At 38.8% G+C, this 423,795-nt stretch overlaps 1 protein-coding gene across 7 annotated transcripts; it reads left to right on the top strand.

Moving 5' to 3' along the window:
• The first annotated feature begins 268 nt into the window (after positions 1-268).
• On the top strand, positions 269-352,655 carry Nalcn (sodium leak channel, non-selective). 7 transcript variants are annotated; one of them, NM_001393693.1, is given in 45 exon segments: positions 328-604; positions 29,291-29,437; positions 32,599-32,781; positions 37,958-38,041; positions 39,012-39,151; positions 39,249-39,377; positions 55,803-55,957; positions 106,607-106,749; positions 106,887-106,991; positions 113,448-113,534; positions 133,545-133,676; positions 165,430-165,597; positions 167,616-167,807; positions 221,303-221,440; positions 240,367-240,441; positions 264,623-264,759; positions 266,122-266,263; positions 284,186-284,259; positions 299,649-299,750; positions 300,171-300,240; positions 302,680-302,771; positions 302,860-302,982; positions 306,240-306,296; positions 306,789-306,909; positions 307,005-307,136; positions 307,962-308,129; positions 309,695-309,799; positions 321,898-322,004; positions 327,614-327,734; positions 327,818-327,916; positions 330,778-330,871; positions 331,387-331,493; positions 331,684-331,758; positions 332,457-332,576; positions 334,775-334,843; positions 335,805-335,953; positions 336,860-336,953; positions 338,509-338,641; positions 339,290-339,405; positions 341,183-341,340; positions 343,647-343,797; positions 345,478-345,627; positions 348,403-348,520; positions 349,092-349,187; positions 350,927-352,655. In NM_001393693.1, coding segments are annotated over 44 exon segments (5,313 nt in total). In that variant the 5' UTR covers positions 328-604; positions 29,291-29,329; the 3' UTR covers positions 351,121-352,655.
• Positions 352,656-423,795: the final 71,140 nt, after the last annotated feature.

Here is a 423,795-nt window from a genome sequence, read left to right as displayed (position 1 = left end):
GGATTCTGTACAAGACCCCAGCTTCAGTCTACCCTGGGTGCTGCAAATAGGGTATGGGGTTAACCATGTATGAACACATTTTAGCCTCTATCTACATGACATCATATTTAAAAGACTGGAAACGTTACTGATGTATTTATTATTTAGCACTTTCATACTTAGGAGTGCACCCTTAAGACATCACTGCATAAAGTAGGACTGCAGTAGGCTTGCAGGCCTAGAAGTAGGAACCCCTACAACAGCCTGAGAAGACTGTCCAGCTGTTGCTGAAACTGGCTGCGGAGAGAGGGAAGCCACCTGCAAGTACCAACCCTGTCACTGGCCACCAGCTGCGGCGCTGCCTTGAGCATCCTCTGTAGCTCGCGCCGCAAAGCCAACTGCAAAAGGCAAGCGAATAAACGCAAGGCCAGGACTCCCGCAGCTCTCCCCTTACCCCTCGCCCATGAGGCAGACGCTAGTGCAGAAGCAGAGCGGAGCTGACTGAAGCGCCATACGTGAGGGGCCGCGTCCCCGCCCGCTCAGGCCGGCGCGCCCCGCACGGATCCCGCCTGCTGCCGCTACTGCAGCCTCAGCACCATGACCACTCCGCGCGCTGCGGTTACAGGTTGGTTATGGCCGCTGGCCCTGGAGGCTGCGGCGCGGCGGGCACCGAGTCTTGCACAGGAGGCCCGGAGGCGTCCCGCTAGCCCTTCGCTGGGGCCCGGGCCTGGGCAGGGTCTGGGAACTTGGGAGGCGGCAGAGAGTTCAGTCTGGGGCGCACAGGGAAGGAACCCTGGGAACCACTGGGAGCCACGGTGCGCCCTCTGGCCCCCATGAAAGCTGCTCTCAGGCCGGCCTTGGGAAACCCAGGGCCTTTGGATGGGGCCTGCCCAGCCTGGGCATCCAGCAGGTGCTGGAGGTGGGGGAAGCAGGTGGCTGGAGGTGAAGCTGCATCCAGACCACCATTATGCTGGCCTTGATTGTTTCTGGCCTTCACCAGGGTCAACCTACAACTGGGAGGAGGGTTTGGGGAGTATCTCTGATCCATCGGCTTTTGGGAAGGCCTTCTAGGCCTTGCCCCACCTCATGATCCTGCAGACCTCTGTTTGCTAATTTGCTCTCATTTTTATTAATTGTCCTGGATGAGCAGCTGTCATTAGAGTGGCCGGCATCATCAAGCAAAGTTTTGTCTTGCCAAAGCAATTCCATTTTGTCTTTGAACCTTTAAGAGCCCAGCTTGAAAGGCCTGGATGGAGTCAGGAAATGGGTCCAGAACTGTGACCTAGGGGTTAGTTTTTTCTCTGCCTTAAATGTTCCTTTGAGACAATATAATGTCCCTGAACCTGGACACTGGGTTCTTTACTAGGAAAAAAATCAGCTTTGGGCCCAAATTTCCAAGGACTGTACTGTGATAGTGGACACACACACACACACACACACACACACACACACACACAACCTTTGGGATATTTCCCAAATTCCCCTGTGGGAGATCCCCTGTGGGAAATGGGAAGTAAGGCCCCTTGTGGCTTTTTTTCCCCTAAAGTGGTTAGTCTCTCACATGGGATCAAAAATTAACAGGTAGCTGCTTTTGCTTTTGTTTTTAAATTTTTGATTCCTCGTTTCATAGCTTCTGCTATATCTTTGTTACCTGGGAGAGAAGCAGGGACTGTGGCAGTTTCTAAACAGCAGGAATGTCTTTTTACATCCAGATTGTCCAGATAGGAGCCATGCCTTTTCAAATCTCCACAACCTCAGGAACTGATTTCTGAATTGTTTGGTTCTGTGCTGTTCTACATGGGGCATTCCAGTCTCCTCTGATATCATTTTGAGCCAGCTATTTGATAAAACCATATAAGGAAAGGGGGAAACTTGAGCTTTGCCAAATAGCTAAACGTCTAAAGGGCCATTGGCTTCTCTTACCTGTCCACAGGTGAGTAGTAATGCACTGTCATTGGAAAGGATGGTATTAGACAGACTTTAAAAACAAATCCATGATTTGTGAAATGGTAACAATAGACTTATAACTTTGGGTATGACATGCAAGGATATTCAAGAGGAAAATGCAGCTAAAAGAACAAAATCTACTCAGAAACATTTGCTCACAGTTCAGTGATCTAAAGGCTATATAGTGGTGTCCCCCCCCCCCCTTTGTGAATGGCAGTGTATTGCAGTTACTTTTATTTTCTCACCCGCATAAAAAGTGACTGTATGTGTGTGTGTGTATCTGTGGAAAAACATATTTATTTTATCATTCATCAGTGGTGCTAAGATAATTTTAGATTTGTATGCCTGGATGGAAAACAAGTCACATGTAGATCTCAAGGTGTAAGGAAAAGTTCAGTCTCAGCCACGATAGTCTAACATAAGCAGGTATTGAACTAGGATCTCGGTGTTCTATAAAGGAAAGAAATGGGCCTACCCCTTAAGAATCTATCAGGAAATTACCCATGTATTTTCATGTGTGCTTCATCAAGCAGTGAGAAGTACTCCATTCTCATTTGGATCTGGAAACAGTACTCTTATGCTTCAAGAGGCTATAAACTATCCCTGCTCCCAAATGGTATCTGCTTTAGAAATTGAGCGCCTATCCAGTCAGATGAGTCTCACCCGTGTCAAGGACTTTCCCAAGAAGCTTCGTACCTTCATAATTTTTCCTCTACAGACAATTTAATATTTTGAATATTTGTTATCTTCTGAAATATTTCTTGTGTTCTTATATTACAAAACATTATTATACATGTACACATATCTGCATGCTCAAATGTATAACTGTCAGTATCAATGTATAACCTACTCAGTCTATTGAATGTTTGCGTGCATGTTTTCAGTCTGACAATTTGGTGTTGAATAACCAATTGGTGTGCTCTTTCCTGTGCAAGACCGTTTCTCCTGCGCTCAGCATTCCTTAGTGTCCTGTAGGTTTTTGTGTATTGCCTACAAGAACATATCAATTGCTGTTATCCTGGTTCAGCTTATGTTTGGGCAACCATGCTGGTAAAATATATAGTTTTTATTTTAAATAATAAAGGACCTAGAGACAATCAAAGTGTAGAGAAAATAGATACCCGTATAGTTTTTAATAAGCTAATACAAATGAGTACAATATTCACATTTTTAGTAGCCTTGTTACACTCAGAACTTTTACATAACTGAGGTCATAATGTTAATCAGTCTTTATGCCATTGTTTTTACATACTATTTATTATAAATATTTGAAGTGTTTCTGTATAGCTTGCTCACTTGAAAACTTTGTAAGACTAAACAGCACTATCCCCAACAACCATAACCTCACTTGATGAACTGTTACATATGTCATTGGGTACTTGTTGCTTCTTCTTTTTCACCACTATAAAAAAAAGGCTTGATAGGACATAATGCTACATTAATCAATTGCTATCTTAATTGTTTCTATCCTGAAAAATTAGCAATTATGTTCTTCAGAAGAAGCACACGAGCTTTATGGATATATGAATATTTATCCAAAGACATATATAAAACTTAATGTCATTTTTCATAAATTAACTCTGTGATGTGTGTGTGTGTGTGTGTGTGCGTGTGCGCGTGCACGCGACCTCATGAATTTATATGCCCCACATGTATGCAGGTGTTTGTGGAGGCCAGGGAATGTCAGATACCCTGGAAGTAGAGCCATTATATGACCATTGGGAACTGAACCTAGATCTACTGTAAGAACAGCTTAGTTATCACTTCAACCCCACAAAATATAATTTTAATATATATGTATATACTATATTCCATGCTTTGCATATAAACCTGACATTTTTAAAGCATGCTTGAGTGACCTTCCCTCTGAAAATAATTAATAACTTGACCCTATGACCTTAAACTATTTAGAAATTCTCCTGAAAACCAAGTAACAAACTTGAACCTTTATATTGAAACTGAGGTTGAAAACTATAAAAATTGAAAGCTGAAAAAGTAAATAAATGCCTGAATTTTTAGGCAAAATAGGGGTGGTGCTCAGTCTAATTTTGTTTTGCTTTTTCCTTTTATTACATAAACTTTAGATAATTGATCAAAGGCATTTTAGTTAAAACTGTGCATCCGCAAGTTGAGGAAGACGTGAACATAGATCCTGGACCTTAGAAACAAATGCTTTTGGGTTGAGTCCATAGAGATGTTGTAGTTTACAGCTCTCTCTAGGTGGGTTGTACAACTCTAAGAAAGAGAACAACCTCCTAATGTTAGGATGGTGATGGCTAACACTGGGCCCTGGATGCTAGTAAGACAAATGTTTCAGTTCTGAAGCAGTTTCCTGAGAAGGTCCCATTGCAAGCAGAGCTAGACCCAGAGGAATATGCTCTGAACCAGTTAGTCCAGAGGAGGAGCAGGTGCAGAGCTCCAGGGATGTAGCAAAGGAAGATTAGGAATACAAAAGGCCAGAACCCTGTAGCCAAAGGAGTCATTTATGGGGAGATCAAGAGGGAAAATTATATCCAATTATGCAAAGGAAAGCGATGAAAGGAACACTTTGTCTGCAGAGAGGATGGCATGTCTGGAAGATGGCCAACAAAGACATACACACATGCTCCTCATGACCAAGAAAACAGCACAAATGGAACACAGCCATGTTTCAGAGTGAAATAGGATCATTTCCCCCTTTCAGATAAAAAAGTATCCAAATACACAGATCAAAATAGGTAATCATGTGCCAGGAAAAAAATAAATAAAGCAGCGCCAATGTCTACATATAGCCTGGCGAAGATTGAATTTGAAACTGAGAAGGAAAATAGCTCATCAGCATTCTGACCAAGTGTTTGATTTTCTTTTTAAATTGTACGTGTGCAAATTTCAGACTGACTTGATACTCTCTACCCCAAGTTATCAATAAACAGTAAAATAACATTCTAAAAAGTGGGTAATTTTGAAAAATATTACAGAACAGTTCTCTAATAGGCTCAAATAGAGAAAGGATGCATGGAAGGCTAGTTAAACCAGTGAGATTGAAGTATATGAACTTCGGAAAATCAGTTAAATAAGGAGAAAAATTATTTTAAGGCAGTCGTAGTTGCTATCTTCAACAAAGTTCTGAGTATAGACTCCTTAGAAATACAATCAGCATTATAGGGTGGATAATTGAAGTATTGTTGATTACTAAAAGTACTGTGAGTGGGAGGAAATGAGGCTTGGAAATTTTGTGGCCTCTCAGAGCTCTGGGCTCTAAAAGGACATTAGGAATGAACACTCCAGGTGAAAAAGCAAAGAAAATGAAAAAAAAAAGGAGAGAACTATACAGAGAAGGGAAAGATAAAAAGTTGGAAATTAAAACAGGGATGAGCTATGGCAAAGTACAAAAGTTCTGTATCAGACAGATAGAAAGGATTACATTATTTCTAGTCTTTAAGTATATTCATATTTCTGTGGCATATATTGATTGTGTGTAGTGATGAGTTTCTTAGGAACAGTTTCTAATATATCATATTCTCTGACCATACTCACCTCACAGCCCTTTTCTACTCTTCCTTTCCTGCAAACTGGCCTCCTTCGTTCTCTTTGTCTTTTGCTTTCATGATATATACATATATATGAACATACTATGTGCATACATAGAGACATATATACACATACACATACACACATATCACACACACATAACACACACACACACACACACACACACACACACACACACACGGTTTTGTGTATCTTCAAACAGTCTGGGGACCACAAATAAGAGAAATAGAGTATTGATCTATGGGTCTGGCTTACTTGACTTAATATGATGATCTCCAGTTGTAATTTATTATCCAGAAAGTATATTTCATTTATCTTTATGGCAGAATAAAAACCCCATTGTGTTTACAACACGTTAACTGACATCTAGCTTGATTCCATGGCTTGGCGACTGGGTGAAGTGCTGCAATAAAGATGGACATGCATTTGTCGCTATAGTATGTTCATTTAGAGTCCTTAGTTTATAGTCCCGGGAGTCATATGGTTTGGCTGTAGGTAATTCCCTGCTGAGAAGTCTCCATGCTGTTTCACAATAACTCGATAACTTCTCATTCCCACCATCGATGTTTAGTAGTTCCCTCCTCTCCTACCCTTGCTAGCATTTGTTGTTTTATTTCTTAATTACCACTATTGTCTGTGATGAGATGGAATCCCAGTGTAGTTTTAACTTACATTTTATTAATAGCTAAGGATGTAGAGTATTTATTGACAATTTGTATTTGATAACTTGAGAACTATCTCTTCATTTCTTTAATGTACTTATTGATGCATTGTTTGAGTTTTTGCTGTCTGGGTGGCCTTTCCCTTGAGTTCTTTGTATATTCTAGATACTAATCCTCTGTCAGATGTGTAATAATGATCTATACTCATCAGTAGTAAGTATTAGAATGCTGGAAATCAGGCTGCTATTGGAAACACTGGATGATCTGTTGGTGGTAATGGTAACAGAAGTGGATGACACTTTTAGCAGTAGAAACAAAAATGCTAACAGATTTGGTTACAAAAAGAAAAGATTGAAATGGAAAAATGGATGGAACACAAGTAGTATTTCTAAGATCGTAGGATTCTGAACCTTTTTATTAGTATTTTTTTATGACTGTGGAAAACCACAAAGCTTTCAAAGCTTTCAAAGCTTACCTTTCAAAGCACAAGCTAAATTGTTTTATTTGTTTTCTTTTTAACTGTTATTATTATGAAACCCACACATGATTTCTAGAGGATAAGAAATATTTTCATGAAATAATTACCTAATACTTTTATTGAAAACAATTATTTCTGCAGTATATTCTGATCATGGTTTCCACCCCCAACTCTTTCCTGATACTCCCTGACTCCCTACCCAGCCAATGACATGCCCTTTCTTTATCTCTCTAGAAAACAAATACCTTCTAAAAGTAGAAAGTATAGAAGCATTCCATACCTAAGATCCACATTTATATTAGCAAGATAAGTCTTTCATGTTTTATAGCCAGGAGACATCAGTTATAAAATTTTATTGAAGTTTAAATACTGAACAGTATGAAACTGAAGCAGAGAGGAACCTCCTGAACATGAAACATGGAAATGTATGTAACCATTCTTTCCATGGGCTAAAGTACAGACATTAAAGTGTATGTTACAAGTAAGACTAAATAATAATAAAACTTGCTGATTTGGGAAGAACTTTCCTTGAATTATTGTTTTCATCTCCCTCAATTCAATATAGCTAGACAAATAGATAGACAGGCAGATAGAGATATTTAATGGAGAAAAAGAGCTTCCCTAGTGAACTATAAAAAAATTTTCTATTTAAAATACTTCATTCTTTGAAAATGTCATGTAAAATATTCTGATTACATTCACTCCCATTACTCCCTGACAATGCCTAGGTCCATTCACATTCTACTACCTCCTTCTTCCTGTCTTTACAAAACCAGTCAAATGTGTGCTGCCCATATATCCCTTATAAAGAGTCATACACCAAAGTACTGTCAACTAACCAAGGGTCACACCCATAAAGGAAACTGATTCTCCTTCTTATAACCATCAGCTATCCATAGCTCCCTGGTTGGAAAAGAAGGTTGTGAACCTCCCCGCCCCACCCCACAAACTAGAATATTGACTATTTTGATCTGGTGCAGGCAACCAGGGCTGTGGGAGTTCAAGAGTGCAGCATTTGGCACTGTCACATCCAGAAAAAAAAATGTTTCAGTCTGGTTTTACTCAACCTCTAGCTCTTACAATCTTTGCCCTCTCTCTTCCACAGTGGTCTGATACTTTTTCTTAACAGGCTGCATAGATAGCAATAACCTTCTATCACCATTAAAGCTAGCAATCAGGAGGAATCACCCTGGTCATCACCAAGTTGATTGTTCTTTGTGCTGTGACTTCCCTTGAATTTTTAGTCTGATGTATCCTGAAGGCCCTCAGAAAAATAGTGTGGTCTATTGCCATTGCTTCTGGTTTCATACCAGAAGTAGATAGTAATACCCCTTTGTTGAAGAGCTCCCACACAGGCACATGTTGACATGGATGTTAAAGGACATCTCTCAAGGGTCAATTCTCCCCTTGTAGGCAAAGAGAGGCTATAGAGACTAATCAGTGGATCCCATGGTGATTTTTAACATTGACATTTTTTTCTTTAAAATTTTTGAACACCCACATTTTACTCAGGATGTCAAAGAGTTAGAGATGTTTGTACTTGAGGAGAGGACAAGGACTTGTTTGGCCTGTTGACTGAATTTTATGAGTAAAGGCTGAGAAAGGAGACATAATCTCCATGACTTCCTTATTCTTCACTTTGTGGTCAATAGGGAATCTAAAATCATCAGATCTATAGAAGCAGATAGTAAGATGTTGGATTCCAGGGCATAGAGTAAGAAGAAGGGGGGGATTTCTAACTGCTAGGCATAAAGTTCATTTTTGCAAAATGGATAAATCTTAGATATCACCTTTATGACATTGTTTCTATGATGAATAACATTAATTACTCAAAGCTTTGTTCAGATGAAATAGCTATATATTAAGTATTCTTTCAATTTAAGATAATTTTGTACACAAACATACATACACACACATCTGTATATTGACTATTGAAGAGTGAAACTAGGGCCTTGCCTCTACTGGGCAAGTGCTCTACCATTGGACTACCTTCAGCCCTGTGTTTACTCTTTATTTTGAGGAATGACTCTCAAATGCTTGCCTTGGACTGACTATAGAGAACTGATGATTTGAATTTGTGGTCTTCCTGGCTCAGACTCCTTAGTAACTAGGATATTAGGCCTACACCAATAGTCCCAATTAATAATTTTGTTGTTGTTGTTGCTGCTGCTGCTGCTGTTTGATTGATTTGTTTTAACTGCAAATCATGTGTAAATTTGTTCATGTGTAACAAATACAGACTTGTTTCCCCCTGCCATACTATGCTAGTTTGAACCTGTAGGGTTACAAGACAAGAGGAGCCTCTGATATTATCGGTTATTCTGAATTCTTTTACTAAACTCAATAATGTTAAAGGTCAAGTTACGTTTAATTTTCTTAATTTAAGCAACAACAACAACAACAACAAAAATCCTCAAATCCTTGATAAAGTGATTACATTGCTTTTAGCATCCTTTTAGAAAGAACCAGAGAAAAATAGTATACTGTTGTTACTTGGACTGTAGGGATTCAGCATAAAAAAAAAATTAGAGGATTCATTTTCTGTTTCTAGTCAGTAGCCTTTTAGAAAAAGACAAAGGAAGTGTCTGTCTTTGAAGATGGAACTTGGATGTGTTTGTCCCTGTCTGTGTGGTCACTCACCTTGGGTGGCCTGGCATCCTGCTGTCAGAAACAGTAAAGCCTGCAGCAATCTGTTTTTGCAGAACAACATCTGAGTAAGTGAAGGTCAGGACACAAAAGAACCCAAGAGAAAGACTGCATTTGGGAGAGGGAGAGGAAAAAGGAAGATGGAGGAGAAAGAGAGAGAGGAAAGGAGGGAGGGAGGGAGGGGGGGCAGGAGAGGAGAGAAAAATAGCATACAATCAAAATCAAGGCAAATACTTTTAAATACTAGACTACATATTTTTTTGCCTCTGGATTTTGATTAACACATTGAGGATGAGAACTTCTTCAGAAAGAAAGCAGGGACTGGGAACACTGTGTGATACATAGCAAGGTCTCAACAGTGTTCTTAGTTCTGAGGTGAAAAAAATAAAGGATTTTACAAGTAATTATAAGGATTCTGTAATGGCAGGAGAGAGCAGAAACAGCTGTTCTGCTGCAACTCCCAGGAGTCAAAATTTCCAACACATCTTAGTCCTACTAAGTGACACTCTCCTGCCCCCTGTGATGTGGCCTCGGCTGTGGATCAGAGAAAACCACTTACCCTCCTGTCTTCCTTCTGAGCAGAAGCCAAGTGGGAGGAAAAGCTACAACCAGCTCAAAAAAATTCTGAGCAGAGGATCTCCAGAGGGCTGAAGGAAACTTCCAGAAAGATCTGAAGAAACTGCCATTTCAGGCCTAGAGGCGGGCATTCTCAATTTCTTTTGTAAAACCTGGGGTAGATGAGACTCAGAGGCTCCTATCTTTTCTCCAGGACAGACAGAAAAATAGTTCCATTCATAAAGCCTCCGAAGGCTCTGATAGAAGCAAGGTATAAGAGGCAGGCTAACAGAGGGAAACCCAGGACCCTGCTCTCTGCCAGCTTAGCACACACTAACTCTGTGTGAGCGCCCTCTCTAAGCCCTAGTTTTATGGTAGAAACTAGACAGATACCTGGTTCATTCAGACAGGATTAGGGGCTGAAATGATCTATTCGAAGTCCTGCACCCAGTCCATGGTGAAAATAAAAAAAAAAAATCTTACCAAATGAAATGATCTGAAGTTTTATTTATCTTCTATTTTTAAATATATAATTATTTTTATTTTATGTGCATTGGTGTTTTTGCCTTTGTGTGTGTGTGTGTGTGTGTGTGTGTGTGTGTGTGTGTGTGTGCGTGTGTGTGTGTGTGTGTGTCAGACACCTGGAACTAGAGTTAGAGGTGGTTGCGAGTTGCTACGTGGATGCTGGGAATTGAAACCAGGTCCTCTCGGACAGCAGCCAATACTCTTATCTACTAAGCCATCTCTCCAGACCCCAGTTTAAAATTTTAAAGAACACAGATTTAACAATAAGTGAACATCATTTACACAGCACCATTTTTTTTTATCTTTATTAACTTGAGTATTTCTTATTTACATTTCGATTGTTATTCCTCTTCCCGGTTTCCAGGCCAACATCCCCCTAATCCCTCCCCTTCTCCTTCTTTATGGGTGTTCCCCTCCCCATCCTCTCCCCATTACCGCCCTCGCCCTCCCCGCAACAATCACGTTCACTGGGGGTTCAGTCTTGGCAGGACCAAGGGCTTCCCCTTCCACTGGTGCTCTTACTAGGATATCCATTGCTACCTATGAGGTCAGAGTCCAGGGTCAGTCCACGTATAGTCTTTAGGTAGTGGCTTAGTCCCTGGAAGCTCTGGTTGCTTGGCATTGTTGTTTATATGGGGTCTCGAGCCCCTTCAAGCTCTACCAGTCCTTTCTCTGATTCCTTCAACGAGGGTCCCGTTCTCAGTTCAGTGGTTTGCTGCTGGCATTCGCCTCTGTATTTGCTGTATTCTGGCTGTGTCTCTCAGGAGTGATCTACATCCGGCTCCTGTCGGCCTGCACTTCTTTGCTTCATCCATCTTATCTAGTTTGGTGACTGTATATGTATGGGCCACATGTGGGGCAGGTTCTGAATGGGTGTTCCTTCTGCCTCTGTTCTACACTTTGCCTCCCTATTCCCTGCCAAGGGCATTCTTGTTCTCCTTTTAAAGAAGGAATGAAGCATTCGCATTTTGGTCATCCGTCTTGAGTTTCATTTGTTCTGACACAGCACCATTCTTTTTTTTTTTTTTAATTGTTTGAGACCTTTTATCTGCGTATAGGTCAAAAAACACTGCTTTCTTCTGGTTTTCTTTATATGTTTGCATATTACTTGAAAATTGTCTATTTTTGTCCATTTTCTTGGGCAGGGGAAGAAGTTCTTTGGCTTTCATTGACTTTTATGTACTCTCTATTCTCACTATGTGAGAAGAGAGATTTTTCTAGTCACTATTGCTATAAATTTTGATATTGTTTGCTCTATAGCTTCTTTGGATTTTGATTTTTAATTTTCAAGACAAGGTCTCCCTGTATATCTTTTGCTGCCCTGAAACTCTCTGACTTGCCTACCTCTACTGGAACTAAAGGTGTGCACCACTACTGCCTGGCTTGGTGCTTGTCTTTCGGTGTACATCAGTTTTTAATTTCTAAACAACGCCAACAGTACCACTCACTCTTCTTCGTAATTTCTGAAGTATTTTTCTGCATCAGAAGCTCTTATGCCTTTCTCTTTGCAATTTCCTCATTAATTTTAGCTTAAATCTCTCTGCACTGTGTGCTGTTTTGTATGGACACACATTTATTCTTGTGTTTTCTTGATAACTGATTGGTTTCTAAATTTTTTATGATGATCAGCCTTCTTTTTTTTTATTATTAACTTGAGTATTTCTTACTTACATTTCGAGTTTATTCCCTTTCCCGGTTTACGAGCCAACATCCCCCTAGCCCCTCCCCCTCCCCTTCTTTATGGATGTTCCCCTCCCCATCCTCCCCCCATTGCCACCCTCCCCCCAACAATCACGTTCACTGGGGGTTCAGTCTTAGCAGGACCCAGGGCTTCCCCTTACACTGGTGATCTTACTAGGATATTCATTGCTACCTATGAGGTCAGAGTCCAGAGTCAGTCCACGTATAGTCTTTAGGTAGTGGCTTAGTCCCTGGAAGCTCTGGTTGCTTGGCATTGTTGTACATATGGGGTCTCGAACCCCTTCAAGCTTTCCAGTTCTTTCTCTGATTCCTTCAACGGGGGTCCTGTTCTCAGTTCAGTGGTTTGCTGCTGGCATTCGCCTCTGTATTTGCTGTATTCTGGCTGTGTCTCTCAGGAGAGATCTACATCCGGGTCCTGTCTGCCTGCACTTCTTTGCTTCATCCATCTTGTCTAATTGGGTGGCTGTATATGTATGGGCCACATGTGGGGCAGGCTCTGAATGGGTGTTCCTTCTGCCTCTGTTTTAAATTTTGCCTCCCTATTCCCTCCCAAGGGTATTCTTGTTCCCCTTTCAAAGAAGGAGTGAAGCATTCGCAGTTTGGTCATCCTTCTTGAGTTTCATGTGTTCTGACACATATAAAAATTCTTAAGATTAAAAAACAAAAGTTTGAGAAAAGAGATGTGTCAGGGTTAATGGTGCTTGTCAAAATACAGCTGGTGACATGAATTTCATCCCAGGATCTCATGGAGAAAAGGAGAGAACTGAGTTCAGAGAATTGTCCTCTGACCCCATCTCTGACCCACAGTCCTCTTATAGAATGAACAATCATCAATTAGTAATTATTTATTATTATTACTATTATTATTATTGTTTGAAAATTTCAAACAAGGTATTTTGATTATATTTATTATCCTTCCCTAGTTCCTCCTAGTTCTACCCTTTTCTTAAAAACAAGCTTTTGTTGTCCTTACTGATTTTTAAATCCACCAAGTCCACTTCTAGTTGTTATCTTCTATTTAATCTATATTTCTCTTGAAGATGTTGTGTTTTCCCTAAATTTTGAACAACAGGAGCTATTTAGTTACATTTATCCATCTGTTCAATCTCATATCAAAGATTAGAGGAATATGGTGGCCGTGAGCTTAGAGTGGATTTGGGGTCTGACGAGTGGATTTTCTTATCGAATTTCATTTCAATGTCTGAGCATAACCTTTGCAGACAGACACACATTCCTTATGCCTCATGTTATAAGCATCTATTTTATAGTTTGCAGACTCATTGTGTATCCACTTAAGAACTGATGAGAAGAAAAGCTAACTCTAGGAAGTCATGAGACCATCAGGCTGGAATGAGTAAATGCTTTTCTCCTCATCTTTTACATTTAGAGGAAATGGGATTGAAATACAGTAGGTCATTTCTAGGAGTTATTTTAATGTCAAAAGTACAAATAAGTGGGTAATGATCTCAGAAACAAAAAAAGGCAGTTTGATTATTCATGAGAAATTTGACCTTTCCTTTGAAGAAAATTAATAGACATTTAAAATAAACTAGTAGTGAAAACAACTGTAAAGAAAATAAATTAGTAATAACAACTTCAAAATTAGGAGATGAAGGATGTCTGTATGATTTCACAAATAGTAATGTGTGAGGAATATATAAATCCTGATCTGTTAGAAAATATCTCCATCCTACTGTTTGTTGAAAAAAAACCTTTATTTTTAATTCAGTAGTTCTGTGAGCTGCATTGTCTTGGCTCACACACTAGGTCAAGTTTACTCCTAAGACTCATTAGTCTATAAAATGATTCTTGGAAAAAAATGAGCGAGCTAATGTATGATATACCTAAGACAATGTATGGTATATAATAAGATTCCAATAGACATTTTAATTGGAAGGAGTCTGCTTTTGCATGAGATTAAAGGTTATCTGGAAAGAATTGAATCAAATGAGCTCATTATTTTATTATGAAAACTTTCACGTTTCACATAATATGTGTGTGTGTGTGTGTGTGTTTGTATATGTGTGCATTTGTGGTTCTGAAGCTACTTACACACTGACTGAGGAATAGCATTAGGTTTCATGTCAAATTTTGTCACTTCCTTAAAATAGTTTTGACTGTTTAAAAAATGAAATAAAATTAGTAATTAAGCACCCACTAACCAGACAACACTGGGATTGCTATATCTGAGCTTCAGAAAATGCTGTGGAGTTATGTACTAAGCTGTGAGAGCTCTAAAATGTCATGTCTGGAGGGAATGGAAGGAAATAATGCTAGACTCTGTTGTTGGTGCCTTGGCAGGCCGTGCAAATGATCTGGTCTAGGAGAGGAATAGGGCTGTTGGTCATTGAACACAGTGATGGGACACCTGTCAGAGCAAGAACAGGTGTAGAAGCGGAGGCTCAGGGTTTATCTGTGCTTTGAGGGTAGAAGGAAGGCCAAGTGGGCAAAGAAAATGAAGACAGTCCAAATGGATGCTGGATAACAAACAATGTGGCAAAAGCAATGAGATATTTTTCCTAATTTAAATAATGGCGTAAGACATACAGTGTTGTGTGCATTTGCTCTAAGTGCAAATGTCTTCCTTCTAAGAAGGAAGTTGGCAAGGAGAACTGTTGACTGTTACAGAAATAAGGGTTGTCCCTATTTCAGTACCAGGAACTGGTGTCCCCATTTGTCTTCAAGTATTATTATCGTATATTAAAGTATGGTATCGATTTAAATGTGAAAGCGGAAAAAAGGTTACTAGGAAATCTTGTTCAAACATAAATCTTTTATATTTGTGTGTTTGTATATGTCTTCCTGCATGTGTGTACTCGTGTCATGTGTGCACAGTGACTACAGGGACCAAAAAGAGTATTGTGAGATCTACTAAAACTGGTGTTACAGACTATTGTGAGCCACCCTGTGACTTCGGGAAACCTGGGTTCTTTGTTAGAATAGCAAGTGTTCTTTTTTTTTTTTCCTTACCCAAACACATGGAATCAGTTATTAATTTTGCTCAACAGCATGAACTCAGTAAGAAAAGAAATCAGGTGCTAGTTGAACCAGCAACTTTTCCCAACTCCCAAACACACTAGTTGCAAGTAGGGTATACTGCCACAAGACGGTGCAGTCCTGTAATTCTACTAGTTCAAACATAACCCTGACCAGCTATGTCAAAATGACCTGAGATTATTTTTTTTTCTTTTATTAACTTGAGTATTTCTTATATACATTTCGAGTGTTATTCCCTTTCCCAGTTTCCGGGCAAACATCCCCCTCCCCCCTCCCCTTTCTTATCGGTGTTCCCCTCCCCACCCTCCCCCCATTGTCCCCCTCCCCCCAACAGTCTAGTTCACTGGGGGTTCAGTCTTAGCAGGACCCAGGGCTTCCCCTTCCACTGGTGCTCTTACTAGGATATCCATTGCTACCTATGAGGTCAGAGTCCAGGGTCAGTCCATGTATAGTCTTTAGGTAGTGGCTTAGTCCCTGGAAGGTCTGGTTGCTTGGCATTGTTGTACATATGGGGTCTCGAGCCCCTTCAAGCTCTTCCAGTTCTTTCTCTGATTCCTTCAACGGGGGTCCTATTCTCAGTTCAGTGGTTTGCTGCTGGTATTCGCCTCTGTATTTGCTGTATTCTGGCTGTGTCTCTCAGGAGCGATCTACATCCGGCTCCTGTCGGTCTGCACTTCTTTGCTTCATCCATCTTGTCTAATTGGATGGCTGTATATGCATGGGCCACATGTGGGGCAGACTCTGAATGGGTGTTCCTTCAGTCTCTGTTTTAATCTTTGCCTCTCTCTTCCCTGCCAAGGGTATTCTTGTTCCCCTTTTAAAGAAGGAGTGAACCATTCACATTTTGATCATCTGTCTTGAGTTTCATTCGTTCTAGGCATTTAGGGTAATTCAAGCATTTGGGCTAATAGCCACTTATCAGTGAGTGCATACCATGTATGTCTTTCTGTGTTTGGGTTAGCTCACTCAGGATGATATTTTCCAGTTCCAGCCATTTGCCTACGAATTTCATAAAGTCGTTGTTTTTGATAGCTGAGTAATATTCCATTGTGTAGATGTACCACATTTTCTGTATCCATTCCTCTGTTGAAGGGCATCTGGGTTCTTTCCAGCTTCTGGCTATTATAAATAAGGCTGCAATGAACATAGTGGAGCACGTGTCTTTGTTATATGTTGGGGCATCTTTTGGGTATATGCCCAAGAGAGGTATAGCTGGATCCTCAGGCAGTTCAATGTCCAATTTTCTGAGGATCCTCCAGACTGATTTCCAGAATGGTTGTACCAGTTTGCAATCCCACCAACAATGGAGGAGTGTTCCTTTTTCTCCACATCCTCGCCAGCATCTGTTGTCCCCTGAGTTTTTGATCTTAGCCATTCTCACTAGTGTGAGGTGAAATCTCAGGGTTGTTTTGATTTGCATTTCCCTTATGACTAAAGATGTTGAACATTTCTTTAGGTGTTTCTCAGCCATTCGGCATTCCTCAGCTGTGAATTCTTTGTTTAGCTCTGAACCCCATTTTTTAATAGGGTTGTTTGTTTCCCTGTGGTCTAACTTCTTGAGTTCTTTGTATATTTTGGATATAAGGCCTCTATCTGTTGTAGGATTGGTAAAGATCTTTTCCCAATCTGTTGGTTGCCGTTTTGTCCTAACCACAGTGTCCTTTGCCTTACAGAAGCTTTGCAGTTTTATGAGATCCCATTTGTCAATTCTTGATCTTAGAGCGTAAGCCATTGGTGTTTTGTTCAGGAAATTTTTTCCAGTGCCCATGTGTTCCAGATGCTTCCCTAGTTTTTCTTCTCTTAGTTTGAGTGTGTCTGGTTTGATGTGGAGGTCCTTGATCCACTTGGACTTAAGCTTTGTACAGGGTGATAAGCATGGATCGATCTGCATTCTTCTACATGTTGCCCTCCAGTTGAACCAGCACCATTTGCTGAAAATGCTATCTTTTTTCCATTGGATGGTTTTGGCTCCTTTGTCAAAAATCAAGTGACCATAGGTGTGTGGGTTCATTTCTGGGTCTTCAATTCTATTCCATTGGTCTATCTGTCTGTCTCTGTACCAATACCATGCAGTTTTTATCACTATTGCTCTGTAATACTGCTTGAGTTCAGGGATAGTGATTCCCCCTGAAGTCCTTTCATTGTTGAGGATAGCTTTAGCTATCCTGGGTTTTTTGTTATTCCAGATGAATTTGCAAATTGTTCTGTCTAACTCTTTGAAGAATTGGATTGGTATTTTGATGGGGATTGCATTGAATCTGTAGATTGCTTTTGGTAAAATGGCCATTTTTACTATATTAATCCTGCCAATCCATGAGCATGGGAGATCTTTCCATCTTCTGAGGTCTTCTTCAATTTCCTTCTTCAGTGTCTTGAAGTTCTTATTGTACAGATCTTTTACTTGCTTTGTTAAAGTCACTCCGAGGTACTTTATATTATTTGGGTCTATTATGAAGGGTGTCGTTTCCCTAATTTCTTTCTCGGCTTGTTTCTCTTTTGTATAGAGGAAGGCAACTGATTTATTTGAGTTAATTTTATACCCAGCCACTTTGCTGAAGTTGTTTATCAGCTTTAGTAGTTCTCTGGTGGAACTTTTGGGATCACTTAAATATACTATCATATCATCTGCAAATAGTGATATTTTGACTTCTTCTTTTCCGATCTGTATCCCCTTGACATCCTTTTGTTGTCTGATTGCTCTGGCTAGAACTTCAAGAACTATATTGAATAAGTAGGGAGAGAGTGGGCAGCCTTGTCTAGTCCCTGATTTTAGTGGGATTGCTTCAAGTTTCTCTCCATTTAGTTTAATGTTAGCAACTTATGTATATGGCTTTTACTATGTTTAGGTATGGGCCTTGAATTCCTATTCTTTCCAGGACTTTTATCATGAAGGGGTGTTGAATTTTGTCAAATGCTTTCTCAGCATCTAATGAAATGATCATGTGATTCTGTTCTTTCAGTTTGTTTATATGATGGATCACGTTGATGTTTTTCCATATATTAAACCATCCCTGCATGCCTGGGATGAAGCCTACTTGATCATGGTGGATGATTGTTTTGATGTGCTCTTGGATTCAGTTTGCCAGAATTTTATTGAGTATTTTTGCGTCGATATTCATAAGGGAAATTGATCTGAAGTTCTCTTTCTTTCTTGGGTCTTTGTGTGGTTTAGGTATAAGAGTAATTGTGGCTTCGTAGAAGGAATTCGGTAGGGCTCCCTCTGTTTCAATTTTGTGGAATAGTTTGGATAATATTGGTATGAGGTCTTCTATGAAGGTTTGATAGAATTCTGCACTAAACCCGTCTGGACCTGGGCTCTTTTTGGTTGGGAGACCTTTAATGACTGCTTCTATTTCCTTAGGAGTTATGGGGTTGTTTAACTGGTTTATCTGTTCCTGATTTAACTTCGATACCTGGTATCTGTCTAGGAAATTGTCCATTTCCTGAAGATTTTCAAGTTTTGTTGAATATAGGTTTTTATAGTAAGATCTGATGATTTTTTGAATTTCCTCTTAATCTGTAGTTATGTCTCCCTTTTCATTTCTGATTTTGTTAATTTGGACGCACTCTCTGTGTCCTCTCGTTAGTCTGGCTAAGGGTTTATCTATCTTGTTGATTTTCTCAAAGAACCAACTTTTGGTTCTGTTGATTCTTTCTATGGTCCTTTTTGTTTCTACTTGGTTGATTTCAGCTCTGAGTTTGATTATTTCCTGCCTTCTACTCCTCCTGGGTGTATTTGCTTCTTTTTGTTCTGGAGCTTTTAGGTGTGCTGTCAAGCTGCTGACATATGCTCTTTCCTGTTTCTTTCTGCAGGCACTCAGCGCTATGAGTTTTCCTCTTAGCACAGCTTTCATTGTGTCCCATAAGTTTGGGTATGTTGTACCTTCATTTTCATTAAATTCTAAAAAGTTTTTAATTTCTTTCTTTATTTCTTCCTTGACCAGGTTATCATTGAGTAGAGCATTGTTCAATTTCCAAGTATATGTGGACATTCTTCCTTGATTGTTATTGAAGACCAGTTTTAGGCCGTGGTGGTCCGATAGCACGCATGGGATTATTTCTATCTTTCTGTACCTGTTGAGGCCCGTTTTTTGACCAATTATATGGTCAATTTTGGAGAAAGTACCATGAGGAGCTGAGAAGAAGGTATATCCTTTTGCTTTAGGATAGAATGTTCTATAAATATCCGTTAAGTCCATTTGGCTCATGACTTCTCTTAGTCTGTCTACATCTCTGTTTAATTTCTGTTTCCATGATCTGTCCATTGATGAGAGTGGGGTGTTGAAATCTCCCACTATTATTGTGTGAGGTCCAATGTGTGTTTTGAGCTTTAGTAAGGTTTCTTTTACATATGTAGGTGCCCTTGTATTTGGGGCATAGATATTTAGGATTGAGACTTCATCTTGGTGGATTTTTCCTTTGATGAATATGAAGTGTCCTTCCTTATCTTTTTTGATGACTTTTAGTTGAAAATTGATTTTATTTGATATTAGAATGGCTACTCCAGCTTGCTTCTTCTGACCATTTGCTTGGAAAGTTGTTTTCCAGCCTTTCACTCTGAGGTAGTGTCTGTCTTTGTCTCTGAGGTGTGTTTCCTGTAGGCAGCAGAATGCAGGGTCCTCGTTGCGTATCCAGTTTGTTAATCTATTTCTTTTTATTGGGGAGTTGAGGCCATTGATGTTGAGAGATATTAAGGAATAGTGGTTATTGCTTCCCGTTATATTCATATTTGGAAGTGAGGTTATGTTTGTGTGCTTTCATTCTCTTTGTTTTGTTGCCAAGACGATTAGTTTCTTGCTTCTTCTAGGGTATAGCTTGCCTCCTTATGTTGGGCTTTACCATTTATTATCCTTTGTAGTGCTGGATTTGTAGAAAGATATTGTGTAAATTTGGTTTTGTCATGGAATATCTTGGTTTCTCCATCTATGTTAATTGAGAGTTTTGCAGGATACAGTAACCTGGGCTGGCATTTGTGTTCTCTTAGGGTCTGTATGACATCAGTCCAGGATCTTCTGGCCTTCATAGTTTCTGGCGAGAAGTCTGGTGTGATTCTGATAGGTCTGCCTTTATATGTTACTTGACCTTTTTCCCTTACTGCTTTTAATATTCTTTCTTTATTTTGTGCATTTGGTGTTTTGACTATTATGTGACGGGAGGTGTTTCTTTTCTGGTCCAATCTATTTGGAGTTCTGTAGGCATCTTGTATGCCTATGGGTATCTCTTTTTTTAGGTTAGGGAAGTTTTCTTCTATGATTTTGTTGAAGATATTTACTGGTCCTTTGAGCTGGGAGTCTTCACTCTCTTCTATACCTATTATCCTTAGGTTTGATCTTCTCATTGAGTCCTGGATTTCCTGTATGTTTTGGACCAGTAGCTTTTTCCACTTTACATTATCTTTGACAGTTGAATCAATGATTTCTATGGAATCTTCTGCTCCTGAGATTCTCTCTTCCATCTCTTGAATTCTGTTGGTGAGGCTTGTATCTACAGCTCCTTGTCTCTTCTTTTGGTTTTCTATATCCAGGGTTGTTTCCATGTGTTCTTTCTTGATTGCTTCTATTTCCATTTTTAATTTCTTCAACTGTTTGATCGTGTTTTCCTGGAATTCTTTCAGGGATTTTTGCGATTCCTCTCTGTAGGCTTCTACTTGTTTATTAATGTTTTCCTGTGTTTCCCTATGTGTGTTCATGTCTTTCTTGAAGTCCTCCAGCATCATGATCAAAAATGATTTTGAAACTAGATCTTGCTTTTCTGGTGTGTTTGGATATTCCATGTTTGTTTTGGTGGGAGAATTGGGCTCCGATGATGGCATGTAGTCTTGGTTTCTGTTGCTTGGGTTCCTGCGCTTGCCTCTCGCCATCAGATTATCTCTAGTGTTACTTTGTTCTGCTATTTCTGACAGTGGCTAGACTGTCCTATAAGCCTGTGTGTCAGGAGTGCTGTAGACCTGTTTTCCTCTCTTTCAGTCAGTTATGGGGACAGAGTGTTCTGCTTTCGGGCGTGTAGTTTTTCCTCTCTACAGGTCTTCAGCTGTTCCTGTGGGCCTGTGTCTTGAGTTCACCAGGCAGCTTTCTTGCAGCAGACAAGTTGGTCTTACCTGTTGTCCCGAGGCTCAAGTTTGCTCGCGGGGTGCTGCCCAAGGGCTCTCTGCGGCGGCAGCAACCAGGAAGACCTGTGCAAGTGTTCTTAATTACTTAACTATCTATCCAGCCACTCAAACATCACTCTGAATAGCTTCTTTTTGGGGTTCTATGGCCATATTAAAAAAGTATTGGCAGAGACAAGAATTAGAGCCTTGAAATAGGAATTGAAGTTGCAATGCCCAAACCAACAAATTAACAACATCAAATTCAATTAAATCCCAAAAAATGGGGTGACACCAGAAACCAAATCTAGAAAGACATGGTTATGCTTGTCTGCCTTGCAAGGACTTGATATAGACTAATACTAATGAACTTGGGAGACGAGAATGTTGGATTTATTTGCTTACGATTTTATACAAATTCATATCTATTGATAAAGATTTTCAAAATAGGAAAACAAAAAATGTAATGGAAGTGTTTGCAAATGCCATATTAAATGACTAGATGAATAGAAAATGTATGTGAAAATAAAGTCCTAAAAGATATAATTCATATCCTGTTGGAGAATAAGATCACTAAAGGTAATGTCCCAAGGAAAAAAAGAACATACCTTATAAGTACTTTTCCTGAAGCCCAATGTCTGACACACCCATGTGCTCAGCCAACATTTAGAAAAATGATTGAGTCCCTCAAATTGGAATTCCTAGTAACTTTAATATTTGTTTCTAATTCATTTTATTCATTTCCCTAATTTTTCTAAAACAAACTAGCACTGCTTGTATTGATGAAAATAAAATGAAATAAAAATGGGTGCATTTAAAAACTTAACTTGAAGTTTAAGTATTTAAAATTAGGAAGGGCCTAGACAGTGTATTGTCCTAGCATGTTTCCTGGGTCTTTGTTCACCTGATATTTCAGAGGCATTCTGCAAATCTACTTTCCCACGTCTCTTGCCCAAAGCTCAGGAGTATAGAGTTAGCAGTGAGCTACAGAAGACTAGGGGAGCCAGTATGTTGGGGGTGGGAGTAAGAGAGCCTTTCTTTCAATTAATCAGCTGTTCTGCCTTCCCAACTGCCCTGCCTTTAAATCAACTGTGTTACCTGTTGTAACGGAAACATGTATCAGTCAGATATTATGGGGAAAACACTAAATACTTTTGTCTAATGCTAAATCTGTACCGCCCATCAATGGTGGGAGTTTTGCTTGCTGGCTTGCTTGCTTGCTTGCTTATTTGGTTGGTTGGATGGTTGGTCAGTATAATTATGTAGCAAGAAGAGAGGAATAGAATTTGGAAGGAATGATGGCTGTTCTCCTGAAGGCATTAAAATGGATTTGCAGTTAGTAGTTAGAGGATGTTATTTAACATTTATTTCCCAAGTTTTTCCACCCAAACTATAGCAGAGCTACAGAGCTCCTCGACAACCATACACAGTAAAGTGGTGTGTGTTGTTGTAGGCAAATAATTTCACTTGTACTCATGAAGACTGCAGAACTGTGTATATCAATAACCCAAAGCAGTGGTTCATGACCCTGTATTACCACCTAATGAAGAGAAAGAAATCGGTGACTGGTGCCTTCTTCAGGGATTCTTATATAAAATAAGTGCAATGACTTTGCCAGGTTGGTGTTTGTTTAAACTGTTCTCTTTAAATGGTAAAACTTTCAGTTATTGCAAATCATACACAGACATTAAGAAAATGTTTCTGACTTAAATAAGGTAATTAGGAATCACGGATTGGCAGCAGGTGATAAAGTGGGCACAGCTGGATGAAGGATTTGAAGTAGCAGAGAAAGGCTGGAGGAGGAGAAATAATGGTGCCTTTAGCCAATTAATGTAAAACAGGTGAGTGGAAAGATGAAAGTAAACACAGGTAAACCCGGGGATTCTCCATGAAATGTGAAGAATGTGATGTGTGTATGAAAAAAAAAGGTGATTTCTAAACTCCAAGTGTCTTCCTTGTTTCCTGCTACAAAGTAAGCACACGGTGTAGTATCTGACACAGAGTGGATACCTATATTTTCCCTGGGAATGAATAAAGAGTGAATATGTAATTGAAGGAATAACAAAGAAACAAGATGAGCTGAAATTCCAAGAGCTGTAGAAGTGTTCCTGTAACATTTCTTAGTCCAGGCAACTAAGGAATGACATTATGCAGGCTGAGCAGGTTATATTAGGAATATGTATGTATGTATGTATGTATGTATGTATGTATGTATGTATGTATACATATATGCATGTAACAACAATTAGTGAATAAAGAGGCTATTAATTTTAAAAAAGAGCAAAGGATAGTATGTTGGAGGGTTTGGAAGGAGGAAATGGGATGGAAGAAAGGCTGTAATTATATATAATCTCAAAAATAAAATGAGTAATAAAAGACATAAAAGAGAATCATCCATAAGTATGGGCAATCTTTTCATTTATTGCTGTCTCCTTCAATTTCTTTAACCAATGGTTATTGTTTCACTGTGGAGGTTGTACATCTCCTTCACTAAGTTACTCCTCAGCATTTTATTTTAATGTTGCTAGCTGAGGAGAATGAACATGGGAGGCATTGAGTATAACAACTGGGATATGTAGGGGACACTCTTGTAAGCCATGCCTCAGAAGATAGAAAATCTCAAATTCCATGTCTGATAGCTCCAAGAAAGAAAAATAAACCACTGTGTTGCTAACAGCTCACAGCTTTAAAAATGGGATAATTCCATTTTAATCTTAGCAAGAAGGTATGAATGAAATGAGGAAAAGATGTGACAATAAATAAAATTTGCTATCATGGATTAACTGGATTTTAGCCATCTAATGGGAAACAACTAAGCAGAATATGTTTTCTCTCTGAATTGCTGTTAGGTAGTTACGAGTAAAAAAGATTTGTCGATGTACATATTGTAACTATGCAGCCTCTCCCAAAATTAAACTATTAAACATTAACTTATAATAAATGTAAAAAGGCTTTTGAAGGACATGTTTTTCAAACCTGGTGCACTGCCTTATCAGGGACACTTCTGGAAACAAAACAGATATATCAGCTTACTAGTGCTTAATAGAGATAAAGAAAAAATACACAGAAGCAGTTTCCATCAAAATAGAGAGCTCACCTAGGATACTTAGATATCCACACTGGCCTTTCTTTATCAGGGAATGATGATCTCCTGTGCTCTGTTATATTGACTGAACAAGGGTGTCTAACATCACCTAGTGTAAAGGAAAATTGCTATGACCAACAGCCCCAAATTAATACAAGATTCATTGTACATTTGTGACTTGAATTTATTTTATTGCTAGAATATTTCCTCTTATTGAAAATAAATTGTTTTCCTCATATAACATATCCTGATTATAGTTTTTTCCTCCCTTACTCCTCTCAGCTTCCCCTCACCTCCACCCTCAAATCTAGATTCATCCTTTTCTGTTTCTCATTAGGAAACAAACAGACCTCTAAGGAATAATAATAAAATTAATTTTTTTAAAAAGGGAAAGAGTCCTGACACAGCATTATTAGACAAGGAACCTCCAGAGTTACCTTTGAGTTTTCTTTCTGTTGGCCTTCTACTGCTGAATATACAGCCTGTCCTTAAGAGTAAGTCTGGTTGTTCCTCAGAAAATTGGACATTGCACTACCTAAGAACCCAGCTATACCACTCCTGGGCAAAAACCCAAAAGATGCTCCAACATAGAAGAAGGACACATGCTCCACTATGTTAATAGCAGCCTTATTTGTAATAGCCAGAAGTTGGAAACAACCCAGATGTCCTTCAACAGAGGAATGGAACAGAAAATGTGGTACATTTACACAATGGAATACTACTCAGCTATCAAAAACAATGACTTCATGAAATTCTTAGGCAAATGGATGGAACTTTAAAATATCCTGAGTGAGGTAACTCAATCACAAAAGAACATGAATGATATGCACTCACTGATAAGCAGATATTAGCCCAAAAGCTCAGAATAACCAAGACACAAACCACATGAAGCTCAAGAAGAAGGAAGATCAAAGTGTGGATACGTCAGTCCTTCTTAGAAGGGGGAACAAAAACACTCACTGGAGGAAATATGGGGACAAAGTTTGGAGCAGAGACTGAAAGGCCATCTAGAGACTGCCCCACATGGGGATGCATCCTATATACAGCCACCAAACCCAGACAATATTTTGGATGCCAAGAAGTGCATGTTGACAGGAGCCTGATATGATTGCCTACTGAGAGGCTCTGCCAGAGCTTTATAAATACAGAGGCAGATGCTCACAACCAACCATTGAACTGAGAACAGGATTCCCAATGGAGGAGTTAGAGTAAGGACTGAAGGAGCTGAAGGGGTTTGCATCCCCATAAGAAGAACACAATATCAATCAACCTGACCCCCCCAGAGCTCCAAGGGGCTAAACTACCACCCCAAAAAGAACACAGGGGTGGACCTATGGCTCCATCTGCATATATAGCAGAGGATAACCTTGTTGGACATCAATGGGAGGAGAGGCCTTTGGTCCTGTCAAGGCTTGATGCCCCAGGGAAGGAGAATGTCAGGGCAGGGAGGTGGGAGGGAGTTGGTGGGGGGTGAGGGAACACCCTCATAGAAGCGGGGAGGGGAAGGATAGTTTCTGGAAGGGAAACCTGGGATAACATTTAAAATGTGAATAAAAAGTTCAATTTAAAAAAGAGTAATTTTTTCCCCAGTGAGACTATCTTGGAAGAAATTAAATTTTTATTTGTTGGTGGCTACTAACTGGATATTGCTTCTGGGTTAGAGGTGAGGCATATGTTCACTTCTCCTTTAAGCTCTAGGATCCCATCTGGTACAGATCTGCATGGGCCCTGTGCATGCTACCTGGTCCTGTGAGTTCATCTGTGCGTTAATGATAATGATTTATTGCTGGAACATTTTATGTACTACTCAATATTATTGAAATGGTCAAACTTCCAGCAATTCTGCAGCTACTTGATAAGTTTTAATGTGTGTGTGGATTCTTCAGAGTTTGGACAGATTATTTCATGAGTACTGTCAGACTTGTCGAGGTGTTAGCAGCAGTTGTAAAGAACATCAAAGAGGTGACAGACAGCTGGTGTCACTCAGTTATAGTCTAACTGTTTTGTTGTATCAAATATAGCCAACTGGATACTCAAAAATAAATTATGTATATGTCTGTAGATAAATCAGTCAAAAGTCAGTTTTCTTCAGGTAGAATATTGGTAATAAAGGTGCATGGAATTCACATCCATCAATCTCTTCTGTCTCTGGAAAAAGTGATGGGGTTAGGTTTCTCCAAAATTCTTTGTCTAATATTTGAATGCCTTCATCGAATCCCTTTCTTCCTCCTTTGTCCTTTTAAAGGATTTCAAAAATATTTTTTGCAACCACTGTCTGAATAAGTAGGAGCCTGTCAATTTAAGAGACAACTCAAAATGAGGCTACCAGATGTCACCCCACCCCACCTCACAGTAAATCAGAGAATAAGTATCATTTGAATATTTTGCATACATTTACATGAAAAAAACAAGAGTCCCTAACTCAAATTATGTAAAATAAAAGTAATTAGTGAAACCTACTGCAAAACCCATCTTTAAATTCAGTGTTCAAAGTAACGACTGCTTGGAAATACCTAGTACACTTTAAAGACTATGTCTGCAGACACCAAACCCAACACTGTTGCCAAGATCAAGAGTAGATTGCTGACAGGAACTTAGTGTGGCGGGTTCTAAGAAAATCCAGCTAACATCTCACCAATGCTTGGAGCCAACCATCAGTGGAGCTCAGGGAACCTGGGGGGTGCTGGGGCTGGCAGAAGGACTGAAGTAGAGAAGGTGGATTGCAACCCCGTTAGAAGAACAATATAAGCTGGCCTTACCACCCAGTTCTCCCGCAGTCTAGACCACCAACCAAGAGTGTACCTGGAGGGATCCATGGCTCCAAATAGCTATGGAGTTGCATTTGGACTTGCCTGATACCAATGGGAGGGGAGGCCCTTGGTCCAAGGGAGTCCCTTGGTCCTGGGGAGGCTTGATACCCCAGTGTAGGGGCATGCTGGTGCAGTAGGGCGGGAGAGCGTGGGTAGGTGGGAGAGCATTCTCATACAGGCAAAGGGTAGGGGGCAGGGCGGATGTGAGATGGGGAGGTGATGAAGGGGAAACCAGGAAGTAGGATATCATAGGATGGGGGTTGGAGGAGGGGGTAACAAGGAAGTGGGATATCATTAGAGATGTTAATGAATGAAATTAATAATAATAATAATAATAATAATAATAATAATAATAAAAGACAAGTCCCTTGATTTCCTCTGGGAATAGGGGGATTGGGGAAAGTCAGCTTCTCAGATGGATTGAGGAACGCATCGTAAAGAGAAATGGACCCTCAAACACACAGAAGCATATTCAATTTTCTTGTTCTGAATTGTATTTTATTTTCTTTCCCAGTGAAAATTGCAAGTGCATATATTTACACACCTTGCAAATGATTTTGTTCCTCTTCTATCTGAGGGGAGAAACACATTGCCCTTGATGAGTTTTCTTCCTCTAATTCCCTGGAGTACCAGGCAATAAGTAAGTGGATTTTCCTGGTACCAAAATGACTACATTTTCCTGACAACATCACCATTGCTGTCTCTTGCCTAGAGAGTGTGTTCCTCTGTCAACTGCCTTCAGTTGTGGTCCTGAGAGTGCTGAGCACTCTGTGGCCGTCTCAGAACACTTGACACTTTACAATCATACTTGACTTGTTTACAATCTCAAGTCTGCTTAGATAGCATTTGTCAAGTTGTCACTTGTCTCAAGACTGGAATTTCCCATGCATACATAAAACATCAAGATATTTCTTCTGAACCGGGAATGATAATGAACTCCTGTCTCCCAGTAATTGAGAGACAGAGGCATCTGGAACATTGTTTGAGGCCATCCTTGTTTACACAGCAAGTTCTATATAAGCAAGGATATATATAGCAAGACCCAATCACAAACAAACAAAATTTTAAGAGCAGTAACAATAACAATAAAAACCCCAAAAGATGCTTTGTCTCTCCTGTCAGGCCAATTTTTAAATTAAATAAAATGCTACTACTAAATGCACCAAAATATATTTGTCCAAAATTTAGTGGATATTCTTTTCTCTTTAACACTCAATACCATTTTATCCTTCTTGTTTAAATCTAGAGTGCATTCACATCTCAGTGTGGGGCCACATTTGTAAAAAAGCTGAACCCAAACGTCCCGGTTATACTGTATACAATTTTGCAAAGAAGGATTGCCACAATTTTAAAGCCAGTCACATCTACTTAACGAGTTCCATTCAGGCCAGATCTACAGACTGAAACCCTATCTAAAAAAGCAGAAACAGATGAAAAAAAGAAAAGAAAAGAAAGAAAAGAAAAACCTCAATATACATTAATCAAATAAGGAGTATTACTTAGGACTGAAGAGTAATCAGGCAACTGTGTTACTCTTTTGTAATAATTTTGTAATAATTGAACACAGCAATTCTTATGCTGCTCTTACTTATCATTTAATGGATAGTAGACCCTTCTTAAATGGCTACTAACTTTAGAATGTAGTAGCAATGTCTGTAGATGGTGATATGTGTGTGTGTGTGTGTGTGTGTGTGTGTGTGTGTGTGTGTAGCTGACTACATTGATTTTAGTGCAGTTGATGAAGAGTTGACTTTAGAAGAGCAAGATGACTTTAGAGAGTCACTGCACTCAGAAATGACAAAGCTTCCAACTGCTGGAGCTTCTCTCCCTATTCTCTGTGGCCTTCAGCCTTTCTGAGAAGAGTCACATAAGGAGGTTGTGTTGGAATTATGACTGGAACAGTAGAAGCATTTAAATGACATTAAAATAATAGGGAAAATCCCTGTTGTTATGGCCATGGTTGCAGCCCCATAGAGCAAAGAAATTTCTAGTAATCTGTGTTCTCTATGAGACGAGTCATGTTCTGGCTGTTTACACCACTTGTTTCTAAACTACGTATGAAATACATAAGGTTTTCTATTAGACTAGAAGAGAAAAATTTGATTTTATTATATCGATTTTATCCCATTGTTTTCCTATTATCTAGATATGTACAATTTGTCACATACAGGTCCATAGAGCACGTGTATGACTTACCACTGCATAACTCACCCATGAAGACTCAATGCTTTTGATGGGAAAGGAAGTAGGTTGGGTGGCTAATAAAGCTTTCTCTTTTCCTTTTGCCAGACTGTGGTTTTGTACCTGCCTCCCACAGCTAACTTCACCATGCTCAAAAGAAAGCAGAGTTCCAGGGTGGAAGCCCAGCCAGTAACTGACTTTGGTCCTGACGAATCTCTGTCAGACAATGCTGACATACTCTGGATTAATAAGCCAGTAAGTCACCTTTTCTGGTTTGGAGAAGCACATGCTGATATAAGAAAATTTTCATTTATTAAACTCAAAACTCATATTTCTTTGGCTGTTTGAGCTGCAGCGGAAAGTGAAGGAGTCTTGGAGTCTGATGGTTGGGTTAGGTATGATTCAAATTGAAAAGATGAGGGACTGCTATAAATGACTCCTATAGGAATATACAGATAGTGCAAGAGGTCTGTATTTTGCCCTCTCTTCCCAACCCTGCTCTGGATACACTATCCTCAGATCACACAATGTAGAAATAATACCACTCCCAGGATGGCCCAAGATGAGCTACTACTGTTACCTACATGTGTTCTTTATCATGTTCAACTGTGATTTGCTTAGGTGGATATGGTTGTAAAGACAGTATCCATTTCTAAATAGTCTTTACTTTGATTCAAATCTTGTGACTCAGAACCTGTGCCTAGTGTCTTACAAGTTTATGGATGTTGAGCATGAGAGGAAGAGCTGCTATGTCATGCATCACTGTAGAGCCAGGAAGTTCACTCTTAGGTCTTGGGAATTCAGCTCCCACAGCAAAGTAGGAATGACTTCCTCTTTAAACTTAAAGTTAGTTTAAATAATGAAGCAAATTAACCTGAGGTACTCTCAGTTCCTTCTCCTCCCCTAAGCAGGACAAAGATGGCCAGTCTGCCTTCTTCCTGAGCTTCATTAGCCTGCTCTTGGGAGACTTTCATAACCGGCTCACGTGTTTTTGTATATTACACTCTCTGATGATATCCTTCTGCTTTATAATTGTTGAAACATCCCTGGAACTCCCACTGTAAATTAAAATGTGTTGGCATTACACTAACAGCTCTTTGTGAGCAGGCTCTCTCCTAGCCAGCAACCACCCTTTCCTGTGTCTTTATATCATCCACTGGAACCTTAGAAGTCATCTTCTGGTATCCTATCCTGTCTGAATCATCTACATTAGTATCTTTCGTGCATGTGGACAGACAGAATAAACTTCTCTTCTTTCCTCTTATCCAATGTTAGACTTATCTATAAATATAAGTACACATGCGTGTGCGCGTGCACACACACACAGATAGATAGATAGATAGATAGATAGAGATAGAGAGAGAGAGAGAGAGAGAGAGAGAGAGAGAGAGAGAGTTGGCCCTCTGTTCTGTACCCACTTTTGACCAGCAACAGAATGGAAATATTTGAAAAGAACTTGGATCTGTAGTGAACCATGTGTGTATTTTTCCTTCTCATTCTTTCAGAATGTGATTAGTACAACAGGGTTGTACATAATTTTAAGTATTATGAATCATCCTAAGATGATTTAAACTGTCAGAGTATATATGTAAGCTATACATAAACATTACTCACTTTTGGAAAGTACACAGTCTCCTCATATTTGGGCACCCTCTGTGGTGACAGATCTTGAGAGGCAATTGCATTTACCATGTATATTACTTTTCTTACAAAGTGGTTATGTGTTGCCTATACTTCTGTTTGTATGTGCCCAGAGCCCAGACTTTTGGATGCATAGCAGGTCTTCTATTCATATTTAGAGAACTAAATAGACTAGAATAATAAACTGCTCGGTAACTCTCTCATTCACAACTTCCTAAGAACTTTGGAAGATGGAATTTTATGTGTAACCCCAGAGGCACTAACTGAAATTATTAATGATTAATTAAAATTCTTCAAGATTAAAGACAATTTATTGTGAAATAACCCTTATTTTCTCCTGGTAATTAGATTCTTGATATGGGGAAGCCCAGATAGCGTTGAATTTACATTCTGACATTCATTTTTTTTGAACTTTCTGTTTGGAAACATGAGTATACCAACCCTTAAACTACACATGGAAATGTATGTGTCTTCTGTGGTGTGGAATTCCTGGAACTATGTTTTATGCAAATACTTTTATACTTGGTCCAACATTAGAATCCACTCATCACCCAGCAGTGTCTGTCTGAGTCTTCTCAAGTTCTGCCAATCATTCATTTTCATCTTAAGGGCTTGCTGGTTTATGGAGGCATGTGATCCATTTATTATCAAACTATACCCCTGAAACAGGAGTATAAAATTAGTGAATTAACATGACTACATAGACATACCCAGATATACACATATGTATATTCAACGTAGTAGTCAATAAATAACACTCAAATTATGTTTGAAGACTGCACCCTGAGTAATTCAGTAGCAATATTAATTCTGGGAGGTTAGCATATAGATGCAATTAGCTATTTTTTATCCTACATGTTACTTTTATTATGAAAGATTTTATGTGAACATATTGAATATATGACCACTGCTTTTATTTTTTCTTCTTAGTTTAGAATTAATTAAAATCTTTAGACAGTAAATCAGTGAGTGTCTAGGATTGCACAAAAAATTGTAAATTTTAAAAGAAACTCAATGGTAAATACGTATGAAATGTTTTCTCTAAAAAAAGAGATAGCCTCACTCATTATCATTTCTCTACAAGGATAATTTTAGAAATGATTTTAATCGATGTTGTGTGTCTGTGTGTGTGTGTGTGTGTGTGTGTGTGTGTGTGTGTGTGTGTGTTACCAGGCTTGTATGGCAAGTTCAATTTCACTGGCTCAGAAAAAAAGATTTGTTTTTTAGTGTAGGGAAGGTATAGTGATACATTTGTTAAATCCTGCATAAAGAAATGTTCTATATCAGTCCTTTTTATATCAGTCATTTATGGTCTACTATGATAGACCATTCTGTAATATACTAGGGAAGTTACAATAAATAGAACATGGCTGCTAATTCTGGGTGCTTTACAGTGAAAAAAATATTACATTTGTTGTGAGTGAATTGCTACATTATGTAGCAGAACAAGAATTTCACACAAAGTGATCTGAGAGCTTTCACATTAACCTCGGTTATAGCTCCTATTAATGTATCATTAAAGGAATGTTTCTTAAACATTCAGAACCCCGGTATGTTCATATGGAACGTAAACTGCATTGAGACGTAGGCACTATAAAATGTGTGAAAATATTGAGCGTGCTATCCAATCCTAGTGGCTGTTCTCTTCTTCCTCCCCCCCTGCACTGATGAACTATTTTAACCCAAGTGTTATGTTTTCCAAATAGTGTGCTTTCTAAGACAAGTGAACTGTCTCAGATCATAGTGTCACAAAGTAACTTTGGCCTCTGTGTCAGTGGGTGCACTCTCTGCTGCGCATCTGTGCCATCATCAGCGTCATCTCAGTGTGCATGAACACACCTATGACCTTCGAGCACTATCCTCCCCTTCAGTATGTGACCTTCACCCTGGACACTTTACTGATGTTTCTCTACACTGCAGAGATGATAGCAAAGATGCACATACGGGGAATTGTCAAGGTGAGTGTCTTCTTGTCACTTAAGTACGTTGACTATTTTAATCAACTCTGCAGTAATGCTTTTCTATGAATGTCCAAATACAATGTGGTTCTACTTTATTAAGATTGAAAATTTTAAAGAGCATAATCCCAAGATTTGGTAGAGATTTGTCACACGGGGATATTTTTAACGTTAGTAACATTTTCTAATGTGCAAAGTCTTATATTTCTTGGTATCTTTAAAGAAGCTAGTTGCTCTAAGTATATGTTGCAGGAGTCCAGGGTTGAGTGCACTGTGCCACCTACAGAACTAAAGCTGCAGATGGCCACAGTTATGGACCTCAGGAGGCACTTCAATGTTTGTTTATTTACTGAACTCAAGGAAAATGTCACATGATAAAGTCAACGTATGATGACAGTAAGCTGTATTTCATAAACATGGGTTGTCTTCAAGATATAACAGGATAAAAGAGGAAATAAGAGCGATAGGAATCTAGGAACTGCAAAGAAAGGAATATGTACATCTCATTGGCACCCTTGGGAAATAAAAATAAATTAAGCTTTTAGTAAAGGTAAAAGAAAAGAAGAGAAGAGAAGAGAAAAGAAAAGAAAAGAAAAAAGATTCTAGCTGCATGTGTAGCAGAGGATGGACTTATCTGGTATCAATGGGAGGATAGGTCCTTGGTCCTGTGAAGGTTCAATGCCCCGGTGTAGGGGAATACCAGAGGTAGGAGTGGGTGGGTGGGCAGGGCACTACCCTCATAGAAGCAGGGGGAGGGAGGATGGGCTAGGGTCTTTCTGGAAGAGAAACTGGGAAAAAGGGATAACATTTGAAATGTAAATAAATAAGATATTCAATAAGAGAAAAAAGAGAGACTTTTGCCACAAAATCCTAGTTTTATTGCACCAATGCGTTCAGAGATGGAGATATGGAAAGATGCTGTCCCAGGAGTAGCTTACACTGTCCTGTCTAGAGAGTAGTATAGGGAGGACTTTAATGTTTACAAATGACAAAGTATGGTTCGTATGTATTAGAGAGGTTCTGAGGCATGTGAGTACCTATGTAAGGACAGAGAGGCCTTCATTAAGTGATTCATGACATACAGTGAGGTATCAGCTCTTAGCTTCTCTTTACCTATCATTTGTTGAAGTTCTATTCTTAGCAGAGAATCACAACAGCCAGTGCACTGTGGTGTGCATGTCTATGTTTTATTAAAAAACTATGAATCATAGACTGCATAAAGATCAACAATAGAATTATATTTTAATTTCAAGAAATCTGAGCTATTGACTCACTTTAGAAATAATTCCCTATGCCTTGTTGATAAATTTTTTATTTGCTTTCCAAAAACAACATAATTGTATAAGGTGAAATCAACAATAATTCCTAAGATAGGTTAACTCCTAATCGATGTTCATATTCCCCTGATTATTGTAAATATCATTATCTTTTCAGCAGGACTCAAACAGGTTTATTTATTGCATTGATTATTGTGCTTATCAACACTTTGTTGTGTGTGATGCATAGCGGTGTGCACTTGTAAGTGGGTGTCCTTCCCTGTCCCTGCACAAATGCAGTCCTGAGTTTGACATTGGATGCCTTCCTCTTGCTTTCCACCTTGACTTTTTGTGAAAGGATCTCTCACTGAATCTGGAGTTAGCTGTTTCAGCCAAGGTGGCTGGCCAGTGAGTCCTCGTGATCCACCTGTCTCTGCCCCACTAGCACTGGGGTTATAAGACATAAGACATCATTAATATGAATGCTGGGAATAGGAATTCTGGTTTTCACAATAGACTAAAGACCCCCTACTTGTAAACCAAAATCAACTCTTCCTTCCTTGTGTTAATTCTTGTTGGATACTTTTTCGCAGATACAGGAAATATAGCTAATAACCTGCACAGCTACACACCTACAGATGTGGCCATTTGTTCTCGGGTTTCCTCCCTGAGGTTTCATCTCAGTTTCCCATTGCAATATGCTGGTATTTTTTTTTTTTATTAAGGAAAAGCATTGCTTCATAGAAGAAGCAGGCGCCTGCAATGGCCTCAATGACTGGATTTTAAGATGATTCTAAAATTGTCTGATCTTTGATAAAAATCTTCAGTGGGGTTTTCTAAGTGTGAGGTTAGGTTGTCATTGGTCAAAAAGTTAAGTTGTCGATTACCCCGGGAGTTCAACTTGGGACAAAGTTAGCGCTGGGAATTTTGACTTCTCTGGACCTGCCAGTCCTACTTTGTATTCTGTGGTCCACTAGAGGATTCTAAGGACCCTGTCACTTGTTTATATGGGTCACCCATAATATAGCAGCGTCTGCCGATTCTGTAGGGAACTGAATATTGTGGGTGAGATGCTTTGTGATTTATGTCACCGTCTTAAGCCTCCAACTTGAATGAAACGATCTTTCCCTAGAGTAAGCCTTCTTGTTTCTTAGTTATATAATAGATTGGGATGTGAGTTTCTTATCAAGAAAATCGTCTGGCACACTTGAAACATAAAAAAAGTAAAAACCAGAGGTAAACGTGATGTGGGAGTGATCAACTCATTCCATATGAGGACACTGAATGAATGAATTTTGAATATTTAAAGTTGAATTAGTATTTTAAAAATAAAAATTATTTGCAATTTAACTCTTTCCAAAACTATAGATTCAGTATTTCTAGTATTTTTAACATCTACTAACACTTGAATGATTAAATGCTTACAAAACTAAAAGAATATTTTTCTGATTTCAATCTATAAGAAATGACACATTAAAATTAAAAAACCAAATGAGTCTATCTTTGCTTTAGACTGGAAATAATTACAGTAGATGAACATGTGGTGTCAACTTTAATTATTCTGCATTGCTAATATTATCTCAAAGTAGTCAGAACATCATAGCTCACTAAAACTGTGTTTAAATATTAGCTGATGTTTCTGTTAAATCTGAGATCTGGTTATTTCTAACCAAACTTTAAATATTTTTCACTTATTTTCATTATCTTGATTGCAGCAGTTAAGCGAGTGGCACCAACTGTTGATTTTATGACATTAAATCTAAACCATAGCTTCATCATTGGATAGCACACAGTTCTCCAACATGCATGTCCTAAAAGGCAGATCTGAGCAAGCCCTGTTTGACACTCTATTCTTGAATATAAAATGAACGTTTTACTGAAGTTCAATGTTAGCAAAATGTTACCTGTCACAATAAATTTATGTTATTAATTTAAACTTTATTGTTCATTGCTTTCTGTTTGCAAGCTTGCCTTTTTTATAGTTTTATGACAAATATAGACATTTTTAGGGATAAAAATATATAAGTTCACAGAGATGATTGTGAAAAACCCTAATTCCCCAAGCAAATTGCTTTGCTGTGGTCAATTAAATCTGCCGAAGGTTTTAAAACATTGATTAACCACCTATCTTCCAAAAACTTGCATTTAATACTTTTCCTACTTAATTCACTTGCCAACAATAGGACATTGCCTCTCAATTCTCCAGTCTACACAGCAACTTGCAAAAGGGTGCTTTCTTTGTTCACTTATAAGGCTGAAATTTGTGTTTGTCTGCACATGTAGAGTGATGTATGAATATTTGTTCATTTTTTAAAGTTTATTACTTCTTTTACTTTCTGAGATTATACTACAATTATACCATTTGCCCTTCAATTCATTCCTCCATATCCTCCCATGTAGCCCTCCTTGGTCTCTTTTATATGGTCATCCCTGAAAAGATATAATACATGTGGCATTAGATAGGTTGAGCGGCATCTATTTATGTGTTTACAAATACACACACTCATATATACATGCACACACACACACACACACACACACACACACACACACACACACACGGAGGAGCTGGTACTTTGGAGAGGCCTGATGAATCAGAAGTGGCAGATAGGCTGTGCTCAAGCAGCAGCTGGCAAGGATTCGTGAAGAATCACGCTTTCTCTTTTAGGGCCTTGCATGTGCTGAGAGTTCTTATTAATGTTCTTTGGTCAAAAAAGAGTGAGGGATTTCCATCCATGAACAACAGGATCTATTTTGTGCCTGAGAAGTTCTTGAACTGCCTCCTTCAATTTCTCCCCCCTAAAAATATTTCTACTGACCAAATCTCTAAAAGAAAGGTCAACCAATTGAAAAATGTATGTTTGATGTGCTGAAGGTCATCATAAGTATTGTAGTCTGAATTCTTCAAATGAGTCTCAGTTGTCTGTTTCTTATCTGGCAGTGGATCTAGATAAAAGTAGCATGAATCTACTGAACACTGTTGGAGTAATAAATAAAAATGCTAAGACATACTAACAGATGGGCTCTGGGAAGATAAGATAATAAATCACACGCTCATGAAGCTACCCGTGCATATCATTTGTGACTGCAAAATATATCCTTCTGCCTCTCCTTGTTAAATATTTGCAAGACACTTTCAGATATTTTCTTATACTGGATAATTGATCAGCAGCCTTCACCTGTTTGCCTTTATACAAACTGACAGACAAGTATTGAATAACCCAAGCATGTCAATTTCTACCCAGAGCCCAAGTCCTCTCTGCCCTCCATTTTTATTGACACTGATATTCCAGAGGGAAATCCTCTTTTCAAATATCATTTTTTTGAATTATACATCCTAACCTCAGGATAGAGGCCCTATTAATAATGAAAGCAATACGTCTTCATTTCCTTTGACAGTATCTTCTCAATTAAAGTCAGAATATCTTTTCTTTGCAAATTAAGGAAAATTTCTCTGTCACTGTTACTGCCTGGTAACTTTTACCAGTTACTTTTCCCACTAGCAGTGATTGGTCAAGCAGTTTTAAAGGCTTCCTGTTGCTATAGTGTGCTCTGGGGCTTCTGAAACAAGCTCTGTCTTGGGACCCAAAGCGATCATTGGTTCTGTTACTACATGTTGGGTTTCTGAGGCTAAGAGAATAGATGCTTTCCTTTTAACATCCTGAACTAAGAGTTTTTCAAATTCTCATGATTAATCAATAATTTGCCTTTTAAAAATAGCATTTTAAAATTCTAAAAATACTCTTTTGAAAGTTTGTCCCATTGTAATAAAAGGAAAACCTGTAGACAGCTTTGACTATTCCCGTCACATATATGCATATACATATATAAATGTTAATATAGTTAACATAATGTATGTATATACTACATAGTTATATTAACAAATTTTGTCTGACAATCCATGTGGAATTTATTTCCAGGGCGATAGCTCCTATGTGAAGGACCGCTGGTGTGTTTTTGATGGATTCATGGTCTTTTGCCTTTGGGTTTCTCTCGTGTTACAGGTAACTAAATATGTTCAAATCACAAAGAGATGTTTTAAATATTCAGCATTATTTTACATTCACAGTTTAACTAGAAACATTAAAGAATACATTTTAAATGTGGTTGTGTAATTTCCTATATTGTTTAGCTTACATGTTCATGGACAGAAACCTCTAATTGCAACATTTAAATTATTGTTGATTACATTTGTGAGTTCTCAGAAATTAATATCAATATTAAAGGTAGTTCTTCTTAAAACAGCTATAATCATGCTGTCACTGAAATAAAAGAAAAGATTTGGAGTGAGATATCAAATTTTTAAGTCAAAGATTGAATTTAAAAATTATATTCTAGTTGCTATATGATTATATACCCCTTAAAACAGATTAAGCTATTAATATTGATATAGATATTAGTCAATACCGAATGCATTATGAATATAAATGCTTTATAAATAGAAAGAATGTATGAAAACCCTTTTTTTATAGGGGATTTTAATGGGCAATACTATAGTTCAGTCTCCTATATCTTTGCAGGCATGATTTTACATTAAGGAAAAGTCATTATTTCACTGATTTTATTTTACTTTTTAGTTGGATTCTACTAAGAAGCCATGTGACTTACTTTTCTAAGAAAAAATAAATGATCAATGCATTGTTGTTAACCCTTGGTAGAATATTGTAAGTCACATCCTTATACTTCCAATTTTTTCTAGATATACAAAGACACTATTAGTGAGAAATAACTCAAAAGTTGGCACTTTGTTTCACTATGTCTTGATGAATTTGAAAAGGGAGATTAAGGGCATTTTCAATAGTTTACATTTTTGTGTCTCTTAAAGTAGTTGTAATACAGAGATATACTTGTTGATGGAATATGACGTAAGGCTTAATTGAACATACAGGGTGCACGTTCTTGTGTTACCTATACATTCCATGAAATAGCTAGTGTTAAGGGGGAGTCTCAGCTTGTACATCTCTTCTGACCTAGGTGTTTGAAATAGCTGACATAGTTGATCAGATGTCACCTTGGGGCATGCTGCGGATCCCACGGCCACTCATTATGATCCGGGCTTTCAGGATTTATTTCCGATTCGAACTGCCAAGGACCCGAATTACAAACATTTTAAAGTAAGCATAGCTTGGTGCACACATTAAGGGGAGTGTTTATGAACACTGGGAAAGGGGGCATTTAATCTATTTTCCCTAACGTTCCTCTTTTCCCTAGGCGGTCAGGAGAACAAATATGGAGTGTCTCAATCTTCCTCCTCTTCTTCCTTCTTCTGTATGGGATTTTAGGAGTTCAGATGTTTGGAACATTTACCTACCACTGCGTAGTCAATGACACAAAGCCAGGGTAAGTCACAAAGCCAGGGTAAGCTTCTCTTTTGTCTTTTAGTTACACTTTAAGTCTAGGTGATTAACAAGGACATTTCTGCATGTTTGTGTGCCTATGTGTGTGCCTCTGTGTGTGTGTGTGTGTGTGTGTGTGTGTGTGCGCCTGTGTGTGTGTGTGTGTATGTGAAATTGTCACATGCTTTAAAAATCAGTTTTTGGGGTATTTTGTGTCTTTCCCACACCCTCATTATTTTGTACAACTTGGAGCCAAATGTTTACAGCGAGCCACATGAAAAAGTATAACCTGGTTGGAATGAACATTAAACAAAGACAAACCTTTCAGAAAGTGGCCAGCTACATGAGGGCTGTGACCCACTTCCAAAGCTAACAAAACTTTGGAAGATATCCATGGTATTAGTTTGATAGAGAAAATAAAACCCTCATTCTTACAGTTAATCCCACCGGCCATCCTTTCCTAAAAATCAGATTCCTGGCTGATTTCAGCAACATTTCCAGGTAAAGGAAGACTACCTGCTGTGTCTGTGTTTCTCAAGGCAGGAGCTTAACATGCAGCATCTGAGAGTGAAGTAGATGATGGATGGTGCTGGTAGAGCCTCCTCTCCTGCACAACACCCATCCTGAAGACCAGCACCGATACAGAGTGATGGGAAGAAAGAGCAGAGCTGTTGGCCAGCCCCTCAAGTGGTATACACTAGGTGTTGACTGAGCATCTGAGTTTGGGAATCCATGTTTAGCCCACAGATGTTCAATAGTTAACAACTTCAGGATGCAGAGCAAAGGACACCAAAGCAAAAATTGATTTCACTCCTTCTATTCATGCCTTTGAGCAGGGATGGATCTGTTTACAAATAAAGGACTCACAAATTACATTTAAGAAAAATTTCCATTGGGATCATAGAATGTAACTTACACTGCTTTGTTGAATTTTAAAGGGTACTCGTTTATGTTTCTGTTAACATTCATTAGCAAATAGTTTGGGTTTCTAAAACATTGTAGCTTTTATAATTCTTGTGAATTTTTTTTTGTTGTTGTTTTGTATTTAGAGATTTTTTTTCATGAATCACAGCTAAATGAATCCAGAATATTTACACACGCACACACACACACACACACGCACGCACACACACACACACACACACACACACACACACACGGTTCCATTATATAAATAATGATAAAGTTGGCTCAAACTCAATACTTTCAGCTTGTGTCAATTTCTCAGATCATTCCTTTATGACTTGTGTATAGATCGGCTTCTGGAAGCATACACAAGGCTTTCAAATATTAAAATGACAAAGTAATTCACAAACAATTCAGTGTATTTTTACTGGCTATATATTAAACACCAAAGACCTCTTAGCAAATATGATCATGTTTTTACCTTTATTATGTTTTAATTTTCTGTGTGTGAGGGTATACACGTGCCACGGATGACTGTGGATGTTAGAAGACAGCCTGAAGAATCAGTTCTAAGCCAGTTCTCTCCTTCCATTATGTGGGTTCAAGTGAGGGGAGTCAGATTGTTTTACCCTCTGAGCCACCTTGCTGGCCCATTTTACCCATTTTAGTAGTCATATACATACATATCACATTTATACAAACATATCAACATGTTTGTCTTCACAGGAATATGTGTGCTCTTTGATTATGAACCAGTGACAAAAGGAGTTAGTTTTTACCACTTAATATAACTTCATAAGAATTTCACACCACTTTGTATGTTGTTGAGGCCGGGTACAATGACATACATGTACACAAGGACCATTGTGAAACTGATTAATTGAGAATTGATTTTAAAAATTGCTAAAAATGTAAGCCCATATTTTCTCTCCATTTTTATTTCCCAGAAATAGACACAAAGGGCAACTTTTATAATTAAAATTTGGTTTTCTAAATATATTATTTTATCCAATATCACAGTTCTAGTCCACTTTTATTTAACCACATACTGAGGTTTATTGACACATAAAAGCTTGTATGTAATGTATGTATATGTAATATATATAAATGGATACATACATACAATATATAGTATATATACAATATATAATATATAATATACATGGGGGAGTTTTCTATGACTATTATTATTTTATTTACGTACAATCCAGCCATTACCCTCTCCTTGTCCCCACTCCCACGGTTCCTCATCCCATTCCTCCTCCCCTCTGTCTCTAAGAGGATGCTCTCCCACCGCAGGCCTCTCCAATCCTTGGGGCCTCTAGTCTCTCACAGATCAGGTAAACCTTCTCCCACTGAGGCCAGACCAGGCAGTCCTCTGCTGTATATGTGTCAGGAGCCTCAGGCTGGCTCATGTATGTTGCCTGGTTGGTTGCTCTGTGTCTGGGTGCTCCCAAGGGTCTAGGTTAGCTGAGTCTGCTGGTCTTCCTATGGGGTCGCCCTCTTCATCAGCTTCTTACATCCTTCCCCTAATTCAATCATAGGGGTCCCCAACTTCGGTCCAATGGCTAGGTATAAATATCTGTGTCTGTTTCAGTCAGCTACTGGTAGGGCCTCTCAGAGGACAGCCATGCTAGGCTTCTGTCTGTAAGCACACCAAAGCATCAGTCATAGTGTTAGGCCTTGGTGACTCCCTAGTTGGGCCAATCACTGGACCATCTTTCCCTCAGTCTCTTCCCCCTTTTTGTCCCTGCAGTTCTTTTAGACAGGAATAATTCTGGGTCAGAAAATTTTGACCATAGGTTGGTAACCCCATCTCTCCTCTTGAAGTCCTGAATGTCTACTGGATGTGGACTTTTCAAGTTCCTTCTCTCCACTGTTGGGCATTTCATCTAAGGCCACTCTCATTGAGTCCTGAGAATCTCTCACTCTCTGTTCTCTGGTACTTTCTAGATGGTCTACCCATCTCCCCACCTCCTGCCTTCTGAGGCTGCATATTTCTGTTCATTCTACTGACCCTCTGGGGTTCTCTCCTGGTACCCCCTCCCAAACCTGAACCTGTGTTTTTTTTGTAAATTTGTACACATTCACCCTGACTCTTACCCTCCAGCTGACCTTCTAAACCCAGCACCCTCCCAGCTTCCTACCCACTAATTTATCCCACAATATTGACTAGTGTGTCCCATTCAGTAAGATGAATGTAAGACTGTTAGATTCCTTTTTTCCTGTTTGTAAAATTTATGACTGAAACTCTCCAAGTCTGCTTTGGTTTGTTGTGGTAGTATTGGCAGTGGTGAGGAGATTTTTACATTATTAATGAAATAGAACTAACATGTTAATATTTAATCTTTTTCTGTAAGGTGTGCCAAATTTTGTTTTCAACAGAACCTACTTATTTTTGTAATTTGTCAACACTGGCCTAATGTTTATAAAATATTTTCTGGTTATCCTTCAAATAGTTGTTGGATCTGTTGGAATCAGCCATGTTCTAATCCTGCTATTAGTAGTTTATAATTTTATTTCCTTTTAAGCTTCCCTTGATAGTTTTATGTATCTTTTCTCACACATACAGGGGAGCTATGTGTCAGTTTAATGTTCTCTGTGGTTACTTTGCTTTCCTAATCCATCTCTTCTTTTATCCTTACTCTTTCTTATTTTCTAGGTTTCTCTTCATTTTGTTTCTTCAGATGAAACATGTCACTGTCTTTAATAATTTCTGCTTTTAAATACAAAGTCTTGAAGATAGACACTTCTTTTGAAGTACCTCACTATGTACATCTTCAAACTTTGGTGTTTTGTATTTAATCATTATTTAATTCAAAGTTTTCTCCTTTTACTTGTGTCATCTTTCTTGACCTGCAGGTTATGTAGAACTATGGGAATTTTTGGTATGAGAAAAATTTAAAAGACAATATTTTATGTCGCTATGTAATTTTATTCTACTGTAGTTAGATAATAATCCTTACAACGATCATTTTGGGGGATGGTATATGGTCTAAATAGTTGCCATTGCACGGAAATCAGAAAGTTTCCTATTTTTGCATGTAATTTTGGTCAAGGTATCTGGTGACGTTTTTCTTGCTCATTCTATAATTATGAAATATCATCACTGCATATTCCTAACATGACAGGACATTCCCTTTTCTCTTTCAGTCCTGTCAGTTCTTTTTTTCATTTCTACAGTTAAGACTCTAATTAAGTAAATGAACACAAGAGGTCCTGTCTTTCTAATGAACTAACCTTTCTACAGTTATACATGTCTAATGCTTCATTCTGAGTTAGGTTTGGTGAAGTCAGGATACAGAGTGAATGACCTTTCAAAGTCCCTTTCATAATAACAACTAGATTTTTAGACTTTGAACTCTAAAATAACCCATTTTAATTTAGCCAGATTTTCTCTTCTTAACAGTTGGTGTGTTCCTGAAGCTGTTTAAAAACTAGATGTGCTTTGTTTTGTTCCTAGACTGGCAATAAAAGGAAGTCTCCATGTTGTGCCTATAGCTGGGCATTCATTGACACTGAGTGTGTACTAAGAGACCTCCTGAAATACAAATACCAACCCCATTTCTCCCTATTATCCTGAGGTCATCACAGGGAACTGAATAAGTCTGGCAGAAGGTTCTGGAAAATTCTCTTTTGCTGGCAGTGATGTGAATGAACCTGCAGGGCATGGAGTTAACCGAAATAAGCTGCACACCTACAGTGCTTATGTTATCATTCACGAATGGAATCTAGAAAAGTTACGAAAGTAGCAAGGATTCTAGGGTTTATCTGAGGCTGGTGAGAGAAGGTGGAGCTGGTGATAAAGGATATAAAATTCCAGGTAGATGGGAATGATAAACTTTGAGAACTCATCTTCAGCCCCATGAATAGAGTCAGTTATAATGTGTTGTATAATTCAAAACAACCGGAAAGTAAACTTCAAATGTATCACTACAAAAACATCAACACGATGGTTATTAGATTGATTTATTCATTAGTTCTATGTCCTTGTGGGTATGTGTGTGTTGTAATACTATGTATGCTTAAAGATAAAGCACAGCTATGACTTGTCATTTAAAAGTAGCATTAATTTTGAGCTGGGAGATGGTTCAGGAGGTAAAGCACTTAGTTAATAAACCCTAGGACCAGAGTTCAGATCCCCAGAACCTACAATTATACCTGCCAAGTATGGTAGTATTCTTTTCCCCCTTTTCTTTTATTAGATATTCTTTTTATTTACATTTCAAATGTTATAACCTTTCCTTATTTCCCCTCCTGAAACCCTACTCCATCCTCACCCCCTGCTTCTATAATGGTGTTCCCACACCCACCCACTACTTCCTGCCTCCCTACCTTGGCATTCCCCTTACACTGGGGCATTGAGCCTTCACAGGACAAAGGGCCTCTCCTCCCACTGATGCCCAACAAGGCCATCCTCTGCTACATATGTGACTGGAGCCATGGGGCCCCCCATGTGTGCTCTTTGGTTGGTGGTTTAGTCCCTGGGAGCTCTGGTGGGTTGATATTATTGTTCTTCCTATGGGGTTGCAAATCCCTTCAGCTCATTCAGTCCTTTATTTAACTCCTCCATTGGGGACCCCATTCTCAGTCCAATGGTTGTCTGTGAGCATCCTCATCTGTATTAGTAAGGCTCTGACAGAGCCTCTCAGGAGACAGCTATATCAAGCTCCTGTCAGCTTGGACTTCTTGGCATCCACTATATTGTCTGGGTTTGGTGTCTATATATGGGATGGATTCCCAAGTTGAAGCAGTCTCTGAATGGCCTTTCCTTTAATTTCTGCTCCACCCTTTGTTCATGTGTTTCTTCCTGTGAGTATTTTGTTCCCCCTTCTAAGAAGGAGTGAAGCATCCACACTTTGGTCTTCCTTCTTCTTGAGCTTCATATGGTCTGTGGATTGTATCTTTAGGTATTGGGAATTGGGTATTCCAAGCTTTGGGCTAAAATCCACTTATCAGTGAGTGCATATCATGTGTATTCTTTTGTGTAATTGATATCTGTATGCAGTAGAGGGCTGGCACAAGATAAGGCAAGGCTTGTGATTTGACAGTGTAAAAGTAAGGCAGGAGCAGAGTTTTTTAAAGGCAAGATTGAAGAAGAAAGAGAGAAGAACCGAGATGGAAAGAGAGAAGGACCACCCAGATCCATGTGGCCTTAAATGGCCATAGATAGTCATGAATATTTCATAAGGGATGGATTTTTATAGGAAAATTTATCTTATCTAGGTGGGCAGTTTATACCATTATCAATTGGTTGTGAGTTTATTGTGCAGACTTTTGTGGAGTTTGAATTTACTGATATAAATCTGATTGCTAAATTATGAGCTAAATGAGTTTTGATTATAAGGGGTCCTTGGAGTTGTGACGATAAGCATTGGGTGCGGTTGTTGGGAATGTGAGCAGAGTCCACAGCAAGAGATCCCAAAGATAGGCAACTCTGTATGGAACTGGCGTGGCAGCCTGCCTTGGGAACTAGATGGTAGAGTCGCAAGAGGGTGGCTGTTGCTGGGCTCAGAGAGTAGCTGGCAGCAGCATGGGATGGAGATTGGAAGCATAATGGGTGAGATGATTTGTTGATTAAGATGAAAATATCCCGCAGATGCCATGTGGCCCACCAGAGCCAGCACTAGTGTGGGATAATAAAATCCTTTTATAATATTTACCACTACACTTTTGTGACTGGTTTACCTCATTCAGGATGATATTTTCTAGTTCCATCCATTTGTCTATGAATTTCATAAAGTCATTGTTTTTGATAGCTGAGTAATATTCCATTGTGTAGATGTACCACATTTTCTGTATCCATTCCTCTGTTGAAGGGCATCTGGGTTCTTTCCAGCTTCTGGCTATTATAAATAAGGCTGCTATGAACATAGTGGAGCATGTGTCTTTTTTATATGTTGAAGCATCTTTTGGGTATATGCCCAGGAGTGATAGAGCTGGGTCCTCAGGTAGTACGATATCCAATTTCCTGAGGAAACTTCAGACTGATTTCCAGAGTGCTTGTACCAGCTTGCAATCCCACCAACATGGAAGAGTACTTTTAATCATAGTATATAGAAAACACAGACAGAGGATCCCCAGAACAAGCTGGCTAAACTGACAAGCTGTACTAGAAAGTTCCTAGTTTAAGATAGAGATGCTGTTCAATGAGCAATCAATGAAGAGTCTTAGTGTCAACCTACACACACACACACACACACACACACACACACGCGCGAGCGCGTGCGCATGCAGACACACGCACACACAAGCATACACACAGTTACATATCCACCCACAGGCAGACAGAAATACACATACACACATATGCATAAATACAGAGACACACACACACATGCATGTGCACACAGATATACACAGGCACACATATAGACACACAAACCCATACAAATACATAGACCCATATAGACACAGACATGCATACACACACAGACACACACATGCACACACAGACACACACACAGGCATACACATGCACACATGTACACACAGACAAACACACACATACACACACACAGCACTCATGTACGGCCCCACACATGTGGACAAACATACACACCTGTACACATGTAAAACAATACTAACTCATTTTATGTAATAAATATGTCTGAGTCAAATAGTAAGTTATGGTTATGCCTAAGGAAGCAATGCTGCTAAGTGCTATGAGGACTTCTAGCTTTAGACTAATTAACTTGCATGCACTATCTTCTTAATGGAAAATCTTTCAAACAGAAAGATCTCACCACTGAACTCTGGCATGTATTTCATTTAATCTGTGAGGCAAAAAGGATAAAGAGTGGGGTGATTAGTTGCACACACTTTTACTTTTAAGCAACATGCATTTATTAAAGTATATCGAAAAGCACCTTAGCCACATCTTCAGTGGTATTACCAGTCAAAGCTGAGATTCCTCCCTGATAATGAACTGCAATCTAAGGCAATTATGGAAAGAGTAATGAGATTTGACTAAGCAAAGCAGCTCATTTCCTAAAGAAAGTTGAGAAGGGCAATGGCCTATGGCAGAAACAGGTGCTGCAAAATGCCAAATGTGATGTCAGACATCTGCCTTGAGCTAAAAGAGAAAACTGCAAAGATGAAGCAACAGGTGAAATAGCACAGATGAACACTCACCTGACAGCTTATTATCACTCCTGAGAGAGGAAGGAAATGTATCCATGGCTTCATGTAAAATAAAAAAGTTCTTATTCCCAGGAGTGAGGCAATTAGAATAGCTTTAGGACAAGTAAAAGTAAATGTTAAAAATACCAAAGTTTTTCCTAGAGAGGGCAGAATCCAACCGAGAGCTGAGGTGGTTACTTGTGCTGGCTGGATCGTTTGCTGTGTGTAAGAAGTAAAGTGCTGTGCACTTATGGATACCTGGGCCATTCCCTTTATCTATCCTGATCCAGATTAACTACTAATAACTTCGTATTTTATCCTAAGAAGCTTATGTCCTTCCATGGGGCAGCCTATAGAACCTGATAGATTTTTTGTTTTGTTTTGTTTTGTTTTTTAATGAGTTATCATTAAAAAGTTTTACTGGAAAAAACATAAAATTGGATTTGGAAAAGTTTGATACTCCTGGTCCAAATAAGTACAATAAGTACACTAAAGAACAAAATGAAATTGGTCTTACAAATTCCATTTATGAAAGGTGTCTTCTTTTAAACCCATGGAACACTGCCAGGATTATTGCCTATTGATATTTTCATGGAAGTCACATCCACCTATTGCCCAGTCCTATTGCCCACCTTGTCCTACTTTTTTCTCATATGTGGCATTTCTAACCTATGCTTCAGAACCTCCTTGAGACCACCATGCCTATGAAAACAGATGGATGCTGTCATGTGGTCCCTCTTTTTATGTCCTATCATTCGCATTGATCAGAAAAGTTCTTAAATGGGGAATAGTTCTTAGATGGTCCCAAATACTCCATTGTGGGACATAAAACCATGCCAGGAAGTTTGCTAAGGTAGAGCAGGTAGAGACCTGGAGACTCAGCAAACTTGGTGGCAGTTGTGGCTGGAAGCACAGAGAGGCCTTCTATGGGAGATTAGATTGCAGCTCTGTAGGCAAAGGCCTTCTTCATGACTCCCCACAGTGGATCTTGATGAAAAGAGACAGTCCATGGTTCTAAATAGTTTATTGTCATGGCAGAAAATGGATGAGTAAAACCAGATCCCACTTCTCAGGGTGGCTCTGAGACTAAATACCTTTTGCAGGGAAGAATGTCTGGGAAGGGAAGCTTATTGGTTAAGCCCTCCAGGCCTCTAGGTACCTCATTAGCATGGAGAACTCCGTTTTGGGCCTTAGTGACCACAGGTCAAGTCTCTTTTATGTGAGAAGCATGGCATGTGTTCCAAATCAAGAGTCTGGCACAGAGCTGGGAATCATCTAAGCCTTCAGGTTGTGTGCCCACTAAGTGTCCAGGTCTCGATTACCAAACTTCCTGGCATGGTTTTAAGTGCCACATTCCATCCCTCACAATCTTTGTGGTGCAAGAGTAGACTTTCAATAAATAATCATTACACCAAAATAGAGTGGCCACACTAACAATCAAAAATGAACAATTTCTGAAAAGGGCTGAACAAGGCAAAGCAGCTATGTTCACTGGTGTTGGTGATACCAGAATGCCTACACAAAGCATTTTAGAATTAGTAGTGATGGCAGTTTGACATCCTGGAGAAAGATATTGTAAGTCAGAAAGAGAAAAGTTTGAGCAGATTGCTAAGTGGGTAATCTGCTTGGCTGCTTGACACGGAGCTTGATTTATGTATTCCATCTATGGACCCTACGTGGTGACAGGGGTGAATGGACTAGTTTCTCACATTCTTATGCAAACTGTGAGAACTGTAGATTCTTCCCATCAAAGCCAATAAATCAGTAAACAATGCAAAACTGTAGAGCCCTCATGTTTGCATTTGCTGTTGGGGTATCTTGCACATGTGAGGTTAAGTCACATCTGTGACTCCTGTGGAGGTTAATTTTTTATTGTTGAATCCATGCAACCTACGATCAGCTCAGAAGAGAGAATTTCAATAAGGAATTACATAGATGAGGTTGGCCTGTGGGTATATCTGTGGGAGATTATCTCGACCTAATAATGTGAGTGGCATCATTCCCTAGGCTGGGGGCTCTGGACTACAAAAGAATGAAAGTAGATGTGCAAGCAACCATCAAGGATGTGCTTGTTCTCTCTGCTCCTCACTGTGGATGTTATGTAATGAGCTATTTTGAGTTCTTGCATGAAGTTCTCTTCAAGTATAGCATGTAACCTAGAGCTTTCATCCAAATAAACTTCCCCAAGTTGCTTTTCATCAGGGTGTTTTATCAGCAACAGAAATGAAACGGTTCTTCCACTGCACAGTTTTGTGTGGAAATGGAATAAAGTCATCCCAATTTTTAAATAATTAGAAAATTTCTATTTGGCAGATGAGGAAACAGACTTAAAGACTTAGTGTCGTTGCTCAAAGTAGTTAAGTCAGCTAATCGCTGAAGTAAAGTGGTAATCTAACATACAGCTGACTCTTCTGTGCCACTAAGATTAATGCTTAACAGCAAAGACATATGCATAAGCGTAACATACTGCTTAAGTTAAGGACACTTTTGAAAAAGTATAGGAGGGGGTTTATCTCAATCTGTAATATTTGGGGAGTAGTAGAAAAAGGAACACTCAAGCTGTGGCCTGAAAGCTAAAATGTGTTGCAATGCCATGACTAAACCCCCGTTTCATTAGTATAAATTAGGCATAAGGATGGTGGTGATGAGACAGAGACACAGCTCTACACTGTCACCTTTAGTTGCCTCAAGAGCTCCCTTATCTTCCTGGGACCTGGATCAGGCAAACCCAAAATTGTGTTTTAGATGAGAAAATAATTTCAGGTCTAGCCAATATAAAGCAGGCTTACAGATTTTATCAAAAGGTGTTTTAATATAGACTTTAAGCAGGAGAATTAGGGGAAGAAGTACCCAAGAAGAAAATGTGCCCAAGTCGGGGATCCTGGCTTTCCAAGCGACACTTGCAGAAATTAAGCTATAAGCTTATATAGCTGTCTCCTGAAAGGCTCTGCCAGAGCCTGACAAATACAGAGGCAGATGCTCCCAGCCAACCACAGGACTGAGAACAGGGTCCCCAATGGAAGAGTTAGAGAAAGGACTGAAGGAGTTGAAGGCATTTGCAACCCCATAGAAAGAACAAAAATATCAACCAACCAGACCCCCTAGAGCTCCCAGGGACTAAACCAAAGAGTACACATGGCGCAACCCATGGCTCCAGCCACTTATGTAGCAGAAGTTGGGCCTTATTAGGCATCAGTGGGAGGAGAGGCCCCTGGTCCTGTGAAGGCTCCATGCCCCAGTGTAGGGGAATGCCAATGTGGGGTGGCAGGAGGAAGTGGGTGGGTGGGGGAACACCCTCATGGAGGCAGGGGTTGGGGAATCTGGGGGAATGATGGGGAGGTTTCAGGGGGGGACTGAGAAAGAGGATAACATTTGAAATGTAAATAAAGAAAATATCCAATAAAAGAAAAGAAAAAGGAAAAAAAAGGAGCCATGATTAATTATCTTTATTTTTGCTACATATCATTTTGGTTGTTCTCTAGTTACATATTTTAAAGTAACTAAGAATTTCAATCTCTCTCTCTCTCTCTCTCTCTCTCTCTCTCTCTCTCAAGTGATATTATAGGATATCTGTGAAAATACTGTGAATGGAGTTATAATTGATACAATATAACCAGGGGCCACTGGGGCTAAAAAGGGGGATAACAAATGTTTTTTCCCTGTAAATGGAAATTTGATGAGACTTCTAGGGTTATATTTGGGAAGGGATAGGCTTTGAGCAGTCGATAATTTTGCTGGAGTTTTTTCTTTTTTCTATTGGTGAGTAGCTTTAACCAGAGACCTGGTGAAAGGGTGTTCTCTGTTCTCATAACTCCATAATGTCCTTGTCTTCTCTGTCGCCTCAAGAAGCCCTAGATATTTCTGACCATGTTCAAGGTTTCAACTCTTAAAAGAGTTGTAATGATATCTACCTCCTGAGCACTAAGTAAAAGAAAAGAGCTAAGTGTGGGATGCAGGGTGGCCAGAGAGCATGCTAGGTGCTGATGCCTATCTGTGCAAAGATAGAGAGATGACTCGGCCCCTAAGATATTTAGGAGGTATTTTTTGAGATTATAGTGATTGGTTATAGTCTGGAGGCCGAAGTAATTTTCAAAGCTGATTCCAGGCTCTCCAGCTTGTTCAATTGTTTTGACGATGCTTTCATTTGTTAGGAAAGAGGACTCTGGGGAAGGAAGTGGAGTTCCCAATGAAGCCTATTAAGGTTCTTGTGGTGCAGCTAAGTAGAGAGGTCTGATATGCAGAAGGACATGTAGTTCTGAGACTCTAAGAGGACATCTATGATGGGAGAACAATGAAAGACTATTTGACACTAAACTGGAAAAATCTCAAAGAAAGGAAGGAAAGCCAGATAGATACTAAGCTCAGATAATAGCCTAGTAGTCAAGGCCAATTTCAGAAGGATGATCTAAGAAATTCGGACAAGGCTGTTGTCATCAACAAAACTACAGCGGTCTCTGGCACCTTCTTCCATGGTCACATCTCTTCCTGCCCACATTTAAGGGCTAACAGGTGTAGAGAGGGCCACCCACACAATTCAGGATAATCAGCCAAACTCAAGGTTTTATTTTAATCATATTTACAGATTTAATTACCTCTATCTATGGAACAAAATGTAGTCCTTACTTGATAATTATGATTTGACTCCAGGTTGCCCTATAGATATGTGAATTCAATAATGCCAAGTCTTTCACCTAAAATGACAGATTGTGTACATAGAGTCTTATATCTACAAATTACTTACATAATTTAATGCAGCATTAAATGTACAAATAGCAATCTGGTATTGTTAGGGCATGAAAAATGAAGCAATTCAAATCTACTTTTTCTAGAACTAAAAAAAAAGTTTAAATAATTATCTGTGCTATGAGGGCCAATAAAATATGCAAGAAAATAAAACCAGAAAAGAAAAAACGATAATATTTTGACCTAGTCGTAATAGCTAGCTCTTATTAAGTGATATGTTCCAATTGCTTTTCTGAAATGTATATTATCGAGTGAAAACTCAAATGCCCTGTGAAGAAGGTAAATGGGATGCCCATTCCCAAGATTAGACAGTTGAAGCAAAATGCATGAGAAATACAGTTATCTTCTGGCATCTATAGATGTCAATTGGCTGAGAATGGTAAATACTGACAACTAAACCTGTGCCTATTTATATCCTGAATCAGACCATTGAACCTATATATTTACACCCGCATTTTGTTAGTTGGGCATCCTCACACTATCTTTCAGATGAAGAAGTAGAGGCAGAGAGAAGTTTTACACATGCCACGTAGCTGATCCAGAATTCACATGCATACCTGCTCAATTCTGGTTTCTTTTCCAAATAGCTGAAAAGTAATGTTTGTAGAGACTTTCTATGCAGACAGAAAGCATTCTCTAATACCCCTGTTAAGTTTTTAATCTGAAATTAGAAAGGTTTTTGTCAACTAGTCCATTTTTCATCTCTGACATTCACAATGGCTTTCTTAAATACAAACAATGACAAACTAGGTCATATACACAGTGTCTTTCAAACAAGATGCTTCCAGTATCATGTAGCCATTTTTTGTATATGAGTATATATGACATTTATGTTACATTTTTATTGAAATTAATGTAATCATTTAAAAGACACAATTAAGTACCTATAATGTGAAATGCTAGAACCCCTAGTTTACTCTATACACCTTTCACATATGCCTTTCCATTAGTACTGTTTTCCTGTCTCTCAGATAAAGAAACAAGAGTTTAGAGATCCATGGATCATTTTTGATCACATGACCAGCAAATAGAGAGCTGGGATAAAGCATAAAAACCTCACTCTGTAATTCTGAAGCCCATTTCCCATTCTTCACTGATTTTGTAGGTGTCAAACCTAAAATAGCATTAGATTAGACTCCCAGAAGGATGAATCATTTGTCTACAAATGAGAATGTGATGTGAAAGAAAAAAGTAGTCTGTCTGCCTAAAACCATATCTTCTGACTCAATCAAGTAGTAATTTTCACAGTTAGCGCCTTTCTTCTATTTTTTAAATGGGATCAAAGGATATTTTAAAACTGTGATGAGGGGCTGAGTGATTGTTTAATCATTTACTCAGTGAGAAGGTTTGCAGGTGAGAGCGAAGCCTACACAGATAAGCATGAATTCTATGTTGGGACAGTAAAGCTTCTACTACAGCTGAATTGGACCAGGCATGAGCTTCTCTCTCTCTCTCTCTCTCTCTCTCTCTCTCTCTCTCTCTCTCTCTCTCTCTCTCTCTCTCTCTTTCTCTCTCTCTTTCTCTCTCTCCCTCCCTCCCTCTCTGTGAGTGCATGTATGTACATGCATGTAACAATGCACATATGTGTACTGAGATCAGAGATTATACTAATATGTTATGTTCCAGAGAAATGTATTCTGTAAGAGAAACAAAGCAATAACTGATTGAAGCATTTACTAAGAGGTTTTTGGAAGATAGGTCAATCAATATAGTGATGATAGATGATTGATGATAGATAGATGTTAGATAGATATATGATGGATAGATAAATGATAGACAGATAATAGATAATAGATAGCTACGGATAGATGATGGATAGTTAAATGATATATAGGTGATAAATAGATAGAGAGATACATAGATACACAGATAGATAAACTGAATTTGGATTCACAGCATTCATGTAAGCAGCTAGGCATTGAAGAGAATACCTTAAACTCAGGTTTTAGACAGCAAAGACTTGAGGATCCCTGGAGCTTGATAAACAGCCAGTCCAAATCAATAAGATTCTCAATAGAGTCAGTGAGAGAACCTGTCATGAAAAATGATATAGACAATGATTGAAGATGATATCTGGCATTGATTGCTGATGTCTCTCCATCTGTATACATATGCACATACATATTTATATAGACATACATATGTACACAGGAACATAAATGATGAATAGATTAGATAGATCTATAGATAATAGATAGATAGATGATAGAGAATTTAGTAATGAAAAATGTTATCTAAGAAGAAATGACTAACTCACTTTTGTCAATGCTTAAGGGACTTAGAAAATTCCTAGAAAAAAATGAAACAGTGGATGATATGTACAATAATATTATGCCCCCTGAACAATCAGTGGTAGTGATCTTATATAGCACACTGGCTCATTTTTAAGAGCTCAATATGAAAACTTCAATCTCATTTTGGTGAACTTCAGAAACTCTCAAGAATCCATCGCAAAGGCAAATGCATATAGAACTTAATTTTCAGACTGTACTAGCTAGTGTTATGTCAGTTGACCCATAAACTATCTGAAAGGAGGGGAACTTCATTGAAAAAAATAACTTATGACCCAGCTATGAGGCATTATTTTTTTTAATTTGTTATAGATTGGGAGGGCCCAACTCATTGTGGGTGATTCCATCCCTGGGGTGAGGTCCTGAATACTATAAGAGAGCAGACAGAAAATGCTAGGGAAAACAAGGCAGTCATGACTTCTTCATCAGCTCCTCTCTCCAAGGTCTTGCTCTGTTTGAGTTTCTGTCCTGACTTCCTTCAATAATGAACACCAATATGGACGTGTATGCTGAATAAAACCTTTTCTCCTCAACTTTCTCTTTAGTCATGGTGTTTTGTCACAGCAACAAAAACCCTAACTAAGACATGGCCTGTCCATAAAAAGATCAAGGAATATGGGTCACTACCCCCTAAAAGACTTTTGGTTTCTTAGAGCCATCAGTAAATTACCTGGTAATTTTTCTCTTGCCAAAATACTAGGCTTAGTTCCTTCAATTTCTCCTTATTTGTCTGGTTCTCTTTCTAAATTTCACATGAAGCAAAATAACAGAAGACCTAGTAGTATCATTTATAAGATTCCCCTTTTGAAATATGTACATAAGAAAAAAATCTCTTTCATCACAATGCTGACTGAAAGGAAAAGAGCAGCAAAATGTGTGCCTAGTAGTACAGGAAATTTCTGAATGACAAAGTCTCACACAAATTAGAATCCCTTCACATTTATATTCATTTGCCTATTAGAGTCTTTTAAAATAAGATTTCAATGAATATATATTGAAAATATCTTTCATAAAATATATTCTTATCACAGTTTCAGTTCACCCAATTCTTCCCAGATTCCCTCCACCTCATCAACATCCCAACTCCATGCACTACCTTTCTGTTTCTCATTAGGAAAAAAAAGCAAATAGACAAAAACCCCCACCAAAATCCAAAAATAATATAGTATTATTATTGTAAGATGCTTTATGGGAATGAATAATTATCATTTAACAACATATAATCATAGTGGCGCCGTGTACAAATTACCAATCTCAATGTATATCCAGGTATAGCAGTTATTGTTAATGATTCCTTCCTTACTTATTTATTTTAACTGATGCTTACAACTGTCAACATTTCTAACACTCTCATGTACTGTCCACAGGAATGTAACCTGGAATAGCTTAGCTATCCCAGATACGCACTGCTCGCCAGAGCTAGAAGAAGGCTATCAGTGCCCCCCAGGATTTAAATGCATGGACCTGGAAGACCTGGGACTTAGCAGGCAAGAGCTGGGCTACAGTGGCTTTAATGAGATAGGTCTGTCTTACTGGTAATATATATTTTCAGTTTCTGTTTATAATGTTTATGAAATGAAAAATATAACTGTGTAACTAATGTTTCATTTTATGAAAACTAGTAGTATAAAAAACACAAATGCAAAATAGAATTATATGCCCTACAAGCTATGATATACAGACTCTGTGTCAATCATATGTCTATATAGAGTTAATGGTCTTTCATTTTAGGTTATTATTTTTGTTTGTAGCATTTAAAGTATTTGCTTGTTGATTAGGATTCAGAGTTGCTAATTCTAAGACAAATAAGAATTGATTTTCTTACACTTGTAGCTAACCAGTTGCCAAGGTAAGTCTCAAAATGTGCAACATTATGTATTTGTGACTACAGAGAGCTGAAAATTAACTGGAACAGAAAATACATAATTAAATACTTATGGATATACCCTGTTTGTGTAACCCATACATAGGAAATACTAACCCCAGGTATATAAGGTGCTAATGTGTATATTTCTTTTAGTCTTCTCTGTTAAGTGCTGAAATACATCACAGCTTACCTAATATTACTTTGTTTATTATAACTCTATCCCAGCTACACATATTTAATTATTAATGTCAAAATAGGTTCTACACAAGTATTTATGATTTGAGAATTCTTATTGAAATAATTTTCAATAATGAATGGGGATTGTGTTATTTGAAAGCCAAATTTATTTCTTAACTCTGATAAGGAAAACTGAAATGGAGGATCCTCTAGTTAAGGAGGAGTATATATTAGTCCATAGAAGCTTCAGGATAGTATATTGAAATCTAGACTATGAACTAGAATTTCAGGAAAGACCTGTAAAGTCCTTAAATTGTTAAGCCATTTAACTAAGTGACACAGTTATAACCCTCTGACAGAGTATGATACAGAAGTAGAATGAAAAATCACACTGTGGTACTTGCTTTTAACTCGATTTAGCAAATAACATCTCTAAATTTTATTCTTTTATTTTAATATGCCATTAACTTGACTTCTAACATTGAATCTAGATGGCATCCATTGATTCATTTTATTTGACCAAATTATATACTTCCCTATTTCACAAAAATCTAGAAGCCAGCTTTTATTGTCAATGTGTTCTAAATTAAGATGCTGTCCTTGTATTTTGCAAGGGAAGCACTGACTTCTGAGAGTGAACAATAATCTACAGATATTGTGTGAGAGATGAGATGCACAGATTTGGTTAGGCTGCATGAGACATAGTCTAATGATCCCACTGGGCAGATGAGAATGCATAAATATAGTTCATGCCTTTAATAAGTGTGCTCACATCTCCTGTAAAGAGTGACCAACATCCAAGGGCTCAGATACCTTTGAACAATCTCAGTCACATTGCTCAAATGAATCATATCCTATTTTAAATGCATCAGTTGTTTCCCAAGTCAAAGTGCAGTTGTGTTCAAGTTGGTTCAATCTCTCTTTGTAAATGAATATCTTCTTATTAAAAGGTGAGGTAATTGCAGGGAGCTTGAGGAGATCAGTTTTGGAAGGTTGTTTGCCTGGGGCAGTAGGCTTCTGTTAAACCAGGCTTCTTGTTCTTGTTTTCTGCACCCATCTGTTGGATTTAAGCTTATCGTTTCATGTTCCTTTCTCCAGAGCCTTTGCAATGTCTGGCTCATAGCAAGTCCTTCATAAATATTAAAGAATGGTATAAAAAAGTTTATGGAACAAGATAATAGAAAATTAGTTTATTGTTTGGTTGCTCTTTTCCTTGAATGTGTCTGATTTGTTGGTGGTAGCCCTCATGACTTCTATTTTTATGAACACTTAATTGGATCTGATTATTTCTTTTGCTAAAGGATACTTTAAATCATTGTCATTGTTGGACTATTGACTAGATGATAAAATCTTGATTTAGTATAATAATCAAAAACTTTTAGGCCTAGAAGATGGCTCAGTAGGTAAGAGTGCTTTCTCTGAAAGCAAATGACATGAGTTCAAATCCCCAAGTCATAAATAGCAGGGCGTGGCTATTTTTTATAATCTTAGAAATCAGAGGCATGAGACAAACATATCTTAAGAACTCCTGACCAGCAATCTTAGCTGAAAATTGGAAGCTTCTTGTTTAGTGAGAGACTTCCTCAAACAATATAATGGATAGCAATCCAGGAAGATACCCAATGTTCAACTCTGGCCTTCTCACACAGACATCCATATATATATATATATATATATATATATATATATATATATATAAAACACAAAATAATCAATCAATGAATGAATTAATTAATTAAAATTAAGTATTCATACTAGTTTATGCTGAAATGGAAAACTTCTTGGTACACTGCTATATTTTAGAATATTAATGTTAATTTCCTTTTGAAAAAAGACAATACTTCTTACAAAACCAGGTGTGGAAATTTTAGATGTATATGATCATTTTTATATGTATTCATCTGGATTTAAGATATTTTTAAGTTCTTAGACATGCTTAGAATTTGGCCAATACACTTACATGTGTAAGTTATCATGATTAATTTAAAAGAAACATGTCCCCAATTTTTCATCAAATTATCATACAAGACAGATTTTGACTCATTTGTACATTTCTCTCATAAAAGGCTCTGATATTAAGTTAATATTGATGATGTTGAGTAACTCAAATGTGGAAGTACATGAAGAATGCAAAAGCATTAATTAAAAAATTACAAAAAAGCCAAGACAACCCTGTATTCCTAAAATCACCCTAACTTCAGACAAACTGAGAAACCAAATTCCATTTTCAATCTGAGCCTTGTGGTGCTGGCCTGTAATCATATGTATCCAAAAGTCTGGGACAAGAGGATTGCAAATTCAAATTCAGCTGAAGTTACAGAACAAATGTAAGACCAAACTGGGCACCTTAGATCAGTTTCAAAACAAAAATAAAAAGAGAGTGATAAAAATTGGGAGAGAATTTGCTGACCAATCACGACAGCCTAATTCAATAACTTCAGACTATCAAAAATAAAACCAAACAAAAAGAAAAAAGAAAAAACAAAACTGTAGGATGATGTCATTATACAGGTGGGGCAGGAATAAGATAGAACGAGGCCTGTCATTGGATGAGAAGGAAGGATGGTTGGGAGAAAAGGTTTAGAGACAAGGAGGAGACTGGAGAGAGAGGAAAAGTAGCCAAGAGAACATGGAGAAGGATGTTAAGATTCCTCTCTGAACATTTACAGGTTGTTATGAATATTCTTAAGGGATGGATGTGTACAGGGCTTTGTATGTCTAGGTGGGCAATTATATCTTATCAGTTGGATCAGAGGTTATTGTGTTGTGTGTTCTTTCATGGGGCGATTTAATTGAATTCAAGAGAGTGTGTGGTGGCTGGAGACACTGGGCTGCCACAGAATAGGGATGTGATGTCTGGCATGGTAGCAACCGATCCTATGAACTAGATGGGTAGAGATTGTTGCCAGGCTCACAGAGTAGCCATCAGCAGTGTGATATGGGTTGGAGCTAAGTGGGTGAGATGCTTTGTTGACTGAGATGAAGATATCTAACAGATGTCTTGGGGCACTACAGTGCCAGACGTGGTGTGGGATAAAAAACAGCATTTATTTTAATTTTACAGCAACACAAAACAGTTTCTACCTACAAGATCTTTGAAACACTTCTAGCTATATGCCACAGCCCAGAAGATGAGGCATCTAAAATAAAATTTCCCAAAAGGGTCCTGACTTCTATGACTCTAAGACAGACACAAAAGGATATCTGTCTTGTAAAATGATGGATGCTGATCCTGGAGAAATGGTTCAGCAGTTAGGAGCACTTGATGTTCTTGCAGGGGATCCAGAAGAATCAGTGTTGACTGGCTCATAAACAAATCACTTGTACTCCTGTTCCAAGGGATCCAACCACTTCTGGTCATTGTGAACACCTGCACTCAAATTGCATGCACGTGGACACACACACACACACACACACACACACACACACACACACACACTAAAAATAGAAATAAATATTCAAATAATGTATACTGTGGTCCCGAGGACAAGAATAGTTCTTTATTTGTGTAAAGGAAGCCATATGTAGATGTATAGAATCTCCTGGGATTTATGTGGCATCAAGACAGAGAGCCTCTCAATCTTGCAATAGTTGGTAAAGACACTCATTGATGAGATGTGACCAGCTCCCTCAACTGTATTGTAACCTAGAACTATGCTAAAATAACTCTTTCTCCCTTAAGTTGCTTTTGTCTAGGTGCTTTATTACAACAGAAAAACAAACTAACCTATAGATATTTATCTATACTCATTTGCCAAGATTAGTTACATCCTCTATTTTTTAAACTGCAAAGATTTTTTTAAATTAATTACATGTCTTAAATAGTTTTAATATATTTTATATACTCATGGAAATTAAATTTTAACAAGCATTAAATTTCATTAGTAATTAAAATTTTTATACAGGGAAGAATAGAAAATATTGTAGCAGAATTTATATTATATATAACATTCCAGAAGGCATTCAGCCAATTTAAATTGACTTGTAATGAGCTTCATTTTTCAATTTAAGGATTTATAAAATATAAATATTTCAATGTATGATTAGGTAGATAAAAATGGAAGATGTACTATAAGGATGTCTATGTCTTGAAAAGTAAACTCAATGCATCATTTGTATAAGATATTGCATATATAATACAAGTATACGTCTCCCAGCATGAGTCTACATTACAAAGCCATAATTACATACGTTGGAAATAACTTGAAACTCAAAATGATGTTAGCTAGAGCTATGACCTTTAAAATCATCTCTGTGTGAGTAACGTATTAAGATCAATTCAGAAAAACTTGATTATGCTTGTCCAAGAAAAATAGAAAACTGAACAATTATATCTGAGTGTGTGCAAGATGTCTGCTTCAGTGAACTTGAAATTGATATGACAGGTGACTTCTTTGCAGCAAAGGTTTCAGAAATCATGGTAGTGCTAAGATAAATGACACTTCAATCTGAATTGTGATATTGCACACCAGTGAGGTGACTTTCAGAAATAAATTGCCTCAATTTTCCATCTATGGCATGGATTTGCAATAGACCTGTGTTGTAGGTTTACTAAGAGAAGTAACTGGGGAACTACACTTAGAATACATCTTCTACCAATGACATACCAGAAATTGGAGCAGCAGTGGTAAAATGTGAACGCATCTGTGTGTTCTTTAATGGGTAAATGAAACATTCAGGAGGAAGATAGGATGTGGGAGCCTTCAGGTGAACACCACATTTGACTCTGGTCTTATGCCCCTTGGTTTATAACTGTTCACTATCATGTTGTGTCTTGGAGCAAAGAAAAGGGTAGAGGCACTGATGTAAATGACCACTGCCCAAACAGATGTGACATGCAATTAGAAAAAAGCAATACCAACTCTGTCATCTTTGGGTAAGAAATCACAGCAAATACCATTTAACAGGCAATTTACTTGTCATGGTCTTTCAGGGAGAAAGTACAACATTTGATACAGCACAGCAGTACAAAGCTATCCCGGGGGCGGCTTTAACTCCCAGTTAATTGCATAGTCAGGTAAAAAAAAAAACAAAGCATGTTGAGCTTGGATGATAAAACTCACCCTAGATATCACCCAAGGGGTAGATAGACAGGGGCATGTTTTGTTACTAATCCTTAGAACCATAAGCACAATGGAGAAAAGCCAACATGTAAACTGTCCAGAATAAGTTAAATCTGATTAAAACAACTCATATCAAAGGGAGCCCATGAGACAAGTACAAATTAGAAGATTCAAAAAAGGCAGATTCCAAAAAGGCACTTAAATAGAGTGTGCTTTGTGCCGCGTGCACTGTGTATAGTAAACTATTTCTGTATTCTTTAAATATAATAATCAAAGATAAATCACAAAACACTGTGCCATGTCAGTGGCTGATTGTCTAAAAGGCAGAAGGTTTTTTGTAATTACTATAATTATTTACTACAACCACTGTTATCACTCATTGATTGCTTATTACATAACTGGCAGCTGGAGAAGGGTCATCCATTCATTGTCTTTTAATTCTCAAAACAAACACATAAGTTCCTACTCTGTGAATAAAGAGAATGAGACAGGAGTTACAAGAGTCAAGGTTGCTCTTCTGGGTGGTCAGGTGGGAGCACTGCCCTTGGGCTGCAAACTAATGAACTAGGCACTCAGTTGCAAAGAGCTCCATGCCTGTGGCTTGTTAAGATGACCGTTTGTGACAAAATCTTATCTTGATAATAGACATGATATGTCCTCCAATATAGTGGTCTCTAGATAACTGCACCTTGTTCTTTTATCTGAAGTCTTTAGGTCAAAAGATGGGTGGAAACAAAAACAATATCCACTGAAAACCAATGATTCCTGTGTGGTGAGGTTATAGGTCTCTGGCTCAGAGTGTAGTCCTTTGTGTTCTATGACAGAAAGTTCTTTTTTTTAATTGGATATTTTCTTTATTTACATGTCAGATGTTATCCCCTTTCCTGGTTTCCCCTCCAGAAACCCCCTATTCCAGACCTCCTGCCCCTCCTTCTATGAGAATGCTCCTCCACCCACCTACCCACTCCCTTCCTGCCTCCCAACCCTGGCATTCCCCTACACTGGGGCATTGAGCCTTCACATAACCAAGGGCCTGTCCTCCCACTGATGTGGTACAAGGCCATCCTCTGCTACATATGTGGCTGGAGCCATGGGTCACTCCATATGTACTCTTTGGTTGGTGGTTTAGTCCCTGGGAGCTCTCAGCTATTAAAAACAGTGACTTCGTGAAATTCTTAGGCAAATGAATGGAACTAGGAAATATCATCCTGAATGAGATAACCCAATCACAGAAGAACACACATGATATACACTCACTAATAAGTGGATATTAGCCCAAAAGCTTAGAATAGCCAAGATACACTTTACAGAACACATGAAGTTCAAAAAGAAGGAAGACCAAAGTGTGGATGCTTTAGTCCTTCTTAGAAGGGGAAACAAAACACTGACAGGACGAAATACTGAGACAAAGTGTGGACCAGAGACTGAAGGAAAGGCCATCCAGAGACTGCCACACCTGGGGGTCCATCCCACATGTAGTTACCCAACCCAGACACTATATGCCCAGACGCCAAGAAGTGCATGCTGACAGGAGCTTGATACAGCTGTCTCCTGAGAGGCTCTGCCAGATCCTGACAAATACAGAGGCAGATGCTGGAAGTCAATCATTGGGCTGAGAAAGAGTCCCCAGTGGAGGAATTAGAGAAAGAACTGAAGTAGCTGAAGGGGTTTGAATCCCATAGGAAGAACAACAATATCAACCAATCAGAAAGTTCTTATATAAAGTCACCTCTTAGTATCTGTACAGATTAGTTCCAGGGACCCCCAAAAATATCAAAATCCTCAGATGCTCAAGTTGTGTGTTTGTGCATAAACTATCTACACCCTCGGGGCATTTTATGTCATCTCTATATTACATCCATTAACTATTGTTACCACAATCTACATGTTGTGTAAGTGGTTGTTAAACTACATTTCCCAGGAAATAATGATTAGACCAAAAGTATGTAAATGTTTAGTCCATATGTATTTAGCATGAGTCTATTTATTTGTGCATTGAATTTAACAAATTAGCCTTCTTAAGAAGTTCATAAAGTTTTTCATATACACTTCTTAGGGTGTATCATATGTATGTGCTACCAGTTGTTAGCTTTCTGAGGATTGCAATGTGGTTTTTAGGTGCTTATACGAATTTACAGAAAGGGTCTTTTATTTCTGAAATTTGTTCTGCTGTCAGTAACTAAATTGAACATTTTTAAAAATGCAAAAAAAAATAAGGAATGGATGAGCATACCAAATTTTCTGATTCTCAAGAGACTTCTGGAAAGGTCAAGAGACTTTTCTGGAAATGGTAGCTATGTATATTGAGAGGTCTTACTTTCCTCCCCAGAGAGAAACATTCATATTTTTTACTGTTGTTTATTTTACGATGTTGTCCTTTCTTGACTTTGGTAGTATTGACTATAAGATGGACTCAGATCCCCACGAGAACCATAAATCACTTACATTAAATAGCAGTGAGACGCACCAATGACTGCTTTCATCAGAAGAGTGTTCAGTGCCAGGACCCACATGTATATCTCATTGAAATAAGACAGACAAATGAATCCTCACACACTGGACTAATGCTTCAGTTATGATGAATGGTGTGCTTGGCATTCTATTTTTATGATAATTTGTCTCACAGTACACCTGGTACTAAATATGAATATAAAATATGGTAAAAGCAGGTTATCTTGAATCAAATCGTAATAGACTATAAATTGAACTTTCTTGAAGCTGCTGCTAAAAGACTGACTCTCACATTTCAAGTGTTGTTAAACTATGTTTCGTGGTACTCTGCATGATACCAGATGCAAACTTTACAAGTGGATAGAAAATTGAAATTGATTTTGCATCTATGTTTCTGCTGCACGCTTCTACTGCACTTACATAAAAAAGCCACATTCAAGACTGATTTGTAAAACATGTAATTGAGATTTATGTTGCTTTCAGAAAAAAAAAAGCACCAAAAGGTAGTTTTCCCTGCATTTTTCATTATGCTTCGTATTACTGCTGCAATTACTTATTGATTTTTGTGAAGTATGCATATAGAAGAAAGAACTGGGACATTCAAATCTAAGAATCCAAAGCATTTGTACTTACTGTAATCTGACTATTCTGCATTTGCTCTCCAAGGAGTTCCATTGTTATGGGATAAGGAAAATCCAACCTATTTCTGTTGACTATATGACCAGATTCTTCATGAAACTCACAAGAACAATGGCTGTGGCAAAACCCTTAGGAAGCCTGAAGATTGGGTTATCACCTTGCTTGAGATACATTGTAGGCACAAGGGTTTAAAAAGACAGGAAGTCTGGGATTTACTAGATCTTCAAAGGACATCGCAAACTTACTTAACTGAAGTTAATGGTCAGGTATTCTTTTGAATGTTAAAAACTAAGATGTTGTTAGGTATATTTCGCAAATGTCACTGAAGAGGAGGAAGCAACTGTCGACTGTCCATCAGCTCTATAGAAGTTCCTGTTGAATGGGTTAGACAATATAGCTTCTGGAAGGAGTTTCCAGCAGAAAATGAACGGTGTGTGCAACGAGAACACAAGCAGGGGGGATGATAATATGATTTTCAGATTATAGTATGTATCTGTGATATCTAGTGGTTTGAAATTAGCATTTATAGTCATAATCTACATATACTTTGAAATATAAATATTTTAAATAGAATAATAATAAACACGGGCATATACAATTCCCTTTCTCCTTCCTCCACCTTTCCTTCCTTTCATCTTTCTTTTTTGTAAAAGTCATAATTTTTAACAAAATTCTGTTAATTTTCCTCTCACTGAGGGATGTTTAAGTGGCCTTCAATACTAAGTGTACTAATTTTGATCACACCAGCTCTTAGTTGAGCATATGTGAATACTCCTATGCACGTGCAAAAGCACTGTTTAAAATAGATGCTTCTGAGGGTTCCAAAGATTGAGATATGTCATTGTCACCTAGGAAGTTCTTGATCAAGAGCACACACACACACACACACACACACACACACACACACACACACCCCTAATGTTTTCAGTTTACAATTTTGCATTGGGCTGCATTTATAGCTATCCTTGACCGCATGAGGCCCGCAGGCTGCAATCCTGAGTACATTTGAAAGAATCCACAAGCCAGAGAATTTCCTGGTTAGATTTTTATCAATTTGACACAAGCTAGAATCATTTGGAAACTCAATCATAAAAAGTCTCCATGAGACCAGCTTATATGGGGACATTTTCTTCAATAATTACTGATGCAAGAGGGTCCATCTCACTAGAGGCTGTCATCCCTGGGCAGATGGACCTGGTTGTATAAGAAACCAAACTAAGCAACCCATTCCTGGCTGTGAGGAACAAGCCAGTAAGCAGCATTCTTCTATGTTTCCTTCTTCCATTCCTGTCTCCGGGTTTCTGCCTTGACTACCTGCCATGACTTTCCTCAGTGGTAGACTAGTACCTAAAAGTTATCTAAAAGCATAAGATGAAATGAACCCTTTCCTTCTCTAGTTGCTTTAAGTCAAGGTCTTTTTTTTTCTTTTTTTCGGGGCTGGGGACCGAACCCAGGACCTTGCGCTTCCTAGGTAAGCGCTCTACCACTGAGCCAAATCCCCAACCCCAAGTCAAGGTCTTTATAACAATAAATACACATAAGTCAGAGGATATGTAAATATTTAAGAGAATAAATAACATTTATTTTAAAAATGATTATAGGGATCTTTACCTTTCCTTTATTACATGAGACTAGGCTGAGGATGCAACTCAGTGATAGAGTACTTGCTTAGTATAGTTAAGGTCCTGAGTTCAACCCTAACACCAGTGTGCACCTATAGTCTGAGTTTTAAATATCTGTAAGTAGGAAGGAAAAATAACAACACAGTCTGTGTTTTCTGTATCTAACTGAAGAGCAAGAGCTTACTCTCCTCTTCAGTGCAGGGAGACCTCTCCTTGCTACTCCTAGAGGGATGATTTGCCTTTAAAACATTCATCAGGGGTTTCTGTTAGTTTGTTTTCACCTCTCTAACAAAAATGTGTGACATGATAACACAGAGGAAAGGATTAATTTGGTTCACAGGTGAGTTTGGGGCTTTCAGTCCATCCTGAAGGGAGGACACAGCAGAGCATAGTTCTTCGCAATGGCCTGGAAGAAGAAATTGCTTGGGCCTCCTCCTTTATTCCACCTATGCTCTCTGCATATTAAATAATATTGTCTACAGTCAGGACTTCCCCCAAGAAGCTAAGGGGAGGGCAACCCCATAGGAAAACCTGTAATCTCAACTTACCTGTACCCCCGAGATTTCACAGACACTGAGCCATCAACCAGATGGCATACACTAGCTGGTCTGAGGCCCTGGACACATATACAGCAGAGAACTGCCTGGTCTGGCCTCAGTGGGAGAAGTACCTAACTTGAAGTGAGAGACTTGAGGGTCCAGGGATTGGGGAGGACTCGCAGGGGAGAGGGGCTATCCTCTTGAAGATGGGCTGGGGGGTGGGGAAGGAATGGGATGAGGAACTGTGGGAGGGTGGACCAGGAGGGGGTTAATGACTAGGCTGTAAAAACTAAAAGTAATTTTTACAAAATGTATTTGGAGAAAGTACTTAACCCTGCAGAGGCTTGAAGTGCCAGGGTTGGGGAGTTCCCAGAGAAGCCGGAGTTGGGGAGGATTGTGGGATGGGGTAAAAGAGAGCAGAATGTAAAGTGAATTTAAAAAAATTAAATTAAATTAAATAATACCCTCATTAGACATACCTAGAGGTAGGCTTTAGGCTTTATTAGTTACCTAGGCATCTCTCAACCCAATCAAGTTAATAGTCAAGGTCAACCTTCACACATGCTACACATTGGTCTCTGAAAACTAAGTTACATTTGTTTAATTGTCTCTCTTTTGCTGGATTATGACAGCTCACAGTTCATCATACTTATATCCTCATCTCTCTCTCTCTCTCTCTCTCTCTCTCTGCTCTGTTTATGTCTATCTGTCTCTGTGTGTGTGCATGTGTGTCTGTGTTTCTATTTGTCTCTCTGTGTATGTGGGTCTCTGTCTCTGTCTCTCTGTGTCTCTGTGTCTTTCTCTGTCTCTCTGTCTGTCTCTGTCTCTCTGTCTCTCTCTGTCTGTCTCTGTCTCTCTCTCTCTCTCTGTCTCTCTCTCTCTGTCTCTGTCTCTCTCTCTCTCTGTCTCTCTCTCTCTCTGTCTCTCTCTCTCTCGTTTTCTCCATTAGCTATTTAGAAAGAGGTACTTCCGGTAAGAACAAGTGGTTTTCTTCTCCTTGGATTAAAAGGAATACCATGAGTTAATTTTGGTTGTTGGTGGTAGCTGACTTTTACAAAGCTTTGTAAGATTAAAACAGACGATGCCAGAAGGAACTGAAATTATGTCAAAGTAATGGATGAGACCTCTTTCATAATGCCATCAGGTGTCCTAGCCACACTTCATTTTAACCTATGGGAAGACACCTGGAGGGGCTAATTAGCTTGCATCTGTCTGCGATTAGTCTGCAAAGGCTGAGGAAAAAAATCGCTGTCAGAAAGTAGAGAGCACTTACTGGATGGTGAAGAAAGGACATGAGCAGCTGGTGGGAAAATAAGAACAGATCTTCACACAATGTGTGGGAGAACCCTGGGCCACTAAGGATTTGAAAGGAAAGAAGATATTCGGGGGCAGCAGCAGACTGTGTGCAAGATACGCAAATAATTATGAATTGATGTGAATGTAATGCCCACTCACCATTGCATAAAAGAAGGGAAATAAATATGACTACACAGCCCACATTGTGCCAAGCGTGGGAAAGTGAAGGTTCCTTAAGTGGGTTCACAATACTCAAGCCTACTTATCAGGGTGTTAGAGCGTGTGGTTCATTGACATTTATACATAGTCTGTATCCTTACATGTGGAAGTTTTATGCATTTTGCTAGTTGATCTATTTCTCCTGCACAGATTTATGCTATTAAACAATGAATGGATGGGCAAGAAACATTTTAGCAGAGCCAGTAACTGAGGTTTCTAGAAAGTAAATTGTTCAAGGAAAAGAATAGTAAATATAATGAACATTACAAAAAATTAAAATTGAAATTATAGCTAAAATAAATAAAATAACTAATAAAAAGTTGTTAAAATATATTCTAAAATACAAGGATTATGTAACCTAATAAGCTATTTTAAATATTCTAGTATTACTATTGAATATTACAGTACTTCTTTGTTCTATTTTTTTTACCAAAGGAGCCTATTAAAATATTACTTGTTGATATTAATTTTGTTGTCCGAAATAATAAGTTCTGTATTTATCATTTAGTGATCTTTCTAGCAGTTGCTACATATTCCAAATGCTCAGAATGAAAACCAGCAAGATGGCTCAGTGGATAGCAGTGCTTCTTTGAAAACCTGATGACCTGTTTTATCCCTAGGACTCACATAGTGGAAGGAGAGAAACAACTCCCACAAATTGTTTTCTGACCTCCACACATGTGCTGTAGAACACACACACATACACCACACACACACACACACACACACACACACACACACACACATAGAGACAGACAAATCAATTATTAAATGTAATAAAAGCCTTTAAAATTATTCATTTAATTGAATTGGTAAGGTTCAGGAACAGTTATAGAATTATAAAATTTATAAGCCATTTTATTCTTGCTACTAAAATTTTGACCAACTTGTTACTAAATTAAATAGAACTATATTGAAAATACTTATTTTACATTTCAATAACATATGGGGCCTATTAACAGGTTAAACTTTATTTCCCTTATTTTGCTTGGATAGAACGCTTATTCTATTTATTCGATATGCATATGAGCCTCAAGAACAACTATCAATCTAGAACCAAATGGCAGAACATAAGCTTAGATACTTGAGGGAGCACCTTGTGCTGGTTAGTTTGGTTGTCAACATTACAACCAAATCTAGAGTTGCCAGGGAAGAAAGTCTTAGTGACAGATAAATATAAGACTGTGCTGTGGGCATGCCTATGGGTAATGGTCTCACCTAGATTGCTGTAGGAAGACTCAGCCCACAGTGGGCAATATCATTCCCTAGGTCTAGTTTCTGAACTATAAAAACAAGGAGAGACTGAAGTGAGAAATAGGCATCATTCGTTCTCTCTTGGTCATCATTATAGGTGTAGATAGATGCCTCAAATCACTGCTTTAACTTCCCTGTAGTAAATAATATTAAAAATCCTAGCCTGGGGTTTCTACCGTGCCTTTGGGTATTGCGTTCCTGGATAAAAAACACACACAGCCTTTATATTTACAACATGCCTTAGACAGCACAATAGCTGAGCAGCTGTCTACCCTCCATACTGTTAGAATCTCCTTTCCTAACAATAACCCCAATTATTACTGACTATGTTTCATCTGGACTTCTCTTAGCTCCAACTGAGTAGCCCTCGGCACCATACTCTTCTCTCTCAACCCATGGCAGCTCTCCTTTCTCCTCTCCTGCACATTCTTCCTTCACTTCATGGTAGCTTCTTCCTCCTCCTTCCCTCCTAGTGCTCCTCTCTCACAAGCCTCAACATCAACTATGTTTCTTCTGCCTAGATATTGACTGTTAGCATCTTTATTTACCAATAACAATTAACCGTGGGCAGTGTCACTCAATGTCTTACATGCAAACACTTTCATCTTTGGGGTAACCAGTTTTGGGGGTCCCAAATTAGCATTAGAATATGAGCAGTATTAGGCCAACCCACTACATTTCACTGTGGTGAGAGATCATAACCAGGAATTGTAAGCTAAACTAAACCCTTTATTTCCTAAATTGCTTTTTGTTGGGATATTTTATTACAGCAACAGAAATAAACTTAGGATAGAAGGTATTATACCTTACCATTCCTAAGTCTGTGTCTTAGTTAGGATTACTATTGCTGTGATAAAACACCATGACCAAAGCAATTTAGGGAAGAAAGGGTTTATTCAGCTTATGCCTCCACATCACTGTTCATCATCAGAGGAAGTCAGAATAAGAATTCAAACAGGACAGGAATCTAAGGCAAGAGGTGTGAAGGGCTGCTACTTAGTGGCTTATTCCTCATGGCTTGCTCTTTTCTTTCTTTTTAAAAATTCTTTTATTTTTTATTAATCATTTTATTTGTTTATATTTCAAATGATATCCCCCTTCCTGGTTACCCCTCAACCAACCTGCCCATCTTATCTTGCCTCTCCACCCTCCCCTTTGCCTTTCTGAGGGTGCTCCTCCACCTATTCACCCACTCCTGCCTCACCCCCCTAGAAGCATCCCTCTATGCTGGGGCATCAAGCCTCCCTCCCCTCTCATTGATGTCAAATAGGGCCATCCTCTGCTATATATCTGGAGTCCTGAATCCTTCTGTGTAGACTCTTTGGTTGGTGGTTTAGTCCCTGGGAATTGTGGGTGGTCCAGTTGGTTGATATTGTTCTTCTTATAGGGTTGTAATCCCCTTCAGGTACTTCAGTCCTTCCCCTAGCTCTTCCATTGAGATCCCAGGGCTTACTTAGTCTGATGGTTGACTGTGAATATTTGCATCTGTATTCGTCAGGTGCTAGTAGAACCTCTTAGGGAACAGCCATATCAGGCTCCTGCCAGCGAGTGCTTCTTGGCATCAGCAATAGTGTGAGGGTTTGGTGTCTGCAGGTAGGGCAGTCTCTGGTGACCTTTCCTTCAGTCTCTGTTCCAGGTTTGCCCCTGTATTTCCTTTGGACAGGAACATTTCTGGGTTAAAAATTTTGAGATGCGTGAGTGGTCCCATCCATCAACTGGGGGCTATGTCTATTTACCGTACAGGTTGTTTCCCCCCTTTGTTGTGAATTCCAGTTAAAGTCATTGCCATTGACTCCTGAGAGCCTCTTGCTTCCCTGGAGTCTGGGACTTTCTAGTGTTAACCTTCTTTCTTATAGAACCTAGGACCAGCCCAGGAATAGTACCACCCAAAATGGGCTGGGCCCTCCTCTATTAATCACTAGTTGATAAAATGCCCTACAGCTGGATCTTATAAAGGCATTTTCATAATTGAAGTGTTTTCCTTTCAGATAACTCTAGCTTGTATTAAACAGATATAAGACTAGCCAGCATAGTCTTCAAACCATCCAAACAGCAGCATTGCAAGAAATGAGTGGCATATACACATAAACACCATTGCACATAGAACAGCTCGCTCTTATTTTCTTGTACTTGGAAAATAAGAAAAGCTATTCATTTCCTCTGCAAGATTCCATTATAAAGGTTCAGGTTATAGGTTTAAATTATAATAGAGCTGATGATGACAAGACTGTGGATAAAGGTTAGGAGTCATATGAGAAACTTTAAATTCTGTTCTTCAGATTAAGTCAAGATTCTTGAAGTAATTGATTTAATCTGAGGAAATACAAATTTAAAATTAAATTTGAACTTGTAATAACAACAGAGGATCTATAAATCTAAGAGCATATTATGCTTTTGTTGAACTAGCAAATTTGTGTTTCATTGTTCATGTGAAAAATTGAGTACAAATTTGTTGGTAATGTCAACAGATTTTGCTATTAAACGTATAATTTGTTCAGAATCTTGATAAGACTGAGACATTTATCCTAACTAATACAAATGGCTATGGTATGTTATAATTAGGTATTTAAGTCTTCCTATCTTTAAAGAATTATAAATATTTCATTATTTATAAGTTGCTGCCGACTCCATTAATTACAAGTTGATTATTTGATATATTAATATAATTAAGAGCAAACCTTATGTAAAGTGAGCATAGATGAAACAAATCAGAAAACTTTAGATGCTAAAATTCTATTAACAAAGACAGTAAACCATAATTATCATTCATTTGTAGAATAAATTTTAGAAATTTTAAAGGTTTATTCAGCAAAACAAAATTATCTTACTTCAAAGTGTTCAGTTTTATTTAAGGGTCTAATCATTGGTGAGTAGGTCACCTTTCAACAAAGGTCACACATCCAAAAGTATATGAGCAACATAACTGTACTTGATGGGTTAATAAAAAAGAAAGAATGCAAAGTTGGGTGGGTTGGGAATAGGTAATGCATATGGGAGGAATGAGGGAGTCGAATATTATCAAAATGCATTATACAAAGTTCTCAAAGAAATAAGGAAAATAGAAAAATACAATGTTGGATTGCATGTCTGTTTTTAAGTTAGGTAATTTTCTTTTATTGAATCCATTTCTAAATGTTGTAAAAAATATATTGGAGTTGTTGGTCAGTGTAGTTCCCATAGGCTGAGAAACAGTATAGATTATTACCAATGACCGTGACTATCCTCCAATTCGATTGCTGTTGCTAAAGAGACGGAAAACCCAAGCTGGTAGATGCTTCCCCTCTACTTAACAGCTTTCAGTGTTAGAAGGTGCTATGTGCACTACAACTAGATGGAAAAACTGAATCATTAATAACTGCTGTCCCATTCCTCATCCCCAGAATAACAACTCCCCTGGAAAGACACAATCACTGGTACAATAGTGGCATGAATGTCATGGGAATAAACACTTCTGGTTAGATTTAAGTCCCAGCACACAAGATGTAAGGCATATATAACATCATTATTGGAGCCAAGAACCTATGCCTAGACAGGTCATTGGCCCTAATGAAAAATATGGTACTACTAAAGTGCATAACATTAAACTGACTCCTAATGATTTACTCTTATATCCATAGACTAATGCATCTCTCAACATTCATCCAAAGAAACTCTTTTAGAAGTAGATAGCAATTAATACAGAAACCTACAAAAGTGCAAAGAGACTGCAGAATGCTGAGCATTAAACGAGAAAGCTATATCACAGTACATCTTCCCAAGACTTTGAAATTATTGTGGGAAAGGAAGTGTAGAGATTATAAGAGTCAGAGGTAGTAGATGACTACAAGGAAGCAGTGTATTCCAGATGCAACTGAGCAGTTGACTCATAAAGGTTGTGACAGCGTGCATAAGACCCACGCAAACTCAGGTCAGACCAAAATCACAACACGGAGAATGGAAGTAGACACAAAGTCTCACCCATAGCAAAAGAAGTATTGACAAGTGATTGCTACTGAAAGAAGGAAAGTCAGTTTTCTTTAAGGATGTATTCTTTGGCAAGTTATTCAGGTTCTACTGGGTGGCCACACACGTAGTTTAAACTGCACCTTGATAATTTTATTGAAGTTTAAAGAAATGACTTTTAATCAGAAATTATACACGTTTGGGGAGGAGTTAAATATCCAAGATCATTAACCCTGCTCTCTGCTAAGACATATTAGGCTTGAAATCATCAAACATTAAAAAGATGATTTCCTTAGAGTTTTGAAGTTAGTGAGTCAATGAACTGAAAATAATTTTGTAATCATTGCTTTCATTCAGATTAGTATAAAGCATATACTTTAAAAGAATAAAATTCATTCTGATGCCCATGATATATATTATCATTTATATACTACATGCTTTAAAATGTTCATTTTCCGTGTCAAAATTTCAAGTGAATATTTCCACATTTATATCATATCCTGTGTTTTACTTTTTATAAGATATATCTGTAACCCTGAAATCAAATGTCACATACTTCTGAGAAATAAGCTATATTCAGGTAATTAATTAAAAGATACTGGCATTTTCCAAGTATCCAGAAGGCCGGAATGGGGACCTTGAGTTAGATGTCAGCTTTGACTATGCAGTATTCAAGATTAGTTCATAGAATGTTATCTTGTCTTAAAAACAACAACAATAAAACAAGAAACATAAATAAAACAAAAATGCAAATAAATGACAAATTCATTGACAATCTCTGTTTGTAATTTTCCCTGAAATTAAAATCTAATAATAGCTATTTTACTTTAGCTATGTTATGTAAAGTCAAGTGCTGATAGTGGGAGACCTGCCCTACAACCAGCTTGTTTCTTGAACTTATAAAACAAAATGAAGTGGTTTAGGGAGGTGACTTGGTAGTAAGAGAATTGACTGCACTCAAGTAGAGAATCACAACTCTCTGTAACTCCACTTCCAGGGCATCCCTCTGCTGGCCTCTGTGGGTACCTGGCATGCACATAGTGCATGTACATCAGGCAAAACGCCCAAACATTTACAATAAATAGCACTGCAAAATATGGAATTAGATAAAAAATGAATTTTTCTTCTTTAAACTACAAACAGCAACATCTTTTTAATGACTATCTTCAATTTTTTTCTAAGGTAATATTTTCATAGTTTAATCTATATCCTTTTAGTTTCAAACTCATTTAAATAAGGGAAATATATGTATGTGTATGTATGCATATGATATATTTAGTGCTGTTTACATCTTGTTCACATGAATAAACATGACTTTATGTGGTTTAGATAAAACTATCACACATTTTTTAAATTATTCTATAATTGGACAGACATCTTTCTTGCTTTTGTGTGTGATTGCTGATACAGACAAGTCTTCTTGTGCAACGTGTGAATAGTTCTAAAACATTTCAGAAATAGGCATGTGGGGTATGTACAAATGTTATTTTTAAGGCATTTTCATATGCTTCCTATATACTCTCTCCTACCAGGTACTATATCCATTATTTTTTAGTGTGTCACTATTAGATATTAATGAATTTTAATTTCTAGTCAAAATAGGTATAAAGGATATTTTATACATTTCTAGTAGCTATTGATGTTACATGAAACTAAATATGTTGATATAGGTTTATTGCAAAATCAATTGATAATTTCCCCGTTAATTGTCAGTTCATTCAATTCTCCCATTTTCTTCTTAGATTCTTTTATTTATTCTTATTTCTCTTGTTCATAGCTGCTTGTCTGTTTTATACAGTTGTGTTCCTCTCTCTCTCTCTCTCTCTCTCTCTCTCTCTCCATATATATATATATATATACATATATATATATATGCAGAAAATAGATGGTGTATACTGTTCTAAACAGAAGGAGGCATGGTCTAATGGTCCAAATAAGAATTTGGCCCATAAACATAAGATGTAGTGTAGAAAGAAAAATGATACTTAATCAAATAATCGTGCCATGCCACTGGTCTTGCCAAATGGTACAAGAACTCACACTTGCTCTGTACAGTTGTAATATTCAGATGCCCTTTGTTTTAACACCATGACAATATTATCAAAGTAGAACAGATGTTTGCCAAGTCATTGTTACTAAGAAGGCATTAGAATCAAATATAAGAAGCAATGGTTGTAGTAATAGAGGAAGTTTTCACAGCTTTAGCCCTTGTAAAAATCAAAAGTAATGATGAACAACTTTGTCCTGGTCACCTGAGATTTTTTTTTTTAAAAAAAAGGATAGGAGACCGAACTGCTGTCAATAACATAAATCTTCCTGAGACAGATTCCAGGAACCAGGAAGTCCCGGTAATGGTCCATTTCTGGTAATGGGAGTCTTAAAAGAGTAGCCCATCTTGTAGGATAGGAAAATAGGACCGTTTTATATTTACACTCTAACATTCTTTTATAAAAGACCTGACTTTTTATGTTGCTGGAAATAATAGCATTATCTGCTACCTCGGGCTTCTAGAAAGTAAAAAGCAAAAAAAAAAAAATAATAATAATAATAATGTTTTTTCTTCCAAAAGAGCAATGCAGGGGGCGAAAACACGGACCAAAACCAGAATCAAAATTAACAACAAAGACAGAGTTCTAGAATGGATTTTATACCAGAATGCTAAAACTTGTAATTTTCTCATTTTAAATTAATTTTAGTGGGTTATAATTTCAAGAACCTAGTATTTCAAATGGGTTTTTCAAAGCAATTTCACACGCATATACCAGATCTCTTTGTGGTTGGATACTGAGGTCCCAAAGGTAGAAGTCAATCATAGTGTAGATGCTGTGCCAACAGAAGGGAATAAATGAAAAGTGGAGGCTATTGCCAGGCATGTCTCATCACACAGGAGCAAGAAAAGGAATGAGCAGAAAAATAGAAGCCAGTAACTGTTGTGAGGCAATAGAAAAAAATTGGCTTTAGGGACTTTGTATTTGAGATCAATTTCAAAGATGAACATTTGTCTACCAATCCACAGATGCTTAGAGAATAGAACACTGCTTTTAAGAGCAATTCAGCTAATCAAGCTAGACACAGAAAGAGAAATATTGCCTGCTTTCTCTAGTGTGCATATCCCAGAGCGTATGTAGATATATAAAACCATGCATGAATACAGCACAGCATAGTGGAAGCTGAGCTCTCTAGAGCACATGGGGGATGACAGGGCTGGAGAGGAAGAGCTGTAGAGAGATGAGACGAACATGGACATACACACTACAAACATGCATGAAACTGTCTTTATAAAGTCCGGCAGTGTATGCAATGTACATATGACATTGCAGATATTCAGATACTTGAGAAAACCAAAATCTTCTTGAATTGAATGTTTATCTGATTAGATATGATTTTATAAATAAAAGTAGTGCTACTAGGGGCTAGCAAGATAGCTCAGGTGTTAAGGGCACATGTTGCTCTTCCAAAGGACCACGTGGGTAGTTAGTTCATAATAGACTGTAACTCCGGTTCTTGGGAATTGATGTCATCTTCAAACCTCAGGAACGCACATGGTTCCCAAAAATACTTCAGGTATTAGATATGTAATTTTAGGTTAAAACACTCATAGATTGTTTTAAAAAAATTTTACTATCTTAAAGATTTTTTTAATTTTTTTTTATTTTTTGTTGGACATTTTCTTTATCTACATTTCAAACATTATCCCCTTTCCCGGTTTCCCCCTCTGCAAATCCCCTATACCAACCCCACCACCCTGCTTCTATGAAGATGCTCCTACTCCCACCCACCCACTCCCACCTCCCTGCCTTGGCATTCCCTTACACTGGGACATTGAGCCTTCACAGGACCAATGGCCTTTCCTCCCACTGATGAATTTTAATTATTAAAAGAAGAAAAACCTCTAAAGTTTATATTGCTAAATTTCAAACTCCAAATTTCAGATGAAAATTATAACTTTACATATTTCTTATATTCAAGTCCTCAACCTCAAAGTTACCTTAAATTCAACCTAGCTTGGTCACATTTGAGTGTTAGGTATACACAGATGCCCACAGTCTTATTCTGTGGAATAAACAAATTTGTACAAACAACAATGTCTCATTTACTTAAAATGCTTCGTTTCAATTCATGAGTAAATCACACATATTCCAGAAATGCTAATAGCACAAGAATAATGACAGAACACAGAACATTCTCAAAAATCATAGATTTCGTGTTTTTGAAAGAAGGAAGTCAAATGTAAAAGAGTCTTTTCACTTGTTAAATATTTTTAACTCAGAAGGTAATATATTTTCTAGGTCTTGTTATGGGTGAAAGAAGGAGATTTTTATCCCGTAACAGTGTAATTGTGGTTTATAGAGTCAATATCTAACAAGTATACCAGGTCAAAATACTGAATTTCCTCACTTCCATAGCATCTCCAAATTAAAATTGTCTGAAGCTCACAAAGCTATCTTTGCAGGCCCTCATTTACATAAGTTATCCACATGAAAAATAGTCTTTCCTTGAAATATTTGAAAATTTTATTTATATAATAGAACAAATGGCAATAAACATTATAATCCAAAAACTGTAAATATTAAGTGAAACACTTTCTATCTATAATACAAATTTTACCTTGACTGATACTGGGAACATCCTAAAGCGAACGTGCCTTGAATGGTTTGTGTTTCAATAAAGTATTCACAAATGTCTAGGAAAATGAAAGCTTCATATGGAATGTAATTTTAGGTTACTTTACTTAAAAGGTGAAAGGCACTTGGGCATTCAACCTCCCCGGATGCCATCACAAACATTATTTTAGCATCCAAGTTTAAGTTAATTGTGTGAATCTATGAAACAGTTTTTCTCAATTTATTACAATATACAGAATGGCATCATTTTACAATCACTGAGACCTAACTTTTAAGACAATAAAAAAGAAAACAGAGAAATGCAGTCTGAACACATTTTCCTTCTTGTAATATATGCAAAACATTTAAAATTATTTTTCAGAGACACAGGTATGAACTAGTATATTTTTTTTCATTTTTTTTTATTAACTTGAGTATTTCTTATATACATTTCGAGTGTTATTCCCTTTCCCGGTTTCCGGGCAAACATCCCCCTCCCCCCTCCCCTTCCTTATGGGTGTTCCCCTCCCAACCCTCCCCCCATTGCCGCCCTCCCCCCATAGACTAGTTCACTGGGGGTTCAGTCTTAGCAGGACCCAGGGCTTCCCCTTCCACTGGTGCTCTTACTAGGATATTCATTGCTACCTATGGGGTCAGAGTCCAGGGTCAGTCAATGTATAGTCTTTAGGTAGTGGCTTAGTTCCTGGAAGCTCTGGTTGCTTGGCATTGTTGTACTTTTGGGGTCTCGAACCCCTTCAAGCTCTTCCAGTTCTTTCTCTGATTCCTTCAATAGGGGACCTATTCTCAGTTCAGTGGTTTGCTGCTGGCATTCGCCTCTGTATTTGCTGTATTCTGGCTGTGTCTCTCAGGAGCGATCTACATCCGGCTCCTGTCGGTCTGCACTTCTTTGCTTCATCCATCTTGTCTAATTGGGTGGCTGTATATGTATGGGCCACATGTGGGGCAGGCTCTGAATGGGTGTTCCTTAAGTCTCTGTTTTAATCTTTGCCTCTCCCTTCCCTGCCAAGGGTATTCTTTTTCCTCATTTAAAGAAGGAGTGAAGCATTCACATTTTGATCATCCGTCTTGAGTTTCGTTTGTTCTAGGGATCTAGGGTAATTCAAGCATTTGGGCTAATAGCCACTTATCAATGAGTGCATACCATGTATGTCTTTCTGTGATTGGGTTAGCTCACTCAGGATGATATTTTCCAGTTCCAACCATTTGCCTACGAATTTCATAAACTCGTTGTTTTTGATAGCTGAGTAATATTCCATTGTGTAGATGTACCACATTTTCTGTATCCATTCCTCTGTTGAAGGGCATCTGGGTTCTTTCCATTTTCTGGCTATTATAAATAAGGCTGCGATGAACATAGTGGAGCACGTGTCTCTTTTATATGAGGAGGCATCTTTTGGGTATATGCCCAAGAGAGGTATAGCTGGATCCTCAGGCAGTTCAATGTCCAATTTTCTGAGGATCCTCCAGACTGATTTCCAGAATGGTTTTACCAGTCTGCAATCCCACCAACAATGGAGGAGTGTTCCTCTTTCTCCACATCCTCGCCAGCATCTGCTGTCACCTGAGTTTTTGATCTTAGCCAATCGCACTGGTGTGAGGTGAAATCTCAGGGTTGTTTTGATTTGCATTTCCCTTATGACTAAAGATGTTGAACATTTCTTTAGGTGTTTCTCAGCCATTCGGCATTCCTCAGCTGTGAATTCTTTGTTTAGCTCTGAACCCCATTTTTTAATAGGGTTATTTGTTTCCCTGCGGTCTAACTTCTTGAGTTCTTTGTATATTTTGGATATAAGGCCTCTATCTGTTGTAGGATTGGTAAAGATCTTTTCCCAATCTGTTGGTTGCCGTTTTGTCCTAACCACAGTGTCCTTTGCCTTACAGAAGCTTTGCAGTTTTATGAGATCCCATTTGTCGATTCTTGATCTTAGAGCATAAGCCATTGGTGTTTTGTTCAGGAAATTTTTTCCAGTGCCCATGTGTTCCAGATGCTTCCCTAGTTTTTCTTCTATTAGTTTGAGTGTGTCTGGTTTGATGTGGAGGTCCTTGATCCACTTGGACTTAAGCTTTGTACAGGGTGATAAGCATGGATCGACCTGCATTCTTCTACATGTTGCCCTCCAGTTGAACCAGCACCATTTGCTGAAAATGCTATCTTTTTTCCATTGGATGGTTTTGGCTCCTTTGTCAAAAATCAAGTGACCATAGGTGTGTGGGTTCATTTCTGGGTCTTCAATTCTATTCCATTGGTCTATCTGTCTGTCTCTGTACCAATACCATGCAGTTTTTATCACTATTGCTCTGTAATACTGCTTGAGTTCAGGGATAGTGATTCCCCCTGAAGTCCTTTCATTGTTGAGGATAGCTTTAGCTATCCTGGGTTTTTTGTTATTCCAGATGAATTTGCAAATTGTTCTGTCTAACTCTTTGAAGAATTGGATTGGTATTTTGATGGGGATTGCATTGAATCTGTAGATTGCTTTTGGTAAAATGGCCATTTTTACTATATTAATCCTGCCAATCCATGAGCATGGGAGATCTTTCCATCTTCTGAGGTCTTCTTCAATTTCTTTCCTCAGTGTCTTGAAGTTCTTATTGTACAGATCTTTTACTTGCTTGGTTAAAGTCACTCCAAGGTACTTTATATTATTTGGGTCTATTATGAAGGGTGTCGTTTCCCTAATTTCTTTCTCGGCTTGTTTCTCTTTTGTATAGAGGAAGGCAACTGATTTATTTGAGTTAATTTTATACCCAGCCACTTTGCTGAAGTTGTTTATCAGCTTTAGTAGTTCTCTGGTGGAACTTTTGGGATCACTTAAATATACTATCATGTCATCTGCAAATAGTGATATTTTGACCTCTTCTTTTCCGATCTGTATCCCTTTGATCTCCTTTTGTTGTCTGATTGCTCTGGCTAGAACTTCAAGAACTATATTGAATAAGTAGGGAGAGAGTGGGCAGCCTTGTCTAGTCCCTGATTTTAGTGGGATTGCTTCAAGTTTCTCTCCATTTAGTTTAATGTTAGCAACTGGTTTGCTGTATATGGCTTTTACTATGTTTAGGTATGGGCCTTGAATTCCTATTCTTTCCAGGACTTTTATCATGAAGGGGTGTTGAATTTTGTCAAATGCTTTCTCAGCATCTAATGAAATGATCATGTGGTTCTGTTCTTTCAGTTTGTTTATATAATGGATCACGTTGATGGTTTTCCGTATATTAAACCATCCCTGCATGCCTGGGATGAAGCCTACTTGATCATGGTGGATGATTGTTTTGATGTGCTCTTGAATTCGGTTTGCCAGAATTTTATTGAGTATTTTTGCGTCGATATTCATAAGGGAAATTGGTCTGAAGTTCTCTTTCTTTGTTGTGTCTTTGTGTGGTTTAGGTATAAGAGTAATTGTGGCTTCGTAGAAGGAATTCGGTAGGGCTCCATCTGTTTCAATTTTGTGGAATAGTTTGGATAATATTGGTATGAGGTCTTCTATGAAGGTTTGATAGAATTCTGCACTAAACCCGTCTGGACCTGGGCTCTTTTTGGTTGGGAGACCTTTAATGACTGCTTCTATTTCCTTAGGAGTTATGGGGTTGTTTAACTGGTTTATCTGTTCCTGATTTAACTTCGATACCTGGTATCTGTCTAGGAAATTGTCCATTTCCTGAAGATTTTCAAATTTTGTTGAATATAGGTTTTTATAGTAAGATCTGATGATTTTTTGAATTTCCTCTGAATCTGTTGTTATGTCTCCCTTTTCATTTCTGATTTTGTTAATTTGGACGCACTCTCTGTGTCCTCTCGTTAGTCTGGCTAAGGGTTTATCTATCTTGTTGATTTTCTCAAAGAACCAACTTTTGGTTCTGTTGATTCTTTCTATGGTCCTTTTTGTTTCTACTTGGTTGATTTCAGCTCTGAGTTTGATTATTTCCTGCCTTCTACTCCTCCTGGGTGTATTTGCTTCTTTTTGTTCTAGAGCTTTTAGGTGTGCTGTCAAGCTGCTGACATATGCTCTTTCCTGTTTCTTTCTGCAGGCACTCAGCGCTATGAGTTTTCCTCTTAGCACAGCTTTCATTGTGTCCCATAAGTTTGAGTATGTTGTATCTTCATTTTCATTAAATTCTAAAAAGTTTTTAATTTCTTTCTTTATTTCTTCCTTGACCAGGTTATCATTGAGTAGAGCATTGTTCAATTTCCACGTATATGTGGGCATTCTTCCCTTATTGTTATTGAAGACCAGTTTTAGGACGTGGTGTTCCGATAGCACGCATGGTGGAAGCTACAGCACTGACAGATTGCTAACAGTTTCATCCAAAAAAAAAAAAAAGGCAAAAGCTGGTGTTTACACTTACAAAAAGTGAACATGTTTCTTTACTGGGGCTCAGGTATTTTCGACACCACTGAAGATGATTGTGGAAATAGCATTATTTGAAAACATGAATATGTAATGTTTGGGATAAATGTGTAATTTGAGGTAATTACCAATATGTCTGTCCAAATAAATGCAGTAGCCAATGCCAGTATCACCTGCACATTGAGAATTGATGACCAAAATGTTTCTCTTGATGATTTAAATGAAATATCTGGGGTTACCTCCTTTTGGCTCCTAAAGTTAATAGGTAATGAATACAATTCAACCAGATTAAGGATCATTTGACTTTAGAGGAATAGTATAATATAAAATTTAATATGCTTTCTAATCAATATGATGAATGTCATTTTTATCTACTGGTGTGTAAGAGACAATTTTTTTTTTTTTTACTGCAAGAGCATCGGCTGGTAACATTTTGCACCTTAAGATTCACTTTAAGTGCGAGTGAATCTCTGCGAGCTCTAGGTGGTCTGGTTAGTTGATACTGTTCTTCCTATGGGGTTGCAATCCCCTTCGGCTCCTTCTGTTCTTCCCCTAGCTTTTCCATTGGGGTTCCTGGGCTCAGTCTGATGGTTGGGTGTGAGTATCTCCAACTATATAGGACCTCTCAGGGAACAGCCATACCACGTTCCTATCAGCAACTGATGCTTTTTGGCATCAGCAATAGTATCTCCCAGAGACTAAACCGCCAACAAAGGGTATACATAGAGGGATCCATGGTTTCAGATACATACGTGGAAGAGGATGGCCTTATCTGACACCAATGGGAGGGGAGGCCACAGGTCCTGTGGATGTTTGATGCCCCAGCAGAGGGGGATGCTGGAGCGGTGGGAAGGGAGAGGGTGAGTGTTTAGAGGAACACCCCCATAGAGGCAAAGGGGAAGGAGATGGGATGGGGGAGTTGCAGGGAGGGAATCCGTAAGGGGTGTATCATTTAAAATCAAACAAATAAAATTATTATTATTAATAAAAGAAGACAATGCCAAAATCTTCTGGGGAAAAAAGATTCAACTTTTTTTCCCCTTTTTTTTTTCTTTATTAACTTGAGAATTTCTTATTTACATTTCGAATGTTATTCCCTTTCCCGGTTTCCAGACCAACATCCCCCTAACTCCTCCTCCTCCCCATCTATAGGGGTGTTCCCCTCCCCATCCTTCCCCCATTACCGCCCTCCCCGCAACAATCACGTTCACTGGAGGTTCAGTCTTGGCAGGACCCAGGGCTTCCCCTTCCACTGGTGCTCTTACTAGGATATCCATTGCTACCTATGAGGTCAGAGTCCAGGGTAGGTCCATGTATAGTCTTTAGGTAGTGGCTTAGTCCCTGGAAGCTCTGGTTGCTTGGCATTGTTGTACATGTGGGGTCTCGAGCCCCTTCAAGCTCTTCCAGTCCATTCTCTGATTCCTTCAACGGGGGTCCTGTTCTCAGTTCAGTGGTTTGCTGCTGGCATTCGCCTTTGTATCTGCTGTATTCTGGCTGTGTCTCTCAGGAGCGATCTACATCCGGCTCCTGTCTGCCTGCGTTTCTTTGCTTCATCCATCTTGTCTAATTGGGTGGCTGTATATGTATGGGCCACATGTGGGGCAGGCTCTGAATGGGAGTTCCTTCTACCTCTGTTTTAATCTTTTTAATAGATGATCCTTGACTTCCCTGATTAAACACTTTAATTTCATCCCTTTATGTGGTGGCAGAGCAACTGTGACTTGAGTGTTAGGAGCATGAGTTCTGCATTAATTTGCTCATACTGCCTGGCATAGACAAAGAAAGAAAGAAAAATATCAGAAAGCTGATTCTACTCCTCATTGATTTCGTGGGAGACTTGGGGACTTGGAACAGACCAGGAGCATGTTAAATGAGAACTGAACCAGGAAGTACATCTGACCAACAACCCAAGAAGGGTTTATTCCGTTTCTCTTCTTAAGCAGTATCTCCATCCCCATCCCTTATAACTGCTGCCCCGTCTCTGTTCTTACTGTAATTAAGAAACACTATTATTACGTCAGTTGTTATTAGTTAACATTAATAATTATAATTGATAATTCATTGCCAAGTAATGTCAGTGTTTCAAAGTGACCTAATGTTAGATTTTGGAGGCACTGTATGCGTATGGGTGGTATGCACATTCAAGTTAGAACACTTTTATCATAAATTAATATAGAAATTCTTCTTCAGTTTATACATATAAATCGACTCAGCTAAAACTATGCAGATGGCTGCACATAAATCTAAGCCTAATATCACTCAGTAAAGAGTCACAAGTTTTCTGATGGCTACAGTCAGTATATCTTGTTAGAATTGTATAAATTCTACAAGATTCCCTTTCCTAGAAATGTTCTCAAAAGTATGTCTGTCCATCTATCCATCCACCAAAGTACATATCATAAGCATCTTCAATGGGAGAATAATTCATATGGGAACTCGAGTCTTCTCAAGGAAAGTTGGCCAGCCTTTGGCAAATTCCACACTTTCTTCAAAGATTGCATAGAACCTGGACTCTTTTTTTTTTTTTTTTTTTTTTTTGGTGTGTGATTTTTTTTTTTTTTATTAACTTGAGTATTTCTTATATACATTTCGAGTGTTATTCCCTTACCCGGTTTCCAGGCAAACATCCCCCTCCCCCCTCCCCTTCCTTATGAGTGTTCCCCTCCCAACCCTCCCCCCATTGCCGCCCTCCCCCCATAGACTAGTTCACTGGGGGTTCAGTCTTAGCGGGACCCAGGGCTTCCCCTTCCACTGGTGCTCTTACTAGGATATTCATTGCTACCTATGGGGTCAGAGTCCAGGGTCAGTCCATGTATAGTCTTTAGGTAGTGGCTTAGTCCCTGGAAGCTCTGGTTGCTTGGCATTGTTGTACTTTTGGGGTCTCGAGCCCCTTCAAGCTCTTCCAGTTCTTTCTCTGATTCCTTCAATAGGGGACCTATTCTCAGTTCAGTGGTTTGCTGCTGGCATTCGCCTCTATATTTGCTGTATTCTGGCTGTGTCTCTCAGGAGCGATCTACATCCGGCTCCTGTCGGTCTGCACTTCTTTGCTTCATCCATCTTGTCTAATTGGGTGGCTGTATATGTATGGGCCACATGTGGGGCAGGCTCTGAATGGGTGTTCCTTAAGTCTCTGTTTTAATCTTTGCCTCTCCCTTCCCTGCCAAGGGTATTCTATTTCCTCATTTAAAGAAGGAGTGAAGCATTCACATTTTGATCATCCGTCTTGAGTTTCGTTTGTTCTAGGGATCTAGGGTAATTCAAGCATTTGGGCTAATAGCCACTTATCAATGAGTGCATACCATGTATGTCTTTCTGTGATTGGGTTAGCTCACTCAGGATGATATTTTCCAGTTCCAACCATTTGCCTACGAATTTCATAAACTCGTTGTTTTTGATAGCTGAGTAATATTCCATTGTGTAGATGTACCACATTTTCTGTATCCATTCCTCTGTTGAAGGGCATCTGGGTTCTTTCCATTTTCTGGCTATTATAAATAAGGCTGCGATGAACATAGTGGAGCACATGTCTCTTTTATATGAGGAGGCATCTTTTGGGTATATGCCCAAGAGAGGAATAGCTGGATCCTCAGGCAGTTCAATGTCCAATTTTCTGAGGATCCTCCAGACTGATTTCCAGAATGGTTTTACCAGTCTGCAATCCCACCAACAATGGAGGAGTGTTCCTCTTTCTCCACATCCTTGCCAGCATCTGCTGTCACCTGAGTTTTTGATCTTAGCCAATCGCACTGGTGTGAGGTGAAATCTCAGGGTTGTTTTGATTTGCATTTCCCTTATGACTAAAGATGTTGAACATTTCTTTAGGTGTTTCTCAGCCATTCGGCATTCCTCAGCTGTGAATTCTTTGTTTAGCTCTGAACCCCATTTTTTAATAGGGTTATTTGTTTCCCTGCGGTCTAACTTCTTGAGTTCTTTGTATATTTTGGATATAAGGCCTCTATCTGTTGTAGGATTGGTAAAGATCTTTTCCCAATCTGTTGGTTGCCGTTTTGTCCTAACCACAGTGTCCTTTGCCTTACAGAAGCTTTGCAGTTTTATGAGATCCCATTTGTCGATTCTTGGTCTTAGAGCATAAGCCATTGGTGTTTTGTTCAGGAAATTTTTTCCAGTGCCCATGTGTTCCAGATGCTTCCCTAGTTTTTCTTCTATTAGTTTGAGTGTGTCTGGTTTGATGTGGAGGTCCTTGATCCACTTGGACTTAAGCTTTGTACAGGGTGATAAGCATGGATCGACCTGCATTCTTCTACATGTTGCCCTCCAGTTGAACCAGCACCATTTGCTGAAAATGCTATCTTTTTTCCATTGGATGGTTTTGGCTCCTTTGTCAAAAATCAAGTGACCATAGGTGTGTGGGTTCATTTCTGGGTCTTCAATTCTATTCCATTGGTCTATCTGTCTGTCTCTGTACCAATACCATGCAGTTTTTATCACTATTGCTCTGTAATACTGCTTGAGTTCAGGGATAGTGATTCCCCCTGAAGTCCTTTTATTGTTGAGGATAGCTTTAGCTATCCTGGGTTTTTTGTTATTCCAGATGAATTTGCAAATTGTTCTGTCTAACTCTTTGAAGAATTGGATTGGTATTTTGATGGGGATTGCATTGAATCTGTAGATTGCTTTTGGTAAAATGGCCATTTTTACCATATTAATCCTGCCAATCCATGAGCATGGGAGATCTTTCCATCTTCTGAGGTCTTCTTCAATTTCTTTCCTCAGTGTCTTGAAGTTCTTATTGTACAGATCTTTTACTTGCTTGGTTAAAGTCACTCCGAGGTACTTTATATTATTTGGGTCAATTATGAAGGGAGTCGTTTCCCTAATTTCTTTCTCGGCTTGTTTCTCTTTTGTATAGAGGAAGGCAACTGATTTATTTGAGTTAATTTTATACCCAGCCACTTTTCTGAAGTTGTTTATCAGCTTTAGTAGTTCTCTGGTGGAACTTTTGGGATCACTTAAATATACTATCATGTCATCTGCAAATAGTGATATTTTGACCTCTTCTTTTCCGATCTGTATCCCTTTGATCTCCTTTTGTTGTCTGATTGCTCTGGCTAGAACTTCAAGAACTATATTGAATAAGTAGGGAGAGAGTGGGCAGCCTTGTCTAGTCCCTGATTTTAGTGGGATTGCTTCAAGTTTCTCTCCATTTAGTTTAATGTTAGCAACTGGTTTGCTGTATATGGCTTTTACTATGTTTAGGTATGGGCCTTGAATTCCTATTCTTTCCAGGACTTTTATCATGAAGGGGTGTTGAATTTTGTCAAATGCTTTCTCAGCATCTAATGAAATGATCATGTGGTTCTGTTCTTTCAGTTTGTTTATATAATGGATCACGTTGATGGTTTTCCGTATATTAAACCATCCCTGCATGCCTGGGATGAAGCCTACTTGATCATGGTGGATGATTGTTTTGATGTGCTCTTGAATTCGGTTTGCCAGAATTTTATTGAGTATTTTTGCGTCGATATTCATAAGGGAAATTGGTCTGAAGTTCTCTTTCTTTGTTGTGTCTTTGTGTGGTTTAGGTATAAGAGTAATTGTGGCTTCGTAGAAGGAATTCGGTAGGGCTCCATCTGTTTCAATTTTGTGGAATAGTTTGGATAATATTGGTATGAGGTCTTCTATGAAGGTTTGATAGAATTCTGCACTAAACCCGTCTGGACCTGGGCTCTTTTTGGTTGGGAGACCTTTAATGACTGCTTCTATTTTCTTAGGAGTTATGGGGTTGTTTAACTGGTTTATCTGTTCCTGATTTAACTTCGATACCTGGTATCTGTCTAGGAAATTGTCCATTTCCTGAAGATTTTCAAATTTTGTTGAATATAGGTTTTTATAGTAAGATCTGATGATTTTTTGAATTTCCTCTGAATCTGTTGTTATGTCTCCCTTTTCATTTCTGATTTTGTTAATTTGGACGCACTCTCTGTGTCCTCTCGTTAGTCTGGCTAAGGGTTTATCTATCTTGTTGATTTTCTCAAAGAACCAACTTTTGGTTCTGTTGATTCTTTCTATGGTCCTTTTTGTTTCTACTTGGTTGATTTCAGCTCTGAGTTTGATTATTTCCTGCCTTCTACTCCTCCTGGGTGTATTTGCTTCTTTTTGTTCTAGAGCTTTTAGGTGTGCTGTCAAGCTGCTGACATATGCTCTTTCCTGTTTCTTTCTGCAGGCACTCAGCGCTATGAGTTTTCCTCTTAGCACTGCTTTCATTGTGTCCCATAAGTTTGAGTATGTTGTATCTTCATTTTCATTAAATTCTAAAAATTTTTTAATTTCTTTCTTTATTTCTTCCTTGACCAGGTTATCATTGAATAGAGCATTGTTCAATTTCCACGTATATGTGGGCATTCTTCCCTTATTGTTATTGAAGACCAGTTTTAGGCCGTCGTGGTCCGATAGCACGCATGGGATTATTTCTATCTTTCTGTACCTGTTGAGGCTCGTTTTTTGACCAATTATATGGTCAATTTTGGAGAAAGTACCATGAGGAGCTGAGAAGAGGGTATATCCTTTTGCTTTAGGATAGAATGTTCTATAAATATCCGTTAAGTCCATTTGGCTCATGACTTCTCTTAGTTGTCGACATCACTGTTTAATTTCTGTTTCCATGATCTGTCCATTGATGAGAGTGGGGTGTTGAAATCTCCCACTATTATTGTGTGAGGTGCAATGTGTGTTTTGAGCTTTAGTAAGGTTTCTTTTACGTATGTAGGTGCCCTTGTATTTGGGGCATAGATATTTAGGATTGAGAGTTCATCTTGGTTGATTTTTCCTTTGATGAATATGAAGTGTCCTTCCTTATCTTTTTTGATGACTTTTAGTTGGAAATTGATTTTATTTGATATTAGAATGGCTACTCCAGCTTGCTTCTTCTGACCATTTGCTTGGAAAGTTGTTTTCCAGCCTTTCACTCTGAGGTAGTGTCTGTCTTTGTCTCTGAGGTGTGTTTCCTGTAGGCAGCAGAATGCAGGGTCCTCGTTGCGTATCCAGTTTGTTAATCTATGTCTTTTTATTGGGGAGTTGAGGCCATTGATATTGAGAGATATTAAGGAATAGTGATTATTGCTTCCCGTTATATTCATATTTGGATGTGAGGTTATGTTTGTGTGCTTTCATTCTCTTTGTTTTGTTGCCAAGACGATTAGTTTCTTGCTTCTTCTAGGGTATAGCTTGCCTCCTTATGTTGGGCTTTACCATTTATTATCCTTTGTAGTGCTGGATTTGTAGAAAGATATTGTGTAAATTTGGTTTTGTCATGGAATATCTTGGTTTCTCCATCAATGTTAATTGAGAGTTTTGCTGGATACAGTAATCTGGGCTGGCATTTGTGTTCTCTTAGGGTCTGTATGACATCAGTCCAGGATCTTCTGGCCTTCATAGTTTCTGGCGAGAAGTCTGGTGTGATTCTGATAGGTCTCCCTTTATATGTTACTTGACCTTTTTCCCTTACTGCTTTTAATATTCTTTCTTTATTTTGTGCGTTTGGTGTTTTGATAATTATGTGACGGGAGGTGTTTCTTTTCTGGTCCAATCTATTTGGAGTTCTGTAGGCTTCTTGTATGTCTATGGGTATCTCTTTTTTTAGGTTAGGGAAGTTTTCTTCTATGATTTTGTTGAAGATATTTACTGGTCCTTTGAGCTGGGAGTCTTCACTCTCTTCTATACCTATTATCCTTAGGTTTGATCTTCTCATTGAGTCCTGGATTTCCTGTATGTTTTGGACCAGTAGCTTTTTCCGTTTTACATTATCTTTGACAGTTGAGTCAATGATTTCTATGGAATCTTCTGCTCCTGAGATTCTCTCTTCCATCTCTTGTATTCTGTTGGTGAAGCTTGTATCTACAGCTCCTTGTCTCTTCTTTTGGTTTTCTATATCCAGGGTTGTTTCCATGTGTTATTTCTTGATTGCTTCTATTTCCATTTTTAATTCCGTCAACTGTTTGATTGTGTTTTCCTGGAATTCTTTCAGGGATTTTTGCGATTCCTCTCTGTAGGCTTTTACTTGTTTATTAATGTTTTCCTGTGCTTCCCTAAGTGTGTTCAGGTCTTTCTTGAAGTCCTCCAGCATCATGATCAAATATGATTTTGAAACTAGATCTTGCTTTTCTGGTGTGTTTGGATATTCCATGTTTGTTTTGGTGGGAGAATTGGGCTCCGATGATGGCATGTAGTCTTGGTTTCTGTTGCTTGGGTTCCTGCGCTTGCCTCTCGCCATCAGATTATCTCTAGTGTTACTTTGTTCTGCTATTTCTGACAGTGGCTAGACTGTCCTATAAGCCTGTGTGTCAGGAGTGCTGTAGACCTGTTTTCCTCTCTTTCAGTCAGTTATGGGGACAGAGTGTTCTGCTTTCGGGCGTGTTTTTTTTCCTCTCTACAGGTCTTCAGCTGTTCCTGTGGGCCTGTGTCTTGAGTTCACCAGGCAGCTTTCTTGCAGCAGAAAAGTTGGTCTTACCTGTGGTCCCGAGGCTCAAGTTCGCTCGTGGGGTGCTGCCCAGGGGCTCTCTGCAGCGGCAGCAACCAGCAAGACCTGTGCCGCCCCTTCCGGGAGCTTCAGTGCACCAGGGTTCCAGATGGTCTTTGGCTTTTTCCTCTGGCGTCCGAGATGTGTGTGCAGGGAGCAGTCTCTTCTGGTTTCCCAGGCTTGTCTGCCTCTCTGAAGGTTTAGCTCTCCCTCCCACGGGATTTGGGTGCAGAGAACTGTTTATCCGGTCTGTTTCCTTCAGGGTCCGGCGGTGTCTCTGGCAGGGGTCCTGCCGCTCCTGGGCCCTCCCCCACGGGAGCCCAGAGGCCTTATACAGTTTCCTCTTGGGCCAGGGATGTGGGCAGGGGTGAGCAGTGTTGGTGGTCTCTTCCGCTCTGCAGCCTCAGGAGTGCCCACCTGACCAGGCGGTTGGGTCTCTCTCTCTGAACCTGGACTCTTTATTTAGGATTACGTTATGTTTTGATTTTTTTTTTTTTACTTTCTCAAAGCCAAAGCTTGGTTTTCTTCTTGATAGTTTAATAATTGTCTGAACCAATTTCTTATTTTCACCAGTTTTTCTTGAGTATTTTAATAATTTATTTGATGGTAATGGAGTAATATAAACAGATATATTATATAAATTATTATTTGGTTTTGTATTAAGTTTAAATCCTTAAAGATTTTATCATTGCTTTCCCCCTTTTTATTTTTAAGGTTTTTCTTCCCTTTATCAAAGTCCATCCTTAGGGCTTTGGTGAAGTGGCTTTGGCATAGCATTAGATTTACATCACACCATCCCCCACATTGTCCTGCAAATACCTATCGGAGACTTACATTACTCTAAACTAAGAACTTTACTACAGACAATCTGTGTGATTTTACAGGTATTTAAGTGAAAGCTGTGCTTATGTCCCTTCCACATGATCATGCGGCCCTTGTGTTTGTCGGAATAGAGAGAACAGAAACCTCAGTGGTTCCTGGATTTCTGTAGGTCACAGCTGGAAATGAGAGGCCCTATCATGCTGCAGTGTAGCATTGTTGAGTTTTAAAAGGGACTGGAGCATTTGAGGTGATGGAACTATGCAGGCTGTAAAATGCAGACACCATCTGTCACAGAGAAAACACATTAGCAATGGCCACCTGTTCCTACGTTGTCCTGCCCTTGTCCCCAAAGTTCACATTTGCTCTGATGTTTGTTTTCTGTTTCTAAGTCATAAAACTTTCTAGTGACTAATGGGACATTTTTTGCATAGTCCTCATATAAATATTCTGTCTTCTGATGAGCTGACCTTATTTAATTCACAGTATATGGGGATGTAATTCTTTACTAATTGTCAGTTTCCTTACATAATCAACTATATGAGATAATTTTAAATTTCCTTTTTAACTATAATTTATTATAGACATATTCTATTGTGTGTTGGACATTTGTTCACATTAGTAAAGAGACAAAAATTGTTGGTTTCATAGAGCATCTCTCTCTGGAAACTACGTAACAGGTTCTGCATCTCCTAGGTGATTCTAAACAAGGAAAGCTGTCTCAAGCAGAACATAGGCCGCCATCTTGTAATCCATGATTCAGCTTCCAGGCATTTATTTGTTTTTGCTGGTCCCAGCACCACTTCTCTTAGAACCCCTCTCCAGGCAGAGGCTGGTCCTTGGCACTGAATGAATGAGTTACTGATTGTTCCCTAAAGAACATGCTGAGCAGAAAACTCACAGACTTCGGTTTTATAAAAAGTTACATCGTAGCATTTTATTTAGGATTGAAAATACTATAACACATACATTCTGTTCCTCACTTACTGTGTAAAGATGTTTTTGAAGTTAAAATATAATGGGATCATTATCTCCCATTCCTTCCCCCCTTTCATCCCTCCCCATTAATTCCTCTCTCTCAAATTCAAGACTTCCATCTTTTAATCGTCATTACATAATATCTATATGTATTTCAGTTATATAACTACAACCTGTTCAGTCTGTATAAAGTCACTTCTTTGTGTATGATATCAGGGCTTATTTAAAACCAAGACCAGCATTGAATAATGAAACGGGTACATTTTTGAAGTGTTATTTACTTTGGTGTAACAATGGGTCAGTGACACTTTGTCTTGTCAAAACACAAAGCCCGAAATGGCTGATACAAGGGTATTCCCTACAAAAATAAAATGCTCAAATTTCCAAAAGTTTTAGATTCTGAATTACACTTAAGCCAAGTAGTATTACTTAAAATAAAGGTCAGCTCTTTCAGGAATCCTCTGAAAATAAACACAAGAGGCTTAGGTTGGTTGGTCAGCTGAAGTGACCAATGAGCACATTGCGATCAGCTGTGGTCGACTCCCGAAGGCCTCCCTCTGTCTTCCTGACTATGGGTGTGAGCTCAAGTACTTGCAGTGGTTTGTCAGAATATATCCTGTTCCAGCACTAAATATTTCTCATATTCCTTTGCCTAGAATAACAAGCTTCAGGCTGGAGGGTTCTTACAAATATGTGAATTCCTGTGGTTTTGTTTTACTTTAATACTTTTGGATTTTGTATGTAAAAGTAGGTATGTATATGTGTCTGACTGCCTGTTTGTCTGCATTGTATTATTCTAACTGCTTCATTTATAAGTTAACATTCTTTTTTTCAGTTAGAAATAACACTTTTTGGGCAAGCATTTTAGAACCTTGAAGTGAGACATACTATAACTCTTACTGAAAAATAATTTACCATTCCATGTTACTGAATCATGCCATTAGTTCGGAAACCAAAATATGATCTTTAAAAAAAATAACAATCTAAGGTTTAAAGTGTCTCTTTTAAACATTGCAAAAAAATCTTCACTGGGTTCTTATGACATTATGTTGTGAATATTGCATTGTTATTTTAGATTTATGGTGAGAAATCATCTCTTGGGTTAAGAGTTCATATGGAATATGGATTCCTGTGGTTAGGCTTGCTGGTAACTTAAAGCAAGATTGATAGAATGATTGTGTGTGTGTGTGTGTGAAAAGGGATATGTTTTGTGGAAAGCCATAGTGAATTTTGCCTTGTAGTTTTTTCTAGAACTATCGATTCATATCTATGTATTTATATGAGGTTTTAAAGTAACAATATATTAGATTTGTCTACCACTTTCTCCTTCCCTCAACTGATGTCTGTATGAGGGTCAGCCTTTGGAAAGGACTGAACCATGGCCAGAAACTACCTTGACTATCAATCTATGTAGTAGTTGAGATCCACCGACCTGGGCAATGTAGATGCCTGAGCTCTGCCCCAGGAACTCAACTTATGTGGCAACTGTACCATCCTCTGGCATACTTCCCAAGTCTCTGTGGTGTTGCTCTCCAGCTGCTAGGAGGGAAATTTGTTATGGAAATATATATATATATATATATATGAAATTTTCATGTAAGGAAGCAGTTTGTCTCAATGCTACCGTTATACCGGAAATGTCAAAAATTGCATAGTACCAACCTGAGCAGCCACATGTCAGGCAGTAAGAGACAAACAAGTTTTCAAGAGATGTACAAGCAAAAGTCTATTTAGCTTTAAATTTGTAAAACCTGACAAAATTAGTTTCAAATGTGTTTCAAAATATCTATTTTAATAAAATCACAGCCAATGTACTTTTATAAAATATTTTCCTTATTTAATATTCTACTCCTCAAGTAACTGTACTTGCATTGGAGAATAATCAGAATTCTGGTTGTTGCTACTGCATCCCCAGAAGTTCTATTCAAAAAGTAAATAAGAATTAGTTTTTAATTTTATGTTGTTTTGACTCATCTAACAGATTGATGAAAGAAAAATCTTGCTGTTTTTAGGTTTAAATCTGGAGAGTTGGTGAAATTCAGAGGATAACCGAAACTCTTTTCATACTGTCTTGTTAGGAATCTTTACAACCCAGGAAGAATAGAGGGCAGATAAATATTCCCCCAGCAGGAACACAAAATAACTTTTGGACCCTAGTCCAAAAGCACAGAGAGGAATTTCCCCTCCCTTTTTTTGCCTCTCCTTGGCCTAGTCTATCTACTTTTAAAAGCAGAATTTTGCCTTCCCAAAATGTACCAGACAGGAATTTGTTCAAATTCCTCAAAACCAAGCCAGGAAACTCAGAAGTTTCAAGCATTCGTGGCAGAGCGAGCAGAGCCCGTCTGTGAAAGCAAGCATGAGTCACTGCAACATGGCCGCAGGCTTGCTCTCCTGAGCCAACTCGGGGATGTGTCTCAGCTTCATTGAGCCACGGTTGCTTTGTTTTAAAATGAAAGACTAGCGAGAGTGGATTTTCAGGACACTGATACAGAATCAAAGCCTAGAAAGAAGAACCTGCATTTTATACAATAATTCTTTTATGGGTATCTATCAGGACGTTCCAGGGAGCTCAGACTCACTGCCAGGAAGTGTCCTGGTTTGATATGACTGAGTGGAGCCCAGACTACCACTGGTCTTCTATCCTAAGGTATCTTAGTTACTTGTTTTCTGTGATATATTCATAATCCTGTATAATGATTCAAGACAAAACCTGATGCAATTATCTGGATGTGACGTTCCAGGCAATCATGGCCCCAAACAACCTGTTCTCTAGAAATATTAAATGCTATGTGAGAGACCTTTCCCACAATATACACAGAACATAAAAAGCATCCACACGAGCCTTTAAACTTAATAATTTGTGCAGGCTATTTGATCTGTGTGCATACAGCAGTATCAAATACATTAAAGTTTAAGAGAAGTAGAAGATGCACTTGCCACACTGGAACTTATTGTTAAATATCCATCATTTTAAGAAGGCAGGAAATGAACACAATGGCCAAACAATAGTTTTGCACATTTGTCTCCATTTCCTCTGATAGATATGGAAGTTGATGTGCTGTCTTTGCAAATTTCATTGAATAGATTTGTTAGTGCAGTCTCATTAGGCCTTTTCTGTCAGTACATCAGAAATTACTATTAGTCATCTTTCCATTTAAGCAATTGCAAACATTTTCTTGTACTTTTAAATAGTGGTTGTTACAGATCAAGCAACTGATATAAAAAGTGATTTTTAAAGTACAACATACACACAGAGACACGCATATATACACAGGCACACACACACACACACCATACATACACACACATGCACATATACACTGCCAAAAAAACTGATGAAAAGCCTACACTGGTGGTGAGAAGAATAATAAGTTATACCTGTTGAATAACTGGTTAAATAAAAAAGACCATTAAAGCTGTAAGTAAGTGCCTCATCTGCCATTTCTCTCTGTGTTGGATTTAACTTTCATTTCATGGAGTGATATTTTATGATTTTATGTTACCCTCTTGAGCAATAATAAAAAGTTTGTGTCATCTCATCAGCCACTCTGCAAATACCTGATGGTTCTTTGGGGTCCTCAGGCAAACACTTGCTAAGAAGTTAGCATTGCTGGCCAGATTGTCTCCGGTGTGTTACAATAGTCTTGCTAACATGCCTAATGAGAATATAGAAAGGCACTTCATTCTAAGAATAAGAGGCAGGACCACAGTTGCCCAGACCTCTTTGGCTCAGAATTCATTTTCTGTGATATAATAGGCACTTGAAGCAAATTCCTGGAATGAATCAAAATTTCTTTCACTTCTGTTCCAGCTAACTCATTGCTTTGTATATACAGTGTTCTCAAATATTTTGTTAGAAGATCTAGCAGAAAAACAGATAAATGTTGAGGTACATGGAACAAAAATTATTTGTGGAGAGAAGCAACACATGGCTTGCTAATGTTCTTCTTGGGTTAACCAACAGAATCTTAGCACAGTTGAGCCTTGGTGCTAGTGGGGTCTTCTTAAATTCCTATGCTATTGATATTCTTAGCATTGTGGCCAGACTAACAAATGGTAAGCAGAGGGCCACGCCCTTACACACTTTAACTTAAAGCTCTCATTTGAACCAAAGGTGTTCTAATACCCAGTTCTAAATTCTCATATTGTAACTATCAAGTCCTGGCTTCTTTGTTTTTATTTGTTTGTTTTTTTCCAGTTCCTAATAAACCTTTCAAAAATTGGTGGCAAAGCTGAAGCACTGAAAGAACTGTGCTTCTGGCACTGTCTGTTCTCTTTGCCCTCTGAGAAAACATAAGAGCTTCTAATTAATAGTGATTTAGTGTTCTGTGGTAGCCAGCAAATGTCATGATTGCCCAGAAGAATCTAAGAGAACTCCAAAGCCAGCATGGGTTGGTCCAACATCATATGAATATGAAATCATGGACACGTGGAGTGTTAGCGAAGGGAACAGAACATGAGTTGTCGTAAGTGTGAGCTCATTAAGTCAGAAAATAAATCCCAAGAATCCCCTTAGATCTAAAACGACTTCTCCTCAAAGACAAACAGAGGGGTGCCTAGAAGGATTACTCTGCACTCCTAGGAAGCTCTCAGTCTACCTGGAAAGTGCCCAGGCACAGAAAACTGGAAGTATTTACATTGGCATATGCCTTTGACATCTCTGGGATGCTTTTAATTTAATACCCATACTTCCCTGCCAATATCAGCATCCAGCCATGTCAACACTTCTTTTCCATGTGTGAATAAAACCACTAAAGAACTCACTTCTCCTTTCTAGAGGTATTTTTCTACTCATAATGGGAAAATTTAATCAGTTTCTATGTCTAAAGATATATATTCCAAGTAACAAATGTTATTACCTATAAGATTTTTAGCTTAGAAAATATATATAAACATAAATACTCATTTCTCTATATACTCTCTGATTTTACTTCAAAATTTTAGTACTGCAGGATCAGGTTTCGGGAGATTTATTGATTTCAACAGCGAGATACGGTTGTGTTATCATCTAAAATCTAAGTATAGATCAGAAACATTAGACTCATAGTTGTATTTTGTTCATAGTGTACATATGTGTACCACATAAGTGCAGGTATATGTAAAGGCCAAAAGAATATGTTGGAACTGGGGTTATAGGCAGTTGGTACTTACCATGCATCCAGTGCTGCTGGGAGGCAGAGACAGGAAGACTCAAGAGGTCACTGACCAGCTAGCCTAGCCAGTCATTAAGTACCAAATTCAGGATTAAAATTAAGGTGGAGAAGAGAGCAATGTAAGCAAATTTTCAGTATCAGTATATGGCATACACACACCCTTGCAAAGATGCATAACCTCCACATAAACATACATACACAATGCATCATCAACCCAACAACAAACACAGATACACACACACACACACACACACACACACACACACACACACACACACACACACCAATAAATGATGAAGTAAGGAGGATGTTTTTGATAGGGGAAAAACAATATGATAGAAAGTAACTCATACCATATCCATGGGCTGAAATATTATTTAAGACTGTGACTGAATCTGGATGAGTGAATGGACTTCACATACAGGCAGATAACTCAAGGGTGGGACACTGGAAGATCATAACACTAAAAAAGTAAGTTCAAGTATAGATTTTACCAACAAGTGGTCTTGAGTTCCAAGTTATAATAAAGTTAAAATGGAATTAGGGAAGCAACCACTTTGCTTCACATCTGCTTGTGGCTGTTTGGGTTTGGTAGAGAGCAGAATGTCCCTGGACTGAGAGGTGCCAGTAACATTTGCACTGGACACTATCATGCTTCCAGGAACATGGGTTTATAGTTAGTCTGTTCTGTGTTTGCCCATGAAAATATCATACTGAGTCAAAGACAAAACCACAATTATTATAATTGAGTTGTATAAATTTTATGCCAGTTACTTTATTCAAATGATATAGATTTTCTTTTTAATTTTTACTTAAGTTCTCTCTTCTCCCTCCCCTCAATGTTGGAGATTAAATTCAGGTCCTTGTGCATACTTAAGAAGTATTTGCTATTGAACTATATCTTGAGCAAAATATGTGAACAGTCATTATTAAAGTGTAAGAGCTTGGCTGATGTGATAGTTTAGTGAGTAAAGGTGTTTGCCAACCAGCATGACAACTGGAGTTTAACTCTAAGACACACGTTGTAGAGGAAAAGAAAAATACCTCCTCAGAATTTTCCTCTGACTACTACTTGTATGCTATGGCATGCACACACACACACACACACACACACACACACACACACACAATATTTTTTAATTGCAGAAATTTTAAAATCATTTTCTCCTAATGTTGGTTATTTTTTAAAAAGTAAACTGATGAGTCACCATTCAGTGAGAAGGTTCTGGTTATAAATTGGAGTTTGGCAAGTTTCTGGAACATAGTGGGTGAGAGATCAAGGATGGTATACTGTATTTACTACACAGTTCCCAGTACAGGCTGGCTCAAGAGCATCATCTTTTCCCAATGCCTCTAACATCATAGCTGAAGACTACTGCTTTAGAGTCCCAACACAATGAGCCCATGGCTTTACTTTCATAGGTTTGTCATTTCCCATTGACGCCTCATAGAATTAGAACTAAGTCCAAACTTACAGAAGAACTTACCTTCTGTGTAGCTTTTGGTGAGCTCCCCTTAAAACTACTCAATAGAGTATTTTGCTTTGGTTTAATTTGCTTTAATTTATATTGATTCTTTAGTTTAACGAATACTTTGCTCTATAGAACCATTCTGGTGTTTGACAATAGAAAATGGAGGGAGAATGAAACAGGCCTTATTTATACATGTTAATGTATCAAAGGGAATGAAAGCCAGACCAAGCCTGACTCGTCCCATCTTGAACAGGACAAGGATGTTCAAAGGTCTGGTGCCTTACTTATATTTTCTTATCTGACTACATTTACAAATTTATTTAGTCCTTGCAACTGCAGTTGAGAAAATAAAGCATGTATTTGGAGATCAGGACTGAGATTATTTATGGTTCCTTTTTTGTCTATGGGTTTCCAGAATCTTATGGAGTGATTGATACATCCATGTACAGAAGGAAGGGAATATGAAATGGTTTTCTCATTTCCAGCTAAGGAGTGTTTGCTGTAACCCCAAATTCCAAGACGCAAAGTCAATCATCTTATCTATGAAAATGATAAGAGCTAGAGGACAAAGCAAGGATAAACAGAGACAGTTTAGAAAGGTTTAAGGGAGATAGATGCCCAAATGACAGGAATGTTGTCACCTTGCCCTCCCTGCCTTTCTCCCCTACAAAGATGAAATTCACCTCCCAGATGGGAAGGGAAATACAGATCAATTTCAGGGAATGTAGATTAGAAGGGTTAAAAATCAAACAGAAAAACAAGTATCTACAGTAACCCGACCTGGTGACTGAATGGTGAATCCTGGCTGGAGTTGATTCTTCAGATGCCCATGGTTTATTCACCAAGCTGGCTTCCAGCTGATTTCTGTCTGCCCAGACACTGGCTGCAGCAGGAAGTGGCATGCTTAATGTCATTGGAGGAGTTAAGAACTTTATGTGAGCATCTAAATGCTGAGAAGCTGACACATAAGCTCTAAAAATGAGGTTTCTTGGCTCCTTTATGAAATCTGAGTGCAATGGTAAAGGTAATTGTGCAGACCAAGACCCTGTACATTTTCGATATTTACTGTGCTATTTCAAACCTACATCCTCAACTCTGAATTCCTGTATTCCCTCAGGAGACTATTTTACCATCTTGTCAGTCCATTTTCTGTCTACAAAACAAAATGCCTGAAACTGGGTATTTATAAATAAAGGTTTATTTCATTCCTAATTTTAAATACTTAAAGGCCATTTTTATCTTTATCTGGTTGGGTTCGGTGAAGGTGGTTTCTTCTGGATGGACTTGGTGAAGGTCCCTTTGGCAGCCACATAACATGGAGGGAAAGGTTACATGATGAGACAGGAAGTTGTTGAACTACAGGGGTCGGGATTGTTCTTTTTATGAAAACCCAGTATACTGAAAATGAACCAAGTCCCCTAAAAGGTACTTTAATTCCTTCCAGAGGCCTCAGAGGCCTAATTAACTTGCATTGAGCCTGACTTCTTAAAGATACCTCCTCTTAGTACAGTACAATGAGGATCAAGGTCCCAGTACATTAACCTTTGTGTTTGGATAGGAGTTAGTGGCAGCCCAAGACATGTTCTTTTTCTTTGATTAGTCATTATCACAATTTTGTTTGTATCATTTATTTCCTTCTGTAACACATAACTAAGAAAAACAAACAGGAATATTTTTAAAAAGCAAAACAAAACACAAAACAAATAATAAAAAAAAACACAGTTTCTTACCCCTTTTTCATGAAGAAGAATCAACAAAAGTTTGGTGTAAGAAGGTGGTTCAGTTAGTAGGACCACTTGCTATGAAAGCAAGAGGATTTGAGTTCAAATTCTCAGCATCCACAAAAAGCCAAGTGTGGTCTAGCATGCCTATATCTCCAGTGTTCGATGGGCAGAGATTCCCCAAAGTTCCTTTGCCAGCCAGTCTAGCAAAGTGGTGAGATTCTGGTTCAGTTAAAAACCACATATCTCAAAAGATCCAGCAGAATGATGATGAAGGAAGAAACTGGGCATCTTTATATAAACTCTGCTTGAGTGTACAATACTAAACACCATCGAAACATACCAACACACACACACACACACACACACACACACACACACACACACACACACACACACACCATATCCACCAACCCCAGAAAACGAACCCATGACAGACTAAATAATCGTTATACCGAAGTCCAGTTTGATAAACAAATGAGTTTTTTTAATTGGAGTTACTAACAGGTGTGTAGGTGAAGCATTACTTGCAGGAACACAAATCAAAAGAAGCTACATCATCAAAAGTCCACTCAACACAGAACTCTACACAACCTTATAGGCAGCTTGACAGGTCCAACATATCTGAAGATTCTTTACCTGACATCAGGGATGGTCAGAGTCACCTTCCCCAGCAGTTGTCTATTCATATAAAACTGTTGGGGGGCTTCTAGAATCTTCCACATTCTGTTTTTTTTTCTGATGTGTAAAGTTTTCTTTAGATGATGAGTTTCAAGAGTCTACTACTATCCTGGAGGAAATATTTCTATTTCAATTCAGAGGAATCTGCTATTCAACACACACACACACACACACACACACACACACACACACACACACACACACACAGAGAGAGAGAGAGAGAGAGAGAGAACAAACAAATGATAAATAATATATAAAAGTAAATAATTAAGAAGACAGGAAAGCAACATATACAATCCTAAAGATAATCAAAACAGGTAGGAATAAACCTATGTTCAGGGTACAAAAACATCCTGTACTCAATCCTAATGCAGAGACCCTACAGAAAGTTCCAAGGTCAGTATTCATCATCTACGTGTAGATTTGTGCTCTCCTTTTATGATGAACTCAAATTATGGGTGGAAGAGCTAAAAAAGAATGAATGGAATTAGATGATGAGCTGAACATGATTATTGTAATTTTGTTTGTTACAAAACCGTAATTTGTGCCTGAAGGATTTGGAGTACCAGAGTGTTTTTGGAACATGCTTTATTATTCTTAACAAGAGAATGCATTATATTCCCAGGTTCTATCATAGAATAGTTATTCATTTAACAAAAATGTGGCTGTTTTAACAAAAAAGGTATACTTTAATAATGACATTTGACCAAAAAATATAATGAAGCATTATCTAAAGAAAATACTGTCTAAATACCAATGTTTTCCCATGTTTCCTCTTAAAATGGAGCATGAGTTTTGGAGATTATATTTGTACACACATAATTTAATGAAAATCAGAGAATATACTCAGTTAACTGTAAGATCATTATGTTTGTTTCCAAATTATGAAGGAGATAATTACATTAAACAATCAGCTATTTTTTGTTCAAAAAGCAAATACTGAGAAACATTTTTTATAGCTCTTAAGATCTATGTGATCAAGGGGCTAGGAAGACAATTCAGTCAATAAAGTGCATAAGTCAAAAGCACATGGACCTGTGTTTGATATCCAGTACCCGTATGAAAAGTCAAGCACAGTAGTGCTGGGGAGGTAGAGATAGGCAGCTCTCTAGAGCGCATTGGTCAATCATTCTGGCCTACATAGGAGACCCAGGCCAGTTAATGATTGTCTCAAAAAAAATAAACAAAACCCAAGGAAATAACACTCAAGCTTGACCTCTAGCCCCTATATGCATGTACACATGTATAAACACACATACATATGTATATACATACATACATACATACATACATACACACACAGACAATATGATCATTGTTTAATTTATTAAAATTTCCTCAGTACTTCTTAATGCTCTGAAAAGAATAAGTTTTAACACTAGGGCAGTCATAGTGAGCTGATAGAATTTACATCTCTTCGGGAGTTCCTCCAAGTGTTACTTTAAGTTCCTTGTTGGGGAAAGTATCTGAGTCTCCTGGATAGCAGAAGAGAAGAGGAGACTGCTGAGAAGCCAAAAGACAGACATACAGCAGGGCACAGCAGTGCACAGCTATAGTCTCCACCCCAGGGCCAGCCACCACTAGTCATGGAAAACAAGATCACACAGTTTACTTATGTCCATTTTAAATTATGCTCAGTCCTTTGAAAATCTTTCCAGAAGTGCTTTTCTTTCCCTGTACTTTGCAAAGCCAGGCACAGATGGGTAAGGAGGAGTGTTTTACTCTTTTGCCTTTGACCCACAACCTGCTGTGACATCCTCAAAGCCATCTGACCTGGTGGAGTTGAACGTGATGCAGGGACCAGAAACATTTCTTTAAGCAGTCACCATTGTCCTGTGGGGGCTTTAGGTGATATTTTCAGTTTTCTGTTTTACCAACACACCTGGGTTTTTTTTGTGTGTGTGTGTTTTTTTCTGCATTATGGGCTATTACTGACTCCTGTTTCCCCTTTGTTGAATTGGGAAGCATGGAGCGAAAGCATCAAGATTACATGTTGCACACACCATTTGCCCTTAATTCCAAACAGCATCTTCCCTGTAGATATACAATACAGACAAACTCAAGCAGGACAGTCCCCATTTTACTTGATAATGTACCATTGGTGAACCTGTTAAACTTTAACAGTGGTTTATAATGGATTTCTGCAGCCACTTTTCTGTTTCCCTTCAATAATGACGGGGAAAATAAAATAATGGACATAAATTGTTTATAGTAAATTATCCTTTGAATTAAGTCTACATGGCAAAAACGCTGCACGTGTTCAGAACTTGAACTGGGGATGCAGTTCCCATTTTCTGCTTGTGTTTTGTTGCTTGTCTGAGCTACTCAGTGTTCATGTGCATTAAGGCTTTGTCTTGTAAAAGTTCTTTGATGTAGTATAAACTTAGCCATGGTCCTTTGTAAAAGAATAGACTTTGCTCAAATACAGGTACCAAATGAAAACAATCTGTTCTTATGGTCAAATTTTAAACAAGAAAAAATAGAGCTTGTCATTAAAAACATACGTTTCAGGCATGGCCCAATGAGTGAGCTCAAATCTCTGGTCTTATTATGGTTTCAGATCAAGATAGATGGCCTTCACCTTCCTCTTCTCCAAAAGGTTGATAGTTGATAATATTTGCTCTTGTCACCTCTTCCCATATTCCTAATAAGACAGAGTCTCCCCTGACTCAGCCAAACATGTTTTATAAACCAACTATTATGATGATGACTTACCGAAGTAAAGCCATGTGTCTTAAAACGGAGGCTTGTGTACCTCATTTCCATAATCCTATGTACAGGTGACAGAGCCAGTTTCATAGAAGCAAAGAAAAGAATAGCCTGGAAAGAAAGCTGGGGAGGAAAAGATATGGGCAGTTCACTGGGAGTAAATTCTGATGTTCATAGCAATACTAGAAAACAAGTGTGTGTGTGTGTGTGTGTGTGTGTGTGTGTGTGTGTGTGTGTGTTTGTGATATACCACAACACACATATGGATATCAAAGGACAACTTTTGAGGGGCAGTTTTCTCCTTCTAGGTTGTGTTGCGTGAGGCAAGTACTTTGTTGTTTCTCTCACTGAGCATGTGTTTTGGGGTAACTGGTCCTTTAGCTTCTGGGCTATTCTGTCTCTACTTCCCATCTCACAATAAGAGTTCTGGTTTTACAGAATCCAAGTACTATATCAACCTTTTCTACACTGGTTCCTTTAGCACCCATATCAGCTGAGCCATCCCCCAGCCAACAATTAATTTTCTATCTCAACTAGGTAAAAGAAAATTGCTCTCAATGCTAATTACCCTCATTTTATTGTTATATGCTATAGATGTGCATTAAAAATGCTCTATATACTCCATAAACCTACAAGACAATTAAATATATGTTAAAAATAAATCTAAAAATTGCACTTAAATATGAAGGCAGTACAAAAAAGAAGTTACATTCCATACAAAGACTATTCTACATAAAGTGATTTTGTAGTGAAAATTTACCAAATAGGACTCTACTTCCCTTCTGATTTTCTTCCATGCCTTTACGTCTCATTATCAGGATTTGCAGTGACTTTCCATCACACATCTGTACATTGGCTCTGAATGCTTTTGTGTTCTTCCCTCTTCCTGAAAACACAGAACACAGATGTGATGAGGCCCACCAGATTCTTCCAAGCCTTCCTAGTTTGGTCATTTAGATACATGTATCTCATAATTGAATTGTTTCTTCTTATGAATAGAATATTCATGGTGGGTATGATCAGATTCCATAATAATTTAAGACCTTCATAGAGATTGAACTTACTGAGCTCATGTATCTATCTATCAGTCTTGTGAACAATACACATCACACTCACTTTATAAACAATGTTAAGTGCACAGCAGATTTTATGTTTCCTCACAAAAATGTTCTTGCACAGGTGTTTCTATTCTGTGTTGATGATGTTAGTGCCTGAAATGTCTTGAGAACTCATCATATATCATTGTCAAGGCTTTACAGAAATTGCCAGTTAATCCTCACAGGAAAAGGAGGTGTGTGCACAGAGGTCATTCAGTTCAAAGGAATGATTCTGTCAGTTAGATATCTAGAAACTTTCTCCAGAGAGACTAGGTTAATTTCATTTCTCCAAATTATCATTCCGAATCCTCAAATATACCTCTTGATCTCAATATATTTTAGTCTCTGTAAAGCATCTCAGTGTGTCAACAGAACAAAATATGCCTTTTATTTTCCTGTTCAGTATCTCATGTTCTCTTAACCCAGATGTTCTATAGATAGCCAGGTATGTTAAGCTTCATTGTTATTACCAGGAGTGTGTTCAATGAGATACTGGTTCCTAATGCTGCAAGGCACTATGGGATAATTTACATCCCTACACCTAAGAATCATAAAGCTTGAGGAGAGTTGCATCAAGTTAATTACTGGAGCCTGGTCATTAAGTCCCCCAGTAAGAGAATCACTTCTCAGACTTAACTCCATTCTGGTTAAAGGTATGGCAGATGTCTCTAGCGTCTACAAAGTACCAAACCCGTACTGAGCATCTATGCCACACAATTTTCACAGTATTTCTCTTCGCATTTCAACATTTGTTTAATTTTCCCTGTACTAAATGCCTTAAATATAAACTAAATTATATTATAAATAATATAAAAATGTTCTATTGTTTGTAATGCTGAAATCACCCTTGCTGGAAGTCAGACACAACTTTATCAGTATCCTAAGAACAGCAAAATTCTGCACATAATTTTAACCCCTTTCAGAGGAGCTTCTGCTATAGACACAATGGATGCGAATAACTATTGATTATCTGAGAAATGTTTTATTTCAAAAGCCAACGATGATCTGTTTTCCTGTCTTGACAGGCACGAGTATATTCACAGTCTATGAGGCTTCATCTCAGGAAGGCTGGGTATTCCTCATGTACAGAGCAATCGACAGTTTCCCCCGTTGGCGTTCCTACTTCTACTTCATCACGCTGATTTTCTTCCTTGCCTGGCTTGTCAAGGTACTAGGAACGCTGTGCTCAGAGCGTGCCTCATTTGTGATGTTCAGCAGGTGTTTTCGGTTTTGTTTTGGTTTTATTGATCACTAGGCTTCTGCATCTCCAGTGTTTGGTAAACGTGGTTTGTCATTTCCTTTCAGAATGTGTTCATTGCTGTCATCATTGAGACATTTGCAGAAATCAGAGTACAATTTCAACAAATGTGGGGAACTCGGAGCAGCACAACTTCCACTGCCACCACGCAGGTATAGTTTCAGTGGGGTGACCACAATCCATTCGGCCTCAGGCACACCCCATCCTCAGAGCAGTGACCCCTCCCCCACCCCAGGGAATGGTGCTGGAATGTGATGGTGCAATATGGCACAGTGGGAGAGTGGTTTGAAAACACAGGTGAAAAGGCCCAAAACCAGGAGTGTTATCCCACACTCTTGTTGAGGTATAGTGAAAGCCACTTAGTTGCTTAAAAGTACAGTGAGTGGCTTCAATAAAAACTAAAATTGCCAGCCACGCTTGTGGGCTTTTGGATTCTGAGACCACAAGTCCTCAAAGGCTTCCTGAGTAAATATAACAATTGAAATTCTCCATTTTCTATGAGCTTTTATTGGTGTAACCTCAAGCCTATACAGCGGCCTTTATAGAGAGGATTAGAAGTGTCAGTGTTGAAAATGCATTTTATTCAGAACAAATCAATCAAGGCACAAGCAAATATAGAGAGGGCTCCTCAGTCCTCACTATATTACTGTGGTTCTTGAAAAGTCATAATATATTCAGTATGGTTTCCTTCTCCTAAGAAATTAGAGATTAGAAACATACAAAAGCCACCTAGCATTTGACTATATGAGGCATTCTGATATTCTATTATTTACTTTCTTATTTTTGTTTGCACATTTTGATCCTTAGAAACAGGAAGAGCAGGCTCACATATCTTCTAGAATGTACAGAAGGAGAGAAAAAGAAGCATTAGAATTAAGGAGGAAACAATTTAATGCTTTATAACAATTGTTTTGAGATTAAATGGTGAAAAATAAAATTAGTCCATAAGTGCATTTATAGATCTATTTGGTTTAAAGGTTTCTATGGAAAGATCAAAATGAAATTTAGCAATCCCATGTTCAAGTGTCATTAAACATAGAAGACTGATATTTATGATGGCATAGATATCAAATTTACTGCTCCTTTGTTACAAACCAAATCACGTCAAAATGTTTCAAACATTCATGAAAAGAAATTAAGTATGTTACATGGCTTACATCTACATAGATACCACATTGTGGTATGTTCAAGGAATCAGCCAAGAAGCTCTTATTCCTTGTCTGGCCTTTGTTAGCTGATTCTGAGGTGTAACAAAGTTTCAGGTCCTTCCTAAGGTGACAGCCTCTTGGCAGGCATGTTTTCTGTGACACCGAGATGTAAATGGAACATAAAACTGTGAATGCAGCTCTTACAAGCAGCGCTCCCAGGGGATGACCTAAAATGTCCCTAAAGCCGTGTTTTGCTTGTTAAGTAACTCTGACAGATAAAATCACAGCTGGAAAGATAGAGAATCAAACCAGCTAGCAGTTATAATAGAAGACAACGAAATGTGAAATTTCTGAGCCAAGTCGCACAAAATTATTTTGATGCAAAATTGCACTTAGTGTGGGGGCATAAGTCGGGATTTCAAGAGGGAATGCGCCTGGATGTTCAGCAGAGGTAATCACACAGAGAACTGTGAAAAACCTTCATTAAGAAAAATGCTATGGCTGAGGACCCGGTTGCTAAGCAACCTAAGCTCCTGCAGTCTTCCTCTGGTAAAACACCACTTAGGCAGCCTAGCAACTGGCTTCAGGCTCCGCCTACCCCTCAGTCACCACTTGCAAGGGGTCCCTGAAGCTTTTGTGTGTACAGAAGTGCGACAGAATATTTGCCATGATTGTTCTATTTGTAAAATCTAACCAAACTCAGAGCCCGGACTTCTCTTTCATTGGTTTAAAGCACTAAATCACGAAGTGTCTAATTCTGACAAAATAGGCTCCAAATTGATAAAATCATGTTGATTACTGTACTCTACACAGCTTTTTGGACATGAACTAATTTCTTCCCTTTATTTATTATGTAGAAAATTCATGTTCAACGTGTTCTCACCAAATACTTAAAGAGTACTGGGAATATTGGGCTTAACAATGTCTCTAATTATGTGAACTTCCTTTGAAAACCACATGTACACATGAAGATACACTCTCACACAGACACATGTACATCCTGAGGATAGAGTGGACCTTTAGACATAGGCAGCTCTCTAAGAATTGGCCCTGGTATTTCAGATGCAAAATAGAATCCGTGGTAATTTTTTTCTAAATATCAAAGCAATATTTTTATTTGAATGCTCACTAACAAATGTCTCTGAACAACCACAAAGATACACATTAACGAAATACTGCTCGCAAAACTTTTGTATAGAGAATGCTATGGTGTGTAAAAGAAAAATGAATGCAAACTAGAACTGATCCTTTCAGACTCCTAATCATGGACCTGACTGAGCTTTGCTGGGGTCAGTGACTCCATCCTGTGTAGTTCTTGGTGTGGTTCATCTTGTCACCGACTCAGACATGGACTAGTGTATAGGTAAAGAGCTTCACATTCCTGTTGCAAAATATACTTAGCATTCATCCACAAATAGGGTTTCTCATGTCACCACATTTAGGGGTGTAGCCCCAATGCTGGATGTTAGTATGTGCAGCCATAAGGTAAGAAAGCTTGAAACACAGCAATTCCTTCATCCAGACCTTCACTTCCTTCACTGAACAGTTCACTTTAGAGACCCGCAGAATTTGCCTAAATCACCCTCTGAAAGAATGTGTGATGCTCAGTAAGCAAAGCAGAGTGTAAATGAAAAACATGTGAGCAAAAATTGAAAGAATTGATTCACCCAAAAGAAAAAGTACACAATGTATATAACCCAAATGCTCAACTTGAGGATAAAAATTACTTAATGTTCCCAAAACCAGCAGTTTCTGCATGAATAGATATCACTCAGGTGTGTGAGAAGGCAGTTAACAGATACAGCTCAGAGAAAGGATGTCCCAGAATGGTGCAGGAGTGAGTTCCGTGTGTGTGTGTGTGTGTGTGTGTGTGTGTGTGTGTGTGTGTGTGTGTACAAGCAAATTCACATCTTAAGTTTGGTAATTTTAACTCACTTTTTCAAGGTAACCTGATGATTAGGATGATACTTAACTGTTTTGTAAACCAAGCTGCCCCCTGCCCCAAATACAAATTTTCAAATGAACAAGCCTGAACTAATTAACAGGCTGAAATCCTCATGCTTTCCCAAATGTTTGTGCTAAGAGAGAAATGTTCATGGGTGTCCATTATATTAAATGTCCTTCCCACTAATTGACACCATCTTCTTGCAGTGCTAAAATATATCAACAGTAACACAGAGCATAGTATAGTGACTTTTACAACCTGACTTACTTATTTATCAGAGGAAACCTAGAAAGCAGTCATTGTTATTGTTTCCTCATTGCAAATTTTAAAAAATGACAAAGATGGTCAATTTAATTATTTTGCCAGATTGTAGGTAACATGAGCTTCCTTCAGATTGCCCTGCCTTCATTTTTACTCACTGTAAGATCCTCCCTCCTTCTGTTTTAGCCATTGCAGGCCACTGTCAATATGTTCTCTCTGTTCTAGCCCCATGCCAGGGTCTTTGTTCTTAAGAAAACAGCACCTACTGCTGGCCAACAAGGTCCTTCTCAGATATCATTCTAAGAAGTGTATTTCGACCATCTCTTTTAGAAGACAGTCAAGCAATATCGACCAAAGGCTTTAAAGCATGCATAAATAATATTTGAACAAGAACATCCACTTCCATGAATTTTTCCTCAGATTGTTGGGCAATAATTAGGAATTATATTTAAGGAAGCTTTGGAAGGTATAGAAAAATCAAAGAGAATTGGGAATGACTTTGGCACTGTTATTGATTATACAGTACTAAGTTGGAATAAATTGAAAATTCTTAAATAATACTTGAATAATATTGACATGAAAATCTGTGGACAATCTACCAGTACAAAAAAAATCTCATGTCAGGTATGCACATGTGCGCATGTCTATGTATGTTTGTGTGTACATTTATGTGTGTGGGTCTATGCATGTATGCACACATGTGTGTTAAATTAAGGGAAGCTAAATGCCAGTAATGACTATCTTTTTGGATATTAGTTAATTTTTTCACCTATTTCTAGGTGTTTAATAATAAACATTTTAACAATATAATAAGTAGATAAATATCACATGATTAAAATACAGGGGCCACTGAACATTTTTACTAAAACCACCTGGTTTGGATTCCACAATGTAGGCTACATGGTCAATATATATAGCTTAGGTAACTTAGATTTGTGTCCTTTAAGGGTAAGGTTGAATGGGGTCACTTCGGTTTGAATCACTGGTCCAGGTTGCTGATAAGTCAGTCCCTACCCACCTACCCACCATCACCTTTTCATTCTACTTTACAGTCTCCCTACCCATAGTTACATTGTAGACGACAGTGCTTCTTCTATCTATAACTCTTACATTTATACAAGCCAGCACACACACACACACACACAAACACACACACACACACACACACACACACACACATACACACATACACACACACACAAAGTACAGGAAGAACAAGAAGGCCCTACTTAGATCCTGCGAGCTAGTGTCTAGTCACCCTGTCATTGTGAGCTTCCAGGAAAGGGTAACAACTGGTTCTTTTGTTGGAGGCTTAGTGACCTCACAAAAATGTCCTGACATTGAAAGACAAAGAATGACCACAGTCATACCCATTATCCTCCCAAGCGACCTTATCCCTTAGGGTTCTTGTCTCTGTTAGGTAGCCTGGTTTCAATCTCAAAGATCTAGTCATCATATTAACCAATCTAAATAATGTATGATTTGGGATCTAAAGAAAGTAGGACACGTTTGCATTTCTGACTTTATTTAATACACAGGGGTGACCTTCAGAGAACTCTTTTGCTGACAATTAAATTGATTCATTTGATTTGGGTCTGCTGCAAAATATAATTTAACAGAGAAAATTAGTTTGCCACCAATGAAAGGAAATATTAGCCCCAGGGGTGCTTTGTGCCTTGACAAGACAGGGTAGGAAGCATCATCAGAGTGTTCTTAGCCAATGACTGACAGCATAGGTTTTGACAGTTGCCCTTAAAAGAAGAATCCCAAAATCATGACAGGGCCTTTAAAGGTCACTTTAACTAGTTTGTTATTCCAGCAATGTCTATATTCTCACAGTGAGCCCATCCACGGTGGCCGTGCTTGTTTCTACCACCAAGAATAGCTCTTAAATTTTATTCTAAGGAGAAAGTAAGTTCTATAAATAGACAGCTGGGAAGGAATGTTTACAACAACATCTTCGGTCAAAGAATCTTTGTGTAAATGTGCACCTCAATTGTTTCATCTATATTTATGGCCTGTAAGGTTAGGCATCATTTATTTTCCATTGTCTCAATCATATTACAGAGAATATTTTTCTTCCTGAAAATGATCTATAATTTCTCTGGCTAGAGTTTAAAAGTATAATTATAGAGCCTATGTAATGGCTCATGTGCCATTAATAGGGAATCCAATAATGATTCCCTGTTACAACAGGGAATAGGACTAACATAAAGTCACAGGTAATAACAACAATACAAATGTTTATGTACACAATAAAGAAATGTTGGTCAGAAACAAGGCAGTAAATTATTATGGTCGATGCCTTTATTTTTAAAAACTTAAATTCTACTTTAATCTCATTAAAACCAACACACACAGACACACACACATACACACACACACACACACACACACACACACACACACACACACACACATACACACACACCCCACATGATTCCTGAGGAACAGGATAAGTGGGAAATATCTCCCAACTGGATATGATATTGACGGATGAGAAGTTAAGAGGTAGTTGATTATTCCATAAGGTTATCTCACAGACATCTGAGTGAGTAGGTTTCAGGTTGGCCAATCACATCTTGAATTTTATCTCATCTAAGACTTCTAAGGCAATATAAATTAGATGTTCCCTTTGTAAATACATTCATTAAATTTCTGGTGAACAAATTAATTGTGACCTAGTTAAGATAATTGCATAAAGTCAGTTAAGTACCCTCTCAGTCTTGTACCATTGAAATAACGCCAGTATCATCCCCCCATGTTGAAGGTGAACCCCTGATATTATTTGACATGGTAATGTTTCTAGTTCACACACTGAAAAATACCAACTGATATTTTTAAAAATTTTATACATATTCAACAGAGAGACATAATGCTTAAGCATTCTAAATACATTTTCTTGCAGAGATAAAAATAATAATAAGCAAAATTAACTAAGAGAGGTGAGCGCTTTTCCTGTACAGACGAGTATCTAAAAGATGCAAAATCTATATAAGGCAGAAATTGCATGACAAACACAACGAGTGCTCAATAAATGCCAGCTATTACCATTGCTCATGAGAGTATTATTCACTTGCTTTTCATTTCAGCATTAAAATGAATGTCTCTGAGATGATTCATAATCCAAATATATACTTCTTTAATAAGACAGATTTTCAGTAATATTGAAACACATAGAAAGCTACAGACAGAACTAGAGTTCTCATTGTTCCACACTCAACGTCTCTGACTCATCTCTGTCTGTCTTAAAGATGTTCCATGAAGATGCTGCCGGTGGCTGGCAGCTGGTAGCTGTGGATGTCAACAAGCCCCAGGGACGTGCCCCAGCCTGCCTACAGGTACAGCACAATGCCATTTTAAAAAATCATCCAGTATGAATCTTTGACTTTAGTTTTATAGGAAGAAATTCATAGGCTCCACGCTCCAGACTAGCTCAGATTTATTGAGAAGTTAGGGACACGTTTTATTCTTCTTGTATTAAGGACCTTGTTAGTATTCATTTTTATATATAGTAAGTTTCCTACTTTATTTTCTGCTGCTGACCAAAAGAAATTTGGGCAGGAAAGTGTTTATCTGGCTTACGTATCAAGGTCACATTCTATAGAGATATGTCAAAGCAGGAAGTTGGCGGCAAGAATCACAAGAAAATGAAGCTTATTGCTTTGCTGCCTATGTCTCGTTCAATATGTTTGCTTAAATCATCCAAGACCACCTACCCTGAGGTGGCACCATCTACAGTGGGCCGTGTCGATTCCACAACAATTATCAACCAAGAAAATGAGACCAAAAGTCTGTCTATTGGCCAATCTGATGGAAGGATTTCTCAGGTGAGGTTCCCTCTTCCAAAATGACCCTAGCTTGCATCAAGTTGATAAAAACTAGCTATCAAGTAGAGATTTGACAAACTTCATGAATGGAGACACATAAGTGATAGCATTTCAACAGTATCAAATCAATGAATAGTTTTGTTGCTGTGTTTGTCCTTGCGAAAATATTTTCTAAGAGACCTGAATTATTTAGGGTTGTGTAGTACCTCTGTTTATGTCTGGGAAGAAGATGCATTCACACAAGATCTGTTGTTCTACATATTCAATCTCTAGCACAAGATGATGTCGAGGTGTTTTCTTAATAAAGAATTCCAAAAGTAAGCATGTGCCAGTAGACGGCAGGGCACCTGAGGGTCCACATGACACACAAGTGGTTAGAAGACAGGACCCGGGGTCCCTACTTATGAAACTTTTAGACTCACTCAAGTTTCTTTGCCTTTTTTGGAGGGTCTTCAGATGTATATCTGTCTTGAATGTTTACAATTCATATTTAAGAAATTATTTTTCTTTTCTGTTATAAAGTATGCAAACATTTTCTCTGGTTCTGTAGGCTGCCTCTTCATTTTGTTGTGTGTATTTACTTGCTTCTACCATTTAAATAATGATAATTATTTAATTTAATTATTCCCAGATTATCAATGGGAATATTAAATATTACCTTGTGGTTTTTCTTATGAGCTGTTTTGAATGTGCCAGCATCGTCAATAATCAACTATAGTAGCTACTTCTACCATCACCGTCACCATTGCTGACCATAGTCCCATGATTTAACAAATTGAAAAATATTCAATGGTCAAAGACTTGTTATAAAAATAAGCAAACAGAGTACCAAATAACAGATGCAAAAGACTGAAAAACCATTAATTACATGCTTGTTAATTGATGCACTAGGGTTGAGTTCTGAGCCAAGTAGTGGTGGTACACACGATGGATCTTAGCACTTGGGAGGCAGAGATGGTGGCATCTCTGATTTCGAGGCCACAGAGTGCATTCTACTGGAGCCACACAAAGAAACCTCATCTCGAAAAACGAAAGAGTTAAAGCCTATAATTAGGGAACAAGTCACTCTCCTCTCTTGAGAATGGACAGGATGAGTAGGAACAGAAAGCATGAGTAAAATCTGAGCAAGATTTAGCACTGTGACACTGGTGTAGTGAGATGGAAATTGGGCCAGAAGTGCATAGATGTAAGAGCATTAACCACAGATCATTAACATAGCAACACACTAGATGAGCTTTGCAAAAGTCAGGTAAAACTAGGAAATGAATAACGGGCAATTTAGTCACCAATTGGTTGTCCCTAAATTGAGCTTCCTATAAGGACCTAGTATTCATTAGAGGTAGGTATTAAAACTGGGGAGGAAAAGAGGCAAATATACTTAGAAAATACGTTTCTATATTTTTCACAGATTCGCAGCCAATAATTAAAAGAAAATAAGTAAATGGCACACGCTACCACACATTCACCGTGGTAAATGTTATCGAAAACTGAATAATGAGAAGTGGGAGCCCTCTAACCTGAAGTACCCCCTCACTCAATAGCCTACAATGACCTCAATACCAAGGCACATTCCACCTCTTTTTACTTTTAAATGTAGTTGTGCTCTCAGTACTAAGAATTAATATTCAGAAAAATATTTTTTTAAAAAAAAATGGAGTTACTTTTACAACATGTTTTTTCCTCATTCCTCCCCCTGGAGATCAACATTGACTGGACCCTCTGCAGCCACCTGTGTTTGAGCTCTTATTATTTGGAGATCAACGCTGGGTGGATTTACCCCAACCTTATGCATTTGATCTCTTCTTTCTTAAATTTATTTGTATGTTTGTCCGTTTTAACGTCCCTATAGCTGCCCCCCTCCCAGTTTCTCCCTCACAGCGTCCCACGGCAGCGTCCTTCCTCCTCTTTCCCTCTAAAAGGGTGCCTCCCTCCCGGGTATTCGCCAAACCTTGGCACATCAAGCCTCTACAGGTTAAGCACATCTTCCCCCACTGAGGCCAGACAAGGCAATCCAGTTAGAGAAACAGGATCCACAGAGAGACAATCGAGTCAATGACAGTTGTCCCCACTCCAGTTGTTAGAGGACTCGATATGTGTAGGAATCCTATGTCCAGCCCATGTATGCCCTTTAGTTGGTAGTTCAGCCTCTGGGAACCTCCCTGGGTCCAGGTTAATTGACTTTGTTGGTCTTCCTGTGGAGTCCCTATCTCCTCCAGGTCCCTGAATCTTTCTCCCAACTCTATCACAAGGCTCCTCAAGCTCCCTCTAATGTTTGCCTGTTGGTCTCTGAATCTGTTTTGGTCAGCTGCTGGGTGAGCCTTTCAGAGGCCAGTTATGCTAGGCTCTTGTCGGCAAGCAATAGCAGAGTATCATAAATAGTGTCACAGATTGGTGCTTGCCCATAGAATGGGTCTCAAGTTGGACTGGTTATCGGTTGACCACACCCTCAGCCTCGGCTCCATCTTTGTCCATACATTTCTTGTAGGTAGGACAAAGTTTTAGGCTGAAGGTTTTGTGGGTGGGTTCGTGTCCTTATCCCTCCAATGGGAGTCCTTGAGAGTCTTGCCTGACTACTGGAGGTGGCCTCTTCAGGTTCCATATCCCCCTGCTATGCATCTCAGGCTAACTTCACCAGCATTGACTCCTGGGAGCCTCTGCCATTCTGGGTCTCTGGCATCTCCTAGATTCTCCACCCCCACCCCCACCCCCAACCCCAACCCCAACCCCCACCCCCACCCCCAACCCCACCCCTACCCCTTGCAGCTACAGATTTCCATTGATTCTCTTGGCCCTCTAGTCCTCTTGCCTATCTCTTCCCACAACTGATCCTGATCACTCAATAATTGTAGATCAACACTGGGTAGATTCTCACGCCTCCTGCTTTTGACCTCTTATTATTTACACATCTGTCTCTCACAGCATCTCTCCCTCTTCACACAATATTTCTCACTCACTATTCGCCAGAGCCCAGCTCAACACCCCTTCTGTAAAGAATTCTTTTTGTTTAAATATAGTAAGCTAGAAACCTCCATTACTTGTCTCCATGTCATTCTATACTTTTTTCTTATTGTTGTTGTAGTAGCAGTTGTTGTTGTTGTTGTTGTCTGCTATAACTTTGATAAAAGAAAACTCAGATGTAGTCTGGGGTGTCTAGATTGAAAGCAAGCCCAGGTTTCTAGATCTTGCTGCATTATAGGAGTTTCAGAATGTGATCAGGCATGGAAATATGTCAAACTTTGGACCTTATTAAAAGAAAATGTTCTGACTGGAGAGCTGGCTCAGCGGTTAAGAGCACTGACTGCTCTTCCAGAGGTCCTGAGTTCAAATCCCAGCAACCACATGGTGGCTCACAACCATCTGTAATGGGATCTGATGCCCCCTTCTGGTGTGTCTGGAGACAGCAACAGTGTGCTCGCATAAAATAAATAAATAAATCTTAAAAAACAAAAAAGAAAGAAAGAAGAAGAAAGAAAGAAAACGTTCTATTTTAAATACAAAAGCCAGGAGGCCCTAGATTTAAAAGGGAACTCTGCCACCTTTAGGATGTTATTGGTTACTCATTTTTTTCTAGTTTATTTCAACAACTTCGCAATTACAATCGCAGGTTAAAATTACAGTCATTCAAGCATTTCACTCAAACTTGACCGTTCAGGCAGACTTGGTCTGGGTTCCTTTTAACTATGGCAATCCTACTACATTACTTGTAAATGCAATCATGGTATTTTGCATATGGAAGAAGGTGAAGGAATTCTGAGAGAACATCATGTCCTATCAGAGCTCTGTCTTCATGCTTCAGAGGAGACCTGCCCACAAAACCATACAAAGTTATCTAAAGTCGAGCTGCTTTCAGGAAGTATTTTCTTGACATTTGATGCCAATGCACTGCTTGTTTTAGATCATAATGGCATGAGCATAAAAGGAAAAGTCTTTTACCGGAGTGGTTGTTATTGCCATAATTGGTTCAATTTCTAGTTCCTGGAAGTGAGACTCGTGAAAACAAATAAAACAGGATTTCAGGAGAAGCCACACTTTCAGACCTTCAAATGCTTCCTGCTTCTCTATTCACATTCTCTCATTTACTTAACATGGAAATAGATATTACCGTGTAGGACATCGTTTTTTGTAGTGATTGTGGTTAGTGCACCCTTTAATGTTATGGAATTTTCCCCTTGCTGAAGATACAAATGTGAAATAACTAACATCAATCAGCACAGAGTCTCTGCTTTGCCTTGGTTTCCCAATTCTTGATTTTTATCTCCATAGGCTAGAACTAAAAGTGTTGATAACCACAGGCCCATACATTTGTCCTTCATAAAGCATTAAAAGGCATTTGTCTCTGCCTCAATGGTAAGAGAATAAATAAATCTACAGCCAGCTGGGTAGGTTTATCAAACATACTCAAGAACTTAAAAGAAGAAGTTCCGTGTGCACTCTGTTCTTGCAAAACAGACTGAGAAATGTACCCGTTCTTCATACAAGCAAAGGCTGCCATCCAAGTGTTAATATTATCCTGAGATGAATTTTTTACATTATATATGTCTTGTTGGCCCTTGTTTGGAAAACTCATGAAAATACATTAGAATAATGTTATTTTAGATTGCAGAAATCATATAATAGCAGGTAATTCATAAATTAAAAAAGATTACAAAATAGCCCATCTATACTTCTGTATTTTCAGAATTTTATATGTATAACTAAGCATAAATAGAGACTGGCTCAAACCTTCTAAAAGTTGGGGATATTAAAATAATAGCTTTCCTCTTATGTGTTAATCCCTCTAAATTTGCTAAATTTCTGCATTTATATTATATTTTCACTGCTTTTCAGATTTCTGTGTTCTTGTCTGGCTTTTTGTGATCTTTTCCATCAACTATAAATAATTGGACAATTTAGAAATATTAATTCATGTGCCTTAATCTTCTCTACCTATATTAAATGATACAACTCTATTGGTCTCCCTACCTTCTCTTTATATTTATTGGTTTTAGAATTGTTCTGATTAATTATGATATGCTGGGATCCAATTCTTACACTGAATAATAGACTCTCTATGGTGTTATTAGTGGAGGAAAACTAGCCATCTCTGGTCTGCAGTTAGAAAATATGTAAATTGATTTACCATTATGAGACTCAAATTATACTCATAATCACAGACATAATAAGTATAATGGGAGTCATATTCAGTCATGCTGAGAAAAGATTTAGTTTTATGTCCTTGGCATAGTCTTTTCTGTTTTATAGTAAATGAAAATAAATTTGCTTGTCCATTAAATTATAAAGTCCTAAACTCAGAACAGGAGGATGGGCAGAACAGTATTATTGGCCTGATTAAATATTCTTAAGTTCTCTAATATAACTGTTAACATTTTTAAACAATGTAATGTTGATTGTGTTCATTTTGAAAGGAAAGTACTCTTATTGATCAAATTAATGATTTCAGGTCTGTTTCATATGTAAATTTTAATAACATATCTAGTTCTAGTATATACACTCAATTCCTGAAAAATTCACTTTTACATTAATAATAAATAAATGAAAGTCCTGCAACCCATGAGGCACCTCCCCTGTCCAGCCTAAAATGGCTTCTCTTTCTGTCTTCCCTTCCGTGGCACTAGTCTCCAGCTAGTCTCCCTCCCATCCTCCACTTTGTAGTACAGAGCAGGAAGGCGACTGAAGAAAGGAGAGCAGTCTAAGGGTGTGGGTAAACCAATGCTCACAACTGGGCTCTCCTCTTTGTGTTACAGCTGCTTCTAATGCTCATCTCCCATTCCTACCTTATAATCTGAGAAAATTATATGAACACTTGTGTTTCAGTTGAGAATCGTTTTGTTGCAATGTTCAAAGAGTACACCTATTGCAGGTCTAGTCTGGCATTTCCGGTCACTGTGCATTCTATAACTTTTCTCTTCTTCCGAACCATATAATTTTCCTTTTCTGTTTCTAAGTACCTGTCTTACTCAATCCCTACAGCTTCATTTGGTTCTTGCGCATTACCCACAGTGTATGACTATGACTCTGGGCCTGGTGACCTCCCACACAAGTTCTCAGAAGAAAAATCACCAGAAAACTTTCAAAACAAAAGTTAACTGAGAGGAAATGTAATTTCAGAATAGGTCACAGAATAGGTCAATGTGAGAGACATTGAGTTCAAGAATTTAGTCATGGAAATTGAAGTAGACACAGCTGCTACATTTAAACAAAATACAATTACAATCACCTTTTAGTGTCCATAGGGATTTGATACAGGACAGCCTGTGGCTACTGATTTTCAAGTCTGTAGATGTTCAAATACTTTATAATATCTTGAATGTCTCTGGTGTCTATTGTAATGTTTCCCTGTTAATTTCTGATTCTGTTAATTTGGGTCCTATTTCTTTTTGTTACTTGTGTCAAATCTGTCTATCTTCTTAAGGTTCCTTTTTTATCGTCTCAAAGAACCAGCTTTTAGATTCATTTATTATTTGTTTTTCTTTTTTCTATTTTATTAATTTCTGGTTTGATTTTTATTATTTCTTGCCAGCTACTTGGTTTGATTTACTTTTGATTTTGTTTTGTTTTTGTTTGTTTGTTTCTCAAATATTTGAGTTAGATCATTAAATTATTTGCTTGTGTTTATTTTTAATGTAGGCACTTGGAGCTATAAATTCCCCACATAGGACTGATTTTAATGTATCTTAGGGATTTCAGTGTGTTATGTTTTCATTTTCATTAATTCCAGAAATTTTTTATTTCTTTCTTGATTTCTTTTTTGATCCATCTATCACTAATCGATTTTAATATTCCTAAATTTATGTACTTGGTAGAGATGTGGTTGTTGTCAATTCTATTTTATCGCATTATGGTGAGGTAAGATAGATGCAGTTATTTCAATCCTTCTGACTTCGTTAATATTTGCATTCTGTCTCTAGATGTGGTCTATTTTTAACAAACTTCCATAGATCGCTGAGAAGCATGTATATCCTTTGTGTTTGGAAAGAATATTCTGTAGATATCTGTTGTCTATTTGATATAATCTCATCTAATTCTGATATTTCTCTGTTTATGTTTTGTTCAGATGACCTATTAGAAAAAGACTATTGAAATCACCAACTATTAATAGGATAATGTTAATCTATGTCTTTAATTCAAATTGTACAATTTTTATGAAATGCGATACACCAGATTTTGGTGCATATGTTTATGATAGTAATGTCTTCTTGGTTAACTGTTCCTTCATTAGGTTGGAATGTCCATCTTTCTCTCTTCTGATCAGTTGTAGTCTATTTTGTCAGATATTAGGATAGTGATATCTGTTGTTTCCTGGTCCCATTTAGTTGGAGTACTTTTGTTCATCCTTTTATTCTAAGGCAGTACCTATCTTTAAAACTAAGATCTATTTCTTGTAGATAACAGTTGAATGGATTTTCTTTCCTGATTCATTCAAAGAGTCTATGTCCTTAGATTGGAGATTTGATGCTGGTAATATTTAATGTAATTATGAAAGATATATGTTAGTTGCAATCATTATGTTGTTAGTTTTGGTGTTTTGTGAGTGTGTGTGTGTGTATGTGTGTGTGTGTGTTGTTTGTTGTTATTGTTGATGATGACAATGAGGAAAAGGATTGTACTTTGTGTTTTAGTAAATACAGCATTTTTATTCTTCTTACAGTCTCTAGACTGTTTATTCATCTCGTCTGCTTGAAACATGGTGTACTTACTAGTCAGGGTTCTCTAGAGTCACAGAATTTATGGAATATCTCTATTTATTAAGGGAATGTATTGTAATGACTTACAGTCTGTAGTCCAACTAACCCAACAGTTGACAGCTGTGATGTAAGTCCAAGAATCTAGTAGTTACTCAGTCCCACAATGCTAGTTGGTTAAGCTGGTCTTCTGTAGATGTGCTGACAAGTAATTGCAAGGAGTTGAAAAAGGGTAAGTCTTCCTTCTGCAAATGTCCCTAAGTATGTCTCCAGGAGAAGGTGTGGCCCAGATTAAATGGGTGTACTACCACACCTGGATCAAAAACTTGCTTTGTCCCAGGCTGACCTTGATCTCAGATATCTGCTTGCCTCAGTCTCCTAGGATTAAAGGTGTGTACTGCTTTGCCTTGACCTAAGCTTTTTATGGCCACTATACCTGGTTTTCATGTCAAGATACAGGTCAGAAACCTGTGCCTTGCAGCTTCATTATCTCTATGTGCCCTTGATTTCTTGATTGTAGTTTATTCCAGGTGTAGTCAAGTTAACCAGAAATAACCATCACATATGGCTTCTTGCATTTTCTTTAAGTTTGGTCTGTTAGATATAAAATTTTAAGGTTGCTTATATCTTGAAATATTTTTCTTCTTCAACTATGGCAAATGTTTTTGAGGACTTCATTAGTGCCAATTGTGTATTTAGGACATGGAACACATTGCTCTAGGCTGTTCTGTCTTTCAAAGTTTTACAGATATATATATATATATATATATATATATATATATATATATATATAACTTGATTTTTTTCTTTTGCCTCTTTTAGTACCCATTCTCTTTTCTGCATCCTTAGTGTTTTATCTACAATATGCTGTGGATAATTTATTTTCTGGTCTTGCCTATTTGGTGGTCTGTGTGCTTCTTGTATCTGTACGGATCTTTCCTAAGTTTCCTAAGAGTTTTCATCTGTGATCTTGTTGACGATTTGATCTGCATCATTGACCTGGAAATTTTTCTTTTGTATCTATTTTATAATTTGAAGGTTTGGACTTTCCCCTCACATTTCTGAATTTTTTCTCCCTGTAGTTTTCTTTTTAATTGTTCACATCCTTTGCTTATTTCATGAAGATCTACTTTACCTTTTGAGTCCTGATAGTCTCTCTTTGTAATCAATTCTCCTTTCAAGGCTTCCACTAAGTTGGCTAGTTTCATTTATGGAGTTATTCAATTCTAAGTTAATTTTTTTCTTGAGTTCTTTTTTATGTTTCTATCATTTTAGTGAATTTCATTTTCAAATCCTGGTTTGTGTTCATCATTTCCATCAGGAAATTTGTATTTGTATTCTTTGGGGCATCTCTTTTTAAACTCATTCTCTTTAAGTTCATTGAGCTGTGTGTGTGTGTGTGTGTGTGTGTGTGTGTGTGTGTGTGTGTGTGTGTTCTTTCAGTTCCTTGAATTCCTTAAGAAAATTCATATGATTTATTCCTTTATTTGTGTCACAGGATTTATCAAGGTAATTATCATTGGAGAAAGGTTCTATAGGACTGGTTGACTTCAGGAGTTGTAGAAGATACTGCTTCAAATTTTAATATTGATAGGATTTTCCCACAATGATATCTGGGCATGTGGTCTCCTTTTGTTATCTTTGTATCTGAATCAACATGGCATGCTATGGCTGAACACAGAATTTACGGTCTGTGTTGGGCCTAAATGTTGGATATAATTTAAGTGGAATGAGGTCAGTTAGACAGAGACTTGGTCCAACCCTGGATAGATCTGAGGATTGAGGTTACTGTATGGAAGGAAGGACCTGTTGGATTCATTGAGCTAAGATATAGGGTATATGCAGGACTTGGTTGTGTAGAAAGATTAAATGTGGCACATGATGTATCTGGAAGTGGGCAGGACATGTCTTGGCTGAAGTCTGTGGGTTGAGACCAGTGCAAGCAAAGGTGACTAGATGAGGTAGAAACACTGGATATGAAAACTAAGAAAATTTGGGGGGTTGAGGAGGGTATATGGGGGTTAGAAGATTAGGAGGACTCTTCTGGCTAGGCTCTGGTAAAAGATATACAAAACCTACCTAGGTGGAGAGGCTGGAATATGGCACTCAGGGGACCTGTACATTGAGGCAAGCAGGTCAATGATATCATAAGTAAACAGTAACATACATAAATTTCCATTCTTCTGATGGCAGATGTTAAATGTAGTCATATTTTCAAATATTCACTAGCTACTTATAAATTTCTGCAGATTCATAAGCAATTTTCAGATTACTAATCTTTCAGTTGCCTACTTATTGTCTAATTATTCTAACCCCCTTATATTTACAAAGTATAAATCACTTGTATATGAATACAAAGCAATAAAAAATATCAAATATGGAAACAAATACAGTATAGATAATAGATGTATGAATGCACACTGTGTACTCTGCTGTGCATTGTACAAGGCAGTGAGGCAAGACTCTCATGCAGTATTATGAAACCATTTTAAAAGTTTCTTGAATATTTGCTTAAGTGTGGGTCTCAGAAAATTGAAAAGTTATAATAGACTCTTTTAGCATCAAACCCACCATTAGGTAGCTATATAAGTGCTGGGGTTTTTTTTTTATATGAACAACATCTGTGTGAAGGGGTCACTCTAATGCATGATGAATAGAATTAGATTAAATGGGAAAGTCATTTGTCAGCTGCTGCTGTGACAAGCCATCCCCCTGCTTCTCAGGTAGGAGTTTTCATCTTTGACAACTTGACAGATGTGGCTGCATTCCTGGCACTCTCTTCCAACACATTCATACCCAGTGGTCTATTATCATAGAGAATATCTGACAGGAAAATGAAGGCATGTATGAGACATGGAGTGTTCCTGCTCAATTTCTCTCTGGTAACATCCCATGTCACTCCTCTTACAAGGAAGAGAGGGAAAAAGGCTTTTTCCATAAATAGGTCAAATTATGACAAGATTATTACTGTAGTGTTTTAATGGTTTTTGAGAAAATTTCCATTGAGGGTGAAGATTGAGAGGAGGTGAACAGTGTAAGATATGTATTTTAAATGGTGGAGTGACATCCTAGATAGTTCTTAGAATGTCTATCTTCTAAATAAACCTTCCCACAACTAATAATCATTTCAAGAATTGATAGGCCTGTGAGAAGTTAAGTTCGTTTTACCAGCTAGTCTCTTCTATCCTGTTAGGCCACTGTGAGAAGATAGGAAGATATAGGCCCAGGGGGACAACTTTCCAAAAACTTTTGAGTTTCAGTGTCCTTGTCTGACAAACAGGGTTAATAATATCCTTCTGTATGTAAGTACTGAGATGAATGTTCCTCAATTTTTCAACATAGGCTATGGAAGATAGTGGGCCACTCAACCTTGAAAAAGAAATATCCTTGTCCTTAGCACACACACAGCTTTGTTCACTACTTGAAGATCTTAACACACTTCTAGGAAGTCAGTTCCTGTACATCATCATGGTCATTTAGCTCAGCCTCTGGGCCCACCACAGTATCCTACCCCCTCAAACAACAGGCCTTGCAAGTCTGTTTCTTTGTCCTTGTTTCTAAATCTCTTTGCTTGATTTTTCCAGTTTACAGATTAAAAAAAAATATTGCCTTGACACATTATACTTGAGTGACTAAATACAGCAAATTAGCATGTAGACTTTTGTACATACACATAGGCACAAATGACATACCCTATTTCTTATATCTGAACTAAATTAATTGCTTAGGCGAAAACTTGGAGAGAGGAACTGAATAATAGTGTTTGAATATCTTTCTATTACTTTTTTTCTAGCATGAGAGGAGAATCTCGCAAAAATTCTAATGTTCTAATTTTTATTATTATCTGAGACTAGAATTAGAACAAGGTCAGCACATCATTGATTACAAGCCAAGAGTTTACATTCACCTTCCTGATTTTTTTTCAAATGTCAATAGTGAAGTCATGTAGGGACACTGAGTTTTAATCCTTAAATTATAGTTGAGCTAATTGGAAGGATTTGGGACAGATCTTCATTTACTTCTCCTTTCTCCCACTAATCCATAAATGTGCGGCCACAAATGGTGAGAGAACAGTGGAGTATTAAGCACTGTTAAGTAATGTGGTTCAAAGCGTGAATGTCCATTATGGCATTGTGTTCTGGAAAGCACATGCTGTCCTAAATTGAAGCCTTTGTAACCAATATACACCATTGCTTAAATCAACTCAGCACAAATGATTTTGTTGAGTAAATTTCAGGAAATGGTCTATTTTAGGTGTCCTTTACTTTTACCAATATATGCAGATGATTGTGGTCTTCATTAGTCTCTAGGTATCCAGAAATAACTTTTGTGGATCTCTAGTGCTGAGTAAAGCATCATATCAATGTGAATACTGTTACATTGTGGGTCATGATGAGGCTCTGAATAGAACAATGGGCTATATGTATGTCTTGCCTTAGATAATGAGGCTGAATACCATTAAGACACACATACATGTTCTTCCCTTTCCACAAGGATCAGCATTCATAATTAGATCATTAATTTTCAAGTCCCCATAGCAGACTTCTGCTCCTTGAATGAACTAGAAGGCCTTGGACACCTGGTTGGTTAGCAACCAAATGAAGCTAATTGATTTAAGCTATTCTGATTTATAAAGATGATACTAATTTTTTTTTACCTGTGAATCTATGATTGACCTGAAAAGCCATGCCAGTCTATGCCAAGCCTCACCAAACTTCAGCTAGTATCTTGGGGATCTGTCCTCAGCCACTCTTCCGCTCAAATCTATGCTCTGAGCTTGGCTGGCTGAAAGTAGACTGAAGAGTACATTAGGGTTCACAGCTAGATCAGCATATCAATGTTTTAGCTCAGGCATCCTAGAAGAACAAGAGTAAATTCTACCCCACAAGTATTTCCAAAGTATCTACTCATTACACTGTTTCTATAAACTAACCAAAGCAAGTCACATGACTGGATCAAGAATTGCTGAAGAAGACACTGGCAAGGGCATAGATACCCATGGGTGGGGTTCAGTGAAAGGACATCACACTTTTGCACACAGACTAAAAGAAACATAAAATCACTAGTTGAAAATAACACTTAACTGAGCTTACCAAATTTTCCCAACCCAGGAGACATATTGCAGTAAAAATAAAAAAAGGACGCTTGACACAACCAGTTTCGGAGCACTCCACTCCATGCCCTCTCTGCCAGTGCTTTGTCTGCATTCCCAACATCTGCCCCCTAATAGTTATACTATAAACTCCCAACAACCTATTAAAATCAAGACTCAACAAACTGCAACCCAACAGTCAGTTTTCTATGTTAAATTCAATCCACAATCCACCCATACAATAAGCTCACAACCAATAATAAGGACATAAACCACCCATTTAGATAAAATAAATTTGCCTACAGAAATCCACACCAACTACCTTGGCAATTTGAGACCACCCAGATCTGGGTCATTTTTCTCCGTGAACATCTTGATTCTCTCTCCTTCTCCTTCTCTCCCACCTTTCAACAGCTTTGTCCCTGACTCATTTTTTTCCTGTCCAATCATGGCCTTGACCTAACTTGTGCCAGCCCTCACCTGAATATAGACATCAACCTACAGGTGTTTTTCCTTTTAAATCTAACTTGTATTGTATTGTCAGGAACTGATGATTGAAGTATATTGATGATGATAGCATGAGAAACAATATGTGATTTAATGACATAAAAGTTGAATGCTCACTGATACTAGACAAGAAATTAAAGGGTCTGATGAGACTCTTCCTACTTATCTTTCTTTCCCAGAGAAAAGAGCAAGCAGCTCTTAAGGTATCACAGCTTGTAGGGTGTTCACAGCATCACAGACTCTCAGTGCCCTTGTAGGAAATTATTCATGAATTTCTTTCTACCCTTCCTCTCTAAGGGTAGGTTACTGAGAAAGACACAGTTTAGAAGGACATCCACTGTTCTATTTTCAGTATTGATACAAACATATTACCTACCTAACAAAACTATTTTAATTGTGTAGAATAATTTGTATAGCAATTATAGAATCATGAACATACAGATGTCTTCTCAGTTAGTACACAATACTTATGAAAGGAAAGTTTATATTAGGATTTGTACAGTTGTTCATGGTTATGATCTCATTCTATGTAGATTACATACAAGATGGTTTCTGAAACGTTTCCCTTATGAATGCATTGCTATCTAAATTATTTATTTTGGAATCCAATTAAAATTAAAATTTTAGTACCCAAATGATGCAGTGTGGGACAAGATTAATATTTGGTTCATTCAAGAATCAAATGAAAGATTCAACTTCTGAGTTCTAATGTTCATTATTGTAATTTATATGCATTGTGAACTCTAAGCCACAATTGCCCTATTTAGTACATTTTATCTACGCTAACTTAAAACTATCAAAGTCACTGTTTCATAGAAAATATTACCAGAAAATTTAATAAAGCAGTTCTCCCAAAAGTACTTATATATAAACTACCAAAACAAGTTCACTTTAGACATTTTAGAAATCTATGAATCTTCATAGTCTGTCTCAAGATTTTTTATTTCTTTGAATTAATTTCTCATGTTTTATTTCTCTTACCTTTCTCCATAAGTAACTAACCATATCTCTATTTTTAAATTCCTCCATAGTTTTCCAATACATTATTCAAGATGTTTACTAGACATTGCATTAAGTAATCCTGTTTGTATTTGTGTTTCAATAAAGGATATAGCTACTTCAATTCTCTACCTAGAAGAGAAAATGTTACAGAGATGTCAAGTCAGGCACAGAGCTCAAGCAGTCTTCATACTAACATTTTATTATATCATGATGATCTTACATCCTTCTCAACAGTTGTTTTCAAACACAGGCTCTGTGTACTTGTGCCTTCTATTCCCAGACAAACCCTCAGCAAGGAAACTGGTTCGCATTCATTTTAGCATCTTCAAAAGCCATGTCAAGGTCTTCTTGACCATTCAAGTAAAGGCAGAGAAGCACCTGCTTTGTTCCCAAAACATTTGAGAATGTTTTCCAACTTGACGTGATTGGAACACTATTCATCCTTCCTAAAAGTCTGTTTCTTCCTGATGAACAGGGAAGGCATAAACATCTACCATCTGAGACCAAATAGTGTCATTACATCCCTGCACACTGTGCTTGAAATAAAGGTTGGCACAGACCAAGCACTCAAGCACAGATTGACACTTACCTTGATAATATTTTTTTTCTTAATGTTGATTTTAATAGCAGAAGGTACTTTGTCATATTGCAGTCTCTTGAGGACTTTCCTTGGACAATGGGACTGAAAACTGGCATTTCTCTCTCTCTTCTCTTGCATGAACCAAGGCCTCATGCATGCTAGACAGGCACGCAACCTCTGAGCTGCATACATCCTCAGGCCTCAACCTAGTAAAATTGTGACATTTCTTGTTCTTGGCCTTTGCACCCCCATTTCACACTTTTTCTCTTACAGCACTTCCTAGCACAAAGCAAGAGGAAGGATATAATTACTATAATGTTGTTTACACCTGATGCAACAATATTTACAGCATCCTATTAATGAGCCACCTTGTGTGGAGACCTTAGTTCAACTTTTATTTCAGAGTACTGAACAGGTATGTTCAATCGTTTCCCTAGAAGATAATTTGAGCTGATGTCTGTCCAGCCCATTCAATTCATAAATAGTGCTCTGCTCTTTCCTTTTACGATTGTAACAGATGTCTACAACTTAGTTAAGCATATAACACAAATTTATCGTGTGCTATAGATAAGAAATCAAAATGAGTTATTTTATGTTTTTTTTTCTTTTGTGGGGGAATGCAACATTACCAAGACTACATTATTTTTGGAAACTAAGCAAATTTTAGTCTCTTCTTTTATAACTCGTGAAACTACTTCATCACATGCCTTTATTAAGGAATCTGTGGTGGTGGCTTCATAAAGCCCTCTCATGGTGAAAACCTTTTTTTCTAACTGGTTCTTTGCCTTGGAGTTGGATAGGAAGGAATTCCACTTGAGGGTGTGGTGATCACAATATAACAGTGATATTCATCCAGTCTTTGTTGGATTCCACTTCTTTCATTGGAGGCTTTTAGAATCCTGAAGTTTAAAATTTCTGATAATTTTATAAGTTACCAAGTTTACCCTCTTATTCAATGAATATGATTTACAGCACTAATTCTTAAACTTGAACATGACACATGAAATCACCTAGGGACCTTGCTAAAGTTACAGATTTGAATTCTTTGGAACTAGGAAACAGCATGAGTTCTTGCATTTCTAAATTCATTTCTTGCACCTCTAAGGGTGCAGTTCACCCAGGAACCCCTTGAAAAGTAAGTCTCTAGAGTATTTCTGATACTCTTGGGAAAGATTCTACCTTAGTCTCCTAATGTCTTGGTAATTTCAATTGTCATTTACACAAATAAGTGGATTTTGGAGCAAACTAAAAAGTATTCCAAAGTTGTCTGGTTTCTAAAAAACTCTTTCTAAGTAGTTTTAATTTTATTTTTATTTCTGTCTGCATATGTGTATCTGTGTGAGTGAATGCAGGTACTCACTAAGAGCAGAAAAGGGTGTCAGATCCCCTGAAGCTAGAGTTTTGGGAGGTTGTGAGTTGCCTTATGTGGGTGCTGGAAATAAAACTTGAATCATCTAAAAGATGATAATTTTTGAGCACTGAACCATCACTTCTGTCCCCTCACTTTAATAAAATAGTGAACTAAAATAACATTTTAAGTAAAGGAACTTTAAAGTGGTTGAATATATATCTGAAAATGTTATGTTACATATATAAAATATAACTATAGAACACACACACATATATATATGTTTAAATTTGTACATTTGTGTGTTCATGAACATGTACATGTGTTCATGTCTGTATATAAATAAACTGATGGTAAGTAGAGCTTACATTTATGTTAAATAATGGAACTGAGGAAACCTCAAGTCTCTTAATGTTTTTTGACACCTATTCAACATCGACAATTTTCTTTATGTTAGATTGCACAAGTGAAAATTGAAGGTAAAGACCTAGATTTCTGCAAATACAAGAATAAATCCAGATGTGATGTTACCAGCCATTTTACATCATAGAAGCTGATGGCCAGTTCTAACACTGGTTGACGGAATTCAGTTCCAAAGGCATCTGTCACCAGTTTTCATATTAAACCCAGAGTTTCTAGTTTTAATATTTAAATTTAGCTTCTACACATACTTATCGCCTTCATTCTTATTTAATGTTCGAAAGTTATTACTTTGGAGCAAGTCAACCAAGCCACAGTGATTATAGCATATCAAACTCCATTGTAAGTGATTATTTTAATGACTCTGTGCCAACAGAGATACGTAGATATTCAGACAAAAACACAGCCTAATTATAATGACAGCACCAAAGCCAAGCTGTGACAGTTACAAAACCAATTTCAAAGTTTTTTGACAGCCATGGCTGAAAAGCTTTGTTTGGACCTTTCTGTAATAACAGTTTACTTAAGACCTATATCCACTGTGAAGGGAAACAGAAAAAAAAAGTTGTAGGTTTTCTGTCATGCTAATAAAATGGAAATCAGTTGACATGTTTTAATTAGAACACTATGTTGAAAAGACTATAGAAAGGGAGTGGTGGATGTGGAATTTAACTCTCACAATGCAAAGAAAGAGGAAATAACAATGCAAATTCTAACAAGAATAGAAACTTGACAACTGATTTACTTCTCTGTGTTACGAAGGTCAGTAGTTCCTGCAAGTAAATTGACAGCCATACAAACAGGTTGATTGACAGTTCTGGGATTTGATTTTTGTACTACCAATGAAGTAAAGTCAAAGAGAAATATAAAAATGTGTCAAGCCCTAAGACAACATGAAGCCTCATGGGAAATCTGCTTTTCCCTTGGCTCAGAGTTATTGGGTTTTTATCACTTTGATTTATCGCCCTTGGTTCTGTCTTCAGTCAGACATTCAATATAATTAATTCTTTGACCTTGTGTGATTAGTTTGTTATTTCTGACAGACATATATCTGGTTCATGAAATGGTATTTGTTTGGAGTAGAGATCTTTGTAACAACACCTGCAGTATATTAACACATCTCCATAGATATTGACTCATTTAAAAGTGATAATATCCCCTTGAACCAGACACATAGCAACCACTTTACTGAGGAGAAAACTGAGGTAAAGAGGGGCTTACATATCTTGCTCATGGGTAGCACACCAGGAAATGGTGGAGTCTCAACAGCAGACAACTTAGGTCTGCCTCATTCTGGTCAAGAAGACTAAATAATATGATGCCATAGAGTCCAGTTCAGGTATACTTTATCCCTGAGCTCTATGTAGGTAGTTTTAGTTGTGCTATTAAGGAGCTTGTCAGTTGGATCACAGGGCAGTGGCATGCAATGTGTCCATAAGTCTGGGAAAGAAAAGAAACCTCAAGAAGAGTATATGTAACTGCCTCTCTGTGCTCTCACTCAGAAAGGCAAACTTCTCCTTTTTACTTTCTTCTATTTTGCTTTTGGATGTGGGCGAGACCTAAGTAAACTTTTTTCTGGTATGCTGGGCTTTCTCTAAGCCTCACTCTCCACCTGCCTCTATATTGTGCTATGCACTTGCTCATTGGCCATGGATCTCATCTCCATGTCTAAATAAAATGACATGCTTCTATCTCATGTCTCTTTCAAACTTATATTGTCTCTCTCCCTCTATCTTTCTCCACTGACCCTATGCTACCTATTATTCTATTATAGATTTCTCTTTAACACACACACACACACACACACACACACACACACACACACACACACACACACCGAAGAGGCCATGTGGTGGCATCAGTCCTGAGCAGTTGGTTCAGAGACTTCCCCTTCTGTTTTCTCCACTTAGGTGATCCCTTCCTCACAATTTAGTAAAATCAGAGAATAGACTTCAAACAGACTTGGTGGCAAAGCTTAATTCCGATGCATTCTTGCTGTGTGGTCTTGAACAAATAGCCTAAGCTCTCTGAACTCTGTATAACCCAAGTCATATACACTACTGTTTATAAGTGTGGTATAACAGACACAACATGAATAAGATGTGCATAAAATGGCTTGGCATATACTAATCATTCAACTCATGGCAGCTATCACAATACTTGTTTTCAATGCTTAGTTAACTCTACTATGATATAGGCAAGGGCCAGATTGGATTCCTAATCCTAAATCCAGCCTCTACACTAGTGTGACAGTGGGGAAAATTATTTAACTTCTTAGAGTACATTTTCTTATCTATCAAATTAGAATAACAAACTAGGAGTAGGATGGAGTTTAATTGAGTTAATGTATGTATAATTCTAGAACAACTCCAGACACATAATAAACTCAACTGACAGTCCTTCTTCACTACCGGATTATTTTCGGCAATTGTTTGTAGATGCAATAAGAGAAAATAAATCACCTGTTTCTCCCTCCTTCCAGCTTTATAACCATCTCCAAATCATTTTCACTCTCACCCCTCAATACCAAATAGCCATGCCTGTTTTTCAAAATAGCAATTTTGAAAACTATTTTTTTCATGTAGTCAGAACTTAGGGTCATAACAACCTAATATTCAAGATGAAGTATATACAAGTTAAATTAAATGTATTTTCCACATTTAACCGAAGGTGTCTGAAACTAGTTTTCCATGCTTCTTTAACACACTAAAAGAAATGGATTCATTTGGTCCCACAATTCAACAGGAAAGACATTGATCAGCGATCTTGGAAAATACTGTTTTTTTGCTGCAGGGACTTGTTGTCCCTCAAAACATCAGCATGCACATTGCAGTTTATGTTAAGCTTTGTGTCTTCGGGGAGAGTTGACCTATCCATTTTGCCTCTTCAGAAAATGATGCGGTCATCAGTTTTCCACATGTTTATCCTGAGCATGGTGACTGTGGATGTAATAGTTGCTGCCAGCAACTACTACAAGGGAGAGAACTTCAGAAGGCAGTATGACGAGTTCTACCTTGCAGAGGTAAGTCTCTCACTGGAGAGGGTGTGCAGCAGTACTACTCAATGTGGGAGAGCCTCATCCAGGGCCTTTTATGACCATGAAAATAACTCTAGTACATTAATTACTCAACTGCCTCCTACGTTTATTTACCATCTGCCTCTCAAATGATTCCTCTGGTTATTGTGTTGCTTGACTCATTTCCTGTCTCAGCAGCCCTCCACAGTGGTCATGTTGCCAAGGTAACCTTTTTCCCTAGGTCTTACTCCAGAACAATCTGTTATTCTGCCCACCTCTCATTTTCTCCCCCCCTTTCATGTTGCATTAGCTTGCTTCCTCCTGAGGTAAGTGACCACAGGTTCAGAAGCTCAGAGATAAACTAGTTAGCTCTGCACCTGGACTACAGATGTCAAGCCCAGGATGAATATTAGAATGATGCTACACGAATTGCCCTGATTTAGTCATTACGTATTTGTTCATGCACCACAACATCAAATTAACCGGAAGCCATTAGGCGTGTGCGGCAAGTGCTTTCCCAATGAGCCATCTCATTGAGCCTAATATTTTTAATCATTTTCAAAGACCACTATTTTTAAACATTCTAAAAACAAATCTCATAATTCAGTGGCTATATATTTATGGAAAATGGATTGGCATATAGAAACCCATTCTTTGCATTGCATTTAAAAATATCCCATATGTGAATAAAACAAACTTAAAACCAGAAAATAAACCTCATTTCAGCTCCGTTTGTTACAAAAATATTTTATGGAGAAAGCAATTAACGCCATAGTTTAGTTCTCTTAGAACTCTCACAACACATTAAAAATGGACTGAGTTAATAAAAGTTTACAGATAAACTTTTCTGAAAAAGAACATGCATATATTGAATATAAACATCTATATGGATGTCAACAAACTTCTAGGAGTCATTTATAAATGTTACCCTCCTTGTAGAGCTTTGTTTCCTGTAAAAAAAAAAAAACCAAAAAAACCCCTTTAATACCAAAATTTCATTGCCTAGGAATAGCTGTGACATGGCATTGATCTAATAGCTTCAGGTTATGTGGTGCTTACAAGCAGCAAGGAAAACAGATGGTAAACAACAGTAGCGAATGTGTGGAGAGCCTCATGAGGAAATTATATCCAAACCAATACCAAAAGGCAATAAAATGTTCTGGGACCCTAACAAGAATTGCCATTAAGTAGAAATGAGCTGACAAGGTGGCTCAGTTGCTGACAGTACTTCCAGCCAAGCCTAATAACCTGAGTGTAATCATCAATTCACATGTTGAAAAACAGAATCAATACGAGTTATACTCTGACACCCACGTGCATGCCATTGCACAAATTTGCACACATGAAAGACTCTCAGACATACAGTCACACAACCAGAGTGAGTGAATGAATGTAAATGTGTATTAAAGTATAGACAATATATAGACTGATAGTGAAATTTTTGTGATAAGTTTTTAACACAGAGATGGAATGTGGATGGGAGGGGGTCCTCACTGATGTATGCTCTTCCCAGTTTATGAGAGATGGATGTACATCCAGGCAAATGACACAACGAAATAAAAAATGGGGGGAGATTAAGCCAAAGATAATAAAAAGATTTAAATATACTTCGAATGAAGTGCTAAAGATCTAATTAAATCTCAGAGTATGGCTTTAACAGTATAATAAACATGTAAGATATCAACTGTCCTAGATCTTACATAAGAATGTAGAAAGACGGGGGTGGGAGGGTTCAAACATGTGTATCGCCATCTGTGTTTTGTTTCCTCAGAGGGGTGCCTGTACTCAGGTGAAATCTTAATTGGTCAGTTAAGGCTAGAGCCTGTGATTAGGCAGTGGAAGGAGGGGGCGGAGCTGAAAGTTTTAGAGAAGAGAAAGAGAGGGGAGACAGAGACAAGACTCAAGGGAGAGAGAGACAAGATCTAACCAGAAGGAGAAGAATGTGGAGCTGACCACGTGGTCTGGAGAAGTCACAATTAGCAAGAGATTTCATCGATAGGCAATAAGCATTGTAGGGTACATTTGCCTAATCTATGTGCAGCTTGTGTTTATAGCAATTGAGGTTTCTATTCTTTGTGTGAGCACTTTGGGATTGGAGATTTACCATTATAAATCTGGCTGGTCATCCAATTAAACAAGATGGATGAAGCAAAGAAGTTCAGGCTGACAGGAGCCGGATGTAGATCACTGCTGAGAGACACAGCCAGAATACAGCAAATACATAGGCGAATGCCAGCAGCAAACCACTGAACTGAGAACAGGACCCCCGTTGAAGGAATCAGAGAAAGAACTGGAAGAGCTTGAAGGGGCTCGAGACCCCATATGTACAACAATGCCAAGCAACCAGAGCTTCCAGGGACTAAGCCACTACCTAAAGACTATACATGGACTGACCCTGGACTCTGACCTCATAGGTAGCAATGAATATCCTAGTAAGAGCACCAGTGGAAGGGGAAGCCCTTGGTCCTGCCAAGACTGAACCCCCAGTGAACTAGACTATGGGGGGGAGGGCGGCAATGGGGGGAGGGTGGGGAGGGGAACACCCATAAGGAAGGGGAGGGGGATGTTTGCCCGGAAACCCAGAGAGGGAATAACACTCGAAATGTATATAAGAAATACTCAAGTTAATAAAATTTAAAATAATCTGGCTGGTATATTACAAGTTTTTAGTGTTATATTTTACAGGGACTCAGGGGATCTGAGTGAGTGGTAGCCTGCTTTCTGGAGGCTAGCCACAGGGTGTGATTGGCCTGGGAAGATCAGAAGGGCTGAGCAGCCAGCTAGCCCTGGAAACCATGAGGGTGGCAAAGACTACCATTGCTGGTGCTTAGCCAGTTTAGTGTGTCTTGATTAGAAACTACATGCTGCATAAACTGACCCAGCTTTAGAACTTTATTTGGAGTGGGAGAGCTGAAAGATAAGAGGATGGACGAATATGACTGACAAGAAAGGTGAAATTAAAGCCTATGGAAATAGATGAAAACAGAAGAATGAAAGAAAAATGAAGCGCTTGGAATCTCCATGTGGTCAGAACACATGTTAGGTTGAAGTGAGTTAGAAAGTTATCAATTGTGGTCAGAAAGAAGAAGTCAAGGTTTCCAATTGCACCATGATTTTTGGTAATGAAATATGAAACCTAGGGTGTTATATAGAGATTTGTGGCTTAACCATAAGAATGGGGTTATGACAAGAGTGCAAGGAACCACCAGAGTTTCTGAAAGTTGATGAGTCTCAAGTAAGTGGATGTTGAAGAGGACTGCTAATTCTTATGACAGTGTGATTTGGGAAAGCTACCTGAAGGGATGAGGGAGACTTGAGTGTAGGGTGGAGAGAATAATCCTAAGTTGGTTTTCCCTGGTGGAATACTATCAAGGAGTTCCCAGGAAGAAAGGATGGGACATCTTTTCCTTATCCATTTATTATACTCCATAGAACATAGCAACAAGGGCAGTGTGTAGTGGAAAGCAATATACTTGGGAGAGAAACAATGGAGGCAAGGACAGGTACAGGAAATATGATCTGCACATGGAACTTGATAAAGTGGAAGCGATTGTTTAAAATAGAGAGATACTCAATGTTTAGTAGGCTCTGTCCGCGTCATGAAGGTGAGAAGGGAGGTTACAAATTGCACAAGAGAATCACATCAGAGATTGAAGGACTGATAACCAACATTCCAGGGAATAAACTCAGAGATGAGTATCAGAGAGGGTCTTGCCATTCCCTTGAGGAGGAACAGTCTCTCCTGCAGGAGTTCCGATGTCAGAGATTGCATGAGCATCACTTCTGTGGCCTCCCCATTATAGGTATTTGTTATGTAGTATCCTATAGAGTAAAAGAAGTGGCCATATATCCTGGAAACACAGGGAATTGACTTAACGAACCCTTACTTAATTTATTCTCATGCAAAGCCTACCTTTTTTTAGCCTGTTCTAGATGGTCTTTCACTATACTATAAGAAATTGCAACAAAATATCAAAAAAAAAAAAACTTCTATTGTGAAGTTTATTGATGGTCCTTAAATGCTGGTAGATTCTGGGAGTGGGTGATTAATCCTTGTCAACTTTGATGGTTTTGTTTGTAATATTAAAAATAGCAACCACATACCTAAGAAACTTGAAATAGATTATATGCTTTCTACTTGTTGCCCTTCCCAAATTGATACAGTCTTGATTTTAAAAATAAACAAGTCTGGTCTTGAGGGAGGTAATTCCTCTCTATATAAGTGTCCATTGCCAACTACATGACATTGAACATGTAAAAATTTTAAGACCATAGATAGGGTATGGAATGTTATTATACCATCTTTCACTAGCAGCAAGAACAAAGGCCATGGTAATAGCATGGTTTAAGAGGGTATGGACATGTCTGTGGCATCAGTAGTGACAGTTTTATAAGCTCATATTTATACCCAATTCAGCAAGTTAATACATTATACAAATACACCTTTCTATATGTCAGTTGTTTTTCAATTAAGAGGTAGATAAGTAGCTAAATAGATACAATAAACAACTCTTGGAAATCCCGGAAAGAAAAGGAAGAAATCAGCTAGGCGTAGGATTTATTCACATAAATAGACTATAGACAACGTCAGCAAACAAAATCCGTTCCAATAGATGATTGACTTTCAGTGTTTGAGTTTCTCAGAATATGTTTGGACTTAACTTCAAATTATTCTGTCATGAGTAAAAAAATGTTGCATGTGAGTCTTAATAATTTGTTTTGAGTGTGGCTAGATCACTTTATCTAAGTCTACTTTTTAACGAATTACTTGCTTTCATCTAAGCTAAGAGCCACCAAATTTCTTGAGGTGCCAAATAAGCAGGCTAGGCTTTGTAGGCTGCACACTTCTGTCAGCTCCTTAACTCACTACCTTTGTGCAAAGTGAATGTGACCTTAAGACAGCTCGGTTTTAATAAAAGTTTATTTGCAAACGTAAACAGTAGACTGTCTCTTGGGCTATAGGAACAGGGAGCTTCTCAACTAGAATTCTCATATGCTAAATTTAAATACATTAATATTACTGACAACAATAGCTGCCACTATTTGGAAACTCCATTGTGTGCTAAGTACTTTAAAGAAATTCATTATCTCATTTAATCCCCCACAAACAGCTATTATGGCAGCAGTTGAAGACCAGGGAAGAGTAACATTTCTGTATTTAAGGAAATAGCATTATGTAAGAGTTCTGAAAGCTTAACTTTCACACTATATCACAAAAGGCCATGGGATTTAAAAGAAACATTTTCTTTGTTAGCTTTCTACATATTATAAAAGAAATTGTTTAGAAAATTCCAAAATAAACCATTCTACCCATTAGGAGTCAACTCACAGTCTAAATCAGCATCCCTTAAAAATAAATTAATCTGCTTAGTTTCTTTGTGGTGCTGGATATTTGTTCTCCAAATTTGTTCTCTTACTTTGGATTAATTAATCTAAATATAGAATTAACTAAGAAACAGGAAAGTCATAATTTATTTCCTAGTCTATGAATTAACATAAAGTAAAGACTAATTTTTGGTAAGAATTTTATTTTTGTTTTCATCTAAGATAATATTTGCTTATATTGTTCACACATGCATTTCATAATAAGCATAATTATATTTTAAACATAATCTTATATTTTAATCAGAAAAATTAGTATTTTGAACTTTATTTGCTGCAGTATGGTGATTTAAGCATTTGTATTTCCATTTAACTGTTAACTTATCAAAAATCTATGTACAAAGACCACAGGAGGTGAGCAAATTTAACAAAATTTCTCATTTAAGAAACTAGATTTTTCAAGCCAAAAGATGGGATCACAATTTACTGGTCTGTCTTTCTTCCAAACTTTAGATAAAAACTAAGATTGGTAAAAAGCCTAACTGCGGCTTGTAAAAAGAATCTTTCAAACAGATATTCAGCTTTTCTTTTTTATTATAATTTTATTTTTCTTGGATATTTTATGTATTTACATTTCAAATGTTATGTCCTTTCCCTCCTCTCCCATACCCCACCCCTTCTATGAGGATGCACCCATTCCCACCCACTCACTCCAGCCTCAACACCCTGGCATTACCCTACATTGGGGAAACAAGCCTTCATAGGACCAAGGGCTTTTCCTCCCATTGATGTTGGACAATGCCATCTTCTGTCACATATGTGGCTGTAGTCATGAGTCCCTCCTTATATACTCATTGGTTGGTCGTTTAGTCCCTGCGAGTTCTGGTAGGGTTTGGTTGGTGGATATTGTTGTTCTTCCTATGGAGTTGCAAACCCCTTCAGCTCCTTCAGTCTTTTCTCTAACTCCTCCATTGGGGTCCCCTTGTTCAGGTTAACTGTTGGCTGCAAGCATCCTCATCTGTATCAGTAGGGCTCTGGTAGAGCCTCTTAGGGGACACTCATATCTAGCTCCTGTCAGCAAGCACTTCTTGGCATCAGCAATAGTGACTGGGTTTGGTGGCAGCATATGGGATGCATCCCCACGTGAGGCCGCCTCTGGATGAACTTTTCTTCAGTCCCTGCACCACTCTTTGTCTCTGTATTTCCTTTTCTAATATATGCTATCAAGCTTAGACTATCTCTCCCATCAATACATTCATATGAACACCATATACTTTTAATTAACTATTTTCTAACTGAATTGTATAACTAAAATAATTGAAAAATATTCAACTTGTTTTTATGAGTAAGAAAAATAAAACAAAAAGAAAATTTGTTGTTAAGTATACTTTGGCCTAGACATTGAAGAAATGTATATACTTTTTTTTTACTTACAAGATTTATTAATTGCTTCTTACTATAATTAAGCACTTTAATTGCAACCATTAAAACCTGCATTGAAGGTAGTTTATCCTATTAGTGGTAAGATAATTCTATCCTGGGTAACTAGAACAGCTGGAATCTCCTAGTGATGTGATAAAATTAATTCTTAATTTTTTTTTAAAAAAAGGAGGGGTTGGGGATTTAGCTCAGTGGTAGAGCTCTTGCATAGGAAGCACAAGGCCCTGGGTTCAGTCCCCAGCTCCAAAAAAAAAGAACCAAAAAAAAAAAAAAAAAGCTATAAAACAAAACCCCGTGGGAGAGAGACCTCACCGCCTGGTTAGGTGGGCACTCCTGAGGCTGCAGAGCGGAGGAGACCACCAACACTGCCCACCCCTGCCCACATCCCTGGCCCAAGAGGAAACTGTATAAGGCCTCTGGGTTCCCGTAGGGGAGGGCCCAGGAGCGGCAGGACCCCTGCGCCTGAGACACCGCCAGAACCTGAAGGAAACAGACTGGATGAACAGTTCTCTGCACCCAAATCCTGTGGGAGGGAGAGCTAAAATTACAGAGAGGCAGACACGCCTGGGAAACCAGAAGAGTCTGCACTCTGCGCACATCCAGACGCCAGAGGAAAACACCAAACGCCATCTGGAACCCTGGTGCACGGAGGCTCCCAGAAAGAGCAGCGCAGATCTTCTCGGTTGTTGCCGCCGCGGAGAAGACTTAGGCAGTACCCCACGACACACTTGAGCCTCGGAACCTCAGGTAGGACCAACTTTTCCCCTGCAAGTGACCTGCCTGGTGAACTCAAGACACAGGCCCACAGGAACAGCTGAAGACCTGAAGAGAGGAAAAACTACACGCCTGAAAGCAGAACACTCTGTCCCCATAACTGGCTGAAAGAAAACAGGAAAACAGGTCTACAGCACTCCTGACACACAGGCTTATAGGACAGTCTAGCCACTGTCAGAAATAGCAGAACAAAGTAACACTAGAGATAATCTGATGGCGAGAGGCAAGCGCAGGAACCCAAGCAACAGAAACCAAGACTACATGCCATCATCGGAGCCCAATTCTCCCACCAAAACAAACATGGAATATCCAAACACACCAGAAAAGCAAGATCTAGTTTCAAAATCATATTTGATCATGATGCTGGAGGACTTCAAGAAAGACGTGAAGAACTCCCTTAGAGAACAAGTAGAAGCCTACAGAGAGGAATCGCAAAAATGCCTGAAAAAATTCCAGGAAAACACAATCAAACAGTTGAAGGAATTAAAAATGGAAATAGAAGCAATCAAGAAAGAACACATGGAAACAACCCTGGATATAGAAAATCAAAAGAAGAGACAAGGAGCTGTAGATAGAAGCCTCACCAACAGAATACAAGAGATGGAAGAGAGAATCTCGGGAGCAGAAGATTCCATAGAAATCATTGACTCAACTGTCAAAGATAATGTAAAGCTGAAAAAGCTACTGGTCCAAAACATACAGGAAATCCAGGACTCAATGAGAAGATCAAACCTAAGGATAATAGGTATAGAAGAGAGTGAAGACTCCCAGCTCAAAGGACCAGTAAATATCTTCAACAAAATCATAGAAGAAAACTTCCCTAACCTAAAAAAAGAGATACCCATAGGCATACAAGAAGCCTACAGAACTCCAAATAGATTGGACCAGAAAAGAAAAACCTCCCGTCACATAATAGTCAAAACACCAAACGCACAAAATAAAGAAAGAATATTAAAAGCAGTAAGGGAAAAAGGTCAAGTAACATATAAAGGCAGACCTATCAAAATCACACCAGACTTCTCGCCAGAAACTATGAAGGCCAGAAAATCCTGGACAGATGTCATACAGACCCTAAGAGAACACAAGTGCCAGCCCAGTTTACTGTATCCTGCAAAACTCTCAATTAACATAGATGGAGAAACCAAGATATTCCGTGACAAAACCAAATTTACACAATATCTTTCTACAAATCCAGCACTACAAAGGATAATAAATGGTAAAGCCCAACATAAGGAGGCAAGCTATACCCTAGAAGAAGCAAGAAACTAATCGTCTTGGCAACAAAACAAAGAGAAGAAAAGCACACAAACGTAACCTCACATCCAAATATGAATATAACAGGAAGCAATAATCACTATTCCTTAATATCTCTCAACATCAATGGCCTCAACTCCCCAATAAAAAGACATAGATTAACAAACTGGATACGCAATGAGGACCCTGCATTCTGCTGCCTACAGGAAACACACCTCAGAGACAAAGACAGACACTACCTCAGAGTGAAAGGCTGGAAAACAACTTTCCAAGCAAATGGTCAGAAGAAGCAAGCTGGAGTAGCCATTCTAATATCAAATAAAATCAATTTTCAATTAAAAGTCATCAAAAAAGATAAGGAAGGACACTTCATATTCATCAAAGGAAAAATCCACCAAGATGAACTCTCAATCCTAAATATCTATGACCCAAATACAAGGGCACCTACATACGTAAAAGAAACCTTACTAAAGCTCAAAACACACATTGCACCTCACACAATAATAGTGGGCGATTTCAACACCCCACTCTCATCAATGGACAGATCATGGAAACAGAAATTACACAGAGACGTAGACAGACTAAGAGAAGTCATGAGCCAAATGGACTTAACAGATATTTATAGAACATTCTATCCTAAAACAAAAGGATATACCTTCTTCTCAGCTCCTCATGGTACTTTCTCCAAAATTGACCATATAGTTGGTCAAAAAACGGGCCTCAACAGGTACAGAAAGATAGAAATAATCCCATGCGTGCTATCAGACCACCACGGCCTAAAACTGGTCTTCAATAACAATAAGGGAAGAATGCCCACATATACGTGGAAATTGAACAATGCTCTACTCAATGATAACCTGGTCAAGGAAGAAATAAAGAAAGAAATTAAAAACTGTTTAGAATTTAATGAAAATGAAGGTACAACATACCCAAACTTATGGGACACAATGAAAGCTGTGCTAAGAAGAAAACTCATAGTGCTGAGTGCCTGCAGAAAGAAACAGGAAAGAGCATATGTCAGCAGCTTGACAGCACACCTAAAAGCTCTAGAGCAAAAAGAAGCAAATACACCCAGGAGGAGTAGAAGGCAGGAAATAATCAAACTCAGAGCTGAAATCAACCAAGTAGAAACAAAAAGGACCATAGAAAGAATCAACAGAACCAAAAGTTGGTTCTTTGAGAAAATCAACAAGATAGATAAACCCTTAGCCAGACTAACGAGAGGACCCAGAGAGTGTGCCCAAATTAACAAAATCAGAAATGAAAAGGGAGACATAACTACAGATTCAGAGGAAATTAAAAAAATCATCAGATCTTACTATAAAAGCCTATATTCAACAAAACTTGAAAATCTACAGGAAATGGACAATTTCCTAGACAAATATCAGGTACCGAAGTTAAATCAGGAATAGATAAACCAGTTAAACAACCCCATAACTCCTAAGGAAATAGAAGCAGTCATTAAAGGTCTCCCAACCAAAAAGAGCCCAGGTCCAGACGGGTTTAGTGCAGAATTCTATCAAACCTTCATAGAAGACCTCATACCAATATTATCCAAACTATTCCACAAAATTGAAACAGATGGATCACTCCCGAATTCCTTCTATGAAGCCACAATTACTCTTATACCTAAGCCACACAAAGACCCAACAAAGAAGGAGAACTTCAGACCAATTTCCCTTATGAATATCGACGCAAAAATACTCAATAAATCTCTGGCAAACCGAATCCAAGAGCACATCAAAACAATCATCTACCATGATCAAGTAGGCTTCATCCCAGGCATGCAGGAATGGTTTAATATACGGAAAACCATCAACGTGATCCATTATATAAACAAACTGAAAGAACAAAATCACATGATCATTTCAATAGATGCTGAGAAAGCATTTGACAAAATTCAACACCCCTTCATGATAAAAGTCCTGGAAAGAATAGGAATTCAAGGCCCATACCTAAACGTAGTAAAAGCCATATACAGCAAACCAGTTGCTAACATTAAACTAAATGGAGAGAAACTTGAAGCAATCCCACTAAAATCAGGGACTAGTCAAGGCTGCCCACTCTCTCCCTACTTATTCAATATAGTTCTTGAAGTTCTAGCCAGAGCAATCAGACAACAAAAGGAGGTCAAGGGGATACAGATCGGAAAAGAAGAAGTCAAAATATCACTATTTGCAGACGATATGATAGTTTATTTAAGTGATCCCAAAAGTTCCACCAGAGAACTACTAAAGCTGATAAACAACTTCAGCAAAGTGGCTGGGTATAAAATTAACTCAAATAAATCAGTAGCCTTCCTCTACACAAAAGAGAAACAAGCCGAGAAAGAAATTAGGGAAACGACACCCTTCATAATAGACCCAAATAATATCAAGTACCTCGGTGTGACTTTAACCAAGCAAGTAAAAGATCTGTACAATAAGAACTTCAAGACACTGAGGAAAGAAACTGAAGAAGACCTCAGAAGATGGAAAGATCTCCCATGCTCATGGATTGGCAGGATTAATATAGTAAAAATGGCCATTTTACCAAAAGCAATCTACAGATTCAATGCAATCCCCATCAAAATACCAATCCAATTCTTCAAAGAGTTAGACAGAACAATTTGCAAATTCATCTGGAATAACAAAAAACCCAGGATAGCTAAAGCTATCCTCAACAATAAAAGGACTTCAGGGGGAATCACTATCCCTGAACTCAAGCAGTATTACAGAGCAATAGTGATAAAAACTGCATGGTATTGGTACAGAGACAGACAGATAGACCAATGGAATAGAATTGAAGACCCAGAAATGAACCCACACACCTATGGTCACTTGATTTTTGACAAAGGAGCCAAAACCATCCAATGGAAAAAAGATAGCATTTTCAGCAAATGGTGCTGGTTCAACTGGAGGGCAACATGTAGAAGAATGCAGATCGATCCATGCTTATCACCCTGTACAAAGCTTAAGTCCAAGTGGATCAAGGACCTCCACATCAAACCAGACACACTCAAACTAATAGAAGAAAAACTAGGGAAGCATCTGGAACACATGGGCACTGGAAAAAATTTCCTGAACAAAACACCAATGGCTTATGCTCTAAGATCAAGAATCGACAAATGGGATCTCATAAAACTGCAAAGCTTCTGTAAGGCAAAGGACACTGTGGTTAGGACAAATCGGCAACCAACAGATTGGGAAAAGATCTTTACCAATCCTCTACAATAAGATAGAGCCCTTATATCCAAAATATACAAAGAACTCAAGAAGTTAGACCGCAGGGAAAAAAAATAACCCTATTAAAAAATGGGGTTCAGAGCTAAACAAAGATTCACAGCTGAGAAATGCCGAATGGCTGAGAAACACCTAAAGAAATGTTCAACATCTTTAGTCATAAGGGAAATGCAAATCAAAACAACCCTGAGATTTCACCTCACACCAGTGCGATTGGCTAAGATCAAAAACTCAGGTGACAGCAGATGCTGGCGAGGATGTGGAGAAAGAGGAACACTCCTCCATTGTTGGTGGGATTGCAGACTGGTAAAACCATTCTGGAAATCAGTCTGGAGGTTCCTCAGAAAATTGGACATTGAACTGCCTGAGGATCCAGCTATACCTCTCTTGGGCATATACCCAAAAGATGCCTCAACATATAAAAGAGACACGTGCTCCACTATGTTCATCGCAGCCTTATTTATAATAGCCAGAAAATGGAAAGAACCCAGATGCCCTTCAACAGAGGAATGGATACAGAAAATGTGGTACATCTACACAATGGAATATTACTCAGCTATCAAAAACAACGAGTTTATGAAATTCGTAGGCAAATGGTTGGAACTGGAAAATATCATCCTGAGTGAGCTAACCCAATCACAGAAAGACATACATGGTATGCACTCATTGATAAGTGGCTATTAGCCCAAATGCTTGAATTACCCTAGATCCCTAGAACAAACGAAACTCAAGACGGATGATCAAAATGTGAATGCTTCACTCCTTCTTTAAATGAGGAAAAAGAATACCCTTGGCAGGGAAGGGAGAGGCAAAGATCAAAACAGAGACTGAAGGAACACCCATTCAGAGCCTGCCCCACATGTGGCCCATACATATACAGCCACCCAATTAGACAAGATGGATGAAGCAAAGAAGTGCAGACGGACAGGAGCCGGATGTAGATCGCTCCTGAGAGACACAGCCAGAATACAGCAAATATAGAGGAGAATGCCAGCAGCAAACCACTAAACTGAGAATAGGTCCCCTATTGAAGGAATCAGAGAAAGAACTGGAAGAGCTTGAAGGGGCTCGAGACCCCAAAAGTACAACAATGTCAAGCAACCAGAGTTTCCAGGGACTAAGCCACTACCTAAAGACTATACATGGACTGACCCTGGACTCTGACCCCATAGGTAGCAATGAATATCCTAGTAAGAGCACCAGCGGAAGGGGAAGCCCTGGGTCCTGCTAAGACTGAACCCCCAGTGAACTAGTCTATGGGGGGAGGGCGGCAATGGGGGGAGGGTTGGGAAGGGAACACCCATAAGGAAGGGGAGGGGGGAGGGGGATGTTTGCCCGGAAACCGGGAAAGGGAATAACACTCGAAATGTATATAAGAAATACTCAAGTTAATAAAAAAAATAAAAAAATAAAAAAAAAATAAAAACGAAAAAAAAAAAAAAAAGAACTTCAAGACACTGAAGAAAGAAACTGAAGAAGACCTCAGAAGATGGAAAGATCTCCCATGCTCATGGATTGGCAGGATTAATATAGTAAAAGTGGCCATTTTACCAAAAGCGATCTACAGATTCAATGCAATCCCCATCAAAATACCAATCCAATTCTTCAAAGAGTTAGACAGAACAATTTGCAAATTCATCTGGAATAACAAAAAACCCAGGATAGCTAAAACTATCCTTAACAATAAAAGGACTTCAGGGGGAATCACTATCCCTGAACTCAAGCAGTATTACAGAGCAATAGTGATAAAAACTGCATGGTATTGGTACAGAGACAGACAGATAGACCAATGGAATAGAATTGAAGACCCAGAAATGAACCCACACACCTATGGTCACTTGATTTTTGACAAAGGAGCCAAAACCATCCAATGGAAAAAAGATAGCATTTTCAGCAAATGGTGCTGGTTCAACTGGAGGTCAACATGTAGAAGAATGCAGATCGATCCATGCTTATCACCCTGTACAAAGCTTAAGTCCAAGTGGATCAAGGACCTCCACATCAAACCAGACACACTCAAACTAATAGAAGAAAAACTAGGGAAGCATCTGGAACACATGGGCACTGGAAAAAATTTCCTGAACAAAACACCAATGGCTTATGCTCTAAGATCAAGAATCGACAAATGGGATCTCATAAAACTGCAAAGCTTCTGTAAGGCAAAGGACACTGTGGTTAGGACAAATCGGCAACCAACAGATTGGGAAAAGATCTTTACCAATCCTCTACAATAAGATAGAGCCCTTATATCCAAAATATACAAAGAACTCAAGAAGTTAGACCGCAGGGAAACAAATAACCCTATTAAAAAATGGGGTTCAGAGCTAAACAAAGGATTCACAGCTGAGGAATGCCGAATGGCGGAGAAACACCTAAAGAAATGTTCAACATCTTTAGTCATAAGGGAAATGCAAATCAAAACAACCCTGAGATTTCACCTCACACCAGTGCGATTGGCTAAGATCAAAAACTCAGGTGACAGCAGATGCTGGCGAGGATGTGGAGAAAGAGGAACCCTCCTCCATTGTTGGTGGGATTGCAGACTGGTAAAACCATTCTGGAAATCAGTCTGGAGGTTCCTCAGAAAATTGGACATTGAACTGCCTGAGGATCCAGCTATACCTCTCTTGGGCATATACCCAAAAGATGCCTCAACATATAAAAGAGACACGTGCTCCACTATGTTCATCGCAGCCTTATTTATAATAGCCAGAAAATGGAAAGAACCCAGATGCCCTTCAACAGAGGAATGGATACAGAAAATGTGATACATCTACACAATGGAATATTACTCAGCTATCAAAAACAACGAGTTTATGAAATTCGTAGGCAAATGGTTGGAACTGGAAAATATCATCCTGAGTGAGCTAACCCAATCACAGAAAGACATACATGGTATGCACTCATTGATAAGTGGCTATTAGCCCAAATGCTTGAATTACCCTAGATCCCTAGAACAAACGAAACTCAAGACGGATGATCAAAATGTGAATGCTTCACTCCTTCTTTAAATGAGGAAAAAGAATACCCTTGGCAGGGAAGGGAGAGGCAAAGATCAAAACAGAGACTGAAGGAACACCCATTCAGAGCCTGCCCCACATGTGGCCCATACATATACAGCCACCCAATTAGACAAGATGGATGAAGCAAAGAAGTGCAGACCGACAGGAGCCGGATGTAGATCGCTCCTGAGAGACACAGCCAGAATACAGCAAATAAGAGGCGAATGCCAGCAGCAAACCACTAAACTGAGAATAGGTCCCCTATTGAAGGAATCAGAGAAAGAACTGGAAGAGCTTGAAGGGGCTCGAGACCCCAAAAGTACAACAATGCCAAGCAACCAGAGCTTCCAGGGACTAAGCCACTACCTAAAGACTATACATGGACTGACCCTGGACTCTGACCCCATAGGTAGCAATGAATATCCTAGTAAGAGCACCAGCGGAAGGGGAAGCCCTGGGTCCTGCTAAGACTGAACCCCCAGTGAACTAGTCTATGGGGGGAGGGCGGCAATGGGGGGAGGGTTGGGAAGGGAACACCCATAAGGAAGGGGAGGGGGGAGGGGGATGTTTGCCCGGAAACCGGGAAAGGGAATAACACTCGAAATGTATATAAGAAATACTCAAGTTAATAAAAAAAATAAAAAAATAAAAAAAAAAATAAAAACGAAAAAAAAAAAAAAAAGAACTTCAAGACACTGAAGAAAGAAACTGAAGAAGACCTCAGAAGATGGAAAGATCTCCCATGCTCATGGATTGGCAGGATTAATATAGTAAAAGTGGCCATTTTACCAAAAGCGATCTACAGATTCAATGCAATCCCCATCAAAATACCAATCCAATTCTTCAAAGAGTTAGACAGAACAATTTGCAAATTCATCTGGAATAACAAAAAACCCAGGATAGCTAAAACTATCCTTAACAATAAAAGGACTTCAGGGGGAATCACTATCCCTGAACTCAAGCAGTATTACAGAGCAATAGTGATAAAAACTGCATGGTATTGGTACAGAGACAGACAGATAGACCAATGGAATAGAATTGAAGACCCAGAAATGAACCCACACACCTATGGTCACTTGATTTTTGACAAAGGAGCCAAAACCATCCAATGGAAAAAAGATAGCATTTTCAGCAAATGGTGCTGGTTCAACTGGAGGTCAACATGTAGAAGAATGCAGATCGATCCATGCTTATCACCCTGTACAAAGCTTAAGTCCAAGTGGATCAAGGACCTCCACATCAAACCAGACACACTCAAACTAATAGAAGAAAAACTAGGGAAGCATCTGGAACACATGGGCACTGGAAAAAATTTCCTGAACAAAACACCAATGGCTTATGCTCTAAGATCAAGAATCGACAAATGGGATCTCATAAAACTGCAAAGCTTCTGTAAGGCAAAGGACACTGTGGTTAGGACAAATCGGCAACCAACAGATTGGGAAAAGATCTTTACCAATCCTCTACAATAAGATAGAGCCCTTATATCCAAAATATACAAAGAACTCAAGAAGTTAGACCGCAGGGAAACAAATAACCCTATTAAAAAATGGGGTTCAGAGCTAAACAAAGGATTCACAGCTGAGGAATGCCGAATGGCGGAGAAACACCTAAAGAAATGTTCAACATCTTTAGTCATAAGGGAAATGCAAATCAAAACAACCCTGAGATTTCACCTCACACCAGTGCGATTGGCTAAGATCAAAAACTCAGGTGACAGCAGATGCTGGCGAGGATGTGGAGAAAGAGGAACCCTCCTCCATTGTTGGTGGGATTGCAGACTGGTAAAACCATTCTGGAAATCAGTCTGGAGGTTCCTCAGAAAATTGGACATTGAACTGCCTGAGGATCCAGCTATACCTCTCTTGGGCATATACCCAAAAGATGCCTCAACATATAAAAGAGACACGTGCTCCACTATGTTCATCGCAGCCTTATTTATAATAGCCAGAAAATGGAAAGAACCCAGATGCCCTTCAACAGAGGAATGGATACAGAAAATGTGATACATCTACACAATGGAATATTACTCAGCTATCAAAAACAACGAGTTTATGAAATTCGTAGGCAAATGGTTGGAACTGGAAAATATCATCCTGAGTGAGCTAACCCAATCACAGAAAGACATACATGGTATGCACTCATTGATAAGTGGCTATTAGCCCAAATGCTTGAATTACCCTAGATCCCTAGAACAAACGAAACTCAAGACGGATGATCAAAATGTGAATGCTTCACTCCTTCTTTAAATGAGGAAAAAGAATACCCTTGGCAGGGAAGGGAGAGGCAAAGATCAAAACAGAGACTGAAGGAACACCCATTCAGAGCCTGCCCCACATGTGGCCCATACATATACAGCCACCCAATTAGACAAGATGGATGAAGCAAAGAAGTGCAGACCGACAGGAGCCGGATGTAGATCGCTCCTGAGAGACACAGCCAGAATACAGCAAATAAGAGGCGAATGCCAGCAGCAAACCACTAAACTGAGAATAGGTCCCCTATTGAAGGAATCAGAGAAAGAACTGGAAGAGCTTGAAGGGGCTCGAGACCCCAAAAGTACAACAATGCCAAGCAACCAGAGCTTCCAGGGACTAAGCCACTACCTAAAGACTATACATGGACTGACCCTGGACTCTGACCCCATAGGTAGCAATGAATATCCTAGTAAGAGCACCAGCGGAAGGGGAAGCCCTGGGTCCTGCTAAGACTGAACCCCCAGTGAACTAGTCTATGGGGGGAGGGCGGCAATGGGGGGAGGGTTGGGAAGGGAACACCCATAAGGAAGGGGAGGGGGGAGGGGGATGTTTGCCCGGAAACCGGGAAAGGGAATAACACTCGAAATGTATATAAGAAATACTGAAGTTAATAAAAAAAATAAAAAAATAAAAAAAAATAAAAACGAAAAAAAAAAAAAAAAGAACTTCAAAACACTGAAGAAAGAAACTGAAGAAGACCTCAGAAGATGGAAAGATCTCCCATGCTCATGGATTGGCAGGATTAATATAGTAAAAATGGCCATTTTACCAAAAGCGATCTACAGATTCAATGCAATCCCCATCAAAATACCAATCCAATTCTTCAAAGAGTTAGACAGAACAATTTGTAAATTCATCTGGAATAACAAAAAACCCAGGATAGCTAAAACTATCCTTAACAATAAAAGGACTTCAGGGGGAATCACTATCCCTGAACTCAAGCAGTATTACAGAGCAATAGTGATAAAAACTGCATGGTATTGGTACAGAGACAGACAGATAGACCAATGGAATAGAATTGAAGACCCAGAAATGAACCCACACACCTATGGTCACTTGATTTTTGACAAAGGAGCCAAAACCATCCAATGGAAAAAAGATAGCATTTTCAGCAAATGGTGCTGGTTCAACTGGAGGTCAACATGTAGAAGAATGCAGATCGATCCATGCTTATCACCCTGTACAAAGCTTAAGTCCAAGTGGATCAAGGACCTCCACATCAAACCAGACACACTCAAATTAAGAGAAGAAAAACTAGGGAAGCATCTGGAACACATGGGTACTGGAAAAAATTTCCTAAACAAAACACCAATGGCGTACGTTCTAAGATCAAGAATTGACAAATGGGATCTCATAAAACTGCAAAGCTTCTGTAAGGCAAAGGACACTGTGGTTAGGACAAAACGGCAACCAACAGATTGGGAAAAGATCTTTACCAATCCTACAACAGATAGAGGCCTTATATCCAAAATATACAAAGAACTCAAGAAGTTAGACCGCAGGGAGACCAATAACCCTATTAAAAATCGGGTTCAGAGCTAAACAAAGAATTCACAGCTGAGGAATGCCGAATGGCGGAGAAACACCTAAAGAAATGTTCAACATCTTTAGTCATAAGGGAAATGCAAATAAAAACAAACCTGAGATTTCACCTCACACCAGTGAGAATGGCTAAGATCAAAAACTCAGGTGACAGCAGATGCTGGCGAGGATGCGGAGAAAGAGGAACACTCCTCCATTGTTGGTGGGATTGCAGACTGGTACAACCATTCTGGAAATCAGTCTGGAGGTTCCTCAGAAAATTGGACATTGAACTGCCTGAGGATCCAGCTATACCTCTCTTGGGCATATACCCAAAAGATGCCCCAACATATAAAAAAGACACATGCTCCACTATGTTCATCGCAGCCTTATTTATAATAGCCAGAAGCTGGAAAGAACCCAGATGCCCTTCAACAGAGGAATGGATACAGAAAATGTGGTACATCTACACAATGGAATATTAATCAGCTATCAAAAACAACGGCTTTATGAAATTCGTAGGCAAATGGTTGGAACTGGAAAATATCATCCTGAGTGAGCTAACCCAAACACAGAAAGACATATATGGTATGCAGTCACTGATAAGTGGCTATTAGCCCAAATGCTTGAATTACCCTAGATGCCTAGAACAAATGAAACTCAAGACAGATGATCAAAATGTGAATGCTTCACTCCTTCTCTAAAAGGGGAACAAGAATACCCTTGGCAGGGAAGAGAGAGGCAAAGATTAAAGCAGAGACTGAAGGAACTCCCATTCAGAGCCTGCCCCACATGTGGCCCATACATATACAGCCACCCAATTAGACAAGATGGATGAAGCAAAGAAGTGCAGACCGACAGGAGCCGGATGTAGATCTCTCCTGAGAGACACAGCCAGAATACAGCAAATACAGAGGCGAATGCCAGCAGCAAACCACTGAACTGAGAACGGGACCCCCGTTGAAGGAATCAGAGAAAGAACTGGAAGAGCTTGAAGGGGCTCGAGACCCCATATGTACAACAATGCCAAGCAACCAGAGCTTCCAGGGACTAAGCCACTACCTAAAGACTATACATGGACTAACCCTGGACTCTGACCTCATAGGTAGCAATGAATATCCTAGTAAGAGCACCAGTGCAAGGGGAAGCCCTGGGTCCTGCTAAGACTGAACCCCCAGTGCACTAGACTGTTGGGGGGAGGGCGGCAATGGGGGGAGGGTTGGGAGGGGAACACCCATAAGGAAGGGGAGGGGGGAGGGGGATGTTTGCCTGGAAACCAAAGTATTATTATTAAGTATTAAATAAATTAAAAAAACAAAAAACAAAAAAAAGAAATGTAAATAAGAAATACCCAAGTTAATAAAGATGGAGGAAAAGAAAAAAAAAAGGAGAAACTCACGGTTGATGGAAGTGGTGAGAGAAGCCATCTTGTTTTATTACACTAAGTTGTTCTGTTTAATATCATACCATCATCCCTATACTCTGTGGTTCCCTCTGTACCTACCTGAATGAAGAATTCAGCTCTCCTTACGCCTGGCATTAAGATTTAAAAGCACTGGATTTTTTGTAATAAAGTCAGGAGAGAGAAAAAGGATGCTAGTCTTATTTCCTTACTATAAATTTGCTAAAACATCCCACCAAAAGGAATCTGTAGTTCCAAGTCAGCCTGTCTCCTTTCTCTTCTCCTCTATGTCTGTTCCAATCCATTCCCACTCTTGCTTTTGTCAGTTAGGCTTTCATATAAGTAAAAAGCCCCCGTTAGATCCAAAGGCTTTGCAAAGTAAAGTGGTCTTCACCAGAGTATAGCCCTCAGAATTTTTTCCAAACAAACTCGGGTTCCCCATTATAATTTCACTTGAGTACAACTCTTCATCTCATGCCATTTTGAAAACTTAAAGGCAGTTAAGAACCTTTAACATGAACTACTTCTATTTGGCGATTAAAAGAAACCACAGGGACTCAACTGAAAATTTTTATTATTACTAGATTTCTGATAACCTTCTTGGTATAACCCTAAATGAGATTTCTAGCTGCTAAAATTTATAGAAAAAAAAGTGATCTATCAATTAATTTTTTAATGAATCAGGATAAAAAGCTAGAAAGAATAGTTTCCAAGTCTGTGTATCTTAAGACCTCATATTTAGGTGAACAGGTCAAGTACCAATTCCTGTTTCTAACAGCTCTGAAATCATTCTCTTCTGCAGTAGGAAACCAAAATGTGTACAAAGATCATTTGTCAAAAGAGATGATTCATAGTCTGTCCCAGGTGCTAGTTTCTCTTTAGAGTTTCTGTGGTTTAAGAGGATGAATATTGTCTTTAGAAATAATTGTTGCTCAGGTGAAATTGTGTTAAGACTAAATTCATCATGCACCAATAAGATCCATGAAGGATAGGACTTCTCCATGGTAGATACTTAGGATGCCAGATACAGCCATTAGCCCTCACTCCTTATGTAAAGCTATTCTTCTTAATATCTTTTGTCTATAAAGTCTGTTACATGAAATGGCTAGAGAAGCCTGTAACTTTTAATTGTGTTCTTAATTTTAGTCATTTTATAAACCCATCACATAGACAACATTGCATAATCAATATTGTGCTCACGACCCAGGTTCTTCAAGAGATTTTTTTTCCCCTGATTGCTTTAGGGTTTTCATTTAGAAGCAATGAATTGACAGAGTAAAAGATAATCCCATTTGTCTCTTGATCTTATTCTTCTGCCTTGATGTTATTCTACAGAGAAGCATATTCATCATTTTAATGAATGTGTTATAAAAATTTTGAATATCTATAAACAGTTTGGTTTTTGTATCATTCCTTTGAGCTTTTAAAAATACTCCTGTTGACCTCAATACTGTTTGCTTATTTGTTTCATGGATAATGAATTGTAGTTTTCAGTGGTGTTTCTTTTTATTTTTTGCCATAAGAGATTATGCTTCTGTGAGTATTCTCATCTCTGATTTCATGCCATACTTGGGAGGGACTTTGAGGATTTTCATTTGTTTTCTTTTTATCAAAGCATATATCGTGGCTAGAAACTGCTAGGGTATAGAATACAACCATATTCAACTTTGCTAACTGCTTGAAAACTCTTATTCTGGTAATCTGTATTCTTCCCAGACTGTTTGAGCAACTTCATTTCATCCTAAATTTTTGATCATTCAGATATTTAATTTTATCACTCTTATATAAGTAATCACTGTAGATTAATATGCCTGGTATTGATTATTATAGAGAATTAACTTTTTTATCTTCCATTTTCTTGTTTCTTCAATGAGTAGACATGACTGTTTTTCAGTTACCTGGTAATGAGCAATGCAGATCTTCTCCATGATCGTAGCCTGTCTCTTATCTTTTATTGGTTGGTTTCATGAAAGTTGTCACTTTTAATAATGTAAGACTTACTAGTGCTTATTTTTTTTATATAAAGTCTTTGGTATTTTAAATTGCCCAAGTATCAGGAAATCTGTTTTTCTAATGTTATTCACCAAGAAATGAAAGAAAACTGATGTGGTTAACTCAGTAGATAAAGAACATTGGATAAAAGGTATTTGTGATAAAAGCTCTTAGCAAACCAAGAGAAGTAACCTTCCTTAACATAAGTTATCTATGAAAACCTACAAACAACAGGGATAAATGATGATTATTCATGTCAAGAGAATGTCTGTGTTACTGTATCTACTTCTGTCCAGTATTTTCTGGAACCCAAACTGAGACAACAGAATCAGAAGAAGAAAAAAAATCCAAGAAATAAGAATTAGTAAATGAGAGACAAAAAGAACCAACAGAGAAGAGGAATCTGAGAAGGAAGCACAAGTGATGCATTTGTCTACCAAAAAAAGTATAAACAACCCTTCAGACATGTTTTAGGAAAGGAGAATTTACAATGTTGTCGGATATGTGATTAGTATACAAAATACATACTACATCACAATTAAAAATTGAAAATAATTTATTTTAAAAATGCTGAAGGATGTCTAGTATACATTTCACAAAGATACATAAGGTCTTTGGGGAAAATTAGAAAGCATTAATAAAACGTGCAACAAAACAATAAAAATTTTTGAAAAAGTTAATAGATATTTTTTGCCAACAGTTAAATCTTTATATAAAGATATATTTAGAAGTAATCAGAGAAAGACTGGAAGAGCTTGAAGGGGCTCGAGACCCCACATGTACAACAATGCCAAGCAACCAGAGCTTCCAGGGACTAAGCCACTACCTAAAGACTATACATGGACTGATCCTGGACTCTGACCTCATAGGTAGCAATGAATATCCTAGTAAGAGCACCAGTGGAAGGGGAAGCCCTTGGTCCTGCCAAGACTGAACCCCCAGTGAATGGGATTGTTGGGGGGAGGGTGGTAATGGGGGGAGGATAGTGAAGGGAACACCCATATAGAAGGGGAACACCCATATAGAAGGGGAGGGTGAGGGGTTAGGGGGATGTTGGCCTAGAAACCAGGAAAGGGAATAAAAATTGAAATGTAAATAAGAAATACCCAATTTAATAAAGATGGAGGAAAAAAACATATTACAAGGATGGAGTCTAAGACTCCCTGGCTTAATTAAAAGAAAACTTAAATATAATGATGCCTATCTTTTTCTAAGTCCCAGGATTTCAGACCAAAGTCTGTAGCTCAATTATAATAAATAATAAAACATCTTTTAAAAAAAGAGAGAGAAACATTCTCAATGCAAACCATAATCAAAACTCACATGTGTTTGGGCCTCATAGTTCTTACAGTGCATATGACTGAATTATCAGGCAGTGTGCACAGTTGGGAATTTCAGACACAGCCAATCTCATGAATTACCTCATAGTCACTAACTACCATTTACAGCCACCAAATCTCTGGTGTAGTGATAGTGTACAGTATAGTTAAAGAGAAAACTTTTGAGATACATGAATAAATAGTTCAGATTATCATTATAGTAGTCTTATTTTGTCTAACACAATAATGTTCAAATCTTTTAGAAGTGTATAAAAAATAATTGTCAGGAACAACTTACCTAATTAAGGTTTTCCCAGAGACTGAAATTCAAGTTAACAATAATGTCAAAGATTACTGCAATGTCAGGAAGGTTTACTTGTGTAATTTGGTCATTTCTTGCTATTAATTTATTCCAATATAGGTGTCAAATTTTGTTGGAACTAAAATAAATGATTTGTTTTACTTAATTTCATTCTAATAATTATTGTAAGAGCAGATGACTTTGGAGGTACACAGAAATTATTCCAGAAACTAAGGCTTTCTACAAGGTGGCAAAACAAGTCTACATTTTATAAAAGACTTTGTACTTATAGCACCTCTCACTCACAGACCAAATAGAAGGCCATGGAACATCATGGAGCTCTAAACCGGGTCTACCGCTTGTTGATCAGATATAATGGCAATGTATTCCAGAATACGGACATGTAGAACCACTAACTTTCATGCCTTGAAGACAGAGACTGGAAAACATTTCCATTGTTATAGAATGAGCAGTAAGCCCTATTTCTTGGAGGTTATACCATGCAGAAAGCTGTGGACTGCAAGAAATAAGAAAAGATAATTTGCCTACATGAAGGATAAGACTAAACTGGCTTATGGACTGCTAGCAGGAAAAGTTGTAGCTACAGTATCAAGGAACAATAGCCTCCACATGATTTTGAAAAACACACACATAAACATGAAAATTTCAAAAATAAATATTTTTAAAAACTAAGGTGAAACCTAACTTAAATATGATCCTTGGTATAGGATCTTTTGGCAAGGGGTTAATAATAACCTTATCTAAGACCACCAGGACAGTGTCTTCAACACTGAACATTGTAGGTTTTGTAAGAGGGAGAGAAATTGAAGAATATATATTGACACATGTTCCTCATTTCTTGCCACATAATATTGTACTGCCTTGAGACATTGACAGCAAAGTTATTACTAGGTATAGCCATCAGACTTTGAAAAAGAACTGTGTTTCTTTATGTATACCCCACTTTGAAGTATTATATTATTTACTACATGAGACAGCCTAGAAGAACATGTATTCCCCAAAGGAAAAGAAATAACGTTTAGAACCTTATGGTTCAGATTCCAATAATGAGAAGATCTGGGTAAGGTGGGACAGAGACAGATACAGAAGAAACTACAGAAGCTCATGGGCTAGATACTCTGCCATGCACAGGAGCAGAAAACAAAGGACCATGTCTCAAAAAAGTGCAGGACCAAGACTGACATCAAGGTTGTCCTCTGAGTGACCTCCATATGCTATCATAAGCTGTGCAAAGTGCTGCTTCAAAGTAAGTTTTTTTAATGTGAATATAGATGATATTGCTCAATGATTAAGAACCCTGGCTACTCTTCAGAGAAGTTAGGATCAATTACCAGTACCTATATGTTGGCTCACAACTATCTGTAACTCCAGTTCTATGAAATCCAAAGTCCTTCTGACATTCATGGTCCAAAGCGTGGATGTAATGAAAATATATACATGCAGACAAAACACCCACATACTTAATATTTTCATTTTAATTTATCAAGACATGCAACAAAATATTATTGGAAAGTTAGTACAAAGCTTATCTTAGTTTCTAAGAAGGTAAAATCCTATTTGAAAGTTGGCAAGTTCTACATGGATACTTTCTTAGTTCACAATACCACAGACTGAATAAATTACACAGTGAAAAGATTTATGTGGGTTTGTGGTTCTGGCCCAGGAACAATTAATCACATCTCATGGCCTTGATGAAATATTCCCAAGACAGTGAACATGAGATAGAGAGAAAAAAGAAGCTGCATAAGACATTTAACACAATCAACTTTAATAACAGAGCCCTCTAATAGTAATCCATCATCCTATTAGTTGAGGGGCCAACACTCTGGAGGGCTGAAAGCTATGTGTGATAGTTGCATATCTACTCCACATATACACCCACATATACACACAAACTCTTTGCTGATTGGGATTTGCAAAAACCCTCAAGATTTGACAATTGCTTGAGTAGTTTTTGTGAGAGTCTTTGTAGGTAGTTTAATTATAAAGACAGCTTACCTAAATTCATTTTATGTGACCAATAGCAAAAATCTAGAAAGTTATACCAGGTCCCAAATAGTATAAAAGCTGAGTTTACCTAAATATTTTGGAATTGTTCATGGCAAGGGGGCTCTCAAGCTCACCTCCTGAATACTTCTAAGAACTCTGCTATATTCCTCTAAATTCAAAGCCTCTGCCAAACTTCACAGTACACACTAACCTAATTAACTATTTTACCCATTAACTAATTTACCCTCTTCTGTAAATTCTAAGTTATCCCAGCAAAAGACTAAACTACAACCACAAATAAATTGACATTCTTTCACATATATTTTTACCATTAAATGGTAACTCTTAGGAGTTAGTAATGTTTCTCAAAAATTTACAATGTTAGCTTATAAGAATAGACAAATTAATTTTTTAATTTTATTTTTTATTAGATTGTACTTATTATTCACTTTAAATCCTGCTCACTGTGCCTCTCCCAGTCACCCCCCCCCCCACAATTCTTCCCTCATCCCTTTTTCCCTTCTTCCCTGAGCATGTGGGGGCCCCCTGGATGTCCCTGCTGCCCTGGCACTTCAAGTCTCTGTGAGGGTAGGCACTTCCTCTCCCACTGAGACCACATAAGGCAGCCCAGCTAGTAGAGCATACCCCACATACAGGCAACAGCTTTTGGGATAGCCCCCATTCCAGTTGTTCAGGACCCACATGAAGACTAAGCTGCACATCTGCTACATAGGAGTGGTGAAGCCTAGATCCAGCTCATGTATGTTCTTTGGTTAGTGGTAGTCCCAAGGGAAAGTTGATTCTGTTGGTCTTTCTGTGGAATTCCTACCCTCTAAGGGCAGCAGTTCTTCCTCCTATTCTTCTATAAGAATCCCCAAGCTCCATCCACTGTTTGGCTATAAGTGTCTGCATCTATCTGAGTCAGCTACTAGGTGGAGCCTCTCAGAAGACAGCCGTGCTAGATTCCTTTTTGCAAGAATAACAGAGTATCATTAATAGTATCAGGGATTGGTGCTTGCCCATGGGATGGGTTTCAAGTTGGGCTGAATATTAGTTGGCCATTCTCAGTCTCTACTCCATCTTTGTCCCTGCATCTTTTATAGAGAGGATAAATTTGGAGTCGAAAGTTTTGTGAATAGATTGCTTTCTCTATCATGCAATTGGGGTTCCTCCCTGGCTACAGCAGTTGACCAATTCACGTTCCAAATCTTCAATGCTGTGCATGACAACTAAGAATACCTCCATTGATCTTGGGTTCCTCCCTTACCTCAGGTCTCTCTGTCTCTTCCTGGAGATACTTTCTACATCCCCATCTGCAGATTTCTATTCATTTTCATAGCCATCTGGCCATCCCTCCTGTCCCTCCCCATACCTGAACCTCCCATTCCTCTCTCCATCCCCTCTCCCACCCAGTTCCCTCCTTTTATCTCCTTCTTATGACTGTTTTCATATAAAAAATTGAGATGCTAAATCTCATTAGAAGGGGGAATAAAATAGACAAACTAATTTTAAGGGGAAGTATTTGATCTCAAGATAATCAAGAATTGGGAATTCAATAAGAAATTAGACAACAATGTAGGTCTTTAAATGAATCACATACCAGCTTGATAAATCATTTTCAGTATGATTTAGTATCTTTGAGAAAGGTACAGTTTTTCCAAAGAATGAATACTAAGCAAATTAATTTGACTGCAAGTAAAGTCATGATCAGCTTGACAAAGAAGTTCGCATTTCTTTTTTTTTAAAACATCTTTATTTATTATATACATTGTAGCTATCTTCAGACACACCAGAAAAGGGCATCAGATCTCATTACAGATGGTTGTAAGCCACCATGTGGTTGCTGGGATTTGAACTCAGGACCTTTGGAAGAGCAGTCAGTGCTCTTAACCACTGAGCCATCTCTCCACCCCCAGAAGTTTGCATTTCAATAGCAGCATAAAGTATACCCATCAACTGCAAATAAATGCTACTCCTCCATTTTCACCTTGACCCTTAAAGTGTATACCGAACTTTATGCAAAATACTCTATTTTCACAAAAAGCTACAATTCAAATTTAACATGGTTTCCTGGGGTGAAAAACAACACGAAATTGAGTTAACAAGACACTAGATTTTTGAAATGTCTCTGGATCCTTGGAAGAAACAATTCTAGATGAATATATATATACACATATATACACAAACTCTTTGCTTATATATATATATATATATACACACACAAAAACACACACATACATATGTCTTAAAATCTAGAGGAAGTTATAGATTTCTTGGGAAAAAATTAAAATAATTAAACTGGTAGATGAGCTGACAAACACAATCAGTGCTATATTGGAAAGCTCTTCCCTAATATTACAAGTTCTAATATCGACAGTGACCAGATGGTCTTTACAGTGAGGTCTGCCTAATTTATATGCTCTGATCTCTATTCAAGTAATTATAGATCATCTTAAAACTATAAGATTCAATATTATAATTGATAATGTTGGCCAGACCTGACAATGTTTCAATCACTGAAATTACAGGCAAGGGTCACGTGTGAAAAAAATAGAAATAATGTGTGATTCAATAAAGTTCACACGTGAATCTCCTTGTCTAGATTCTAAAATGTATTCCAGGAATGAATAAGTAAAGCCTTCAGAAGCCTCCATGATATATATCAATGCTTTGATGAATAGCAAAGTGGAAATCTGCAGCCATTAATTACTGAGCTTCATTTGGATCATCGCATACAAATACTGATGGTGTTTTCACTGAAGACAATAGACTCCTGCTGTTACCACTGCACTGTTCAGTGACTGCCTTATAGCTAGACCTATACAGCCAAGAAAGTAGGATAAGCACCCAAGCAGTAAAAAAGGTATTTCATTTACAGATGGTACGTACACGTTTCCAATGAGACCCAGGAGACCTTATTAAGACTGTTTAAATTAATTTAGTTCCGTAGACATATAAAACCAATTAGAAAAATTAGTAGTTATCCTCTCTTCTGGAAATAACTATGTGAACACGTAAACGCACACACGTGTACACATATATTATATGCATATTGGAAATATACATATTCACATAGACATATGTGTAAGTTTTACTAAAGAATATAGAAGGCAATCCAAATAGGGAGGAAAACATAGTATTTTCTGGCTGTATTGACTAAATTCTAGCTTCCAAAACCCTATTCTGCATACTTCACTTACTATTTTGAGACAGGGTCTCACCTTCTGAAGATCCTTGTGCGTCTGTGTGTGTGTTCTGGGATTACAGGCTTTAACCACCACAGCAGTTCAAAAGGTAATCCTTTAAAACGACATTTGAGAATAGATGGATATAAATGTGTAAACTTTATAATACAAAGTTGTAGACTAAACTATTGACTAAGGAATAAATATATTCAGTATACTTAACAGACAAAGATTAATGACTTCAATATAAGCAACTCTCAAAACTGATAAGAAAACAAAATCACAGAACATTGACAAGGTTATGAACAGCAAAATATAATTACTTTAAAAAGAAATTAACTCTAAGTGATCAATACAGACATTTCTGCATGAGAAACATTACATCTGATTGTGTTGTTGCAGATAAAAACGGTAGGATAAGAGTAACTTTACTACATTGTATGGAAGTAAATGATTTATTATAAAGGTTTTGAAAGTGACCTTTTATTTTTCAAACTTTAAAACCTATAAGTCTCTGTATAGGTACCTCTCCCATAATGTCAACTGTGGAAGTATATTTTTATACCTACATATATGCAAATCCTCAGTAAGCAAGGCAAGGTAGCATACACCTGTAATCCCAGCACTCCATAGTTTAAAGCAGGAAGGTGATGAGAGAGACCATCCCGCACTGCAGTCTAGAAAGCTAAACCACAATCAATTACTGATGTGTAGGAGAATAGTTAGGAGAACCTTGCTTTTGCAGTAACAAAGTGTTTGACTGTGTTTGACTGTAATGATTCCTACAAATGCTGTTAGTCATTTAATTAAAATGGAGAATACTGAATGGAATAAATGGTAAACACCTGGTAAAGTATGCAAATGATGCAGAGGACGACCCCTTTTCTCTAATCTGTAGGGGTAGGATGCTTGTGAAAAAGCAAAGCTATGTTCAGAGTAACATTTAAAGTGCATGCCCCATATGTATGGAGACACTGAGAAGAGAGCACAGCACAGTAACAGAAACCTCTGACAAAAGTAAATAAAAGAGCCTTTTCACATTTCCTTCTGTTCTTAGAATTGTCTCAAAGTTAATTATTATTATGTATGTGTGCACATGTGCGCGTGTGTGCATGAGTGTGCATGTGTGTGTGTACCTGTGTGTGTGTGCGTGTGTGTGTGTGTGTGTGTGTGTGTGTGTGTACTTAGTATTGCTCATGCTCGATAGCCTATCAGAGGACTTGTTGCTGCAGAAGACTGGTTTTCCTTCTCTTAGTCATTAATTGCCTATAGTCCTTAAGTATGGTGATTTATGAGATTCCCCAGGATACTGGTATGTCAGCTGGTGATGTCATTGTGCTGGTGCTATTTAGGCAACAATATTGCTGCAATTTCATGAATACAGTGTTCCTGTTATAAATAGTAGACGCTACCTCCCAGTAGACAGTCTGGTCCTCTGCTCTTACAGTATTTCTCTTTCCTTTTCTGCACTGTTCTCTGGAGTGTTTGGTTGTACTGTAGATGTAGCAGTTGGGACTGAGCATTTCATTCAGTATTTTTCTGCATTTTGACTAGTTGTAGATTTCTGTAATGGACATACATATTAGTATTTAGCATGAAATTAGAAATTAAAATGCATTGCCTTCTTGAGTGTTCACAGTGGAAATATCCATCAAAAATAGAAAGCAACCAGGTTCTACAAATAAGTTTACCTTAAAAATAGTCTAAATCCTTCTGCATATCTAAACTTACCATCTGCATTGCTTCTAGAATTCCATTTCTTAATGTTATGACTATAATTCCATTTCTTAGCATTTTTCAAATATAAATGGAAGAAAACCCTTTATGATATTCAATAATGGATTGATAAAAATGGATTAAAATTTTAATAATATTACACCATGAAATATATTATGACTAATATCTTAATATTTACCAATATATTAATTAATATGTTAATATAATAGTTCATATGATTTAATATAATAATTAATATATTAGTAATTTACACATATGAGCAGTATAACTAATCCTAACACTCAGGCTCTTGTCCTTTAATTAGAAGTTAATATTTTAATTCCAATTAAGAAGCATCATCTTCAGAGTAGGTAAAGAACAATGTTACTTGCTACCTATATTTGTGTATTTTTAGTATTTAGTATATGTATTCATGGTATTGTTTAAATACTTTCAACATGAAGTTATTAGAATTGATGTGAAAGATTTTTAAATTACAAAATATCAATATATAGATGCATGCTGTTTAGTGGTAATACTATAATAGTAGATCAATTTATATACACAAATTTCTTACCTAAAGTCTCTATTTCTTTGCTTGTTATGTACTTAAAATGCTAGATGAATAAGTAATATTTCTGATAGTCTGAAATAGCTTTAGTCTCTTGTGTCTTAACTGGTATATTTCAAACACAACTTTTGTAAAATGTTAGGGCTGGAGAGGTAACACAATGGTTTAGAAATCTGGCAGCACGTACAGAAGATGAGAGTTCAGTTCAGTTCCCATATCCACAGATCACAGTTGCCTGCAACCCCAGTTGCAGGTGAGATCTAACTCCCTCTTTTGGCCTCTGCAGACAACCACACTCACATGTACTTGTTCATGTACACAGATATAAATATAAATTAAAATATAAATGCTTGACTTTCTGTGGCCTTTTACTTTATGTAGAGTGGCTGGAACTCACTATTGATAAATTCATGAGAAAATTGGGGTTGTGCAACCTTGAATGACAGCCTTACTGTTGCCTTGTTCCTCTAGGTGGCTTTTACAGTTCTTTTTGATCTGGAAGCACTTCTGAAGATATGGTGTTTGGGGTTTACTGGCTACATCAGCTCATCTCTCCACAAGTTTGAACTACTTCTGGTTATTGGGACAACTCTCCATGTATACCCAGATCTTTATCATTCTCAATTTACCTACTTCCAGGTAATATACTGCAATGACATCTAATGCTTATTCCTCAGGAAAATGGAAGTTACTATAACAACTACATAAAATCCACATATATAGTGATATGAATTTGAGGAATGTTCAATGTCATTACCAGAAACATTGCATTAACAAATTGTAGCCATTGTTTTTAAATTGCTGAAAATCAGAGTAATGTATTCAAATCTTTAATAAGGTTTCTCTCAATTAAGAGTTTATAAATATGCATACTTATATACATAGGTATAACATGAATTTGTTTTAGATATCAAATTCTAAATTTAATAAAATTTTGGCACAAACTTTAAGGGGAGGACATATGAGTTTATTTCAGGTATTTATCTTTCTTGTAAACTTTCTTACTAAACAATGGTTTGCAATGGATGCTTTAAGGGTTGTAAAATTTATCCTCAGAGATTTAAATTCCTTACATTATTACTTACAAATGTTTATTTCTTTGTTTTGTGAGAGTTAAATAGTTGTAGCTGTAATTATTCTTTTATAACAATTGTATATCTTTTTCCAATGTTTTATTTTAGATAGCAGTGCCTTATAATTACTAAATAAATGTTAATTATTAGTTTCAGTTTTGTAATCATTTGGTTCCAGAATATACTCATTGTACTGTTGAATTCATGATAAAATGATTATTAAAATGCATGTAGTAGTCTAATCAAAACCATTTCAAATGCATTCAAATTTCTGACTTGCATTTGTATAATTTATAATGGGAATATCAGAACATAAATTGATGTTCTACAGGAAGATATCTTTAAATAGTTGAAGAATAAAATGGCAGCAAAATTTTAAATATTAACTTAGAGAAATAGGATTTTAATTCCTTAGATCAGTTGTTTTCAACCTTCTTAATGATGCAAATCTTTAATATAGTTCCTCATGTTGGGGTGACCCCCAACCATAAAGTTATTTTTGTTGCTATTTTTACCTGTAATTTTGCTACTGCTATGAATTATAATGTAAATAATTTGGGGGATAAACATTTGCCAAAGACATCATGACCCACAGGATGAGAACCATTGCCTTAAATAAAAGAAAATGCATGCCAATTTCATGATTTTACTGCCAAGGCTGGACCCCTCAGTGTAGGGAAATGTAAGGGTGAGAAGGGGGAAGGAGGGTGGTTGGGGAGGGGGAACACCCTCATAGAAGAAGGGGAGGAGTGATGGGATAGGGGGCTTATGGATGGGAAACTATTACATTTAGTATGCATGTTTATTTACAGATATTTTAAAACATGTTGAAAATTTTGTACAAACTACTTCAGTAATGGTTTCTAAAGATCATGACAGGACCCTATAAGTGATGAAGAGTTTAAGGCCAAAGATATTATGAGGAAGAGCCAGAGCCATCAGAGCACCTCACAATCTTAACAGGTTTTGGCTCATAAAAGCTAAGTTACACTCTGGGGTTGTGGACTATTTGGTAAGTCTGAGCCTAGTCCATTGGGCACACTCAGGTGAAGAGTGCACATAAAAAAGGCTAAAAAGTAGACTCTGTTGCCATGGGGAATCAGTTGGCCAAAACTCAGGAAGGTCTATTATTTAAAGGAAGAAGGAGATAAAAGATATTGGAATAGGAGTCTGAGCCAGGCCTTAATAGAAGTTTGATATTCCCCATTTATTAGTATGGATTACCTAGGAAGGCTTATTTCAAGAGACATTAAGTACAACTAATGTAGAATTAAATATTTTCTTAGGTAATAAGCATTGAGAAACTATGTTTCATTTCAGCAGTATGTACTAGTTAATACTATTTTGAATTATACTGTATGTTGAAATAGTTGCCAGTCTTTGGCCTCATTCATTGATTTAAGATTTCTTGTTTTCTCACTGGATGGCAGGCCATATGGTAGGACTGTCTCAGTTACGATGTTGCTATTTTTAGTCTTTAGATGAAATGGAAAAGTGTAACTGTTTTACATGGTACCATAAAATGATTAGTAATGGATTTTATAAAATTCTGTTTCCATCATGTATCTTTTTCCCCATGACTAGGTTCTTCGGGTAGTCCGGCTTATTAAGATTTCCCCAGCATTGGAAGATTTTGTGTACAAGATATTTGGTCCCGGGAAAAAACTTGGAAGCTTGGTGGTGTTCACTGCCAGTCTCCTGATAGTTATGTCCGCCATCAGTTTGCAGATGTTCTGCTTCGTCGAAGAACTGGACAGATTCACCACATTTCCAAGGGTGAGAACTTGACATATAGTCCATTTGATCTATTGCTCTTATTTTAGCAATGGTGATCAACATAAAAGGAATTTCACTTTAGTTATCATTCAGAAGCATTAGCATATCTTTGATAACTTGAGAACATTACAATTTAGTATTTTGAACACCCTCTTCTACAGGGTACAGGTACTTGAATATATTTTCAGCACCATCAGAGTACACGTTGATTCTAAAATTCTAGAAACAATATTTTTGGATGTCACAAAACATCGGTAAAAGAAAATGGAAGCAATAATCCTTCCTGCCTATGAATTACAATGTAGCAGCACTTTTAAATAGAATATCCATGTTTTGATGAGATGTAACATATTTTAGGCTTATTTTGTAGTCTATCCTTTTATGTTGTGTCTAACCTAAAAGCAAACTTTGGATTGCTTATATAATTCATAGACCTCAAATTTGAGTAGGAGATGATCAAATTTCTGCATTCATGTTAAAATTCACAAGAGATAATAAAATAATGACAACAAATCGCTCCTTGGACAGGACTTAGGGTTCATTCTCTGACTACAAGGACCCATGTAGACTGAGAAACATAACAGTGTTGTGACTGTCTCAAATTCAATATGTGTTCCCACTTAAAATAATAAGGCCCATGTTTGTGGGAGAAAAAAATCATGTAGTAAAACAGGATAAAAAATATGTTCTTTAGGGGACTGGAGAGATGGCTCAGAGGTTAAGAGCACTGAGTATTCTTCCAGAGGTCCTGAGTTCAATTCCCAGCAACCACACGGTGGCTCATAACCTTCTGTAATGAAATCTGATGCCCTCCTCTTCTGGTGTGTCTGAAGACAGCTACAGTGTACTTATTAAGTCTTTAAAAAAAAGTTAAAAATATGTTCTTTAAAATTAAGCTTTGAGAATTGTGTACATTAAAATATTATGCTTTTAATGGAGGTATTAATGTGATAGTTTTAAAATAATCTGGGTTCTAAATTTGTAACTTAGCTATCAATATTGGAGTTTATCCTCTTATGATGCAAACTTCTCATCCATCCATTTATCGCATGCCTATAATGAATCAGGAGATGTACCATGTATACACGCAGAACTAAATTTTAGGTGCTCAAAACCTATCAGTTAAGGGGAGGGGCAAGCAAGTAAACACACAGCTATTCAGGAACAAGGCACTCTAGAATCCCAAATGGAGACCTATGGCCTATGACCAGGAAGGAAAAGTCCAGAAGGCTTATTGGAAGAGAGGTAGAGAGGATATAGCCAGATGTGGCATAGATGTGGTATAGAATACACGAAAGTTGTAAGATGTGCAAGTTTCAGAGGAAAGAGAAAGAATAGTTAATGACTGTATTAGTCAGGGTATCTATTGCTGTATTAAGCCATGACCAAAAACGACTTGGGAAGAAAAAGATTTTATATTTTAATTCACAGTCCAGTGAGGGAAGACAAGGCAGGAGCTGCAACAAAAGCCATGGAGGAATGCTTTATACTGACTTTCTTCCCATGACTTGCTCAGTTTGTTTTCTTATAGCACCCAGGACTACCAGCCCAGCAATGGCACTTCCTATATGTGCGCTTAACCCTCTCACATCAATCATTATTCAAGAATATTCCCCAGATACTTGCCTACAAGCAATTTCATGGAGGCATTTTTCCTCGATTATGGTTACTACTTCCCAGATATGACCATGTTTGTGTCAAGTTGATATAACACAACCATCATCTGAGTAGTGAGAGGAAGATATAAGCCTGGGATAGCTATAGGAAGGTGGGGTTTAAAATATGTGCCATTAGAAGGATTCAAATGAGAGAAGGTTCCTAGTGACAGAAAAATCAAAATTCAGAACATGAGCATAAAGGCTGTCCTTAAACAAGTATTAAGATCTACAGGTCAAGGTTGTCAACAAGGACAAGGACCAAAGAATTCATGGGCAAGCTGTTCACTCGCTGCGCTGTACAGGCAACAGAACTGGGGGAGTCTGAAGTAGCTCTCATCCCCACAGCTCTTGTTCCTGAACAAGGTAGGTCTGCAAGGTCATGGTGGATGAGTCCTTTACTTCTGAGTAACCATGAAACAAAAAGTCATCTTTTTAAAAGGCAGGAGAGGGTTGTCATAAAGAGAGAGAATACAGGCATAGAAGTGCACTGATCTAGAATAAAGAAGATTGTTCTAGTGGGGTCCCTGGTAAGGAAACATCTTGCAGAGGCAAGTGAGCCAAAAAAAAAAAAAAAAAAAGAACAGCAATGCCCTTTGAGTATGGCCTGCCAGTGAAGTAGGACTGAGTCCTTGACTCCAGCTCCCTCCAGAGAACCGCGATGTACAGAATACATACTAACATATGCATGGAGAAGACTTTACCTGTGGTACATTCTGAAGCAGGACACACAGGTTTCCCCACAGATGGGTCAGCTCTTCCTCCTGCAATTATGAGATGTACACAAGGATTAGAGTTGCTTCAGAGAGCAGGTCTTCTCTTCCCGTAGCTCATCACTGGCTTCTCTTGAGTACATGTTCATCTATTCACTCCGTAACACTGCAGATGATACTATCTAATACCCATCTGTTCCTCTAATCTGATTCAGAACATTATTGAGAGCCACCATGTCAGCCATTGTCATAGGTGCAGGAAATTCTACAGGAGAAACAAGTTAGAACCAAAGGCAGCTCTTCCCTTAAGGATTACCTTATTTTAATTTCATGCTTTTGTCTCATATTTCCTCTCATTTTTCACCACTGATTGTATCTGTTACCCCAAGGCTATTTGAATGAGACATTTTTTGAGTGCAGAAATTCCAGCTGTTGAATGGTAATGCTACCAGCACAGCCATCTGAATGAGCAACATGTAACAGATGCATTAATATTCCTGTAGCAATCTGAGACAAATAACAAGTAAAAACAATAAGTAAGTCTCGTGTGAGATCAGATTTCACCACAAAATGAGTTTAAAAAAAAACACATGCTTTGGTGATTTTCAGCAGTTTTTGAACTTAGGAAACGTGAGTAGGGCTGAGGACCTATGTGACAGCCACTGCATTTAGGAACCTGCCCCTGCCCTTCGGGCCACATGCTCCAATTTTTACCTCCTGGTACATAATACTTTTAGCTGTGTGGTGCTGATAAAATTATTCTCTAAGCTTTCTTTTTCATAACCAAAATGTAAGTAAAAGTGCTACTTTTTGTGTCACAAATATTGAGAAATACAAACACTACAAACCTGGGCTAACACGATTGTAAGAGGTTCTAATACATCTGTGTTAGACAGATGCCAATGTGACCTGTACTAAAGGCTGGGCTGCTTTCTAAACACTTCCCTGACTTGTCCCTTCAGCTTAGCTCTATTTTCCAGTCATCAATTAGGTATTGTGTTCAAATATCCAGAGACCTCCCCATTCATTCCTCTCTACCTGGTCACTTCACTATCCCAAGGAAAGGGGACCTTTTTGCCCCTTCTCAGTCGCTGTGTTGATGGCAATGGTGACATCCTGAACTGTAACAACAAAAGGAGGATGGGGTATATCCAAGCACATGAGTTTGATCTGAAGTTAAATTCCTGAAAAAATAATTAAATTTTACAAAACACATTCAAAGTACTAAAGCTATAGGAGAGAGTCATGACCATCTCTATCAAACAAAGAATGGGCCAGTGGTAGCTACTGACTGAGGGAGAAGCCTCAAAAAAGATGGTTAAAAGCACACAGTAGCCCCCTCCCATTTTCTGTCTGTTTTTCTGTTTTTGTCTCTCTGTGTTTCTCAGTCTTTGTTCTCTCTCTCTCTCTCTCTCTCTCTCTCTCTCTCTCTCTCTCTCTCTCTCTCTCTCTCTCATTTTCTCCCTCCCTCCCTCTCTATCTCATAGGGAGAGAGACATCATGTATGTACATGTAGATTGCTTTCATACAGGTGCAGTGCACATCTGTAAGCAGCCATGTGGTGACCAGATGACAAGTTGGATGTCATTCCTCAAAGACTCTCCATCCTGTATTCTGGGTCAGGGTCTCTTACAGACTGAGAATTCACTAAAGGCTAGTCAGCCTCAGGGAGCTACTCTCTCCACCTCTGAATCTCAAGGGCTGAAATTACAAGCACATCCCACAATACCTTTTATTTGGTGGAAGTGGTCAAGTGTATGTTCAAATGTAGGTGTATGTGTATACACAGGTCTGTGGACATGTGTATGAGGGTATAGTTTCCCATGCGTATACATTTGGATGCCATTTTATGCTGAGTATCTTCCTATAACACTCTACTCCTTATTTGTTGAGATACAGTCTCTCACTGAACCTGGAAATTGAAGTTTTGGCTACATTGGCTGGCCAGCAAATCCCTGTGATACATTTCTCTGCTCCCCTCCCAGCTATGCAGTTAGAGAAATGTGACTGCACTTGGTATTAATGTAAGTGCTGGAAATCCTAATGCACCCCAAGTGTTTCACATCCTGGGGTCAATTCCCTGCCCCTCTGGTTTCACTTACATGAGCTCTAGAAGTTAAACCCAGATCCTTGTTTTGCAAGTGAATTCCTGATTGAGCCATATTTCCAGTTTCCTCTGCAATTCTTTCTTCTTATCCAGTGGTTAGGTGCTTGGGATAGGCTGGGGTTTTTTTATATACTGTTAGCCAAAGCATACAACAGTAAAAATAATTTTTGCTATAAGAAAAGCTCACATAAGGAAGAGTAGAGAGAAGACTTGGTGAGTAAAGTGCTTTTCATGCAAGTATAAGTATTCATGTTTGGACTCCCAGAACCAGTGTAAAAGTCTGTGAGCATTATGTGTCTCTAATGCCAGTACTAAGGAAAGAGAGTCAGGTGGATGCCTAGAACTCACTAGCCAGCCAGTCTGTCTGTGGCAGTGAGCTCCAAGTTCAGTGAAAGACTATCTCAAAAACTAGGACAGAAAGTGATTAAGAAAGAAACACAATGTTGAGCTCTGTTCTATACATACATGTGTATGTGCAGCTGCACACATGTGGATATACACCAGCATACACTTATATAACATCACACATATATGTATGCATATGTGTATGCGTATGCACACACACACACACACACACACACACACACACACACACACACACAAAGGAACAAAAAAGAAAGGTCATGTGATACACTCCACTGTTCATATTTTTGTTATGTAAGTTCTGGCCATCACAGAAGATGGCTATCAGGAACAAGTATTGGGCCATGAAAGGATGTAGAAAATAAACTATGGAAGGTCACTCCACTTTTGAGGAGGGGACAGCATTCATCATGCAGAAAGAGGCAGGAAGAGGCCATGACTGTGACCCTTAGATAGAGAACCAAGGATTCACAGAAGGTATAAACACCCTACAGGGAAATGAAACCATGGGATTGACATATAAGAAATGAGTCATGTTCCCTATAGTTTTCTGATAAAGGACGATTAGCATCATTTTACTGCAGCTTTGCTCTGATTTTCCCTGTACTTGTCACATAAAGCAACTGTCTATATGTTATGAAAATGGATATGCCAGACATTCACTACATGACTATAATCTTCATTCTAACTCCCCACTAACACTACAATAGGCCTCATTTCTTTTTCAGTGATACAAATGTAGATCGTTTTTATTCATAAGTAATATACCACACTCTAAAGCAGAAAGCATTAATTTTTAATATTAGTTATTTGATACAGACTTTCTTCATTTGAAAGCCCTAAATGCTAATTACTTGCTCTACTTAATTCTCAGTTATAAAGTTATGTCCAAGAGAATTATTATACTGTAAAAACAATAAATGCTATAAAAGTCTAAATGAAAAAATTAATGTCCATGTTTCTTTTCAACCATTGAAGCGACTCATCACCCTTTTATTTGTCTTGAAAGAATTACTGAAAGTTTTGAAGAAACACTGGGTTCTTGCTTTTTTACTCTGCCATCTAGTTAGAGAATATGAGTACATTTCAATGAGTGCAATTTATTACAAAATTGTTGAAATTTGTAATTTTACAGCCAGCAATATTAGTTCAATTAATACTACTGATATCTTTATTGCATTTAATTCACTCTTTTGCCTTTTATTGTGCCTTTAATTTTGTTATGAAACATCTCAGAAATGCAAATATATGTGTATATGTATAAAAGATGCTCATGACCTTTGGTGCAACCTTATAATACTAGCTACTTAGAAGCAGAGTCATGGGGGGCCATAAGTTCAAGGCCTGCCTCAGCTAGAGGATGAGTTAAGGCCAACCTAGGCAATTTAATATGATCTGGTCTTGAAACAAAAGTTAAAAGAAAACTAAGGATAGACCTGTGTGTAGAATGATTGCAGTACTGAAGGGGATAAAAGCATAACCTAACAGAGGCTGAGTAATTTAGCTCAATATTAGACTGTGGGTTCAATCCTCAGAACAACAAGAAGTATTAAACCAAAATACATTTTAGCTGTGCAGAGCTTAATATGCACAGATAAAGGTGAATATGACGTCCTTAGGTGTCTCTCTCTGATCATTCTCCTCTCAAAAACAAAAACAAATAAAAAAAAAAAGATTCTGATATCAGCCTTAATGAGGTTGAAATCCAAAGTGAGCAAAACCAGAGTGGCAGCATGATTTCAATCTCTGACCCTGATCAAAGAATGATGCCTGCCTGCCTTTCAGACTACAGAAACCAGGAGCTGATGAGTGGGTGCTGGGTGAAACTGCTAACTGGCCCATTTGTTCCATTAGTCGGAAATTAATGCAGTGGGTGTTGGATGTTTGTTTCTAAACTTCGTGAATCCAAGCAGAGCTGTTCTAAGCATCCCTGCACATCGATTTTTACACACACACAACATAAATTTTTACCTAGGAATAGAGTGGCTGGGTCTTAGAATAAACATATCTTCAACCCTGGTAGATGAATGACTTGAGCTCTAAAGTAGATACAGTGGTTAATCTGTCAGCAGCAGTAGGGTAAATTCTGAACTTCACAACCCCCAGCACAAGATTTGACCTGAACGAGTCACATCAATTGATGTTTCATCTTACTTTGGATATTAAACTCTTAATTTTGTCTTTCTTCAGTTTATTTCAGTGCCGACACTGGTCTGTCCATGCTGCAGTGACAGTGCGTTTCACAGGCTGTCCTTGTCCAGTGAGGCACACAGGCTGTCCATGCATAGTGAGGCACACAGGCTGACCTTGCCCAGTGAGGCAAACAGACTGTCCTTCCCCAGTGAAGCTCACAAGCCATCCTTGTCCAGACAGGCATACCAGTTGTCCTTGTCCAATGAGGCACACAGACTGTCCGTGTTCAGAGAAGCACATATAGACTGTCCTTGGCCAGTGAAGCACACACAGACTGTCCTTGTACAGTGAGGCACACAGACTGTACTTTTCCTGAGAGACACACAAGCTGCCTTTCCTTTCCTTTTTTTAAAATTGTATATATTTTTATTTCCATTTCAAATGTTATTTCCTTTCCCAGTTTCCCATCCATAAAGCCACTATTCCATTCCCCATCGCCCTTCTTAAATGAGGGTATTCCCCCACCACAACCACCCACCCCTTCCTGCCTCCCCGCCCTGACATTCCCCTACACTGGGGGAGTCTAGCCTCAGCAGGACCAAGGGCTTCTCCCACTGGTGCCCAACAAGGCCATCCTCTGCTACATATGCACCTGGAGCCATGGGTCTGTCCATGTGTACTCTTTGGATGGTGGTTTAGTCCTTGGGAGCTCTAGTTGGTTGGTATTGTTGTTCTTATGGAGTTGCAAACCCCTTTCAGCTCCTTCAGTCTTTTCTCTAACTCCTTGACTGGGGACCCCATTCTCAGTTCAGTGGTTGGCTGCTAGCATTCACCTCTGTATTTGTCATGCCCTGGCAGAACCTCTCAGGAGACAGCTATATCAGGCTCCTGTCAGCATGCACTTCTTGGCTTCAGCAATATTTTCTGGGTTTGGTGGTTGTATGTGTAAGGGCTGGATTCCGAGGTAGAACAGTCTCTGGGTGGCCATTCCATCAGTCTCTGCTCAACACTTTGTCTTCATATTTCTTCCTATTGATATTTTTGTTCCTCTTTCTAAGAAGGACTGAGGCATCCACACTTTGGTCATCCTTCTTCATCGTCATGTGGTTTGTGGATTGTATCCTGGGTAATCTGAGATTTTGGACTAATATTCACTTATCAGTGAGTGCATACCATGTATTTTTTTGTGGGGAGGGAGAAGGTTGGGTTATCTCAGGATGATATTTTCTAGTTCCATCTAGTCCCATTTGCTTATGGATTTCATAAAGTCATTGTTTTTGATAGCTGAGTAGTACTCCATTGTGTAGATGTACCACATTTTCTGTATCAATTCTTCTGTTGAAGGTCATCTGGGTCCTTTTAGCTTCTGGCTATTATAAATAAGGCTGCTATGAGCATAGTGGAACATATGTTGTTGTTATATATTGGAGCATCATTTGGGTACATGCCCAGGAGTGGTATATCTGTGTCCTCAGGTAGTTCTATATCTAACTTTCTGAGTAATTTCCAGATTGATTTCCACAGTGGTTGTACCAGCTTGCAATCCCACCAGCAATGGAGGAGAAATGTTCCTCTTTCTCCACATCCTTACCAGCATCTGCTGTCACCTGAGGTTTTTATCTTAGCCATTCTGACTGGTATGAGGTAGAATCTCAGGGTTGTTTTGATTTTCATTTCTCTGATGGCTAAGGATGTTGAATATTTCTTTAGATACTTCTCAACCATTTGATATTCCTCAGCTGAAAATTCTTTGTTTAGCTCTGTACCTCATTTTAATAGGGTTATTTGACTTTCTGAAGTCTATCTAATATATATTGGATATTAGTCCTCTATCAGATGTAGGATTGGTAAAGATCTTTTCCCAATCTGTTGGTTACCACTTTGTCCTAATAACAGTGTCCTTTGCCTTACAGGAGCTTTGCAGTTTTATGAGGTCCTATTTGTCAATTCTTGATTTAGAGCATAAGCCATTGGTGCTCTGTCCTGGAATTTTTGCTCAGTACCCATGTGTTCAAGGCTCATCCCCAACTTTTCTTCTATTCGTTTGGGTGTATCTGGTTTGATGTGGAGGTCCTTGATCCACTTGGACTTAAGCTATGTACAGGGTGATAAGAATGGATTGATTTGCATTCTTCTACATGCTGACCTCCAGTTGAACCAGCACCATTCACTGGATGGCTTTAGCTCCTTTGTCAAAGATCAAGTGACCACAGGTGTGTGGGATCTTTTCTGGATCTTCAGTTCCATTCTACTGGTCTATCTGCCTGTCTCTGTACCAATACCATACAGTTTTTTAATCACTATTGCTCTGTAATAGAGCTTTAGGTCAGGGATGGTGATTTCCCCCAGGCTGGTTTTCCATTGAGTTCTTTGTCCAGTCTACACCAAGACAGCAAGCATTCAGCTTTACTCAAGTTTTCATCATTCAAGGGTCTGTGGCTTGTTCCTTGAGACTGTCATACACTCAAACCAAAGTCTACAGACATCATGCATACTGTGGACAGGACCTCAAGCAGCAAGCACTTCTTAGTTTTGGGTCCCTGGAGTTTCTGTTATTTTCTTTAGAATGTAACTAAGGTTTTAAACAACCATTTGTCACACGCTAGCTAAAATTTGCTTTTAATTTTTAAAACTGTTGCTTCGCTAAGTTATTATATGTATACAATATTCTTAGATTATATCCACTCAGTAATATTTTTTCCCTTTCAACTCCTTTAGTCATTCTCTATCCCCTTCACACCTCCTCTTCTTTGGTGAATGGGTGAGAATAATAACAACTGAGTCCTGGGATTTTTTTAACTCCCTTTTCTCTACTCATAATCAAATTCAAAGTTTTTCAGAGAGACTGTCTGGCCTGGACCTACGTGTAGCTTTAAAGACTGATGGTCTCAGACTTTCTAGCTTCCTAAATATACTAAATGCTTGCTGATAACTTCTAAAAAGTCCTAAAAAAACTTCCTTGCTCATTCTGAGGGCTAAAAACTACTGGCTTAGGCGATTAACAGGTAGCCTAACAGTAGGGATTAAGTAGCCTATGCCCTTTCTCTGAAGGAACTTCATGACTCTAACTCCCAGCCTGCTAGTTGAAGTTAGAGAGGAAAAAAGTGATTTCATGTTTTATTCTAAATTCTATATCTAAAAAGTTCTTTCTAAAAAATTCTCCAAAAATATTCTCTCTAAAAGATTCTTCTCTTGCTTTCTAAATACTTCTCTAAATTCTCTTTGTCCTCAGCACTTACTCATCTTTAACAATACATTAAAGTTTGCCACAAGTTTCCACATATATTCAAATCATAAATTGAGTAAGAATTTTACAACAGAGATATCTAGATTCATATCCATTAAGAGTAGCTATCTGGCTAAACTTTCTTTATCTGTCACAGGCTCAACAGATTCATTGAAAGTTAAATGCCATATTTTTGGGACTAAGTTATTATTAAAGTTTTACATATGCAAACCCAGTCAATGCCTCATTTTCTGTTCTTACATCTACAATAAATGATTGATTTCATTTCTATGACCTCTGGTTAATTGTTTTAAGACCTCTAGGAATGTGCTCTAAGTTGTAAATGCCTGTTTTCTATCACAGAAGCAATTAACTGGTGACACTTGAATACTGTTGGAGTTCTCATTGCTGTTTTCATTATCAGAGAGGACTTAATAGCAGTCTTACTATAAAGGAGTTTAATAATTACTAATATAATTTTAGGAATTCTTATAGAATCATCATTAAGAATCAAGAAATCTTAAATTTCTCTACACAACATCACTACAAGACAGTACATCATTGTTGTTCTGTAGAAATCTGTTCAAAAGGGGGAGCTAATAGCTAGTGATTGTTAAATAGAAATATATTTAATAGTAACAGAAAATCATATTAATAGCAGGAATTTTTCCTCAAATGTAATCTCCTTGGCCTTGCCTAAAGGAACAAATCTCTAATAGCTTTACAGTTCATGATGGGACCATCTCATGAAGATCACCTGCTAGTTTTTAGCTTCCCCTAGATGGCTCCTGATGAAGGTTTACTAATAAATTTTAGAGGGGAGAAGAGCCACTCCATTAACTTTTGTTCTGGAAGAAAGATGCATTTGTATAGGCACAATCTGATTATCTCCATACTTGGGCTCACATTTCTGTATTGCTGTCTCCTCTTTGAGCTTCAACTCCTCATGTTTCCATCCTCTAGATTCTAAATCACTGAAAATCTTTTATATTGGATATTTTTTATTTACATTTCAGATGTTATCCCTTTTCCTGGTTTCACCTCCCCAAACCCCTATCCAATTCCCCCTCACACTGCTTCTCTGAGGGTGCTCCCCCTCTTGCCTACCCACTTTCACCTTACAGCCCTGGCATTCCCCACACTGGGGCATCTAGCCTTCACAGGACCAAGGGCCTCTTCTCCAATTGATGCCAGATCAGGCCATACTCTGCTATTTGTCAGGCTCTGTTCTAGCTCTCAAGAGACAGCTATATCAGGCTCCTGTCAGCAAGCACTTCTTAGCAACTGTAACCATTAATAAAGTCTATGTGTCTGTTATCTTTCATAATTTTAATATTGTTCTTTATGTAAAAAAAGATGCGAGGCATATGGGCATGGACACATTTATTAGCACCTTTTGTTTAGCATATCCAGACATTAGGGAAGAATCACAACATCTTATTTCTTAGTAGAAAACGACTAGACTAAAAGGTGCAATGTCTTACAATAGATATACTCATTCGTAAGTAATGAAGACGATGTCTTGGTGGGCATTTGAAAATTCTAGGACTGTGTTACTTGCTTGTCTGCTGTGCCTACACATGAATACTTATTTAAATATTAAGAAGAGATTGCTTCCAAGGAAACTAGGTCTGCAAAGCTTCAGGGGTAAATAACATTTCCATGGGTATTTGTGAAGCTTTAGGGTAGGCCTGAAATAGATCAGGACAAGGACATCTCCTGGAAGTACAAGCCAATGAGTTTATCAATGACTTGAAACTTGAAAGCATGGAGAACTAACTGAGAAGGTCTGAGTGGTAGGCTGGAACCAGCATGAAGCAGGGAGCCACCAAAGATTTTCATTTTCCCTTGGTTATATCCTTTCCAGAAAAAAAAAAGAACTGTTTTGAAGAAGACCACACTGAAAGTCATATTATTTCACAATTTCTCAGGGTTGTGTATTCATTCTATAAAATTCATTTTTATTGACCAAGGACAAAAATTCATGACCAGTTGAGGAATCACAGGCATCTTTGGAGGCATTTTTATTATATTCTTTCTGTGAGGTCATTATTGTGTCAAATGCTTCACAGGCTCATAAAGTAAATCCCATCTGAAGCTCTAAACCATATTTTTACTCATGCCTGGACGTGACTCTGCAACAGAAAACAGCAACTTGATTCAAAAGCTAAAGTAATAAAATGATGTTCCTAAGGCAAATGTCACCCCTGCCATCAAAATTCCTTCAAAAATAACTTTATTTCCTTTCCAATATAACTTTAGGTATTTTTTTTGGTGCTGTTTGGCTCCTTTTGGATTATTTATATGATGATTCATCACTAACTACACAGTGATAAAATAATACCTTGTGAGCATACTTTTAGCAATGACTTTAATGCTTCCTGAATTACGTGAAGTTGGCCACCCCTGACTGTTGTATATTGTCATTGGTGGTCAGTTGGGTGACCATTGTGGGAATTATTACTTCCCTTGATAACACACTCAGAGGCATGCCCTAGTGTTTTCCTCTCACTTTAGTTTGGTAAATTTCATTTGCTGTTCTGCAGCTGTTATTTACTTTCCCGTGTTACTTACAACCACACTAGTTGATAACAGTCTTCTTCTTCACTAACTGTGAAAACAAATGTGAGCCATTAATATTACCAATGCCTTACTAATTTTAGTGACTTTTTAAGGCATATTATCAATGATACAAAGGTGAATCTGTTGTTAAATGTATTGTTGAATCTAACATACAGAAAAATATAACCTATATTTATATTCTTTGCTGCCTCTCATGTTGTCTGTCTGTGGAAAAGATAACAACAAACTGATTAGTACTGTGTCTCCACATAGTAGGCAGTAGTATCACTCCTAAACACCATGAAGAGCATTTTTAGCACTACACACTATATCCTAAGTGGCAGTCAGATAGCCTAGCACATAAAGGTTACACTGTAAATAAGACTGAACAGTGACTACTTAGTTTTACAAAGTTTAAAATTTGTAAAGTAGTTCCCAGTACAATTTAAAATGTTCATTTTAATCAGTCCTTTGCAGCTTTAAAAAATATATAGATAGATGATAGATAGATAGATAGATAGATAGATAGATAGATAGATAGATAGATAGATGTACAGACAGATAGTGACAATAGATAGACAGACAAACAGGTATATGGTTAGGTGGGTGGGTGGATGGGTGGATGGATAGATGGGTGATAGGTAGACAGACAAATAGATGATAGGCAGATAGATAATAGGTAGATAGATGATAAAGAGATAGTTGATAGATACATACATAGTGATAGATAGATGATAGATAAAGCTAGATGATAGATAAATAATATATATTATGAATAATTGTGTATATATATTATATTATGAATAATTGAATATATATTATATTTATAAAATAATTGTGTATATATATATATATCAGAAAAAACAAGAGTAGTTGCCAAATCCCTCTTTTTTAGAATCTGAAAAATCATATCATTAACAACTTCACATACAGATCCAGAGGACCTTTTAATGACTAATATATAGATCCACCCATTCCCTCTGGTATACTTCTTGTGTAGTTATCCAAAAATAATGATACAAAATGCTAAGTCACCTATACCCTTCAGACAAATGTCTCTATTGCTTCTATCTGTTATGTTTCTTTCTTTTTTCTTTTTTTTTGTCAGATGACATTTTAATTAGTTATTGTCTTTGGAAAATATCAAGAACCACATATGGCCAAAGGTGTTAGTGTTTTATAGGTTTTGAAAATATGTCTAGGTTTTAGCCATTATGACTGATGCTGTCATTTTTTAACACAAATGTTGGTACATACATTTATATATGTGATATATATACATATATATGGATTATTTGTAAATTGATATCTAGGAATAGAAATCTTGAGTTATAGAATTGTTCAGTGCATTTGCCAGAAGTATACATTGGTTCCTGTTTTCCCACATCATAACTAAATGCTGTACCATTCTTCTCATAGCGTGATAGGTGTACTTATTCCATATCATTTTCTGTGCATTAAAAAAATAAACATACACTTTCCTTAGTCACTCCTTCCCAAAATTCTCACACTATACCTTTTATGTTTGGATAAGAAAATGTTAAGTTCTTGAAATTAGATCTTAATTCCTTTCATTTTGGTTTAATCATAATTTTGACATACCATTTTTAAATAAAACATATTCTTAAATGAAACAATCAAACCCCAATTTCTGGGAAAGATAATGGGATATGTTTTATGTGTATATATTGGCTAACTATCCCTGTAGCTGATAAAATTATGAGGGGGGTGGATAGGAGATCCCTAGGAAAATAGAAGCTAACAGGATGCACCCAATAGTCTCTTATATTTTTGGTTGTGAGCCTAGCCTTTAACGGCTGAGCCATCTCTCCAGCCCCCAATAGTCTCATTTAACACATTTAAAAAAAGAAAGAAAGAAGAGCATAATAGTAGAGGCTTAGACACACACACACACACACACACACACTCACACACGCACACACACACCACACACACACCAACAACAATAACAACGATAACAAAAAAAAACAAAAAAACAAAAACAAAAAAAAACAAAAAAAATGGCCTATTCAGACCCAGACTTGTGGTATGAATACTGCCATGTCTCTGTTTCATAATTTTGTTTTGTTTGTGGTTTTATTGTTTGGTGATAGTGGTTGTCGTTGTTCTAATTGTTTTAGTTTTCTACATGCCATAACTCATAATCATTAAAAAGGCAATTGAAAAAGTCCCTAATCCTATCTCATGAGAAAGGAAATATACTTGATAGTTTCTGTTAGAAACCTCTAGAAATTTAGTAGCAAAGCATGTTATTAAGATGAAGCATCACAAAAAGAATGTTATTAATAAATTAGACAAGTATTAGATACCTCATCTCTTAGAATTGACAAAGGCAATTCATTTCAAGTTCAATAGAATAAAAAAGAAAATCGACAAGGGAATTATAAAAATAAAATATAGAGTTTGTCATCTGAGAAAGGAGAAGCTGAAGGAGAGGCTATCCAGAGCCTGCCACGCCTGGGGATCCAGCCTATATACAACCACCAAATCCAGACAATACTGCTGATGCCAAGAAGTGCATATTGACAGGAGCCTGATATAGCTGTCTCCTGAGAGGCTCTGCCAGAGCATGACAAATACAGAGGTGGATGCTAGCAGCCAACCATTGAATTGAGAACAGGGTCCCCATTGGGGAAGTTAGAGAAAAGATTGAAAGAACTGAAGGGGCTTGCAACCCCATAAGAACAACAATGCCAACGAATCAGAGCTTCCAGGGACTAAACCACTACCCAAAGACTATACATAGACAGAGCCATGGTTCCAGCTGCATATGTAGCAGAAGATATCCTTGTTGGGCACCAGTGCTCAAGTGCACCTGCCAAGGCTCGACCCTCCCATGTAGGGGAATGTCAGGGTGGAGGGTGGGAAGGGGTGGGTGGATGGGTGAGGGAAACCCTCATAGGAGAAGGGGGAGAGGGGATGTAATAGGGAGTTTATGGATGGGAAACCAGGAAAGGGGATAACATTTAAAATGTAAATAAAAAATCTATCCAACAAAAAATAAAATAAAGAAAGGAGAAGCACATTTTGTGCATTGCCGTATTAGACAAACATGTCTATCTGATAGCTGCTACCAATTCTACAACTAACTTGAAAAGAATGTTCATTATATTTTTCTCCTCCAAAGCATATTACAAAGTATCCAACATATCTAACAAGGATTAAAACTGAAATGAATAAGCTTGAATAAATTTAAACTAATTAATAAGGAGAACATAAGCTCAAAATTCAATGGCTAGAGAGATGGCTCAGTGTTGAAGAGGACACACACACTGCTCTTACAGGCTACCAAAGTTTATTTCTTAGGACCACATTGAGCAGCTTACAACCATATATACCTCCACTTCCAGGGACAGATTCAATATCTTAGGCCTCTGGGGACATGTGTGCATATAAGAGACAGTGCCAATGAGAGATTACCTCAAGCAAGGACATGTGTTCATACTTACACAGAATTAAAAATAATAAGATGTATAACTAATTAGATGATAACAAGACAGGTCCCAAAACTACTTGGAAAGCTCACCATGAAGACATCATTGCCCCTGAAACTTAACCTAGATGGAATATTCCCTAGTAAATACACACCACACAAAGTGGGCAATGACTATGAAGTACTGTGAAGATTCTGGAGAAGTGAAAGCAATCTGTATGAGATCTTGCAAGACACTCCTCCAGAAATCACATTACAGATAGTAAAATGTACTGTGTAAGAATACATTCTGTATGTGGGGCCTAGTAATAAGAACTTCATGTAGGAATATAGAAAGAGTAGGTCATATGTGTGCACACAGTTACATTAATAAAATATAATCCTCAAAAAATTATCAAAAACCATACAGGTATGGCTGTGGTGGGTTCAGACCTGCTATTCTAGCACTTTAGAGGTTGAAGCATAAGAATGGAGAGTTGTGGGTGGCCAGTCTAGACTGCCTAGCAAGACATTCTCATAAAAAACAAATGCAGAAGGAGGAGCAGTATGAGACAATACCAATAAGAGATTACTACAAACAAGGAAGTATACACACACACACACACACACACAAAATTAAAGAACATTACTTGGGAGCTTGAGGAGATGGCTCAATGAGTAAAAGCTCTCACTACCCAAGCATGAGGACCTGGCACTTACTTAAATGCAGGGCATAGCCATGTGCACCTGTGACTCAGTACAGGTGAGCAGAGACAAGAAAATCAAATGAAGCCTGCTGGCCACCAACCTGGCTAAAAGTAGCAAACTCCAGGTTTACTAAGAGGTCTTGCCTCAAGGAGACAAGGCAAATAATAATAGAATAGGACAATGTTCAATGTCCTCTTTTGGTTTCTGCACACATGGGCCTGCACATGTACATACTTAGCCATAACACACCGGGAAGGAGGAGGGGGGTCATACAGAAACAGGAGGGAAGGAGGGAGGGAGGGAGGGGTGGAGGGAGGGAGAGCTCATTCCAGCCAATCAAAGGGCCTGTGACCAAATAATCTCAAGCTAAAAGTATCCCTGGGCTACAGAATAAAGAATTAGTTCAAGGACAGCCTAAGCATCTTACTGAGATCCTGTCTGAAAGAAAAAGTTAAAAAGGAAAGTTGGGTTGTAGTTCAGTAGTGGAGTGTCTGCCTAATACATACCAGGCCCCAGAGTCAATCCCCAGAGCTACAAAAACAACAGACAGTATTACAATGAATGGTTAAAGACAAGTTAGATTAATTATTATTGAATAAACCAAGTTGAATCTGCAAGAACCCCTCACACTGTGTACCAGAATTATCTTAGTAATAAATCACAACAAGAATATTTAAACTATGCAAATGCAGAGATGAATTATATAGCATTTAATTTTGGATGGCCAAGGTTTGGCTATGTCTAAAACAATATAATAAATTTGAAGAAAAAGTAAATTTGAATTTAAAAACAAGTCAAAATAATCATCATCAATCTTCCTCAAAACAAAGGGAACTATAATAATAGGCCTTTAATTTATTACCTGTGCCAGGAAAGAGATGCCAAGGGGAGAAGGTCTGTAGAAGACTACAGACCCTGATATCATGGATGTGCATGATTTCTTCACGACACATTGCTCTTTAAATGTTAAACACAAAAGCATTGTTAGCACTTGAGGTAGTAATTATATTTATTGACATTATTAGTAAAATAACCAGACAAGGTTAGTACCAAATTGTATTATATTCACACATGAAAATGTCCTGATGAAATGCTGATTTTGTACAATTATGCTAAAAGTTAAGAAAGTAGCTAGAAATATATATACAAAGTTTAATCCTCAAAACTATTTTTCAGTTGGGTCAAGAGAGTGGTTCAGTAAATAAAGCGTTTATCTCACAAGCATGAGAGCCTGAATTAAGCTCCCCAGAAACCATATAAAAAGCCAAGCAAGATAGTGTATGTTAGTAACTCCAGTACTGACAAAGCCCAGACAGCGCCATGATGGCCAACCCATCCAGCCAATCACTAAGCTGCAGGCCTCGGGCCTCAGTAAGAGCCCCTGTCTCAAAAAATTAAATGGAAAAGCAATGATACACTTGATATATGCTGCTGGCCTCTACATTCATTACATGCATGTACGTACACGTGTGCATTCACCCTAGTAATCATGCATGCGCACGCGCGCGCACACACACACACACACATACACCAGGAACATACCACACACAAATGCTCTTTCTTATATTGTCACCCACTTTAAAATGTTGAAGAAAATCTTGACGCCCATCTATATGGAGACGTTTACATTTTAAAGCAACAGCTTTAGAATTATCTCAGTACATTTTAACAGAATAATTGAAGCAAATCATAAATGGTATAAATTATGCTGATAAAGCACCATTCTGGAAGTTAACACTACATTTCCACCTATTTTTTATGCTTTCTCTTTGATCTCTTTATTTATTTTTCTCTCATACAGGGTATTCTGGCCACAGCCTCCTCTTCCTCCACTTCTCCCATTCCCTCCCACCCTCTCCCCTCATCCCACTGTTCCTCTGATTTCCTTCAGAAAGGAACAGGCCTTCCAGGAATATCAGCTGAATATGGCATAATAAAACGCAGTAAGAAAAGGCACAAACTCTCATATCAAGGCGAATGAGGCAATCCAAAAGGAGAAAAATTGTTACAGTAGCAGGCAAAAGAGTCAGAGACACCCCAACTCCCACTCTTACAAATTCCACAAAACCTCCAAGATAAATAACTAGAACCTATAGAGAGAGGACCTAGCACAGACACTTAGAGACTCAGTGATTGCTGCTTCTGTCTCTGTAAGTCAAATATACTTTGAATGTCACTACCCAAAATGCAGAAGAGCAACTGAAGTGAAAAAGAAAATGTACAATTACAATAAACTGTTATTAAGGAAAGCCAACAGATGTCCACAAATGGAAAAAAAAAAACAACCATTACTCTTTTCTATGTGTATTTTAAAAACATTTCCAGAGATAAAACATATAATTAGTTTGGGATTTTTTGTTGATTTAGTTATAATAGAATAACACAACAGAAGGAATTAACTCCTAACACTTTTGCTATTGCTGGTCTTGCTTTGTTTTGCTGAGGTAGAGATTCCAGTCTGTGTCATACACACGCTGGGCAAGTGTTTTACTGTTGACATCCTCAGCCCCTAACAGGTCATTTTATTCTCACAAATATAATGTCATTCATGGTGTTTCCATTTAAATTGTAAAACTAAAAATGTTTCAGAGAGCTTTCTCCTGCAACAGATGGGAACAAATACAGTCAGACATTATGCAGAATGAGAGACCTTGCAATAGTCACCCCTCAACGGGATGTCTTCTTCAAATCCCACCTCCCAGAGCTCAGGGAATTTCACCCAGAAAAAGGGAAAAATGTTTCAGACAACTGAGTATGTGCCACTTACATTGCAAATTATGTAACATAGCTATTTAGTAAACAGGGCATATTCAATGTAGGGGTAAATTTTAGTTCAGTAAAATAAAAGAGGTTTTGGCGGGGACATGAATTATCTATAATAATACCATCCCACAGAGTTTTGACTGTGGAATGGCAATCCTATAGAAAAAAATGGTTGAAATAACATCATTAATGTTTGTTTTCATTTTTATATTACTCAGGAAAATAAACAATAAATCTGTAAATGAGAATTATGGGTAAAATTTCTTCCTTATTTTTGTCTTGGTTAGGAAATGGTATTTTTTTTTCTTACACTCCAGATTTTATACCCCTTCCTGTCCACCCTCTGACTGTTCCCCATTCCATACCTCCTCCCCACTCCCTGTCTCCATGAGGCTGTCCCTACCCTGCACCCCCACCCCAATAGACCTCTAAACTACTTAGGGCATTCAGTCTCTTGAAGGTTAAATGCATCTTCTCTGACTGAAACCAGACCCAGCAGTCCTCTGCTGTATATGTGTTGGGGACCTCATCTCAAGTGGTGTATGCTACCTTGTTGGTGATCCAGTGTCTGAGAGTTCTCAAGGATCCAGGTTACTTGAGACTGCTGATCATCCTACAGGGTTACCCTTCTCCTCAGCTTATTCCAGCTTTTCCCTATTTCAACCTCAGGAGTCACCAGCTTCTGTCCATTGTTTGAGTGCACATGTTCAGCTCAAACTGTCTCACTTGTTCAGCTGCTTGTTGGGTCTTTTGGAGAGCACTCATGATAGGCCCCTTTTTGTGAGCACTCCATAGCCTCAGTAATAGTGTCAGATCTTGGGCCCTCCCCTTGGTCTGGATCCCACTTTGGACCTGTTGCTGAAACCTCCTTTTTCTCAGGATCCCCTCCATTTTTGTCCCTTCAGTTCTTTCAGACAGGAACAATTATGGCTAAGAGTTTTGACTGTGGGATGGCAACCCTATCCCTCACTTGAGGCCCTGTCTTTCTGCTTCAGTTGGGCTCTACAAGTTCTCTCCCCCACTATAGGGCATTTCATCTAAGGTCTCTCCCTTTGAGTCCTGAGAGTCTCTCATCTCCCAGGTCTCTAGTACATTCTGGAGGGTCCCCCCAACCTCCTACCTCCAAAGGTTGCCTGTTTTCATTCATTTTGCTGGCCCTCAGGGCTTCAGTCCTTCTCCCCCACACACAATACCAAATCATGTTCCCTTCTTCTCCCCTGTCCCCTTTCCCACACAGGTCCCTCCCTCCCTTTCCCCTTGTGATTGTTTTCTTTTCCCTCTCACATGGGATTGAGTCGTCCTCGCTTGGGCCATTCAGCTTGTTGACCTTTTAGAGTTCTGTGGACTGTATCTTGGGTATTCTATACTTTGGGGGTTTTTGGTTGGTGTTGTTTTTTGTTTGGTTGGGTTTGTTTGTTTGTTTTTGTTTTTTGTTTTTTTGTTTTTTTTGTTTTTTTTGTTTTTTTGCTAATATCCACTATTAGTGAGTACATACCATGCATGTCATTTGAGTCTGAGTTACTTCACTCAAGATGATGTTTTCTAGTTCCATCCATTTGCCTGAAAAATGTAGGATGTCCTTATTCTTAATATCTGAGTAGTATTGCACTGTGTAAATGAACCACATTTCCTGTATCCATTCTGCTGTCATAGAACATCTGTGTTGTTTCCAAGTTCTGGCTATCACAAACAAGGCTGCTCTGAACATAGTGGAACACATGCCCCTGTGGCCTGGTAGGGCATATTTTAGGTATACTCCCAAGAGTGGTATTGCTGGGTCTTCAGGTAGATCTATTTCCTATTTCCTGAGGAATGTACAGATTGATTTTCAGAGTGGTTGAACCAAGTTGCAATTCCATCAGCAATGGAGAAATGTTTCTCTATCTCCACATCCTCACACCAATGTGCCTGAAGTTTTGATCTTAGCCATTAGGATTGGTGTAAGGTGGAATCTTGGGGTCGTTTTGACTTGCATTTCTCTGATCACTAAGAACTTTGAACATTTCTTTAGGTGTTTCTAAGACATTTGAGATTTCTCTGTTGCAAGTTCTCTGTTTAGTTCTTTTTTTTTTTTTTTTTTTTGCTATACCCTATGCCTTCCCTTCCCTTCTTTTCCCTTTCCTCCTCTCCCATCTCTTCCCTTCCCCTTCCTCCTTTCCCATCTACTTCCTCTTTCTCCCTTTCTCTCAGTCTACCTTCTTGCCTCCCCTTCCTTCACATTCACATTCATGTTGGTCGCATCTAAGGGTTGATTCATAGGCAATGGCATAACAATGTCCAAGGCTCTCATATCATCCTGTCTCCTATCTCTCCTTAGAGAAGGTAAGTCTTTATCCATGTCTTCCTCAGGCATAGGCCTGAATATATTTTTTGCAAGTGTATCTTATTAGCATATATCAATTATATAAGTTAATGAGTTTCACTGTGACATTTTCATACATGTACTTGATGTGTTTTGATCATGGTCACCCTCCCATTACTTTCCCCTGTCCCTGCTCTTTTCTGCTGACACCTCCCTCTTTCCAAACATCATCCCTCCTACTTTTTTTTTTTTTTTATTAACTTGAGTATTTCTTATATACATTTCGAGTGTTATTCCCTTTCCCGGTTTCCGGGCAAACATCCCCCTCCCCCCTCCCCTTCCTTATGGGTGTTCCCCTCCCAACCCTCCCCCCATTGCCGCCCTCCCCCCATAGACTAGTTCACTGTGGGTTCAGTCTTAGCAGGACCCAGGGCTTCCCCTTCCACTGGTGCTCTTACTAGGATATTCATTGCTACCTATGGGGTCAGAGTCCAGGGTCAGTCCATGTATAGTCTTTAGGTAGTGGCTTAGTCCCTGGAAGCTCTGGTTGCTTGGCATTGTTGTACTTTTGGGGTCTCGAGCCCCTTCAAGCTCTTCCAGTTCTTTCTCTGATTCCTTCAATAGGGGACCTATTCTCAGTTCAGTGGTTTGCTGCTGGCATTCGCCTCTATATTTGCTGTATTCTGGCTTTGTCTCTCAGGAGCGATCTACATCCGGTTCCTGTCGGTCTGCACTTCTTTGCTTCATCCATCTTGTCTAATTGGGTGGCTGTATATGTATGGGCCACATGTGGGGCAGACTCTGAATGGGTGTTCCTTCAGTCTCTGTTTTAATCTTTGCCTCTCCCTTCCCTGCCAAGGGTATTCTTTTTCCTCATTTAAAGAAGGAGTGAAGCATTCACATTTTGATCATCCGTCTTGAGTTTCCTTTGTTCTAGGGATCTAGGGTAATTCAAGCATTTGGGCTAATAGCCACTTATCAATGAGTGCATACCATGTATGTCTTTCTGTGATTGGGTTAGCTCACTCAGGATGATATTTTCCAGTTCCAACCATTTGCCTACGAATTTCATAAAGCCGTTGTTTTTGATAGCTGAGTAATATTCCATTGTGTAGATGTACCACATTTTCTGTATCCATTCCTCTGTTGAAGGGCATCTGGGTTCTTTCCAGCTTCTGGCTATTATAAATAAGGCTGCGATGAACATAGTGGAGCACGTGTCTCTTTTATATGTTGAGGCATCTTTTGGGTATATGCCCAAGAGAGGTATAGCTGGATCATCAGGCAGTTCAATGTCCAATTTTCTGAGGAACCTCCAGACTGATTTCCAGAATGGTTTTACCAGTCTGCAATCCCACCAACAATGGAGGAGTGTTCCTCTTTCTCCACATCCTCGCCAGCATCTGCTGTCACCTGAGTTTTTGATCTTAGCCAATCGCACTGGTGTGAGGTGAAATCTCAGGGTTGTTTTGATTTGCATTTCCCTTATGACTAAAGATGTTGAACATTTCTTTAGGTGTTTCTCAGCCATTCGGCATTCCTCAGCTGTGAATTCTTTGTTTAGCTCTGAACCCCATTTTTTAATAGGGTTATTTGTTTCCCTGCGGTCTAACTTCTTGAGTTCTTTGTATATTTTGGAAATAAGGCCTCTATCTGTTGTAGGATTGGTAAAGATCTTTTCCCAATCTGTTGGTTGCCGTTTTGTCCTAACCACAGTGTCCTTTGCCTTACAGAAGCTTTGCAGTTTTATGAGATCCCATTTGTCGATTCTTGATCTTAGAGCATAAGCCATTGGTGTTTTGTTCAGGAAATTTTTTCCAGTGCCCATGTGTTCCAGATGCTTCCCTAGTTTTTCTTCTATTAGTTTGAGTGTGTCTGGTTTGATGTGGAGGTCCTTGATCCACTTGGACTTAAGCTTTGTACAGGGTGATAAGGATGGATCGATCTGCATTCTTCTACATGTTGCCCTCCAGTTGAACCAGCACCATTTGCTGAAAATACTATCTTTTTTCCATTGGATGGTTTTGGCTCCTTTGTCAAAAATCAAGTGACCATAGGTGTGTGGGTTCATTTCTGGGTCTTCAATTATATTCCATTGGTCTATCTGTCTGTCTCTGTACCAATACTATGCAGTTTTTATCACTATTGCTCTGTAATACTGCTTGAGTTCAGGGATAGTGATTCCCCCTGAAGTCCTTTTATTGTTGAGGATAGCTTTAGCTATCCTGGGTTTTTTGTTATTCCAGATGAATTTGCAAATTGTTCTGTCTAACTCTTTGAAGAATTGGATTGGTATTTTGATGGGGATTGCATTGAATGTGTAGATTGCTTTTGGTAAGATGGCCATTTTTACCATATTAATCCTGCCAATCCATGAGCATGGGAGATCTTTCCATCTTCTGAGGTCTTCTTCAATTTCTTTCCTCAGTGTCTTGAAGTTCTTATTGTACAGATCTTTTACTTGCTTGGTTAAAGTCACACCGAGGTACTTTATATTATTTGGGTCTATTATGAAGGGTGTCGTTTCCCTAATTTCTTTCTCGGCTTGTTTCTCTTTTGTATAGAGGAAGGCAACTGATTTATTTGAGTTAATTTTATACCCAGCCACTTTGCTGAAGTTGTTTATCAGCTTTAGTAGTTCTCTGGTGGAACTTTTGGGATCACTTAAATATACTATCATGTCATCTGCAAATAGTGATATTTTGACCTCTTCTTTTCCGATCTGTATCCCTTTGATCTCCTTTTGTTGTCTGATTGCTCTGGCTAGAACTTCAAGAACTATATTGAATAAGTAGGGAGAGAGTGGGCAGCCTTGTCTAGTCCCTGATTTTAGTGGGATTGCTTCAAGTTTCTCTCCATTTAGTTTAATGTTAGCAACTGGTTTGCTGTATATGACTTTTACTATGTTTAGGTATGGGCCTTGAATTCCTATTCTTTCCAGGACTTTTATCATGAAGGGGTGTTGAATTTTGTCAAATGCTTTCTCAGCATCTAATGAAATGATCATGTGGTTCTGTTCTTTCAGTTTGTTTATATAATGGATCACGTTGATGGTTTTCCGTATATTAAACCATCCCTGCATGCCTGGGATGAAGCCTACTTGATCATGGTGGATGATTGTTTTGATGTGCTCTTGAATTCGGTTTGCCAGAATTTTATTGAGTATTTTTGCGTCGATATTCATAAGGGAAATTGGTCTGAAGTTCTCTTTCTTTGTTGTGTCTTTGTGTGGTTTAGGTATAAGAGTAATTGTGGCTTCATAGAAGGAATTCGGTAGGGCTCCATCTGTTTCAATTTTGTGGAATAGTTTGGATAATATTGGTATGAGGTCTTCTATGAAGGTTTGATAGAATTCTGCACTAAACCCGTCTGGACCTGGGCTCTTTTTGGTTGGGAGACCTTTAACGACTGCTTCTATTTCCTTAGGAGTTATGGGGTTGTTTAACTGGTTTATCTGTTCCTGATTTAACTTCGATACCTGGTATCTGTCTAGGAAATTGTCCATTTCCTGAAGATTTTCAAATTTTGTTGAATATAGGTTTTTATAGTAAGATCTGATGATTTTTTGAATTTCCTCCGAATCTGTAGTTATGTCTCCCTTTTCATTTCTGATTTTGTTAATTTGGACACACTCTCTGTGTCCTCTCGTTAGTCTGGCTAAGGGTTTATCTATCTTGTTGATTTTCTCAAAGAACCAACTTTTGGTTCTGTTGATTCTTTCTATGGTCCTTTTTGTTTCTACTTGGTTGATTTCAGCTCTGAGTTTGATTATTTCCTGCCTTCTACTCCTCCTGGGTGTATTTGCTTCTTTTTGTTCTACAGCTTTTAGGTGTGCTGTCAAGCTGCTGACATATGCTCTTTCCTGTTTCTTTCTGCAGGCACTCAGCGCTATGAGTTTTCCTCTTAGCACAGCTTTCATTGTGTCCCATAAGTTTGAGTATGTTGTATCTTCATTTTCATTAAATTCTAAAAAGTTTTTAATTTCTTTCTTTATTTCTTCCTTGACCAGGTTATCATTGAGTAGAGCATTGTTCAATTTCCACGTATATGTGGGCATTCTTCCCTTATTGTTATTGAAGACCAGTTTTAGGCCGTGGTGGTCGGATAGCACGCATGGAATTATTTCTATCTTTCTGTACCTGTTGAGGCCCGTTTTTTGACCAATTATATGGTCAATTTTGGAGAAAGTACCATGAGGAGCTGAGAAGAAGGTATATCCTTTTGCTTTAGGATAGAATGTTCTATAAATATCCGTTAAGTCCATTTGGCTCATGACTTCTCTTAGTCTGTCTACATCACTGTTTAATTTCTGTTTCCATGATCTGTCCATTGATGAGAGTGGGGTGTTGAAATCTCCCACTATTATTGTGTGAGGTGCAATGTGTGTTTTGAGCTTTAGTAAGGTTTCTTTTACATATGTAGGTGCCCTTGTATTTGGGGCATAGATATTTAGGATTGAGAGTTCATCTTGGTTGATTTTTCCTTTGATGAATATGAAGTGTCCTTCCTTATCTTTTTTGATGACTTTTAGTTGGAAATTGATTTTATTTGATATTAGAATGGCTACTCCAGCTTGCTTCTTCTGACCATTTGCTTGGAAAGTTGTTTTCCAGCCTTTCACTCTGAGGTAGTGTCTGTCTTTGTCTCTGAGGTGTGTTTCCTGTAGGCAGCAGAATGCAGGGTCCTCGTTGCGTATCCAGTTTGTTAATCTATGTCTTTTTATTGGGGAGTTGAGGCCATTGATATTGAGAGATATTAAGGAATAGTGATTATTGCTTCCCGTTATATTCATATTTGATGTGAGGTTATGTTTGTGTGCTTTCATTCTCTTTGTTTTGTTGCCAAGACGATTAGTTTCTTGCTTCTTCTAGGGTATAGCTTGCCTCCTTATGTTGGGCTTTACCATTTATTATCCTTTGTAGTGCTGGATTTGTAGAAAGATATTGTGTAAATTTGGTTTTGTCATGGAATATCTTGGTTTCTCCATCAATGTTAATTGAGAGTTTTGCTGGATACAGTAATCTGGGCTGGCATTTGTGTTCTCTTAGGGTCTGTATAACATCAGTCCAGGATCTTCTGGCCTTCATAGTTTCTGGCGAGAAGTCTGGTGTGATTCTGATAGGTCTCCCTTTATATGTTACTTGACCTTTTTCCCTTACTGCTTTTAATATTCTTTCTTTATTTTGTGCGTTTGGTGTTTTGACAATTATGTGACGGGAGGTGTTTCTTTTCTGGTCCAATCTATTTGGAGTTCTGTAGGCTTCCTGTATGTCTATGGGTATCTCTTTTTTTAGGTTAGGGAAGTTTTCTTCTATGATTTTGTTGAAGATATTTACTGGTCCTTTGAGCTGGGAGTCTTCACTCTCTTCTATACCTATTATCCTTAGGTTTGATCTTCTCATTGAGTCCTGGATTTCCTGTATGTTTTGGACCAGTAGCTTTTTCCGCTTTACATTATCTTTGACAGTTGAGTCAATGATTTCTATGGAATCTTCTGCTCCTGAGATTCTCTCTTCCATCTCTTGTATTCTGTTGGTGAAGCTTGTATCTACAGCTCCTTGTCTCTTCTTTTGGTTTTCTATATCCAGGGTTGTTTCCATGTGTTCTTTCTTGATTGCTTCTATTTCCATTTTTAATTCCTTCAACTGTTTGATTGTGTTTTCCTGGAATTCTTTCAGGGATTTTTGCGATTCCTCTCTGTAGGCTTTTACTTGTTTATTAATGTTTTCCTGTGCTTCCCTAAGTGTGTTCAGGTCTTTCCTGAAGTCCTCCAGCATCATGATCAAATATGATTTTGAAACTAGATCTTGCTTTTCTGGTGTGGTTGGATATTCCATGTTTGTTTTGGTGGGAGAATTGGGCTCCGATGATGGCATGTAGTCTTGGTTTCTGTTGCTTGGCTTCCTGCGCTTGCCTCTCGCCATCAGATTATCTCTAGTGTTACTTTGTTCTGCTATTTCTGACAGTGGCTAGACTGTCCTATAAGCCTGTGTGTCAGGAGTGCTGTATACCTGTTTTCCTCTCTTTCAGTCAGTTATGGGGACAGAGTGTTCTGCTTTCGGGCGTGTAGTTTTTCCTCTCTACAGGTCTTCAGCTGTTCCTGTGGGCCTGTGTCTTGAGTTCACCAGGCAGCTTTCTTGCAGCAGAAAATTTGGTCTTACCTGTGGTCCCGAGGCTCAGGTTTGCTCGTGGGGTGCTGTCCAGGGGCTCTCTGCAGCGGCAGCAACCAGGAAGACCTGTGCCGCCCCTTCCGGGAGCTTCAGTGCACCAGGGTTCCAGATGGTCTTTGGCTTTTTCCTCTGTCGTCCGAGATGTGTGTGCAGGGAGCAGTCTCTTCTGGTTTCCCAGGCCTGTCTGCCTCTCTGAAGGTTTAGCTCTCCCTCCCACGGGATTTGGGTGCAGAGAACTGTTTATCCGGTCTGTTTCCTTCAGGGTCCTGCGGTGTCTTCGGAAGGGGTCCTGCCGCTCCTGGGCCCTCCCCCACGGGAGCCCAGAGGCCTTATACAGTTTCCTCTTGGGCCAGGGATGTGGGCAGGGGTGAGCAGTGTTGGTGGTCTCTTCCGCTCTGCAGCCTCAGGAGTGCCCACCTGACCAGGCGGTTGGGTCTCTCTCTCACCGGGTCTGGGAGCAGAGAGCTGCTGCGGGCCGGGATCCGCGGGTGTGGGACTTCCCCTCTGTTTAGTTCTATACCCCATTTTTTGACTGGGTTGTTTGGTTTTGTGGTGGCTAGCTTCTTGAGTTCTTTATATATTTTGGATATTACCTCTCTATCGGATGTAGGGTTAGTAAAGATTTTTCTCCCAATCTGTAGGTTGCTGATTTGTCTTATTGACTATGTCCTTTGCAAAAGCTTTCCAGTTTCATGAGGTCCCATTTATTAATTCTTGATCTCAGAGCATGGGCTATTGGAGTTCTGTTTGGGAAATTTCCCCCTGTACCAATGAGTTCAAAGCTCTTTCCCACTTTCTCTTCTATTAGATTCAGCACATCTGGTTTAATGTTGAGGATCTTGATCCACTTGTAATTTAGCTTTGTACAAGGTGACAAATATGGATCTATTTTCATTTTTCTACATACAAATAGCCAGTTAGACCAGCACCATTTATTGAAGATGCTTTCTTTTTTCCATTACATATTTTTGGCTTCTTTGTCAAAGATCAAGTATGCATATGTGTGTAGTTTTATTTCTGGGTCTTCAATTCTATTCCATTGATCAATATGTCTGTCTCTGTACCAATATCATGCAGTTATTTTTAATCACTACTGCTCTGTAGTATAGATTGAGGTCAGGGATGGTGATTCTCCTAGTAGTTCTTTTACTGTTAAGAATTGTTTTCACTATTCTGGGTTTTTCACCTTTCCAGATGAAATTGAGAATTGCTATTTCAATGTTTTTGAAGAATTGGGCAGGAATTTTGATGGAGATTGCATTGAATCTATAGGTTGCCCCTGGTAGGATAGCCATTTTTACTATGTTAATTCTGTCAATCCATGAGCATGGGAGATCTCTCCATTTTCTGAGATCTTTTTGATTTCTTTCTTGAGAGACTTGAGGTTATTGTCATACAGATCTTTCACTTGTTTGGTTAGAGTTACCCCAAGATATTCTATATAATTTGTGACCTATTTCTTTCTCAGTCCACTTATCATTGGTATAAAGGAAGGCTACTGATTTATTTGAGTTAATTTTATATCTGACCACTTTTCTGAAGTTTATCAGCTGGCGATGTTCTCTGGTAGAATTTTTGGAGTTGCTTATATACACTATCATATTATATGCAAATAGTGATACCTTTGTTTCTTCTTTGCCAGTTTGTATCCTCTTGATTTCTTTTTGTTGTCTTATTGTTCTAGCACTTTGAGTACTATTACTGCTTAGATATGGGGAAGAGTGAGCAACCTTGTCCAGTCCCTGATTTTAGTGAGATTGCTTCAAGTATTTCTCCATTTAATTTGATATTTGCTGTTAGTTTGCAGTAAATTGCTTTATTATGTTTAGGTATGGGCCTTGAATTCCTGATCTCTCCAATACTTTTTACATGAAGGGGTGTTGAATTTTGTCAAAAGCTTTTTCTGCATCTAAAGAGATGATCATGTGATTTTTCCTTTGAGATGGTTTATATAGTGGATTGCACTAATGGATTTTCATATATTGAACCAACCTGCATCCCTGAAGCCTATTGATCATGGTGAATGATGGTTTTGATATGTTCTTGAATTCCATTTGCAAGAATTTTATTGAGTATTTTTGCATCGATATTTGTAAGCCAAATTGGTCTGAAATTCTCTTTTATAGCTGGTCCTTGTGTGGTTTAAGTATCAGAATAATTGTGGCTTCATAGAATAAATTAGGTAGTGTTCCTTTGGTTTTTGTTTTATGGAATAGTTTGAGGAATATTGGTATTAAGTCTCCTTGAAGGTCTGGTAGAGTTCTGCACTAAATCCATCTGACCCTGGGCTTTAGTTGGTTGTGAGGTTTTTAATGAAGTCTTTTATTTCCTTATGGGATATGGGCCTGTTTAGATAGTTGACCTGCTCTTCATTTAACTTTGGTATGTGGTATCTGACTAGAAAACCATCCATTTCATCTAGATTTTCCAGTTTTGTTGAGTATAGGCTTTTGTTATAGGATCTGATGATTTTTTTTTAATTTCCTCCATTTCTTTTGTTATGTCTCCTTTTTTATTTGTGATTTTGTTAAGTTGGAGTCTGCCTCTGGGCCCTTTAGTTAGTTTGGCTAGGGGTTTATCTATCTTGTTGATTCTCTCTCAAAAAAAACTAGCTTTTAGTTTTGGTGATTCTTTATATTCTCTTTGTTTCTATTTGGTTGATTTCAGCCCTGAGTTTGACTGTTTCCTGCCATCTACTCCTCTTGGGTGTGTTTGCTTTTTTTTTGTACTAGTGCTCTCAGGTGTGGTGTTAAGTTGCCAGTATAAGATCTCTCCAGTTTCTTTACTAGGGCATTTAGTCCTATGAATTTTCCTCTTAGCACTACTTTCATTGTGTCCCATAAGTTTGGGTATGAGTTGTTAAATTTTTCTTTAAATTCCAGGAAGTCTTTAATTTCTTTCTTTATTTCGTCCTGACTAAGTTATCATTGAGTAGAGCATTGTTCAGTTTTCATGTGTATGTGGGCTTTCTGTAGTTTTTGTTGTTTTTGAAGACCAGCCTTGGGCCGTGGTGATACGATAGGATGCATGGGATTATTTCAATCTGCTTGTATTGGTTTACAGTTGTTTTATGACCATTTATATGGTCAATTTTGGAGAAGGTACATAAGAAGAAGGTGTATTCTTTTGTGTAGGGTGAAATGTTCCATAGATTTCTGTTAAATCCATTTGGTTTATAACCTCTATTAGTTTCACTGTGTCCCTGTTTAATTTCTGTTTCAATGCCCTGTCCATTACTGAGAATGAAGTGTTGAAAGCTCCCACTATTATTGTGTGGTGTTCAATGTGTATTTTGAGGTTTAGTAAAGTTTCTTTTATGAACATGAGTGCCCTCTCATTTGGGGCATAGCTGTTCGGAATTGAGACTTTCTCTTGGTGGATTTTCCCTTTGATGAATATTAAGTGTCCTTCCTCATCATGTTTGATAACTTTTGGTTGAAAGGCTATTTTATACGATACTAGGATGGCAACTCTAGCTCCTTTCTTGGGACCATTTGCTTGGAAGAGCCTTTTCCATCCTTATATTCTGAGACAATTTCCGTCTTTGTTATTGAGGTATGTTTCTTGTATGAAGCAAAATGCTAGATCTTGTTTATGTATCCAGTTTGTTAGCTTATGTCTTTTTATAGGTGAGTTGAGTCTCTATATTAATAGAGAGATATTAAAGACAAATGAGTATTAGTTCCTGTTATGTTTGTTTTTGTAGGTGGCTTGACGTGCATGAGGTTCTCTCCTTCTGGCTTGGTTGTGAGATGTTTAACATCTTGTCTTTTCTTTGTTATAGGCACCCCTCCTTGTGTTGGAGTTTGACTTCTAGGATCCTCTGTAGGGCTGGATTTGTAGATAGATAATGTTTGAACTTGGTTTTGTCCTGGAATATATTGGTTTCTCCATCTACGTTGATTGAGAGTGTTGCTGAGTAGAGTGACCTGGGCTGGCATTTGTGTTCTCTTAGAGTCAGCATGACCTTTGGACCAGGCTCTTCTGGCTTTCATAGTCTCTGGTGAGAAGTCTGGTGTAATTCTGTTAGATGTGCCTTTACATGTTACTTGACCTTTTTTTCCCTTACTGCTTTTAATATTCTTTCTTTGTTTTGTGTGTTTGGTGTTTTGACTATTATGTGACAGAAGGAATAATCTGGTCCAATCTATTTGGCGTTCTTTAGGCTTCTTGTATGTTTATGAGCATCTCTTATTTTAGGCTAGGGAAGTTTTCTTCTATAATTTTTAAGACATTTACTGGCCTTTTAAGTTGGGAATCTTTGCTCTATTCTATACCTATTATCTTTAGGTTTGATCTTCTCATTGTGCCCTGGATTTCCTGTATGTTTTGAGTTAGGAGTTTTTTATGTTTTGAATTTCCTTGACAGTTGTGTCAATCTCTTGTTTGGTATCTTCTGCTCCTGATATTCTCTCTCCTATCTCTTGTATTCTATTGGTGATGCTTACATATGTTACCTAACCAGTTTTCTAGGTTTTCCGTTTCCATGTTTGCTTCCATTTGTGTTTTCTTTATTGTTTCTACTTCTAATTTTGTCTTGGACTGCTCTATTGAATTTCTTCACCTGTTTGATTGTTTTTTCCTATATTTCTTTAAGGATTGGTTTCTTCTTTAATGGCCTCTACCTGCTTACTTGTGTTTTCCTGTATTTCTTTCAGTGAGTTATTTGTAATCTCCTTAAAGGACTCTAGTATCTTCATGAAATAGGGTTTTTAGGTCAGCTTCCTGATTTTCAGTTGTGTTGGTGTATTCAGGGTTTGCTATGGGTGGGAGAACTGGGTTCTGATGATGCCAATGTATTTTGGCTTCTGTTGCTTATGGCCTTGTGCTTGCCTCTCACCATCTGGTTATCCCTGGTGTTTACTGGTCTGGGTGCCTCTGTCTGGAATCTACTTCTTTTGTCCCTGAGTTGCTCCAAGTCTTCTGGTAAGCCTGTGGCCCTGGCTGTAGCAGACCTCCTGTGGGGCCTTCCAATTGTGGGGTTTTCAGAGGGGCAGAAAAGCGGCTGATCTGTTGCCTTGGCTGCTGTAGATCACAGGAGGTCTCCAAACTATGATGTCTGATACCCAGTTGCTCTGTGTGCAGGGGATCCCCTGGGATGCCTTCAGGCAGTGATGTCAGTTGTCCTGTGTGCAGGGGATCTCCTGGGATGTCTCAGGCTGTGGTGTCAGATGTCCTGAGTGCAGCGGATCTCCAGGGATACCTCAAGATGTGGTGTCTTCAGGGGAGCAGACTAGCTAAAAATGACCTTCCAGAAGGAGAGCGGAATTCTGCGGGTGGGGGTTTGAGGGGTTGTGGGTCCCAAGCACACTGGGCTCCCAGCAGCAGCTGTGGGACTTCAGGAGGTTTCTTACCAAAAGCTCTGAGTGTGGTAAATCTCCTGGGATGTCTCAAGATGTCCTGTCTAGCTAGCAGTCTGTCCCAGGAAAAAGGACCAACCAGGAGGGCCTAATTTATTTTTTTTACTCACATAAAAACATATGCCTATACAAACATAGACTTTAAATTCTAAAAAAAAGAAAAAAAAGTGAAAGACTTGTTGCTTCTAGACATTAGTTCCTATGAGTAACTTGGGCCTTTCGGCATTGTCATATTTTCTACAATGAATGTTAATTACAAGTCTAGCCCTGTAGTTCAATGACTATTTAGAATGACTGGCAAGCAAGGTCCTGTGTGTGTCCTCAGTGTTGGAAGAGAGTGATATGTAAATGATGTATATAAAATTTCAAGCTTACCTTTTACTGGAAAAAATATAATCACAAGCAAATGAAGAGGTAAATTTTAAAGAGGATGAATATATACATATAGAAATGTGCTGCTTGTACTTTTTATATGTATATCAACTCTAGGTCTTTACTTACAAAATCAAGTTGATCATAGACAAATCATTTCAGCTAAATATTAATTTTAAATAAACATCAGTTTTTTGAAATATCAAAATATTATAGAAGCAAAACTCAAAACAATATTACATGTTTTTATTTTTAAAGTTTACATGTTTAATAGAGAAGGATAGACAATAATCTTTTCTGTACACCTCTTTATAAACATAGCAAAAACGAATAGGAAATCAGTGTTTTTCATCTGATCAAAGAACACACAAGCAATGGAAGACTGGGTGACCTTATCAAACCTCACATGCGATACTTTCCAAAACCAATCACAGTCTTGCTGGACAGGGAAATTCCAGCTCTAAACCGCTGTTTATTTTAATATGTAGAAGTATTAGCATTCCCCTCATCGAAACTGTTTTCTGTTTAAAGATAAACAGAAACAAAATCTTAAAAAAGAAAGAAAATCTGAGCATATAAAAGGATCTGATGAAAAAGTTTAATGGAGTCTCTATGTTTCTGGCTCAAAGAAGCCTTCTTACAAAGTTCTGTTTGTTTAACAATAACACATACACCTGTGTCTCAAATGCACTGTCTCTGTGTTACTCAATTTAGCTGCATTGGATGTCGTCTCTGCTCTCATCTGTAATCTCAAAGCACATATTTGCCAATGAAACGCATCATTTACATTATGAAAATTTAATATGACTGACATTAGCAAAATTACTAATTAAGAGATAGAGCATAAATACTCCTAGAAACTTGACAGTCTGTTCCATGAAGAAAATTAATTCAGAACTTCCCCATTTGCATAAATCTCCAGGTCTCATTTCCACAGCTGTTTGTTCTGTCAGCTAGATGGCTGCATTTCAAAATGATTTTAACATAATCGGTGGGAAGTACACCTTTCAACTAAAAATACCATGCTCTAACAGAAAGATTGCTAGGGCAAAAAATAGAATTTCATTCATTTCATCTTAATATTGCTCCTTCAAGTGAGCATCTCTAATACATGGAGTTTATCATTTAAGTTTCAAATTACTAAAATATTTTATTAAAATTTTCTGCAATTTTAGATGTCTATAAAAATGAGGAAGTTGGGGCTGGGAATTTAGCTCAGTGGTAGAGCGCTTGCCTAGCAAGCGCAAGGCCCTGGGTTCGGTCCCCAGCTCCGGAAAAAAAGAAAAAAAGAAAAAAAAATGAAGAAGTTATGTCTTTTATAAGAAAACCCAGTAATGACTAGAAATACTGAAAATAGCTACATATCATTAGTTAGTGAAGACATATACAATTTCTCCTATATTCTCTGTGCTATGCTAGAGAAAGGTGATTTTAAAAAAAAATTTAGGGGCTGGCAAGGTACTCAATGGGTTAAAGCACTTGCTACCTGCCTGTTAAGTCAGATTGCCTATTGCCTTTAAGTAAAAAGAGAGACCTGACTCTTGCATGTGTGAAGTTTGCAAGTTGTCCTACACACACACACACACACACACACACACACACACACACACACACACACACGAATGCACACATGCTCACATGCACAATTTTTTAATGTTTATGTATTGCTTAAAATAGGCACGAATATTATTTGCTTCCATAACATAGATGATGGAAAGATATCAGAAATTTTAGATCTTAAAATTTCTAAAAGGATTACAGAAACAAAATACAGAGCAATGCCACTCTCTACCTGTGGGACTGCATTAATCCCTGGAGCCTCTCTCCATCAGTCTCAGGGGCAGTCACACCTACAGACACTTCCTTACAGAAGAATTGCAAAGACTATTTTAACAATGGACAGTTACTGCTCTGGAGCTGCAGAGATCCCCATGGATGCTATTTTTGGATCAGAGAGTCTCTTTTATGCATATCATTTACTCTTTGCTAACAAAGAAATCCTGAGAAACCGCGCAAACCCATGACCTTGTATATAATATCATGTAAAGTCACCCCATGCATGGCCAAGAGGCCGCCAGTGGCTAAATCTCCACACATTTTTAGCAGGAAAATAAATGTAATTGATTTATTATTTATTTGTTTTTGAGATGAGATGAGCTTTCTTTCCTTTAAGTCTTGAAATTTTATTTAAGTGTAAATGCTACTTGAAGTAATTTTCTACTGGGAGAGTCCTGGCATTCTGATTATGTTTCGCTTCTAATTATGTTCCAGCTCATTCTGACATTTAGAGCCAATTACACGGGATCTAGATTCAACCTTTTACTTTTTCATCTATAATCCAACCCATAAACACTTTTTCTACTGCTCTTCCTTTACCACTTAAGTGGAATACTCAGCCATGAGCATATGTGAGGATTTATAAAAGCAAAGTGAGTAATATGTGTTTATTTGGTGGGGAGGGTAAAGAACTATTTAGTCCTTGCCAACATTAAAGGCAGTAACAGAATTAATTGAAACCGCCTGTCTCAACTTTATTTTCTAAATCTGTAGGGATTGTTTTGAGAAGATATTACTATTTAAATATTTCACTTCTGTCCATGTAAATAGTAATCAAGTCCAACAATCTCTAATTGCAAAAGATTTCGTGAACAAAGAAAGCAACGTGTGATGCTGAGACACTTATATAAGATCCAGTAACAGGGCTACAACATGATCCGGATCATAACCCTTCTGCTTCAAAACTCAAGTCTAGGTAGCAAAAGGCTCAGTGTGAAGCACCTGCTTTGTAGGGCTGCTTGCTTTCTATCTGCTAACCCTGTGACTTACACTATTTATTTAATAAAATCTCAGAGGAGCCAACTGCAATTGGCAAAAAGACAGTTTGTATTACCTGTTAGTTCTGAAACACTCACTGTAACATTTCTCTGTAATTTTTGTAGGTAATATCCAGTCCAAGAAAAAAAAATAGACTGAAATGTGTATTATAAAAAAAGTGAAGTTTTCCAAATGAGTGCTCTTATCATCTTAATAGGATACAAAATAGTAGTTAAAAGACAACTTAGATGAAATAAAATATTCATATTGTTTTACATATAAAATGCAAAATACACACAGCATAGTGTCAAGCTTTCAAAACCATGCATCTAGAAGTAGCACTTCCTCAAGACTATGCTTATCTTAGATCATTTTTGAGCTTTATGAATGTGTAACCAAACTTTATGAACATAAAAAATTTAAATCATAAACAGTATGTAGGAATAGTATATTTAAGCCAATGCATCAGACAGATTTTCCCCCCGGGGTAGCAATATCATTGAGACAAATTTCTAAGTTAATATATAAAACGTTATCCAGATTGTGCTTTAATGTTCATAAAATATTGATATATACTTTCTTTTCCTTCTCAGTGCAATCCTCAGAGAATGGCAATATGGCTGTGCATTTGGTAAAGCTGGCCTCCAGATGCTGAGGGCTTTATTTGAACACACTAGGCCGTTGGCAATTGAATCTCCTTCACTGCTCATAAATGTCAAAACCAACCCACGGTGTTCACCCGTTTTTCTCTACAGACTCCCAAAGCATCAGGTTTCAACTCTTAGTTAATATATATATATATATATATATATATATATATATATATACACACACACACATATATATATATATATATATATATATATATATATATATATATATATATATTTTAACCCCCCTGGGTAAAACATTTTATTTTGTCTTCATCACTGATTACACAAGTAGCAGACTTTTTCTAACTTGAATCTCTACTGGGACTCCATTTGTGTTAGCTCATTAAATTATTACCGTTTTCATATTTTTAAAATTTTTTATTATATATTCCTTCACTTACACTTCAAAGGGTATTCCCCTTCCCGGTTTTCTGTCTATAAGCCCCCATTCCCTCTCCTCCCCCTCCCCTCCCCCATATGGGTATTCCCCCTATACATCCCCCTTATAGCCCTACCCCATATTCCCCTGCACTGGGGATCCAACCTTGGCAAGACCAAGGACTTTCCCTTCCACTAGTGCCCCAACAAGGCTATTCTCTGCTACATATGCAGTTGGAACCCTGGGTCAGTCCATGTATAGTCTTTCAGTAGTGGTTTAGTCCCTGGAAGCTCTGGTTAGTTGGCATTGATATTTTAATGGGGTTGCAAGCTCCTTCAACTCTTTCAATACTTCCTCTAATTCCCCCTAAGGGGGTTCTATTCTCAGTTCAGTGGTTTGCTGCTAGCATTGACCTCTGTATTGGACATGCTCTGGATGTGTCTTTCAGGAGAGATCTATGTCCGGTCCCTTTCAGCGTGCATTTTTTAGCTTCATCAGTCTTATCTAGTTTTGATGGCTATATATATATATATATGGGCCACATGTGAGGCAGACTCTGAATGGCCTTTCATTGAGTTGCTGCTCTAAACTTTGCTTTCATATCACCTTCTATGAATATTTTCCTTCTTTTAAGAAGGAATAGAAACATCTGCATTTTGGTCATCCTTCTTCTTGAGCTTCCTGTGGTCTGCAGATTGCATCTTGGGTAATTTGAGCTTTTTGGCTAATATCCACTAATCAATGAGTGCATACCAAGTGTGTTTTTCTGTGATTGAGTAACCTCACTCAGGATGTTATTTTCTAGTTCATTCCATTTGCCTATGAATTTCTCGAAGTCATTGTTTTTGATAGCTGAGTAATACTCCATTGTGTAGATGTACCACATTCTTTGAATCCATTCCTCTGTTGAAGGGCATCTGGGTTGTTTCCATCTGGCTATTATAAATAAGGCTGCTATGAACATAGTGGAACATGTGTCTTTGTTGTATGTTGGAGCATCTTTTGGGTATATGCCCAAGAGAGGTATAGCTGGGTCTTCAGGTAGTGCAATGTCCAATTTTCTGAGTAACTTCCAGACTGATTTCCAGAGTGGTTGTACCAGTTTGCAATCCCACCAACAATGGAGGAGTGTTCCTCTTTCTCCACATCCTTGCCAGCATCTGCTGTCACCTGAGTTTGTTATCTTAGCCATTCTGACTCCTATCCTTATATTTTGATTGCAGTCCTTCTGTTCCTTCTAGGAAGAGCATCTTTTCAGAGTGAGGGTTATGAGAGCCTGCTTTCCTGCAGACTGGCTTACCCTACTGTGCCCTAGGTATTCAAGGGTTAGATTCACGTCAGAGCTGAGATTTTTTTCTGAAGGTTTGACGGAAAAACAAAACAAAATAAAACCAAAAAATAAACAAGGAAATGACAACAATGTGAGATGGAATTTGGAATAGCTGAGCACAATTAAACAGATTATGGAATTCTACCTAAACCAGAGGAGGGACTTCAAATAAAGAAGTCAAGAATTCAGTTTTAATTCATATTTAATCCATAGTATTTATGACCATATATGACAAGTCACCAGCCAATTAGAGTCTGATCTCTCTGCTTTTATTTGCTGTGAGATTTTAATATGCTAAACACCATTTTCATGTCTTTTCCTAACCTCTGTCTCTCCAACAGTCCTTTATGTTTTATCTTATGATTTTACCAAGCAATGTTATTTTTACACAGTTAATCACATCAGGCAAGTCCAACTTTTATATAAGTGATGTCATTTTGAATATTGTTATTTTTGGATAATCAGGTAATTTTGAAACAAAAGGCCATAAATAACAAAATAACCAGATGTTAGCAAAATATTAAAGGTGCATGAGCTCTTTGGGTTTCTCAGAAGATAAACTCTTCTATAAATTACGACTATTTGGGAAGAAAGAAAGAAGCAAGGAAATTGAGTAGGTGAATAATTAAAGCAATTAGACCCAAAGGAGATGTCACTTGAGCACTCAGAGAATTCCACCAAAGCAAGTCTATTTTAGGGCTGTCTGGTAGTAAGACACAGCAGGGATGCTTTCAGTAAATGGTTGCCCTACTATAGAAGTTGTCAAGTAGATTTCATTTTGAAAGCACATCTTTCACACACACACACACACACACACACACACACACACACAGAGAGAGAGAGAGAGAGAGAGAGAGAGAGAGAGAGAGAGAGATTTTAAACTAGGTAAGGATAAAGATAATTAGTGCAACTTCTATTGTAAATTGTAAGCTGCACACGGATAATGCAAGTTATCCTCCTTTCCACATTTAAAATTTTAATGTGCATATTTTAAGAGCAAAAAATAATGTATACATACATGTACTTCAATTTAACAACAAACAATTCAGTAGAAGGTCATTTACAATTTATAATATGTGTCTACATAAATATTCAGAGTAGAAGTGTTATACCTGTTAGCCTCCAAAAGTACAAGCCCCCCCAAATATCCAAAATTGATAAGTAAATTGGGATTTCCATTTGAGATTTCATTGGGCAATAAAAGGAAATGAGGTGCAAGAGGATACCATTGTGGATGGACACATTATTACACTGATAGACAATGTCCAGAATAAACAAATCCTCAGAAAGAGGAAACAAGCTGGTGACTGCTGAGTAATGGACTTAAGCAGAATGGGAAGTACCTATTTTCCTTTTGCTTTAATAGGTTAAAAGGTGGTAATGATCATGAAACATAAAAATGTTGCAAAATGAACAATTACCTAATTATATACTTTACAAGATGGGCTTTTTACCTAGTACAAGTTAGTCACAATCTGTGTGTTGCCCACACTGCTTTTTGGCTATTTGTCTATATTTAACTCAAGTTGATACCCATGTATGCTAAATTACCCAAGTATGCATCAGGTAATCAAAGTTAAAATGCCATCCATTGAATCTCTTTTTTTTAAATTTTTTATTAGATATATTTCTTTTTTTTTTATTAACTTGAGTATTTCTTATATACATTTTGAGTGTTATTCCCTTTCCCGGTTTCCGGGCAAACATCCCCCTCCCCCCTTCCCTTCCTTATGGGTGTTCCCCTCCACACCCTCCCCCCATTGCTGCCCTCCCCCACAACAGTCTAGTTCACTGGGGGTTCAGTCTTGGCAGGACCCAGGGCTTCCCCTTCCACTGGTGCTCTTACTAGGATATTCATTGCTACCTATGAGGTCAGAGTTCAAGGTCACTCCATGTATAGTCTTTAGGTAGTGGCTTAGTCCCTGGAAGCTCTGGTTGCTTGGTATTGTTGTACATATGGGGTCTCGAGCCCCTTCAAGCTCTTCCAGTTCTTTCTCTGATTCCTTCAACGGGGGTCCTATTCTCAGTTCGGTGGTTTGCTGCTGGCATTCGCCTCTGTATTTGCTGTATTCTGGCTGTGTCTCTCAGGAGATATCTACATCCGGCTCCTGTCGGCCTGCACTTCTTTGCTTCATTGTCTCTTAAATAGGTAAATAAAAGCTTTGCTCAGTCTGACTAGATGTTTTTAGGCTATGTATTTCATCATTAGATACTACACTTGCTTTGTCTCTAAGAATTTAAAAAATACATTGGGCTTCCTGGTTGCTGCCGCCGCAGAGAGCTCGTGGGCAGCACCCCTCGAACAAACTTGAGCCTTGGGACCAAGGTAAGACCAACTTTTCTGCTGCAAGTGACCTGCCTGGTGAACTGGGGACACACAGAGGCAGAATTCCTCTAGGACCGGGCACTCCCTGTGTTTACTGGGAGTCCCACACCCATGGATCCCGGCCCGCAGTAGCTCTCTGCTCACAGACCATGTGGGAGAGAGACCTCACCGCCTGGTCAGGTGGGCACTCCTGAGGCTGCAGAGCGGAAGAGACCACCAACACTGCCCATCCCTGCCTACATCCCTGGCCTAATAGGAAACTGTATAAGGCCTCTAGTTTCCAATGGGGGAGGGCCCAGGAGCGGCAGTACCCCTGTGCCTGAGACACCGCTGGAACCTGAAGGAACAGACCAGATAAACAGTTCTCTGCACCCAAATCCCGTGGGAGGGAGAGCTAAACCTTCAGAGAGGCAGACACGCCTGGGAAACCAGAAGAGACTGCACTCTGCACACACATCTAGGACACCAGAGGAAAACACCAAATGCCATCTGGAACCCTGGTGCACTGAAGCTCCCGGAAACGGCAGCGCAGATCTTCCTGGTTGCTGCCGCTGCAGAGAGCTCATGGGCAGCACCCCTCGAGCAAACTTGAGCCTCGGGACCACAGGTAAGGCCAACTTTTCTGCTGCAAGTGACCTGCCTGGTGAATTCAAGACACAGGCCCACAGGAATAGCTCAAGACCTGTAGAGAGGAAAAACTACACGCCCGAAAGCAGAACACTCTGTCCCCATAACAGGCTGAAAGAAAACAGGAAAACAGGTCTACAGCACTCCTGACACACAGGCTTATAGGACAGTCTAGCCACTGTCAGAAATAGCAGAACAAAGCAACACTAGAGATAATCTGATAGCGAGAGGCAAGCGCAGGAACCCAAGCAACAGAAACCAAGACTACATGGCACCATCAGAGCCCAATTCTCCCATCAAAACAAACATGGAATATCCAAACACACCAGAAAAACAAGATCTAGTTTCAAAATCATATTTGATCATGACGCTAGAGGACTTCAAGAAAGACGTGAAGAACTCCCTTAGAGAACAAGTAGAAGCCTACAGAGAGGAATCGCAAAAATCCCTGAAAGAATTCCAGGAAATCATAAATAAACAAGTAGAAGCCCATACAGAGGAGTCACAAAAATGCCTGAAAGAATTCTAGGAAATGATAAATAAACAAGTAGAAGCCCATAGAGAGGAGTCACAAAAATCCCTGAAAGAATTCCAGGAAAACACAATCAAAAAGGTGAAGGAATTGAAAATAGAAATAGAAACAATAAAGAAAGCACAAAGGGAGACAACCCTGGATATAGAAAACCAAAAGAAGAGACAAGGAGCTGTAGATACGAGCTTCACCAACAGAATACAAGAAATGGAAGAGAGAATCTCAGGAGCAGAAGATTCCATAGAAATCATTGACTCAACTGTCAAAGATAATGTAAAGCTGAAAAAGCTACTGGTCCAAAACATACAGGAAATCCAGGACTCAATGAGAAGATCAAACCTAAGGATAATAGGTATAGAAGAGAGTGAAGACTCCCAGCTTAAAGGACCAGTAAATATCTTCAACAAAATCATAGAAGAAAACTTCCCTAACCTAAAAAAAGAGATACCCATAGGCATAAAAGAAGCCTACAGAACTCCAAATAGATTGGACCAGAAAAGAAACACCTCCCGTCACATAATAGTCAAAACACCAAATGCACAAAATAAAGAAAGAATATTAAAAGCAGTAAGGGAAAAAGGTCAAGGAACATATAAAGGCAGACCTATCAGAATCACACCAGACTTTACGCCAGAAACAATGAAGGCCAGAAGATCCTGGACTGATGTCATACAGACCCTAAGAGAACACAAATGGCAGCCCAGGTTACTGTATCCTGCAAAACTCTCAATTAACATAGATGGAGAAACCAAGATATTCCATGACAAAACCAAATTTACACAATATCTTTCTACAAATCCAGCACTACAAGGAATAATAAATGGTAAAGCCCAACATAAGGAGGCAAGCTATACCCTAGAAGAAGCAAGAAACTAATCGTCTGGGCAACAAAACAAAGAGAAGAAAAGCACACAAACATAACCTCACATCCAAATATGAATATAACAGGAAGCAATAATCACTATTCCTTAATATCTCTCAACATCAATGGCCTCAACTCCCCAATAAAAAGACATAGATTAACAAACTGGATACGCAACGAGGACCCTGCATTCTGCTGCCTACAGGAAACACACCTCAGAGACAAAGACAAACACTACCTCAGAGTGAAAGGCTGGAAAACAACTTTTCAAGCAAATGGTCAGAAGAAGCAAGCTGGAGTAGCCATTCTAATATCAAATAAAATCAATTTTCAACTAAAAGTCATCAAAAAGATAAGGAAGGACACTTCATATTCATCAAAGGAAAAATCCACCAAGATGAACTCTCAATCCTAAATATCTATGCCCCAAATACAAAGGCACCTACATACATAAAAGAAACCTTACTAACACTCAAAACACACATTGCACCTCACACAATAATAGTAGGAGATTTCAACACCCCACTCTCATCAATGAACAGATCATGGAAACAGAAATTAAACAGAGATGTAGACAGACTAAGAGAAGTCATGAGCCAAATGGACTTAACAGATATTTATAGAACATTCTACCCTAAACTAAAAGGATATACCATCTTCTCAGCTCCTCAGGGTACTTTCTCCAAAAGTGACCATATAATTGGTCAAAAAATGGGCCTCAACAGGTACAGAAAGATAGAAATAATCCCATGCGTGCTATCGGATCACCACAGCCTAAAACTGGTCTTCAATAACAATAAGGGAAGAATGCCCACATATACGTGGAAATTGAACAATGCTCTACTCAATGATAACCTGGTCAAGGAAGAAATAAAGAAAGAAATTAAAAACTTTTTAAAATTTAATGAAAATGAAGGTACAACATACCCAAACTTATGGGACACAATGAAAGCTGTGCTAAGAGGAAAACTCATAGCGCTGAGTGCCTGCAGAAAGAAACAGGAAAGAGCATATGTCAGCAGCTTGACAGCACACCTAAAAGCTCTAGAACAAAAAGAAGCAAATACACCCAGGAGGAGTAGAAGGCAGGGAATAATCAAACTCAGAGCTGAAATCAACCAAGTAGAAACAAAAAGGACCATAGAAAGAATCAACAGAACTAAAAGTTGGTTCTTTGAGAAAATCAACAAGATAGATAAACCCTTAGCCAGACTAACGAGAGGACACAGAGAGTGTGTCCAAATTAACAAAATCAGAAATGAAAAGGGAGACATAACTACAGATTCAGACGAAATTCAAAAAAATCATCAGATCTTACTATAAAAGCCTATATTCAATAAAACTTGAAAATCTGCAGGAACTGGACAATTTCCTAGACAGATACCAGGTACCGAAGTTAAATCAGGAACAGATAAACCAGTTAAACAACCCCATAACTCCTAAGGAATTAGAAGCAGTCATTAAAGGTCTCCCAAACAAAAAGAGCCCAGGTCCAGACGGGTTTAGTGCAGAATTCTATCAGACCTTCATAGAAGACCTCGTACCAATATTATCCAAACTATTCCACATAACTGAAACAGATGGAGCACTACCAAATTCCTTCTATGAAGCCACAATTACTCTTATACCTAAACCACACAAAGACCCAACAAAGAAAGAGAAGTTCAGACCAATTTCCCTTATGAATATCGACGCAAAAATACTCAATAAAATTCTGGCAAACTGAATCCAAGAGCACATCAAAACAATCATCCACCATGATCAAGTAGGCTTCATCCCAGGCATGCAGGGATGGTTTAATATATGGAAAAACATCAACGTGATACATTATATAAACAAACTGAAAGAACAAAACCACATGATCATTTCATTAGATGCTGAGAAAGCATTTGACAAAATTCAACACCCCTTCATGATAAAAGTCCTGGAAAGAATAGGAATTCAAGGCCCATACCTAAACATAGTAAAAGCCATATACAACAAACCAGTTGCTAACATTAAACTAAATGGAGAGAAACTTGAAGCAATCCCACTAATATCAGGGACTAGACAAGGCTGCCCACTCTCTCCCTACTTATTCAATATAGTTCTTGAAGTTGTAGCCAGAGCAATCAGACAACAAAAGGAGGTCAAGGGGATACAGATCGGAAAAGAAGTCAAAATATCACTATTTGCAGATGATATGATAGTATATTTACATGATCCCAAAAGTTCCACCAGAGAACTACTAAAGCTGATAAACAACTTCAGCAAAGTGGCTGGGTATAAAATTAACTCAAATAAATCAGTAGCCTTCATCTACACAAAAGAGAAACAAGCCGAGAAAGAAATTAGGGAAACAACACCCTTCATAATAGACCCAAATAATATAAAGTACCTCGGTGTGACTTTAACCAAGCAAGTAAAAGATTTGTACAATAAGAACTTCAAGACACTGAAGAAAGAAATTGAAGAAGACCTCAGAAGATGGAAAGATCTCCCATGCTCATGGATTGGCAGGATTAATATAGTAAAAATGGCCATTTTACCAAAAGCGATCTACAGATTCAATGCAATCCCCATCAAAATACCCATCCAATTCTTCAAAGAGTTAGACAGAACAATTTGCAAATTCATCTGGAATAACAAAAAACCCAGGATAGCTAAAACTATCCTCAACAATAAAAGGACTTCAGGGGGAATCACTATCCCTGAACTCAAGCAGTATTACAGAGCAATAGTGATAAAAACTGCATGGTATTGGTACAGAGACAGACAGATAGACCAATGGAACAGAATTGAAGACCCAGAAATGAACCCACACACCTATGGTCACTTGGTTTTTGACAAAGGAGCCAAAACCATCCAATGGAAAAAAGATAGCATTTTCAGCAAATGGTGCTGGTTCAACTGGAGGTCAACATGTAGAAGAATGCAGATCGATCCATGCTTATCACCCTGTACAAAGCTTAAGTCCAAGTGGATCAAGGACCTCCACATCAAACCAGAAACACTCAAACTAATAGAAGAAAACCTAGGGAAGCATCTGGAACACATGGGCACTGGAAAAAATTTCCTGAACAAAACACCAATGGCTTATGCTCTAAGATCAAGAATCGACAAATGGGATCTCATAAAACTGCAAAGCTTCTGTAAGGCAAAGGACACTGTGGTTAGGACAAAATGGCAACCAACAGATTGGGAAAAGATCTTTACCAATCCTACAACAGATAGAGGCCTTATATCCAAAATATACAAAGAACTCACAAAGTTAGACTGCAGGGAGACAAAAAACCGTATTAAAAATGAGGTTCAGAGCTAAACAAAGATTTCACAGCTAAGGAATGTCGAATGGCTGAGAAGTACCTAAAGACATGTTCAACATCTTTAGTCATTAGGGAAATGCAAATCAAAACAACCCTGAGATTCCACCTCACACCAGTCAGAATGGCTAAGATCAAAAACTCAGGTGACAGCAGATGCTGGCGAGGATGTGGAGAAAGAGGAACTGTTCTCCATTTTTGGTGGGATTGCAGCCTGGTACAACAATTCTGGAAAGCAGTCTGGTGGTTTCTCAGAAAATTGGACATTGCACTACCTGAGGACCCAGCTATACCTCTCTGGGGGCATATTCCCAAAGATGCTCCAACATATAAGAAAGACACATGCTCCACTATGTTCATAGCAGCCTTATTTATAATAGCCAGAAGCTGGAAAGAACCCAGATGCACTTCAACAGAGGAATGGATACAGAAAATGTGGTACATCTACAAAATGGAATACTACTCAGCTATCAAAAACAATGACCTCATGAAATTCATAGGCAAATGGATAGAACTGGAAAATATCATCCTGAGTGAGGTAACCCAATCACAGAAAAACACACATGGTATGAACTCATTGATAAGTGGATATTAGCCCAAATGCTTGAATTACCCTAGATGCACAGAACACATGAAATGCAAGAAGGGTGACCAAAATGGGAATGCTTCACTCCTTCTTTCAAAGGGAAGACAAGGATAGCTTTGGGCGGGAATAGGGAGGCAAAGTTTAGAACAGAGGCAGAAGGAACACCCATTCAGAGCATGCCCCACATGTGGCCCATATATATACAGCCACCCAATCAGATATGATGGATGAAGCAAAGAGGTGCAGGCCAACAGGAACCGGATGTAGATCTCTCCTGAGAGACACACCCAGAATACAGCAAATACACAGGCGAATGCCATCAGCAAACCACTGAACTGAGAACAGGACCACCGTTGAAGAAATCAGAGAAAGGACTGAAAGAGCTGAAGGGGATTGAGAACCCATATGAACAACAATGCCAACCAACCAGAGCCTCCAGGTGCTAATCCACTACCCAAAGACTATACATGGACTGACCCTGTGCTCCAACTGCATAGGTAGCAATGAATAGCCTAGTAAGAGCACCAGTGGAAGGGGAAGCCCTTGGTCTTGCCAAGACTGAACCCCCAATGAATGGGATTGTTGGGGGGAGGACGGTAATGGGGGAAAGGATGGAGAGGGGAACACCCATATAGAAAGGGGGGGTGAAGAGTTAGGGGGATGCTGGCCTGGAAACCGGGAAAGGAAATAACATTTCCCAATTTTATAAAGATGGAAAAAAAACTTTTAGAGAGAAAAAAACAAGGGAAAGAAAAATCATGGATAGTACTTTCCTAAAGTATCAACAAATAACAAATCAATTAACAATTGACTTAAAAAGTACCTCCAGAAATTATACACAGGAAGGTCAATAGGTTCCTATCATTTTATTTGAGTAAAAATCAATATGGAGAAAGACCAGTAGTTAAGATATTGTGAGAGAAGAAGAAATGTCTCCTAGTATTGTCTTTTGGAAAGGTTAGGAGGAATGAAAAAGAAAATCCTAAATTGAATACTGATCTCAAAATCACTCGGGGGTTGGGGATTCAGCTCAGTGGTAGAGCACTTGCCTAGTAAGTGCAAGGCCCTGGGTTCAGTCCTCAACTCTGAAAAAAAAGAAAAAAATATCCCTCATTCTGAGGAGATTCCAAATGGGGACTATGAGAGTCCTGGAAAAAGACAAGAACCTCTGAATTGTAGAAGTCATTGACTTCGAAAAAGAATGTGTGTGTGTGTGTGTGTGTGTGTGTGTGTAATTTTTAAGAGATTAAAAATAAAAATTAACAACTTTCAAAAATGAATACTTTTTCATAATATGATACTTTTCTATCATAATAAACAAAAATGTCATATATGAAAGTGTGAAAAAATTATAAAGATGCTATAAGGAAAATGGGAGATTTAGGGCAGAGGGATTGGGAAACTCCAAAAGTGATCTTTTCTCTGAATACAGAGAACCACAGCCAAAGAAAAGTCCATTATCTGAGTCTCAAACTAGACTGACTCATGGACCAAGAGTGAACTTTGAAGATAGGTCATAGAACTTGAAGAGGGGAATATCTGGACCAATTTGTTCTGGCTCTAGTAAAGATTCCCTGGATGTACCTAGATTAAACAAGTTTACAGTTTGCTGTTCCCAGAATCATTCCCACAGTTTCAAATAATGTTTTTCATCCTGCAAGCCCTTCTGGGAGAGCAAAGCAGAGAGAAGAAATCCGGGTAAACGCAGAAGCAGGGCCCTACATTCGTGGGTGGGGTTTTGGCAGCATATTTCCATTGAAGAGGATAAGAGACCAAAATAAAGAGTTTGAAATGCAAATCAAACCAACTATGGAACAGGTCTCAAAAGCAATTAGCCTAAATTAGAACAGGCAGTGAGACAACTCCAGGAAACAAATCTGCAAGAATAGGATTCAGATGGCTTCCAGGTAATTGGAGATTCTAAAAAGAACAGCTATATCATAGTAGAAATAGCATCTATTCCAAGTAGTGGATAAATTGTGTGAGAATCTGGCAGTGATCTTAGGTAGAAGAATGCATTTCTTTCCCCAATGAAGCATATGAATAGTCTCAGCATAAACAGAACCCAAAAATGACAATCGAGTGATATGAATAAATGGGGCTAAATTCCAATCAATGTAAAGAAAGGAACTCTGAACCTTAACCATTTGTTACTTTACTGCTGTGATATCTGAGCTCTGAAAGGGGAAGAGAAAACTTAGCATATCACCTGTCTCAACAGTGAACTAACAGTATCTTCCTAGTCAACGTATTACATAAGGATCTGGTGTTTATCAGCTTATCAAAACCTAACAAAAATATTATCAAACCTAAGGATGTGACAATATGAATGAAAAAGACAGAAAGAGTGGAGCAGGGGGTTGGGCTTTTCTGGGTTGACAGAGCAAACAGAAGTTTCAGTACAAAATTGTGGAAAGTTTGGTTAAGTGGGGAGTTGCCTAGTGCGAACTAAGTGTTCCTGTTTCAAAATAGATTTCTCAGTGTGAAGGGAATAAGTCAGGAAATACTGAATAGGGATGTAAGTAGCATCAAAAGAAGTGTGAACTTGCTTTAAGAATGATGACCTGTGGGAAAACAGGAGAGTTACAATATTCACACATGAGATTGCCACTTTGTTTTTGTTAAGAAACCCATCATAATGTTTTGTTGTTGTTGCTCTTGTTACTTAGAGTTTAAATCTTATTCTATCACCTTGATTATATTTTTTTGAAAAATAACATTAAACCCGAATTCACTAGAAATGAGCAAGATTTTTTTCACAATCATCAAGCAAGGGTTAATAAGTAGAAACAAATATCTTTTCCTACACTGAAACTAATTTGAGAACATTTTCAATTTTTTATTAAATAATCTAATGTGACCATGGTGAATACCAGGTATTTTAGGAAAAACACATAAATGAAATTTTTATAATAAGGGGTTTGGAAGAGGAACTAATAACCCTACCAGCTATTAAAATATATAATTACTAATCAATTTAGAAATGAAATAGAATGATGGGAAAAGAATAGAAAAGTAATGGAACCATAACTATATGAGTAGACAATGTATGATAAATGATATTCCAAGTTAGTGAAGAAAAGATGGATTCACTCAATTACCTTGTTCCCAATCAACTGATTACCTATTGTAAAGAAAGAATAAAACTTAATCCCTGTCTTGCTATGTGTTTCATAATAAATATGATTTTAACTGGTCCAGAGGCTGTCTCAGATTTGACATATTCAATACAACAAACTATAAAATGATTGCATAATGCCATGGATGAATGCATACCTAATATTGCAGTGAACAAGGAAGGAACACCAATTACAACACACACAGATTTTAAAGTTACATTTTCAGATACCACGTATAGTAGCTTTGTTATGTTTTTCAGGCATGTTAAGCATGCTTTCCCATCATGCTGGCTTCCTAGCTTTCAGCTGAATTTCTCCAATATACCATCTGTTTCATTCTCTGCATTCGTGGTCACGTTCATTTTCTTCTAATTTGTTTGTAAATGTGTTAGGAGACGGAACAGTGCTCACTTATCTCAGTTCCAATGCATCAAACCTTCATGACCCACTACTGATCTTTTTTGGAACACATCAGACTTCTCCAGGTGCATGGGCCTTAACCACAAATTTTGAGTGAGAGGATTTGACCTTTGGTCTCAGCTTTAAAGCTCCAATGTACACACAAACCTTATTTAACCATAAGCTTTTGTTCTCAGACATAATGCATGCACTTCCAAGTGGCTTTTTCAGAAATCAAGGGTTTTTTTCTCAAGACCCTCAAAAGAATAGCAGTGTAACCCCACTCTCCTGGCCTCACTGTCCCACAGCAATGGGTTACAGTCCTGCAGTTCCATATTCCTGGGTACACACTGAGCCCATAAAAGCTGGATATTGGCAGAAGTTAGTGTAGTATATGTAAAAATATAGATTGGTTTATGACCAAGACACTTCAAAGGTAGACCTAGATTTTTGGTCTCAAAATTCCAGGAAAGCTATCTGTTAGGCTTAATTACAAGCTATTTTAGAAAGCCACATTCAATATAATTTATGTTGCTTTTGTGGACATTGTGACAACTTTGCTGTTGGGTCCGGAATGTACATAAGCTTTCTCGCTGGCAGAAACTTTGTGGGGAAAATACAGCAATCAGATTTTTTTATGTGAATTGTCTTTGAAATGTATGTTGCTTATATGTAATAAATATTCAACAGGAAAAAATAATTTTCCTCAACGATAAGGCTGACACTTTTATTAAGTAAATGATACTTCATTTTTGAGTGAAAACAAAGGTTTTCAGAGGATGTCCTGCTCTCATGCTGCCCAAACAGGAGAGTGTTTCAGTGTCACTGGAAATGCTGGGAGTCAATTACCAATAGCAACATACTTCATATTTCCATGAACAAATAAATCCTTTGTAAGATATGGACTTAGACAAAACAAACTTAAGAGAAATACTCCACAGTGAACAGAGGATAAGTAGGGAAACCATTAGACCCTAGAAGATTCATTTAATATGGGTTGGCAAGCCTGAGGACCTGAGTTCAATCCCTGTGACCCACATGCTAGAAGGAGAGACTCCTCCTAGGAGTTATCCTATGACCTCCAGATGCACACCAAAGTGCACGCACACACAACACATATATAATATATGTATACATGTACACCAACACACAATACATATATAATATATAATATAAATATATGTATATATAGTGGCTTTAAAGTTTCTTTAAAGAATTGTTTCTTATCCAAATGTGCCTACTCAAATGTGCCTACTGCCTTCTGAGCATTAAAGTTCACACTTTGGGAAAAAGCTCTTTTGTTCGTGGCAAGGAAATACTCTGAGATGCCAAGTGTGATTTGGCCTAAAAGTGTCAGATGCCAGATTCCCTGAATGCAGGGGAATCACACCTGGCCACTACTTCCTACGAGCATAAAAACTGTTAGAATGGATTTGACCCAATCTTGTACCATCTTTGAGGCTGATTCTTTAAAAAGAAAAGGCCAGAGTAGATTACCTATAGAGTCCCTTAACTTTGGAATCCTATCAGTCAGGGTTTTATCTTGACTTCAGGACATCTGTCTATTATCTTGGACTTCAGTTCTTAAAACCTTAATATCCTATTTATGATTTCTTCTGAAGACTCTAAAAGCATTTGTAAAAAGTCAACGTTTTCCAGTCATGATCATAAAGTCTTATTTCAAAGCATTTACTGACCACTTATATGTATAGGATGAATAGTCATATACCTAACTAGAAAGATTTTTCCAAACAAAACAGCCAAAGTTCTGTCTAAGAGGATAAGTCTTTAAGCAAGACTGGCTTTCTTGGAATGTTCTAGTGTTTAAATCTCCCCCTCTTCTGTAATCTTGACTCTGGCCTTAACTACATATATATATATTTTAATAAATGAAAAAAATGTCATGCTCCCAGCCTTTCGTGTATACCTTAGAAAATTTTTCTTAATGAGTCATATGCTTCTGATGTGGTAGCTGAAATCATTTGATAAATAGATACTATGCAAACAAAATCAAGGTTACATGCTTTAGACAGTGTAATCCCCCTTCTAAAATGATACATTTGTATTAGAACATTGGGAAACTTAAATAATCTGTTGTGAATGATAAAAATGACTTTCTGAAAAGGAAAAAAATAACCTCTGTATAAGCAAAAGTAGAAAATTTTTCATTTCTCATAGTATTTACCCCGAACAAAGAGAATATTAACTAAAAGTAATTAGGTTTTGAAGCTGAAGAGTTTGACATAACCCTTAGTCCTTTGTTCTCTGCTCTCTCCCATGTTGCGTAAGTTATTTTCCCTTGAATGATCTGAAGAGAATCAATAATACCAACAATAAAAACCTCAGCTGCTGAATATCAGAGGCTAATTTTATTTTATTTTTCACATTTAGGGTTTTTTTTGGGGGGGGAAGGGGAGGATTGGGTTGTCTTGTTTTGTTTTGTCTGTGAACTACATGTGTGTGCAGTGCCCTAGTGGCCAAAAAGAGCAGCGAATCCCCTGTACTGGAGTTAGAGTTGTGTGTCCTGCCATGTGGTTCAAGTAATTGAATCTGGGTCACCTGCAAGTACAGCTGGAGCTTTTAACCTCTGAGTCATCTCTTCAGCCCTTCGTAGGCTAATTTAATTGCTTTCATGTGTAACTTAGACTATGCATCAGTAGAGTATGTATGTGACCCTCTTTTTTTTTTTTCTTGTGTAGGCATTTATGTCCATGTTCCAGATCCTCACCCAGGAAGGATGGGTGGATGTGATGGATCAGACTCTGAATGCTGTGGGGCATATGTGGGCTCCACTGGTTGCCATCTATTTCATCCTCTACCATCTCTTTGCAACGCTGGTGAGTTTATCATTTCTCTTAAGTTATCCTTGAAACTCATAATGGGATGAGCATTGCCAGAGATTTGATGTATTGTCAATTTTAAAGTAAGAGTCGATGGAAAACTGCAAAGCCACTCGATTGGATGACAGCCCTTCCTTCTGAGTGCTATAAATCAAATGGCTTCTTGAGGATTATGTTTCTGTTTTGTTAAATGAGAACCTCATAGTTCCTCTCAGGTACATGTGTTTGTATGAGGGAATACAGAACAAAGCAAAATGAAAACCTCATAGTCGCACAGCAATTTAACAAACCCCCACACTCAACACAGTCACATCCAGAGATCACACTTGAACTACATTATTGCTGTACTTTTTAGCATGTAGCAATCTTCTCTTCAATTTCACTACATCATCTTCACAGATATAATTAAACAGGGACAGCAGCTGGAGACCTCGGGGCACAGTCAGTTAATTAGAAATCTACAGTGTTTCTGTACTGTGCATAGGGCAGCAAAGCACAGGAGAGACAAGAACATGCACACCTGGAACTATTCTGAGAGGCAAGAAAGCAGAATACAAAAATTCAGGAAAGATTGGTTTCTATCAGTCACACAGATTGCAAATTGTTCTTTTCAATCACAGAAGATAAACAAAAGCCAGGGAAGGGAGATATGAGATGCTGCTTCTATTATCCTGAATGAATGATCCCCATGCCTTCCTGTGAGGAAGAAATGAGCATTTCTATATCAGTGACTCATTCCTGTTTAATATTATTCTCTAATATTATGGCAACAGTTATAAGTCAGGGCCCATATGTTACTCTTTTGTGGGGTGGGAATGAATAAAATAAAATTTACTCCCATGATTTATGGCTTTATGATATTTGTTTTGATCTTCTATACAATCAGATAAGGAAATCTTATCAAGTAGTTGATAATGAAATTGAGGCTCAGAGGAGTTTAGGAATTTGCCCAATACCACTCTAAGAATGAATGGTGGTCAGAATATTCCTACCTCTATCTGGTCTTGAAAGCTGAAGTCTTGTGCCTGCTTGTTGCTCCCTTACGTAATGAAGTTGAAAGTTGCCATAGAGCATGTCAAAATAAAGCTTGACCTCAAGAAAAAACTCACTCAAATGAAACAAATTACTTATCACCTCTAATGTCCTTCCTATTCTAAATGCTTATTAATTGAATAAGCACCTGAGAAGTTATGTGTGATAACTTAGAAGTAGACTCTACTATAGAGAAAGACTTTCAAAACTAAGACATGCCCACCAAAACAAACATGCTTGGTTAAGTAGTGTAAAGCCATGGGTTCAAATGGTAGAATGATATGGAAATGGCCTTGACATTGTTTACATTGTTTACATTGTTTACTCTGTATGTGTATTCACAAGACCTAAGAACACTGGACAGTGGGTATGGGGCCTGGCTTCCAGAGCTGATGTATAGCTTTGCTGGGATGTGTGCCTTGTTTACAGGACTTTTTGCACCCTTCCTTCCAGTGTGTTTACATCTCTGTCACTTATTAACTTATCAGTTATCCACTCATCCATTCACTAATGGATTTTACTAATGTCTAGTAAGCATCTATCAAGTTTTTAAATCACTTTGGCACTAGAGTAGCTTGAAAACTATTGATGAATTAATTATTTTCTCACTAGGATAATGCACCCGTTTGCTATCCTCATTGCAGATTGTCAGACTCAGACATGAATTTGAGTAAGTCAGAGTCATGAAGGGTAAAAGCCAAGAGAAACTGTATCCAACCTGGTACATTACCCAGGAAAGTAATTTTTTAAATGAAAATTGTACAGGGATCACTTATAAAATGATTGACGGTATCTAGAACTTCTACATAGCCTTCTTGGGAAACCTAAAAATTTTTAAGTGACTCAATTATTGCATTAATTATTTTTACTTTAGCACATTCAAGGATTCATGGCCTTTAAAATGTTTGGAAATCAACTTTAAAAAAAACTATGTTTAATTTTATCCCTTCCACTGCTGATTTATGTGTGTGCCTGAAACACACATTGCCATTTTCATTATAGTTTTAATTTTTTTAAGTTAAAAACTAAGCATTGAAGTCATTTGCTATTTTATTGGCAATTTTTGAAGTCTATAAAGCAATGAAGAACGGAAAAGGCTTTGTGTCAACCAAACGCAGTTTTGTAAATACGGTGCAGACACGAGCACGAAGCTGGAGTTCAGAGACGTAGGCTAGTAGTCACTAGAAATGAGACTTTTAATGTATCAGTTAACTTCATTGTTATACTAGGTCATACCTGAAAGTAATCACAATTATGCCTAATTCAAGCATTTCAGAAAGTTCCGTGTGTATTTAGCTATCTTTGCATTCCAGGAGAGTCTTTGACCAAGGGCAAGATTTTTTCTATTTTAGAATGGTTGAAACGAAAAAACAAAAGTGTCTTTAAATAATGAAATGCTGATTTACCATAATATACATTTATCAAAATATATATTGTGTTAAATTTAATGACCTTAAATATTTTGTATTCTAAAGTTAGAGGATTATTATTAATATATTTTAGCTTATAGGGCCCTGTTCCACATGTACTGGCAGCCATCCCTGACTATCATATACCATGCTGAAAGCAAAACTATATGTGGTCATGTGTTCTTGTCCTGACATGTCATTAATATAAATGATTCTATCAAGCTCAGTATATATTCTGCAATGGCATTTATTGTTAATATCTTTATCTTAACATGTATAAAGCTAATTGTTACATCATTATAATGTATAGTCAATATTAGTTCATTGGTGTATTAGTCTCCTTCCCTGATGGTAGCTGCACTTGTTTTCCAAAGGCTAAAGTTTAAGTGCCACATTGCATCAGCACATTGTGTGCACTCACATGAGACTTTCTCGAGGATCTGTTCCCAGCTGTAGATCTTGCCCAACTAGCTCTAGACCAGGAATCTACCAAGTCATATACCAAATCTGGTTTACCATCCAGATTTGTACAACCTATGAGTCACAAATGGTTTCTGCATCTTGACATGATTATGTCGTAAGACCCTTGAGGTTGCTTTATGGTCAAAAGCTGAATTTACTGCATGAGAAAAGTGGTAGACCCCTGTTCTAAAGGAAGACCATAATTATTTATTCTCTGAAGAACACTGGCTCGAAATTCCTGTGCACTTGCACAATCATTATGCTTGATATTGTATACTTTTTAAAACCTGTTTTGATACTCATGCGTGGATGTATTGTTTTGCCTCAGCATGCATTTCTCCGTTTTGATAACTGTTAGGTGAACATTCCCTGCATGCTCATTTTCCATCTTCTCAGTGCCTTCCCCAACATTTGCTTTTCATGACTTTTGTTTTTAAGAGTTAGATTGCCATTTCTATCTTCATTAGGAAAAGGTACATGTCTTTTGGGATTTTAGCCTCTTAGCAACGGCATTTGTTGCAAATTTATTTTCTTTGATTTTTTTCCCAATTTGCCTATGATTTCTTTTGACACATTAATATTATGACTAAAATACTCATTTTTGAAATATAACCTATGTTTATTTTTATTGGGTATTTTTATTTACATTTGAAATGGTATCCCCTTTCCTAGTTTCCCATCCATAAACCCCCTATTCCATCCCCCCCTCCCTTCTTCTATGAGGATGTTCCCCCACCCAACCACTCACCCCTTCCTGTCTCCCCAAACTAACATTCCCCTACACCGGAGGGATCCAGCCTTGGCAGGACCAAGGGCTTCTCCTCCCATTTGTGCCCAACAAGGTCATCCTCTGCTACATATACAGCAGGAGAAATGGCTCTGTCCATTTGTACTCTTTGCATGGTGATTTAGTTCCTGGGAGCTCTGGTTGATTGGTATTGTTGTTCTTGTGGGGTTGCCAACCCCTTCAGCTTGTTCATTCCTGTCTCTAGCTCCTCTAATAAGGACCCCATTCTCAGTTCAATGGTTGGCTGATAGCATTCACCTCTGTATTTGTCATGATCTTACAGAGCTTCTCAGGAGACAGTTATATAAGGCTCCTGTCAGCATGCACTTGTTGGCATCAGCAATATTATTTGGATTTGATAGCTGTATGTATATGGGCTGGATCCCCAAGTGGGGCAGGTTCTGAATGGCCATTCCTTCAGTCTCTGCTCCAAACTTTGTCTCTTTATCTCCTCCTATGAATATTTCTGTTCCCCATTTTAAGAGGGACTGAAGCATCTGCACTTTGGTTGTCCTTCTTGAGTTTCATGTGGTCTGTGGATTGTTCCTTGGGTAACCCAAGCTTATCAGTGAGTGCATACCATGTGTGGCTTTTTGTGATTGGGTTACCTCACTCAGAATAATCTTTTCTAGTTCCATCCATTTGCCTATGAATTTCATGAAGTAGTTTTTGATACTGAGTAGTAGTCCATTGTGTAAATATACCACATTTTCTGTATCCATTCCTCTGTTGAAGGGCATGTGGGTTGTATCCATTCCTCTGTTGAAGGGCATGTGGGTTATTTCCATCTTCTGGCTATTATAAATAAGGCTGCTAGGAACATAGTGGAGCATGTGTCCTTGTTATATATTGGAGCATCTTTTGGGTATATGTCCAAGAGGAGAAGAGCTGAGTCTTCAGGTAGTACTATGTCCAATTTTCTGAGGAACCTCCAGACATTTCCAAGTGGTTGTATAGCTTGAAATCCCACCAACAATGGAGGAATGTTAGTCTTTCTCCACATCCTGGCCAGCATCTGCTGTTACCTAAGTTTTTTATCTTAGCCATTCTGACTGGTATGAGGTGGAATCTCAGGGTTGTTTTGATATGCATTTCCCTAATGACTAAAGATGTTGAACATTTCTTTAGGTGCTTCTCAGCCATTCAATATTCCTCAGCTGAGACTTCTTTGTTTAGCTCTGAACCCCATTTTTTAATAGGGTTATTTGATTCTCTGGGTTAAAACATCTTGATTTCTTTGTATAAATTGGATATTAGCCCTATATCAGATGTAGGATTGGTAAAGATCTTTTCCCAATCTGTTGGTTGCCATTGTGTCCTAATGACAATGTCCTTTGCCTTACAGAAGCTTTGCAATTTTTTGAAGTCCCATTTTTGGTCTTGATCTTAGAGCATAAGCCATTAGTGTTCTATTCACAAAAATTTCCCCAGTGCCCATGTGTTTGAGGCACTTCCCAACTATTCTATTTGTTTGAGTGTATTTGGTTTTCTATGGAGGTCCTTGATCAATTTGGACTTGAGCTTTGTACAGGGCAATTAGAATGGATTGATTTACATTCTTCTAAATGCTGACCTCCAATTGAACCATCACCATTTCTTGAAAATGCTATCTTTTTTTTCACCTGGACTGTTTTAGCTCCTTTGTCAAAGATCAAGTGACCATAAGTGTGTGGGTTCATTTCTGGGTCTTCAATTCTATTCCATTGAACTATCTGCCTGTCTCTATACAAATACCATACAAGTTTTTATTTTATTTTATTTTTTTTTATTATTAACTTGAGCATTTCTTATATACATTTCGAGTGTTATTCCCTTTCCCAGTTTCCGGGCAAACATCCCCCTCCCCCCTCCCCTTTCTTATCGGTGTTCCCCTCCCCACCCTTCCCCCATTGTCCCCCTCCCCCCAACAGTCTAGTTCACTGGGAGTTCAGTCTTAGCAGGACCCAGGGCTTCCCCTTCCACTGGTGCTCTTACTAGGATATTCATTGCTACCTATGAGGTAAGAGTCCAGGGTCAGTCCATGTATAGTCTTTAGGTAGTGGCTTAGTCCCTGGAAGCTCTGGTTGCTTGGCATTGTTGTACATATGGGGTCTCGAGCCCCTTCAAGCTCTTCCAGTTCTTTCTCTGATTCCTTCAACAGGGGTCCTATTCTCAGTTCAGTGGTTTGCTGCTGGTATTCGCCTCTGTATTTGCTGTATTCTGGCTGTGTCTCTCAGGAGCGATCTACATCCGGCTCCTGTCGGTCTGCACTTCTTTGCTTCATCCATCTTGTCTAATTGGATGGCTGTATATGCATGGGCCACATGTGGGGCAGACTCTGAATGGGTGTTCCTTCAGTCTCTGTTTTAATCTTTGCCTCTCTCTTCCCTGCCAAGGGTATTCTTGTTCCCCTTTTAAAGAAGGAGTGAACCATTCACATTTTGATCATCTGTCTTGAGTTTCATTTGTTCTAGGCATTTAGGGTAATTCAAGCATTTGGGCTAATAGCCACTTATCAGTGAGTGCATACCATGTATGTCATTCTGTGTTTGGGTTAGCTCACTCAGGATGATGTTTTCCAGTTCCAGCCATTTGCCTACGAATTTCATAAAGTCGTTGTTTTTGATAGCTGAGTAATATTCCATTGTGTAGATGTACCACATTTTCTGTATCCATTCCTCTGTTGAAGGGCATCTGGGTTCTTTCCAGCTTCTGGCTATTATAAATAAGGCTGCAATGAACATAGTGGAGCACGTGTCTTTTTTATATGTTGGGGCATCTTTTGGGTATATGCCCAAGAGAGGTATAGCTGGATCCTCAGGCAGTTCAATGTCCAATTTTCTGAGGATCCTCCAGACTGATTTCCAGAATGGTTGTACCAGTCTGCAATCCCACCAACAATGGAGGAGTGTTCCTCTTTCTCCACATCCTCGCCAGCATCTGTTGTCCCCTGAGTTTTTGATCTTAGCCATTCTCACTGGTGTGAGGTGAAATCTCAGGGTTGTTTTGATTTGCATTTCCCTTATGACTAAAGATGTTGAACATTTCTTTAGGTGTTTCTCCGCCATTCGGCATTCCTCAGCTGTGAATTCTTTGTTTAGCTCTGAGCCCCATTTTTAATAGGGTTATTTGTTTCCCTGTGGTCTAACTTCTTGAGTTCTTTGTATATTTTGGATATAAGGCCTCTATCTGTTGTAGGATTGGTAAAGATCTTTTCCCAATCTGTTGGTTGCCGTTTTGTCCTAACCACAGTGTCCTTTGCCTTACAGAAGCTTTGCAGTTTTATGAGATCCCATTTGTCAATTCTTGATCTTAGAGCGTAAGCCATTGGTGTTTTGTTCAGGAATTTTTTTCCAGTGCCCATGTGTTCCAGATGCTTCCCTAGTTTTTCTTCTATTAGTTTGAGTGTGTCTGCTTTGATGTGGAGGTCCTTGATCCACTTGGACTTAAGCTTTGTACAGGGTGATAAGCATGGATCGATCTGCATTCTTCTACATGTTGACCTCCAGTTGAACCAGCACCATTTGCTGAAAATGCTATCTTTTTTCCATTGGATGGTTTTGGCTCCTTTGTCAAAAATCAAGTGACCATATGTGTGTGGGTTCATTTCTGGGTCTTCAATTCTATTCCATTGGTCTATCTGTCTGTCTCTGTACCAATACCATGCAGTTTTTATCACTATTGCTCTGTAATACTGCTTGAGTTCAGGGATAGTGATTCCCCCTGAAGTCCTTTCATTGTTGAGGATAGCTTTAGCTATCCTGGGTTTTTTGTTATTCCAGATGAATTTGCAAATTGTTCTGTCTAACTCTTTGAAGAATTGGATTGGTATTTTGATGGGGATTGCATTGAATCTGTAGATTGCTTTTGGTAAAATGGCCATTTTTACTATATTAATCCTGCCAATCCATGAGCATGGGAGATCTTTCCATCTTCTGAGGTCTTCTTCAATTTCCTTCTTCAGTGTCTTGAAGTTCTTATTGTACAGATCTTTTACTTGCTTGGTTAAAGTCACTCCGAGGTACTTTATATTATTTGGGTCTATTATGAAGGGTGTCGTTTCCCTAATTTCTTTCTCGGCTTGTTTCTCTTTTGTATAGAGGAAGGCAACTGATTTATTTGAGTTAATTTTATACCCAGCCACTTTGCTGAAGTTGTTTATCAGCTTTAGTAGTTCTCTGGTGGAACTTTTGGGATCACTTAAATATACTATCATGTCATCTGCAAATAGTGATATTTTGACCTCTTCTTTTCCGATCTGTATCCCCTTGATCTCCTTTTGTTGTCTGATTGCTCTGGCTAGAACTTCAAGAACTATATTGAATAAGTAGGGAGAGAGTGGGCAGCCTTGTCTAGTCCCTGATTTTAGTGGGATTGCTTCAAGTTTCTCTCCATTTAGTTTAATGTTAGCAACTGGTTTGCTGTATATGGCTTTTACCATGTTCAGGTATGGGCCTTGAATTCCTATTCTTTCCAGGACTTTTATCATGAAGGGGTGTTGAATTTTGTCAAATGCTTTCTCAGCATCTAATGAAATGATCATGTGGTTTTGTTCTTTCAGTTTGTTTATATAATGGATCACGTGGATGGTTTTCCGTATATTAAACCATCCCTGCATGCCTGGGATGAAGCCTACTTGATCATGGTGGATGATTGTTTTGATGTGCTCTTGGATTCGGTTTGCCAGAATTTTGTTGAGTATTTTTGCGTCGATATTCATAAGGGAAATTGGTCTGAAGTTCTCTTTCTTTGTTGTGTCTTTGTGTGGTTTAGGTATAAGAGTAATTGTGGCTTCGTAAAAGGTATTCGGTAGTGATCCATCTGTTTCAATTTTGTGGAATAGTTTGGATAATATTGGTATGAGGTCTTCTATGAAGGTTTGATAGAATTCTGCACTAAACCCGTCTGGACCTGGGCTCTTTTTGGTTGGGAGACCTTTAATGACTGCTTCTATTTCCTTAGGAGTTATGGGGTTGTTTAACTGGTTTATCTGTTCCTGATTTAACTTCGGTACCTGGTATCTGTCTAGGAAATTGTCCATTTCCTGAAGATTTTCAAGTTTTGTTGAATATAGGTTTTTGTAGTAAGATCTGATGATTTTTTGAATTTCCTCTGAATCTGTTGTTATGTCTCCCTTTTCATTTCTGATTTTGTTAATTTGGATGCACTCTCTGTGTCCTCTCGTTAGTCTGGCTAAGGGTTTATCTATCTTGTTGATTTTCTCAAAGAACCAACTTTTGGTTCTGTTGATTCTTTCTATGGTCCTTTTTGTTTCAAGTTTTAATCACTATTGCTCTGTAATACAACTCCAGGTCAGGTATGGTGATTCCTCCAGAAGTTCTTTTATTATTTAGGATAGTTTTTTGCCATCCTGGGCTTTTTGTTATTCCAAATGAATTTGCAAATTGCTCTGTCTAACTCTATGAAGAATTGAGTTAATTTAGTGAAAGAAAACAGTCTCTGTTCCTAAATTATAAACAAAAGTTACAATTATAATTACCCCCAAATCTTACTTGGTCCAGTAACTTCCTCCATCTTAAAGAGACTTTGCTTAAGACACGGTCAGCCATTATTTTTTATTATCTGAATACCCCTGAAGTGACGATCACTAATGTATTAGGGTATTTTTGGGTTAGCCATGATTTGCTTAGCATGCTTTTACTAAACCTCTTCAATTATGTATAAGACGAACAAAATGGGAACTATCCTTTTTATTGGATATTTCTTATTTACATTTCAAATGTTATTCCTTTTCCCGGTTTCCCGGCCATAAGTCCCCTCTCCCATCCTTCTCCCCTTCTTCTATAAGGATGTTCCCCCTCCACAAATATCCCCCTTCCTGACCCTCCCCCCAACATTTCCCTGCACTGGGGGTCCAGCCTTGGCAGGACCAAATGTTTCTCCTCCCATTGGTGCCCAACAAGGCCATCCTCTGCCACATATGCAGCTGGAGCCATGGATCAGTCTATATATAGTCTTCGGGTAGTGGTTTAGTCCCAGGGAGCTCTGCTTGGTTGGTATTGTTGTTCTTATGGGATCACAAGCCCCTTCAGCTCCTTCGATCCTGTCTCTAATTCCTCCAACAGGACCCTGTTCTCAGTTCAATGGTTTGCTGCTAGCATTCGCTTCTGTATTTGACGTGCTCTGTCTGAGCCTCTCAGGAGACAGCTATATCAGGCTCCTGTCAGCGTGCACTTCTTAGCTTCATCAATATTATCTAGTTTTGGAATAAAGCCACCAAAATGGGAAATATTTTAACCAAAACTAGTTAGGCTTTCCAACTACTTAGAAATTAATACTGGTGAACACAAACACATCAACAAACATTTAAGACCTGTCAACCTGTCATTCAAAGACTGGTGTAAAGACATGCTAACCAGTTCCTTGCTATATGTCAGTACCCACATGGTCAACTTTAGCCTCCTTGGTTCTTCCATATCAACGTCATGTGAAAAATTTCATATGTAGCCATTAAATATCCTAGTGATAGTTATTATTTCATTAGTAATTTTCAGAGAGAGTTTTAGTTCTCAGATCAAAATAGCAACATTTGCATAGGGGTGGTGGGCCTGCATAATAGAGAAAAGTGTTATAAACCCTGTGTTTCGCAGATATTTCTGTGGGTTTGAGCTTATGTTAAAAATGAGTATCTTTGTTAAAATATTTTTTCTTCTAGTAAATATTTTTAAAAAGCAACTTTACTCAATTTTGAAGGAAAGTTGACAAAAAATGTACAAACTCTAATGAGTAATTAGGTATTTAGTCTATGCTGATTACTCATGCCACCACCCTGGAGAGTTCCTGAACCAGCTTTCTCAGAGACAGGCATATGCAAGGTAGAGAAAAAAATAAAATTTGGGCTGCAGCTAGTTCTGGAATAGCAACAGGCCTGGACATTGCATGCTCCTGGGGACATCAGTTTGTCTGCTCACAATGACAATCAAGCTCCAGTGTACAGCAAAAGCATATTCATCACTATTATCTATTGTTCCTTCAAACACTCTCTTCTGCCAGGTATGTGTTCAATATTTCTGCCCAAAGCAGTGCAGTTTGTCATGTGCTTGTCGAATTTATCTTTTCACCCATTTTTGCGGGTGATTTGGGGATAAGGACCATGGAAAATTTAAACAGTTGAAAAGACTTTCTTGTTCCACCCCTTTATTTTTTTTCTTTTCTCCTTTATTATTGTCTCAAAAGAAAGCCTTGTGGTGTGAATACTGAAAGGAGAGAAAACATAATTAAGCCTTCATTGTGGATGGTCTTTTCGTTACCTTTGAAGTGCTGAAATTAACACAGCAATCTCTTGATTTTGCCTTCGTGGCAGCAGCTTGCTGTGAATAGTCATGTTTTGCTAACAGAGATGTGCATTTGAAAGTGTAAATTAAATGATTTAAAAGTGCCTCTGTGTTGAATGTGTCCCATTTTACACTGCTCTGATTACATTTGACTGTTTTTTGACCCATATAAAAAATGAAATTGCTTTATACTACAAATGGCCAGAAAGCTCAGGATAGAGTGGTTATAAATGCTAAAGGGAGAGAGCAAACACAAGATGTGAGGTGCTTATTTGTTTCCTGCTGTGCTTCTGTTATCTACAGAAAACGATAAATAAGCCAACAAATGTCACCGTAAGTAAAGAATTAAGAGATTAATTGTGAAATTTCAGTCAAAGAGCCACCTTTACACTATATGGACACAGTAAAATGAAATAGAAAAAAATTAAAAGAGACTGTAGAAATATGTTTAGAATGGGTCATAGAGTAGTACAAGGTAGACTTAAAGAAAGGTGAAGCATGTTGCTACCGTGACAGATGTCTCAACCAAGTCAATCCATTCTAGTGATATGTCTGGCCTCTTTTAAAAAGAAGCTGTAAAATTTGGCATCTGTATCATGCTACCTCAAACATGAGTCTAATATATAAACATTGGTGTGAAAACTACATTGTAAGCAGGGCTACTCTCATCATTTATTTGGATTTGCCTGAAATATAGTATGTGCACATGGAAGAAAAGCAAGCTTATCTGCCATAAGCGTATCAAACTTAGTAATTGTATGAATTTATAAAATAAATGAATAAATTTAGCAAATGCTACCAAATCATTGGCTCAGGTGATTCCATAGAAAATGTCTAGCTTAAAACATATCTGGGGTTGGGGATTTAGCTCAGTGGTTAGAGCGCTTGCCTAGGAAGCGCAAGGCCCTGGGTTCGGTCCCCAGCTCCGAAAAAAAGAACCAAAAAAAAAAAAAAATCTGGACTCTAAGAAGTAGAACAAAGAGATTAAAAAAAAAGATTCGTAAGGGATGGAACAGACAACTGGGAGACACTTGGTCAGAACAAACCCAGAATATCATTTTAAATATCTACTAAGCAGGAGGCTCAAAATTCCACCAGTATATTGTGCCCTTCTGTTGGTATCTGGGGATCTTGATCAGGTTTGTTTTGTCAGTTAAATAATTAAGAGGCAGAAAATATCTCAAGGCAAAAAGGTCTCAGCATAGAATATCTCAGACGGAGTGGTTGGGTTTAGCAAGTGAAGAAAGGTTTTAAATAGGGGTGAGAACACACACACACACACACACACACACACACACACACCACATATAAGACAGAGCAGATAGAATCAGCTTAGACTCTTAACTAGCAAGAAAACACATTCACATATGCAAACTTGTATAGTCAAGTGTGTGTGTGCATGTACTGATACATACTCACTTACTCCAAGGCACACAGAAAGACCCTTTGCAAAGCAGAGGAGAATTTGTAAAGATTCTGGCCTCTACTGAAGGGCCGAGGTTTTAAGTCTTAAGGAGTGCTACAATAGGGTTCTCTTCCCTTTAATTTAGGATTGGTCACCTTAAGGGAAAACAGGGGCAGGTCCACAGCTTTGGATAAACATATCCTTAAGCTTGGGGACGGGGATCTACTAGTAGGAGGAAAAGCCTGTCAAGCCTTTGTCTCTCTCAGAAAGGTGAAGAAGCCAAAATTGCCATCTTCTTCTATTCCTATTGGTGTGATTGTCAGCAATCTAATTCCTAGGCCCCATATCCAGAAAATTCAGACTTCCAGACCTCAAGACATGATATGTACCATTTTCTATACTAAAGCTGCAGTTAGTATAATAATAATAATAATAATAATAATAATAATAATAATAATAAAGCCTGTGTTGGGAATGAGCATTGTAATTTAAGGAGATAAAGAATTGGATATGCAAGACTAGAGAAATGATGGCTCTGTAGTGAGGAGCAGTAATTTCCAGAGAACCCAGGTTCAGTTTCCTGCTCACAAATATCTACAATTCTAGTTCTAGGGGATCTAATATCCTTTTCTGGAGTCCTTCTACACTGGATACATGTGCCATGTACAAAGACATAGGCAAAACACCAAACACATATAAAGTCTTTTAAAAAAACAAAACCAAACACCTAAAATATCATGTTATTCTCTGCCATTACATAAAATATTCTGATTTGTACAATGTTTGTAGTGGGCATAAAATAAAGGGGTTTATATGTTAAGCCAATCAACTGTTCCATGGCCCTCTAGACACTACAATGTATATTGCTGCAGTCAAATACTGTAGGCATGTTTAGACATGCAACCAGCCAATCAATAAAATCTTTATGTATGTGAATTTCTTGATTTTAAAGAACCCAGTAAGCAGCATTCTGATGAAAATGCATGTGTATTTTAGCGAAACCCTACAGAAAATGAAATGATATTGCATAATGAACCTTAGTATCCCTGCTATTACAGCTTAATTTTTTTAAAAGTGACCTAATATTATAAACCGTGTTCTAAACTGAAGTATTATATGACTCTAAAGTCACAAAACAAAGCTGATGATAGTTCAGGCTTCGAAACATGTTTTCTGTACAAAAAGAAGATCTTGTGGCTCCAGGTAGTAAATCCCCATAAAAAATTCTTATTTTATCAGTGAGCAGTTTTACACAGTTCTGTGTGCCACATCTAACTAACATCTATGGCAAACATTTAACACAGCATGCTCATCAAGTTTAGAAAGTAGACATTGAAAGAAAGGCATAAGCAGAGCTATGGATGTGATGAACCCTGGTTGCCAACGAACATTACCTCAACTTTCTGTAACAATAAAGCAAGCAGAAATCCCAAGAACCTAGCAATGTTCTTGCTTTTAGAATTAGGACCTGCATTCCCAGGACTTCCAATTCCTTGTGCTGGAAAGTGGCTGACACCCAGGCCAGCCTGCTCCCTCCTTCCATTTCCAACCTGGGCTTATATGAAAATGGTGTATTGTTGACAAGGTAAATGAAACATGATGGAAAGCCTGCTGCCAGCTTCTCCTCACTTCAATTTCTTCATCCCAGTGGTTATTGTCACCTTGTTAGAGTCTGAGAAAAGAACCATAAAGCAATTCTCACATTCTTGCCACAAGCTGCAGGCTCATCTTGGTTTCCTGAACTTTCAGTCTCTGTTCCAAAGATACCATTCTCAGTCCAGACTTTCCTCATTTCTCATCCTGAGTGACCAGGATGAGACCTCTACACCAGGAACGAAAGCCCACATGGAAACAAAGCTGAGCTTTAGAAGAAGCCTAGGCTTGACGCAACCCTGGATTTCCTTTCTACTATTCACTAGGTTTTTTTCCCCCTTTGACAACAGAGTGTTATGCTCATTGAGCACACCTGAATTTCCCAAGATCTTTGATGAATGAAATTAAGCTTCAGGATAACTTAAAGCAAATTTTGACTTTCTTTCACTAGTCTTTTAACTTTGCTGCTAACAATCTCTCCCAACATTGCTCTCAATCCTGTATGTTTGGGGTTTTCTATTGCCAAGTCTTGTCAGTCATTTTCCTGGGAAACCCAAAGCTTTTGCTGGGTGAGACTTGCCTCCTCTTATCCACACTGAAATCAGCCTTAGGTCTGTAAGGAGAAAGAACCCACATACCCAGTATATCCTGGCTCTGCTGTTCTAAGGAAGTTTTTTTCTCTAACAAGACCATGTGAAATATAATGTTTATTTTTCAAACAAGATCATATTTGGTATCTAAACTCCCTTTGTCAAACTGCATTCACAGTCTCAACCAGAACCATCTGCATTAGATGTGTTAAACACAAAAATAAGTAACAACAAGATCCCCACACTTCTGAAAGAAAAGTTTGAATAGAGATGAAACTATGATTATCACTTCCTGGTGGTGATAACCTTTTTCTGCATTCCCTGACCTTAGCCTGTGCCACTTGTGGGATTGCCAGCCTCAGCCCAGATGCAACTCTCTCCTCCCTAGCATCTTTGAAGGGAAATAACCTGGAGGAATCTCCTCCAGAATAAGCATGTGCTCCTCAGACTCCTGGAATGGCTTTGTCACATTCCTTTCCTGTCAAAGTCACCTTGGTATTTCAGCACCTTTGAGCATATCCTTGGGGCCCTCCTTAGTTAACATTGACTTAGAATGTTAACTAAGATGCCCTTTGCCCATCTATGCCAGTGGGCTTTCAGGAACCAACATTTTCAGCTAGTACAGCACTACATTATGATATGCAAATAACTTTTCGTCTCTGGTGTCAGTCTTGAGCCTTGCACTTCTGTTCCAGTTTTCTAGACTTCAACCTGAATTATTTCAGGGGTAAAAGGACATTCTCTCGGACACAGGAAAGAGGAATGTTGCCTTAAAAAGCAAGAGGTATCCATCAATGTATTAGGATAAACAAAACCTGGCGGCACATTTTGCCTGAACTTGTGGAGGGGTGTATTGTTAAGGGTCATACATGGACCATCTAAGCTGGGCAGTGTTGGAATCATACCTGTGAAGTAAATATAGAGACAAATTCTAAGACAAAGAATAAGTTTCCCTTGTTTCCCCAAGAATGGCAGAACTTCTAAACTGTACTGTGAGTTGTATGCTCCCTGATCCTGTCAAACTGCACCTCCTGAATATTAGTTCGTGTGCTGATAAGCTGGTTTGAAATATTTGAAGTACATACCCTGAACAAAAAGAAATAAAAACAATAGCCCTCAAAGTTTTGGAAAAGGGGGCCTTTGCAGATATAATTAAATTAAGGATGTTGGATAAAATCCTCCTGAATTGTCTGAGTAGATCTCAAATTCAGTAAGTAATAATAATTAATAATCATTACTATTATTATTCTGTTATTAATTATTATTATGTTGAAGAGAAACTGTAAAGGGTAAGAAAAAGGAGAAAGAGGGGCCCTTATGAGATGGAATTGGAAATTGATGCTCTAAGAAAAAACAAGTTGATGGCCTGGAGGCATCAGAAGCTGCAAAAGAAAAGGAAGGATCCTTTCCTAGAAACAATGGAAGACATATGCTCCTGTTGCAGGCTACCCTATAGACCTCTGGTCTCTAGGATGGTGACAGAAAAACATTTCCACGTGGAAGGCACGAAGTGTATGCATTTTGCCTCAGTAGCTCTGAGAAACAACACAGAAGATATCTCTAGGAGCCAAAATTCAGCAGGAGCTGAAGTGATGTCTACACTGGCAAATCAAAAACCCAGATCAAAAATGAGATACCCCTACCTCTGAAAACAAGCATCACCAGTACTCCTATAGGAGATGGAGAAGGTCTTGTGCAGCTCAGGATGGGCTGGGTGCCAGGTGATGTGACCTTAGATCACTCCTGAAGAAATGAAGCATATATTCTAACATAACAGACCCCAAGAATTGAATTGCATTGATATAACAATACTACATTTTCATTCATCAATAGAAACAAAAAGACTATTATCTCGCCAAACTTACTCCTTGAAAAGCCAAGAGAATTTATTTCCATATATCTATGTATTTTTAATCTAGATCATTCATCTAATTTTTTGGTAGAGATTAAGTGAGAGGAAACAGTAGCTGTACTTTGTTGACCTAATAATATTATAGCCATAGCAAATGAATGCACAGAAAACTTTAGTGACTGCTTCAGAATAAGTAAAGGATAGCACCTGCTTCTGAACCCAGGCCTCGCCTGAACCACAATATTCTCACCTATGTAGGTGTTAACTGTACCTTCTGGATTCAGTTGTAAACTCCGTCTGAACAATATTGCATCTGAATCCCAACTACACCGTGTCTGATACATTCCTGGAATCCCCTGAACTGTTTAGCAAACTGTAATCTAATAGGATAACAATAACATCATTTTACTTCAATACCCTCCATCTGGACAGTGCTAGAGAAATAATTAAATCTTCTAAGCTGCCAGCCTCTCCAGAAAGGTGGTAGAGGGAAAAAAATAAAAATAAAAATAAAAAAAAACAAGAAAAAAACAGTTTTATTCTTGAAGAAGCATTGAGCCTAAGCCATGGTCGGACTTCAGGTAATCTAGTAGGCACAATACAACATACACATCCCAGTGATAGAAATAGGCATGTTTTAAAAAGACTTGACAGTGATATTTGATGAATATAGTTCATATAAACCTTACCTGGTGACTGACTTTCAAGGCTGGGACTGGTTGTCTGTATCAGGAGGCCTTCAGGGAATACCTCAGAATGTGGATGTGGCTACAGGGAAATGTTAATTCCCTTGAGCCATAGCTTTTCATCACCAGTGTCACAGGAAAAGAACTAAATGTGGAGTGAACTGGGGGGTGCCCAGTTTAGAACAACTCTCAAGTGAGGCTATCCTAAATGACTGGGGTAGACCAGAAACTGCAACATCAGGAAACTCCTCTGTTCTGGACCACTCTGAACTGCCTTCAAGTTCTGCTAGGCTCTTAAAGATGAGGCTCCAATGAGGAAGCAGGCAGGGGGGGGCAGCTAATCATCTCTTCTCACAACCTTCCGCCTTGCTATCCATTTATTAAACCTGGGACAAAGCAAGCCGATCAATTCTGCACAGCAATCTCTCTGGTACAATAACTCACAACTCAGCTGCCTCAGCTTTCATGCAATTTGGTTCAAGCATCAAATATTAAGAAATGTCAATGACTTCTTCAGAGGGCAATTGAAAAGGAAGAATGCAAATTAGGACTGAAAACAAAAAATGAACCGAACATGGAACCTTCAGGGATTCCAGGAGGAAAAATGTCTAGAAATTAAAATATATTAAATGCTATTGTATGTTTGCCTTTGTCCTTTCCCATGTTTACTTACTCCAAAGACGGATTTTTTTTTTTAGCTTCAGAAATATCTCAAAGCATATAAAAGGGGAAATTTCTCATTGCTACACAAAGACAGACAGTATTACCATGCTAAATTACGTAGTCTGAACATCTTCTCTTTAATTCCTTTTTCTATGTTGCTGGATTTTTACCATATATACTCTATTATTATAGTGGAAACATTTTTTGTTACCATAAAACTTCATGAGTTGTTACTCAATACTATATAGTAAATTATCTACATGCTGGGAGCTTACTAACAAAGAAACTTACTGTCTTGAACAATTTCTCTCAGTTGGGAACTGGAACAAGCTTGGTTGGGTGTGTTTCAGTGTCTCCTTTGATAAAGTCAAAATGTCTTCTGAGGCTACGGTCACCTAGAAGAATTGAGCATCTGCCTCCAAGACAGGTCTCTTGTACAAGTATTGGAAAGTTCCTTGCTGGCTACAAACAAGAAGTCTCAGTTCACCAGCAGATAGGATTGTTCATGACGCTTCCCTTATACTTGGCACATGGCTTCCACTTGAGCTATACTGATTCAAGAGAGTAGAATAAAATCAACTTTGTTATTGCCTCTTTTCTGAAACCTTCTGGTTCCTTATTCAATGTGTGAGACTACAGCACATGTCATTTGCAGCTAACAGCAATGCTATGGGACACCTTGAAGACTCCTTGCCACCATGGAAATCTTTAATATGGATCTGAATTTAATCATTGAACTCTTTGTAATTGTATTAGCTTCTTATACAAGTTTAGATGTCATTCCCAAGATCTCATTGTTATAAGTAACCATCCAATTAGCACCTTTGCATATTATGTTACCTTTAATCATTAATCCAGATAATTTTTTCTGGCTAGTTTCAGAGATGGGATCATTAAATTAAAACAATCATAACTTCCTTATTAACTTCCTTCCTGAAGTAATTAATATTTTTATCATTTATGTGACTTTTGTATTTCCTGTCCTGTGTTTGTGACATACACTTTAAAGTGTCTATGCAATGAGTCACCGTGCATATATATAATTTTCAACTGATGAATTCTTTTTCAAGTATCTTTTAGGTAGATATTATGTATCATATTCATATTATATATGAAGTTTTGATACCTGTAGCATGTGGGTGTTTTCATTGTTATTTAACCATTTTATAGATCCTCCTGAGTTTGTTTGTTGCTGTTATTTTGGACAACTTAGAACTTGATGAAGATCTAAAGAAGCTCAAACAAGTAAGTGATATGTGGGAGTTGAAACGTAGAGATTAAACCTCATTCACAGTGATGTTAACTTTGGACTATCAAAGCAAAACATTAATAGAAAATTTTGAGACAGTGTCAGTTAAAAATCTGACTTTTTAAATTAATCTCCTGTATAGTATCAAGGGATATTTTCCTATTATTCTATAAATATCCTTAGGCAAGTTTCATAATATTATTTTGAGTAAAAGTAAGATGGACATAGTTTAAGAAACTGGATTTGGAGATCAGTTTTCTTCTATTCAATGAAGGTTGTTTAGAAATCAAAATCCCCAAGGCCACACTGCCATATTGCATATGTATGTGCAATGATTGTCCCTTCATCATAAAAGCATATTTAAAAGCAAATTGTCTGACTTCTAGATACTAGAAGAACATCCAGTCTGGGTGTCCAAAGTGATTATTCAAAATTAAAGAAGATAAATATGTATCTTTTTATATCTAAAACCACACTGCATCGGGGCAGAAGAAACGATATCCAAAAATGGAAACAGGAATGAATAAAGGTTATGTTATCCATGACAGACAGATTAGCTAACTAGCTAGACCCATAGTTCTCTTGCATGAAGAATTTTTGCTTGCCCGGAGTGTTTTGCTTTATTGAGAAATAAAAGGAGGGGGCACATTTGTAGAATATTTTTTTGGACATGCTCACACATTGCAAGAAGAAGAAAAATATTAACAATAAGACCCAAGACTCTTAAGTAAACCTTTGGAATGGTGTAAAGGCCCTTACACATTCAGAATTTTCAATTCTTGCCTATTTGGTAAAAGATAAAACAACATAACCTATTAAATTTTTTTTAATATCGTCTAATGGTCTAATTTAATTTTAACATATTATTCTCATCTCCAAAGCCACTGATTTCACCAAGGGTATCCATAAAGGTTGAAAAACATATTTATCCGCAAGGCCCCTGCTCTGTCCAAACCCAGGAAGGTTTTAAGCTCCATAGTGTCCTGAGCTATGCAGGCAAATGAATCTGTGGTGAGGGTCATTTCCACTGATCTTTTCAATGTGTGCTTTAGGGAAAATGCTCTTCAAGTGAATGTTAGGATGTTATTCTATGCTAATGATGTGAAATGCTTCATCTGATTCTTTTGTAGAAAAAATACATTATGTGTGACCTCAACAGCAAAACTATCACATACATAATTTGATAATACCAATAAAAAAACCTGCTGCTTTCCAAATCTGGCATTTATATGTGGATTTTCCTGTGTGTCATATTCATCATTCATAGATCTTGAATAATTTTATATACTCCCACCAAAATTGTAGACATAAAATGAACACCATTTAATTTTTTTAACTGATCTACTACAAGATTTACTGCAGGATTAAGCAGTCACTGAATAAGTAAAATACCAAGTAATTTCAGCCTGAATTTGCAAAATACCTTTAAAATTTTTTTAAATTACTTAGCACAAATTTTTGGAACCTTTGACCCCAAACCTAAATGCATTTTGCAATGATGGTATTTTGAGTGTTTTAATTTGTACACATATGTATTTTTTTAACCTTCACATATTCAACAGTCACTTTAGGCTTTTCATTTATTTTTATCCAACCATAAATGAAAAACCAACAATTACAAAAAAAAATCATGAGACTTGGAAGAGGGATCAGTTGGTAAACTACTCTCATGCAATTGTGAGCACATGAGGTAAGATCCCAGGGATTCATGTAAAGGGCCATGTGTGGTGTGCATATGTAAATCTAGTACTGTCAAGGTAAAGATAAGTGTTCCTGCTAGCCAGCCAGTCCAGTCAACTTAGTGAGCTTTGGTTTTAGATAAAGAACTTACCCCAAAAATAAGGGAGAAAGCAGTGGAAGAAGATGTTGACCCATGACCTTAATGTGAATATATCCACATGTGTATATATACTCAGCACATATGCACACATACCACACATGAACACATGTATGCATGTGCACACAAACAAATACAAAAACCTTCACTCTTCTTGTGAATATTTTAATAACATATGGCTAATATATATATATATATATATGTGTGTGTATAGTGTGTGTGTATGTGTGTGTGTATGTGTGTGTTTGTGTGTGTGTGTGTGTTAAATAAAGTTCTATTCAGAGTGTGATGCTTTAGGCCTGTAATCCCAGATGAGAGGGGGCAAAAGGATCAAGAGTTTGAGGCCATAGTGTTTCCTACATAGTAAGTTTAATGGCATCATGTCCACAAGAAACCCTGTCTTACCGTCAATAAGTAAGTTGATAAATCAATAACATGATTTTTTTATTTTTGGAGACTCCATACATCTGATTGATTATACAATTGTTTTCACCTCCAATTTGGGCATCTTTTCTGTAAATTTAAAGACATTTTCAGCACCAAAAGCTCCAAGGAAAATAAATTAGTGATTCCATTTTAATATTGGCTTTAGGAGATTATTCATGACTGGACTGAAACTTCATATTTAATTAATTCATTTATTAATTTCATACCCCAAATCCCTTCAATGTCATATTTTAAATCAATTGGATCAAAAATTATCATTATAAGTTAAAATGTGTCTGGTTCAGTTTCTTCCTTGCACAAGAATATTTTGTGTTTTTATTAGTTTTAAAAACCGTATCACACAGGACTACAGAGATGGTTAAGCAGTTATGAATACTTGGTGCTCTTACATAGGCATACCCATGTAGCAATTCACAAATACCTGTAACTCTAGCTCCAAGGGATTCAATCCAGTCTTCTCTGCCCTCTGGACTCCTGCAAATATGTGGTACATAAAGTCACAAAGATATGTGCACACAGGCATAAGCAAACACACACACGCACACACACACACACACACACACACATACACACACACACACTTAAAATAGTACAGTTATAAATAAATGTAGTTTTTAAAATCTTATATCATTTAAAAATACTCATTGTTTTTCCTTTTTCCAGTGATCATAGTCTTTGAGGTTGCACGATTTGCAGAATATACTACACACACGGTTATGCACATGTGAGCATGCACTTTCATACACATATGTTTATAATCATGTAGATACCTGAAAATCTCTACTTTAATAGTATTCTTGGATTGCCAGTAAAAATTCTCCATAAAGTATTTACTAGGTTTCCATATACATAGACCATTTAAACTGCTTTTACTGCTATCCCCAGATAGAGTAGAATAGAAAAGGTATGTTAAAAGTTTACTTTCCTAACATTTCAAATTACACACTCCTAATTTTTGTTCAGTTCAAACTTTTGTTTTAACTTCTTACGTCTAGAACCAGTCTGTAGGTTCTTGTAAATGTGGCAATATTTGTCAACTGTCAACTCATTGCCAAATACTTTATAGCTTTACTTACTGCTCAAAATAGCTGCTTCAGAACAGGTACTATTATATCCATCTAGTGGATGAGGGAATAGGGCACAAGGGACTGAATGTTGAACAATCAACAAATTTTAAAGCTAAGATTGGAAACAATGCAGTTTGGACCAAAAGCCTATATTCTAAAGATCTAAACTATATTGAATCAAGCTGAAACCGTATAAATATCAAGTGTAAGTCAGACGTGCAATGAATCTACTCTTAAGACTTTAATTTTGTATGTGGTATTATTGAAAATTGATTATAATTTCTTTATATGACACATTATTGTATCATTTTATTTTCTATACATATTAATTGTTGACATTAAATTTTAAAATAAGGTTGTATGAATGTGATTGAGATGATTTGTGGAAAGATGTGTGTGTGTGTGTGTGTGTGAGAGAGAGAGAGAGAGAGAGAGAGAGAGAGAGAGAGAGAGAGAATGACATAGACACATAAAGAAAAAAAACATTGGACAAGTTGTTCTCTGGCATCAGTTAAGAATGACCTTGAAGCTCAGTGTAGTGATAAGAGGGGGATGTGGTGGAATGGAAACTTTGAAAATTACAAAGAAATTCTACTGCTTTAATGATTTAACACAAAGTCAGAACAAGAGAGATATAAAGGGTGTTCATTTAAGCAATATAAAATTCATTAAACTATGAGGAAAAAATCCACAGAGAAGCCTCAGGGAAAGAATCATGAAAAACAGAAGTAGATAGTCTGTTTAGATTAAATTCAAAGCTATGAAATAAAGAAAATGCTCTTCAGCTACATTTCTCATCAAAATTCTGGTTCAAGGGCTTGGCAGAGTTGACAGCACAGCAGAGCATGGACACATAGCTCCTCACTGTTGTTGACTGGGAATTTTTAAAAAACATAAACATCAAAAATACTATCATGTGTGTGTTATAAATTAGTACTTTTCTTTATCTTTGTCTTGCATAATGTTTATTTTTTTATCATGTAAACTGGTTAAGGAATGCCCACATAATTAGTAAGCAATGTCCTGGGTGGATCTGTAAAAGTGATTCTGATACGGCTTAGCACTTTTATTCATAGCTTAAGTAAAGAAGATCTTCTACCAGATGGGTAGCATCATTAAGTCCTTTGAGGGCCCAAATAGAACAAAAAGGCAGTAAATTCATTCTTTGCCTGATGACTTGAGGTAAACAACTGATTTCTACCTGCCCTTCAGGTTCCTTCTGGTCCTCCGGGCTCATTCAAAGGCTAGAGCCTACACTATCAGCTCTCTGTGGGAGCTACATCACTACTTGCTGAGAGAAGACAGGAACTTCTCTGCTTTCATAATATCTAGACAGCTCATTTCTCCCTCTCCCTTTCCCTCTCCCTCTCCCTCTCCCTCTCCCTCTCCCTCTCCCTGTCTCTGTCTCCCTGTCTCTCCCTCTCTCCCTCTCTCCCTCCCCTTCCTCCCTCCTTCCCTCTTTCACACCCTCCTTCATCCGTCCTTACCTCACTGTTAGAATTCTGAGTAGTAGGCCTCTATACCTTGAAGCTTTCATTCATATTTCTGTTGCCTCCCATACATTCCAAATTCAGGGGCACTGCAAATAGTGCTGCCTTGGGCACGATTCAGCTAAGCACTGGTTGCATCTTAAGAACTGTGTTGAGATCTTCCTATACTTACTATTTTGCCAATCTCTCGTGCATGAATTCAAGATCATGTGACTTCAAAATGAGTGTTGTTACTGGGACAAACATAAGAATTACCTACTGAAAACTCCCAGTGCAAGTTGTTTCATACTAACCAACCAAATTCTATTCTGAATATTAAAAGCACCTTCAGAGAAGTAAACTTTTTGCCCCAATGCATGTTATTTCTCAGTACCAGAGTTGGCACAACACAGGCTTGAAGCCTGTATCCTTTCACCCTCTCAGAGCATCAGTTCTTTCATTAGCTATGGAAAATATCTAGACAGTGGAATGGGTAAGATGTGTAACCAATTTGGATATCAGCATATTCTCACCTTGAAGGTGTAAAAACAGGAAGTCAAATAATAATTAGACTCGGGGAGCCAGCCATCATTGTGGAGGAAGGTGGTAGGGCTGAAATGTTGTTGAAAAGAGATGAATTTTTCAATCTGTGAACAACAGAGATACACATGCACACACACACACACACACACACACACACACACACACACACACACACACACACACATGTGTATGGTCACCAGGAAGCTATCCCTAGTTTTAAAGAGTTTGTGAGATGGTGAGAAAGTTGACAAGTAAGCAGACTGGCGTCAGTAGTGATAAGGAATATGGTGGGCAGTTGACAGGAGACATGGCCAGTGAAGTCAGGGAATGGAATATGCCAGGGACTAAAGGCAGAGCAAGTAACAAAAGAAGATGGAGGAAGAAGGCATGAAGGAGAGCCGCCATAAAAGACTTAAGAGCACCAGTGGAAGGGGAAGCCCTGGGTCCTGCTAAGACTGAACCCCCAGTGAACTAGTCTATGGGGGGAGGGCGGCAATGGGGGGAGGGTTGGGAGGGGAACACCCATAAGGAAGGGGAGGGGGGAGGGGGATGTTTGCCCGAAAACCGGGAAAGGGAATAACACTCGAAATGTATATAATAAATACTCAAGTTAATAAAAAAAAAAAAAGAAAAAAAAAAAGACTGGAGGTTCAAACACATACTCTGATGTCATAACAATACATAAAGCAGTCTGTCACAAAAAGTCATATACTGTATCATTCTACTTACATGGGAGAGTATCTATGTAGCCAATTTCATAGACACACACTAGAAAATTGCTTGCCAGAAATTGGAGGTGGTTAAAGGGGCTATTGTTTAATGGGAACAGAGCTTCAACTTTGTAAACTTGGAAAGTTCTAGAAGTCTGCGGTGCAGCAGTGTAAATAGACCAACACTACTGAATATAGACTTAAAAGGGGTGAGATGTAAAATTTTAATGCATGTTTACCACAATTTTTATTTTTATTTAAAATGAGTAGCCATCATAGCAATAAAGAGACAGTGATGGACGTAAGAGTAGGCACAGGACTTTGATGGTATAGTAGGATTACAGAAAAGAAGGTGTGAATGACAGCTGAGGAAGTGAATATGACTCCCCAAACTCCCACCTTTCATGTTCTTCACACTCTACATTTCCAGGCAGATCCCCTAGTTGTTGGCAGGTTCTTAATTGTGTGAACTGTACCAACAGTGTTTACTACAATGCACCCAATCTTTTCTCACTGGAATATGCACTGAGGATGCTATTTGTACAACACACTGGGAACACACACAGCTGGATTGGTAACTAAGATTCCTGCTACTCTCAAAAGCACTCAGCAGCCCAGGTGGTAGAGGATCAATACTTTAAAGAACCTAGAAATCACTAGTAGTTGAGAGTTGAGAGGCACCAAAATTTAATCAAGGCTATTAATGCTACCAAACTCCACTTTACCCTACTCCCAGTCGTTTCGGTTGAAGAGACTCTTTGTGTCAATTTATATATCATATCCCAGAGCTTTACATAATCTCCAAAGATAATCTTCTATATTGCATTTAATCTGATATTTCTAAGACAGCATCACCATTGTTAGACATTTTTCTAGTGAGTTTGTCATACTAAAACATGAACAGCAATTCATGAATCGGGTGAAAGAAATCATTAAGACTATTAACTAGTTAGATCAAAGTTTAAGCCAAGAAGTAATGGCAAATATTGGAATTTGGAAACATCAATCATTAACATCAAAATAACTGGATATATAAAGATTAAATCTGTACACTGAAACTCATGCCTGAAATCCCAGCACTCAGGAGACATATGAGGCCCTGTATAAAGAAAGCAAAAAGAGAAGAAAGAAAGGAGGGAGGGAGGAAAGGAAGGAAAGAACAAAGGAACAACTGAAGTAATGAAGGGAAGGAATACAAAGTTGGTACAAGAATGTATTTTTTTCTTTTGCCATTAATGAATCTATTTATTCACTTTACATTTCAATCACAGTCCCTGCTCTTCTCCCAGCTTACCCTACCCACACACAGTCCCTCTCCCCTCTCTCCTTCACCTCTGAGAATGGAGAATGCTCCTTCCAGATACCAACCCACCCTGGTACCTCAAGTCACTGCAGGAATGACACATCCTCTCCACTGAGGTCAGACAAGGTGGCCCAGTTAGGACAGTAGGATCCACAAGCAGACAACAGAGTCAGAGAAAGCCCCAACTCCAGTTGTTTGGGAACCCACATGAAGACCAAGCTCCAAATCTGCTACAAATGTGCAAAGGGCCTAGGTCCAACCAACGCATGCTGTTTGGTTGGTGATTCAGTCAAGGGTCCAGGTTAGTTGACTCTGATGGTCTTCTTATAATTCCTATAAGAATTATATCCCCTTCAGGCTCCTCAATCCTTCCCCTAACTCTTCCATAAGACAAAGTCTTGATTCACAAAATCAGATTAAAGCAGAAAAGGAACCCGTCAGAATTTTGTCTGCCTGGTATGAGTTCAACTGTGGCACTCCAAAATGTTTATAGAAGCCTCGGGATTACTGTCTATCCTGTGATTTAAATGAAGATAGCATCTTTGTAGATACCACTAAGATATGATGAGACTGCTAAGATGAAACCAAATCCAATGTGACTGGAGTCCCTGTAGGAATAGAAGGGACAAAGACATATTGAAATGGCACCAGTGATGAGGAAGATAGATCTTGGAGTCAAGCATCCACAAGAACATAGTATTAACCCAGTCACTCAAAGCTTGGAGATTCACAGGTCGGATCTCCCCTAGGACATCTAGAAAGAGCTTACTCTGGGGACTTTTTGATCTCGAATTCTGGTGCTCAGAACAATGAATCAGTAAATGTTTGCACCACTAAAGACACACTTAAGATTTGGAAACTTTGTACTTTCAACCCCGAGAACTAATATTTTCAAAGTTGCCTTCGTCCACTTCAAGATGAAACTCAGAAACTGGGAAGCTCCATGGCTGGGTGCCATAGAACCCTGAGAGCAGTGTTATGAGCAGTTAGGGCCATTTCCTTAGCCTCCAGTCAGTCCCCCCAAAGATTATCGATGTGAGACTTCCATGGAAGAGTAGTCCTATAAATTGTTTCAAATTCACATTTCATATGTTTTAGATGAAACCATATCAGCTTCAGATGATACTGTTGCACAAGCCTCACCAACATCTCATGCCCTGCCATTCCAGAACCTTTGTTTTTTTGTTAGTAAAGTCTCTTGATAATGAACAAATGTAAAACTCTGCACTATATACTATAGACTATATTCACCATACACTATAGACTATTTTCTCAAGTGTGCAATAGCAAATGGATGCTTGTATCAGACTACAATTGTTGCTGGTTCAAAACTCTCTCTCTCTCCCTCTCCCTCCCCCTCCCCCCTCTCTCTGTTAGATTGGCTAGTCAACTATTTGGGGGATCACTCTAACTCCATCCACTTTTATCCCATCTGTGTGGGTGCAGGAGTGTACTACCACCCCTTGTTTTTTATGTGAGTTCTGGAGAGCTGAACTCAGACCTTCTTGCTTGTGCAGAAGACAATTTCCTAACTGTGCCATTTCCCCACCCCTGAAAATGGCTTTAAATGCAAAACTTCACAGTACTTTGCAAGATTATCAAATCAGAATTATCTCATGGCTTTGCTTTGTTTGTTCTGGTTCTGTTGTTGTTTGTTTTGTAAATAGTAAAGTGTGAAGTAAAAATGTACCGAAAGTGGGAGATATTATTCTTCAACTCTGCCCAAAATAATTCCTTCCTGGGCTCCAAACAGTGTTCTTTCTCTTTCCTCCCTTTAGTCGAGAGCAGAGCATATTTAAGAGCTCACTGCTCTGAACCACTGTGCACAAAGGCGATATTAAAGTAAAACATAACAGTATTTATTTTTATTTTCCAACTCCTGTCATAGGCAATAGGAGAGTAGATTGTCCTGGTTCTGAGTGTAACGGTTGGCTTTTGGCCTTATGAAGCATCTGACTGCTGTAGACCCATAAACACACAGATCTATGGCCGTGCTACTGGTTCTGAGGCATGAGGATGACTTTTACTATGAACAGACCTAAGTTTTAAGATGCACATTGGCAAGGGCATGATGGCCTCCTCTAGACTCATGCTTCATGAAGACTGTCCACTTTTTTTTCTTCTAAATAGTTCAAATATTTTTCTATTCATCCCAAAGCCCTCCTAGTTTATTACTGTTCATTTGTCCACCAAATTTCTGAATCCCTGCTATAAACAAAATGCTGCATCAAACTCAGTGGAAAGAAGACTATGCAAATAACTTTACCACCCTGGAGTCCAATTTGGATACAAGCTGAATAACCCTTGTGAAAATCCATGGGGCCAGAAAAATTTCACACTTTGAAGTTGCCCAGATTTTGAGATATTTGCATAAATTTTATTACCTGAGTCTCCCTAGTTTTCTCAGCCCAAATCTACAGATAGGATGTGACATCTTCAATTTAATGGTGTGGGTCTTAATGCCTGTATATTATCAGATATGAGCATCTTCTTGACTGGCATCTATGCTATATTTCTAGTCCCCTAGGAATTTATATAGAGACTCTCAGAAGGACTGTATGGATCTGATATTGACATCTGGGAAGGAGTTAGGAGCTGGGTTCCCTGAGGCTGGATGTAGCTATACTTACTGGTTCCTGGTCTATGCTTTATGCCCAGTGTTTGTTCTCTTTTGTGGTTGTTTGTACTGTTTGAAACTTTTGAAAAGTAAATACCTTTAATATCTCCCCTGTTTATTACTGTGTACATGCTGACACCTCTCCTCTCTCTGAAACCTCAGTACCAATGCAGACAACATGATAACCATCACCATAGGGTGGGGTGTGACAACCATTCTGTGAAAAAGATCTGGACCATGGATGCTCCTGGCTTATGGGCCATGCTCCAGAATGAGAGCTGCTGTGACAAAGCTCTGTGAGAGCAGCAATTTCTTAGAACAGTGAGAGTTTGTCAATCTTTAATTTCCCTCTTAATGAAAACCTAGGTTGTATTAATAGAGGCTAGAACACAGCTTTCCATTTGAGTATAGGTAGAAATGGACATGAAAGTCAGGAAAGGCACTCATTCTTTCCCATTTACATAATTTGCTCTCAAAATTCACCACTTTCCTATGATTTTTTTTTACTCTAAAAGTTCTGAAAATAAATTGTATGGCTATCTCAATGCTCATGTGGCTTGGTGTGTTTTTGATTGGGTCATTTTATCTTACTCTACAATGACAGGAAAGCTTAGAATTAAGTGCTTTGCTCTCTTGTGTGAGCTTAATATCTAAAGGGTACAGATTTGACCTCGCCGAAATGACCAACAGACTTTCATTCCCTTCACATGCCTGGATGACAATCCTAATTGAGAAAATGGACATCAGAAGGGAAGGCATATTGACAAAAATCAGGAGTGCATTATACACATGGAGATATGCTCCTTTTATCAGCACCAAGCAGCAGAAAGAGCTTAGAGAAAAATCATTTCATAGATTACTGTGAAAGTAAAAGGCTGGTTACATGGAAGCTTGCTGAGCTGGGATGCTAGTAGGACTTCCTGATATCAGCACTGGATGAGCAAAAAGGTATTGTTGTCTTCCTTCTAGAGAACAGTAGAGATGGAGGCAAGGTAATCGTGCCATGTGTAGCCTGGATATGACTAAAGGTAAGAGCCCACCCAAAGCAAGAGCAACTAACTGCTTGATAAATTAACAAGACATTCTGAGACTAGTCCTGGGAATACCAAATCATCCAGTTATCTCCTACCTTGAACAGTTCAGATGAGTTCTCAGTGGCTACCATGAGAAATGCTAAACGGATATGGGAAGCCAAAGGGGCTAGTAAATTATAGGCCTGGTCAGAGCAAGAGATAAACCCTACAGAAATAAAAAAGCCTAGAGAGACAGCCTAAGTAAAACATGACTCTGTCTTGGGAAGTCTTTGGCTAGATTGTAAAGATACGGTCTAGAGCAGTGGTAAGCAGGGTGAGGGAAAAGGAAGGAAATGAAACTTCATGGTACTCCATCAGCAAGCTCTATACTTTTTGAATACGGTTAGACCTAAACCGGTTACACATAAACCAAACCAGGAGGACTACTGGAACATGTGGGTAGCTTCTTAATGTGATCCTTTAACCTTACTCCTCAATCCTGACCTCTACTCTGCCGGAGTTAGACCCATAAGAAGCAGTTGTGAAACCATGAAAGAGAAGATGTATCCCTTCCCTAGTTCAAGACTATGAGTCATGCTTGTACCTGAGTGTACTAGGAAAAGCTGAAGCAGAAGCTACAGAATCCATCTGCTAACAGTGACCAGGCTTTTATTTCCCCTTTGCTGTCACCCAGTTTTTCTGTAGTGAAGAACTGATAACTTCATTGTTGACCTTTCCTTGTATTTTAGAGTAACTTGATCATTATTGGCCTTAGTAGGACAAGCTGATCCTTGACTTTCTCATGAATATTGTACACTCATATTAATAAAAGAATAACTTACAATGTTTTTCAGAAATGAGAAATATGCATTTTATTTTGTTCAGTGTTAGCCCTATTTTCATTCTGTTTTGCATAAAATATGTTGATTAATGTAAATTTTCATAATGCATCTTATAAACCCTTTTGTCAAAGGATGCAAAATTTAACAACTCTACCATGGACAACAGGCACTCTGAGGAATGATATTTGGAAATGTGTGATTGCTGTCTGAAAGGAATTATTTAAAGGGAAAGAGCACTGCTGGGGTCCGGATTCAGTCAGATTTAATGTGCTTTGTTTACATCTGATGAACATGATCATAGACACAACTTTATAGGAATCCTGGAATGAAACAAATCAAGTAATTTCTTGCAGATCTAGAGAGACAGAAAAAGAAATTACAAATAAGCAAAGAGGAGAGTCCAAAAAGTGAGTATGATGATGAACTGAAGGAGAATAATAGTATGAGCTTGGTTTGTTTTAAGAGAAAGTATAGATGATAGATTAACAGAGAGATAATGACAATAGATGGTAGGTAAATGATGGATAGATGGAAGACAGACAGACAGACAGTAGATATATAGAGAGATAGAAAAATAGATGATTAATAGATACATGATTGATAAAAATAAATAGATGATAGATATAAATTATAGATAATATATATAGAGAGATAATAGACAAATACATAGGTATGTAGATAGATAGATGATAGAGATGATAGATAGATGCATACATAGATATGTAGATATATAGATAGATGCATATATAATGTATATAGTTCTACAGTTCTACAAGTTAAGTGTACACATGCAAGTAAACAAACAAAAATAAATATAGACACATGTACAAAGCGCTTATTACACACATGCATGCCATAGGTCTCCTAAGAAAAAAGAAAACTTAATAGCAGTAATATAGTAGTCATCTTTCAATAGTTTCTTTTTCCTTAATTTCAGTTACTCCAAGTCCACTGCAACCCAAAATTACTAAATAAAAAAATTCCAAAATTGATAACTCATAAGCTCTAAATCGCTTGGCATCTAAGTCATGTGATAAAGTCTCTGGCTATCTCATTTTACTCTGCCCCACCCACTGCAGACATGCGTTATCCACTAGTCCAGTGTATTCACTCTATATACATTACCCATTCATAAACCATTTAGCAGCAATTTCTGTCTTTATATATACCATAGAGACTGTTGAGGAACTTTAGTGCCTATGTTCAAGTAACCCTTACATATTTAATCACAGCCCCAAAGCACAAGTAGTGATGACGTCAATTCAAAATCCAAAGATGATTCATAAATTGGTTCCTTTAACTGAAAGGGGAAAGTGTAGTAAGTAACCAAAGAGCATACATGGGACTGGTCCAAGTCCTTGGCAAATATGTAGCAGAGGACTGCCTTGTCTGGCTTCTATGAGAAAGGATGTACCTAGTCCTGTAGAGACGTGATGCCCCAGGGAAGGGGGATACCTGTGAGGAGGGGGATGGTGTGAAGAGCTCTGGAAGGGATCAACATTTGGGATGTAAACAAATAAAATAATTAATTAAAAAAATAAAGAGTTGTCAACAACAATTTAAAAGGATATTTTGAGTGACACCGTGAATATAAATTTTATTATAGGGTATTATTACTATAATTATTCTTTTTTATTACCAGTTGTTATCATTTGTCTCCTATTGTACATAATTTCTAAATTAAACTTTTGCATGGGTGTTTATGTGTAGAAGAACACAATATATTCAAGATACAGTACTATCTTTGCTTTGAAATTTGACTGAAGGTCTTGAAATATATTTCTCCTTGAATGAGAGAGAACTGTATAAACGAGTAACAGAGGAGGAAACCTAATGCTAACATATGGTCTCAGCATTTTGTGATACAAGAAAGTAAGGAGAGAGAGAGAAAGAGAGAGAGAGAGAGAGAGAGAGAGAGAGAGAGAGAGAGAGAATGAATATGTGGGTAAGGAAATATGTCTGAAGAGTAGAGAATAGTGCTAAGGGATGCCTGGTGCGAAACAGGAAAGCTTTTGACATTAAAATAAATAAACTATACTGATTTATCCCCTAAATATTGACCTAAGAGTTCATGTTCATAGTTAGACCCATTTTCAAAAACACTGAAAGAATAAAAAAGCCACACGTCTATAACTAAATAAATAAATAGTGTCCCTCGGGTTTCTCATAAGATAATTCTAAGTCAGAAGTGTTTGAGAAACAGAGATAACACAACACAAAGCAGAAAGTCCCCAGGAGGACACTCAACCCATTGTTACAGACAAGACCTGCTGGTAGATGCAAAAAATAGAGCACAAAACTCTAAGGAGAAACCATATTTGCATGGCCATAAAGAAACCCCACTCAAACACATTTTTAAATTATTACAGCAATCTTCACAAATGTCTGATGTCTCTACCTGTAAAGACACAAAAGTAAACTGATCTATCCCAAGTGACAGCTGGTGTGAGTAACTGACACTTAGCTGATATGACTTTAAAGTTAAGTCACCTGAGTAAATCTTACTCAGGTGACTGCAGTTAATATCACCTATAGTAAGTATGATGGTTTCATATTCCTCCAATTACAGTGAGAAATGTATACCATCGCCATGATATTCTGCCAAAACCTTTCAGAACATCAGTATTGTCATGAGAAAACATTAGGCATCCTGAAATTAAGAGATAATTAGAAAACTACCCAATGGGTAATCTTTAGGGCCATCAACAATAAATAACAACGAATAAAACAAGGTTGGAGTCATTGGTATAGCAGTGAGGAGGACAGAAGGCAGGGTCATGGAAGAGAATTCAGAGTCCTAGGTGGAATTCCAAAACAAGTAAGAGACCTTGATATAAGAATGTGGCAATTCTCAACATATAAAAGAGACACGTGCTCCACTATGTTCATCGCAGCCTTATTTATAATAGCCAGAAGCTGGAAAGAACCCAGATGCCCTTCAACAGAGGAATGGATACAGAAAATGTGGTACATCTACACAATGGAATATTACTCAGCTATCAAAAACAACGAGTTTATGAAATTCGTAGGCAAATGGTTGGAACTGGAAAATATCATCCTGAGTGAGCTAACCCAATCACAGAAAGACATACATGGTATGCACTCATTGATAAGTGGCTATTAGCCCAAATGCTTGAATTACCCTAGATCCCTAGAACAAACGAAACTCAAGACGGATGATCAAAATGTGAATGCTTCACTCCTTCTTTAAATGAGGAAAAAGAATACCCTTGGCAGGGAAGGGAGAGGCAAAGATTAAAACAGAGACTGAAGGAACACCCATTCAGAGCCTGCCCCACATGTGGCCCATACATATACAGCCACCCAATTAGACAAGATGGATGAAGCAAAGAAGTGCAGACCGACAGGAGCCGGATGTAGATCGCTCCTGAGAGACACAGCCAGAATACAGCAAATATAGAGGCGAATGCCAGCAGCAAACCACTGAACTGAGAATAGGTCCCCTATTGAAGGAATCAGAGAAAGAACTGGAAGAGCTTGAAGGGGCTCGAGACCCCAAAAGTACAACAATGCCAAGCAACCAGAGCTTCCAGGGACTAAGCCACTACCTAAAGACTATACATGGACTGACCCTGGACTCTGACCCCATAGGTAGCAATGAATATCCTAGTAAGAGCACCAGTGGAAGGGGAAGCCCTGGGTCCTGCTAAGACTGAACCCACAGTGAACTAGTCTATGGGGGGAGGGCGGCAATGGGGGGAGGGTTGGGAGGGGAACACCCATAAGGAAGGGGAGGGGGGAGGGGGATGTTTGCCCGGAAACCGGGAAAGGGAATAACACTCGAAATGTATATAAGAAATACTCAAGTTAATAAAAAAAATAAATAAAAAAAAAAAAAAAAAAAGAATGTGGCAATTCCAAATAATTCCTTCACTGTAATTAAAGACACTTAACTAAGGCTAACTCTGGCTTTGGTAAGCATTCCATGGATATGTAAAACATTGGTTTAAGAAAAAGATGGATCAAGGGCATACAGAAATTGTGCTTTTGCAATTGTTAAGTAAGTTAAAAAATAATCTCAAAACTCATTTTTAAACCTCGCTTTCAAAAATGGGGCAAGAATCTTCTATAACTAATAGTATGACAAGTCAAAGTCAAAGTAATGTTACTCTTGTTCAGGAAGAACCCTCCCGAGGGGCACAGTGAGACCAGAACACAGAGTACAGCAGATGGCATATGAGCATCTTTTCCAAGAAGTCAGTTTGGAATGGTAAGAACACTGAAGGAGACATGACCAGGAAAACGATATTTCTCTTTCCATCTTTGATTTCATGTATACAATCTGGAATCTTGACCAAATAAACCAGTCCACTGAGCAGAGAAAGAAATGGGTCAGGGGAGAGAGTGGAGAACACATGTGCAGTCATCTTTACTCAGCCTCCTTTCCAATGAAATCACCTGTAAAATCCACAGCTATTCTGGCACAATGATGGCTTTGGTTTGAATAGCACATTTCCCGATTGATTCAAATTGCAAGTGATATGCTATCTCACATATGTCTAAGAATGATGGTCCTCATTTTCATTTCAGAACACTTCCCAAAGTGGCTAAGAATTTGGGAATTGAATCGAGGCTCAAATCTAGATCGTCTTCTTTTCCCTTTTTCTTAGATAGGTTATCAACTATGTATTCTAGCTTATGTCTCTTTTGCAGCTGTGATAAACACATGATCAAAAGCAACTTAGGGAGGAAAGTTTATTTCATCTTACTGGTTACAGTAAACCACTGAGGGAAGCCAAAGCAGGAAGTTAAAGCAAAAAGACCAAAGAGGAATTACTGGCTTGTTTTCTCTGGCCTGCGCAACTACTTGTCTTATAAAAGCCAAGCATGGTACTCTGCACACTGGGCTGGCGCCTTCTATACAAATTAGAAATTTAAAAATGTCCCCCACAGACATGCCCTTAGGCCAATCCAATGAAGGCAATTCCTCAATAAGTAAGGTATGTAAGTGTGTATGAGTTTGCGTCAAATTGACAAAAACTATGACACTATGTATTTTATATAAAAAGCGAGATAGCAGCTGTACAAATACATTTACATATGCTTGAGTGTGAATATACATGTGTGTATGTGGTGGGGGTAAGTGAGGGATGTGCTTTATCTTGGCTCTCCCCTATTATTGTAATATTCATCTAATATGAACCAAGTATCTAGAGAGCATGAAACTCTAATGTAATTTCATCTGAAGAGGACCAAACCAGTACATTTTTTATCATGACAAGCGTATTTCTATGACTCAGTCAAGTCCCAAATAGAAACAACTATGCCCTAGTCAACTAATACAAGATAGAGGTAATATAAAATGGAGGTGTAGGGATTTGTAAGAAAAAAACATACAAAAGCAGCCTTGACTTATCAGCAATGCTCTAACATATAAGTAATTGCATTTATGGTTTTTTAATGAACAATAATATAAGAACAATTTATGCAGTCAACGTAACAAGGAAGTCTACCCTCTTGAAGTTCCTTTTTTTCTCTTACCGGCCCATAAAATCTTCTGGAGATATTTTATAGATGGTTGTTCAAAGCGACCTTCTGAAGGACATTTAAATCTTGTAAGATTTGCAGTTCGGTGTGAAAAGCATGAAAGTAAACATTTCATGCACATTTCAGAGATGTCATAAGGTGGTGTCAATGCCGCTGTCCATCCTAAGTGCTCTTCTGAGCTCCTAAACCAGCAAGCACAGAGCCGCACTTTAGTCCCTGGTGACCCAATTCCTCCCAACATACAGCGCTCCCAAAGTCCTCACCGGGCATGCCGTATAGACAGATGGACAACAAATCAGAACCTCTGGGGACATAGAAAAGCAAACTATCACATTCAGTTAATTAGGTCACATTATGAAATTACTGTTAGCATTTTAGGGCGCCAGTTATCGTGTATATGGAGCTGGAGAGATGGCTCAGCAGTTAACAGCACTTGCTCCTCTTGCAGGAGATCCTCCATTTCAGCTCCCAGCATAATGGTGCTTCACAAGCAGTTTTAACTCCAACTCCAAGGAATCTGATGCCACCTTCTGATCTCTGTGGGTAACCACATGCGTGGGCACATAGACATATAAATAAAAGTTAAAATCAGTATTAATTTTAGACATCTAGCACAGGTAATTAATTAGTTCATATTTTGAAATTATTGTGAACATTTTTGGATATGACGGCTGTCATAGAGAAATGTACCCATAGATCAGATGAGAAATAAGCCCGCCAATTTAGTATGGATGGCTTGAATGTATTCACCAATGTAATCAAAACCCCAGTTTGACCTTGTGAGTATTGTATTTGTTAATGATTTTTTAAAAGTAAGGAAATTAGCAGAAAATAATTTAAGTAAACATTTGTAACGTGCACAGTATTGCTACCTTGTGTGTATGCATTTATTATCCTTTACCTACAGCAAGAGACCGAAATCTTTTAAGTTCAGACTCTATTTTAGAGAACGTGATTTAAGTTTGAACTCAGGGAAACTAACAGGCCAGTACCTTGCATGAGTTTCCAAGTTAACCCCCAACGTGACCTGCCTCTAACTCCAGTGTCCAGGTTACCCCCGCCCCCAACCAATCTGCACCCCTAGGTTACAACCCCTCCCCTGCCTCACAGCCACCAAGGCAGAGGAAGGCTGAAGTTAAGTTTATGGTTTGACTCCCAGCAGCAACCAATTATGCTAAAGGCCATAGTCGCTCTCCAATTAGATGTTGACCCAGCTAGAAACACCCACGCTCACTTGCCGCTTTCTATGAAACCTTGCCCCTATAGATGTTCGGGGCTCGTCTTCACCAAAACTGTCCTGAGCTGGACTGAGCACGAGCTAGCTCGAATGAAGGCCCTGGTGTGATTGCATCTGATCGCTCCCGACTGGTCTTTTGTGGTTCGCTAATACTTGATGCAACAATAGCAGTAGAGGTTCCTCCCTGTGAGTGCTCCAGGGAAAGCTAGGTCGTCTTCACATGTATATAGAGGATTTATGATACCACATAGCATTAAAAGCCTACAGGTTTGGTTATTAATCTACCTACACCACCTGCTTTGACCCAGAAACTATTAGTTTGGGTTGTAAAAGTCATGTAAACAGATTAGAGAAGCCATCTTGAAAAATGACATATGGTTCATGAAGACGCTACACTCTGAATTGCTGTCTGAGTAGATGCAGAAAAACCAGACACCACCACCATCACCAGGTAAAGATGCACAGAGAACTAAACCTTAATTTAGTCACATAGCTAAGAGGAGGGATTCCTTTTCATTCCTGTGTAAACATGGTATGATAGTTCCTGTCCTAAACAGCTTAACAGATGCTCTTCGGTTGCACTAACACACACATCTATGCAGACACAATCCCCCATCAAGCAAGAATTTGATTTGAATATGAGAGCATTTCACAAGTTTAGATATTTTCTAAGTTACTTTCTTTTAGAAAAAAAAATCACACCCAAAAAAAAATTACAACCAGCATTAATGCTTTCCTCCAGTTCAGCTATTTGTCACAGCATTCTGAAAAGAAATGTGGTCGAAGAGTGTTTGAATATCTTAGCAGAAGAAAGCGCAGGCTGCAATAGGGAAGATGGGAGCGATGAGGCAGAACGGGGTATGTGTCATGCAGCGCAATTATGCCTGAGCTCTCTTGAGAGGACTGGAAAAGCAGATACTTTCAGCCACTGAATGCAAGCAATGATATCTCAGCACGACAGATGCCGAGCTGAGGAAGAGCACAGCATATATACATATATATATATATATATATATATATATATATATATATATATATATATATATCCTAAAAACTGAAGGTTGGAAATTTATTTCTTCCTTTGATTGTAATTTCTCTTTTGCATATGCACTTTTATTTTTCCTTTTGCTGTGTGAGCCTGTCACAGAGCTATCATCTCATCTGTGGGGTGCAGGCAGACTTCTTGTTCATTTGAAGCCATTATCAACTCCCTCCTGTGTGCCATTCTTTACGTTAGATTCTTCAACATGAAGAGGAAAATCTCAGTGTCCTCTATACTGCCTTCCTCTCAAGACTTCGGATCTTTTACATTTTAATGGACATTTACAATTATAATTATTTTAAAAAGCCTTGCTTTGGAGGGGGGATAGTTTAATGATCTTAAATTCATATCTAGTCCTTTTACTGATATTAGCCATTCATCTGTATCAAAGAATACTTGCTTTTAGAAAATATGTGTGGGAGAGAGACAGTGAGCGAATGAAAGGTTAGGATGAGAGGTAGAATATCATTATATTTAAGTATTTTTTGTGAGTGGTTTCAAAATGCCATGAAGTTGCTTTTATCTGATCTCGGTGACCTTGATCTTCCTCACTCCCTGCATAGAACATCAGGTTCCACTTACTATCTTGTTCCTTTTTTCTTTTTCTTGTGTCTGTGTCTTGGTCAGGCTTGTGCACTGGGGAAGGCAGAATGGTAAAAGTTGTGATGGTGATGAAATAGGAGTTATGTGACTTTGTTTAAATGTATCAACTGTCCATTTGTAAGTGGACTGAAATAAACATAGGATAAGACCATTTGCTGATGTTTACAAGCATAATACCCCCGAACTGAACATAACAAGCCAACCGTGTGTTAGAAACCAATAACCTTACGCCCATCTCACAATTGTTTTCAACCTGCCCCTGGCACACTGACCTCATTGCAAAGTGGCAATATAGAAAAATGTTGTCTATTTGTTCACCTTATGATCTTGTCTTCCAATATACCTTCTTCTGTTATGTCCTGTTTCCTGCCCTCGGTATTGCAGTATAAAGTCTGACCACATTTTACATTAGGGTGTACCTCGCTCATGTCAAGTGCTTAAGTAGACCACGTTTGTTTTTTCATTCTATTGATAGGCATTTTGGTGGTTTATAGTCAGGATTCACAAATGTCGTTGCTATAGAGACATGGCTGGAGTATTCACATTCTGTCCAGAACCCATGGAGGTGTATAGGAAAAGAAGGAGCTCCTGGAACTTCTGGAAAGGGGTTTTCCTGCTCATAGGAGGCAATTCACTGCTCCTTTGCAAGCATCCTCTCTCCCTCTGTTCTCTCCTGAACCAACTGTATATCTGAGCATCCATGGTTCTCACCATTCAAAAGGAGGATTTGCAGAACCACGGAGAACCTTCTGAGTTATTCAAAAGAGCTTTGCTCCTTACAGTGTGGTGGTTCAATGACCAACTCCTGCTGAGCTTCAATTTGTTTCCAACCATATTCTATTTTCACTCTCTGGGAGGTGCTATGAAAGAAAATTTAAAAGTGGAATCCTGCCCTGAAGGAGCTTAAGTGCTCTTGGGAATATTAATATCCCCAATGCAAATTAGAATTCGACAAGATCCATTTTTAAAACATGAAAGCAAGGAGATTTTTTAAAAATATTATTAGTCTACTGTATTGGTCACTGTATTCTAGGGCTCGATTGGCTATAATTTGATATATCCCCTTCATGCCCTTGACGAACATGTCCACATATTCATCAGCTTTTCAGTGACAAACATCACGATCAGTTAAATGCCACAAGAGTCTAACTTTATCTCATTCTGAAAATAGAGGGTTCCTACATGCTACATAAGAAAAGTTAAGCTGCCCAATTAACACACAGACACTGTCTACACCTCTGTCCACTCTACCAGGCTTTTGTTTGTTTCTACAAAATCTGTGGCAGAATTTCTCTGTCACCCACTTAGTGTCATTTACTTGGTGACAGGTTTGTTTTTTTTTTTTTTTTTTAGCTGATTTCATGTTAACTACTGTGCCAGGACACAGATAGAATGAATGTGAAGAAACAAACCCTACAGCCCCCTGGGCCTCATATTCTTGGAGAAAATGCTTGACATAGCTTATATGAAACAAAACTCCTTGAAATGATGATGTGCATGGTGGATTTAACAGTGTTTCCTCAAACCTACTGAGCTTCGGAACCAGACTTTACTGGGAAATTGGGCCTTTGAAGAAATAAATAAATTCATTCTGGATGAGGAGTGTCAGGAATCATCCTGGATCTGATGTTTACATTCTTTATTGGAGAAACAGGAAGGAGATTCAGGACAGGCACTGGGAAGAAGGCATTTGACATTCAAGTAAGGGTGGAAGAATGAGCCACAAGCCAGCAAAGAATAACAGGAAGTCAAGATGTGGTGAACCCTCCACGATCACAGGAAGCCTAGATTCTGAAGTTAATTCATTGATGCTGGAGGGGTTGGTAGCTTCTGATTCACAGAGCTGCCGGTCTTTTCAGAACTGCTGCAGCAGCCTAGAAAACTGTTAAAACATGTACTAGACTGAACTTGAAGAAACTGATGATTTCTCATTGTCTTGATCTATGTGAACAGTCACATTCTATAGCCCAGCTCAATACACTATGAAAAATCTTCAGTGACCAGAAAAGCATCCTCTAAAAAAACTGTGTGAGAAATTAAAATCACAAAAACAACTTGAAGTTCATGAAGTTTAAGAAAGAAGGGATAGGGCAACAGAGGATACAGTAGAAATGAGGGGCCATGTGTTTGTGAGGTCTAAAAAGGATGTGAAGTGAACACACGGATAGCTAGAGCTTCACAGGTGGAGAGGAAGGAAATGAGATTTTGAGTCCAAATGGAAGGCTGTGACCATTTTTGTTTTAAACTATTGGAATAACAACAGATCAGTTTTAGATTGAGATTTTTGTACCCAGGAATGGGTGATAAGGAGCTAACCTGGGAGCAGAGAACTCTAACAGGGTTTGTGAAGGTCCAGTCAGGGAGGTTCTACTGAGGATCGAAGGAGTCAACAGATGGAGAGGGTTTTAGGAAGATCTTCGGATTCTCACTTCAATGAGATGATCTAACCAACGTACACTTTACCATTTCGTCTCATGCCAGCAGAAAACACAATTAAGTCTGAAGAGCTTAGACCCGCTCACTGCCCAGCGGTGGCGACCTGAGTCACACACTGTCATTCTGCAGCCTGGGAGGTCTGTCAGGGTGGGGGAAATAATACCATGGCTTATTTTTCTTACTTCTCACTTCACTCTTGCCTTGGGTTCCCAAGCACTCTGGTCAATATCCCTTCCATGGTAAACATTATCTTTATAGGTAATTGTTTATTCAACTATCTAGTGGGATTGTGATATGAGCTGGGTAGGGGGAAATTGCAGGCACACATGTATTTTTATTGCCCCAGAATTTTGCACAGAGTCTGGATCCTTAGATTGGTTCGAGAGCTGACAGCACAAGTGTCTAAACACATGAGTCAGTGAATGCAATTAAACAGGTACCTACCTACACTGTCAACCTCATCTGTCTCTGGCCTGCTATCACTGATCGCCTTGCCGTCTGGTCGGTCTTAATAAGTCAGCAGCTTTTTCTTTCCTTCTAGACCCTGCTTACCACTGGAAAATTTTTAACAGTTGTATATCAGTGGCCTGTTAGGAGTCAGTTACTTTTTCATAAGCTTTCACTGATGAAAGTTACTTTTTGTCATTTTTTTCATTGATGAGTTACATTTCAGATTGCAGGCCATGAAGATTCCTTGTTTTTTTGTTTTGTGGCCCTGGGTGCTAGAGCTTTACCACCACCACCGCCACCACCACCACCACCACCACCACCACCATCATCATTATCATCTCACCCATCCCTTCCAATTATCAAAACTTTCTGGACGTCCACTGATAATTTCCCGATCTAAATTTTGTCATTTTAAAGTCAAAGCACATTTCACAAGGGGCCGTGGGTGAATGGATTTGATGCCTGCTTAACCCATTTGTGAATTAGTAGGAACGTTGTTATGGTTTAGAGAGGGATAGAAAACAGGGAAGATATTGAAAGATTCTGCAATCCACAGAGTGGTTCCTCTTAAGAGGTGGTAAGGAGTGAGAAGAATTCACAAGAAAAACCAGCATTGGATTGAATTCAAGCTAATAATTGATTCCTAGTTTCATGTCGGCTCCAAATGAACCTCGGCTTACTTGAAATCAAATTTGTACAAATATGAATTTAGCTGAAGAGATAAGCAAGTCTGTGTGTAAAATTAATCCAAATGTTTAATTGTAAGTAAAAGCTAAAGATGATGAGTGGGATTGAAGGAGACTTGTCATTGAGAATACAACAAAACCCTCCTCTGCATTTTATTTTAAATTGGTTTAGTTTGTCGTTAACTTTGTTCTTCCCCGGATCTCAAGTTTTAGAACAATCTCAGGGACTACTAGGTGATGTGCATGGTGGGCCTTTTCTGCCACCTAGTGGTTATATATGTAATTACATGTTATTCTCTCAAGTCTGAAACTGTTCCTTAAAATGGGATCCTTTTTTCTTCTCCCTCCACCCCCGACCCCCCTTTAGTTAAAACAAAGTGAAGCGAACGCAGATACCAAAGAAAAACTTCCTTTGCGCTTGAGAATCTTCGAAAAATTCCCAAACAGACCGCAAATGGTGAAAATCTCAAAACTTCCTTCAGATTTTACAGTTCCTAAGATCAGGTATCAAATTATTTCTTTGACTGTATCTCTTCACAGCATGGCTTACCATCCAAGCTTACCTCAGCCTTCTTTCAGACTGGCATGTGGGTAAGTTTGTGGTTGTGTTTGAAAATGTTATCTCCTGGTCTTCTCCCTGCCTTTGTGATACAAAGCCTTTGGGTCCCATGAGCAATCTCTTCAGGGAAGAAGCAGGTGAGACACAAATTTGGGTCCCTGCCTCCCTCTAAAGACTTATCTGTCATTAGACCTCCCAGGTATAGACAAGGAGAACTTTGCTTAGAGCGTGAACGAGGCTAGACTGCAGGCTGAGCACTTTATCTTTAAGTATATCGGGCACCCGGCTCTGGGAGGTGTTTGTTAAAGCAGCCTTGGCATATATGGCTGTCTGGTCACAGTGTAATCTGCTTCCCTCTGGTTAAAAGAACCCTAACATTTAAATCCACACTGATTCAGTTACACTAGCTTCGCCTTTCTACTAAACAAATGCATCCTTAAGGTGCTTGGAACTGCCTTGCTTTTAATAATTAGAGGAAAGTCTTCCAACGATAACTTGAAAAGCCCCAGATACAATCGGAATCGTATAAACTTTACTAATTTTTTTATTTATTTACTTATTTATCTGTAAATATCTTGGTGAGGGATTAGGGAAGTATGAGATTAGGGGCAGTGCCGAAACACTTGAAATTCCAGTAGAAAAAGACGATCGTGTCACTTAATGCCTGGAGAGTGTTCTGGGTGTTTTCACCATTTTGTCAACATCAGATGTGCTGGTGCAGACAATGATGCTTATCGCATTACTGGATATACAGTGCAACTACAGGGGACCACCATTTGTATGCAGCCTACTTGTGACCAAAGAATCAAAGTATTGCCAAGTTACACATGACAGCATGACAATATTTCCTTTTCTGATTTTAAGTTGTTGACTTGCATTAGTTATTTAAATTTTTCATATTTTAATGATCAGATGAAGTCTTTTCCTTTTGAATTTTTAAACATAAAATTATCTCTCAAGAACCTTTACGATGAATAGAAGTTTGAAAAGATGAATTAATTCTTTCAAGTAGTAGGGGAAAAAATAAAGCATCTCATTACCACGGTAGGATTCAAATCACACCATCAGTTATTGGATACCCTTGCTTTTAAGCTATTTCAGGGACATTATGTCTTTAAACAAGAGTTTGCAAGGATTCAGGAAGCTGTTCCTCGAAGTTAAATAATTTGATAATTAAATCTAGCCATCGCCCTTGGTATGACACCTCTTGATTTCTGTGATCGTCTGCACTGCTTTGTGGTCTCTGTGAAATGCCCCCTCCTGTTCCACTTCCTGAATAACCGCAATCATGTGCTTCATTCACAAAGGGAAAGCTTCATGAAGCAGTTCATTGACCGCCAGCAACAGGACACCTGCTGTCTCTTCAGAATTCTCCCCTCTACCTCTTCCTCATCCTGTGACAACCCCAAGCGGCCCACAGTTGAAGACAACAAATACATTGATCAAAAAGTAAGAACCACTCTCTCCATCACCAAACTCCTCTAAAGTATGTGTTAGAGAAAAATGTGGCACAATTATTTAGAGTCCTCAAGTCTCTAGGGAATAAAGAAGAAAATAATAAATAGATATGTGTATATGTGTGTATATGCATATATATTGTTTGTGTTGTGATTCGTGTTTCTTTAACATAAAAAAATTGAATGTCAACTCTCGCCTGCTCAGGTTTTCCTGTTCCTCCTCTACCCCACAGAGCCCATATGTATTGTGTCCTCTGGCTTAGTCATCTTGCCCTAGGTTATTTCAATAATTATTGCCTTTGTGGCATGTCTCTTCATTTTAAAGAATTGTTTACTCATTTGTTTTCTCCTCATCATCCTCAGATCTCATTTCTCATTCTGGTAGAAACACTTTGATGCTAATGTCTTCCTTTTTTCATTTATTTTTGTCGGTTGGAAATAATTAGGCTTGTGTGTGGTTGGTTGGATTTCATTTTCTTTGGGGAAAGCCTGTGAGATGTTGTCTGCCTTCTTGGGGACTCAACAACTTTATCAGTGTGTACCTTCTCTGTCCTTCCTCATCAGAATTTCACAAACTGGGAAGGGGCAATTTTGCAAAACAAGACACTTGCACAGGGACATTTCCACCTATTATTTGTTTAAGGATAATATATCCATTTTAGGACCACCCTTTTCTCTGTCAATTATTTTCTCTACTTTTGCCCTTGGCATTAACAGTTTGTTTCCTTGCTACTTGGTCTTTGTGGTCATAAAATTGACTTTAGATGATACTATTTGTGGCTTTCACTTGTGTAGTAAAAGATCATGCCCTGTGTGGTACTTTAAACTTCTTTTAGTTGGTTCTTCATTTTGTTTGTTTGAAATAAAAGCCTGTGGTTTCTGTACTTCCCAGCCAATACTATAAACAGGTGAAGAAACAACAGCCCAAGTGGACACAGGAAAAACGTGTGGAGAGATGGTCCACTTGGTCTCTGTTTTAGTGACTGAAAATTAGGCTTCTTCCTTTCTAGATCCATTGTTTGCTGTATCAGCATCCACCTGTTTCTGGAGTTGTTTGTGAATACTTAGAATTTCTCATCTCTGTTTCAGAGCCTTTGGCCAGGGCAATCTGAGACACAGAAACTGCAGTGTAAGTGTGTCTCCATGATGAGGACTTCCTGGAAGCAGAAAGGGAAAAGAAAGTGGTCCAGTGTTGATATTTTAATCATGCAGATGTCTACTCATTTGCTTCACCACATTGTCGAGATGAAATCCTGGGTTTCTTATGCAGAGTGCTTCCTGATAACACAGCTGTGAACTTGACTTTCTAGCAATCCAGTGATACAACCAGTTCACTCCGCCTGCAGCCGTGAGCACTGCTCTTCAGTCTGTGTCACCAAGACACAACCCTTGCTCTTGGCTAGCACGACACTCCCTGAACCCACCATGATCTAGAAATATAAGTGAGCTTTGCAGAGCCCAACAACTATATCTCAAGTATAAAAATGAGAGTAAAATAATAAATCATTGATTTTTATGTTTTGTTTATACTTTCCATTTCCACATGTCTTCCACATTCGTTCGTTCAGAAATTCTACAAACTTTGTGAGGAGCACTTGCTGTTTACTTCTCTGCCATTCCTCTGGATGTGGGCATTCAAAAGGAAGCAAGACATGTGCTTTAGAAGCTGATAACTCTCGGAAGAAAAACAAAGTAAAAAGCTATTGTGAGAAACAGAGCTAGAGAGATGGCTCAGTCGTTTAGAACATGTGTTTGTCTTTTCAGAGGAGCAACATTTTACTTCCCAGTACCCAAATGGAGACTCACAACCATCTGTAATTCCAGATATAATGTCTTCTTCTGACCTTTGTGGGCATCAGGCATGCACTAGACAGGGTTCCCTGAGTCCTTTTCCCAGCACAGTTGAAAATCAGAGAAAGGGACTTCTGACAAATAGGGGTCTACAAAAAGGCTGTGTGTTTGGTGGAGTTGAGCAATGCAAGGCATGGATGCCTTGAGTTGCAGTCCTCATCTGTAAAGTGGAGTTTATCTCTTTTCCCATGTTTCTTTGGAGAATTCGGTACAATCATATATGTTAGAAGGGCATCATCATACCCACCATAACCTTCCAGATGAGAATGGTGACTGGAGACCAACCAGACACTAACAGGAGGCTCAGCAGAGGGGCTGGCAGTTGAGACAGATTGGCTTAATGGTGTAACACATCTCTAATCACATACTTGGGAGGCTAAGGTAGGAGGACTCAAAGTCAGCCTAGGTCGTGTTGTAGAACCCAGTCGCAGAATCAAAACAAATGGCCCTTACTAGAACACACTAAATCTTCCGGTGTGACAAGTGTAGTTTAGCTCAATGTGTTAACTGCTGACTTATTTCCTTCAGCATGCACTGTCTTTAATATTTTTAGTTTGAGTTCTGTAGATAATGCCATTGATACGCCGATTGCCTACCCTTACATTCTTCTCATGGAATGAATTAAAGGGTTCTGGAAGAGTTATTTTTTTTTCTTCGCACAGCCTGTTGATTAACATGAAGCATTTCAGCAATTTTCTGCATAATTATAGACTGTCATATGACTTGTTCTAGAAACTCTATCTGTAGCAAGTTACTCACCCTGATCTATAATTACCAGAGAACAGTTACTCATTCAATAAATAAATAAATAAATAAATAAATAAATAAATAAATAAATAAAAGTGGGGGGAGTTGATTTGGTCTTCAAGGACGTTGATCCTCTGAAATGCTCCTACCAAACAATAGCCTGACATCTGCGAAACACAAACAAACAAACAAAAAAAAACAAATGAACAAAAAGTGGTTTGAAGATCTATTGCCAGGAGATAAGGAAGAGATAATAGGATGCTAACACCTAAGTATATGCTTTATCTTAAGGAAACCAGACAGGGTAGCTCAGGAGAAAGGGCAAGGGCTGGTATTCACAACACCAAATACAAAATTCATAGGCAGGTTTCTGATAGCTTAAAATTGTCTCTGTAGGTAATGAAGGGACCACTTAGTTGTAATAATGAACTGCAAACAAAAAGATATACAATACAATATAAAAAGCGAGGGACCTTTCTCCTCATTTTTATTGTTCTTTGTAAATTGTTGAGCTCCAAGAGGTGGCTATGTTTGGATGCTCTACCTTGAGGACCATTATATGTCAAGAGTGTTCTGTAGGCAGTGGGAAAGTGGTTTACTGTCATCAGCTAGTAAAAGAGGAGATTTCTAACCAATATTCTTGCAAAACTGTATTTATTCACTTGGAGGTTATATGCAATCTGTTTATATTTATTTCTTGGATGTATTCCCATGGAGGGTCAAAAAGGAGTTACAGGTAGTTATCCACTATTTGGGGAGAGAAAACTTTAGTTTCCTTGTTTGTTTGCTTGCTTGCCTGCTTGCTTGCTTGCTTGCTTTCAGAAATGTAATCCCTGGAAGGTTGCTTATGCTCCAGTGGGCAACCCTGTACCATGAGCACATGGACAACACTACTTGAACTCGGTACATTATATATGTTTTAAGAAAAAAATAGGACATGTAAATTTAGGAGAATGAGAGAAGAACATGGAGGAATAGAGCAAGAAGAGTTGATTTGATCCAAAGTCATTGTCATGTGTAAAAGATGCATCAAGTAATTAAGACTGCTGCTAAAATGTATAGTGTCCTGATATTTCAAGCTACTTTTTTTTCTCCTTCGAGGGTAGTTTTATTAAAAGGTTACAATTTATAAGTTGCTTCAGGTCACATTCATGTTATTTCATATGAAGTTCAAGTGCAGTTAAAACCTGTGATCCCAGAACTGCTTAGACTCTGGATTTAAATTACAAAACCAATGCATAGATAACTAGAATCAAAGTCACTTATCTGTGTCTCTAGTCTCAGTCTGTTTATACTGAATATAGATATAGAGTCATTTTTGTCTTGATATCCACAGTTCAATACTTCCTAGCATATATTTGAGGTATATTTGTTTTGTTTTGTTTTGTTTTTACCTTAAGTGTATGAGTGATTTGCCTACCTGCCGGTCTGTGGACCATATGCATACATTGCTCATAGAGGCCAAAAGAAGTTGGACTCCCGAGACTAGAGTTACAGATGGTTGTGAACTGCCATGAGGATGCAGGAGATTGAACCTGGGTCCTCTGGAAAAGCATCCTTTTTTGTTTTGTTTTGTTTTGTTTTAAAAAGTTTCATTGATTCTTTGTGAATTTCACATCACGTATCCCAAACCCATTTCTCCTTTTTGCTCCATATCTGCCCTCTGCCCATGCAACCTCCAGTGGTTTCCCCAAAAGAAAAAACTCTCACCGTGGAAGCTGTAGTGTTTGTCACATAATATATACCCTTTTGCCTAAACAGCTTTTCTTGCAAATGATAGTGCTCTTAACTGCTATGCCATCTCTCCAGCCCTCCACCACCCAGCATGTGTTTGTGGTGTACAAGTTTACAGCATGTATTGAACATTTCTACTTGTTTCAGTGAGTCAAGGTGCTTCATGTTCCCCATTACACGTCACTGCTATATAGACAAGGTATTAGAGGTTGATTTGGCTGAATCTGTGGTGACCTTCATCCATGCTTGAGTGATGGAAGCCCTGTCATAAAATTCAAGTCAATTAACTTTCCAGTCATTTAGTTCCTAGCTTTGTAAGATATGCTCAAGAGTCCATTGATATGACTCACTTCCAAATAAACAGTCCTTCATAATATTTACCTAATTTACAGTTATCTCATAGATTAATTATATAAGAAGATGTAAACCAAAGAAAGCTTAAAGATCTAAAATAATCTTCTCATGTGATATTATTTCATTCTGCGAATGCAAATTTCAAACAGCAGCTATACACATTGAATGTACATGTGGAATCTACCATCCTTGTCTTTTTCCACTTATAAAACTCACAGAAAATAAAAAAAGTTTTACACAGAATAGGAACCAACTTACATGGAATATCCTCAAGTCCTAGGGAAGAGTGACTCTTTGCTCACTCTTTCTCTGTCTCTCTCTCTCTCTGTCTGTCTTTGTCTATCTCTGTCTCTGTCTATCTCTCTGTCTCTCTGTCTCTGTCTCTCTGTCTCTCTGTCTCTCTCTGTCTTTGTCTGTCTCTGTCTATCTCTCTGTCTCTGTCTCTGTCTCTGTCTCTGTCTCTCTCTCTCTCTCTCTCTCTCTCTCTCTCTGTGATACACATTTTAACTTTTATGATATGAAAATAACTAAGACCAAATTTCTTGACTTCTCCCTTTCCACATTCTAACACACATTCCCAAGCTTCATAATGAGACATTATAATGGAATTTACCTTTATATGCATTGTAACATGACTATTTTAACCTAGCAGCCACCTACATTAGTCACCTTTTAGAATTCTCTCTTTCCATGCATAATATCAACTCCATACAAAGTTTACTTTAGAGAAACCTCTCAGAGTACACAGGATCTGTCACGCTCACTCCAATATTAATTTGCAGTTCATGGGTGCATGATAAATTCAAATCTAGTCAAATGAGGCACCACCTTCCACCTATGTAATTTTAAGTAATTGCTTATTTCCAATTACTGTTTTATGTGGGAGCCATTCAATAGAGTGCCTCATTACAATAATTGCTCCATGCCTTCCCTGCAGAACTGATGCTCATCAAGCCCTATTCATCAAACCATGGTTTTGTTTCATGGTCAGATGTTCATGTACCCACTTTCTCATTTTTTACTGATTTGTTAATACCTTCAAAATAAAAGAAAAGGCTATCCAAACTTTCCATGTAAGAAACAGATTTATTATTAACTCTTCAAATGAAAAAAAAACAAATTTTAGTCACTAAGTTAGTATTTGTGGAGTTTCCTTCTGAAGTAAACACCAATCCCTTCATTCTGAAATCAGTTGATCCCAAGAGTAAAGTGACCATTGGTTCTTTGGGCCTCTTCATTGCAACATAGGAATGAAAGGTCCCCTAATATAGCTGTTGCCAGGTGACTTGATTAATTTAATTACTCTGCTTTACTGAAAAACACGATGAAGCTCTGGTTTGGCAGGATAAGTAAATGCAAGATGTAAGTCTATCATCATGATGGTTTCAATAAGTTAGAACATCTGTAGATTCTTCTCTGTTTCAAGGTTCTGATTTTAAGCATTCATTACAACTGTAGAATAAGCACAACCATTGGCTCTTAGGTTTTACAGTTAGATTTGGGACAAGCTAAAATTTGTCATAGATGTGAAAGCCTCATCTTTCACAAAGAGCAGAGAGACGAGAGGGGTTTTGTTTGTTGGTGGTGGTGGTTTGTTTGGTTTTGTTTTGTTTGTTTGTTTGTTTGTTTGTTTTCAGTACAGTTTAGAAAGCTCATTTTATTTTCTAAGGACATTTACAAAAATGTCAAAATGTTCTGAAAATATTTGAACTCTACAGCTGTGCCATTCAGAGTACTAATGACAATTATAAACCATGCATTGTTCATGATAGTGAACAACCTAATTTCTATATTCTCATTTAAAAAATACGAATTCTTAGCCATTAGAATGAAATTTCAAATAAAGCTTAAGATATGCGTAAAATATCTTAGCACAGATCAAGGCACAAAAAATGAATTAATACATAGAACTTTGAAATTTGCATATAGCAAGCATTGATACAATTCTTCATTTAATGAGAACAACATTACTATTCAAGAAAAGGAGAATCACTTATACAACTTGAATATTTCATTTCTCACAAATCATAAATACATACCAAATAAATACCAACAGAAGATGCAATTTGATCAAAAAAATTTAAAACCTGTAACACACACACACACACACAAACACACAACCTATACAAGTTCAAACCAGACAGAAACAGACAAAGTCCTACCCCTAACCAGAGTTACTTAAAATTGACTGTAGAAAATCAGTTTTCTTCAGTGGAGAATCTGTGGATAAATATATCAACCACACTCCAGGGCAGGCCCCATGACTCCAAGTAGTTGGCCAACAAAAAGTGTCTGTGTGTGTGTGTGTGTGTGTGTGTGTGTGTGTGTGTGTGTGTGTGTTGTTTTATTGTTTTGTTTTGGTAATTTTTGTTTTATTGGAATTTTGTTTGTTTTGGCCTTCATTTTATTTACTTATTTGGTTGTTTAGTTGGTTGGTTTTGTTTTACAGTTTGGGTTTGTTGTTGTTGTTTTGTTTTTGTGAGAGAGAGAGAGAGAGAGAGAGAGAGAGAGAGAGAGAGAGAGAGACAGAGAGAGAGAGCTTGTGCATTGTATGGATAGGTAGGTGGGGAATATTTGAAAGGAATTGAGGTAGAATATTAATATGATCAAAATATATTATATAAAAACAGTAACATGAATATCAATTTCAAAAGAAAAGAAAACATTTTGATGTTGAAAATTAATTTCAAACAAGTCTTTGTGAATGCAAACAATGAAAATGGTAAATATCTACAATTGGAAAGTAATTAGCATAATATATCAAGCTCAAGGCAGACAACTGATGGATCTTTTGACCTTTTATTTGAAGAAAAATTTTCATTCATGTGAGCTGTTAAGCTTATGAACACAAAATTATTTTAAAGTCTATGCGATTAATAATAAAGCCAGTCATCATTGTTTCTTATATCTTATGAATTTGCTTTTATTTTTTCTTGCTCAAATGGGCTTGATACTTATTTTGAAAGAGTCAGCTTCAACTCTCTCCTGTCTATGATTTAAGATGTTATTAACTGCTATTCATGAGATAGTTTTTCATTAGCAGAATTTTAAGCAAGAAAACTGTAGTTTTGGAGACATATCTAGTAAAGAAATAAAGATTTAGATTAACCTTCCAAACATTCAACTCAATAATTTACTTTGAAAATATATTGCTCAAGGAAAGCCAAAGGTAGCAAAAAGTAATAATTAAAATTAAAGTGACTCTTAATCAAACAAGTACAAAGGAAGCAATAAGTTTTAAGTAAGAGAATAGTAAAAGTTATAAATCTATATTGTAATACCATGAAGAAAGGAAGAAGTCTTCTGGAAGGCTAACAAACATGTCTACTGAGTTGAGTTTCTGTGAAGCATCATAGGAACAAACAGAACACCTAGACCTAAAAAACAAATCCTGTGATAGAAAGAGCTTAACAGTTAAGAGCCCTTGCTGCTCTTCTGAGGACCTATATTTGGTTCTCAGAACCCAAAACTGGTGACCACAACCACATGTAATTTCAGCTCCAGGGGATGTGAACCCTCTTCTGGCATCAACAGTCACCTGCATACATAATACAGACAAGCACACAGAAAATAAAAATCTGAAAAGCAACATTAAGAAAGAAAGAAAGAAACTAGGTAATCCACAGACCCTAAGTAACAGGACAGAAGGGTGGTACACATCTGCAATCCCCAGTACTCAAAAGATCAGGAGGAGTTCAAGGCCATCTGTGGCTCCATAGCCAAGTGGAGACCATGCTTCAAAAGAGAAACAAACAAAAGTGGGTGAAGATTGACCAACAGCTCCACGACTCCCATGTTATTGACATCTTTTAGAACCAAAACCAAGTCAACCACAGAACATCAGTGTTTATGGGAAAGGGGCATGCATACCCTCTGGTGCTCTCTGAAGAAACACACAGGAACTGACTGAAAAAGAGACAGTCCAGGGCAGCAGTGATGAGTAAAGCAGGAGATCCAAGCACACTAGAAGGGACAAGAAGGGAATTAAGGGATAGGGTACAGAAAATGCCAAGAAGAAAGGGTCCATGTTTGATTGCTATACTGAAACAGCAGCAGCAGAAATGGAAGCTCCGGAGTTGAGACACTAAAATGTTTGGTGAACACGGTGCTGCGTAGGAATGAACAAGAGCTAATCATAAAAATCAAACATCCTATAAGTCATAAGAAAAAAAATAGTGAACAGTGAGCATGCTGTGAACCCATATCCATAAATACTTGTTCCTGGGGCAAAATGAATTAAAAGATATTAAAAACCAGATAAGGTTAAATTAGCAGTGTAAGTAAGTTTAAAAAGACGTCAGAAGTGAGGGACTGAACTCAGGAAAGAGTAAGTAAAATCAATAATATAAAACAGTTAGATGTGTTAGACTGTGCCCGACAGATCATCGTGAAACCTTCATAAATTTTCTTTCTGTGTGTGATGCGCTGTGTATATGCTTGAATTTTGTGCATTTGCATATGAGTGTGTCTCTACATGGGAATGGAGGCTGGAGGTTGATGCTGGGTATCTTGCTTGAACATCTTCCACCTTACATTTTGAGACAGTGTTTCTCAAACCTTGGAGCTCACTGGTTGATCTAGTAGTCAGCTGGTTTGCTCTGAGGATACCCATCTCTACCACTGGAGAGCTAGGTAACAAACAGTCACACCCACCTGGCTTTTATATGATGCTGTTCTTCTAAAATCTGCTCTCCATGCTAGTATAGCAAACAGCTGGCCTGTTGAGCCATCTCCATGGACCGTGGGGAAATTTTTTTTTAAATCAGAAAGAAATAAAAACAAGTTCTCCATTGTTATTCTGGGCATTTATAGTAGAGAATGCCACAGCAAGATACTAGAACAAGTGACAGACATTGTAAAACAGCATATTTGAAACAAATACAGAAGCATATGCTGTGTCTCTGGAAATATTGCCCAGGAAGAACTAGAAACACAATCTATACCACATATGTTACAAGACTTTGCATTTTAAACGTGTTTTGTTCTTCGTCTCCCCAAGCAGCAAGTGACTTTTAAATTAATGAACATCAGGTCATCATCAGACATTTCAGCGACAATCAAAAGAAACTCCGGAACCACATAGGATTGCCAGGAAAGACTGTGGAAGACAGGCTTTGTTTTTCTGTTTTAGTTTTTGTTTTATTACACCCAGGAAATCTAAATTTCTTGAGACGGAAAACCTGTTATCAAGATATCATTGTACACAACAAAGCACCATTTAATAGTGTTCCCAGGAGCTTTTCTCAAAGAAATGTCTGAAAATCGTGCCTCTAACAGACACATCACCGACAAGAGTGACTCACATATTAGTGGAAGTACCGAGTGGCAGTGGGAGGTGCTCCCACAGAAGAGCTGAGACAATGTGAGAAGGCAACTGTAGAAGAGATACACCACAGCCATCTGCTGGATTGATATGGGGCACACAGGAAGCAGAATAGAGACACTGCTATCTCTTTCTTCCTTCCTTCCTTCCTTCCTTCCTTCCCTCCTTCCTTCCTTTCTTTCTTTCTTTCTTTCTTTCTTTCTTTCTTTCTTTCTTTCTTTCTTTCTTTCTTTCTTTCTATTTATTTATTTTTACACTCCAGACTTTATTCCCCTCCCAGTCCACCCTCCAACTGTTCCATATCCCATACCTTCCCCCACCCCATCTTCACAAGAATATCCCATCTAACTTCCTGGGTCCTCCAGTCTCTTGAGGGTTAGGTGCGTCTTCTCTGACTGAAATAAGACCCGGGAGTCCTCTGCTGTATACCTGTTGGAGGCCTCATCTCAGCTGGTGTATGCTGCCTGGTTGGTGATCCAGTGTTTGAGAGATCTTGGGGGTCCAGGTTAGTTGAGACTGCTGCTTCTCCTCCATGATTGCCCTCCTCCTCAGCTTCCTCCAGCTTTCCCCTAATTCAACCAGAGAGGTCAGCAGCTTCTGTTCATTTGTTGAGTGCACATATCTGCATCTGATTCTTTTAGCTGCTTGTTGGGTCTTTTGTAGGGCACTCATAATAGGTCCCTTTATGTGAATGTCGCATGGCCTCAGTAATGTGTCCAGTCTTGGGGACTTCAACTTGAACTGAATCCCACTTTGAGCCTGTAGCTGGACCTTCTTTCCCTCGGGCTCTTCTCCATTCCCATCCCTGCATTTCTTTCAGACAGGAAGAATTGTGGGTCAGAGCTGTGACTATGGGATAGCAACCCCATCCCTCACTTCATTCCCTGTCTTTCTGCGGGAGATGAGTTCAGTAAGTCTCCTCTCCCCACTGTAGGGCATTTTATCAAGCACCCCCACCTCAAGTCCTGAGGATCTCTTACTTTCCAGGTCTCTGGTACATTCCTTCCAGCCTCCTTCCTCCAGAGGTCACCTATTTCCATTCTTTCACTGGCTCTCAGGGCTTCAGTCCTTTTCCCCCACCCAATACCAGATCATGTTCTCCTCTCCCCCCAACCCTACCCCCTTTCCTTCCCCTGTCCCTCCCTCCCTTCCCCCCTTGGGATTGCGTTCTTCTCCCTCCCAAGTGAGGCATCCTCACTTGGGCCATTCAGCTTGTTGACCTTTTTGAATTTGTGGACTGTATGTGGGTATTCTGTACTCTTTTTTGGCTGTTCGTGAGAACATACCATGCATGTCCTTTTGGGTCTGAGTTACCTCACTCAGGATGATATTTTCTAGTTCCATCCATTTGCCTGCAAAAGTCAAGATGTCCTCATTCTTAATAGCTGAGTAGCATTCCATTGTATAAATGAACCATATTTTCTGTATCTATTCTTCTGTCGTGGAACATCTGGGTTGTTTCCAGCTTCTAGCTATCACAAATAAGCAAATATCACTATGAGCATAGCAGAACATGAGCCCCTGTGGCATGGTGGGGCATCTTTTGGGTATATTCCCGAGAGTGGTATTGCTGAGTATTTAGGTAGATCTATTTCCAATTTTCTGAGGAACCTCCAAATTGATTTCCAGAGTGTTTGTACTAGTTTGAAATTTCACAAGCAATGAAGGAGTGTTCCTCTTTCTCGACATCCTCGCCAACATGTACTGTCACCTGACGTTTTCATCTTAACCATTCTGACTAGTGGAAGGTCGAATCTCAGTCTTTTTGATTTGCATTTCTCTGATCACTAGGGACTTTGAAAATTTCTTTAGTTCCTTCTCAGACATTCAAGATTCCTCTATTGTGTATTCTTGGTTTACTTCTATACCTCATTTTTTTTGGTTCTTTTTTTTCGGAGCTGGGGACCGAACCCAGGGCCTTGTGCTTCCTAGGCAAGCGCTCTATCACTGAGTTAAATCCCCAGCCCCCGTATACCTCATTTTTTGATTGAGTTGTTTGACTTTTTTGGTAGTTAGCTTCTTGAGTTCTTTAAATATTTTGGATACTACTCTCTGTAGAATGTGGAGTTAGTGAAGATTTTTTTCCCAATCTGTAGGGTGCCGATTTGTTTTATTGACTATGTCCTTTGCCTTTCATTTCATGACGTCCAATTTATCAATTCTTTTTTTTTAGATTTATTATTTTATGAATGTGAACATACTGTCTTCAGACACACCAGAGATGGCATCAGGTCTCATTACAAATGGTTGTGAACCACCATGTGGTTGCTTGGATTTCAACTCAGAACCTCTGAAAAAGCAGTCAGTGCTCTTAACCACTGAGCCATCTTTCCAGCCCCCCAATTTATCAATTTTTGATCTTAGGGTGTGAGCCATTAGAGTTCTGTTTAGGAAAGTTCCCCCTGTGCCAATGAGTTTAAGGCTCTTTCTGGTAGAATTCTGAACTAAATCCACATGGCCTTTGGTTTTTGTTGTTTGGAGGTTTTTAATGACTTCTATTTTCTTATGGGATACGGGCTTGTTTAGAAAGTTTACCTGCTCTTGGTTTAACTTTGGTATATAGTATCTATCTAGAAAACCATCCATATCATCTAGATTTTTCAGTTTTATTGAATATAGGCTTTTGAAGTAGAATCTGATGGTTTTTTTTAATTTCCTCCATTTCTGTTGTTATGTCTTCCTTTTCATTTCTGATTTTGTTAGTTTGGAGTTGCCCCTGGGCCCTTTAGTTAGTTTGGCTAGGGATTTATCTATCTTGTTGATTCTCTCAAAGAATCAGCTCCTGGTTTTGTTGATTCTTTGTACTGTTCTCTTTGTTTCTATTTGATTGATTACAGCCCTGACTTTGACTATTTCCAACTGTCTACTCCTCTGGGGTGAGTTCGAATCTTTTTGTTCTAGAACTCTCAGGTGTGCTGTTAAGTTGCGAGTGTAAGATCTCTCCATTTTCTTTACCAGTGAACTTAGTGATATGAATCTTCCTCTTAGCACTGCTTTCATTGTGTCCCATAAGTTTGGGTACGATGTGTCAACATTTTCATTAAATTCCAGGAAGTCTTTAACTTTTTTATTTCATCCCTGACCAAATTATCATTGAGTAGAGAGTTGTTTAGTTCCATATATATGTGGATTTTATATTGCTTTTGCTATTATTGAAGACCAGCTTTAGGCCATGGTGGTCTGATAGGATGTATCGGATTATCTCATTCCTCTTATATTGGTTGAGGGTTGTTTTTGTGACCAACTATATGATCGATTTTGGAGAAGGTACCATGAGGTGCTGAAAAGAAGGTGTATTCTTTTGTTTTAGGATGAAATATTCTGTAGATATCTGTTAAATCCATTTGGTTCATCACCTCTATTAGTTTCACTGTGTCTTGTTTAGTTTCTTTTTTAAGTGAGCTGTCCATTGGTGAGAATGGGGTGTTGAAGTCTCCCATTATTATTGTGTGGGGTTCAATGTGTGTTTGAGCTTTAGTACAGTTTTTTTTTTTTATGAATGACGCTGATCTTTAAATGTCCTCTAGTCATCTTGGCTTCAGGTCTGTGGATCTATCAATATTCTGAAATTATCTGTTAATGATGAAATAATACTGATTAATAATTATAAGATAGCTGGACTTTGTCATCCCTCGTAAACTTGGAAAATCAAGTCTTGAAATCTAAAGAAAAATATATAGATGTCATACAAAAGTAAGCAAAATTTCTATGTCCAAATCTGAATCAAAACTATCAGAGTCAGGTCAGGTGAAATCCCAGCACAGTGAGTAACTGGGCAGCAATAAACAATGCTGAAATCTAGATTATGTGCTTGAAAGTCTTTTTTCAACAAATGTATCAGAGATACTTGGAGAAAGTATTACTGATTTTGAATAGGAAGTACACATAATTGTATAGCATCTTGTCTTTGCTGAGAGCCAAGAAGCTGTGCCAAGAGCTACTAGCATCTTGTCAAAAGAACTGATGGGCCAATAGGCAGTTAATCACTTGACCTATGATGAGAGGAAAAACATAGAGTTGAAGGGTAGGGAGGTAGGGGGAAAACTGGGAAAAGTTGGAGGAAGGAAAAAATGCAATCAAAATGTATTGTATTAAATTATCAAGGAATAGATAACAACATTCATCAAATATGTCTTAGGGTTAGGGTTAGGGATTAAGGGTCAGGGATTAAGAGTTAGGGTTAGGGTTAGAGGGTTAGGGTTAGGGATTAGGGTTTGGGGTTATGGTTAGGGTTAGAGTTATGGTTAGCATTAGGGTTAGGGCTAGGGTTAGGGTTAATGATGCTTTAAATAATTAGTCACTTTTAAAGGATTGTACAAAAGCCATTAACTATTAAACACTAGTATGAAAAGATCCAGAATCATGAACTTAACTTGACTGTTTTCCTTTGGCACTCTACTGGTAGACAAAAACTAATACTGGAGAGACAGCTCCCTGTTAAAGAATCATTTCAATGAAATGCAGAGAAATGACAATCTGGCAAGTAAGATGAGTCTATATAATGAATATCAACACTCTGATGACACAGCATGACACCAAAGATGGCCCTGCCAGAGAGATCAAACCTGAACATAATTCAATCAACCACTGACTCACAGGAAACAGAGAAGGCAAAAGACCCTATGAACCAACCTGCACTTTGCCCTCAGGAGAGCCCACATGACCAGGAACTGCAGGAGAAATGTCCCTACTCTGAAAGATCTTTCTAAAAATCAGCAAGAGCCACTCATCCATTGCTGTGTTGTTGCAATCCAGATTACAATAACTGCAGAAATTGAGTTGAATTTCATGGCTTTTGAGTTCCGTGCTAAAGTGTACAATTTAGGTAACATTGGCCAGCCTATCTCTGTCTCTCTCTGTCTCTTTCTCTTCTCTCTTCTCTCTTCTCTCTCTCTCTCTCTCTCTCTCTCTCTCTCTGTGTGTGTGTGTGTGTGTGTGTGTGTCTGTGTGTGTGTGTCTGTGTGTGTGTGTGTGTGTGTGTGTGTATGTGTTTTACTGCGGGCTGAACCTAAAATCTAATACAAGCTAGACAAGAGTTCTAAGATGTGGACTTATCTTTGAAATCAAAATTTTTAAGATGCTAAAAAAAAATCTGTATTTTACCTTAACACTTAAATTAAAATTTATTGTATTTGTTTTTATTCACTAATTCAGTCAAGGAATTGTCATTTTGTGATTCGAATGCATTAGGTTTGCAAATAAAACTGTAAAACATCAAAGTATTTTCCACTAATCACTTGTTTCCAATGTAAGCCCTATCCAAATGGATCGCCTGTCTTTCTTCCTATTTTCTACATGTTTGATGCACTTAGATTCACTATGAGCTGTTACCGTCTCTTTTCACTCTTGTGATTTGCAATTTATAGTCTGAAAATTACATGGTTTGAAATAGCTCTGTTTAGTCTGATCCAGGTGACTAGCAGTATCTTTTGAGGCCAGAAGAGGGCACCGAAGAGCAGTGTAGCTCTGAGTTCTTTGTGACTTAGAGACTAAGAACGTCTTTTCTAATGGAAAATAGAAACTTCACCACAGTAGCCCAGGACTAAAAAACAACTGGTATCTACAGACATTTATTTACTATTAAAAGAACAGCTTAAAGATATATAGAAAGATATCTATAGTATATCAAATACACATCTTTCAGAACACAGTAAATCTTAATCTGCAGGTTATGTTAAAACAGAGGACATCCCACTACTGCTGTTAATTGTAGTACCATTTCCAAGGACAGTCTGGAACATATGACCACTGCATTTGCTTTAATCTACTCAAGTTTATTGTACTAGGTATCATTCCAAAAATGAAGAATGTGTGTTTGGTATCAGCTACTCCACTGCGGTTGACCAGTGACTGATTTCCAGTTGCTGCCTTCTGCAAGAGACAAGAAAGGCATGCTGTTGGCTTTGAGCATCATGGTGTCTGTCGTCTCTGCCCAAAGTTTGCCACTGTTGGCCCTCCTGTATCCTGGGCCTGACTTTTGACTGGCTGTATGTTTCTAATACTCAGAGCAGAAGCCTGCCCCTGATAGGCACTTCAGCTATAACTCCTGATTAGTGCTCCCCTGATAGGCTCTTCAGCTGTAACTCCTGACCTGAGCAGCTCTGGTAGGCTCTTCAGCTGTAACTCCTGATCAGTGCTCCTCTCAGTTTCAGTTGTAACTTCTGAGCAGTGTTCCCATGAGATTTGCTAAAAGCGTGAAGAGATTGTAAAATTCTCCTAGTGGACAGTAGATGAGATGCCTTTATATATGCTACCATGAAATGTACCTTCTAAATAAATGGCATTCACTCTAGTCTCTATCAACATGTGAATAACTGTCCTAGGAGTTCTAGACAATTCAAAAACAATTCAGATTTCATTACAAAAAGATAAAATTTAATGGATGTGGTGGAAAGGTCAGAGTATTTGGTGATCCTGCATTTCATTTCAGATCTGCTATGTAACACAAAAACTATATTTATACCATGATATTACCTAAGTGATCAGTAGTGATGGCAAGGACCAGTTTGCCGGGGTTAGAATGATGGCTAGGTGGGTAAAGTGCTCACTATGCTAGCATGAGAACTTGAGTTCAGAGCCTTATTACCCCCCCCCAAAAAAAAACCAATCTGGGTGTGGCCATAAGGATCTGTAAGTCCAGTGCTAGGGTACAGAGATAAGAGGATCACTGGGGCTCACTAGCCACTCTAGTCAGTCAGTGAACTGTAGGTTTAGTGAGAGATTCTATCTCAAAACACGAAGGCATAGAGTGATAGAGGAAGACACTTGAGAAATACTGACCTCAACCCCCACATGAACACACAGAAGAAAAGATGGGTTTGTGGCTCTACCTTTTTCTAGGCTTGGCCTTATAGACATCTGGGATGGCATTATAGTGTTTGTTTGTAGACTGGTTGGTAAATGGGAGCTTGTGTGTTCCAGCCTAGCCTGCCTGACTGAGGGGATTCAGTTCCAGAGTTCAAGAACCTTGCTCCTGTTATTAATGGTTACTGTTATTGGGCCAAGTTGCTAGAAAAGATTATCTACTGGTGGCAGATGTTGGCTCACTCTACCATCTTTGTCCCCCAATTCTGACTACGAAAAGTACCCCCACTCTTAGTTCTTGGGACTCTAACGTGAATGCTCCCCATTCTCTCTTCCTCTCTCTTCTCCGTTCTTTCTTCTTTTGACCACTTTGCCACCCGGAAAGTGGTTTACAAATCTAACATGCAACCAGTGAGCAGGACAGAGCTGACTTTGCCCTCCAGGATATTTTTCTTAATCTGTTCCTCTGGAATGACTTTTGTCATCACCACCTAGAGGCAAATTTTGACCTTCTTTCCCATCATCTGTACCCATGCCAGAGGATAAAACACCTCTGGAACGCATGTTCAGATTAGTATTGGATCACAGGCCAGGAGCATGCAGTGACAGGGTGTAGACTGGAAAACATCTCACTAAGCAATGATAAATGCAGGTCCCAGGTGTTAGTTTCAAGATTGAAGTCTTTGGAAACTGAAGCACTTATTTAAATGGTTGACAGTGTCACTACCAACAATATATACACCATATATCATGCCATGGCTATCGCATGCAGCCTCACAGTTAGTTAGAATCTCTGCACAGATGAAAATAAAACTAAGAAAGAGCTTTAATCATGTCAAGTGAAATAAGCCAAACTCAGAAAACTAGTGCTGGTGTTGTCATGTGTGCAGCCTAACTTTAAAGTTATATGTGGGGTTGGGGGAAATGAAGCTAAAATGAGATCTTATGATGGGAGGAAGAAATATTAAAAGAGAGGTAACGTGTGACTTAGAGGTCAAAGGAGAAAGAGAACCTGTGTTTGAACGATGTCTTCTGCTTCATAGATTGTGAATAGAGCAATCCTTTCTATCCCAAAACTAAACTGGCCCTTACACTTTTCAGCTCCGCAAGTCTGTTTTCAGCATAAGGGCAAGGAACCTTCTGGAAAAGGAGACCGCAGTCACAAAAATCTTAAGGTAATGCCAATAAACTTGAAGAATGCTTTCAAGTAAGTGGGCTTATATCAAGGGAAAAATAAAGAGCTTTTCTCCATGAATTCATTTTCTGCACAGTAATATTTACTTTCAGCTCAATTGTAGGATTATGCATCTTCATGATTACAGACAATACCAAAATGATAACTAATGTTTGTATAGAAAATACATTGTTTTATATTATTATATCATTTTAGTATCATGTCAGGTTTGTTATTTCATATATGTAAATAAACTATACATAAAAGCATTTACAAAAAAGGAAAGAAATTATTATTCCTGATCATCTATATCTTTTGTGGTAACTAAAGAAAAATCAGAAGGAAACATATCAAAAGTAAAAGTCTTTTAAAAATAACTATGATTTCTTTATCTATTACTAAGGATCTGTTAAGATTTGAAACCCCTGCTAGAAATATCTATACACCCTGTGCTTGCAGTGCCAGTGTAGGCCAGAAGAGAGCTGGAGTTAGCACTGGTTGTGAGCGTCCATGTGAATGCTAGGAACTGAACCTGGGTCCTTTGCAAGAGAAGCAAGAGCTCTGAACTGCTCACATATTTCTCCAACCCCATAGAGCCACCTTCAAATGATCTTGGAAGCATATTATTTTAGTGCTGTTTTCTAAAATATGTCTTGAAAGGAAGGGTCAATAAGGAAATCAATCTGACTGCTTAAGCATATCAGACTATAAATTATAATAAATAGAGTTAGGATTCATACAAAGTGTGTAAGAACTTGGGACATCAAGACTGTTGCATGTATTATGTGTATGTGTAAATGATAAAAGTGGTGTTGCTGACAAAGCAAATAGGGATCTTTATATGGTGATGTAGTCTACAAATTTATGGTAAGTGAAAAGAATCAGACTCTTCTACCAAGTCCACTACTAGGAAAGATCATGAAAGTATTTTTCCATAATGTACGTTACTATGGTTTGGGAAGCCATGCTGAGGAAATACAGCAAAGTAAACACAAGGTGGAAAAACTCTAACTTTATAACAGTACCTGAAACTTGTGTGAGAGAAAAATATGCCATTTCATGAGGACACATTCCACTGTGCTCTCTTTCTTCATGGATAATCCAGGCACAAAAGTCATGCGTGTATTGCAGTAGAATATAATATTACTGGGGCTTGAGTATTTGCAATATGACTAGATAAAACATGGAAGGTCCCATGGAAAGAGATAACGAGTTCCAAATTGACTGTCCTGACTAGGTGGTCACTGGTTTGGACAGTTCATGATGATCTCCAAGATACTTAATCAAGCTGGCGCTACACCAGCAAGTTCGTGGCAGGGATATACAGATTTACTGACACATTTACTAGGAAGAAAAACATCCACCAAATAAGGAACTACTCACAGAGTAAATAACCCACTTTGAGCCTAATTCAGAACTTTCCTACTGTTGCTCCACTGTTACAATGGCCCTTCATCAAATCTTCTGTGCTTGGGATACACAGTGAGCATGCCTGTGCTCAGGTATTCAACTTGATTTCTTTGCTGGAGATACACAGTGAGCCAAATGTGACCAGCTAATGACTCCATGTCCTGGGTACCAACCAGCAGGCCAAGACCAAGGTTGCCAGTGAATGACTCTGCTCTTGGTACCCAGCAAGCAGTCCATGACCAGAATATCTGTTCAATGACTCTGTTCCAAGGATATCTCAATACTTTAAGACTGAGTCATAGACTTCACTTCTTTACAATCTTCATGGTTGGCTGTCAACTTGACAGGACCTAGAATCACCTAGAGACAAACCAATCTTGGGGCATGTCTGTAAGTTCTAAATTAGAATAACAGAGGTAAGAAGAGCCACCCTAAAAGATGCCCCAACATATAACAAAGACACGTGCTCCACTACGTTCATAGCAGCCTTATGTATAATAGCCAGAAGCTGGAAAGAACCCAGATGCCCTTCAACAGAGGAATGGATACAGAAAATGTGGTACATCTACACAATGGAATATTACTCAGCTATCAAAAACAATGACTTTATGAAATTCATAAGCAAATGGATGGAACTGGAAAATATCATCCTGAGTGAGGTAACCAATCACAGAAAAACACACATGGTATGCACTCATTGATAAGTGGCTATTAGCCCAAATGCTTGAATTACCCTAGATGCACAGAACTCACAGAAACTCAAGAAGGATGACCAAAATGTGAATGCTTCACTCCTTCTTTAAAAGGGGAACAAGAATACCCTTGGCAGGGAATAGAGAGGCAAAGATTAAAACAGAGACAGAAGGAACACCCATTCAGAGCCTGCCCCACATGTGGCCCACACATATACAGCCATCCAATTAGACAAGATGGATGAAGCAAAGAAGTGCAGGCCGACAGGAGCCGGATGTAGATCGCTCCTGAGAGACACAGCCAGAATACAGCAAATACAGAGGCGAATGCCAGCAGCAAACCACTGAACTGAGAATGGGACCCCCATTGAAGGAATCAGAGAAAGGACTGGAAGAGCTTGAAGGGGCTCAAGACCCCATATGAACAACAATGTCAAGCAACCAGAGCTTCCAGGGACTAAGCCACTACCCAAAGACTATACATGGACTGACCCTGGGCTCCAACCTCATAGGTAGCAATGAATATCCTAGTAAGAGCACCAGTGGAAGGGGAAGCCCTTGGTCCTGCTAAGACTGAACCCCCAGTGAACGAGATTGTTGTGGGGGTGGTAATGGGGGGAGGATGGGGAGGGGAAGGGGTTAGGGGGATGTTGGCCCGGAAACGGGGAAGGGGAATAATAATCAAAATGTAAATAAGTAATACTCAAGTTAATAAAGATAAAAAAAATAGAGCCGCCCTAGGTGTGAGCAGCACACTGGTCCTAGAGTATAAGAGGGGGAAGCTAGCTGAACACTAGCATTCATCTCTCTCTGTTTACTGGATGTAGCTGCAGCGTGAGCAGCTACCTCAAGACTTGGCCACCATGACTCACCTGTCATGAAGGACTGTACTCTCTACATGTGAGCCAAAATATATCCCTCCATCCTCAGATCCTGTGCCAAGTATTTGCACAAGTCACTAATGAGCACTCTTTCGAGGGATCCAACTTTTATCCATTCTCTTCTTTCCTGTGAAAGAACAGGGCTTTTCCAAGAGAGTCCTGTGGGCCAGTACTCTATTATTTATCTGGGTGACAAATGTTTCAAAGCCTCCCAGGAAATTATTTCATTTACAGTTAGGCCTTGCAAAAACATCATGTCATAAGGTATATGTGAACATGTCATTTGAATCGAAAAAAGAAATCACACTTTTTCTGAGATCTGATCAGTTTAACAATAAAAAGTGACTTAATAGGCACAAATGTCACAAAAAGTGAATGGATTAGATGTATGGAATAAAACATGTTTTCACAAAATTCTATTCTGTACATGTACAAACAATGCTGCAAGTAGAAATTTTAATTTTTTTAATATGTAGAAGTTTGGGTCTTTTATTTGGAAAAAGTATACGATGTGAGAAAAAAATCTGTACATTAAGTACAGATCCACCTCCCACATCAACCTTTCCTGTCAGTTGTATAATTTGGGGATAACAAAAGCCAATTGTATTTCACTACATCCCAGAAAAGCATAAAATAAAAGGGCCTCGGTTGTATGTCATGTTGTGGATTGCAGGAATTAAATGGCTACAGCTTGAAACTAATAGGATATTTTAATATAAATCTAATCTTTACAAAAAGCATTTATCTTTTTTTGTTCTATAAAAATGTCCTTGCTCCTCTGAGTACATGAGAGCAGAGATCCCATCCTATTCAGAAGACACTCTTTCGCTCCAGTCCTTGCCAATTTGTGGCTCTCACAAACAGATCCCCTATAAAAAAGTCATCCTTGGCAGCATGAGTCTGTAATCCAAGTGCTAAGAAAACAGGATTATCTCTGACCTTGCTGGTTGGCCAGCCAAGCCCAGTGAGATTCAAACAGAGACCATGTCTCAAAAGTCACAGCAGAATGACTGAGGAAATACCAGGCATCAATCTCTGTCCTCTACATGCAAACACTTGTGCATAAACCCATATGTACATGTATATTTATACACATATACCACACGTGCACACACTTATGCAAACCAAGAAAAAAAGGGGGGGTGGCTAGATACCAGTGAGCATGAGCTTACTTGGTGTCTTAAAGTAATCTGATCATAGTAGATTTTTATCAAAGGCTTTTTCTGCATTTTTCTGCTTTTGTCTTAAATTCATTTATGAGTTTATTATATTTACTAACTTATGTATATGTGTTACCATCCCAACCCCTCTCTGATAAAGCCAGCTTGATTGTGGTGGATAATCATTTTGATGTATGTCTTCATTTAGTTTGCAAGTTTTTTATTGAGGATTTTTTTTATCTATATTCATCAGGGATGCTGTCCAATAGTCTTCTTTTTTGTTGTGCTTTTATCTAATTTGGGCTTTGGAGTCACACTGGCTTCATAAAAGTAGTTTGGGAGTGTTCCTTCTGTTTCTTTTAATAATTTAAGAAAGATTAGCTGTAGGTATTCTTTGAAATTCTAGTAAAATTCTGCTAAGAATCTATCTGGACTTGGTCCTCTTTTAGTTGGAAGGCTTTTTATTTTAGGTTTGGTGATCTCTTCTTGATTTAATTTGGGTGGTTTGGATAAAAATTGTTCATTTCTCTTAGGTGTTCTAACTTAATGGAGTACAAGTGTCTGAAATATTCCCTTATATTTTTTTTTATTTCTTTGATGTCTGTTGTGATGCTTCCCTGTACATTTCTGGGTTTATTAATTTGGTTTTATTAAATCTCTTTTTCTTTTTGTTCATGGGGAAGGGCCTGTCAATCTTGTTTACCTTCTGAAAGAACCAGCTCTTAGACTCCACTGATTCTTTTTTGTTTCTAAAAGTTTCTGCTCTGACTTTTTTCTTATTTATTGCCAACTATGGGATTCGGGTTTGGCTCGTTCTCATTTTTCCAAATTTTTGAGTGGCATCATTAAATCATTTACGTGTGCTCTTTCTGAACGTTTAATGTAGGTACTCAGAGCTGTAAATCTCTCTCATAGGACTACTCTTAATGTGTCCCAGAGGCTACATTGTGTTGTGTTTTCATGACCAGAGAGGCTGATCCTTCAGTCTACAGTGTAGATAAATGATTTGACGGGAAGAGCCTGGAGCTAGGAGTATACAAGCTAAGTGTAGCAGTGTAGCAGCTGCTTTGTCATAGCCATGTTATGTTCTTTTGGTGGAGGGTCTGGGTTTGCAGCCCTGATCATCAGAATGCTACTATAGCCAGAGTCCTCCCTGGACCTGCATTTCAAAATATGGCTTGGCTGGCTTGGATGCTGCTATTCAGCTCCACTGAAGGTCACTCCCTCCAAAGTCCTGAGAGCTTTTCTCAGCCCAGGGGTGGGAATTATATTTTTGCAAAGTGCTGCTACCTCTGCTGAGGCTTGCTCTCTAATTCAAAGCCCCCCCAATTCAAACAAAAATGCACTCTTGTTCTCGAAAACAGCAATGGCAATAGAAATATCACACACCAAAAAAATCATTAAATGTATGTTCCAAAAAGTTCTGTTCTTTTATGGTTTGCCACAAGTACCTCACTAACCAAGACAGTATCTTTATACCCTAGGCAAATGATCAGCTTGCATATTTGTACACTGATATTTGATTAATGGCATTATGAACTTATTATAATAACTATTATTGAAAGTCTAAAAATATTCTTTATTCTCTTTAGTTAGACTATAACGAAGTGTGCAAAGAGTACTAAGTAGCACTGCCTTTGTTGCTGGTTTTTATTTTAAAGACATCATTTACATTTTAAGTATTTTCATTTATATATATGCATCATGTGTACACTTGCTTCCCATGGAGGCCAGAAGACAGTATAGGGTCTCCTGGAACTGGTTGTGAGCTACCATGTGGATGCTGGGCATTGAACCCAGGTCCTGTGAAAGAACAACCAATTTTCTTAACAACTGAGCTACCTCCCCAGCCCCTTAAGAGAGACTCTTTCCTAAGAGTGTCCCTTAGTTACTCATCTAGGGAGGATTTCTGTGGCATCTCCTACAAGCCATGGAATTGTAGTCTTTTTGCTTTTTCCCATTCAGCAATTTCTGTTTTTCAATGCACCATCCTTTGTTGTTATTGCCTTGTTTTGTTTGTGTTTGTTTGTTTTTCAAGACAAGGTTTTACTGTGTAGCTCTGGCTGTTCTGAAAATCACTCTGTAGACCACGCTGGCCTTGAACTCATTGGCATGGGGGTGGATTTCCTAAACAACTCCAATGGCTCAAGCTCTAAGATCAATAATTGATAAATGGGGTCTCATAAAGCTCAAAAGTTTCTGTAAGGTAAAAAAAAAAAACCATCAATAGGACAAATCCACAACCTACAGAGTGTGGAAAAAAAATCGTAACTAACCTTACATCTGACAGAGGACTAATATCCAAAATGTATAAAGAACTCAAGAAGCTAACTTCCAAAAAACCAAATACCCAATTAAAAATGGGTGCAGAGCTAAACAGAAATTTCATTACAAAAGAATCTCTAATGGCTGAGAAGTACTTAAAGAAATGTTCAAAGTCTTTAGTCATCAGAGAAATGCAAATCAAAACGGCCCTGACATTTCACTTCACACCAATCAGAATGGCTAAGATCAAAAGCTCAAGTGACAGCACACTCTGGTCAGGATATGGAGAAAGAGGAACACTCCTTTATCGCTGGTGGAATTGCAAGCTGGTACAACTACTCTAGAAATCAATCTGGGAGTTCCTCAGAAAAGTGGAAATAGTTCTACCTGAAGACTCAGCTATACCTCTCTTGGGCATATTGCCAAAAGGTGCTCCACCATACCACAAGGACACGGGCTCCACCATGTTCATAGCAGCCTTATTGTAATAGCCAGAGGCTGGAAACAACCCAGATGTCCCTCAAATGAAGAATGGATACAGAAAATGTGGTTCATACTATTCAGCTATTAAAAATAAGGACATCATGAACTTTGTAGACAAATAGATAGAACTAGAAAATATCATCCTGAGTGAGGTAACTCAGACCCAAAAGGACATGCATGGTATATACTCACTGATTAGTGGATATTAGCCAAAAAGTACAGAAAGCCTAGGATACAACCCACAGACTGTAAGAAGTATAACAAGTCAAAAGGCATAAGTGAGGATGTTTCAGTTCTACTTAGATGGGGCAAGGAAATAATCATGGGAGGCAGAGGCGGGTACCTGGGTAAGATAGGGGAGGGGAAAGGAAAAAGATGCACAGGATCAGATATGGTGGTGGTGGGGAAACAGGAGAGAAGCCCAGTGGGCCAAGAGATTGAATAGAGATAAGCAACATCAAGGGGTAGGAGGTAGGGGACCCTCTAGAAAGTACCAGAGACCTAGGAGATGAGAGACTCTAACTACTCGATGGGGGTGCCCAACACTGAGGAGAGGGAATTCAAAGAGCCCACCTCCAGGGAAGAGGGAAACCTCAAGTGGAGGGACATGGTTACTAACCCACAACCAAAATTTCTGGACCAGAACTATTCCTGTCTAAAAGAACTGCAGAGACAAAAATGGATAAGAGACAGAAGCAATCCAATGACAGGCCTAACTTGGAATTCATCTCATGGGAGGTCACCAAGGCTTGACACTATTACTGATGCTATGATGTGCTTACAGATGGGAGCCTGGAATGGCTGTCCCATGAGAGACTCTACAAGCAGCTGACAGACAGAAGCAGATGCTTACACCCAACCACTGAACTGAAGTCGGGGATCCCTATGGTTAAATTAGGGGAAGGATTGAAGTTGAAGGGAAGAGCTACCCCATAGGAAAACCAGCAGACTCAACTAACCCAGACCCAAGGGAGCTACCAGAGATTGAGCCACTAACCAAGAGCCTACATGGGCCAGCTCATGGCCCCAGGCACAATATAGCAGAGGTCTGCCTGGTTAGGCCTTAGTGAGAGAAAATGTGCTTAATCCTGAAGAGACTTGAGGCCTCAGGGAAGGAGAAAGTCTGGTGGTGGGGGGAGCACCCTTCCTGAGGCAAGGGGGAGAAGTAATGGGATGAGGTCCTATGGTGGGAGGACAGAAAGGGGGGCAATGATGGGAATATAAATAAATAAAATAATAAAAATTGAAAGAAAAGAAAGAAGTTGGTTTGAAAGGCTGAATAGTTCTCACTGGATGGTCCAACCATATAACATCCTGGGAAAGGTACAATTTGAGTGTAAGAGATTGTTTTAATAAGATCCCACTTTAACTGTTTTGTCTCTAGAGTACAAAGTAATAATACAGAAAATTAAAATTCATGTCTATGGAAAAGTTGAACAATATAGGTAAAATAACATTTTAAAATTATTTTTATTAAATTTCAAAATGTTCATGGGGCCGGCTCAGTGAGTAAGAGTGCTTGCTTGTAAATATGAGAACATACATTAAAATCCTCAGCACCCACATAACTATCTAGGCACAGTTCAGCATGCTTATAACCCAAGTGTTGGAGGGCAGAGACAGGTATATTCCACGAGCACACTGGCCAAACAGCCCAACTCAAATGAGCATCTATAGTTCAGTGAAAGACCCTCTCTTAAGGGCAGTAAAGCAGACAGTGATGTACGAAGTCCCCAGCACACCTAGATGTATGCAGCACACACCCATATGAGCCCACATGCAACACATACACACACACACCAAAAAGGAAAGCCACCTCGTTACATTATAATATATGTTTCTAAGTTAGTAGTTGAGTTACAACATTTAAGCCCCATTTAATAGTTTGGAGCTTATACATTTTATTTGCTGGACTTCAACAGAGCCACCATGAGTTGATTTTCTTTTTTGTTTGTTTATGGCACATTTGTAAAATAAAGACACTGGGGTTTCTTTTCAATCCACAACGAGACATTGGTTGACCGTGCATTTATGTATCTATCTGTAAGAACATTTTTTATGAGTTGTAAAGAAATAGAAAGACATAACTAGCTGCTATTAAGGAGTGATATTCTTACAACCTGGGACAAAGCTGAACTAAAGAGTGGGTGGTACTCACTCTGATAAAAATACAGTTTTTTCCTCATCTTAGCAAGAGCTCATCACTAGGAGCTTACCCATTACCATCTGCATTGTCTCCATCTTGGATGATCACTTTGCCAGCTCAGTGTTGTCAGGTAAGAGCCATTTCTAGGAAGTGCCCATTTTCTCTTCTCCTACTCTCTTATCCACCTGTGAGTTTATGTAATTGCCACTGAAAGACTGTTTTCTCATTGTCTGTAGATGAGGTTACATCACATTAACCAACATCTGAAAATACTTTAAAATATATTACCTTGTGGGGCTCAGAATTTGAATAAAACCCCTCAACTTCAGTGCTTTGTAAAGTCATATTGAGATTTCTTGGGTGGTAATTACATTTACTACAGATGTTCTCATGTAATCTAACTTTTCCATAATGAGTGAAAATAATTCGAAGACTCCTAGGCCTTTCTTTCATTACAGAATGTGCAGGCTTTTCCCACACCCTTGTTCTGGAACATTAAGAAAGAAGACATAGAAACAAAGAAAGGAACAGAGGACCCCTGCTACTGTGTCTATAAACAACTAGTGGTGTTTAAAGGCTAATAAAACTCCAAAGATCCCTCTTATACCCATCATCTTTGGGCCAATTTAAAAATATTTTTGGTGGAGAAATGTCAAGAAAAATAGAGACAATTTCTTAAGACCAGATTCTCTGTTCCTAGAAAAGATTATATATGTGGCTGTCATATAAGGGGCATTTGAAATTCCACACCACAAAGGCAATGTGGGAAGGGTGGGGGAAGAATCAATCTTTCATATGTTTTTTTCAAAGGCTTGGCAAGAAACCAGGGGTAATATTTTTGCAACTGGGAATGTGTGTTTGCTGAGGAATATTCCCACATTTGAGTCATCATCAGGGGTCCTCATCTTGTTTTACTTTCAAAGGTAGAGAGGGCATAACATTAACCCCAACTGGGAAAAGGAAAATGCCTCTCTGTAATTCTCCTCCAGGGAACAGGAATAAAGAGATTACATATGCCTGCATAATAGAGGGTCTCCTCACTCACACAAGACAAAAGACTTCATTATTTTTCACTAGACAGAGCCTTGTGCCTCTCACTTTCAGAAGCCAGGCAGGCTTGGGCTTTGTGTTGTTGTTTTGTTGTTGTTAATATTAAGCCACGAGATGAACTTTCTAAGAAAATCATTGTTTGCACGGTTTTCCACTAGTTTACACAGAAACATGCACAGCATTCTCAGATTTTCCATTAGAAAAAGATGCAGATGAAGACCTCGGCCCCTCCATTCTATCTCATGTTTCCTCAAAGAAATAGATACTGTGCTTGAAGACCAAACTGCTTTCTCAATATGGTCAACTGTGCTTTTTCTCTGAACAGTGAGTAAATGGACATTTTCTTCCTGAGACTATCTTCCTTGTGTCCTTCAATGATCCCTGCACACAAAGACTAGTGAAATTTTTTAAATGGCAAATTATAGTTTGACATTTAAGGATATCCATCCCATAGCTGGAAATATGTGAAGATCCATTTGTCAGATTAGGGGTAGACATCCTTGCATGATTGAGTCCTTTGATTGCCACTGGTTCCTGCAGGATGAGATACGTGGGGCTTCAGTTTCCAGTGGTGGATCCACTTTCAGGTTGAGAGATGAAAATGAGTACAGTTAGGGTCTCAACTTCATGTCTATATTCGTGTTCCTCCACCAGTGTGCACAGACAACACAGATAAAAACAAATTTTCTAATTATGAGAAGCAACATCTGAGGTGCCCCTTCTCTTATTACTGTCTCAGTGTCTTATCTACTCTATGTGTGCAGATTATTACAAGTTGAAATAAAGTTAAGATTATAACTCTATTAAAAGTGCCTATAAAGACATTCTAATTTTGTTAGTGATGACTTTCATTTTCCAAAAGTATGAATGGATCAAACAAGTTAAAATATTTGATCTTCGCAGCATTTCAAGGTTCACTCATCAAGTATTTATGGAGCACTATTTGTGTTCAAGGGTTAAAAATAATAAAACTCAACAACTTTAAAATACAGCCTTGCTTGCTGACTTGGAGCTTTGAGAGTGTGGTCTATGTATAGATCTGAATGACCAAAGAGAATGCTATGAGAAAATGGAATATCTTCTGGTAAAAGAATAGACCAGAAAGGATAAGATCAGGAGGAGACCAGTGAGGCTTCGGAAGTCACACTGAGTTTCTGAGTTCATCTTTTTCCGAAAAACAATAGGAAGTTGAAGGGTTTAAGGCAGTGAAAATAACTGTGTTAAATACCTGTTTGCTGTCTAACAAATTATTTCAGAGTTGGAGATTTGAACACTAGATTTCAGGTCTTACATTTAGGCATCAGCATACCTCATTCTCCAGCCTTGGACCTCTGAGAAACCTGCATGCACTTAGACCAATGGCGTCTTCTTTTCCTGGACCATTCATATGATTGTGCATAGGAGACAGATCCTCACAAGGTGTTAGATAAATTGAGTTTTTTTTCCTTTTTTATTGGATATTTTCTTTATTTACATTTCAAATGTTATCTCCTTCCCCAGTTTCTCCTCCAGAAACCCCCTTTCCCTCCCCGCCTGCTTCTATGAGAGTGCTCCCCCACGCATCCACTCCCTCCTGCCTCCCCACCCTGGCATTCCCTTACACTGGGGCCTCTAGCCTTCACAGGACCAACTCTGATTACAGACCACTTGAATCTCAACAAGACTCTTCTCCCACTGATGCCCGACAAGACCATCCTCTGCTACATATGCAGATGGAGCCATTGGTCCCTCCATGTACACTCTTTGGTTGGTGGTTTAGTCTTTGGGAGCTCTGGGATGACTAGTTAGTTGATATTGCTGTTTTTCCTATGGGGTTGCAAACCTCTTCAGCTATTTCAGTCCTTTTTCTAACTCGTCCATTGGGGACCCCATGCTCAGTCCAATGGTTGGCTGCAAGCATCTGCCTCCTGTATTTGTCGGGCTCTGGCAGAGCCTCTAAGCAGACAGCTGTATCAGGTTCCTGTCAGCATGGACTTCTTAGCATCCTCAATAGTGTCTGGATTTGGGGACTATATATGGTATGGATCCTCAGGTGCTGCAGTCTCTGGATGGTCTTTCCTTCAGTCTCTGCTCTATACTTTGTCTCTGTATTTTCTCCTGTGCATATTTTGTTCCTCTTTCCAAGAAGGATTGAAGCATCCACATTTTGTTCTTCCTTCTTCTTGAGCTTCATGCTGTCTATAAATTGTATCTTGGGTATTCTGAGCTTTTAGGCTAAAATGAGATTCTTTATCAGAACCACTGAGTTATGTTTTCCTTGATTGATTGTCAATTTGATGAGACTGAGATTTATCTAAGAAATCAAACGTTTGGTTGTGTCTGTGAAAACAATTTTAGGAAGCAATAACAAGGGGTTGGGGATTTAGCTCAGTGGTAGAGCGCATGCCTAGCAAGTGCAAGGCCCTGGGTTCGGTCCTCAGCTCCGAGAAAACAAAAACAAAAACAAAAACAAAAACAAAAGTAGGAAACCCCACCCTGAACATGGGTGGTACTCGCCATGGGCCAGGGACCTAGACTAAATAGCATGATGGAAAGTAATTAAACATCCTTCATCCTTCTGCATCCAATTGACAGAAATGCCATTTTCCAATTATTACTGATTTCCAAAATAACAAGACCTTTTACATGTCCAACAAATGTGGCACAGTTTAAGTGTGAATCTGTTGTATAAGGAAATAGGCTAACTGGCATGCTTTCTGGCCTGTTTCTTTATCCAAGTGGTCTTGGAGCAAAAGTGCTATTCCTCATGTTGTTTTTCCATCCCTGGCTTCCTACTCCACCTTCTGTTCCAGAATCATCGCCTCCCATCAAATGGTCTTCCTATGCCTATTACTTTGACCTCTGTTCTTTTTGTAAAATGAAATTGGGGGTTTCTATGTGCTTTTGGATTTCTACAAAGAAATCATCTAATCTGTATCCTTACCTATTTCCTGTGAGACAATGCTGAAAGACAAATAGACTTTATAAGCCATAGAAGAGAATTCCCTGAAGAGTATTTTGATTTTTAGTTTCAATAGAATCCTGCCATTATATTTTGGTGGGAAAATATTCCTTTATAAAACTTCAAACACACTTACTGTAATATGCCCCAACCAATGCCTTTACTCAGATGTGTATTTTACAGTTTGATTAAAACAATATGAGCTCTCAGTTTTCAGCTAAGAAAGATTGTCTTTTACCTATAGTTTCTTAATTCAAATGCCGTAGTCATGCCCAATGAAAGAAATGTGATGTCAGAGCATTTAGTCAAACAATTTGCCCAACCACACAGTGATGATGGGAGTGGGGGGGTTAATTTTAATTTTATACAGGTGTAGAGGAGGCACCATTGGGGGAAACAACCAAAAGGAGAGTTAGGGGCAGCAATGCACAGACACTGGAGTGTTGACCTCTCAATTCTGGTTGGATGGTGGGAGAGGATAATGTGGGTCCTGTGAGCCTGGTTTCATTGTGCTCAGATTATGTGGGAGGAAGAGCCAGAGAGAAGGTGGCAGGAAGCTCTTCTCAGGGCACAGGAAGTCTCAGATGGAGATATTCCACTGAAGAACCAAAATCCAGTCAGCTTATTCTGGGTTCCAAAGGATCTCTTGACTTCACATGTTATAAGTTAAGCTGCTTGTTAATAAGGAACTCATAGTTACTGGGCACTTAATTCTTTCCTAGTAAATGCTACTGTGAACAACATAGAAGGAATTTGGTAAAGGAAAAAGCAAATATATGACTACTCTAACCCCTTTCAGCAAAGGTTTTCTCTTTGCAAGATGGAACTGAAAACCAACACGTATGTTCAATGTATGAATCATCCAGAGACCATAATTTCCACGTGTGATGAAACTCCAGCTTCTTTGAATACAATTGTCTTAATTCCTTAGAATCATAGAGAAAGACAAAAGACAAAAAGAAAATAAGGGACTGTCTTTCTTGTCACCCTGTGGTGGTTTGAATATGCTTGGCCAATGGGAAGTGCTACTATGTAGAGATGTGACCTTGTTGGAGTAAGTGTGGCCTATTCTCAAAATGCCTTTATGTTCTCTAGTCTGTTTTTTAAAAAATCTCATCCTAGATATTGAAGACTTTCCTAACTTTTGTTAACTTAACTGAACTTAGAAATATATATTGTATGTGTATTGTTGCATGTGCATTGAAGTTTGTGAGTATGTGGGTGAACATGTGTTTGCAGGTGCATGTACATATGTGTGTACATATACGTAAAAGATTCCATGCCTCTACCTTCTGAGACCTAGAACTAGAGTTCGGTTGCCATGCCAACTTGGCTGGCATTTACGTGGTTTCTAGGAGTCTGAGTTCCCGTCCTCATGTTTGAATAGCAATGGCTTTAACCACTGAGTCTTCTCCCAAGCCTCATCAAATTTGGGGATCATTGTGGAAGTGGAGGTAGAAAAGTATAACCACCGTAAATACTGGATGTCTTCAACAAAACACAGGGCCATGGCACATATGAACTTACAGCAGCTGGAAATGTATACACAAGACCTACACAAAGTGGGTAGTGGGGAGAATTTGGAAGAATAGGAGGAAAGGAGAAGGGAGCTGCTATTAGAATTAATTAATTAATGGAAAAATTTTGTATGAAAGCACACAAGCATATCATCTCATTAGTATGCAAAATTATTTTCACTTTTTAAAATGCTAAACTTTATGTATAGCCAAGGAGCATTTTAAAATACATCTCTTTATGATTTATTAGACCATTATAAGTTAAGAAAAAAACAGAAAGACCTACATAGTAGCAAGCCCAGCACGGAAGGCGAGGGCCTCATGAAGTCCTACCCCTAGCTGAGAACCTACTGGCAATTGATGGGTGCTGAGAGAAGGACAGTAAGCTTTGTTCAGAAATATGGACCCATAAAAGCTACCCATGCTCCAGTAGATAGCCCTACACCTATTTTACATATAGTCAGTACTAGGTGGATTCAAAAGCTTTTGAGGGTACATCATTCCAGGGTCCAGGTGGAAAGGAACAAAAACAAGCCTTCCTGGGGCAGCACATAGAGACCCCTGTGTTTAATTTTGAAATTATCATCATGACCAACCCTGCTGCTGACAGAATTCTTACAGAAAGCTTACCAAGAGCAAGGGGAAAGGGGTGCTTTCTGTTTATCTTCTAGCTCCTCTTGGTCTTTGTGTTTCTGACACAAAGCCTTGGGGTCATTTTCCTTTATTTGGTATTTTGCCTTATCATTGGTGTTTCCTTAAAATTAATAAGAGCCATGAGCAGTGATGTATTATTCATCCAGAATGCACAAACCATGCATTTATCTAGGGTTTCTTTCTTTTGCTAGAGCTTGCACTCGACAGCGCATGCTGAGCGGATCATTCGAGGGGCAGCCAGCAAAGGAGAGGTCGATCCTCAGCGTGCAGCATCACATCCGCCAGGAGCGCAGGTAAATACTCCAGGAAGATGAACTCCAAAGGCATCCAGGAAAGGACTTTACAAGAGTGTCTCAGTACAAAGCCTAGGCCTCTACCCTTGTTGGCAAGCAGACATGGTGAGGACCTGGGTTCCAGCTGCTGGTGGTAACAATAAAGAAATTCCCTACATGATTCAAAGATTTAAAAATCTTTACTTCAAAGATTCTTTCCTTGGTGATAGCCAAAGTCTCACTTTTAAGATCAGAAAGAACAAAAATCTGAAATCTTGTTAGATAGGATCAAAGATGCATGGATACACCATAAGCTTTTGATTTACAAGGAAGTGAGTAGCTTCTGATATATGAGGAAAATTAATCTTTTACTTGTGATTATTGATTGCAAATGAAAATTTTGTTTTAGATGTTTTGACAACTTGACTGTGGTTGTTCTAGGTCACTCAGACATGGATCCAACAGCCAGAGGATCAGCAGGGGCAAATCTCTTGAAACGTTAACTCAAGATGTGAGTTCTAAGCTATGCTTTGGATTTTAGAAACTCGATTATGAAATATATGTAAATGATTGCTTAGACAGTTCTCATACCTGAGTTTTTCTATCATCTTTACATGTGTTCCTAGAGTAGTGAATCAGGAAATTCAGAAAGCAAATTTCTTTGGTCAAGTACCAAAAATAGACCGTGAACTGCAAAAATATAGATATCCTATGCACAGAGCATGCCTCAATTAATAGAATAACACAAATTTTAGAGAACAACTGGCTTTGAGTTCCTGGCCCCAACTTTTAAATCTACAACATAACTGCTACACCTAAGATGCAGGGATCATTGCAGAAGAGGAGGCAGCAAGGTTGTAAAAGAGAGGACCGGAATGCCGGTTGTGTGATCCTGTCTTCTTTATTGGATAGGAAAACTGCACCAATGAAATCTCACCAATGAAGTAGCATAAACAAGACATGAGTACAATATCAACTGACATGCCAATGTGGATGGGAGAAATCTCACAAAGACCCACTCCTAGATGAAGAATCTGTAAGAACTGAATGACTTCTAAGAGACAGAAAGCCTCTCTTCTCTAGGGATGATCCCCCTAATTGTTCAATGCCAAGTTGTCAGCCCAAAAACCATAGACATATTCTCAACACTAAATGGGCTCTGTGGGTTGTATTTGTGTAATCTAGACTCTTATTCCATGTTTTTTTTTGTTTGTTTGAGTAGTGATTATTGATTCCTGGTTCTTGGAGTGGTTCAATAGAAATATACAGTCTACTTACTGAAGGAGCTGAAGAGCTTTTCAACCCCATAGGAAGAACAACAATATCAAACAACCAGACCCCCCCAAAGCTCCCAGGAACTAAACTACTAACCAAAGAGTACACCTGGGGAGACCCACGATTCCAGCAGATTATGTAGCAGAGGATTGCCTTTTCTGGCATCAGTGGGAGGGGAGGTCCTTGGTCCTGTGGAGGCTCGATAACCCAGCATAGGGGAATGTTAAGGCTCTGAGGCAGGAGTGGATAGGTTGGTGGGGAGCACCCTCATAGAAAAGCAGGGGAGAGGAGGAGGAGATAAAATTGAAAAATGAAAATAAAAAATATATTCCACTAAGAACATGGTTTATTGACTCCTGATTATTTTCTTTGAGTGGCCCACTATAAATGTACAGTCTACTTAAGCATCCAGAAGGAACATGTTTTGGACATGTGTGTTGCAAAGGGACTCATGTTGCTCGGGTTGATCTAAAACTCACTGTAACTGAGGATCACTTTGAACTTCTAAGCCTCTGGCACAATGTCCCACCATGTTGAATTTACACATTTCTGGGCCTTTTTGCATGCTAAGAAAGAACTCCACCAACTGAACCACACAGCCTCAATACCATAAATCCTCTAACATTCGTATTTATTCTAATTTTTAAAATCTTTCAATCACTGTTGTCATAATGTCAGCAGTATGGTAGGGTCTCAAACACCATGAAATTTCAATAAGTATATGCTAAACATTTTACAGTTGAGGGGGAAAATTCAGTTGTCAAGGTGCTCATGGCTATTAAACTATATGCAAATGAAACATTTTATATACAAAGGTTATAGCTATCATATGTTACAGTCTACATACAGTGTGCATATATAAATACAAATACTGATTTTAATTTAAAAGAAAAACAGTCTTTTAAGCCTTTAAAAGTCTTTCATTGTACATATACTTTTTTTTTATTAACTTGAGTATTTCTTATTTACATTTCGAATGTTATTCCCTTTCCCGGTTTCCGGGCAAACATCCCCCTAATCCCTCCCCCTCCCCTTCTTTATGGATGTTCCCCTCCCCCCTCCCCCCATTGCCACCCTCCCCCCAACAATCACGTTCACTGGGGGTTCAGTCTTAGCAGGACCAAGGGCTTCCCCTTCCACTGGTGATCTTCCTAGGATATTCATTGCTACCTATGAGGTCAGAGTCCAGGGTCAGTCCATGTATAGTCTTTTGGGTAGTGGCTTAGTCCCTGGAAGCTCTGGTTGCTTGGCATTGTTGTTCATATGGGGTCTCGAGCCCCTTCAAGCTCTTCCAGTTCTTTCTCTGATTCCTTCAACGGGAGTCCTGTTCTCAGTTCAGTGGTTTGCTGCTGGCATTCGCCTCTGTATTTGCTGTATTCTGGCTGTGTCTCTCAGGAGCGATCTACATCCGGCACTTCTTTGCTTCATCCATCTTGTCTAATTGGGTGGCTGTATATGTATGGGCCACATGTGGGGCAGTCTCTGAATGGGTGTTCCTTCTGTCTCTGTTTTAATCTTTGCCCTCTATTCCCTGCCAAGAGTATTCTTGTTCCCCTTTTTAAAGAAGGAGTGAAGCATTCACATTTTGATCATCCGTCTTGAGTTTCATGTGTCCTATGCATCTAGGGTAATTCAAGCATTTGGGCTAATAGCCACTTACACGTTTTATTTCTAGCATTCCAATACGGTGCGCTACAGAAATGCACAAAGAGAAGACAGTGAAATAAAGATGATCCAGGAGAAGAAGGAGCAAGCAGAGATGAAAAGGTACCTGTGTGACTGTGTGCAGTGGCTCTCACTTAGGAGTGGTTCTTTCCTTTGGCCTTTTTCTCATCCCATAAATGTCCCCTTGAAGGAAGGTGCAAGAAGAGGAGCTGCGAGAGAACCACCCATACTTTGACAAGCCTCTCTTCATCGTGGGTCGAGAACACAGGTTCAGAAACTTCTGCCGCGTGGTGGTTCGAGCACGCTTCAATGCGTAAGTACGGGCCGCTTAACCACACTCTGACCAGGTATTTGTCCTGAGTCCTGTGAACAGCAGGGAGTTTGTCACAGGAAGGAAAAAAGGACAGTGTAGTCTTAATGGGGTCACAAAGACAAACCATGGGCTAATTAATCATCCTGCTCCTCTTTTCTGTGCCTGACCAGGTGGAAAACAAAGGTTTCAAATGGGTAGCTCCCATTGATAAAGCATTTAACAGCTGCGTGTTAGTGCATGTTTGACAACTGTGGATGTCAGTGTTATTAAGTCTCATTTTTTCTTTGAAAGCTTTAAACAGAAGGAAAACAAATGACAGGGAGAAGGAAATTGTTCAAAGCTTCTGTCAGACTTGCACTTTCTGATGAAAAGATTTATTCTAGAACAAAGTGGAAAGAAAATGTTATCTATTCTTTGTATTAGTAGTTGTTATGAGAAGAAAATTCACTAGCCACTGTCTCTACCTAACAAGTATGGAGGAAATGGATAAGGACCTCTGGCTAGGATGGTGCATTTGTGCAGAACCTAAGCCAAGTACAGTCAATCAGCTGATAAAAGGATTTTGTCTAGTGTAACTTTAAGTGCCTGTCACAGATATTAAGAGTCTTTGGAATGGGACTGGGGCAGATAGCTCCCTTGATGAAGTTTTAGTAGCCTGAGGTTGTGAACCTAAATTTAATCTTCAGCATCATGTAAAAAGCTAAGCTTGATGGTGTGAGTGCTTGTACCACCAACACTAGGGTAGTAGAGATAGGCAGCTAGCTCCCTGGGCTTCACTGGCCATCAGTCTTAGACTAATTGGTGAGCCTCAGGTCCCAGTGAAAGGTTCAGTATCAAACTACAAGGTGGATGGCTCCCAAAGAATGACACCTGAAGTCCAACTTAGGCTTCCACCTGCATAAGTGGATCCATACAAGTGCAACACACACACACACACACACACACACACACACACACACACACACACAAATCATGGGGAAAATATAAAACTTTCTACACTTTCCTTATGTGTTTTTCTTTTCATGTACTCTCATTCAGGTACTTGAATGTTCTTTGTTAATAATTAATATCATATATTATCATTATCTGTTGAATACTCAAGAGTTTCTAAAAAACATCCATATGTTAGAATCATTTTTAAGGTTTATTTATTTTATGTATATAAATACACTGTTGCTCTTTTCAGACACAACAGTAGAGGGCATCAAATCCCATTACAGATAGTTGTGGTTATTGGGAATTGAACTCAGGACCACTGAAGAACAGTCAGTGCTCTTAACCTCTGAACCATCTCTCCAATCCCCATATGTTGGAATCCTAACATCCGGTGTCTCAAAAAAATGTGGTGATGTTTGAAGACAAGAAGTTTAAAGAGATAGCTAAATTAAAACAAGGTCCCCAAGTTGGTACTAATCTGGTATCTCACCTCTTTCTAAGAAGAGGAGTTTAGACACAAGCCCCCAAAACAGGAAGCCCCTGTGAAAACATGTAAAATAAGTACACTCTGCATTGCAAGTAGAGAGGTCTGGAGTGGATCCTGACCCCACGGGACTCAGGACACAATACTATTGACATCTCTGCCTTGGACCTCCAACCCCATAACCATGTCACAAAACAATCTTCCATGCTTACAGCATCTCGAAGTACAATTACAGCATCTTGATGAAACCAGTATGAACTGTCTGTCCCAACATCACAGGACTAAGGAGACCTTGAGACTGTGTGACACCATGTATACCTTCCTGTGATGATTAATATTGGTGGTCAACTTGGTGGGAATTTAGAGTCACCATGGAAACAAACCTCTGGGCATATATATCAGATGGCTTCTAGTTGGTAAAACTGAAGTAGGAAGATGCATTCTGTGCGTGGCATCATTTGTGGGATTAAGTCCCATGGAATAAAAAGGAAGAGGCAAACAGAGCATGTGCATTCATCACTCTCTGCTTCTTGACTGCAGGTGCAATGTGAGTCACCTCTGTGATGAATTATGCCTTTGAACTATGATCCAGAATGAGCCCTTCATTTCCTAAGTTGCTGTGGTCAGTTAGTCACTGCAGTGAGGAAGTAACTAACACATCTCCCCAACCAAGGAAGACATTTAGGCCTGTGGAGGTTGAAGGTTTTACCCAAGGACACCAGCTAGTATGTGACTGACTCTTTCCTGATCATTCAACTGTTCTCTGCTGTTCTAGAAAGGTCTTCACCGTTTAAAGTAGAGAACAATAATTGTAAAACTTCTCTGAGATTCAGCCAAACAAAGAAAGATGGTAGAAGTTGACCAATTCCTGTATTAGGGTTCCCTAGAGTCACAGACCGTATGGAATGCCTCTCTATATTGAGAGAATTTTTTGTGATGATTAATAGTCTGTAGCCCAACTACCCCAAAAATGCTCAGCTGTGAATAGGAAGTCCAAGAATCTAGTAGTTGCTCAGTTCCACAAAGCTAGTAGATAGAGTTCTACATCTTTATCTGAAAGCTGATAGCAGAATACTGACTTCCAGGCAGTTAGGATGAGGGTCTTAAAGCCCACACCCACAGTGATACACCTACTCCATCAAGACCACACCTTCTAATAGTGCCACTCCCTGGGCCAAGCATATGTAAACCAACACAATGGCCTAGTGGGGTTTTCATCTTGAATTACCCTGTTTCACTGCCTACATGTTAACATCTAATTACTAATTCTCCACTTCATTTGGTGTGGTGTAATTCTCCTTTTGCAGGAAACACAACTGAATGGACTGATGAAGACCTTGTTGTAATTGGGAACATACATACAAAGACTGCTGGAGCCTCAGTGACAACCTCTCTCAGGATCTCTAAAACTAAGCCTTAGGAATCCACCTCTCATGAAATGCCATATTACTTCTTCCACAGGTTCACAATAAAATGGAGAGTGAAGAACTCTCTTCAATTTATGGAGTATCTAACTAAATAATTATAAGGAACATCCTTAAACTAGCAACACATGCATCTTAAATTGGTATTTTAAACAAAAGCCAAGACTTAACGTTGTGATAAGTCATGCTAAAGATCCTTGAATGGAGTCTCCAATACAAAACCGAGAATTGGAGAATTCTTTTTATTGTTCTTTTATCCAGTGTTCTCTGCCTTCCACAGTAGTGGGCAGTTCCATACCTTATAATAGTCATTTTACAGAAGTTATAAAAAGGTCAGATGGAGAGATGCTTGTGACTACTAATATTCTTGTTGTGTTGGAGAATTTTATATACTGTTTTTTATTTTCTTACAGATCCAAAACAGACCCTGTCACGGGAGCTGTGAAAAATACAAAGTACCACCAACTTTAGTAAGCATGACAAGTTCTGTCTTCCCTGCGCATTTGAACTTCAAATACACTATTTTTTGCTTCATACAAATATAGAATTTTAGGTTCAGGAGTTGCTTCAGGGGGAAATGCAAACACAAGGGCCTGATTAAACCCAAGCCCCCACATTAAAAAGCCAAATATGGTCTCACGTGTTTATAGCTCTAGAATTGGAGGGATGATAAAGGTTCCTTGAGAGACTCAGGTTCAAGAAGACAAGGTGGAGGAATCTAAAGCCCACCTCAGACCTTTACATGTCTAGGCAGGAGTGCACATACCTCATACACAAATGCATATACAAGCATACAACACAAGCCTATATTACACTCAAAGAATATATAGATGAAATATACCATTGAACACTTGTTTTTAGAAACACCAGTTTTGTTGATAGAGTCACCAAAGCCATCACCCCTGGTCCTTGTAGACCTAGGTGGAGCAACTTCATTTCTCAGTATGCTTGTTCTTTGGCAGTGATTTGCTGGGACTTGTCACCTACCTGGACTGGGTCATGATCACTGTAACCATCTGCTCTTGCATTTCTATGATGTTCGAATCCCCCTTCCGGAGAGTCATGCATGCACCCACTTTACAGGTACTGTGGAGAAATCTTAGCTCCCAGCTCAATAGTAAAATACTGACCTGATTTGGCTATTTTGTCACAACCAAAGTTCCATTTGCCTTTTTCAGATCGCTGAATATGTGTTTGTGATATTCATGAGCATTGAGCTTAATCTGAAGATTATGGCAGATGGCTTGTTTTTCACTCCAACTGCTGTCATCAGGGACTTTGGTGGCGTCATGGACATATTTATCTATCTTGTAAGATTTTATTCTTTCCTAAATATAAAAAATGTGATGGTTTTCTGCATCCCCTGATACAAGAGTGAGATGTCTGAGTTTTAGTTGTCATAACTAAATTTTTTTGATAAATTATACTGATCTATTACATGTAAATAAATGGTTTGCACATGAAAGTATTACAATACCAATGGATATAGTAAAATAACTCATAATTTTATATGTGAATGAGACTCTATTAATAAATCTAAAGAGTCAAACTAGATTGCATCCTACAATTCTTATGGAAAAATTCTTATAATGCAAAATTGTATAAAGTAAGTCATGTTATTAATTATTGATCCCCTTGATATCAAGTTATTCTCAATTCTGGTTATCACTGATAGCCATTCGAGTGTTCTGTTCAAATAAATTAGGAAATTACAGGAAGGGACCCAGAAACTTCATAGATTCAATGTAGGAAAAAGGAGAATTACTTTGAGTGGCAGGTTGCATACTGATAACCGTCAATAAAATAGTAGTGCCCTTGACCAAAGGAGTCATGGTCATGGTATAAGAGTGGGTCAAAGTTCAGAGAGTAGTGAGATAAATCTCAAGGTGGAATGTGTGGGGATACAAAGGCATGGAATGGGTACCTACTACCTGGTACACCAGAGGCCAACCCTCTTCAGACATAGAATATACTCGTTGTTTGAGCTTAGCAGATGGTATATGCACTTATGAATGCCTGTTCCACATATAACTCATGGAACTTCTGCTGAATGGAAGGTCACAGCCTGTAAGCTGTCAAGAAATGTATATAGCAGATGAGATAGTATAAATTCCAGAGATGATTTCTTCATCTAGGTGAGCTTGATATTTCTTTGTTGGATGCCTCAAAATGTGCCTGCTGAGTCAGGAGCCCAGCTCCTGATGGTTCTTCGGTGCCTAAGACCTCTTCGGATATTCAAACTGGTGCCACAAATGAGGAAAGTTGTTCGAGAACTTTTCAGTGGTTTCAAGGAAATATTTTTGGTATGTGGAACTGTTGCCTGCTTCTTATTTGAGACAATCTAGTCCTGTCTTGTCATTCACTGGGGGATAAATTGAGGCTTGCAAAGCAAGGGCAAGTCTACATATTTTGTTCAATGCCAGAGGATTAGAAAGGAGACAGGAAAAATTCATTCAGAAAATTCACTCACTCTGATTTACTTTATTCTAAAGAACACCTGTATATACAATGCATGGCAAACCCAGAGAGTTAAGATACACTTTTTCATTCCATACTTGACCTCAATTTCTATTCTGGGATTTCTGTTCTCTATCTAAACATTAGAGATGAGATGACTCAATCCCATCTAATTCATGAATGAGATTGAGAATTAATGCTTTCGGTTTCTGTGCGTCCTGATGAGCATGGAGAATAGAATTTGTCCATCTTAGAACTATTAACAAAACAACATTTAGAAACACAGCATATAGGTATACCTTACTTTCAACAGCCTCAATAAGTAGCATGTAGCACTTAAAATGTGATTCAAGGGGAAACATGATCTTCAGATGGGCAAGTATCACATTATGATATGATGTGTTATGAACCAGACTGGAAATGAAACACAGTCAGAGGTTCATTGCACAGAGTCTATTTCAGAAAGTTCTTTGCTCCCCACTCCTAGAAGAGTTATCACAAAATTGTTTTGATTATGGATGATTCTTGTATGTGTGTGAGGAATAAGGAGTGAATAAGAGCTTATTGTCTAGAATGTTAGCTCAGCTGCAGTTTTAGTTGACATGAAAGCGTTGACATTTATGTTGTAATGTTGCCAGAAGTGCATAGTTGTTCTACTTTTGAAGATGTGTTTAAAAGTCCCTGTTGCCTTTGCACAAATCTGTGGCTTTTCACATGAATTTATGAGAAGGAAAAGACACTGTTACCACACCACGCAGTTCACTTACACAAGTCTTGACCACTGATAGGGTTTGGAAGAGAATCTCACTGTACCTTTCTCCCGAGGACGCCTCTGAACAGCTTCACACTACTTACAACATCTGGTTAGATTATCCATCCAGTTCAGCTATGTGGTTGCTGCAGATTTAACCTTTTACCTCTTTTCTCTGCTGAGACAAAGACAGTAGCCAGCAGAGGGAGCCCGAGACAATTAATAGATTAAATCATAGTGCATAGAGTGTTCCCCATTACAACTGTCCACACTCACAAGAAAACAAAGCCACTATCTCTCTAATTTATGATCAGTAAGTAAAGAAGTGACTCCATCTGGGACAAATGAAGTACAACTGAATAATTTTAACATTTTCTTTCTTTTGTTCTTCAAAAAGCACTAGAAAAATGCCTTATTTCATTCTCTTGCATGAAAGTTGTATACTTTTATTTTACATTTTTAAAACTTGTTGTTAGTTTTATCCTTTTGCCATTTCAAGATGAATGAATGACCCAGGGTAGAGAAGTTAGAAGATATTATTGAAAAATCAAACAAACAAGAATTTTAACAATAGGATCTAAATACATTTTTTTTAAATCACTCTTTAAACCAGTACTTAGCTTTCACCAAGAGATTTTCTTTTCCATCAATTTCTTTCAGGTCTCCATTCTGTTGCTGACACTAATGCTTGTTTTTGCAAGCTTTGGTGTTCAGCTCTTTGCCGGAAAGCTAGCCAAGTGCAATGACCCCAACATTATCAGAAGGGTAAGATCTTCCTAATTGTCTATCCCTTGGAATGCATGTATACCAGTAGCTACCAGGAAATTACAAACTCTAAGAAATTCTCCCCCAAAGTTCCTTTTAGCTAAAAGCACACAGTATGTTTCTTCCTGGTAGAAGGTCTCTAAGATTCTAAATACAAACTCAGAAGCTCCTCCTTCCTGTCCCAGAACCAATCACCACACCACCACTGAAAATGGGCCTCCCCACCCAGGATTTTTAAGGTGTTTACAGTTAAGGGCCTCAGAATATTCTCTTTAGTTGATATCTCCCCTCTGATCATGTAAGACTTGCTAGCAAACAATACTAAACCTACGCAAGATACTTAACCCTGTATCTCTGAGAAACCCACACTCCTTTTATACCCTTTTCATTCTTGGCATCCTCTCCAACAGAAAATCAGTGTTATATATTCATTAGTAACTATCAGAGGTTTTCCCTTTATGAGAGCCTACAAGATTCCCAACAAAGATCTGACCTTACATAAGATCACTGCAGCACTGTGTCCTCTTTCTTCAGACAGTGCCAGTAAGTGGAGATTAGCTGCAATGATCTTCTATCCTGGACACATTATATAATGGCATGCATGTATTACATTTTGGATAAGCTACACAGATCTTCTCCATATGACCAAAGTTGAGTTCCTTCTATCTGGTAAATCTACTCTTCACTAGGTCTTCACTTAGGTGCCAGATAAGACCTATTATAAAGGACTTTAATAAAGTGACCACATCACTTCAACCATATTCCTAAGGAAAGAGCACAGCCTTACCATTCATGAAGATGAGAAAATGTAGTTTCATGAGATCTAATAGAAGATAAAGATACATTGTTTGGTTAATGTTACTCAGCTATTAAAAACAATGACTTCACAAAATTCTTGGGTAAACAGATGGAACTAGAAAAAAATCAATCTTGAGTGAGGTAATCCAATTACATAAAAACACACACAGTATACACTCACTGATAAGTGGCTATTAGACCAAAAGCTCAGAATACCCAAGATACAATTCAGAGACCACATGAAGCTCAAGAAGAAGGAAGGCCAAAGTGTAGATATAGTCCTTCTTAGAAAGAGGAACAAAAATACTCACAGGAGGAAATATGGAGACAAAGTATGGAGCAGAGACTGAAGAAAAGGCCATCCAGAGACTGCCACACCTGAGGATCCATCCCATATACAGCCCCCGAACCCAGACACTACTGCAGATGTCAAGAAGTACATGCTGACAGGAGCCCGATATAGCTGTCTCCCAAGAGGCTCTGACAGAGCCTAACAAATACAGAGGCAGAAGCTCATAGCCAACCATTGAACTGAGAATGGGGTCCCCAATGGCGGAGTTAGAGAAAGGGTTGAAGGAGATGAAGGGGTTTGCAATCACATAAGAAGAAAAATAATATCAACCAACGAGGCTCTCAAGAGCTCCCAAGGACAAAACCACCATCTCAAGAGTACACAGGGATGGAGCTATGGCTCCAGCCACATAAGTAACAGAGGATGGCCTTGTTGGGCATCAATGGGAGGAGAGACCCTTGGTCTTGTCAAGGCTCTGTTTCCCAGTGTAGGGGAATGTCACAGTGTGCACGTGGGAGGGAATGGGTGTGGGGAGAGCACCCTCATTGAAGCAGGGGGAGATAGGTTATGGATGGGAAACTGAGAAGGGGGATAACATTTGAAATGGACATAAATAAAATATCCAATAAAGATGTAAAAAAAATAACCAAAGTCTTGCCCTGGCATAATATGTTATAAAGTATATTGATATAAGAAGAGGACTTAGATGTGTCAGGGAGATTGAGATATTCCTGAAACTTCCATGAACCTGTGAAGAGATTACAAGAAACAAAGGTCATAATCTACCATAACAGAAAATGAAGAAATGAATAAAGATCTGATACATTTGTCCACAGGCTTATGTAAGAATCAAGAGTTATTTTAGACTCACACTGAGCCCAAGACAGAAAGATAATAACAACATTTCAAGTTGAAGCTTCGTAGGATCCCTGGGTGACTCACCATATTAATGATGGCCTGAGAGCATCGTGATGTTCTATTATGTACTCACACCCAGCCCCAGTCCAAGCTGAGGTCTGATGACTCCTGGAGGGGTGGGGGTGGGATGGAGGGCACTCTGTGGAGGAGCAAACAGAAAAGATGCCTTTGTCATTTTGAAGGGAGCAGTGAGTTCTATGGGAGGCTGAAGCTTAAGGATACAATGTGCAGGGGCAACAACGTCCAGAGACAGAGAGAGAGAGAGAGAGAGAGAGAGAGAGAGAGAGAGAGAGAGAGAGAGAGGATGGAGGAGGAGGAAGTGGAGGAGGAGGAGGAGGAGGGAAGGAGGGAGGGAGGGGGATCTACACCAAGAGGGAAAGGCCTTCCCTAGCAGAGGAAGTAGAATGAAGAAGGATGTCAAACCTGCCCAGTGGTCACTGTAGGGAAGCAGGTCAAAACACAAACATGAGGCTTGAGATCAGGGCTGCCATATCTCAATCCCACAGTAGTAGATGCAAGAGCTTGGTCTACTTGGTTCTTCCTTCTGTTTCCTCCTCTAGAACACTTCTCACAGAAAATAATATATTAGGAAGAAAAAACTGGCTTTCTTATGCAAAGTGTCTATACCTGTCTCAGGTAGTAGACTTCCTTTCCCTTCCGCATTGATGAAATTAAAAAATAAGTTTGGAAGAGAAATCAAGCACTTCTCAGTACTCACAGAGTACACAGTGCTGTTACTCAGACTGGTTTTGTTACCCATATAGTATGAATAAGTAAAACAAGTACAGAGTGATTAAATAATTCATGGAAGATATAGCATAAGAGATGCAAAATGCACACACATACACACACACACACACACACACACACACACACACACACACACACACACACACGTGCACATGCACATGCCTATTCACCCTAGGGAACTAATGACAGACCATAGTTATGATTGCACCAGTGTCCAACTTGGCGAATCAGTGAGGTTTTATCAGGGTCACTAACAGGAGTATGGGTGAGGAGTTACTTTCAAGGAACAGAAATTACTAAAAAGCAGTTATATCACCACAAAGCCCACCTCAACAAAACCTCTAGAAAACCACAACTCTGGAGCTCTCAGCACAGTTTCAGGCAGTTCAATAGTGTGAGAAATTTCAGCTAAATCTTACTCTGCAGCTGAGATACTCAGTCTCCTCCCATCACAACTTACTCCTTTGAGTGCTGCAGGGGAGGGTCCTTGGACAGCATTCCAAGTTTGTGTTCTTCTTTTGTTTATCTCTTGAGCCTCATGGGACTCCTTCTCCCCCCTCTTCAAGTTAGTGGAGAAATCTGCCATGCAACAGGCCACCCATGTGCTATGTAGGAAAACTGATTCACCTCAAGGCATCCTGAACCCACATGCTGTGCTTTTAGCTAGGCTACCAGGATGACTTGTATGATGAAAGGTGGGCTCAGAAAGACAAAACTGGAAGGGGCAGTAAGGCCAAATGCATTGTGGGGCCTTTATATAATATACTACAATACAGCCCTTAAAAATAATGATGTAGATGAATAGATAAGACTATGAAAAGATAACTTCTGTATATTTTTAGCTGAAAAGAATGAAAAGATAAAAAAAACTGTATGACCCCATGTATGCATAGGAAAAAGACTAGAATATACAGCAGAAACTCAACTGTGTGTTTCTCTGGGGAATTACAGGTAAATTTTCCTTCCCATTACTTTTCATATTTTTGTTACTTGGGTCAAAAGTAGCACTTTTTATTTCAAAGGATTTCGCTGATTATCTAGAAAGAAGTAATCTTGTCATTAGCTAAACTGAGATAAGAATAAGGTGTGAGGGGCTGGGGAAACAGCTTGGTTAGTAAAGTGCTTGCCACATGAAATGAGTACCTGGGTTCAAACCCTAACTCCCATTTAGAAGCTAGGCACAGGAATCCTGCACTGATAATCCCAGAGGAGGGGAGACAGAGATAGGAAAAGACCTAGAGCTTTCTGGCCAGACAGAGGAGCCTACTTGCTTATTTCCATGTTCTGTTACAGACCATATCTCAAAAAAAAATAAGAAGAAAAATTATTGAGGACACCAGATGTCACCCTCTGGTCTCTACGTACAGACAAATATGGACACACACAAACAAAAGAGACGTGGTCCATGAGGGAGAAGGAAAACTAAGACAATTTCTAGGTTACTATATAGAAATGATAGAATGCTAGAACGCTAACCCATGAACAGAAATGGAGAACCACGAAAAGGTGTATTTTACAGTTGAACAATGATCAAAAATTTTACTAAACTCAGGTTTGGGCTCAAAAAATAACCCTAGTCAAAAAATAATCAAAGGAAGAATGGATAGAAAATGAATCAAAACACACACACACACACACACATTTTTCCCTTTATAAACTCTTTTAACAGCTTCTTTATTGAGACATAGTTCAAATGCTGCATAATTCACCCTATTACAGTGTGCTACTGAATAGCTTTTTTTTTTTTTTATTAACTTGAGTATTTCTTATATACATTTCGAGTGTTATTCCCTTTCCCGGTTTCCGGGCAAACATCCCCCTCCCCCCTCCCCTTCCTTATGGGTGTTCCCCTCCCAACCCTCCCACCATTGCCGCCCTCCCCCCATAGACTAGTTCACTGGGGGTTCAGTCTTAGCAGGACCCAGGGCTTCCCCTTCCACTGGGGCTCTTACTAGGATATTCATTGCTACCTATGGGGTCAGAGTCCAGGGTCAGTCCATGTATAGTCTTTAGGTAGTGGCTTAGTCCCTGGAAGCTCTGGTTGCTTGGCATTGTTGTACTTTTGGGGTCTCGAGCCCCTTCAAGCTCTTCCAGTTCTTTCTCTGATTCCTTCAATAGGGGACCTATTCTCAGTTCAGTGGTTTGCTGCTGGCATTCGCCTCTGTATTTGCTGTATTCTGGCTGTGTCTCTCAGGAGCGATCTACATCCAGCTCCTGTCGGTCTGCACTTCTTTGCTTCATCCATCTAGTCCAATTGGGTGGCTGTATATGTATGGGCCAAATGTGGGACAGGCTCTGAATGGGTGTTCCTTCAGTCTCTGTTTTAATCTTTGCCTCTCCCTTCCCTGCCAAGGGTATTCTTTTTCCTCATTTAAAGAAGGAGTGAAGCATTCACATTTTGATCATCCTTCTTGAGTTTCGTTTGTTCTAGGGATCTAGGGTAATTCAAGCATTTGGGCTAATAGCCACATATCAATGAGTGCATACCATGTATGTCTTTCTGTGATTGGGTTAGTTCACTCAGGATGATATTTTCCAGTTCCAACCATTTGCCTACGAATTTCATAAACTCGTTGTTTTTGATAGCTGAGTAATATTCCATTGTGTAGATGTACCACATTTTCTGTATCCATTCCTCTGTTGAAGGGCATCTGGGTTCTTTCCAGCTTCTGGCTATTATAAATAAGGCTGCGATGAACATAGTGGAGCACGTGTCTCTTTTATATGTTGAGGCATCTTTTGGGTATATGCCCAAGAGAGGTATAGCTGGATCCTCAGGCAGTTCAATGTCCAATTTTCTGAGGAACCTCCAGACTGATTTCCAGAATGGTTTTACCAGTCTGCAATCCCACCAACAATGGAGGAGTGTTCCTCTTTCTCCACATCCTCGCCAGCATCTGCTGTCACCTGAGTTTTTGATCTTAGCCAATCGCACTGGTGTGAGGTGAAATCTCAGGGTTGTTTTGATTTGCATTTCCCTTATGACTAAAGATGTTGAACATTTCTTTAGGTGTTTCTCAGCCATTCGGCATTCCTCAGCTGTGAATTCTTTGTTTAGCTCTGAACCCCATTTTTTAATAGGGTTGTTTGTTTCCCTGCGGTCTAACTTCTTGAGTTCTTTGTATATTTTGGATATAAGGCCTCTATCTGTTGTAGGGTTGGTAAAAATCTTTTCCCAATCTGTTGGTTGCCGTTTTGTCCTAACCACAGTGTCCTTTGCCTTACAGAAGCTTTGCAGTTTTATGAGATCCCATTTGTCAATTCTTGATCTTAGAGCATAAGCCATTGGTGTTTTGTTCAGGAAATTTTTTCCAGTGCCCATGTGTTCCAGATGCTTCCCTAGTTTTTCTTCTATTAGTTTGAGTGTGTCTGGTTTGATGTGGAGGTCCTTGATCCACTTGGACTTAAGCTTTGTACAGGGTGATAAGCATGGATCGATCTGCATTCTTCTACATGTTGCCCTCCAGTTGAACCAGCACCATTTGCTGAAAATGCTATCTTTTTTCCAATGGATGGTTTTGGCTCCTTTGTCAAAAATCAAGTGACCATAGGTGTGTGGGTTCATTTCTGGGTCTTCAATTCTATTCCATTGGTCTATCTGTCTGTCTCTGTACCAATACCATGCAGTTTTTATCACTATTGCTCTGTAATACTGCTTGAGTTCAGGGATAGTGATTCCCCCTGAAGTCCTTTTATTGTTGAGGATAGCTTTAGCTATCCTGGGTTTTTTGTTATTCCAGATGAATTTGCAAATTGTTCTGTCTAACTCTTTGAAGAATTGAATTGGTATTTTGATGGGGATTGCATTGAATCTGTAGATTGCTTTTGGTAAAATGGCCATTTTTACTATATTGATCCTGCCAATCCATGAGCATGGGAGATCTTTCCATCTTCTGAGGTCTTCTTCAATTTCTTTCTTCAGTGTCTTGAAGTTTTTATTGTACAGATCTTTTACTTGCTTGGTTAAAGTCACACCGAGGTACTTTATATTATTTGGGTCTATTATGAAGGGTGTCGTTTCCCTAATTTCTTTCTCGGCTTGTTTCTCTTTTGTATAGAGGAAGGCAACTGATTTATTTGAGTTAATTTTATACCCAGCCACTTTGCTGAAGTTGTTTATCAGCTTTAGTAGTTCTCTGGTGGAACTTTTGGGATCACTTAAATATACTATCATATCATCTGCAAATAGTGATATTTTGACCTCTTCTTTTCCGATCTGTATCCCTTTGATCTCCTTTTGTTGTCTGATTGCTCTGGCTAGAACTTCAAGAACTATATTGAATAAGTAGGGAGAGAGTGGGCAGCCTTGTCTAGTCCCTGATTTTAGTGGGATTGCTTCAAGTTTCTCTCCATTTAGTTTAATGTTAGCAACTGGTTTGCTGTATATGGCTTTTACTATGTTTAGGTATGGGCCTTGAATTCCTATTCTTTCCAGGACTTTTATCATGAAGGGGTGTTGAATTTTGTCAAATGCTTTCTCAGCATCTAATGAAATGATCATGTGGTTCTGTTCTTTCAGTTTGTTTATATAATGGATCACGTTGATGGTTTTCCGTATATTAAACCATCCCTGCATGCCTGGGATGAAGCCTACTTGATCATGGTGGATGATTGTTTTGATGTGCTCTTGAATTCGGTTTGCCAGAATTTTATTGAGTATTTTTGCGTCGATATTCATAAGGGAAATTGGTCTGAAGTTCTCTTTCTTTGTTGTGTCTTTGTGTGGTTTAGGTATAAGAGTAATTGTAGCTTCGTAGAAGGAATTCGGTAGGGCTCCATCTGTTTCAATTTTGTGGAATAGTTTGGATAATATTGGTATGAGGTCTTCTATGAAGGTTTGATAGAATTCTGCACTAAACCCATCTGGACCTGGGCTCTTTTTGGTTGGGAGACCTTTAATGACTGCTTCTATTTCCTTAGGAGTTATGGGGTTGTTTAACTGGTTTATCTGTTCCTGATTTAACTTTGATACCTGGTATCTGTCTAGGAAATTGTCCATTTCCTGAAGATTTTCAAATTTTGTTGAATATAGGTTTTTATAGTAAGATCTGATGATTTTTTGAATTTCCTCTGAATCTGTAGTTATGTCTCCCTTTTCATTTCTGATTTTGTTAATTTGGACGCACTCTCTGTGTCCTCTCGTTAGTCTGGCTAAGGGTTTATCTATCTTGTTGATTTTCTCAAAGAACCAACTTTTGGTCCTGTTGATTCTTTCTATGGTCCTTTTTGTTTCTACTTGGTTGATTTCAGCTCTGAGTTTGATTATTTCCTGCCTTCTACTCCTCCTGGGTGTATTTGCTTCTTTTTGTTCTAGAGCTTTTAGGTGTGCTGTCAAGCTGCTGACATATGCTCTTTCCTGTTTCTTTCTGCAGGCACTCAGCGCTATGAGTTTTCCTCTTAGCATAGCTTTCATTGTGTCCCATAAGTTTGAGTATGTTGTATCTTCATTTTCATTAAATTCTAAAAAGTTTTTAATTTCTTTCTTTATTTCTTCCTTGACCAGGTTATCATTGAGTAGAGCATTGTTCAATTTCCACGTATATGTGGGCATTCTTCCCTTATTGTTATTGAAGACCAGTTTTAGGCCGTGGTGGTCCGATAGCACGCATGGGATTATTTCTATCTTTTTGTACCTGTTGAGGCCCGTTTTTTGACCAATTATATGGTCAATTTTGGAGAAAGTACCATGAGGAGCTGAGAAGAAGGTATATCCTTTTGCTTTAGGATAGAATGTTCTATAAATATCCGTTAAGTCCATTTGGCTCATGACTTCTCTTAGTCTGTCGACATCACTGTTTAATTTCTGTTTCCATGATCTGTCCATTGATGAGAGTGGGGTGTTAAAATCTCCCACTATTATTGTGTGAGGTGCAATGTGTGTTTTGAGCTTTAGTAAGGTTTCTTTTACGTATGTAGGTGCCCTTGTATTTGGGGCATAGATATTTAGGATTGAGAGTTCATCTTGGTGGATTTTTCCTTTGATGAATATGAAGTGTCCTTCCTTATCTTTTTTGATGACTTTTAGTTGGAAATTGATTTTATTTGATATTAGAATGGCTACTCCAGCTTGCTTCTTCTGACCATTTGCTTGGAAAGTTGTTTTCCAGCCTTTCACTCTGAGGTAGTGTCTGTCTTTGTCTCTGAGGTGTGTTTCCTGTAGGCAGCAGAATGCAGGGTCCTCGTTGCGTATCCAGTTTGTTAATCTATGTCTTTTTATTGGGGAGTTGAGGCCATTGATATTGAGAGATATTAAGGAATAGTGATTATTGTTTCCCTTTATATTCATATTTGGATGTGAGGTTATGTTTGTGTGCTTTCATTCTCTTTGTTTTGTTGCCAAGACGATTAGTTTCTTGCTTCTTCTAGGGTATAGCTTGCCTCCTTATGTTGGGCTTTACCATTTATTATCCTTTGTAGTGCTGGATTTGTAGAAAGATATTGTGTAAATTTGGTTTTGTCATGGAATATCTTGGTTTCTCCATCAATGTTAATTGAGAGTTTTGCTGGATACAGTAACCTGGGCTGGCATTTGTGTTCTCTTAGGGTCTGTATGACATCAGTCCAGGATCTTCTGGCCTTCATAGTTTCTGGCGAGAAGTCTGGTGTGATTCTGATAGGTCTCCCTTTATATGTTACTTGACCTTTTTCCCTTACTGCTTTTAATATTCTTTCTTTATTTTGTGCGTTTGGTGTTTTGACAATTATGTGACGGGAGGTGTTTCTTTTCTGGTCCAATCTATTTGGAGTTCTGTAGGCTTCTTGTATGCCTATGGGTATCTCTTTTTTTAGGTTAGGGAAGTTTTCTTCTATGATTTTGTTGAAGATATTTACTGGTCCTTTGAGCTGGGAGTCTTCACTCTCTTCTATACCTATTATCCTTAGGTTTGATCTTCTCATTGAGTCCTGGATTTCCTGTATGTTTTGGACCAGTAGCTTTTTCCGCTTTACATTATCTTTGACAGTTGAGTCAATGATTTCTATGGAATCTTCTGCTCCTGAGATTCTCTCGTCCATCTCTTGTATTCTGTTGGTGAAGCTTGTATCTACAGCTCCTTGTCTCTTCTTTTGGTTTTCTATATCCAGGGTTGTTTCCATGTGTTCTTTCTTGATTGCTTCTATTTCCATTTTTAATTCCTTCATCTGTTTGATTGTGTTTTCCTGGAATTCTTTCAGGGATTTTTGCCATTCCTCTCTGTAGGCTTCTACTTGTTTATTAATGATTTCCTGTGTTTCCCTAAGTGTGTTCATGTCTTTCTTGAAGTCCTCCAGCATCATGATCAAATATGATTTTGAAACTAGATCTTGCTTTTCTGGTGTGTTTGGATATTCCATGTTTGTTTTGGTGGGAGAATTGGGCTCCGATGATGGCATGCAGTCTTGGTTTCTGTTGCTTGGGTTCCTGCGCTTGCCTCTCGCCATCAGATTATCTCTAGTGTTACTTTGTTCTGCTATTTCTGACAGTGGGTAGACTGACCTATAAGCCTGTGTGTCAGGAGTGCTGTAGACCTGTTTTCCTCTCTTTCAGTCAGTTATGGGGACAGTGTGTTCTGCTTTCGGGCGTGTAGTTTTTCCTCTCTACAGGTCTTCAGCTGTTCCTGTGGGCCTGTGTCTTGAGTTCACCAGGCAGCTTTCTTGCAGCAGAAAATTTGGTCTTACCTGTGGTCCCGAGGCTCAGGTTCGCTCTTGGGGTGCTGCCCAGGGGCTCTCTGCAGCGGCAGCAACCAGGAAGACCTGTGCCGCCCCTTCCGGGAGCTTCAGTTCACCAGGGTTCCAGATGGTCTTTGGCTTTTTCCTCTGGCGTCCGAGATGTGTGTGCAGGGAGCAGTCTCTTCTGGTTTCCCAGGCTTGTCTGCCTCTCTGAAGGTTTAGCTCTCCCTCCCAAGGGATTTGGGTGCAGAGAACTGTTTATCCGGTCTGTTTCTTTCAGGATCCGGCGGTGTCTCAGGCGCAGAAGTCCTCCCGCTCCTGGGCCCTCCCCCACGGGAACCCAGAGGCCTTATACAGTTTCCTCTTGGGCCAGGGATGTGGGCAGGGGTGAGCAGTGTTGGTGGTCTCTTCCGCTCTGCAGCCTCAGGAGTGCCCACCTGACCAGGCGGTTGGGTCTCTCTCTCACCGGGTCTGGGAGCAGAGAGCTGCTGCGGGCCGGGATCCGCGGGTGTGGGCTACTGAATAGCTTTTAACATGTTCGGAGCTCTACACCAGAGAGTGTGGTCACTTTGGTAGCATTATAGAAAGACTCCCTGTCCGTGCTCATCCCTTCACCCCAAGCTCCACCTCCAGTCTCACTGGCTACTATTTACCCAATAGTATCCTGTTCTAGACCTTCATGTGAAAGGACTCATATAATATCTGTGTTTACAGTGGTCATCTTTGTATATAATATATTGGTACTTCATCCCTTGCTATGGATAGTCTACTGTGCAAATGAATGCACCATAATTTGCTTTTATATATCCAACGATGGGCATTTTCACATTTTCACTTCTAGCTTCTGGCTATGTGAACATCACCAGTATAGACATCCATGTAGCAGATTTTCTTTTCTTTCTATAAACATATTTTCTGGGTCATATAGTATAGTTTGTCTCCTATGGCCATAACGAAACACTTGACGCTGAACTTTTTTTTAAGAGGAAGGGTTTACTTAACAACAGATATGGGACCTACGAGTCCCCTAAGCTACATTTGTTTAACCTTCCGTCAGGGCCCTCTTGACTAAATATATGATAGCAGATGACATAGTGAGCGTGTGAGTAAGAGAGACATCAGAGAGTCTGGGAAAGTGCTGTGCTTGTTTATGATGATGTGTTGTTTGTGCTGTTAGAACTAGATGTCAGGAATTAGCTAGCATGTACATTTGTGAAAACAGCATCCCCTCATTGATCTAACTACCTAATATCAGCTCTTTAGGATCCTCTTTTTTTTTCTCACTGTACACTGGGAACTACCGAAACCATGTCCAAAGCATAGCATGCACAGGTCTGTTCAGTCACTGAAGGGAAAGGCCAGATCATTCCCAACAGAAGCTGAAGTACACTGATTATTCCTACCCTTCAGTGTGTATGTTTCAAGAGTCTTATTGGCATTTGCTTTTCTAACTTTCACTGTAGAGTTCTAAGTGACTATGAATGAATACTTCACAGTGGGTTTGAGATGAGATGAGCTTATGTTAATGAGCATCTTTCTTGGTCACTTCTCTGACTTCTTTACACATTGTCAGCATCAGCTTTCACCCCCTCAAAGCCTCCATTAAGATACATGAATAAGAAATGAATTCTGTCTTTTCTCTGAGTTTACTTTCTGACCAGGTCTTCCTATTCCTTTCTTTTTCCTACTTTAGGAAGACTGTAACGGCATCTTCAGAATTAATGTAAGTGTGTCCAAGAACTTAAATTTAAAACTAAGACCTGGAGAGAAAAAACCTGGATTTTGGGTGCCCCGTGTTTGGTAAGCTTGTCAGAAATATACCCTAAAGAATGCTACACTTATTCATATTGATTTAAAGCAGCATAATTTGGTGTGAGACTAAACTAATTCTGTTTAAAATATTAAGTTAATTTAAATAATACAGAAAAAAGAATTGGGTAATAGCATTTTCTGAACCAAGCAGTACATTGAAACTCATGTTTCTTCGTGAAATTAATGAAATAATACTTTTTAAAAATGAATTAAAGTACATATCTGGATTCAAATAATTTTAATTACTTGATTAAAGGTATTAATAAGCTTCGAAAAGAAAACTCTCCAATCACATTGAAGCTGAAGTCATTCTGAGCTTGTGTCTTTAAGAGGGGTCAATGTCTACTAAGAACTCTAAATCATAAAGCTACTTCATTACAAAACCCATGGACACTGATGGATCTCCACTGCAGTAATACTAGAGATGAATAGTCAGTAGCATAGTTGATTAGACCCATTTCTTAAAATCAATTTTTCTGGGAAATGAATTTTTATAGTATTTCCAACCCAAGGTGTGACCTGCTCTGTACCTTCTTTATTACCTGTTGATTAATGATTATGAATAAAATTTTCTGCTTCATTGATAAACTCAGTATTCTATCGACTTCACTTGACCTTTTGACTACCTTTGTAAATTTTCTTTTTACCTCTTAGGCTAATAAGTGAGCCACAGAAACCCTGTTTTTGTCATAAGTAGCTTTCTTTTCTATTCATCAAAACTTTTTCAAAGGAATAACATTTCACCCAGATATAGCCCTGACTCATTTTTTATCTTGCTTTGCCATTTCTCTAATATAAAATTCACTTTTATGCACAATTCAATATGATTGCTATTGGGTTTTTTTTAACATCCAACAACTGTGGAAAACAGTTAATTTAGGATGTAGGGCTTGAGCATGGAGAAGAGGGATTTAACTCATAGGGAAAACCTTATCCCAATACCCACTTACAAAAGTGAACTAATTTACATTAAAATGAAAATTTGAAGAGGCATAAAAGGTTTATTTTGGTGAGACGAAAATTCATTATACCATAAATACCTTATTTATACCAAGACATCAAATGGGATTTTTTTTCTCTCCTGTTGTTTTGGGATTTGGGCTAAAGCCTCAAAGCTGATCTTAACTCTTAAGACAGCAACTCTTCCAGAGCTTACTAAGACCTCATCGCCCTCCATCACTCTGCTCACACAAGCATAACATCTTAAGAGTAAATGAGTCAGGAGGAGAATGCTATGGCACCCCCACTTCTCACTATGGAGGAAGACCAAGGTGTTCCTTATCCAAGTTAAATAAGGCCTATAGGTAGGGCCCTTAGGATTAGAGCTTGAAAAAGCAGTGAGAGGCTCCACGGCAAAGCTGCCCTTCCACACCTTGCAAAGCAGACTATCTCATTTACATAAAAGATGATGTGGTCCTTGCTTAGAGCCACCTGGTCTGGACCATCTTGTATGGAACTCTGGTACAAAGGGCTGTGTGCTGGGTGGAGGAAGGTTCCATTGAAGGAAGCCCTGGTGTGTTTCTCCGGTACAGGATCTGAGACTCACCACAGAAATGATGCAACTGAGCATTCTTGTTTCAAAATGCAGGGTACTAAGAGGAAATTTGAAATATAAAAAGGCCAGTTGATCAGTTGATAAACACTATTGAAAAGCTAACAGTCTCAAGAGGAGAAACCATCCAACACCATTGAGGGTTGTTCATACAGGGAAATACCAAGGTTTGTCAAAGGCAGAAAGAGAAGAAAATTGTGGGAAAGGCTATATGATGATTTCCCTCTTCCAAGGAAAGTAGGTATGGGCCAAGTGAAAAGTGGAGATACCATAGCACTCGCCCCTTCATTCATTTACTCTCAGGATGCTAATTCTTGTGTGAGCAAAGTGATAGATCATGATAAGGTGTTTAGATAGGACAAACTGATGATGATTCCACAAGGCTCTGGAACATAGAGGCTATCCCTAATGTTCCTTTACTGACATTAAGGTGACTGGGATGTGAAGTCTAGGTCAAATGCTTTGAAAACCACGTCCCCATGAGAAAGGTTCCAAACTTATAACAAAGTGATCAAAAAGCCTTGTAGCTTCTCAAGATGTTAGGATGAGAGCCAGAGCTCCCTGGAAGACAGTGAGTTGAGACAAACAAACATGTCCTGAGTTGTGCAGTGTTTCATTCAACTTGTCCATAAAACCTACTATATATGACTTTTTAAATGAACTTTAGTTTTAAATATAATATTACATTATTACTGGGGATGTCAAATTCAACAACATTTTTGGACCCCAAGCAAATGTAAGTGTGTCACTTGGACATCATTACACACAGGTTTTTGCCCATTTGTCCTGCTTTGTACCTTGGGTTGATTCATTGTGAAACAAAAATCTTCAATTTAGTAAATTCCAACAGTATTTATAACACTTTTTAAACGTTCCTTCTTTGATCTAATGAGAGTTAAAAGCTGAAAAAGATTTAATTTCATTCCAGCTAAATTATGATTAAGAAAGTAACCTATATTTGGGAATATGCCTAGTGAAATGCTTTGGTAATTAAAATTAAGACATAAATATGCACACTCTAATTCAGGAGACAGACTAACTCAATAGACTCTCTTCAGATAAATATGTTCATTTTCTTCCAAATCACCCAGACTTGATGAGATAAAAAAAATAGCTCAGTAAAAAGGACTAAGCATACACTATACCATCAATATCATGTGTTTTATTTTAAGCATGGGTCTAGAATGCATGCATAGATAAAAAAAAAAGTATTCTACTTTTTACTAATTACTCAGTGCTTATACTCACTAGGCATGCTTGTTATTTACTTAGCTGTAAATTGTCACTTTTGTTCCTTAGAAACCTAAAGTTAAAATAAAAAACAAATTACAAATAATTTCATAAACCTGTTAAAGGTTTTGTTATGCATCATCAAGCCCCTAAGCACCCCTCTGGCTTGCCAAAAGCTCACTCTTCAGGCAACTTTAAACTATATTAAATACTTCCAGGTAGAAGGACATCAGGTCTTACAGTGGCTCAGGGTCAGATAATTTAAGATCCAAGGGTTGGAGAAATGATTACTACAAAGAAGAGGTTTCAACATCAAGGTTTTTTTTTTCCTGCAATATTCACTTCTGTTTTTCTACAAATGGTAGAAGTGCAATGAATGGGATACAGAAGAAGCCCCTAACCTAAAATTCCTAGCCAGACCAATGCTGAGAAGAGAAAGCACATTGGCTTTCTAAAGGACAGAGGCTTGGAAATGTGTGAGGAAGGGGAGAGGCCAACGAGTAGGAAAAGGGAGTGGCAAGAAGGTTAGAAAAGAGGGGGAATCTAAGGACAGGTGGTTAGGGAATAGGAAAGAGTCAGGAATATGTGGTTAGGGAGGGGAAAGAGAGGCCACAGACAGGTAGGTAGGAAAGAAGGAGTCAGAGGAGGTAGGTAGATATGGAACAATGGGAAGGGACCAGGGGCAGCCTAGGTCACATTTCCCATAGTGCCTATCTTCCCCAGGGGAGGATCCATTAGCTTTATCATAATCACAGGGCCCTAAACCACATTCTTCAGGAGGCAAAAGAGAGCAAATTCTAAAGTCAGAATAAATCTTAGTTTTATGACTTAAATATACAAGACCAGAAAAAAAAAGTTTTAACTAGTGTTCTGATTCAAATGTGGGTACATAGAAAATAACAATGATAGATTATGTTTTGGATTTACTAAAGCCCTCTGGACTTACAGATCCAATTTCAAACTTGGCAATTTTGATAGCACAGCATAAACAAATACTTTATATGATTGAACTGGAAAAGTCTTACTTTCCAAAATGTGATATATTCTTTCAACTCTATGTCTTGTTTTTCTTGATTTAGCCTAAAAATATTTTTCTTAGCATTTTCTAACTTCTAAAATATGTGGGACATGAAAGTAGTTTAAGTTGCTGCAAATTTAGCTACAAAAGCACTTTTACATAAAGAAAACAGATGAGTAAGAAAGATTGACATTGAATCTGAGAGCTAACTCCCTTGGTTTTATTTTTTTTAAAGTTCTTATGCAAGCAAACTTTGGGTATGCATAGTCCTTACAAGCACTGTCTACTCTAAGAGATAGGAAATGTAATTGAGACCCTCCCTAAGGAGAGATTATTGAAAAATTCCAAGCTTGTGTATTTGTACTTCCATACAAAAATATAAAACAAAATTCTAAAATATGAATATCTGAGTGGAGCTTCTACATTGATACCAAATGCCTGTGCCAGTCATTCTCAAACCCTGAGGTTCAAGCCAGTGGTAGTCTTAGACTTTCTCATCATATCTCTATGTATTATCAAGACGTATCTCATAAACATTCCTGTAGTTAAGAAACCATAAAAGATACGTGAAAATATTGAACCAAAGCCTCTCTAGAGTGCGACCTCACAAAGGTTAAATTTCAATAGATAAAGTAGAATAGGAGAAAAAAAAGATGGAAACATAATACAGAAGGAGGAAGTGGGCTGATTGCATTCAACAACTCAGAGCTCTCTTGTCCTTCAACCTCAGAATGGGTATCAAGAATCATGTAAATCTTTGATGATTTAAAATAGCCTCTCATAAAGAGAGGAGAATAATGAAGGCACTGAATATGTTTTGTGTTAGTTAATACCCACCAGGTAATAAAAAGAAACACAGTCACAACTGAGACAAATGGTATTGGGCATCCTTTCCCTCAAAAGAAAATAAAGCATGATGGGACCAAGTGTCTGAGGTATCATAAATCTGTGATATTTATGCATTGGGACTGTGCATTGGGAATCACAAGAAGGAACTATTGAGAACACTTGAGGTTACTAAAAAGGAAAAGACCTCAGAGAATGTGATGGAAATATACTGCACTCAGTGATGTCTTCTGACCCAGAAGCCTTGTGGTGCATCACCCTTCACAAGGACACTTAAAACAAGTCAGTAAGCACTGCTCTCATCAGACCTACTGTACGGGGAATTGTACTATTTCAGAACTCATGTCCAGAACACAATACCTCATTGTGCAAATCTCTAATGTTATTTAGCTTCCAGTTTGGGGTGTTGTAAGACAAGGTGGAGGGTTATGTCACCACTTGGACTAGATATAGATTTGAGCCTTTAGCTTTAATTTGAGAGCATCCATCATGACAAAAAGAACATAATAATAAATTACAGCATACTGGCATGTTTCTGTAACTTGGCAGATGAATGCTGTATGACCCAACCATTTTCCAGGCTCTATACCCAGAATTAAAAACAGCTATAGAGCTGGGCTATAGAGCTGGGCAGTGGTGGAACATGCCTTTAATCTCAGCACTTGGGAAGCAAAGACAGACAGTTTTCTGTGAGTTTGAGGCCACCCTGGTGTACAGGCAAGTTATAGAACAGCCAGGGCTACACATCGAAACACTATCAAGAGAGAGAGAGAGAAAGAGAGAGAGAGAGAGAGAGAGAGAGAGAGAGAGAGAGAGAGCACAGACAGGGAGGAAGGGAGAGAGAGAGAGGGGAAGGGAAGGAGGGAGAGAGGAAAGGAAGAAGGAAGACTATAAGTATTGGGTCACTGGTGCATTGCACTCTCATCCAACATCCCGCTTTCCTAATTACAGGGCAAATCCTCGTAACTTTAACTTTGACAATGTGGGAAATGCTATGCTGGCATTGTTTGAAGTTCTGTCCTTGAAAGGCTGGGTAGAAGTGAGAGATGTCATTATTCATCGTGTGGGGCCGGTAAGCAACCACATGGGATTTTTCTAAATATATCCAGGGTGGTTTCCATTGGCTCTGATAAATAACATCTTTCATTTACACAGATCCATGGAATCTATATTCATGTTTTCGTATTCCTGGGTTGCATGATTGGACTGACTCTTTTTGTCGGTGTAGTTATTGCTAACTTCAATGAAAACAAGGTAAGTCTTCTCAGATTAATAGCACAGACTTAATTTTTGTTCTTGCCCTTGCTTTAAGCTAATTTTTTTTCATACACGGCATGGAGCCACATTAAATTGTAATGTGACTCATGTAACTAACCTGTGTAAAACTCTTTTGCTAACTGCCTCACTGCTGTGGTTTGGGTCCGTTCCTTAGGAGTATAATTCTCTTCCCAGATTTACCCTTATGGCAACAGTAATTTCCCCACAGCTGAGAAACACATCTCCTATTGTTCAGATGGGAAGGATTTACAGTGAGTTAGTAAAATATGATAGTTTCAAGTTATGTTCTAATTGTAGTCCATCCTGCCTTTACAAAACTGTGAATTGTGTGCTTCTTTGTCACTCAATGAATGAACTCAGAATTTTGATAAGGTAAGTAGAAGCCATATAAAGTGTAAAGGACAGTTCAAAGACTAAAAAGATTTTTTTTAAATCCATATAAATTTTACACATTTCCTGAACTCAGGAAGCAGCTTCAGTTAGAACAGCTCTCATGATGGTTTCAAAGCTCATGGATAGAAACAGCAATGTGGTTTCCTATGGTGCACAAGTTTAAGGGAAGTGTCCCCTTGGCAATTGTTCTGGGCAAGGCTGGTTAAACTGTCTCTTGGGAGTTCTATCTGGGGGAATCACACTTAAATGCATACAAGCTTTGAGGACTCACTATACAGAAGAAGCTTCTGCCATCTCTCAAGATGCTGCAATTTGTGGGCGAGAAAACCACTTGGGGCCAAAGTCTGACTCTTTTCCTATGACTACAGGGTCTGTGATTCTTCTAATGTAAGAGTGTTGAAGCCTCTAAAGTAAAAGGCTCCATTTTCCTGTGAAGTTCCTGCTGTTCAGTTGTGCACAGTGATGGCCGATTCCCATGTGTTCATGCAAGAGCTCTTTAGTTTGTGTGGCTACATGAGAGACTGTATCATTCACCGTCCCCATGTTCAATGTGTGTGGTGCCAGTAACTTAGTCAACTGCCACCTTTGATGTGCACCTAATGAGCATTTCATTCCATTCAGCCTTTCAAAGACTACAATTTTAAAATCTCCCTTTGACCCCAGTACTACTCCAACTCTCAGAAAGATGGTCTCCAAGAGCAGCAGCAACCATGTTACCCAGTCCCTTTATTTTACTTTTTTAGCATGTTCATAAATGAGATACTCTAACCCTCCAGCGTGTTCCGTTTAATAGCAGGCAGAAAGAGAAAGATGTGTCCTTTTAGATGCCTTTGAGCCATGTGGTGGAGCAGACACTGGGAATTCCAGAATATAGGAAGGAGCTTATCAGCACATTTGCCAGGGAAATGAGGTACTGCCAGTCCAAGGGTGGTTAGGGGTCCCTGGAAGGGCCCTGGATGCAAGAGGACTGAGCTTCAGGGCAGCTCACCAGTCAGCAGCATGAGTGACCCAGTGTACAATGCTCAATAACAGGAAGCACTGTGTAATTATATGCCAGTCTTGAAATAGCTATGAATTACTGAGGATTCTTTGCTTCCAACACCATAGTTATGTCCTAAAAGAGTCAGGAAGTGACAACTTGTTTGGGATTATGATGTGTCAGGCCAAACAGATGCCAAGAAGGAGGCAGAAGTTAGCAGCCACTTTTCCAGATATCACAAACTTGATTTGTTGGTTGGAAATAAAAGGTTCTAATTATATAAGTGTGTGTGTGTGTGTGTGTGTGTGTGTGTGTGTGTGTGTGTGTGTGTGTTCACATGTGTACCCATAACTCCAGTTTTAGAAGATTCAACATATTCTTCCAAACTTCATGGGCACTGTGCATGTAACTTCCATAAATACAACATGCAGGCAAAACACATAAAATAAAATAAATCTTTAAAGAAAAATTTGGGGAACAGGCGAATGGATCTAATGAAGGCACTCCCTCCAAGCTGATGATCTGAGTTCAATCCCTAGAACCCACAGGGAGGGAAGAAAGCACAGACTCTTACTGTATTTCTGACCTTGAAATGTGTGCTATTACCAGTGTGTGTGTGTGTGTGTGTGTGTGTGTGTGTGTGTGTGCACAACTGCATTCATGCACACAAACAAATATTGACATTTTTAAAGGTAAAGAAATTCTTCATAAATAAATACACATTGGATATAATTCGTCCCAATAATTTAGAAATTAGAAACAATTTTTTCTTCTGTACTTATACAGTCAGAAAGCACACAATTCTGAAAGCCAAGCTAGGGAGATGTTCCCTGACAGGACAGTTGTTATCTCTACAGAAGGAAGTAGAGAAAGGGAGTGAGTTTCCCCTCAACCTTAGCTCTTTAATTATATGTCTACCTCTGCAATGTAGTATAATAAATCAAATACAGAATAATACAATGCAATATCATTTATGTGCATTTTTATCAAGTACTCTTCTTTATAACATCTAGCAAATTATCATACCATTTATTTCTGGAAGAGGAAAATTCTATGACTCATCTGCTAAAAATAGTTTTATAATTGCAGCTATTGAACTGATTTTTTTTAAAAGATGTATAAAGAACAAATGCCCTCTTCCAGCAGCTACTCAGATATCTCATTGGCTACTATAAAACTAAACTAGCCACAGCTAGTATGTAGAAAACATTCTTGAAACTTTCTCAAGCCCAAATGTTACAGGTATTCAATGGGACACCCCTGGAAACTGCTGAATGCCCCCAGTATGCACCCATCCCTGCTGGAATGCCTGTCATTATGGGTCACTCATTCTGACCATGTCTCTCCAACCACTATGGTTCTTGCAGACTATTTTCTTTCAGGTCCCCACATTGGTCTGCCTGTAAAGCCATCCAGTCCACATTGCTCATTTCCTCTTCCCTCTACTGTTTCCTTTGTTTCCAAGGGGACAGCCCTGCTGACGGTAGATCAGAGAAGATGGGAAGATCTCAAGAGCAGATTGAAGATCGCACAGCCTCTTCATCTCCCACCTCGGCCGGGTATCAAAGATGTTCTGATTTTATTCATGTTGGGCACTAGTGTTCCTGCTTCCCTAAGAGCCTCAGATTTAAATTAAAATAATAATCGTGAGGCCACTAGGGGGTTGTGCATAAGTTAATATTGAAACAGACTCCAAACTGCTGATCTCTTCTTGAGGCTATTAAAATCAGTCACCCAAAGGCTGTGCTTCAGTGCTCTCTCTGCATAAGCCTTAATGAAAAAAACCTGAATTTTTAAATAAAATATATTTGTGTTTACCTTTTAGATATGAGGGAAATGTACTAAGCTACCAGGACTTGAATGATGCGCTTCTTCTTTCAATATGGTTGGTGCTATGTGCTGTCGTTTCGATATCCAGCACCAGCCATTCCTCCAAAGCACTTCATAATAGATTGAACCGGAAGGGAAGACTGTAATGGGTTTGAAGACAGACATTAAAGACTATGAAAGACAAGAAAGTGAATCTGGCCATATCTAAAGCACCCTCAACTAAACCTTTCTTTCTTTCTTTCAGATAATGATGGATTTAGAGCTAAAATGTATGACATAACCCAGCATCCGTTTTTTAAAAGGACAATTGCGTTGCTGGTTCTGGCCCAGTCTGTGTTGCTATCTGTCAAGGTATTGTTTCTCCTTGAGATTTCTGGAGTGATTTCACATCCCTGGTACTTGCAGGAGTGTTGCAAACATTGCCATTTGCAGCCTCTGGTCTGTAGTAATAACTGGCATATATATATATATATGCTGAGTAGCAGAGAGAGAAAAATCTATCTGGTGAACGTGGCAGTAACTTGTGTTCTCCTGGTCGCAGTGGGATGTTGAGGATCCTGTGACAGTTCCTTTGGCAACCATGTCGGTCGTGTTCACCTTCATCTTTGTCTTAGAGGTAATAAATCTGCCTCCCTGGGGGAAGCTAGGAACAACTAAAAGGGAATGAAGGCCCCCTTTTGATGTCACCTACTTCTAGCTCCCTGCTCCCTGGTTTTTAAAGTCTTTGGTGGGTAGGTTTCATGACCAGGGTACATTCTCTGAGTACACCTCCCTTCTGGCTGTTCTGATTAACGTCAGAAAGACTTCACTTTATATTTCCAATTTTTCTAATCGGAGAAACACTCCTGCCAATTGTTGTGTCTGAGCATTAGCCTGCCTAGAAACAGGGTTTGAATGTTTAAGTCACTGCTATTCAGGGATTCAGATTACAACACAGTGTAAATATGCCAGCAGCCCAGACAAGGTCATCTTAAAATGCTGTCCCCTATGTCTCATCTATTTGCCATACAATCTTCTTTGAAATTCAAGTGGATTATCCTTTTGCTGTAAACTGACTGATGTTTTCCAAAATACAGTTTTGTACTCAAGGCAGAAAAAATGACCTGCAATGACTATTTAGCTATGAATCCACAGGAAAGAGTGTGGATAATAGATGAATAGATGCAGGCTACTTGGCTTTAAAATGATGTATCTTATATTAACTATATATATGTATATATTAAATGCTGATGATTAATTATATGATGATTAAATCTAATTGATTTAAACATGCCTAAACACTTGCCCTGTGTCCTCTTTGCTTGCTTTCTCTAGGTTACAATGAAGATCATAGCAATGTCACCAGCTGGTTTCTGGCAAAGCAGAAGAAACCGATATGATCTCTTGGTGACGTCTCTTGGTGTTGTGTGGGTGGTGCTCCATTTTGCTCTGCTGGTAAGTACATCATCACACTTTACCTTAGTTGATAGTTCAGCTTTTCTCCAGTTCAAGCCATTTCCCAGTCTCTTCATTCCATACCAGCCACTCTTGGGCATTATATCAAACTCCCTACATCCCAGTTTTAATTTTGAGAGCCCTGGGATATGTTTGCAAATGCATACACATAGACATGTATATGTGCATACACATATACTTTTCACACAGGCAAATCATGGATCTTCAAAGACCTAGAGTGTATAAGTCTTAAAGACAGTGTCACCATCTCATTAACATTCTACAGTCCCAGTGATTGCCATTACCAGTGTTCCCCATTCTCCCATTGCCTTTCATAATTGAGGCATGGCAGGAAGTATCCAGTACTCATAGAACCCATTTGCTATCAGAAGGGGCTTGTTGTAGTATGGATCTGTGGTAGTCACACGTGTAGTGAGTGGCCTTCTTTAACCACTGGTTGCCTTCAGCATTAGAATCTGTTTAAAGCACCTATGTTCAGTTCCTTCAACAAAACATAATGATGACCCTGAAGGAAGATCAAGAAGGAAATAATATGCAAAACAAAGGTATCCGCTGCACTAATAAACTTTGTAGTCTAAAAACCTAGAGAGATCATCATTGTGTGCTCACAAACCAATGAGCGCTATGGGTATGCTGGAAAAGATGAAGGAGATCCTATTAGGGTCCATGACAACAGTAAGGATTGAGTAACGGCGTCATCAAAGAGGTCCTGGAAGGCATTTCCCTACAAGCAGCTGGGCTCCATTTACAGAACATTTCAGAGACCCTTAGCTAGGATGGAAAGAGGCAGGGACTGGACAAAGGCAGAGTTCTGTGCCTGAAGCACGACCCATGCCATGAAATAAGACAGCACAAGGTTTGCTGAAGTGGGAACATAAGTCTTCTTAAGACTTTGGGGTCCATGTGAAAATTATCCAGTCATCATCCCAGGGGCTGTGGTTGTCATGACTTCTAGGATGTCAAGACTTAAGGTGTCTACAGTAATTCCTCAACTGACATGGGAAGATAAAGCAGAAAAACATGTTCTAACTATGCTTAGTTTATCTAGACAGACCTTTGACTAAATGCTATTCACTAAATGGAAAAATACAGCAGGCCTAATCTCAAATATCCCCACGGAAGAAATTCTAAGCCCTCCCTATTCTACTTGACTGCTTTTGTTCTTCCCCTGAGAAGAACCTCTGGTCTGAGAAAAGGAATCATTCTTTGCCATATTTTGCAGTGGACTGCTGGGAAGGAAAGTGTTCCTTCCAACACGGCTATGTGCCCACATTCTTGTCCTTGTGCCTCACCAAGAAGCTCAGTGGACCCCCTTCCCAGGGACCCATCTGGGACTGTTGTTGTTTGGCTAGGCAGCTCCTGGAGAATGCTCATGCTTTGGCATCAGCTGAATGTCACCGTTGTTATGCTGTGGCCAGTGGCATCTTTGTTTCCCAGAAGAAGCCTTGTGAATCAGAAAGCACGGAGTGATCTCTGGCCCTAAGCACACATTGGAAGAGGAAACTGATGCAATCCTTAGCTGGGGCTGAGGTGCTTTTCTAAAATGGTTTGATTCATGAACAGGGAACTGAACTAACAAAACAAAACAAAACAAAGCAAGCAAACAAACAAACAAACAAAAACTGCCTGTGAGTATTGGTTTTGTTGAAAATTAGGCCCCACCCCATGTATCCTGGGCTAGCCTTGAAGTCATTATGTAGTCAAGACCTTAAATTTCTGACCTTCCTGCCTCCAGTTCCCAAATACAGGGATTACAGACATCACCACAACTGGGTTTACACATTGAGAGATTGAACCCAGGGCCTCATACATGTTAAGACAAGACTTCTACCAGCCCAGATACAGTCCCAACCCCCTTCAGGGTCACCCTGTACATTTCTTGCCCTATCCTTAAAAGGGCTTATTACTGCTTCATGTGAAATGAATTTCAAAATACAGAATCTAGTTGAACAAAACAAAACCTAAAGTTTTGTTTGAGATTTGATTCTAAATCTAATATTTATTCATGAGTTTTTGCAGTGACCTTTTCAGTACCTTTATTTCAGATAAATTTCTTATAGGAATTTTCACATTTTATTAAACTAATTATTCACTAGACTTCACAGAAGACTTAAAATAAAACCATAACAAGACCTTTTTTGCAAATTGTAAAAAACTGTCTTTTGTTTAAATTTCAGAATGCATACACCTACATGATGGGAGCCTGTGTGATTGTCTTTAGATTTTTCTCCATCTGTGGAAAGCATGTAAGTCCATCATGCAGAATTCTCTCAAATGTCACATAAGCATTGAGTCACTGATGCCAACAGACTGCAGCCAAACTAGTTGATATATTTAACAAAGTACTAAACATCATAAGTCAAGACTAATAAATATTAAATATTGCATTGAATCTGTACCTTAATTTTCTTTGACTATATTTCCTGTTATTTTATTCATCATATTTGCTGAGTAAACACAATCATAAATGAAAGAAAACATGTTGCCTCTGAAACCAAAAGCCAATGTCATTCCTAATGTACCCTAATTTGTGTTTTTTAATTAACTTTATTACAGAGAAAGTTTATAATTGATGATAGTGTTTCCCTTATTCTCAATTGATTTATATTCCCTGCTAGTATGGAATGCTAACACACACACACACACACACACACACACACACACACACACACACACACACACACACACACCTGTGATCTCCATTTAAGGGATATTGTTTCTTTTTGTCATTAGCATTATTTCACAAATGGATTCCACATATCCATGTAATTGGAAGGTTTAACAATTGGTGGTTATTTAGCATTAAACCAGCATTACATTAGGTTTTTAGAAAGTCTATGGGAGAACAGTAAATTTACTTGCTATAGGCCAATAATGTGTTGACTTTATAGGTGTCTAGGTTTCAAAGGAAGAGGAAATGGAAGTCTAAGAAGCTTGTGTTGTTAAATTTAATTAATTTCTCTGGAGTGACTGAACTGTTTGAAGTATGAATAAGATTTTACAATGCCAGATGGTTTTTGAATAATATTTAGATTTAATATCTAATAGGAAACAACTCTCAAATGAAGTACTTGGGAATCAGTATGTAGCCAACCTGCTTATATATTATTCACCAGCCAGGTACTCCTCAGCTTGAAATAACTGTTCTCCCACCTCCTGTCTTCCTCTCTCCATCTGCCCTGATTCTTCACCCTTCTTCATCTGCAGGTGACATTAAAGATGCTCCTTTTGACTGTGGTTGTCAGCATGTACAAGAGCTTCTTTATCATCGTAGGAATGTTTCTCTTGCTGCTGTGCTATGCCTTTGCTGGGGTGGTTCTGTTTGGCACTGTAAAGTATGGAGAGAACATTAACAGGTCAGCATGTATTTGTCTTCCTATTTATTTTCCAAGCAAACATCTTAGTAATAAAATCACCAATCACAAACTTAGGTGTTTTTTGACCATTAAAGACTTAGGAGTGGTATAAAAGGGAAGTAATCTGTTAGAAAATAAAATATACACATTTTAAATGGCATTTTACAGTCGACAAAGATAAGCATACTTATTTTAGAACCCTTGGGAAATGCAAAAACCAAACAAGAAGGTTTAATAATTCTACCCACTGTCAGGAATAACAACTCCTGATTTCAGTATTTTTCTTTACCCATGTATCTCTCTCTCTCTCTCTCTCTCTCTCTCTCTCTCTCTCTCTCTCTCTCTGTGTGTGTGTGTGTGTGTGTGTGTGTGTGTGTGTGTGTGTGTGTGTGTGTGTGTGTGTGTTGGAGGGGGCAGGACTTAAATCAGTTTTTAGATGATTTTCTTTTTCAGCAAAGTGTAGAAAGTTAGAACCTTCCAAATCACTCTGCTGTGAAAGAAACATTTCCAAAAGCTCATCATCCACATTATAAAAGCATCTGCTGTTGTTCTCTTAAAAGTTCAAATACAAAATACATGCAAATGTCTCACTGGTAGGTGATTTATTTGGCACATGGCTGAGTCTCCTTCTATGACCCAATGGAGGAATTATTTCTTAGTAGTCAAAGTAAGAACTCAGTTGTTCAGTTCAAAGCTAGTAAGTTGATGGTCCTGTGAAAGTTTTTGCTCATTGGGCATCTATACTTGCAGGAAGGTTTATATGGCAGCAGAAGGGTTTTAAGTTTGGTACCAGTAACCTGGCAACCAGGTTTGCAAATGTCACATGTTTGGGTGGTGACTGCTAATACTGCCTCAAGACAATGACAAGTCATGAAGTCTTCATTCTGTTTTCTTTTCTTAAATTAGGCATGCCAATTTTTCTTCAGCTGGCAAAGCCATTACTGTATTGTTCCGAATTGTCACAGGGGAAGACTGGAATAAGATTATGCATGATTGTATGGTAAATATCCACTTATTATTATCAGTTCCTCAACATACACTCATGTGCACATGGCAATGGTATCCTTGTATCAAGGAAAATATTCTGGCTGTCTAGTCCATAAGTTGCACTTTGAACATTACAAGATATAAATATAAAGAATAAAATATTCACTTAACATAACTAACATTATTATAATCATATTTAAGAATGAGCACTGTTCTTTCCTGCCTATCCTTCATAGCTTAGCAATCAAAATAATGATATTTATTTAATGCATTCATCGAACACTCACTACGTCCCTGGTTCATCCTGGGCCATGTACAAGGCTTTCCATGTACAAAGGTTCCACAAGGCATGTATGTCATGTAGTCTGAGCCATTCTTCCCTTTTGATATCCTGCTTTCTATCTAGTAAGTCTGTATCATCCTTGGGTCATAGTGTTAATGCTTGCTTCTTTAGGCATTTTTGCACACAATTAAAACTGTGGGTTATATATTCTACAACTCCCTATATTCCTTGTTTGGACATGCATACTAGTTCTAGAAGAGTTCTAGAGTCAACCTTATTTCTCCTTCCTCCCAGCTCATAGACACCAATGATGTCCTACAGATATTCTATGAGGGAGCATGTGCTGTCGAAGCAGAAAGCCACATGGGACTCAGTACTGAGCTACTCAAGTGTAACCAGTGCATCTTAAAAACTGCTTTACATTGCATTTATTTTTGCTTAATGTTAATTAATATGAATTAAATTTAAATTACCACATGAAGCTAATGCTTCTTGTGCTGGAAACTGTGAAGTTAAACTGTTGTCAGCTGTCAGGAACAGGGGTGTGTCTTTATTGTTAGTCTATCCCTAACACTTGGCACAAATATACCACATAGTAGAGTCTAGAGAGTTTGAAACATGGAAAGTGGAAACCAAATTTATCCAATCAGGTATAACCCAAGGCAGAATTAAATAAATCCTATATAGGCTCCCAGAAGAGTATGTGGGGATACAGAAGGCAGCACTAATTATCTGGTTGAGAGAAACCAGCAGAGTATCACAGAAGGATTCGAATTTCAATGGGCCCCACAGAATGCAAAGGCTTTACATAATCGGAACCTTATACATTTCTATAACATCTAATTTTGGTGCCTCAGGACTGAGGACTAGTCCTTACACAACTTGAATGTGAATTTGGTATGTGTGGTCTACTCCACACAAATTAATCCATTGCTTAAGTTAAAAAAATAAAGTTTCTCTTTATTTGACTTCCTAAAGTTTGACCCCAGGGGCTGTTGGGATGTGAAGCTTATGTCCCTGAGGAAACCTGTTCACTTGCATTTTGTTTCTATCAATGACAATTTAATTGGGTCATCTACAGGACCAAAAGCATAGCATGATGAAATACTCTTGCAGGGTTCTGCTGCAAATGATGTGTGTGTCCGACATTTGTGGCTTTTGCTTGATGGCTTTAAACTAACTACATCTCATACTGTCAAGAATAGATTCATTGAGCACCAAAGTCAGAAGAAATCTGTGCCATCCCCTCCCTTCAATGCCCTCCATGTCCCCCACTGGCCCACAGGTTCAGCCTCCATTTTGTACTCCTGATGAATTTACATATTGGGCAACAGACTGTGGCAATTATGCAGGGGCACTTATGTACTTCTGCTCATTCTATGTCATCATCGCCTACATCATGCTGAATCTACTTGTAGGTAAGAGATGTTCATGGAATTATTTTTCCATCTCTTCAAACTCAGGTACTTGGATAATTATGTACAATTTTCGAGTAATTATCCTGGATTGCTTGGGGCGGGTGTTTCATGGCATTAATTATAAATTGTTGCCTCTCAACCCAGGAGCTGAAAAGACCTTTGAAAGGCATGGAAATGGCAGTTGATTGCAGTTTAAAGAATTGTCCTATTTATTATGCTCATTAATTCCCAAAGAGCTCTTCCCATGGATCAGGCTGAACACAAATCAGGGAGGGCTACTTTTACCGCCTCGAAATATCAGTTTGGTTTTTAAAGATATACTTTGTTCACCCAGCTGTGGGGCCATCCAGACCCAATATGACCCTTAAAAATATCCTGGAACTCTGAAGTAAGAGTAGCAGCCAGCTGGCATGAATGTCTAACCAGAGTGCCTTTGAGCCCATGACCCTCATGTTTTGGAAAGGCAAGTGCTGAATAAATAGCTTAGTTCAAGTGAGCGGCATGCCAGCTTGGAAACTGTACTGAAAGCACTTTGAGAAATTGGCTTTATAATGTGAGTGATAACATTTATTATTTATAATAGATGTTTTACTTTTTCTAAAAAACGACAGATTAGCATATTTGTCTAACATCTGATTTTTTTCCTAGCCATAATTGTGGAGAATTTCTCTTTGTTTTATTCCACTGAAGAGGACCAGCTTTTGAGTTACAATGATCTTCGCCATTTTCAAATCATATGGAATATGGTAGATGATAAACGAGAGGTAGGGACTGTGGGTGTGGCTTACTTGCTTACCAAGCATGCATAGAATGCTGTGTTTGACCCCCAGAACCACATAAAACTAGGTGTAGTAGTGCATCACTGTATTCCCAGCACTTGGAAAATGGAAGCAGAGGGTTGGGTACTCAAAGTCTTCCTCAACCTAGGTGTGGGGGAGTGGGCGATTGTTTCCTGCTCCATCACGAAGAGAACAAATGATACATTTCAAGTATCTTGGATCTGAGAATTGACATAGACTAAATTTGGAACTGTCACTGTTGCATTGCAGAAACCTGTCATTGAGAGTCAGATGAGTATGCAAGGACAGGGGAGCAGAGTAGTCTCACCTCATGTCCTTTCCAACCATGAAGAGCCTAGTCTTTAGACTTTCAAAAGGTCAGCAAAGGAAGAAAATAAAGGATTTTCAAAGGTATCTACCTCGGGGTCAAGCAGAAGGAGGGGAATTGCAGCTCCCAGAGGTAAAACCTGTCACCGACGTACCATCATCTCAATCTTAACCAGCCATGTAGATAAAACACACATAGGAGTTACAAGTGGTGTCTGTGGTATAGCTCAGGGCCTGAGTGTTGCTGAGCATGAAAAAAGTCCTGGGTTCAATCCCCAGCACCACTAAAAGTTAATTAGTTACCTGGTTACTTGGTTATTTTGAACTACTTCTAAATTAGTATGTAAATATCTTAACCATAAAATTTACCCAATATTTTCCAGAATTAGCAAAAGCAAAGGCAAGTTTCTTGTTCTCAGCTACCTCCTTTCCTTTCTGCTTTCTTCCCCCTTCTCCTCTTCCCTTCTTCCTCTCCTCTTTGACGTCTTATTCATCCTTACCTTCCCAAAACCTAAGTTGGTCTAGGCACTGAGGTAAAGCAATTCTGTGCCTACAGAGCTTGCTTATGTTCTAAAGGAGGGGGTAACCTCTTAAAGGTGAAATGGTACTAATGACACTGGTTAGGATCCCTAATCCAAACCAATGCCAGACTTTGAATTCTTTTTAGTACCAACACAACACCACAAATGGAGGAAGTCACACCAGATTTCATGTAACAAGTCACAGTCAAAACCCAAGCATGCTAATAACATTGTATAAAATTACTTTTAGGATATGTGTGTAAGATATATGTGAAACATAAATGAATGGCACCTGCCTATAGTCCTACTACATGGGAACTAGTAGTCCTAACCATTGAGAAGATCTACAAAGGAGTGAACTTTCAATTGATAACAAGTGAACAAATAAATGTTAAGTCTAAGACCCAAATTAATTGAGGAGGATTATGTATGTATGTATGTATGTATGTATGTATGTATGTACATATATGCATTGCCTACCTGTAGAATGATATTCACGGTGCATGTGGAGAGGTGGATAAACTACTGAGCTTAATTAGTAAGGGCTGGCTCCAGGGAAAGCTACATGTATATTCCTCACCCTGCCTAGCTCTGAAGTAAATATTATGATAACCCACAGGACCAGAGCAACAGAAAGTTACTGCTTAGTACTTCACATCATATGCTTAGCACACATTATTCTACCCAGCTTTCAAAGAGACCTGTGAGTTTCTTCCTGTCTGGTGCTATTTATACTGGTGATCCCCTACCTTGATGTCCTTGGTGCTTGGATTATAAGCCTGAGAGACACCAGTCCTGACTCATAAATTCACTTTGCTGTCTGTGTCTCCCTATAAAAAGAGACTCAGTGAATAGGGAGTCTCTAGACTCCTTCTTATGACTTACTTTGCTCGCCCTTGTGCTCTCCCACCCAGGGTGTGATCCCCACCTTCCGAGTGAAGTTCCTGCTACGGCTACTGCGTGGGAGGCTAGAAGTGGACCTTGATAAAGACAAGCTCCTGTTTAAGCACATGTGCTATGAGATGGAGAGGCTGCACAATGGTGGTGATGTCACCTTCCATGATGTCTTGAGGTATAAAGCTGGCTCCACAGTCCAGTGTCACAGAGATCCACTAAAGTCAGAAATGAAAGGTGTGACACACAGAAGCCCATGAATTCAGTTAACAGGGATTTCAAAACCTGAGTTGCCATACTGCCATGGTTATAATGCAAGGACACACATTCTAGGCATGAAGTAGTCCTTCTCACTGCCCCATATTGATCATGTCTGATCACTGCCGTACAAGAGAAGCATAGAAAGCAGTGGTCTGCCACCTGCCATCCCAAAAGGAAAGAGATAGAGAACACATGGAGGGCAGGGTTCCATCTCTTAATTTTGGGATGAGGATGTGTGCTCCTGAAAGAGTTAAGTGACTTGCTTAGGGTCACATGGTTCCGTGGACAATGTGGAGATAAAATTCAGATCTCACTCAGGTGAGTCTGGAAGAATCTGCCCAACCTGCTCTGTGGTAATTGTCCCTGTTGCTTAAAACACACCATTTTCTGAGTGTTTTATGAGTACAAGACAGGATAAAGGCTCCAACTCAGTTGCTCTGAAGGACATTTGCATTAGCTTCCTAGAGACACTCCGTTGAAGTCCCAACAGTAGAAGAAACTCATGGCTCCAGAAGAAGCATGAAGTCAATGATAGGGTTAATTCTTGTCAGGCTGTGAGGAAGAATTTGTTCCAACCCTCCCCTGGATCATCCAGTGGCTTCTTGCAACCAGTTATCTTCAATTAAACCTCATTTTAACTAGATCTGCAGTGAACTCTACAATAAGGTCACAACCTGAAGCTCTCGATAGAAATCTTAAAATATTATTTATCCTATGCAAGACCTTTCAAGGTATGGTGTCATTTGACACTGCATATTATTTAATGGGCCAATAGAAGAACGTATGCCCTCATATCAAAGAAACTAAATTGAAAGATCATTTCAATATAGTTGATTTCCTTCATAATAACATGTGAAACATTATTTTAAGAAGTCCTTCCTAATGCGCCCTACCAGAGGGACCTGTGACATAGAAACTGTCTAGAACCCTTGACTGACTGTAGCTATTTTATTCATGTTGCATATACCTGGCATATTAAATGTCGGTTATTGCAACAAATTTGGGGGTCATTCAGGTAGATAAAACTCTACATGAAGCTAAGAGAAGAAAAAGGGTCAGAGCAGCAAAGGAAGGGTCTGAAGGAAATGTGTTTGTTATTCATTTTGCCTTTTGCTATCATTTTGTCCATGAATAAGCTAAGAACACAGAAAGATGAGGCAAGATTATGTATGAGTGAGAAGAATGTTATGCCTCTCAGAATGTTGATCTTTCTTTGTAGTGATGCAGTGTTTTTAGGTTGACCATGAGGCACCCAGACCTACTGTTGTTTTTAATAATCAGTATTTGACCTCTGCAGTATAGTGGTGCATCTGATCACAGGGGACCCAAGCAAAGCCACTTGTGGTGATGTTGGCCCTCTTTTCTCATAGAAGTTACATAATAGTGGAATTCATGATGAGTCTAGAGGACTTAGAAGCATTTTATGAAACATAATGTAGGATTATCCTTTGCGATAGAAGGACACTTAGCAAAGAAATGAAAGCCAATGATCCAGTATCATAGGGTCACTATGCTGTGAAATGAGCTCTAACGGTGACCTCAAGTTCAAAGTAGAGGCTGTCCAAGAGTCCAGGGTGCTAAGGCTAACCTAGAGTTCTACCAGATAAGTCAGCATTCTTCTTTGGTAATAAACTAGTTAGTCCTTGCTTGGAGTTACTGACTCTTCCTCTGCACCAAGGTGTCAATTTTATTTACCACTGTCTGGACCTGTTGAGCCAAGAGAGTTTAGCTCTGGCTTTGCATCATCTGAAATTAATAAGGAAAGTGCAAAGGGAAAAATGAATAGAGAGAAAAGTGGAATTGAACATGGCTAATTCGTAGGCAAGTATATTGACCATTACCAATTAGAGCCAACCATGAGGAAATAGTGGAAGGAATACTCTTCTTTTTGCACAGAACATTCCAGAGTATGTACTTGATAGCTAGAGCAGTCAATGCCACTTCTGCAGCATAGGCATTTAGATGCAGTTATTGTTCTAAGTATCTCAGAGATTAATTTGCCAGGTTATTCAATGAGGTGGACACCAAAACTAACCTCAGTATTTATAGAAGAGAGGATAGGGAGATAGAGTGGTAACATAGCCAGCTCCTTACCCAGCTATGAGTGGCATCAAACCCTACACTGATTTCTGGAAAGTTTTTTTCTCTCTGCATTTTGAAACACTTGAGGGTCTAAATACCAGGTGAGTCTGATTGGTGGTTGCTCTTGTCTCCATCTCCCAGCATGCTGTCCTACCGCTCTGTAGACATCAGGAAGAGCCTGCAGCTAGAGGAACTGCTGGCAAGGGAGCAGCTGGAGTACACCATAGAGGAGGAGGTGGCTAAGCAGACTATTCGCATGTGGCTGAAGAAGTGCTTAAAACGCATCCGGGCTGTGAGTGAACCACATGCACAAGGGTTGGGTTTCCTTTCCTATTGTTGTAGGGAAAAATCAGAAAACAAAAAACCTCTGGCTTAAAAGAGAAAGGCTAATACTGGCTCACAGTTCTAATGTACACAGTACATTATGGAGGGGATGGACTTCAAGATGGCAGGAGTTTAGTATATATTATATATTCACATCACCTCTACACTCAGGAAATGGAGAGGGTAAATGCATGCCTGTACTCGTCTCACTTTTACATTTTATATAGTTCAGGGCCCCTTGCTGAGAGAGTGGTCCAACTCATAATTGTGCATTTTCCCACACCAGCAATCAATATAATCCCCCACAAGTTTGTCCAAAGGCCTGTCTCTCAAGTGATTCTGGAATTCTGTCTAGTTGGCAATTGACACTAACCATCACACACACACACACACACACACACACACACACACAGAGAGAGAGAGAGAGAGAGAGAGAGGCCTGATATCCCTTTAAATGCATCTTCCTTATCCATATAGAGTGTCAGATTCTAGTGCAGCCTTAACTCTATTCCGGCTTCAGCTCATTCCCCTCAGCAGGCTCCACCACGCATTGCAATTGAATAAAATTTGTATAAAATTAAGGTTTTAAAAAAGCAATTTATGGGTATTAAAATATTTATAATCTCTACTTATTGAACTCAATGGTATGAAATCCCAAAAATATCTACAGAGACAAAATTTACAAAACTACTTTTAAATTGCTGTTAAAAGTTTCAACATATGGTATATCATGTTATTGGGTCTCTAAAGACTACCTCTCATGGAATTTTAATGATGTGCCTGCTGCCTTCTGAACGTTAAGTTTGTATGAGGCTCTCACACATTAACAAATACGAACTCCATTAGCATATACTGTGTTTCCAGTGAGTACTTCTATTTGGGTAATTAACGTTTATAAATGCTTTTGACTCATACTTCTCATACAGAGAAGAAAAGCACATGACTCAGTATATACTTCCTGCAATGCAATTAATATTATGTAAGATTTGCTTGATCCTGCCCTTCAAAACAACAACACCCACTACAAAAAATATGCATTTCTGTTAGAGAGAAAAGTCCCTAAAGAAAAGAAAAACTCCAGCCCAGCCTCCTAGAGCAAGATGAGCTGCCCACTGCACACTATAACTCTTATTCCATGAATCACAAATGTCCTTGCTCAGACTCTAAGAAGGCCTTGGCAAGGAAAAAGAGGTTGTTGCTGAACTGACCTGCCAGCCTGCCCTACAAAGTCCAGAACCAAGGCAGGAGGTCAAAGTTTCCCCATCATCTACTCATAGCCCTCTGGTGCTTAGGACTTTCAGGAAAATGGCAGGGGCAGGTGGTTTGCATTGGTTAAATATGGATAGAATTAAAGAAAAGGAAAAATAAAATACCCACATTAGTAATTTTTAATAACATAAACCAGTATGGATGAGCATAACAAATCCAATTGTTATACAAATGAAAAAGACGGGGATGCCTGTAATCTCTAAGACTTTTATATCAATCTAACATCCTCAAAACTAGTTCAAGAGCCTTACTTGTAATTTCCTAAGAGGTCAGCAATCCCATAGGTCTTCTGAGAGAGATGAAGAAACTATGACTGGTGAGAAAGGGGTAAAGAAGTGGGCACCTTTTCCCTCTTATGAAACCAAAACATTTTCCATAGAAACAGCAGCAGTCATGCAGCATCATCCACAGCCTGAGAGAGAGCCAGCAGCAAGAGTTGAGCCGATTCCTGAATCCTCCCAGCATTGAGACCACCCAACCAAGCGAAGATACCAACGCCAACAGCCAGGACCACAATACGCAACCTGAGGTAGGATAAGGCACCCTTAACCCAAGGATGTTTTATGGGGGTCGATGCAGGTTACACAGATATTTCAAATCAATAACAGACATTCTCACGTGACCTTTTGTTGCAAAAGAACCAAAATTAATGAGAACGTGTATATCCGGATGCTTTTATTCTGTGTGATGGCCCTGGAGCAAGAGAATTGGTCCTCAATATCCTCTTTAAGGACAGTCTTCACCCCCTGTAATAACACAACTTCCTCCCACTAAGTTCCATCATTTTACTGCCTCCCTTTAGTGTCTTAGGCTGAAGACCAAGTCATCAACTTATGGACCACTCAAGATTTAAACTACAGAATACATATACTAGAAATGGTTCACATTCTTAGTGGGTTTTTGCTTGCTTTTTTAATCTAAAAGAGTAATATCATAATAGCTGAACTTGAGCATATAAATGTTATGTGATTTAAAAGATCATGATTTACATGAAGCCCTAAATCTTCTTCCCCTCAGTACATCATAGAAATTTGCAGTAAAGTTAGGAAAATGTGTGCACTTGGCTTTCAACCCTCTTTGATAGCCAAATACTTTGGGGATTTGTCTTTTCTTAGTTGGGCAGTGGAGGGGCATGTAGAACTCAGAAAAGTTGTTTGAGGATCTTCTGTCCATTAAAACACAGCTAGTTTCATTTTCAAAGTTATTCTACATGCCTATTAAACAAACAAACAAAAAGCCAGGATTTCAAGCATCTGCGAGAACCCTGTGCTTATGAGAAGCAGCTGGCGGGGAAGACCTGCCCCTTTATGTGGCTGCAATAATGATTTGATGCTAATCACATGGAGTCCATCCAGCACACTGTTCAGTGCCTCCAGCTGCAGAGTTCGTGATGCACAGAAATACACTCAGAGGAAAGGGACGAAATGAAGAGTAGGACTCTGTGTCCCAGTAAAGGCTGCAAAAGGAACTGTTGAACCATGGTACAGTTTTCTGTGGTCTGATGGTTCCCAACATGAAACCAGGAATCACCTGCCTCCTTCTACAGAGTTGTATGGGAGAATTCAGCAAAAGAGGCCAAAAGAAAGATCCATAGTCATCCCGCCACAGGTTCAACTCAAAAACATCTGGCAATGCTTTATGAAGAAGAGCCCAATGAGATTGAGACAGACAGTGAGACAGGACCAACGATGAAGGGGAAGTAATGATTGCAGAACTCTCAAAAAGGTTCACCATAAACCAAGTAGTGGAAAATGCTTAATTTAGTGTGGAAACCAAGACAGTGAGGGGTTGGAGAGACACCAACTATTCCAGAGGATCCAAGTGCCATTTCCAGCACCCACATCTGACAGCTCACAACTACCCATAGCTCTAAATGCAGGGCATCAAATACCCTCTTCTGGTCTCTGTGGGTACCTATATCTGTGTATGCATACACTTTTGTAGACACACACAAATACACACATACAAACACACATATAAATAAATAAAGTAAATCTAAAAAAAAATGGTGACAATGATTTGGAGAGAGCAAAGTACCAGGTAAACTAGAAATGGAGGCAAAATGCCTAGAAGTCTTCAGCATCAGGTAATCCTGAGTTTGGGCTTCCTTGTGGCATATTATAGAGCCCTGTCTGCCAAGATGCATCTTCTGGAGCTCCTGGTTCTGACTTCTAAGCTAGCAAAAGACCATGGCTGCAAACCGTCCTATACCTGACACCCTATCTTCATATAATACCATTCTCATTTTCCAGCCAAGTTTAATAAATCAGTGATATCCTCAGGCTTGAAGGGAGTGAAGGATGGGCACTCTTCAAGAATGGTCAAGAAAAACACTACCCACAGAGCTGTGAAGGAGCAAAACAACATTAAGAAAGAACCCAAACTGAGGAAAAACCCTTGGTCCTGCCAAGGCTGGACCCCTCAATGTAGGGGAATGTCAAGGGGCAGGAAGGGAGAGTGGTCGGGGAAGGGGAACACCCTTACAGAAGAAAGGGAGGAGGATGGGATAGGGGGCTTATGGCCGGGAGACCGGAAAAAGGAATAACATTTGAGAGGTAAATAAAAAATATCCAATAAAAAATAAGAAAGAACCCAAACTTTTCTATAAAATCATTTTTCAAAATGAGTAAAACATGGCATTTGTCTCTCTGTGACTTCCACTTAGTATGATGCCCTCTGGTTCCACTTACATTCTGATGTTCTAAGAAAAATAGGGTTACTATAGTATATCTGTTGTTTTCTCCTTGGTCTGTCAAAATACTTTACAAGAGAAACTTAAGGAAGAAGGGTTTATCTGGGTTCACAGTTTGAGGATGTGGTTCATCATGGTAGGAAATAGGTGAAGGAAAAGCAGCTGGTGACATTGCACCTTCAGTAGGATAACAGAGGTGCACGCTGCTGCTCTAACTGCTTTCTCCTTTTTGTTAAGGACTGTCCACATTCAGGATGGGTCTTCCTACCTTAGTTAACCTCCCCAAAAATGCTCTCACAGACAAGGCCAGAGGTACATCTCCCCAGTGACTCTCAATCCCATCAAGTTGACAGTGAAGATAATTGTCACAGTTAGTCTTCACAAGTCTCTGATATATCTCAAAATAACTAGAAAAGTCACGTGGTTCTGATACACAAATGGTAGACATATGAGAGCCAGAAGTGAAAATTATCTGGACTTCATCACCGTATGTTATAAAATCATAATAATTATCATACTACACCCCGTAAAGTTGTACAAATATTTGTGACAAATTAAATATGTGCATTTTTAAGAGAAATAACTATAATGACTAATATTTCTCCCATGTAGTCAAGCAGTCAGCAGCAGCTCTTGAGCCCTACTCTGTCAGACAGAGGAGGAAGTCGACAGGATGCAGCAGATACTGGGAAACCCCAAAGAAAGATTGGGCAATGGCGTCTGCCCTCAGGTAGGTACATCAATCATTTCTCTACCTGTTGGGGACATTTAAGAGGAATTTGCTGTCTTTATTTAGGATCTTAGATTTTATTTAATATGTAGATCTGTATTAGTCAGCTTTCTGTTATACTAATTTATACCTAAGAAAATTTACTTAAAAGGAAGAAAGGGTTGTCGACTTACTCGTTGGAGGTTTCAGTCCAATTGTCAGTTAGTCTGTTGCTACTGGGCTGTAATAAGGCTTCAGAGCACAGTGGGAATGTATGAGGAAGCAGCTTACCTTACCACAACCAGGAAACAAAGAGAAAAAGATTGGCATCCCACAGTCTTCTTCAAGGGCATGATCCCAATGACCCAAGACCTCCTACTAGTTGCCACCTTTTAAAAATTCTACTACTTCCCAATAGCACAAGCTAGGACCAAGCCTCCAACACCTGGGCCTCTGGGGGACATTTCAGACCCAAACAGGTTGTGTATCTGATTATTATAGACAGTGAAAACAATGAAATGTATTCCCTTATCAGAAACATTCTCCTCAAAGTAACTTCTCTAAACATAACTATATTGGCCCTCATTTGCAGCTGCCATCGCTGAGAAGACGGCACCTGTTAACAAAATGAGCAGTTACAGCCAAGATCCAGAAAGAGAGGAGGAAGAGGTTTCCAAGGGCTTCCTGGGTACAGTCAAGGCATTTCAAATATGGGCAAAACTTATCTAAGAAGGAATGGGTAGATATGATCTTCAGAAAATGCCATGGAGTTCTCAGAAAAGGCTCAGGTCCTACTTTATCCCAACACATGCTGTGTATCACCACTCTGACATGAGCTTCACCTCAGTAACAGCAGTGGTAGTCACAAACCTCCATGTAGCACTGACCACTGTGTGCCAGTCACCACTCCAGGGTATTACCTGGCTTTCTTCATTCAACCCTCACAAGTCTATTCATTCTCCACTTTACACTGATTTAGTAAGAGCATCTTCTTCTGAAGTAATGTGAGGAACCAGAAAACCCTGATGACCTCATGAAGGAACATTGCGCAATGAGGGAAAAACAATTCTACACACAGCCCAGTCTCCTCTTTGTTGAGATCTGAGCCTATGATGAAATAGAACTTCATTCATGAGTTAACCATGCTCAACTTGAGTTCCAAACAAGTGAGACTGAGAGACCTTGAAAGTGACCTTGAAGTGACCTTCTGCCATTTGTTTGTTCACCAAGCAATGGCAAATGGCAGAAAATTTATATTCTGAAGCTAGATGTGTGCCATGGATCCAAAGCCACCAATAAGGAAGGACTTGAGGAGGGATCAGACCAGATATAACTTTTGTCTGGTCTCAGCAAAACTAAGAGAGATAGGAGGCAAGATTGAGCAGGTGCTAGGACCTCAATGTGAAAAATCCTTAAATGACAGACTGGGAAGTTTTAGTTTCATCTTATGGGCACTTAGGAGGGAGACACTAAAGATTTATAAGCAAGAAATAACATTTGCAACCTAGACTTTAGAACGACTGATGTGGTTGGTGACAAGCCAAGAGCCACTTATTTACCTCTGGCAGTGTCTGGATACAGATGACAGGCTACAGAATATTATAGCAGGCTGAACACAGCTGATAAGAGCATGGCCCACACTGTCAGTTCAACACTACAGGTCAGTTTGAGAGATGAGCTGGGAAGAATGTCCCTCCTTGCTATTCACTTACATGGGTGACACTGACAGTAGTACTTGTCTATGTCGCCTCAATGTCAAAAGTGGTGACAACCACAAAGACAAACTACCAGGATCATACTAGGTGGGAGCCGCCAAAGGGAAATAAAAAAGAACATTTTAAGGAGGCACCAGGCAGCACGATGTGCACTTTGTCAGGCCATCTCATTAGCCCATCTCAAGCCTCCCAGCACTACAGTGAGGTCGTTTGCATTGTCTCCATTTTACACGAGAGAACACTTAGGTTTAGAGACACACAGTTGCCAATGACTTCATATCTGCAGGTTACATACGGAATGCAAGACCAAGGCAACAGAAAGCAAGGCCACATCTGTTTTCCACACTTGCCCCCAACCCCATCTCTCCTTACCTTAAACTACACTACCACTCTTTCCCCTTGTTTTCCTAATACCACTACACGTCCATTTTACACAAACTGTGGCTGTGTGTAGTTTCTATTTTCCTTAAAATAAAGGGAACCATCAGTGTATTTTCCCAAAAGTTATTATTTGCCACCCATGAGTAAAATTTATAAAATCATTGGGAAGGATCAACTAAAATCTATTGGGAAGACTCTTACTTATCACCTGCAGATAGAATTTGGGAGCCAAAACCACTACTACTGCTCAGAATATTATAATTTTCCAGAAATGGCTAAAGCATGCTGAAACAACAACCCATTGATAATAGGACTCTTTTCAATCCCACAGCTCCCAAACCAATAAGCCATTCTGTGTCTTCGGTTAACCTACGGTTTGGAGGAAGGACAACAATGAAGTCTGTGGTGTGCAAGATGAACCCCATGCCAGACACAGCTTCCTGTGGCTCCGAAGTTAAAAAGTGGTGGACCAGACAGCTGACTGTGGAGAGTGACGAGAGTGGAGATGACCTCCTAGATATCTAGAGGGGAAGCAAAGCATAGGGATTTATCGGGTGAAAACCACTGCCTAATCTCTTGTTTTATCTCTGAGAGAGCAAACTGTAGTTGCCAAACCCTAAATTTCACCCGAGCATGGCATTTTCAGAATTAACTTTTGTTCATTTATTGGAATGGTCCCTCAAAGAGTATGAAGTTTCAGATTACTCTCATGTATTAAAGAAAATCTGGGGCTTGGGATGTAAGTCAGTGAAAGACCACTTGTCCAACCTATGAAAACCCGTGTGTTTAAAACCCAGAAATACAAGAAAAGAAGGAAAATATGTATAATGCAGTATTGATAATATTAGAAGCTGCATCAATAGTAGATGTGTATTAAATATTCATGTATTCTGTCTGTGTAAGATAAGCTGTACTCACCTGCACTCCTGTATTTTGTTACTACTCCTCTCAAAGAGTGCTAAGCCCATACTGGCCCATATTGATAGTACAGGAGTTGTAGCTCTAGTTCACCTTTTTTTCCCATTTCCAATAGAAATACTTTCCTTGGGAGAAATTATTTATGATTGATCTGAAAAGGTCAATCATGCTAAAATGACAGCAGCTTCAAAACTACAGATTCTGGATTTTTAAAAACATTCCTTTTCTCATATTATTTAAAAAATATGCCTGATGTTAAAAAAATTAGACAATTTGATTTTTTATTTCAAGTACTCTAATTGAACTGTGGCCTGCTTCCAAGAAAGTTATATATGTAGGTCCCATGTAAAGGAACTGGCTATAGATATAATTGGTATATAACAAACCTGTAGGTATATTATTCATGGACTTGATGAGACAAAAATATTTTGAAATCTTTAAAAACCCTTTAAATAACTGAGTTTATAAAAAAAGAATAAAAGTGTTGGAGTCAACATAGCTAAAAGTTTACACTTGAGACTTATTGTGGACTTCATGGCTTATCCTTGCTGTATCCATTTTGCTATGAATCAGCAGGAACATTATGGGTTGGCTTTAATACACCATTACTATGTAGATTGAAAATAATTTCCCTGCTTCCAGAATTATCTATTGAAATAATAACAGAAGGGTGCCAAAACTTCACTCTAAACCCCATTGGGAATACCACAACATAATTATATTTTCCCACACACCAATGCTCCAGGTTCTCTGGGAAAAGTGGAAATATAAAATTATTGGAAAGCATTGATGGGCCCTGGCTGGGCAGAGTCTCCCCTGAGTTGTCATTATCAATTGCATATTTGATGATCAGATTATTTTAAGAGATTGAGTGTGTAAAAATTCCCTGATGCCTAGGTTGCTTTATGATATCCTTTTGTCTATTTAACCTTCTTCAAATAGCCAAACATTGTGTCCTTCCTACACAGAAGATGTGATATAATGTGCCCATCTACTGCTTTTATGATTACTTGTGACTATTAGATAATAGGCAATTCAAGTTCATGCAGCCAAGGGGGATTTTTATTGGGTTTTATGTTTGGTCAGAATTTGATTTTTGGATATAAAAGCAAAATAAAACTCTGATTTGTAAAAGAATTTACTATGACCTAGTTGTCATTTTTAAACCCTTTCTTTGTACGTGTATGGGATAGAGCACTCTGTAGCTAGCACTTTGCAAACCCTATATGGAGTATTCAGGCCATACTTGGTTGGCAAAATCTCTATCCATACTAACCACCTTAAGGTCAACTCCCAGAGCCAGAGTATTCCCCTGCAAGGTTGTGTTGACAAGACTAGGTAAATGCCACATGCCTTCTACTTAGTGAAGCAAAGAAGACAATAGTGGCCAGAGAATGGGTTGGCATTAGTGCTGAAAAAAAGTAATAAAATGATTTTTTATTGGCTCATACATTGAGAAATATAGCTTCACGTCCACTAAACAGTGGGCCCTTCCTGGAAGGTCTGGAATGGATATTCAGTAAAGCATCATCCTTACTTGTTCTCTCATGAAGCAAAGACAGAACAGCAATGTGTTCAAAGCCACAACACATTCAGTTCAGCCATCACATACCTTCTGAGTGACTGAAACATGTGAATTACCTGAAGCAGACTGAAGGCAGGTCAGTGACAATAAGTAATACCTCTTTTCAATATTATCCAATGGAATATGCAAGACTGGGTGATACAGGTGGAAAACTAGGGACACTCATGGTCCCTGGTGCTCAAGGAACCATGACAATCCTATCATCATGATACCCATTGCCTTTAATTGAGAGAACTGTCAGATCAAAGAACACCAAAGATCCTAAGGAGTAGAATACTTTTTGTATACCCTCTGAGAGAGAACAGACTGCACACACATTATCCATATGGCAACTTAAAAGGGTTCAATGGGAATAGGATGGGATGGAAAGGGTGTATAATGCCATTCAGATATTCCTAGTGAACCCTAGTGTTTCAAAGCCAATGCACACAATCATTAGCTCTCTAACTATACCCTGCGATGCTGAATACGATAAGGGCACATAGATGGAAAGCAATTAATCTTGCATTAACGTGGTTTCTAAGTCAGAAATGCTTTGCATGTCTTTCATTATTGGATATAGATTGGTTTGATATCTTATGTGTGTCAGTGATAGTCCCCTTCACAAAGCCATTCCATCCTAAAATTTGAACTAAACAAAAGCAGCATATTATTAGTTGAAGTTGGTGTGAAGATAAGGGCATCGCTTTTCTCACCTACTCTTACAGACAGAACTCTCGCCTGCAAATTGAATAAACAAGCAAACAAACAAAGCTGAAGTTCTGGCCTCTGGCACCTATGAAGGAGGTCTCCTTTGGTAGCATAGTATTTACTATCTAGGACACATTAATTTGATAAGACTGTTCTCCTAGTAAGAAGAGACTCACGGGGAGTAAAATTTCCCATGAAGACAGTGACACGCAGGAAAGGAGGCCATCCGAAGATGGAGGCAGGGGCTGGAAGGATGCTGTCATTAGCAGAGGAACATTTGAAGCTGTGAGAAGCCACAAGAGTCAAAGGAAGGCTGCTCCCAAATGAGCCTCCAGGGACCCTAACCTGCCACCCCTTGCACTTTCAACTTGTATGCAGCAGAATTTGAGCAAACTAACTTCTGCTGCTTGCATCCACCTAATGTGTGATGCTTTCTGACAGTAGCCCTAAAACATTAATACACAACCCAAGTCACCGTGACCCCCCCAAGATGGCTCACATTACCCAGTGTGCCAAGAAATCTAATTTTGAAATTATCAGTATAAATCAAGAGATTTATTTGTTGTCATTGTTTGGTGAGATATTGCTCAGGCTTTTATATAACCTAGAATGGCCTTGAAGTTTACATATAACTGAGAAGGATCTTGAACTCCTGACTTTCATACCTCTACCTCTTAAATGCTAGAATTGCTTGTTTGATTAATCTTTCAGGCTCTACATTTACTGGTTCACCTACATGTAATTTTGGATGAACTTTAGATGCCTCTCTATGCCACAATTCAACATCTTACCTTTTAAAAAAAAAGGCAAGAGAGGAAATTTCTTCACTTCATTTACTTGAGGAGTTAGACAGACTTAGTCTGGGCTCACTTGAGGCATCGTCTGAATCATCAACCAACTAGTTATTCTCTCTTCCAGGAGCCTCAGTGGGCCAATCATTAGCCAGTCTTTCATTTCCTTAGCTAAGATTACTGTTAGATTTAGTAACTATCTAAGGCTGAGAGTGGATTTGAAGAAACACTTTTCTTTCATGAAGTTTAAACCCAACGAGAGCACTTCTATAAAAACGACTCTCTAGCATTACTCCAAGAAAAAAAATCCCAAAAATTATTGGTAAGACTTCTTTCTCTTATTATCTTGTCTTCTTCATCCCACTCCTCTGTGGGGTGACTAAATAAAGAGGCAGATTTTATTAAAGAAAGTATCCTGAAACTTTAGCATTCAATTACTTGGTGAGCCTTTCAAGTCTACGTTGGAAAATCTGAGTTGGAAAAACACCTGCGTTCATCTCTCCTGGGATGGGAGAAACAAAAATGCAAATGACAAGTCAGATACTGCATCAGCCTGTGCTAGGATGCAGTGGCAGAAGCCATCTTAGGCTGGGCTGGGCTGGGCTGGGCTGGGCTGGGCTGGGGCTGGGGCTGGGGCTGGGCTGGGGCTGGGGCTGGGGCTGGGCTGGGCTGGGCTGGGCTGGGCTGGGCTGGGGCTGGGGCTGGGGCTGGGCTGGGGCTGGGGCTGGGGCTGGGCTGGGCTGGGCTGGGCTGGGGCTGGGGCTGGGGCTGGGCTGGGCTGGGCTGGGCTGGGGCTGGGCTGGGCTGGGGCTAGGCTGGGCTGGGCTGGGCTGGGGGCTGGCATTGCTTAGAATGGGCTATAGTCCTTCTCCTCAGGGTCTCCACATAGCTCTGCATTTGGACTATACTGGTGAGTTTCAAACTGTACTCTTTGGGTCATATAGTTCTGTAAACAACCTGTGGGGGAAAAGGAGAGAGAGCTGGGTGTGTATTAGAGAAGAAGATGGTCCTTCTCATAAGCCTTCCACCTGCTGTGCATTTTCACCTCATAATGGAATCTGCCCCTTTACAGACCATCTCTCCTTGGGAGTTTGTCACTATTCATATTCCTGCAGAGCACCTCTCTCATATAGACCTGGTATCCAGGTGATTGTCCATTCCCAGCCTTCCTGCCTGCCTTTGACTTTCTGTCAATGGCAGGTTCCTTCTAGCTCCCTGGACCTTCTCTTACTGGGATCATCATTCTCAGCTTCCATCTAATTAATTAATTAATTAATTAGTATCCTAATTAGAATATCTCCTCCACCCTTCCTCACTCCCCTCAACTTCATTTCCAGAGAGAAGCATCCTCATGGGCTCATATGTCTTTGTAGTTCTTGCCTGTGAATCGCTTCTATGAATTGTCCACGTTGGTGCTTGCCTTCATAGTGTACTTTCTTAATTACTTTTACTGTTGTAATGATAGAACACCTCAACAAAGGCAAGGTAAGGGAGAAAGGGTTGTTTTTGTGTTCATAGTTTGAAGTTACAGTTCATTGTGGTGGGAAACTTACAGTACCAGCCTCTGGTCACATTACATCTATAGTCAAAGCAGAAAGCAATGAATGTCAGTGTTTAGTTCATTTGGCCTGATCAAGACACTCCCTCAAACGCATGCTCAGAGAACCATATCCACAGGTCATTCGTTAAAGTGGCAAAGGAAATTAATTGAAATAAGACACAGCATGTCCGGGCACTGTGTTCATTTTGTCTATCAGTTCTGGTATATGCTCAATACTTGACAAAAACTTGCCAAGTGAATAATAGTTAGGCGGATGGATGAGGATAAGTGATGTCATATGTCACTCAAAGTAACAAGCTCTCCATCCATGTATCCATAGAGTCAATGTCTTGACACCATTATTTGTAGTAGTAATTAATAAAAATATGAAATGAGACACCAACCCATGCTATCACCAGCACCGTCCGGCCACATGGCATCTGTGGGATATTTTCATATCAGTCAGCCAGACTCAGCAGATTCTCTGTCCTGGAGCTCTCAAAATATCCCCACCTGGCTCACTAAGTTCCTAATTTCCATCCCATGCTGCCACCAGCTACTCTCTGGGCCCTGTGGCAATCTCACTGCCCTGGCTAGCCTCAGCAGCAACCACGGTTAGCTGTCACAAACCCCATTAACCCAACAAAATCAAAACTCTAAAGCCTTGTAATTTACTGATTAGATTTACATCAGTAAATTCTCACCCCACAAAATGTCCACACAATAAATTCAGATATTTGTGCTTTCCTCCCATGAATGTCTTCAACACAGTTCATGTGCCTCACATAGGTGGAGCTACAGTCCAGGACCAGGAAAAAGCAGAAGGACTATTCACCTCCCAGTGAGACAATTTAACTTCCCATTGTCTTTACTAGGAAAATCATGATCTAAATATAGCATTAAATTCCTGCCTCCCCCCTCCCTTCACCCCCAGGATAGTGAATCAATAACTTGATGTTCTGTTTTCTCACTTCTGCTCAAGAAAAAAGGATAAGGGTGACTTGGATGCTTGCCAAATTGCATGTTATGTGTATTTTATTATAATAAAATTTTCCTTAGTTTAAAAGAATCTAGTTATTTTAATCCTTAAAACTGTGACCAAATTGAGATAGCAAACCATTCCAATGCCATTCTTAAATCGTTTCCACATCTTTTTGATTCCTTTACAGTACCTGATTTAAATTCTGTATTTTAATAGACTTGCTAAAAAGATGTTTTCTACCATCTAAAAGTCAATGATCTTTTATAATTTTGTCCCAACATTATATATAACCCGTTCAAGTGAAAATAAACAAACGGACAAACAACAACAATAAAACTCCACTACAGTCTTGCTAACAAATTTCTAGATTCTGTTTGAACACTAGAGGGCTGCAGTCCAACCCTTTGAATTCAGCCATGGACTGTATGTTTAGAATAGAAATTGCTTTGTGGTCTCTCTTCATGGGCAACTGGCTCTATGTTACTGTCAATTTTTTGAAGTCTAGTCACAAAATAAGTTTACCTGCAAAGGGAATTTCATAATGTTATTATGTTCCTTTTTCAAAATGTTATTGGTCACTCTGTTTCCTATACAATATATTCATAGTGACCTCCTTCCCCCAAATAACACTATGTTGAAGCCCTTGTTTTGATGATCATTCATTCCTGACTGTTGCTCGTGCCTGGCTAACCACTACAGTATGTTCATTATTGTGTTGTTCCTGTGACAAGATAGCTGCCAAAGCAACTTAAGGGAGGTAGACTTTGTTGTGGTTCACAGTTTGAGGTTACTAAGTCCATCATGGTGGGGAAGGCATGGCAACTGGAGCACATGACAGATGGTCACACTGAGAAACCCTAATCATGTGCTTTTATTCTTTTTCCTTTTAAAAAAATTGAATATTGTGAACATTGTTATACAGAGAGGTCTCTCTGAGGTTGAATTAATTTCCTTAGTGTATTAATCCCCAGTAGTATCCATTTTCTTGTAAAGAGCATACTCTTGTCCTTCTTTACATGTGGGTAAAATTCCATTTTCCTTGTAAGCCAAATTTTCTTTATCTGTTTATCTACTTATGAATGCCAGAGTCGGTTCCATGCCTTAGCTATTATAAATAGTACTGAAATGAACACTGGTATGCAAAGGTCTCTGTGACATACTGATTTAAAATTATTTAGGTAAATAGGCATTGTGTGACTGGGTCACAGGTCATATATGGTTTTAGAGTCTTGAGGAACTTCTGTTTTCATGATTTCTATGTTAACTAGACTATTTGACATTCCTTTCATCAGTATGTAAGGAAGGGTTCCCTTCCTTCGCATCTTCAGCATTTGCTGTTATTTGTTTTCTGACTGGGGTAAGATGGACTCTCAAAGCAGCTTTTTTTTTTTTGGCATTTTTCTGATAGCTACTGATGTCAAACATTTTTCATGTTTATTGCTCATTTGTATCTCGCCATATTAAAACTGTTCATTGTGTTAGCCCATTTATTGATTGAGTTGTTTAATTTCTCCTTCCTTAGTTTCTTTAATTCTTTGAATTTTTTAGGTATCAATATTCTGTCAAATATGTGGTTGTAGTAATTTTAAGACTACTTTTTCAAAAAGGAGTAGCTTTGGAATTTTAATGGGGATTACAGTAAATGAGTAAATTTTAATGGATATTACAGTAGATTGCTTTTGGTAATTCAGAATTCTTCATTATATTAATTCCACTGACCCATGAACATAAGAGTTCCTTCCATCTTTAGTATCTTCTTTGATTTCTTTCTTTAGCATTTGAATTTTTTGTTATAGAAGTCTTTTGCTTCCTTATTTCAGGTTAGTTTAAGGCAGCAGTTTTCAACCTAAAGGTCAAGACTCCTTTGGGGATCACATATCAGATATCCTGCATTACAGATATTTACATTAAGATTCATAACAGTAGCAAAATTACATTTTTGTAGTAGCAACAAATAATTTTATGGTTGGAGATCACCACAGTATGAGGAACTGTTTTAAGGCTCACAACATCAAGAAGGTTGAAAACCACTCATCTAAGCTATTTTTTTAGACAATTATCAATAGGATTATTTTCCTTGTTTGTTTTTTCAACATGTTCATTATTGGTATATAAGAAGGCCATGCTAAACATCTGTGCTCTTAAGGCCTTCTATTGACTGACTGAGAAACACTGACATTGACTGCCATCTACTTCGGTCATAGTCTACTGATTTAAAAGATACATCTAAAAATACATTCACATTAGCGCGTAGTACATAATCATCAAATACAAATCTAACAGCATTCATACAAAATTAACAAATACAATGACTATCATATTATGCCCTATAGTTTTAGTGGAAACTACGATAAGAACATTCCTCAGCTTATGGAACCCAGCTAACTGTCTTTTTTTCCCCTTAAGAAAGAAGAAAAGAATCCTGATGCTATCTACTTGGTTTCTTGTGCTTCTTCTCTTCAGGGAAGAAAGGAAGTCAAATCAAAAGAGAAAGGAATTGTCCCGTGTGTGTGTGTGTGTGTGTGTGTGTGTGTGTGTGTGTGTGTGTGTGTGTGTGTTGCTTTGAGTGTTTTGTTTAGCATGTTTGTTGTCAAGGCTGCTGGTGGCCTTGAGAGATCCATTACCTCCATCAAGCTACAGTCTTAATTTCTTTAGTCTTATTGGCCTCAAAAAAAAAAAGTCAGTTTGATCTTGAATCAAACTTAAAGCTCTATCTTCTCTTTTACAGTCTGCAGTTTACATAATAAATGTCATATAGAGCTCAATTCTAGAAATGCCAGAAATACAACAGAAAACAATCACTCGGGAGGGACAGACAGGCGATGGGTTAGAAAATTTTCCTGGATGGCAAGGAAAACTGTCTCATGGAGGATGGTCTTCTTCTCTGATACAAATGATCCTTGGAAGCCTTGTCTAGGTGCAGAGGAGAGAATTCAACTCAGTACCTATCTGGGACAAGAGATGTATATACAGGAAGGAATCTTGTTACTTGAGTCATTTGATAGCATCTGTGGAATTTGCAGACTAACTGAAGATCCTTAGGTAATCATTCTGGAAATGCATTCACATCTTCTCACAGCTTTCTCTTCCTGACCTTTGCTCAGGAGTACCAAACCACATGGCACATTGGAGAAAGCGTCCTTTGCCTCCATAATGGTAGACACTCATTCTTCCTGTAACCAACACTTGCTGATGAGAAGAATACCTAATTTCTGATTCCCCTTAATGGCATACACTTTTGTATTCTTTGTTTCCTAATGATCCTTTTCCCAAGGCAATGTAAAGATGTCTGGTGCTGACCAGGCCAAATAATAATTGGGAATTTTGCAAAGTCCTAATGAGTGTACCTGAAGGTCTTATCTCTGTTCTCTCTTCAAATAGCCACCACTCTACAACATGTCACACCAACAGCCCCAATTCCCCATCCAGGGGTTTCCCAGTCCAGGCAGGGTCTCTATTTCACTTCTGCAATCGACTCACACCCTTTTCTAACTGTTAATTAGACGCCTCATTTCTTGGCATGTGCATGGGCATGAGCCATCTGCTTATTGATCATATCCTTTGGAATATATTGGATTTTAAGGGAGCCAGTTACAAAAACAGATGATGTTGTAAGTGGTCCTCAGAGAAGGTTTCTCCAGAGCAAACTTGTGAATGCATAATGGAGACTGACCTGTGATCCACACACAAATCAACACTCTGCAGATACATTGGCTGCAAAGTTCGTGTACTGTTCATGTACTGCCCTCAACATAACACAGTTTGAAAACAAAATTCAGAATTTCTATGAACAAAGGACATGTATATAGGCTGGAACAGCAAGCTGTGTAGGTTCTGTGACCTCTGTGAAAGTCATAAGGAGCTGACTTTCCAGCTTGAAGATAGTACTGCTCTGTGGTGCCTGTCTGGATGCTCTACCACACCCTTACAGGTGTGGCTCTCAGAGCTGCTCTTTAAGTTAAAGAGCAGAAATGTTTCAGTGGAAATGTTTTTAACTCATTCTTGAGTAAAATTGTACCCCTGGCATTCATCAAAAACAAAGTGGTAAGGACTAGGGAGGTTTCTCTTTTCTCCATCCTGAACCTAATTTGCTCTTCTTTTGTCATACATCTTTGAGGACGACAGACTACTTGATCTTAGACTAAGGTAAAAGGCCAGAATAAAGACAACAACACACACTTTCCTGGGGCACATTTAGACTGAACCATAGCTCGTATTAAAGAGCACTATTCCAAACCTTCTGATGGGACACAATACTACAGTAACTCACAGAGAGCAAATAAACTAGAAGAGGAACAAGTAAGTTCTGAGGTTGAAATCATTGTTCAACTACTCACCTCTAGCAGGTATAGCTGTCAAGCCATGGGGTGGTCACATCTGAGTAATAGGAGATCCCCTTTGATCCCATCCTATGCCTTATGTCAGATAAAAAAGCAAATCCCTAGTTTAAAAAGACTCCAAGACTGTGCTAGTTGTTTTCCTTCCTTCTGTAACCAAACACCTGACAAAGAGGATTAAGAGAGGAAGAATTGACTTTTGGATCAAGGTTCAGAAGATACAGTTTGTAAAGTACCATATTACTAATGCCAACTATTCTTATTGTTTCTGATCATGGATGTTTTCTCTCCTGTTCATAATATGTTTCACATATGGATCTGGCTCTAATTATCTTCATAAAATCTCTATACTTCTAGATCGGCAAGAGCCAGCTCCATGTGAGGCAGTAATGGGGACACTTGTGATTCCATGTCATCTCTGAGACTATTTCCCCATCTTCAGAATTGGGCTAAGGATAGGGACACTGACAAAGGAATGTAATAGAGTAGAAAAGAACTTTGTCAGTATGAGAAGCTACTTAGCTGCTAGTATGAGATTGTGAAACTCCAAGACTACACTGTCTACCACGTACTGATGGAGGAAGCTAGCATCAGTGGAAGGCTTTCTGTTCTTGGAAAACATGATTCTGAAATCACTTCTCCTCCAAAGGGTTTCATGGCTTATGTCACTCAGAGAATGGAGTGCCTAGCAGTAGGTGTAACATCAGCATGGTCACTGGAAAAGTATGAATAATGCTTCAGTCAGCAACCTAAATGAAGATACCTGGGGAGAAGAGCTCTTTCTGAAACCCAGTTAGAAAAATCAATGTTCCTAGAAGGATGAGAGGGAGAAATCTATAGGAAGGGAAGTGAGTGCTGTGTAATGCAATTTGAAGATTTTTCCTCTCCCACATGCAGTTGACTTAATAGAAAGTAAAATCTAAAACTGTTTGTTTGAAGGTGAAGGCTTACCTAGGAAGAACCGGCTGGCTCTCCATCGACTGACTACTGGCTTACTGGGGCACTACTGGTGTCCAAGCTTGCATTTTCATTGCATTGTGGGGTTTTTTTCTGATTTGTAAGAGTAGTGATAATATGTATATTCCAAAAATGATTCAGCAATGTCAGAGTTGGAATGACTTCTATTTATCAATTCTTCTCTCTGTTATAGATATATAGGATAGCTTTGATTTTGAATTCATGAATTCATGACCTCTTTTCAATAGGCCCGTGAGCAATATTGCACTTTTTCATTTGTGCAAAACTTTCCCCACAATGTATGTAAGATGTCCTCTAAGTGAACAGAGCTAATACATTAACAGATCATTATTTTATTGTTATAGTAGATATTATATTGTCTTTGCATAGTACCTACTTAGAATTGATATATTTATTTTCAGATAAGGAAAATGAGTTGCCATCATCATGCAGACTACTGATCACTCTGGTTCCCTGTTTCTCCACCAATGCCCACATTGTTCCTACAACTAATTGTCCAACAAATGCATGACAGAAATAGATCACAAACAATGGGGCTGTGGATTTAACTTAGTTTGTCGTGTACTTGCCTCATGTGTTTGACCCTTAGCAATAAATAAAACTTGGTATGATGGTGGAGACCTGTAATCCCAGCATTGGGGAAGAGGAAACAAGAAAATCAGAAGTTCATGATCATCCCTAGCCACATAGGAAGGTCAAAGCCTAGATTGTAGGAGATCCTGTCTCACAAGACAAACAAGCAAGCAAGCAAACAAACAAACAAACAAGTAAACCCAGCTTGTGAGATACCCAGTATCTTTTATTCAAATGCTTTCAGTGGCAGGACTCTATATTTTGCAGTTGCTGAGATTTTAGAATCCTCGCATACACATAATAAGCAATTATAGGGATGGAACATTAGTTTATATATACAAATTTACCTATTTAACATAGACCCTATACATACATCCTAAGAATAGCTAGGTTCAATAGCTTTAGTGGGCCTACATTTTTATTTCTTCTGTCACATGGACTCAGATGTAGAATTTTCCACTTATGACTATCATTCAACATGGATTAGATTTCCAAACATTTGAAATTTCTTATATCTGGAATAAAGATGCTCAACCCAGATCAAGAGCACAAAATTACTAAGCCCTCTAGGTTTTCCTTGAATATGCTAACATTTCTGCCTGTGAGGCCACAGTAGCCTTCATTCTGATGCACAAAGGATAAACCAGAAATCCACATTGAATTTTGACTGTTGCTAATAACAGTTACTATCACAGTATTTCACCCCACAAACAATTGAGAGCCAGTCCCCTTGGTTAAATGACTACAATGAAAGAAAGCTAGGAACTCCTGACTTGGACATGATTTTAAGCACAAATATATTCAAATCCACTGAGTCCAGCCACATCCAAAGCTCACCAAGGGAGCAATGGCTTTTAACTCTGATTCCACTTTGATGTGTTTGCCCACCACCCGGGAACCCCATGAGTTAACCTTTCTCTGGCTTCTATTGATCCTCTAGATTTGAAGAGTGTTAATACAATTTACATAGCTCAGGTCTAATTTGTATGTAATTTGCTTAACCATAGACTGCATCTTAGATTGTTACAGAACCCCATACATCTATAAATAAGGACCAGAAAAGAGATGTAAGATGACATTGAATTTCTGAATATTTTTATTTGTACAAATAAGTATGCTATGTTCTTTTGTTTGTGCTTGATGATGATGACAATTATTATTATTATTATTATTATTATTATTATTATTATTATTATTATTATTATATTTACAATCCAGTCATTGCCTTGCCTCCCAGTCACCCCTCCCACAGTTCTTCATCCTACTCCTACTCCTTTCTGTCTCCAAGAGGATGCTACCCTCCACCAAGCCTCCCCACTCCCTGGGGCCTCAAGTCTCTTGAAGATAAGTCTTGTCTTCACCAACTGAAGCAGACCAGGCAGTCCTCTACTATACATGTGTCAGGGGACTCGGACCACCTCATATCTGCTGCCTGATTTGTGGCTCAGTGTCTGGGAGCTCTCAGGGGTCCGGGTTAACTGAGTCTGCTGATCTTCCTATGATGTCACCCTCCTCTGCAACTTCTTCCGTCCTTCCCCTAACTCAACCATAGGAGTCCTGGATTTCAGTCCAATGGTTGGGTGTAAGTGTCTGCTTCTGTCTTAGTCAGCTGCTGGTTGGGTCTATCAGAGAAAAGCCATGCTAGGCTTCTGTCTATAAGTACACCATAGCATCAGTAATATTGTCAGACCTTAGTGCCTCCCCATCAAATGGATCCCAAGTTGGGCCAGTCATTAAACTGCCTTTCCCTCAGTCTCTTCTTCATTTTGTCCCTGCAGTTCTTTGACACAGAAACATATCTGGGCCAGAAATTTTGACTGTAGGTTGGAAATCCATCCTCTATTTGAGGCCCTGTCTATCTACCGGAAGTAGATTCTTTGAGTTCCCTCTCTCTACTGTTGAGCATTACATCAAAGGTCATTCCCATTGAGTACTGAGAGTCTCTTACCTCCCAGGCCTCTGGTACCTTCTCACCCCCTAGATTGCTTATTTCCATTAATTCTGCTGGCCCTCTGAGCTTATCTCCTGCCTCCTATACCTGAACCTATTCCCCTTTTCCCCTTTCCCCTTTCTTCTCCCACCCAGATCCCTCCTTCCCTCTACCTCCCATGATTACTTCCTTTTCCCTTCTAACTGGGACTGCAACATCCTCACTTGGGCTGTTCAGCTTATTACACTTAAGTGGGTTGTATCCTAAATATTCTGTACTTTTTGGCTAATATTCATGTATTAGCGAGTACATAACCCTTTTGCGTCTGAGATATCTCACTCAGGATCATATTTTCTAGTCCCATCCATATATCTACAAAACTCATAATGTCCTTATTCTTAATAGCTGAATAGTATTCCATTGTGTAAATGAACCACATTTTTTGTATCCATTCTTCAATTCAGGGACATCTTGGTTGTTCTCAACTTCTAACTATTACAAATAAGGCCACTATGAACATAGTGGAGCATGTATTCCTGTGGTATGGTAGGGAATCTTTTGGGTATATGTCCAAGAGTGGTATAGACGGGTCTTCAGGTAGATCTATTTCCAATTTTCTGAGAAACTCCCAGATTGATTTCCAAAGTGGTTGTACCAGTTTGCAATGCTACCAGTGATGGATGAATATTCCTCTTTCTCTACATGCTCTCTGGCATATGCTGTCACCTGAGTTTTTAATCTTAGCTATTCTGATTGGACTCTCAGGGTCGTTTTTGATTTGCATTTCCCCGATGACTAACATTTCTTTAAGTGCTTCTCAGCCACTCAAGATTCTTCTGTTTTGAATTCTCATTTTAGCTCTGCACCCCATTTTTAATTGGGTTTTTTTGGGTTTCTTTAGAGGTTAGCTTCTTGAGTTCTTTATATATTTTAGTCATTAGTCCTCTATTGAATGTGGGGTTAGTAATGATTTTTTCCCAATATGTAGGTTGCTGATTTGTCCTGTTGACTATGTCTTTTGCCTTACAGAAGCTTTTCAGTTTCATAAGGTTCCATTTATCAATTGTTGGACTTAGAACCTGAAACATTGGGGTACTTTTTAGGAAATTTCCCTGTGTATCAATGAGTTCAAGGCTCTTTCCCACTTTCTCTTCTATTTGATTTTTATGTTGAGATCCTTGGTCCACTTAGACTTGAACTTTGTGCAAGGTGATAAATATGGATCTATTTTTATTTTTCTACATACAGACTGCCAGTTAGACCAGCACCGTTTATTTAGGGTGCTTTATTTCTTTTGTTTTTTATAGCATTTTCTTTTCTTTTTTCTTTCTTTTTTTTTTTGTTCTTTTTTTCGGAGCTGGGGACCAAACCCAGGGCCCTGTGCTTCCTAGACAAGCGCTCTACCACTGAGCTAAATCCCCCAACCCCTATTTCTTTTGTTTTTAAAGAATAAAGTAACTTCTGAGTTGCTTATTAGCTCTGACTTTTGCACCAGAGAGGAAATGCTTAATTGTAGATTACTCAGGTAAGGTAAGACAGGCTTCACGGTCTCTTCAAATCACCCTAGGAAAACTCTGGCTTCTGAGAGAATCCTAAGTTTCTAATTATAACTTTTAATCAAGCCACACTGGTGGTTTTATAATGGAAACAAAAAGAAGGTAAAATGTAGATTGTCCTGGCAATAAGATGTTTCCAGAATCTCTGCTTAAGTTTTATCTGTGGATGCATTCTAATTCCCAAATCAGAAAGAAAAAAGTTATCCCTACAATCCCAATCATTTCTCAAAAATCATTAACATATTGACTTGCTATTTAGCAAAAACTATTTACTTTGTGAACTTATTGCTTTTGGAATTATTTAAAAATTCAGTAACAATCTTCACGATGAACAGTGGTTTGTAGAAGGTGATAGAATCACATCTGCAATAGGGGAGAATTCATGTATCAATTGACGTATCATGTCTCTGTTTAACATGGGACACACTGTAGCATTCAAATTTTCCCTTCCACCTAGAATAATTTCTTTATTCTGTCCTGGTCAGTGGGTTTCTTAATAAGATAACAACAATGATTTAATTTTTTTTAAAGAAAGAAACAGCATCGTTGCAAAGGGATTTAAAATTAAAAGAACAGCCTTTCAACCCTTAATGTGCCAGGTTTTTACCTAGAATATTTGATAAAGAAACAAGAAATACATAGTGAAAAAAGCATCTTCAACAAATGATGCTGGTCAAACAGGACAGTTACATGTGGAAAAGCCCAAATAGATCCGTACTTACCACCCTCTACAACTGTAAATGAATCAAAGACCTCAATATAAAACGGGATGCTTTGAACTGAGAGACGAGAAATTAGAGAATATCTTTGAATTCATTATCATTGAAAAAGACTTTCTATATAGAAATCTGTTAGCACAGGCTCTAAAATCAACAATTAATAAATGGGACCTTATGAAACCAAACACCTGCTGCACAGAAGAGGATACTGTCATTTGGACAGAGTAGTAGACTACAGAATGAAAAAAATTTTACCAACTATGTATCTGATAAAAGGCTAATATCCAAAATATAAAATAAAAATTTAAAAAACAAGATATCAAAAAAACAAGTAAGTCAATTAAAAATGGGTATAGATCTAATCAGAGAATCTCAAAAGAAAAAACTCAAATGGCCAAAAACATTTAAGAAAATATTCAACATCCTCAGCCATCAGAGACAGGCAAATCAAAACTACTTTGAGATTTTTATCTTACATTTGTCAAAATGACTAAGATCAATAGAACAAGTGACAGCTCATACTGGTGAGGATGTGGATTGAAGGTAACACTCATCCATTGCTGGTGGGAGTGCAAACATTTACAGTCACTATGGAAATCAGTGTGGCCATTTCTCAGGAAGGTGAGAATTGATCTACCTTAAGATCTATTTACCCCTGTTGGGCACATACCTAAAGAACACTTTATCTTGCCACAAAGACACTTGCTCAACCATGTTCATTGCTGCTGTATGCATAATAGATACATATGGGAAACAATCTAGATGACCTTCAAAAAATATGTTCACAGAAGAATGGATAAAGAAAATGTTGTGTTCTTACTCCCTCTTACCCTCTCTTCCCCCTCTTGCTCTTTGTTCTTCTCTATTCTTGTCCCCATCCCCCTCCTCCACATACCCATGGCTAGCAGCCTTTCCTCTCTTCTCTTATCTCATTAAACCTCTCCAGGTGGGAAAAAAAGAAAAAAGAAAATGTTGTACAATACAATGGAGTATTACTCCACCACTTAAAAAAATGAAAATGTGAAAATCATAGGTAAATGGATAGAACCAAAAAAAAAAATTCTAAGTGAGATACCCCAGACCCAGAAAAATATTTGGATATTAGCTGTTAAGTCAATAATAACCAAGATGCAATTCATAGAGGGTAGGTGAAATGGGGGGGGGAGATAGATCTCCCAGAAAAGGAAACTAGAATAGATAGTTATGGATGGATGGGAGTAAGAGAGAAGGGGGGACACAGGAGGACATGGCAAAGGACAGCTAAAATTATGGGTCATTTGAAGAGTAGTGTGGAAACCCAGTATAGTGGAAATTTCCTAAAATACATACATATACGAAGATGATCTAAATGGAATTCTCATATAATGGGGGAGACCCCAACCGGCCCTCTCTAGTCACCAAATGAAGCTTCTACCAGGATTGGGTTGCATCTAATTGCATTGTTGGTCAAAGGGGTCCCATGGGAATCCACAACAACCCAGGCTTAGGTCCAGACTACAGTTTGTCTCCACAAGCTGACAGAAAGACCTTATTGCTGAAGAAAGCACCTGCACAAATCATTGAACATGAACCTGAGCTGGTCCTTACCTATTACCCTACTGTATTCTAGAGTCTTTGATACAAGAAGGTACTCTACAGGGTACCAAAAGAGAAACATAACTACCATCCACCCCTAAATTCTTTGATCTACAATGGTGTCCTGACAGCAAGATATGCTAGGGTTATGGTGGCACATAGCTTGTGGGAGTAACTAACCAATATCTGATGTGACTTAAGGCCAACTCTACAACATAGAATCCATACTCAACACAGCTTGTGTGACCATACCTGAGACCAGATGGGCCAGGGACATGGGATAAATGATGTTCTCCTACACTCATAGACTGGTGCCTTCCTTAGCCATCATCAAAGAAGCAGATAGGAAAACTACAGAGACCAACAGCTACATAGTATACAAAGAGTGAGAGTCCTTGGAACACTCAGTCTACATTGGATGTGTCCACTGAATCCCTCCACGCAGGGCTCAAGAAACCCTGTGAAAATGGAAGCAGGAAGAGTGTGAAAGTCAAAAGTGACAGAGAACACCAAGAAAACAAGGCCCACTGAATCAACATGAGAAAAGTTCATATGAACCCATAAAGGCTGAAGAAGCATGCACGGGGCCTGCAAGGGTTTGTACCATGTCCCCTGCAAATATTTTATGTTAGAAGGTTTAGTGTTTTAATGGGCTTCCTGAGTGTACAAATGAATGGATCTGTTTCTTGAGACTTCTCTTGGGCACTTGTTTGTTTTACCTAACCTATTCCAATATGTTTTTTTTTGTTTTATCATATATTTTATTTTATTTATTATTATCCCTTGGAAGCTTGTTTGTTTTCTTATGAGAGATCTGAATGGGAGAGGAGTTGGAGAGGAACTAGAAAGAGTAGGGAAAGGATAATAATAATAGGTTATATTATGTAAGAAAAAATCTATTCTCAATAAAAGCATGAAAAAAAGAGAAACTTACAAATTTAAATTCCATTCCTCTCTACTGGGGCTTTTTAAATAATCCCCTTCCATGGAACTTCAGTGTATTCTTGGATCACCTGAGGGCCTAGTTACAATGATGGTTCTCATTTGGTGAGTATGGTGGAGCCTGAGGTTCTGTGTCTCTAACAAGCTCCCAAGCTACACTGCTACTACACTAGAAATCATATCTGGAGTGCAGGGATTGGAGATCACTTCTTCCAGTGGGTCCTAACCCTGACTGTGTTGGGACTGCCCATGGGAAATTTCTCAAATACCTAGAAACCTGTGTGTGCTTTTTCATTTAATTGGTCTCAAGTGGAACAGAACTGTCAGTATCTTTTTACCACCTCTTACAGTGAGCCTCCTCTGCAGCCAGAGGCTCAGAGTGTGGTCCCTGGACCAGCACATAGAGTTCATCTGGAAGCATATTAGAAATACAAATCCTGACTCCAGAACTTTGCCTGAATTCAGTTACCAGAGAAATCTCATACAAAAAAATTTCCAATAAAACTCACCCATACTTCCAGTCCACAACACCACAACTTCAGTCGTATCTTGGAGAACTCTCATCTCCTAAAGTTTGAAAGCAAAATTATCCCAGGAACAGTAGAACACGGAGGTATATGGTTTTCTATGTTTTCCCTGGGTATAACTGTGCATGTCTATTCTCTTCGCCTTTTTAAAAATTATTTGAGTTTAATTATTGTTTGATATTTTATGCATTCATATAATGAGATTTGATCAAATCCATCCCCCAGCCTGTCCCCTCAACTCTTCTCCATCACCTCAATGACACTTTTTCCTCCCAACCTCATATGCTCTTTTTTTTTAACCCCACTGTGTCTACTAAAAAGCAGTCACTGCCAGAAATCCTTACATAATCTGAAAGCTAACTCTTTTCGAAGGAATGTGTTAAAAAGGCAATGTGGTGATTCTAACAACCAATTACCATGAGAAACTCCCTTCTTTTTTGCCCCTTTGACTTATCTCATTAAAAAAGGCAGTTGATATGCAACATCTTCCAACTTTTTCTAAATTAATTATTAGTGCCTGAAGGTATTGAAACCCTGAACTTTTACAAGACTACAGGACTAGGCAAAAACAGAAGGACTGCTGACTTCCTAACCAGGCAACTTAATTTCCCAATTATCTTTCCTAGGCAAATTACAGATCTAAATATAACATATTGTAACCTTTGCTATTTACCCACCAGGCTGATGCATCCATGCCTTGATCTCTTGTTTTCTCTCTTCTGTTCAAGGAAACAGAGATGGGTGAGGGTGCACTAAATGCTTGTCAAATATGACATTGCTAAATTAAGAAGGAAACCCATGTGATATCACCCAGCCAGCATCAAGGAGAGGAAGTGGGAGGGCTTGGGCTCCTTTGCCCTGACACTGGGAATGAATTAATTAATGGTTCTGAATTTAGACCCTTCAGGCAGCATCTGAAATGAAGTGACTGTGTTTGACTCACAGAAAACCCTTGCTTATTATTTCAGGATGATACCAATTGACAGGCAGTGGGAACTCCAATCAACATAGTGTTTATAGAAGATTATCTATCTGTGCTTTGATGCAGACTGGGATAGATTTATTTCCTGAAAGGGTCCCAACTCCCACCCCACCCCTACTGCCTAACTCTGCTGGGGGTGAAAGGGGGAGCCAGCAACATTTGAATATGAACATTGACAACATCTGAATGTGCCCATAGGATGACCTCAATACTGGGCTCAGCCTCATCAGCCACCAGCTTCTTGGGAACTCCAACTGCTAAGTCCCTAAGTATCTTTCTTCAAGGGGCTGCTAACCTACTCACTTCTATAGTCAAAGAATTCTTGAATTTTTACAACAGAAAACTATTTAGCATCTATAAGATCTTCTCATGGCACCCCTGACCTTCTTATTATCAATCTTTGAACAAGGACCACTCTCATATGCCCTAATATCCTTGTTTTGACTAGAATTTGACAGAGCCGTCCTGTTTTGATTCCGACAATCTTCATAGAAAAGAGTTCAAAAACAGAAAGAGTGGCATGGATAAAGTCCAGGAGTTTTTTCAGTAACTATAAGAGATTTATTAAGGTTGTGAGATAAAATTCAAACCTAACACTAAAAAGGCAGGCAGCCAGTCAGTCACTTCTCGAAGGCTTTCCAACTCCAATTAAACAGCATTAACTCATCTGAATGCAGTGGGATCCAGAAGGGTCTGCAGAAGGACAGAGTATAGTTATGTCTACATTATGCAGGCTTAGAGGAAGATGCAACAGGAGGGCATGTGCACATCTTAAGTAAGACTTGATTAGGGAGTCCAGTCTTAACCACTTGATGTGGCAGTTAAATGGTTTAAGTCTTCAAATTTGAGAGGCACAGGTAGGAAGAATTGACTGCAGATATCTGTGTAACCACGAGAAAGATCATCACCCAGCTTTCTGATGTTATTAGTGGGCCATACGCCATCTTCTGGCCTGAAAGATTGTGATAAATTCCACAGAAATGAAAACTTCCAGAAGATGAAATAATGGACTGGGAGGTGAAAGAAAAGATGACAGCTACAGGTGTAACTTGAAGGTTTTTCAGTTGAGGTCATTCCCATCATTCCCAGGTCCCACTAGGACTCCCAACACAGGGCTTGTGCTCACCATCTGACTCCAGGCACAAACTGCAGTCCCCAAACACAGAAGGCCACATTCTTCAGCCCTTCCTTCACTTGCACAGCTGTTCTTCAAAGAATCATCTTCACCATTCTTCCCCCTCAGGCTGCCCTGTCAAAAACTCTCCTTTGGATCATATAATATCTGAATTTGGGTGGAATTCTAATTGCTGACACATTCTTTTCTTTATCCATAAAATCATATCTGCCTCTGTAGGATATCTTTTCTTTGAGCATTTGTTGTCCCTCTATCCCACCCACCCCCATCACACAGCTCCAAAGAGAGTAAATGCACAATATGTTTTGGAGAAATTCCAGGATGCACCTGTGAAAACAAATACTGGTGATTTAGTCAGGATGAATATCCTTCTAGGTAAGGCCAATTGAGAAAGTAGATTTTTCAAGTAAAAGGGATCTAGTGAGCCAAGTCAGAAACTGCATCAGGAAGCCTCTGCCACTTCAATCTCAGAAACAAAACAGCTTTAGTGGGTCCTGCAAACTAGCCCTGGCTGGCTTGTACTAGGACTATGATGGGCTTTGCAGAAGACTAACAGCTGCCAGAGATTGCTAAAGCCACAGCGAAGGGATAGTTCCTGTTGGCACCCCAGCTTTTCCCTGTCACCTACCCTCTTACTTCTCACTAATATCTCCCATTGGTATTCCAAGCAAAGCTGTCAATACACAAGCCTTAGAAGCTCAACCTGAAGGATGTGCTCAGAGTATGAAGAACAGACAAGTGAGAGGAGAGTCTTAGAGAAAACAGCTAGTAACCAATTGCCAACTATCTAGTCCAGCAACATTAGTAATAATTGTTGTTCATATCCATTCTATCAGTTGTTTTCCTCTATATAACCCTGACTAACACAGAGAGAAGCAAGAGAAGAGTTTTGAGTGAGGAAGAATGTTGCAGTATCCCTAAGAAAATGTCAGGGTACCCACAAAGAGGCTGCTTGATTGCATTTTCAGACAGTCGCACTAATCATCTCTCTGGGTGCTTTGTATGCTGTTCCAGAGTAACAGGAGAGATGGGGCTCCTTGGGCAGGTTGACATGATACTTTATGCCAAACCAATCTTAACCACTCTGTGCTGTAGCCACAGTCTGTCCCTGTTGGACCCTGGGCTCTTCCATGGAGAGTACAGCATTATCGACATTTTTACCCTGAGTTGCAATTTCTCAGCCCTCACCTAGGATCCCCCGTGATGCTAATGACTAATTATCAAAATTAGATATCATTGCTCTATTTCACCTGCCATTTCCTGCTCTACTTTGTATGTTTAGGTATCATTTCCTCTCCTAGCCCCCAGGACCTAACATTTTCATAAGATTATCACTGTCCCAAGAATGGAAAAACATCAAAGCTTCCTCTTGCTAATAGCTAGCCGGCCAGCAAGATGATCAGGAAACTGGCTCTAATCATACTGAAGGCAGAGTAAGCGATCTGATTTCATACAGGTTATGGCTATTACAGGTTTGTGAAGGTAAGTAACTACAGGTGAGGTTAGGGGCGAGTAGCATTTGTCGTTGTTTAATTCTTCTTTGCCTCTGACTATCAGGGCTTCAAATATTCCACAATGTTCACAAACATTCCTGCTATTTAGTAACTGCTGAACAGACTGTAGGAAGTCTGCTTGGAAACTGTAATGTATTTTGGCTGCAGCTGGACTACATTACAAAAAGGACATCAACCAAAGTGGGAGGATAATTTTGGTCTCAGTACCAACGAATTTAATGAAAGAACATTAGTGTCCCTTTTTCATGAGAGTAGGGCATAAAGACATTTGCAGGATTCCTGCTTCTCTGTCATTTCAATGTTTCTGGGATGGATATTGCTTTTAATGCTCAATTATGACTGCTTCCTTCTTAGATTTGTTATTGTGACTAAATATGTTCCTGTCAGCATTTGCTTTGGTTCCTTCCATAAAACCCACCGGCAGAATTTGTGTTTTTGCAAAACGTGTCTATATAATCAGATATACTTTTTAGAGGAGAGCATTAGAAAGCCAAAAGCTTCTTGATTTTTCCTCTATGATTCTTGGTAACATAGGTTCTTTGTCTTGAAAGCTGTATCTGAAGGTTCTGTCAGCATATCAGCATTTCAACACAGGAAATAAAACAAATACTGGCAGATTCTGCACCTGCTTCTCATTTATTCCTAGGAAAAAATATTTTCTATTACTTTTCCTTCCTCAAGAGCAGTATAATCACATGTCCCGTGACTGTTGCTGTCAACAATGCATGGCTCAGAAGAAAGTGCCTCAAAGTAGAGCTGGAAAATTTCTATTGCCTGGTGACATGGCTCAACCATTTCTCATGTTTTTGGTGGTGCTGGTATCAACAAAACTACTATGCTGACAATGGCATAAAAGCAAGGCTATGTAAATATATACACCTGATAATAGAAAGTGGCCATGATATTGGTTTGCATATTTCTTACTAATCTTTATCATGGACACACTTCCTTCTACTTACACAACAAGCTACAAATCTACCAAGTTTAGTCAGCAAAAGTCTCATTTACCACCTACCCATCATGTCTTTTTGTATGTTAGAATATGTTTGTGTGAATGCAGTCATTTGTGTACATATGTGTTCATGTATATGTAGAGGTCAGAGGTCAATCTCAGGTTCATTGCTCAGGCATCATATAAGTTGGCTTTTGAAAGAGGGAATCTCCCTAGCTTGAAACACACTGATTAAGCCAGACTGACTGGCCAATGAGCTCCTGGGGATCCCTCTTGTCTTTTCCTTTCCAGCTCTATAGATACAAGCTTATGTTGCCACATCCAGCTTCTGCACATGAGTGCTGGAACTTTAACTCAGACCCTCATGCTAACAAAGCAAGTACTTTACCAACTGAACCATCTCCTGAACCCTCACCATCCTTATAAGTCTCTTGATTACATCATTCTACCTTATGCTTAAAGATGTTTTGTTTGTGGTGCAATATATAATACCCAGGGCTAATACTTGCAAGACAAGAAAGTACTCTACCATTGATATACAGCTCCAGCCCTCATGTGCTTGATTTAAACACCCTTCCTTTATTCCTCATGGCCCTACGACTCATAGTGTGCTTTACATTGTATAGTAGTAGAATAGTAAATCTGTGCTGGTGTAGTTGATAATGTTCAAACAATGGTCAAATTACCTAATGACATTTTCCAGAATATATGCCTACTGTAAAGTCATACATACTTACGTTGAACTCTTTCCTCCAATGGAGAGGAGGATGCAATTTCACTGTGCATAAATCTCAAAATTTATGTACTTTCCAAAATATTCTCTTAAACCATAATTTTCAGTGACATCTAAATAAATATATGTGAAATGCTAGAAGAATCCAGGACACCAAATTAAGGTGCTACAAGAACAAAGAGTGGTTGTAACAGAAATTCCAAAACCTAACAGGATAACTGACTCCAGAGAACAATTCTTGTGACCAGATTACATACACAGAGCTGTGCTTTGCATGGAGGTGCATAAAAGTTAATCAAAAAGAAAAGCAAATTAAGATTTTAGGAAATGTACCTGTTATGAAGTTTGTTCGTGATGGTGATGTGATAGTGATGGTGGTGATGGTTTGTTTAATTTATTTACTTTAAATTACTGGAAAATCAATTGAGGAAAGTATTACAGATCCAAAGAGAAATGTCACCAAGATCGGAATTTTAAGGAGAAAAAAAATGAAAGGAATTTCAGGCGCACACAAAAAAGCAAATCAGAAAATTGGATATCCTTTGGCCAGATAGAATAAGACTGTGGAGACCAGATTTTCAAACACGCTCAAGTTTTGGTTAATTTTAGAGACTTCTGAGGTAGGGAGAAGAGTATGTAGATAAATGATCCAACCTCAAGATCATGCTGTGTTTTACATTCTAAGTGGGTGTCTGCTCCTGCCGAGAGAGCAGAACATGTGGATCAAATTAACCTCCACACTTGCATTCAGCCACAACATAGCTAAGAGATGGAAACATTACCATTCGTATCCTGTTTCATCTAAACTTTAGTTGGTCTTTTTGCAATTCATGTCCTGGTCCTGTTCAAAGGAACCAGTCACCTGAGGTCATTGAAGGGTCTCTTGGATGGAAGAGCTGCAGCCCACTTGTTCTCATCATGTGTCACTTAGTAATGTAAGGCTAAATTTCCATGAGCACACAAAGAGGTTTTCTTGAGTCCACTCAGTGACAAAATGCCATACCCATATACCACCTTCCAGTCCTGAGAAATAGTGTTCAAAAACACCAAACATTTCTCATTTTAAATTCAATGTAAGCCTTTGCAAGCACTTAAATATATAGACACAGTAGAGATAACCATATAATATATTTAATATATATAATATAACCATTTAATATAACATTTGCCCCATGCATTTTCATTTATTATCCATAATGAAAAGCAACAATTTATCTGTTGTTTCATTCTCTGCTTTGAACCATTAGTCTGTAACTAGTTTTAAAATGTTCATAGACAAACTGCTGGTCACACCATGTTGAGCAAATGAAATGTGTGGCCATCGTTTTACATAATATCCATATGCAAAAGATGAGTGCATTGCCCATAAATTTATAATTTAGTAGACTGCTCTAATAATATACTGGTGAATTTATATGCATTACCCAATAGCAATTCCAAATTGAATAATAAATGGGAAATGGATACACTCTCTTGAACTAATAAGCAAAGTAGAATTTAAAATTTTTAGCCTAGTTTTACACAAAACAAGAAAATGTTTCATTTTGTACAGTAGGGTAGAAAGAATACTACACTGATCCTGCATGAAGCATGAGAAGATGTGTTAGTCGTAGATTCAGATAAGGGATACCACAGAAGGCAATGGAGCATACTATAGCTGATTAATAGAAGGTACATAGGAAGGTACATAGCTATGCATAACACCTCACGTCATGATCGCAAGGATGCTGAATAGTATGAGTCAGAGTCATGTTAGTTTTCAAAAAGAGCTAATTTCCTCTTCCCAGCTACATAGGAATGGAGTTTGTAAAGAATATTAATATGTATTCCAAAGCAGCTTCTAGACATAGCCAACTGCCTAACATTTGCTTTGTTGAGTTTAATTTTTCATTGTTTGCTGTGGTTGAGGTAAGTTTCCACTGAATATTATACTTTAAACTGTCATTGTGATTATCCATCCCTGTGGAAAGTAAGTTACACTAGGTGGCAGATATTTGGCTTCTGTCTGGAAAAATGAAAATCATCCAAAGGGAAACAAATAATGGAATGGGAAATTACGCTTAAGTGGGCACTTCTGAATAGAGGGTATCCAGATTGGAGACAAATGTGAAAAAATATTTGATCTCATTAGTCCTTGGGAAAATTAAAAATCGACTGCAATAATGTCATCAATACATCCATCTTTGAAAGATCAAAGTTTGGAACCACTAAGAATGTACAGTGTTGACAAAGAGTGTGGAACTATCCCACAGTATGGGATTTATAGTATGAATTTTCTGGAAAATTCACGCTTAGTGTCTACTAAAGTTAAATGCATACATTTCTATGGTCTAGAAATTCCACTTTGGGAGCTCGCTCTCAGAAGAAAGCTGTGCACATGTGTAGTGATAAGCAGCAAGCTCATTGAATCACTTTGGATTTCAAAATTGTGTTGTTTGTATAATAGAATATGGTAACAAGATATACTGCATTTGATTGCAATGATGACATCACAGAAAAAATTAATTTAACAATTCATGAGCTCTGATTCACAGAATAGAAGGCAAGAGAATAGTAAGTTCAAGGCTACCATAGCCCATGTGGCAAGACACTCTCCCAAAAAGCAAAACACACTTTGGAGGTAGAAACAACAGAATCAGTTCAAGGTGACCCTCAGATACATGGCAAAGTCACAGCAAGCCTGAGCTATACCCTAACATGAGACACTCTCTGAAAAGTATCAGCCAAACCTAACAAAAGAAGTAGAACATAAAATTACATGTACAATGATTCTGTTGTTAGGAATTGCAAAGTTAAGCAGAGATTTCTTTACTGCTACCAAGATGGTGGTTACCTTTAAGAAAACAGTACCTTAAGAGGAAAATGATAAATATTCTGATTACTGACATTCTGGCTATTGAAAAGACTTGTGGGCAAATAGATGTGTCCACTTCATGAATATTCATGAACCTGTTCTCTGATAGCACAGATAATTATCCTGTATGTTCGGTATCCCTCAGTGAAAGCTTCCATTTAAAAACTGCTTGGCAACTACTGTGCTTGTTTAAAATGATAAAAATAGGTTTCTGCAAACACAAATCATAAATGGATGATACTACTCCTGATTTGAAGAGAATTAAGTGCAAATCTATTTTAATTGTAAAATACCTTTAACTCAAGCTATTTTCTGAATACAGTTTGTATATGTTTCTATTTCTCTCCCATTTTAGTGATATTAGAAAGCCAAAAAACAAATCATGCTTATTTTTTTCCTTTTGAAAAGCTAGGTATCAAATTTAGGGCCTTATGTATGCTTGGCAAGCACTATACAGTAAACTGAATCTCTAGCTTCATTGACTTGAAGAAAATAAATCAAATTAGTTTGACAGGGTACCACTAATTCTAAACTTCTCTAATATCTTAACTTACTAGAAATTAACAGCAGGAGTGACCCTGGCCTGATGAGTTGTCTGAAGGACTGACAAAACACAGGCTGTTTCGTGCTAGCCAAGTCTCTGTCATCGGTAAGTAAAGCCAGATCCAATTACTTTGAATATCTATTCTGCATTTTCTACATCTCCTTTCATGGGTTTTAAGATAATTAATAAAAGAAAAAGGTGGTGTCACATGAAACAACAGTCAGGCTTTGTGAAATGAAACTACCAAGGAGGAATATTCAAGAAGAGTCATGCAGAGTCATTGACTACCTTAGACTGGAGGAACTTCTGGAGTCTCCAGAAGCCTAGACTTGTCTTTCTTGCAAAAGAAAAGATAAGCAACTAATGGAACACTGCACAGGAGATTCAATTAGGCAACTTATAACACATGAAGGTAGGGACAGACAGTTGTAGTTCAATCGTTCACTGTTTCTAGAAGAACTGGAATGGAAGAATTGCACTTCACATAGTGAACCCAACAAGTCATCAGGAAAAGCCTACTGAGAGGAACTGCAGGCAGGAGTACAGTGTGCAGACTTGAGATACACTGAGAGGTGATGCCAAGTGCTTCATTTTCTCTTCCAATTCTGATTTGTGTGTGTGTGTGTGTGTGTGTGTGTGTGTGTATGTGTGTGTGTGTGTGTGTGTGTGTGTGTGTGTGTGTGTGTGTGTTGTCCTGAATCCAAATGCCAAATGCAAATAGGTCATGAGGAGTCTCTGGGGAGCAGAGGGACAGCATGGGACAGAAACTCACATTTGACTGTCCCTATAATAAATATAAGGGTTGGGGGTATACAACTACATTTATAAAGAGTCTTAGGTACACCAAATACCCAGAGCATGTAGCTATTGTTATTTATCTACTTCAGGCTATGAGGATGCCAGGAAAGCCTTCCTAACAATCTTCAAAATGAACAAGACAAGAGCACACAATCCCTGCCAGAAATAATCTGAATTAAGGAACAGTGTTGATAGTTTAGTAATTTGATATCATAACTCAAGAAATTTTCTTTGTAAAACATGAGAATTAGTGCCAAAGTAATAACTTCCAAAAACTTAAAATAATTTTGTCAAAGAAAATGCAGATGAAACCTGGGGAGATTTTCTAAGTATTTACCTACAGATTATGACAGTAATGAGAATCAAATGTCACCATGGACATGCAGTATGTACTTTGTTTTTTTTTTTTTATTAACTTGAGTATTTCTTATATACATTTCGAGTGTTATTCCCTTTCCCGGTTTCCGGGCAAACATCCCCCTCCCCCCTCCCCTTCCTTATGTGTATTCCCCTCCCAACCCTCCCCCCATTGCCGCCCTCCCCCCAACAGTCTAGTTCACTGGGGGTTCAGTCTTAGCAGGACCCAGGGCTTCCCCTTCCACTGGTGCTCTTACTAGGATATTCATTGCTACCTATGAGGTCAGAGTCCAGGGTCAGTCCATGTATAGTCTTTAGGTAGTGGCTTAGTCCCCGGAAGCTCTGGTTGCTTGGCATTGTTGTACATATGGGGTCTCGAGCCCCTTCAAGCTCTTCCAGTTCTTTCTCTGTACTTTGTTTTTTATTTGTTCTCCTTTGACAAGGGTGGGAGAATTGTATGACCTCCTAGTGTGTTTTGCTATGTAAAAGCAGACCTGAGCATAAAACTAGAATCTTTAACAGATTGACTAAGTAACCAAATTTCATCCATACAAAAAATTGTCCCCTACTCCATATCAAGCTCAGTGTTATGGGATTAAAAAGATTCATCAAGTAAGCCAAAATCATTGGCACATGGTAGATAGGATGAAATATGTGTAGAATGTGCTGGATGAGTGGAATGAGTCTAAGGGAAAAACTTGATGAATGGCACTCTACCATATTTAGAAGCAGTCTACCAGATGGCAGAACTTTGCCAGAGCAATGGGTGGCAGAGCTAAGGAGAAACAAGATAATGATGACACTTTATGATTCAGAAGCAAAGCTTGACACAGTTGAGATAAGGCCACCTGGGATGCCGATGGGATGGAGGTGGCATCTAAGTGAGGAGTTTGCCATACGCGTAGCTTTTCTGAACATAGAGATACTGCGCCTTTTGCCACCAAGATGTTCCATGAACAATCAACATGGTCATTCTTCAACCATTGGAAGGCTCTGTTTCCTTGCTCACAATTTCCTTCACTCAATTTAGTGAAGCTTCATCTGAAGTGGCAAATTGCTAATCTGCTCAAAACTCCAGGTAGGTATGCGTGTACTTCTTACCACCCTCCCAAGTGTTTTGGATCCAAGAATGAAAGATAGACAGACAGACACACACACACACAAACACACACACAAACACACACACACACACACACACGCACATGCACACACACACGCACATGCACATGCACATGCAGGCATACACACATGCACACACCCTTTGTATTTTAATATGCCTTAGCTAGCTCAATGGTTGGGCCACTCCTGAACTTCCACATGGCTAGCTCCCCTCCAATATTCCTGACTTAATACTTACTAAATTTATATTTTATTGTTGCTGCCCTGGACCTTTCTGAGTAACCCTCCTGTGGGACTGCTTTCCCTTTGCTCCTACATTCCGGCTGTCTTGACCTCCTGCACCTTCCCACCATAGTCTGTCTCCTACACCCTTGTCATGGCAGACCTTTCTTCCTCCTTCCTCAGTCCCTTCCGAGGAATTCTAAAAGTCTCTCCTCTGTCTTCCTGCCCAGATGTTGGGCCCTGGAAACTTTATTTCCCAATCAAAACCAATTGGGGGCAGGGACCTTCAGTGAGTTACAAGCAGACATGCAGATTCCCATGCAATTTGGGAATGTATTAAATCAAATCCACAATATCTCACCACTTTTGTCCATTAAAAAGGCCTTTTCTCTCATATATACATAGAATGTAGCTAACAGTTATGTAAACTAAGAGCCTGTTATACACTAGTAATGCCCAGCCAGTCCTTAAGTGAGTTTCATAGGCACAATTCCTATCTAAGAGTAATAATATTAATTTCAAATTTTGTATCAATATACAAAGATTTATACCAATGAAAACTTTAATTCTGTTTTAACATATAAATTCTGTACCAATGCAAGCAATTATTATTTCAATTTTAGGTCAGTTACAAAGATTTCTACCAATGTAAGATTATGGCTATACAGTGTTTTGTTCAAGAATAAATCTAGTAATTCTTCCCATATATTTCCTCCCTATTCAAAATTATGACCATTCAAATTATCCCTTAAAATGACAATCTAACTATAATTTATAAAATAATCATAACCAGACATCCAAACCCAAGAAATCCGGCTGTTGACTCATGGCTTCTTCCTGATGAATAGGGGCAACATAAAATTTTAAAGGGGTCGGAGGGATAGGAAAATTAGAAAATTTGGTTAGACTTAAGAAATCTAGCCTTAGCATTTGTTATCCAGTCTCTGTAGGCTTAGAAGGCTCAGGATTTGAGTGAAGTTCTGACTGGAACTGTCTGAAAGGCTGGATGAAATGAGTCCACTGGGAATCAGCAACTACTCCTGATGCTGTTTTGGGAGACAGGTTGCTGAAACAGCAGGTCATATTTGTGCCCCCAAGGATGAATCTTTCCAGAGCTGTATAGTCTGCAATTATGAATCTCACAATCAAAATGTTAGCACTATAAAGATATATGTGTGGATTATGCAGGCGCACAGATCAGTTAAGGATGAATTTTTGCTCCTTGTTTGAGCAAGTGAAAGACAACTGTGTTTTTTATGAGTTATTTTGATCAATAACCAATTGTAATAAATCTTCATTCATGTCATGCGAAGAATGGAACAAAGAATCTTAAGGACTCCCAACAAGATTTATTGTCTAATTTTAGCTGAAGTTTTGGCTACAGATATTTTTATATCTAAGCCAGTTACTGGGCTGTTCCCTCATGTAGGAATTAAGTTCTGTGTATATCTGAAAGATAAGGTCTTTTTAATGGACAAAAAAGAAAAAAAATGTAGCGGCTTGTGTTCTCATGCTAATTATGTTACATAAAAATCTGTTTACACTGTCCCACACATAGGACTAAAGGAAGCCTGCCCCCAGTTGGTTTTTGACTGGTCAATAAAGTTACCGGTAGCCAATGGCTAGGCAGGGAGACAGAGTTGTGATTTTTAAAATTCCCAAGAAGGGACCAAGGAAAGAGAAAGACAGGATCTTTCCATTGATGAAGTTGGTGCCTTTAATAATCTAATTACCAATCAAGCACCAAGCTTTGAATATATGAATCTTTGCGATAGGTCACTTAAAATTTAAAATACAGAAGGGTTAGTTAGGTAAAATGGAGATATCAGAGCACAAGGACATAAGTTTCATTACAATCTCTTTTATCCTCTTTGCTTTTAAGTCACGTAAATGGATATTTGCAAAATATGTCAGCTTTGGCACAGAGACTGCCCAAGGCAAACGCTACATGAACTATAGCCAAATTGCCCCTTTTAGTTACTGGGACAAAATTCATTACATGAAGATTTCCAGTGGATTTAAAGACATTTTCTGATCCTTATGAAGATGAGGGAACATCATCTTCCATTTTTATCTACATGTCTACAATACCAGTATTAAATAGATTGTGTTATGGTGATAACAAGGAGCTGCTCAAACTTCAAAATGAAATAGGACACGCAAACACTCCAACTCCAGGTGTTGTCACTTAAAAAGCTTAGGTTCAAGAACACCTGCCCAAAACATCCCTGAGTACTGAGAAATGAGCACAAAGTAAGGTATCATGGACTATTTGATAAGCTAAGAGAGGCAGTACACTGCCTAAAGTAAAAATGAGGTTAGTACATCTTTGCTGTTGTATTTAATGTTTAATACTGTTCCAAACCTTACATAGTGCTTTTTACATTCTGTCCACCTTAGTCATCCCTGATTTTAGCAATTAGGAGTGAAGGTGGCTGCTAGATAAAATAGGAACTCTTTGGTCAATTTGACAGGCATCTGGCACCATCATTAAACTTGTGATGCTTCAAATATGACTTCATCTCTTCTGGTTTGATAAGTGTAAGCTCTTTGTAGTCAAGAAAAACATTTTAAAAGACTTTCCAGTTCTTTCTCTGATTCCTTCAACGGGGGTCCTATTCTCAGTTCAGTGGTTTGCTGCTGGCATTCGCCTCTGTATTTGCTGTATTCTGGCTGTGTCTCTCAGGACTGGAAGAGCTTGAAGGGGCTCGAGACCCCATATGTACAACAATGCTAAGCAACCAGAGCTTCCAGGGACTAAGCCACTACCTAAAGACTATACATGGACTGACCCTGGACTCTGACCTCATAGGTAGCAATGAATATCCTAGTAAGAGCACCAGTGGAAGGAGAAGCCCTGGGTCCTGCTAAGACTGAACCCCCAGTGAACTAGACTGTTGGGGGGAGGGCGGCAATGGGGGGAGGGTTGGGAGGGGAACACCCATAGGGGAGGGGAGGGGGGAGGGGGATGTTTGCCCGGATACCGGGAAAGGGAATAACACTCGAAATGTATATAAGAAATACTCAAGTTAATAAAAAAAGAAAAAAAGGGGGCTGGGGATTTAGCTCAGTGGTAGAGCGCTTACCTAGGAAGCGCAAGGCCCTGGGTTCGGTCCCCAGCTCCGGAAAAAAAAGAACCAAAAAAAAAAAAAAGAAAAAAAAAATAAAATTTCTGAATGGGAGAAAAAAAAAAGACTTTCCCCTGGGTAAACTAGTTTTCCCTCTCTCTGCATTCCTTGGTTACCTGTAGATTTATTGTGTGTGCTTGAGGCCTAATAGGCTTTCCCCTGTCCATTGTCTATTGTCCTTGTTCAGCTCTGAAAAAAATGCATACAGATAACATTATAGACAGTGAGGTGGTTTTATTTAGGAATAGATATGCATGTAACAGCAATTAATGAGAAAAGTGGCCATAAGTTTGAAAGAAAGCCAGGAAGAGTATACGGGAGGGTTTGGAGGGAGAAAAATAGAGAAATTATATATTATATTCTCACAAAATAAAATAAATAATAAAAGACTATACCTCTTTTCCCATGCAGCATCATTACTCTGACAATGACCCTGTCTTCATCACACTTTTGTAAAGGACTCCATGACATGATATTTTGGCATGTATTGAGATTTAAAGGAAACCATTTCAATCATCATGAAATTTCTCTGCGCACATCTTATATAAGCGGCTCCAGACAGTCAGTAACACATTTATGGAGAAGAATAACTCACTCTTCCTTCCAAAGTCCTTCCAAAGCCAGTAGGCCACTGAATGTTTTAAAATGCCAAGCTTTTACTTTATTGTAGTCCTCTAACCTAGAGCTTGGTTGACAACAAGCCTATGACTGCAAATATGTGCAAGCAAACAAGAAAGCTGGCCTCCTACATTCTCTGAAATTTTATTATAGTGCTAACCTTTAGAAGAGAAATGGCATGAGAAATGCCACATGCATTTTAACTCCTGTTCCATTTGCTAATGGCAAAGATGACCTATTAGCTGAGATAGGGGATAGAGTCTCACCATGAACTACATAACCACCTCAGTACTTCAGTGTCATTACAACTCCATTTTTCACTCAGGCCAGTGCTATTTATTTGTCAATTCACTCCAAGAAATATTACTTTTCCATTACTAACTGGACTATCATAAAGTCATAAGGGGAGATTTGATATCATAAAATCCTGCAGTGTGACCTCACTTTCAGGAACTTTTTTATATTTTTCTTCTTAAAACTTGCTCTTCTTGGATTGATCAGTAATAATCTCTCTAGTCATTGATTCCTGGGGATAAATTCATATAACACAGAATGAAGGATAGAGGGTTTGATTTTCCTCATCTACAATTATCAAAAATATTTTTCAGAAAGTATAAAGAAAGAGAAAGCAGCTGCTATCTACTCCAGTCTGAAAAATAATCTTCATCTACCTAACAGTCTACCCATGGACTAGAGAATAATTAGAGCAATGATATCAACCCCTTATTGTGTCCTACAAATTAGCCAGTCTTGACCACTAAACCTACCAGTATGGTCACCAGCCAGAACTATCAGAAGCTAACATTCAAGAGATCCACATTAATATTGAAATATACTGTTCATCAATCAAATACCAATCAAGACATAAATAAATATTAACACCACACATAGGTATCAGTAGTTAATAACTCTGAATAAAAAGCACATGAAGGTCCAACTTCTGGAGGGGCAGAGAAATAAAACGGAGTAAAAGACTTTAGGTACCTGGTAATGGGAAGATATTGCCATTGTTTTTTTTTATACATGATGGTCAACATCATCCTAGCAGATAGAATGGTATTTCAGTAAACACCTAAAGGAAATGGAGTTTGCCATAGAGATAATAAATTTAGGGAGATTAAAATCAAATTCTCTGTCACTTATATTTATTGCATTTTGTATGAAAACAGAAGAAAAACAGAAATAATTACTACTTTCCTATGATGATATCAAATTTCCACTTTAAGAACACAATCAGCTGATTTGTGCTGTCTTATCTCTGTGCCTACCATTTCATCATTAGATACAGAGGACAGGGTAAGTGGGCAGTCTCAGCCCTCAAGACCTGTGTTGTCAGGTATCCACCAGAGAAGACCACTTACACATGGGTTTAAACCAATAGAACATCTTTATTAGCCAGCCTGCAACTACACTGAGTATGTGAAACCCAAGTACACTGCCAAACCTTTCTCACAGTGGGCCTTTAAGCACAAAAACCACATCCAAGGCTTACCCACCTCAGTTAGCAAGAACAGTTAGCCAGAAACAGAAATAATAGAAGCCAAAAAGCAAGGATAGTACCTTCAGAGATTTTCCCAGGATGATGGACTTTGATGGATTAGATCTTTGTTTATGTTTTGGCAAGTGTTGCTGTCCATATGCTAGGCTCTATGACCTGAATAATACTTCCATCAAGGCATCAGTTGTGCTAGGGTACGAGGCCTAGAAAGATGTGGGGGCCTGTTTCCACTGCATCCAAATCAGTATGCTGCCTCTGTTTCATTCCAGTTGGAAGTGCTAATGAGAAATAGAGGCCTGGTGATAAGCCATAGTGAGTCATGAAAACGTTCTGGATTCTCTTTGTGCTTACCCTGAAGCACAAAAATGAGTGGCAGTCAACCCTATAGGTTGGATGAAAACTTTCAAAACTTCATGATACCCTTGGGTAATGGAAGTAGGGTGGCAGCTCATGCTAATTTTAGGTGCCAATAAATTGCTTTAATTTCTTTTAATATCAGATAATTATTTCAACAAAGAAGCTTTAATTTGAAAATCAAAACATACTTATATAAGGTTAACATACTTGTCTTTATATAAATACAGTTGTAAAATACACTTTTCATATTTTCATGGAGGAATGGGGCTGTGAAACCCAGATTTTTCTGTAGTCTCCAAAAATCACAACCTAACCCTAGTGACAGTTCCATGGGTAAACAAACCTACAAGGATCCCTGTTGGGGTTCAGCCTCAACATACATCAGAGTTCTCAACTGGAAGGAGGGATACTGGAAGGCACATGATAAGTAAACACAGACTACTTTTCAGGTACAAACTAACAGGCAATTATTCAAGGCTTAAAGTTTCTCTCTTCTCTCTCCTCTCTCCTCTCTCCTCTCTTCTCTCTTCTCTCTTCTCTCCTCTCTCTCTCTCTCTCTCTCTCTCTCTCTCTCTCTCTCTCTCTCTCTCTCTGATTGAGGCTGCACATACTCTGCATTCTCTTGTGTACTCTGCTTTTCCCCTGTGCACTTTTCATTTCTCAACCCACACACACACTCGTACACACCTTTGTGCATTTCCCTTTCACTCCTGCACACACTCTTCACACACATCTCAGACACATCTCACACACATCACATGCACTCTCCTTTCACTCACTATCCATACACATCTCACATTCTCTCTTCACTTGCTCTTCATATTCTCTCTTCATTCACTCTTCACATGCTCTCCTCATGCTCTCTACTCAAGCTTCACATGCTCACCACAATCACCCCACATGCTCTCTAGCCTTTCTCTTGCCCCAATCTTTTATTGATACTCAAAAAGCAGGTAGAAAAAAAGACATTGTATAATTATAGCCAAATCAAATTCAAAAGAATAACCACATCCCACAAAGAATCAAGAATTACAATTGTTCCCCAAAGTTTCAAGCTTCCCTATCCCCAGGCCAGTGGCCAAAAGAATAAAAATTGCAAACTTAGCATTATTTAAACTTTAATTTTTGACTTATTTTACTTCAGATCTCAGAGCTCCAAGGTCAGCTACTTGCATTTTTCTGTGAAGCTCTAATGATAAATGACATGGGCAAAGCTGCCATGCAGTTGCCAGAAAGAATCAAGTTAACCCTTAACTCAGTTGTTCCACTACCTTCTGCTTCTGCACATTGCACACAACGACTCTCGTAAGAATTCTAGTGTTTTGACTTAGTTTTACTAATACATAATTTTATGCATTCTATACTTGCTTATTTAGGAAAGGCTCACAAATGTTGTGCAAAACTTATTTCATAATTTGAATACTTTTTCCCTTCTCGGTGTCCCAATGTTGGCTCTGTTTCATTTTCTATTAATGTCTTCAAACTTTTTGAGAGTCAAACACTAATCTAGAACTAACATTGTGCAGTTGTTACATTGTTTTCAAGATGAGAACACATAGCACACACCTGGGCCATTTGTACTGTGCTGTGCTGTGTCCCTATGCCTCAATTTTTAATTGTTTAAGATTTATTACATCAAGGAAGATCAAGTTTCACAGAATTCACTGTAGCAGAAGGAGAAAGAAGTATGAAAGTCAGATAACATAGAATAAGTATGCACACCAAGGCCAACTAAAAAGCAGTCACGTACAAATGAAATCTCCATAGCCATTTTCCAGGGCTGAGGTTAGGAGAAAAGGGAACAACTGTTTTTTTACAAAGAGCTCCTGCAGGGTACTGAGATGTCTCCATTCTGGCCTACTGCAGGCAGTTCCTTATTTCAGATGGCAGGTCTCCTGGTAGGATTGTCTCCTGCTTCTAGGGTCCCAGACACCATCCATTTTTTTTTACAAGGAGTTGCTGCAGGCTTCTGAGGTGTCTCTGTCCCTGCATACTGCTGGCAGTTTCTGTCATGGTACACTATCTCCAGCAGGTCCCACCCATATATTCAGTTTAGCTCTGACCACAGAAAATAGCAAGATCATGACTGTATGCCTACAGATAAGAGGAACAAATCCCAGAACCTGTGGAGCGAGTCCACAGGATAAATGGGGAGTTTGCATGACTATAGAAGAGATGCCCTTTTCATAGGAAGACAGCTTTTGCTATGGACCAAGACGTCACTGCTGTGCCTGGAGAAAAAATGAGCCTTGCCTAGTTTGTGCTCATTGTTTCCACATACAATAATTCCATAAACGTTCAACCTTTCCTCCAGCTCACTACCCATCAGAGGTCATGGAAGAGAAAAGTTATTAGGACACAGGTGATGTAGAACTGCTTAGAAATAGTTCTTTGGAAGCAAGTCCATTTTTTGAGGTCAGAATATCAGCAATTCATTCCAGTAGCAAACACCAAATACAAATTAGCAGCCGCTATTCAGTCCCGTCGGTAGACACCACACATGAACCAGAAACTGCAGTCCAGTTCCCTTAGCAGTCATCACACATGAACCAGCAAGGGCAATTCAATCCACAAGAAACCACACAGCTCACCAACTGGCCTGAGGCAGCAGAAGCAGCAAAAAGCCACAGGAACCTTATTAAAAGTTCTTTGGTTTCTCTCTAAGGCATCACCACAAGCAGAGCTCAACAACACAACGTGAGGCAAACCAATACATGTGTGTCATTAGCAAAGGATAGCAAGGTAGAGCAAAACAAACCAATACTGAAGCTCCTACTGTCCATGGGGTCATATTTATATTTCTTTACCACACATCCTTTCATGTGTTTGCTATAGCAAAATATTCTTTCACCTGTATCTGCTTCAACAAAGTTTTCTTCCACATGTCTGCTTTAGCAAAACATCCCTACACCTATGCGCCTCAGCAGATCATTTGACAAAACTGACTTTCCAAAGAAACAAGAAATTCCCACTTCCTATGCTGACAGGAATGCAAGGAGTATTGGTGAAATACTTGTAATGTTTGGTGACAGGAGCCACAGCAGGTATTTGCCAAATACTTGAGATTACCAACTAGGCAATGCTCACAATAGTCATGAGATAGCTCCTGATGCCCTATTTTAGGAGGGAAATGTTTCAGTGATGGTAGATAAGGTTAAACACATAGTAATTGACAGAGCTCTGATCAGACCCCAAATTGAGAGACACAACATATATCATCTTCATGACTTACCCTTCAAATAAAAGAAGGAAAAGGAACTTATGATGTCAGGAACCACTCCTACTACCCATTGTGTTTCTGCTGGTCCTCACAGAGTGGAGCAGTAATCTAGTTCAAGCTGGACATACATCACTTCCTGACTGATTATTCCCCAGTAGTTTCCAGTTTCCTGCACAACAAAGCTATGTAGCTCATGACCATAGCCTGCAGGGTCTTGACCACATGGCCACCACATCTCAGCTGCACTTCTTCTCATGCTCAGCTTATACATTCTGTTCATGTCATTTCTCTTTTCTTTTTTAAACTCAAACAAATCAGTAGCCTTCATCAAAGGATAAACAAGCTGAGAAAGAAATTAGGGAAATGACGCCCTTCACAATAGTCACAAATAATATAAAATACCGTGGTCTAACTCTAACCAAGCAAGTGAAAGATCTGTATGTCAAAAACTTCAAGTCTCTGGAGGAAGAAATTGAAGATCTCAGAAGATGGAAATATCTCCCATGCTCATGGATAGGCAGGATTAATATTGTAAACATGGCCATCTTGACAAAAGCAATCTACAGATTCAATGCAATCCCCATTGAAATTCCAAGTCAATTCTTCATAGAGTTAGAAACAGCAATTTGCAAATTCATTTGGAATAACAAAAAAACCCAGGATAGTGAAAACTATTCTCAACAATAAAAGAACTTCTGGGGGAATCACCGTCCCTGACCTCAAGCAGTATTACAGAACAATTGTGATAAATACTTCATGGTATTGGTACAGAGACAGACAGGTAGATCAATAGAATAGAACTGAAGACCCAGAAATGAACCCACACACCAATGGTCACTTGATCTTTGACAAAAGAACTAAAACCATCCAATGGAAAAAGACAGCATTTCAACAAATGGTGCTGGTTAAACTGGAGGTCAGCATGTAGAAGAATTCAAATTGAGAATACAGACCCATAAGATGGTGGGTGACTCTCTCCCTGAGTTTAGGTTTTTCTTCTGATGCCATAATCTCAGAAAAACTTCACAGATACCTTCCTTAGGCCAGCATCAGCTCTGGCATTCTGTGATACCTTACTCTACTAGTCTCTGCTCCAGCTTGTCATATCTAATATCCAACCACATTTCTCTCTGTTCTCACCCTAAAGCAGAAGGACAGTGAAGGCAGAATGTTACTTCTCCCAGGAACAGCCATTACTGAAACTGGAGTCTGAGAGAGTGAATGTTATGTACTACTACACCCAGTCAAACACTGCTACGAGGCCCTTCCGCCTCACCCTTACCTCAGTCTTGTACTTTCTAAGGCTGTTGTTAATTCTTTTGCATGATGCCTAGGTCAAGAAAAGATAGTGAGCACCTTCTTGGTGTCTTCTCTTTCTTGACACTGTCACCACCCACAAAAGCTGCCTCTCTGCAGGCACACACTTTCACTGAAGAACCACTCTATCATTCCCTTTCAAGTTCAACTAGCACTCACAAGAACTTATTTTTGGATCAAAGAAGGAGACACTTGGGGTTGTTCTGGTCCTATATCATATTTTAGCTTTACATACTATTCAGTATACTGTTAGCTTCTTTGAAACCTCAAATAGTGATCAATTCCTAGATTTGTTATTTACTCCTAAATTTACAGCAGAGTAGCATCTAAGACCCAGATAAATCTGTAACATCACATTGCCTTAAAATTATCTTTGTTGCTTGGTGGTGCTGGTACACACTTTTAATTTTAGCACTTGGGACACAGAGGCAGCCAGATCAGATCTCTCTGAGTTCAAGGCCAGCCTAGTATAAAATTTGAGTTCTAGACAGCCAATTCTATACAGAGAAAGCCTGTCTATTCATATATATATATATTCATATTATATATTATATATTCATATTATATATATATAATTATGGACACTGGAATCAGACTGACTTGGTTCTAGTGTTGTTTGTACCACTATCTGACTGAGCAAACATGATACTCACAAACACACATTCTTCTTCTTACTGTAAAATGGAACTGAAGCAATGTTTCCTGCTTCATTTTCAGACTGTTGATGCATGGTCCACTGCTATGTGAGACTTCATATGAGGGCATGGTACATGGTGCACAGCTATGGGAGCAGGGAAAAGCACAGATACATAAAGGGAACAAATAGCTTGGAAGGCACTCTACAAATGACAGAGCTCTTCATCTAGTTCCTGTAACTTCCCAGAGCTTAAAGGTTTTGTTGATGTAGGCTATGGCTATGAGAGTGGGAGGAGAGAAAAGTGGGGAACATCAAAAAGTCATCCCTGCTGGACTGAGAGCCAGGTAGTATGTGGGACAAAGCAGCAGGTGCCTTTCAATAGTAATATCCCTGTGTATCAGCTATCTACTGATGCAGTACAAATCTCTCATCTCACACGTACCAAGCAAAAACAGAGCCTGGTTTCTCTGGGTCCTCTGCTGTAGTCCTTGCATAAGGTTAGAGTGAGCTATAGCACTTCTTAGGACTCAGTAGGAAGCAGACTTGCTTCAAGTTCACTGGAAGGATCAACTTAGGGCACCTTGTTTAGCAGACTACAGTTGACAGAACCTCTGGTCTCTCCTGACTATTTCCTGGTTGTTGCTGTTAATCACTGACAGGAAGGCCTCTCTGTAGAGCAGCCAGTCTTCTGAGAGTAACTACGGAGGGAGGGCATGAACCAATCAGAAGGTCCAGTCTCTAAATGTGACATCTACTGGATTCTGTTCATAAGAAGCAATTCCCTAGGTCCAGCCCACACTGGAGAGGAGAATTAGATTAGCCAAGACATAGATACCATGAGGTAGAGCTATTAGCAGGTTGTCACAGCTGCCTACCACACTCAACAAAGTTAGTGTCGAAGACATTCAAATATTATGTTCACTTAGCTTATCTTTGCTACTGGTCTTGGGGTTATGTGTAGAAAACAAAGGAAATGAACTCAAGGTCACAATGGCGTTGACTGGACTGCTCTTTCCCACCTCCATAGGACACACACTTGACCTATTGTACTCTCTCTATGCCTACCTTCAGAATTGCTTATCTTAGCAACAAGTGAACCTTACCTTAGCAACAGGAGAAATAGTCCAGTCCTTTCTTGTATATACATCCTTCTGAAAAAAAGATCTTCCCTGTGGGTCTCATACATATACCTTTTGTTTTAAAATCCCAACATGAGTTCATATATGAAGCATGTCTTTCTCCTGACTGCTTCTCCAATTCCTTCTACTGTCATCTTTCTGAACAGCCACCCTTCTTTCTAGCTCTCACATTCTTCCTTAGCTGTCCTCCTCCAAAAGGGGGCTCCCTTACTTCACTTTTTCTTTCTCCCAACGGGAAAGACTTTTCAGAAACAAGCTTTATTCCAGGCCTAAAACTGCTCAAATGGCCACTTCTGACCAAATGGGCTTCAAGATGGTGCTCTAGCAATGGAGGGTCTCTAGTGAGGCTCTAAAATGGGCTTTGCTAATCCAATCTTGGCCGACAACATCCCTCATTTGAATACCCCCTACCACTTCTGCTAAGCAGACACTTGAGTTTCCCTATGCTGAGATGAACCAAAGAGTTAATCAACCACTGAAAGGAATACCAGGGAGCTGGGAAAGTGGCATCCTGTGCTGCCTACCTACTTTCCAAATTTAAGAATAGAGCTTCCAAGTTGCTAATCTTTGAGGGTCCTTTAAATGCTAGAATACTAAATGAGTTGGAGATTGTCATTAAATTGGCTGAGAAGAGAACCTGAGGAAGAATTTTTAAAAATACTGTATATTCACCTTAGGGACAGCAGCATTTCTGATTTTAAAGTAACATAAATCAACATGCTTAAGGGAAACTATGCATACATTAACACCCCATAGTTCTCTTTAGTTTGCAGAGCCTTTTAGCTAATTTATCTTTTTTTTTAATTGTCAAGTGCAATGCAATAGAAAAATCTATACAGCCTCACCACGCAAAAGCCAGATACAAGGGCAACCACCAGCCAAAATGATATACCAATACCACATGCATGCCTGAGACATAGATACCACAGCCACTGAGAAAAACAGAAACAAGGAGAAAAAAAATCGAGACCTGGTACAGCAAATGTTTGCAAGGTAAGAGTAATTTAGAGAAATTCACTACAAAAAGTCCTGTAGAAATATCTGAGAAGACAAGGATGCTCCCCACACCCTGAGAAAGGAAAGTGGGAATTTTTTGACACACTTTCTCAGCTACAGATCAAACATGGAAAAGGGGCTTTTAAAATGTGAAACTGAATGGGGCTTTTTATTTAAAAAAAATTCCTAAGAGGGCTAGACAGATGGTTTAGGGACTAAGAAGCTTGTCACACAAGCATGAGGACCCAACCTCAGTCCTCTTTTCTCCTCCTACACTGGAGTTACTCTTCAGCAAGCAAACCCCACCTTGACAGCCTTGCCTTTTCTCATCGGAGTGATCATTTCCACCCAGGCAGCCTGAGAGGACCAATATCTATTTTAGGAACATAATAATATCTCTGTGTAAAGATCCTCTGAGTAAGACCATAGGTGAGAACACTATCACTCTCGTCTTTGTAACTTTGTCCTTGTCTGCATTTCTCCAACATAAGGCAGCCCTCCAAAAGAAAAATAAATTCAGCTCTCCTCCACGAGCTCCAGTTCTGATTCCTCCTGTGTATGAAACTGCTGGCTCAGATGCATCCTCTACCAGTCTCAAAACAGCTAAGCCTTAGTGTGGCAATCCCTTTTGATTTCTAAATTTCACTTACAGTGCACACACTTTACTCAACGTCCTTGTTTAAGAATACCGCTTCAATATCCTGATCTTACTTATTTTTCCCCATTTGAAACTCCATCAATTTTCACCTAGGACCATCATTCCTACTCAAATGCTTGGGAAAGTGCACATGGAAGTCTTCTGGTTGACATTTACTGAGTTTTAGAACCTTTGCAAATTCATGGGCCTTCATTAGTTTTAACAAGATATAAACTCACTACAGTGAATCAAAATAATTGCAATATGCATTGAATTGGGGCACACGCTGATGCAGTGTTTTCATTAAGGAAAACTTAATAAGGATATAAAAGCTAATATGGTAACCATCAGAAGCTTCAGAGAGAAAGTTAATATTATTCACATAAAGATTATTTCTAGTCAGAGGGCTAATTTTCTCCAAACAGCAACTCAGGGACACACAGCCTTCTGTTGTTTGTGGCTCCATCATATTCGGTGTCTGGTTCCCCAAATTGACATTTTACCCCCAATTGTTAGGCCTGAGAGTAAAGGCTATGGAATGTCATGCATGGAGGACAGGTGTTATGGGCCAGACTGAACTGGTAATTGTGCCTTCTAGTACTTTCAGCTGGATCTCAGTCATGTAGCCATAGGAATACATGAGGGGATAGGAAGTGGAAAATATGACCCTTTCCTGGATTCAGAGAGAAGGGGGATAATAAACAGTAATAATTTTAGAATTAATTACCTGGCTGCTGCCACATATATCAAGCCTTACACACACTGTGAAGATTTCCTGCAAATTACATCCTCAACCCCAAATACCTATATCAGTCTAAGTAAAATGTGAAAAATGTGTACAGCAAAGCTCCTAGAGCCCCAGCTCTCAAACATGAAAGTCAGCTAACAAGGACAGCATTGACAGCAACCCTCACTAACTGTTCCTACCCTTCCACCGCCCTTCCACTGCACCTCATCTGGAAGCATTCATGAGCCGGTAAACAAGCTAACTACCAACAATAACCACTCAACCAAACAAATATCAAGAAACTGATGCTATAGAAGATAAACTATCAAAGGAGAAGTGAGTGGGTATCCTGGGTCAGCATTATCCTACAAGCTAATGACAAGAACAAAACTGATAATTGAAAAAGGGAAAGGATTTGGAGGAGTATCTAGACTTGTCATGCCCGCACACTCACACAACTTTACATAGTTCACTATTTAACTGTTAAAAAAATGGGTGTGTTTTAAACTCTTTTCCAGTGTGTGTATGCATAAATGCACTCATACATTACTCAAGCAAATCTGGTAGAAAAAGTGATGACAAGCGTGGGTCTAATGTAGCTCTTGATTTATTTTGACCGACTAAAAGGCTCTTGCATAATAATTCATCCCTTCCTGAAGAAATAAGATGTCAAGATGCAAAGGACACCATATCCCATCAGCAGGCCATGTTTCTCTCTCAGCAACACCTCAGGGAATTTTAACAGCAAGCACCATCTTCTGAGCCCTTCATGAGACTAACATCTGCTGGCTTCCTTGTTCATGTCTGTTGGGGTATAAATAGCAAGCAGTATGGAATTTGAGTTCTTGGCAGAGTTCAGTCAAAGGTCAGGGCTGCCTTTGGGTAATTCACAGGGGGAAAAGTTGCATAATAAAAACAATGATATGGCATATGAATATGGTTCCAACAGACACATATCCTTTCAGCCGTCAGCTATATACCAACTCTCAATTCTCTGCTTGTTGTGTTTCTTAACACAGCTCTTCTTGCATCTGCTAGTGACTAAAATGTTTACCACCCTTTAGTCGATTACTCTTGTTGCCTCAGGTCACAGAACATTCCAATCAAGTTGCAAATTATTAGGATAGATTTTTTTAATGTCTGTGCTATCTAAAAAAACATTCATTCATGAGTCCTCAGCCTTATCCCCTATTCATTGTCATATACTGCTAGGATCTCTTTGTCTCTCCAGTAGCCCCAATAAATTACAGTTGATTATAGTTCAGTCCCTTCTATACTGGGTTAAATGCAGTAAAATGAGCAGAAAAATAGCAAACAAGGCCTTGGTGTGACATCAACATCCTGTAATAGCTTCCTTTTACCTCTGATATTTTCACAGATGATTCTATCTGAAATTCCTCAATTTGGGATAATGGTGCTAAAAGTGTATAATGTGAGGATTTGGGACTGAACCACAGATGATGGTAATAGTAGTGGTAGAAAGATTGTAGGTGGGTAAAAATCTAGCTCAATGTAAAAGGCTGCTGAGGGCTGACTACACTCATGCTCAAATAAGTCCTGATCCAGTGGTTCCACCTGTAACATTGATAAATTTTGATGTTTATTTTTAAAGGAATAAAAAGAGAATATCTGACAGAATTTTAATAATAATAATGGTAATAATAATAATAATAATAATAAGTGTCTGGATTTAAAAAATATTCCAGATCTGGGAACTCAAGAATCAATCCCCATTATTACAAAAATAAATGCAGAGAAAAGGTGTGTCAGGGTGGGGGGCATCTACCTAAAGCTTCCCATTCACTGGAATCATTAAGCATTTTACAACACCCCCCCATGACAATGAGGACATCTGGCTATGGCTCCACCTGTACCTAACCATAAGGACCACTGCTATACAGCATGAGGTACTCAACTCTTTATTGAAATTCCATTTACTCCCAAGTTTTGGTTTCTTGAGGAGCTTTAGATAGAGAAATAATGACCATGGTGAAAAGCTATCTCTGGGATGGGAATAGTAAGCTGAAATTTAGTAGGGACCTGAGATGTACAATACCAGGAGCAAGAGAAGTTTGGTCTGGGTCTTAGCTAGGGTTTTATTGATGTGAAGAGACAACATGATCAAGGCAACTCTTATAAAGGAGAACATTTAATTGGGGATGACTTACAGTTTTAGAAGTTCAGTTCATTATCTTTTTTGTGGAAAGCACAGCAGCACGCAGGCAGACATGCTAGATGAAGTAGCTGGGAGTTCTACATCTTGATCCAAAGACAGCCAGAAGAAGACTTCTCTGCAGGCAGCTAGGAGGGGACTCACTTCCATACCCACACCCAGGAAAACTTTAGCCTCAAAGCCATGAACACAGTGATACACTTTCTCCACCAAGGCCACACCTCCTATAGTCCTCCTTCCCATGGCTAAGCACATTCAAACGACCACAGTCTCTCATCTCCCCAACTCCCTGCATACACCAAATATGATCCTTCCTGATCCCCCCAAGCCTTTACTTCTTTGGACCCTCTCTAGATTCCAATTTTACTTAGACACTTTATTTAATTCTTGCCAAACTACTCAGTATGCTGTAAATTATTATGCAAAAGTCCTCACCACACCTTGGAACCACATCCTTCTTAGAGCTTTACCTAACTCCACTCTTACCTAGGCAACCTTTCTGATTATCTCCTCTTTGCTCTACTCTAAACACCAGTAGCCTTCATGATTAAACCACACAGCAACACACTAATGGTGTTCTCCATTGTGCTGGGCAAAGGTATTTTTCTCTAGTTTCCAAAGTATGTTCCTTGGGAACTGCCTTGCTTTTCTCACTCATTTCTTTATATCCATTTCTCATGCTAGATAGACTAAGACACCTTCAAGAGCCTCAGTGTTCTCCCTGCTCTGACATTTCTAGGTAGGTGGACTTGACCCCTTTTGAAAGCCCTAATGTCCTGTCTCTGTTCTTGGTGCCTTCCTCACACCTCTTGGACTTTATTTCTTCATTCCTATTCTCAACAAACAAACTTCTCCCTCCTGACACCTTGACACCCTCAAACTATTCCTTGCCGTAAACCAAAGACCCAAAGAAAAAAATGTGAAACATCTCTTCTCCCCTACCCAACTATATCTAAATGACTCCCTTTAATGCTTCCAGCAGGTTAGACATAAATCTTCACATATCTCCCCCCACACCATTAATGATTTTCTCTTCTGTAGAAATTATCTATCAAACACTATTTTTTTAAATTCCTAGGTCAGATCATTAGAATATTATTTTACTACTTTTCTTGCTGAAATTTGATTGTTTTTCAAATGTATTTGAAAACACAATATGCAACAGTGAAATAAGTCATATGTGAAAGTTCAAAGGATACATACAAACTACATATACCTACATACCTAGCACCCAGACTAAGAACAGAACATTACCAAACTTCTAGACTCCAGTGTTCTTTCTCAGTCCCTGGAGTACCCCATCCCATCATTCACTAACTGCCACACAGGCTTCTGAATCCATCACTTGATGTTGCCATTTAGAAGAACTCTAAAATAGATATGTACAGAGTGTACTTTTTTGTGCTTATCTTCTTTTGTCAGATATTGGACTTATTGATTCATGATGCCAATATGTGTGGTTCATTCATTCTTGTTCTTGTTTTCTAGCATTACCTACATATGCTATGATTTATCTATTTTCTGTTGATAAACACTTGGGCAACTTCCAACCCAGTTATATTTTTTAATAGTGGTGCTACAAATATCCACTATGTGTAAGTGCTGTATTTCTTCTGGGTCTCTCCCAGAGGTGGAATTTGGGGACAACTTCAATATCAAAAATACCAACAAGGTACACTCACACTAGCAGTGGATGAGTGTTCTGGCTGCCTATATGCTCACCAACACTTGGTGTTGTTTTTGATCTTTTCATTTTGCCATTGTAATGAATGTACATTTATACTTTTTAATTCAGTGAATTGAGTAGCCTCAATCGCTCCACATTTAACATGGGAGGCTCCCTCCTTTGTACCACAAACTCACTCCTCACTGTAGTGATCTTCACTCCTCACTGTGTTGATCTTCGGTGTCTAATCTCATGCACCTTTCCCTTCTAACGCCCTCGGGTGTATATAATGTCCCCTCCTTTCCTTGATGAACTCTCCTCCATGATCCCATTGTTTGCCATCACTTCAAAGCATCTTCTTAAATCTTCCTTCTTTCAAGACAATATAATTGCAACAGACAATAAAATTCCACAATTTTATTCACTCAACCAATGATTACTTTACGCTTTGCTAAATTTGTGACTGCACAGGATACCAAACACTTTGACAAGAAGAAGAGTTGAACTGTTTAAGAAATAATTCTAGTTCTGGTGCCCACCTACGTACCAGCACTTAGGTAGAGGCGGTGGAGTCACACATTGAGTCATCTTTGGCCAAGGCCAGTCACCTGGACTGAATGAGACCCTTCGTCAAAGAATGAAAGAATGAACAAACGTACAAAAGAGAAAGAGAGGGGGAAGAAAAAAAGCCCTTGTCTTAAATAGCTTACTATCTCTGTACTAAACAACACCAAATCAATCTCCATTGACAGTGCCTAAGTATACCACACTAGAGCTTCGCGGAAACACAGAAATAGCTTTAGATATAGAGAAAATATGAGACAAAACCAGGATAATAACCAATATGAGCACTCTACCCTAAGACTCATTCTCTAGTGTTCAAGAAGAACTCACATACAAAAAGTGTGGAGAGTTTCTTATACACACTAACACAGTTTGGAATGGTTAAAGATGGCAGAGAGAGAGAGAGAGAGAGAGAGAGAGAGAGAGAGAGAGAGAGAATAGAATTTGTAGAGAAGTCTTCAAACATACACTTTAGGGCTTTCATACTTTGCCAGAAAGTGACTGAATTCATAAGTCAAAGAAACTATAAATATACTGGGATAATATTGTTTAATTCACTGAAAAAAATTATTTTAGTTCCATAGCTAAGGCAGCCATATGTCCTGGATTTTCCAGGACTTTGCTGATTTAAAATATTTTGTCTTCCCAGGCCATGTGTCAGAACACAGCCCACAGCCCATTTAGGGTCAGGAAAATTGTGTTACCATAACCTCATTCCATCCTACATGCCATATTGCTTTTTCCAAATAGATGGTGACCTTGTTTCTTGTGGGTATCCTACACAGAAAACAATCTTGGTTTGTGAGCTTGCAATGTATGCTTATGAATATTCAAATGCACAACTCCAATTAAAATAAGAGCAGAAAGTCTGTTCTACAGGCAAGAAAAATACTCTTTTCATAGCTACATTTGCTTTACTAACAACAGGTTGTAGCCTAAAGTCCTGAGAGGAAAAAGTAATTAATATTTTGTTCTTATCTTGTTATCGTACCTCTAATGAAGCATATTTGGTTTTGCTTTGTTTGCATTTGCTGAAGCCATAGACAGGTCCAATATGGCAGAAGAAGTTGTAACTTCTTTGTACAGGTCAGATGAGCACTGCTATATTCAGGGGCACTATGTAGCTCAGCCTCTACAGAAAGACAAATGACAGGAAGCCCATTCCAATTAAGAATTTAAGAAGCATCTCAAACTTTAGGTTTACTCAAGAACAATCTTCAGGTCCAGTCCAGAATGCATAAAAGCAACATCATTTCACGGTGGTGGTGCTAGAGACTGTGAACATTATACATGCTAGGCAAATACTCTACCACTGAGCTATATCACTAGTTCAATGTCAATTTGACAGAAGCCAGAGTCATTAAAGAGGGGGGATCCCCAGCTGAGAAAATGCCTCCATCTATAGGCAAGCATGTAGGGCATTTTCTTAATTAATGAATTATGAGGGGGCACCCAGTCCAGTGTGAGTGGTGCCATCGGTGAGCTGGTATACCTGGGTTCTCTAAGAAAGCAGGGTAAATAAGTCACAAGGAATAAGCCAGTGATTAGCACCTCTCTGTGGCCTCTGCATTAGGTCTTGCATCCAGGATCCTGCCCTGAGTGGGTTCCTGCCCTCACTGCTTTTGATGAAAAACTATTATGTGGAACTGAGGGTGAAATAAACTTTTTCCTCCCCAGGGTGCTTTGGTCATGAGGTTTCATTGCAACAGAACCCTAATGAAGACAATCTCCCATCTCATTTTATTTTTTATTTTGAGACTAACTCTAAAACTCACTCTACTCAGGCAGATGTTGAACTCTAATTCTCCTGCTTCAGCCTCTGGACTAGAATAGCTCGGATTATAGGCATGGAACAACAAACCAGCTGCAACAACATCTAAAAGTCTTTTACCTACATATTTTATACCAGTCTGCTTGTCAGCACCCTCTCCTCTACCTGATTCTAGCTCTTTATTCTAAAGATAACTATATATCTTAGTTTTGTTTATAAGTGTCTTCACAATTACATGAATTCTGGACCACAAAGAGAACCCAGAGTTGAACTAGGTAAAATCCTTTTCTACTTCACTCTTAGCTTTTGAGCCATTTTTCTACCCATTCTAGGATTCAAGTTCAGTGTGTAGGCCCTAATTGCTATTTATGCTCCAGAAGATGACCAGACACACAAGCACATACAGGCAGGACTAAGTGAATTCAGTAGGTTTTTAAAAAAGAAAGAAAGAAAGAAAGAAGCACAGGACATTGGTTGGGAGACAGAGAAGAATCAAGACACTTTGTATACATGTATTACAAACAATAAAAAAATAAAGACCTATTTTTCTTTTCTGTTGAATCATTCTTATTTGATATTAATCACTTTAGGTTTAAAGACTTTTCCCTTTACATTATTCAGTGTGTGTCAAATCTAAAATTGCAGCTTTCAATTTACTAATTCACTTATAACCTATTATTTCTACAACGTAAAAATACTGGAACATATTAAAAATTCACAATACATTTACCTGATCTGATGTCCTTGCATACTACCATGGACCTTGTAACTACAAAACGTGTTATAGACCCAGATATACCTGAATGAATTCTAGAACATAGAACTTGAAAAAATGATAAACTTCATCAGAGAACTCTGAGAGTTTAAAGACAATGGTAACACCCCAGTGAGTTTAAGAATTATGATCAATGCCTGAAACACACACACATGACTGAATGAAGTTATGAAAACAACTCAGGATTTGAAAATTGAATTTAGCAAAAAGAGGAATATTGAAAAGACTTAAGTAAAAAGGAAGATGAAATTAAAAATCAGAAGAATATAGGGGAAAGCCTTAGAAGTAGAATGGATTAAGAAGTACAAATAATATCAGTATTTGAAGATAAAATAGAGGAATTAGACAAAACAAACAATGAATATTTTAAAACCTTAATGCAAAATATCCAATAAAGGAAAAAATCTTAAAGCATATGAAAGGAACCTATAAGAACTGTGGGTTATCATGAAGAAAATCTTCAAATTACAAGCAAATATGAAGAGAAGAATCCCAAGTCAGTGGCTTGAATCAGATCTTTAACAAGATCAGGAGGAAGAGGAGAATGAGGAGGGATGAAGAAGAAATAAAGTCCCGTTGAGCATTAATGTTTTCTTCCTACTTCATTTGCTGGTGGGCTATAGGCTTTATCTTTTAGCTGTACTTTTGTTTTTGATTTATATAATCCAGATATACATCTTTTATTTGACATGTACCTTGCAAATATTTTCTCTTAGACTTGTAGGTTGGCCACTCCTTTGGGTTCAGTAAACTTTTAATATTTTTTACTAAGTATTCATTCAAGCACATGAATACTTTGAATAATCACTGGAGTAATGCAGAGAATGTGGAGCCTTTTATCAACTTCAGGGAGCTCCAGATGGCTCTGATCTAACCAGCATTTCCACTAATTACAGGATCAACGCACACTTTCTGGAGAGTTGGAGGAAATGCCTTTAGAAAGAACATTTTCTATGACAACATCTCTTTCTTTTTTTCTAGATAATAGTGATAACATTATGCTATTGAACTTGTGGGTAGACACAAAAGAGCCAGCAAATGGTTTTAACTCAGCTATTGTCTTTGTGTGGGGGACACTGAAGAGGTAAATGTGGTGGGTGGAAGGTGAAGGTGTGTGGATAGATTTATGAGGCAGACTTTTCAAAAGGCAAATGGGTCAGAAATTTATTCTGTTCCAAGAAAGAAAGGAAATAAAATAACAACACCCAAAAGAGCCACAGTAAGAGGATAGGTCTAACTGCTGATCACATACACAAGCACACATAGGCATGTACACACATATGGACACACAGACACACGGACACATGGAGCAGGAGTAAAAGTGGGTGGAAAATGTAACTGCATTCTGCTTTATTCCTACTAAAATCATGCATTTTCCCCCCTGATGGATCTCAATACACCACATGTAAGAAAGTGTGTGCTTCTTTTGAATACAAGGAAGCCAAAATATTCTATATGAAAATACTGTGGAAGATGAAAGGTAAAGTCATCAGCAAAACTCCTCAGTCCTTCAGGCAAGGTAAACAAAGACTATATCAGCAAATTTGGGGGAAGAGAAGAGAGCTTCCTTAGCACAATAGAGGGAATCTACGAAAAACCTGAAAACTGAAAACCTGCCCCTTAAGATAAAAACAAGACCAAGGTGCCTACTTCTGTTCCATCTATTCAGTGCTGGATGAAAATTGCAGGCAGAGCGTTTGGGTCAGAAAAATAACTGAATCCCACTGAAACTGAAAATAAAAAAGCAAAATTATCTGTATCTATAGATGACATGATTCAGAAAATACAAAGAAATACACATACACATATACACACAAAATACATAAGGAATATAAGAAAACAATTGTTTATAATAACATTGAAAGAATTCAAAAATCAATAGATATATTTAACCAATGCGATGAAAGACTTGTCCAGTAAAACTTAAACATGTTTTACAAGAAACTATATTAGAGGGCTGGAGAGATGGCTCAGCGGTTAAGAGCACCCGACTGCTCTTCCAGAGGTCATGAGTTCAATTCCCAGCAACCACATGGTGGCTCACAACCATCTGTAAAGAGATCTGATGCCCTCTTCTGGTGTATCTGAAGACAGCTACAGTGTACTTATATATAATAAATAAATAAATCTTTAAAAAAAAAGAAAAGAAACTATATTAGAGGCATTCCGTGTGCGCTCTTTAGACGGTCAAAAGGTCTCATAACTATTAAGATAAAAATACCCCCCACTCCCGCAGATTACATGCAATGAAACTGACTTACAACACCCCTTTTGTGCAAAAATAGAGTGAGCCACAAATATGAAACAATGGTAGAATGGTCACATTGCCCATTTTCGCATTTTTATTATTTATAATTACATGTATAGGAACGAGTATGTGTATATATGCATATGAGTATAAGTAACCACAAGAGGCTGTTGGGGTTAAGATCTGGGAAAAACAGCTGAGGTGCATATTAAACATACCAAAGTGGACCTGTCCTCTAGTTCTCCCAGCATTCCTCAGCCCCTACCTGGCATATTCTGCCCTCTACTCTGACTTCTCCTCCCCTAGAGGCTCCTTTCTATATAATCCCTACCTCCCCTCCCTACTGTAAGACCTGAGACTTTTGTACAGGACATTGTACATTTGAGCCTTTGGTCTCTGGCAAAGCCTGATAGAATGGGTTCCACTGAGTCTAAAACCAAAAACTTTATCCAAGTTGGTCTGAACTCCCTATGTATCCATTATTTGAGAACTGCGCTTCTCGCCACCCCTCCCCCGTCCCTTCCTTCCCTTGCAACACAGCTTCAGCAGTTGAGTACCTCCTCATGTGGCTCCAGGTGTTGCCAGGGAACCTGCTTACCTACCTACACCCTGACTGGCTGGCACGGGGAAAAAATTAGGCAATGGGAAAACAGTACTTGACCGGTCACCATCCTGACTATGGAATAAGTGGGTGGAGCCATGGTTTTACCACCATCTTGGTTAAGGGCAAGCACATAATTGGCAGCAATCTTAGTTATTGGAAAGTCATGGTTTTATCGCGACTCCAATTTTATCCATCTCAGTTTTGTCCATCTGTTTCAAATGTACAAATATGAAATGACCACTGCATGCTTGCTTCTGACTGATCTTGAATGCCTGAGGGGGTTAAATGCTATTTCTTTCTCCTGCCACCAGCTGCCTGGACTCAAGAATTTACCTTCAGGCTTTCTAGCCACTATATTTAATGCGTTGTCAAACCACACCTCCATTAATTGATGCTAAAATGTTGAACCTAGGATGGGTAACTAGAAATAGTCAAAGTTTGTCTATTCTGATATACTTTAGATAGCTAGATGGTCTTTAGGTACTTCAGAGACTTGTTGCATATGGCACTTAAGATGTTTAAACTTACCATGACAGACAGAGACTCCCAAATTGTATCAGTGAGACCCCTCCATTGTCCAGGTTTCCAAGAAGATATGGACATAATGACAATGAACTCCACCTGAATTGTGGTATGCTAACTACTGGGAAAGACTGCCTCATTGTGGAAAGACTGGCCTGAACTGTGGACAAACAGAACACCTGGAGAGTTCTTTGTCCCACACTGCTTAAGATGAGGTAAAGTTGGTTTCTTCCATGTTCCTCCTCCACAGAGGGCTGGATAGCCAAAAAGAAAATGATTTAGGGTATGTGGGATGCCTCAAATTTCTTCCCCTCACTATGCTATTGTTATATTAAGACTTCAAAATTCAGAGCATTAAATAGCAGTAATATTACCATATCTAAAAAATCTCATCTCTTTTTTAAACTTAAAAGATTCTTATAAGCTTCAGAGAACCTACTCAAGTCCACCTCTCACAGGTCAAAATCCAGATAACCACTGTCAATCAACAACCTGTTTCCCTCCCTATTTGACTATTCCTGAGGGTGGGATCTATCCCACTTTCTCTGTTCCTAGGACTCCCCCATCCTCCAACTCCCAGGACTATGAGACTAAAATTTACAAATGAACAGCTGTCCTGGAACTCACTTTAGCCTAGGCCTGGCCTTGAACTCATAAAGTTCTGCCTGCCCTGCCTCCCAAGTGCTGGGATTAAAGGCATGTGCCACCACCGTCCAGCTGAGTTTATTTTTTTAATTATAAAATTTCAGGTTATAAAAAAAATTAACTTCCTAAATTGCTTCCTGCCAGGATGTTTTAATAGCAGGAGAAATGAAACTAAAATATATACCACTTAGCTTGATTTTAATGCTACTATGGTTGAACATGCTCTTGCACTCTCTCTCTCTCTCTCTCTCTCTCTCTCTCTCTCTCATACACACACACACACACACACACACACACACACACACACACACACACGTAAGGGTCCATTATTTGCTGAAGAATGATACACCAGACTCAAATAATATGTAAACACACAAAGTGTTTTATTCTGTGTCCTCCAGCATGCTGGGGTCTCCCATTACAAAGATAGAGAGACAACCAAGTGAGCTTACAGACTTGATTTAAAGCACATTAGTGGGTTCTGGAGTAGATGACCTTCATCTTACTCCACCTCTAGTGACATTCCATTACTGGAATGTGGGGGCTGGAAACTGTTTCTGGGAAAGTAGCTGAGGAGGTCTAGAAACTGCTGCTGCCCATTGTCCTTGCCTCAGGCCAGGTGGTAGGGCAGCTTCTGAGACCTGGACTTGACTGGACTTGACTGGACTTGCCCAGTTCTTAGAAAACGTAGGTCTCATCTCATGAGTTGCCAGTTTGAAGCCTGTCATGGAGTCAGCCTAGTCTTATCACACACATGCACACACATTTATATACTCCATAAACAAGAACAACATTTGTAAACTACTATTTTCTCATCCCTCAATACAGGTTCCTCACTTAATAATTGTGTCATGGACAGCAGTTGAATGAATACAAATCATTTTTCCTTTCTAAGAAAAAAAAAAAAAGAAAGAAAGGCTTAGTTCTACAGCTGGAGGCCTATACTTTTGAAAACACAATTAATTTTGTTCTCTCTATTCTCTTTATAAATCTTGATTAAGATAAATAAAGGCAGATGTTACAATGTCTAAAGATAGGTGTGCTGGCTAATTTTATGTCAACTTGATACAAGCTAGAAAAGAGGGAATGCCTCAATAAGATCAGGCCATAGGCATTTTCATACTCTGTGATTGATAGGAGTGAACCCAGCCCCTTGATCTTGGTGCCCTACCTGAGATGGTAGTTCTAGGTTCTATAGGAAAGTAGGCTGAGCAAGCTGTGCCTCTCAAGCCAGTAATCAACATCTCCCCAGGACCTCTGCATCAGCTCCTGCCTCCAGGTTCCAGTCCTGCTTGAGTTGCTGTCCTGATTTCTTCAATGATGAACTAAGATATGAAAGCCAAATAGACCCTTTTTTCCAGAACTTGTTCGTGTTCATGGTGTTTCATCACAGCAATACCAGCTCTATCTAGAACAGTATGAAAGGCATTAAAGTGAGAGAGAATACTTTAAAAGTATCAGGTTTCCATGCATAGTCGCCTCTGCTGCGACTACAAATCAACAGCTTAAGAAACAGAAGCATCGATTCCAGTCCTCCTAATAAACAGCATCCTATTATAAAACTCTAAAACCAGAGGTCACAATATTTTTGAGTGAGCTCAATCACACCATTAACATAAGGTTGAGTTACAAAACTAAAAGGAATGAGAACTTGATCTTAGGCAATGCAAAGATCTAGCTACTTCATTCTGCTCAGTTCCCACCAGAATACTACAACTGCAAATTGAAATGCAAATGGTTGTTCCCTGGTGACTGAGACTACAGACTTAAATTCCCTGGTATTCCAGACTGCAGCCTCAAACTAGCATTTAAATGACTACTGTATTAGTTGTTTTCACTTTGCTGTGACCAAAACATCAAACAAAAACAATCTAAGGAAGTATTATCAATCCTGATTGTCAATTCAACATTTAGAATGCCAGGAAACTCTATGGGCATGTCTAGGAAGGATTACCTAAATTGGGTTTACTGAGGCAGAACTACCCACCCAAAGTGTGGGTAATACCCAAAGTATGGGCCAGGATACCCAATTGAGTGAAAGGAAAAAGCATGGTGACAGAAAGTCATCTTTCTCTGTTTCCCAACAGCACACACCATGTGACCAACTGCCTCAGGCTCCTCTTGCTGTGACTTTTCCAGCATTATGGACTATACCCTCAAACTTGGGAGCCAAAATAAGCCTTCCCTCCATCCTTGCATTGTTTTTGTCAGGTAACAATCTGATCACAGTAATGAAAAATCTAATTAAGATGGGAGGAAAACTTTATTCCTATTCACAATTTTCAGAGACCAATCCTTTGAGGAGAGAAAGGCATGTGGGAATTCATGCATGTGGTGAGGATTCTTCACATGATAGTGGGTCAGGAATTAAAAAGAACAAACTGGATAAGTATGGCCTTCAAAAGCTCATCTCTAGTGACCTACTTATACCAGACAAGTTTCATGGCCTTCAAAATAATGTCAGTGGTTGGAGACCAAGCATTCAATACATGAGCCTATTGGGGAATTCTAGATTGAAAGCATAAACAACTATGCAATGAAAGTCTTGCTGAGGAAGAATAGTGAGTACATGTGTTGGATCTAAGCACCGAGATTCATGAAGTCACACCATGCAACAGGTCTCATGTGGAAGATTTACTCAAGAAATTCATGTGGTGGGGTGTGGGGGATAGATACAGAAGTTGGCTCTGGGTGGAGAAAGGAGAAGAAGAGGGAAATGATCTTTTATTCGGGATGTGGCACATGTGCAGGAGAAGAACAGGCTGACCAACAATAGGGGCTAGGAACCAGAACAGCTCTTACACTGGTCCTTAACCCATGGAACTATCTACTCCCTGTCATGCTCAACTTCAAAGTCATTATATTTGGCAGGTTATCATAGTGATCTGAGAGTCCCTGTTGGATTTCAGACTGGGACCAAGCAGCTTAGTTGAGTATTTAACATAACAAACTAGGCCTTACCTCCAGGGTCTCCCAGCATTCCTAAGTCCCTACCTGTTACCTGGCATGGCTGGCATGCTCCCACCTCTATGCTGAACTTTCTAACCCAGAAACTGTGCTTCCTCTCACCCAGCTACTCTTCAGTATATAATCCAGACATTCTGTTTCTTTCCTCTCTCCCTCTCTTTCTACATCTCTCTTCTTTCTCTGCACGCATGCTTGCTCTCCTTCTCTTCCCCTTCCCCTCTGTTTCTCTCTACTTGGAGACTTCATTTCCACCTTCCTGTGTGGTCTCAAACTCTTCTAAAAGCTGGTCCCAATAAATCTACCTTTATACTTTAATTTAGCTTAAACTGGCTCATTTTGTCATCAGAGATAACTTATCAGTCTCTCCAAAGTCAAGACATAGAGGTTGAAGACCTTTGTTTTCCATATATAAAAACCAGACTTTAGGATGTTAGTTGTGTGAAAATACTGATTCTAGTTGTAGCACCAGAACTTCCAAGCTTGTTTATTCACTTAATTAATATAAAATTAGTGCTGACTATTTCTGGGTGTTGCTATAAGTTCTTGGGGCTCTATGGATTAAAGAAGTAAGACAATTCTTACTGCTCTTGTGTAACTTATATTCTATAAGCACTCAGCTTATACCTTTAAATAGGATTTTCAGGATGGGCCTCATGAAAGGAAAAGGTTTAAGTAGAAAGATGAAAGCACCCCCTGTCTGCCTCTTGAAGGTACACTGGGCCTCAGGTCAAACATAAGTAACTGGAGAGGGCATAAATAGCTGACAGTGATAAAAGTAAGAAAAAATCTTGGAGACACTCAGTTTTGGAAGCAGAAAAGACTTGTCTCATTGATTAATTGGATGAGAGTCTCATGATTTCTCCAGAAGGTGTTGACAGGATTTTTGAAACAGGTTCAAAGGACACCAGCTGGGGACATATCACCACTAATGAATCCAGAATCAGATCAACACTGAGCTTTGGTGGCCCAGAAGAAGGTTAAGGGAAACATTGCACCAATGTGGAAGAAGAGAGAAGGAACAGGGGAGACTAGAGCAGGAGGCTGTGGATCACTGGGGCTTTCATTCCAAAGAAAATGAAAAGAACATTGAGGCAGAGGAGAGGTGTGATCTGCCTTGGGTTCTTGTCAACATTGGGAAATTGATGACACTGACCAGCATATGCACAGAAGTGGAACTCCTATTGAAGGATCCACAAAAATGTACCTTGAAATGATGAGATCTGAGAACTGCGGATGGTGGCAGATTTTGTGAGAAGTGAGCAGTCTAGATGTGTAATATCACATACTGATGGCTGAGTGTGTAGTCTGAGAGAAAGATCAGTTAGGACAGCCTCCTCAAGTATTTGTTTTAAGTCATTGGAAGCTCAGTATTAAGTCTCAAGAAGTAGATAGTCAGACTGGGTAGGCAAGATTGGCAGGAGGACCAGAAGGTCAAGTTTAAGTTGCTCATCTAAGAGGACATGTAAAAGACATTGTTGGATATCAAAGTGTGGACTTCGGCAGACATCCTTCAGCTGAGATATTAGTTCCTGGCACAAAGTTCATTTAACTCACAGTCCTTTATAGCTTGGACTTTTCCAGACTGGGATATACAGAGGGAAAAGTACACCAGATCCATGGGAAATAAGTGTAGAGAAATGCGAGATATGTGAAGAAAGGTAACCAGTCTGCTTGCATTGTAGTTCACAGAATCCTTAGTCCAGGAAGTTCTGTGTCCAACTTCACACTGTAGAAATCCTACCATGGAACTCAAACAGTGCACCAGGGCTTGAAACCAATTAATAAAGCATGTGTCTTCAGGTTCTATAGTTTTCTTAAGGCTTCACTCCAGTTTATCAGGTGAATTTAATTTTGTTCTCTCCTTGCAGGAGAGAAGTTTTTGTTTTTGGGTTTTTTGGGTTTTTTTTAAATCTTGGGAAGATCATAAGCAGCTAAGCTGATCCCAAAGAACCACTCTCAGTGCAGCTAAATAATTCTGCTTTGATTTGATGCCAAGAGAATGATCATATTTTAAAGCTATTCCTATAAATGTGGCATATGCATCCCCATGTGTCAGCAGTCTCCACTGAAAACAGTTCATTGAATGACAAGTTGATTGGCCCCAATTCGAAAAGCACAGTGCATAAAAACATAATTTCAGGGTGGCCAACATTATGACAGATTCTAGATTCTGCTCATACACAGAGCTTGTTCGAACTGTTTGGGGAATTCTGTTAGTCAGTAAGTGCTTACAGCCAAGACAATTGCCCTGATAGGAACAGAAGGAATGGGAAGGAATGGAATTAACAACTGTTGGATGACTATTATCAGGCAGTCATTGTCTGGGAGAAAATGGAGGAGCAAGAGACTGATTGATAATAATTGTTTTCACCATGAAAGGAACAGTGATAACAAAGATGGAAAGAGCAGGGTTTGCAAGTGTGCATCCCTGCACTAATCCCAGCTCTGTCACTGGCCAGAGGGATTCAATGAATTATGTTACCTTGAGAGTCTTCAGCTTTTATATCTGCAAAAGGAAAAAGGTGAAAGGCGATAAACAGCTGTAAGAAGTGAAGAAGGGTTTATTTTTGTACACATACACATTTACTACCTATACTACATACTTGCACCATGCACACACATTACAAGTATACCACATATATTACCTACACATCTCTCTCTCTCTCTCTCTCTCTCTCTCTCTCTCTCTCTCTCACAAACACACACACACACACACACACACACACACCACATAACCATACTTCATAAACATAGAGCACACACATATATCACATTCAAAAGCACACATACAGCACATGCCTATACCACACAAACACACACACAAACATACCAATGCCATATACATCACACACATTTACATACACACACATACACACATGTTCACATACCATATACCCACACCACACATATCATGCATACACACATACCACAAACATACCCCCCACATATACACACCATGTACACCATACACAGATCACACACACACATAAACACCACATGCCCATACTACATAAACACCCCAACACACCACACATATAACACATACACACCACACACACACACACACACACAAAACACACATAAATTCTATATACACACATACCACATCTCTATATACATACAACATATGCATATATATGCCATCCAGCCATCCAGTGCAGGGGTACACACACACACACACACACACACACACACACACACACACACACACTATTTTCCATATACACTCAAACTGGATGGGCTTGGCATTTTCTTAATTCCATTCCTTTACACACAGTGTTTTAGAAAATGTTTCATATGATATAAGGTATCAGAACCAACCAGACAAGTACTCACCACGATTACCACAGTTGTTGTGCTTTGAGAATGAACTGTCCACCACATGCCACTTATCTCTAGTTGTTAGTCTGTTAGTTAGCAGTCTAAGATGTTGTGAAATTGTTAGGAGGTAGAGCCTTGTAGAAGATGTGAGTCCCTGGAACAAGTTTGAGGTCCCAAAGGCCAGTCCTACTTCTTGTTCTGTAATTTCCTAACTATGGAGCAACCACATTCATCTACCTTACTTTGCCCCTATAGGACTGTAGATCAAAATAAGCCCTTCCTCCCCTAAGCTGCTTCTTATCAGGTATTTGTCATAGAAATGAGAAAACTAAATAATACAATAACAGAGGAGGGGAATGCTGGCCACCTTTGCTTAAGGCCACACAGAGTCTCTCCAGTTCAACTTAGACCTTGGAAATGATAAATACAACACAGCACCCTGTGTCCCCACATCCACTGAATCACAAAAGCCATACTAGGGCCCAGCCTGTGTTCTTATTCATTTTAATGAGTATATCTCAAAGGCTATGGCCTTGTCAAAGGAACTGATTTTTGCTGACCTTCTGCCAATAACAAACAGTAAAGATGAAAGGCAAAATCCCTAGATCATAAGCAATAGATGAGAGGCCAATAGAGCCCAGAGACCAAAGAAGACAGCTGGCAATGAGACCAAATTCCTGAAAGAGAAGGGAAGTGGCCAAGCAGGGCAGTGGCAGGAGCTCTATTTCCAGGTCCTGCCCTGAGGGTTCCTTAACTTCCCATGAGAATGGAGCCACCCTCTTGCTCTTTCAGCAAATATCGACCTGGTGTTTCAAACTGGCTCTTAAGTGGGAAACTCTACAGATGTCTGTTAAAAGCAAGTGTGGCTAGATCAGCTCTTTTCGATTGATTTTGCCACTGAGCCAGATGAAGACATAAACAATAACAAGTAGGGAGAAGAGGTGTTCTGAGACTTTCAGGATTTTTATGCTAACCTTCACTGGCATAACAAAACCATTTCATGAAGCATCTCTTTAGAGAGGAATTGCAGAAGAAATTCAAGGTGCAAAATGACAGCCCACTTTTTAAACAGGAAGGGATTTCATTTCGAAATTCTGAGCTGCTCAAGATGAAATTGGGACAAAGAATGGAGGACTAGCACATGCTGGGCAAACATTCCCAGGAGCATGAACAAGCAATAGGCAAGGTCAAGGGGATTGAGGTGCTTGGTGCTGATACTGAAAAGCCTCTCCTGCTCCAGTCTGCAGGTGCCTCCTGTCTGGGACAGAGGATTGGGGTGGGAGGAGGGAAGGCTTAAACCAGCCTTGCTGATAGGGACCTGCGTTTTTTCCTTGGGTCCAATGTTTTCTGAGTCAGAGGGTTGAATTGTAAGGATAAGACCAGGTACAAACAAGCTGAATGGAGAGGTATTTATTCAAAGCTCTATCTATGCCTTGTATCTCATATCACCTGGAATCAGCTTACATGGAACAATCCAGAGTGGGCAGTGGGGGTGAGAAAGGGGATGGAGGAAACCATCTAATCAAAAACAAACAAAAAACAAACAAACAAATAAATAAATAGGTCTTCCCCCAGCACAAAGAGCATGTGTATTTCTAGCAATGTGACTGCAAAACAAACACAAACATGATTTCTATGATTCCCTTTTTTTCTGCATATAATGTTGACATCACAAAACTACGGTGTCTTAAAATGAAGACTCTAAACATTCGCATCTAAGTTTTTCAATTACAATTGCAAGGAGCAAAATTTTCCAGGCGAGTATCTCTCCCAATGCTCCTGAGGTTTGAACTGAATAGTTCAACAAGCATGGCTCATGGTTCATTTTGAAATATTCATGTGTTACCACTGGATTCTGAAATGATCACAATTTACCTTGATCCATTCCATACTAAGAACCAATTGTAAAGCCCCACAAAGCTACATTTGATTCATGTTATCTAAATGTTTGGTAAGCAAATATCAAACGCTTTCGCAATGTTTCTATAAAGTATGTGTAGATGTGGTTACATGGACAAAGTCATTCAAAGCATATACGTATACCATTTTTGAAACAGCATTATTCACAGCAGTCAAAATGTTGAAACAACTCAAGTCCATCAAACAATAAGTCCCCCTCCACTGTGTGTACCCGCACAACACAAAATATTGAGCTTTAAGAGGAAGAAATCCTGACAGGGCACAGGCTACCACGTGAATGGTTCACGAGCACATGTACATTAGGAAATGCCAGCTGCCCAGAGGTAATCACATGTGAGTCTCTCTCACACGTCACATGTGACACTCTGCTTTGGATGTGATTTGTTCCCTAAGGTTTGTGTGCTGGAAAGCTGGTACCACTGTGGTGGTATAGAATGATGGACCCTTTAAGAAACAAGGCCTGTTGAAAAATAATTAGGACATGGATAGCCATGCTCAAGAGTAGATTAATGCTGCACTGCAGGAATGGGGCAGATTTTGAAAGAGTGTTTTTTGTTGCCAAGATAGGATATTAAGAAGGAGCCCGAACCCCTCCCTAAAGTATCTTGCTTACAGACAGACTCACCATGTCATTTTCTCCATCCTTATCCTACCATCATTATGATATCTGTCTGACACAAGACATTATCAGTACCAAGCAGACACAGACTCTGCACTTCTAGATCTCCAGGACTAAATGCTAAATAAATCTTTTAAAAAATAAATATCTAACCATTAACTATTTTGTTATACTAACCTAAGACTAAGTCAAATCAATGGGATCAAAAACAAAAAGAATGATTACCGGTTGCAAGTAGAATAACGTTCAGAAGTTCATCTGGAATCAGCCAGCACTCTGCAAACAGATAGTATGACTTCCAGAATGTCTGCAAGGCCAGGGACATAGTGATAATGTTTTATGACAGAATGTTGGGCTGGACAGGCCAGTGGAAGGCTCTTGACACAGTGAAGACCATGAGCTATGGGACTAGGCTTTGAATCTCGGGAGTAGGCCACCATATGTGTGCTGAGAGAGGTGACACCTTCAGGGCAGCAGGTGATGAAAATGAACTCAGCAAGTGCATGAAGGATGGCAGCAAGAGAGCCATGCTGCGAACAGGGAGCCTGCCGTGGAGCAGGTTGTAATCATTGGCCTTCCTGTGAAATTGATCTTACCACAGAACGTCACAGTATTTACCCAGTCCTATATTAAATAGGCTCAGTATTTTACAGTAACAAGTCTCCAAGGAAACACCAATAGGAAAATCCCAACAGACACAGAGACTGAAGGAAAGCAATACAAGGGGGAGAGACGGGGGTGGGAGGTGGGTGGGGGTGGGGATAAAAGACTAACACACTAGGAAAAGAAATTGCTTAGCTGAGTAATTCATGTCAGAAAACCAGCATTCCTTTCTTCAAAAATGGCTAGACTATGTAACACTAGACAAAGGCCATTAATTTAGTATCTCACACATTGATAAGTATTTCCTGTTTATTAATTATTTTATTTATTTACATCCCAAATGCTGCCTCCTCTTCTGGTCCCCACTCACAGAATTCTTCTCCTCCATCCCCATCCCTCCCATCTTTGAGAAAGTGCTTCCTCTAGGTATCCCCCTACCCTGGGGCATCAAGTCTCTACAGGATTAGAGTCTCCCTCTGAGGCCAGACAAGGCTGCCCTCTGCTACATATGTTCCAGGGGCCTCAGACCAGCCTGTGTATGCTCTTTGGTTGGTGGTTTCATCTCTGGGAGCTCGCAGAGGTTCAGATTAGTTGACATTGTTGGTCTTCCTGTGGGATTGCCATTGCCTTCAGGGCCTTCAATCACACACTTCCCCTAACTCTTCTGATCGGGTCCCCAACCTCAATCCAATGCTTGGCTATGGGTATCTGCATCTGTCTCAGGCAGCTGCTGGGTAAAGCCTCTCAGAGGACATTCATGATAGGCTCCTGTCTGCAAGCACAACACCAGCAGTAGTGATGCCTGCCCATGGGATGGATCCCAAGTTGGGCAGTGGGTCAGCCATTCCTTCAGTCTCTGGTCCATTTCTGTACCTGCATTTCTTTTAGTTAGGAACAATTTTGAGTCAAAAGCTTTGTAAGTGGGTTGGTGTCCCCATCCTTCCACTGGAGCTCCTGTCTGTTTACTAGAGGTGGTCTCTTCATGTTATGTATCCCCACTGCTGGGCATTTTGACTAAGGTCACTCACATTGAGTCCTGTGAGAACACCTCCCCACTTCCCAGGTCTGGGACTTCCTAGAGATCATCCTATACCTCAGCCCAAGCAGCTGAATATTTCCATCCTGGCCCTCTAGGCATCTATCTTGTCTCTCCCCATACCTGATCCTGCCCCCTATTCTCCTCTCTCTCCCCATGGTAAGTATTTCTTAAGGCTGTCAAACAACCGAAGAACTCAATAAGAGACTATACCATATCAGAAATGTGCTTGATCTTGATCTTATGTATAATGAGAGAATGTGTGTGTGTGTGTGTGTGTGTGTGTGTGTGTGTGTGTGTGTGTGCGTGCGTGCAAGGAAACATCAACCATCTGATAGAACAGTAAAGATCCCATTCCCCTGGAGCATGTGATAAAAATGAAGAAATGCAGCAGGGAGGTGAAGACTGTGTGATTACACACACACATATGTGTGATTGTGTGAATACAAAGGACCGGTGCGTACATATGGAAGAAACCACAGGATGATCCAAACAGATAAATAAAGGAGACTGCTTAGCTATAGATTTACATGTAGCCTTTATTCTCTGAATGAGAGAATATGAAGACCAGGGGTATTAAATGTACCATTTAATACAAGCTTAGGATTTCTGTGGGTGTGCATCTGGAAATTGTTGGTACCTTCATGAGTCTTAACAAATTTACGTGTAACTTAAAACAGGATGAATCCTAAGTGCCAATGTAGGTGGATTAAAAAGTAATATAGAGAGAGCATGGAATAGTGCCTGATACCGATTAGATATTCAGTAAATCTAAGTAATTGTGATTAAAAAAATAGCACAGCAGTACTTATTTGTGCCTATGTGTTACTGTGATTGGTTGCTTTGGAAAAGTTTGCCTAATCATGTGCATTCAAGGACAATGTACATTTATCTAATAAGTATCAAGTACTGACGTGATCCAGAAGTGTTTCTGTCCTTAAAAAGCTCACATATTTCTCCATGTATTAACATATGAACTCCACACAGACTTCTTAGTTGAAATCAAGGTCAAGTGCATAAGTGGAGACTTCAGTTGAGAGAAGCTGAGAGCACCCTGTTCTCCATTCACCATGAATTCTGTATTTCTTATTTTTCTGTGATTGTGATGAAATCCTAGGACCACAGCAACATCATGAAGAAAAAGCTTATTTAGGCTTACAGTTCTATACAAATGGAGTCACTGTAGTGTAGACAACATGGCATGGTGTGGCAGCAGGAGCAGAAAACTGGCTTATCACATTTTCATCCACATGCAGGGAGCAGAGTGTGTGAGCAGAAAGTAGGGTGAAGCTATAAACGCACAGGCCTGCCGCTCAGTGACTGTGCTGTCAGCAAAGAGCAGCCTCCTAACGATTTCATAACTTTCTCTGATATCACTATCGAAGGGCAACCAAATGCTCAAATATATCAGCCTGTGGGAAACATTTCTCATTCAGATGACAATGCCCAAGCCAGGGAACTAGGAATCCTAGTGCCCCCTAGTGGGTGGAGGACTTAAAGGCAGAGGAGGAAGTATTTCAGGAGTTGGAGATATTCCCTTCCACAGTTTGTACAACCGCAATGAAATATTTGAAGAAATATTTCAGAAAGTTGAAGAGGAATGAACACTGTGGGTGGATGTGATGAGATCAAGGGTAACCACCTGATCTATACAAATGGCAACCACTGGCTTTCTTTGGCAATACTATTACATCTTAAACCAATAGGGAGCTCTTAGCAGAAGAAGGATGGGTATGAAAAATGAACACCACCTCTAATAGTGTCCGATGGACCGTTTCTCAATCAGCATGCCATTTTCACATCTACCTCCCTCTTGTCCAATGAACCAGCATTGTCAAAGAAGGTAGAAGATGAACATTGGACAACAGATAAGGCAACACGTTGTACTAGTATAAGGATACTAGTAGGAAGAGAATATCAGAGGAGGTCTTACAAGGAAGGGGAGATTAAAAATGCTGAAGGTCAAGGGAGATGAGTAGGGAAGGCATAGGAATCCCTAAGTCATGAGAAAGAGTAGAGGAAACTAGAAAAGCAGATCAGTAGAGAATGCTCAAGGAGAAACTCCAGCTCCCTCTATAAAGGATAGGAGCTATTTGGAGAGATATGTGCTTTCATGAAGGAAGTAGAATATGAGGAACATTTATATGGCGAATCTGACTCCTGGTACCGCAGTGGATTATTCTTGTCTTCCGTCCCATAAGATTCTTTTCTTCTGGAAACCGTATCTACTTGAGACCACTAATTCCACCAGCTTCCTCCCTTCGCCTCTCAGGAATCATTCTTCATTCTGCCTTGACCGTGGCCCTCTTCCATCTGCGCAGACCATCAATGAGATATATGTCCTGCCCTCTAAACAGTGCTCAAAAACCACCATTGTGGCTGTGTAGGTGGCTTAACAGGGAAGGGCATTTGCAAACAAGCCTAATGACCTGGGTTTGAGTTCCAGAACTCACATGGATAAAAACAAAAGCTGACTTCAGCAAGTTGTATTCTGACATGGATGCATGTGCTATGGCATATTAATGCACGTATACACACGAAAAGTAATTAATTTCTTAAATGCTGTGATTCAGGCACTCATACTTTTATTTTAATGCCCTTCCGTTTATCACTGAGCTATTGCCAAGATGCCTTCAAATTCACATATGCTCCCACCAATCTCACTAGTCCGCTCACTAGAAGACTTGGTACATTGTCTAGAACTGCTGTTAGGATCAGGTTATAAAGGTGGAAATACTGAAGTGCCCATACACATATACAAATTGATTGTTATTCTGACTATATCTATATGTCTGAGGTTCATGTGGTCCTCAAGTATTTAATTTTGGTCCATCTGAGGAAAGTGGAATCATCCAGGTAATCAGAGTGTCTATACATTATCTTTCCTCTAGCCACTCTGGTGCCACGGTTCCCAGTTCCCAACACTGCCATGAAATGCCCTTTCTATCCTTGAACATGGTTAAACACCAGAATATCAGAACAGATCACCTGCCATGCCAGGCATTGAGTCATCCTGAAGGTGTTATACATCCACACAGCTCCCTGAAAGGCCCCAGGGGCTTGAAGATGAGAAAGACACATGGAGGACAAACAAAAATATATGCACCTGTGAAAACAGTCTCGTAATAGCAGCCGCCCATGCACTAGGTGGAAGGGGTAACAGATGGCCACGTCTGCCTAATTTCCCAATCCCTGAGGTTGTACTTCTCCGCTTCCCTTCCATCTCTTCTCCTAGAACATAGTTTTGGCAGACAGTAAGTCCCTTGGAATCAATCAGTATCCTTCAAAGTCATTCCAGAACAGTACAGCAAGCAGGGCCAACCTATATGATATGCAAATCAGAAATTCTGAGTTATATATATGAGCATGTCCAAAGTAAGTCTGTGACCTTGTAAGGAAACCCCTTACTTTAAACAAAGTATGTTCACTGATGATCAAGACCCCTTTCAAAAAATTGACAGAGAGGACTGGGAGAAACACAAAATCATTAGGCAAAGTGCTGCCTGCCAGCTAAGTCACTGGACTCAGAGGGCTGCGGAGCACTAATTGGAGCTACTGAGATAACTCATGGTTGACCTCATCTGTGTGTGGCATCGTCTGTGGGCCCATCAGTTCCCTCACCTAGAAGATGAACGTGGGATGTAAGTGTTGACTAATGTTCATCTTCCTTATTAGTGCTCCCTGTAAGAGACCTCCAGGATCCCGCTTGTTTGTTAATACTTTTTAATCCTTCAAAAGTGTAAGACCAGATGTTTTAAAAACCACTTAAGCTTACTTTGAATTCTATTTTTTATAGCTTCCAAGACCAGATGTTTTAAAAACCACTTAAGCTTACTTTGAATTCTACTTTTTATAGCTTCCTCCATGAACTTCCTGATTCATTAATTTAAACAGGCAGAATTTCAAGTACTATGAAGGTAAAATGTTTCATAGATTTTACCATATCATGGTTTCTATATCATGATTATGTAAGATAAAAAAAAGTTCTTAACTTAATTGACTAGGCCCTACATTGATGATCGATATTGCCCTTCAGGTAATCCCAAAGTCCTACACAGGTGTCACTGTAATGATAAACAGGAAATGGCACATTTGGGAGATGATGAAGCAGAAATTCTAATTTAACTGATTAAAACAGCTTCTCAATCTGTGGGTCACAACCCCATTGGAATCTAATGACTTTTCACAGAGGTCAACTAAGATCATTGGAAAACACAAATATTTACATTACAATTCATAAAAGTAGCAAAATTACAGCTATGAAGTAGCACCAAAAGTAATTTTATGGTTGAGGGTCACCAAAACATGAGGAACTGTATTAAAGTGCTATAGCATTAGGAAGATTGAGAATCACTGTGTTAGACCTTTGTGAGCATTTTGCTGAGCACTGTGATTGACTCTGCAGGAACACATTATACTGGTAGAGGTATCACCCTTATCCCTCTAAAGCATCCCATCTAACAGCTTTTTGGGGTTGGAAGACCTCTGTAAAGAGACTGATGTGATTGTCCCTATAATCAAGGCAAGGTGGAGAGTAAGAGAAGACCCAGAGTCTATCCGAGAAGGAGGCAAAAAGTCCAGAAAGGGTCAAAAGAATGAAAGTTCTGTTGACTTGGAGTGCTGTAGCCAGAGCAGCATGGTGATCATGTGTCTTCTGAGGCTGAGCAGTTCCTGACCTCTTGTGGGTTGAAAGGGTGGCACTGGACCTTATGCACTCTTCCTGCTCCTCTTAGAACTTCAACTAAGGTCTGAAGTAGAGTCCCACTGTTTTAAACATCCTGCATTTGAAGTCCAGAAAAGCTTGTAGCTATTGGCCATCTGACGCCATGAGGCTTGCAGAGAGATGCCCTTGTCCACAGAAGAATAGCAAAGTGTAGATATTTTGACCTCACCACCTTGACACCCAATGGGAATCCAAGAGGGCCTGGACATTTGTGTCCCTTTTTACCTTCACATGAAAGATTCACTCGTCCCTGCTCTGAAGAGAAAAGTGCAGACACAGGCAAAAGGACCATATGTGCTCTGTGTTCTAAACCAGAATGACACTCATGGGCTGACCTGTGTCAGACAAAAAGAAGGCCTTTACCTCAGACACAAAACTGCAGAAATTACACTATGGGAAATTACACTATGAGTTTGTTCTAAAACCTGTCAGTGACTGCAGGTTATGAGAGGCCAGCTAAGAGGAGGTTTTAGTGGCCTTTAGGGGTCATGCTTTGGAGAGAAAGGAATGCTGTTTCTTGTCTCTACTCTGTAAGTTGAAAAAACACAGCTTTAAGACAGAAGTCGTGAAGAAAAGTGAATAGTGGATGTGTCCTTTTTTCTCACAACATGCTGAGCATGCTCAGGGTCAGTGCATATGCTAAAACCCCATTCTCTGAGACCCCGGTGAAGGTGGCACTGAGAACACTGTGACTCCAGCCTACAATATGACCAGTGTTGGACCAGATTACAATTTGAAGTGGGAAGGAAAGGAAACTGACAGATAGTTTTTCAGGAACTCAGACTGGGCAGCTAACATCTGCCCAAGGAAGGAATAGCATTGGAAGACAAGTTAAAAGCATATCTGGAAGTAAACTCACACAAAGGCTGTGGGGTAAGCTAGGAGATTCTGAAGTAGCTGGAGCACCAGAGCAAGGCAGACATGGCAGGAAATGATGCCAGATAGAAGGTCAAGGCCAAGCCCAAAGGGAATTTCCCACAGTGATGAGCTTTGACCTCAGTCTCAATGTGGTTACAAGTAGAAGCAAAGCTTCATGGGTACTAACCACTGACTTCCTTTACTCTGACAAAAACTATAAAGTGAACAATTTACAAGTATGAAAGCTTTATTTTGGCTCTTGGTTTCAAAACTCTAAAGTGGGCTGGTTATGTGGGTTTGAATATGTACTAAGGTATAGATTGCATCAGGGTTAGAACAACCGTGTTCTAACTTGTGATGGCCAGGAACCAAAGAGAAACAGGAATAGTTCAAGAGTTTCAAAGTTATTCCCTTCAAAGGCACATTTAGTGGCTTAGCTTCCTTCCATTAGATTCCCACACACTAAAGGTATCATTATCTCTCAATTACTCATACTATGGCAACGCATGAGTCTTTGGGAGACACTTAGCTAAACGATAGTCTTTAAGAGATTCTGCTGGTAGTTGTGTGGAAGATTGAGTGTAAGAACAAAAAGGGAAACAGAAAATAAAATTTATGAGACTATTGAGATGCTCTGAATTAGATGGAAGTGGGGTAGGAATGAAAGTGCCCCAGATTGGACGTGTATTGGGGTGGTCTACTGAGAAAGGAGAAACTGAGAACATAGAATGGCAGATGGGCTGAACACTCTTGAGTAGAGACAGATTGGGGAGCCAATGATTATCTGACATTAATGGGGTGATCAAGGCAAATACTAAGTGAATATCTATGAAAAACATTGGGAATAAGAAGGACCCCAAAGCCAATGAGTATCCAGTTGACAAGAAAGTCTCCAGTGACTTCCTGGACCTAGAAGGAGACCTCTGTGTCTAGGTTAAGGGTGTGTAAAGCACTCCTTATAATTGAGGAGTGACACTTAGGATCACAAAGGAGGAAATCAGGAGGGAACCAGTCATATCCGCTGAAGAAGGAAGCATACAGCCAAAGATACTTTGATT

Source organism: Rattus norvegicus, chromosome 15 (assembly GCF_021556685.1).
Source record: "Rattus norvegicus strain SHRSP/BbbUtx chromosome 15, alternate assembly SHRSP_T2T, whole genome shotgun sequence".
Classification (NCBI taxonomy): Eukaryota; Metazoa; Chordata; class Mammalia; order Rodentia; family Muridae; genus Rattus; species Rattus norvegicus.
Note: the sequence above shows the minus strand (reverse complement) of the source record. Positions and strands in the feature narration are given on the sequence as shown.

What these genes read in the sequence shown, in the direction of transcription:
- Nalcn (XM_087585081.1), top strand. Translation starts at nt 29,330, where the DNA reads ATGCTCAAAAGAAAGCAGAGTTCCAGGGTGGAAGCCCAGCCAGTAACT. An exon ending in TTTACAGTTCCTAAGATCAG is followed by an intron (nt 264,760 to 266,121) that starts GTATCAAATTAT and finishes TCATTCACAAAG; the next exon opens with GGAAAGCTTCATGAAGCAGT. An exon ending in GTTTCAAGGAAATATTTTTG is followed by an intron (nt 308,130 to 309,694) that starts GTATGTGGAACT and finishes AATTTCTTTCAG; the next exon opens with GTCTCCATTCTGTTGCTGAC.